Source organism: Nycticebus coucang, chromosome 8, assembly GCF_027406575.1.
Source record: "Nycticebus coucang isolate mNycCou1 chromosome 8, mNycCou1.pri, whole genome shotgun sequence".
In the NCBI taxonomy this organism is placed as follows: Eukaryota; Metazoa; Chordata; class Mammalia; order Primates; family Lorisidae; genus Nycticebus; species Nycticebus coucang.
Window position 1 is genome coordinate 28,560,099 of NC_069787.1, and position 561,592 is coordinate 29,121,690.

At 40.8% G+C, this 561,592-nt stretch overlaps 3 protein-coding genes, 1 non-coding gene and 1 pseudogene across 10 annotated transcripts; 3 read left to right on the forward strand and 2 right to left on the reverse strand.

Annotated features, from left to right (window-relative positions):
* Positions 1-3,520: 3,520 nt before the first annotated feature.
* On the forward strand, positions 3,521-458,529 carry FRMD4B (FERM domain containing 4B). Of its 6 annotated transcripts, XM_053599743.1 has the most exons (24): positions 3,521-3,927; positions 172,676-172,803; positions 309,775-309,840; positions 312,311-312,405; positions 319,978-320,070; positions 340,306-340,390; positions 372,944-373,000; positions 374,090-374,112; positions 394,671-394,754; positions 398,681-398,746; positions 401,851-401,908; positions 404,918-405,004; positions 421,168-421,244; positions 423,137-423,275; positions 424,252-424,393; positions 426,536-426,669; positions 426,754-426,873; positions 427,974-428,202; positions 433,374-433,427; positions 434,993-435,140; positions 437,952-438,071; positions 439,489-440,300; positions 450,613-450,745; positions 456,855-458,529. In XM_053599743.1, exons 3-24 carry the CDS (start codon positions 309,775-309,777, stop codon positions 456,973-456,975), a joined length of 2,943 nt encoding a protein of 980 aa, XP_053455718.1. In that variant the 5' UTR covers positions 3,521-3,927; positions 172,676-172,803; the 3' UTR covers positions 456,976-458,529. The 6 variants fall into 6 exon arrangements, with proteins under 6 accessions (XP_053455718.1, XP_053455715.1, XP_053455714.1 ...); XM_053599738.1 differs by lacking the exons at positions 3,521-3,927; positions 172,676-172,803 and adding an exon at positions 243,738-244,065; XM_053599742.1 differs by lacking the exons at positions 3,521-3,927; positions 172,676-172,803 and adding an exon at positions 279,748-279,837.
* Positions 284,901-285,003, forward strand: LOC128592862 (U6 spliceosomal RNA). Its single transcript, XR_008382074.1, has one exon. It is a non-coding gene; the product is annotated as a U6 spliceosomal RNA (small nuclear RNA).
* On the reverse strand, positions 431,784-433,172 carry LOC128591945 (serine/threonine-protein kinase Sgk1-like; annotated as a pseudogene).
* Positions 458,530-521,592: 63,063 nt separating the features above from the next.
* Positions 521,593-532,964, forward strand: LMOD3 (leiomodin 3). 2 transcript variants are annotated; one of them, XM_053598595.1, is made up of 4 exons: positions 521,593-521,723; positions 522,248-522,569; positions 525,018-526,400; positions 532,568-532,964. In XM_053598595.1, exons 2-4 carry the CDS (start codon positions 522,276-522,278, stop codon positions 532,592-532,594), a joined length of 1,704 nt encoding a protein of 567 aa, XP_053454570.1. In that variant the 5' UTR covers positions 521,593-521,723; positions 522,248-522,275; the 3' UTR covers positions 532,595-532,964. The 2 variants fall into 2 exon arrangements, with proteins under 2 accessions (XP_053454570.1, XP_053454569.1); XM_053598594.1 differs by lacking the exon at positions 521,593-521,723 and having other exon boundaries at positions 522,069-522,569.
* A 3,233-nt stretch (positions 532,965-536,197) lies between these two features.
* ARL6IP5 (ADP ribosylation factor like GTPase 6 interacting protein 5) lies at positions 536,198-556,513 on the reverse strand. Its single transcript, XM_053598600.1, has 3 exons — positions 556,315-556,513; positions 537,990-538,207; positions 536,198-537,154 (listed from the first exon to the last, which is right to left on the reverse strand). The coding sequence occupies exons 1-3, from the start codon at positions 556,488-556,490 to the stop codon at positions 536,982-536,984; spliced, it is 567 nt and encodes a 188-aa protein (XP_053454575.1). The 5' UTR covers positions 556,491-556,513; the 3' UTR covers positions 536,198-536,981.
* Positions 556,514-561,592: the final 5,079 nt, after the last annotated feature.

Sequence of the window (561,592 nt, forward strand, 5' to 3'; positions counted from 1 at the left end):
CAGAAATGCATGCTACAATACCTTTACAAAGGGGCAAAATACCTTGGAATACATCAATAGATGGCTGTTATTCTCTGTGCAATAAATAAATAATCTGTTCTAAGTTAGAAAAGAAACTACTTATGGTACATGCTCTTATTAATTAATAGTTGAATCTCATGGCACATATACCAAAACACATGCCTTTGTTCTGTGTAAGATATAGGGCTTGAAATGGGGACTTGGGAATTTCTAACATCTTCCATCAAAAACATTTTATAATGTACAGAACAGTTGGTGAGACCCTGATTTATCACCTGGAAATTCTACATTTTAGAATAGAGTTGTTTACTCTTGATACTCATTGCTGTCATTTTATCCAATATACATTTGTTTCATTAATGAAATGAATTTCTGAAGAGCATGACCCACTTTTTAAAATTTCATTTGTTGCAGTTTTTTTTGCAAAGGGTCTGGCCAGAGTTAGGTATTTATTAGTCACACAAAAAGTGCAGGATATGTTAATTTTTTCTCTCTTGGTGTAGTTCCTATAATATAAAATGGAAATGGATAGTTTGTGGGTGTATTTCTGGTAATGGACATTTCAGTGGTTCTTATCCCTGACTATATATTAATTTCACCCAAGAAGCTTTAAAAAAATTCGGATGCCTATACCCCATCCCTGGAGAATCGTATAGATTTGTTTCTAGTATTAAAAAATATCTTCTGGGGCGGCGCCTGTGGCTCAGTGAGTAGGGCGCCGGCCCCACATGCCGAGGGTGGCGGGTTCAAACCCAGCCCTGGCCAAACTGCAACAACAACAAAAAAAATAGCTGGGCCTTGTGGCGGGTGCCTGTGATCCCAGCTGCATAGGAGGCTGAGGCAAGAGAATCGCGTAAGCCTGAGAGTTGAAGGTTGCTGTGAGCCGTGTGACGCCACGGCATTCTACCCAGGGCGGTACAGTGAGACTCTGTCTCTACAAAAATAAAATAAAATAAAATAAAAAAATAAAAAATATCTTCTGAAAACACTAGTATGTAGCCAGAGTTGATAATTCTGTTATCAAGGTAAGAATAAAGGACAAAAGCTTTGTTGGTTCAATTGTGTTGTGGCTTATTTACTTTTCAAAAGATAAAAGTTGGAAATAAAGCTGTCTTCTCCCATAATAACTTTTATTAATAATTTACCATGCATGAGACACTATTCCAAATGCTTTCCATGTGTTAATTCAATTAATCCTTACAACACTTCGTAAGGGATACATTATTATTATCCCTATTTAACAGAAGAAGCAAATGGAAGTGAGAGAGGTTGAGTAGTTAAGAAAATATGGACTTCAGACCAAATCTGCAGCAGCCCTGGATTCCCTATTTTTAAGTTAGACTCCTTTGTTCCAAACTCATCCAGTAAGCATGCCATGTCTTAGAGAAAATCCTCCTGGCCTACTCTGATCCAGATCAGACTTACTGACATCTTTAATGTTGCCTTTGTCATGTTATAGTCTGCATCTAGTTTCCCCCACATGTATACGTACCAAACACTTTTCAATGCCTCACTGCATTGCTCCATTTCCCCTGTACTCTCTGTACTGTTCCCTTGTGACTGTGCCACATATACTTATTTCCTCTCCAAAGAAATTGTGTGCATTCGTCAGGGCTAAGCAAGCCATTACTCTTGCACTGCCCCCTTACCTGAGGTCCTTCCGTGGTCATACGTAGTGAATAGAGAGTATACGCAATGGTTAGAGAGTCATAAAACCTAAGCTTTCAGGCAGTCACTACCACTTTCTAGTGCTGTGATCTTGGGCAGGTCAATTAAGCACTCTGAGGCTCAAGTCCCTCCTCAGTAAAACAGGGGTCCATTCACTCAGCTGGCATTGGGTAACCATTGCCATGTATAAGGTGTGAACAAGGCAAACACAGACCCTGGCCTTGTAGGACCTCTACTGTTCCCTTTCTCCCAAGAGAACTAAATGAGATGGTGCCCACTGAAGTGCTTGTTTAGCTCAGGTCTGGGGTGTATGTAATTACCACTCAAAAAATGTGAACTATATTTATTAATCAATATATTGTATTTAATTAAAAGCAAACAGTCCATTCCTCACCAGAAGAAAATTTAATTAAATCTAATACTACACACATATAATATTCAGCATCATGCCACCTCAAGCCTTCACCACCCTCCATCTTGCTTTCTGCTTGCTTCCTCAAGTCAGGGGCAGTTACATCAGGGCCTGGGAAATCCAGGTGCCTCTCCTCCCATTCTTTCTGTATGCAGGTAATCTGTCAAAAAAAAAAAAAAAAAAAAAAAAAAAGGAAGAAGAAGAAAAGGAGTAAAAAGAGGAGGAAAGGCAAAAACCAAGGTTACAGGAACTGTGGACTCTAAAAACAAACATTGTGTAAATTAATTAAACTTTCAGCAAAATACAAAGCTATATGATTGTATGGTCATGATGTAATAACTTTACTGTAAAAATGGATTTACTTTTTAAAATGAATTAATTCAGACATAGAGAAGCCATGTCTGGTAGCAGAACACACATTTGAAGCCGTGCAGGGGTCCTCAAACTTTTTAAACAGGGGGCCAGTTCACTGTCCCTCAAACCGTTGGAGGGCTGGACTATAGTTTAAAAAAAACCAAAAACTATGAACAAATTCCTATGCATACTGAACATATCTTATTTTGAAGTAAAAAAAAAAAAACGGGAACAAATACAATCACACCGCTGTATGTGGCCCGCAGGCATAGTTTGAGGACCCCTGCGAGAGTATCAGTGCACTTCTGGTGCTCGCCTTGTCAACTCACTTGTAAATATTAAAAATCTCAATTGAGGGGCCTTCATGAATGATTGTTCCTTCAACCCCCTCTTCTCACGCTTGCTACATTACACTCAGCATCGCATCAAGTTGGAATCTCTGCCCTGTCACTTACAAGCTATTTTGAGCTCACCTCTCTGAGCCTCCTGAGTTGCTTCGTCTGCAAAGAACATTCCTGAATCACAGAATTATTCTGAGTATAAATGCCTGATATGGGATAGAATTTTCTTCCTTTTTTTTTATCTTTCAAGAGTAGAGACATCAGATTTTCGGGAATCCCAGGACAAGTCATTTCATCAGCCCCACTGGGGTACCCGGATAGATCCAGCTCCTCCCGCAGCCTCCGGTGCCTTACTCCCCTTATTCTGGGGGCGCTCAGGTCCTGGGATGCTTGAAACCTGGGAGGTGGAATCAAGTCGCTCCCAGCGCTTCCCGAAGCCGCAGGGCGACAGGGAAAGGCTCGGACATGAGACCCTTTTTCCTTCACTCCTGGCAGCCGCAGCCGCTCCGCGCCTCCTGGCACCGGCGCCCTTTCTCAGTCGGGGAAGGCCAGCCCAGCCCGCAGCCGCGCGCTGCGGGGCCGAGGGCGCCCCCTCCCTTCCTCCCGCTCCCCCTCCTCTTTCTCCCCTCCCATACAATGACTGGGCCGGAACAGCGAATCAGCAGAGTCTCATTGGTAGCGGTCTCCCCAGCCCCGGGAGAGGTGGCGGGCGGAGGCAGCTGCGGAGAGAGGAGCTGCGACCCGAGGCTGACAGTGAGCGGAGGCAGGCAGGACGGAAAGACGGAAGGACGCGAAGAAGGCGACCCGGGGCACCGCTGTTTAAGTGTGCATCGAAGCGAGGACGCTCGGCGAGCGGCGGCGGGGGCGACCTGCAGCCTCGGGCCGGGGGATGCGGCGGGCGCCGGCTACCCAGCGAGCCGGGGAGTCGGGCTGCGTGGCTCACGTGCTGAGCGGGAGCTCGGGCCGAGAGGAGGAGGAAGAGGCAGGCTGCCGCCGGGGAAGGCACGGCCCGGAGCGGAGTTGCAGAGCTGGCGCAGAGCCGGGTCTCCGGGTCCCGTGCGGTGCACAGCTGAGATAATAAAGTAGCGGTCGACGGCCCCAGCCCGCCGGAAGGAGGAGGCTGCAGCACAGGTAGGTGGGCGACTGTCCCGCCCCAGGGCGCGCTGCCGGGGCGCGGCCGCGAGACTAGTTCCCAGGCGCACACCGCGCGCAGGTTTGGAGACCCCCAGCGGAGGTACGGGTCCCCGGCGGTCCGGCTGGCAGGAAGCCCCGCCCTGAGGTTCGGGGGCTGGAGTCCCGAGGGCACTCGCCTTTGGTGCGTTTGGTGGTGTGGAGACAGGAAGTTTGGAGGTTTTGAGGCGTTGGCGCTGGTGGGGTTTGCAAACGCGCCGCCAGGGACCACGTGTTTGGTTGCTGCGCTTTCGTGGGAGGTAGGGAGAGGAGCTGATGAATCCCAGATCCGGCTGCTGGGAGACACTTTCCAAAACCAGTGAAAGAAGTGCGGGAAATCTCCTGCGTTAGGAGAGGATACTAAGGATTTGGTTTGGCCGCTCTTTTAAGATAGGTGTGTCAGATTCTATCCGCTCCTGAGGCCGTGTGCGTGTGGATCGCTCCCTGTCTATTTTCTGCAGCATTTCACTTTTCACTTTAATCTCGGGAGGGGAAAATAAAGATAATCTCTAGCTCCTACTTTGAGAAGTGCCATTTCGTTTGGACTAGAGGACAAACTCTTTCCTTGCACTGGGTGTCCCGTACTTTTTTGAAAGGTACCCCTGATCTGTGCCTGCGCTCGTTCACAGAAGGGGTGAGAGCTGGGATTAAATCTTCCCGGCCTGAGAAAGCCGCAGGCCGAGGTATCTCTTTCACTCTCCTTTGTGTGGCCGCTGCCTTCCAGATGTGAGAGGGTTGGGCTGGGCGCTCCTGGGTGGGGTAATAATTATCCTGAACATTCCTGCGATCTGCTAGGACTTGTACACATGCCAGAGCCAACTCCTCTGAACTTTGCGGACTGACTTTTGTCTGTTTTCTGGTACCCCAACGGCTGCGTCTGGAAGGTGGCCCCTTTAGGTCTAAAGACTCCGAATGATGACAGTAGCAGTCTTTCCAGAAAGCTGCTTGATCCTTCAAAAAAAAAAAAATACATTTGTAAGCGATGAAATAATAGACTACTTCCTGGTATTGCTGCCGGTGAAGGAGAGTAGGGTGCTATTTGGCAGATAGAAAGACACTAAAACTTTGGTTTAGGAATTGCTGTAATGGTGACCATTGTTTTTGCTTTAATTTCTATTACATTTCAGAGGTCTTGAGGGACATGACTTATATTACGGCTCTCTGTGTTATCACCTGTTCAGTTAAACTATAAGCTCTTTGAAAATAAGGAATGGTGTTCATTTTTGCATGCTCTGGAGCCTAGTATAGAATCTGCTTTAAAGTAGGTTCTAAATAAATTCTTATTAAATGGATGAGAAACAACAACAACAACAAAAAACAAAACAAAACAAAAAAAACCCCAAATGCCTAGAGATAAAGAAAAGCAGCTTCCTCTTAATGTCATGCTGCACTTTCATCCGTCATACACATTCCCCAAAGAATAGAGTATAGAGAGCTTACTATGTGCCAGGCATCGTGGGGGGTACTTTCTGGGGCATCATAGTCTCTGTTCAAGAGTGACTGGCACACGTAAGCACTCTGTATCCAGTGTATTTAGCTCTAAATTAAATGTCATAAAATAGGTGGTGGGTATACTGATTATTCTGCAGTTCTTTTTGTGTATCTGAAAATTTGGGCGGCGCCTGTGGCTCAAGGAGTAGGGCGCCTGTCCCATATGCCAGAGGTGGTGGGTTCAAACCCAGCCCTGGCCAAAAAAAAAAAACAAAAAAGAAAGTAACATTAACACACATTCACACCTTTTGAACAGTGGTTACTTTTTCTAAAAGAGGGCTGGAAGAATTTGGACAATTCTAAGAACTTCTTGAACTGGAGAGGCTTAATCGCTTTGTGACATCTGAAAGTAATGCTAATCAAACATTTTATTTGCTTAAATTCAGTAATGTAAGTGGAATGCATTTGAACAATATGATGGAATGTGAAGAGGTATACCTAAAATAGCATGATTGTGAAGTTTGATTTTCATTATCACTGGGAATGTTGATAGAAGACATTTCTCCTGCAAGTGCTGGTCTTGAACTTAACTTTGTTTTGAAATTAATACATGTTCATGTTAGGGGCAGAAAAGTTAATGCCACTCTGAAACGAAATGGCACTTGTCAAAGTAGGAGCTAGAGATTATCTTTATTTTCTTCTCCCAAGATGAAAGTGAAAAGGGCACTGGATCCTAACAATCTAGAAAAGTGTGGGAGGAGGTAACTTCTCAGTCACCCCAAACTGTCAATGTCTAAGTTTACTCAATAATGTTTACTGTCCCTGGCCTCTATTCTAGCAAGCCTGAGAATCTTAGTTCTCCACTGGATTCTACAGATTTAGTCAAGAATCTGCAGGGCTTTGAGCAGACAAAAAAGAAAGTTTTGGCTAACTGACAATACAAATAGGGTTCATGGAAAACAGTTAAAAATGCCCTGACTCTCTTTTCCAGACTACAATAATTTTCTAGAATTGCAGGAAATCTTTCTAGTTATCTTATACACATAAGTGAAAGCTTGAGGCTTGTACTGCAAGTGATACCCTCTCCTCCCTCTTCTCTCCCTTCCCACCCTCCCCCAAATCTGGCCCAGAGAGCTGATCCTATCATGAAGGTACTATTTTTACATGCTCAGGGACTGCTGAGGTGTTGAGGTTCACTGAAATGACTATCTTCAGCCTGTATATAAATAAATAATGTAACAGCTCATCAGCAAAATTTAGACACATTTTCCCTTGCTAATGTGTATCTCTCTCTTTTTAGACATGATTTTTATTTTGTTTAAGAAAGCAGAGCTTTCCTTTTTTTTTTTTTAATTCAGTATTTCTAAGTCATTGAGGGTTTTTTCCCCACTCCTCTTCTGATCAGCCAGTGTCCTGAGTTGTCAGAGAGAAGTGATAAGATGGCAATTTGCCATTGCTAGATGCTTGATGAGCCATCTAAGCAATTTAGGGGCCGAACCTCTTATTTTTTCAATAGCCCGATTTACTGAAATTATCTTGTCATTTCTTATCTCATTCTCCCTGGTGAAATCAATTTTTAACCTAATCTCATAAAGCAGTGTTTTTCAAAATGAAGGTCATAAAATCCATTTAGTAGGTCAAAACCAATATTAAAAAACAGTATACAAGTTCAAGTTGCTTTATTTCTTTCCTCAGCAAAGAACATTCGGAAGTACCTAGGGAGATCAGAGTTCTGAGCTTTGCTCTACTCCTGATTTTCTCTGAGCCTTGAAAACTCAGTGTATATCTCTGTACTTCAGTTTTCTCATCTGTGAAATGGAAGTAAAGTATTGTCTGTTTTCTAAGTTGGGATATCGCGAATATAAAAAAATAAATTGACAGAAGATGCTTTAAAAAAAAGTATAACATGACAGAAAATGTCAACATCATCATATGTTAGTAAGGGTCTGGTAGTTTTGTGAACCTTGGAATCGGTTCTGTATGTAGGGTTATGTATCCATTCTGTTGTGGTCTACAATGTAATTATTACTGTGACTTGCTGTCAAAAAGTTTGAAAGGGGGTGGCACCTGTGGCTCAGTGAGTAGGGCACCAGCCCCATATACCAAGGGTGGCAGGTTCAAACCCAGTCCTGGCCGAACTGCAACAAAAAAATAGCCGGGCGCTGTGGCGGGCGCCTATAGTCCCAGCTGCTTGGGAGGCTGAGGCAGGAGAATCGCGGAAGCCCAAGAGCTGGAGGTTGCTATGAGTCCTGTGATGTCATGGCACTCTACCGAGGGTGGTAAAGTGAAACTCTGTCTCTACCAAAAAAAAAAAAAAAAAAGTTTGAAAGGCACTGACACAGGGTATATATATATATATATATATGTATATAATATGTGTTAGTACTATTTTATAGTAAGTAATAAACACCAGTTTTAAGTGCAATTAGGATGTGTAAAAAATACATATACATTATATATATATATATATATACACACATACAATATGTATTTTTTCTTATATATAGGTTCAGGTTACTAAAAGGTGCATGGACAGGACTGACTTCAAGAGCATCTTGCTTAGGACTGAACAATGACTTCAGGTTCTGATTTCTTTCTTTTTATTCTTCAGCTTTGCCATTTATTCCTTCCTCTGTGTATTGGGCTCCTTCTTGGGTCGCAAGATGACTATATGGCAGTTGCTAGTTTACACAGTTCCAGGTTCAAGTCTTGAACAAAAAGTCTCAAAACCAGTTCCCATTCTCCATTTGGCTAGGCTGGAGGAAACCCTGGTGCTAAATGGCTTCTGTAGAGGTTGAGGGCTTTACCCCAGTGATGGAGCCCCACCCACACTCTGTAGACGGGGGAAGCCAAAGGGCTGAACTGCCACACATACACTTGCTAGGAAAAGAGGTAAATGGGTGTTAAGAAAGTCAGGAATAAATGTTCACTGCAGTGTACAAGTTCCCAATGCCTATAAGCTGGTTCTTCTCTTTGATGCCTAAGATAATGGAAAATGAGCTCAGCTATATTCAGGCAAATCGCTTATCAATATGATTTTTCATGTTTGTAAAGAAAACCTTAGCTGTCACTTGTAACATGGTCGCTATCAGGACTTATGAGATTGAAATGCAGAACAACTCAAATTGATAGTAGTTACTCAACTTTCCAAGGACACTGAGGGCAAATAAATTGATTAAAGACCCACAACAGACCCCAAACCTCTTACAAGGTGTGATCATAATCCTTTTTACATTTATGTACAAATCTTGGAAGGTATTTATTTCAATCAATTTTTTGTGCTAATGTAATTAAAGTAGTCATTTAAATAGTGTCTTAGGGCAAATTATTTGGGGGAAAAAAATACCTCCTTACAGCCCAAGGCACAAGAGCTCTCTATTGAGCAACTCTTCAGCCTTGAGCTATTTATTTGGGTCTGTGTTACTTTGCCTTTGGGGATGTACTGTTTTAATTGTCCTCTGTCACTTCATGTGTAATTATCCTGTGGGAAAGGGAGCCCAAATTGTGGACAGCTGTGAGGATAATGTTCACTCACAGCGGGGGTTCCCTAGAAGTAGGGCGATCATGCCCTGTTGACAAGGTCAATTGGTTAATGTCTGCGTCTCCAGTTTGGGTGGTAAACTATGTGGTCATGCCACCTATAAAGGCTATTTTAAGGGTCTGTGATTAGAGGACCTAATTGACAGATTAAGTCATCTGATAAAGAATGTCTTTCACCAGGCAAAACTAAAGCATAGTATTTAAGGATGCATGTATGTGTGGTAAAGTATAACAGAAAGCAAGAAATGACTACAAAACAGGTCAGGATAATGCAGTGGTTCTCAACCAGGGGTTGAGATTTTGCCCGTTGAGGGACATTGGTCAACATCTAGAGAAATTATTGGTTGTTGCCACTTGGGGGAAAATGCTTCTAGCTTGGTAGGCACTGGGGTGCTGCTGAACATCCTACAGTGTATAATACAACCCACAGAAAATGATTATCTAGCTCAAAATGTCTGTTGTGCTCAGGTTGAGAAACCCTGAGATACTGGTTACACTGTTTTTTGGAGACAGAGTCTTGCTCTGTACCCAGGCAGAATTGCAGTGGTGTAATCATAGTTCACAGCAACTTCCAACTCCTGAACTCACGTGATCCTCTTGACTCATCCTCCTGAGTAGCTGGAACTATAGGTGTGCACCACTATGCCTGGCTAGCTTTTAAAACTTTTTGTAAGTATGAAGTCTCACTGTGTTGTCTAGACTAGTCTAGAACTGGCTTCAAGAGAGCCTCCTGCCTCAGCCTCCCAAAGTGCTGGAATTACAGACATGAGCCATTGCTCCCAGCCAGGTTACATTTTTGAACAAAAAAGTCTTCAGGAGCTTCTGAGGCAACAGAGTGAAATGGATAAATGGGTCTTCACTTTGAAATAGTTTTGAGCTGTATATTATATTTTGTTTACCATTTTAATGTATGTTATACTTAAAAGTAAAAAAAAACAAAAAACATATTTAACAAATGAAGAAATCCTTACCATAACTAAAGGGTGAAATTCCTGATCACTAGCAGTGTCTTGCACAGATGTGGAGGCTTAGTGAATAATGGCAGAAGTTATGGTAACAATAGCAGCTCAAGGTCACCAAGTGCTCACCTATGCTGGGACTTGCTGTGTGATGTTGGTGAGATGCCCTCATTCCATACTCACCACATCCCATGAGGCGGGGACTCTTACACCCTTCACTGTACAGCCAAGGAAACCGGTCATAAGATTGCCACTTGGCCAAGATCATGTAGGATTTGTTGAATTGGCATCGAACCTTTCCCTGGTTGTCACTCGCTATCTAGATGGAAGAGTTCGCATACCATGTTCAATCATATCTTCCTTCCCCATCACAAAGAAGCTTCTGGGAGATAGGAGATTGCTTTACACTTCTTTGTATCTTCTACAGCATCCAATACATGCCCCAAAACCTTCTAGGTCCTCTGCTTCCTTGCTTACAAAAAGTGTTGTCCACAGACCAGCATTGTCAGCATCACCTGGCGCTTATAAGAAACCCGGGCTCAGGTTCCATCCTGGATCTGCTCAATCAGAATCTGACCCCAAGTGATTCACATGTACCAACACACCAACTTCAAGAGACACTGCTCTAGTCCAGTCTTTTCCAGACGTTCATCATTTGCATCTTCCCTTTGTAACTGGCCATTTTTCAACACTGTGTACACTGTTTTACTTAATACATATTTTTTTAAAATGACATTGAAAGCATTTTCTTATTAGTCTCAATCTAAGCAATAATATTCAGTCTGTTAAATATTTATTTGGCAAGGCAGAAATGATATAATCTTTTACAGAATTTGAGGGTCTGGGTGAATTCTTTTTTTTTTTTTTTAAATCATAGCTGTGTACATGAATGCAATCATGGGGTACAACGGGCTGGTTCCATATACAATTTGAAATGTTTTCATCAAACTGGTTAACACAGCCTTCATGGCATTATCTTAGTTATTGTGTTAAGACAGTTATATTCTACACCTAGTAAATTTCACATGTACCCTTGTAAGATGCAGATGGAAGAGTTTAAAAGGTCTCTGGCAACTAGATTGCAGGGGTCTGCTGACAACTCAAATATGACTTGCTTCAGTGCTCTGTGAGGTCAGGAGGAATCACCCAGCAAATAGATTAGTCTGGGAAGGTTGATGCCTCCTTCCCCATCTTGTATCTCTGTCACACCCAGTCACTGATAACCCCTCAGGGCTGTGACCCAGTTGCCTCTAATGAGCAGATACTCCAGGGGTTTGCACCTGCCTGAATCACAAGGAAATCTATGTCTCCTCAGCCAGGCTGCTGCTCTCTGCCACTATCCGGCAGGGGGAGGTGAGGCCTGACAGCCTCGGGCGCTTGATGGAGGCTGGGGGTGTTCACTCAGGTCCAGCCCTGCCCCTGATGGATGTTACTGACAGAACAAAACACCTTGGCGGAATTTATTTCTGGCCCAGCTAAATTCTCCTGCAGAAGAGAAGCTGTGTTGAGTTCACAGAACCTGCGCCTCAGGCCCTGTCTTTTGCTGCTACAGGTTTGTATTCAAAGCACAGTTAGCTGCCAGTTCTAGCCTCCTGCCCTCCTTTGTCTAGGCTGATGATTCCCTGAGGGTGGGTGCATCTTAGGCTCAGTAAAACGGTTCTCTGGGTCAGCCCTGCCCTTGGAGTCAGCCGGCACTGCGCATGCCTTTTCTAATCACCGTGCTCCACCCAGGCCGGTACCGCCTCAAGCAAATCCTTTACTCACAGGGCCTGTTTCTGTCCCAGATCTGTTCTGCTGGTGGTTGCTACCTGAGAAGATGCCTAGCCTCCTCTGATTGCCCAGAGAGACAGCGGGTGTGACTCCAGAATATCCAAGGGTGAGCCCTATTGTTGCCAAAAATGGCTGCTGCTCTGCGCTTCGGGGCACCGCAGCTCCTGTGTGGTTCCCTCTCAGCTGACCGTCCTCTCCTCACTCCCGTGCGGCAGAATCAGCACTGACCAGCAGCTGTCCAGGCCCTGTCCATGCCTCTCCATAAATCACCCCAAAACCTGGACTCCTGGGGGACAGGCCTCCAGACCTCAGAGTGAGAGTGGAGGGGAGTGCTGGGAGCTCAGAATTGCAGGTAGAGAATATATACAGTTTTACACAGTTTTATGCCTGGTAGGAGATTACCCATGGCAGCCTAGTAGGGGAAGAAGGTCTGGTTTTTAGAGGGTCTCTCCCATGGAGTATAACGAGAGGACTTTTGAACTCTGCTCGTTTGTTTATGGGGTACTCTGAGCCATTCTCATGGGGGAGGGGACTCCTGTCCGCTTGGTGATGGATTTTGTACCTTTTGTTTGTATCCTTGGGGTCACAGCTAGCCTCAGCAGGGTTGATGTGCATTCTTCAACCTTCTCTCTTGGCGCAGCTCTAATCCGCCAGGTTACTTGCTAAATTTCTGCCCTTTAACTCTCCTTCTGGACAGGAGTCTCTGGGCTGGGGCTGTGGGGATGCTGCGGCAGTGGGTCTGGGTGCCATCTTGGTCTTCGTCAGCCCAGCCCAGGAGGGGCTCAGGGCACCACAATCATGGGCCGGGATAGGAAAGGTGCCACAAGAGGCTCAGTCGCTCCTGGAGCTTTGAGGGGAGTCCACAAGGCTTCTTGCTGGTGAGAGGTATTTCTTGCTGTCCTCAGGTCCCTAGATTTGGAATTTCTGTGTGCCAAAGTTGGTAGGGGGTGGGGGGCCTTAGGTCCCTTGATCTGTGGGCATTCTGAGATGTGTCTTCATGTCTTGAGGTGTGGAGTTGTTATGACCAGGATCTTGGGAGAGGGTTCCCGCAATCCTGCTCTGGTTTGGGGGAGGGCTTGTGTTTAGGTCTTGGGGGGGGCCCAGATTAAAGAGGGGGAGTCTTCAGGGCACCGTAGAGGGGTCGCTGTTTTCCAAATATAGGAAATCTCCACTTCCCCCACGGGGGGAGTTGCTCTGTGTCGAATCTGGAGGACCCCCTCTCTTTCCTGAAGCTCGCTGGATCCTGGATGAGGTGGGGGGTATCCCCACGCTCCCCGGCTGCGGGGGCTGGCTGGGTCCCGGCCACCTGCAGGAGCTGGGAAGAAGCCCCTCAACCACTGGGGGCTCCGTCCCCACCGTTACGAGAAGCCTGGCCCTGCAGTCCCGGACCCCGGCCTGGCCTGGGCTCTGGCTGCGGCTTCAGCTTGAGCTCCAAATTCATTGACTTCTTGAGACAACTTTTGAATTGCTCCTTGAATTTCCAGTTCCAACTTTACCTTCATTGTATTAATCTTATTTGCAATCCAAACTGAATTAGATTTCTGACATCTCAGTCATTTTTCTATGAATGGGATCTTGATTTGTGTTTGCTGTATTGTTCTTTGGGGGAGTTGATCTACTCTGGTTATTCTTGTTAACGGAGTTTTTCTGCTGATTCTGCCCCATGATTATTTTACACTGTTTGGCTAGATGAGCAGATAAGGTGAAGTTGGGTTGGGGGGCTCCTGGGGTAGTGATTAATCAGCCCTTTACCCAAAAGCTGTGACTGGTGTCTGTACCTTTTCTCCTAGAGCTTTGCAAAGTACCCATATAGTGCTATGGCCTGAGACACTCGGGACTTACTTGGTGTGGTGGGGCTAAATGGCCCTGTCTTGTTTTCAACTGGTCTCTGTCCTACCCTAGTGAATTAGTTACTCTGGGTTGAAGTCTCAGCTGTGGAGAAATGACAGCAATTAAGTCACCCTGTCCCGCACAGGCAACAACAGGAAAAGGAAAATCAAACCTTCCCACAACCACACACCCAGGGTACCACTTTGGATAGTCCTCGGGTGATTGGTTCAATCCGAGAGATCCAAATTAATTGTCCCAGTCAGCACCCTGTTTCAAAAGGTCTCTAGCAACTAGATAGCAGGGGTCTGCTGGCAGATTGAGTATGACTCATTCTGGTGCTCCGTGGAGTCAGAAGCCCCCACTTCCCCCACAAATGAATTAGTCTGGGAAGGTTGATGCCTCCTTCCCCACCTTGCACCTCTGTCACACCGAGTCACCAGTAACCCTGCAGGGCTATGACCCAGTTCCCTCCAATGAGGAGATGCTCCAGGGGTTTGAGCCTGCCTGAGTCACAGGGAGATCTTATGTCTCCTCGGCCAGGCCTCCACACTCTGCCACCATCCTGCAGGGGAAGCTGAGGCCTGACAACCTCGGGAGGTTAATGGAACCTTGGGCGGTTCACTCAGTTCCAGCCATGCCCCTGATTGATGTTGCTGACACTTACAGTTGCGCAGAATTTGTGATTCTGTCCTGGCTATATTCCCCTGTGGACCAGGTACTGTTTGAGTTGACAGAAACTGCAACTCAGCCCCAGACAATGCTGCTGCCCAGAGCTGGTGTTTCTGTTTCCCCTGCAGTCTGTGTTGGGGCAGGTGGGGTTAGAGCTGCCACTCAGCTTTCGATTTCCCACCTGCCTTTGTCTCAGCTATGATCCCCTGAGGGCTGGGTGCATCTTAGGCTCATTAAAGCAGTCCTCCGGTGCAACTTCGCCCTGGGAGTATCCCATCTCTGCACATGCATCTTCAATTATCTGTCCCTCCATGCTGCCTCAGGCATACCCTTTGCTCATGGTGTCTGCGTTACTGTCCCAGATCTATTCTGCCAGTATTTGCCACAGGAGAAGATGCCTGGCTTTCTCTGGTTGCCCAAATAGATAGGAAGTGTCCTTCCAAAATATCCCCATGGGTGTGAACCTTATTGTTCCTGCTGCTGCCTCTGCTGTTCTGTGCCGGGGGCACTGCCTCTCCCTTTCCCGGTTCCTTCAGTCCACCGTTTTCTCCTTACCCCTGTGCTGCAGAATCAGCACAGATCTGTAACAGACCGTGCCCTGTCCACACCTTTTGAGAGAATGCCCATGAATCTGGACTCCTTGAGTGACAGGCTTACAGACCTGGGGGTGAGAGTGGAGGGGAGTGCTTGGAGTTCAAAATTGCAGGTAGAGAATATATATAGTTTTATGCCTGTCAGGAGATTACCCATGGCACCCTAGTAGAGGAAGGAGGTCCGGTTTTTAGAGGGTCTCTCCCATGGGATAAAATGGGAGGACTTTTGAACTCTGCATGCTTGTTTGTGGAAAGTATACTGCGAGCCATTCTCATGCAGGAGGGGACTCCCGTCTGCTTGGCGATGGATTTTGTACCTTTTGTTTGTATCCTTTGGGGGTCGCAGCTCGCCTCAGCTGGATTGATGTGTATTCTTCAATCTTTTCTCTTGGCTCAGCTGCAAACCATCAGCTTATTTGCTAAACTTCTGTCCTTTAACTGCCCTTCTGGACGGGAGCTTCTGTGGAAAGCTGGCTCCAGTTGGCCATCTTGCCTCTGCCCCCCTGGGTGAATTTTTTTTCCTGGTACACGTTAAAATACATAGCCATTAAAGTAAAATGTTTCTCCACCTATCATGTAAAATTAACTCATTTACCACCCCAGGGATACACTTACCCCATTATTAGTCACAGCTCTAGACCTTTTGTTAGCCAGATCAGAAGTCATTTCCCAGCCCCTGAGTCAGGGTCTCTGGTCTGTGTCTGTTCCCACCCTGTGCAGTTGGCCTGTGGGATAGATGCTTTCATCCTCAAAATGGAGATGGCCGTGGGAGGCACTGAGAGACAAGAAACTTGGGCCCTAACCCTGGACTACTGCTTAATAACTCGCCAAGTCACAGCCTCTCACTGGGGCTCATTTTTGTCAATTAGCTGACCTAAAGGCCTTCTTCTAACAATATGTCGTAATAAATGACAGCAAAGGCTCTAGAGTCAGAATGGTCTGGCGTTGAAATTAAGAATCCTTTACTTGCAAATTTCATAGAATCTCAGTTTTTCTTATCTATAAAATGGAGGGAATGACAATAAATAGACATTATATTCATCTTACAGGATTTGTAAGAAGAAAGAAAATAACTGAAAATGCTTAGTTTAAGACGTGGCATGTAGTGTTCAATAAATATCACAGTTATTATCTTTTTCCTAGCCTTGATAAATAACACAAATAACAACAGCTAGCATTTGTGGAATAGTTGATATAAGTAGGTACTGTGTGAAACATTTTATATTTGGTCATTTAATCCTCGTGTTAGGAACTCATATTTTCTCCATTTTGTGGGTGAGGAAACTGAGGCACAAAAAGGTCAAGACATTTGCTCAAAACACAGGTTTAGTAAGTGGTGAAGTTGGATTTGAGCACAAGTCATCTGACCCTAGATTTATGGTTCTTAACATGAAGGATTTGTAGCATGAATTGGAGTATTCCAGGACAAATTTGAAGAGTAAGAAAAAAGATGAAGTAACAGGGAGACTCAAAGAAAAACCAAAGTGGATATTTCAGCAAAACAGAGAATCAATATGGATCAATGGATCAGAATAACCTCTTCAAAGAACAAGCCCCATTGCCTGGTGATAATAGCTACCAATTATTGAGCCCCTATGATGTCAAACATTTGCCATGTCATTTCCATACAGTATTTCCTTCTGTCTCCAAAATGACCCACAGTAACCCAAATTTTACAGAGGTAGAAACCTAGGCTAGGAGACGCTGTCTGACTTGTTCTGTATCACACAGCTAGGAAGTGGCAGGCCTAGAATTCAAATTCACTGAAGTTGGTGCTGTCCACCACCACACTGCAAGACACTCCACTCTTTGCCATCCCTGACAGTCACAGCATAAGAGCTTGGCAGACTTTTTCCCCTAAACAGGTCCTGAGCAAGCAACCAAAGTTGTTAAGTAGTTTATCTTTAATCATTATTTATGAAAGATTGATATTCATTTCTGCCTTGCTGTATAAACAGTGCAGCTTTCTGCATTGTGACCTTTCATGAGAATTAAGTACAAAACTGCCCTTCAAATACATAACCAATGTTTTGTTGTAGTGAGAAGGCACTTGGCTTTGGAAATCACTAAGTAGCCTAGACAGACAGTTATTGGAAATAATTATATCTTTGCCACAGCATGGGACCTGGCACAGCCTATTTTGATTCAAAAGGTCTTTCTGGAAATACCAGCATCCGTCTACCAGCTGGCGCTCATAACAGCTGACAGTGTCGGTGGGGGACCTGACAATTGGTGTGGCCTAGGATTGTTTTCGGGCTTCCCTTGTTGCACCTGACTGAGCCCATCCCATCAATTCAGTCATTGCAAAAGAGCAGAAGGGGCTGTATGTGACCAGAAGGCAGGGCTTCCACAGGCGCAAAGCTTCCATAGCCAGCTCTGGCCCTGCTTCCTTAGAATTGAATATTCTGCCAGACAAAGGAGGGGTTAAGGAGAGAACAGGGAGTTGCATTTGGGACTGGAATTGGCCTTGCATGGAGAATCAGGAAGGCTGCATTCTGATCCTACCTAGGCAGAAGTCTGACTGAGGAGTGTTCCTTGGTTCTGTGGATTTGTCATATGGGTGATGACATTGTGATACCTCTAAATCTTTATGCTAGGAACAACCAGAATTGTGCACCCTGCACTTTATCTGAGCCAGCTGCACTATTTTCACTTTAACTAAAAAAAAAAAAAACAACCCAGATAATTGCACTTAAAAGGACTTCCTTAACAGTAATGTGTCAGTGGGAAGTTTCAGTATAATTATTTGCTGTGCAGTAAAAATGGTAGTTGGTGCAACTTGTCGTATCAAATAACCTTTTAGTGTTTAGACAAGTCTCAAAACATTAAGAGAGTGTGGCTTCTTTGATAAATCAGAAAAGATAAGAGTATTTGAGGCTGTCCCAAATGAACTGATTGCATCCTGTTAAATATGCATGCTGAAATACAGGTCCTGATAAAGTAATGAAAACCATGTGCCCTTAGACTGGGAATGCAGAACTCTATCCCAGTGAGGCTGTAAGACTTAAGCTGAGGACATAGCATGGTCATTTGCTCCAACTGTGTTAAATTAATTTAATTTGTATTTTGAAGGGAAAAAAAGAAGTGTGCTGTTTTATATGCCCCCATGCCCCTAGTCTAGCTGTAGTTTTCCTGCTTAGTTTACTAAGGTCAAAAGTTTGATTCAAACAAATTAAGGGTAAGAAATTGTTTTTGTGATGATTCAGCTGCTTTAAACAGTTCAAATCATGAGTGGTTCTCATTGTACCTTCTAGCACTGAGCTTAATTACACTTGGAAAAGCATGCTGGAAAAGTATCATTAGTCCTTTCTAGATCTCAAAAGAAGAGCTGTGAAAATGATGAGGATAAAGAGTATTTAAAAATTAATAGTTTGCAACTGTTTGTGCTATTCTGAGCATGCTTTCACTATATAAGTAGGGCAATGTAATGCTGTCTTCTTTAAGAGCATGCAGTGCGCTTCCCTCTGATGCATAGTTTCAGTTACATAGCCTTGTCAAGGAATAAGTAATTTCTTTCAGTTAAGTGATTTTTCCAGGTGATTAAAGCTTACCTTTTTATACTTGCATTATTTTTTTGCTTAAACTGTCTTTGACAAAAATGTGGCACGTATTTCTTTACTTTTTTTGCTTGGAATGTATAAATGTGGCTTACATCTTTCCTTGACTTGAGCTCATCATGATAAACATCACGTTTTGTGTCTTGCCATAATTCTGTTATTCTTTGGCAGCTGACTTGTGTGGATTGAGAGCTTCTGTATAAATAATCACAGATTTTTATTCTTTGTAGTTACTAATTGTATTCTTAATTATAGAGCTCCTTTGGGTAGTGAGCAAATCCCAGGCAGGATGCTAAGATCTTCATATACAAGATGCTAAGAACTTCATAATCTGCCTGGTCTCCCAAGAAGTGGGCATTATTATTCCTCCTATTTTATAGGTGAGAAATTGAGGTTTAGGGGATTAGTAGTAAGTGGGAGAGCTGGGATTTGAACCCATGTCTCTCTAACTGCAAAATGCCTGTTGCCACCTATTATACAAGCTGCCTCTTCTTTCTCTATTTCACCTCTATGCCCTTCTTTGGGTGTTTCTGTCTGTTCTTATGCTTTAAAAACCTTTGTGCAAGTAAGTGCCCAAGATTACATTTATGCTTTTTTATGGAACACTTTGTGTAGCTTTCTCCTTAAGTGGAGTTCTGAGGGTGTTTTTGCTGAGTCCTGGGTTCCCAGATACCTTCTGCACAGTTGCAGTTTCTGGAATTCTAACCTGTGAATTCATCACTGTGTATGTTGAGGCTTTGGGGAGGATTATAGGATTTTCTGCATTATGATTAAGCCACAAAATTATGAAACCTGCCATCAGAGGAATGCATTGTGACTTGGTAATGCAGGAGTTGGCAAACCTTTTCTGTGAAGGGCCAGATACTAAATGTCTAAGTCTGTTTTGGCCTGCTATAAAGAAATACTCGAGGCTGGGTAATTTATTAGAAAAAAAAGGTTTATTTGGGTACTGTTCTGATGGCCGGAAAAGTTCAAGTTTAGGTACCTGTGTCTAATGAGGGCCTCAGGCTGCTTCCACTCATGGCAGAAAATGAAGGGGAGCTGGTGTGTGCAGAGACCACATGGTGGGAGAGGGAGAGAGAAGAGAGGAGGGGGAGAAGGAGAGGGAGAAGGATGCCAGGTGCAGTTCTGGCAGGAATAGAGTGAGAACTCCAAAAGCCATTAATATATTCATCAGGGATCCGCCCCCTTGACACAGACACCTCCCATTTGGCCCCACCTCCAACACTGTGGATCAGATTTTACCTGGGGATCAGTTGTGGTGGGGGACAGACAGACACTGTCTAAACTATAGCACTATAATATAGTATATTAGGCTTTGTGGGCCCCGTGGTCCACAGGTTGAGTATTGCAACTACAGGCACTCCTCAGGTTATGAACAAGATAGATTCTATAGTTTTGTTCTTAAGTTGAATTTGTATGTAAACTGCAACAGGTACATTCACCTATTATCTGCAATAGCCTCCATTCATAAGTACGAGTCGGATGTTTGTAACTTACGAACTTACTTTGTTGCAGGTGGTATGCAAGTTGCTGTTTGTAACTCGGGGACTGCCTGTTCCCAGGACTGCCTTTGCAGGGTAAGAGCAGCTACAGACAACACACAAAGTAATGAGTGTGGTTGTATTGTGGTATAACTTTACTTACAAAAGCAAGCAGCTCGCAGGAGTTGTCCAAGGACCCGTACTTTGTCAATTTACGTTATAATGGATAAAAGAACCCATGGGGGGGGTGGTGAGTCGCCTGTGGCTCAGTCGGTAATGCCCCGGTCCCATATACTGAGGGTGACAGATTCAAACCCGGCCCTGGCCAAACTGCAACCAAAAAATAGCCGGGCGTTGTGGCGGGCGCCTGTAGTCCCAGCTACTTGGGAGGCTGAGGCAAGAGAATCTCTTAAGCCCAGGAGTTGGAGGTTGCTGTGAGCTGTGTGATGCCATGGCACTCTACCGAGGGCCATAAAGTGAAACTCTGTCTCTACAAAAAAAAAAAAAAAGAAGAAGAGAAAAAGAACCCATGGGGGTATGTAAAATGTCTAAATAAGTAGATAGTTGAGAGACCATGTAGAATGGTGGTGAGACCGACTGCTTGCGTTTGTCACCTAGCTCCACCACTAACTACTCTAACTCAGTCAGGTATCTTAACCTTTCTATACCTCGGTTGCCCATGTTTAAGACTGGGAAAATGATAATCCTTTACCTCATAGGATTGCTTCAAGAATTAAAGGAATTATTTTAAAAATATTTAAAAGGGTGCCCAAGACCAAATAAAAGCACTATATAACTTTGTATGATGTTAAGAATAGTAACAGGGGGGCGGCGCCTGTGGCTCAGTGAGTAGGGCGCCGGCCCCATATGCCGAGGGTGGCGGGTTCAAACCCAGCCCCGGCCAAATTGCAACAACAACAAAAAAAAAAAAAAAAAAAAATAGCCGGGTGCTGTGGCGGGCACCTGTAGTCCCAGCTACTTGGGAGGCTGAGGCAAGAGAATCGCTTAAGCCCAGGAGCTAGAGGTTGCTGTGAGCTGTGTGATGCCACGGCACTCTACTGAGGGCCATAAAGTGAGACTCTGTCTCTACAAAAAAAAAAAAAAAAAAAAAAAGAATAGTAACAGGGCGGCGCCTGTGGCTCAGTGAGTAGGGTGCCAGCCCCATATGCCGAGGGTGGCGGGTTCGGACCCAGCCCCAGCCAAACCGCAACAGAAAAATAGCCGGGCGTTGTGGCAGGCGCCTGTAGTCCCAGCTGCTCGGGAGGCTGAGGCAAGAGAATCGCGTAAGCCCAAGAGTTAGAGGTTGCTGTGAGCCATGTGACGCCACGGCAGTCTACCTGAGGGCAGTACAGTGAGACTCTGTCTCTACAAAAAAAAAAGAATAGTAACAAATACAACTTCTAGTGAGATAGAAAATTTAATGCTTTAGTGGAAAGAAGGAGACCTTCCTTTGCTCTGCGCCCAGCGGAGGGAGGGCGGGGATAAGTCACCTGCCTGTTAAGGCTCTGTGGTGGGGGGGGGAGAGGTTTGTCGGGGCAGGCAGCACAGTGGGTTGGGAAGGGACATGGCTGGGAGTTAGGGGAACTGCTTGCAGATCACAGACAGTGGCTGATTTGCAGTGTGCCTTGAGGAAAGTCACTGTTCTCTAGAACCTTGGTTTCCTTATCTGTATAATAAGGATGTTAAACTAGAGTAGTGGATGCAAGCTGGCTGCCATTGGCGGCATTCTGCTGATAGACGTGCTTAATTAGACTATTGTAAAAATATCTGAATGAGTCATCAGCAATTATGAATCAGGAGATTCCACAAAACAATCTGGATTCTTAGTTTCTTTAAAAAATTCAGAAGCTCTAGCTAACAGCACTGGCTGCATTCCCACATGGCAGCAACTGACTAGTGCTGAGTAGTGGCACCCGTGGGTTCTGTCTGGATTGCTGTAGCAGATGCTGTTGGTGTTGCCAGTGGCCAACTCGTGCTTGTCCTGGCCACATTAGTGCACACTAGCCTGGCTTCCCACCGCTGGCACCTACATGGGTTTGTCTGAGGATTATCTATGCCTGTGCAGGTGGAGGGTAGACAATGGTGAGGAATTAGTTAGCACCCTCATCCCTGATACTGAAAAGACTTTAGCATATAGCTACCCCAGCTCCCTTGCCCATCTGGCCATGTAACTAAGTTATATACTGTACATCATTTCCCAGTTTCACCATGTGGTTGAGCTCCAATTATCCACAGTGATCATTGACTTAATAGGCTGGACTTTTTTTTTTGTGGCCTTTTTTTCCTTGTCTCACTTTCCCAAATTCGTAGGGATATTTCCTGGGATGACCTCTCAGATAAATTCCTTACACTTGAATCCTTGCCTAGAGTCAGCTTCTGGGAAGAATCCAGACTAAGAAAACAAAACCATAGTCCTTACCACTAAGGCCAAATGAGAATTGTCCTTTAAAAAAAAAAAATTAAGTGATGCTTAGATGGTTTTTTCTTAGGTGGAGAAATGTTTGTCCCACATCTATCAAAGGGATGGTAATGGACTGAATGGAGAACACGTTTCCTTATGGAAGTAAAGAACAGACTGAAAGATTTTATGTAAATGTATTTTTCACTTCCTAAAATCTTGCCTCTGTAGGTGATATTGTGATTCTTTTAATAGAAGATCCTTATAGATTCTTCAAATGGGGACCATTTTAACGGGGTTCTTTGTGAGAAGCAATAGAAACCCTAGATTATCATTGGCAAATTGTTTTAACCTGCCAGAGGAGATTTATATTCCAAAAGAGGAGATTTGAGAATCACATTTGTTTTCTAATCGGATGCCCAACTGTCTTGGATTGCCCAGGGTTAAGAAATTTCCTGGGACAAGAGACTTTTAGTACTAAAACCAGGACAAGTTGGACACCTTATTCTAGATGCAGGTCACACAGGACCTTTCAAGGTTCAACCTCTGGGAGATTTTGTTCTTTCAACATCAACTATTTCAAAATAGAATTACATTTTAAAATAAGCCAGACTATAAATGGTGAAAGAAACTAACGTCTTTCTGGATTTCTAATTATGAAAACTTGAGGCAGCTTCCCAGAATGACTTTGGTTCTCCTTTATGTCTGTTGACAATGTGGTCTGCCACTGTAAGAACTTGGCCGGGCCATGAGGTAACACTGTTTGCTGAGGGAGTAAATTTGAAAATACTGTGTCCCCCTTCCCTTCATGGCCTTCCCTGACTCAGCAAGAAGCAGCAGGTGGTTGGCAGCTTCTCCTCCTACCTCAGAAGGGAAGCATCAGAATGCATGTACCTCAGAATTTTCCCCTCTGCCGGGTGAGGGAGCTGGGTTACATGTCACCCTTCCTCCCCTGTGTGTTCATCTATTTTTAGTGACATTGTGTTTTAACCAGAGATGAACTTGTGAAAATCTTTGACCCCAGATTAGAAGTGTGTGTCACATCCGGAGGAGGGAGAGGAGTGCACCTCACCCCAGGGCTGAGGGCACAAATAATAGAAGGCGTGAATGGCATCAGAACGTGGGCATCTCAGAGAATCAGAAACCAGATGTGTTGTCTGCAGAGATCAGTGAGAAAGGAACACCAAGAATTTGAAGTTTAACATAATTTTGTGTATCAAATCAGGCAGTTTAGGCCCTGAGGTAGATAGACAGGCTCAGTGGGAAAGTTATAAAGTAGATTTGGAACCAGAAGGATATTTGTACTTGAATGCAGGATCTGTCGTTTAACCACCTTTGTAACGTTGTACAGGTCAGGAGAACCTTCCTGAGCCTCTGTTTCCTCATCTGTAAAACTGAGGCAGGAAGGGAAGGAAAATAACTTTTGTCGAGCACCTGTTCCATTCTAGGGACGGTGCTAAGGGCATTAGAGGAATCGTTTTCATTTAAAGCTGTCCAATCCCGCAAGGTGGGTATAATTGACCTCATTTTATAGATCAGAATATTAAGGCACCAAAATGTCTATTAACTTTCCCAGCCCCGCTCAGGTGATAAGTGTTGAAGTCAGAATTTAAATCTGGGTCAGTCTGACTCCAGAACCAGTGCACTTTATACTGCGCCAGCCTGCTACCCCTGGGGGGTCGTAATGTACTTCTCAGTGGTGGTTTCTGTGGGTGCATCCAGAAGCACATCCTGAGATGGACTGCCAGAAGTTTATTTGGGAAATGCAGGAAATGTCAGTAGGGAAGTCAGGAAATGGAAGGAGGAAAGGAAGGCATCCCCTCCCCCAAAGCATTTATCAGTCTGACTACTACAGTGGGCCCCTAGAGCATGATCCCACCGGGGAAGTCTGGGTATCAGTAGAGTGCATGTACCTCAGGATTTTCCCATCTGATGGGTGAGGAATTGGGGTATCCATATGCCAACTCCTGAGAGTCCTTAACTGGGGACTGCTTGTGAGAGGTGGAGTATTATTCCTGGGTAAATACCTTGTATGCTGTGCTCGGCAAACTAGAACTGTAACAGCATCAGAAATCCCTTTATAGAGAAATTCAGGGCTGGTAGTTGGAAGCAGGCCAGTGTGTCCTGAAAGGGGAAGGGAGTGTGGGAGGGTCACAGGCAATACCTCTTAGAATGGTTTTAAGAATTGGAGACAACATATGCAGTTGCAGGCTTAAGGCTACAATTTATAGAGGGTCTACTAGGAGTGTGCAAATAATTAATAGCAGCAAGACTTTTGAGGCCTTATCCTGGGCCTTTGTGAATCTTTGTTTGACCCAGAATTGTTCCTGGGAACCACATCAGGTTCTACCTGCAGTCAATCTGTGTATGTTGATCATGAACTTCTGATAATGCCAACCTTGCCCAGCCCTCCACTTTGGTGGTTTGCTGTGGTACTTTTCAGTAGTGGCTCCATCCATTTTATACCCCCGTCACAACACCTGCTATCCTGGGATCTGTGTCTGAGGAGCCAGAGTGTATGTTTTGACGCAAAGACCTAGACACCATCTCCTCCTGGCCCCAAACCCAAAATCTTCTCACATGTGTGCTCAGAGGAAGGAGAGTTTGGTAAAAGTCTGTAAGCTCCATTGTGGCCAAGAGCATGGAAGGATAAAGTAGCCTTGGTGCATGATTAATAGACACTGTTGTTTTGTTTTCCTCCAGCTCTATGGTCGCTTTTTTCTACCAGTCACAGTTTTGGGCTATCCCACTTCCATGCTGTCCCCAGTCTGTTAGAAGAGCTGGCCATTTTGTGTGGTCTTGGCAGAACAATGCTGTTCCCTCCCTCTGAACCAAAGAGTCCAGATTGTTCCTCTCTTCACATGATGCAATCTGTGACCCAGACTGCCTTTTGTCCCCCCAAATCCATTTCCCCTCCTCCTTTTTAGCAATAACCTCCTTCCTTTAGGTTTAACCTTGGCATGTGGCTACTGAGGTAGGGACCACGTTTCCCAGCCTTCCCTGTGTCTCATGTGGTCATATGACCAAGTGCTGTCTAAAGCGGGTGTGACAGGAAGTGATGTGTGCAACCTCAGAGTTACTCCCCAGGAAACACCTTCTACTTGTTCTTCCTTCCTTCCTTTGAGCTGGAGCAAGGAAGTGCTGGTGAGCCATCTTCAACCCTGGGATAAGGGCAGTCATCCCCGGAGGACAAAGAATCAAGATGTCTGGGTTTGCCTGACATTATGTGGGGCAGAGCTGGACTACCCAGCCCCACCCCCACACCCCCACTGCACTGCCCTCTACTTGGTCTTGGACTTGAAAAGGAATTAATCAAACCACTCTTACTTGGTCTCTGTTAAAGCCACAAATCTATATCCTAACTAATATAACTAATATAAAGGCTCAACACATGACTTAGCCTCATGACTTAGTTAATGGGATTTACCAAATGATCATGGGAATCAAAGTCAGCAAGACCTGGGTTAAATTCTCTGCCACTTACTAACTGGGCAACATTGAATAAGAAACTAATCTGAACCTCTTCTGGGACTGTGGGTACATTACACCAGTAAATTCTCTCAAGCAGGCTTCTGGGGTAAAATATCCAGCATAGTGCTTGGCACACAGTTAACAATCAGTGAGAGATGATTCAATGTTTTTTTGTATCATTCATTATTAATTATTCATAATTCTGAGTTGTTGCTGACCAAGTCAGGTGGTATTAGTTACCTTACATCTGTTGGCTCAGAGATCTTGAATTAGTTTTGCTAAATTCTGGAAGGGTTAGGTCAGCTGTGGCAAATTAGCAGGTCAGCAAAAACCATATGTTCCTTCAGATATGCACCCACAATACAGTAACCATTTACTTATCTCAGATAAAGAATGCAATCAAATCAGTTGGAGCAAAGGATGTGTCAGATGACAAAGTGGGCAGTCTCCCTGGGACTCTGCCTTCTGATCCCTCATGATCAGAAGGGTGTCAGGGTGTGAGGGTAGCAAGTGAGGGTGGGGGGCCATCTGCACAGGAGAGAGCTGAGTGTCGTTACCGTCAGCACTCTTCCCTGGCTAACCTGGGAAGCTGCATCCTTAGTGACTGTGGCCAACTGCTAGTTGCCTGCCTGATGTCCATTTCCCCATTCATAGTAACAGAACTGTAATTTTATTTGAGCATGCTCTGCTAAACACTACATCTCCCATCCTCTCACACTAATAAATGCAGCTGCTTGGGACTTCCAGGAAGGGTCCCAGTTGGGCACTGACCTGGGTGGAAAGTGTACTCTTCTGCCTTTCCTTCTTCCTTTTTCTGCTGCCTGGAACACAGATACCATGGCTGGAACTTCAACAACCATTTTGTGACTTTGAAGGCAGAAGTTACAGGTTCAGGATAGCAAAATAAAAGACAGAGAGGGCTGGATTTCCACCAGAAATGGTGCCACACACCAATACCTGAATGTTGCCCTGGGTTCCTTCCCCATCTGACCCCTTTCTCCCATTTTGGCTTTATGTATGTGACTGGGCCCTGCTTTATTTTACATTTAGCTATAGCCTTCAAGGCCCCATTCTGAAGGACTACTTAGCTACTTCTCTCATTCTCTTGGAGGGCTGGATTGATTTCTTCATTCTTCTTGCAAGTTCTTAGAGTCCAACTTCCCAGCAGAATACTCATAGGATGCAGCCATTCTGTTCATTGTGCATAGGACCAAGGACCAGACATTTTAGTGCTTAACTGTTCTCTAAGTTGTTGGGTTTTTTGTTGTTGTTTTGATTTTTTTTTTCATTTGTTATTATATGGCCTTTCCAGGTGTTTTCTTTTTCCCAAATGCAATAACAATTCTCATATTTTGTTTTTATGATTATGTTAAATGGATTTCTGACAACAGTTCCCTTGGAATAGGGATCCTTAGGAAAAAAGAAAAGAAAAGACCCTAGAGAAATAATTTGTGGAGTAACATGGGGTTTGCAGGCTCTGTTGACTTAATAAGTTTGACACTCTGCTGGGTTTTCAGCTATTATTTCTCCGCTCCATCCTGCTGTGCTCTGGACTGGGATCTAGGGTCAAAGTCTGCAAGCTGAATTGCCAGATTCCCTTATTAGTTGGCTTCTAGATTCTGCCATGTAGGATACTGGGAGAAGGGACCATTTCTGCATCCATCTCAAACGTGCAACCTGCTAATGGCCGGCAGCAGAGACGAGTGGTGTTTTAGCATGGAAATGTACTCTGGAGTAGAAAGACCAACCCTAGTCCCAGGTGACAAACAGTGTCATCTGAAAGCTGGTAAAAAGGGGCCCATATTACATGGACCTCTGCTCATCAAACTCTACTTCTTTGCTTTCTGTTGTCACACAACTAGGTGACTTTGCTTAGCCTAGTGGTTCTCAACCTTCCTAATGCCGCGGCCCTTTAATACAGTTCCTGTGGGTCACGACCCACAGGTTGAGAACCACTGGCTTAGCCTCTCTTGTTAGAGTATTGGGTGGCGGGGTGGGGGGAGAGGTAGGTTGAATTCTGGCCAATGGAAGTGAATGGAAGTGTTACATGTTTTTTTATGACTGTCCCATAAAAACTCTTTTCACTACTTTCTCAACTTTCTCTACCTCCTCCGAGTTCTGGGTGGAGAAAATCCAGTGCCTGATTCCAAGGCCCTAGGGCTTGGCAGACTCACTAGAAGGAAGGAGCCTGGGACCCCCACAAACAACTTCAGGAAACAGAGTTACTTTCCTCCCTGCAATAGACCTGCATTGGATTGTGGCATCTTTAATGTGCTATCCACAGAGATTTGGGAGGTGGTTTTTATGGACATTAGCATTACTTACTGACAGGTACATGGACAGTCACCTAAAAGGACAGCCTTTGACCTTAAGGCCTCATCATTAAGTTAGAACATGGCTTAGAATAATAAGTGAAGCAATTAAAGCACCCATAAACACGTGCAGCCTTCTCACCTTGCTAGAGGGTTCATTCATGGATTCATTTATTCAGGAAACATTTATTGAGTGTCTACCATGTAACAGGAACTATGGGAGGGAAGACAAATACCATAAAATAGGTGAATGAGAGAGTGTAACTTGCAGAAGAAGTATTGTTTTGTGTTAGCTATTAAGGAAAGTCTGTCTTTGACATTTTAGCTGAGTCAGAGTCTGAGAAGGAGCCTGCCATGTGCATATCTGGGAGGTGGACTTTCCCAGGCAGAGGGCACAGCTGGTGCACAGCTGGAGGTAGGAACATGCTTGGTGGGGTTTAGGAATGGACCATGGGCCTGTGTGGCTGAAACATAGTGAGCAGAGGAAGGAGCAGTGAAGCAAGATTAAGTCAAGGCTGGCCTCATAGACCAATATTGAATGTTTGTATTTTATTCCAAGTATGATAGGAAGCCAGTGGAGCTTCTTGAGCAGAGAGGTGGCATGATTGATTCACACTTTTAAAAATAAGTCACATGGATATATTTATGAGGTGGGGAAAAGCTGAGTAAAACAGCAGGTTAACTAGGAAGCCGTAACTGTGCTTCAGGCAAGTGATGATGGTGACCTGGACTAGGAAAAACCAAGTGAGAAAGAGAAACAGGGTGAGGAGAGAGGGAAGGACTTCCACTGAAGACCAGTGGTAGGGGCGCCAGGAAGTTCACTGTGTGTGAGGCCCCCGGAAGGTCTCCTCAGAGGCAGAGGTCAAAGTGCCTTTGTCAGCCTCAGAGCTTGGCCAGACCCCGCTGTGAGTGTGCCTGTGCTTGTGTGGGAGGAGAAGCAGCCCTGACAGAGGGGAACCATCTGGGGACCTCCTTACTGCCCTGGGGAGGCCAGTAATAGGTATAGAAGGAAGCAGACCTTCCCACAGAACCAGGGGCATCTTGGTCCAGCTGCTCTCAGAGAAACCTCAACCCCATTGGTGGAAATGTTTTCTGATCAGATAGGATTGGACGTGGTGATCCCCAGGATAAAGTACACACACTCAGTCCAGACAGAAGTAAGGGTATTCTTATGGGAATATCTACAACAAAACAAAACAAGTGCTAGATTTGAGTAAGCCCCATTTAAGGTCCAGGTAGGGCCAGGAGGGGGATAAATGAGCTTTTCTGGTATTTTTGTGACTTTAATTCTTCCCTTTGGTCATTATTGCTGTCATGAGAGCTCATAGATAGATGATTTTGAGTGGGCGTGGTTTATCTTGGGAAGAGATCTCAAGGGGCAGCAGTGGGGAAGTGGCCGCTAGACCTCAGTCCCACTGGGGACACTGCAATGCCTTGTAAAAGGCACCTTAGGATTTTCTGCCCACAGGAAGAAAAGGAGAATATTTTTCCACGGGCTCTTGTACCCTCTTGGTCCAGGGATGCTTCTTGGGCATCAGCTCCCTCATGCTTAGTGACCCTAGCAGGCATCCCATGCCAAGCTCCAGTACAGAAAGTGAGACACCCATGATGAGGCCAGGGCAGGGAGCAGCTCAGGGCACACAGTAAGTAAGGAGGGAATGAAGAAAGTGTCACTGTGCATCACAAATTTTCTTCTTGTATCCGTGAACCCTTTTTATTCTTGACTAAAGCTTTTAAAACTTCAATTTTCCATAACACACAAACACAAGTGCAAATAAAACTGAGAGAATCTGAAAATGATTGGCCAATACATAGTTGAGTAAGTTGAAAGTCAGTATCCTAGTTGTGATATAATACTGAGTTTTCTCCCTTTTCGTAGCTTTCTCTAATAAAGTGTAAAATCAGTACAGTGAAAATTAGAACATGAAAGTACCATCTTAACCATTTTTAAGTGTACAATTTAGTAGTGTTAAGTACATTCACATTATTGTGCAACCAATCTCCAGCACATTGTCATCTTGTAAAACTGAAACTTTATGAAGTATATGAATATCTGAGCACCCTCCCCCCCCCAAAAAAAAAGGAGGAAGGAAAGAAAAAAGAGAGAGAAAATCTATACCCATTAAACAACAACTCCTGGTCTTGTAGCCCCTGGAAACTGCCATTCTACTCCGTTTCTATGAATTTGACTATTCTAGGTACCTCATATAAAGTAGCATCATATAATATCTGCCATTTGTGTCTGGTGTATTTCATTTAGCATAATGTCCTCAATGTTCATCCATGTAGCATGTAACAGAATTTCCCTCCTTTTGAAGGTTGAATAATATTCTGAATGTATATTAGCTATATTGTACGTATATAACATATTTTGTTTATTCATCTGTCTGTGGACAATTGGGTTGTTTCCACCTCTTGTCTCCTGTGAACGGTGCTGTTAGGAACATGGGTTTGCAAATATCTCTTCAGGACCTTACTTAGAACTATTTTGGATATGAACCCAGAAATAGGATTGCTGGATTATATGATAGGTCTATTTTAATTTTTTTGAGGAACTGCCATCCTGTTTTCCATAGTAATTATACTATTTTTCAATACCACAACAGTGCATGTAAGTTCCAGTTTTTCACATTCTGGCCAACATTTATTACTTTATGGGTTTTTTAGTAGTAGCCATTCTAATGGGCATGAGGTGATATTTCCTTGTGGTTTTGATTTGCAAAATTTCTTTAATGATTAGCAATGTTGAACATCTTTTCATATGCTTGTTGGCCATTTGTATATCATCATTGAATTCAAGTCCTTTGCCCATTTTTAATTAAATTATTTTATTTTTTTGTTTTTGAGTTGTAAGAATTTGTTTCTGGATATTAACCCCTTACGCCCCTTATCAGATACTTGACTTGCAAACAGTGTTTCCCACTCTCCAGGCTGTCTTTTCTGTGGAATTTGTCCTTTTATTTTTAATAGGGACTCATTTATTGTCACTGCTCCAAATGTACAAAAAAAAATTAGAAAATAGTAGCCCCCCTTGAATGTGTCTTTTGATGCGCGGAAGTGTTTCAGTTTGATGTAGTCCCATTTATCTACTTTTGCTTTTGTTGCCCATGCGTTTGGTGTCATAGCCAAAGATTATGGTCACGTCAGATGTCATGAAACTTTGATTTTATGTTTTCTTACAGAAGTTATAGTTGAGGGTCTTATGTTTAGATTTTTAATTTATTTTGAGAGTATTTTTAATCCATTTCCATTTTGAAGGGTTTTTTTTTGAAATAAAGTACAAAATAAAGATCCAATTTAATTCTCTTGCATATGGATATCCAGTTTTTCTATTGATATTTGTAAAGAAACTGTCCTTTTAATTTTTTTTTTAAGATCATTTGATCAAATACATGAGGCTTTATTTCTGGAATCTCTATTCTGTTCTCTTGGTCCTTTGTATGTCTTTATGTCAATGCCATGCTACTTTGATGACTGTAGTCCTGTAATCCTGTAGTTTATTTCCTGAAATCAGGATGTGTGAGTCTTCCACCATTGTTCTTCTTTTTCAGAAGTATTTTGACTATTCAGCATCCCTTAAGAGCCTATATGAATTTTAGGATGGATCTTTCTATATCTCAAAAAAAAGTTCATTGAAATTTTGGTGAGAATTATATTGAATCCATAGATGATTTTCAGTAATATTGACATCTTAACAATATTAAGTCTTCCAATTCTTGAACACAGGATGTCTTTCTATTTATTTGTGTCTTCTCTGGGTTTTTTTCAGCAGAGTTTATAGTTTTCAGTGTATAAGTCTTTCACTAATGATTAATTTATTCTTAAATATTTTATTCTGTTCAAGGCTATCACAAATGGAATCATCTTAATTTCCTTTTCAAGTTATTCATTTTAAGTATATAGAATGCAACTGATTTTTCTGTGTTGATTTTGTATCCTGCAACTTTGCTAAATGTGTTTAATTCTGACAGTTTTTTGGTGTGGAATCCTTAGAGTTATCAACATATATGAAGACTGTCTGGAAAGTTCCACCCATGCAATATTAAAAAAAAAAAGAGAGACGTATGTGGCTGGATTCTTTCTGGATAGCCCTCGTAAGATTAGGTCATCTGAGAATAGAGATAATTTTACTTTCTGGATGATTTTTATTTCTTTCTCTTGCCTAATTGCTCTGGCTAGGATTTTCAGTACTGTGTTGACCAAAAGTGGCAAAAGCTGGCATCCTTATTTGGTTGATCTTAGAGCAAACACTTTGTCTTCCATTGGGTATAGGGTTAACTGTGGCTTTTCATAGATACCCTTAATTATGTTGAGGTAGTTTCCCTCTGTTTCTAGTTTGTTGAGTATTTTTATCATAAAAGGGTGTTGGATCTTGTCATATACTTTTCCTGTTCTGAGTTCATCATGTGGTTTTTGTCTTTTATTCTGCTAATGTGGTATATTACATTGGTTGGTCTTTGTTTCTTGAGCCACCATTGTGTTACAGGAATAAATCTGAAAGGTTAATTGTGGTGTCTAATCCTTTTAATGGATTTTTTTTATTAAATCATAGCTGTGTACATTACTGCAATCATGGGGTACAATGTGCTGGTTCCATATACAATTTGAAATGTTTTCATCAAACTGGTTAACACAGCCTTCACAGCATTTTCTTAGTTATTGTGTTAAGACCGTTATATTCTACACCTAGTAAATTTCCCATGTGCCCTTGTAAGATGCACAGTAGGTGTGATCCCACCAATTACTCTCCCTCCACTCATCCTCCCTCCTCCCTTCCCCTCGCTCTCCCCTTTCCCTTCTTCTTGGGCTATAATTAGGTTATAATTTTCATAAGAAAGCTATAAATTGGTTTCATAGTAAGACTGAATACATTGGATACTTTTTCTTCCATTCTTGAGATACTTTGCTGAGAAGAATATGTTCCAGCTCCATCCATGTAAATGTTTAAGAGATAAAGTCTCCATCTTTCTTTAAGGCTGCATAATATTCCACAATTTATTGATCCATTCATGGGTCTATGGGCACTTGGGCTTCTTTCATGACTTAGCAATTATGAATTGGACTGCAATAAACATTCTGGTACATATATCTTTTTGTAATGTGATTTTTGGTCTTCTGGATATATACCTAGTAGAGGAATTGTAGGATTAAATGGCAGGTCTATCTTTAGATCTCTAAGTGTTCTCCAAACATCTTTCCAAAAGGAACGTATTAGTTTGCATTCCCACCAGCAGTGCAGAAGTGTTCCCTTTTCCCCACATCCATGCCAACATCTCTGGTTTTGGGATTTTGTGATGTGGGCTAATCTTACTGGAGTTAGATGTTATCTCAAAGTAGTTTTGATTTGCATTGCTCTGATGATTAAGGATGATGAGCATTTTTTCATGTGTCTATAGGCCGTGTGCCTGTCTTCTTCAGAGAAGTTTCTCTTCAAATCCCTTGCCCACCCTGAGATGGGATCATTTGTTCTTTTCTTGCTAATACCTTTGAGTTCTCTGTGGATTCTGGTTATTAACCCTTTGTCAGAGACATAACCTGCAAATATCTTCTCCCATTGATTAAATGGATTTTAATGTGCTGTTGAATTCTGTTCGCTAGGATTTTGTTGTGATTTTTCCATCATTATTCCTTGTGTATGTTGGTCAGTAGTTTCACTGTAGCATCTTTGTCTGGCTTTGGTATCAGGGTTATGTTGACTTCATAAAATAAGTTTGGAAGTGATTCCTCCTCCTTAACTTTTTGGAAGCATTTGGTGAGGATTGGTGATATCCTTCTTTAAATGTTTGGCAGAATTCTCCAGTCAAGCTATCTTGTCCTAGACTTTTCTTTGTTGGGAGGTTTTTGATTATTGATTCAATCACCTCATTAGTTGTTGATCTGTTAAAAGTTTCTATTTCTTCATAATTCAGCCTTGATAGGTTGTATGTTTCTAGGAATCCTTTGTTTCTTCTAGATTATCCAGTCTGTTGGTATACAATTGTTCATTGTATTCTCTTATTTGTCTCTAATGTTTCCTCTTTCATTTTAGCTATTTGAATCTTATCTGTTTTTTTCTTAGTTAATCTAGCTAAGGGTTTGTAAAATTCATTAATCTTTTAAAAACACCAACTCTGAGTTAAATTGACTTCTTTATGTTGTTTCTCTTTCTTTATTTTATCTCTGTTCTAATCTTTATTATTTCCTTCCTTTTGTTAGCTTTGAATTTAGTTTGGTCTTCTTTTCTTCTCCTAATTCCTTGATACCTAAGGTTAGATTGTTGTTAGCCCACATCACAAAATCCCAAACTACAGATGTTGGCATGGATGTGGAGAGAAGGGAACACTTCTACACTGCTGGTGGGAATGTAAGCTAATATGTTCTTTTTGGAAAGAAGTTTGGAGAGCACTTAGGGAACTAAAAGTAGACCTGCCATTTGATCCTGCAGTTCCTCTACTAGGTATATTTCCAGATGACCAGAGTCATTTTACAACAAAGATATCTGCACCAGAATGTTTATTGCAGCACAAATCCTAATTGCCAAGTCACAGCCCAAGTGCCCATCAACTCATGAATGGATTAACAAATTTCGGTATTCCATGTTATATTATGCAGCCATAAAAAAGATGGAGACTGTACATCTTTTGTGTTTACCTAAATGGAGCTGGAACCTATTCTTCTTACTAAAGTATCTCAAGAATGGAAGAAAAAGTATCCAATGTACTCAATACTATTATGAAACCAATATATAATCACCTACACTTTCATTTGAATGATAAAACACAACCCATAGTCCAAAATGAAGGATGGAAGAGGAGGGAAAGGGGCAGGGAGGGGGGAGGCCAGGATAAGGGAGGGTGTTTGGTGGGGCCTCACCTATTGTGCACAATGCAAGGGTACATGTCAAAACTATTAAGAGTAGATTATAAATGTCTTAAGACAACAAATAAGTGAGATGAAGGTTATGTTAACCAGTTTGATGTAAGCATTCCAAATTGTATATAAAATCAGCACATTTTACCCATAAATGCATTTGTGTACATAGTTATGATTTAATAAAAGATAATAATGTTAAAAAATAAAGTTAGATTGTTGATTTGAGATCTTCTTTCTCAATATATGCATTTGTAGCTATAAACTTCTCTCTTAGCACTGCTTTCACTGCATAAGTTTTGCTATGTAGTGTTTTTATTTTCATTCTTGTCAAGGTATATAAAATTTTTTTTTTAGTGACAGGGTCTTGCTCTATCTCCTAGGCTGGAGTGTGGTTGTATGATCATAACTCACAGTAGCCTCAGACTCCTGGGCTCAAGTGATCCTTCTGCCTCAGCCTCCTTAGTGGCTTGGGACTACAGGTGTGTACCACAACCCAGGTATTTTTTTCTTACATTTTTGTAGGGACAGGGTCTCACCACATTGCACAGGTTGGTCCCAAACTCCTGGCCTCAAGTAATCCTCCCTTCTTGGCCTCCCAAAGTAGTCTCAGTATATTTACTTTCCCTCATGATTTTTTCTTTGATCCATTGGTTGCTTACTTTTTGTCCTTTTACAATAGAACACTCTTCCAAATTTTATCTGGGTATATGGTTGCCCAATCAGAGACTATTTTCACCAGCCTACTTTGCAGCCAGCTGTGTCCATGTGTATAAGTTTGGGCAAGTGGGATGCTCTCTTCCTTTCTCCTTTCTGACTGTCTAGGACATTAGGAAATAGTAATATCTGAAGCAACCACATTGGAAGCCATGTTTGAAGGATGGCAGAGCCAACTCACCCTACAGAGCAAAACTATTTACCTTCCCTGGATTCTGTGCTTCTCTTTAGACCATTATGTGAAAAAGAAATACATGTTTATATTGTATTTTGAGGGTCCCTTTACTATGGTAGCTTAGCCTTTACCATATTAATAGTTTATCTTTACCAAAGGTGCTACATTGCCCCAAGATGCTACATAGTTTTGGCTTTCTTCTTTGTTGACCTTCCTTAGTAAGATAATAAAACTAAATGAGTAAATAAATATTAAGAAAAATTAAAGGGGGGGGGATTCTGGGAAGATGGCTGATTGGTAGCAACCCTTGTCAGAGGCTCCTGAGCAGAGGAAGAAAAACTGGACAGAATCGGACTCTATGAAGCCAAAGATGGGGAGCTGAGCCAAGAAAGAAGTTCGCCAAGCTGTAACTCCAAAGAAGAGCATTCAAGAAAACAAATTACAGGTAAAAAGCCTATTGACTAGAGGATGGGAGACCCCTCCCCCAAGTAGGCAGGCTGCCACAGGCTATCTGTGAACTAGCAGGGAACAAAAGACCTCTCATTCAAAAGACCTTTTTGGAGAGAGCTGTTAAACTCCTGGTCTCTTTCTCTAGGGAGGTCCCACTTACACCCCACCAGGCATAAAATTGAACAGACATTTTTCCCCACAAGTCCAAACTCCCAGTCCACCCTTTCCCCCCTTGAATGGTGGTCTGAAGTTCTGCCCCCTGCAGAGCATAGAGTATTTGGTCCAGTCTTGAGAGATCTTGGCATAGTGTGGACCACCAACCATCAGGACAGAATCTGTGACTAACGAGGAAGAAAGAGGGTGTAGGAAGAAAGGGACACAGCAGCGGAGGAGCAGTCCCCTTGTTATGAACTATGCCTGGCCAGTGATAGTGTTGACATTTGGTTCTGGCTATGTCTGGTGGGATGGGTTGCAGAACCCCTGGCTCACACAGCACCCACAGTGGGAGAGTGGTTGCCCTGTGTGGATTGAGTTCAATAGACAGGGCTGATCCCCAGCCCCTGCCGGGCCTGTGAGCAGAGGCTTGATAGGTGTGGACTGTGACCTGAGAGCAAGAGCATGGTATCCTGATTCCAACAGAACCCTCGAGCAGTGGCTTACTAGGTGTGAATCAAGACCTGAGGGCTAGGGCGTGCTCCACTGCCTCCAGTGGGGCTGGTGAGCAGAGGCTTACTAGGTGAGGACTGAGACCTGCAGGTGGAGTGTGGTTCCCTGACTCTAACAGAGCCTGCAAACAGAGGCTTGCCAGGCAGTGGACTGAGACTGGCAGCTGGGTGCATGGTCCCCTGACTCCAACTGGTCTGGCAAGCAGAGGCTATCTGTGTGTGGACTGAGACTGGAGGGTGGGCCTGGTGTCCTGACTCCAACAGAGCCTGAGAACAGAGGCTTGCCAAGCAGTGGACTGAGACTGACAGGCGGGGGCATGGTCTCCTGACTCCAACTGGTCTGGCAAGCAGAGGCTAGATGTGTGTGAACTCAGACTGGTGGGTGGGGCCGTTGCCCCTGGCTCCAGCTGGGCCTGTGAACAGAGAAGCAGACCCGTGGACTGAGTCTGGCAGGTAGGAGTGTGGATCCCTGGCTCCAATTGTTCTTTGAATCCCTTTGCTTTGAATTGTCCTTGAATCCCTCTCTGTTGGGCAGGATTTGCACTGCCTGAGACAATTTGGTTGGAACCTGTCTCGGGGGCTGTCCACTCAGGGACATTCTGAGGTTGACCTTTGAAGTTCTGTAGTGGATAAGAGCTAAAGGGTGGGGGCTTGGCACTGCAGCTGTTTGTATCTATTCTCAGTTGAGATTTAAATCTAATAGTGTGGTTTCTTAGGATAGGGTATCAAAGGTATCAGGTTGGCTGATATCAAAACAGAGCTAGCCTGTGCTATCTCACTAAGTAGGTCCTCAAAGTCTCCGGCCAAAACTCTGAAAGGGGCCTTTGTAAGGTTGTAGGAGACAAGCCACAATTACAAAGCCTATAGCTTTGGTAAGGGGCTATCTCTACTACCTGGGGACCCCAATTCAATCTCATGCTACCAGTTCTAATAACCAAACCATGGAATGTAAACATGGTGTGGACCCAACAGAAGAACTCTGGCAACATGAATAACCAGAGATCAACACTCCCAAGAAATGACAAAGGAGATGCAACTGAAGATGCCATGCATGGACAAATGGCAGCAATGTCAGAAATTGAATTCAGAATATGTATTGCAAATAAGATAAATAGAATGAAAAAAAAAAAGATGAATAGAATGGAAGAAAAGATAGCAATTGAATTCCAAAGAGTAATTCTAAAGTTGTCTCAAGAAATTGATGAATTCAAAGCCCAAGTCACCAAAGATAATGACATAATGAGAAAAGAGATAGCAGAACTCAAGGAAACAAAAAAGTTACTTGAGAAGCTCCAAAATACAGTAGAATGCCTCAGTAATAGAGTTGACCAGGCAGAAGAAAGGATCTCTGAAACTGAGGACAAAGCTTTTGAACATTCCCAAATACTCAAAGAGGCAGACAAATGGAGAGCAAAAACTGATCATTCCCTGAAAGAGTTGTGGGACCACTCCAAAAGAGCAAACATTCGTCTTATAGGAATTCCTGAAAGAGAAAAGGATGGTCCTAAAGGTACAGCTGCTCTACTCCAAGAGATTTTGGAGGAGAATTTCCCAGACATTGCAAGAGATACAGATCTTCAGATAGCAGACACTTTCAGAAACCCAGCAAGACTCAATCCAAATAAAGCATCTCCTAGACACATTGTGATTAATTTTGCCAAAGTTAAGATGAAGGAGAAAATTCTGCAAGCAGCCAGACATAAGAAAAGCATCACCTACAAAGGGAGAAATATCAGAATAACTGCAGATCTCTCAGCCAAAATGTTTCAAGCCAGAAGATGGTCATCAACCTTTAGTCTCCTAAAACAAAACAACTTCCAGCCCAGGATCCTGTATCCAGCTAAACTGAGTTTCATTTGTGATGGAGAAATCAAATACTTTAATGACATAGACACGTTGAAGAAATTTCCCATAACTAAACCAGTTCTCCAGGATATTCTCAGACCATTCTCCACAACGACCAATGATCTACCTCCAAAGTAAACTCACCCAGAAAGTTTTGAACAAAAGCCAAATTCCACAGTGGTGAAAGGGTTAAAATTGTCCACTGGACATCCGAAAATCATGACACCCAAAATACAACCAGGCTTATCAATTCTCTCAATTAATGTGAATGGTTTAAATTGTCCTCTAAAGAGGCACAGGCTGGCTGACTGGATACATAAACTCGGACCAGATATTCGCTGTATATAAGAATCTCACCTTACCTTAAAAGATAAAAATAGACTCAGGGTGAAGGGATGGAGTTGTATAATACAGGCAACTGGAAACCAGGAAAAAGCAGGGGTTGCAATTTTAGTAGCAGATACAATTGGCTTTAAACCAACAAAGATAAAGAAAGATAAGGAAGGTATCTACATATTTGTCAAGGGAAACACCCAACATGAAGAGATTTCGATAATTAACATATGCACCCTACCAGAATGCTCCTCAATTCATAAAGCAGACCCTAATGGATATGAACAACTTGATATCTTCCTGCACTATTATAGTTGAAGAATTTAACACCATTTGACAGTTTGGGATAGATCCTCCAAGAAGAAACTAAACAAAGAAATATTAGACTTAAACCTGACCCTAGAACAAATGGACTTTACAGACCTCTACAGAACATTTCACCCTAACAAAACTGAATATATGTTCTTCTCATCAGCCCAAGGGTCATCCGCCAAAATAGATCATATCCTAGGACACAAGTCTAACCTCAGCAAATTTAAAAGTATAGAAATTATTCCTTGTACCTTCTTGGACCACCAGGGAATAAAAGTTGAACTCAACAGCAACAGGAATCTTCATATTCAAACAAAGTCATGGAAGCTAAATAATCTTAGGCTGACTGATAGCTGGGTCAAAGATGAGATTAAGAAGGAAAACACCAATTTTTTGAACTAAGGGATAACAAAGACACAAATTATCAAAACCTGCAAATGCAGTCCTAAGAGGGAAATTTATAGCATTGGAAGCCTTCATCAAGAAAATAGAAAGAGAGGAAGCCAACAACTTAATGGATCATCTCAAGCAACTGGAAAAGGAAGAACATTCTAACCCCAAACCCAGCAGAAGAAAAGAAACAACCAAAATTAGGGCAGAATTAAATGAAATTGAAAACAGAAGAATCTTTCAGAAATCAATGAAACAAAACGTTGGTTTTTTCAAAAAATTAACAAAATTGATAAACTTTTGGCCAACCTAACCAGAAATAGAAAAGTAAAATCTCTAATATCATCTATGAGAAATGATAAAGGAGAAATAACAACACTCTTCAGAAAATAAAAAAATCCTCCATGATTACTACAAAAATCTCTATTCCCAGAAAAATGAAAATCTGAAGGAAATGGAGCAATACCTGGAAGCATGCCACCTTCCTAGACTCAACCAGAAAGAATTAGAAATCTTGAATAGACCTATATCAACCACTGAAATAGCATCAACAATAGGAAATCTCCCTAAAAAGAAAAGTCCAGGACCAGATGGCTTCACAGCCCAATTCTATCAAACCTTTCAAGAGGAACTAGTACCTATATTATACAACCTTTTCCAAAGCATAGAAAAAGAAGGAATACTTCCCAACACATTCTATGAAGCAAACCCAAACCAGGAAAGAATCCAAGAAAAAAAGAAAATTATAGACCAATATCATTAATGAATATCAATGCAAAAATATTCAGTAAGATCTTAGAAAACAGAATTCAACAACACATCAAAAAAACTATACACCATGACCAAGTTGGTTTTATTCCAGGGTTATAGGGTTGGTTCAACATATGAAAATCTATAAATATAATACATCACATCAATAAAATAAAAAACAAACACCATATGATTCTCTCAATTGACTCAGAAAAAGCCTTTGATAATATCCAGCATCCTTTCATGATCATAATTCTTAAGAAAATAGGCATAGAAGGGACATTTCTTAAACTCATAGAGGCCATCTACAGCAAACCCACAGCCAATATCATATTGAATGGTGTAAAATTGAAAACATTTCCACTCAGATCAGGAACAAGGCAAGGATGCTCACTGTCTCCACTGCTTTTCAACATAGTAATGGAAGTCTTAGACATCGCAATCAGGCAAGAGAAGGTGATCAAGGGTATCCAAATAGGGTCAGAGGAGATCCAACTTTCACTCTTCACAAAAAATTAAAGGGGGCCCAGGTCTATCTATATAAGGTTTCCCGCTTAACCCTGGCATTATGTGGTGCCTTACTGTGGTGAACAGGAATAGAGACTTTTTTTTTTTTTTTAAATCTTCTTAACTACTTCTGTAGCTTCTTCTCCATTCTGGCCACACTCAGTCCTGATCTTTGCACATGCTAATTTCTGTGTCTGGCATGTTCTTTACCCCCTGTGTTTTGCTGCTTTCTGCCTGTACTGATCTCAGTTCAGTTATCACCTCTCCACGATGTCATCCCTGAACCCTCAGACTATACTGTGTTCCTCTCTTGTGTGCTGTATAGAGCAGGTCCCCTGAGAAGCACACATCAAAAGATTTGTTGTACAAGGGATTTATTAGAAGAAACACCTGTGTAAGATAAAAGGCAGGGCTTAGGGGAACAAGGGTTGGCAGGCAGAGTGTTCAGACACCCATGCAGTTTTGGTCCATGAGAAAGGAGAAGGGATAGGAAGGAGTGAGCAAGAGAAGTCTCAGACACTGTTCAGCTCTAAGAACATTTTAGTGATGCCAGTGGATTTTCTTCAAGCCCAAAATTTGCATTAAACAAGTTCTACCTCCCATGGGAATAGAAGCCTTTGGCTGGGACAGCCTGTGGGATCCAGAGGAGGGGCAGCCAGGGCTGTCAATCAGCTCTGCTCCTTGTGGCTACAGATGCCAGCAGTGTTTCCATGGCCATCACATGTGCTCTCTGTGCCCTAGGTTTATGATGACACAGGTGTTTATGATGACACAGGTGCATATAATGACACAGGCACAGCATTCTTCCTGCTGCTTCCCCTCAGTACTCCAAGTTCCCTGTGGAAAGGGGCTGTGTGTGTTTTGCGTGGTACCTCCCAGGGGCCAGCATGGTGTCTGGCACATTTTAAGCAAAAGGCAAATTGAGCATTAAAAAAAATGATTTGTAATTCTTTCTCAATTTAAAAAATGTTTTTTATTTATTTAAAAAAAATTTCTTCAACCTGATTTTAAAAAAATGTGCCCTGGAGATGGGGGGCAGGGAGTGAAGAGCAAAATAAATAAAATATGCAGTGATGGCTATACAACTCCTAGGAACACGGACTTAAAGGTCTCTGTTAGATAAAGTCAGTGAGATAAATGTCCTTATGGCAGATGATCAGGTCAAATCTTTGAAATATCTAATCCTAAGAAAATTTTAAGCACAGGACTTCATTAATTGTACTTGGAAAGATGGTGTTTGTTCTGAACTATCTTTATGAGCTTAATAAAGTACTCTATTTATAAATGACCCTACATGTAAATAAAATGTCCTCTTGGTCTATAGGAAAAAAAATGGTTGGATTTCTTGGTGAACTATAAAAATGTAGATGATTTCCCATACTCGCTGTTTTGAAGTTAGGCAGAGAGGAAGTGTGAGAACATTCTGTGTATGAGAAAAGGGCAGGGATGAAAACTGGACACTATGACACGATGTTTGTCCTATCCGGCACCTGACCTGTTAGTGTGTGAGTGGGTAGGCTGGAAGGTGCTTTGCTCACAGAGTAGTGTGTGGGAGTTTAGGGCCCCACGTGGCATTGCGAAGTCATTGCCCCCTTGGCTTTCCTGCTGCCGCCTTGAGCTCTATAGCCCTAGATGTGTATATTGCAACCCACGATTACCAGCTGCACTCAGTGGTGCCAGGCTTATTTCTCTGGAAGGTGCATGAAAGTCAAGAGTTTGAAAGTTGAATCCACTTTACCCTTGATTTGTAATTTCAAAACTGCCCAAACTTCCACTAAGTTTTATTCCTCCCCGAATGGAAGCTTCTTTTATTGTTTATCTGATAATAAAAGTAATATAAAGGCAATTCAGTATCTAGGAGAGAAAATAAATCATCTGTAAATCATTGTACTGAGAGATAAATTGCTGAATGTGTGGCCTTGTGAACTGACTTCATTTCTGATCTTCATTTGGCTATTATTTCTGACACTCTCATTTCACGTTACGATATTGTCATCTATTTTTAAAGACTTTGATCTAATTACAAAAATAGCTATTATTATTCTCAGTTCACTATATACGAAGTACTTTATGAGGATTGTTTTTCTTTTTTCTCATAGATCATGAATACATTTATGCATTTGTGGGGTAGAATGTACTGATTATTTTGACTTTGTTTTTTTTTTCATTTATTTTTTTTTATTAAATCATAGCTGTGTACATTAGTATGATCACGGGGCACCATACACTTGGTTCATAGACCGTCTGACACATTTTCATCACACTAGTTAACATAGCTTTCGTGGCATTTTCTTAGTTATTTTGCTAAGACCTTTACATTCCACATTTACTAGGATTCACATATTCCCTTGTAAGATACACCACAGGTGTAATCCCATTAATCCCCCTCCCTCCACCTACCTCCCCCCTCCCTTTCCTCCTTCTCCCTATTCTTAGGTTGTAACTGGGTTATAGCTTTCACGTGAAGGTCCTACATTAGTTTCATAATAAGGATGAGTACATTGGGTACTTTTTGTTCCATTCTTGAGACACTTTACTAAGAAGAATATGTTCCAGCTCCATCCATGTAAACATGAAAGAGGTAAAGTCTCCATCTTTTTTAAGGCTGCATAATATTCCATGGTGTACATATACCACAATTTATTAATCCATTAGTGGATCGATAGGCACTTGGGCTTTTTACATGACTTAGCAATTATGAATAGGGCTGCAATAAATATTCTAATACAAATATCTTTGTTATGATGTGATTTTTGGTCTTCTGGGTATATGCCCAGTAGAGGGATTACAGGATTGAATGGCAGATCTATTTTTAGATCTCTAAGTATTCTCCATATCTCTTTCCAAAAGGAATGTATTAATGTGCATTCCCACCAGCAGTGCAAAAGTGTTCCCTTTTCTCCACATCCACGCCAACATCTCTGGTCTTGGGATTTTGTGATGTAGGCTAGTCTCACTGGAGTTAGATGATATCTCAAAGTAGTTTTGATTTGCATTTCTCTGATGATTAAAGATGATGAGCATTTTTTCATATGTCTAAAGGCCGCACGCCTGTCTTCTTCAGAGAAGTTTCTCTTCAAGTCCTTTGCCCAGCCTGCGATGGGATCCCTTGTACTTTTCTTGCTAATGCGTTTGAGTTCTCTATGGATTCTGATTATTAAACCTTTGTCAGAGACATAACCTGCAAATATCTTTTCCCATTCTGAGGGCTGTTTGCTTGCTTTACTTACTGTGTTCTTGGCTGTGCAGAAGCTTTTTAGTTTGATCAAGTCCCAATAATGTATTTTTGAAGCAGCTTCAATTGCCCGGGGGGTCATTCTCATGAAAAGCTCCCCCAACCCAATTTCTTCAAGGGTTTTCCCTGCACTCTCTTCTAGTATTTTTATAGTTTTATGTCTTAGGTTTAAATCTTTAATCCAGTGAGAGTCTATCTTGGTTAATGGTGAGAGGTGTGGGTCCAGTTTCAGTCTTCTACAGGTTGCCAGCCAGTTCACACAGCACCATTTGTTAAATAGGGAATCTTTTCCCCATCGAATGTTTTTAATTGGCTTGTCAAAGATTAAATAATGGTAATTAGCTGGATTCATCTATTGGTTCTCTATTCTGTTCCAGACGTTTACTTCTGTGTTTTTGTGCCAGTACCATGCTGTTTTGATCACTATCGATTTGTAGTATAGTCTGAGGTCTGGTAGCGTTATTCCTTCTGCTTTGTTTTCATTTTTGAGTAATGTTTTGGCTATTCGAGGTTTATTCTGATTTCATATAAAACGAAGTATTGTTTTTTCAAGATATTTAAAGTATGACAGTGGAGCTTTAATGGGGATTGTGTTGAAATTATATATTGCTTTGGGTAGTATGGACATTTTAACAATGTTGATTCTTCCCAACCGTGAGCATGGTATATTTTTCCATTTGTTAACATTCTCAGCTATTTCTTTTCTTAGAGTTTCATAGTTCTCTTTATATAGATCTTTCACGTCCTTTGTTAGATAAACTCCCAAGTATTTCATCTTCTTTGGCACTACTGTGAATGGGATAGAGTCCTTAATTGTTTCTTCAACTTGACTATTGTTGGTATATATAAATGCTACCGATTTCTGAATGTTGATTTTGTAACCTGAGACGCTGGTGTATTCCTTGATCACTTCTAAGAGTTTTGTAGTAGAGTCCCTAGTATTTTCCAGATATACAATCATATCATCTGTGAAGAGCGAAAGTTTGATCTCTTCTGACCCCATGTGGATACCCTTGATCACCTTTTCTTCCCTAATTGAGGTGGCTAAATCTTGCATTACAATGTTAAAGAGCAATGGAGACAATGGGCAGCCTTGTCTGGTTCCAGATCTGAATGGAAATGATTCCAGTTTAACTCCATTCAATATGATATTGGCTGTGGGTTTGCTGTAGATGGTCTCTATCAGTTTAAGAAATGTCCCTTCTATACCAATTTTCTTAAGTGTTCTGATCATGAAGGGATGTTGGATGTTATCAAAAGCTTTTTCTGCATCAATTGAGAGAATCATATGGTCTTTGTTTTTTAATTTGTGTAATAAATTACATTTATAGATTTACGTATATTGAACCAGCCTTGAGACCCTGGGATAAAACCGACTTGGTCATGATGTATGATTTGTTTGATATGTTGCTGGAGTCTGTTTGTTAGAATCTTGTTGAATATTTTTGCATCTATATTCATTAGTGATATTGGTCTATAATTTTCTTTTCTTGTTGGGTCTTTTCCTGGTTTGGGGATCAAGGTGATGTTTGCTTCATAGAACGTGTTGGGTAGTCTTCCTTTTTTTCTACCTTTTGGAACAGGTTGAGTAATATAGGTACTAATTCCTCTTTGAAGGTTTGGTAGAATTCTGACGTAAAACCATCTGGTCCCAGGCTTTTCTTTTGGGGGAGATTTTGTATGGTTGATGTTATTTTCGAACTTGATATGGGCCTGTTCAACATTTCCACTTGATTCTGGTTAAGTCTTGGAAGGTGACGTGCTTCCAAGTAACAGTCAATTTCCTTTAGATTTTCGTATTTCTGAGGATAAAGTTTCTTGTAATATTCATTAAGGATTTTTTCCATTTCTGCGGAGTCTGTTGTTATTTTGTCTATGTTATCTCTGATTAATGAGATTAGAGATTTTACTCTTTTTTTCCTGATTAGGTTGGCAAAGGTTTATCTATTTTGTTGACCTTTCAAAAAACCAGCTTTTTGATTTATTGATCTGTTGTATTATTCTTTTGTTTTCAATTTCATTTAGTTCTGCTCTGATTTTGGTTATTTCTTTTCTTCTACTGGATTTGGGGTTGGAGTGCTCTTCCATTTCCAGTCTCTTGAAATATCACATTCAGTTGCTTACTTCCTCTCTTTCCGTTCTCCTGAGGAAGGCTTGCAGTGCTATAAATTTCCCTCTTAGAACTGCCTTTGTGGAGTCCGAGAGGTTCTGATAGTTCATGTCTTCATTGTCGTTTTGTTCCAGAAATTTGGCAATTTCCTTCTTTATCTCATCTCTGACCCAGCTATCATTCAGCATAAGGTTATTTAACTTCCATGTTTTTGTATGAGTATGCAGATTCCTGTTGTTACTCATCTCAAGTTTTATTCCATGATGGTCCTAGAAGATGCATGGAATAATTTCTCTTCCTTTAAATTTACTGAGGTTAGACTTGTGACCTAAGATGTGATCGATTCTGGAGTAAGTTCCGTGGGCTGATGAGAAGTATGTGTATTCAGTTTTGTTGGGATGAAATGTTCTGTAGATGTCTGCTAGATCTAAATGCTGGATGTTTAGATTTAAATCTAGAATTTCTTTACTCAGCTTTTTGTTGGAGGATCGATCCATCGCTGCCAAAGGAGTGTTAAAATCTCCGACTATTATAGAGTTGGAGGAAATCAAATTGCTCATGTCTGTTAGAGTTTCTCTTATAAATTGAGGTGCATTCTGGTTGTGTGCATAGATATTAATAATTAAAATCTCATCATATTGAGTCTTACCCTTAACAAATATGAAGTGACCATTTTTGTCCTTCCTTACTTTTGTTGGTTAAAAGCCTATTGTATCCACAAATAAAATTGCAACTCCTGCTTTTTTCTGGTTACCATTTGCCTGAAATATGACCATCCTTTCACCCTGAGTCTGTATTTGTCTTTTAAGTTAAGATGTGACTCTTGTATGGAACATCGTCTGGCCTGAGTTTTTGTATCCAGTCAGCTAACCTATGTCTCTTTAGAGGGCAGTTTAAGCCATTCACATTAATGGAGAGTATTGATAAGTTTGGTGAAATTTTGGCCCTTGAGTTTTTCGAAAGTCCAGTGGGCATTTTTAATCCTTTTGCCATTGTGGAAGTTGGAGTTTGATCAGAATTTTCTGAGTGAGTTTACTTTTGTGGTAGAGGATTGGGTTGGTTATTATGGAGGATAGGTCTGAGAATATCCTGAAGAGCTGGTTTTGTTATGGCAAATTTCTTCAACATATGAATGTCATTAAAGTATTTAATGTCTCCATCATCAATGAAACTCAGTTTAGCTGCATACAAGATCTGGGGTCGAAAGTTATTTTGCTTGAGGAGATTAAACGTTGATGACCACCCTCTTCTGGCTTGAAAAGTGTCAGCAGAGAGATCTGCAATCATTCTAATGTTCTTCCCTTTGAAGGTAGTAGTTTTCATTCACCTGGCCGCTTTGAGAATTTTCTCCTTCATATTAACTTTAGTGAAGTTAATTATGATATGCCAGGGAGATGTCTTATTGGGGTTGAGTTGTGCTGGTGTTCTGAAGCTGTCTGCTATCTGAATTTCAGGTTCGCTAGGCATGTCTGGAAAATTCTCTTTCAGAATTTCGTGCAGAAGTGCCTCTGCGCCCAGTGAGGCCACTTCATCTGTTTCAGGAATTCCTGTGAGTCAGATATTTGCCTTCTTCGAGTTATACCAGAGCTCTCTGAGAGTGTGATCCATTTTTGCTCTCCATTTCTCTTCCTCTTTGAGAGTTTAGGAGCGTTCAAAGGCTTTATCTTCGATAGCGGAGATCCTTTCTTCTGCTTGGTCCATTGTGTTGCTAAGGGATTCTACTGTATTTTTCATATCTTTGAGGGCTGCAAATTCTTGCTTCAGTGTGTCTAAGTCTTTGGTGGTTTTGTCTTTAAATTCGTTAAATTCTTGAGACAGCTTTTGAATTTCTCCACGAATTCCTAGTTCCATTTTGTTAATCTTGTTTGCCATCCAAATTCTGAATTCGATTTCTGACATCTCAGCCAGTTGTTTGTGAATGGGATCTTCAATTACATCTGCCGTATCTTTCCTTGTGGGGGTTGATCTATTCTGGTTATTCATGTTACCAGAGTTTTTCCGCTGATTCCACCGCATGATTGTTTTACTCCCTTTGATTTCTCCCCTGGTGTTTTGTCGGGGACCCGTACAGTGCTGTGGCTTGAAAAACTGGGGCCCTGTTTGGTGTAGAGGGGCTAAGTGGTTCTGTCTTGTTTTCAGCTGGTTTCTATTTGACCCTTGTGAAACAGTTACTCTGGGTTGAAGTCTCAGCTGTGGAGAAATACCAGCAATTAAGTCACCCCACCCACCACAGGCAACAAATGGAAAAGGAAAATCAAACCTTCCTACAACCACACACCCAGGGCACCACCTGGATAGTCCCAGGTGAGTGGCTCAGTTCAAAAGATCCAAATCAATTGTCTCAGTCAGCAGCTGCCTTGGGTGGGAGAGTTCAAGAGGTCCCTGGCAACTGGGTCACAGGGATCTGGTGACTGCTCTAATTTGGCTTGCTCCAGTGCTGCCTGGAGTCAGGAATAGCCACCAGTAAATAGATCAGTCTGGGAAGATTGATGCCTCCTTCCCCACCTTGCAGCTCTGTCACACCCAGTCCCTGCTATTCCCACAGGGCTGTGACCCAGTGAGTTGTCTGCAGTAAGCAGATACTCCAGGGGTTTGCACCTGCCTAAGTCACAGGGTAGTCTGTGTCTGGTCATCTAGGCCGCTACTCTCTGTCTTTATCCAGCGGGGTGGTGTGGCCTGTGAACCTCGGGCACTTGATGGAGGCTGGAGGTGTTCACTCAGTTCCAGCCCCACCCTTAATTTATGTTACTGGGTGAATGGAACAACCCTGTGGGAGTTTGTTTCTGACCCTGCTAGATTCCTCTGCAGAGGAGAGGCTGATTTGAGTTCCCAGAACCTGTGCCTCAGGCCCTGTCTTTAGTCCTGTGGGTTTGTATTTGCAGCACGATCAGTTGTTGTCTGTAGCCTCTTGGCCTCCTTTGTCTATAGGCTGGTGATCCCCTGAGGGCCAGGTGCATCTTAGGCTCAGTCAAGCGGTCCTCTGGATCAGCCCCACTTTGGGAGTTTCCCAGCTCTGCGGGTGTGTTTTCTAGTCCCCGTGTTCCACCCAGGTCGGTGCCGCCTCAGGCAAACCCTTTACTCACGGGGCCTGTGTTTCAGTCCCAGGTCTGTTTCATGGTGGTTGCCATCTGAGAAGATGCTCGGCCTCATCTGGTTACCCAGGAAGATAGGAGGAGAGGCTATGGGATATCTGGGGTGGGCCTTTTTATTGCCAAAGACAGCTGTTACTCTGCACCTCAGAGCACCACCGCTCCAGTGTAATTCCCTCTTAGTCGACTGTCGTCTTCTCGCTCCTTTGCTACAGAGTCAGCACTGGCCAGCTGCAGTCTAGGTCCTGTCTGCACCTCTCGAGAGTTCACCCAAGAATCTGGACTCCTGGGGGGGCATGTCTCCAGATCATGGAGTGATAGTGGAGGGGATTGTTAGGAGCTCAGGGTTGCAGGTCGTAACACCAAGCTCATTGAGACCAAATGAACAAATAAACAGATACAAAGGTTACCAGGCACACGGGCCCATAGATACAGAGAGAGATGGAAACACATAGACATACAGGTAATAGCCATGACAACAGCAATATAAGAACAACTGCAATAAAAATAGTGATAATTGTAAAATAATTGAAAGAAAGGAGAAAAGAGAGAAAAAAAGTGGTGTTAGTAGGAATGTTAAATGAGAAGGAAGAAGAAATTAAAATTAGAAGACATAGAAATAAAAAACATATTTATATAAAAAGTAATAATAAAAAATTATCAAAATCGCCTTTAAGAAAATGGTGAGGAAAAAACAGACAAAAACAAAACAAAGAAAAAAAAACACGAAAACCAAAAACAAAACAAAACAAAGAAAAGGCACCAACTACTTACGTGTAGAAATATACCTATAAATATCTATATGTCTGCTGTAGGGATCAACTTTCGTAGGAATATATTCATACTGCAATATACTTTCTGGACACCAGGTAGCGCTGTGAGTGGTTCTGAGGCTTATACCTGATTTACAGTTTATACTGTTAACATGGTAACCACCTTCCATGGCCGATTGCCATTTTGGAATTTCTGCAAAAGTTTGTCGCCTAAGAATTGTGTAACCTCAGCTGTTCTTTTCCAGATAGCACTTGTGACCGACCTTCCCACTCAGTGCAGGTGTCCACGCTTCTCAAGTCTTTCCACTCTGTTCCCAGGTTCTCCTGCAAACTGGCGACTGCAATCGGCTGTAGGGGGAGTGGTGCAGAGTTCGCACGGTCGTTGGCGGGCTTGCGGTTTTATCTGCTGTAGCTGGCTCCTGGGGCTGAAGCCACATTTGCGGCCTCAGCAGATAAAGCCGGGTCCTCGGCTTCAGTAGCTTCCCGGCTTTAGCAGCCAAAGCCGGGTCCGCGGCTTCAAGCCGGGTCCCATGGTTGGAGCGTTTGGGGGACTTATTCTGGGTTTTATGGTTCAGAGTTTCCCTTTTGGATGGGCGCCCACCAGTTCGCCGTGCAGCCTAAACCGCCAGCCCCCTCCAACTCCTGGTGGAAAGGTGCTCGCCCTTTAGGGTAGTTCAAAATGTCTGTTTCCCGGGCAGGATCCCTTCCCTTCAATTGTCCAACAGTTTGCCCAGCTCCCCATGGTTTTGAGTGGCTCTCCTTTCGGATGCCTCCCTCAGTTCAGGAATAATTAATTGTCAATTGGGTTTTGTCAGCATTTACAAGCTGCTGACCTCCATAGGGGAGGGGCCTGCTGGCGAGCATGGCCGAGCAGGGAAGAATCTCTACAACAGAGTCTTTGATTTTAAATTACCCCTCATATATAGCAATCCCCCAGTTTGCTGGGCATCTCCAGCTGTCTGTCCACTCTAATAATCCACACACAGGGAAGGTCCAGACCGCCTTTCCTCTCACCTGATGGCATGGGAGAGGTGGGCTACACATCCGTCCTGTCCGCCATCATGCTCCACCCCCCACTTTATGAGGATTGTATAATTTAATCCCAGAATCTCCTCTTAAAGTAGGCAAAATTGTTCCAGAGGAAAACTCAGGAGGAAATGGAGACCTTGAGAGGTATAGGCTTACCTTGGATGTATTGTAGGTCTGGTTCCAGCCCACCACAAATAAAGCAAGTATTGCAACAAAGCAAGTCACACAAATTTTTTTAGTGTCCCTGTGCTTATAAAAGTTATGTTTATAGTATATTGTAGTCTATTAAGTGTGAAATGTTAAGTGTGCATTATGTCTTAAAAAATGTATGTACCTTTTTAAAAACATTTTTTGGAGACAGAGTCTCACTTAGTTGCCCTGAGTAGAATGCTGTGATGTCCATCATAGCTCACAAACTCAAACTCCTGGGCTCAAGTAGTCCTCTTGCCTCAGCCTCACCAGTAGCTGGGACTACTGGTGCCCACCACCATGCTCAGCTAATCTTTCTAATTTTAGTAGAAATTGGCGGGGAGGATACAAGATGGCTGACTGAAGCCAGCTTTCCACAGAGGCTCCAGTCCAGAAGGAGAGTTAAAGGACAAAAATTTAGCAAGTAACCTGGTGGATTTGAGCTGCACCAAGAGAGAAGGTTGAAGAATGCATGTCAACCCCGCTGAGGCGAGCTGCGACCATAAGGATATAAACAAAAGGCACAAAATCCATCAAGAAGCAGACGGGAGTCCCCTCCCCCATGAGAACGGCCCCACAAACTATCGGGCAGAGTTCAAAGTTCCTCCCACTACACTCCATGGGAGAGACCCTCTAAAAACTGAACCTACCTCCCCTACTAGGGTGCCACGGTGTTCTCCTGCCAGGCATAAAACTGTATAAAACTGTATATAGTCTCTACCTGGAATTCTGAGCTCCCAGCGCTCCCCTGCACTCACACTGAGGTCTGGAGGCCAGTCCCCCAGGAGTTCAGAGTCTTGGGTGATTTCTCGAGGAGTGTGGATGGTGCCTGGACTGCAGCTGGTCAGCACCAGCTCTGGGGCACGGGAGTGAGGAGAGGACCATCGGCTGAGAGGGGACTGCACCGGAGCGGCAGTTCCCTGAGGCACAGTGCGGCAGCCGTCTTTTGGTGACAATATGGCCAGGCATAAAACTGTGTAAAACTGTGTGTGTTCTCTGCCCGCAACCCTGGGCTCCCTGCGCTCCCCTCTGCTCTTGCTCTGAGATCTGGAGGCCTGTCCCCCAGGAGTCCAGACTCTTGGGCAGTTGTTCAAGTGGTGTGGACAGTGCCGGGGCCCAGGGCTGCAGCCGGTCTGTGCAGACTCTGGAGCACAGGAGCAGAGAGAGGATGGAGCAGAGGTTCACTGAGGCATAAAACAGCAGTACTCTTTTGGCAGCAATACGGCTCACTACCGGATATTCTGAAGCCACACCCCCTGTCTCCCTTGGCAACCAGAGACTGTGAGTAAAGGATTTGCCTGAGGCAACACCAACTTGCAAACTGGGGAAACACCCAGGGGAGAGCTGACCCAGAGGTCCGCTTTACTGAGCCTAAGATGCACCTGGCCCTCAGGGGATCGTCAGCCTATAGACAATACAAGAGAAAAGACAAGCTGATTTGGAACTCAATTCAGCTTCTCTTCTGCAGGGGAACCTCAAAGTTGTTCTGTTCTGTTCTGTCAGTAACCTTAATCAGGGGCGAGACTGGACCTGAGTGAAAACCCCCCAACCTTCATCAAGCGCCCAAGGTTGTCAGGCCTCACCTCCTCCTGCTAGAGAGAGGCAGAGTGCAGCGGCCTGGCAGACTTCCTTGTGATTCAGGAAGGTGCAAACTCCTGGAGTATCAGTTCACTACAGGCAACTGGGTCAGCCAACTGCAAGGCTATCAGTGACTGGGTGTGACAGTGGTGCAAGGTGGGGAAGGAGGCATCAACCTTCCCAGACTGAACTATTGGCTGGGTGGCTCCTCCTGACTCCACGAAGCACTGGAGCAAGCCACATCAGAGTAGTCACCAGACCCCTGTGATCCAGTTCCCAGAACCTGTTAAACTCTCTCACCTGAGACAGGTGCAGACTGAGACAATTGATTTGGACCTTTGAACTGAACCAATCGCCTGAGGACAAATCAGGTGGTGCCCTGGGTGTGCGGTTGTAGGAAGGGTTGATTTTCCTTTTCCAATTGTTGCCTCTGGTGGGCGGGGTGACTTAATTGCTGATATTTCTCCACAGCTGAGACTTCAATCCAGAGTATCTGTTTCACTAGGGTGGAACAGAAACCAGCTGAACACAAGATAGAACCACTTAGCCCCACCACACCAGACAGGGCCCCAGTTTCTCAGGACGCAACACCATACAGGGCCTCGACAAAGCCCCAGGGGAAAAAATCAAAGGGAGTAAAACAACCATGGGGCGAAATCAGCAGAAAAACTCTGGTAACATGAATAACCAGAATAGATCAACCCTCCCCCACCAAGGAAAGATATGGCAGATGTAATTGAAGATCCCATTCATAAACAACTGGCTGAGATGTCAGAAATCAAATTCACAATTTGGATTGCAGACAAGATTAATAAAGTTGAATTAGGAATTCGAGGAGAAATTCAAAAGTTGTCTCAAGAATTTAATGAATTTAAAGACAAAACCCTCAAAGACTTAGACACACTGAAGGAAGAATTTGCAGCCCTCAAAGATATGAAAAATACAGTAGAATCCCTCAGCAACAGAATGGAGCAAGCAGAAGAAAGGATTTCTGACATGGAAGATAAAGCCTTTGAACGCTCCCAACCTCTCAAAGAGGAAGAAAAATGGAGAGCAAAAATGAATCATTCTCTCAGAGAGCTCTGGGATAATTTGAAAAGGGCAATATCTGAAACATTGGAGTTCCTGAAACCGATGAGGTGGGTCGCTGGGCACAGAGGCACTTCTGCATGAAATTATGAAAGAGAATTTTCCAGACATGCCTAGAGATTCTGAAATTCATATAGCAGACAGCTTCAGAACCCCAGCACGACTCAACCCCAATAAGACATCCCCCCGGCATATCATAATTAACTTAACTAAATTTAATATGAAGGAGAACATTCTCAAAGCTGCCAGGAGAAAGAAAACCATTACCTTTAAAGGGAAGAATATTAGAATGACTGCAGATGTCTCTGTTGAAACTTTTCAAGCCAGATGAGGGTGGTCATTGACTTTTAATCTCCTAAAGCAAAATAACTTTCAACCCCAGATCTTATATCCAGCTAAACTGAGTTTCATTTATGATGGAGAAATTAAATACTTTAATGACATTCATATGTTGAAGAAATTTGCCATAACCAAACCAGCTCTTCAGGATATTCTCAGACCTATCCTGCATAATGACCAACCCAAACTTTTACAAAAGTAAACTCACTCAGAAACTTCAAATCAAACTCCATTTTCCATATTGGCAAAAAAATTAAAAATGTCCACTGGACTTTTGAAAAACTTGATACCCAAAATTTCACCAGACTTATCAATATTCTCCATTAATGTGAACGGCTTAAACTGTCTTCTAAAGAGGCATAGGTTAGCTGACCGGATAAAAAAACTCAGGCCAGATATTTGTTGCATACAAGAGTCACATCTTAACTTAAAAGACAAATACAGACTCAGGGTGAAAGGATGGTCATCCATATTTCAGGCAAATGGTAATGAGAAAAAAGCAGGTGTTGCAATTTTATTTGCAGATACAATAGGCTTTAAACCAACAAAAGTAAGGAAGGACAAGAATGGTCACTTCATATTTGTTAAGGGTAAAACTCTAACAAACATGAGCAACTTGATTTCCTCCAGCTCCACAATAGTCGGAGATTTCAACACTCCTTTGGCAGTGTTGAATTGATCCTCCAACAAGAAGGTGAGCACAGAAATTTTAGATTTACACCTAACCATCCAACATTTGGATTTAGCAGACATCTACAGAACATTTCATCCCAACAAAACTGAATATACATATTTCTCATCAGCCCATGGAACTTACTGCAAAATCGATCACATCTTAAGTCACAAGTCTAACCTCAGTAAATTTAAAGGAATAGAAATTATTCCATGCATCTTCTCGGACCACCATGGAATAAAACTTGAGCTGAGTAACAACAGGAATCTGCATTCTCATACAAAAACATGGAATTTAAATAACCTTATGCTGAATGATAGCTGGGTCAGAGATGAGATTAAGAAGGAAATTGCCAAATTTTTGGAACAAAACAACAATGAAGACACAAACTATCAGAACCTCTGTGACACCGCAAAGGCAGTTCTAAGAGGGAAGTTTATAGCACTGCAAGCCTTCCTCAAGAGAACGGAAAGAGAGGAAGTTAACAACTTAATGGGACATCTCAAGCAACTGGAGAAGGAAGAACATTCCAACCCCAAACCCAGTAGAAGAAAAGAAATAACCAAAATTAGAGCAGAATTAAATGAAACTGAAAACAAAAGAATAATACAACAGATCAATAAATCAAAACCTGGTTTTTTGAAAAGGTCAATAAAATAGATAAACCTTTGGCCAACCTAATCAGAAAAAAAAGAGTAAAATCTCTAATTTCGTCAATCAGAAATGACAAAGATGAAATAACAACAGACTTCTCAGAAATCCATAAAATCCTTAATGAATATTAGGAGAAACTTTATTCTCCGAAATATGAAAATCTGAAGGAAATTGTCCGATACATGGAAGCACGTCACCTTCCAAGACTTAGCCAGAATCAAGTGGAAATGTGAACAGGCCCATATCAAGTTCAGAAATAGCATCAAATTACAAAACCTCCCTAAAAAGAAAAGCCCGGGACCAGATGGATTCACATCAGAATTCTACCAAACCTTTAAAGAGGAATTAGTACCTGCATTACTCAACCTCTTCCAAAAGGTAGAAAAAGACGGAAGACTACCCAACACATTCTATGAAGCAAACATCACCCTCATCCCCAAACCAGGAAAAGACCCAACAAGAAAAGAAAATTATAGACCCATATCACTAATGAATATAGATGCAAAAATATTCAACAAGATCCTAACAAACAGACTCCAGCAACATATCAAACAAATTATACATCATGACCAAGTCGGTTATGTCCCAGGGTCTCAAGGCTGGTTCAATATACGTAAATCTGTAAATGTAATTCAGCACATAAACAAATTAAAAAACAAAGACCATATGATTCTCTAAGTTGATGCAGAAAAAGCTTTTGATAATATCCAACATCCCTTCATGATCAGAACACTTAAGAAAATTGGTATAGAAGGGACATTTCTTAAACTGATAGAGACCATCTACAGCAAACCCACAGCCAATATCCTATTGAATGGAGTTAAATTGGAATGTTTTCTACTCAGATCAGGAACCAGACAAGGCTGCCCATTGTCTCCATTGCTTTTTAACATTGTAATGGACATTTTAGCCAACGCAATTAGGGAAGAAATGGCGATCAAGGGTATCCATATAGGGTCAGAAGAGATCATCTCTTCGCAGATGATATGATTGTGTATCTGGAAAACACTAAGGGACTCTACTACAACACTCTTAAAAGTGATCAAGGAATACAGCAGCGTCTCAGGTTACAAAATCAACATTTATAAATCAGTAGCTTTTATATATACCAACAATAGTCAAGTTGTAAAAACAGTTAAGGACTCTATCCCATTCACAGTAGTGCCAAAGAAGATGAAATATTTGGGAATTTATCTAACATAGGACGTGAAAGATCTCTATAAAGAGAAATATGAAACTCTAAGAAAAGAAATAGCTGAAAATGTTAACAAATGGAAAAACATACCATGCTCATGGTTGGGAAGAATCAACATTGTTAAAATGTCCATACTACCCAAAGCAATATATAATTTCAACACAATCCCTATTAAAGCTCCACTGTTATACTTTAAAGATCTTGAAAAAACAATACTTCGTTTTATATGGAATCAGAAAAAACCTCGAATAGCCAAGACATTAGTCAGAAATATAAACAAAGCAGGAGGAATTACGCTACCAGACCTCATACTATACTACAAATCGATAGTGATGAAAACAGCATGGTATTGGCACAAAAACAGAGAAATAGATGTATGGAACAGAATAGAGAACCAAGAGATGAATCCAGCTACTTACGGCTATTTGATCTTTGACAAGCCAATTAAAAACATTCAGTGGGGAAACGATTCCCTATTTAACAAATGGTGCTGGGTGAACTGGCTGGCAACCTGCAGAAGACTGAAACCGGACTCACACCTTTCACCATTAACTGAGATAGACTCTCACTGGATTAAAGATTGAAACTTAAGACATGAAAGTATAAAAATACTAGAGGAGAGTGCAGGGAAACCCTTGAAGAAATTGGTCTGGGCGAGTATTTTATGAGGAGGACCCCTCGGGCAATTGAAGCAGCTTCAAAAATACACTACTGGGACTTGATCAAACTAAAAAGCTTCTGCACAGCCAAGAACACAGTAAGTAAAACAAGCAAACAGCCCTCAGAATGGGAGAAGATATTTGCAGGTTATGTCTCCGACAAAGGTTTAATAACCAGAATCCAAAGAGAACTCAAATGCATTAACAAGAAAAGAACAAGGGATCCCATCGCAGGCTGGGCAAGGGATTTGAAGAGAAACTTCAATGAAGAAGACAGGCGCGCAGCCTTCAGACATATGAAAAAATGCTCATCATCTTTAATCATCAGAGAAATGCAAATCAAAATTACTTTGTGATATCATCTAACTCTAGTGAGACTAGCCTATATCGCAGAATCCGAAGACCAGAGATGTTGGCGTGGATGTGGAGAAAAGGGAACACTTTTTGCACTGCTGGTGGGAATGCAAATTAATACATTCCTTTTGGAAAGAGATATGGAGAAAACTTAGAGATCTAAAAATGGATCTATCATTCAATCCTGTAATCCCTCTACTGCATATATACCCAAAAGACCAAAAATCACATCATAACAAAGATATTTGTACCAGAATTTTTATTGCAGCCCTATTCATAATTGCTAAGTCATGGAAAATGCCCAAGTGCCCATCGGTCTACGAAAGGATTAATCAATTGTGGTATATGTACACCATGGAATATTATGAAGCCTTAAAGAAAGATGGAGACTTTACCTCTTTCATGTTTACATGGATGGAGCTGGAACATATTCTTCTTAGTAAAGTATCTGAAGAATAGAAGAAAAAGTACCCAATGTACTCAGCCCTACTACGAAACTAAGTTAGGGCTTTCACATGAAAGCTATAACCCAGTTACAACCTAAGAATAGGGGGGAGGGGGAAAGGGTGGGGATGGAGGGGGAGGTGGGTAGAGGGAAGGGGATTGGCGGGATTATACCAGTGGTGCATCTTAGAAGAGTATCTGTGAAACTTGGTAATTGTGGAATGTAAGTGTCTTGGCACAGTAACTGAGAGAAGGCCAGGAAGGCTGTGTTAACCAGTGTGATGAAAGTGTGTCAAACGCTCTGTGAAGCTAGTGAATGATGCCCCATAATCATGTCAATGTACACAGCTATGATTTAATAAAAAAAGAAAAAAAAAGAAATAGGCATCTTGCTCTTGCTCAGGCTGGTTTTGAACTCCTGAGCTTAAGCAGTCCACCTGCCTCAGCTTCCCAGTGTGCTAGGATTACAGGTGTGAGCCACCATGCCTGGCCTACATACCTTAACTTATTATTAAAATACTTTATTGTTAAAAATGCTAATGATTATTTGAACCTTTTGTGAGTTATAATCTTGTTGCTGGTGGAGGGTCTCACCTTGATGTTGATGGCTGTTGACTAATCAGGGTGGTGGTTGCTGAGGGTTCGGGTGACTGTGGCAATTTCCTAAAATAAAACAATATTGAAGTTGGCCACATCAATGGACTCTTCCTTTCATGAAAAATTTCTCTATAGTATATGATGCTGTTTGATAGCATTTTATTCACAGTAGAAATTCTTTCAAAATTGGAGTCAGTCCTTTCAAACCCTGCAGTAACTTTGTCAACTCAGTTTCATATTCTAAATCCTTTGTCATCATTTCCAGTGTTTATAGCATCTTCACCAGGAGTAATTTCCATCTCAAGGAACCTCTTTCTTGAGTTTTTTTTATGAATGAGGCAACTCCTCATCTGTTTAAGTTAGATCATGATGATACCAGAATTTCACTCTTCAGTAGGTTCTTGGTCTCAGTGATTCAAAGAATGAATCCGCAGACCACAGATCAGTGGTGAGACAGGATTTATTTACAGAAAAGAATACAGAAGTGCCTGGCAGAGAGAGAAAACTCGAGTCAGGAGAGAAAAGTGCTCTCCCTGTCTGTCTGTCTGTCTGTCTCTGGGTTCTTTGTCTAGGGGTATATATAGTCGCATGGGGCCCTCGGTAGTTACATTTAGGAGGGCTTAGTAGTTACATTTAGCAACATCGTGTCTGGGACATGTCTGGAACAACATGTCTGGATCGCAGATGAATGGCTACAATGCGTTTGATTTCGAGGCCTAGGAAATGGGGCACCCCGCCCACCCTCCAGCCCAGTGGTTCTGCTGCTTGCTGCACCAACATCACCAAGGCGAAGGCAGCAGGTCTGCGCCTCCCAGCTCCATGAGCTGGCTGGGATGCCACTTGTCAGTGAGATTGCAATAAATCAGTTACATCTTTAGGCTCCACTTCTAATTCTGATTCTTTTCTGTTTTCACCACATCTGCAGTTCCTTCTTCTACTAAAGTCTTGAGCCTCTCAAAGATATCCATGAGAGTTGTAATTAATTTCTTTTAAACTTTATGTGGATATTTTATCCTTCTCCTGGGAATCACAAATGTTCTTAATGGCATCTGGAATCCTTTCCAAAGATTTTCAATTTATTTTGCACAGATCCATCAAGGAATCACCCTTTATGGAAGCTATAGCCTTGCAAAATGTTTCTTAAATAATAAGACTTAAGAGTCAAACTTACTCCTTAATCCATGAGCTGCAGAATGGATATTGTATTAACAGACATGAAAACAACATTAATCTCCTTATACATCTTTCTCACAGCTCTTAGGTGACCAGAGTCAACAAGCAGTAATATTTTGAAAGGAGTATTTTTTTCTATGCAGTAGTTCTCAACAGTGGGTTTAAAGTATTTAGTAAACTTTGCTGTAAACAGAGAGATATGCTATCATCCAAGCTTTGTTGTTCCATTTCTAGAATTACAGGCAGAGTAGATTTAGCATAATTCTTAAAGGTCCTAGGATTATTGGAGTAGTTGAAAAACATTAGCTTCAACTTAAAGCCACTAGCTTTAGCTCCTAACAAGAGAGTCAGGCTGTCCTGTGAAGCTCTGAAGCCAGGCATTGACTTCTCTCTATCTAGGCAAGTCCAGGATGGCATCTTCTTTCAATAAAAGTCTGTTTTGCTGGGCGGTGCCTGTGGCTCAGTGGGTAGGGTGCCAACCCCATATACCGAGGGTGGCAGGTGTGAACCCAGCCCTGGCCAAACTGCAACAACAAAAAAAAAATAGCTGGTGTTCTGGTGGGCGCCTGTAGTCCCAGATATTCGGGAGACAGAGGCAAGAGAATTGCCTAAGCTTGGGAGTTGGAGGTTGCTGTGAGCTGTGACGCCATGGCACTCTACCGAGGGCAATAAAGGCTAAAAGAAAAAAAAAGTTTGTTTTGTGGCTCATGCCAATAATCCTAGCACTCTGGGAGGCCAAGGCAGAAGGACCACTTGAGCTCAGGAGTTTGAGACCAACCTGAGCAAGAGTGAGACCTTGTCTCTACTAAAAATGGATGAATTAGCTGGGCATTGTGGTGGGCACCTTTAGTACCAGCTACTAGGGAGGCCAAGGCAGAAGGATCCCTTTAGCCCAGGAGTTTGAGGTTGCTGTGAGCTAGCCTGATGCCACAGTACTCTAGCCAGGGCAACAGAATGAGACTCTGCCCTCCACTCTGGCAAAAAAAAAGTCATTGTCTCTACTGAACATCTTTTTTTTTTTTTAGTCTAGGCACCTTCATCAATGGTCTTAGCCAGGTCTTCTGGCCAATTTGCTGCAGCCTCCCCATCAGTCCTTGCGACTTCACCTTGAACTTTCAAGTTACAGAGATGGCTTCTTTCCTCTGCCAGCTGCAGACTTTACTTCTATAGCTTCCTCACCTTTCTCAGCCTTCACAGAATTGAAGAGAGTTAGGGCCTTGCTCTGGATTTGGCTTTGGCTTACAGGAACGTCGTGGCTGGTTTGATCTTCTTTCCAGACCACTCCAACTTCCTCCATGTCAGCATTAAGGCTGTTTCGCTTTCATATCGTTCATGTCTTCACTGAAGTCGCACTTTTCATTTCCTTAAAGAACTCTTCTTTCGCATTTTCACAACTTGGCTAATTGGTGGAAGAGGCCTAGCCCTGGGCCTGTCTTTCTTTTAACAGGCTTTCCTCACTAAGCTTAATCACTCTAGCTTTTGATTTTTTTTTTTTTTTTTTTTGAGACAGAGTCTCAAGCTGTTGCCTGGGGTAGAGTGTCATGGTGTCACAGCTCACAGCTCAAACTCTTGGGTTTAAGTGATTCTCTTACCTCAGCCTCCCAAGTAGCTGGGACTACAGGTGCCCGCCACAAGACCTGGCTATTTTTTTTTTTTTTTTTTTTGCAGTTGTCATTGTTGTTTTAGCAGGCCCAAGCTGGGTTCAGACCCACCAGCCTCAGTGTATATGGCCACTCTGCCCACTGAGTATGGGTGCCACCCTCTAGCTTTTGATTTAAAATGAGAAATGGGCAACTTTTCCTTTCATTAGAACACTTAGAGACCATTGTGGGGCTATTAATTGGAAAAATTTCAGTACGTTGTGACTCAAGGAACAGAGAGGCCTGAGGCAAGAGGGAGAGAGATGAGCAACTGGGGGAACAGTCAGAACACATTCACATTAATCGATCAAGTTCACCATCTTACATGAACATGATTCGCATTGCCCCTCCAAAATGACAAAGTTCAAAGATCACTAATCATAGTTTACATTAACAGGTATAATAAAAATGAAAAAATTAGAAGTTTCACAAGAATTTCCAAAATGTGGCACACAGACATGAAGTGAGTACGTGCTATTGGAAAAATGGCACTGAAAAACCTCCAATTTGTTAAACACATATCTGCAAAGTGTAATAAAATCAGGTGCCTATATAATGTGTCTTTTTCCAGCAGTGGATGAGTTTATACAGCTGCAGATGACCAGATGCCCTCAGGACTAGACTCAAATTAAACCCACTGTTTGGGGAATCCTTTGGTCAAATTTCTCCATAGGGGCCTGAAGATGCCCTCATATTTAGGATTTGTGTAATGACTCACTTCCAGTCCCTTGACAAAAAGAGGGGAAATTGATAACTTTTCATACTGAGTTCTTTATATTCCTAACCAGATGATTACCATATTACAACTCAGGGAACAGCAAAAATTATTCAAAGTTCCTGAGGGAAAATTCTGGGGACTGTTTCTATTAAAAGTTGGCAAGGGATCTGCTTGTTCAACTGTCCTCAAGTGAGGGCACAGAATCAGGATTAGATATTACTGCCCGTGATCACTTCCATCCTAGGCGAGGTAACAAAAGGATCAGAATCTCTCCTTTCATGAAACCACTATCTGTGTCATGGAGCCTGTTCCATCCTTTGGCTTGGAGAGTGATGCGGGTTCTGGGGCAGGATGTGGGAGAAGAGACGCCCCCTGCTGCCCAGGACTGTAAACGGCAGGGATCATGTTGTTTGATAAAACTAGGTGGGGGCACAGACAAAATTTCTGTTCTCTACAATTGATTACATTTCCTTGGGTTTAAAAGAATTCAAGACCTAGTCTAGAAAATAAAGCCTTCTCTGCTAATTCTAGCTCTGCAATATCCTTGGTCAATGGTCTTGAAAGAGCTACTGTCCCGTGCCTCTTTATTTATAAAATGGAGATAGCAGTATTCAGCCTATAAATTGTTGTGAGGATCAAGTGAAATGCTCTGTGTACAGTGTCTGATCCAGAGACATTTTATGATAGATGGTGGCTATAATGTATTTCTCTGCTCTAACTCAAAGGAGGACCATATAATGCAAAATCTGGTGATGTCCCAATAGTAATTTGACCTCAAGGAAATTTGCCCAGCTTGATCTGAGATTGAACCCTATTGATAAAATTGATTAAAAGAAAAAAAAATATATATATATGGAAGTCATCATAGGTAAAGCAGTTGAACAAACTATGGAAGGACTTCTATCAAGTTCTATTATTGAATTCCAACTAGATATTAACTTCTATTTTAAACAAATATTTTATTTATTGGTACATAAAATTTACCCTCTATTATATTAGTTTTTCCATTCTGTAACAACAAAGAAGAGGGAGAAATATATTTAGGAAAAAGAACAACTTTGAAACTCTTAGAGTCAATTAAATACAATTGGGCAAAAAAATAACTACAGTATAAGGTAGTGAGGAAGCAAAAACCATTGCGTGTGCACTAGGGTGACAGTGTAATTTATTTCAAGGTTTCAGTGAAGAATCAAAGGTTATCCACATAAGAAATCCCTGTTCTTTTCTTTCTTTCTTTCTTTTTTTTTTTTTTTGACACAATTCACTCTGTTGCCCTGGATAGAGTGCCATGGCATCATAGCTCACAGCAACCTCAAACTCTTGGGCTTGAGCAATCCTCTTGCCTCGGCATTCTGAGTAGCTGGATTTATAGGTATGCACCACTACACCTGGCTAATTTTTCTATTTTTAGTAGAGGTGGAGTCTCACTCTTGCTCAGGCCGGTCTCGAACTCCTGAGCTCAAGCGATCCACCCACCTTGGCCTTCCAGAGTGCTAGGGTTACTGGCGTGAGCCACTGTGCCCAGCCAGAAGTCCCTGTTCTTAAAGGTTTCATGCCTTAAGTCTTATATTGCCATGGGTAGGAACGTGAGTACAGCTATTAACCCCAAACTCCTTTATTTCCTAAGAGAAATATGATTTTTTAAAGCCTTAATTTTTCTTATCTCTGAAAAGATAATCTGTACTTCTTCCCTCTTTTTTAAACAGCCTCTGATAATATTTTTTATTTTAGGACTTAGATCTGTAGCTCTCCAGAACTCTAAATTCTTCTCTCTGTGTGTCAGGTCAAACCTTCAGAAGGCTGTAAACATAAGCCCCTCTTGACTTCACAGAATCATATTATATTATTATGCCTTGTTTTATTTAAGGAAAGATTGATACAAGAAATGCCATGGAGACAAAGACACATGTGCATGGGTGCCCACTGCAGTGCTTGTCTGTAGCAGTAAAAAATTAGAAATATTCTAATTGTCCATCAACATGGTACTGGCAAGGATTACAGGCATGAACCATCACCATTAGTAAGAATTTTTATTTTTTTATTTTTATTTTTTTCCAGTTTTTGGCTGGGGCTGGGTTTGAACCCACCACCTCCGGCATATGGGGCCAGCGCCCTACCCCTCTGAGCCACAGGCACCGCCCCAAGAATTTTTAATTTTTTTTTTTTCACATTTTGACTACCAGTGGCACAACAACAACTGTGGCTCAACTTTCTCATCCTTAGAATGGGCATAACAACACCTTAGGTGGTGGTCAGACTGAAATCGGATATCCTATGTAAAAGTGCCTCTTGTAACTGACATATAAGAGAAGTCCAACACTCATTATTCCCTGCCAGACCTTCTGCTAAATGTAAAAGTATATGGTTGTTCCCAAGAGAAAATGGGGTAAAGATCAGGGCAGATCCTTTAGCACCATGGATGCCAACACTGGGAAGCCTGGGGTGGGAAGGGGTCCAGCGAATGGTTTTGGTACAGAGAATGAGTATTTTAATCACCTTTGTTGCTTGTTGACCCACAGAGGTCAGTGGAAGAAGAGTCTCCAGGGGTGAAGGTGAGAGCACAGTGAGCCATCCTATTCACCCATCATTCAAAGAATATTTTTCAGGCTTTGGAAAGATTAAGCCAGCTGTAAATGAGTCAGTTCTCTAATCTACTGTTAGTTGGTTGCTGCAGAGACCATTCTATTTGCAAACATTATCCAGGATTCACACTGACTGAGGCTTAAGCTTGGTGTTTACCCACCAGCTGCCTTCTCCACAGGGTCTTTTCATATAATAAAAGAAAAGTGTGAGTAGATTTCACCCAGGAGGCCGCCCCAAGAGTGTTAACAGCAATGTTGGATTAAAATCCACAGCATGTAGAAAACAAATGTTAATTTACCTTGAAATTCTCTTAACTTCCTATGTGCTACGACGGACACCTTGGGTCAAAATTCCAATGACTTATAAAATTATTTTTCTAGATATTTAACAACTTTCAAAAGGTTGATAGTGGAAACGTGGACTTACAAGGACAAAGTGAGACAATTTAAAGAGACCGTCTGCCCTTAACAAGTCTGTTGATTTTCATTAATGCCACACTGCACGGGGTTTCTGGTTGAAAATGGTAAAGAATGATACAAGTAAATACTATTTATTCCTTTTAGGAGTATCAGCATCCATCAGGGTCTCTAACATCCAAAATAAGTCAGACTCCCTTAGGAATAATGATTTCAAAGATTAGAAATTGAGGATAATCTCCAGGCATCATAAGGAACACACAAGAAGAATTTTGTAGTTCATAAGATGAAGCCCAGTGACCCTCCAGATAAGAGAGATGTACTTAATGTGCTCAAGTGAGAGAGAAAGATTGAGTTAGAAGTGTTTGATATTCACAAGTCTGGAAATTTTGTGCCTCATCTTTGTTCTAGCATTTTGTGCCTCATCTTTGTTCTAGCATTTTCATGTCTAGGAATGCATTCAAAGGAACCAATTAAGGCATGTGCAAAGATTAACCTATAAGATTATTCAACTTGAAAAACAATACAAGTATCGGGCGGTGCCTGTGGCCCAAAGGAGTAGGGTGCCGGCCCCATATGCTGGAGGTGGCAGGTTCAAACCCAGCCCCGGCCAAAAAACTGCAAAAAAAAAAAAAAATACAAATATCTTTTCACTGATAATGGATAAATAAAATGTGGTATATCCCCATACAACAGAATATTCAGCAATAAAAAGGAATGAAGTATTTATTGATAGAGCTGTAACATAGACAAATGTCAAAAACATTATGATAAGTGAAAGAGACCAGACACAAAAGCCTATGTGGCATATGACCTGCTTATACAATGTATCCAGAATAGGAAAATCAGATTGTAGATTGGAGGAGGCCTGGGTCTGGGAAAGCTGTGGATGGGAATGACTTTATTGGATATAGGTTTCTTTTTAGAATGACAAAAATATTCTATACTTAGCTTGTGGTGATGGATGCACAACTCTGAATACACTAAAAACTGTTGAACTGTACACTTTAAATGGGTGAGTTTTATGAGATGTAAATTACATCCCAATAAAGCCGTTTAAAAAAAGATTATTCATCCCAGGATGAATACTTAAAATTGGGAAAAAACTGGGAAAAAAACATAAATGACCGAAAACAGGGTTGGATGGGTAAATTATTCTGAGCCTATAAGATGTTACTTTATGGCCATTAAAAAGAGGTCTGTGACAGAATGTACATTTCAATTATGCAAAATATGTATATGTGTACGTGTAAACTTTAGAAGAAGGCTTCAAAAAGGCATATACCAGTTTTTTTATAGTAATCATATAGGATTCTTTAAAATTATGGACAAATTTTTTTCTATTTACTGATTTTAATACAATGACCATTATTATTTTTTTTAAACAATAATCACATGTAACATTTTACTGAGTACTGATGTGCCAGGGAAGGCCTGGGGTAAGTGTTTTGATGTAGTGGTATTTAATACTCCAATGACCCTATAAAGTAGGAACTATTGTCATTTTATAGATGACCACGAGGAGGCTGGGGGAGTGAATTTACTCAAGGTAGCACAGTGGACAGTCTGCCCATTGCAAATGCTAACTTTTAGCTGGTAGACTCAAAAGTGGGGAGTGTATACTTGATGGGATTATGCACAGTGGGAAAAACATTTTCAACTTCTATTTCTGTATTTTGATCTTAACCTTATAAAACTTTTGTTGGGGGTCGATGTCCATAGCACAGTGGTTAGTGTGCTGGCCACACGCACAAAGACTGGCAGGTTTGAACCCGGCCTGGGCCAGCCAAACAACAATGACAACTGCAACAAAAAAATTGCTGGGCATTGTGGCCGGCGCCTGTAGTCCCAGCTACTTGGGAGGCTGAGGCAAGAGAATCGCTTAAGCCCAAGAGTTTGTGGTTATTGTGAGCTATGATGCCAGGGCACTCTACCAAGGGCAACATAAGGAGACTGTCTCAAAAAAAGAAACCAAAAAACTTTTGTTGGGTGGTATGTTATATACTGTCAAGTACCACATATTTTGTGTGTTTTATTCCTGGCATCTTTTTTAGTCCTCTGCAAATATTCATTTAATTCTCCCAACAATCCTGTGAAGAGGCTGAGATGGAGAATCCATGCTCTTATGCAGTATGCTACTGGGCACAGCGTGTTAGTATGGTAATACATAAATACTATGTACGATTTATTCTAAAAATGCTAATTTGGGGTTGCCATATGTACAGGGGGTGCCAAAAAAAGTATACACATTTGAAGAAAGGAAAACTGTATTAAAATTGTAGTACTTAATAGGTACTGATAACATTTGTTACCTGTATATTGTATAATCTCATCTCTTATACTTGCAGAAGTCAAACATGACTTGAGTGTTACAATTATAATACAGTTTTCTCTTTTCTTAAAATGTGTATACCTCTTTTTGGCACACTCTGTGTACATATATGTGTGTTTTTTACTGATAGGGTGTGCAACAGAAGATATAATTGTGTCATAAACATACACAGCACTGCCTTTAGGATAATATTTAAAAATACAGTTGGTCTTCTTTTTTGGTGGGAGGACCGTGTATGCACACATGTGATACACATATTTAAAGACAATGCCAACCCTATGATTTGGAGAATGACTTTCTCTCTTGCGCTGGTGATTCTTCATCTGGCTCTCCTGTCCCCTTTTTCTCCCTCCTCTCTTCCCTTTGGGAGATGACAGGAGAGAGGAGTGGATATTCCTTCTTTATTCTCTCCCACTCTGGGTCACTTCTCTGATAGTAACTGTTTCCCTCTGTGTGACTCCAGCCCCCACTGGGGGCCACCACCTCTGTGGGTGCAGTTCTCACTTGGCTTAGGGAACCATAGGTCCTCCCCTTGTCCTTCTAGCCCTAGGGTACTAACAGCTTGCCTCTGTTGCTAGCCTTTGGGGGAAGGTGGGTTCCCATTCCTCATTAGTTCCCTTAGCCCAGTCCACACCTCTGCAAGTGGTTTCTTCTTTAATTATCTTCATTTGAACCATCAGAGGTGAATCTTGCTTCCTGCCAGGATCCTCACTGATTGAAACTCTCACCTGTGCCTGAACAAAAGACTTTACAGTTTCAAGGAGTAGGGAGGACCCACTCAGGGTAAAGAGTTCAGATTTCCATCCTCCGTAAGAATATCTCCTACAGACCCTTCATGCAGCTTCAACCCAGAAATTATCATTGCCAGGCACAGCTGAAGTTATAAAATATATTTTCAAAAATCCTGATGTGGGTTCTGCCAGGAACACATGTGTAATTTTGACCACATGCCTGACCTTAGTCTCTTGTCTGAAGCCAACTCCAGAGCAGCCTGGGGACAGTGCGCCCCACCCTGCTCTCTGTCCAACCACAGTGGTGACCCAGCTTCACCATAGCCCTGAGCCCTGCGGCTTGGCTGACTCTGATTGTAGAAGGCAGGGCGCCAGAGGGGCCAGGCTGTCATCTGGGGACTGTCAGATGTCCTTGACCTCCATCCAGACCCTCTTCTGGAATTCAGTCTGTCATCACATGCTGTCAGGGCACATTCACAGAGTCTTCTTGGCCAAGTCATGAAGTGGATCCAGGAAGTGGGCTGTGGACAGAGGTTGGCACTGGGCAACAAGAACGGTAGTCAGGCCGGTGTTGTCAGGCTCTCTGTCTTCCTTAAATCTAAGGAACTGGGTGCAGGTCATCACCTGGGCAATGCCCATAATGGGTTCACAGCAATTAACAAAATAGAAGGTTTGAAGTGGATGAACCTGGATTGAAATGCAGCCTGTAAAAATTTCTCTCTTTCTCTCTGCTTTCACTCTTTCTCCCTCCCTGCTGGCTTCCTGCAGATAGAATAATAAAATAACACTCCAATAGGGAGAATTCCTCACCAGAACAGATAAATTAGATACTTGTCTTTCAAAAAAGATTGCTAAGAGTGTTGAGGAGATCTGGATAGAATCCTCAGCACAGAGCTTCATGATTTCATGACTTTGGTCTAAACCCTAGAGGTTGTCCTTGTTTCTGTTTTATCTTTCTCCATGTCTAGTCCATCAGGAAAAGCTGTCTTCCTTTCCAAAAGATATCCCAAATCCACCCCATTTCTCTGTATCTCTGCTGCTATAACCATGGCCCAAACCACCAGCCTTTCACCTTAGCTGACTTTTTTCTTATACTTTGTGTATTCGTCACACAATAACTGGAATGATATTCTTAAATACCACTCAGATCACATGACTTTCCTGCTTAAAACCCTCCCATTTAGAGTAGGATCCAAATTCACTAAGAATAAGGTCCAAATTCTTTACTGTGGCCCAAAAGAGTCTTTAATCTCCTGGCTCCAATTATACCTTTTTCTCCCAGACTCAGGGCACTCTAACAACACTGGCTTGCTTTCTCTTGTTGTGAATCTGCCAGGGACCTTTGCACTTCCACCACCGGGAATGATTTCACCCTAGAATTCCTTCCCATAAATCAGTAGTTCTCAACCTTCCTAATGCTGTGGCCCTTTAATACAGTTCCTGTGGGTCATGACCCACAGGCTGAGAACCACTGCCATAAATTCTGCCTCAGCTCAATCTTCACCTTACGAAAGACTTGTTTGGCCAAGCATTCTTTCTACTACACCACTATCACCTTTGGCCTGTTTAATTTTTCATGGTATTAAACAAAATTATATTATTTGCTTTTTGCATAGTTATCTTCTCAAGTACAGCGTAAGCTTCCTGACAGCAGGACATTTATTAAATTATATTATTAACTTGGAAATAATCCTGGTATATACTAGATATTTGATAAATATTTGTTGAAGGAACAGGTCCTGGATGTGAATGTAAGCTTTGAATAATAATGAGTACCTGTGAGTCCACCAGCAAGTACTGATAAGGCTCAATTTTCTCCTCTGTAAGAGAGATTAATAAATGCTCACTAGGTGTGAACCCTTAGCACTCTTTTAACAGTTATAGATTCTAGAGTTATAAGCCACGTAACTTACATGAGTACACACTTATAACGAACCCATAATTCTAACATAGTTGGAGAGATAAGAAACACTAAACACAGCTGAATTCATAAAAGTCTCTCTTCATTAAGTTGCAAAGCTGAGTCCTTGAAGAGCTTGCTGTTATGTGACAAACCCCAGGCTTCCCAACGGCTCTAACAATTATGTAGGGGTAGAACGAAGATCAGGAGACCTCGCAAAAGCTTGACCACCACGTTCAACAGGGCCACAACCATTAAAAATATTAGAAGTAACCAGGCACTCCAAATTCATTTTTTTTAACTTGTAGAATATAAATTATAAACAACAATGTAGGAGCTCTAGATTTATGCTCACTTACATATTTCAGCAAGCATTTCAAAGACAGCAAGTATATTAGATAGCTTTATGCTTCACTAACAAAACCCCCCAAATGTCAGTAGTTCGCAACAAAATAAATTTGTTTTTTGTTCATGTTTCAGGCCAGCTGTTAGGTCAGTTGACTCTGTTTCAAATATCTTTTCCATTCTGGAATTCATCTTGGGATGACATGGTCACTTGGCAGAGGAAAAAAAGAAAAATGGCAAGACCTTGAGCTAGTCCTTCACGCTTCTGTTGAGATAAAGCATATGCCATTTCTTCTTTCATACTACGGACCTAAACAAGTCACATGGGCAGACTTGAAAGCAATGAGTGACGAAGATATTCTTCTCCCTTGGGATAGGCAATGGCAGTCACATGGCAGTAGATAGAAAAAGAACCTATAACTAGGAGAGGAGCAGGTGATTGGTAACAAAGACCAGCAAGACCCCGTCTCTAAAAATAGCCGGGCATTGTGGTGGGCTCCTGTAGTCCCCGCTACTCCGGAGGCTGAGACAAGAGGATCACTTGAGTCCAAGAGTTTGATGTTGCTGTGAGCTATTACTGAGGGCAAGGGTGACAAATTTTCTATCTCAAACAAAACAATATAACCTACCCTAACAAATGGAGATGTAAGCCCTTTGGGAGGCATACGCAATCAACACATCTCAAGTTTATTAGTTAAAGTTGTTACAAGTGACAAGCCAAACTGGCTTAAGCAAACAGGTGGATTTTATTGGCTTGAGCTAATGAAATGTCTGTGCAGCTTCAGATATGACGTGGCCTGGACACTTAAATGATGTCATCAGGACCTAATCTCTCTTCTCCTTTCCTCTCCTCTCCTTTTTCCTCTCCTCTTCTCTCTCTCCATATTTTCCTCCCCTTGCCTCCTGCCTCCTTCCCTCTCCATCTTTCACCTGTGCTGTTCTTTCTTCTGCGTTCATTCTTAAATAAGATAGTTGCCCACAATTCCAAAGCCTTGTAACCCAACAAAGAAAGAGCATATATCTGCTAATGATTCTTTCACAAGTCAGTATGACCAGAAGGTTCATTCTTTGAATGGCCAGTATTGGGTTGCTCCTAGAACAGAAAGTTGGTCTCCCTGAATCCAAACAACAAGAGTATTGACTTTTTTTCTCTAAAATTCCTGAAATGACAGAATCCCCAAAGAATTTCAGTATCATTAACCAATTTGAAAGCATTACCAATAATTTGCATGAATAGCCATACAGATTTGAGAGTCTGGCATTTTTACAATATTTACTAAAGCTACCATCTGTAACAGTTTTTCTACTTCCATTTTACAAATCTAACTTGTCTTAATTACAAAAATAGTTCAGATGATGATGCAGAAGATTAACTTAACATTTACTGACCAAAACAGAGGAAATACCATAAATAAAACAAATTTTAATTGGAAACACAAACCTAACCTACTTATTCGGTAGCCCAAAACTGTTCCATCAAGGATGCAAACCAAATACTCATAGTCCATTCCCATGCCTTAGAATCATTGCATACTGATTTGGGTGGGTTTAATTAGAGAAATCTGTGGTATAGATTATTGGTAAATTTTAAGAAAAACAATGGCCCTTAGTTTAAGTATATATTACAACTTAGGCAGACAGCAAGAAAACATCACAGGATATCAGCATATGATGCTAGCAGCATCCCTGGCCTCTACTTAATAGTTACTTGTCCCTCCTCAGACCACCTTGTAACAGCCAACACAAAGGTATTCAGACTTTGCCAAATGTCCCCCTTGGGGGCCAAAATGCCATCTTGTTGGGAACCACTCATCAAATATCAAGTCTGGCTTTAATTTGGTTAAGATTGCCAGGTGATTCCAATATGTCATAGGGATTGAGACCAACGTCCTTACCATTATTTATAATCAGAAAAAAAGGATGGAGAAAATGCAACCTTTCTTAAAAGCCCTGTTTTAAAAATGATCACACATCACTCCCTCTCTGCCCGTGACATGAGTAAACCTTAGCATGTCCTCTGCCCCAGGCAAGGCAAAGAATAGCGCTAGGAAGTGTGGTCCCAGGATGAGAGACATCTCTATATGGAAGGGTAGCACAAATTTTGGTGAATGGAGGCATCTCAGCCTCACTTCTCAATTTTTCTCCTTTTTAATATAGGATCTGACCTCTCTCATGTGTGGTACCAGTGTTGCAGACAGAGCCAATCAGAGTCCTTTCTATATTTGCATAGGATTGGCAAGGTGAATCATTCTCTTTACTCTCTGGTATCAGAACTCTTAGATTGAGCCAGAGCTGCTTGTGGCAATAACAACAGAGTACTTTGCATGTACGAGGCACCGTCCTTTACATTTATTTACTCATTTAATCTTCACAACAATGTAAGGGTTATTAGATACTATTAACTATACCCATCTTATAGATGAAGTCTAAAGTCAAGGGGCAGAGGTGGGATTCAATCCCAGTCTGTGAGACTACTCAGAGTTCATGCTCTTGACCACCAGGCTATACTGATTCTCTCTGTAGGGAAATCCCACCTCTAACAGAAGACAGTGAGGCCAACAACTGAGAGGGCACAGCCTGGAAGTGGAGAGAGAAAATAACCCCAAGGCTAGGTCTATGCCTGCTGTCTTATGGTGTGTTTATATAGCTCCCAGAGTCCTCATTCTTCCTAAAGGGAGTTTAAATGATCTGTTAAGAGTTCTGATTGCTAAATAAAGCAAACAATAGCATTAACTCACACAGGTTTTCTTGTCCAGAAAATTAAACATTCTAGGATCGTAGTCAACCAGGACAAAAGGCAGTCTTGGGACCTCTTGTCCCTATAGCTGAGGGGACAGATCTTAGCCCCTTAGGAACCGGCATCCATAATGCTCTTAATGGGGTGGGAATATATTAGGGAACTCAACACAACCAACTCTACAGGAATTCCCTAGGCTCCAGCCTGGATGGTGAGACCAAGTCTACACCATGCAGTCACTTCTGGAATTTTAGATTCCTAGACCCATTTTGGATGCCTAGATCATTTCTTGGTGCTTATTCTCTGCTGAGACTCTCACCATGGGCCTCCTCACCACACATGTGAGCTCAGCCTTCAGATCCTACAGCTTTAGGGTCTACTATTAGTTGCTTACTTGAGGGAGACTGTGTACCTCTATCTGAGAATACTGGCCCTTCCTGGATTCCTTATTTTTAACCTTCATCAGATGTCCCTGATGTCAACAACTTGCTAAAATTATGAATCATGCCTTATCAGTGTCCCCAAAACTTGCTATTATCTGTCTACCGAACTTGCTTACAGAGTTGGGGCTCATGCCTAGTCACCTCCACAGCATAGTGACCACATCTATTTCTAGAACCTTACCCAACCCAGGGTAAACCTCCTCACTGTGGTTAACCGTCCATGGTGGACCATGTCACCAACATTCAAAAAATACTTACCACGTCACTACTATTGTAGTAAGTGCTGGGGCTACCAAGATGAATAAGATATATCATAGGGGGCGGCGCCTGTGGCTCAAGGAGTAGGGCACGGTCCCATATGCCGGAGGTGGCGGGTTCAAACCTAGCCCCGGCCAAAAAAAACAAAAAAAGATATATCATAGGATGATTAGACCTGTCATATTCCTTTTTTCATCCACTCAGCAATTTTTTTAGAACCTCTTTTGGGCCTGGCCCTAGCTGGTGCTGGCAATTATAACCATAAGTGTCGCAGCCCCTATTGCCCTGGTCTCCATTGCTGCAGGAAGGAACCAGGCATGACACGGATTAGAAGTACAAGCTTTGCAGGAGGCGGGCTAACCTTGATTGCAGGATAGCCCCAAGCAACCTCTGCAGTAACCTTTTATTGAGACGGTACAAGACAGGTGAGGGGAGTGTTAGCCAATGATGGCATGCCTAAGGATAGCCATGGGCTCCGGCTCTTTCTCCGCAAATCACCCAAGGGTCTGTCCCCCAGCTGCAAATCATCTTGCTCAGAGGTCATCTGGCTCTTGGCATCCTCTACACATAAGCAAGATAAATACCTCCTGCTTTCATGAAGCTTATACAAGTGGTAGGGTGGGGAAGGGGAGAGAAAGGAGAAAGATTATAAACAAATAAATTAAAAGGGGGAGCTAATTACAGACACTGTAAGTGCTAGGAAGGGAAATAAAGGGAATGTTGGTATAGAGAATCAAAGATCTACTTAGATACAGTAGTGAAACGTCTGGGACCTTAAAATGTTTCCCTACCTAACCTTCCATTCCATTACTAGGAATTTTCAAATGGCAGTGAATCCTGGTCTAAACACAGCTCTCAGTATGTTTTGTTTAGCCAGCAAAATATTAAAAAATAAAAAAAGAAAAGAAAAGAAAAATTAATGTAGGGGATAGTTCTCCAGTTTGTTTGCCCTAAGCCCCACCACTCTCTATTGCCTCTGCTTGGCCTTGATTATATACTTACATCATCTGCTTTATTGGCTCTTACTGGCACTTTGAGTTCATAACTCTTGACTCAACCTTTCAAACACTTGAGGCAGTAAGATTAGATCTTCATTCCACTCTCTCCCTCATAATTTGATACATTTACAAGTTTATTTGGCCAATAGTTCTCCTTTCCTTGAGTGTGTATAAAAGAATGCACAGTGTTGGTTATTTGCAAAATAGAATTTAAAGTTTGCTGGCTTTCCAAGTAACAGCTCTTACCTGGATAATGACTTTAGCCACTCACTTAATCCTAATGGAGCACCTGAGACTGAAAATATTGCTGAGAAATATCCCTCATCTTTGAAACGTACATAAAACCTAGAATTTATGTCCTATTTAAGAGGAACAGTATTGCAATATAACTGGGAACTTTTACCAGCCATGAAGTGGTAATGGTCTAGTTAGAAAGCTTGTAAGTAACGGAGAAGATATATAAAACATTCCAGTCATGCTAAAGATTATGTTGCCAAACATCAGGGTTTGTCAAAAATCATGACTGCCTAAATGGAGCACTCAGAGTAATTACAGTTCAGCCCTCACTTTATGAAACCCTGAAATTACAAATCAGGTAAATTAGGGATGAGTTGTTCCCTGACAAAATGGTTTCTTCCAGGGTCACAGAAGGGCAGCCCGTGTGTTTATTTGCATAGCACAGGCCCTGGATTCCTTGAAGTGTATATGTTTGTATTGATATATCTCATGCCTTATTCCAGAAGGACTTACAAGCAGCCTATCATGATCCATAAAATACAATCAGGTAATATAAAATATAGTACTGCTTTCCTCTCAAATCAAAGAGACCTGCTCAGGTTAGAATGTCAGTTTTCTGTTTAGCTAATAGTTATACAATATAAGGGGAGCTCCCAGTTACTGAGCAGCTACTGGGTGCCAGGAATGGTTAGATGCTCGTAACCCTTTAGAGAGGGATTGCTGGCCCCAGTTCACCTCTAAGAAACTGGCCCTTGGAGGTTAAGCGAGCTGCCCAGCTCCCGCAGGACAAGTGTCAAAGCCAGGATCCCAACACCGGTCTTGCGAACTCTCACTTCTGCATGTGGTCATACAACACACTCGGCCGCCTCCCTGGTCATGCAAGATGTAGAAACAGAGATGAGAGGGTGTCTTGACTGCCAGGTTCAGCTTCCTGCCAGGGCAGGATGTAATTGCAGGGCTAAGACTAGAGCCTATGATAAGTGATACTAAACTGGTTCTTGGCACATCATCTGGGGACATGTGGGGGTAGAGCAGAGGAGGGGGAAGTGAGGGCTTAGGTGCAAGGATCCTTCTCTAATCTATGATCTCCTTTGTTTGAGCATGAGAACATTTCCTGAATGATGGTCCTAAATATTTAGTGGTTTTGGGATGTGATATTGGGCTTTGAACGTTCCTGCCTGCAGGATATGAGTTGCTTTGCTGTCTGAATTCTCTCAGTCTGGATCTTCTTTCCGCCTGTGAGCCTGGCTGGAGCCTTGCATATCAGCAAGTCATTTGGATGTGATGTCTCTCGTGGCATAGCAGGTAAATTGCAAAGGCCTTTTGACATTTTTCTAACTGTGCTGTTCAGTACAGCACAGGATTGTGCTTGGGTTAAAAAGGAACAGAATGTCATTTGAAAGGCTTTGTATTCATCACTTAGTTCTGTTTTCTCTCTCTCCCTCTCTCTCGCTTTCTTTTGCAGAAGAGAAGTTTAGGGAATGGAATAAGATGTTTGCTTTTATATAAAGTTTCTTTAATTCCAAGTAGGTGTCACTTTCTTTCTTTTGATTCTTTCTTTAGCTCTTTTGTCCAGAAGAATATTAGATGAGGAAATGCTCTTGCTTTTCTGATTTAAAAGAATTTTTTTCCTCCTTTCCTGCCTTCCTTCTGGAAGAGCCCCATGCTTTGCAGCTATAAATTTGAGCACAGAGTCTACAGTAAGCTATACTTCATTCTCTTCTTTGTTTTCCCAGAGTGATCTTCCTGTCGTCAGGGTAATCTCTAACTGGGGAAACACAGTGCAAGGCTGTGTGGCTTCCCCACACCTATTGTTTCTTTTGTCTGAGCTCTCCTGGGAGGAGCTCTGCTTTGATTTTCCTTTCACTGTAAGTGTGAGCTAGCCCTTGTCTTTCGCTAGTCTCTCTTTTCTCTCATTGATCATGCTTGAGGCTCTAGTTTTACTGAAACAATTTTCATCAAACTGGTGCTACACCTCCAGGTGAGGAAAGATATTTTCCTGAAATCAGTCACCTGGAAAGAGGTTTTTGACATCAAAAATTGTTAGGGAAATTCCTGCTCCTTGGTGTGGGTGGGAGGTCGTGAAGGTAGAGTTCATTTTTTTCCACCCTATTTTGAGGCAGAAGCAGGCAGTCTTAACTGGTGCTTCAGTCAACAATGCTTAGCCAGCAACACTTTCCTACAGTCCTAGTGTGGTGGGGACAGTCAGAGCTCCTGTCCAGAGAGTGTTATGTTATTTTCTAGTGAGGAACACGGACAGTAAATCATTAAGCAATAACACACAAATGTGAATGTGGAAATAATCGCAGAGGTTACCGTTAGGTACAGTTGCATGCTGTAACATGAATACAGTGGGTGATAGGTGGTGATGCTGGGCTGCTGAGCTGTGGAAGTCCAGAGCCTATCTTTTGGGCTAGGTACGGTGGCTCACTTCAGGCCTATAATCCTCGCACTCTGGGAGGCTGAGGTGGGAGGATTGCTTGAGCTCAGGCGTTCTCGAGCAGGCTGAGCAAAAGTGAGACCCCATCACTATTAAAAATCAAAAAAGTAGCCAGGTGTGGCGGGCACCTAGAGTGCCAACTACTGGAAAGGCTGAGGCAAGAGAATCTCCTGAACCCAAGAGACTGAGGTTGCTGTGAGCTGTAATGATGCCATGGCACTCTACCCAGGGCAACAGAGTGAGACTCTGTCTCAAAAAAAAAACAAAACAACTCTCTTTATAATTGAACCCAAATCCTAATCAGGCAAGGAGTGTCCCAACGAAGGGAGGAAAACACCTTGAGCTTGCCGAGTGGATTCTTGGCTTCATGCAGGAAAGAATTCAGGAGCTGCCAACTACTGATAGAAAAGTTTCATTGAGACAGAAAAAGACAACAAACTGACCCTACTCCACAGATAGACTAAGGGTCCTCTCCTGAGAAGCAGGAGAACTCTTTATGGGGCAATGGTTACATTTTTAAAAGTTCAAAAACATTGCTGGGAACAGGCCTAAGTGACCAGCATTGTCTTGTGTGAGGCTCTAAAGGTTAATTGTAAACTGCTGTCACAGAAAGCAAAAGCAGGTTGTAAGGCACCTGGCTTAGTAATTCATCCATCTGCAGGTGTTGACTTGCTGACAGCGCCCTTGTTCAGGTGGTTAGTGTCTGGTATTGGTTAAAATGGCTGCACCGAGGTACTCTTGGGAGAACCTTTTCTGCCTTATCCCTACATTAGAAAGGAGGAGGCAGCCCTGCAGAGGCTGGGGAAAAAGCTTTCCCAGTGGAAAGGTTCCTGAAACAGGGACAAGCCTAACATCTTTGGGAGACAGGAACCGTAAGCTTTTCTGAAAGATAAGAGAAGCTAGTTTGTGGTGGACGGAATCGAGGTGTTCCTGACCAAAGGGAAAACTGGTGTGAATGTCCCTAAGACAGGGGGTTAGGAAGTAACGCACCCTGTCTGGCTAGGGCAGAAATCTTCACCTGGGGCATGGTGGTGGCTCAGGTTTTTAAGCTTTTTTTTTTTTTAATTATTTTTTATTTTATTTTATTTTTTTATTAATATTAAATTATAACTGTGTCCATTAATGCGATCATGGGGCACCATACATTGGTTTTATAAACAGTTTGACACATTTTCATTAGACTGGTTAACATAGCCTTCCTGGCATTTTCTTAGTTATTGTGTTAAGACAATTATATTCTACATTTACTAAGTTTCACATGTACCCTTGTAAGATGCACCGCAGGTGTAATCCCACCTATCACCCTCCCTCTGCCCATCCTCCAATATTATGCAGCCTTAAAGAAAGATAGAGACTTTACCTTTTTCATGTTTACATGGATGGAGCTGGAACATATTCTTCTTAGTGAAGTATCTCAAGAATGGAAGAAAAAGTATCCAATGTACTCAGCCCTACTATGAAACTAATTTTTGGCTTTCATATGAAAGCTATAACCCAGGTATAACCTAAGAATATGGGGAATGGGGAGAGGTTTTTAAGCTTTATTGAGAGATAATCTACATACCATCATTCCATTTAGAATGTATCTCCATGTTTAAAATAATATAATTCAATGGCCTTTGACATATTTATATTAGGGTGATGAGCACCCATAATCTTACTTTAGAATATTTTCACCATCCCCAGAAGATGCCTCATTTCCACTGGCAGTTGCTTCACATCCTCCCAACCCCCTCAGCGCTGGGCAACTAGTCATCTACTTTTTTTTTTTTTTTTTTTTCTTTAGAGATGAAGTTGTGGCATCACAGCTCACAGCAACCTCCAACTCCTGGGCGTAGGCAATTCTCTTGCCTAAGCCTCCCGAGTAGCTGGGACTACAGGCACCCGTCAGAACACTGACTATTTTTTTTTTTTTTTTTGCAGCTTGGCTGGGCCAGGTTTGAACCCTCCACCCTCGGTATATGGGGGCAGCACCTTTCCCACTGAGCCACAGGCACTACCCAAGTCATTTACTTTCTGTCTCTCTAGATCTGTCTATTCTGGACATGGGATCATAGGATTTGTGATTTTTTTCAGACTAGCTTATAATATGATTTTTGACGGTCATCGATGTTGTAGCTTGATCAATACTTCATTCCTTTATATTACCAAATAATATTCTGTAGTGCAGATAAATCACATTTTATTTACCCATTCGTCAGTTGAAGGATACTGGGGGCTCTTTTCACTTTTTGGTTTTATTAAAGATGCTTCTGTGAACATCTGTTTACAAGTCTTTGTGTGAACATATATTTTCTTTTCAGCCGATACCTAGGAGTAGAAATTCTGGGTTATGTGGCAACTCTTTGTTTAACATTTTGAGGAGCTGCCAGACTGTTTTCCAAAGTGGCTGCACAATTTTACATTTACACAAGCAATATGTAAGGGTTCTATTTTCTCTCCACATCTTCATCACCACTTGTTACTGTTCTTTTAATTATAGCGATTCTAGTTGGTATAAAGTAGCATCTCATCGTGGTTTTGATTTGAATTTTTCTGATGAATAATGAATGATGTGCTTATTAGTCTTTTTTTGTTTGTGGGGGGAAATATCTATTCGGACCCTTTGCCCATTTCCACATTGGGTTTTGGAGATCTTCAGGGGGTTTATTTTTGAGATGGACTATGGGTAGAGTGCCATGGTGTTATCATAGCTCACAGCAACCTCAAACTCTTAAGCTCAAGAGATCCTCTAGCTTCAGTTTTCCTATTTTTAGTAGAGGTGAGGTCTCCCTCTCGGTCAGGCTGGTTTCAAACTCCTGAACTCAAGCAATCCACCTATCTTGGCCTCCCAGAGTGCTGGGATTACAGGTGTGAGCCACCACACGCAGCCTCAAATTGGGTTATTTATCTTTTATTAAGTTCTAGGAGTTTTTTATATATTCTGGATGTAAGTTCCTTGTTAGTTATATGACTTGCAAATAAGTCTCCTAGTAGAGTGTCTTTTTACATTCTTGATGGTGTGCTTTGAAGCCCCCCAAATTTTAAAAATTTTAATGAAATTTAATTTATCAACCTCTTTCATTGCTTGTGGCTTTCGTGTGAATTGTTGCCCATCCCAAGGTCACAAAAATTCACTACTGTCTCTTCTCAGAACTTCATACTTTAGATTTTTATAGTTAGGACTATGACACACTTTTCATTATTTTTTCTGTATGGTATGAGGTAGGAGTTAAACTTTATTATTTTTCATTAGTTATCTGGTTTTCCCAGCATGAATTGTTAAAAAGGACTATTCTTTCTCTTGAATTGTCTTGGCCCCTTTGCCACTTTGTAGACAATCAGTTAACTGAAAGTTAGAGCAGGGGTGTCCAACCTGCAGCTGGCAGGCCACATGCTGATTCTGTGGGAGCTTTTGTTGCTTATCTGTGGTGTTGGATATCACGAAAAGTATGCATGGATCTTTTTTTTTTTTTTTTTTTGCTAATCAGCTTTTTTTATTGTTTGTGCATTTAATGTGTGGTCCAAGATGACTCTCATTCTTCTAATGTACAGCAGGGGGGAAAAATGGTTGGACACCCCTGAGTTGGAGTTTATGTCTGGACTCTCAGGTCAATACTTATTTAATTGGTGGATGCTTGTTTAATTGATGCCATCTTTCTAGCAGGGTGTGAAGCCTTCCAAGGACCAAGTTCTGGTTGTATAAAGAAGCAGCCTGGTATCTGTGAATTTTTATTTATTTATTTATATTTAACTTATTATTTTTTTTTCATTGCCCTCAGTAGAGTGCCATGGTGTCATAGCTCACAGCAACCTCAGACTCTTGGGCTTAAGTGATTCTCTTGCCTCAGCCTCCCAAGTAGCTGGGAATGCAGGTGTCCGCCACAACCCCTGGCTGTTTTTTGGTTGTAGTTGTCGTTGTTTGGCAGGCCCGGGCTGGGTTAGAACCCGCCAGCTCTGGTGTATGTGGCTGGTGCCCTAGCCGCTGAGCTACAGGCACTGAGCCGATATCTGAATTTTTAAATAAAGGCTCTGGTTTTATCTTCTTTTAAGCCTGGAAAGAGCCTTCAGGTAATTCTTATACATTTTTCTTTTTTTTTTTGAGACGAAGTCTTACTCTGTTGCCCTGGGTAGGGTGCTGTGGTGGTATAGGTCACAGCAACTTTACATTCTTAGGGTTGAGCAATCCTCTTGCCTCAGCCTTGCAAGTAGCTATAGCTACAAGTGCCCACCATAACACCTGGCTAGTTTTCCTATTTTTAGTAGAGATGGAATCTCTCTCTTGCTCAGGCTGGTCTCAAACTCCTGAGCTCAGGCGATCCACCTGCCTCGGCCTCCCAGAGAGCTCAGTTTACAGGTGTGGCCAGATTCTTAGACCTTTAATAGTGCTCCACTTTAGGGGCGGCGCCTGTGGCTCAGTGAGTAGGGTGCCAGCCCCATATGCCAAGGGTGGCGGGTTCAAACCCAGCCCCGGCCAAACTGCAACCAAAAAATAGCCGGGCGTTGTGGCGGGTGCCTGTAGTCCCAGCTGCTCTGGAGGCTGAGGCAAGAGAATTGCGTAAGCCCAAGAGTTAGAGGTTGCTGTGAGCCGTGTGACGCCACGGCACTCTACCCGAGGGCGGTACAGTGAGACTCTGTCTCTACAAAAAAAAAAGAAAATAGTGCTCCACTTTAACCATCCTCTCCAGGGCAATATCTACCCTAAAGCTCTTTTTTCTTTTTTCCTTTCCTTTTCACTATTAAAACATAACCTGAGTTGACAAGATGAGATTTATAGTCCTGATACAATAAGCACATTTAAATTAGATGATACATACAATAATACAAATAGAATGGAATGTATTTTTATTTGAGATCACTTAAGCACAAATTCAAGGTTAATAATTTCTCAATTTATACATACAAGTGGCAACTAAAAGAACATGTCAGTTTAGCGAGGTTTCTGAAGTAGTAACCTGGAGAAATATAGATAATGGGTATTTATCTTCCAAGATGCATGTTTCTTCTCTCTTGAAATCCTTTGCCTTGAGTTGATTTTCTATGGATCATACTTGTGGACAGTGCTACAAACTGCACCAGCACCCCTGGACAGTCACCCCTGGACAGTCTCCTAAGCCCAAGTTCCAAGTGCCCCACTGAATATTTGCACTATGAGCCTATTAATACCAAAAGCCCAAAACAGAAGCGTTATCTCTGACATCCTCCAAGAGGAAGCAGATTGTCAGTCCTGTGGATTTACCTAGGGTCACAGGTCTTATCTCACTAACTGTCCATTCCTCTTGTCTACCTTGGTTCTCCTGAAATAGTGCTGTAATCTCCTGAGTAGTCTCTTCCCCTGTAGGCTCTTTCTCTTCCAGTAGGCCAGATTAATCTTGTTGGGAAATCCTTTGACTATAACAATCTCTAGAATTCCCCCCAGTCTTCCTTGCCTCCAGATTTCCTAGCTTAATATATAATATTCAATATAATATTCTTGTCCATGTGAACCTTCATTTGCTTTGCAGATCTCGTCTCTCACCACCTCAGTGTATGAGTTTTCTCTTCTAACCAAACCAAGCTGTTCGGTGTTTCCTGAATGTGCCTTGAGCCTTCCTGCTTTGGGGCTTCTTATCCTTTCTTCTCTGTTGTAGTATGTTTCCCACTCTTTTTGCCTTCTTCTTATACAGTTTTTTTTTCTTCAAGACTCAATATATTAATAAATTCACTTACTAGCTTGGTGCCTGTGGCTCAAGCGGCTAAGATGCCAGCCACATACACCTGAGCTGGCAGGTTTGAATCCAGCCCAGGCCCGCCAAACAACAATGACGGCTGCAACCAAAAAATAGCCAGGCATTGTGGTGGGTGCCTGTAGTCCCAGCTACTTGGGAGGCGGAGGCAAAAGAATTGCTTAAGCCCAGGAGTTGGAGGTGGCTATGAGCTGTGTTGCCATGACACTCTACCCAGGGTGACAGCTTGAGGCTCTGTCTCAGACAAAAAAAAAAAAAAATTCACTTACTTCTGCTCACTCCAGAAAGGAGTGCTGGATTCAAGTTCCAAGGCTTGATGGCTTGGTAACCTGACAGAGGTATCAGACTGAACACAGGCCAGATATAGCTTGCAGATGTATTCTTTTGTCTATGCAGTGTTTAAGAAAAAAAGTTTTAATTAATTACTAACAGGTAGAAACCTACCATAGCTCAGTGGTTAGGATGCCGGCCACATACACTGGAGCTGGTGGGTTTGAATCCAGCCCAGGCCAGCTAAACAACAATGACAACTGCAACAAAATAGCCAGGCATTGTGGTGGGCTCCTGTAGTCCCAGCTACTTGGAAGGCTGAGGCAAGAGAATCGCTTAAGCACGAGAGTTTGAGGTTGCTGTGAGCTGTGACATCACAGCACTCTACCAAGGGTGACACTACCACCACCACCACCACAATTTCCAGGCAACTTGGAGAAATTCAAAGCAGGGTTCTGTATGCCCACATGGCGGCTGCATGTGACTGCTCTACTGAACTGCCCCGTGTAACCAATGCATGTGTGTTTACACCACTGCTACTGTGTAGTATCTGCTCTGCCACCTTTCCCTAGCCAGCCCAGGGGTGGGGGGGAATCTGGCTGGGCAGTTAATCCTAGAAGGTCTTAGGACTACCTCTTCACTGTGGTCTTGAACTGTTAACTTATTATTCCACTGCTTTTCACCCCTTGTGTGTTTGTCTTTAACCACCATTAAAATTGGAATGCTCTTTCTATGAAACCTCCCATGAGATCTTGTATTCGTAAGACACTAAATCAATGTATGATGATTTTTAACCCCCCTATTCCTTGCTCAAAATACATCATTTCTGAATCAAAAGGTTTTGAGGTAATATTTTTTAAAGACCTGTATCATATGAGAAACTCAAATAAAGAAGCAGGACCAAAGAAATAAGGGCAGTGTTATAAATGTGGTTGCCATGATTTCTTGTATAAAGAGAAAAGAGAGCTAAGATGTATTTTATTTCAGAGAGAACTGAATCTGCAAGCTGACCCTGCTAAAGCCTCACTGAACAGCATTGTGGTTTCATTGTTTATTTGTTGCACGTACCTGGTTTTTATTCTTAAAATGACTCTTTCAAATAAAATAATTCAGAACTTTTAATAAATATGGTCATCATCGTGGAAATTAAGTCTTCTATTTTGTTTCTGTTGCTTTTATTTATTTTTTTTTTTTGAGACAGAGTCTCACTACGCTGCTCTGGCATCACTACGCTGCTCTGGAGTCTCACTACGCTGCTCAAACTCTTGTGCTAAAGTGACTCTCCTGCCTCAGCCTCCCAAGTAGCTGGGACTATAGGCACCCACCACAATGCCCGGCTAACTTTTTTGTTGTTGGTACGGTTGTCATTGTTGTTTAGTGGGGCCCGGGCTGGGTTCAAATCCTTCAGCCTTGGTGTATGTGGCCAGTGCTGTAACCACTGTGCTACAGGCACCAAGCCTATTTCTGTTGCTTTTAAAAATAACCCTACAGGTCCATAGTTGGTTAACATATATTGCTCTTTTATTTTTAGGAATTGGCAAGGAGCTCCATCACTATTTTTCCATGAGCAATTTCCAGATTTTCTGTGTCTTCTTCTCCTTATGAAGTTTCCCAGCATGAAATATAGGGAAATTGCCTTTTGGTGACCATTTCCCAACATGGTCCCATATTTTCCAGGGTTTTATCACTAATATTGCAATCTATTTTAAGCTTTCCATTAGTCAAATTCTGAATCTTGGCATACTTTTCCTTCCATCACAAACTCCAAAATACCTTCTCAGACTAAAGATTATAAGAAGAAATTTCTTTGGGCTTCTAAATCATTATAATTGTTATTGTCACCAATGGAAGCCCTTCATGGGGGAAATACAGTGTTGTACTGAAGGGAAAGAGCAACTCTTAAAACTTATTTTAAAATACATGAAGTTCTGGCAGACTATGCAGGCAGCCTGCCCAGTTAAAAGATTTCACTACTATTCTCACACTGACATTGGTTGGGAACATGAAGTCGTCGTCTTTTTTGTTTGTTTGACACATTCTCACTCTGTTGCTCAGGCTAGAGAGTGCCGTGGCATCAGCCTAACTCACAGCAACCTCAAACACCAGGGTTCAAGTGATCCTCCTGCCTGGGCCTCCCAAGTAGCTGGGACTACAGCGCCTGCCACAACGCCCGGCTTGGAGTCTTCTTTTTAACTCATGCACCTACTGTCATGTGTGCTTAGTGACTAAGACAGTAATTCTGGTGTATCTAGTGCCACCACTGTTGATATTTTTCTTTCAGTTTATTATCTTTCTTGGAAATTTTTTAAAGGCAACTTTATATGCCCACTATCAAAGTAGACCAATATTTCTAACCTAAAATAGAACAATATTGGGATATTCAAAGCAGTGAAAACACACTGATGTCATTCAATTCTGTCTGGATCCTTTTGCCTCCCTGAGGCTCTGCTTTCTGTCTGTTATAACAGGGGATACAGGTGGTACTAGAGAGATGCTAAATATAAAACAGCACCAAACTGAGACTCCATGAGGGCTATACAGAGGGATTAAAAGAGAACCCAAAAAGGTGTAACTTTTTACCCTGATACACTGTTATTTAGGGTCCCCATTAGGGTTCACCAAGGTCATCTCAGGGAGTGGCATCAGCCCCCCACACTTTGGCAATCCCTGCACGAAGGCTACATCTCCTGTCCACCTAATATATTTTAAGAAATGTTGGTGAAACATTTAATCCTTAAGTTAGAGAGAAATTGATATAAATAAGCTTCTAGAAAAATCTCCACTATGTGAAATGTTTGCATGAAACTTGCATTTTTAAGAAAGATGTTACCACAATGTCTAGGTCAAACTACTTTCAGTTTCTTGTCTCTCTTCATTTTTCCTCTTCCTATCCCCTTTCCTGCCCTTGTTCCGTCTCTCTCTTTCTTCTTGTTAGTCATCTTCACAGGACAGTCACCCACCGGAGTGTGTTTTGATCATTAAGTACAGGAGGAGACACACTTCAGCTGTCTCCAGGGCATGGCGCATAATTCCTGTGCTCCCGTGTTCTGTGATATTCTCAGGGCCACAGAGAAGCTCTCAACAGCGATGCCTGTGTGAGGTGTTTTTAAAATGCTGTGTCTTTGCAGCTTTGACCCCACCCCACTCTCCTATCCCCTAAGAAAGCAAACTAAAAGCCAAGAAATTGGAACCTGGGCATTGAACTACTGGTCCATGAGATAACGTTTGAATAAGCAAAATGAATGAATGTGTATTCAATGATTTCTGGAACACAGGTGATAATTTTTGTCCCCAAGAGGAATATCAGCTTTTAAAAGAATTTGTTTCATTTATTCAATTAGTTGTAGCTTTAGCATCATTTTGTATCATATCACACCTTCAAATCCCTTGCCTAAAGGTAATTTGATTTTCACCTAAATTTTTATGTCATATTCAGCTGCAACTGATTTTCATAAATTACATTAGTTGCATTAAACTCATTATTAAAAAAAAAAAACACTGCCCAATACAGATGTATTATAAGCCACCAGTAAAATTTTCAGTAAAATGCCAAAACTGGATGAGTGGAGGAGGGATAGATTAGGGTCAAGCATGGTTCTTGGAAAGCCATATCAGGTATGGGGTGTGAAGGAAGTAATCATAATCTCTTTTCTCCAAGTTCAGAAAGATCCAGATGCGAACTGTATTGTTGATGAAGCCAAACTTTAGAATATAGCTTAGTGTTGAAGTCAAAATGGCCTTTGAGCCCAAATTCAGGAGGAGTTGACTTGGTAGAGTGGAAATTTAGCCACCTGTTGGAGAGAAAATTACATCACAGTCAACCCAAGGGAGGGGAAATTGTTTATGCTTGTTGTAGGTATGCAGGATAAGGAAGAGAGAAGGCAAAAAATAAAGCAGAAGCCATATACTCATAATTGGTCTTCTCCCATGCTTATCAGATTAATTCCTCCTGGAGAGAAGGGCTAAAGGTTTTCCTCCAACCTTCCTTTCAAAGAAGGTCCTTTCTCCTTACTTAGAATTATAAGGAATGGGTATCACCTCCACCCCCAATATGAAAGTTAAACTCCAAATTCCTCTTCCATTTGTAAAATAATCATGTGGAGGGAATTATCCAAAAATACAATTTCCCAGCCAAAAGAAAGACTCACTGGAGGGCTTGAACATGCTTTGACAACCACAAGTACAGGTTCCAGTCCATCGGTGCTGTCTACTCCCAATGTGCCCTATATGGCAACTCTGTGGCTATGATCCCGGGAGGTCCCTGGGAGATACCCCCTTAAAACTGGACTGGTAATTTGAAGTAGAACTTGCAAAAGGGTGTCTTTCTCTGCAAAACCATCCTCCAAGGAATAGATCCATTTGAAATGAAAATACAAACCAAATATTTTAGTATCTCCTTACAAGCTCATCCTGAGCATGCTCTATAAGGAAACGGGCATCTTGGCAAAACAAAAACTCTTAGTGTTAATGCAAATATGATTGTCATAATGGACTGCACAGCAGTGCCTTCCTGATGTAATTGCAAGAAGCCTCCTTGGAGGCTGAGAAATCTTATTTACTACTATAAATAATAAACTTGTTTTCTGCAAAAGTAATCTCTTTGGAGAATACCGATCAGAAATATTCCCATCATATCTGAGTCTCTAATGTGTTTTGCAGCTGGATGTTTTGGGGTATATTTCAACAAACCTCTGAACTAGATTTTCTGATTCTGTCCTACAGAGAACAGTGCTGTACCGCTGTTAATCTGAAACATTTGCTGCAACACAGCAATTTGGCGAAATTATAATTGAAACATGGTACTTGACCGCAAGGGGACCACGGAGGAAAGGATTTGCTTTGGTGGCTTCTCATGCATCATTTAAAACCTGCTACTGCTAAATCAAAGTCTTGCTTGTATTTTAACATATAAACCCTTTATCGATAGCCATTTCAGCTGGGCTGTAGGATACCGTGCTCCTTGCCAGCACATTTTTCTCTATCTATCTGTCCTTATTTTTCCGTAAATTGGATTACTTTGATTAATAATAATCTTGTGAAATAGGAGCTTGCTGTGAGATTCTGGTGAGCATTGAGCAGAATATAATAAAACCACAGTCGTGCAGTTTAACTGAACAAAAGACATTTGAAATTAAGGAAAATTGGTGAGGTTCACTTATTTTACATACACAAGGAAATAAACTGGGCTAATAAGGTATTGCTGATTGTTGAGATCCCTCTGGGATTCGCCTAAAAAGAAGAGATGAAAAAAATGTATAGTGTTATCTATATCTAAGTAAATAAGTTCTGCTAAGTCATTTGGGGAATGCTGAAGAACTTTTTTTTTACATATCGTTTATGTTCTAAAGTTGTTTTAGTTAAAAAGAATCTGTTGAGCCGAATCAAATTTAACCCTACCTGCTTCTTTAGCGGAGACTGCTAGCTGTGTTGCCATATATATTTTCCCCTTTTTCCTTCTTTCTTTTTTTTTTTTTTAGACAGAGCCTCAAGCTGTCGCCCTGGTTAGTGTGCTGTGGCATCACAGCTCACAGCAACCTCTAACTCCTGGGCTCAAGCAAGTCTCCTGCCTCCGCCTCCCAAGTAGCTGAGACTACAGGTGCCCGCCATAACGCCCGGCTATTTTTTTTTTTTTTTTTGAGTCAAGCAAAGTAGCTAAGCATGCTATTTTGTTTTATTGATGATATGTATAGAATACAAGTACTACTGTTTTACTCCTTTTATGAGGTCTAAAGAGGCTGAGCAACTTTACAAAGTCACATAACTCCAGTGCCAAAGCAGAGACACAAAGCTAGATCACTTTCATTCCAAAGCCCATTTTAAACATTTAATTTTTTTATTTATTTGATGAGGTTATACATGTACTGGCAGGAAATCCAGATGTTATAAAAGAATATGAAGTCAAAAGCCTTTCCCCGTTTACGTCCCTCTACCAGCTGCCCATTATTTTTCCCAGAGGCGGCCTCCTGTATCAGCAGCTTCTTGCCTTTCTTTCCAGAGAAGATATTCTATGCGTATGTGAGCAGTTTGAATATGTCTTCTTATTTTTCCAAAAACTAGGCTTTTAACTACAGCTTTCTATTGTGATTTTGCTATATAGAAAAACTCACAAGATTTCGTCTGTGCTCACTGTATTTGCCTCCTTAATTCCTCTTCTTTCTTTAACTTCTTTTTTTTTTTTTTTTATTAAACCATAGCTGTGTACATTAGTATGATCGTGGGGCACCATACACTTCTTCATAGATCGTCTGACACATTTTCATCACATTAGTTAACATAGCTTTTGTAGCATTTTCTTAGTTATTTTGCTAAGACCTTTACATTCCACATTTACTAGGATTCACATATACCCTTGTAAGATGCACCGCAGGTATAATCCCATTAATCCCCCTCCTTCCCCCTCCCTCCCCCCTCCCTCCCCTCCCTTTCCCCTTTCCCCTTATTCTTAGGTTATAACTGGGTTATAGCTTTCATGTGAAGGTCCTACGTTAGTTTCATAATAAGGGTGAGTACATTGGGTACTTTTTCTTCCATTCTTGAGACACTTTACTAAGAAGAATATGTTCCAGCTCCATCCATGTAAACATGAAAGAGGTAAAGTCTCCATCTTTCTTTAAGGCTGCATAATATTCCATGGTGTACATATACCACAATTTATTAATCCATTCGTGGATCGATGGGCACTTGACTTAGCAATTATGAATAGGGCTGCAATAAATTTTCTGATACAAATATCTTTGTTATGGTGTGATTTTTGGTCTTCTGGGTATATGCCCAGTAGGGGGATTACAGGATTGAATGGCAGATCTATTTTTAGATCTCTAAGTGTTCTCCATATATCTTTCCAAAAGGAATGTATTAATTTGCATTCCTACCAGCAGTGCAAAAGTGTTCCCTTTTCTCCACATCCACGCCAACATCTCTGGTCTTGGGATTTTGTGATATAGGCTAGTCTCACTGGAGTTAGATGATATCTCAAAGTAGTTTTGATTTGCATTTCTCTGATGATTAAAGATGATGAGCATTTTTTCATATGTCTGAAGGCCAGGCGCCTGTCTTCTTCAGAGAAGTTTCTCTTCAAGTCCCTTGCCCAGCCTGCAATGGGATCCGTTGTTCTTTTCTTGCTAATACGTTTGAGTTCTCTGTGGATTCTGGTTATTAAACCTTTGTCTGAGACATAACCTGCAAATATCTTCTCCCATTCTGAGGGCTGTTTGCTTGCTTTACTTACTGTGTTCTTGGCTGTGCAGAAGCTTTTTAGTTTGATCAAGTCCCAATAGTGTATTTTTGAAGCAGCTTCAATTGCCCGGGGGGTCCTTCTCATAAAAAACTCGCCCAACCCAATTTCTTCAAGGGTTTTCCCTACACTCTCTTCTAGTATTTTTATAGTTTCATGTCTTAGGTTTAAATCTTTAATCCAGTGAGAGTCTATCTTGGTTAATGGTGAGAGGTGTGAGTCCAGTTTCAGTCTTCTACAGGTTGCCAGCCAGTTCACCCAGCACCATTTGTTAAATAGGGAATCTTTTCCCCACTGAATGTTTTTAATTGGCTTGTCAAAGATTAAATAATGGTAAGTAGCTGGATTCATCTCTTGGTTCTCTATTCTGTTCCAGACATCTACTTCTCTGTTTTTGTGCCAGTACCATGCTGTTTTGATCACTATCGATTTGTCTGAGGTCTGGTAGCGTGATTCCTCCTGCTTTGTTTTTATTTCTGAGTAATGTCTTGGCTATTCGAGTTTTTTTCTGATTTCATATAAAACGAAGTATGGTTTTAAAGTATGACAGTGGAGCTTTCATGGGGATTGCGTTGAAATTATATATTGCTTTGGGTAGTATGGACATTTTAACAATGTTGATTCTTCCCAACCATGAGCATGGTATATTTTTCCATTTGTTAACATTCTCAGCTATCTCTTTTCTTAGAGTTTCATAGTTCTCTTTATATAGATCTTTCACGTCCTTTGTTAGATAAACTCCCAAGTATTTCATCTTCTTTGGCACTATTGTGAATGGGATAGAGTCCTTAATTGTTTTTTCAACTTGACTATTGTTGGTATATATAAAGGCTACCGATTTATGAATGTTGATTTTGTAATCTGAGACACTGCTGTATTCCTTAATCACTTCTAAGAGTTTTGTAGTAGAGTCCATAGTATTTTCCAGATATACAATCATATCATCTGCGAAGACCGAAAGTTTGATCTCTTCTGACCCTATGTGGATACCCTTGATCGCCTTTTCTTCCCTAATTGCGGTGGCTAAAACTTCCATTACAATGTTAAAGAGCAATGGAGACAATGGGCAGCCTTGTCTGGTTCCAGATCTAAGTGGAAATGATTCCAATTTAACTCCATTCAATATGATATTGGCTGTGGGTTTGTTGTAGATGACCTCTATCAGTTTAAGAAATGTCCCTTCTATACCAATTTTCTTAAGTGTTCTAATCATGAATGGATGTTGGATATTATCAAAAGCTTTTTCTGCATCAACTTAGAGAATCATATGGTCTTTGTTTTTTAATTTGTTTATGTGCTGAATTACATTTACAGATTTACGTATATTGAACCAGCCTTGAGACCCTGGGACATAACCGACTTGGTCATGATGTATAATTTGTTTGATATGTTGCTGGATTCTGTTTGTTAGGATCTTGTTGAATATTTTTGCATCTATATTCATTAGTGATATTGGTCTATAATTTTCTTTTCTTGTTGGGTCTTTTCCTGGTTTGGGGATGAGGGTGATGTTTGCTTCATAGAATGTGTTGGGTAGTCTTCCTTCTTTTTCTACCTTTTGGAACAGGTTGAGTAGTATAGGTACTAATTCCTCTTTAAAGTTTTGGTAGAATTCTGACATGAAACCGTCTGGTCCCAGGCTTTTCTTTTTGGGGAGATTTTGTATGGTTGATGATATTTCTGAACTTGATATGGGCCTGTTCAACATTTCCACTTGTTTTTGATTAAGTCTTGGAAGGTGACGTGCTTCCAAGTAACAGTCGATTTCCTTCAGATTTTCGTATTTCTGAGAGTAAAGTTTCTGGTAATATTCATTAATGATTTTTTGGATTTCTGAGGAGTCTGTTGTTATTTCCTCTTTGTTATTTCTGATTGATGAGATTAGAGATTTTACTCTTTTTTTCCTGATTAGGTTGGCCAAAGGTTTATCTATTTTGTTGACCTTTTCAAAAAACCACCTTTTTGATTTATTGATCTGTTGTATTATTCTTTTGTTTTCAATTTCATTTAGTTCTGCTCTGATTTTGGTTATTTCTTTTCTTTTACTGGATTTGGGGTTGGATTATTCTTCCATTTCCAGTCTCTTGAGATGTCCCATTAAGTTGCTTACTTCCTCTTTTTCTGTTCTCCTGAGGAAGGCTTGCAGTGCTATAAATTTCCCTCTTAGAACTGCCTTTGCTGTGTCCCAGAGGTTCTGATAGTTCGTGTCTTCCTTGTTGTTTTGTTCCAGAAATTTGGCAATTTCCTTGTTGATCTCATCTCTGACCCAACTATCATTCAGCATAAGGTTATTTAACTTCCATGTTTTTGTATGTGTATGCAGATTCCTGTTGTTACTCATCTCAAGTTTTATTCCATGATGGTCCGAGAAGATGCATGGAATAATTTCTATTCCTTTAAATTTGCTGAGGTTAGACTTGTGACCTAAGATGTGATCGATTCTGGAGTAAGTTCTGTGGGCGGATGAGAAGTATGTGTATTCAGTTTTGTTGGGATGAAATGTTCTGTAGATGTCTGCTAAATCTAAATGCTGGATGGTTAGATTTAAATCTAGAATTTCTTTACTCATCTTTTTGTTGGAGGATCGATCCATCACTGCCAAAGGAGTGTTAAAATCTCCGACTATTATAGAGTTGGAGGAAATCAAGTTGCTCATGTCTGTTAGAGTTTCTCTTATAAATTGAGGTGCATTCTGGTTGGGTGCATAGATATTAATAATTGAAATCTCATCATGTTGAGTCTTACCCTTAACAAATATGAAGTGACCATTTTTGTCCTTGTCACTTTTGTTGGTTTAAAGCCTATTGTGTGCGCAAATAAAATTGCAACTCCTGCTTTTTTCTGGTTACCATTTGCCTGAAATATGGATGACCATCCTTTCACCCTGAGTCTGTATTTGTCTTTTAAGTTAAGATGTGACTCTTATATGCAACAAATGTCTGGCCTGAGTTTTTGTATCCAGTCAGCTAACCTATGTCTCTTTAGAGGGCAGTTTAAGCCACTCACATTAATGGAGAGTATTGATAAGTTTGGTGAAATTTGGGGTATTGAGTTTTTTGAAAGTCCAGTGGGCATTTTTAATCCTTTTGCCATTGTGGAAGTTAGAGTTTGATCAGAAGTTTCTGCATGAGTTTACTTTTGTAGTAGAGGATTGGGTTGGTTATTATGGAGGATAGGTCTGAGAATATCCTGAAGAGCTGGTTTGGTTATGGCAAATTTCTTTAGCACATGTATGTCATTAAAGTATTTAATTTCTCTGTCGTAAATGAAACTCAGTTTAGCTGGGTACAAGATCTGGTGTTGAAAGTTATTTTGCTTGAGGAGATTAAACGTTGATGACCACCCTCTTCTGGCTTGAAAAGTTTCAGCAGAGAGATCTGCAGTCATTCTAATGTTCTTCCCTTTGAAGGTAATAGATGTCTTTCACCTGGCCGCTTTCAGAATTTTCTCCTTCATATTAACTTTAGTGAAGTTAATTATGATATGCCTGGGGGATGTCTTATTGGCTTTGAGTCGTGCTGGGGTTCTGAAGCTATCTGCTATCTGAATTTCAGGTTCTCTAGTCATGTCTGGAAAATTCTCTTTCATAATTTAATGCAGAAGGGCCTCTGCGCCCAGTGAGGCCACTACGTCTGTTTCAGGAATGAGACGGATATTTGCCTTCTTTGAGTTATCCCAGAGCTCTCTGAGTGAGTGATCCATTTCTGCTCTCCATTTCTCTTCCTCTTTGAGAGTTTGGGAGCGTTCAAAGGCTTTATCTTCGATGTCGGAGATCCTTTCTTCTGCTTGGTCCATTCTGTTGCTAAGGAATTCTACTGTATTTTTCATATCTTTGAGGGCTGCAAATTCTTGTTTCAGTGTGTCTAAGTCTTCCGTGGTTTTTTCTTTAAAGTCATTAAATTCTTTTATTTATTTATTTATTTATTTATTTATTTATTTTTATTGTTGGGGATTCATTGACGGTACAGTAAGCCAGGTTACACTGATTGCAATTGTTAGGTAAAGTCCCTCTTGCAATCATGTCTTACCCCCATAAAGTGTGACACACACCAAGGCCCCACCCCCCTCCCTCCTTCCCTCTTTCTGTTTCCCCCCCCCATAACCATAATTGTCATTAATTGTCCTCATATCAAAATTGAGTACATAGGATTCATGCTTCTCCATTCTTGTGATGCTTTACTAAGAATAATGTCTTCCATGTCCATCCAGGTTAATACGAAGGATGTAAAGTCTAAATTTTTTTTAATGGCTGAATAGTATTCCATGGTATACATATACCACAGCTTGTTAATCCATTCCTGGGTTGGTGGGCATTTAGGCTGTTTCCACATTTTGGCGATTGTACATTGAGTTGCAATAAACAGTCAACTACAAGTGTCCTTATGATAAAAGGATTTTTTTCCTTCTGGGTAGATGCCCAGTAATGGGATTGCAGGATCAAATGGGAGGTCTAGCTTGAGTGCTTTGAGGTTTCTCCATACTTCCTTCCAGAAAGGTTGTACTAGTTTGCAGTCCCACCAGCAGTGTAAAAGTGTTCCCTTCTCTCCACATCCACGCCAGCATCTGCAGTTTTGAGATTTTGTGATGTGGGCCATTCTCACTGGGGTTAGATGATATCTCAGGGTTGTTTTGATTTGCATTTCTCTAATATATAGAGATGATGAACATTTTTTCTTGTGTTTGTTAGCCATTCATCTGTCGTCTTTAGAGAAAGTTCTATTCATGTCTCTTGCCCATTGATATATGGGATTGTTGGCTTTTTTCATGTGGATTAATTTGAATTCTCTATAGATCCTAGTTATCAAGCTTTTGTCTCACTGAAAATATGCAAATGTCCTTTTCCATTGCGTAGGTTGTCTCTTTGGTTATTGTCGCCTTAGCTGTACAGAAGCTTTTCAGTTTAATGAAGTCCCATTTGTTTATTTTTGTTGTTGTTGCAATTGCCATGGCAGTCTTCTTCATGAAGTCTTCCCCCAGGCCAATATCTTCCAGTGTTTTTCCTATGCTTTCTTGGAGGATTTTTATTGTTTCATGTCTTAAGTTTAAGTCCTTTATCCATCTTGAATCAATTTTTGTGAGTGGGGAAAGGTGTGGGTCCAGTTTCAGTCTTTTACATGTAGACATCCAGTTCTCCCAACACTATTTATTGAATAGGGAGTTTTTCCCCCAAGGTATGTTCTTGTTTGGTTTATCAAAGATTAGGTGGTTGTAAAATGTTAGTTTCATTTCTTGGTTTACAATTGGATTCCAAGTGTCTATGTCTCTGTTTTTGTGCCAGTACCATGCTGTCTTGAGCACTATGGCTTTGTAGTACAGACTAAAATCTGGTATGCTGATGCCCCCAGCTTCATTTTTATTACAAAGAACTGCCTTAGCTATACGGGGTTTTTTCCGGTTCCATACAAAACGCAGAATCATTTTTTCCAAATCTTGAAAATACGATGTTGGTATTTTGATAGGAATGGCATTGAATAGGTAGATTGCTTTGGGAAGTATAGACATTTTAACAATGTTGATTCTTCCCATCCATGAGCATGGTATGTTCTTCCATTTGTTAATATCCTCTGTTATTTCCTTTCTGAGGATTTCATAGTTTTCTTTATAGAGGTCCTTCACCTCCTTTGTTAGGTATATTCCTAGGTATTTCATTTTCTTGAAACTATGGTGAAGGGAGTTGTGTCCTTAATTAGCTTCTCATCTTGACTGTTATTGGTGTACACAAAGGCTACTGACTTGTGGACATTATTTTATATCCTGAAACATTACTGTATTTTTTGATGACTTCTAGGAGTCTTGTGGTTGAGTCTTTGGGGTTCTGTAAGTATAAGATCATGTCGTCAGCAAAGAGGGAGAGTTTGACCTCCTCTGCTCCCATTTGGATTCACTTTATTTCCTTGTCTTGCCTAATTGTATTGGCTAGAACTTCCGGCGCTATGTTGAATAGTAAAGGTGACAGAGGACAACCTTGTCTGGTTCCAGTTCTAAGAGGAAAAGCTTTCAGTTTTCTCCATTCAGTAAAATATTGGCTGTGGGTTTGTCTTAGATAGCTTCAATCAGTTTTAGAAATGTGCCACCTATGCCTATACTCTTCAGTGTTCTAATTAGAAAAGGATGCTGGATTTTATCAAATGCTTTTTCTGCATCTATTGAGAGGATCATATGATCTTTATTTTTGCCTCTGTTAATATGGTGGATAACGTTTATGGACTTGTGTATGTTAAACCAGCCTTGCATCCCTGGGATGAAGCCTACTTGATCATGATGAATGACTTTTTTGATGATAAGCTGTAATCTATTGGCTAGGATTTTGCTGAGAATTTTTGCATCTATATTCATGAGTGAGATTGGTCTGAAATTCTCCTTTTTGTTTGGGTCTTTTCCTGGTTTTGGTATCAGGGTGATGTTTGCTTCATAGAATGTGTTGGGGAAGATTCCTTCTTCCTCAATTTTTTGGAACAATTTCTGCAGTACAGGAATAAGCTCTTCCTTGAAGGTTTTATAGAATTCTGGAGTGAAGGCATCTGGACCAGGGCATTATTGGTTGGAAGATTTTTTATTGTTTCTTTGATCTCAGTGCTTGAAATTGGTCTGTTCAGGAGCTCTATGTCTTCCTGGCTGAGTCTAGGGAGAGGGTGTGATTCCAAATATTGGTCCATTTCTGTCACATTGTCAAATTTCTGGACGTAGAGTTTCTGGTAGTATTCAGAGATGATCTCTTGTATCTCTGTGAGATCAGTTGTTATTTCCCCTTTATCATTTCTGATTGAGGTTACTAGAGATTTTACTTTTCTATTCCTCGTTAGTCTGGCCAATGGTTTATCTATTTTATTTATTTTTTCAAAAAACCAACTCCTTGTTTCATTAATTTTCTGAATGATTCTTTTGTTTTCAATTTCATTGATCTCTGATTTGATTTTGGTTATTTCTTTTCTTCTACTGAGTTTAGGCTTAGATTCTTCTTCTTTTTCCAATTCCATAAGATCTCTTGTGAGATTTTTGATGTGCTCTCTTTCTGTTTTTCGAATGTAGGCATCTAAAGCGATGAATTTTCCTCTCAAAACTGCTTTTGCAGTATCCCACAGGTTTTGGTAGCTTGTGTCTTCATTGTTGTTATGTTCAAGGAAGTTAATGATTTCGTGTTTTATTTCTTCCTGCACCCATCTGTTATTCAACAGAAGATTGTTTAATTTCCATGCCTTTGGGTGGGGTCGAGCTTTTTTGTTAGAGTTTTGTTCCACCTTTAGTGCTTTATGTCTGAGATGATACAAGGTAAAATTTCAATTCTTTTGATTCTGTTGATATTTGTTTTGTGTCCCAGGATATGATCAATTTTGGAGAATGTTCCATGGGGTGATGAGAAGAATGTATATTCTTTATCTTTGGGATGGAGTGTTTTATATGCGTCTATCAAGCACAGTTGTTTCTAGGGTCTCATTTAAATCTCTTATATCCTTGTTTAATTTCTGTTGAGAGGATCTGTCCAGCTCTGTAAGAAGAGTGTTAAGGTCCCTTGTTATTATGGTATTATCAGATATCATATTACTCAGACTGAGTAAGGTCTGTTTCAAGAATCTGGGAGCATTTAAATTGGGTGTATAATTATTTAGAATTGAAATGTCTTCTTGTTGTATTTTTCCCTTGACCAATATAAAGTGACCATCTTTGTCTTTTTTGACTTTAGTTGCTTTAAATCCACATGTATCTGAAAATAACATTGCAACTCCTCTTTTCTTCTGGATTCCATTTGCCTGAGAAATTGTCTTCCAACCCTTGACTCGGAGCTTTAATTTGTCTTTTGAAGCCAGGTGTGTTTCTTGCAGACAACAAATGGATGGCTTGTGTTTTTTAATCCAGTCAACCAATCTATGTCTCTTCAGTGGGGAATTCAAGCCATTAACATTTATTGAGATAATTGTTAAGTGTGGTAGTATTCTATTCTTCTTATTTTGTGAGGGTCCATTGCTTAGTTTTATCTTTTGCATCAGTGTGGAGGTTAGGTTCTGTCCTTTAATTTCTGAGTTCTTACTTTGCTGCTAATCCATTCTGGTGGTCAGTGTGCAGAACAGGTTGAATTATTTCCTGTAGAGCTGGTCTTGTTGTGGCGAATTTCCTCAATGTTTGTATATCAGTAAATGATTTGATTTCTCCGTCAATTTTGAAGCTTAGCTTAGCAGGGTACAGAATTCTGGGCTGGAAATTGTTCTGTTTAAGTAGATTAAAGGTAGATGACCATTGTCTTCTTGCTTGGAAAGTTTCATTAGAGAAGTCTGCGGTCACTCTGATGAATTTGCCCCTGTAGGTCAACTGGCGCTTACTCCTGGCAACTTGCAGAATCTTTTGTTTTGTCTTGACTTTGGACAGGTTCATCACAATGTGTCTTGGAGAAGCTCGGTTAGAGTTGAGGCCACCTGGGGTCCGATATCCCTCTGAAAGCAGTGTGTCAGAACCTTTGGTGATATTTGGGAAATTTTCTTTTATAATATTCTCTAGTATGGCTTCCATTCCTCTGGGGCATTCTTCTTCCCCTTCTGCAATTCCTATAACTCGTATGTTGGAACGCTTCATAAACTCCCATAATTCTGACAGTGAACGTTCTGCTTTCTCTCTCTTCTTTTCTGCCTCTTTTACTATCTGAGTTATCTCAAAAACTTTGTCTTCTACCTCTGAAATTGTTTCTTCTGCATGGTCTAACCTGCTGCTGATACTTTCCTTTGCATCTTTAAGTTCTCTAATTGACTGTTTTAGTTCCTTCAGCTCTGCTATATCCTTTTTATATTCTTCATATCGTTCATCTCTTATTTGATTCTGTTTTTGAATTTCCTTTTGGTTATTTTCCACTTTATTAGCAGTTTCCTTCATTGTTTCCATCATTTCTTTCATTGTTTTCAACATGTGTATTCTAAATTCCCTTTCTGTCATTCCTAACATTTCTTTGTAGGTGGAATCCTCTGTAGTAGCTACCTCATGGTCCCTTGGCGGGGTTGTTCTGGACTGCTTCTTCATGTTGCCTGGAGTTTTCTGCTGATTCTTCCTCATGAGTGATTTCTTTTATCTGTTTCCTTGCCCTAATTTTCCTTTCACTTCCTCTTTCTCTTTAAGTTCTCATGCCTGTGGACTAAGGGTTACAGGACCAGAAGGGTGAGAAGGTTGAAGAGCAAAAAAAGGATGAAAGAAAGGAGGACCGAGTGATAAGAAAAAACAAGAAAAATAGAGAAAGGAGAGGGGGTGGGTAAAAGGAATATTGACAAAAAGAGGGAGACAGAGCAATATAGGTGTACAGTAGGGTACTTTGATACAACCTTAAAAAACAAACCACCTTCTGGGGGTGCGCAGTTGGGTGGTTCCCTTGACGTCAGCAGCTCTTTGCTAACCTGATCAGACACAGTACCCCACCTCCACCAAGTAGAGAAGAAAGACAAAAATGCTATAAATCAAACCAAAACAAGCAAACAGAACATTTTATGGGATAAAATTGGGTGGAATACCAAATAATAGCGGTAGAAACACTAACAAAAATGAAGTTCTAATTATTGAAATAGGCAGCAATGGGAAATTATAATTAAACTAGAAAAATTGAGAAAGATAAAGGATCTGTATGGAAAAGGTTGAACTTAAAAAACAAAACAACAATTAACAACATTAAAATAAACAAACAAAAAAAAAAACCAACCAAAGCAAAAAAATAAAAATAAAACACAACAGAAAACAAAGCAGTATGTATATGTTATTGAATATTGTCTGGGCTACATGTGGTCTTCTGGGGTATGAGATGTTAATCACAGTTCTGATATGACTGGAGGCTGCTAGTTTCTCAAACCCCAGCACGTAGACACCCTAAATCTCTCTTCAGCCCACTTAAAAGGTAGTTTGAACTTGTTCACTTGCTGAGCAGAAGCTTTCCCAGGGAAGTGCTTGTCGCTGGAATCACTGCTGAAGTGGCTATCCACTTACCCTGTGTGCCAAAACTGGTCTCCCTCTGCCCCGGAGGGTTAGGGCTGCAAGGCGGCTCAGACCCCACCCTTAGGCTACTTGGTCGCTGGATTACCAGCTACCGCTCAATTCTAGCTCTGCGACCCTGAGTGCGGAGCTTGCTGGGGCAGATCGCTCACAGTGGCTTCCTGTGACCCAGAGCCAAACACTATTAGCTCCATCTGGCTCAGCGGCTCAGACTGGGGCCCTAGACAAAGGCCAAAGTTCTCCGCACTCCCGCTCAGGCTCTCCCCAAGGCAGTTCAGCAGAGTGCCAAGTCCAAAGACACCAAAACAGTTCACAGGTAAGGCCTTTCTGGTTTGCAGTCTCGCTGCTACTGAACTTACAGTTGCAGGCGGGTTTAGACAGATTCAACACACGCGACCACTTGCCGGTTTTCCACTGTTTTAGTCCTCCTCTTGGGGTCCAGAAGTCTCTCGCTGACTCCCTGTATCCTCTCAGGGGTGATGATAGGCAGAACCCACCAGCCAGAGATGCCTGGAGTCCTATCTCCCCAGACTCACGGTGCCCAGATGCAAGGAAGCTGTTACTCAGGTGTATCTTGCTCCGCCTCCTTAAATTCGTTAAATTCTTGAGACATCTTTTGAATTTCTCCACGAATTCCCAGTTTCATTTTGTTAATCTTGTTTGCCATCCAAATTCTGAATTCGATTTATGACATCTCAGCCAGTTGTTTGTGAATGGGATCTTCAATTATATCTGCCGTATCATTCCTTGGGGCGGGGGGTTGATCTATTCTGGTTATTCATGTTACCAGAGTTTTTCCAGTGATTCCGCCCCATGATTGTTTTACTCCCTTTGATTTTCCTCTGGTGTTTTGTCGAGGACCCGTACAGTGCTGTGGCCTGAGAAACTGGGGCCCTGTTTGGTGTAGAGGGGCTAAGTGGTTCTGACTGGTTTTGAGCTGGTTTCTGTGTGACCCTAATGAAACAGTTTCTCTGGGTTGAAGTCTCAGCTGTGGAGAAATACCAGCAATTAAGTCACCCCACCCACCACAGGCAACAAATGGAAAAGGAAAATCAAACCTTCCTACAACCACACACCCAGGGCACCACCTGGATAGTCCCCAGGTGAGTGACTCAGTTCAAAAGGTCCAAGTCAATTGTCTCAGTCAGCAGCTGCCTCGGGTGGGAAAGTTCAAGTGATCCCTGGCAACTGGGTCACAGGGGTCTGGTGACTGCTCTAAAATGGCTTGCTCCAGTGCTGCGTGGAGTCAGGAAGAGCCACCAGTAAATAGATCAGTCTGGGAAGATTGATGCCTCCTTCCCCACCTTGCAGCTCTGTCACACCCAGTCTCTGCTAGCCCCACAGGGCTGTGACCCAGTCAGTTGTCTGCAGTAAGCAGATACTCCAGGGGGTTGCACCTGCCTAAGTCACAGGGTAGTCTGTGTCTGCTCGACTAGGCCGTTATTCTCTGTCTTTATCCAGTAGGGAGTGGTGTAGCCTGTCAACCTCGGGCACTTAATGGAGGCTGGAGGTGTTCACTCAGTTCCAGCCCCACCCTTAGTTTATGTTACTGGTGGAAGGGAACAACCCTGTGGGAGTTTGTTTCTGACCTTGCCAGATTCCTCTGCAGAGGAGAGGCTGATTTGAGTTCCCAGAACCTGTGTCTCAGGCCCTGTCTTTAGTCCTGCAGGTTTTTATTCGCAGCACGATCAGTTGTTGTCTGTAGCCTCTTGGCCTCCTTTGTCTATAGGCTGGTGATCCCCTAAGGGCCAGGTGTGTCTTAGGCTCAGTAGAGCAGTTCTCTGGATCAGCCCCACCCTAGGAGTTTCCCGGCTCTGTGGGTGTGTTTTCTAGTCCCCGTGTTCCACTCAGGTCGGTACCGTCTCAGGAAAACCGTTTACTCACGGGGCCTGTGTTTCAGTCCCAGGTCTGTTCCATGGTGGTTGCCATCTGAGAAGATGCTCAGCCTCATCTGGTTGCCCAGGAAGACAGGAGGAGAGGCTATGGGATATCTGGGGCTGGGCCTTGTTATTGCTGAAGATGGCTGTTGCTCTGCACCTTTGGGCACCACCGCTCCAGTGTAATTCCCTCTCAGCCGACCATTGTCTTCTCGCTCTTTTACTACAAAGTCAGCACTGGCCAGCTGCAGTCCAGGTCCTGTCTACACCTCTTGAGAGTTCACCCAAGAATCTGGACTCCTGAGGGGGCAGGTCTCCAGATCACGGAGTGAGAGTGGAGGGGGGTGTTAGGAGCTCAGGGTTGCAGGTCGTAACACCAAGCTCATTGACACCAAATGAACAAATAAACAGATACAAAGGTTACCAGGCACATGGGCCCATAGATACAGAGACAGACGGAAACACATAAACATACAAGCAATAGCCACGACAACAGCAATATAAGAACAACTGCAATAAAAATAGTGATAATCGTAAAATAATTGAAAGAAAGGAAAAAAGGAGAGAAAAAAGTGGTGTTAGAAGGAATGTTAAGTGAGAAGAAAGAAGAAATTAATATTAGAAGACATAGAAATAAAAAATATATCTATGTAAAATGTAATAATAAGAAATTATCGAAATCTCCTCTAAGAAAATGGTAAGGAAAAATCAGACAAAAAGAAAACAGCAAAAAAAAAAAAAACCCACGAAAACCAAAAAACAAAACAAAACAAAACAAAAAAAAGGCACCAACTGCAAAAATATTCTTGTGGTAGAAATATACCTATAAATGTCTGTATGTCTGCTGTAGGGATCAACTTTCGTAGGAATGTATTCATACTGCAATATACTTTCTGGACACCAGGTGGCACTGTGAGTGGTTTCGAGACTTATACCTGGTTTACAGTTTATACTGTTACCATGGTAACCACCTTCCATGGCTGATCGCCATTTTGGAGTTTCTGTAAAAGTTTGTCGCCTAAGAATTGTGCAACCTCGGCTGTTCTCCTCCGGACAGCACTTGCGACCGACCCTCCCACTCAGTGCAGGTGTCCACGTTTCCTAAATCCCTCCACTCTGCTCCCAGGTTCCCCCGCAAACTGGCGACTGCAATCGGCCATAAGGGGAGTGGTGCTGAGTTCGTGCGGTATCTCCTGTAGCTGGTTCCCGGGGCTTCAGCAGCCAAAGCCAGTCCGCGGCTTCAGTTGCTCCACGGCTCCAGAAGCCAAAGTCGGGTCCTAGGCTTCAAGCCCGTTCCTGTGGTTGGAGCGCTCGGGGGATTTATTCTGAGTTTTATGGTTCAGAGTTTTGGATGGGCGTCCGCCAGTTCACTGCGCATCCTGAACCGCCAGCCCCCTCCAACTACCCAAAGGGCGGAAATGTGCCCGCCCTTTTGGGTAGTTCAAAATGTCTGTTTCCCGGGCAGGATCCCTTCCCTTCAATTGTCCAACAGTTTGCCCAGCTCCCTGTGGTTTTGAGTGGCTCTCCTTTCGGATGCCTCCGTCAGTTCAGTATTAATTACTTGTCAATTGGATTTTGTCAGCATTTACAAGCTGCTGACCTCCGTGGGGGAGGGGCCTGATGGCCTGCACAGCCGAGCAGGGATGAATCTCTACAACAGAGTCTGTGATTTTAAATTACCCCTCATATATAGCAAACCGCCAGTTCGCTGGACGTCTCCAGCTGTCTGTCCACTCCAATAATCCACACACAAGGAAGGTCCAGACCGCCTTTCCTCTCACCTGATGGCTTGGAAGAGGTGGGCTACACGTCTGTCCTGTCGGCCATCATGCTCCGCCCTCCCGGCTATTTTTTGGTTGCAGCTGTTGTTGTTTGGTGGGCCCAGGCTGGATTCAAACCTGCCAGCTCAGATGTATGTGGCTGATGCCTTAGCCACTTGAGCCACAGGTGCAGAGCCTTTCCCCTTTTTCTTATAGCAATAGAACTGGCACATGGCCACCCAGAATAAGGACAACAATTCCCAGTCTCCCTTGCAAAGTTGGCTGTTACCTTGTCATTAAGTGAGATGTGTGCAGGTAATATCTGGGCTTATCTTTAAAGGAGTTGGGTGTTTGCATGTCTCTTTTCTTCTTACCACTGGCCAGAGTGTGTATGTGCTATTAGGAGCCAGAACAGCGGGCTGAGGTGAGAACGTGGAAGCTGAATGTTAAGGCTGGCAGAGAAAATGACCCTGATGATTTCAGAGCTTCTTGTAAACAGTGCAGGACCACTTATGCAAACTCTTTCATGAGAAAGAAGTAACTTCCTTCTGGTTTAAGCCACTGTATTTTAGGATATCTTTATTATAACATCCTAATCTGATTATTTAATCAGCTTTTGAAACCCAAACTATACAGGCTATAGGTCTGTATTGATGGTAAAGTTGGATGTTTTCAGCATCAAGTTACAGATCCCTGGACTCAAAAGGCTTTCACTATGGAGCAGATTTTTTTTTTTTTTTTTTTTGAGACAGAGTCTCACTATGTCACCCTAAGTAGAGTGCCATGGCATCACAGCTCACAGCAACCTCAAACTCTGGGGCTTAAGTGATTCTTTTGCCTCAGCCTCCCAAGTAGCTGGGACTACAGATGCCTGCCACAGTGCCCGACTATTTTTTGTTGCAGTTGTCATTGTTTAGCTGGCCCAGGCCAGGTTTGAACCCACCAGCTTTGGTTCGAAACAACCCTGATGATTTCACAGCTTCCTTAACCAGTGCTGGCACTATGGGTGCCGAGCCTATGGAGCAGATTTTTAACTCTTAGGACAGCAAGTCCAGAGGCAGAGCAGGCCTGCAGGTTGCTTGGCTCACTAGCTCAATAGCATCATGAAGGACTTGGCTTCCTTCCTTCTGTCTTCTGCCATCCTTGGTATTAGCTTTTAGGCTGGTAGCAAATATGGCTGCTCCAGTTCTAAGCATCACATCCAGACAGTGCAACATTTACAAGAAAAAGAGCAACTATTTTTTTTCCTATGGCTACCCTCTTAGAAGAGCAAAAAAGTATCTGCAGAAATATCTCCCTTATCCAGTAGTATCATATGCGTGGGGAAAGGGTTATATCATTGGATAGAATTACTAGGAAATGTGTGATGAGTAGGCCACCAACAATGTCTGCACACAAGAGAATATAAATAAATCTGAGAAAATAAGTATTAGGGATTTGTTTCAAAGCAATACGGAAAAAGGGAAGTGGGTAGGGGCTAGACAAAACAAGACTATCCATGAATTGATAATTGTTGAAGTTCATAGGGGTTCATTATACTTTTCTCTTGGCTTTTTGCAGATATTTGAAATTATCTGTAATTCTTTCTTTAAAAAAGCTTTAAATAAAAATAAACACCCTGAGCAAAGCAATACAAGAAAAAGTAATGGAAGAAATTTAATCTGTTTTCATGTTAGCAATGATATTTGCTAACATTTCTTGAGCTTTTGTGCTTTGTCAGAAACTTGGTTAATCAGTTCAGAATGGTTTAGGCCAGCAGAATGTATTTGCTGGTAAGACTGAAACTTCCATGGGTAGCTCCAGGCCGAGTTGAGTACATCTCCTGGTTCTGCCTTTGTGCAGCAGCCTTACAGACCCTGTCTGACTTCCACTTCTATGTCTAAGAGGAAAAAGCTCTTCCTTTTTTAGTATAGTAAAAAGCCTCTGTAAGTTGACCACCCAAGAAACTGTAACAATCTGGTCAAGATATAGAGGTGGTCAACATAAGGAAGTAGGCCTTCTGTACTGGTAAGTACATGTGCATGTGTGGTCTACTTAAGGAGGTGGTCAACTGTGGAGGTTCTACGTGTATTTGCAGCAGAAAGTCCTGTGCTAAGGTCCCATTTACCTGGTGTAGATTCCATACCCATAAGGAAACCAGTCCTGAGCAGGAGAATGGGGTGCTTTAACGGACCAGTCATATTCCACATCTGGAGCTGGAGGGTATATTCTGGGTGTGGGAGGGGCTCAGGCACTGTGGTTGTGGTCACTTCACTAATTCCTCATATAATAAAAACTCTAGGTATACTAACCCATTTTGCAGGTTTAAAAACTGAGACTTGATGGGGCACGAAGGCTCACGGCTCTAATCCTAGCATCTTGGGAGGCAAAGGTGGGTGGATTACTTGAGCTCAGGAGTTTGAGACCACCCTGAGGAAGGATGAGACCCTGTCTCTACTAAAAATAGAAAAATAGCCAGGTGTGGTGGTGGTGGCCCCCTTGCTGGGGAGGCTGAGGCTGAGCCCAAGAGATTGAGGTTGCTGTGATCTATGATGCCACCACACTCTGTCCAGAGGGACTGACTAAGACTGTCTCAAAAGAAAAAAAACAAAAAAACTCAAAACCTGAGTCCAGGCCTCTGAGGTCTGTGAAGGCTGACTCACAAAGAGTGGGACTCCACTGTAGAAGACTGTGTGGCATGGTGGTTATGAGCATGGATTCTGTAGTCAAATGGATTTGGTCAAATCACACCACTCATTGCTTAGGCAGGCACTGGCTCTCTTAATAGGTCACTAAGTGCTCAAGGTAATGTTCATTAGCTTCATTCCAGCGATGGAAAGATTGAGCGCAGAGAACTAAAGCTCACAGCTCACTGTAGCCTCCAACTCCTGGGGTCAAGTGATCTTCTTGCCTCAGCCTCCTGAGTAGCTGGGACTACAGGTGTGCACCCAGCTGAGATTTTATTTTTTAAGAGTTCTTTGCTTTTCTGTTTATTTAACTTTGTATTATGGAAAAACACAAAGACAAAGGCAAGATGTATGATGGTCACCTTTGTACTTGGCAAGCAGCTTCAGTAATTATCAACTCACGGCCACCTGTACCATATCAATACTCTCATTTCTCCCCTCATTATTATTTTGAAGCAAATCTCAGATGTCATATCATTTCTTCTGTAAATACTGTATTTTAGTGTGTATCTTCAAAAGATAAGGACTGTTCTTCTACAAAGACAGTCTTACATCTTTAACATTTAAAATAATCCAGTCAGTGTTACCCCTTAATGTCTCACAGAGTTTATTTTTTTATTTTTTTGTGAGATTGTTTGAAATAAAGTCCAAATAACTTCAACTTGTTGTGTTTGGTTGGTATGTCTATAAAATCTTTTTTAATTTATTTCTTCCCTTCATCTCTTGTTTTTTTACCTTGCCATTTATAATCAAGGAAGAAACTTGGTTATGTAACCTGTAGAATTTCTTACAGTCAGGGCGGTGCCTGTGGCTCAGTGAGTAGGGCGCCAGCCCCATATGCCGAGGGTGGCGGGTTCAAACCCAGCCCCGGCCAAACTGCAACCAAAAAATAGCCGGGCGTTGTGGCGGGCGCCTGTAGTCCCAGCTGCTCGGGAGAGGCTGAGGCAAGAGAATCGCGTAAGCCCAAGAGTTAAGAGGTTGCTGTGAGCTGTGTGATGCCACGGCACTCTACTGAGGGCGGTACAGTGAGACTCTGTCTCTACAAAAAAAAAAAAAAAGAATTTCTTACAGTCTAGATTTTGCTGTTTCATTTTTGTGTTGTTCACCATGTTATTCTGGTTTTAGTCATTGGTGGTTGGATTTAGGGATTTGATCAAATTCAGGCTCCATGTCATTTTCTCAACAATTTGATTCCCTGTTGTTCCCCTGTAAGTAACCCTAGTGGTCACTCTGTGATGATGCAATCAGTGGTGGACCCATTAATTTGGTAAAGGTTGCAAAACAGTGATTTTCTAATTATGTCATTCTTTCTTCCTGTCCTAGCAGGACCACTTCTATAAGAAAGGTGTCTACCTTTAAAACATTCACAGACCACTGCCCGCTAGGTAGTTGGTGGGTCTTTACTTAGTCTCAAGTTCCAGTTTCATGTTTTATAGAAAAGGTAAAGATCTTTCCAGGTTAACTAAATCATGGTTTACTTCTTGACTTCCAGACAGTCCATGGGAAAGAGCACCGCTAATATTATGTTACGCTACTCCACTCCCTTGCCCAGCTTGCAGGCTTATGACAGGCTGACTGTGTGCTCTCAGGGTGTTATCTTTAGAGAAGCCATATGAAATTACTGTATCTCTGAACAGTACAGGGAAGAGAAGAAGATAACTTCATTTGTCACTTCCCTGAGAGACCAGGAGGAATCCTTGACAGAAGTACTTCAGTTGTTGGCTGTGGCAGAGGCTGTGGCTACCTGGCTGTAGAGTGGGCCATTGCGAGGGCCTCTCAGGCCTGTGAACATGTCCAGGGCACAGATAGTGGGGGACGCACAACTGTCCCAGGCAGTAGTTTTTCCATCCACTGTGCCTCAACACTCTGGTATGCCATGAGAGAATCTTAGCTGTGCAGCAACATTTTTTTTTTTAAGTTCATTAATGAAATTATTTTCAAAAGAAGTTCAAAGCACAGTAAGTTATCCTTTTTTTAATCTTTTTTTTTTATCAACATAATTTAAGTATGCTGTGAATATAACTATAGATTCAAGTGTGCCGTGAGGTAAAGGTCAAAAAACACTGGGCTGAAGTGTGGCACAGGAAGGTAGGATCAACTTTGGAGAGCCAGAATGCGTGGGTCAAGGTCCTGTCCCCACCACGTACCAATTATGCAGCTCTGGGGCTACCCCAGAGGCTGTCTTCAGACACTTACCACACACCCTGACAAGGCCCTTCGTGTCTTTCATCTGGGGATATTCTCTAGCCTTCTCTGACTATGGGAAAGGCCAGACATGCAGTGGGAGAGAGGACATTTCCAGGAGTGACCGCGGTTTGGCTTCTTTTTCTTCCTTGTCTCAATTCCTCATGCCCCTACCTATGCTTCCTGGGAGCACTACCCCGGGAAACCTTGCCCCTCACTCCTCATATCAGCATCTGAAACTCAACCTCAGAACATCATGTCAGCAAAATATATGAGGATTAATTGGAATAATATAGATAAAGCCCTCAGTAGCGCTTGCCTCTCATTAAATATAAAATAAATGGAGTATCATTTTGATTACCATCCCTCAGGGTCACCCATAAGAAGGATATCCATGTTATTTATCATCTAAACAGGATAAGGAAAGGAGGCACTTTGTTAATTACTCAGGGACAACAGGTGAAAATTAGGGCTGTCCTGAAAAATCAGTATGTGATGTCACCCAGTAATCATGATTTCAGTGGAAAAGGAGTTCCTTATGCAAAGGAAATTCCAGCTCAAACACTGAGTGCCCCTTAACATAACTATTTAAATTTCACATTTTTACGTATCATTCTTTCTTAAAGTGGAGGCTCACTTGTTCTGTGACGTTTTAGTACCTAGAAGAGGTAATATTAAACTTCTGATTTTCAATTTAGAATGAAATTGTCGCTTACCCAGAGAGAAGTGCTTTAGATATAAACACAATAAAAAAAGAACCACTCAAATTTCTCCTGGTAGAGAATTGAATTATGAGACACTAAAAAGTTCATATGTAGAAAGCTAATGCTCAAATGTATTGCATTTGCAAGAATATTAAAATAACTGTCACTGGTTGCTCATGCCTGTAATCCTAGCACTCTGGGAGGCTGAAGAGGAAGGAGTGCTTGAACTCAGGAGTTCAAGACAAGCCTGAACAAGAGCAAGACCTCATCTCTACTAAAAATATAATAGAAAAAACTAGCTGGGCCTGGTGGCACATGCCTGGAATCCCAGTTACTTAGGAGGATCATTTGAGCCCAGAAGTTTGAAGTTGTTGTGAGCTATGACAACACCAGGGCACTCTAGTGGGGGTGACACAGTGAGACTGTCTCAAAACAACAACAATAAAGGACAGTCATAGTGTTGGCTGACAGTAGTCATTTGTCACAGTGAATATAAGAAAGGTAGAATCTGAACTCCAGCTAGAGCTGGAAGGAGTGTTATAGACCCTCTAATCTGGTGGTTGACAATCATCTGCTGCTCTAGGTCCTTTTGAGAAGCTTTTGTAAATAGGTAGAGAACTGGGCTTTATGCTAGGAGGCCACAGATGGCCTAAGCAGGGGTCAGCAAACCATGTCCTATGGGCAATTTGGCCACCCCCCAGCCATGCTCAATCTGTTTCCATATTGTCAGTGTCTGCTCTGGCTACACAATGGCAGAGTTGAGTCTGGTGGTGCCACAGAGATCCTGCAGCCTGCAAAGCCTGAGATATTTACTACCTGGCTCTTTACAGAAAAGGTTTGCTGACCTAAAAATGTCTGTATTTTAAAAAGCTTTCTAGCAGATTCTGGTGTGCATCCAGTTTGGGGAATTACTGGTGACAATTTATATCCTCCATTTATAAAAATATTAAGTGGAGAGGCCCTGAGAATGAAGTGACTTGCCCAACATTGCCAAGCCAAGCCATGATGGAGGAACATCTCACTTTTTAACCCTCACCTTCCTGCCATGTCACTGTCTCTCTAATGATGCTACTAGCCTCTGTTCAGAATCAGCCTCTCCACTTGACCATTGTGGGGCTCAGCTGACAGCAGTTAGTTCGCTGGCCAGCAACATTTGATGATGAATAATACAGTGAATTGACTCCTCATTTGGCTTTGTAATTTCCGTGCACACCAGAATGCCTTCCTTTTGTCACAGGCACCATCTGGATATAAAACCATGTGGAATTTCCAACAAATGGCATTTGATAGACGTGTGAAGGAAGTCTCCAAAGCAAAAGGCTTGAGGAGAGCGAGTCAGGTTGTGAATGCCAACAGAGAATCATTTATTCATCAGCTTCTTCATTCAGCATTTACTGAAGTCTCGCTGGAAGCCAAGCACGGTGCTGACATTTAGTCTCTGTCATCATAGATCCTATAATTTAATGAAGGAGGCAAATAAGAAACAAAAACAAATAATAGATAACTAGATAGAGAGATACACACCTGTGATTGCCAGGAGTTAGGTATAGACAGGCATAAATTATTAACAGAAGGGTCTGTTATGCCCTGGGCAGTCAGTCTTTCACTTGTTTTGTATGTGCTAACTCATCTGCTGACTCATTTAATGCCCACAACAGTCCTGTGAAGGTAGATACTACTTTAACTCCTTTTTTTTTTTTTTTTTTTTGAGACAGAGTCTCATTCTGTTGTCCTGGGTAGAGTGCTGTACTGTTATATCTCACAGTAACCTCAAGCTGTTGGACTCAAGCAATTCTTCTGCCTTAGCCTCCCAAGTAGCTGGGACTACAGGTGCCCACCACAATGCCAAGCTAATTGTTTCTATTTTTAGTAGAGATGAAGTCTCACTCTTGCTCAGGTTGGTCTCAACTCCTGAGCTCAAGCAATCCACCTGCCTCAGGCTTCCAGAGTGCTAGGATTACAGGTGTGAGCCACGTACTTTAACTCCCATTTCATATATGGAGAAACTGAGGCACAAGTTGGTTAATTGGTTTGCCCAGCGTCTCATGACTAAAAAATTGTGAAGCCCTGTAGTTTCTCCTTGAAAGGATCATTTCCCCTCAAATGCAAAAATTAAAAAAACCCTTTCTACTAAGCATCTACAAAAATGGTTTGAAAATAAATTCATGATCTGACAGGTAAAAAAATAAAAATAAAAAATCATGAAGCCAAGATTTAAATATACACACGCAGTCTGGCTTAAGAGTCCTTCACCATTGTGTTTTATATTCTGAATAAAGGGATGCCTTCCTATCACGGCACTATTGAAACTGTTCTGGTGTCTTCTGCAAATGCCTGACACAGGCATTTTATAAATATGTAATGAATGTATGAGTGAATTGACTAAGATGTACATTCATCTATCAGTATATACATATATTCTTAAGAATTACATCTTGCATAAAATGAATAGTTGTAGGTCTTGCATTACCCATCCTCATTTCTTTCCCGAGTATTTGAACTATTTCCAGCTATTTCAGCCAAAACATTACTGCACTCTAACATGAAAGGTGAAATGCAATAATTAGACAGAGCTCATTAAATCGGTTAAATGATTCTGAAATGGGAACCAGAGAACCATAATTTATTAAAATGTTTGAAGTATTAGGATGCAGTGAGAATAATAAAAATGTGAAATAAAACTCTTACAAGATTACTGCAAGAAAAAAGGCAATTGATGACAAACATAGAAACACCAAAGGTGTATTTATTGTGTTTCCTTAACCAATAAATCCCTGTGTGTTCAGGAAGAAGTTAAGCTGATTTAAAATCTCAGGAAGCGTGTGTGCCCTAGATGTTCGTAAAGATGAGTCTCTCCTGAGACCCTGATAGGGGGAATCAGCAGGCTAGTGTTCTTCAAACCAATTTTAAGTGACCTCTTCGTGGATCTGAAGCTGTAGATCTTTGGAACAAGTTAAACTGGTTTCTGCCATCTCATAAAAAAGCCTCACTCTCCCCAGTTAACCAGAGTGGAAGCCATCGAGTACACTGCCTCTGATTGCAAGGATGTAACCCAGGCCATCTTGGGTCCTCAAATGGCCAACTTTGGTCCTCTCAATAATAATACCCTGAAGATACCCAAGCACAGCTCATAGGATATGTAACCCATGTCAGGTGAAAGGGGAGAGTGTTGGCTGGCTATATGTTTTGAAATCGTCAAACCTCTAACGTTTATCAGCCTATCAAATATCTATCTTCTTCTGTCTTTATACATGGAGGAAGTATTGTAGCCTTTCCCCACTCTTTGGCTAGCCCATACTTTAGGGACTAGTTTAAATGTTGTCATTTCAAAAAAATCCATGCTAGTCTCTGAAATATTTCCCCATCTTACTGGTGCTTAGTATAATTTGCATAACCACTGTTTAATGTCTTGTGATTCATGAGCATAGACTATGTCTACCCAGTTTGCCATCACATACCCAGCACACCTGTGGCCCAGTGTAGACATGTAATGAATAGTTGGACAATGAAGAAATGTATCCTGGAAACTGATGAGCTCTATTTGACACCATATGTGGGAGGTTTCTGGGGCTCTGTGGTGTAATTCTTGTTAGTTTGCCATTTGCTTGTGAACTCTTCTAGTTTGAGTTCCTCTGAAGCAGAACCTGAAACAATATCTTGGGTGCAGGAAGCTTGTTTGGGAGGTGATGCCCAAGAAGCAGGAGAGAGGGGTGGGAAGAGCGAGCTGGGCAAGGAGAAAAGCCAAAGAAGATGGCATCTCTGGGCAACAGGCTCTTCTCTGCTGGGACCCTGCAGCCTGGAGGCTGGGGCATTTGTCCTCTGCTTCCATTGTTGGGGGGATGCTCCTGGGGTGCTACCTTCCTCTACCCTATACTGAAGCAGAAAAGCAGAAAGACACATGTTGGAAGAAGGAGGTGGGAGCTGTCTACATTACCAGAACTGTCCGCCTGGGGTAGGTCTGAAATCAGGGAAGTGTGATTGAAGGGGGTGCTACAGGAGTTGGCTGCTAAGCATGTTCTAAACACATTTTCTAATCTAGATAGAAATGGTAGGCTGTGCTTGGGAGGAATTCAGTCAATTATTATTATTATTATTTTTTTTAATATATAGACAAAGTATCCAAATCAGGTTGAAGGCCAGAATAAATAGGAAAAAAAGAAAAGTGATGAGAAGTTTTAACCCTCTACCGTACCATTTCGGTGGAATGCAAGAAAGACAAGCAGTGTCTTGCAGACACCAAGTCGATGTTCCCTGGTTTACATGTCAAAGACTGGTAGAAATACTGCTATTTATGTAGACAGATATTTTCTTTTTTATACCTTTCTCTTTAATATCGCTTATTTTCTTTTTTTCTTGTTAAAAAAGTAAAGCAGCATACTTATTCTGGAAAATTTAGAAAATACAACTAACCCAGATGCAACTATGCTAACATTTTATATATTTTCTTTCAGTTTTTCTTAGGCAGACATTACACAAATATAACCATTCTGTCCATAACATACTAAAAATTTTTGCTTATTATGGACATTTTTCTATATTGGTAAATATGGATAAATTATTCTTTTCTTTCTTTCTTCTTTTGTTCCTTCTAAAACAACCTGTGATTATAAAAGTTGTAATTGTATGATCCTTGTGGATATCACACTTTCCTTGGCTAAGCCTTAGCTGTGCCAGACAGGAAAAAAAAGTAATACATGTTCATTGTAAAAAAAAAAAAAAATAAGTGTATGTATTATATATGCACGTGTGAATTAGGCTACTCAGAAGGAACTTCTACTATCTATAGCAGAGGTTAGCAAACGTTTTCTCGCAGGCGTCCTCCGACTTTTTAAACAGGGGGCCAGTTCACTGTCCCTCAGACTGTTGAGGGCTGGACTATAGTTTAAAAAGAAAAACTATGAACAAATTTCTATGCACACGGCACATAACTTATTTTGATTTAAAAAAACCAAACGGGAAATAATACAATCACACTGCCTCATGTAGCTCATGGGCTGCAGTTTGAGGGCCCCTCAAAAACCTCATAGTATCCAAAATTGATCATATCCTGGGACACAAAACAAATATCAACAGAATCAAAAGAATTGAAATTTTACCTTGTATCTTCTCAGACCATAAGGCACTGAAGGTGGAACACAACTATAACAAAAATGCTCGACCCCACACAAAGGCATGGAAATTAAACAATCTTCTGTTGAATAGCAGATGGGTGCAGGAAGAAATAAAACAGGAAATCATTAACTTCCTTCAGCATAACAACAATGAAGACACAAGCTACCAAAACCTCTGGGCTACTGCAAAAGTAGTTTTGAGAGGAAAATTTATCGCTTTAGATGCCTACATTCGAAAAACAGAAAGAGAGCACATCAACAATCTCACAAGCCATCTTATGGAATTGGAAAAAGAAGAACAATCTAAGCCTAAACTCAGTAGAAGAAAAGAAATCTCCAAAATCAAATCAGAGATCAATGAAATTGAAAACAAAAGAATCATTCAGAAAATTAATGAAACAAGGAGTTGGTTTTTTGAAAAAATAAATAAAATAGATAAACCATTGGCCAGACTAACGAGAAATAGAAAAGTAAAATCTCTAGTAACCTGAATCAGAAATGATAAAGGGGAAATAACAACTGATCCCACAGAGATACAAGAGATCATCTCTGAATACTACCAGAAACTCTATGCCAGAAATTTGACAATGTGAAGGAAATGGATCAATATTTGGAATCACACCCTCTCCCTAGACTTAGCCAGGAAGAAATAGAGCTCCTGAACAGACCAATGTCAAGCACGGACATCAAAGAAACAATAAAAAATCTTCCAACCAAAAAATGCCCTGGTCCAGATGGCTTCACTCCAGAATTCTATCAAACCTTCAAGGAAGAGCTTATTCCTGTACTGCAGAAATTATTCCAAAAAATTGAGGAAGAAGGAATCTTCCCCAACACATTCTATGAAGCAAACATCACCCTGATACCAAAACCAGGAAAAGATGCAAACAAAAAGGAGAATTACAGACCAATCTCACTCATGAATATAGATGCAAAAATTCTCAACAAAATCCTAGCCAATAGATTACAGTTTATCATCAAAAAAGTTATACATCATGATCAAGTAGGTTTCATCCGAGGGATGAAAGGCTGGTTTAACATACACAAGTCCATAAACGTTATCCACCATATTAACAGAGGCAAAAATAAAGATCATATGATCCTCTCAATAGATGCAGAAAAAGCATTTGATAAAATCCAGCATCCTTTTCTAATTAGAACACTGAAGAGTATAGGCATAGGTGGCACATTTCTAAAACTGATTGAAGCTATCTATGACAAACCCACAGCGAATATTTTACTGAATGGAGTAAAACTGAAAGCTTTTCCTCTTAGAACTAGAACCAGACAAGGTTGTCCTCTGTCACCTTTACTATTCAACATAGTGCTGGAAGTTCTAGCCAATACAATTAGGCAAGACAAAGAAATAAAGGGAATCCAAATGGGAGCAGAGGAGGTCAAACTCTCCCTCTTTGCTGACGACATGATCTTATACCACTAGACTCCTAGAAGTCATCAAAAAATACAGTAATGTTTCAGGATATAAAATCAATGTCCACAAGTCAGTAGCCTTTGTATACGACAATAACAGTGAAGATGAGAAGCTAATTAAGGACACAACTCCCTTCACCATAGTTTCAAAGAAAATGAAATATCTAGGAATATACCTAACGAAGGAGGTGAAGGACCTCAATAAACAAAATTATGAAATCCTCAGAAAGGAAATAGCAGAGGACATTAACAAATGGAAGAACATACCATGCTCATGGATGGGAAGAATCAACATTGTTAAAAATGTCTAAACTTCCCAAAGTAATATACCTATTCAATGCCATTCCTATCAAAATACCAACATTGTACTTTCAAGATTTGGAAAAAATGATTCTGTGTTTTGTATGGAACCAGAAAAAACCCCGTATAGCTAAAGCAGTTCTTAGTAATAAAAATAAAGCTGGGGGCATCAGCATACCAGATTTTAGTCTGTACTACAAAGCCACAGTGGTCAAGACATCATGGTACTGGCACAAAAATGGAGACATAGACACTTGGAATCGAATTGAAAACCAAGAAATGAAACTAACATCTTACAACCACCTAATCTTCGATAAACCAAACAAGAACATAACTTGGGGGAAAGACTCCCTATTCAATAAATGGTGTTGGGAGAACTGGATGTCTACATGTAAAAGACTGAAACTGGACCCACACCTTTCCCCACTCACAAAAATTGATTCAAGATGGATAAAGGACTTAAATTTAAGGCATGAAACAATAAAAATCCTCCAGGTAAGCATAGGAAAAACACTGGAAGATATTGGCCTGGGGAAAGACTTCATGAAGAAGACTGCCATGGCAATTGCAACAATAAAAATATAAACAAATGGGACTTCATTAAACTGAAAAGCTTCTGTACAGCTAAGGAGACAACAACCAAAGCAAAGAGACAACCTACACAATGGGAAAGGATATTTGCATATTTTCAGTCAGACAAAAGCTTGATAACTAGGATCTATAGAGAACTCAAATTAATCCACATGAAAAAAGCCAACAATCCCATATATCAATGGGCAAGAGACATGAATAGAACGAATATCTGACAAACACATGAAAAAATGTTCATCATCTCTATATATTAGAGAAATGCAAATCAAAACAACCCTGAGATATCATCTAACCCCAGTGAGAATGGCCCACATCACAAAATCTCAAAACTGCAGATGCTGGCGTGGATGTGGAGAGAAGGGAACACTTTTACACTGCTGGTGGGACTGCAAACTAGTACAACCTTTCTGGAAGGAAGTATGGAGAAACCTCAAAGCACTCAAGCTAGACCTCCCATTTGATCCGACAGTCCCATTACTGGGCATCTACCCAGAAGGAAAAAAATCCTTTTATCATAAGGACACTTGTACTAGACTGTTTATTGCATCTCAATTTACAATCTCCAAAATGTGGAAACAGCCTAAATGCCCACCAACCCAGGAATGGATTAACAAGCTGTGGTATATGTACACCATGAAATACTATTCAGCTATTTAAAAAAATGGAGACTTTACATCCTTCGTATTAACCTGGATGGACGTGGAAGACATTATTCTTAGTAAAGCATCACAAGAATGGAGAAGCATGAATCCTATGTACTCAATTTTGATATGAGAGGGTGGCACCTGTGGCTCAATGAGTAGGGCGCCAGCCCCATATACCAAGGGTGGCGGTTTCAAACCCAACCCCAGGCCAAACTGCAACAACAAAAAAAAAATTTTGATATGAGGACAATTAATGATAATTAAGGTTATGGGGGGGAGGAAAAGCAGAAAGAGGGATGGAGGGAGGGGGTGCGGCCTTGGTGTGTGTCACACTTTATGGGGCAGGACATGATTGCAAGAGGGACTTTGCCTAACAATTGCAATCAGTGTAACCTGGCTTATTGTATCCTCAATGAATCCCCAACAATAAAAAAAAAAAAGCCTCATAGTAAATACAGTCATCCCTCTGTATATGAGGGAGATTGATTTCAGAAACCTGCCCCTGCCCCCAGAATATGCCTAAATCAGTGCATACTCAAATCCTGCAGTTTGCATCCTGTGAACACTGTATTTCTGACTGGTGTATGGTAGGAAAAAAATCTCATGTAAGTGGCCATATCACAACTGTGCAGCTCTTCCATTCAGCTTTAGACATCTGTAAAAGAGTGTGGCTGTATGTTTATAAAACCATATTTAGCCAGCCCTGGCACTAGAGTTTGTTGACTCCTGATCCACGGTCAACTAATAACATACTTTCAGAAATATTATACATGCATTTATAAAAAATGGAATCACACTACATAAGCTGTCTCGTATGTATGTAAATATTTATTGGCATCTATTATGTGCCAGCTCGTATAATGGTGCATAGATAGAATGGTGAACGAGACAGGGAAGGACCCCACTCGGGAGGAGTTTACTGCAGGGGACACAGCTAACATGATGAGTCTCTGAAGTCATGTGGGGAAGCAGTGAGAGAGAAGAATCAGCATTCTAGTGTAGCATAACTTTTGCAGACAATCTCCCATATTTGTGCATTTAATTTTCTTAATTGTTTCTGTTATAGACTACACCATTACAAACATTCTTAGGACTAAATATTTATGGAAAACCATTTTTTCCCCTTAATCTAAATTCCTTGAAATAAAATAACTGAGTCAAAAAGATATACAAGTGCCTTTCATCTTTTGCTAAGCACTGTCCAACTGCTTTCTAGAAAACTTATACCAACTTCCACTTCCATCTGGGCCGAACTCCACCACCCCCCAACTTCTTTTGTGTGACCACTTTGGGTTCCATGAATCAACAAAGTGAAATGCAAGTGTCATAAATCTAAGCCAAGATGCAGACGTGAGGAGGTAGGGAATCATTTGTGGGAAAGGAGCCTTGTTCAGATGTTTCGTCTCTGAGGACATCTGTGATTCGATCCCTATGTGACAGTGAGAAATAAATTTCAGAAGTTCTTCAGAACTAGCCGATGACACTGGTTATTAACTGCCTTTACTGTGTGCTAGAAACTGCTAAACCCTTCGTGGGCACAGTCTGAATTAAGCCTCAAAACAAAATGGGACTGAGAAGTTACAAATGGTTAGCTGATGATGGGGCAGGACCCTGACCACATCTTCTTGAATCGAGAGTAAATGTCTCAAGCTGCCAGCCCCATGGTCTATTTTCTTTGGCCCCCACAGTGTGAAACCACACAGTGTTTACAGATGTACTGACATAGTTAAAAACATTTAAAAATTGGAAAATACCACCAAAACCCCATATTTAAAACTTTGGAAATACTAAAAGACCTACCCACACCGGGATCACATTCCCACTCCTTGGGATCAGGCAGTGGATCGGGAGGTGATGCCATCTACTCACTGGACACACATTCCTGTGAAGATGCTATCAAGCTAAGATCAGAGACCACTCAGAAAGTCACCTTCCTCCATCGTTACTGTTGGTGCTGTTACTGGGGATGCTGCAGGGAGTTGTGTTTATTTGCTTGCCTTGCTGTTAACCACTATGCTCAGAGATGAGGCAGGACTGAGGAGGAGACAGAAGGGGTTCTAGCCCTTCACTGTCATCCAGCCGGGGCCCTCATGCAGGGGACACTTCAAACACTTGCTTAGGTGAGGGTATGTGAGCTGTTGTCAGCCCTCTTGGTTCCCAGGCCTCTGCCCCTCTCCTTTATATCCATCTTTCTCATTCATCCCTTATTCATTGTCATCTGACGTTCTTTTTAGTACATCGTCACTTCACAGTGCTTGGCCACATGGGTCTCCTTACTTCATTTCACCCTAGAAAGTGGACACACCTGCTCTCAAAGTATCAAATCGCCTCCTCCTTTTCCTAGATCCTTTCTGCCAAATGCCGCAGGCAGGCCATGTACCCATCTGTCCCCCACTGGGAGTCCATACTGAGATTGATCTTCCACTGGGAATGTTCCTGGGATTTGTTTAACTGATAACTGTCCGTGTCTCTCTAGGCTACAGGGCATACTAATGCTCTGATGTGTCTTGTGGCTTTGGCAGCCAGGGCTTGGCTACCTAAAGTTTTTCCTTTGTATTTTATTTATTTAGAGCTGTGTTATGCAGATAAAATACCTGCTCTTACATAAATGTGCTACCCAAGTGTGCGGTGCTGTGCAGTGTGCCAAGCCAGAGGGTACCAGGAAGCACAGGGCAATCTGAGAGTCTGAATGTGCCACTAGGGAGTAAGAACCAAATCTGAGTGTGGCTCCTGCACCAGTACAAGCAGGTCCTTGACAACAAAACCAGCCAGGTGAAGGAGGCTTCTGTAAAGTGCTGCAACCCAAGATGCTGTGCTTGGAGACAGCTGTGAAAGACACCATGTCAGGCCTTTCCATGCCCATTCTGCCCAACCCCATCCCCTCCCTAAGTTTACCTGGCTGCCTTGTCTTCAATAAACTCTCCTGTCTCCAAACTTCTGGCTTTGTGCTGTTCAGTGTGGAAGCCATTTACCACATGTTGCTACTGAGATCTAAAATACGGCTAGGTCAAATTGAGATTTAGTGTAAATATAAACTATACATTGACTTTAAAGGCTTAGTACAAAATATAGAATGCCAAATATTATATCAATAAACTTACATTGGTTACATGTAAGATAATATTTTTGCTATATTAGGTTAAATATATCAAGAAGTTTATTTTCCATGTTTCCTTTTACTTTAATGTGGCTACTAAAAGCTTAGAAATTACACGTGTACCTCTCATCTGTGACTCTCATTGTGTTTCTGTTAGGCAGTTCTGTTTTAGAGCCTTCCTGACCCAACAACACAGAATGTGCTTCTTTATGACTCTGCTACCTATTTGCTGTATATTCTCAGTCTCTAACTAGGTAACAGACAAGACTAATGACTCATTACACTGTTTCATCACTCTCTTCCCAAATGCCCCTTCGTCTATTAGAGACCCAATGTGCATTTTGATGATTCTTTCATGCATTTCACATATATGTATTGTACCCATACCCTGTATCAGGCTTCCCTGGGAACTTGATAAACTTTAACTCAGTCCTTGGCATAATCTTGACAGGGTAGGATTATTACCTTTGTTTCACAGATAAAGAAATTGGAGTAGAAAGTTTAAGTGGCATGCTCATGTTACTGGACAAAGAGAGCCTGGCCGCCAGTCACTGTTAGCCAATGTGCAGAGACAGGTATAGGTCCACCAGACTTTATTTGTCAGAAGGCCGGGATTCTGGAGACCAGTGAGAGTAGACTCTCCAAGACTGTTCTATTTTTTCATTTCTAAAATTGCACTTTTATACATGAAAGTTCAAAGGAAGAACCATCTTAATCCTGGTCTTAAACAAGAATAATTGGCATAACCCATGACCCATAATAAATAATCAGCATAACCCATGACCCAAAACAACATTCCACTTCAGAAGTTAATTTCCTAAATCAATGCCCTAAAGTACTCAAGATACACACTTTTAGGTTAAAGCTTAATTTATAAAACAGCAAGAATGGGAGACACGAGGTGAAGGTCCACATAGAACCTAAACTGACTGGCCCAGCTGTGTCATCTTAGCCCTAGCCTGTCTGACTCCATCTCACTACATGGGCTTTCACTCAAGGTCACCCACAGGTAAGTGGCAGGAAACACAATTCTAGCTTTTTTCTGGATCCAAATCACATGCCTTTTCTACATAAGCCTGCCAATTTTGTTGAGAATGATTTAACCCCTGCCTAATTGCTCCATAAATACTATCTTCTTATTTGTTTATCTGCATGTATTATAGTGTTTGTTGACAGTTGCCCTTTCCCAGTAGACTTCATAAGAGGACAAAAACTATTAACTTTCTCATCACTGCTGTATGCCTGGTGCCTTGCACATTCCTGGCACACTTAGTATGCACTTAGTATGTATCTGGTGACCGTATGAAGAAGAAATGAGGGTACCATCTTCTTCCCACCATTATAAAAGTTCATGTTGAATTCCATCTTCTTGGAGAGGGTACAAATTAGAACAAAATTTTGTAGCCATTTCTCAACCACTCAGTATCTCAACAAATATTGTAAACCTTTGTTTGAATTTCATTTATTTAGAGCTCTGTTATGCAAAGAAGAAATCCATTTATGCTTGAGTCTAGGGAAAAAGTCTCTCCTCCCTGCTTGTCCCTTTTTCTTGCACATTATGTTATCTCAGGCCAACAAAGCAAACCCAGCCACCTGTCTTTTGTCAAAATAGAATATGCATCCTCATAACAGCTGTGTGCTGGCTGTTGGCAGGGCCTTAGTACAAAGCTGGGACTGGTGTTTTTGAAAATTACCTTGGCATAACATATTCATTATGGAAGTGATCTGACTGGGTTGTTTCATGCCAGAACCACCTAATGGTTATAAGACAGGAAACCAGCCTGCCCACCAGCCAAGAAAGGCAGCTAGGCATGGAGAGAGGAATGCTAAGCTACAAAACATAAGGAGTAGATACTAGACTCAGCTTTGCTGTGTGCTGTCTCTGGATGAGCCATTATTTATCACTGTCATAAACCTGAGTTTTAGTCTCTGTAAAGTGAGAACATTAAAACAGAAGAAAATAGACCACAGAGTACAATATCATGGCATGTGTACCACCCTGCTGTTGCCATGTTCCACTGCAGGCATTACTAATCAATCACAAAATGCTTTCCCATTGATCCAGGGTACAGCTTCATAAACATTAACACAGCATTTCCAATAGATATTGTCCATCAGTCACTGACTATTGGCAGGCAAACAATTCTTTCTAGAGTCTCCAGATATAGATAGTAGATTTTTTTTGGTCTGTTTTGGTGCACGGTGGAAAGAGAAGAGATCATAGTAGGACAATTTTTCTTCTCAAAAACCATCCCTGCTTTACCTGGAAATCACCACTCTGGCCCTGATAACATCGCAGATCATCCTCTGAGATGACCCTGGTATAGGAGGGTCACTGGGCTTTCCTGGTTCCTGCCAACATGGAGGTGGCAGAAACTCTGAATGGTGGTTGTGCAGCCATGTTCTTTCTGAAGCTCTGTCAGTAAGTCACCATTAGCATGTGGCTGGGGAAGGGCTACAGCCTTGATTCCTGAGATATAACCCAAAACTCTGAGAGATGCACTGGGTTGTGGGAATTTCTTAGTAGTTAGAACTCCAGAATGTGGCCCTCCAGATTGCTGTTTAAATTTGAACCTCACTATGCCAGTTTGGCTTAGTGAAAAGGCCACTGGAGAATGACTTTTCTTGGCAGATGTACCATCAAGTGAAACAAGGCCACTGAACTGGTTTTCTTTTCCTAAAAAATAAAAACATGTACACATGGGGCGGCGCCTGTGGCTCAGTGAGTAGGGCGCCAGCCCCATATGCCGAGGGTGGCGGATTCAAACCCAGCCCCGGCCAAACTGCAACCAAAAAAATAGCTGGGCATTGTGGCGGGCGCCTGTAGTCCCAGCTGCTGGGGAGGCTGAGGCAAGAGAATCGCGTAAGCCCAAGAGTTAGAGGTTGCTGTGAGCCGTGTGACGCCACGGCACTCTACCCGAGGGTGGTACAGTAAGACTCTGTCTCTACAAAAAAAAAAAAAAAAAAAAAAAACATGTACACATGAATGAATATCTGGAAGAATATAATCACGGGGGCTGCCGTTTATTGAATGTTCACTGTATTTTAAGCACTATGTGAAATGCTTTGGGAAGTTCATCCTGCATTGTTCTTCCAACAACCTTAAAAGACAGACGAGCTTGTTCTCCTTACTTTACTGACAGGGGAATTGAGGTTGAGGGAGGTTAAGTGATTCCTGTGGTCACAGCTTGTCAAGTTTAAGGAGCCAGGATAGGAAGCCAAATGCCTGACTCTAGAAGAACCCTCTTGCTTTTACGTCATACAGGCCCTGCCCCACTAAAAGTTTGACAGCGATTATCTCAAAGTATTGAGATAACAATTTAACAATGTTGAAAATGTTTAAAATATAGCTGGGCATTGTGGCGGGCACCTGTAGTCCCAGCTACTTGGGAGACTGAGGCAAGAGAATCACTTAAGCCCAAGAGTTAGAGGTTGCTGTGAGCTGTGACACCACGGCACTCTACTCAGGGCAACATAGTGAGACTCTGTCTCAAAAAAAAAAAAAAAAAATTTTTTTCTTTATGCTTTTCTGGGTTCTCCAAAATTTCTACATTAAATCTGTATAACAATTGAGAACAGGAGGAGGAGGGAGTCTTAAAAAGAAAGAAGAATCACAAGACTAAGAATTCAGAGTCTGAGTTTGGAGACCTGGATTTAACACCCAGCTCCTTTTAACTAGTTGTCTAACCCCAGTCTGGTGATTTCACGTGTCTGGACTTTGGTTTCTTTGTCTGTAAAATGCAATCACTGGACTCCTTCTAGGTTGTAAATTATTTTATTTGAGCGGAGGCTAGAGGACAGTTTCTAGATGCATTCATCATCTTTTTGCCTCCCAGAAAGTGATGATTATTTAAGAGTCAGAAACACTTATGTGGTTCTATGGTATAAAAAATTTGTAACAGTTCTTATGTAAGTTCTCTGGAAGCAAAATAAACTTCTTGTTATTAGAACCGTAAGTTACTCAAAACAAATGTGTTACAATACAGTCTTGGTGTTATCATGCCAGCCTTCACGTAGAGCCTAAAGAGGTGACCAACACTTAGAGACTATTTTAAAATTTTAGAATGAATATTTTGTAAATAAAGGTACATTTACCAAGATTTCCCATTTTCCCTATGTATGGTGACTTCAGGGGCATCTTTTGAGACACCCTTACAATCCATTTCTGTCGTCAATGTCTGTTTGGTTAACTGGTCTAAATTTAGTGGTTTCGTAGTATGAAGGTTATGGAGGTAATGTTATGGTTAAAATGCATGATATCTTATTAAGCTGTTTGCATTTTATAGATCTTGAGAGGCCTTGGGATGATGAAAATCTGAGTTATGCATTGCATTAAACAGAGTTATATAAAGCCTGTTGAATATTAATTTTGTAATGATTCACCTTACAGTTTTGCGAGGCTAGATGTAAAAAGATGCTGTGAATAATTGAGCCCATGGTCTATAAAATGAAGTGTAGGGAAGAAAAAGTAGTTGCAAGTTAAGAAAAAAAAAAAAGCTGAACAAATGGAAAAACATACCATGCTCATGGCTGGGAAGAATCAACATTGTTAAAATGTCTATACTACCCAAAGCAATATATAATTTTAATGCAATTCCTATTAAAGCTCCATTGTCATATTTTAAAGATCTCAAAAAAATACTTTGTTTTATATGGAATCAGAAAAAACCTTGAATGGCCAAGACATTACTCAGAAAAAAAAAACAAGGGGATGATGGGAAGATGGCGGACTGAAGCCAGCTTTCCACAGAGGCTCCCGTCCTGAAGGAGAGTTAGGGGATGAAAATCTAGCAAGTAGCCTGATGGATTCGAGCAACACCAAGCAAGAAAGCTGAAGAATGCACATCAACCCTGCTGAGAAGAGCTGCCACCACAAGGAAGCAAACAAAAGGTACAAAACCCATCACCAAGCGGACAGGAGTCCTCCCTCCCCCACCTGATCGGCTTAAGGGCCCCACAAACAAAAGGGCAGAAATCAAAGGCCCTCCCACTACACTTCACGGGAGAGACCTACTGCAAACTGGACCTACCTCCCTTACTAGGATGCCTAGGCGTTCTCCTGCCAGGCATAAAACTGTATAAATCTGTAAATATCCTTTGCTGGCAACCCTGAGCTCCCAGCACTTCCCTCCACTCTCTCTGAGGTCTGAAAGCCTGTCCCCCAGGATTTTGGATTCTTGGGTGACTCCTAAAGGGGAGAGGACAGTCCCCGAGCTGCGGCTGGTCAGCGCTGATTCTGGGGCACGGGACAGAGGTAAGGACAGTCAGCAGAGGGAGACCCTCACCAGGGCGGCGCTTCTGGAGACCTGAGTGCCTGCCGTGTGACCGGGCAGGGAGCTGGGTGGAGCTGAGTCTGTTTTTCACTGCCCAGCGGTTCTGGGGTCCAGCCGCTCCCCCCACCCCGCCCCCACTCTGAAGCCTGAAGGTTTGTGCTACGACGGTACAACCGGGCGAGAGACTGGGAGGAACTGAATTTGCTTGCTGTCAACCGGGCTCCCTATGGCTTGGAGCTCCTGCTGACTCTGGGCTCCAGGCGCTCCCGCCGCCCTCACTCTGTGCTCTGGAGACCTGAGCACCTTCCGTGTGGCCGGGCAGGGAACTGGGGGGAGCCGAGTCTGTTCGCTGCCTGGTGGTTCTGGGCTCCAGCCTCTCTCCCCACCCCGCCCCCACTCTGAAGCCTGAAGGCTTGAGCTGTGGCAGTACAACCGGGCGAGAGACTGGGAGAAACTGAATTTGTTCGTTGCCAACTGGGCTTCCTACAGCTGTGAGCCCTTGCTGGCTCTGGGCTCCCGGCACTCCCCCTGCCCTCGCTCTGTGGTCTGGAGACCTGAGCACCTACCGTGTGGCCAGGCAGGGAACTGGGTGGAGCTGAGTCTGTTCACTGCCCGGTGGCTCTGGGCTCCAGCCGCTCCCCACACCCCGCTCCCACTCTGAAGCCTGAAGGCTTGAGCTGCGCGGTACAACCGGGTGAGAGACTGGGAGGAACTGAATTTGCTCGCTGTCGACCGGGCTCCCTGCGGCTCGGAGCCCCTGCTGGCTCTGAGCTCCCAGCACTCCCTCCCGCCCTCGCTCTGTGATCTGGAGACCTGAGCGCATGGCTGGGCAAGGAACTGGGTGGAGCTGAGTCTGTTCGCTGCCTGGCAGTTCTGGGCTCCAGCCGCTTGCCCCACCGTCACTCTGGGATCTGGAGGCCTGTCCCCCAGGAGTCCAGATTCTTGAGGGATTTGTCAGGGCGTGGACAGTGCCCGAACTGCGGCTGGTTGGTCCTGACTCTGGGACACAGGAGTGAGGCTGGGGGCGACCCACATCAGAGCAGCAGTTCCCTGAGGTGGCTGAAACCATACCCCCTGCCTCCCTGGGCAACCAGAGGAGGCCACCCCTGAGTACACGATTTGCCTGAGGTGACTCACAGACCCCGGAAACATCCAGGGTAGGGCCGACTCAGAGAACTGAGACTTCAACCCAGAGTAAGTGCTTCACTGGGGTCAAACAGAAGCCAGCTGACAATAACTCAGACCCACTCAGCCCCACCACACCAGACAGGGCCCCAGTCTCTCAGGCTACAATGCTGAATGGGTCCTCAACAAAACCCTAGGGGAAAAATCAAAGGGATAAAACAACCATGGGGCGGAATCAGCAGAAAATCTCCAGTAACATGAATAAAGAGAATAGATCAAACCCCCTCCCCCAAGGAAAGAAATGGCGGATGTAATTGAAGATCCCATTCATAAACAACTAGCAGACATGTCAGAAATCGAATTCAGAATTTTGATTGCATACAAGATTGATAAAATGGAATTAAGAATCCGAGGAGAAATTCAAAAGTTGTCTCAAGAATTTAACGAATTTAAAGACAAAACCACCAAAGATGTAGACACACTGAAGCAAGAATTTGCAGCCCTTAAAGATATGAAAAATACAGTAGAATCCCTCAGCAACAGAATGGACCAAGCAGAAGAAAGGATTTCTGACATCGAAGATAAAGCCTTTGAATGCTCCCAAACTCTCAAAGAGGAAGAGAAATGGAGAGCAAAAATGGAATATTCTCTAAGAGAGCTCTGGAATAATTCGAAGAAGGCAAATATACAAATAATAGGAGTTCCAGAAAACGATGAAGTGGCATAGATGGGCACAGAGGCCCTTCTGCATGAAATTATGAAAGAGAATTTTCCAGTCATGCCTAGAGATTCTGAAATTTAGATAGCAGACAGTTTCAGAACTCCAGCACGATTCAACCCCAATAAGTCATCCCCAGACATATCACAATTAGCTTAACTAAAGTCACCATGAAGGAGAAAATTCTCAAAGTTATCAGGCAAAAGAAAGCCATTACCTACAAAGGTAAGAACATTAGAATGACTGCAGATCTCTCTGCTGAAACTTTTCAAGCCAGAAAAGAGTGGTCATCGACTTTTAATCTCCTAAAGCAAAATAACTTTCAACCCCGGATCTTGTACCCAGCTAAACTGAGTTTCATCCATGATGGAGAGATTAAATACTTTAATGACATTCATATGTTGAAGAAATTTGCCACAACCAAACCAAGCTCTTCAGGATATTCTCAGACCTATCATCCATAATGACCAACCCAATCCTCTACTACAAACGTAAACTCACTCAGGAACTTCTGATCAAACTCCAACTTCTACAATGGTGAAAAGATTAAAATTGTCCACTGGACTTTTGAGAAACTCTATACCCAAAATTTCACCAAACTTATCAATAATATCCATTAATGTGAATGGCTTAAACTGTCCTCTAAAGAGACATAGGTTAGCTGACTGGATACAAATGCTCAAACCAGATATCTGTTGCTTACAAGAGTCACACTTAAAAGACAAATACAGACTCAGGGTGAAAGGATGGTCATCCATATTTCAGGCAAATGGTAACCAGAAAAAAGCAGGTGTTGCAATTTTATTTGCAGACACAATAGGCTTTAAGCCAACAAAAGTAAGGAAGGACAAGAATGGTCACTTCATATTTGTTAAGGGTAATACCCAATATGATGAGATTTCAATTATTAATAACTATGCACCCAATCAGAATGCACCTGAATTCATAAGAGAAACTCTAACAGACATGAGCAACTTGATTTCCTCCAGCTGCATAATAGTCAGAGATTTTAACACTCCTTTGGCAGTGAGGGATCGATCCTCCAACAAAAAGCTGAGTAAAGAAATTTTAGATTTAAATCTAACCATCCAGCATTTAGATCTAGCAGACATCTACAGAACATTTCATCCTAACAAAACTGAATACACATACTTCTCATCAGCCCACGGAACTTACTCCAAAATCGATCACATCTTAGGTCACAAATCTAACCTCAGTAAATTTAAAGGAATAGAAGTTATTCCGTGCATCTTCTCGGACCATCATGGAATAAAACTTCAGCTGAGTAACAACAGGAATCTACATACTCATACAAAAACATGGAAGTTAAATAACCTCATGCTGAATGATAGCTGGGTCAGAGATGAGATCAAGAAGGAAATTGCCAAATTTTTGGAACAAAACGACAATGAAGACATGAACTATCAGAACCTCTGGGACACTGTAAAGGCAGTTCTAAGAGGGAAATTTATAGCGCTGCAAGCCTTCCTCAGGAGAACGGAAAGAGAGGAGGTTAGCAACTTAATGGGACATCTCAAGCAACTGGAAAAGAAAGAACACTCCAACCCCAAACCCAGTAGAAGAAAAGAAATAACCAAAATCAGAGCAGAACTAAATGAAATTGAAAACAAAAGAACAATTCAACAGATCAACAAATCAAAAAGCTGGTTTTTTGAAAAGGTCAACAAAATAGATAAACCTCAGGCCAACCTAATCAGGAAAAAAAGAGTAAAATCTCTAATCTCATCAATCAGAAACAACAAAGACGAAATAACAATAGACTCCTCAGAAATCTAAAATCCTTAATGAATATTACAAGAAACTTTACTCTCAGAAATATGAAAATCTGAAGGAAACGGACCGATACTTGGAAGCTTGTCACCTTCCAAGACTTAACCAGAATCAAGTGGAAATGTGAACAGGCCCATTTCAAGTTTGGAAATAACATCAACCATACAAAACCTCCCCAAAAAGAAAAGTCCAGGACCAGATGGTTTCACATCAGAATTCTACCAAACCTTTAAAGAGGAATTGGTACCTATATTACTCAACGTGTTCCAAAATGTAGAAAAAGAAGTAAGACTCCCCAACACGTTCTATGAAGCAAACATCACCCTGATCCCCAAACCAGGAAAAGACCCAACAAGAAAAGAAAATTATAGACCAATATCACTAATGAATAGAGACGAAAAATATTCAACAAGATCCTAACAAACAGAATCCAGCAACATATCAAACAAATCATACATCATGATCAAGTTGGCTTTATCCCAGGGTCTCAAGGCTGGTTCAATATACGTAAATCTATAAATGTAATCCAGCACATAAACAAATTAAAAAACAAAGATCATATGATTCTCTCAATTGATGCAGAAAAAGCTTTTGATAACATCCAACATCCCTTCATGATCAGAACACTTAAGAAAATCGGTATAGAAGGGACATTTCTTAAACTGATAGAGGCCATCTACAGCAAACCGACAGCCAATATCATATTGAACGGAGTTAAATTGGAATCATTTCCACTCCAATCAGGAACCACATAAGGCTGCCCATTGTCTCCATTGCTTTTTAACATTGCAATGGAAGTTTTAGCCACTGCAATTAGGGAAGAAAAGGCGATCAAGGGCATCCACATAGGGTCAGAAGAGATCAAACTTTTGCTTTTCACAGATGATATGATTGTATATCTGGAAAACACTAGGGACTCTACTACAAAACTCTTAGAAGTGATCAAGGAATACAGCAGCGTCTCAGGTTAAAAAATCAACATTCATAAATCGGTAACCTTTATATATACCAACAATAGTCAAGCTGAAAAAACAATTAAGGACTCTATCCCATTCACAGTAATGCCAAAGAACATGAAATATTTGGGAGTTTATCTAACAAAGGATGTGAAAGATCTGTATAAAGAGAACTATGAAACTCTAAGAAAAGAGATAGCTGAGAATGTTAATAAATGGAAAAACATACCATGCTCATGGCTGGGAAGAACCAACATTGTTAAATTGTCCATACTACCCAAAGCAATATATAACTTCAACACAATCCCTATTAAAGTTCCACTGTCATACTTTAAAGATCTTGAAAAAACAATACTTCGTTTTATATGAAATCAGAAAACTCCTCGAATAGCCAAGACATTACTCAAAAATAAAAACAAAGCAGGAGGAATTACACTACCAGACCTCAGACTATACTACAAATCGATAGTGATCAAAACAGCATGGTATTGGCACAAAAACAGAGAAGTAGATGTCTGGAACAGAATAGAGAACCAAGAGATGAACCCAGCTACTTACCATTATTTAATCTTTGACAAGACAATTAAAAACATCCAGTGGGGAAAAGATTCCCTATTTAACAAATGGTGCTGGGTGAATTGGCTGGCAACCTGTAGAAGACTGAAACTGGATCCACACCTTTCACCACTAACCAAGATAGACTCTTACTGGATTAAAGACCTAAACTTAAGACATGAAACTATAAATATACTAGAAGAGAGTGCAGGGAAAACCTTTGAAGAAATTGGGTTGGGTGAGTTTTTTATGAGAAGGACCCCCTGGGCGATTGAAGCAGCTTCAAAAATACACTTTTGGGACTTGATCAAACTAAAAAGCTTCTGCACAGCCAAGAACACAGCAAGTAAAGCAAGCAAACAGCCCACAGAATGGGAGAAGATATTTGCTGGTTATGTCTCTGACAAAGGTTTAATAACCAGAATCCACAGAGAACTCAAACTCATTAGCAAGAAAAGAACAAGGGATCCCATCGCAGGCTGGGCAAGAGACTTGAAGAGAAAATTCCCCGAAGAAGACAGGCGAGTGGCCTTCAGACATATGAAAAAATGCTCATCATCCTTAATCATCAGAGAAATGCAAATCAAAACTACTTTGAGATATCGTCTAACTCCAGTGAGACTAGCCTATATCACAAAATCCCAGGACCAGAGATGTTGGCGTGGATGTGGAGAAAAGGGAACACTTTTGCACTGCTGGTGGGAATGCAAACTAATACATACCTTTTGGAAAGATATATAGAGAACACTTAGAGATCTAAAAATAGATCTGCCATTCAATCCTGTAATTCCTCTGCTGGGCATATACCCAGAAGACCAAAAACCACATCATAACAAAGATATTTGTACCAGAATCTTTATTGCAGCCCTGTTCATAATGGCTAAGTCATGGAAAAAACCCAAGTTCCCATCTATCCACGAATGGATTAACAAATGGTGGTATATGTACACCATGGAATACTGTGCAGCCTTAAAGAAAGATGGAGACTTTACCTCTTTCATGTTTACATGGATGGAGCTGGAACATATTCTTCTCAGTAAAGTGTCTCAAGAATGGAAGAAAAAATATCCAATGTATTCACCCCTACTATGAAACTAACTTAGGACCTTCACCTGAAAGCTATAACCAAGTTACAACCTAAGAACAGGGGGAAGGGGGAAAGCGTGGGGAGGGAAGGGGGAGGTGGGTTTAGGGAGGGGGATTGAAAGGCTCACACCTGTTGTGCATCTTACAAGGGTACATGTGAGGCTTGGCAAATGTGGAATGTAAATGTCTTGGCAAAGTAACTAAGAAAATGCCAGGAGGGCTGTGTCAACTAATGAGATGAAAATGTGTCAAATAGTCTATGAACCAAGTGTATGGTGCCCCATCATCATATTGATGTACACAGCTATGATTTAATTTAAAAAAAAAATACAAATTCTACAATAATCTCTGAAAAAAAAAAAAAAAAAAAGAAAAAAAAACAAAGCAGGAGGAATCATGCTACCGGACCTCAGACTATACTATAAATTGATAGTGATCAAAACAGCATGGTACTGGCACAAAAACAGAGAAGTGGATGTCTGGAACAGAATAGAGAACCAAGAGATGAGTCCAGCTACTTACCGTCATTTGGTCTTTGACAAGCCAGTTAAAAACATTCAGTGGGGAAAAGACTACCTATTTAACAAATGGTGGTGGGTGAACTGGCTGGCAAACTGTAGAAGACTGAAACTGGACCCACACCTTTCACCATTAACTAAGATAGACCCTCACTGGATAAAAGATTCAAACTTAAAATATGAAACAATAAATATACTAGAAGAAAGTGCAGAGAAACTCTTGAAGGAATCGGCCTGGGTGAATATTTTATGAGGACTCCCCAGGCAATTGAAGCAGTATCAAAAATACACTACTGGGACCTGATCAAACTAAAAACTTCTGCCCAGCCAAGAACACAATAAGTATAGCAAGCAGACAGTCCTCAGAATGGGAGAAAATATTTGCAGGCTATACCTCCGAAAAAGGTTTAATAACGAGAATCCACCGAGAACTCAAATGTATTAGCAAGAAAAGAACAAGTGATCCCATCTCAGGATGGACAAAGGACTTGAAGAGAAACTTCTCTGAAGAAGATAGGCACATGGCCTTCAGACACATGAAAAAATGCTCATCATCCTTAATCATCAGAGAAATGCAAATCAAAACTACTTTGAGATATCACCTGACTCTAGTAAGATTAGCCCACATCACAAAATCCCAAAACCAGAGATGTTGGCGTGGATGTGGAGAAAAGGGCACACTTCTACACTGCTGGTGGGAATGCACACTAACTCGTTCCTTTTGGAAGGATGTTTGGAGAATACTCAGAGATCTAAAAATAGACCTGCCATTCGATCCTATAATTCCTTTACCCAGAAGACCAAAAATCACAATATAACAAAGACATCTGTACCAGAATGTTTATTGCAGCCCAATTCATAATTGGTAAGTCATGGAAGAAGCCCAGGTGCCCATCAACCCACGAATGGATTAATAAATTGTGGTACAACCGTGAAATATTATGCAGCCTTAAAGAAAGATGGAGACTTTACCTCTTTCATGTTTACATGGATGGAGCTGGAACATATTCTTCTTAGCAAAGTATCTCAAGAATGGAAGAAAAAGTATCCAGTGTACTCAGCCCTACTATGAAGCTAATTTATAGCTTTCATATGAAAGCTATAACCCAACTATAGCACAAGAATATGGGGAAAGGGTCAGGAGAGGGGAGAGGAGGGAGGAGGTTCGGGTGGAGGGAGGGTAATTGGTGGGGCCACACCTACGGTGCATCTTAGAATGGGTACAGGTGAAACTTACTAAATGCAGAATACAAATGTCTTCATACAATAAGAAAATGCCATGAAGCCTACGTTGAATAGTTTGATGAGAATATTTCAGATTGTATATGAAACCAGCACATTGTACCCCTTGACTGCACTAATGTACACAGCTCTGATTTAATAATAATTAAAAAAAAGAAAGCCTTTTCCTTCTTTGTGGAGATCAACCTAATTCATCCCTAGCCCTTTCCTGCCAATTCAGCCCCCTCTAAGTTTTTAAGAGTATTACGTGAATGTATACTAAAGAGTAAAAAGAATGTATACTAAAGAAAAAATAAAATCTGGATATTTTTTACCATGTTACTGTGTTTATGATTCTTTGAATAATTTATAAATCCTTTTCCATGTTACATTTTTCAAAATTGTTTTTAAAATAAAGCAAGTTCTTGGTTTACGTGAAATTATTTTTATCTCTTAGCTCTCAAATTGCCCTTTGCAGAAGTTATACAAAATGGGCAATAAGCACAAAACATGATGTAGTTTAAGTCACCAAAGAAATACAAACTCAAATGACAATGAGATAACCACCTCATACCTACTAAAATAGCTAAAATTTAAAGACCGACAACACCAAGTGTTGATGAGGATGTGGAGCAACTGGAACTTTGTTGCACTGGTAGAAATACAAAATGGTAAAACCATTTTAGAACATAGTTTTCAGTTTTTGATAAAATTAAAAATACTTTTATTGTAGTATCTAGCAATTCCACTCCACAGTATTTATTGAACAGCAATAGAAATATATGTCCAGAAAAAATTTCTATAGGAATGTTCATGACTGCTGCATTCATGATAACCCCAAACTGGAAACAATGTAAATGTCAGTCAGCAGATGAATGGATAAACAAATTGTGATAATAGACTTAGAATAGAATACTAAAAGAAGATCATGTGGGCCAAAAGGAGCCAGTCACCAAAAAAAAAAAAAAAAATTCAGACTGTATGATTCCATTCATATGAAATTCTAGAAAAAGCACACTAATACAAAGTGACAGAAAACAAATCCGTAGCTTCCAGGACAGGAATAGGAGGTGAAGGGGGAGGATTGAGTACAAAGGTACATGAAAAATATTTTTAGGGGATATAAATATTCTATATCTTCTAAATCCCAACTTAATCACTGTACATTATATACATGTAACAAAATCTCTCACATATGCCATAAATTTGTACCAAAAGGGGGGGGGAAATGTTCTATATCTTGATTGTAGTGGTGGGTACAGAAGTATATGTATTTATCAAAATATGTTGAACTGTACACTTAAAATGGGAACATTATATTATATATATGACATATATATGTTATGCCTCAATAAGGTTAATTTTTAAAATGCCTTTTGCAATATTTCTCTTATTGGTTAATTAGTATTTCTAGAAGCTGATCTGCTAAGCTCTTGATTCCAAATCAAGGCTCTGGTATTTACCCATTATGGGATAAATGTCATATCCCATATGAGAGTGTCATATCCACACATATAAAATAGGTATACTAACTACATTTGGTAACCTCACAGAATTTCCCTAAGGAAAACAAAAAGGTGATGAATATGTAAAAGAGATTTATAAATTATGATACTGTACAAAATATAGGCTGTCTGTACCCCTCCAGAGTTCATTGCATAAGATAGAGTGAAATTAGAAACCCAATTAAAACTTCAGCTGTTCTTCTTATTTGGACCCACATGAACAACCCACATATTCCACACCTGGCTGCATCACAGGGTATTGTAGCAAATTTTCCTTAGTACTTTTAAAAATACCCACCTGCATCAGTCCATGTGACATACGGATCAACCCACTCAGACTCTAAGCCCGTCATTCCCAGCAGTGACAACCTACATAATCATTCCTTCAAGTCAAGAAGCGCTGTAGGTGTCGTTTTAGCTTGTCAATGAGGTTTAAATTTCATTTGGCTGATGTCTCTGAAGGATCTTATGTTTTCAGAGCAATGAGCTCCATGTCAAAGATTCTAACCTAGTTGTGAGGTGACAGTGAGGATATTCATAGAGAGAAATGTCTCTTCTGCAAATGAACAACTTGTCTCCCAGGCAAGAAATTGAGTTTTAACTGTGAATGGAGGGGGAACACTGAAAAATTGGGTTCTGATTTAATCTAAAACCCCACATGCATTCATTTGACAAATAGTCACTAAGTATCTAACATGTGTATTGTCCCAGGCTATGGGGATTTAGCAGTGAACAGGACAAAGCATTATCTCTCTTCTCAAAGAGCTGACATTCTAGTGGAGAAAGGAAACCAGTAACCAAGTTAATAGTGTAATGTCAGGAACATTCAGAAAATAAACAGGCATAGAGAATAACATGAGTGTGTGCTGATACTATTTAGAATCATAAATTCTAAATAACAGGGAAGGGAAGATTATTCAAGTTGAGTTGGAATGATGAAATGGAGCCAGCTATGTGAAGATCTAGAGAAATAGTGATCCCAACATGGGGACAGCAAGTTCAAAAGCCCTGAGATGACTGTGGGCTTGTTGAAGTTAGGTGGGAGAAGGCAGCCAATATGAAGTATGTCAAGAATGAAGGGAAGACTGGCATGAAATGAGGTTTGAGAGTAAATAGGAACCACACAGGAACTGGAGTTTAGGTTTTGGTCTATAGAAAATCAGAAGACTCAAAGCACTCAAGCTAGACCTCCCATTTGATCCTGCAATCCCATTACTGGGCATCTACCCAGAAGGAAAAAAATCCTTTTATCATAAGGACACTTGTACTAGACTGTTTACTGCAGCTCAATTTACAATCGCCAAAATGTGGAAAGAGCCTAAATGCCCACCAACCTAGGAATGGATTAACAAGCTGTGGTATATGTATACCATGGAATACTATTCAGCTATTAAAAAAAATGGAGACTTTACATCCTTCGTATTAACCTGGATGGAAGTGGAAGACATTATTCTTAGTAAAGCATCACAAGAATGGAGAAGTATGAATCCTATGTACTCAATTTTGATATGATGATAATTAAGGTTATGGGGGGGAGGAAAAGCAGAAAGAGGGACTGAGGGAGGGGGTGGGGCCTTGGTGTGTGTCACACTTTATGGGGGCAAGACATGATTGCAAGAGGGACTTTGCCTAACAGTTGCAATCTGTGTAACCTGGCTTATTGTACCCTCAATGAATCCCCAACAATAAAAAAAAAGAAAAAGAAAAAAAATCAGAAGAGACCGAGTTTTAAACAGAGAGAAAAGTGATCTGATAAATCAGTACAGCTACCATGAGAAGAAGGGATTTTCTCAGGGGTCACATTTGTAAGGAGACTATTGAAATAGTTTCAGAGAAAGAAGTGGCTTGCACTAAGGTGATGGCAATGGAGATAAGGAGATACGGACAAATAGATGGACATGTTTTGGAAGGAGAACTCCTAGGGTTTGAGGAATGGGAAGTAAGATGATGAGAAGAAAAACATAGGTTCATGGCTTGTGCAACCAAGAGGTGTCAGGAGTCTTTCTCAAGAAACCACTTGGAGTGATTGGCCAGGGTGTAGGCATCCTTGGACCCCTATTAGAACAATGACCAAACTACTCTGAACACTGGAATAACAAGTACCGTAGAACCTCCATAGCTGACCACCTCCCTGCATTTACCACTTCCTTAAATTGATCTTTTTCATAGACCAGACAAGCACCACATGTACTCATCAGCACAGTGGGCCTATTTCCTTATGTTGACCACTTTTGTATATTGACCAGTTTTCCACAGACACCTGCTGGTCAATTTACAGAGGTTCTACTGATTTTGTAAATATCCTTTGATAGACACGCTGTTTGTACAGACTGCATTGTGCCCCTTTCTGTAGTTCTCCAGACATGCTAATAAGTGGGTGCTGAAAATGTCATGATCTTCTAATCACAACCTTCTTTTCATAGAGTCTTTTCAGCAGGCACCAGTTCAGGACAAGCTTCTAACCCTTTCTGACTTCTGCAGTTCACTGTGGGGGGAGTGCCCTGAGGACTCTCTTTTTGCTTTGGGAGACTTTTTGGAAGGTTGCCTATTTTTGTTAATTGTGGCTTAAGAATTACTTTCAGAAATTTTGAAGACCAGGAGTCTAAAAAATTACAGGATGTTATTAAATATTTAAGAATTGTTTCATTTCTCCCTGTGGCATGAGATTCTGGCTGAAATTGGAACCTTGGGCTGTTTATCATTTATTTAGTGTCACAGATCCAGTTTTGCTGATTAAAACACATTTTAAAATTGCTTAAAACAATCTGTTGGATAAGTACATACAGAGATTTTGTTTCTTTATGTTCATAAATATGAGAATAGTGAACTTAGCACTAGAACAGAAGTCATCTCAGCTTGAGAGAATTCTGTTTGAGTAATAATGCGAAATGTTACCTCTTAAAATTTTTTGGTTATTTTCTTCTCCATTACAAAAATAATTTAAGTGCATGCTGGAAAATTTGGAAGGTATGGGATAAAAATCAGCTGTAAGCCAATCACAAATCCATGAGATGCAGAAGTATTTCATAAAATGTTACAGCTGGAAAGGACTTTTACAATTATCTGATAGAAAGAAAAACTATATTTCAATGCCTAACAACACGTCGGACACCAAATGTGTGGGTTTTCCACACCAAGCAATCAATCCTCAAACTCTCCAGACACTAACTGGATGTCTTCAAATTCAATCCAACTCAGTTCAATTCTGACACATCTACCTAGAGTCAGCATCAGAGCCCAAGGTTATGGGCTCAGTCCCACAAGAATGCCCCCTTTTCAGATACCAATCGCAAGTCCTGGGCCTCCTGCCCTTTTGATAACCATGAATTGAGGGTTCCCACAACCCCCTCTTTAGGTTTGGCAATTTGCTAAAATGGCTTATAGAATTCAGGGAAACATGTCACGTACCAATTTACTAAAAAAGATATTACAAGGAATATGGCTGAACAGCCGGATGAAGAGGTACACAGGATAGGGTACAGATGGATCCCGAGACCAGGAGCCTCCATTACAGTTGAGTTTGGGGTGTGCTGCTTTTTCCAGGAGGTGGGTGCGATCCCCAACCCAGGAAGTTCCATTAAGTAGGCATGATTGGCCACAGGTGATTGAACTCAGGCTCCAGCCCCTGGGCTGAAAGCTCCTGCCCTTTAATCACGTGGTGGTTTCATCTGCCAACCAACCCCCATCCCAAAGCTATCTAGGGACTTCCAGCCGCCAGACATCCCATTAACATAAACTCAGATATGTTTGAAATGGGCTTACTATAAATAATAAAAGATGCTCCTTTCAGCCTAATCCTTTAGGAAATTATAAGAATTTTGGAAGCTTTGTTCTGGGAACTAGGGAGGAAGAACTAATATAGGTTTCTTATCATGCCACATCACACTGACTCAAATTCTCATTTTGCATATGAAGAAACTGAGGCTTAGAGCTGCACAGAGTTGAGAATCCAAGTTTCCTCCCTACCAGAGGGTTTTGTTTTTTTTTTTTGAGACAGAGTTTCACTTCGTTGCCCTGGGTAGAGTGCCGTGGCATCACAGCCTACAGGGGCCCACCACAATGCCTGGCTATTTTTTCATTGCAGTTGTCATCGTTACTTAGCAGGCCCGGGCCAGGCTCAAACCCACCAGCCTCGGTGTATATGGCAGTTACCCTAGTCACTGAGCTACAGGTGCCAAGCCCAGAGGTTTTATTTTTTAATTGTTTTTTAAATATGGAATCTTGCTGTGTTGCCCAAGCTGGAGCTGACCTGACCTCACTGCCAGTTTCTGAGCTGTTTATGTGGCTTTATAAGCATGTCAGAGAGCCTCAGGACCTCAGTGGAGGCACTGGACATGCTACACTTTCTTCTTGAGCAAGGGGGATGTGACATAACACATGTGGGTCCATCTGCCCTCTGGTGTTCGGGAGGCTGCATGGTCTTAAATAAAGATGATATTAAAGTGCCTTGACCAGGTGACTATTTCTCAAAAAGTGATTTTGGGACCACCCGTGTCAGAATGAAAATGAAGGCTCCACCCCAGGTTTGTGGAATCAGAACTTCTAGAGGTGGGACTGAGGGTCTGCCTTCTTAACAAACGCAGATCCATTTAAAAGTAACGGTTTTTCAATAAGAGTAAAACATTTATTAGATCACTCAAATCATCTGATCTATGATAGATTAGGATAGATAAATGGATGGATATATGGATAGATAGACAGAGAGAGATAGAGTTTTGTAATGGATAAGAAGTTTCTAGCTCCATGCAAAGAAACTGTTAATCCTTCTCTCTTAGGAATAGAAATGGAGTAAATGGAGAATGTTCTAAGCCACTTAGAAAACTCGATATGCAGGATACTTACAAATGTTATTTGAATCACTTTTATAAGTATTTCTGCAGTTAAGCGATTTCTCTGAGAGATTAGAAATGTTTACATAACGTTATTTATTTGCTAATGTATGTGTGGCCTATAGGAGGAAGGAAATACCACTATGTTGATGTTAGAAAACCCAGGAGGTGCAACCAGGGCGGGTCACAACTATCCACTCGCTCCCTTATCTGTTCAGCACGTGTTCATTGAACACCTGCTGTGTGCCGGAAACCACCGTAGGTGCTGGGGACACAGAAAAGAACAAGACAGCACAGTCCTTGATCTTTGGAGCTTATGCTTTCCTGTGGGGACTGATACACCCACGCAGAGTTAAAGAAGATAATTTCAAATGGTGGTGAGGGCTGAAAGAAAGGAAGGAGCTCTGCCATTTGAATGACTGGAGGGGCTGTTCTCTGGTGGGCAGGAATGGTTTCCCTGAAAGGGGACATCTTAGCGGAGGCCCAAACAGCTAGAAGAATCTGACCACATGGATATCCTGGGAACAAGTTTCCAGAAAAAGGAAGCTGCAAGAACAAGGGTCCCAAAGTGGATTATCTTGATATGTTTGGGGTACATAAAGAAAGCCACCATGGCTAAAATTTGATGACTAGCAGAAGATACAAGATGAAGTCCAAAGGAAAAATAGGAAGCCACATCCTGTGATCGTGCTACCGTAAGGAGTTTGAATTTCATTCTAAGTGTAAGAGAAGGCCTTTAGGAGAGCTAAAGGAAGGGATGAGTTGGTATCTTCAGATTTGGGGGGTTAAAAAAAAAAACTTTGCAGAAAAGTAGAGTAAGTTTTAAGAACATATGTGGCTACTTCAGGAAAAAGGTTATTGAAAATCATTAAAGAAGAATTAAAGAAATGACAGCATGTGCTAAATACGTGGAAAAGGGAGATCGATATTATGAAATGTTGAGTATTTATAAGTATTTGAAAATTCATTGCAACTCTCAGCAAAATCCAAAAAACATTCTGAAACTTGAATGGAAATAATATTCAAGAAGTTAATAAGGCAGTTTTGCAAAAGAAAGAACGAAGATTTCCCCTAATTATCCAAATTTATTACAAAGCCATAGTAATTAAGAAAGTGTTATTGGTAAAAAGTAATTTGAAAATAGATCAGTGATGGAAGAAACAAATATGGTCCTTTTTATATAATACAGGATGCACTGGAAGTCAGAGTGGAAAATACGGAGTGTTAGAAGTAAATGGGGGCCGGGCACAATGGCTCATGCCTGTAATCCTAGCACTCTGGGAAGCAGGAGGATTGCTTAAGGTCAGGAGATCAAGACCAGCCTGAGCAAGAGCGAGACCCCATGTGTAACCAAAATAGAAAAAATTAAGTGGCTCAAAGGGGTAGGGCGCTGACCCCATATGCCAGAGGTGGCAGGTTCAAACCCAGCCCCAGCCAAAAACTGCAAAAAAAATTAGCCAGATGCAGTGGCACAGGCGCCTGTAGTCTCAGCTACTCCAGAGGCTGAGGCAGGAACTTTGAGTCCAGGAGCTTGAGAATGCAGTTAAGCTATGATGACGTTGCTGCCCTCTAGCCAGGGTGACAGAGCATGACACTTCCTTAAAAAAAAAAAAAAAGTACATGGCATTGTGACAACTGAACTGATCTCCCATAAGAGAAAAGATCAGATTCCTAATTTACACTTTGCACAAGAATAAATTGTGAGATGGGTTAAAAGCCTAAATATAAAAATGAAAATTTAAAACCTTTAGTGGGGGAAAAAAGGGATATGTTTATGATTTTGGACTCAAATAGAATTTATAAACTAGAGACAAAAATCACACTCAAGATTGCATGGATTTCATATAACCAAAATTAGAACAGAATTAAATGAAATTGAAAATAAAAAGATGATACAACAGATCAATAAATCAAAAAGTTGCTTTTTTGAAAAGGTCAATAAAATAGATAAACCTTTGGCTAACCTAACCAGGAAAAAAAGAGTAAAATCACTAATTTCATCAATCAGAAATGACAAAGATGAAATAACAACAGACTCCTCAGAAATTCAAAAAATCCTTAATGAATATTACGAGAAACTTTATTCTCAGAAATATGAAAATCTGAAGGAAATTGACCAATACTTGTAAGCACGTCACCTTCCAAGACTTAGCCAGAATCAAGTGGAAATGTTGAACAGGCCCATATCAAGTTTGGAAATAGCATCAACCATACAAAACCTCCCTAAAAAGAAAAGCCCGGGACCAGATGGTTTCACGTCAGAATTCTACCAAACTTTTAAAGAGGAATTAGTACCTATATTACTTAACCTGTTCCAAAAGGTAGAAAAAGAAGGAAGACTACCCAACACGTTCTATGAAGCAAACATCACTCTGATCCCCAAACCAGGAAAAGACCCAACAAGAAAAAAAATTATAGACCAATATCACTAATGAATATAGATGCAAAAATATTCAACAAGATCCTAACAAACAGAATCCAGCAACACATCAAACAAATTATACATCATAACCAAGTCGGTTTTATCCCAGGTTCTCAAGGCTGGTTCAATATATGTAAATCCATAAATATAACTCAGCACATAAACAAATTAAAAAACAAAGACCATATGATTCTCTCAATTGATGCAGAAAAAGCTTTTGATAATATCCAGCATCCCTTCATGATCAGAATACTTAGGAAAATTGGTATAGAAGGGACATTTCTTTTTTTTTTTTAAGACTTAATACTGTCATTATTCATGGTATATTTTACACATAGAAAATACTGTGGAATCTGTAAAAAAAAAACTACTAAAATTAACGTGTGAATATGGCAAGATCTTAGGTCAATTTACAAAATTCATTTGTAATTTATATGCTAATAATGAATAATTGGTAAAGGAAATTTACTATAGCACTTATAACAGCATCAAAGCTTTGAAATACTAGCAAATATATAATATACATTCAGACTTGTACATTAGAAACTGAAAAATATTTCTAAGAAACATTAAGGAAGACCTCAGTAAAGGGAGACATATACCATGTTTGAGGATCAAAAACTCGATGTTGTTGTCAATCTCCTCATACTAATATAAGGAATCAATGCCATCTCAATCAACCTCCCAGCTGGCTTTTTATTTTATTTATTTATTTATTTATTTGTTTATTTAGAGACAGAATCTCAAGCTGTTGCCCTGGGTAGAGTGCAAATTTCATGTTCTTCTCGAGGTCATAGCCCATAGCAACCTCCATCTCTTGGGCTCAAATTATACATCATGACCAAGTCATGATGTGTTGCTTCATTCTGTTTGTTAGGATCTTGCTGAATATTTTTGCATCTATATTCATTAGTGATATTGGTCTATAATTTTTTTTTCTTGTTGGGTCTTTTCCTGGTTTGGGGAACAGGTGTTTGCTTCTCTTGCCTCACTTTCTTTTTAATTTATTTTTTATTTTTATTTTTTTAATTAATTTATTTCTTTTTATTGTTACATTATACCTGTGTACATTAGTGCAATCAAGGGGTACAATGTGCTGGTTTCATATATAATCTGAAATATTCTCATCAAACTGTTCAACGTAGCCTTCATGGCATTTTCTTAGTTACTGTATGTAGGCATTTGTATTCTGCATTTAGTAAGTTTCGCCTGTACCCATTCTAAGATGCACTGTAGGTGTGGCCCCACCCATTACCCTCCTTCCACCATAACCTCCTCTGTCCCTTCCCCTTCCTTGGCCCTTTCCCCATAGTCTTGTGCTATAGTTGGGTTATAGTCTTCATGTGAAAGCTATAATTTAGCTTCATAGTAGAGCTGAGTACATTGGATACTTTTTCTTCCATTCCAGAGATATTTTGCTAAGAAGAATATGATCCAGCTCCATCCATGTAATCATGAAAGAGGTAAAGTCTCCATCTTTCTTTAAAGCTGCATAATATTCCATGGTATACATGTATCACAATTTGCTAGTCCATTCGTGGGTCGATGGGCACTTGGGCTTCATCCATGACTTAGCAATTATGAATTGGGCTGCAATAAACATTCTGGTACAGATGTCTTTGTTAAATTGTGATTTTTGGTCTTCTGGGTATAAACCTAGTAAAGGAATTATAGGAGCGGGCGGCGCCTGTGACTCAAGGAGTAGGGCGCTAGTCCCATATGCCGGAGGTGGCGGGTTCAAACCCAGCCCCAGCCAAAAATAGAAAAACCACAAAAAAAAAAAAAAAAAAGGAATTATAGGATCGAATGGCAGGTCTATTTTTAAGTCTTTAAGTATTCTCCAAACATCCTTCCAAAAGGAACATATTAGTGTACATACCCACCAGCAGTGTAGAAGTGTGCCCTTTTCTCCACATCCACGCCAACATCTCTGGTTTTGGGATTTTGTTATGTGAGCTACTCTTACTGGGGTTAGGTAATATCTCAAAGTAGTTTTGATTTGCATTTCCCTGATGAATAAGGATGATGAGCTCTTTTTCATGTGTTTGTAGATCATGCGTCTGTCTTCTTTAAAGAAGTTTCTCTTCAAATCCCTTGCCCACCCTGAGATTGGGTCACATGTTCTTTTCTTGCTAATACGTTTGAGTTCTCTGTGGATTCTGGTTATTAGACCTTTATCGGAGGTATAACCTACAAATATTTTCTCCCATTCTGAGGGCTGTCTGCTTGCTTTACTTACTAAGTTCTTGGCTGTGCAGAAGCTTTTTAGTTTGATCCGGGTCCCAGTAGTGTATTTTTGATACTGCTTCAATTGCCTGGGGAGTCCTCCTCATAAAATATTCATCCAGGCCAATTCCTTCAAGAGTTTTCCCTGCACTTTCTTCAAGTATTTTTATAGTTTCATGTCTTAAGTTTAAATCTTTTATTCAGTGAGAGTCTATCTTAGTTAACGGTGAAAGGTGTGGGTCCAGTTTCAATCTTCTACAGGTTGCCAGCCAGTTTACCAGCACCATTTGTTAAATAGGGAATCTTTTCCCCACTGAATGTTTTTAATTGGCTTGTCAAAGATCAAATAACAGTAAGTAGCTGGATTCACCTTATGGTTCTCTATTCCAGACATCTACTTCTCTGTTTTTGTGCCAGTACCATGCTGTTTTGATCACTATCGATTTATAGTACAGTCTCAGGTCTGGTAGCGTGATTCCTCCTGCTGTGTTTTTATTGCTGAGTAATGTTTTGGCTATTCGAGGTTTTTTCTGATTCCGTAGAAAACAAAGTATTATTTTTTCAAGATCTTTAAACTATGACAATGGAGCTTTAATAGGAATTGCATTAAAATTATATATTGCTTTGGGTACTATAGACATTTTAACAATGTTGATTCTTCCCAGCCATGAGTATGGTATGTTTTTCCATTTGTTAACATCTTCAGCTATTTCTTTTCTTAAAGTTTCATAGTTCTCTTTGTGGAGATCTTTCACGTCCTTTGTTAGGTATACTCCCAAATATTTCATCTTCTTTGGCACTACTGTGAAAGGAATAAAGTCCTTGACTGGTTTTTCAGCTTGGTTATTATTGGTATATATAAAGGTTACAGATTTATGGGTGTTGATATTGTAGTCTGAGACATTGCTGTATTCCTTGATCACTTCTAAAATTTTTGTAGTAGAATCCCTAGTGTTTTCCAGAAAATACGATCGTATCATCTGCAAAGAGTTTGATCTCTTCGGATCCTATGTGGATATCCCTGATCACCTTTTCTTCCCTAATTGCAATGGCTAAAACTTCCATTACAATGTTAAAGAGCAGTGGAGACAATGGGCAACATTGCCTGGTTCCTGATCTAAGTGGAAATGATTTCAATTTAACTCCATTCAATACGATATTGGCTGTGGGTTTGCTGTAGATGGCCTCTATTAGTTTAAGAAATGTCCCTTCTATACCAATTTTCTTAAGTGTTCTGATCATGAAGGGATGCTGGATATTATCAAAAGTGTTTTCTGCAGCAATTGAAAGGATAATATGGTCTTTATTTTTTAGTTTGTTTATGTGCTGAATTACATTTATAGATTTACGTATATTGAACCAGCCTTGAGACCCTGGGATAAATCCCACTTGGTCATGGTGTATAATTTTTTTGATGTGTTGTTGGATTCTGTTTGTTGGGATCTTATTGAGTATTTTAGCATCAATATTCATTAGTGATATTGGTCTATAATTTTCTTTTCTTGTTGGGCCTTTCCCTGGTTTGGGGATCAAGGTGATGTTCGCTTCATAGAATGTGTTGGGTAATATTCCTTCATTTTTGATATTTTGGAAGAGGTTTAGTAGTATAGGTACTAGTTCCTCTTTAAAGGTTTGGTAGAATTCTGACATAAAGCCATCTGGTCCTGTGCTTTTCTTTTTAGGGAGATTTTATATAGTTGATGCTATTTCAGAACTTGATAAAGGCCTGTTCAACATTTCCACTTCATTCTGGCTAAGTCTTAGTAGGTGCCGTAGTTCCAGGTATTGGTCGATTTCTTTCAGATTTTCATATTTCTGAGAATAGAGTTTCTTGTAGTATTCATTTTTTGAATTTCTGAGGGGTCTGTTGTTATTTCTTCATTACCATTTCTGATTGATGAAATTAGAGATTTTACTCTTTTTTTCCTGGTTAGGTTGGCCAAAGGTTTATCTATTTTGGTTGGTTTATCAAACCAACTTTTGAATTTATTGATCTGTTGTATAATTGTTTTGTTTTCAATTTCATTTAGTTTTGCTCTGGTTTTGGTTATTTCTTCTCTTCTGCTGGGTTTGGGGTTGGGGTGTTCTTCCTTCTCCAGTTGCTTGAGATGTCCCATTAAGTTATTAACTTCCTCTCTTTCTGTTTTCTTGAGGAAGGCTTGCAGTGCTATAAATTTTCCTCTTAGGACTGCCTTTGCAGTATCCCAGAGGTTCTGGTAATTCGTGTCTTGATTGTTGTTTTGTTCTAAAAATTTGGAGATTTCCTTCTTAATCTCGTCTATAACCCATCTATCCTTCAGCATAAGGTTGTTTAGCTTCCATGTTTTTGTATGGGTATGCAGGTTCCTGTTGTTATTGAGTTCAACTTTTATTAGATGATGGTCTGAGAAGATGCAAAGAATAATTTCTATTTTTTTTAAATTTTCTGAGGTTAGATTGTGGCCTAGGATGTGGTTGACTTTGGAGTATGCTCTGTCGTCTCATGAGAAGAATGTGTATTCAGTTTTGTTGGGTTGGAATGTTCTGTAGATATCTGTTAAGTCCAGATGTTGAATGGTTGAGTTTAAATCTAAAATTTCTTTGCTTAGCTTCTTTTTGGAGGATCTATCCAGCACTGCTAAAGGGGTGTTAAAATCTCCAACTACTATGGAACTGGAGGAAATTGAATTGCTCATGTCTGTTAGAGTTTCTCTTATAAATTGAGGTGTGCGTTGTGGTTGGGTGCATAAATATTAATAATTGAGATCTCGGGCAGTGCCTGTGGCTCAAGGAGTAGGGCGCCGGCCCCATATACTGGAGGTGGTGGGTTCAAACCTGGCCCTGGCCAAAAACTGAAAAAAAATAATTGAGCTCTCATCATATTGAGTATTACCTTTAACAAATATGAAGTGTCCATCCTTATCCTTCCTTATTTTGGTTGGTTTAAAGCCTATTGCATCTGTGAACAGGATTGCAACGCCTGCTTTTTTCAGCTTTCCATTTGCCTAGAATATAGATGACTATCCCTTCACCTTGAGTCTATATTTGTCTTTTAATGTAAAATGTGATTCTTGTATGCAGCAGATATCTGGCTTGAGTTTCTGTATCCAGTCAGCCAACCTGTGCCTCTTCAGAGGACAGTTTAAACCATTCACATTAATTGAGAATATTGATAAGCCTTTCGAGACTCTGGTGGACATTTTTAATCCTTTTGCGACTGTGGAAGTTGGAATTTGATCAAAATTTTCTGGGTGGGTTTACATTTTTTTTTTTTTTTTTTTGCCAATACCACAGACATTTTAATAGATTCAGCTTAAGCAATTCTGACTGAAATAAAAATTGAGCAGACTTTCCACTCAATGAGTGCCAAAGCCATTGCACCCAGATCAACTGCAGAAAGAGCAGAGCTTTCAATGGAAATTTTAAACAAGTGTGATCAAACCTCTGAAGCATTTGTTCAAAGAATTGTAACAGGCAATGAAACAGGGTTTGATCAATATGACAAAGCATAATCAAAGCAATAGCTACCAAGAAGTAGAAGCAGCCCAACAAAAGCATTTTGCTTTTTGACTTTCTGGAGGGAAAAACTACTGTAATATTTGTTTCATATTTTTGGGAGAATATTTTGAAAAATGTCCAGGAAAGCTTCACCAGAGTACATCTCCACCATGACATTGCTCCTGTTTATTCCTTTCATCAAACAGAGGCAATTTTATGAGAGTTTCAATGGGAAATCATTAGGCACCTTACAGTCCTGATTTGGCTCCTTCTGACTTCTTTTTGCATTCTAATCTTCGAAAATCTTTATATGGGCACGCTTTTTTTTCAATTAATAATGTAAATAAAACTGCATTGATATGGTTAAATTCCTATGATGCTCAGTTCTTTAGGGATGGGACTAAATAGCTGGTATTTTCACTTACAAAAGTGTCTTGATGGAGGTTGTGTTGAGAATGAAAGTTTATATTTTTATCTTTTTTTTTTTTTTAATTGTTGGGGATTCATTGAGGGTACAATAAGCCAGTTACACTGATTGCAATTGTTAGGTAAAGTCCCTCTTGCAATCATGTCTTGCCCCCATAAAGTGTGACACACACCAAGGCCCCACCCACCTCCCTCCTTCCCTCTTTCTGTTTCCCCCCCACATAACAATAATTGTCATTAATTGTCCTCATATCAAAATTGAGTACATAGGATTCATGCTTCTCCATTCTTGTGATGCTTTACTAACAATAATGTCTTCCACGTCCATCCAGGTTAATACAAAGGATGTAAAGTCTCCATTTTTTTTAATGGCTGAATAGTATTCCATGGTATACATATACCACAGCTTGTTAATCCATTCCTGGGTTGGTGGGCATTTAGGCTGTTTCCACATTTTGGCGATTGTAAATTGAGCTGCAATAAACAGTCTAGTACAAGTGTCCTTATGATAAAAGGATTTCTTTCCTTCTGGGTAGATGCCCAGAAATGGGATTGCAGGATCAAATGGGAGGTCTAGCTTGGGTGCTTTGAGGTTTCTCCATACTTCCTTCCAGAAAGATTGTACTAGTCTGCAGTCCCACCAGCAATGTAAAAGTGTTCCGTTCTCTCCACATCCACGCCAGCATCTGCAGTTTTGAGATTTTGTGATGTGGGCCATTCTCACTGGGGTTAGATGATATCTCAGGGTTGTTTTGATTTGCATTTCTCTAATATATAGAGATGATGAACATTTTTTCATGTGTTTGTTAGCCATTCGTCTATCATCTTTAGAGAAAGTTCTATTCATGTCTCTTACCCATTGGTATATGGGATTGTTGGCTTTTTTCATGTGGATTAATTTGAGTTCTCTATAGATCCTAGTTATCAAGCTTTTCTCTGACTGAAAATATGCAAATATCCTTTCCCATTGTGTAGGTTGTCTCTTTGCTTTGGTTATTGTCTCCTTAGCTGTACAGAAGCTTTTCAGTTCAATGAAGTCCTATTTCTTTATTTTTGTTGTTGTTGCAATTGCTATGGCAGTCTTCTTCATGAAGTCTTTCCCCAGGCCAATATCTTCCAGTGTTTTTCCTATGCTTTCTTGGAGGATTTTTATTGTTTCATGCCTTAAATTTAAGTCCTTTATTCATCTTGAATGAATTTTTGTGAGTGGGGAAAGATGTGGGTCCAGTTTCAGTCTTTTACATGTAGACATCCAGTTCTCCCAACACCATTTATTACATAGGGAGTCTTTCCCCCAAGGTATGTTCTTGTTTGGTTTATCGAAGATTAGGTGGTTGTAAGATGTTAGTTTCATTTCTTGGTTTTCCATTCGATTCCAAGTGTCTATGTCTCTGTTTTTGTGCCAGTACCATGCTGTCTTGAGCACTATGGCTTTTTAGTACAGACTACAATCTGGTATGCTGATGCTCCCAGCTTTATTTTTGTTACAAAGAACTGCCGTAGCTATACGGGGTTTTTTCTGGTTCCATACAAAACGCAGAATCATTTTTTCCAAATCTTGAAAGTACAATGTTGGTATTTTGATAGGAATGGCACTGAATAGGTAGATTGCTTTGAGAAGTATAGACATTTTAACAATGTCGATTCTTTCCATCCATGAGCATGGTATGTTCTTCCATTTGTTAATATCCTCCGCTATTTCCTTTCTGAGGATTTCATAGTTTTCCTTATAGAGGTCCTTCACCTCCTTCGTTAGGTACATTCCTAGGTATTTCATTTTTTTTGAAACTATGGTGAAGGGAGTTGTGTCCTTAATTAGCTTCTCATCTTGACTGTTATTGGTGTATACAAAGGCTACTGACTTGTGGACATTGATTTTATATCCTGAAACATTACTGTATTCTTTAATGACTTCTAGGAGTCTTGTGGTTGAGTCTTTGGGGTTCTCTAAGTATAAGATCATTTCGTCAGCAAAGAGGGAAAGTTTGACCTCCTCTGCTCCCATTTGGATTCCCTTTATTTCCTTGTCTTGCCTAATTGTATTGGCTAGAACTTCCAGCACTATGTTGAATAGTAAAGGTGACAGAGGACAACCTTGTCTGGTTCCAGTTCTAAGAGGAAAAGCTTTTAGTTTTACTCCATTCAGTAAAATATTGGCTGTGGGTTTGTCATAGATAGCCTCAATCAGTTTCAGAAATGTGCCACCTATGCCTCTACTCTTCAGTGTTCTAATTAGAAAAGGATGCTGGATTTTATCAAATGCTCTTTCTGCATCTATTGAAAGGATCATGTGATCTTTATTTTTGCCTCTGTTAATATGGTGGATAACATTTATGGACTTGCATATGTTAAACCAGCCTTGCATCCCTGGGATGAAGCCTACTTGATCATGATGAATGACTTTTTTAATGATAAGCTATAATCTATTGGCTAGGATTTTGCTGAGAATTTTTGCATCTATATTCATGAGTGAGATTGGTCTGAAATTCTCCTTTTTGTTTGGGTCTTTTCCTGGTTTTGGTATCAGGTTGATGTTTGCTTCATAGAATGTGTTGGGGAAGATTCCTTCTTCCTCAATATTTTCGAATAATTTCTGCAGTACAGGAATAAGCTCTTCCTTGAAGGTTTGATAGAATTCTGGTGTGAAGCCATCTGGACCAGGGCAATTTTGGTTGGAAGATTTTTTATTTTTTTATTTTTTATTTTTCTTTGATCTCAGTGCTTGAAATTGGTCTGTTCAGGAGCTCTATTTCTTCCTGGCTCAGTCTAGGGAGAGGGTGTGATTCCAAATATTGATCCATTTCCTTCACATTGTCAAATTTCTGGGCATAGAGTTTCTGGTATTATTCAGAGATGATCTCTTGTATCTCTGTGGGATCAGTTATTTCCCCTTTAGCATTTCTGATTGAGGTTACTAGAGACTTTACTTTTCTATTGCTCGTTAGTCTGGCCAATGGTTTATCTATTTTATTTATTTTTTCAAAAAACCAACTCCTTGTTTCATTAATTTTCTGAATGATTCTTTTGTTTTCAATTTCATTGATCTCTGATTTGATTTTGGATATTTCTTTTCTTCTACTGAGTTTAGGCTTAGATTGTTCTTCTTTTTCCAATTCCATAAGATCTCTTGTAAGATTGTTGATGCGCTCTCTTTCTGTTTTTCGAATGTAGGCATCTAAAGCGATGAATTTTCCTCTCAAAACTGCTTTTGCAGTATCCCACAGGTTTTGATAGCTTGTGTATTCATTGTTGTTATGCTCATGGAAGTTAACGATTTCCTGTTTTATTTCTTCCTGCACCCATCTGTTATTCAACAGAAGATTGTTTAATTTCCATTTCTTTGGGTGGGGTCGAGCATTTTTGTTAGAGTTGAGTTCCACCTTTAGTGCCTTATGGTCTGAGAAGATACAAGGTAAAATTTCAATTCTTTTGATTCTGTTGATATTTGTTTTGTGTCCCAGGATATGATCAATTTTGGAGAATGTTCCATGGGGTGATGAGAAGAATGTATATTCTTTATCTTTGGGATGGAGTGTTCTATATGCGTCTATCAAGCACAGCTGTTCCAGGGTCTCATTGAAATCTCTTATATGTTTTTTTAATTTCTGTTTAGAGGATCTGTCCAGCTCTGTAAGAGGAGTGTTAAAGTCCCCTGTCATTATGGTATTATCAGATATCATATTGCTCAGACTGTGTAAGGTCTGCTTCAAGAATCTGGGAGCATTTCAATTGGGTGCATAGATATTTAGAATTGAAATGTCTTCTTGTTGTATTTTTCCCTTGACCAATATAAAGTGACCATCTTTGTCTTTTTTGACTTTAGTTGCTTTAAATCCACATGTATCTGAAAATAAGATTGCAACTCCTCTTTTCTTCTGAATTCCATTTGCCTGAAAAATTGTCTTCCAACCCTTGACTCGGAGCTTTAATTTGTCTTTTGAAGCCAGGTGTGTTTCTTGCAGATAGCAAATGGATGGCTTGTGTTTTTTAATCCAGTCAACCAATCTATGTCTCTTCAGTGGGGAATTCAAGCCATTAACACATATTGAGCTAATTGATAAGTGTGGTAGTATTCTATTCGTCTTATTTTGTGAGAGTCCATTGCTTAGTTTTATCTTTTGCATCAGTGTGGAGGTTAGGTTCTGTCCTTTAATTTCTGAGTTCTTACTTTGCTGCTGATCCATTGTGGTGGTCAGTGTGCAGAACAGGCTGAAGTATTTCCTGGAGAGCTGGACTTGTTGTGGCGAATTTCCTCAATGTTTGTATATCAGTAAATGATTTGATTTCTCCGTCAATTTTGAAGCTTAGCTTAGCAGGGTACAGAATTCTGGGCTGGAAATTGTTCTGTTTAAGTAGATTAAAGGTAGATGACCATTGTCTTCTTGCTTGGAAAGTTTCATTAGAGAAGTCTGCGGTCACTCTGATGGATTTGCCCCTGTAGGTCAACTGGCGCTTACTCTTGGCAACTTGCAGAATCTTTTGTTTTGTCTTGACTTTGGACAGGTTCATCACAATGTGTCTTGGAGAAGCTCGGTTAGAGTTGAGGCGACCTGGGGTCCGATAGCCCTCTGAAAGCAGTGTGTCAGAATCTTTGGTGATATTTGGGAAATTTTCTTTTATTATATTCTCTAGTATTGTTTCCATTCCTCTGGGGCATTCTTTTTCCCCTTCTGGAATTCCTACAACTCGTATGTTGGAACGCTTCATAAAGTCCCATAATTCTGACAGTGAATGTTCTGCTTTCTCTCTCTTCTTTTCTGCCTCTTTTACTATCTGAGTTATCTCAAGAACTTTGTCTTCTACCTCTGAAATTCTTTCTTCTGCATGGTCTCACCTGTTGCTGATACTTTCCATTGCATCTTTAAGTTCCCTGATTGACTGTTTCATTTCCTTCAGCTCTGCTATATCCTTTTTATATTCTTCATATCGTTCATCTCTTATTTGATTCTGTATTTGGGTTTCCTTTTGGTTATTTTCCACTTTATTAGCAGTTTCCTTCATTGTTTCCATCATTTCTTTCATTGTTTTCAATATGTGTATTCTAAATTCCCTTTCTGTCATTCCTAACATTTCTTTATAGGTGGAATCCTCTGCAGTAGCTGCCTCGTGGTCCCTTGGCGGGGTTGTTCTGGACTGGTTCTTCATGTTGCCTGGAGTTTTCAGCTGATTCTTCCTCATGAGTGATTTCTTTTATCTGTTTCTTTGCCCTAATTTTCCTTTCACTTCCTCTTGCTCTTTAAGTTCTCGTGACTGTGGAAGTTGCGGGCGAGTTTAGACAGATTGAACACACGCAACCGCTTGCCGGTTTTCCACTGTTTTAGTACTCCTCTTGGGGTCCAGAAATCTCTCGCTGACTCCCTGTGTCCTCGCAGGGGTGATGATAGGCAGATCCCACCAGTTAGGGATGCCTGGAGTCCTATCTCCCCAGACTCACGGTGCCCAGATGCAAGGAAGCTGTTCGGCCCTATATTTTTTCTTTTGGGTGGGTTTACTTTTGTGGTGGAAGATTACACTGATCTTCATGGAGGATAGGTCTGAGAATATCCTGGAGAGCTGGTTTGGTTATGGCAAATTTCTTAAACATGTGAATGTCATTGAAGTATTTAATTTCTCCATCATAAATGAAACTCAGCTTAGCTGGGTATAGGCTCCTGGGTTGAAAGTTATTTTGTTTTAGGAGATTAAAAGTTGATGACCATTCTCTTCTAGTTTGAAAGGTTTCAGCAGAGAGATCTGCAGGTATTCTAATATTCTTCCCCTTGTAGGTAATGGTATTCTTTTGTCTGGCAGCTTTCAGAATTTTCTCCTTCATATTAACTTTAGTGAAATTGATTTGATGTGTCTGGGGGATGTCTTATTTGGGTTGAGTCATGCTGGAGTTCTAAAACTGTCTGGTATCTGAATTTCAGAATCTCTTGGCATGTCTGGAAAGTTCTCCTTCATAATCTCATGGAGAAGAGTCTCTGTGCCTTGTGAAGCCACTTCATCACTTTCGGGCATCCCTATAAGACGAATATTGGTTTTCTTTGAATTATTCCAGAGCTCTCTGATAGAGTGATCTGTTTTTGCCATCCATTTCTCTTCCTCTTTGAGAGTTTGGGAGCATTCAAAAGCTTTGTCTTCAAGGTCAGAAATCCTTTCTTCTGCTTGCTCCATTCTGTTAGTGAGGGATTGTACTGTGTTTCCCAGATCTTTGAGGGCTGCAAGTTCTCGTCTCAATGTGTCAAAATCTTTGTTCATTTTGTATTGAATTCGATGAATTCTTGAGATATCTTTTGGGTTACTGCTTGGAATTCTAGTTTGATCTTATTTGCTATCCAAATTCTGAATTCGATTTCTGACATCTCAGCTATTTGTTTGTGCATGGGATCTTGTGCTGTGTCTGCCCCATTGATCCTTGGGGGAGTTGATCTAATCTGATTGTTCATATTGCCAGAGTTTTTCTGTTGATTTCGCCTCATGATTGTTTTTCACCTTTGCCTCTGGCCGTCCTCAGAGTTGGGGAGGTGCCTCTCCAAGATTAGACCCCAGCAGGATCACTCTATTGTTCCTGGATCTTTGAAGGGAGTGACCCTGTGTAGTTCCTCTTGGGCTGACCCAGCTAGGGATTTCTGGTTGTGGAAGCAGCTCTGGAGTGTGACACACCCGGATCCAGCAATAGGGCGGGAGGTGGTGCGCACGGTTCTGTGAGTGCCTGGCGCTCAGTAACTTTGGCACAGAGCACCCAAGCCTCCAGCAGTCTCTGGCCAGGAGAATGGGTCTGCACAGAGGCAGGGAGGGCTCCAGAGGGCACGCTGCTACCAGTATCCCTGGCCAGACGAGCGGGCCAGTGTGGAGCCAGGGACTATACAGGAGGGAGGACGCGGGGTTGCGCGGCTCCCGCGGTTCCTGGTCAGGGCATGCGGAGGCCTGGCGGGTGCAGGTCGCAGGTCGGGGGTCACGGCGCAGCTCTTATGGAGGTCTGGGTGGTGCCAAGCCCAAGAGTTTAGGTTGCTGTGAGTTGTGACGCCATGGCACTCTACCCAGGGTGACAGCCTGAGGCTCCAGTGTGCCAAAACTAGTCTCACTCTGCTTCTCTGGGTTAAGGCTGTAAGGTAGCTCAGTCCCTGCCTTTAGGCTGCTCAGTCACTAGGTTACTAGCTCCCACCCGATACTTGCTCTGAGACCCTGAGGGTGGAGCTTGCCGGGGCAGTTCTCTCACAATGGCTCCCTGCGGCCCAGCTCAGCAGCTCAGTCTGGGGCCCTAGACAATGCCCAATGTTCTCTGCACTCCTGCTCAATCTCTCCCCAAGGCAGTTCAACTGAGTGCCAAGTCCAAAAACACCGAAACAGTTCACAGGTAAGGCCTTTCTGGTTTGCAGTCTCACTGCTGCTTGTACTTACGGTTGCCAGTGGGAATAGGTCGATCGAACACACACAACCACTTGCCAGTTTTCCACTGTTTTTGTCCTCCTCTTGGGGTCCAGAAGTCCCTTGCTAACTCCCTGCATCCTGAAAGGGGTGCTTATAGGCAGACCCCACCAGCCAGAGATGCCTGGAATCGTATCTCCCCAGACTCACTGTACAGTTGCAGGGAAGCTGTTACTCGGCCGCCATCTTGCTCCACCCCCTCTAAAAGGGACATTTCTTAAACTGATAGAGGCTGTCTACAGCAAAACCACAGCCAGTATCGTATTGAATGGAGTTAAATTGAAATCATTTCCACTCAGATCAGAAACCAAGCAAGGTTGCCCATTGTCTCCACTGCTCTTTAACATTGTAATGGAAGTTTTTGCCAATGCAATTAGGGAAGAAAAGGTGATCAAGGGTATCTATATAGTGTCAGAAGAGATCAAACTTTCACTCTTCACAGATGATATGATTGTATATCTGGAAAGACACTAGGGATTCTACTACAAAACTCTTAGAAGTGATCAAGGAATACAGCAGGGTCTCAGGTTACAAAATCAACATCCATAAATCAGTAGCCTTTATAGATACCAACAATGGTCAAGCTGAAAAAATAGTTAAGGAGTATGTTCCATTCACAGTAGTGCCAAAGAAGATGAAATATTTGGGAGTTTATCTAACAAAGGACGTGAAAGATCTCTATAAAGAGAACTATGAAACTCTAAGAAAAGAAACAGCTGAAAATGTTAACAAATGAAAAACATACCATGCTCATGGCTGGGAAGAATCAACATTGTTAAAATGTCCATATTACCCAAAGCAATATACAATCTTAATGCAATCCCTATTAAAGCTCCCCTGTCATACTTTAAAGATCTTGAAAAAACAATACTTCGTTTTATATGGAGTCAGAAAAAACCTCGAATAGCCAAGACATTAGTCACAAATAAAAATGAAGCAGGAGGAATCATGCTACCAGACCTCAGACTATACTATAAATCAATAGTGATCAAAACAGTATGGTATTGGCACAAAAACAGAAAGGTAGATGTACGGAACCGAATAGAGAACCAAAAGATGAATCCAGCTACTTACCGTATTTGATCTTTGACAATCCAATTAAAAACATTCAGTGGGGAAAAGATTCCCTATTTAACAAATGGTGCTGGGTGAACTGGCTGGCAACCTGTAGAAGACTGAAACTGGACCCATACCTTTCACCATTAACTAAGATAGACTCTCACTAGATAAAAGATTTAAACTTAAGGCATGAAACTATAAAAATACTAGAAGAGAGTTCAGGGAAAACTCTTGAAGTAATTGGTCTGGGCGAGTATTTTATGAGGAGGATCCCCCGGCCAATTGAAGCAACTTCAAAAATATACCACTGGGACCTGATCAAACTAAAAAGCTTCTGCACAGCCAAGAACACAGTAAGTAAAGCAAGCAGACAGCCCTCAGAATGGGAGAAGATATTTTCAGGTTATGTCTCCGACAAAGGTTTAATAACCAGAATCCACAGAGAACTCAAACATATAAGCAAGAAAAGAACAAGTGATCCCATCGCAGGCTGGGCAAGGGACTTGAAGAGAAACTTCTCTGAAGAAGACAGGCACACGGCCTACAGACATGTGAAAAAATGCTCATAATCTTTAATCATCAGAGAAATGCAAATGAAAACTACCTTGAGATACCATCTAACTCCAGTAAGATTAACCCATATCACAAAATCCCAAGACCAGAGATGTTGGCATGGATGTGGAGAAAAGGGAACACTTCTACACTGCTGGTGGGAATGCAAATTAATACATACCTTTTGGAGAGATGTTTCGAGAACACTTAGAGATCTAAAAATAGATCTGCCATTCGATCCTATAATTCCTCTGCTAGGTATATACCCAGAAGACCAAAAATCACATCATAACAAAGATATTTGTACCAGAATGCTTATTGCAGCCCAATTCATAATTGCTAAGTCATGGAAGAAGCCCAGGTGCCCATTGATCCACAAATGGATTAATAAATTGTGGTATAGGTACACCATGGAATACTATGCAGCCTTAAAGAAAGTTGGAGACTTTACCTCTTTCATGTTTACATGGGTGGAGCTGGAACATATTCTTCTTAGTAAAGTTTCTCATGAATGGAAGAAAAAGTATCCAATGTACTTAGCCCTACTATGAAACTAATTCATGGCTTTCATATGAAAGCTATAACCCAGTTTAACCTAAGAATATGGGGAAGAGGGAGTGGAGGGAGACAGGAGGACTGGCAGAGGTAGGTTGATTGGTGAGATTATACCTATAGTACATCTTTCAAGGGTACATGTGAAACTTAGTTAATGTAGAATACAAATGTCTTAACACAATAACTAGGAATAAGCCAGGAAGGCTATGTTAACCAGTGTGATGAAAATATGTCAAATGGTCTATGAAACCAGTGTATGGTGCCCCATGATTGCATTAATGTACACAGCTATGATTTAATAATTAAAAAAAAAAAGATCGCATGGATTTCACTATAACTTCGCCATAAGATTAAAAGGCAAACAACAAACTAGTAGAAGACATTTGCAACCCCAAGTAGCTAACAAAAGCAAGTTTTCAGAATATCTAGTGAGCTCCTACAGATCAAAACCGAAAATGTTTAACTATCCAAAAGACAGGTTATTAGCATGCTTTTTCCCAAGGAGAAGACAGGAATGGGCAATAAAAATATGAAAAGGTTTTCCACATCACTAAGAAAAGCAGAAAATGCAAGTTTAATATCACAATGAAATTGCATTTTATACCCATAAATGTAGCAAAAATTCAAAAGGCTGACAGTGAGACTTGGCAAGTAATTGGGGTAAGTAGGTATTCTCAGCTGTGGCAAGTGGCACTTTGGAGAGCAAGTTGTCACTCCCTCGTTAGACTTACAAACACACATATTCTACAAGAGGAAGATTCTATTAATAAGACAAAAGTTAGTACCCAGTCTTTCTTAAGGAGGGATTCTTGATTTCTTGTGTGGAACAAGATGTTGTTACTTAGAACTCCTATGCACAGTAGAAAATTTAGCATTCTTGCCCCACCCCTTTCCCATCACAACAAAAGATTCTCCTACATTTCCAAATACCTAGGAGAGTGGGACCAGCCAGGCGAGGTTTACCAGGAGAACATGCAGTCTGCCACATACTTATGGGCATCTTATACTGTGCCCCAGTGGTCACTGCAGCTGAATAGAGATGTCTGTGTTGTGCTCTGTCAAATCCTTTGTTGTGACCAAAATTGTACACCCCCCAAACAGCCATCAGTTCAGAAATGGAGAATTAAACTTTAATATGGTCACAAAATAGAGCATTATAAAATAGTTCATAACCTAGCTCACAAAAAATGATGAAAATACTTCAAAAACAATATTCAGTAAATTATAATACACAGCATGATCCACCTTATAAAACGTTTAGAAACCACAGAACCATAGGATATGTTGTTGTGGACACACACATACATGCATTAGGTATCTACCAGATTCATAATAGTGGTTGTGAAATTGCCCTTTATAAAATTAATAAAGGGCCACAAGGTGGGAGCTAGGAGAGGGAAGACATATCTGTAACCAGCCATTGTTCCCTAGCTTGCTTTCCCATAATTGCTCACTACTCAGGCATCATACAGCTGAGGTTGTAAAGATTCTTAGCTTTCTTCATGGCTCCCATAAATAACATTGCCCCTAGGTTTTGAGGTATCTTCCGAACGGCTGACCCACCCAGACCCATGGGCCATACTGATTGCTCTGATGACTCCTACCCAAAAGCAGGCTCAGCAAAGAAGACAATTTCTACACCTCTATGTTTCTGCCCAGCCAAGTAGCAGACACAACTCCCTAGCTTTTTGTCTGCCAAACTGCCTTTAAAAATCCTTTCTTGCGAATTCTTGGGGAGACAGATTTGAGAACTTTCTCTCTTTTCCTCCAAATAGTACCGGCCATTGTTAAACTCTTTCTCTGTTGTAGGTCTCTTTCACTGCTGTCTCAGTGTATTAGCTTCCTGTTGAGTAGCTGGCAATGAATCTGGTAAGGCTGTTAACAGTTGCCTCTGAGGATAAAGGAAGAACTGGACTAGAGAAAGGAGATTTCAATTCTGTGTAGTTCAATCACTTAAAAGGGTATAGGTAGGATATGAAATAAATATGAGAAACAACATTTGTTTTTTTTGAGTGACAGGCACATGGATAGGAGTTTGGTGCATTTTCTTTTGTGTATGTCCATATTTTTATGTGCACTTGGCTGCCAAGAGGACAGTGAGTGAGCAGAAGGGTGAGGATAGAAGTGAGGTGTTACTGGGCAGTGCCGGAACCAGAGAGGGACCAAGCTTGGACGCCAGCCCCCCTACCTTGAACTCCAAGAGCATGCCACTTCTCTGCTTCATTTCTCTATAGCCCAAAAAGTTCTTTCTACGAGAACATTTCCCCCTGTGGTTTCCTCTTCCTTCCAAGTTTCAAAATTGTCACCTAAGGAATTTGTCAGCTACTAGATATTTTAGCAGAATGACACAATCAACTGATGTCTAAATAATTTAATTCCTTCCTATCCCAAACCTGTGACTTTACTTCAATGCTTTTTTTCTGTGCATTTTTTTAATTGTGGTAAAATATACAGTCTATAAAATGTACTATTTTAGACCGTCCAATTCAGTGGTGCTAAGTACATTCACAAAATTGTGCAGACATCACTGCCATCCATCTCCAGAATGTTTTCATCACCCCAGACTAAAACTCTATACCCTTTCCAGTGGTTCTCAACCTTCCTAATGCCTCCTAATGCGATGACCCTTTAAAACAGTGCCTCATGTTGTGGTGACCCCCAACCATAAAATTATTTTCGTTGCTACTTCATAACTGTAATTTTGCTACTGTTATGAATTGTAATGTAAATATCTGATATGCAAGGCATATTGTCATTGTTATGAAGGGGTCGTGACCCACAGTTTGAGAACTACTGCTTTAAATAGAAACTCCTCATTCCTAAGTTTCCTCAGCCCCCAGTAGCTTCTATTCCACTTTCCGGCTCTGTGAATTTAGCTACTCTAGGTACCTCGCGTAAGTGGAATCATACAATATTTTTTCTTTCTCATCTGGCCTATTTCACTTAATATATTTTCTTTTTCTTTTATTTATTTATTTATTTATTTATTTATTTATTGTTGGGGATTCATTGAGGGTACAATAAGCCAGGTTACACTGATTGCAATTGTTAGGTAAAGTCCCTCTTGCAATCATGTCTTGCCCCCATAAAGTGTGACACACACCAAGGCCCCACCCACCTCCCTCCTTCCCTCTTTCTGTTTCCCCCCCATAACCATAATTGTCATTAATTGTCCTCATAACAAAATTGAGTACATAGGATTCATGCTTCTCCATTCTTGTGATGCTTTACTAAGAATAATGTCTTTCACGTCCATCCAGGTTAATACGAAGGATGTAAAGTCTCCATTTTTTTTAATGGCTGAATAGTATTCCATGGTGTACATATACCACAGCTTGTTAATCCATTCCTGGGTTGGTGGGCATTTAGGCTGTTTCCACATTTTGGCGATTGTAAATTGAGCTGCAATAAACAGTCTAGTACAAGTGTCCTTATGATAAAAGGATTTCTTTCCTTCTGGGTAGATGCCCAGTAATGGGATTGCAGGATCAAATGGGAGGTCTAGCTTGAGTGCTTTGAGGTTTCTCCATACTTCCTTCCAGAAAGGCTGTACTAGTTTGCAGTCCCACCAGCAGTGTAAAAGTGTTCCCTTCTCTCCACATCCACGCCAGCATCTGTAGTTTTGAGATTTTGTGATGTGGGCCATTCTCACTGGGGTTAGATGATATCTCAGGGTTGTTTTGATTTGCATTTCTCTAATATATAGAAATGATGAACATTTTTTCATGTGTTTGTTAGCCATTCGTCTGTCGTCTTTAGAGAAAGTTCTATTCATGTCTCTTGCCCATTGATATATGGGATTGTTGGCTTTTTTCATGTGGATTAATTTGAATTCTCTATAGATCCTAGTTATCAAGCTATTGTCTGATTGAAAATATGCAAATATCCTTTCCCATTGTGTAGGTTGTCTCTTTGCTTTGGTTATTGTCTCCTTAGCTGTACAGAAGCTTTTCAGTTTAATGAAGTCCCATTTGTTTATTTTTGTTGTTGTTGCAATTGCCATGGCAGTCTTCTTCATGAAGTCTTTCCCCAGGCCAATATCTTCCAGTGTTTTTCCTATGCTTACCTGGAGGATTTTTATTGTTTCATGCCTTAAGTTTAAGTCCTTTATCCATCTTGAATGAATTTTTGTGAGTGGGGAAAGATGTGGGTCCAGTTTCAGTCTTTTACATGTAGACATCCAGTTCTCCCAGCACCATTTATTGCATAGGGAGTCTTTCCCCCAAGGTATGTTCTTGTTTGGTTTATCAAAGATTAGGTGGTTGTAAGATGTTAGTTTCATTTCTTGGTTTTCAATTCGATTCCAAGTGTCTATGTCTCTGTTTTTGTGCCAGTACCATGCTGTCTTGAGCTCTATGGCTTTGTAGTACAGACTAAAATCTGGTATGCTGATGCCCCCAGATTTATTTTTGTTACAGAGAACTGCCTTAGCTATACGGGGTTTTTTCCGGTTCCATACAAAACGCAGAATCATTTTTTCCAAATCTTGAAAGTACGATGTTGGTATTTTGATAGGGATGGCATTGAATAGGTAGATTGCTTTGGGAAGTATAGACATTTTAACAATGTTGATTCTTCCTATCCATGAGCATGGTATGTTCTTCCATTTGTTAATATCTTCTGCTATTTCCTTTCTGAGGATTTCATAGTTTTCTTTATAGAGGTCCTTCACCTCCTTCGTTACGTATATTCCTAGGTATTTCATTTTCTTTGAGACTATGGTGAAGGGAGTTGTGTCCTTAATTAGCTTCTCATCTTGACTGTTATTGGTGTACACAAAGGCTACTGACTTGTGGACATTGATTTTATATCCTGAAACATTACTGTATTTTTTGATGACTTCTAGGAGTCTTGTGGTTGAGTCTTTGGGGTTCTCTAAGTATAAGATCATGTCGTCAGCAAAGAGGGAGAGTTTGACCTCCTCTGCTCCCATTTGGATTCCCTTTATTTCCTTGTCTTGCCTAATTGTATTGGCTAGAACTTCCAGCACTACGTTGAATAGTAAAGGTGACAGAGGACAACCTTGTCTGGTTCCAGTTCTAAGAGGAAAAGCTTTCAGTTTTACTCCATTCAGTAAAATATTCGCTGTGGGTTTGTCATAGATAGCTTCAATCAGTTTTAGAAATGTGCCACCTATGCCTATACTCTTCAGAGTCCTAATTAGAAAAGGATGCTGGATTTTATCAAATGCTTTTTCTGCATCTATATTGAGAGGATCATGTGATCTCTATTTTTGCCTCTGTTTATATGGTGGATAACGTTTATAGACTTGCGTATGTTAAACCAGCCTTGCATCCCTGGGATGAAGCCTACTTGATCATGATGAATGACTTTTTTGATGATAAGCTGTAATCTATTGGCTAGGATTTTGTTGAGAATTTTTGCGTCTATGTTCATGAGTGAGATTGGTCTGAAATTCTCATTTTTGTTTGGGTCTTTTCCTGGTTTTGGTATCAGGGTGATGTTTGCTTCATAGAATGTGTTGGGGAAGATTCCTTCTTCCTCAATTTTTTGGAATAATTTCTGCAATATAGGAATAAGCTCTTCCTTGAAGGTTTGATAGAATTCTGGAATGAAGCCATCTGGACCAGGGCATTTTTTGGTTGGAAGATTTTTTATTGTTTCTTTGATCTCAGTGCTTGAAATTGGTCTGTTCAGGAGCTCTATTTCTTCCTGGCTAAGTCTAGGGAGAGGGTGTGATTCCAAATATTGATCCATTTCTTTCACATTGTCAAATTTCTGGGCATAGAGTTTCTGGTAATATTCAGAGATGATCTCTTGTATCTCTGTGGGATCAATTGTTATTTCCCCTTTGTCATTTCTGATTGAGGTTACTAGAGATTTTACTTTTCTATTCCTTGTCAGTCTGGCCAATGGTTTATCTATTTTATTTATTTTTTCAAAAAACCAACTCCTTGTTTCATTAATTTTCTGAATGATTGTTTTGTTTTCAATTTCATTGATCTCTGATTTGATTTTGGATATTTCTTTTCTTCTACTGAGTTTAGGCTTAGATTGTTCTTCTTTTTCCAATTCCATAAGATCTCTTGTGAGATTGTTGATGTGCTCTCTTTCTGTTTTTCGAATGTAGACATCTAAAGCGATGAATTTTCCTCTCAAAACTGCTTTTGCAGTATCCCACAGGTTTTGGTAGCTTGTTTCTTCATTGTTGTTATGCTCAAGGAAGTTAATGATTTCCTGTTTTATTTCTTCCTGCACCCATCTGTTATTCAACAGAAGATTGTTTAATTTCCATGCCTTTGGGTGGGGTCCAGCATTTTTGTTAGCGTTGAGTTCCACCTTTAGTGCCTTATGGTCTGAGAAGATACAAGGTAAAATTTCAATTCTTTTGATTCTGTTGATATTTGTTTTGTGTCCCAGGATATGATCAATTTTGGAGAATGTTCCATGGGGTGATGAGAAGAATGTATATTCTTTATCTTTGGGATGGAGTGTTCTATATGCGTCTATCAAGCACAGTTGTTCTAGGGTCTCATTTAAGTCTCTTATATCCTTGTTTAATTTCTGTTTAGAGGATCTGTCCAGCTCTGTAAGAGGAGTGTTAAGGTCCCCTGTTATTATGGTATTATCAGATATCATATTACTCAGACTGAGTAAGGTCTGTTTCAAGAATCTGGGAGCATTTCAATTGGGTGCATAGATATTTAGAATTGAAATGTCTTCTTGTTGTATTTTTCCCTTGACCAATATAAAGTGACCATCTTTGTCTTTTTTGACTTTAGTTGCTTTAAATCCACATGTATCTGAAAATAAGATTGCAACTCCTCTTTTCTTCTGAATTCCATTTGCCTGAAAATTGTCTTCCAACCCTTGACTCGGAGCTTTAATTTGTCTTTTGAAGCCAGGTGTGTTTCTTGCAGACAGCAAATGGATGGCTTGTGTTTTTTAATGCAGTCAACCAATCTATGTCTCTTCAGTGGGGAATTCAAGCCATTAACATTTATTGAGATAATTGATAAGTGTGGTAGTATTCTATTCATCTTATTTTGTGACAGTCCATTGCTTAGTTTTATCTTTTGCATCAGTGTGGAGGTTTGGTTCTGTCCTTTAATTTCTGAGTTCTTACTTTGCTGCTGATCCATTGCGGTGGTCAGTGTGCAGAACAGGTTGAAGTATTTCCTGTAGAGCTGGTCTTGTTGTGGCGAATTTCCTCAATGTTTGTATATCCGTAAATGATTTGATTTCTCCGTCAATTTTGAAGCTTAGCTTAGCAGGGTACAGAATTCTGGGCTGGAAATTGTTCTGTTTAAGTAGATTAAAGGTAGATGACCATTGTCTTCTTGCTTGGAAAGTTTCATTAGAGAAGTCTGCGGTCACTCTGATGGATTTGCCCCTGTAGGTTAACTGGCGCTTACTCCTGGCAGCTTGCAGAATCTTTTCTTTTGTCTTGACTTTGGACAGGTTCATCACAATGTGTCTTGGGGGAAGCTCGGTTAGAGTTGAGGCGACCTGGGGTCCCATAGCCCTCTGAAAGCAGTGTTTCAGAATCGTTGGTGATATTTGGGAAATTTTCTTTTATAATATTCTCTAGTATGGCTTCCATTCCTCTGGGGCATTCTTCTTCCCCTTCTGGAATTCCTATAACTCGTATGTTGGAATGCTTCATAAAGTCCCATAATTCTGACAGTGAACGTTCTGCTTTCTCTCTCTTCTTTTCTGCCTCTTTTACTATCTGAGTTATCTCAAAAACTTTGTCTTCTACCTCTGAAATTCTTTCTTCTGCATAGTCTAACCTGTTGCTGATACTTTCCATTGCATCTTTAAGTTCCCTTATTGACTGTTTCATTTCCTTCAGCTCTGCTATATCCTTTTTATATTCTTCATATCGTTCATCTCTTATTTGATTCTGTTTTTGAATTTCCTTTTGGTTATTTTCCCCTTTATTAGCAGTTTCCTTCATTGTTTCCATCATTTCTTTCATTGTTTTCAACATGTGTATTCTAAATTCCCTTTCTGTCATTCCTAACATTTCTGTATAGGTGGAATCCTCTGCAGTGGCTACCTCATGGTCCCTTGGCCCGGTTGTTCTGCACTGGTTCTTCATGTTGCCTGGAGGTTTCTGCTGATTCTTCCTCATGAGTGGTTTCTTTTATCTGTTTCCTTGCCCTAATTTTCCTTTCACTTCCTCTTGCTCTTTAAGTTCTCGTGCCTGTGGAAGTTGCGGGCGGGTTTAGACGGATTGAACACACGCGACCACTTGCCGGTTTTCCACTGTTTTAGTCTTCCTCTTGGGGTCCAGAGGTCTCTCGCTGACTCCCTGTATCCTCTCAGGGGTGATGCTAGGCAGATCCCTCCAGCCAGAGATGCCTGGAGTCCTATATGCCCAGACTCACGGTGCCCAGATGCAAGGAAGCTGTTACTCGGCTGCCACCCAACACCTGGCTATTTTTAAAGACCAGTATATTTTCAATATTGATTTATGTTGTACAATATATCAGAATGTCATTCCTTTTTTTTTTTTTTTTTTTTTTTGCAGTTTTTGGCTGGGGCTGGGTTTGAACCCATCACCTCTGGCATATGGGGCCGGGACCCTACTCCTTCGAGCCACAGGCACCACCCAGAATGTCATTCCTTTTTAAGACCAAATAATATTTCATTGCACAGAGATTATCCATTCATCTGTCAATGGACATTTGAATTGTTTCTGCCTTTGGTCATTTTGAATAATGCTCCTATGAACATTGGTGTACAAATATCTGTACAGGTCCTTGCCTTAAATTCTTTTAGATATATGCCCAGAAGTGAAATTGATGGATCAAAGCTAATTCTGTGTTTAATCTTTCTAGAGGCTGCTATACAGCAGCTGCACCATTTGACATGCCCATCATCAATGCACAATAATTCCATTGTTTCCATGATCTCACCAACTCTTGTTATTTATTTTTTTAAATATGTATTGGGCTGCACCTGTGGCTAAAAGGAGTAGGGTGCTGGCCCCATATGCCTATGCCGGAGGGGGCAGGTTCAAACCCAGCCCTGGCCAAAAACCGCAAAAATAAATATATATATGTGTGTGTGTGTGTGTGTGTGTGTATCATGGGTGTGAAGTTTTGAGTCATTATGGTTTATTCTTCACTTCTTTTATAATCAGTGTTAAGGAAACATTGTATAGGCTGGGCACTGTGGTTCACCTCTGTAATCCTAGCACTGTGGGAGGTTGAGACAGGAGGATAATTGGAGTTCAGGAGTTTAAGAAGAGCCTGAGAAAGAGTGAGATACTGTCTCTACTAAAAAAAAAATAGAAAAAATTCGTGGAGGGTCTGGCAGGCACCTGTAGTCCCAGCTACTTGGGAGGCTAAAACAGGAGGATTGCCTGAACCCAGGTGTCTGAGGTTGCTGTGAGCTAGGTTGATGCCACAGCAGTCTAGCCTGGGCAACAGAAGGAAAAGTGAGACTGTGTCAAGGAAAGAAGAAAGGAAGGAAAGGAGGAAGGGAGAAAAAGGAAAGGGAAAGAAGAAAGAAAGCATTGTATATGTCTTCTGTCTGACTGATTGATCTATCACAGTCATGTTTTTTAGTTTTTCAGCATTTCCCAAAATGTGCTCCTTGGAAAATAGGTCCTATGAGAGGCTTCTATTGGGTAAGTAAGGTGGGGGAAGGGACTCTCTGGTTAGGTAATATGTTAAAGGAAGCAAAATCTAGTAGAGTCATATCAAGCCCATATTTAACTTCTGCAAATTCCACAAGTGGGTGTAAAATGACTGTCCGAGTCTCCTTGGTTGGTCTCAGTTCCTTCAAGTATCTTATGCTGAGACTGATTCTGTTCCTAAAAGATGTACATCTTTTTATACAAATGATCCATAAATAAAGTCCATTCTTGAATGTTATGCTCAAAAACATTTTACCTGTTACAACATTGGGGGAAAACCAGCTCTACTGATGATGATGTGGTATGATTGTGGCACTTTTTCTCAAGTATTTTTCAGCATCAATTTTGACTATACACACTCTTCATTTTGAACTGGCTTTAGAAACTATCTCCCATGGAAGGTGCGATTTTAATATAAATATATATTATATATATTAACATATATAAATATGTTATATTTAATATATATGTTTATATATATAACATTACATACATGTTATATATATGTTAATATATATTAAAATATTAAAGAGTGAGAAAGAGTGAGATACTGTCTCTACTAAAAAAAAAATAGAAAAAATTCATGGAGGGTCTTGGCAGGCACCTGTAGTCCCAGCTACTTGAGAGGCTAAAGCAGGAGAATTGCCTGAACCCAGGTGTCTGAGGTTGCTGTGAGCTATCTTCTTATATAAAGAAGATACATATATCTTCTTTTTCCCTTGAGGATTGAAAATGTTTATTTTCAAGACCTTGAGAAGTCCTATAGTAAAGAAATCTTATCAACATAATTTAAAGGAGAAGTTGGTAAACTTTGTAAAGGGCCAGATAGTGGATATTTTCAGCCCTGTGGACCACACAGTCTCCGTTATAACTTTTCATCTGTGCAGTTACAGCTTCTTAATAACCATAGACAACCAGTACATGGTTGTCTGTGTTATGGGCAGGCAACCATGCTTTATTGGCACACATGTGCCACAGTAAAGCTTTATTTACAAAAACAGGCTGGATTTGATAGACAATCCGCAGTTTTCTGATCCTTGCTATCATGACTCAAGTTTATTGAATCAGGGCACCACTTCTTTTTTTTTTTTTTTTAACTTAAAACCTGTGGTAGACCCTTAGATCCCGGATTTGAATTCAAATATTAGAGGGATTCTGCTCTTCACAAATGACATTGAAGTCTAATGACTTGTAGAAGGTTGTTACTTTTCTGATGCTTGGATTTTCATTGCTGTGGCAAAACTAGTCAACTGGTGAGTATTATGGACTGAATTGTGCCCACCCCTCAATATTGATGTAGTGACGGCCTAACTCATAGTACCTGAGAATATGACTGTATTTGGAGCTAGCCTTTTTAAAGATGTGATTAAGTTAAGATGAGGCCTTTAGGATGGGCCTTAATATAGTCTGACTAGTGTCCTGATAAGAAGAAATATGGGCACAAAAAGAGACAGCAGGGATAGTTTACACAGAGGAAAAACCATGTAAGGAGGCAGTGAGAGCATGACCCTCTGCAAGCCAGAGAAGCCCCAGAGGAAACCAACTCTGTTGAAATCATGATCTTGAACCTTCAGCCTCCAGAATTGTGAGTAAACAGATTGTTATTGTTTAAGCCACCCAGTCAGCTATATTTTGTTATGGCAGCCCCAGCAAACGAATACAGTGGGGTGATCAAAACTCATCTACCCTAACCCACTGAGATTTTGAATTTTTGTGCTCATTCTCAGATACCTAACATCATGGGTATCTTTTACTGAATTGGATGGGTGAAAATATTTAGTCTAATTCTATATTCATATTTGGTATGTTCAAAGATCTTAATACATATTTCTCACACATGGTAGGAGTTACTGTAGAATGGATTACCCTAATGCTCTTAGCTCACTCTTCCCTTCTTTCTCTCTTCAGTTTCTTTCCAAATACCATCCACTTTCTTTCTATTCCTGGGCTTTGAGGGTTTCAAATAGATGCATATATCTTTGGCTTCTAATGCTGCTTGTTGCATTGCACACGGGGCCATGTGGAGTCTGAGAATTTACTAGCTGTATGTGACTCAGACACGGTATCGACTTCTCTGACTCACTTTCCTCCTCTGTATGGTATAATAACATCTATATTATTTTCAGAGTTTCTAGGAGCATCAGCAGCAATGTAAATGTCACGGCTGACACACGGTGTGGCTTTAGTAGAAACTCAATAAATAGTAGTTGTTGGATGCAATGAGGAAGAATCGGTTTTTCTTTTGTCTACCCTTACAATCTGAGTTGACATCAGCTGCGTTGTCTTTGTTAACGCTAGTTAAATGTTACACAAGACACCAGATACTTCTTGGTACATTATTTTATAGTGTTACCCTCAGAGAGCTTTGTCATCCAGCAGACACAGGAAAGACATGGAGAGACAGTGTAACAGAGCAGAGGATGTACTGAGTTCCGGCTCTACCATAGGTGACATTTACAAGTTGTTTTCTCTTTCTCTGGGCCTCATTTACCCTATCTATAAAGTGGCGATACCTCTAGTATATTCTTTTTACACTCTGGAAGTAAGAATTCTATTTCTAAAATTTTTATTTCATTATTATTTTTTTATAAATGTATTAGAGATTGAGTCTGGCTTTGTTGCCCAAGCTGGAGTGCAGTGGCAGTATCACGTAGCTCAGTGTACCTGGCCAAACATTCTTCATCCTGATTTTAGTACTGCCCAAACCATTAACCATCTGCACGACTCCTCTGTGCACATTAGCTCTCACTAGTTAACTTTTTTAGCATTTGGATGTTTAATTTTAAAACCTAATATAAAATTAACCTCTTACTGGCTTTGGGAGTTCAAAGATAAATGAACTATTTTGTTTGCCGAAGCAGTGTTTCTATTCCTCCTAAAAGCACACTGAAAATTAATTGTCTACAGGAAACTCCCAACCTGCTTGCCCTGTTGCATTGTCATTGTAGCTGAATCCTGCTAGAAAAGCCCGGGAGAAAGGGCAGGGGGCAGAGGTGCTGGTGAAGGATCCTGTTGAGTCTGTCAGCCTCCTGCGCCATCACCATCGCGCGTCACCTGCGTCGGTGTCTGGAGGGGGCAGAGGGTCAGATGGGGTGGAGAGGTGTGGAAAGCATAGTTCCTCAGGAGAGTTGCATGTGCCACAAGGCAGAACATAAAATGCCACACCTGCCACTTCTACTGTCCTCCTGGTCCACTTTCTACACACTGGAGTGTGTGTGCGTGTGAGAGAGAGAGAGAGAGAAAAAGAGAGAGAGGAGCAGTTTGGCCTCACAGTTGGCGAGGGAGAAGCGTGTTTATTGACTGAAGCAGAGCTTCTGCAGGAAAAGCTGTTTTCTGTGGAAGGGAGAATGGCAAACACATATCAATAAGGATATGGAAGGGTGTGATAGACATGTTCAGTTTCATCAGTATTCACAATGTGTTTCGTCCTCACCACAACGGACATCTGTTAAAAACTCGATTCAGGAATGCCACCCTGGCTTCAGGAATTCTGAAACCCAGATTCTGAGGCGATGTTTTACCGAGTCCTCTCTCCCACTCTGACGGTCCGATTTTACAACTGACCCTGGATAACTTTGAGCACTTCAGAATCTTCTCCTAGGGTGATGGTAAAAGTCTTAACACGCTAACATCATGGTGTATTCAGTGACATGCATGCTCGTAAGAACCCCATTTGGTATCATCCTTAGTTGTTAAGGAGGCTAGCCTTCATCTCATCTGTATTTTGAGAGAACTCTATTTTAAATCTCATGTAATTAGATGAATTTCTGAAACTGTGATTAAACTGTAGCCAGCCAGGGGAAAATTAGAAATAAATTAGAAATGTCAGTGACTTGAGATTTATAGTTCCTTCCCATGTGCCTACAGAAATTGAGGAGCTTCTTTCATCTGCATTGCAGGCTTTGATGAGAAATCTGGAAGAAAGAATGTGTGAAAGACAAAGATGACATCTGTGCACAGCAAACAAAAACTAAAGGTTATTACAGTGAAAACAAAAGGAAGGCAAGAGAATACTTTCTAGGTAAAGGTAAGTGGACCGTTCTGTAAATGCTGGACTCTGTGGTAATCTAGAACAAGAAAGTGGGTGTATGCATGTTTGTGCGTGAGTACACATTGATTGGTCAGGTGGGAGCTTGCACAGGGTGTGATATGGTAGATGATATGCCATGCCATCAAAACATTTGTCATATAGAAAATGATGAAGGCAGCTTGGCGCCCATAGCTTAGTGAATAGGCACCGGCCACATACACTGAAGCTGGCGGGTTCAAGCCAGGCCTGGGCCTGCTAAACAACAATGACAACTACAACCAAAAAATGGCCAGGCATTGTGGTGGGCACCTGTAGTAACCAGCTACTTGGGAGGCTGAGGCAAGAGAATTGCTTGAGCCCAAGAGTTTGAGGTTGCTGTGAGCTGTGGTGCCACAGTACTCTACCAAGGGGGACATAGTGAGACTCTGTCTCTAAACAAACAAAAAAGAAAGAAAGAAAAGAAAAAGAAAATGATGAAGGAAATTAGTGAATACAGTTACTCCCCTACTTTCTAATAAAAGCTAAATACCCAAAAATTGAAGGCTACATTTACATTTTACAGAGGTTCTCTTCCCAGAGACCAAAATAAAAAAAACAGGAGCCAAATAAACAATGTACTAACTGTACTGGCCTTAGACACATTTCCTAGGGTATTAGACACATTTCCTAGGGTATATTGCCAATATTTTTTATACACACATTTGTACAATTATTTACTTTTCATTTATAGTTGAACGTTCCACAACCTAAGTCCAGTGGGCAACTAAGCAAACCATTAATAGTTGAATATTTTTATGCATGCAGTGATTTTCAGCCTTAGCTTAATTGTAGTAAAGTTGTGCTTTGTATCCTTAGTATCAGTAGTTGAGTCCTTCTTTTCCATTGTTCACTGCTTTTTATAATACAATAAAGGGAGAAATGAAATATTGGAATGGTTATGCAAGGCGCAAGCATTTCCATAATGATGGCAGTGCTGTAGAAAGCTGACTGCGTGGCAGGCAGTACTATCACAGGATGTCTCAGAATATTTCTTCTTTTTTTTTTTTTTGGCCGGGGCTGGGTTTGAACCCGCCACCTCCAGCATATGGGACCGGCGCCCTACTCCTTGAGCCACAGGTGCCGCCCTCAGAATATTTCTTTATGAGCTGATTGCAGATGTTTATATTTGACAGGCAAAAGCTGTATGAAGGGTTTTGATGTATTGTATTTTACTTTTTTTGGCCCAAATTTTTGAGGGAAAAATAAGGATGTGCATTGTACATGAGTAGTATGGCTCAGGAATAGTATGGCTCCTGGGGCCACAGCACCCACTCTCCTGTCCTGCTGGTCCAACAGGGTTCCAGTCCAGGTGGATCCTGGATCTGGTGTGAGCCTGCCAGAACAGCCTTCCCCAAGCTCTGCAGTCAGAGAAGGGTGCTGGTGGGCCTGGCGAGGCAAGCGGCAGCCATGTGGGGCGAGGGTGTAGGCCCAAGGCCCAGCTGCTCAGACGAGACTAGAAGCCCCACACAGACTCCAGGGACCCACCTGGCTGCCTTTGGGCCATGCAGTCTCAGAAGTTCCCACCCAGTGGTCATACATGTGGCCATCTCCACGGTGGTGCCCAATATGGAGAGGAGGAAAAGATTCTGGGGAGAAAGGGAAAGGGCACACTTCATACAGCAGGTGGCTGCAGGAGTGTTAGACCTCCCCAGATATGTCTCTTCCAGCCAAAAGCTGGCCACTTTCTTGAGGGGTGTTTACCTGGAAGTTTGGGCCAAAAATGTGGTATGCATTATACATGGCAAAATATGATAAAATATGAAAAGTATGAACTGTAAGTAAAATGTGCAACAGTTAGGGGCAGTATTTACAGTCTTCTCAAAAGGCTTCCTCAAGTGAAATCAGCTGTAAGACTGTAATTCTGCCACTAGCACCTGCTGAAAAGAAGGATCACAGAGGATGCGGACTTTGCTCTACAACTTACCACTGTGTGACTGTGATAAAAGGATTCATCTCCCTTTCCTCAGTTAGAACGTGGGCAATGTTAGTCTGTACTCTCTAAGGTTGCTGAGTGGATGACATGGCAAAGCACTTGGAAGAATCCTGAGCACATAGAAAGTGTTCAGTCATATTTAGCTCATTTTGTCATTGAGAAAAGTGTACTTCAGGGACAGAAATTTCAGTTGTTTTAAAGGGGCTAAAGACGTGGAAGAGCATAAAGAATGTTGGGGAAGTAGAGAGTAACATCTAACATCTCTTTAATTCTGGGCATATATGCACTGTCCAAGCAGCAGTCACAGCACCTGCTGGGCATCAGGCAGAGTTTGTAACAGACAGCTACAGGAGGTTGGTGTATTTCTCAAACTCTTACTGATGATCTCCTGGAGAGTGCAGAGTTACATGATGCTGGATTTTCTTAAGTTACACATAAAACCATCTCAAACTCTTTGCTGTAATCCATTAAGTCTTGGGGTAACCTGGCCCAGCAAGGTCACCAGCCACACTACCGGAGCTCCCTGTGCTCTCTCCTGCCTCCTTCCAGGTCCTTCTAAAACACAGCCAGCTTTTTCCCTCCAGCAGCCTTTGCACACTCTACCTGCCTGGCTTTTCCACCTGCCTTGCCCCACCTCTTTTGTCTTTTCTTTTAAAGTCTCAGATTGGAACAGCTCTGTCTTCTCTACTAAAGGGGGCCCTCTGTAAGAAGTTAGCTCAAAAAATAGTGCCCCTCCTGGCATTCTCATCAACAGCGACTATGAGAGCCTGCTTGTTCATATCCTTGCAGCAAGGAATATCCCAAAATTGTTGCATCCTTGCCAGTCTGATAGGTGATGAACTTGATTATTTAAAGTTAGGTGATGAACTAACTTTAGTTAGTTAGGTGATTAATCACCTAAAGTTGGGTGATTATTTAAAGTTAGGTGATGAACTTGATTATTTAAAGTAAGAAAGGACACAGAGATAGGCAGTGAGGGCAGAAGTTGATCATTCAGTAACCCACCTTCAGAGCCTTGCCTGTTTCCTTTTCAGCACTCGTTCCTGCTGAGGGTTATTTTCTCTGTCTCTGCGGTTACTTTTCACCTGCCTTCCTCCTGGTGTGTAAGTTCAGTGTGACCTGAGAGAACACCATTTGCCATCTTCACAGTAGTATTAGTCTAGCAAGTGCTGTATACAAGGTGGTCAGTAGACATTTTGAGAGTGAAAGAATGAATGAGAAAAATAGGAGCTTGTAACTGAGATAGGAAAACGACAGCTAGAGGCTCAGAAACAGAAGGGGGCAGCAATCAATGAGTCTCACAAAAAGTTTGACTCATGTAGGCAGAGCAATATTCAGACTGTTAACAACTAACTAGTTGGCACAAATAAAGACCAACCTAAACAGTCATTGACATAGCACTGGGAAGGATGCAGGAGGGCCCCTTAAATTTCTGGATTATTGGGGATGGATGGGATTCCAGAGTAGGGCTTAGGGTACTAGTCAGTCGCCAACCACTGGGGAGGAATTGTCAATATATATTTTTATTGTTGGGGATTCATTGAGGGTACAAGATATCAGGTTACACTGATTGCATTTGTTAGGTAAAGTCCCTCTTATAATTGCCCTCAAAAGGTGTGTCACACACCAAGACCCCACCCCCCTCCCTCCTTCCCTCTCTCTGCTCTTCCTTTCCACCACACCCTCCCTCCTTCCCTCTCTGTCTCTGCTCTCCCCTTCCCCCACCCCCACCATGCACTGGGTCATTAATTGTCCTCAAATCAAAATTGAGTACATAGGATTCTTGCTTCTCCATTCTTGTGATGCTTTAACTAAGAAGAATGTGTTCCACTTCCATACAGGTTAAAACAAAGGATGTAAAGTCCGCATCCATCTTTTTAAATGGCTGAATAGTATTCCATGGTATACATATACCACAGCTTGTTAATCCATTCCTGGGTTGGTGGAAATTGCCAATATTTTAATGTCAAGCACAGCCACATGTGTGCTTTCCTTCTGACTGTCGGTCTTGATTTTAATCCAAGGAGAACCCCTTTTGCCCTGTTTGTACTGGAATCCTGTTTCTGCCTTGTATCGGTAAGAAGAGGCGTCCACATAGATTTGAGGACTCTGACACCCCCAAATTTCACCCCTGAGCACCCTTCTGCTCTCAGTGCATATGTGCAAGTCCTCCCTCATACCTACTTTCTTAGTTTGTAAATATCATAGTTGTACATATTTTGGGAGTAAATGCGATATTTTGATACATGTATTCAATGCGTAATGAACAAATCAGGGCAATTGGGATACCCATCACCTGAAACATTGTTCTTTGTGTTGGGACGTCTATTTTAAATAACCATGCTTATCACCTATGAGACTAGCAAGGATAAAAAATATTTTAAGTACTCTTCATTGGAAGGATATGGACAAAAAGGCTCTCATACTCACTGTTGATGAGAATGCCAATAGGTGCTAACTTGGCAATAGTTACCAAAATCCTAAATATACATTCTTTATTTTTTTTAAATAGTTCTTTTTTTTTAAATAGTACTTTTTTTTCTTATTTTTTTTTATTGTTGGGGATTCATTGAGGGTACAATAAGCCAGGTTATACTGATTGCATTTGTTAGGTAAAGTCCCTCTTGCAATCATGTCTTGTCCCCCACCAGGTAGTAGAACTTTTAGAAATTTGTCTTCCAGATAAACTGGTACAAATACAAAATAATGTGTGTATAATGCAAGTGTGTTCACTCTAGCTTTGTTTTTTTCAAGGGGGGTTACTCCCCTTTTTAGAGACAGGATCTTGCTCTGTCACCCAGCCTGAAGTATAATGGTGCTATCACAGCTGACTGCAGCCTTGAACTTCTTGGCTTAGGAAGTTCACCTTCCTCTGCCTCCAGAGTAGCTGGTGCTGCACACATATGCCACCATACCTGGCTAATTTTTTAGTTTTTGTGGAGAGAGCATATTGCTATGCTTCCCAGGCCCTTTCCTCAAACTCCTGGCTTCAAGAGGAGTACTAAGATCACATCTCAAAGTACTGAGATCACAGGATTATGGCAGCACTAGCTATATGGCTGTTGATAGGAGAGTATTAAATAAATGATGGTGGTTCCTGTAGAATACCTGGTGGGTTAGTATCAGGGTGGATCTCTCAAATGTTTAAAGTGAAACAGGAAAAAAAGCTGTCAAAATTGTGTGTATTATGAAATCCTGACACATCTGTAACATGTACAATGCTTGAGGACATTATGCCAAGTGAAATAAGCCAGTCACAAAAGGACAAATACTGTGTCGTCCAACTGATGTGAGGAACCTAGTAGAATGGTGGTTACCAGGGAAACCATCTGGGGGGAAGTGGGAGGGGAATTCCTGTTTAATGGGTACAGAATTTCAGTATGGGATGATAAAACTATTCTGGAGATGGGTGGAGGTGATGGTTACACAAAAATGTGAATGTACTTATTACCACCAAACCGTACCCTTACAGGTGGTTAAAATAATAAATTGTATGTTGTATGTACAGAGTGGCCATAAAGTTCATGTGCAATTTAGAAAAAGTATGCAATTTAAAATTACACATGGACTTCATGGCCACCCTGTGTATTGCCACAATTTTAAACATTGCTCAGAAGAGGAAAACTTAGCAACTTTTTCCAAATAAAAATGTTAGTAGTTTAAAATGTCACCACAATACATTGTAGTGATAGTTGGCAAAGATTTTTTTTTTTTCAGACAGTCTCTCACTCTGTTGCCCAGGCTAGCGTGCCGTGGTGTGATTATAGTTCACAGCAACTTCAAACTCCTGGGTTAAAATGATCCTCCTGCCTCAGCCTCCTGAATAGCTGAGACTAGAGACACCCACCATAAGGCCCAGCTAATTTTTCTGTTCTTAGTAGTGATAGAGTGTCACTTTGCTTAGTCTGGTCTTCAACTCCTGACCTCAAGTGATCCTCCCTCCTCAGCGTTCCAGAGTGCTAGGATTATGGGTTTGAGCCACTGCATCCAGCCAAAGGTACAATCTTTTCAAAAGGAAAAAAAAAAATCTATTATTTCCCTTTTAAATGATGTGTCAACTCCTAACTTTAGTAGCACAAATTAAGAGGCAACAAACTAGACAACTGCCCAGAACTCTTAAACACTTTACATGTATCATGAATTCATTCAGTCTTCAACAGAACAGAGAGGTTATGTAACATGCCCCAGACGACACAGCTACTGACAAGCAGAGCTGGTTGAAATATAGCTTCAGAACATAAAGCACTCTGAGCCACTGTTTTACCATTTCCTGACCCTAAAGAGCTTTAGTATCAGAAGGGCTGTCTGTGAACTGGGTGGGCATTTCTCAAATTTCTCCTACATAGTTATAATTGAAAAGCTTGAACACATTGGTAAGCAATTAGCTTTTTTTCCAGTAGAAGCTTGTGACCTAAAGTATGTAAATGATTTGTCTCTAATTGGGAAATTAACATTTACCCACTTTTACTAAAATACAGTCATCAAGGAGAACAAGGGAATGCTTCATTTAAAAAAGCAAGTTATCTAAGGTTTTAGCAGGAAGTGTTCTGCAAAGGAAATCTCCACACTGAGAGGAGAAAACATCATATCATATTATTTCTTTCCCACTAAGATTTCTGTCTCTTAAAATGTTAACATTAATCTTAAAGTGAAGATTTCATGTTTATGTTCAAATAAATTTAGGAAATACTGAACTAAAAGGCATTAAACAGTTTCTTTTTTGCAGGAATTCCTAGGGACTTAAACACTGTGAATTGCCAGGAAAAAGATATAATATGTAGTACGTATGATATAGAATACATATTCTTATGTATTATATAATATGTAATTGTTTCCTAGAGTTGTTTTACCACAAAGCACTTCTCCCATGGAAAATATTGAGGGGTTAATTAGTACTTCCTGGAACACCTTTTGGGAGTCTTCAAACTAGGGATTTTCCATATCTACCAGCAGAGGTCAGTTTTCCCTTCCTTTTATGTTGGTGCTAAACATTGACCAAAATTTTATTTTCTTGCAACACTCCTGAGATAGGCTGACATTTTCAGTAAACTTTGCTGAAAACTTTCAAGGGATGAGTGAAAGAAATAAGGAAAATGAGAAGCCCTATAAATAGTCATGTTTCTAAAATCTAGGCAGCTGAGCCAGAGAAATAAATCTACCAAGCTCTCTTGCACCAGCATGGAATGTAAGTTCTCTGCCATACTGCTTGGCTTTCCCCCTTCTGTTTCTCAACCACTTGGTCTTTCTGTCATCTCAGCCCCAAGAGCATCTGTGGGCTTATCTTATTACATCTGAGTATAAATCCCACAGAGCCTGTTTTCACAGCTCAAATTCTTTTCTTATCTAAATTCCCCAGGTCTGGACTATGATCATAGCTTAGAGGTACCTCCGCAGTAATGAGCTAATATCAGACTCCTATGAATGTTCCAGTCTTGACTGCAGCAAATTTGCAGTAAATGTGTCATCTTCACTTCCCTTGCCAAAACAGACATTATTAATCAACAAAGCACCCCCCCCCTTTTTTTTTTAACAAAACCCAGAATCTTTCCCGGCACATGGCTCCAGGCAGGCATTACCAGTAAATTGGCTTTAATGTAAGTGCGAAAATGTTCTCTTCCAAGCCTGGGATGTAAATTGCTCCCACTTCTGGAGCCTTCTATGGTGACTCTCATGGATGAATGTAATCTCCCAAATCCTCTGCCCAAACATACATATGTACACACGTTTTTAAAAGTCTGTTTCAAATGCACAATGATGATAATCTCTCCATTATAGCCCTCACATATCCTTATCCATAGCTATCTTTATAGCACACTGTACAGGTGCTACACCCAATTCAAAGGGAAGAGTTGTTACAGCCCAGAATGTGCCAGAAGCTCCAAATGAGGTTCGTTCTGTTGTCAAACTTCTGATTCCTATTGATGCCATTGTTGTATGCCCTATTTTAATTAGCACGTGCTTGGAGTTGCCTTTGTTTGAGGTGCTCAGGAAATAGTTTGTATTCTTTGCAAAAGCTGTGTAGCTGTGGCGGGTATTAAAAGGCCTAAGTTGTTATGGTAGATTCTGAAGCCAATTGTTATCTGACAGGTTTGTTTCTTTGTAATGCTGAACGTTTATTTTACCATTAGAAAATAAGAGGGAAAAATATAAAGTAGGTGTTAAGCACACCCTCTGGTGTTGAAGGGGGTTCAACTCTTGACTCCCTCACTTACTTGCTCTTGGGTCTTTAGTGAGTTACTAATGAATCCCTCCCAAAAGTAAAGATAATAATATAACCATTTCATTGTGGCTTATTCACTAGTTAACCTTTTCTGAATCTGTCTTCTAAACTCCCTCTATACCTATCTCGTTGAGCTTTGTTTATAAAATAAATGCTTTGTGCTTGTGCTTTGTACCAAGTGCAAAACATCATCTTAACGATTGGTGTTCAATTCATCCAATTATTACAATGATGTTAAATGTTACTATTATTATTACTCTTTTGAAGTACTCTTACAGCTGAAGCCATCCTGAAAGTTGGGAGCATATGAAACCATGTCTGTTCTTGAATTCCAAATTGATTAGAGATGAGCTTTAGGTGGTAGGCCAGCAAGCTCGATATTTAATTTTTAAATTGTGCTTTGGAAGTGAACTTTCCCCGATGGCCCGTTGGGTGTGCTGTGTGACCAGAATAACTACTTCAAATGCTGGTTTCAGGTGACAATGTCATTCTTCCCCTCAGCTGAATATGATGGAAAATGATGAGCACAAGTTCAACTTTGATGTTAATTCTCTAGCTTTTGTTTCCCATGAAATTTAACTCCATCCATGTTCTTGTGGCAGCAGAATTGATTAACATTTATTAAATATCCATTCCAGCCAATACTCTTTTGAAATGAAAAAAGAGTGCTTGTGAAATTTACAATGTAAGGAAGAAATAACGCTGATACGTTGGACACTTTCAAGAAAGCATATGGAAATACTATAAATGAGATGTTAACTACTGAAAAGAGATATTAACACTACGAAAAACCATGAAAGAGATAAAAGTTTTTAAAGTAATATGTAGCACCTCTCCCACCTTCCTATTTGCCTAAGTCACAGTCTGGCTGTACAGCAATGGGGAGGAGTTAGAGACCAAAGGTACCTAAAAGCAGAGGAGTTGGGGTAGGTAGAAATAAAAGGCTGTTACAGTCCAAGTCCTGATCACCAAAAGGTAAAGTTATTATCAACAGCATCTATGATTTTTTTATGTTACATCTAAATAACTTGTGATTTAGAATCTTGCATTCATTCTTTTAGCCTGGCCTCTTGGAATCAGCACCAGAAATTAACCCAAGCCCCCTAAGCAAATTTTAAATTCATCTTCAAATTTTTTTTTTGGTGTGTGGTTTTTGGCCAGGTCTGGGTTTGAACCTGCCACCTCCAGCATATGGGACCGGCGCCCTACTTCTTGAGCCACAGGCGCCGCCCCCATCTTCAAATTTTTAAAGAAGTTGCCTTTATGGAATTTCAACTATGAATTTCCATATTGGGATTTAAGGAAGTCAATATATGTCTTACCTCAGTCCATTTGCTTATAAAGGTAATTCTGCTTCAAATGATCTAAGAGAAAAATTTTTATCTCATTTGTTTAGTATTTATTTTTGATTATCAGTGCAATCAAGGGCTTTATCTTATATTTATTAGTCATTTGTTTATCCTGTGAAAATTTCTTATTCCCACCCCTCTTTCTCTACTGATTTGTTTATTATAGTAGTAAACTGAGAAAGAAAAAATTAATTCAGAGGGGACAGACTGAGGGACAATTTGCCTTAATAATACAATCCTGATCATAAAATAGTTCCAAATAACTTGGGAACACATGTGTTCAGCTTCTGCCTAACCGTTAGAGTGGCTAGTAACATCTTCTATTTGGAGTCAGTCTTGGGCTCACTGATGGCTGGTTCCTTTTTCTGAGGTCCCTGTCGGCCCTGTAGCAGGTGCAGAGGGCTGGAAGAATGTCTTTGTAGTCCATGCCATTTCCATAGAAGAGACAGATGGTGCTGTTGAATAGTCCTCCCTGGCAGATGACAGTGGCATCAATTCCCTAGGAAGGGGCACACTCCATCAGTCTGGGCAGTGATTGTCTTATTTATGTCTTTATTTTTCAGTTGGTGGAAATGTTGGCTCGATGAATGGCAAATGTGTTTCTTTACTTATTTGTGTGTTTTGTTTGTTTGTCACCCGGGAGGGTAGAATAAGTTAAGAGTGACTAGTTTTGCCAAAGTCTCTTTTCCCTTAGGGCCATGCTCTTAGAAGAAAGGGAACCTCTTTATCAAGTTGGCAAAGCTTATGGGTCTTTTCTTGGGAAAAAATGTTTTAAAATTAAATTTAAATTTAATCGTAAAGGAAGGCAGCTATTAAAACTTTAAATGTATTTGTGATATAAAAACAATGGTGCTTATGCAATAAATAAATTCTAGTCATGAATATAATAACTTATAATATCAAAATTGTCAGGAGTATAAAGAATATTTTGCAGTAAAGGCAACCATTGTAATGTGATATAAGAATATCTGTGTTTACTATCGGTGACTGAGTCATAAGTACTGCTAATATTTCTGTAGTTTACCTACATTCATAATTGAAGTAATGCTAAATTCCACTTAGAGATGATTGCTAATTTACAAAAAACGTAATTTTCTCTCATAATCCAAGTTCTATTTTTGAATTCTGTGCCAGGATCCTTTAGTGGTCATAGATGGCCTGGCCTCTGGACTGGGGTGGTGACAGAGGTTAACTACCAAGAGCATAGAGGAATCTTTGAGGTGCTAGAACTATTCAATCTTCAATATGGTGATGGTTACACAAGAGTATGTTTGTCAAAATCTTGTAGACTATATACCAAAAAGGGTGAATTTTGCCGTATGTAAATTCGGCCTTAAAAAAAGAAGTAAGGAAAGAAAGAAAGACTAGGAAGAGAGGGAGATTGGGAGGGAAAATGAAAGAAAGAAAGAATGATGAATTGAATATTGCCGCTAATAATGAAAGCAGCCCCTGTAGAAATTCTTTTTTTTTACTGGAGCTGGGTCTCTTGCATAATTATTCAGTGCTTTATGGAGGGTCAATGTATCAATAGGGAACAGGTGAAAAGTTCCCTAAATTTAAATTGTGGCTCTGCTACCTGTTTGCTGTGTGACCTAGGGCAAGTTACACGACATCTCAGTGTCTCACTGTCTTCATCTATGAAATGAAGATGATAATCACTGTACCTACCTAATAAGATTACTTGAGAATTAAATGCATTCATATATTTAAAGTGCTTGGAATAGTGCCTGTCACATAGTAAGCAGTATAATGTCATCTAACATTTAGAAATTTGGGGAAGAGGCCAGGGTGTACTAAGCTTAACACCAGTGAGTGTGTCAGTAATTGTGTAAAGATAGTATTTGGTCAATAAAAATTAGTCATTAACAAAAAAGGTTGAGTATCTGTGTCCCAAAGACACATAAACTTACTTCCTAATATTCTTCTAAATGCGTTCGAAACTTGCACCTCTGCTTCACCTCCTCTCTCAAATGGATCTGCTCCCAACATCCTTTTCCGTTTCTAAATAACTTCCCTTGCTGGACTATCCCACATGATGCATTTCCAAAAGACAAAGCCAGTGCATTTTATGTGGTATTTGCAAATAAAAATCACATCCAAGGACATAATAAAGGTGTCCAATGTCCTATAAAATCCTGGATGACATATGCAATGAATACTTATGTTTTCATGGGCATTTAGGACTACCCAGAAATCCAAAAATTGTGTTAAATATGTACAATGTGCAAAATGCTCATCAATGAAGTTTCCAGTGCAGTCCTGCCCTTAAGACCTCACCACGTTCCAAAGGCTCTTATATGGTGATTAGGTTTCAAAATAGGGATTTTGGGGAGATACACACATTAGAACCATAGCTAATTCAGTCATTCAGCACTAGGCTTGGTGGCCATTTTAAACAGCAGAATCACCAGCAAAAAGCACAAATGGATGAAAAACATGACACTACACAGACCATGAAAGGGACACTTGTACATAGCACAGGAGCTGAAACAAGAGGACAGAGTGGAGTGTTGCACCTCATCTGGGAACGTGAGCACTGGGTGATTCAGATTCTTCACTGTTCCCCAGGAGTTGGAGAATGACCACAAAAGTACCTCCAGTGTTGATTTTGGAGTTACAGATGAATTTCAGTGAGTAGGTGAGTTGGTAAATACATAATCAGTGAATAACGAGGATTGACTATCAATGAGGTCATTGCCCAAGAAAGAACCTGTGTGGTCCTTCCTTCCATTCCAGAACAACATTGGCTAAGTATAGAACTTACACTGAAGGAACGTCCAGCGACTCATACCTGATTCAGGGCTCAGCCCTCCTCGCCTTACAGTTCACCAGTTTCTGCATCAGAGAACAAGCAGGGCACAGCAGGGTCAGCAAACCACCACCTGAAAGCCGCACCCAGCAGCACACTGCCTGTTTTGATATTGTCCCAAGCTAAGAATGATTTTTTTTTTCCTTTTCTTTTTCTTTTTTTTTTTTTTTTTGGAGACAGAGTCTCATTATGTCACCCTCAGTAGAGTGCCATGGGGTCACAGCTCACAGCAACCTCCAACTCCTAGGCTTAAGCAATTCTCTTGCCTCAGCCTCCCAAGCAGCTGGGACTACAGATGCCAGCCACAACGCCCAGCTATTTTTTGGTTGTAGTTGTCATTGTTGTTTGGCAGGCCTGGGCTAGATTCGAACCTGCCAGCTCCGGTGTATGTGGCTGGCACCCTAGCCACTTGATCTACAGGCACTAGGCTGATTTTTTTCATTTTTAGATGGTTGGGGGAACAGCTTTTCATTTGACACATAAAAATTATATGAAATTCAAATGTTGGTGTCCATAGGTAAAGTTTTATTGGAACATAGCCATGCAGATTTGTTTGCATGCTACAAGTGTTGTCAATGGCTGCTTTCATGCAATAAGGCAGAGATGAATGGTTGCCATAGAGACCATGTAGTCCACCAAGCTAAAAATATTTACTATGTGGTCCTTAATAGAAGAGCTTGGGGACCCCTTACCTAAAACACTGCAGTTTGTCACACTTGGACATCTTGCAGAGGCAGTTAAAAACTCTGTGTAGAAGTGATATCTCTCCAAGATTTAGATTTCAAATCCTTGTGAATTAAAGAATTCTGGGAGATACTTTGTATGGTAAAGCAGATTAGGAAGTACAAGGCTGCTTCTAGTAACAAATCTATAGAAATCAGTTTAAAGGCAACTGGAGGGAGCTTATCAGTATGGAGATACTTTGTATAAGGTCACGCCACAAAATTCTACTAGCTTTGTTTCCTATCAATTAAAAAAGTAAATCATTTTACCAGAAGGACATTTGTACCAGAATGTTTATTGCAGCTCAATTCACAATTGCCAAGACATGGAAATTTTCTTTTGTCTTTATTTTGAGTTTGAATAGGTGAAAGTTATCTTACAGATCATTGGAACTGTAGCTATGCAAGAGAATTTTCTGCAAATCTGGACTTGTTCCATATCTGTATTATCTAGTAGGGTAGGCATTGATCACTTGAAAGGTAACTGGTATGACTGAGAAACTGAATTTTTAAGTAAAAATTTAAAAATGGGTGGCACTTGTGGCTCAAGGAGTAGGGTGCCGGCTCCATATACCAGAGGTGGCGGATTCAAACCTGACCCTGGCCAAAAACTGCAAAAAAAAAAAGGGAGAGACAAGATGGCAGACTGAAGCCAGCTTTCAACATAGGCTCCAGTCCAGAAGGAAAGTTAAGGGACAGGAATTTAGTAAGTATCCTGGTGAATTTGAGCCACACCAAGAGAGAAGGTTGAAGAACGCACATCAACACCGCTAAGGCAAGCTGTGATCACAAGGACGCAAACAAAAGCAAAACGGCTCACTTCTGGATATTCTGAAGCCATACCCCCTGTCTCCCTGGGCAACCAGAGGAGGCCACCAGTGAGCAAAGGATTTGCCTGACACTGCTCACAAACCCGGGAAGCTTCCAGGGCAGGGCCGACTCAGAGAGGTAATCGGACACAAACCTCCAGCAGCAAAGACGTTTGAACTCAGAACAGCCCATCTTCTGTAGGTGATTTTAGCAGAAACAGAGACAGAATCCCACAAAGTTGTCTGTTCTGTTCTGTTCTGTTAGCAACATCAATCAGGGACAGGGCTAAGCCTGATTGAACACCTCCCTCCAACCACCTGCATCAAGCACTCAAAGATGCCAGGCCCCATCTCCTCCTGCTAGATAGCGGCAGACTGCAGGGGCCTGGCAGACTTCCTTGCAATTCAGGCAGGTGCAAACCCCTGGAGTATCTGTTCACTACAGGCAACTGGGTTAGCCATCTGCAGAGATACCAGTGACTGGGTCCGACGGAGGGGCAAAGTGGGGAAGGAGACATCAACCTTCCCAGACTGATCTATTTGCTAGGTGGCTCCTCCTGACTCCATGCAGCACTGGAGTAAGCCATATCAGAGGAGTCACCAGACTCCTGTCATCCAGTTCCCAGAGACTTCTTGAACTCTCCCACCCGAGACAGGTGCCGATTGAGACAATCGATTTGGATCTTTTGAACTAAACTAATAGAGGACTTTTAAGGCAGTGCCCTGGGTATGCGGTTGTAGGAAGGTTTGACTTTCCTTTTCCAACTGGTGCAAGAGGTGGGTGGGCAGGGTGACTTAATTGCTGGTTTTTCCACACAGCTGAGACTTCAAGCCAGAGTAAATGTTACAATAGGATTGAACAGAAACCAGCTGAAAACAAAACAGAACCACTTATCCCCACCACACAAGACAGGGCCCCAGTTTCTCAGGCCACAACACTGTAGGGGCCCTCGATAAAGCCCCAGGGGAAAAATCAAAGGGAGTAAAATAACCATAGGGCGGAATCAGCGGAAAAACTCTGGTAACATGAATAACCAGAATAGATCAACCCCCCCCCCAAGAAAAGATACGGCAGATGTGATTGAAGACCCCATTCATAAACAACTGGCTGAGATGTTAGAAATCGAATTCACAATTTGGATTGCAGACAAGATCAATAAAATGGAATTAGGAATTCGAGGAGAAATTCAAAAGTTGTCTCAAGAATTTAACGAATTTAAAGACAAAACCACCAAAGACTTAGACACACTGATGCAAGAATTTCCAGCCCTCAAAGATATAAAAAATACAGAAGAAGCCCTCAGCAACAGAATGGAGCAAGCAGAAGAAAGGATTTCTGACATTGAAGATAAAGTCTTCGAATGCTCCCAATCTCTCAAAAAGGAAGAGAAATGGAGACCAAAAACAGACCACTCACTCAGAGAACTCTCGGATAATTCGAAGAAAAGCAATATACGAATAATTGGGATTTTGGAGAATGATGAAGTGGCCTCGAACGGCACAGAGGCCCTTCTACATGAAATTATGAAAGAAAATTTTCCAGACATGCCTCGAGAATCTGAAATTCAGATAGCAGACATCTTCAGAACCCCAGCACGATTCAACCCCAATAAGTCATCCCCCAGGCATATCATAATTAGCTTCACTAAAGTTAACATGAAAGAGAAGATTGTCAAAGCAGCCCAGCAAAAGAAAACCATTACGTACAAAGGAAAGAATATTAGAATAACTGCAGATCTCACTGCTGAAACTTTTCAAGCCAGAAGAGGGTGGTCATTGACTTTTAATCTCCTAAAGCAAAATAACTTTCAACCCAGGATCTTGTATCCAGCTAAACTGAGTTTCATTTATGATGGAGAAATTAAATACTTCAATGACATTCATATGTTGAAAAAATTTGCTATAAGTAAACCAACTCTTGAGGATATTCTCAGACCTATCCTCCACAATGACCAACCCAATCCTATACCACAAAAGTAAACTCATTCAGAAACTTCAGATCAAACTCCAACTTCCACACTGGTGAAAAGATTAAAAATGTCCACTGGACCTTTGAAAAACTCGATACCCAAAATTCCACCGGACTTATCAATACTCTCCATTAATGTGAATGGCATAAACTGTCCTCTAAAGAGGCATAGGTTAGCTGACTGGATACAAAACCTCAGGCCAGATATTTGTTGCATACAAGAGTCACATCTTAACTTAAAAGACAAATACAGACTCAGGGTGAAAGGATGGTCATCCATATTTCAGTTCAGGCAAATGATAACCAGAAAAAAGCAGGTGTTGCAATTTTATTTGCAGACACAATAGGCTATAAACCAACAAAAGTAAGGAAGGACAAGAATGGTCACTTCATATTTGTTAAGGGTAATACTCAATATGATGAGATCTCAATTATTAATATCTATGCACCCAACCAGAATGCACCTCAATTTATAAAGAAACTCTAACAGACATTAGTAACTTGATTTCCTCCAGCTCCATAATCATCGGAGATTTCAACACTCCTTTGGCAGTGTTGGATCGATCCTCCAGCAAAAAGCTGAGCAAAGAAATCTTAGATTTAAACCTAACCATCCAATATTTAGATTTAGCAGACATCTACAGAACATTTCATCCCAACAAAACTGAATACACATACTTCTCATCAGCCCATGGAACTTACTCCAAAATTGACCACATTTTAGGTCACAAGTCTAACCTCAGCAAATTTAAAGGAATAGAAATTATTCCTTGCATCTTCTCGGACCATCATGGAATAAAACTTGAGATGAGTAACAACAGGAATCTGCATACTCATACAAAAACATGGAAGTTAAATAACCTTATGCTGAATGATAGCTGGGTCAGAGATAAGATTAAGAAAGAAATCGCCAATTTTTTGGAACAAAACAACAATGAAGACACGAACTATCAGAACCTCTGGGACACCGCAAAGGCAGTTCTAAGAGGGAAATTTATAGCACTGCAAGACTTCCTCAAGAGAACGGAAAGAGAGGAAGTTAACAACTTAATGGGACATCTCAAGCAACTGGAAAAGGAAGAACATTCCAACCCCAAACCCAGTAGAAGAAAAGAAATAACCAAAATTAGAGCAGAATTAAATGAAATTGAAAACAAAAGAATCATACAACAGATCAATAAATCAAAAAGCTGGTTTTTTGAAAAGGTCAATAAAACAGGTAAACCTCAGGCCAACCTAATCAGAAAAAAAAGAGTAAAATCTCTAATATCATCAATCAGAAACAACAAAGACAAAATAACAACAGACTCGTCAAAAATCCAAAAAATCATTAATGAATATTACCAGAAACTTTATTCTCAGAAATATGAAAATCTGAAGGAAATTGACTGATACTTGGAAGCACACCACCTTCCAAGACTTAGCCAGAATCAAGTGGAAATGCTGAACAGACCTATATCAAGTGCAGAAATAGCATCAACTATACAAAACCTCCCTAAAAAGAAAAGCCCAGGACCAGATGGTCTCACGTCAGAATTCTACCAAACCTTTAAAGAGGAATTAGTACCTATATTACTCAACCTGTTCCAAAATGTAGAAAAAGAAGGAAGACTCCCCAACACGTTCTATGAAGCAAACATCACCCTGATCCCCAAACCAGGAAAAGACCCAACAAGAAAGAAAATTATAGACCAATATCACTAATGAATATAGATGCAAAAATATTCAACAAGATCCTAACAAACAGAATCCAGCAACACATCAAACAAATTATACATCATGACCAAGTTGGATTTATCCCAGGGTCTCAAGGCTGGTTCAATATACGTAAATCCATAAATGTAATTCAGCACATAAACAAATTAAAAAACAAAGACCATATGATTCTCTCAATTGATGCAGAAAAAGCTTTTGATAATATCCAGCATCCCTTCATGATCAGAACACTCAAGAAAATTGGTCGAGAAGGGACTTTTCTTAAACTGATAGAGGCCATCTACAGCAAACCCACAGCCAATATCATATTGAATGGAGTTAAATTGGAATCATTTCCACTCAGATCAGGAACCAGCTCATTGTCTCCATTCCTTTTCAACATTGTAATGGAAGTTTTAGCCACCGCAATTAGGAAAGAAAAGGCGAACAAGGGTATCCATATAGGGTCAGAAGAGATCAAACTTTCGCTCTTTGCAGATGATATGATTGTGTATCTAGAAAACACTAGGGACTCTACTACAAAACTCCTAGAAGTGATCAAGGAATACAGCAGCATCTCAGGTTACAAAATCAACATCCATAAATCGGTAGCCTTTATATACACCAACAACAGTCAAGTTGAAAAAGCGGTTAAAGACTCTATCCCATTCACAGTAGTGCCAAAGAACATGAAATATTTGGGAATTTACCTAACAAAAGACATGAAAGATCTCTATAAAGACAACTATGAAACTCTAAGAAAAGAAATAGCTGAAAATGTTAACAAATGGAAAAACATGCCATGCTCATGGCTGGGAAGAATCAACATTATTAAAATGTCCATACTACCCAAAGCAATATATAATTTCAATGTGCTCCCTATTAAAGCTCCACTGTCATATTTTAAAGATCTTGAAAACACAATACTTCGTTGTATATGGAATCAGAAAAAACCTCAAATAGCCAAGACATTACTCGGAAATAAAAACAAAACAGGAGGAATCACGCTACCAGACCTCAGACTGTACTACAAATCGATAGTGATCAAAACAGCATGGTATTGGCACAAAAACAGAGAAGTAGATATCTGGAACAGAATAGAGAACCAAAAGATGAATCCAGCTACTTACCACTATTTGATCTTTGACAAGCCAATTAAAAACATTCAGTGGGGAAAAGATTCCCTATTTAACAAATGGTGCTGGGTGAACTGGCTGGCAACATGCAGAAGACTGAAATTGGACCCACACCTTTCACCATTAACTAAGATAGACTCTCATTGGATTAAAGATTTAAACTTAAGACATGAAACTATAAAAATATTAGAGGAGAGTGCAGGGAAAACCCTTGAAGAAATTGGTCTGGGTGAGTCTTTTATGAGGAGAACCCCCCAGGCAATTGAAGCAGCTTCAAAAATACACTACTGGGACTAGATCAAACTAAAAAGCTTCTGCACAGCCAAGAACACACTAAGTAAAGCAAGCAAACAGCCCTCAGAATGGGAGAAGATATTTGCAGGGTGTATCTCTGACAAAGCTTTAATAACCAGAATCCACAGAGAACTCAAACGTATCAGCAAGAAAAAAACAAGGGATTCCCATCGCAGGCTGGGCAAGGGATTTGAAGAGAAACTTCTCTGAAGAAGACAGGTGCACGGCCTTCAGACATATGAAAAAATGCTCATCATCTTTAATCATCAGAGAAATGCAAATCAAACTACTTTGAGATATCATCTAACTCCACTGAGACTAGCCTATATCACAAAATCTCAAGACCAGAGATGTTGGTGTGGATGTGGAGAAAAGGGAACACTTGTACACTGCTGGTGGGAATGCAAATTAATACATTCCTTTTGGAAAGATATATGGAGAACACTCAGAGATCTAAAAATAGATCTGCCATTCAATCCTGTAATTCCTCTGCTGGGCATATACCCAGAGGACCAAAAATCACAACATAACAAAGACATTTGTACGAGAATGTTATTGCAGCCCAATTCATAATGGCTAAGTCAGGAAAAAGCCCAAGTGCCCATCGATCCACAAATGGATTAAGAAATCGTGGTGGTCTCGGCAGAGCAAGATGGCAGCCAAGTAACAGCTTCCTTGCATCTGGGCACCATGAGTGTGGGGATATAGGACTCCAGTCATCCCTGGATTGTGGGATCTGCCTATCATCACCCCCGAGAGGATACAGGGAGTCAGCGAGAGACTTCTGGACCCCAAGAGGAGGACTAAAACAGTGGAAAACCGGCAAGTGGTCGCGTGTGTTCAATCCGTCTAAACCCGCCTGCAACTGTAAGTTCAGTAGCAGCAAGACTGCAAACCAGAAAGGCCTTACCTGTGAACTGTTTTGGTGTCTTTGGACTTGGCACTCAGCTGAACTGCCTTGGGGAGAGCCTGAGCGGCAGTGCGGAGAACTTTGGCCTTTGTCGAGAGCCCCAATCTGAGCCGCTGAGCCAGATGGAGCTAATAGTGTTTGGCTCTGGGTCACAGGCAGACATTGTGAGCAATCTGCCCCGGCAAGCTCCGCCCTCAGGGTCGCAGAGCTGGAATGGGGTGGGAGCTGGTAACCCAGCGACCAAGTAGCCTAAGGGCGGGGTCTGAGCCGCCTTGCAGCCCTAACCCTCGGGGGCAGAGGGAGACCAGTTTTGACACACAGGGTAAGTGGATAGCCACTTCAGCAGTGATTCCAGCGACAAGCACTTCCCTGAGAAAGCTTCTGCTCAGTAAGTGAACAAGTTCAAAGTGCCTTTCAAGTGGGCTGAAGAGAGATTTAGGGTGTCTACCTGCCGGGGTTTGAGAAACTAGTAGCCTCCAGTTGTATCAGAACTGTGAATAACATCTCATACCCAAGAAGACCACATGTTGCCCAGACAATATTCAATAACATATACATACTGCTTTGTTTTTGGTTGTGTTTTTTTTTTTTTGTTCCGTTGTTTTTTTTGTTTATTTTGATGTTGTGGATTGTTGTTTTGTTTTTTAAGTTCAACCTTTTCCATACAGATCCTTTTTCTTTCTCAATTTTTCTAGTTTAATTATAATTTCCCATTGCTGCCTATGTCAATAATTAGAACTTCATTTTTGTTAGTGGTTCTACCGCTATTATTTGGTATTCCACCCAATTTTATCCCATAAAATTTTCTGTTTGCTTGTTTTGGTTTGATTTATAGCATTTTTGTCTTTCCTCTCTACTTGATGGAGGTGGGGTACTGTGTCTGATCAGGTTAGCAAAGAGCTGCTGACCTCAAGGGAACCACCCAACTGGGCACCCCCAGCAGGTGTTTTTTTTCTTTTAAGGTTGTATCAAAGTACCCTACTATACACCTATATTGCTCTGTCTCCCTCTTTCTGTGCCTCTCTTCTTTTTGTCAATATTCCTTTTACCCACCCCCTCTCCTTTCTCTATTTTTCTTTTTTTTTTTTTCTTATCAATCGGTCTTCCTTTCTTTCATCCCTTTTTTGTACTTAAGCCTTCTCACCCTTCTGGTCCTGTAACCCTTAGTCAACAGGCACGAGAACTTAAAGAACAAGAGGAAGTGAAAGCAAAATTAGGGCAAGGAAACAGATAAAAGAAATCACCCATGAGGAAGAATCAGCAGAAGACTCCAGGCAACATGAAGAACCAGTCCAGAACAACCCCACCAAGGGACAATGAGGTAGCTACTGCAGAGGATTCCACCTATACAGAAATGTTAGGAATGACAGAAAGGGAATTTAGAATACACATGTTGAAAACAATGAAACAAATGATGGAAACAATGAAGGAAACTGCTAATAAAGTGGAAAATAACCAAAAGGAAATCCAAAAACAGAATCATATCAGAGATGAATGATATGAGGAATATAAAAAGGATATAGCAGAGCTGAAGGAAATGAAACAGTCAATAAGGGAACTTAAAGATGCAATGGAAAGTATCAGCAACAGGTTAGACCATGCAGAAGAAAGAATTTCAGAGGTAGAAGACAAAGTTTTTGAGATAACTCAGATAGTAAAGAGGCAGAAAAGAAGAGAGAGAAAGCAGAGCGTTCACAGTCAGAATTATGGGACTTTATGAAGCATTCCAACATACGAGTTATAGGAATTCCAGAAGGGGAAGAAGAATGCCCCAGAGGAATGGAAGCCATACTAGAGAATATTATAAAAGAAAATTTCCCAAATATCACCAAAGATTCTGACACACTGCTTTCAGAGGGATATCGGAACCCAGGTTGCCTCAACTCTAACCGAGCTTCTCCAAGACACATTGTGATGAACCTGTCCAAAGTCAAGACAAAAGAAAAGATTCTGCAAGCTGCCAGGAGTAAGCGCCAGTTGATCTACAGGGGCAAATCTATCAGATTGACTGCCGACTTCTCTAATGAAACTTTCCAAGCAAGAAGACAATGGTCATCTACCTTTAATCTACTTAAACAGAACAATTTCCAGCCCAGAATTCTGTACCCTGCTAAGCTAAGCTTCAAAATTGATGGAGAAATCAAATCTTTACGGATATACAAACATTGAGGAAATTCGCCACAACAAGACCAGCTCTACAGGAAATACTTCAACCTGTTCTGCACACTGACCACCGCAATGGATCAGCAGCAAAGTAAGAACTCAGAAATTAAAGGAAAGAACCAAACCTCCACACTGATGAAAAAGATAAAACTAAGCAATGGACTCTCACCAAATAAGACAAATAGAATACTACCACACTTATCAATTATCTCAATAAATGTTAATGGCTTGAATTCCCCACTGAAGAGACATAGATTGGTTGACTGGATTAGAAACACAAGCCATCCATTTGCTGTCTGCAAGAAACACACCTGGCTTCAAAAGACAAATTAAAGCTCCGAGTCAAGGGTTCGAAGACAATTTTTCAGGCAAATGGAATTCAGAAGAAAAGAGGAGTTGCAATCTTATTTTCAGATACATGTGGATTTAAAGCAACTAAAATCAAAAAGACAAAGATGGTCACTTTATATTGGTCAAGGGAAAAATACAACAAGAAGACATTTCAATTCTAAATATCTATGCACCCAATTTAAATGCTCCCAGATTCTTGAAACAGACCTTACTCAGTCTGAGTAATATGATATCTGATAATACCATAATAACAGGGGACCTTAACACTCCTCTTACAGAGCTGGACAGATCCTCTAAACAGAAATTAAACAAGGATATAAGAGACTTAAATGAGACCCTAGAACAACTGTGCTTGATAGACGCATATAGAACACTCCATCCCAAAGATAAAGAATATACATTCTTCTCATCACCCCATGGAACATTCTCCAAAATTGATCATATCTTGGGACACAAAAGAAATATCAACAGAATCAAAAGAATTGAAATTTTACCTTGTATCTTCTCAGACCACAAGGCACTAAAGGTGGAACTCAACTCTAACAAAAATGCTCGACCCCACCCAAAGGCATGGAAACTAAACAATCTTCTGTTGAATAACAGATGGGTGAAGGAAGAAATAAAACAGGAAATCATTAACTTCCTTGAGCATAACAACAATGAAGAAACAAGCTACCAAAACCTGTGGGATACTGCAAAAGCAGTTTTGAGAGGAAAATTCATCGCTTTAGATGCCTACATTCAAAAAATAGAAAGAGAGCACATCAACAATCTCACAAGACATCTTATGGAATTGGAAAAAGAAGAACAATCGAAGCCTAAACTCAGTAGAAGTAAAGAAATCTCCAAAATCAAATCAGAGATCAATGAAATTAAAAACAAAAGAATCATTCAGAAAATTAATGAAATAAGGAGTTGGTTTTTTGAAAAAATAAATAAAATAGATAAACCATTGGCTAGACTAACGAGGAATAGAAAAGTAAAATGTCTAGTAACCTCAATCAGAAATGATAAAAGGGAAATAACAACTGATCCCACAGAGATACAAGAGATCATCTCTGAATACTACCAGAATCTCTATGCCCAGAAATTTGACAATGTGAAAGAAATGGATCAATATTTGGAATCACACCCTCTCCCTAGACTCAGCCAAGAAGAAATAGAGCTCCTGAACAGACCAATTTCAAGCACTGAGATCAAAGAAACAATAAAAAATCTTCGAACCAAAAAATGCCCTGGTCCAGATGGCTTCACTCCAGAATTCTATCAAACCTTCAAGGAAGAGTTTATTCCTGTACTGCAGAAATTATTCCAAAAAATTGAGGAAGAAGGAATCTTCCCCAACACATTCTATGAAGCAAACATCACCCTGATACCAAAACCAGGAAAAGACCCAAACAAAAAGGAGAATTTCAGACCAATCTCACTCATGAACATAGACGCAAAAATTCTCAACAAAATCCTAGCCAATAGATTACAGCTTATCATCAAAAAAGTCATTCATCATGATCAAGTAGGCTTCATCCCAGGGATGCAAGGCTGGTTTAACATACGCACGTCTATAAACGTTATCCACCATATTAACAGAGGCAAAAATAAAGATCACATGATCCTCTCAATAGATGCAGAAAAAGCATTTGATAAAGTCCAGCATCCTTTTCTAATTAGGACTCTGAAGAGTATAGGCATAGGTGGCACATTTCTAAAACTGATTAAAGCTATCTATGACAAACCCACAGCGAATATTGTACTGAATGGAGTAAAACTGAAAGCTTTTCCTCTTAGAACTGGAACCAGACAAGGTTGTCCTCTGTCACCTTTACTATTCAACGTAGTGCTGGAAGTTCTAGCCAATACAATTAGGCAAGACAAGGAAATAAAGGGAATCCAAATGGGAGCAGAGGAGGTCAAACTCTCCCTCTTTGCTGACGACATGATCTTATACTTAGAGAACCCCAAAGACTCAACCACAAGACTCCTAGAAGTCATGAAAAAATACAGTAATGTTTCAGGATATAAAATCAATGTCCACAAGTCAGTAGCCTTTGTATACACCAATAACAGTCAAGATGAGAAGCTAATTAAGAACACAACTCCCTTCACCATAGTTTCAAAGAAAATGAAATACCTAGGAATATACCTAACGAAGGAGGTGAAGGACCTCTATAAAGAAAAGTATGAAATCCTCAGAAAGGAAATAGCAGAGGATATTAACAAATGGAAGAACATACCATGCTCATGGATGGGAAGAATCAACATTGTTAAAATGTCTATACTTCCCAAAGCTATCTACCTATTCAATGCCATTCCTATCAAAGTACCAACATCGTACTTTCAAGATTTGGAAAAAATGATTGTGCATTTTGTATGGAACCGGAAAAAAACCCGTATAGCTAAGGCAGTTCTTAGTAACAAAAATAAAGCTGGGGGCGTCAGCATACCAGATTTTAGTCTGTACTACAAAGCCATAGTGGTCAAGACAGCATGGTACTGGCACAAAAACAGAGACATAGACACTTGGAATCGAATTGAACACCAAGAAATGAAACTAACATCTTACAACCACCTAATCTTTGATAAACCAAACAAGAACTTACCTTGGGGGAAAGACACCCTATTCAATAAATGGTGTTGGGAGAACTGGATGTCTACATGTAAAAGACTGAAACTGGACCCACACCTTTCCCCACTCACAAAAATTGATTCAAGATGGATAAAGGACTTAAATTTAAGGCATGAAACAATAAAAATCCTCAAAGAAAGCATAGGAAAAACACTGGAAGATATTGGCCTGGGGGAAGACTTCATGAAGAAGACTGCCATGGCAATTGCAACAACATCAAAAATAAACAAATGGGACTTCATTAAACTGAAAAGCTTGTGTACAGCTAAGGACACAATAACCAAAGGAAAGAGACAACCTACATAATGGGAAAGGATATTTGCATATTTTCAATCAGACAAAAGCTTGATAACCAGGATCTATAGAGAACTCAAATTAATCCACATGAAAAAAGCCAACAATCCCTTATATCAATGGGCAAGAGACATGAATAGAACTTTCTCTAAAGATGACAGACAAATGGCTAACAAACATATGAAAAAATGTTCATCATCTCCATATATTAGAGAAATGCAAATCAAAACAACCCTGAGATATCATCTAACCCCCGGGAGAATGGCCCACATCACAAAATCTCAAAACTGCAGATGCTGGCGTGGATGTGGAGAGAAGGGAACACTTTTACACTGCTGGTGGGACTGCAAACTAGTACAACCTTTCTGGATGGAAGTATGGAGAAACCTCAAAGCACTCAACCTAGACCTCCCATTCGATCCTGCAATCCCATTACTGGGCATCTACCCAGAAGGAAAAAAATCCTTTTATCATAAGGACACTTGTACTAGACTGTTTATTGGAGCTCAATTTACCATTGCCAAAATGTGGAAACAGCCTAAATGCCCACCAACCCAGGAATGGATTAACAAGCTGTGGTATATGTATACCATGGAATACTATTCAGCTATTAAAAAAAATGGAGACTTTACATCCTTCGTATTAACCTGGATGGAAGTGGAAGACATTATTCTTAGTAAAGCATCACAAAAATGGAGAAGCATGAATCCTATGTACTCAATCTTGATATGAGGACAATTAATGACAATTAAGTTTATTGGGGGGGGAGCAGAAAGAGGGATGGAGGGAGGAGGGTGGGTCCTTAGTGTGTGTCATACTTTATGGGGGCAAGACATGATTGCAAGAGGACTTTACCTAACAATTGCAATCAGTGTAACTGGCTTATTGTACCCTCAATGAATCCCCAACAATAAAAAGAAAAAAAAAAAAGTCATTCATCATGATCAAGTAGGCTTCATCCCAGGGATGCAAGGCTGGTTTAACATACGCAAGTCTATAAACGTTATCCATTATATCAACAGAGGCAAAAATAAAGATCACATGATCCTCTCAATAGATGCAGAAAAAGCATTTGATAAAATCCAGCATCCTTTTCTAATTAGAACACTGAAGAGTATAGACATAGATGGCACATTTCTAAAACTGATTGAAGCTATCTATGACAAACCCACAGCGAATATTGTACTGAATGGAGTAAAACTGAAAGCTTTTCCTCTTAGAACTGGAACCAGACAAGGTTGTCCTCTGTCACCTTTACTATTCAACATAGTGCTGGAAGTTCTAGCCAATACAATTAGGCAAGACAAGGAAATTAAGGGAATCCAAATGGGAGCAGAAGAGGTCAAACTCTCCCTCTTTGCTGATGACATGATCTTATACTTAGAGAACCCCAAAGACTCAACCACAAGACTCCTAGAAGTCATCAAAAAATACAGTCATGTTTCAGGATATAAAATCAATGTCCACAAGTCAGTAGCCTTTGTGTACACCAATAACAGTCAAGATGAGAAGCTAATTAAGGACACAACTCCCTTCACCATAGTCTCAAAGAAAATGAAATACCTAGGAATATACCTAACGAAGGAGGTGAAGGACCTCTATAAAGAAAACTATGAAATCCTCAGAAAGGAAATAGCAGAGGATATTAACAAATGGAAGAACATACCATGCTCATGGATGGGAAGAATCAACATTGTTAAAATGTCTATACTTCCCAAAGCAATCTACCTATTCAATGCCATTCCTATCAAAATAGCAACATCGTACTTTCAAGATTTGGAAAAAATGATTCTGCGTTTTGTATGGAACAGGAAAGTACCCCGTATAGCTAAGGCAGTTCTCTGTAACAAAAATAAAGCTGGGGGCATCAGCATACCAGATTTTAGTCTGTACTACAAAACCATAGTGCTCAAGACAGCATGATACTGGCACAAAAACAGAGACATAGACACTTGGAATCGAATTGGAAACCAAGAAATGAAACTAACATTTTACAACCAGCTAATCTTTGATAAACCAAACAAGAACATACCTTGGGGGAAAGACTCCCTATTCAATAAATGGTGTTGGGAGAACTGGATGTCTACATGTAAAAGACTGAAACTGGACCCACACCTTTCCCCACTCAGAGAAATTGATTCAAGATGGATAAAGAACTTAAACTTAAGGCATGAAAGTATAAAAATCCTCCAGGTAAGCATGGGAGAAACACTGGAAGATATTGGCCTGGGGAAAGACTTCATGAAGAAGACTGCCATGGCAATTGCAACAACAACAGAAATAAACAAATGGGACTTCATTAAACTGAAAAGCTTCTGTACAGCTAAGGAGACAATAACCAAAGCAAAGAGACAACCTACACAATGGGAAAGGATATTTGCATATTTTCAATCAGACAAAAGCTTGATAACTAGGATCTATAGAGAACTCAAATTAATCCACATGAAAAAAGCCAACAATCACATATATCAATGGGCAAGAGACATGAATAGAATTTTCTCTAAAGAGGACAGACGAATGGCTAGCACATGAAAAAATGTTCATCATCTCTATATATTAGAGAAATGCAAATCAAAACAACCCTGAGATATCATCTAACCCCAGTGAGAATGGCCCACATCACAAAATCTCAAAACTGCAGATGCTGGCGTGGATGTGGAGAGAAGGGAACTCTTTTACACTGCTGGTGGGACTGCAAACTAGTACAGCCTTTCTGGAAGGAAGTATGGAGAAACCTCAAAGCACTCAAGCTAGACCTCCCATTTGATCTTGTAATCCCATTACTGGGCATCTACCCAGAAGGAAAGAAATCCTTTTATCATAAGGTCACTTGTACTAGACTGTTTATTGCAGCTCAATGTACAATGGCCAAAATGTGGAATCAGCCTAAATGCCCACCAACCCAGGAATGGATTAACAAGCTGTGGTATATGTGTACCATGGAATACTATTCAGCCATTAAAAAAAATGGAAACTTTACATCCTTTGTATTCACCTGGATGGACGTGGAAGACATTATTCTTAGTAAAGCATCACAAGAATTGAGAAGCATGAATCCTATGTACTCAATTTTGATATGAGGACAATTAATGACAATTATGGTTATGGGGGGGGAACAGAAAGAGGGAAGGAGGGAGGTGGGTGGGGCCTTGGTGTGTGTCACACTTTATGGGGGCAAGACATGATTGCAAGAGGGACTTTACCTAACAATTGCAATCAGTGTAACCTGGCTTATTGTACCCTCAATGAATCCCCAACAATAAAAAAAAAAGAAAGAAATTGTGGTATATGTACACCATGGAATATTATGCAGCCTTGAAGAAAGATGGAGACTTTACTTCTTTCATGTTTACATGGATGGAGCTGGAACATATTCTTCTTAGTAAAGTATCTCAAGAATGGAAGAAAAAGTAGCCAATGTACTCAGCCCTACTATGAAACTAATTTGTGGCTCTCACATGAAAGCTATACCCCAGTTACAACCTAACAATAGGGGGAAGTAGGAAAGGGAGGGAGGGTGGTGGGTAGAGTGAGGTGGATTGGTGGGGTCATACCTGTGGTGCATCTTACAGGGGTATTTGCGACACTTGGTAAATGTAGAATGTAAATGTTTTGGCACAGTAACTGAGATAATGCCAGGAAGGCTATGTTAACCATTGTGATGAAAATGTGTCAAATGGTCTATGAAGCGAGTGTATGATGCCCCATGATCATATCAATGTATACAGTTATGATTTAATAAAAAAAACTGCAAAAAAAAATATTTAACTTCATGTTTTATTTTAATTAATTTTACATAGCCACATGTGGCTAATAGCTGCCTTATGGGACAGGGCACATATTTTATTTTATTTTATTATTTCTCATTAATAATCAGAGTAGAAATGTTTAGGTTACATTGTTTTCATTTCTAAGGTAAAGTACAGGTTGTAATTGAGCCCTTCACCCGTGGGGCATGCTGAACGCCCTCACAGGGTGCATATTAGGTAAGCTCCTGCTAGTTGCCCTCTTTCCTCTCTCCTCCACTCTCTTACCTCTCCTCTTCTCTCCCTCTTGCCTGACTATTTCTGTGTTTTATGTTTCATGTGGGTGTATAGTTGTTTATATATTAGTTTCGTATTAGTACTGAGTACATTGGATACTTTTACTTCCATTCTTGATATTCTTTACTAAGAAGAATGTATTTCATTTCCATCCAGGTAAACACAAAAAATGTAAAGTCTCCATCTTTTCTTGTAGCTGAATAGTGCTCCATGGTATATGTTTACCGCAGTTTGTTAATTCATTCATGGGTCGATGGGTACTTGGGTTGCTTCCATGTCTTGGCAATTGTGAATTGAGCTGCAATAAAAATTCTGGTACAAATGTCCTTCTAGTTAAATGATTTGGTATTTTGTTTTGTTTTGTTTTGTTTTGTTTTGTTTTGTTTTGTTTTTGAGACAGAATCTCACTGTGTTACTCTTGATAGAGTGCCATGGCATTATAGCTCATAGCAACCTCAAACTCTTGGGCTCAAATGATTCTCTTGCCTCAGCCTCTCAAGTAACTGGGACCACAGGTACCTGCCACAATGCCTGGCCATTTTTTGGTTGCAGTTGTCATTGTTGATTAGCAGGCCCAGGCCTGGCTCAAACCTTCCACCTTCAGTATATGTGGCTGGGGCCCTACTCACTGAGCTATGGCACCGAGCCTAATAAAATGATTTTTGTTCTTCAGGGTGGATACCTAGTAATGGGATTGCAAGATCAAATGGAAGGTCTACTTTTAGATCTTTGAGGATTCTCCATACTTCTCTCCAAGAAGGTTGTATTAGTTTGCAATCCCACCAGCAGTGCAAAAGTATTCCCTTCTCTCCATATCCATGCCAGCATCTACAGATTCAGAACTTTGTGTTGTGGGCTGATCTCACTGGAGTTAGGTGGGATCTCAGAGTGGATTTGATTTGCATTTCTCTGATGATTAGGATAATGAGCATTTTTTTTCACGTGTTTGTTGGTCATTCAGGGACAGGACACATCTTGACTCAAGCTTGCAAACTGGCCTGCAGGCTTGATTTCTTGCCAGCATTAAAAGATTGGGAGGTGTTATATAAAGGTCTGAATTCTGGCTTTGCATGGAAACTGGAACATCTGGAGACACCAGGAATGTCCTCACTGGACAAGACATGTGCTCTTTAGTGCCTACTGCTCCCTGTTGTCCTAAACTTAGGCCAGCTGCATCACTTTTGTTACCTGCCTGGTCTCTGTTGCCATTTGCATGTGCAATCCCTAATGTAATTCAACCCTAGACTTCTCATAGGGTAACTAAGGCCTGGAGACATGAAGTGCCATACCCCAAATCATTCATGATTAATACTTGGGCTGGCACCAGAATTCAGCCCCTGACTGGTATTCTCTTCCCCCAGGGCCTTGACTCTTCAGAAGTCTGGGAGTTGGTGGTGGAGGAAGGGAACAAGCTGTACATGGGTGTGTCTGAGCTGTGCTCACGAGTCTCATCCTCCCCCACTTCCAGGCCATGGGTAGGCTGGATATGGGATGAGTGAGGTCTCTTCTCATCTGGGATGACTCAGTGAGAACCACAATGGGAAGTAAGGGCGGACAGAGAGATGCCTGAACTTTCTCTGGCCACCTCCCTCTCTGACTTCCTCTCTCACCATTTACCTCTGACAGGTCCAGTGTTCTCAGGGCAGGCAGCTGAACAAGCACATCTGATAACCCATTGTTGGCCCCTGATCCTCCCTGGTAGCCCTGCTTCACATAGTTCTTCTGCTCACTTGGATCCACCTTTCTTTTTCCCAAAGGGCTTTTGACTTTTTCTGAAGTGTGGGTCAATTAAATCATGGGCCAAAATGAAAGTAGGCTACTTAATTAAATCCACAGAGGTAGCTTTGAAATAGGCTTTCACAGTAGGACAGTTAAACTTTTTTTTTCACTTTTTTTTTTTTATTAATTCGTAGCTGTGTACATTAATGCAATCATGGGGTACAATGTACTTGTTTTATATACAATTTGAAATATTTTCATCAAACTGGCTAAAATAGCCTTCATTGCATTTTCTTAGTTATTGTGTTAAGACATTTATATTCTGCATTTAGTGAGTTTCACGTGTACCCTTCTATGATGCACCCTAGGTGTGGTCCCGCCAATTACCTTCCCTCCACCCATCTTCCACCCTCCCCTCCCCTCCCTTGCCCCTTTCCCCATATTCTTGTGCTGTAATAGGATTATAGCTTTCATATGAAAGCTATAATTAGTTTCATAGTAGGGCTGAGTACATTGGATACTTTTCTTCCATTCTTGAGATACTTTGCTAAGAATATGTTCCAGCTCCATCCATGTAAACATGAAAGAGGTAAAGTCTCCATCTTTCTTTAAGGCTGCATAATATTCCATGGTGTACATATACCACAATTTATTGATCCAGTCATGGGTCGATGGGCACTTGGGCTTCTTCCATGACTTAGCAATTATGAAGTGGGCTGCAATAAACATTCTGGTACAAATATCTTTGTTATAATGTGATTTTTAGTCTTTTGGATATATACCTAGTAGAGGAATTATAGGATCAAATGGCAGGTCTATTTTTAGATCTCTAAGTGTTCTCCAAACATCTTTCCAAAAGGAACGTATTAGTGTGCATTCCCACCAGCAGTGTAGAAGTGTGCCTTTTCTCCACATCCACACCAACATCTCTGGTTTGTGGATTTTGTGATGTGGGCTACTCTTACTGGAGTTAGATGATAATCTCAGAGTAGTTTTGATTTGCATTTCTCTGATGATTAGGGCATTTTTTCATTCTCCTGTCCTGTTCAAATGAAGGCTAATTCAGAAAGAGGAAGTTTAGCTCTGTGACTCTGGAGACCTCTTCACTGGGATTTGAGCACTTGTTCTACCAGCTGCTAGGTCAGTGACCTCAGGAAAATCACTTAACTTTCTGAGCCTGAATTTTTCTTTTTTTTTTTTTTGAGACAGAGTCTCACTATGTTGCCCTCAGTAGAATGTTATGGCGTCACAGCTCACAGTAACCTCAATCTCTTGGGCTTAAGCAATTCTCTTGCCTCAGCCTCCCAAGTAGCTGGGACTACAGGCGCCTGCCACAACACCCAGCTATTTTTTTGTTGCAGTTGTCATTATTGATGTTAGCTGGCCCAGGCTGGGTTCAAACCTACCAGCTTTGGTGTATGTGGCTGGCACCCTACCCACTGAGCTTTATGGGTGCTACCCTGAGCCTGAATTTTTTCAAGTGTCAAAGTACTCACTTCATAGGGCTATTGGTGAGGAATAAATATGATTATGAATATAAGGTAGAAAGTGTGGTACCTGGCACATAATGATCACAGTGTAGATGAAAAGGATGTAGCTTCTTTTTTATTAAAGCATGTTCCTGTTCATAATTGTTACAGGCTTTTGCTAGAAAGGAATTCTGCCAGTTTAACACCCCTTCTGAAATCTTTCCCTGGGATTATCTTGTTTATTAGCTCCAGGAGATCAATCCCCATGACCCATTTTAATCCATTTTAACATCTCTTCCTGTATCTCAGCGTGAAGTTCTGTGCTGTGTCCATTTCCTGCTTGATTCTTAGGTTTTTGACTCAAAAGTCCTCTTCCAGCCTTTTCTTAGGTGTGGAATTCTATGTACTTTTACCATGTGGCATGCTCAATCATGGGCACCTGTGATTTTGCCTGCCCAATTCCCTTTCTTCTGGTAACAGAATCCCAGTTTTCCTTTAGACTTACGTGACATACCTCCCACCACTTTTTGGCGTCAAGGTTGGACATTGCCAGTGAGGGATAACTGAGACCCTTGCTAGAATCACTGGGAAAGATAATCTCACTTTCCACAGGGTGGTTCAAAGAACAGGACATGAGCCTGGACCTGTGAGCCAACCCCTCTGGCTCCATTGGAAAGGTCTGTCCAAGAGCAAGCCAGATCAACACTGGGGAAGGGGAACTGAGAAAGATTCCAGAGCATCAATGCCTGAAGCTAGATACTTCTGGACTTTTCAGTTATATGAGCCAATAAACTTTCTGTATTCACCTTTATTGAATTTATTTATTCTTGTTTGCTTCGGCCAGTTTGAGTTGGATTTCTATCCCTGTGAATGAAAAGAACTGGAAAGTAATAAGTTTCTCCTAAATCTCTCTCTCATATGTTTCCCAATTAATGTAAATCCATCTTCTCACTCTGAACCATTTTACATCTGCAAAATGCCTTTGCTTCCTGGTCTATTTTGCTGGCGGGGAATTTGATGCAGTTGACTCTCTTCATTGACCTGCCTGTGCTTATTCATTCCCTACCTGAGATCTGGAGGAAACACTTTGCAAACCAAGTGTATTAGTTTTTTGTTGCTGCATAACAAATTAACACAAATTTAGCAGCTTAAACAATGTATGTGTGGTGTGTGTATCACAATCATTAGGGTCAGGTATCTGGGCACAATTTAACTGGGTCTTCTGCCCAGGGTCTCATTGCTGAAACTAAGGTGTTGGCTGGAGCTGTGCTCTTACTGAGACTCAGGGACCAGGCAGGTCAAGTTCCAAGTTTCTGGCTGTTGGCAGAATTCAGCTCATTATTGTTATAGGACTGAAGCCCTTGGCTCCTGGAGGCCACCTGCAGCTCCCTCACATGCAGCCTTCTCCATGACATAGCAGTTGGCTCTTCAAAAACAGGAGAACATCTTTCTCACCAGTCTGCTAAGGTGGAGCAGTTGTGAGGATAATAATCCGTCAACTTGGGCAGAGATGTAACCTAATGAGGGGAATGACACCCCAGCATCTTTGCCATTTTATCTTGTCTAGAACTTACAGGTCTCAGCTATACCCAAGAGGAGGAGATTACACAGGATGTGACGATCATGGGTCCCAGATTCATGGGCCCCAGCATTAGAATTCTGCCTGACACATCAACCTCCAGCCAAATGTTCTAAGCACAACTCAGAGTGGTGACACTTACTGATTAGTAAAGTTGTTCTGTATATATGGAAAATTTTTTTTACTAAATATGTGTTACTAAACACATATTTAGTAAAATATGTGTTACTAAACACATATTTAGTTGTGCATGTATACATTTTAGGGTTGAAAAGGTGTAATAGGCTGAATAATGGCCCCAAAGACATCAGGTCCTATTCCCAAAGATTTTGCAGATGTGATAAAGTTAAGATTCCTAGATTATCTGGGTGGTTCCTACATGCTGTCACAGGTGCTTTTATAAAAATGAGACAAAGATTGATTAAGAGACACACAGAGAGAAGGCGATATGAAGAGAGAGGCCTAGATTGGAGTGATGTAGCCACACATCAAGGAACGCTGGCAGCCACCAGGAGCTGAAGACACACGGAATAGATGCTCCCCCCTGGCCTCTAGAGGGAGTTTGGTCCTGCTGACACCTTGATTTCAGCCCCATGAAACTGATGTTGGACTTCTGACTTCCAGAACTGTGATGCACTAAATTTCGGCCGTTTGAAGCCACTCATTTTGTGGTAGTTTGTTATAGCAGCCACAGGAAACTAATACAGTTACCACAGTAATCATAGTCTGATTTAGAATCAGGTTTGCATTTCAGGTTTTAGAGCCTGAAGACAATTTGGCCACATTTCAGTGAGTTTCAATCTAATAAAATAGTATTTCTCCAAGCAAGGTCTTGGACTCCTTTTCTTTCTTTCCATTCTTCTTTTCCTTTCCTTTCATTCCCCTTTCTCTTCCCCTTTCCTTCTTTTCTTTCTTTCACATAAGCCTTTAGCAGCTAAGAACACCTGCTTGGTATCCTTTGGGATGCTTGCTTAGAAGTGCATTATAACTACATGTATTATAAAAGTATCAAAATATTCATGGAGATGATAGGATAGTGATTAATGTCTGAGGAGGAAGGGAGGAAATGAAATGGGGAGGAATACGTAAGGAATTTTAAGTATTTTTATTGCTTTCTTTAAGGAATTTTAACTATTTTTATTGCTTTGTTTGTTTAAGAAGACATGAAGCAAAAAATGGCAAAATATAGCAGGTCCATGTATATTTATTATACTATACTCCAACTTTTTCTATATGTTTGAGATATTTTGAAATAAAATATCAGATTAAAAAAAAGAAGAAGTGCATTATTCTGAACAACCTATAAGTCTATGCCAGTTATCAAGGGCAGACCAAAAATTTGACTTTGAACTATTTGGTATACCTAGTGGTCAAAGCAAGAAGTGATTCCCCTATATGTGTATAAACCTTTTAATATTTAATTTTTCTAACTGAGTACTTTGTTCAGCCGGGAGTCTAGTTTTTCTTTTGTGTAAGTGATTAATTCCACAGGGAAAAAAGATGCATGCTAGCCTGTGCTGCTATCTCTCATCTGGTCCTTAATATGTCAGCCTGGTACTTTGAGTATTTCTTAATTTAAAAAATATTCCTTGAGCTCCCACAATGTCCCACACAGGATGGAGACAGAGTAGAGGTGAAAAACAGACAATGTTGCTTGCTTTCAAAAATCCTGCAGCTTCATAGACAAGATCAAAATTAAGAGTCCTGTGAATAAATGCAAAGTGCAGACTAAGGAAAATTTGAGGAAAAGAATCACAGTTCTATTGGCTCAGTGCCCATAGCACAGTGGTTACGGTGCAGGCCTCATATACCGAGGCTGGAGGGTTCGAACCCAGCCTGGGCCAGCTAAACAACAATGACAACTGCAACAAAAAAATAGCTGGGTGTTGTGGCAGACACCTGTAGTACTGGCTACTTGGGAGGCTGAGGCAAGAGAATCACTTAAGCCCAAGAGTCAGAGGTTGCTGTGAGTTACGACACCACAGCACTCTACCGAGGGCAATATAATGAGACTCTGTCTCAAAAAAAAAAAATGGGCAGCGCATGTGGCTAAGTGGGCAGGGTGCCGGGCCCATATACCGAGGGTGGCAGGTTCAAACCCAGCCCCGGCCAAACTGCAACAAAAAAATAGCTGGGTGTTGTGGCAGGCAATAGCTGGGTGTAGTCCCAGCTACTCAGGAGGCTGAGACAAGAGAATCACCTAAGCCCAGGAGTTGGAGGTTGCTGTGAGCTGTGATGCCACGGCACTCTACCGAGGGCGATAAAGTGAGACTATGTCTCTAAAAAAAAAAAACCACACACACACAGTTCTAAGAGGTTATTTAGTAGAAGAACCTGTCTAAGCTGAAGGAGGCATAGACAGCTTTCTCCTGGCCACGACAGTTCAGCAGAGAGCTGCACACCAAGTGGGGCTCAGCCTTGAGAAGGGTTCCACATGGAGGCAGCAGCACATACAGTGGCCATACGGGCAGGTAATGTGGTATGTTAGAGACAGAGAGGGAAGACGGGTGCAGGGCCTAACCATGGATACAGAAGGTCAGCTCCATAGGTTGAAGTGATAGAAAAATTGGGGGCATGGATCTGCTCCCAAATCCCCCATAATCATGTGAACCTGCTTCCCTTAAAGGCGTTTGTTGAACCCAAGAGGTCATGATGGGGCTTTCTCTATATCCATTCAAGTGAGTCACTCATATCATTGCCTGTTCATAAAACACAGATGTCGAGGATTCCTTCCTTCCCACTGAGCAGTGTTCAGCGCCTTCTTAGAAGATGTGTGAGCTGTGGTTCTCAACATAGCAGAGCCAAGGAGAGAAAGAGAGCTCCTCACGGGAGTCCCTGAAAGAGACACAACTCGGTTCGCTTCCTGGGCACACCCTCAACCTCAGGCAACCCCCGGGATGGTGTTAAAATACAGCCCCTCAAAATATGCTGTATGCCAAACCCAAGTAATGGCACAGCTCATCTGCAGCAATAAACAGCATCTATTGCCTGACCCTCTAGGACAGTGGTTCTCAACCTGTGGGTTGCAACCCCTTTTTAACAATGAAAATACATTGTGGCATTAGGAAGGTTGAGAACCACTGCTCAGGAGATCTGTGGTTACCATTGACTTTTTTCTGCCCATGGACTACTACACGTTCACTGAAGGAACATCTCCTAATTAAAAGGAAGCATTACTGTCCCTTACTGAAAGGAAGGATCATCTGTTTTCGAAGATGAATGGTTCCTAGTCACATAATATAAGTTTGTTAATGGCGAAGGGGAGCATAGTTGCAGTGCACTGAAACTGCTTTTGTGCTATTTTCTTTCCCACATCTGGTTTGTGCTACTCATCTACTTAATGGACAGCCTTGTCCTAGAGTGTCTCTCTCCATTGTTATAACGTTGCTTTTCTTTCCTCCTGATTGAGGTCTTTTGAAGAGGAATTTGTTTGTTTTATACAAGCTCCTATGGTTCTGTTCAGATTGACAGTAGACCCTGCAACCACCTTTCTCCTCTGGAAACTCTCTCTGTAAATGAAATATAATATAGCTATATGGCCAGGCACAGTGACTCACACCTGTAATCCTAGCATTCTGGGAGGCTGAGGCGGGAGGATTGCTAGAGCCATCACATCAGCCTGAGCAAGAGTGAGACTTTATCTCTACTAAAAATAGAAAAATCACCTAGGCCTTGTGGCGGCTGCCTGTAGTCCCAGCCACTCAGGAGGCTGAGGCAGGAGGATTGCTGGAACCCATGGGTTTGAGGTTGCTGTGAGCTAGGTTGATGCCATGGCACTCCAGCCTAAGCAACAGGGTGAGACTGTCCCAAAAAAAAGAAAGAAAGAAAAAGGAAATACTGTATAGCTGTGTGATGTTTTCTAGCTCTCTCTCTGGAGATGGAAACATACTTGTCTTGAGAAAAATTGTTGAAACAATCCATATGCATACCTCTTCCCCAGCCCAACATCATCCTTGATGAAAGAAACCAAATTCACAATAATAAAAATCACAATAAAAGAGCCCTGAATGGGGAAATTCCAGAAGGTTCTAAACCCCAAGGATGTGGCATGGCTTTAGTATAATAGAAGAATTTGAGCAAATAGAATTTTTTTCTCCACTTCTGTTCCTCTATATCTTCAATAGATAACTGGGAGCAATTTATACTGTTTTCTCCATCTTGTCTATGTCTCTGCAGCTCATGAAGAGACACAGGTTTCATTGTCCTCATTCTGCTGCTTGTTGAAATGCTGCACGTCTTTGGACGTGTGGCGAATTCATCACGTTCCCTTGAGATTAACGAGGCAATCAAGTCAAACTCTAAAGTTAGGACAAGAAGAAGATGGGAAACCTTGCTATTTCAAGCATCTTGTCTATTTATTTCTGACTTAAAGCCACTGCTAGGACTGGATGACTTTTTTGAGGAGGCTTGGTTAAGAAATGGGGTTACAGTAATTTGTAACTATAGGCAGGTGCAGCTGCGAGAGGGGCAGAATGGTGGGAAAGTATTTGAGAAGAATTTGGGATACACATGAGATACCTAATTGCCTTCAGCAGGGCAGCAAAATAAGGGCAGAGACAAGATGAGGTTAAGAGATGAATCTAAGGTCAGATTGCCTGGGGTCAAGTCCAGGCTAAGTGACCTTGAGTAAGTTACTTCACTCACTTTTTGCCTTGGTTTCTGTAAAATGGAGATAATCAGAATAATGTCTATATTATGGAGTCACTGGAAAATTAAATGAAATTATAATACATATAAGCACTTAGCTCATTAGTGCTCAATAAACATCAACAATTAGTTTTATTGATATTATTGACTAATTTTATGTGTTGGTCTACTTCGGATCTTTAATCTATTAATTCAACAAATGTGAGTCTTGTGCCCAGAATAAACCAGGCACTGTGCTGGAAGTCTGGAGTATAATAATGAATCATTATTATAGACCCTGGGGATTATGTCGTAAGCTGTCATTGTGAGACTACAGTGCAGGACCCAGGAGAGACCCTGAGAAGCCCAAGATCCACCTGCGATGCATATGACCACAAAGAACATTGCATTACATCACTGCCATTTGTGGGTGTTTTTTGTTTTGTTTTGTTTTGTTTTGTTTTGCTGAGACAGAGTCTCACTCTGTCAACCTGGGTAGAATGCAGTGGCATCGTAGCCCACAGCAACCTTAGACTCCTGGGCTCAAGTGATCTTTTTGCCTCACCCTCCAGAGTATCTGAAACTACAGGTACCTGCCACAACGCCTGGCTAGTTTTTCTATTTTACTAGAGACGGGGGATGCGGGGGTCTCACTCTTGCTCAGGCTGGTCTTAAACTCTTGATCTCAAGCAGTCCACCCACCTTGGTCTCCCAAAGTGCTAGGATTATAGGTGGGAGTCACTATGCTGGTCCTCCATTGTGTGTTAAAGAGAAACTTGGCCAAGTGAATTTCTCTTTGGCTTCTACAGAGAAAAACTTTGGACTAGGGACTATCTTTTTTCCCTTGCACATTTGGTGCAGTCCACATCCCACTCTTATCTCTTCCCCTTCCTGCTTCTCCCTTTTTCTTCCTTGAGTTCTCCCTAATCTTAGAGTTGTCAAAAGAAGAGCAGTCAGTAGAATAAAGTCAGCCTTCTGAAAGAAAGATGGCTGGTTGACCACTTACTTCTAAGTCCAGTAGCTACTTCTTCTGACTTCCAGGTGCCCTTTTGCTGTGACATCAAGTGTCCTCAGTTTATCTTTCTTCTGTTCTAATTCAAAAGGTCTTTTAAATCTGCATTTCAATCCACTGTGGCAGTTATCTTGGATGGTAGGGCTGGTATGCCTGGGTTTGAAACTTGGCTCCACCCTACCAACTGGAAAACCTTGTGTAATTTTCTTAATCCTTCTCTGCCTCATCTGAAAAATGGGGGTAATAATAGGACCCATCTTCTAGGGTTGTTGAGCATATTAGTAAGTTAATAGTTGACAAGTGCTGAAAGTAGTGCTTGGCACATAGTAAATGTCAGCCATTATTATTGTCATGTAGAGAAAAGTGCCATTTCTAGCTAGTTCAGCAAGCAAGTAATATTTTTGCTATATCCCTGAACACTCTCACCCTGATTTTTGCAACTCGGCTTCTGAACAATCACATTTAAAAATCACTCAGTCAGGGGTTTGTCCTAATCTGATATAAACAGTTGTTCAAAAGCATAGCCTTTAGAAATCTTCCACTTTAACAGGTGCAGGGTGTCCAAGGTTCACCCATGGGGGAGGAGGAGGAAAGGTGTATGGTGAAACTAGTTGGGAGGCTAGTATGTCAATAACTAGAATTCCAATGTCAATTAATGGTATAACCATGTCCCAAGATCATTATCCAAGATACTGTGAATAACATACTATTTTATTCAATGGACTTCTTAAAAGTTTCCCTAGACAGGAGTGCATGATCAGCCCTGGAATTGAAGATTTTGTTCAGTAGTCAAGTATTTTTATGAAGTCACGAGATAGAACATTTCTAATTCCTCATGCTTTTGCCAAAGAAATTTACCCTGCTGAGGGATTGAGTCTAGGATGATTCATATCCTGTGAAATGACAAACATTTCAGAAACCCAGCACTTTCCACTCCTCCCTCTCTACGCCGGGTTTAAGTGGTGTCTGATTAGATGCATTTATAATCATCTAAGTATAACTTGCTTCAGACTGAGGTGTGGATGGTCAAGTGTACTTTTCCTAAGTTGAATCATAATTGTGAATATGCTGAGGGTAACAAATTTAAAGGACTCCTACGTTAAACCTTCTTAAATCTGACAAAGCAATGGAGAATTTATAGCATGGGTTGCAAACTGGTGACTTACAGTTTAAATACCATGTGGATTGGTAACTGCCATACAGAAAATCAGGATAGTCCATGTATAAATCTGGATAACTTGCTCTCATGTGCTTTGTTTTAAAATCAGAGTTCTAGCACCATTGGGTTGTCATTACCACCTGGCAACACTCAGAACTAAGTGGTTTAATGGCACTTCCCCCCTCCCCTTCAGGGATGCCATCACTAGTTTACCACAGAACACAGCCCAGAGGGCTCATGGATTTTATCTGCCTCACCCATTAGGGTTTGTCGTCCCTTCCTTTTCTGTGGGTCAAGTACACACAAAGGCTGTCTGAAAATCATCCAGCCATTGTCAATACTATTTTCCATATTACATGGCTGTATACTTTCTGGATGGCCCTCATATTTTCAAACATAAATTTTTCCATTATAATAGAAATATTGTTCACAGGAGGCTGAGGCAGGAGGATCACTTGAACTCAAGAGTTAGAGACTTGCTTGGGCAATATAGCAAGACCCTCTCTCAAAAAATATGTCTATTGTTACTTTTTTTCCTTGCCCTATAACCAATCAGGCATTACTCTTAGTAAAAGAAGAAGCGGTGCCTGGATAAAATGACATTCTTCCTTCTCAGTGGCCACGTCTTGGTCATCCTATATATCCTGTCATCAAAGGGTGTCCGTTTGACAGTCCACCCCTAGATGGAACACTTTGTCAAGAACAGACTGTACACACCTTTGGGTACACACATTTGTGCTCCCACACTCACATACTTGCATACATATTCACACTTGCTCTTGCACAGACATGCTTGATCTCAGATGCACTTCAGACTTGTCCTCACATGCACATTCCGACACTCAATGCTTACACTCACATATGTATTCACACCCTCTCTCTTGCACTGTTTGGCACAGAGATGCCAGTACAAGGTGGAGACTGCTTGGAATTTCAGAGCGAATATCAGACCAGACTCGAAGTTGGTCGGATTTGGTGATGGCAAATCATTCCCAAAGGAGGGTCAGGGTAGAGAGGAGTGGGTGAGAGCAAGAGGGGGCTCAGACAGCAAGGGGCCAGAGTTAAGCTTTCTTCCTCCGTGTTTCTGCTGCACAGCCTGAGGGAGCAAGCCAGGCCCTGCTCTGTGTACTGGGGAAATGGCATCTGTGGTCAGGAAGTGTGAGCCATGTGAGGAAAGGGTGGAGTTCTTGCTGGCATTGCTGGGAGTCTCAGCGCTCCTAAAGGTGGAAGGTCCCACAGGACCAGCAAAAACCCCAATTCAAAAAACCAACAGAAGAACTTAAAGAGAAACTTCTCTAAAGAAGACAGACACACGATCTACAAACACATGAAAAAAAGCTCATCATCCTTAATCATCAGAGAAATGCAAATCAAAACTACTTTGAGATATCACCTAACCCTAGTAAGAGTAGCCCACATAACAAAATCCCAAAACCAGAGATGTTGGCGTGGATGTGGAGGAAAGGGCACACTTCTACACTCCTGGTGGGAATGCACACTAATACGCTTCTTTTGGAAGGATGTTTGGAGAATACTCAGAGATCTAAAAATAGACCTGCTATTTGATCGTATAATTCCTTTCCTAGTTATATACCCAGAAGACCAAAAATCACAACGACATCTGTACCAGAATGCTTATTGCAGCCCAATTCATAGTTGCTAAGTCATGGAAGAAGCCCAGGTGCCCATCGACCCACGAATAGATTAATAAATTGTGGTACATGTATACCATGGAATATTATGCAGCTTTAAAGAAAGATGGAGACTTTACCTCTTTCATGTTTACATGGATGGAGCTGGAACATCTTCTTCTTAGCAAAGTATCTCAAGAATGGAAGAAGAAGTATTCAATGTACTCAGCCCTATTATGAAGCTAATTTATAGCTTTCATATGAAGGCTATAACCCAACTATAGCACAAGAATATGGGGAAAGGGCCAAGGGAGGGGAAGGGAGGGGGGAAGATGGGGTGGAAGAAGGGTGATGGGTGGGGCCACACCTACGGTGCATCTTAGAATGGGTACAGGCGAAACTTACTAAATGCAGAATTCAAATGTCTTCATACAATAACTAAGAAAATGCCATGAAGGCTACGTTGAACAGTTTGATGAGAATATTTCAGATTGTATGTGAAACCAGCACATTGTACCCCTTGACTGCACTAATGCACACAGATATGATTTAATAATAAAAATAAATAAGGGCGGTGCCTGTGGCTCAAGGAGTAGGGCGCCAGTCCCATATGCCAGAGGTGGTGGGTGGTGGCCCAGCCCCGGCCAAAAACCAAAAAAAAATAAAAAAATAAAAATAAATAAATAAAACAAAAAACCAACAGAAACCTCAATTCAAAGCAAGTTAGACAATAGGGGTGTTTTTGCCTTATTTAACTGAAGAATCTGGAGGGTTCTAACTTCAGGTGAGGTTAAGGAGGCTGCCACTGTTCTCTGATTTCTCCCTACTCTGCCCTCACACGTCAGGGCATTGCCTTCCAGTTTTCATCTTGAGAGCAGCCAGAATGCTGATAGCAGTTTATTCCTCACATACGCGCTTTATAGTGACTTCCAAGCAACATCCTGTGATTCTCTCTGAGGACTGACTCCTGTCCCAAGTCCATTCATATGCTAATTGGCTTGTGGGGGTCGGGGTGGGGGGGTGGGGGTGGGGGTTAGGTTCACCCTGAAGTAGGCAGTGGGGTTAGCACTGGCTTGTGTGAGGGAGGGGTGGATAATGTATGAAAATCTAGATTTTTTTCTTTTTTGTCTTTTGAAGACAACAGGGTCTCACTCTGTCACCCTGGAGAGAGTGCTATGGCATCATAGCTCATAGAAGCTTCAAACTCTTGGGCTCAAGTGATCCTTTTTTCTCAGTCACCTGAGTAGCTAGGACTGCATGCACCCACCATAACACTTGGCTAGATTTTCTATTTTTAGAGATGGGGGTCCGCTTTTGCTCAGGCTGGTCCTGAACTCCTGAGCTCAAGCAATCCACCCCCTTTGGCCTCCCACAGTGCTAGGATTACAGGCATGAACCACCATGCCTGGCTGAAAATCTAGATTTTTCTTAGCAAGAAGGATGGGGATGCATCCCAGTGACTGCTAATCCTCTTAGAGACCCCTTGGGTATCTAAAAGGGACCAGGAAGTCACTCATGTGTCCCTCATACCTTATTAGGACAGAGTGGGGGTGTTAGAGTGCCATCCCACACACAGAGGAATGATGCTGAGCCTAAAAATCTCCTTGATTATACTGGTTACCTGTTTTATGAATCTTGCTTGGAATTTCTCCATAGCCTGGTGGATTTGCCTCTCCATGTTAAGGCAGAAAGTTCAAGCATCTAGCTCCAAGGTAAAGATTAAGCCAGAGTTTGCTAATAACCTACACCTTCCCTTTTCTGCATTCACACATTCAGCACAAAGAGGTGCTGAACCAAGTGAATGCCAGTTTTCCACTGAGATAGGCTGAGCAGTGGAATAGTGGCTATGGGCACCTTTTCCTGCAAACCCACCCTGCACAGGGAACTGGCCCTAGACACTGTTCATGTATTCCTCATGAATAACCTTAGGAAAAGGTGTTTTTCTCTCCTTTACAGATGCCTTAAAGAGGTCAGATAATTCCTCCCAAGATCATAGGTGGGTAAGGACGGAGCTGGAATTTTACCCAAAATTGGTAGAATCCGACTTTGAACCTGAGCTATTCACTGGCCTTTCTCTGCATAAACACACTCTAATTAGTGGTCCTCAGATGGCATTTGAAGGGTCAGGCTTCCAGTCTTCCACCCTTCCCTGCTTGAAATTCCCCTGCTGACAGCATCCATGCTCTAAGAATGTCTCTGACCCCTGCCAGAATCCATTCAGCTACCTCAAAATGCTGCTGGCCCTCAGCTCAGGAGAGCTGTCCTTGTTCACTGCTCCACCCAGAACTGTCTGTACAGCAGTTTATGATTTTGTTTTCCTGTTTTATAGCATTTTCCACTCAAAACTTACAGGTCCAATATTTCACTGCGTCGTAGCTCCACTCTCTAATATGTTCCTAAGGGCTGGTGGGTTGTTGGATTAAGTGTTCCATGGAGACAAGTTTATTTTTAACAAGGGCCTTCTGAAGGCTGAGCGTGGTGTTCATGTCAATAATCCCAGCAATTTGGGAGACTTATGCAGAAGCATTAATTGAAGCCAGGAGCTTGAGACCAGCCTGGACAACATAGCAACACCCTATCACTACAAAAAAAATTTTAAACATTAGCTGAGTGTGATAGCACATACCTGCAGTCCCAGCTACTCGTGTGGCTAAGGCAGTAGGATCTCTAGAGGCTGGGAGTTTGAGGCCTGAACTGTGATCAGGCCACTATACTCCTGCCTGGGAGATAGAGCGAGACCTTTCTCAAAGCACAGACAACAACAACAACAACAACAACAAAAAAAAACAAGGACATTCTGGAGAGAGCATTAATAGGTAGAACTTTTAGACTAGCAAGATGAGGCCATTGGGGACATTTGGTTTTGGAACCACACTTGGTAGGCAGCGGTCTCTTGCTTGCATGGTAGAGTTCCTGATGGTGACTATTGAAAGGAATATTTCAGGTCCCACAACTACAGAACTCTCTATCACTTCGAAAGGAACTTTTCAGGTATGCCCCTAAATCCCTTTCCAGACAGAGATTTTCTGATTTCATCTTCTCATGTCATCTATGCATTATCTCCTACCCATATCTCTCAGAGTCTGGATTAGGGGTTGGCTATGTCCTGTTTTTGTAAATAAAGTTTTATTGACACACAGTTATGCCCATTTGTGTGTACACTGTCTCTGACTGCTTTCCCCCAATGCTAGCAGAATTGAGTAGTTACAACAGAGGCCACATGTCCTGCAACGTCTAAAATATTTATAGGCAGATGTGATGGCACATGACTATATTCCCAACTACCCAAGAGGCTGAGGTGGGAGGGTCACTTGAGCCAGGAGTTCAAGGCTGCAGTGAGCTGACTGTGCCACTGCACTGCAGCCTGGGCAACACAGCGAGACCCTGTCTCTAAAAATAAAATATTTATTGTCTGGCCCTTTATAGAAAAAATGTGCCAACCATGAGGAACTAGATCATTAAGCCCCATAGGTACTCCTTTATGAATCCTTAACTTCTTTTTCCCTACGTGATCAGGAATAAAAACTTCAGACAATCTGGGCTCTAACAAGAAAAATAAAATAAATGCCTGATTTGAGAGGAAAAACACGATCCAACCCTGAGTTCCCTCTCAAAGAAGACAAGTAGGTGACCCTTCTTTAGCTACTTCTGGGCCTGTGGAAGACACTGCTGACAGTCACAGCACTCTTTCCCACAGAGCCTTAGAATGTTCTGCAAAGCAGTGCCCATGCAGCCACGACCTACCAGTCAACTGGCTTGGCATTCAAGTGGAAAACTGCTTTCCGCCCCTAGCCCAGTGGGCACCATCTAGATCAGAAAATCACATAAGACAAAAATCTTATTTAATAAGTAATTTTGGAACATCCTTTGGGTTGCCATGTCAGAGACAGATACAGCATCTCGTCGAAACTTACATCACTGTTTCTCTTTCTTTGAAAAGGGCCATGTTGTATGAAAAATGCCTCCCTTAAAAAAACGGATTTATTACATTGTACAATGCTGACATTATGAGAGATACCTAGGAACTAAGCCCCACTGAGAATATTCTAGAGTCTCATCTAATGCTCACCCTTAGTAACTCACTGACACTGTTCATGTTTTTTCTTTTTATGTCACAGCTAACCCTACTCTCTCTTATAGCCAAGCACCTGGTGTTGAATTCATATCTGGTAAAAACACATCTATAGTGTTGCTAGTGGCTGGGGTGGGGACATCTGCTTTACTGCCTTCTTTCTTATACTAAGCCACACTCACCCTTAGTTCAGGTTTATGTAATTTTCAGAAATACCCCCAAAGACACTTTTCAAATACTGGTACAAAAACTTGCTCAAAAATCTGACACTAATGAACATAGGTAATAATTTGCTACAAATAGGCATCATTATAGCTGTAGAGACCTGCCTCTAAGCTACCTTTATTGCCACAAAATTGACAGAAGCAGCTTCCCCTTAGGAGGTGGTGGGGAGGCTGCAAAGGAGCAGTATCACTTAGCAGTTTCTCACTTCTTTTTTCCTTCAGAAGTCAGAGAAGAGAACAGGAAGGAAAGTGAATATTTTACTAAGGAAATGTGGTGAGGCTATTTCAAAGGACGGTTGATGGGAGACACATGTCCCTTCCCCGTGGCCAGGGCATACCTGGGCCTGCAGGAATGAGGGTGGAGGGTAGGGAGGCTCTGATTTGAGCCTTGCACAGTTGGCATCTTGACAGCAGTTGTCAACTCTGAGAGTCGGCTGCAGTCCAGCACGGGGTTTTCCAAGGGCCACTTTTCATCGACCCTGGAGCTCTAGAACTTGAGCCTGTGAGTGTGAGCCTGCCTTTGGCCATTTAAAAGTTTTAAGCCAACTTTGGCAAAAGGCTATAGATGTTGGCGTCTTCCGTCTTTTTGTGTTGGATTTATGGAAAAGAGAGTAAGAAGTGTAAGGGAGAGAGCCTTTGTAAATGTTTTAATTTTTTTAATTCATGGGATCCTGATCAAAGTACTACTGTGGTATTTTATTATTCTCTGGGGGGAGGGGGACAAAAGCAAGGCATCCCTTTGCTTTGGAACAGATGGAAGAACTTAATAAGTATTATACCCAAGGTAGCACATAACCAAGCCATTGAAAATGCAAAAGAATATCACTTGAAATCACAGTAATATAAAGGACATCCCGATTAATAGGGTGTCCATCTTGCAGTATCATTTCACTAGGAGGGACTGTGTTAAGTTTCAGTTGGATGGACTGCCAGCCAACTTGAGGGCCTTTCTACAGATGAGAAAGCAAGTCACAATGGATTACTTAATTTCTGGTACAAATGAAAGCAGGACTTGGAAACATGATATCAGAGTGAGCCAGGTGTTATAGTGTGTCCCAGAATGAGGATGTCATGCTTTAGCAATGGTTCCTACCTTAGCTTGGGTATCAGTTTGCCCAGCATCCTCTTACCCCTTTCCTCTGGTAACAGATGCACCCTTTAATGGAGGAAAATGTTTTCTTTTATACTTCTGACCAAATTGTCCTTCAAGAGGCTGCCAATTATTGTATCCTCCCTCCTTCCCCCCTCCCCTGCCCCTTTAGACCCAGAGATGGCTTCTGCTTCTGGCTGAGCTGGTCACTACATAGACCTGTCTCTCCACTTGGCAATGATGCTTATGAGCATCAGTCAACATCCTTTCCTATGATTTAACCTACTGGAGTTGGCAAACAGCTTTCTTTCCTCCCTAAGTCTATGAGTACATGCCCTTAAAGAGGCCTTTTCTTGTGGTTTTATACCTTGCTGTGATAGCACACTCAATGGAATGAAGGACACGTGCAAAGGAACACAGTAGAGAGAGTGAATGAACCATGAGAAAGAAGCAGTGGCAAGATCAAGGGGAAGGAAAACATTTTTAATATCCATAAGACCTTCTGGACCTGCCTTCTCCCCAGTTTGGTCTTGTGAGCGAATAAATTCATTTTGCTTGAATTAGTTAGAATTACGTTTGCATCGCTTGCCAGCAAAAAGCTCTGACAAAGACTAATTTATAGCTTCTGTGTAACTAACTCTCCACATTTCTCTCTTGGCATGATTGACCGAATTTCTAACACCTTTTCTTGCCTGCTTTGGCAAGCTTTTGTGGACTGGCTGTGATGAGCAGGAACTGTAATAAGCTCTGAGAATACATTGATGGTGACTCAGGATCCCTGCCCTCTTAGTACCCATGCCTGAGTATAACCAGACCTCTTGCATCCTCTTTCTCTTCCCATGGAGTTTGAGTTTGCAGTACCTGACTCACCTCTCCCATGCATTCTCCATCAGTGGCATTCTGAGCTGCTAACATGAACTTGGCTTCTTGTTTTTCTTGACCTACTTGTGTCCAACTCCACCCAGTTACCAAGTGCTAAACTCACTTCTCTACCTGGATTATTGACATCTGTGTACTCCAATGTCTTGCTGTCTGCGGTGTATGGATCTAAACCACTGCTTGCATAACCTCTTTAAAACTCAGTTTTATCATCTGCAAAATAGAGGGAATAATAGTATTTGTTTCATAGTTCATGGTGAAGGTTAAATGCTTAATGGCTGCTTCATAAAAGCAAATCAGGGAGGCGGAGCAAGATGGCAGCCGAGTAACAGCTTCCTTGCATCTGGGCACCGTGAATCTGGGGAGATAGGACTCCAGGCATCTCTGGCTGGTGGGATCTGCCTATCATCACCCCTGAGAGGATACAGGGAGTCAGCGAGAGACTTCTGGACCCCAAGAGGAGGACTAAAACAGTGGAAAACCGGCAAGTGATCGCGTGTGTTCAATCCGTCTAAACCCGCCCACAACTGTAAGTTCAGTAGCAGCGAGACTGCAAACCAGAAAGGCCTTACCTGTGAACTGTTTTGGTGTCTTTGGACTTGGCACTCAACTGAACTGCCTTGGGGAGAGCCTGAGCAGGAGTGCGGAGAACTTTGGCCTTTGTCTAGGGCCCCAGTCTGAGCCGCTGAGCCAGACTGAGCTAATAGTGTTTGGCTCTGGGTCACAGGCAGCCATTGTAAGCGATCTGCCCCAGCAAGCTCCGCCCTCAGGGTCGCAGAGCTAAAATTGGGTGGGAGCTGGTAACCCAGTGACCAAGTAGCCTAAGGGCGGGGTCTAAGCCGCTTTGCAGCCCTAACCCTCGGGGGCAGAGGGAGACCAGTTTTGGCACACAGGGTAAGTGGATAGCCACTTCAGCAGTGATTCCAGCGACAAGCACTTCCCTGGGAAAGCTTCTGCTCAGCAAGTGAACAAGCTCAAAGTGCGTTTTAAGTGGGCTGAAGAGAGATTTAGGGTGTCTACCAGCTGGTGCTTGAGAAACTAGCAGCCTCCAGTCGTATCAGAACTGTGATTAACATCTCATACCCCAGAAGACCACGTGTTGCCCAGACAATATTCAATAACATATACATACTGCTTTGTTTTTGGTTGTGTTTTTTTTTTTTTTTTTTTTTTGGTTTGGTTGTTTGTTTTGTTTATTTTGATATTGTTTTGTTTTTTAAGTTCAACCTTTTCCATACAGATCCTTTTTCTTTCTCAATTTTTCTAGTTTAATTAGAATTTCCCATTGCTGCCTATTTCAATAATTAGAACTTCATTTTTGTTAGTGTTTCTACTGCTATTATTTGGTTTTCCAGCCAATTTTATCCCGTAAAGTTTTCTGTTTCCTTGTTTTGGTTTGATTTATAGCATTTTTGTCTTTCCTCTCTACTTTGGTAGAGGTGGGGTACTGTGTCCGATCAGGTTAGCAAAGAGCTGCTGACCTCAAGGGAACCACCCAACTGGGCACCCCCAGAAGGTGTTTTTTTTTTTAAAGTTGTATCAAAGTACCCTACTGTACACCTATATTGCTCTGTCTCCCTCTTTCTGTGCCTCTCTTCTTTTTCTCAATATTCCTTTTACCCACCCCCTCTCCTTTCTCTATTTTTCTTTTTTTTTTCTTAACACTCGGTCCTCCTTTCTTTCATCCCTTTTTTGCTCTTCAACCTTCTCACCCTTCTGGACCTGTAACCCTTAGTCCACAGGCACGAGAACTTAAAGGGCAAGAAGAAGTGATAGGAAAATTAGGGCAAGGAAACAGATAAAAGAAATCACTCATGAGGAAGAATCAGCAGAAAACTCCAGGCAACATGAAGAACCAGTCCAGAACAACGCCACCAAGGGACCATGAGGTAGCTACTGCAGAGGATTCCACCTATAAAGAAATGTTAGGAATGACAGAAAGGGAATTTAGAATACACATGTTGAAAACAATGAAAGAAATGATGGAAACAATGAAGGAAACTGCTAATAAAGTGGAAAATAACCAAAAGGAAATTCAAAAACAGAATCAAATAAGAGATGAACAATATGAAGAATATAAAAAGGATATAGCAGAGCTGAAGGAACTGAAACAGTCAATTAGGGAACTTAAAGATGCAATGGAAAGTATCAGCAATAGGTTAGACCATGCACAAGAAAGAATTTCAGAGGTAGAAGACAAAGTTCTTGAGATAACTCAGATAGTAAAAGAGGCAGAAAAGAAGAGAGAGAAAGCAGAACGTTCACTGTCAGAATTATGGGACTTTATGAAGTGTTCCAAAAGACGAGTTATAGGAATTCCAGAAGGGGAAGAAGAATGCCCCAGAGGAATGGAAGCCATACTAGAGAATATTATAAAAGAAAATTTCCCAAATATCACCAAAGATTCTGACACACTGCTTTCAGAGGGCTATTGGACCCCAGGTCGTCTCAACTCTAACCGAGCTTCTCCAAGACACATTGTGATGAACTTGTCCAAAGTCAAGACAAAAGAAAAGATTCTGCAAGCTGCCAGGAGTAAGCACCACTTCACCTAGAGGGGCAAATCCATCACAGTGACCACAGACTTCTCTAATGAAACTTCCCAAGCAAGAGGACAATGGTCATCTACCTTTAATCTACTTAAACAGAACAATTTCCAGCCCAGAATTCTGTACCCTGCTAAGCTAAGCTTCAAAATTGATGGAGAAATCAAATCATTTACGGATATACAAACATTGAGGAAATTCGCCACAACAAGACCAGCTCTACAGGAAATACTTCAACCTGTTCTGCACACTGACCACCACAATGGATCAGCAGCAAAGCAAGAACTCAGAAATTAAAGGACAGAACCTAACCTCCACACTGATGCAAAAGATAAAACTAAGCAATGGACTCTCACAAAATAAGACGAATAGAATACTACCACACTTAACAATTATCTCAATAAATGTTAATGGCTTGAATTCCCCACTGAAGAGACATAGATTGGTTGACTGGATTAAAAAACACAAGCCATCCATTTGCTGTCTGCAAGAAACACACCTGGCTTCAAAAGACAAGTTAAAGCTCCGAGTCAAGGGTTGGAAGGACAATTTTTCAGGCAAATGGAATTCAGAAGAAAAGAGGAGTTGCAACTTATTTTCAGATACATGTGGATTTAAAGCAACTAAAGTCAAAAAAGACAAAGATGGTCACTTTATATTGGTCAAGGGAAAAATACAACAAGAAGACATTTCAATTCTAAATATCTATGCACCCAATTTAAATGCTCCCAGATTCTTGAAACAGACCTTACTCAGTCTGAGCAATATGATATCTGATAATACCGTAATAACAGGGGACCTTAACACTCCTCTTACAGAGCTGGACAGATCCTCTAAACAGAAATTAAACAAGGATATAAGAGAAATGAGACCCTAGAACAACTGTGCTTGATAGACGCATATAGAACACTCCATCCGAAAGATAAAGAATATACATTCTTCTCATCACCTCATGGAATATTATCCAAAATTGATCATATCCTGGGACACAAAACAAATATCAACAGAATCATGAGAATTGAAATTTTACCTTGTATCTTCTCAGACCATAAGGCACTAAAGGTGGAACTCAACTCTAACAAAAATGCTCAACCCCACCCAAAGGCATGGAAATTAAACAATCTTCTCTTGAATAACAGATGGGTGCAGGAAGAAATAAAACAGGAAATCATTAACTTCCTTGAGCATAACAACAAGGAAGACACAAGCTACCAAAACCTGTGGGATACTGCAAAAGCAGTTTTGAGAGGAAAATTCATCGCTTTAGATGCCTACATTCGAAAAACAGAAAGAGAGCACATCAACAATCTCACAAGAGATCTTATGGAATTGGAAAAAGAAGAACAATCTAAGCCTAAACTCAGTAGAAGAAAAGAAATATCCAAAATCAAATCAGAGATCAATGAAATTGAAAACAAAAGAATTATTCAGAAAATTAATGAAACAAGGAGTTGGTTTTCTGAAAAAATAAATAAAATAGATAAACCATTGGCCAGACTAACGAGGAATAGAAAAGTAAAATCTCTAGTAACCTCAATCAGAAATAATAAAGAGGAAATAACAACTGATCCCACAGAGATACAAGAGATCATCTCTGAATACTACCAGAACCTCTATGCCCAGAAATTTGACAATGTGAAAGAAATGGATCAATATTTGGAATCACACCCTCTCCCTAGACAAAGCCAGGAAGAAATAGAGCTCCTGAACAGACCAATTTCAAGCACTGAGATCAAAGAAAGAATAAAAAATCTTCCAACCAAAAAATGCCCTGGTCCAGATGGCTTCACTCCAGAATTCTATCAAACCTTCAAGGAAGAGCTTATTCCTGTACTGCAGAAATTATTCCAAAAAATTGAGGAAGAAGGAATCTTCCCCAACACATTCTATGAAGCAAACATCACCCTGATACCAAAACCAGGAAAAGACCCAAACAAAAATGAGAATTTCAGACCAATCTCACTCATGAATATAGATGGAAAAATTCTCAACAAAATCCTAGCCAATAGATTACAGCTTATCATCAAAAAAGTCATTCATCATGATCAAGTAGGCTTCATCCCAGGGATGCAAGGCTGGTTTAACATACGCAAGTCTATAAACGTTATCCACCATATTAACAGAGGTAAAAATAAAAATCACATGATCCTCTCAACAGATGCAGAAAAAGCATTTGATAAAATCCAGCATCCTTTTCTAATTAGAACACTGAAGAGTATAGGCATAGGTGGCACATTTCTAAAACTGATTGAAGCTATCTATGACAAACCCACAGCGAATATTTTACTGAATGGAGTAAAACTGAAAGCTTTTCCTCTTAGAACTGGAACCAGACAAGGTTGTCCTCTGTCACCTTTACTATTCAACATAGTGCTGGAAGTTCTAGCCAATACAAGTAGGCAAAACAAGGAAATAAAGGGAATCCAAATGGGAGCAGAGGAGGCCAAACACTTCCTCTTTGCTGACGACATGATCTTATACTTAGAGAACCCCAAAGACTCAACCACAAGACTCCTAGAAGTCATCAAAAAATACAGTAATGTTTCAGGATATAAAATCAATGTCCACAAGTCAGTAGCCTTTGTGTACACCAATAACAGTCAAGATGAGAAGCTAATTAAGGACACAACTCCCTTCACCATAGTTTCAAGGAAAATGAATTACCTAGGAATATACCTAACGAAGGAGGTGAAGGACCTCTATAAAGAAAACTATGAAATCGGGGCGGCGCCTGTGGCTCAGTCGGTAGGGCGCTGGCCCCATATACCGAGGGTGGCGGGTTCAAGCCCAGCCCCGGCCAAACTGCAACCAAAAAATGGCCGGGTGTTGTGGCGGGCGCCTGTAGTCCCAGCTGCTCGGGAGGCTGAGGCAGGAGAATCGCTTAGGCCCATGAGTTGGAGATTGCTGTGAGCTGTGTGAGGCCACGGCACTCTACCGAGGGCCATAAAGTGAGACTCTGTCTCTTAAAAAAAAAAAAAAAAAAAAAAAGAAAACTATGAAATCCTCAGAAAGGAAATAGCAGAGGATATTAACAAATGGAAGAACATACCATGCTCATGGATGGGAAGAATCAACATTGTTAAAATGTCTATACTTCCCAAAGCAATCTACCTATTCAGTGCCATCCCTATCAAAATACCAACATCGTACTTTCAAGATTTGGAAAAAATGATTCTGCGTTTTGTATGGAACCGGAAAAAAACCCCGTATAGCTAAGGCAATTCTCTGTAACAAAAATAAAGCTGGGGGTATCAGCATACCAGATTTTAGTCTGTACTACAAAGCCATAGTGCTCAAGACAGCATGGTACTGGCACAAAAACAGAGACATAGACACTTGGAATCATATTGAAAACCAAGAAATGAAACTAACATCTTACAACCACCTAATCTTTGATAAACCAAACAAGAACATACCTTGGGGGAAAGGCTCCCTATTCAATAAATGGTGTTGGGAGAACTGGATGTCTACATGTAAAAGACTGAAACTGGACCCACACCTTTCCCCACTCACAAAAATTGATTCATGATGGATAAAAGACTTAAATTTAAGTCATGAAACAATAAAAATCCTCCAAGAAAGCATAGGAAAAACACTGGAAGCTATTGGCCTGGGGAAAGACTTCATGAAGAAGACTGCCATGGCAATTGCAACAACAACAAAAATAAACAAATGGGACTTCATTAAACTGAAAAGCTTCTGTACAGCTAAGGAGACAATAACCAAAGCAAAGAGACAACCTACACAATGGGAAAGGATATTTGCATATTTTCAATCAGACAAAAGCTTGATAACTAGGATCTATAGAGAACTCAAATTAATCCACATGAAAAAAGCCAACAATCCCATATATCAATGGGCAAGAGACATGAATAGAACTTTCTCTAAAGATGACAGACGAATGGCTAACAAACACATGAAAAAATGTTCATCATCTCTATATATTAGAGAAATGCAAATCAAAAACAACCCTGAGATATCATCTAACCCCAGTGAGAATGGCCCACATCACAAAATCTCAAAACTGCAGATGCTGGCGTGGATGTGGAGAGAAGGGAACACTTTTACACTGCTGGTGGGACTGCAAACTAGTACAACCTTTCTGGAAGGAAGTATGGAGAAACCTCAAAGCACTCAAGCTAGACCTCCCATTTGATCCTGCAATCCCATTACTGGGCATCTACCCAGAAGGAAAAAAATCCTTTTATCATAAGGACACTTGTACTAGACTGTTTACTGCAGCTCAATTTACAATCGCCAAAATGTGGAAACAGCCTAAATGCCCACCAACCCAGGAATGGATTAACAAGCTGTGGTATATGTATACCATGGAATACTATTCAGCCATTAAAAAAAATGGAGACTTTACATCCTTCGTATTAACCTGGATGGACGTGGAAGACATTATTCTTAGTAAAGCATCACAAGAATGGAGAAGCATGAATCCTATGTACTCAATTTTGATATGTGGACAATTAATGACAATTATGGTTATGGGGGCGAAGCAGAAAGAGGGAAGGAGGGAGGGGGTGGGGCTTGGTGTGTGTCACACTTCATGGGGGCAAGACATGATTGCAAGAGGGACTTTACCTAACAATTGCAATCAGTGTAACCTGGCTTATTGTACCCTCAATGAATCCCCAACAATAAATAAAAAGCAAATCAGCATACCGTAGCTAAAGTTATCTTCTGATGCTTCTAACTCTAACAATCAGGTCTCAAATAGTAGAGTTACATTTTTTAATGTTTAATATAAAAGAAAAGAATGCTATGAAAAGAATCCTGTAGATCAGAAAGCCTGTACTTTTTTGATTTTAATTTTTCCGAGTCCTATTATTGTGTACACGCACTCATGCACACGTGTGGGATAGAGAAAGAGAATGCTATACTATACTTCACAAATGATGTACATTTGAACTTGTAAGTTTCAAAAGTCCTCATACCTATCTTGTTTTCAAGCTGATGGCATTGAATGAACATTTAAAGTTTCTCCACTTTCAAACCTGTCCATCCTGTTTGGCCTGTCTGTGGGGGATCCTGCGACTGTGCAGCAGGAGTTGGATAGCAGTGGTGGGAAAGGGGCCTGCTTTTCTGGTCATATAATAGAATGGGCTGGTGGGTGTGACACCCCCTAGGTCAATGCCTGACACTACTGTAGCTTCTTTTCTAAAGAGTATCAGGAAGAAATCCATCTTCCTTTCTGAGGAATCTCCTCAGAAAACACCTAAATCTATGCTAAGTTTCAAAGCACCTCAGCAGTCCAAGCAAAATGAAGTGGTGGGGGTCTTAACTAGCTTTGTGTTTTACTTGTCTAGACACACACACACACAGTCATCAGAATCATCTGCATATCCAGCTATTACTGGTGCGTCCTCCTAGATATTCCACAGACACACAAGCATTGGTCCTCCTCTCCTTCCCTGCATTTTGTATTTGAATGATTAGTGCCATAATCAGGAGTTCCAGGGCTATACTTCCTCTGAACAAAATCATCACTTTGGGTGGGTCTTTTTCAATCACTCTTTTGGGGATGTACAACCTTGTTTCTTCTCTGCTGCACGTGGGAAGAAAAAGAGTTGGGCCACACATTAAATACACAAACACTAACAAAAGCTGATGAGCAAACCAAAAGTCCATGCATACTTTTTGCAATATCTGATTCCACAGGTGAGCAAAACAGTCTTCACATAATCTCCATGCAGCCTGCAGGCCACAGGTTGGACACCCTTTTAGCCACTGATTTCCATGTTTATATTTCATTGGTTCGTTACATTTTCTGATTACTGTTTGTAATCTGCAGTGTTCATATGTTGAAGTCAGCTGTCCCCTGGTGCCAACAATTCACAGCTGCCTTCATGTCATAGCGTCTACAACCTGGGTTGCTTACTTGGACCTTGAGTCTCCAGGTGGCCTATCGTTGATAGGGAAATTCACTTTGTACATCTTAAGTCTGATATTTGGTTCCATTCCTTCCTAGATGAGTACTTAGGGTATGTGAGATACTGTGCGCAGCTCTAGGATGCAACGATAAATAAGATACCCTAGCTTTACACTGTGTTTTATCTAATGTTAAATGTATCATTAAAGACCTCCTGAAGTAACACAGCATCCACACATTAATTTGCTCAATTAATAAGGAAGGATGTTATCTCATATTTCATAAGGAAATATCTCAAGATATCCTGAAGTAAGGCAGCTGGCACACAGTTCTTGAAGGCTCCAGTTTCCTTCTTTGTGAATGTCTTGTTAAAATCAAGTCTGTCTACTGGCTTCATCTTCAAGCAAACAACCAAATGGCTCTACCAGATTTAAATGAGGTTTGAGTGAAGCCCCCTCAGTACATTTCCCCTTAGATTTTTTTGTGTTTTTCTCTCTTTTTTTTGAGACAGAGTCTCACTCTTTCATCCCGGGTAGAGTGCCATGTTGTCATTGCTCACAGCAACCCCAAACTTCTGGGCTCAAGTGATCCTCTAGCCTCAGCTTCCCGAGTAGCTAGGACTACAGGTGCCTGCCACAATGCTCAGAGACTTTTTCTATTTTTAGTAGAGATGGAATCTCTCTATTGCTCAGGCTGGTCTGGAACTTCTGAGTTTGGGCGATCCACCCACCTCGGCCTACGAGAATGCTGGGATGACAGGGGTGAGCCACTGCAACTGGCCTTCCCTTAGCTCTTAATGGCCTATGCTAGATCACATGCTTTTCCTAAACCACCGACTTGGCAGGGAGGGTGGGATTATTATACAGCAGATATTGGGTTATTACCTATGACCACAGCAGTTGAGCAGATAACAGAAATGAGAAATTCACTATCCTGTGGTATCTGCTATGATTGGAGGTTCTGTGAGATTCCAGAAAAATTGCCTGTGCATAGGCTATCAGATTTAGTCCTTTATTGTGGAAAATCCTGTTTTTTTACTAAACTAAAAGCTTTTCTGAAGTCTGTATAGAATAGAACATTGTGATTTTATTCCTATTGTATACCACTGCGCTTCTTAACGCTGAGATACATACACTCCCCTCATCATTGTACAGATGTCCCAAAGATTATGGGACGCCAAAAATAAGCATAACATATCTTCCTGGAGCAGCAGTTTTACTTATTGTGTTTTTAAAAAGAAAATCAAAGATACATTATGAAGAAGAATGTAAAAGCCACCGGAATCTTTAAGATAAAAATAGGTAAATTCAATTTCTTTTTTTTTTTTTTTTTGTAGAGACAGAGTCTCACTGTACCGCCCTCGGTAGAGTGCCGTGGCGTCACACGGCTCACAGCAACCTCTAACTCTTGGGCTTACGCGATTCTCTTGCCTCAGCCTCCCGAGCAGCTGGGACTACAGGCGCCCGCCACAACGCCCGGCTATTTTTTTGTTGCAGTTTGGCCGGGGCTGGGTTTGAACCCACCACCCTCGGCATATGGGGCTGGCGCCCTACTCACTGAGCCACAGGTGCCGCCTGGTAAATTCAATTTCTAAATGCTAAAGTTGCTTTGAAACATCTGCCTGTCCCCCCATAGTATATATTCCCTCCTCTCTGTCCTGTAGTTTACTTGGCTGGAATAGTTGAAGTAGCCACGTCTTCATATATTTTCATTGCTGTAGAAGAAAATTAAATTAACCTGGATGCCTTACTCTCCACACAACCATATTTCAGTGATCATAGTCTTTTAAAAATTCTTCTCCAGCCTAAACATCATCTGGTGTTTATGTAGTTGTTCTTTATCATGCAAACACGTTATTTGCACTTTATATATTTCTATGCTGCCTATAGTAATTATTTGTGTTAATCATTTATCTTCTCTAAAAGCTTATAGTAGTGCATATGGAAAACAGCATCCAAAATGGAAGTAAAGAATACCAGTAACAGTTGACATTCTCTGCACTCCTGTAGTTAATCAGCTAACAGACTTAAGTATTCTCTTTTAAGAAGAGAATGCCACAGCACTCCACAGATAGAAATGGAAACAAAGAACAAATACACAAAGTAAATAAGTTCACATGGCCTCATCCTGCTCCTAGCATAGCTTGAAGTATTAAGAAGCAAAACTGGTTTCTGAAGGTCCCAGCACTCTTGCAAGGGACTTTAGGGAACTAAGCCACTTAGGAGGAACAAATATGTCTCAGACAATCCTTGCTGCTATTGTCAAAACCTATTTGAATCAGGTCAAATACAGATTAAGGTGATTCAAATCCAGACACCTTGGCCTCCATCTTCTTTCTTAGTGCCCTAATCTGTATTAGAAATATATCACACTCAAGCCATCTCTGATCACCCTCCTGGGCCTCAACCCTTTTACCCCAGTGTATTTTTCTTGTATGTTTGCTTGTTTGTTTTTCTTCCAGCAATTAGTCTTATCTGATACCAACCTCAGGTTTCTCCAGGCTTCTTCTTTGGGAATTGCTTCCAGACTAGAAAATAAGTTCCAAGCTTTGTTATTCTCATCTCCTCGGTCAATTTTTTTTTTTTTTTTTTTTGAGACAGAGTGTCACTTTGTTGCCCTCAGTAGAGTGCCATAGCCTCACAGCTCACAGCAACCTCAAAGCTTGGACTCAAGTGATGCTCTTGCCTTAGCCTCTCAGGTAGCTGGGAATACAGGCACCCGCCACAACACTCAGGTATTTTTTAGAGACAGGGTCTTATGCGTGCTCAGGCTGGTCTCAAACTCCTGAGCTTAGGCAGTTCACCCACCTCAGCCTCCCAGAATACTAGGATTACAGGCGTGGCCACTGCACCTGGCCTGGTTTTTTTCCTTTTAGGTGGCACCAATTTTTTTCTTTCTTTTAATGAGGAAATACTCTCCTGTTTTAGGGCCACTCAATCAACAGGTTTATTGAGTACCTACTATGAGCCTGGCACTGTGCTCAGAAATGGCAAGTCAACAGTCACAGGACAAGCATGGCCCCTGCACTTACGGAGCTTATGTTCTGGTGTCAACATCAGGCCTTCAGCAGGTAATTTTAAATATCATGAAGACAGAAGTTCAAGCTGCTACGATGGGGCACATACCTGCTTTGGGAGATCAATATTAAAGCTAAGACTTGAAAGAAAAATGGAAAATCACTGGATGAAATCTTTGGGTGGAGAAGGGAGTTCAGGATTGAGGGAATAGCAAATACAAAGAGCCTGAGGCAAAGGGGTTGGAACCTAAAAGAAGACCAGCATGGCACCTGTAGCCCCTGCTACTTGGGAGGCTGAGGTAGGAGGAACACTAGAGCCCAGGAGTTCAAGGTTGCAGTGAGCTATGATCACACCATTGCATTACAGCCCAAGCAACAGAGTGAGCCCCTGACTCCTGAAAACAAAAATAAACAAACAAACAAAAAAAATTTATGTGAATTTGGAGCCGCATTGCACTTAGGATTTTCCCCTTAAGATTTATTTGTTACAAATATTTTTTCTTCCTCCAGCGGTGCCTGTGTCTCAGTGGGGAGGGCGCTGGCCCCATATATCAGGGGTGGCAGTTTCAAACCCGGCCCCAGCCAAATTGCAACAAAAAAATAGCCAGGCGTTGTGGCAGGCGCCTGTAGTCCCAGCTACCCGGAAGGCTGAGGCAAGAGAATCACCTAAGCCCAGGAGTTGGAGGTTGCTGTGAGCTGTGTGAGGCCACGGCACTCTACTGAGGGTGACATAGTGAGACTCTGTCTCTCTAAAAAAAAAAAAAAATTTTTTTTACCATGATTGATTCGATTCGATTCTCTTAGGTGTATACTATATGTATGGAAAGTTCTTTCAAAAGAGTAAAGAAATAGCAATACATTGACAGCAAAAGGCAATATAATATAATCAGAACTTAAGTATTTTTAAAGAAATCATACATTCCCATTAGCAATGTATGAAAATTGCAGTTTCTCCACATTTTTGCCAACATTTGTTATTGTCCATCTTATTTATTACAGACACTGTGGTAGGTGTGGAGTGCTATCTCATTGTGGTTTTGATATGCATTTCCTTAATGATTAATGACAAATGATGTTGAATATCTTTTCATGTGCTGACAAAATTTCCATTTTGTTCCTTCTCTTCAAAGAGGAATCTCTCTTCCAGAACTCTCTGGAAGGCTTTCCTATAGGCTGAACATGATCATTCATCCCTATAATCCTAGTACTTTGGGAGGCCAAAGCAGGAAGATCACTTGAGCTCAGGAGTTCAAGACCAGCCTGAGCAAGAGTGAGACCTCTGTCTCTACTAAAAATAGGAAAATTAGTTGGCATTATGGTGGGTAACTGTAGACCCAGCTACTCAGTAGGTAGAGGCAAGTGGATCACTTGAACCCAGAAGTTAGAGGTTTCAGTGAGCTATGATGACACCACTGCACTCCAGCCTGGGCAACAGTAAAAAACAAAACAAACTCCCTCCAAAAAGCTTCACTTTATATCTTATTGCCAAAGTGGGATATTGTGTCTTTCCTTTAGATCAATCATATTTCATCCCCAGCATCCTAGACAAAGGCCACCCATAAAATCACATTCTCTGAAAAAAGAAGGAATAGCTAGTGGATAGACAACAAATATTATCTGCCAAAATATATAACATACAAAGAATAAACCACAATTATCTGTAGCCCCACCATACTGAAATCATAATGCAACCTGTTTAGGGTAAAGAAGTCGACCTTAATTTCTTTGGTGCTAGCTCCTTCAGGAGTGAAATCTCTCTTCTTTCTCTGTTACTGACTCAAGACCAACTCATGCAGTTCTTCTCTTCATTCCTCTTGAATACTATCTAGAGCTCCCTGAGCTCTTGGTATGAAGGATACACAACTGTTTTTTCAACTATGTAAAATATCCATGGGCCTTGAGGCTGTAGCATTGTGACCTTCCTGCAGCCTTTTATTCTTACAGATAATCTGTTTTGTGGTTGAGAACAGTGTGTCACCACCGTGAACTCTGAAATTGATTTCAGAATAACAAGATACAAGAAATATTTTTACAGCCCTTTTTTTTGTACACTCGACTTTGCTTTTGCTTTTACTGCTGAGGGCCAAATAATTGAAATTCCTAGCAATAATCCTACCAAATTATTTTGTATTTTTAGTGATGTTGGGAAAATAGTCTATTTCTATTTGCCCATATTTGTTTGATGGCCAGAGAATACCTGGTCTGGAGAGTCTTTAATTTGATATTGGCTGATTTCTTACTCATTTTATCATAGTTATCTACACCTAAGTAGCGTGGTTGGTCTTTGGAAGGTCAAGATTTTGCAAGTATCTTTTTTTTTTTTCTTCTACCATTAATTGCATAGGAGTGAAGAGCTATTGAGTTCCTCCCCCCGACCCCCAAAAAAGAGCTATTGCGTTTCCCTTCTATCTCCCATAAAAAATTTTATTACTTTTCTTTATAGATTTTCTTTTTCTTCTCATCATTGTTTTATTATTATTTAGATTGGGTAAACCTGAAGGGTGGACTTTTTAAACATTAAGTTCCTGGAGTAATAAAATGCATCCTAGAGCCATTTCTTTTTTCTTTTTTTTATTAAATCATAGCTGTGTACATTGATATGATCATGGGGCATCATTCACTAGCTTCACAGACCATTTACCAAGTTTCACATATACCCTTGTAAGATGCACTGCTGGTGTAATCCCACCAATCCCCTTCCCTCTACCCACCTCCCCCCTCCCTCCCCTCCCTTTCCCCCTTCCCCCTATTCTTAGGTTGTAACTGGGTTATAACTTTCATGTGAAAACCCTAAATTAGTCTCATAGTAGGGCTGAGTACATTGGGTACTTTCTCTTCCATTCTTGAGATACTTTACTAAGAAGAATATGTTCCAGCTCCATCCATGTAAACATGAAAGAGGTAAAGTCTCCATCTTTCTTTAAGGCTGCATAATATTCCATGGTGTACATATACCACAATTTATTAATCCATTCGTGGATCGATGGGCACCTGGGCTTCTTCCATGACTTAGCAATTATGAATTGGGCTGCAATAAACATTCTGGTACAAATATCTTTGTTATGATGTGATTTTTGGTCTTCTGGGTATATGCCCAGTAGAGGAATTACAGGATTGAATGGCAAATCTATTTTTAGATCTCTAAGTGTTCTCCGTATCTCTTTCCAAAAGGAATGTATTAATTTGCATTCCCACCAGCAGTGCAAAAGTGTTCCCTTTTTTCCACATCCGCGCCAACATCTCTGGTCTTGGGATTTTGTGATATAGGCTAGTCTCAGTGGAGTTAGATGGTATCTCAAAGTAGTTTTGATTTGCATTTCTCTGATGATTAAAGATGATGAGCATTTTTTCATATGTCTGAAGGCCGTGCACCTGTCTTCTTCAGAGAAGTTTCTCTTCAAATCCCTTGCCCAGCCTGCGATGGGATCCCTTGTTCTATTCTTGCTAATGTGTTTGAGTTCTCTGTGGATTCTGGTTATTAAACCTTTGTCGGAGACATAACCTGCAAATATCTTCTCCCATTCTGAGGGCTGTTTGCTTGCTTTACTTAGTGTGTTCTTGGCTGTGCAGAAGCTTTTTAGTTTGATCAAGTCCCAGTAGTGTATTTTTGAAGCTGCTTCAATTGCCCGGGGGGTTCTCCTCATAAAATACTCGCCCATCCCGATCTCTTCAAGGGTTTTCCCTGCACTCTCCTCTAGTATTTTTATAGTTTCATGTCTTAAGTTTAAATCTTTGATCCAGTGAGAGTCTATCTCAGTTAATGATGAAGGTGTGGGTCCAGTTTCAGTCTTCTACAGGTTGCCAGCCAGTTCACCCAGCACCATTTGTTAAATAGGGAATCTTTTCCCCACAGAATGTTTTTAATTGGTTTGTCAAAGATTAAATAACGGTAAGTAGCTGGATTCATCTCTTGATTCTCTATTCTATTCCAGACATCTACCTCTCTGTTTTTGTGCCAATACCATGCTGTTTTGATCACTATTGATTTGTAGTATAGTCTGAGGTCTGGTAGCGTAATTCCTCCTGCTTTGTTTTTATTTGTGAGTAATGTCTTGGCTATTCGAGGTTTTTTCTGATTGCATATAAAACGAACCTAGAGCCATTTCTATAGACTATGGACTAAATATTTGTGTCCTCCCAAAATTCATATTTGAAACCCTATTCTTCAGTGTGATGTAAGGAGTGACCTTTGGGAAGTAATTGGATTTGGATGAGGTCACAGGGATGGGGTCCCCAACAGTGGGATTGGTACCCTCATAAGGGAATGAAGAAACAAGAGTTCTTTTTCTACCATGTGAAAACACAGTGAGAAGACAGCCATCTGCATACCACAAAGACACTTGTCATCAGAAACTGCATTGGCCAGCACCTTGATCTGGGACTTAAAGTGTCCAGAACTGTGAGAAATAAATTTATGTTGTTTAAGGCACCCAGTCTATGGCAGTTTTACTTACAAATTTTAGTTTATAGTATGAGGCCAAAGCAAATTATAACCTACAAACTCAAAACAAATGTGTTCTTTTGCCTCTCAATTAAAGTAGAAGGACTGAAAAATTAGCATCTATACCATTTGAAAATGCTATTATCAATGCTTCTTTCACTGATCTTTGCCAAACCATCCAGCTTCTCTGAGTTTCAGTTTCTTTATTTATGAAATGGGGCCAAAATAACTTTCTCTACTGAATCTTAGAAAAATATGTATTGTGAGAATGAACTGATGATATAAGTAAAGCTGCCTTTATTTATGGAAAAAGGGTGCTATATGGACCAATTTATTGCTATTTTATTTTTGTCATTGTTGATATGCATCTCAATTAAGTAAAAATAAAAAGTGGCAAATTCTGGAGGTGGGAGGTCAGTCACAAGATCGATCCTATTTCTTCTTCTTTCATAAAGAAGGCCAGCTCTTTCTCTTTGATGTCCTTGGAACCATCCTTCCCTTCATGTGCTTTTACATCTACACAGATGACTTCTAAAATTTGACCTGGCAAGAATATCCAATATCTGCTCGGGAGATCATCTAGTAAAAATGAGCACACTTAAAAGGCTAGCACCATGTTGTTCCCTCTCTTGGTTCATCTTCCTACAGTAAAGAGAGCATCCCTCCTCTTTCCTTTGAGCAAGGGGAATTTGATTTGATAAAATAAAAGATGAGGTTTTTTGAGAAAGATGAGAAAATTTTGCTTCATTTTCTTTTTTTTCCTTCTAGAAATAGAATGCATTTGCCAAAGAAAAGAGGCTGAATAGATGCCTTACTGCTGGATATTATTTTGCTTGTAGTGTTTATAACCCTTTGTGACGCCAAAAAGCCTTTCCTGGTCATGAAAGCAGTTGTAGAACCGAAGGGGCTGCAGTCAGTCTTGGGCTGTGGTGACAGTGGCCACTTCCTTCACTGCAGGCTTCCTCCACATCTACACATTTTCCTCCTTCAGCTTATTTAGTTAGGCATTTCCACAACCTTTCCTGTGCAGCTGCCTCCTCCTTGGGCTTCCCTGGCCCCCTATCCTCAAGCTTCTTCTTCTGCCCTTCTCCATGAAGTCTCACAGATGTGGGATCCTTCTTGCCATAGGGCCGTGTCTCATGGCTCCCCATGCTTTGGACTGCTACAGTGCATGCCCATTACCTGGCTTTCCCCAACTAAGCCTTCAAGACTCAGCGGTAAGGGCAAGTCCTCTGGGAGGCATTCCCTGACCCCCATCCTCCCTCATGTGTCTCTGTCATAGCCCCTGATGTTCAGATGTCTGTCTGTGCTCCTCTCAGACTCTTCTAGACAGAGACGGTCTTGGTTTTGTCTCTGTGGTCTAAGTGTAGTTCCCTGCCTGATGCATAGTCCAAACTCAAGACATGATCTTTTAATGAACAAGGGTATGTATGTTGGGAATGGATGAATCACTTTCTGTATTCATTGTTGAGATAAATAGTCATTTATTGGTCAGTTCAATGTGTATCATCCATTGCATGCTATGTGCCAGCCACTGGGGAAACAAATATAAGTAAGATTCTTTCCCAGCTTCCACCAGTATTTTCTATGTAGCTACCACCCCACATAGGGGCAGTCAGTAACATATGGGAGAGCTTATTGTTGTTGCTGTCACAATAACTGGGGCTTTACTGGCATTTAGTGGGAAGAATTCAAGGTTACTAAGCACCTTTTGCATTGACACTTGGGCTCAAGGGACACCTTTCTATTCAACTTTGCCTCTGCATCATGTCATGAGTTCCTTCCAGAGCCAACTAATAGAGAAAAGTACGCTGAAAGTGGCACTATCTACCATGTGTTTAGGGGGAGACTTTTGTAATAGTGCATCACCCAAGGGAGGCATCAACATTCCTTGTTGGAGTCAGCGTGGGAGGAATTTCTTTTTTCAAACGTGTCTAACGCTCTACTACTACTAAAGAGCCTCTAATTTAAATGAAATGATGAAAACCAAAAAATAAAGTATGAAAATGAAAATAGCTCATGATGAGACATATTCCCCCTTTTCGATAATTATCAAAAAAAGATAAGTTAGGATGGGCATGGTGGCTCACGCCTGTAATCCTAGCACTCTGGGAGGCCGAGGTGGGTGGATTGCTTGAGCTCACGAGTTCAAGACCAGCCTGAGCAAGAGAGAGACAAAAAATAGCCAGGTGTTGTGGCGGGCGCCTGTAGTCCCAGCTACTTGGAAGGCTGAGGCAAGAGGATCTCTTGAGCCCAAGAGTTTGAGGTTGCTGTGAGCTGTGACACCATGGCACCCCTAACTGAGGACAAGAAAATGAGACTCTGTCTCAAAAGAAAAAAAGATAAGTAAAAATAATGGGAGATGACATTCCCATTATTTCTCTAAAGGCTTTGAGTTCATTTTACTCAGAATTGTGAGTAAGTGAAAACCGTTACAGAGTGATTGCTTCATTTCTTCTCCAATCTGCCTTTCGGGAAGAAAATATCAAGAGGGAAGAATGTTTCTTCACAGTGAAAGTCATGTGAGAGGAAGAACAGGACTGCAGAATTTAACTAGACCAGAGTTTCTTGGCCTCTGCGCCAGTGACATTGTGGGCAGGCGAGTCCTTTGCTGTGGGGGCCGTCCAGTGCATTGTAGGATGTTCAGCAGCCCCCCTGACCTCGACCCACTGGGTCCCCGTAGTACCTCCCAACTGTAACTGCCAAAAATGTCTCCAGACATTGCCAAATGTCCCATGGTGGGGGAAGTGTGTGTGCAAAAGTGCCCCGATTGAGAGTTATTACTAGATCTTGTTTTCATTCACCTCAAGCGCCATGTCAGATGCTCCTGGTCTGTCAGAAATTAGCCACACTGGTTTTGCAGGTATGGAGAGAGTACAGTTCAAAAATGTCCAGACATTAAGTTGACTTTGTGTTTTTGCCAGGCAGAGGGGACCACTGGACACACTCTCTTACCAACTTGCTCCCTTTTCCTAGACAGATGATTTGACAGTTTGTCCCATCTTCCTGGCACTGCCAATTGCTCACAGCAGAATCTATAGGAGCCTCAGAGATAATAAGAATTTCTCTTTTGCGTTCATAGCAGAGCTCCCAGGTGTATGAGTAACGCTGTCACCCAAAGCATCTTCTTAAGCCTCCAGAGAGAGCTATAGGAAATTACAGTGTATTTCAGGGAACTCTGATGCTGAGGAGGAAAGAAAATCCTCTTCTTAAATTAAAAAGAAAGAAAGAAAAAGCAAGACAATTTTGAAGCTTAGCTTGATTTAGCTGTCTTTCCATGGAAAATTTTAGGCCAGCTTCAAGGATTTGGGTCTAGGTGGCTTGTGCCATGTGGCTGGTACATTTGAAGGATGCCACCCTTGGGTCACACTTTTCTCCACTGCTCCACATCTGGGTTCCCTTGTCACCCACTGTCAGTCCCTGCAGGGGAGGAAATTGCTTCCCTCCCTCTGCAATCCCAGTCATCCTCATCCTTCTAACTTCTTCTATAGGAGAGAGGAAAGCCATTTGGATAAGAAAATCCATCCATGTTTATGTTGGTGGGAACAAGATATTCTAGCCTGTCTTGCATCCAGCTTTGATCCTAGGATAATTTTCTGAATACACAGGAAAGGTTGCTCTGGAGGAGAACAACCTTCAAAAAGCTCTTTGGGAATTTACAAGAGAGCAACAGAACTGTTCCCTGCAAACAAGTTGTCACCAGTTTTTATCCCAAACAATCAGAAAGGAATAGGAAAGTCTATTAGTTGAAAATTAGTTGAAATTTTAAAACATGTTGACTCATACCTGTTTTGTCTGAGTACCAATTTCTGATTGGGGTGGTGATGGTGAAACAATTCCTGATTTTGGTAATGACTTTGGTTTGTTTTCTTTGGGTGCTCACCCTTTTGCCAGACACCATGTTAACCAAACCATACAGAATATTTTACTTGATTTTCCTCAAATCCTTGGTAGTGGGTTCTGATAGCCTCATTTTATGCATGAGGACATTGATACTATGCTGGTTTAAAGAGTTTGATCAAGGTCCTACAGGTCCTAAGGAGCAGGGATTTGAAATCAGGAGTGTCGGCTTTAGGAGATTTAGCTCTAACCACCATACCTACTATCTTGGTAGTTCTCCAATTTGACTATGAGTTGGAACCCCCCCATAGGCTGGGTGAAAACTCAGATTGCTGACCTCCTACCCATGGTTTTGATGGTGGGGCCACCTGAGAACTAGCATTTCAACAAGTTCCCGGGGACACTGATGCTGCTGGTCCAGAGACCACATTGTAAGACCCCTATTATAATCACATCCTATCTTCTAAAACGATAGTGCAAGTTCTGCCTTTGTAAACTCTGAATGACAGTGATGGAGGTTGAAATTGACCGCTGACATTAGACCTATGCACAGGCAGCTAACAGCAGAGGTGTTTCTAGAGCATCCTCTCTCAGAGGATGGTGTCATGAGACAGGTAATTGACCTGTTACAGGTGTTATTCTGGTATTCCCTTGGCTGCCTGACATTTCCGAGAACGCAGTCAAACTACATTGTTAAAAATAAATAAATAAATGTACCACTACCATTTGTTCATATCAACAGGCCATTTTTAAAGTTCAATAGTTTTCTGTCAGCATGATGACATTTCTTTTTCAAAACTTAGTTCATTTTCTTTTGATTCAGAAAAACGTATTATGTTCAGATACTTCATAAATGCCGCCACCATTATCTTGGAAAAAAACTGCCAGAATACTGACACATAATGAGGCCATAAAGTAGATTTACTGCGAAGAAAGGTTTGCAAATCTTGGATCAGGTCTTGTGTCCTATTAACTAACCGAATTTGTCAATTTTATTAGTTATAAAAGAAATGTCATTTAAAAGCTTTCTGATTATATTCACTTTGAAAACAATAGGCACTTTAAGGGCGGATTTTGTGTTGTCTTTTGACTAATTGAATTTCACCTGAATTAAGATTCTAAAGACACATTTGAAACCTGAAATCAAGCTGATTTATTTGTCGATAATCTGTTCTGGAACTGTCTGAGCTCCTTCAGGAAAAAGGCTTTGGTGCCTCCCCTTTCTGCCACTTAATAGCAAAGATAACAATCCAGGTGTGAAACTGCCAATATAATGCCGACAGCTGTCCTCCAGTTGCATTCGAGAGAAACTCCGTCCTGAAATTTGCTGCAGTGTTTTCGCTATGAGAATGGTTTTGAAATTTTCATGTTGTAAAAAGAAAAAAAAAAAAAAAAAAACAGAAAAAAAGGAGGGGGCTTTCTAGGTTCCCTTTTTCCAAATACCATCAACAATACCAATTACTGAGACAATTATGACTACATGAGTGGTAGGACAGTTTGGTTTGGTTGAAGAATATGAAGAGTAAACTACACTCAGGTTTGTGCTGGCAGCTGAGGTGAGACATGTTCAGCAGCTGAATTTTCCAGAACCAAACCTCAGATGCTCTGATGGGCTTCTGTTTCCTAGCACATAGTAACTGGAAGCTATTTGCTACAGATCAAAAACTGTTTTCCTTGGTAACTGACTGCTGCCTTGCAATTAGCAGCATCTTACTGTGATGGAACCTGCCTTCCGGGGGGGTGGAGGGGTGGTGGTGCAAAAACAGGGTGTTATTTCTCAAGACCCTCAAGTTAGGAGCAAAGGCAGGTTCTGCAGCTGCCTACATACTGTTCCGTTGAGACTTCATCTCCCAGCTTCAGCAGAACCAAGGAAACATTCAGTGCTGTTCCCTCAGGAGTGGGATCCAAAGGGATCTGTGGGAGGATTTTTTTTTTTTGCCTTCTGCATCTGTGGCTGCCCAGAGGTGTATATTAGTGTGGACAGGGCAAGATGCCAAACAAATGCCCTGTAGTGTGAAGTCAGGCGTTCCCCAAAGCAGATTAAGGAGACTCCTCAGGCGTGTGTGTGTGTGTGTGTGTGTGTGTGTGTGTGTGTGTGTGTGTGTGTGTGTGTGTGTGTGTGTGTGTGTGTGTGTGTGTGTGTGTGTGTGTGTGTGTGTGTGTGTGTGACGTGCAAGCCAAGCGCGCTGAAATTCATCTGTCCTCCCCGCCTGCGAAGAGCTGCGCGGCTTCCCTCTCTGCCCGGCGCCCGGGGGATCGCCAGGGGAAGTCCGGGCCGGCCTGGACGTCCCGCGCCCGCAGCGCCGCGGGCTCGCCTGCCTGGCGGAGCATAGCGCGGCTGGCTCGGCGGCGCCGCGAGCGGGCGGGGGTGCACACTGGGCTTCTGTTGTGCCAGTCGCAGCCGTTGGCTGGCGGGCGCCCAATCCCAGGGCATGCCGCGGGAGCCTGGCCAGGACGCACGGCGAAAGCCTAGTTTGGTGGCAGGCTTGACCCCCGGCCGCTAGTCGAAGCCGGCGTCGGGAGCCGCAGCGGGCGGGGTCGCAGGGAAGGAGGCGGCATGGCTTCGGTGTTCATGTGCGGGGTGGAGGACCTGCTGTTCAGCGGCAGCCGCTTCGTGTGGAACTTGACCGTGTCCACGCTGCGGAGATGGTACAGCGAGAGGCTGCGGGCTTGCCACCAGGTGCTGCGGACGTGGTGCGGGCTGCGGGACGTGTACCAGGTGAGCCGGCGCGGCTGGCGCGGGCCCGGCGCTCGGGGAACCCCGCTCCACCTGTGGGATTTTATTCTCTCTCCCGCCTCTCTGTAAACTCGCAGCGCGCTGCTTGGCCCTTGAGGCTCAGCACCTCCGGTACCTGCTGCCTGACAACGCGTGTGCGTTTTCCAAACCGGTCGTGGGGGGCACTTGAGGAGTTCGTCCCCGCGTTTAGTGAGGGTGCAACTGGCTTGGCACTTGGCTAGGAAGGCTGGAGCTTTGCAGCAGAGGGTCTGCAGAAAATGAGTTATACATTCAGATAATTTGTCCTTTTTTATTTCGTTGAGGGTGGAAGTGGCTATTTCAGAGGCAACGGTTTCACACCAGTTTACTGTCAGAAGAGGTCTTAATGGCTCTGCGTTCCTCCCTTTCATTTTACTTCAGTTTTCCAGCAGGCAGCCCCAACTTGAATGACATAGCCAGGAAAAGCTGATTCTGTGTCTGCTGGCTTTTAGAAGGAAGGACAGCAAATTGTGAACACTTGACAGGAGGATGACAGGCTGGGGAAGGGAGGGGTGGCCTGGCGGAGCGTTGGAACGCTTACGTGTGGATTTACTCCCTGTCTCACAACACTGCCCTTTATTTCTCTGCTGCGTCCCTTTCTGCAGACAAAAAATGCAGCAACTTTGTTCAACTAGGAGACTGTTTATCCTCTCTGGGACTGCAGCTTGCCTGTTTTCTTTTTAACCAGTAATTTATGGATTTCAAAGTCCTATGTTTAGTTGTTAATATCTTTGAGGTTAAAACATAATTTACATTTCTAAATTAGACACATTATCCACGTGTTCACCACAGGAACACAGCATCATATTTTCTTTCCTGTGATGTGGAACAGCTTTGTTGCAGTACCTGGGTTCCCTCCACCCCAACCCCATCCCTCATGTAGCTGGAATTTATATCTCATTATATTATGTCCCATAAGTGATCAAGGACCTGGTTTTGACAAGCCATAGTCTTCCATCCATCAGGCAAAATGAAAAGGTCAGTACTTACTGTTAGACTATGGGAGTCTAGAGAGTAAGTGTCACCTTGTCATCCTTGTTAAAATGGGAGGAGCATTTGAATTTGGGTTTTCACAGCCTCTGCTTTGTATAATTACCTGTGATATCTTGCATTTTGAAAGGGAATCTGAAAGTCAGGTTGAGAACCAGGGCAACTGTGAATATATCCCATCTGGCCACATTACACAACTCTTCTGGCTTTTTAGAGCCAGAGATGTGTCTGTCTTTCAAGCCTTTTTCTCTCTTGGGAAATCCTTATTCAGTTTGATCTATAGGATAAGTACACCTTGTTTTGTTCTGATTTTTTTTCTTTTTAATGTTTGTGAAACTTTCAAAAAGAGAATGCAAATATCATAGCCAACCAGACAGGCTCTGGGCCTCACTCCCCAAGGATTTGGGGATTTATGGCTTATCTCTAATACTGTTGTTGACCAATTCAAAAATGAAGAGTCCAGAATGCTGAGACCCTGTCAGTTCTTTATAAGGTTGATTGATAATTCTTTTTAAGCATAGCAGCAATTCAAGAGACTAAGCTACTAAAAAAATATATTTTCTTTTCTGTAAAATGCGTGTTTACTGAGCCAATGCTCTTATTATCTCATAATAATAAGAACATCTAAAATAATGATAGTGGCCAGGCATAGTAGTGCACGTCTATAGTTCCATCTGCTCAGGAGGCTGAGACAGGAGGATCACTTGAGGCCAGGAGTTCAAGGTCAGCATAGGCAACATAATGAGATCATCTCTGAGGGAAAAAAAAAAAACTACTTCTTTTTAATATTATTCGTTTGTATGTTCTAGAATTGATAGAAGAGAATAATTTATACGTCACTGGCCTGAAGAAAGATAAATATTTAAGGTGATGGATATCCCAGTTACCCTGATTTGACTATATCATTGTATCAGATCAGCACATGTACCCTGAAAACTTGTATATTCAATATGTATCAATAAAATAAATGATGGCTTTTACAAGTATTGAATCATAAGTAGAGGAAAATATTCTCTAAGTTTAAAGTTTACTATATCTTTAGAGAAATAAGGTTTTCAAAATTATTTTCAGCCTTTGAAGAACCACAGTATTCTTAATTGTGCAACATACTTCTTTGCAAAGAGAGGTAATTTTCTTTAATGCTTTTCAAATATTGAGCCCAAAAGTGGTGACTTAAATTGTGTAGAACTGAAAGTCAATGAAGTGATTAGTACCTCACACTCCAAGTTAAATGGACAAAGGAGTGAATCTAACTTCTCCCTACATACGACCCTGAGTAAGTTAGTCTTCCTATGCTTCAGTTTTGTAATTTATAAAGTGGAAAAGATAATAGTACTAATCACAGAAATTGATAAGAAAATTAACTGACATGATATTTAACATACTGCCAGTTAGGACTTTTTTATTATAATAAGTAACTCAAACTATTCTACAGAGTAAAACAAAGTGACTTTTGACACAGCTGAAAAGTCTAGCAGTAGAATGAACTTCAGATATGTTTCAATCAAGGTTCTGTGCTTATTCCCTATAATTCTCTTAGCCCTGGTCTTATTCATATGTTGGCTTTATCCTCAGCTGGTTTCTTCCCACACAATAGCAGATAACTGCAGCAGTTCCAGGCCTTAGATCAATGCATCCAAAAAGAAAGAGCATTTCTTATATCAACCAACTATCAAACAAAGCTCCAGTTTGCTTACTGGGAGTCCATTTTAGGGTCTGTGCCCACCCATAATCCTATGCACTGATTGGAACAGGAGATGGGATTCTATTTTTTCATTTCTTTTCTTTGCTTTTTTTTGTTTGAGACAGAGTCTCAGTATGTCGCCCTCGGTAGAGTACCCTGGTGTCACAGCTCACAGCAACCTTAAACTCTTGGGCTTAAGTGATTTTCTTGCCTCAGCCTCCCAAGTAGCTGGGCTACCTTTTGGTTGCAGTTGTCAAAATAAACGATGGCTTTATTTTGGCTGGCACCCTACTCAGTGAGCTACAGACGCCGAGCCAGGAGATGGGATTCTAATTCATACATTCTCAATGAGAGTGATATGGCTGAAAAAGGTAAAAAAATATTTTGGGTGAAGTGGCAAAAATACCTCCTTCTAGGTATAAAGCACATGTATCCATACAACACGTAACAGATGCACAGTGTATCTGTGGCATTAGAATTCAGGAGGGATGACTAGCATACAAAAAAATACATTAAAAGGCTCCTTACAGGGGTAACAGTGAACAAAAAGGTCGAGAAAACACTGGAAGGCATTGATTAATGTAAGGCAGTGGGAAAACAGACCCACTTCTGAAACAGAGTGGGGTTGGCCCCAGGCAGACCACATAGCTGCCCAACAATGAGGGAGGCTCAAAGGCTTGGTTGAAACTCCACCAGCAATGTCCACTGCATTATTAGAATCTCAAATCCGTGCTTTTCCCCCATAAAAGTAGTTATTTTTAGGGAAAATTAAGCAAAGATTAACACATAAATACTTTTGTAAGTATTTTGCCACAGTCATTTGAGTTAGGAGTATGGGGACTTATCATTAGAATGAGTGTATTGCTATCGCATAATTATGCATTCTAAAACAGAGGACCTTTCCACCATACTGCCCAGGTGTCAGCATATGAACTGGAAATGAACCAGGGAATTACATATTTTACTGAACCCAATTTTTTATTATCTCACTGATAAAAAGGTATCATTTTTCTTGCATCTAGTCTGAATAGTCTTGTTTGTAAGAAAATCCAAAGCTCAGTCACTCTAGAGAGAATTAAAGGTGGGGCGGGAGGTATCCATTACATGAAATACCTGGCAGTCCCCTGGGGGTGTTTTGTTTATTCATGTACTATAAGTGAAATTAGATCTCTCACCTATTCATAAATTTGGCAACAATGTTATTGCCTGGCCAGCAAAGCTGGGGAGGGGTAATTTCTTTGGAATTAAACACTTCCTCCATTTCGGGATATTGGAGAGGCAAGTGACTTAATTTGCCAACAAACCATGAATAATTAAAACACTCGCTATAAGGCATTTCTGTAGTAATGCAACTAAATGAAAAGCAGGCAGAGGCTGCATCTGAGGCTGCTTTTGAACAAAGCTTTACTTTATGAGTAAAGTCTTGAAACAGGCTAAAAGTAGCTGATGAAAGCGTTCACCTTCAATTCAAGCTAAATTCCAAAAATTGATATTTCATCCATATGTAACTATCCTGCTTATATCTTGCCTGTAGGCATTATGTTACAGCAATTAATTAGGTTTAACAAATAAGTCAGGTGGAGAGTGGTAGAATATTGTTGAAAAAAGATCAAAACTCTTTGGTTTTTATTAGGTGCAGCCTGTTTTAACAGAGCCCTACTTGGGATTAGGTTATCCTCTTCTTCCCAAAGTCCCAAAGGTAGAATTTCTTGCAAACCCTGAATGGAGTCTTTGCCTCCAACAGAGGCAACTGGAACAGAGTCTGGGATATTTAAGTGATTATAAGAGGCTAGGTCACCTCCCATGAGACAGGCAGAACAGGGCAGGGTTTGTAGGCTCCACTTGAGCTAAGTTGATCTTGAGTAAATTGCTTTGCCTGTCTGAGCCTCATTTCCTCCTGGGTAAGAGGGAAAAACAGTAATAGCTGCATTATAGGAAAACGTGAAAAATCCATATGGTAATGTATTTAACACTTAGCACCATGCCTGGCACAAGAAAATGCTCAATAAATGTTGGCTCTTGGTTATATAAAGGACTTAATGCCAACACTCAGAGAAGGCATTTGATAAAGGGTAGCTAAGGGTGTTACTGTGTTTTTATATGTTTTATAAACATATAAATGTTTATAAAAGACAGAATGTAAATGAATCAGCATGGCTGTGTGCCAATAAAACTTTATTTAGAAAGACGGAAGGTAGCCCAGACTTTGTTTGTGGGCTATACTTTTCTGGCCCTCCTTCTAGTCCATGTTACTAGTTGTGTGGAAACTAAATACCCATCTTTACCTATAAGGATGCTCAGTGAGAGACTGTGAGATTTCCCCCAGCAGCATGTGTAGGGTGGACCTTCGGTATTTGAATTGTGTTCTACTTGTGTCCTCTTTTAAGTAAGCCTATATGTAAAATCTCGGAGGCCACAGGCATCTCACACTCAGGTCTGTGAGGACATAACCTCCCTGTTTCCAAGAATCTAATGATCCATAAACTAGTCCCACCCCAATGTTGGATCTCACCTGAACTTTGGATCTTCCCACATTTGTTGGCAAAGGTCAGTTCCCCACTGAGTGTTAGTGACCTAAGTGCATTTCAAGCCATGTACTGCTTGCTTGTCTCTACCTTTCACACTCCACAGAATAACATAGACTAGAAGGAGGGCCAGAAAAGTATGGCCCACAAACAAAGTCTGGGCTACCCTCCATCTTTCTAAATAAAGTTTTATTGGCACACAGCCATGCTGATTCATTTACATTCTGTCTGCAAGGCTGCTTTCACACTGCAATGGCAGGATCAATTGAGTCACAGAGACTGCGAGTTGAGTTGAGTTGTTGATACAAAGACCGTATTGCCCACAAAGCTGAATATACATTTATTTACTATCTGGACCTTTCAGAAAAAGTTGCCAAACTTTGGACTGAAAAGAGGCAGTATACTGGGTAGAGAATGTTAGAGGAAGAAAAGTCTGTGATTTTATCATAGAAAAACATAACTTAAAGGAATAAGAAAGAATTTTTTTTATCAAAAACCTTGGTCACTAGGAAATTAATAAATAAATATTCAGGATGAGTGCTCAGTTTACCTTTACTGGGTCTTTCTTCTCTTTTTCTTTTCTTTCTTTCTTCTTTTTTTTTTTTTTAAACAGAGTCTTACTTTGTTGCCCTCGGTAAAGTGCCATGGCATCATAGCTCATAGCAACCCCAAACTCTTGGGCTCAAGTGATCCTCTTGCCTCAGCCAGGCACCAGCCACAATGCCGGGTTATTTTTAGAGACAGGGTCTCACCCTGGCTCAGGCTGGTCTAGAACTTGTGAGGTCAGGCAATCTATCCGCCTCGGCCTCCCAGAGTTCTAGGATTATAGGCATGAGCAATCACGTGGGTCTTTCATTGTAAAACATCATGATCGAAGTTACAGATTGATTCATTCATTTGTTCATTCATTCATAGCTAAAATATTATCAACTGCTCAAGTCCCAGTTATTGTGCCAAAGTGTTAGCAACACAAAGACTTTAAGAAATACATTGTAAAAAACAAACTAAAAAACCCATTTTCAAGTGGGGGAGACCTGAGACAGTTAAGGAAATGAAGCTCTATGAAAGGGCTTTGTCCTTTCAGATGAACATTAGAGGGACAAAGCCCTTTCATAGGCAGGAATAAAGCAAAGGGGAGAAAAGCCAAGGAAGCTTCCTGGAGGAGGTGACTCTTAAGCAGATCTTTGAAGGACAAATAAGAGTTAGGTAAATGAAGGAAAGCAGAAGGTATTTCAGGGCATAGAATAACATGACTTTTGTGGGAGAATTCTTAAAAGGGCTTTTTTTTTTTTAAGCTTTTTCAGGCTCAGTCTTTCGATTGAGACTAGCACCTGAACTTGAATGATCTTGTACTTTCGAAGTCTGACATTTAGGAGACCTTAAGGGGGAAAGATGAGGTTGATTTAGAACTTTCACTGGCAGCAGTGAGGCTGATAGACTTAGGGGAGGGTGGCATAACAGAGGCAGGAAGGAAAGGGGATTTATTACTGGCAGTAATAACGATGTGCCAGTTGGGATTGGACAGGTTTAGCTGTTGCAACAAACAGCTCCAGGATCTTAGTGGCTTAAAGCAATAAAATTATGGATTTTGCTCATACTACCTATCCAATCACTGGTTGGCTCAGTTCAATACTGTCATTCAGGCCCAGAGAATGTTCTTGAACATTCCCAGGTGCCATGGTAGAGAACAAAGAGCTCTTTAGGGTCTGGATTTGGCAGTTAATGCTTGGCCTCTAAGTAGCTCATGTCGCTTCTTAGTCATGGGCAGAACTGTCACATAACTCAGGGGGCCAGGAAAAGCAATCCTACCTTACATGGAACAGCACAAATGCTGATGAAGATTTGGTTTTAGGAGGCAGACTCTGAAATAGAGATTAATAAGCAGGAAGTTTACTATAAAGCCCTGTGATGTTCAACACCTAGAAGGGAATAAAGAAGTAGGACTAAGCTGAGGGAGAAGTTGAGCTACAATTCAGGCTCAATGAAGAAAGCTGCTGACTTCAGAGGTAGCTCAGAAGCAGGTTGGAACAAGAGGGTTCATCAACCCATCATTGGAGGTGGGCTGCCCTTGAAAAGGGGTAACAGAGACCTGGGATGAGGCAGCTCTCTTTAGGGGGGCAATTTCTGGAGAGGGCTGAGAGCTGTCAGCTCACAGCACTCCCAGCAGCTGGGGGAGGAAGTCTGGGTAGCACCTCACAGCATCCTTTACAGCTGCCTACCAAACAGGTGCAAGGACCTCAGCCTGAAGTGAAGCAGGGATGGCAGGAAGGAAGGTGAAAGTGAGCTTGTATTGACATGAGGACATACAATCTAGCTTTAAAAGGTGGTCAGCCATCCGGACAGTCTCCTGACTAGATCGTATGCTTTTTTGAAGGAATCAGGCAGTCGCGGAGTCAGCTACTTACTAGCAGTGTGTAACATATACAGAAAGGAGAAAAGGCTTAGGTAATAAATGAAATGAGTCCACTTATCCCTAAGAACATTCATCTTCCACTTTTTTTAACAACCAAAGGGGATTTTAGGGTGGGGAACTAAGATGCTATGGTACCCCAAAACTGAAATGGAAAACCACCTTAATTTTTCAGCCCATCACTTAACACAAATACACGTCTGTAAGAATTGTGTCATTTAAACTCAGCAAGATGAGTCTCAGGATCTTGGGAAGCATGAACTTTTGTTGCACCACTTGACAAAGATCACACTGAGGATGGACTCTCCTGCCTTTTCAAATGGGTGTCTGTTTTTCTCATTCCATCTTTTCTTGGTGGAGCTGCAGCATAAAATAACTTCCTCATTCATCCCCTACTTAGGTTTATTCTGAACCTTATATTTTTGATGTCTCGGTTGTTGTGGAAAAGTTTGAATGACTCCAATGAGGAATCAAATGTGCAGTTCTAAATTTTATAAATATGACTTACAAATTTGAAATTAAGCTCAATTTAAAAAAAATTAAAATTAACATTCATATGTAATTGTATATATCGTGTATATGTGTACATACACATACCCATTCTGGCATCCTGGAAACAAAGTTTTGGTATGAAAGAGGCTACAAAATATGGCAAATGAAATAGTCGTTCTATTTTCACCAAATGTCCATCTGAGTCATTTTTAGTCTCTTAAATTTTATGCTTGTGCTTGGGTACAGCTTTTTGCTTAAATAGCTGTTTTATCTTTAACTAGTACTTTTGTATAACCTAACTGCCTTAACTTGACCAATAGCTACGAATTAACTTTTAGCAGCTGTTATGAGTTAGACCTTACACTTGGTACTTTGCACATACTGTGTTTAAGAAAAAAGAACTTTTAGGGTTTATTTCAGTGTACAGAAATGTTAAAGATAACATAGGTAAAAACTCTATGCTTTTACCACCTGGTTTAAAGGTATCTTATTACTATTTTGCCATGTTTGTTTCAGTTACATTTTTGTAACATAATAAAAGTGTACAGATTCAGTTGAAACCTCTTTTGTTCTGCCTCCTTCTCCCTAGAAATAATCCTACCCTGAAGTTTTTCATTCCCAGGCATGTTTTTATAATTATGCTACATCTGTTTGTATCCAGAAACAATATGTATTACTTTGTGTGCTTATAGAATTTATATGTCATTCTTGTACCTGCTTTTCTTTCAACAACTTTTTGGGATTTATCTCTAAATTCATCTTAACCCTTGTATTTCGTTGCATGACCGTATCAGTGTCTTATTGGTGGACATTTAGGTTGTTTTCAAATTTTTAGTGTCCCAAAATACTTCAGTGAAAATTTTTATATTTGTCTTTTTGTACATTAAAAATTATATATTTTAGCTACTATTCTACCAGATGTCATCATTCCTTATTTAATGAGCACTTTTATCGAGCAACATTTATGAGCCAGAGTTTTGCTCTAGAATATACTTGTAGGAAGAATTGCCAGATTTTCCACTTTATTAGCTATGGTGCCTTGTGTTTTTCCTCTTCGAGATGATATCATGAACTCCATTTTACTGATTTTATGTACTTACTAGCTAATAAGTCACGATGTTGGAATTTGAACAGCACTCTAGCTGACTCCAGCACTCAGCCTCTGGCCACCAACTTGCTTCTGTATTTAAAGGTAAATGATGCCAATAGAATTTTATCATTTATTCACTTGTTCATTTATTCAATAAATATTGGGTGGAAACAGCTTAGTGCTGAAGTCTATGAACTCAGATCGCCTGCATTCAGATCCGGGCTTACATTTTGGTAGCCATATGAATTCTCTGAATTTTGTTGTGGTGTAAAATGTGGACAATTATAGTTCCTACTTCAAAGAGCTGTTTTACTGGGATTGTCATAAAAATTAAATGAATCAGTATTTGACAGCAGTGAAGGCAGTGTTAGATGTGTGATGACTAGATAGGTAAAGAGATGGACTGTGCCTGCCAAATCACTATCCTCATATATGTATTGCTCAGTTTCTTTTGGAGCGTCCAAAATCTGCAGAAGTCTTCCTTCTTCTCTCCATCCCAAATGGAAAGTCATATCCTGGACGGCCTCCAGGAAAGGGGCCCACCCACTGCCACATGGAAGTACTGTGTCCACGTGGTTTTACATGGCATCTTAATGCTTCTTGGTTTATTCTAGGAAAGTAAAGATGCTCACAACTATTTACTTGGTTTTTTTTTTTTTCTGTCTCTCCAACAGGAAGCTATTAAACTTTCTCCCAACCAGGATCCCCACTCTCTAGGATTAAGAACCCTATATCGTCATGCATAAAAGCTCTGGGACGCCATAGCCACTATCTTTCTTATTTGTGGAAGCTGTTCTCCAATATGACCTTTAGATTTTCAACTGCTTAGTTTGTCTTATCAAAATGTCATTAGATGCTTGTTATCTAAGAGAAAAAAGTTCTTTTCTAAAATAGGGAAATAGACATGGGTAGAGTCAACTGGGCCTATGTTAAAATCAAATCACATCACTTACTAGCTGTGTGACCTTGAGCTAAGCTGTTTAACCCCACTAAGTCTGTTTCTTCACCTATACAAAAGATATTATAAAATACGGTTAAAAGTAACATTGATTGAGAAATAGTAGCTTTTCAAATGTAAAAATTTGGACCCTGTGCACAAACTTGATCATAAGCCAAAAGAGTATTATGCTACAGTGCAAACTGTGAGAAAGATTTAAGCCCAAACAGCCCTATTTAATAATTATGTGACATGGGCAAGTGACCATTGACCTCTTGGCACCTGATTTCCTCATGTATGAAATGGGGATACAGTGCCTACTTCCCAGGATTGTTGAGGGCACAAAACAAGATTATGATGTAATTGAAAATCTGACTAGGGTTCCTGGCTACCTTAATCACTTAAAATGTGTACGTTATGGTTATATCTATTTTTTGTGTGTGTGTGTGTGTGGTTTTTGGCCGGGGCTAGGTTTGAACCTGCCACCTCCGGCATATGGGACCGGCGCCCTACTCCTTGAGCCACAGGCGCCGCCCGGTTATATCTATTTAATGAACAATTTTCTATATGTTGAACACCATGCTAGGCACTTTATCATTTTATTTAATTCTTCGAACAATGACAAGAAACAGGTATAATTAAACCCATTTGGCAAATGCAGAAATTGTTTACAGCTGTTAATTAGGTGTTCAAGAGCAAAGATTGGAGCTCATTTGTATCTAAATCTCATTCACTTGGGTCATTGAACAAAATGAACTTAGTTTGCTATTTACCTAAATTCATCCTCTTCTTTTTTCACATTTGCCTTCTTGGAGTCCTTTCTCTAATCCCCCCAGTCTCTGATTTTTCCCTCTACCAAACTCTGCAGTTGATAAACTCATTTAGACTAAAGTGAGAAAGGTTGATAGATTGCCTCCTTTATTTCTGTAAGGAGTCTTTCTTTGCACTTTAAAAGTAGACAAAGTCTGGGGCGGCACCTGTGGATCAAAGGAGTAGGGCTCCAGCCCCATATACCAGATGTGGCGGGTTCAAACCTGCCCCGGCCAAAACTGCAATACATAAATAAATAAATAAATAAATAAATAAATAAATAAAAGTAGACAAAGTCTCTGGCAAAGACATTAACGTCCAATTGTAAACATGCAAGCATATACAAACACATGACTAAGAGTTCTCTCTCTTCCTCCCACCCTAGTTATTTCGTTTCTTTTCTTTTTCTTATTTTCTTTTTTTTTTTTTTTTAAGATAGAATCTCACTCTGTCGCCCTGGGCAGATTGCTGCGGCATCATTATAGTTCACAGCAACCTCAATCTCTTGAGCTTGAACAATCCTCTTGCCTCAAGCTCCCAAGTAGCTGGGACTATAGGCAGCTGCAACGAAGCCTGACTTGTTTTTCTATTTTTTTGTAGAAGAAAGGTCTTGCGCTTACTCAGGCTGGTCTTGAACTCCTGAGTTCAAGCAATCTACCCTCCTTGGCCTCTTGGAGCACTAGGATTACAGGTGTAAGCCAACAAAACCAGCCTGACCCCAGTTATTCCTAATGACAAATCCTGGAGGGGTTTACATCAATACAGGTGATCCCGATGCATCTTAGGGGTTAAATGCATGGACACGGAAGCTACACTGCCTGGGTTCAAGTCCCAACTTCACTACTACTGGTGTCACCTTGGCCAAGTTACTCCACCTCTTCGTGCTTTGTTTTCTATTTTTAAATTGAAAATATATATTTTTTTATTATTAAATCATAGCTGTGTACATTAGTGCAATCATGGGGCACCATACACTGGTTTTATATAACATTTGACATATTTTCATCACACTGGTTAACATAGCGAACTATCAGAACCTTTGGGATACTACAAAGGCAGTCTTACGAGGGAAGTTTATAGCACTGCAAACCTTCCTCAAGAAAATGGAAAGAGAGGAAGTTAACAACTTAATGGGACATCTCAAGCAACTGGAGAAGGAAGAATATTCCAACCCCAAACCCAGCAGAAGAAAAGAAATAACCAAAATCAGAGCAAAATTAAATGAAATTGAAAACAAAAGAATTATATAACAGATCAATAAATCCAAAAGTTAGTTTTTTGAAAATATCAATAAAACAGAAGAAACTTTGGCCAACCTAACCAGGAAAAAAAAGAGTAAAATCTCTGATTTCATCAATCAGAAATGGTAAAGATGAAATAACAACAGACCCCCTCAGAAATTCTAAAAACCCTTAATGAATATTACAAGAAACTTTACTCTCAGAAATATGAAAATCTTAAAGAAATCGACAATACTTGGAAGTACGCCACCTACCAAGACTTAGCCAGAACGAAGTGGAAATGTTGAACAGGCCTATATCAAGTTCTGAAATAGCATCAACTATACAAAATCTCCCTAAAAAGAAAAACCCAGGACCAGAAGGCTTTACATCAGAATTCTACCAAACCTTTAAGGAAGAACTAGTACCTATATTACTAAACCTCTTCCAAAATATAGAAAAAGAAGGAATACTACCCAACACATGCTATGAAGCAAACATCACCTTGATCCCTAAACCAGGGAAAGACCCAACAAGAAAAGAAAATTATAGACCAATATCACTAATGAACATTGATGCTAAAATACTCAATAAGATCCCAACGAACAGAATCCAACAACACATCAAAAAAATTATACACCATGACCAAGTGGGATTTATCCCATGGTCTCAAGGCTGATTCAATATACGTAAATCTATAAATGTAATTCAACACATAAACAAACTTAAAAATAGAGACCATATGATTCTCTCAATTGATGCAGAAAACGCTTTTAAAAATATCCAGCATCACTTCATGCTCAGAACACTTAAGAAAATTGGTATAGAAGGGACATTTCTTAAACTAATAGAGGCCATCTACAGCAAACCCACAGCCAATATCATATTGAATGGAGTTAAATTGAAATCATTTCCACTTAGATCAGGAACCAGGCAAGGTTGCCCATTGTCTCCACTGCTCTTTAACATTGTAATGGAAGTTTTAGCTATTGCAATTAGGGAAGAAAAAGCGATCAAGGGTATCCTCATAGGGTCAGAAGAGATCAAACACTCACTGTTCGCAATGATATGATCGTATATCTGGAAAACACTAGGGATTCTACTACAAAACTTTTAGAAGTGATCAAGGAATACAGCAACATCTCGGGCTACAAAATCAACACCCATAAATCTGTAGCCTTTATATATACCAACAATAGCCAAGCCGAAAAACAGTCAAAGACTCTATTCCTTTCACAGGGGTGCCAAAGAAGATGAAATATTTGGGAGTTTATCTAACAAAGGACGTGAAAGATCTCTATAAAGAGAAGTACGAAACTCGAAGAAAAGAAATAGCCGAAGATGTTAACAAATGGAAAAACATACCATGCTCGTGGCTGGGAAGAATCAACATTATTAAAGTGTCTATACTACCCAAAGCAATATATAATTTTAATGCAATTCCTATTAAAGCTCCATTGTCATATTTTAAAGATCTTGAAAAAATAATACTTCGTTTTATATGGAATCAGAAAAAAACCTCAAATAGCCAAACCATTGCTCAGAAATAAAAACAAAGCAGGAGGAGTCACACTACCAGACCTGAGACTGTACTATAAATTGATAGTGATCAAAACAGCATGGTACTGGCACAAAAACAGAGAAGTGGATGTCTGGAACAGAATAGAGAACCAAGAGATGAATCCAGCTACTTACCATTATTTGATCTTTGACAAGCCAATTAAAAACATTTGGTGGGGAAAAGATTCCCTATTTAACAAATGGTGCTGGGTGAACTGGCTAGCGATCTGTAAAAGAGTGAAACTGGACCCACACCTTTCACCATTAACTAAGATAGACTCTCACTGGATAAAAGATTTAAACTTAAGACATGAAACTATAAAAATACTTGAAGAAAGTGCAGGGAAAACTCTTGAAGGAATCAGACTGGGTGAATATTTTATGAGGAGGACTCCCCAGGCAATTGAAGCAGTGTCAAAAATACACTACTGGGAACTGATTAAACTAAAAAGCTTCTGCACAGCCAAGAACATAGTAAATAAAGCAAGCAGACAGCCCTCAGAATGGGAGAAAATATTTGCACGTTATACCTCCAAGAAAGGTTTAATAACCAGAATCCACAAAGAACTCAAATATATTAGCAAGAAAAGAACAAGTCCCATCTCAGAGTGGGCAAAGGACTTGAAGATGCATGGTCTACAGACACATGAAAAAAAGCTCATCATCCTTAATCATCAGAGAAATGCAAATCAAAACTACTTTGAGATATCACTTAATCCCAGTAAGAGTAGCCCACATCACAAAATCCCAAAACCAGAGATGTTGGCGTGGATGTGGAGAAAAGGGCACACTTCTTCACTGCTGGTAGGAATGCACACTAATATGTAGCTTTTGGAAGGATGTTTGGAGAATACTCAGAGATCTAAAAATAGACCTGCCATTCGATCCTATAATTCCTTTACTAGGTATATACCCAGAAGACCAAAAATCACAATATAACAAAGACATCTGTACCAGAATGTTTATTGCCACCCAATTCATAATTGCTAAGTCATGGAAGAAGCCCAAGTGCCCATCAACTCATGAATGGACTAGCAAATTGTGGTACATGTATACCATGGAATATTATGCAGCCTTAAAGAAAGATGGAGACATTACCTCTTTCCTGATTACATGGATGGAGCTGGAACATATTCTTCTTAGCAAAGTATCTCAAGAATGGAAGAAAAAGTATCCAATGTACTCAGCCCTACTATGAAGCCAATTTATAGCTTTCATAGGAAGGCTATAACCCAACTATAGCACAAGACTATGGGGAAAGGGCCAAGGGAGGGGGAGGTTAGGGTGGATGGAGGGTAATGAGTGGGGTCACACCTGTGGTACATCTTAGAATGGGTACAGGCAAAACCTACTAAATGCAGAATACAAATGTCTACATATAGTAACTAAGAAAATGCCATGAAGGCTACGTTGAATAATTTGATGAGAATATTTCAGATTGTATATGAAACCAGCACATTGTACCCCTTGATTGCACTAATGTACACAGCTATAATTTAACAATAAAAAGAAATGAAATAAAATAAAATTTATCCTAAAAAAAAAAAAAAAGAATGGAATATCCAGTGTACTCATCCCTACTATGAAGCTAATTTATAGCTTTCATAGGAAGGCTATAACCCAACTATAGCACAAGAATATGGGGAAAGGGCCAAGGGAGGGGGAGGTTAGGGTGGATGGAGGGTAAGGGGTGGGGCCACACCTATGGTGCATCTTAGAATGGGTACAGGCAAAACCTACAAAATGCAGAATACAAATGTCTACCTACAATAACTAAGAAAATGCCATGAAGGCTACAATAACTAAGAAAATGCCATGAATAGTTTGATGAGAATACTTGAGATTGTATATGAAACCAGCACATTGTACCCCTTGATTGCACTAATGAACACGGCTATGATCTAACAATAAAAAATGAATTAGTTAATTTTTAAAAAAAGGAAAAACAGATTTATAAATAAACACATGGTAAAAAAATGTTGAAATATATTGGCATTTCTGAAAATTTTTATTTATTTTGTAACAGTTTGTTGAAATATAAATGGCATACAGTCAGCTGCACATATTTAAACTGTGGAAGGCTTGCAGTGCTATAAATTTCCCTCTTAGGACTGCTTTTGTGGTATCCCAGAGGTTCTGATAATTTGTGTCTTCATTGTCGTTTTGTTCCAAAAATTTGGCAATTTCCTTCTTAATCTCATCTATGGCCCAGCTTTCATTAAGCATAAGTTTATTTAACTGCCATGTTTTTGTATGAGTGTGCAGATTCCTGTTGTTACTGAGTTCAAAGTTTATTCCATGGTGGTCCAAGTAGATGCAAGGAATAATTTCTATTCCTTTAGATTTACTGAGCTTAGACTTGTGACCTAAGATGTGATAGATTTTGAAGTATGTTCCATGAACTGATGAGAAGAATGTGTATTCAGTTTTGTTCTGTAGGATGAAATGTTCTGTAGATGTCTGTTAAATCCAAATGTTGGATGGTTAGGTTTAAATCTAAAATTTCTTCATTCAGCTTCTTATTGGAGGATCTATCCACCACTGTCAAAGGAGTGTTAAAATCTCTGACTATTATGGAGCTGGAGGAAATCAAGTTGCTCATGTCTGTTAGAGTTTCTCTTATAAATTGAGGTGCATTCTGGTTGGGTGCAAAAATATTAATAATTGAAATCTCATCATATTGAGTATTACCTTAACAAATATGAAGTATCCATTGTTATCCTTCCTTACTTTTGTTGGTTTAAAGCCCAGTGTATCTGCAAGTAGAATTGTAACACCTGCTTTTTTCTGATTTCCATTTGCCTGAAATATGGATGACCATCCTTTCACCCTGAGTCTATATTTATCCTTTAAGGTATGATGAGATTCTTGTATGCAGCAGATATCTGGCCTGAGTTTTTGTATCCAGTCAGCCAACCTGTGCCTCTTTAGAGGATGGTTAAGCCATTCACATTAATGGAGACTATTGAGAAGTCTGGTAAAATTTTGAGTATCGAGTTTTTCGAAAGTCCAGTGGACATTTTTAATCCTGTCGCCACTGTGGAAGTTGGAGTTTGTTCAAAAGTTTCTGAAGGAGTTTACTTTTGTGGTAGAGGATTGTGCTGGTCATTATGGAGGATAGGTCTGAGAATATCCTGACGAGCTGGTATAGTTATGGCAATTTCTTCAACATGTGAATGTCATTAAAGTATTCAATTTCTCCATCATAAATCAGTTTAGCTGGATACAGGATCCTGGGTTGAAAGTTATTTTGTTTTCGTAGATTAAAAGTCAATGACCACCCTCTTCTGGCTTGAATGATTTCAGCAGAGAGATCTGCCGTCATTCTAATATTCTTTCCTTTGTGGGTTATGGTTTTCTTACGTCTGGCTGCTATCAGAATTTTCTCCTTCATACTAACTTTAGTGAAGTTAATTATGATGTGCCTGGGGGATGTCTTATTTGGGTTGAGTCGTGCTGGGGTTCTGAAACTGCCTGCTATCTGAATTTCAGGATCCCTTGGCATGTCTGGAAAATTCTCTTTCATAATTTCATGGAGAACGGCTTCTGTGCCTTGCGAAGCCACTTCATCACTTTCAGTGATTCCAATGAGGCAGATATTAACCTTCTTCGAATCATCCCAGAGCTGTCTGAGAGAATGATCCATTTTTGCTCTCCATTTTTCTTCCTCTTTGGGAGTTTGGGAGCATTCAAAAGCTTTGTTTTTAATGTCATAAATCCTTTCTTCTGCTTGCTCCACTCTGTTACTGAGGGATTCTACTGTATTTTTCAGATCTTTGAGGGCTGCAATTTCTTGCTTCAATGTGTCAGAGTCTTTGGTGATTTTGTCTTTAAATTCATTGAATTCTTGAGAATCGTTTGAATTGCTCCTCGAATTTCTAATTCCAACTTTTCCTCCATTCTATTAATCTTGTTTGCAATCCAAATTCTGAATTCAATTTTCTGACATCTCAGCTGTTTATGAATGGAATCTTCAGTTACATCTGCTATAGCCTTCCTTGGGGAGGTTCATCTACTCTGGTTATTCATGTTAGCAGAGTATTTCTGCTGATTCCACCCCATGATTATTTTACACCGTTTGACTAGTTGAGTGGATAAAGAAAATTTGGGCTCGGGGCTCCAGGGGTAGTGATTAACCAGCCGTTTGCCCAAACGCTGGGACTGGTGTCTGTACCTTTTCCCTTGGAGCTTTGCCAAGGACCTGTACAGTAGTACGGCCTGAGAAACTGGGGACCTGCTTGGTGTGGTGGGGCAAAGGGGCTCTGTCTTGTTTTCAGCTGTTCTCTGTCTGACCCTTGTGAATCAATTACTCTGGGTTGAAGTCTCAGCTGTGGAGAAATACCAGCAATTAAGTCACCCCACCCCCCACAGGCAACAATGGGAAAAGGAAAATCAAACCTTCCTCAACCACACACCCAGGGTACCACTTGGATAGTCCTCGGGTGATTGGCCCAGTTCAAGAGGTCCAAATCAATTGTCTCAGTCAGCACCTGTCTCAGGTGGGAGAGTTCAAAAGGTCTCTGGCAACTAGATCACAGGGGTCTGCTGACAACTCAAATATGACTTGCTCTGGTGCTCTGTGAGGTCAGGAGGACCCACCCAGAAAATAGATTAGTCTGGAAAGGTTGATGCCTCCTTCCCCACCTTGCACCTCTGTCACACCTAGTCACTGATAACCCCACAGGGCTGTGACCCAGTTGCTTCCAATGAGCAGATACTGCAGGAGTTTGCACCTGCCTGAATCACAGGGAGATCTATGTGTCCTCAGCCAGGCCGCTGCTCTCTGCCACTATCCAACAGGGGGAGGTGAGGCCTGACAACCTCACATGCTTAATGGAGGCTGGGGCTGTTCACTCAGTTCCAGCCCCACCCCTGATTGATGTTACTGACAGAACAGAAAAACTTTGCGGAATTTGTTTCTGTCCCAACTAAATTCCCCTGCAGAAGAGAAGTTGTTTTGAGTTCACTGAACCTGTGCCTCAGGCCCTGTTTGTGCCACTGCTCAGTCTCAGCTGCAGTTTGTATTCCAGCCTCTGCCTGCCCTCCTTTGTCTGGGCTAATGATCCCCTGAGGACCAGGTGCATCCCAGGCTCCGTAAAGCACTCGTCTGGGTCAGCCCTGCCCTGGGAATCTGCTGGCTCTGCACGTGCATTTTTCTAGTCCCCATTCTCCACCCAGGCCAGTACCGCCTCAGGCAAACCCTTTACTCACAGGGTCTGCTTTTCGGTCCCAGATCTGTTCTGCCAGTTGCTGCCACCAGCGAAGATGCTCAGCCTCCTCTGGTTGTCCAGAGAGATGGGCCTGTGACTCCAGAATATCCAGGAGTGAGCCCTATTATTTCCCAAAATGGCTGCTGCTCTGTGCGTCAGGGCACCGCCACTCCTATGTGGTTCCCTCTCAGCCAACGGTCCTCTCCTCACTCTCGTGCCACAGAATCAGCACTGACCAGCAGCAGTTCATGCCCTGTCCACACCTCTCGAGAAAATACCCAAGAATCTGGACTCCTGGGGGACAGGCCCTCAGACCTTAGCGTGAGAGCGGATGGGAGTGCTGGGAGCTCAGAATTGCAGGTAGAGAATGTATACAGTTTTATGCCTGGCAGGAGAGCACCATGACACCCTAGTAGGGGAAGTAGGTCCAGTTTTTAGAGGGTCTTTCCTGTGAGATACAATGGTAGGACTTCTGAACTCTGCTCTTTTGTTTGTATGGAGTACTCCAAACTGTTCTAATGGGGGAGGGGACTCCCGTCCACTTGGCGATGGATTTTGTACCTTTTGTTTGTATCCTTGGGGTCACAGCTCACCTCAGCAGGGTTGATGTGCATTCTTCACTCTTCTCTCTTGGCTCAGCTCTAATCCACCAGGTTACTTGCTGAATTTCTGTCCTTTAACTCTCCTTCTGGACAGGAGCCTCTGTGGAAAGCTGGCTTCAGTCAGCCATCTTGCTTCCGCCCTCTAAATTGAAAATATTTATACCATACTTCTTAGAGTAATTGTGATAAATAAATAAATGACTACATATATAGGCATGTACACACACACACAAACATGCTGTGCATTAAATATCCTGCATTTTAACTACTATTGTACCAGACATCATCATTCATCATTTATTGAGTACTCTTTGCTGAGCAGTATTTATTTCCTTCCAGGCACTTTTCTGGGCACTGGGGATACAAAAACATCAGTGATGACAGGGGACATGTGGCAGAAATCTTTTTTCCAGAGGTTTTATTAAAGCCAAGATTACCAGAAGGAACTTGACATGTACTGACCAAAGAGAGCAGCATCCCAGTGGAGGTGTTTTTTTCCCTCTGAGCTAAGTAGGTCATGTTTAAATGTATAAATAAATAAGTTATGTATGTTTGCTATATATGGAAAATATATAAATGTTGGAGACTTTACATCCTTCGTATTAACCTGGATGGAAGTGGAAGACATTATTCTTAGTAAAGCATCACAAGAATGGAGAAGCATGAATCCTATGTACTCAATTTTGATATGAGGACAATTAAGGTTATGGGGGGGAGGAAAAGCAGAAAGAGGGACGGAGGGAGGGGTTGGGGCCTTGGTGTGTGTCACACTTTATGGGGGCAAGACATGATTGCAAGAGGGACTTTACCTAACAATTGCAATCAGTGTAACCTGGCTTATTGTACCCTCAATGAATCCCCAACAATAAAAAAGAAAAAGGGAAAAAAAAAAAGAAAATATATAAATGTTTGGGTGTAGGTGTGTATGTATAGGACTGTGTATCTGAAGTTTTCCCAAATGCAGTGGGATTGAGACAGGAAAGAACTGAGCATGTTGGAGGGATGGAGAAAAGAGCAGAGTGGCCGAAGTATAGGAAGAAATGTGGAGGGCATCCAAGTTGAGTTTGGCAAGATATCAGGGATTAAATCACACAATGCCCTGATGTTCTGGAGTTTGCCCTAAGTGTGGTGAGAAGCCTCCAAAGGTTTTGCAAGTGTAGAAATAACTTATTCATTCATTCAACAAATACATACTGAGGCCCTATTACATTCTCAGCCTCGTGAAGGCAATTGAAACATAACAATAAACAAAAATCCCTGCCCTCTTGAGGCTTCTTTTCTAATTGGTGACTTTTCCTTACAGTCTGACCCTTTCTAATAAAATTTAGATTTACATCCTAGCTGCATCTCAAATTCACTATGTCAAACTTTGAACTCCAGATCTTCCCATCAAAACTAGCCCTTTCTTTAGTAAATGACAAATCCTTTCTTCCAGATGCCCAGGGAAAAGCCTGGGGTGGTCCTCCACTCTCTCTTTCCACCTGTAATGCATCAGCAAACCCTTTGGCTCTACTTTCAAACTGTGTATCTCCTTCTCAACATCTTTCCCACCATGAGCCTGGGCCAAGCCAGCCCCATTCCTTACTCAGCCAGATGATTGCAGTAGCCTCCTAACTGGTCTCTCTGCACATGCTCTCTTTGCCTACTGTCTGTTCTTCACCTAGCCTCTACAGTGACCTTCTCTAAAGTAAGTCTGATCGTGTCATTTTTCTGTTCAGAACCCTCCAGTGACTTCCCAGCTCTGAGAAAAAGTCAACCTTACCATCCCTGTGGGCCCCTGTGTGCTTGTGTGATCAGTACTCCCTCTCCTGGGCTCCTCCCAAACCCAGCAAACACACTCAGCCTTGCTCTTAAGTCCCAACACTTTTCCCCTCTCTGGCTCTTCTCCAGCGGCACTGACCTCTTTGCCCTCCCTCCAACCTGCCAAGCAAAATTCCCATCTCAGTGCTGCTGCCCTCAGACAGTTCTCTGCCTGGATGCTCGTCACCCAGAAAAGTCCATGTGGCATTTCCCCACTCACTTCCCAGAGGTCTTCCTTCAGATGTCACCCAACCAGAGAGGCAACCCCTAACCATATTCTTAGTGGGTTTTGTATTTTTCAATGTAACCCTTATCTTCTCCTGATTTTAAGAATATATTTGTTGATATGCTTTTTTTGTGTCTCCCTAGCTGGAATGTTAGATAGAATGTGTGAGACTTCACTGTAGTGTCCTCAATACTTGGAACAGTCCCTGGAATCTACTATGTGCTTCTCTACTTGCTGACTAAATGAGCAAAGGAATTTGCTTTACACTTTGAGATACTCACAGTAGCCGCTTAGGGAGAATGGATTGGAAGGGGTAAGAGCTGTGTGAGAGAGTGGGGACCTCTGTGGGGATGGTGGTGGCAGCACATGGTCTGGGAGGACTCTGTGCATTTGGAGAGAAAGGAGGAGGAAGCAGTTTTGGTGGGACTCCGACCAAAGGGAATGCTAATTGATCACAGCAGGTTTGCACTTAGTAAAGTTTTAGAAACCTCATACAGAGAAAAAGTTAAGTGTGTTGAAATATGTTTATCTGTGTGTGTTTATTCTTTTTCCTTATTGAAAACAGCCCCAAGCCAGTGTTTAAGTTGATTGAGAATATGTTCGTCTGGCTTCTTGAATGATCATTTTTGTGAGAAAAGCTTGCTTTAGATACCAGAGTAGGTTTTTTCCCTCCAGACTCTTTGAAAAAGAGCTTACCCAAGGACCCCAGCTGTTGTGTACTGCCAGCTGCAAGTACCCACTGTGCCCAGCCCAGAGCAGGGAATTTGGCAGTCTCTGCAGTTCTTGTCAGCTCTGGGTGTCAAATGATCGCTATTTCCTGCACCCGGCCAGGCTCTGGAAGGTGCCCTGTTTTTCCTGACAGACATTGCAGACCATTTGCTTTCTCTTTTGGCATTTCTGTGGACATCGTTTATCATCCTCTTCCTGTCTCAAGTCATTCTCATACTCTGGAGTTAAAGGATGGAAGAACCCTCTGATTAGATTTGCTAGATTCTTAGGAGCAAGACGCAGAAACAAAAAACACACACACATTTTTCTGGTCTTTATTAGTGTTTAATTAAAAGCTTGTTTTGCACAACCTGGATGGAATGAGACCATTCTTCTAAGTAAAGTATCACAAGAATGGAGAAACCAACACCACATGTACTCAATACTGAATTGGAACTAATTGATCAACACTTATGTGCACATATGGAAGTAAAACTCAATGGAAATCAAGCAGGGGGAGAGAGCAGGAAGGGATGAGTAAATTTACACCTAATAGGTACAGTGCACACTCTCTGGGTGAAGAGCTCACTCAGAACTTTGATTCAAGCTATACAAAATCAAATTTTGTAACCAAAATATGTGTACCCCCTAATATTCAAAAAAAATGTATTATTATTTTTTTTATTGTTTGGAATTCATTGAGGGTACAAAGAATTAGGTTACACTGATTACATTTGTTAAAGTCCCTCTTATAATTGTGTCCCACCCCCAAGAGGTGGGACACAAAACAAGATTATCCCATGACCCCCCACTTGCTCATTCCCCTACCTCCCCCCACCTTGTATTAGGTCATCTACTGACTTCATATAAGGATAGAGTACATAGGATTCTTGCTTCTCCATTCTTGTGATGCTTTACTAAGAATATTGTGTTCCACTTCCATCCAGCTTAATACCAAGGATGTAAAGTCTCCATCTTTTTTAATGGCTGAATAGTATTCCATTGTATACATATACCACAGCTTGTTAATCCATTGCTGAGTTGGTGGGCATTTAGGATGTTTCCACATTTTGACGACTGTAAATTGAGTTACAATAAACAGTCTAGTGCAAATGTCCTTATGATAAAAGGATTTTTTTTTCTTCTGGTTAGATGCCCAGGATCCACCCAGGGATTGCAGGATCAAATGGGAGGTCTAATTTGAGGATTCTCCATACTTCCTTCAAAAAAGGTTGTATTAGTCTGCAGTTAAGAAAAAAAAGAAAGCTTGCTGAAAAAAAAAAAAAACTTCCTTTCTCTAATTCTTTGGCTAGATTCAGAGTTTTTAAAATTCTATAAGCACAGATAATGTAAAGAGAATTTGACTCCAAGTTACAAAAGCTAGTTATTGTCTCTAAGACAGTGCAGCAATAAACATTCTTTTGCATAAAACATTTCTGGAAGAATTTCTTTAAGATAAATACCTTGAAGTGATACTGCTAGAATTTGGAAGGAATTTGGTTTTCCAAAAAGGTTGTACATATTTTTATACTGCTACCGGGTGAACAAGAATTCTTCTTGTCCACACCCTAGCCAACAACTTCACTGGCCAAAGAATTTATATTTTATGTCTGTTTTTGTTTTGCTTCATTTATTAGAAAAGCTGTCCAACCACCATGACTTTATTGAGGGCCATGATGCTTGGAACACAAGAACTGTTCTTGCTCAATAACATGGGGGGAAGCACAGTCTACATTTTGTCACAGTATGAATTGGTTTTTATGTGTCCACACATAGGCTTGAGAGCAAGTTACAGTCTCTTAGAAAATATTTCTCGGGGTGGCGCCTGTGGCTCAAGGAGTAGGGCGCCGGTCCCATATGCCAGAGGTGGTGGGTTCAAACCCAGCCCCCGCCAAAAAACCACAAAAAAAAAAAAGAAAATATTTCTCATCTCAAAGTGATATAGAATTTCCTTGTATAGTTAAAATAGGTTTATGTAGACTAGAGCATTGCTGGTTAAAGCCCAAGTGTCATAAAGATAGATGTTCACAATCTTTCTTTTATGCATTAAAATCTTAAGGTTAACAAATAGCTGAGAATCCCAGGGTCCACCTTTAAAAAAAAAATAGCCTTTATTACAAAAAAAAAGAAAAAAGAAAGAAGAGCAAGAGAGAAAAAGGAGAGGAAAGGAGAGGGGAGGGGAGAGGAGAGGGGAGGAAAGGAAGGTCGGAAGGAAGGAAGAAAGAAAGAAAAGGGAAGGGAGGGGAGGGGAAGGGAAGGGACAGCTGAGAATAGTTATTGCTTTTTACAGTGACTATATTGTTTAGTTTCCTTCTATGGTTCCTCATTTACTATTTAGTGAATTTCAGTGATTCTGTTTTATCTCTTCTGTAAGTGCTTTAAACTTCATTTAGATAAACTGAAAAGGAATCACCAAGGCCTTTAGTTATTTATTTATTTATTTATTTATTTATTTATTTATTTATTTATTTATTTATTTTAAACCAGGAAGAGAGCTTGGGGCAAGAGAACAGAACTATGTGCCCCTTATTTTCTTTCTCATCTTAGATGCCCGGGGCCTTTGAGCTTATTTGGCCCTCTAAATCCATATTTATTAACTTGAATATAATTTAACCAGAGTTGAATTGTCTCGATGAAATTTCATAGCCACAGGCAACCATGAAGCTGTCATTTGTTTCATTTGGGGGAGGCACCAGAACTGATTACTCCAGAGATGATTGAAACTGCTGGTCCCATTAATGCCCTGGTTATTCTGCAGATAGTGCCCTGAGGATGAAGATGGGTCAGCCTGCAGATTTGTTTGTGTATGGACTTTAATCTGAGCTAGTCTTACTCATATGCAAATTGGAATTGCTAAAAGAAGTTTCCCAAAGAGGGCTTCTGTCAATTGTTAGCTGCCCAGCCCTCACCATTGGCATCCTGTTAGGGCCTAATCTCTGTTGTGGAGGAGTCCACCAGGCAAATGGCAAAACAGCAGGTCACACTGCTTGCTTGCTTTCTACCAGGGCCACCAAGGGGCTCATCCTTGGTCTGCCTTCTGGTTCAGCCTGGCCAGTGTGATGCTCCCATACTCTCATACTCTGAGTTTGAAGATGGAATGTTTGGAAGTCTGAATCGTGAAGGCAGCAACTCAAGTGGGTAGGACACATACAAGACAGTTGGATGATGTAAATTGGCTGTGTTTTTTCTCCCTATGCGCTATCCTGTTTTGTGTTCATTTTCCAAGCCCACTTTCAACAACCATTTTTTCCTTCTTTTATCCTAAGAGCACTGATTTGGTTCAAGGATCAATATCACCCTCTGACATGTGACATGGGGAAATAATGACTGGTCTCCAAACCAATGCTTCCCAGCTCTTTTGTGTCATAGGAAACACAGAAAATGAGTGTTTGTATGGCAGCCAGGCAAATGGATATGACTGCTCAGGGCTGGAGGTAACCATTGCACAGTGTCTGGTTGCCAAGGGCTAAGAGGACCAATAGCTCAGGATTCCTATGGTGCCCCAGCACAGTGGCTCATGCCTATAATCAATCCTAGCACTTTGGGAGGCTGAGGTGGGAGGATTGCTTGAGGTCAAGAATTTGAGACCAGACTGGGCAACATAGTGAGACCCCCATCTCTAAACAAAATTTAAAAATTAACCAGGTATGGTGTCATGTACCTATAGTTCTAGCTACTTGGGAGGCTGAGCTAGGGGACCTGGATGTTGCAGTGAGCTGTGATCATGCCACTCGGTGACAGAGTGGAACTCTGTCTCAAAAAGAAAAAAGGATACCTGTTACTCATTACATCCATACAGTGGTGGTTGTGGTTGAAACTAAATTAAACATGATGACCTTATTCCTCTGCCAGTTATTGGTTTAAGGCAGCAGTTCTCAACCTGTGGGTCACAAGCCCTTTGGGGGTCTCCTGCATATCAGATATTTACATTACGATTCATAACAGTAGCAAAATTACAAATATGAAGTAGCAACTGGTTGGAGGTCACCACTACATGAGGAACTGTATTAAAGGGTCGTGGCATTAGGAAGGTTGGGAACCACTGGTTTAAGGGTAAACATATGACCCGGCTCTAGGAAATGGACAGCCTTTTCTTGAAAAACTCTCTACTTTTAAAAAGAGGCACAGAAAAAAGAAATAGTCGCTCTCTTTTTTTTTTTTTTTTTTTTTTGAGTAGAGTTGTGCCGATTGCAAGTGGAGGCTCCCCTGCAACTGTGGGAGGATGCTAGCTTAATGAGAATGTGCTGAGTGGAAAAACGGAAGAAACCTGGGACTTTGAGGTTGTTAATCTGTGGACCTCACCAACCTTGAAACTTCCCTACCTCGAAATACTACATGATAGATCCATATTATTAAACTTTCTGTTACTGCAAAAACATTCTGATATGATATCTGCTCAGGACTTAAGAGTTATCCAACAATAACAATAAGAAGAAAGGTGCTCAGAATAATAAACTGTTGAGGAAAGAATAAAACTAGAGATGTGCTGATAAAAGGAAAATATTTAAGTTAGTTCAAACTAAGATGGGCAAAAGTAAAGGAAGCTATTTAAAAATCAGTGTGTGGCTCGGCACCCATAGCACAGTGGTTACAGCGCTGGCCACATGCACTGAGGCTGGCAGGCTCCAGCCCTGCCCAGGCTAGCTAACCAACAATGACAAATGCAACCAAAAAATAGCTGCGTGTTGTGGCAGTCACCTGTAGTCCCAACTACTTGGGAAGCTGAGGCAAGAGAATCGCTTAAGCCCAAGAGTCTGAGGTTGCTGTGAACTGTGATGCCATGGCACTCTACCAAGGGCAACATAGTGAGACTCTGTCTCTAAATAAATAAATAAAATCAAGTGCTTTACATTAAAGAAAATAAGATTTGTGTGTGTGTGTGTGTGTGTGTAGACAGTCTGGCTGTGTCACCCAGGCAATAGCCTCAGCCTAGCTCACAGCAGCCTCTAGCGCCTGGACTCAAGCAATCCTCCTGCCTCAGCCTCCCAGAGTGCTAGGATTACAGGAGTGAGCCTGTAGCTGAACTATAGGTGCCAGCCACTACATCCAGCTAATTTTTCTATTTTTAGTAGGGACAGGGTCTTACTCTTGCTTTGGCTGGTGTCGAACTCCTGAGCTCAAGCAATCCTCTGCCTCAGCCTCCCAGAGTGCTAGGATTACAGGAGGGAGCCACTGCTCGTGGCCTTAAAGAAAATAAGATTTTTTTAACATGATAGTTAAATATTTGCTAGTATCTCAGTGAAGTGTTAGAGAAAAGGAAAGGATTCTAGTTAACAATTGTGAGGAGCATAAGAGCATCCACGTCACGGCTGAACCTTTGAGCCAAGCTTTGCCAAGTTTTGATCTGGTGCAAGATCAAAACTTTGTGAGGCCAAGACAGGAGAATCACTCAAGGCCAGGGGGTCAAGACCAGCCAGACAATATAGCCAGACCCCAGTTTTACAAAAAGTAAGATTAGCCAGACATGGTAGCATATGCCTATAGTTCCTCGCTACTCAGAGGCAGAAGGATCTCTAGAGCCTCAGAGCTCGAGGTTGCAGTGAGCTATGATTACACCACTGCACTCCCATTTAGGCAATAGAGTAAAACTCTCTCTGGAAAAAAACAAAAAGAAAAAGAGAAAGGTTCGGCAATGATATGGGACAACCAGACCTCTCATACATTACTGGTGGGAGTATAAAATGGTGCAACCTTTTGGGACACTTGCAGGTTCATCTACACTGTAATCTATTAGCTCCACTCATGCATGTTTATTCAAAAGACATTAAAATATATTAATTTACATGAATACACACACAGACTCACAACCTTATATATTTGTTTATAATAACCCCAAACTGGAAATAACCCTGGTTTCTATTAACAAGAGAGTAGATAAATAAATTGTGGTATACTCATGCAATGGATACCACTCAGCAGTAAAAAATGAATGAACTGCTAATACATGCCACACCATGAATGAATACCAGAAACATTTTGCTCAGTGAAAGAAGCTAGATATAAAAAACTGCATGCTCCATAATTCAATTTATATGAAGTTCTAGAATAGGAAAAATTGATCTTTTGTGATAGAAATCTGAACAGTGGTTGCTTATGATAGGTGGAGGAAAATGGCAGAGGTAACTTTTTAGAAATGTTTTCTATTTGGAAGGGGTATGGATAATGTGGGTAAAATTCCTAAAGTAGTATGTATTATTTATCATATATAAATTATAACACAAATTTTTTAAACAAAACAAAAAACAGTAACAGATGCTGCCCAGGTTTGGGGTAGTAAATGTACAAGATGAGCATCTTGTCATCCCAGATGGTGAGGAAGCCCTCAAAGACTGCAAGGTTTTATCAAAGGTAGTCAGGAACTGGCTTGAAGAGGCTCCCACTGGCCAATGGAGCAATCTGAATATCAGTGAAGATAACTAATAGATTGAAACACGTAAGTTTGGAGTTTTTATTCATTTTTATTTTATTTTATTTTTTCGGAGACAGGATCTTAAACTCTGTCACCCAAGCTAGAGTGTAGTGGCATCATCGTAGCTCACTGCTACCTCAAACTCTAGCTAGGCTTAAGCAGTTCTCCTGCCTCAGCCTCCCAAGTAGCTGGGACTACAGGTACAGGACACCACACCCAGCTAATTTTTCTATTTTTTGTAGACACAGGGTCTTTCTCTTGCTCAAGCTGGTCTCGAACTGCTGGCCTCAAGGGATCATACCACCTTGGCCTCCCAAAGTGCTAGGGTTATAGGTATCAGGCTCTTGCCCCACTGAAACACTGAAATTATATTTAAATGCATGTGTTCATGATAGCTTGAAGAACATTTTGGCCACCATTGAAAAGTGCCAATTCATTATTTTGGAAACTGGGAAATAAAGGTAAAGAATTCAGCATTTTCTCTGCCTTTACTGTATGAATTATACTACTGGGTGTAGATGAGGGGAAATCTCTTATTATAGAAATATTCTAGCTGGGGCAGCACCTGTGGCACAGTGAGTAGGGCTCTGGCCCCATATACCGAGGGCTGCGAGTTGGAACCGGCCCCAGACAAACTGCAATAAAAAAAAAAATCCAGGTGTTGTGGCAGGCACCTATAGTCCCAGCTACTTGGGAGGCTGAGGCAAGAGAACTGCCTAAGCCCAAGAGCTGGAGGTTGCTGTGATCTGTGAGGCCATGGCACTCTACCAAGGGCGACAAAGTGAAACTCTGTCTCTTAAACAAAAAAAAAGAAAGAGTGTGTCACACTTTATGGGGGCAAGACATGATTGCAAGAGGGACTTTACCTAACAATTGCAATCAGTGTAACCTGGCTTATTGTACCCTCAATGAATCCCCAACAATAAAAAATAAAAAAAAGAAAGAAAGAAAGAAATATTCTAGCTGGTGTAAGGAAGGGATGATGGAAGTAGAACATCAACATACTGCAACCCCTAAAGAATTAATGATCTTTCTGTTGGGCATCAACAGCTGCCTATGTCACAAAAAGAAATAGCCCTTGTTATGAAAGAACACAGGTCACCAATGTGACAGTCTTGCCAAAAATACCAGCTGGGATCTGATCAGGCCCAAAAAATCTATAGGAACCATAGTAGACAGAAGAACATCATAAGTGACAGCACAGGAGTGCAGTCAGCAAAACCAAGATGGTAGGGGATTTACAGGAGAAATAGCCTGGTTCCTTTAGCAAACAAATTGTAATGAGAAAGAAATGCATGGAAGGGGAACCTATAGACGAACAGAGACCTTGGGGAAGTAATAACCTACTGTAAAAAGTGGACCTGTTTTAGATTTTGATTCAAACAAACTTGAAAAAGAAAGAAGCCATTAAGTAAAACAGTCGGAAATTAGAACACTAACTAGATATCTGATGATACTAAGGAATTATGGTGACTTTTTAAAAGGCATTTGGGGTTATGTTTTTAAAAGACCTTATCTTTTTATTGAAATATTTACAGATAAAATTAATTAAAGGCTTAAGTTTGCTTCAAAATAATACATTCAGGAGGAGAGAGAGGAAGGAAGAATATACCTGAAACAAGATTAGCCATGTGTTGATAACTATTAAAACTGGGTGGAAACACGAGGTTTTATTACACTGGTCTGTCACTTTTTGTGGGTAGTTGAAATTTTCCATCATAGGAACTTTTGTTTTGTTTTTAAAGGAATGCAAAGGGAGAGAGAAAGGGAAAAACAAAACAAAACACCAAATTCTGCAGAAAGACAGGAAGGAAATCCAATAGAATGCCTGAGTGTTAACCCCTGGCTGCATTTCACATCATCTGCAATGCCTAAATGTATAAGGACATGGGTCCCAGGTTCAAATCCTGTTCTTCTTAAGCCCAGCTCTACCAGAATTTTCTGAGCCTCAGTTTCTCATTGATGAAATGGACTTCAAGAATGAACTTTGAAGCCTTTTGCTCTTCATTTTTCCAAACTCAGGGATGTGATTAGGTTTCAGAAAGTGATGTCCTGAAAACAATTACATGTGCCTTAAGGTAAAATCAAACCAAAAGGAAGCCCCTACTGTGCCTGCTCTGCTCCCTATATCCTTTCACCTCTGTTTTTCCATCTATGGTTAAGAAAGCAAGAAAATTGTGTGCCTAGCACAAAAATTAAAAAAAAACAAAACTTCCCTCTTTTTCTGCCTGGAAGGGAACATGAGTAATGAACTTTTCCATTGGGGTTGTTTGTCCTGGACATGGCACACCCCTCCCACAGCTGAAACATGTGATCCTGAAGGAGACCTTAAATAAACTTCAAGTGTTCCTTATCGGTCAGTTCCAGTTTCTACTAAATTATGAATTAATTTTCTGTATTTGGTGCTTTTCCTTTTTAAACAGAGGTTCTATTCATTCCAAATATTAGTTCAGAGATTTCCAGGTACCATGTGTTATAGCCCAGAACAAGGCAGAAATGGTCCTGAACTCAGCCCCAGCTATTCGTTCCTGCTTAACCTCAAATCTCAATCCAGGAGTCAACTTTCAATAGGTAGTGCCTCCAAGCTTTGTTAGCCTGTCCTCTGGCTTTGTTTTCTTCCTAAACCCTACTCTCATTTGAAGGTTGCCCAGTTATGAATGAAATTATTTTTTATTTCATGCCCCACTATGGGTATTTTTGTTGTTGTAGTTCACCTCTATGTTCCCGCCACCTAGCACTCTGTGCAGTAGAAGTAAACACAAAATTTTCAGGGCTCATGTGTCCTAGTCCATTTTCTGCTACTATAACAGAATACCACAGACTGGGTGGGTTATGAAAAAAAGAGACTCCTTTGGCTCATGGTTCTGAAGGCTGGGAAGCCCAAGAGCATGGCACTGGCATCTGGTAGGAGTCCTCCTATGGCAGAAGGTGGACGATATATCCAAAAAAATAATCACTGGAGTGAATGCCAGTTCAAGACTAAGCATCAAGTTATCCAAGGAGCTCTGAAGTACAGACTGGTAAAAGATTAAGAACAGAAACCAGCATGTGTGTGAAAGGGTTGCACAATTTTTTGGCTGTAGGGTTCTCTCTATAGGGGACAAAGTGATCAGGTCAAGTCTATAAATTCATTGAGAGTTGGAACCATAATGTTTTTACTTTTGACTTTCCTGTAGGGCTTATGCATGTATGTGGTGCTCAAGGAATATTTGAAATTGGTTCTAGAGGCTGAATTAGAGAAGAATGACAAATTATGAAGGAAATATTTCTTTTTTAATGCGAACTCTCTAAGTTTAGGAGAAGAGCCAGTGTTAAAGTTTGTCATCTCAGTTTATGACAAATAGTTTCAGTGTTACATTCAGCCATCAGAGTTTAGGAAAATCACAATAAATTGCCTGTGTTTGGTATTGGTATTTTATGGTGTGTCTGGCATTCATTCAGTATATGAAGTGTTCTGTGATGAAAGTGATAGTTTTGTGATAAATGAAAAGTTTCATTTAAAGATTCCTTTAAAAGGACCCCGAAACAGGACCCTGTATCTTTCCCTAAATTGGTGAACATATTTTCCTTATCATGCTTCCAGAAGCAATAAAAGCCCCCACAAAGTCACCAAATACACCAGTACAAGCTCACAAGTTGGGTGATCATCCGGCTGTGTAATATTTGCATTTAATAGGGACCATTTCCCACATATGCTCATGTTTCATTTGGACCTATTTTAGGGTTTAGTTTCATTTTCAGTGGGATTCCTAAATAGGGCTTCCTAAATCCACATTCCTGCATCCCATGTTAAGCCCTGACCCATGGCTGACTGTGTGGCAGGAGCTATTTGGAAAAGCCGTGGTTTCGGGCTGGATGTAGAGTGAGCTTTGCCACTATCCTATTATGGCCTTTGGATGCCAGTTCGCTAGTCCCATTCTAACTGATTTACTGACACAAAACTCCTACTACAGTAATAATCCATTTCTCCAAAATTGAGTCCCTGGTTCCTGGGCCCTCCTTCTGTCTTTTCCCCCAGAGCCTAGCGGACTCCCACATCATGTTTATAAGCACCCACATTCTTGAATAGTGATGGTGTCCGATCCAAACTATCCTTTCTCCCACAAACTTGAATAGGAAGTAGAATGTTTTTGTTTGCAAATGAATTTTGGTTTAAAAATCCAAACTAGCTTAAGCAGAAGTGGAATTTAAAGACTCCATAATTGAACAGTTCTAGGAATAACCTCAGGTTCCGTGGCTTCCAGTAATTCAGGCAGTGACATTGGAGTCTCTCTCTCTCTCTCCAACTCTTCTGTTTGGCATGAGGTGTCCTGATAGTCCCAGACTCTCATCCTAGCAGCTTTATAATCCCAGAACAAACAAAACCCAATATATTTCTTCCCTGATCCCTTTAGCAAGTGAGTATTGGGGGTAGAATAATTCTATTGTTTAGTTAGTCTTGAATCACATGTTCATCTCCCTGATAAGGGGATATGGGTGAGCCCCACCCCAATTATTTGGATGGTATACCCATAGGAAAGCAGGAAGCTATGATCAGAGAAAGTTGAAACAGACCCTGAATGGACAAAACCAACAGACATTTACTCCGACTAGTCTCCTAGTTTTAATCCTCCTCCCATCCTTGTGTGTGCCTACACCATAACCTGGCTTCATCCTCTGAACTTGGTCTGGCAACCTTCACTTGGCCCTTCAAGCTTTCTGGTCTCCTAGTTTTAGGCCTCCCTAACTGGCCCACTTTAATGCCCCAATTCTGAAACTGGTTATCAAAATTCTGGTTGTCCTTCAAAGGTGAAAAATTCTCCTCAGACAATCAGAAATGTTCCTCCATTTCTTTCAATAAACTATCCAACCCACAAAAGTTACCATTTATTGAGTTTTTACTGTTATATTAACAGAGAGAACACTCTCCCAAATAAGGCAACTCTCCACCCTCCTAATGAGAAGATAAAGAACAAATGTTTCAGGGCAACCTGAACACGTAAAATTTTAGGAATGCATATGAAATACTATGCATTTACTTCTAATATTTAAGAACACCCATATGGATTAATACTTTGAGCGATTTCTGTCTTGCATGATTCCTCTTTAGGATGCAGGGATTTTTTTCAGCTTCTTTACATGCATCTGTGGTTGGCGCTGAGGCAAAAGTCCTCTTTGACTCTCAGCCTTGTATATTTCCTAAGGACAGCATCTTTACTTCCAGCTGAGTCCTTTGAGCTACAGCAATTTTTGCAACTCCATCTATCTACAAGTATGATGCTTCCTTGGGAATATTACGGCACAGCATTTTTTTCTTTTTTACATCTATCCCATAAGTGTATATCCAGTCTTTTAAAATGATGTTTAAGCTGGGTGCAGTGGCTCACGCCTAAAATCCCAGTACTCTGGGAGGCCAAGGTGGGTGGATTGCTTGAGCTCAGGAGTTCAAGATCAGCCTGAGCAAGAGGGAGATCCTACCTCTAAAAATAGCCAGGTGTTGTGGCAGGTGCCTGTAGTCCCAGCTACTCAGGCGGCTGAGGCAAGAGGATCATTTGAGCCCGAGAGTTTGAGGTTCCTGTGAGCTATGATGCTACAGCACTCTACTGAGGGTAACAAAGTGAGACTCTGTTGCAAAAAAAAAAAAAAAAAAGATGATGATAAATAAAATGTTTAAGTAATTTGTTTATTCTAACATCCAACCCCTCCTTTTGTGAGGTCACATGATCACAAATAATTACTACACCTGCATTAAATACTTTTTACCACCTTTTCTATTAATAACATCAAGTGAAACTTGATTAGCTTCTATAAAATATGCTTCCAATCTTCAGGCTGTTTCGTCCTGCCTGAGCAGTATATTGTGTTTAAGAATAATTAAAGTCGTTGAAAGGACTTGAAGATAAAGCCACTCCCCATTTCTGAGGAATATATATTTTAGGGGGAAGGGGAAGTACCTATATTTAGATAGCTGTGGTATAAACCAGGCGAATTCTTTGTGCTTTGAGCACTCTGTCTCCATAATTCCCCCAACACTTCCTAGGAAATTGGGATTTTTATCTCCCTTTTACAAAGGAGGAAACTAGTTCTCAGAAACATCACGTAAGTTTCCCAAGGACATACACAACTGCAAAACACCAGGTTTCTCTTTCTTTAAAACTCATGTTCTTAGCCATACCACCCTTGTATAATATTCCAAAAAGTTCCTTTTTTTTTTTTTTTCAGATGAGAGAAGCATGGTACCACGTCACAAGTTCATACTTAACCATTCTCAAAACAAAAGTAAATTTATTATTTTTTTTTGGATTCTGTGTGTTTTTCTCTCTGCTTCTCCTTGAAATATAATTTTTTTTATTATTTCCTTTCCAATGAGTAATTGCAATAGTAATGATTTTGTTCAGTGCGAGTGGTGAAATGATTCCTCTCTCTGAGGCCACCTTTATTCTGCCCAGATTTTCTGCTGTGGCTGGTATCTCTGATACTGACTGATAGGACTGAGGTTGTCCCATGGAATTCTGAATTTCTTTCTGAGTGAAAAAGCTGTTGACATCAAATAGCAAAACTGAGTTAAATATTATTTTAATTTAGATTCATTAAATTCCCAGCTTCATCTAGAATATATGCAGAACAAAGAGCTGAAATGGAACTTTACACAGGTATATGCATAGCCTATCTCTGAAGAATGACCCACCCAGCAGATACATTATCACTGAAGTTTAGAAAATAGTAAACAACATTTCATCCTCCTTTTTAAATGTACTATATAATGAGGAGCAACTCTGGGTGGCCAAGAGAAATAGCAGAAATTTTTAAGTTGTTGTCTTTTTTTTTTTTTTTCTTCCCATTGCTCCCCTGACTCATGTTGAAAGGCTTTTGTTTCTAATCAAAGCAACAAACGGTATGGTCATTTCCTTGAGATTATATGGCAGCGGAAGGCGTCAGGGGGTTTTAGGTTCCTACTTCCACCAGCTTGTAGTTGGAGAAAACGAACACACACACACACCCCCAACAAGGGCTTGCTGCATGCGCCCTGCGTCTTGCCTGTCCTCTCTAGTTCCTGTCAGTGAGCCGAGGTCATGGTTTGGAGGTAAGAATCATTTCTCTTACAATCTTCTACCTACAGACAGTGTAATGGGGTTTCTTGAGCTTTCACGGGTGTTTCTCAGGCATATTTTAATATTGTACTGGAGGTGCACTTATCTGAGTACTAATCTTCCAGAACCCAATTTTCAGAAAAGGAAATTACCAAAAGAAGGTTAATTTTTGCTCTTTTCAAAGAATTACACTTTCCAAAACAGAGTTGGAGATGTTGCATTTGATACCAGAGTAACCATAGTCCTTATCACCCATCTTCGGCAAGGGGGTGGGGGGTTCCTGTCATTTTAAATCCTGTCTTTGCTCCTTTAAAAGTCCTGAAAGGCTGATTTTTGTTTTGCTTCAGAACTTTGGTAATTCCTGTTGAGGTCTATAATCCCACCTCATAATCACCAACCCCTTGCTCACCCACCCTCTTTCTTTTTTCTTTCTTCTTCTTTTCTTTTTTTTTTTCTAAATTTAATTTTAAAGACTAAAGTTTCTCTACGGATATAGAAAGGACAGAGAGAGGGAGGGAACTGTGTCAGTAAGCAGCATGAAAATGCTTTTGGACATATAATTGTTAATCATTTCATCAGCAAGATGTGTTTGGGGCCGTCTCTATTTTTGTGAGCACTTGGCAGCAAAAATCCTGTGGTGTCCTAGAACTCATTAATAGTCTCTCTGAAAGGACCTTTTGATGTACGTCCCTGTTTTGCCTTGAGAAAGAAGCAGGAAAGTTGAATTCTGTCCCGTCTAGTATATGGGGTGAGGACTCTGTAATCAGAATTCAGCAGCTCAAGGCAGAGACTTCAGAAATGCCATTTTGGGGGATGGCTATCAATTTATTAATAAAATTTTTATGATTTGCCAGAGGAAGTCCTACATCCTTATTAAAGGGCAGCTTTTTTTTCTTTCCTTCCTTGTAATATGGTTATGATAAACTCATTAAGTTCAACTCGCTGTGTCCATTTTTCTTCCGTGATAGGTAGATGTTGGTAATGGAGGAGGGGAGGAAAATCTGGGTAGAAAGCAAAGGAAATTATCTCATCCAGTACACTGCAAAACTCTTGGGGATAGAAGGAAGTCAGTAGAGGAAGTGGGTAGGATTGGGTAGAGAACAGAAACATCAAAGAAATAAATATATCACAATAGGGACTGGGATAGTAGCCCTTTGCCATAGTTCGCATAAGAGTGTGACCTTAGGAATGAATCATTTGTCTCTACATCAGTCCTATCAAAAGGTGTCTAATATCTGAAGGGGTGGAAAGGAACATGATCTTGTCCACAATGCAGTCCTGTGCCCTGGATTCTCCCAGTGGCAGTATAGCGACCTAGGGCCCCATGTGAAATGATCCTGTTCTTAAGATTCAGGCCATAGAACCTCCTTAGACGTAATACCATCTTGTTTTGCAGCCTTTTCAAGGACTGGAAACTCCAGCTCTTAGAAAAGGGTTGCAAATACTCCTGGACATACCAAATTCCACTCCAGAGCGTATTCTGTGAGTTCTAGTGCGCTGTGTTTTCAGTTCTCCGTTTGGAGTACAGGGGAAGTAGTTACTGCTAGGATGGAGGTTTCTGCACACAGGTGCCATGTCCCTCTCTTGGAGAGACTGTCAGTAGCTATACAGAGGCAAGAAGAAGGGCAGTGGGCAAATACTGTAATGGTGAGTAAAATTCCTAAGTTTATTTATGCCGCAAAACACTTAAGCCAAAAGAAACTTTATAAATCCATTTTTCCAGTTTCCTCATTCTATTACTGAAAAGATTAAAAACTGAGAAAAGTGGAAGAAATTTCCCAAGACTCATATCCTGTTAGGGCAGGGGCACAGCCTGGATTCCAGGTCTCCTGAGTCTCGACTCTACCCTGTCCAGTCTTTGCTCTTTCTAGGCCAGCTGCTAGTTTTTCCTAATCTTCAGTATCTCTGCATTTCACTCAGTGTGAGCTCCTTCTCCGGGGTGTGAACAGAACGGTGGGTGCTGCGTTCCTAATGACACTCTGCTTTCTTTTTTTTTTTTTTTTTTTTTTTGTAGAGACAGAGTCTCACTTTATGGCCCTTGGTAGAGTGCTGTGGCCTCACACAGCTCACAGCAACCTCCAACTCCTGGGCTTAAGCAATTCTCCTACCTCAGCCTCCCGAGTAGCTGGGACTACAGGCACCTGCCACAACGCCCGGCTATTTTTTGGTTGCAGTTTGGCCGGGGCCGGGTTTTAACCCGCCACCCTTGGTATATGGGGCCGGTGCCCTACCGACTGAGCCACAGGCGCCGCCCATCTGCTTTCTATTACACATAACTTCCAGCTGCTGGGGAAAGCCTGTGAGCGAGTGCTCAGAAGACCACAAGAAAATGAACCAACAGTCTTGTCTCTTGTCACAACAAGCTATAGTACTAGGTAAAGAAATACAAAAACACTTTCTCTGTGCTTGGAAAGCATCGTAGCAACCATTAAACTATTAGTGAGCTCTCAGCAGAGGCCTGTTTCAGGATCATAATTCCAGAACGAGACCCTTGTTTTTCCCTAAGGTGGTTTCTGGAAAGCCCCAATGAAGACATTTTTCTCACTTAATGTTGGAAAACAAATTTTTTTAGATGCAATATTTTTCTAAAATAGAAAGATAAAGCTGAGTACAGGTGAACTACCTTAATGTTTATGTGATTGAGCAAGGTTCGTATCATTCCAATAAGAGCAATCTAAGAAAAAAGGGCATTGGGCATATTCCTTGTTTATTCCTTTCTTCTTTAAAGGAAGGATGGGGCTTTAAAGGTATGTACACTCCTATTTTCTTGTATTGGTTCATTTTCTCTTGTGGGTTTTTTTTCTTTTATCCTTTTAAGTTACAATGAATAATTCTTTATAGTTTTCACTTGTTCTTTTTAGACTGTACTTCTAGTCAGTGAAGAGGGACTTGCATTAAAAAAAAAAACTATTTTTTTATATCATCATTTCTATTAGATGTTTATAGATTCAGGTTTTCCAGTCAGGAATAGGAGTATCCCAGAAGGTGGCCTTACAATAATGGAGAATCTTTATCCTCTACAGCAGTGTGGCGTGGCTGAAGAGCCCAAGAGGAGAAAGGGAGAGAGAGAAGGCGCTTGCCTGTGAGCTGGACTCCATGTCTCTTACCAACAAACTATGTGGGCTTAGGGAGCTACATTTTTCTATCCAGGCCTCAGAATCCGTGTTGATGAGTGAAGATATGAGACTAAGGCTGATTCTCCTTTTCACCTTGCAAATACTCTATATATAACCCTAAATTATCTGTAGTTACTTCCCTATTACCCAGACACATTGCAGCTATAACTGTCTCTCTGCTTCCCTCCATCTGTCTTCCTCTCTCCCTTTTGTCTTTCCTTTCCTCTCTTCTCCTTCTCTCCCTTCTTTCTTCCTTTTCACTGATATTTTCCTTTTCACCTAAAAAGGAATTCAGGGCACAGACTGTAATGACCCAGATGCCTGCAGAGCCAATGGCAGTGTATGGGTAGGGGGCAGGGACACATTTAGTGAGGCAAAGCCAGAAATGGAGAAATTGCCAAAGCCACTAACTGGAATCAGACATTGAGATGCTCTCTTGGAAGAAATCAGGATCCTTGGGTAATGGATACAATTGTCCTAATGAAATGTGACACTGCTCCTTGAATTCCAAATTCTTTAAATGCCTACACAGATCTCCTGGGTATTACTGTATCAGCAATGAGTCAGGCTTGGGCATGCAAAGGTGACTGAGACACAGCATTGGCACTTATGAGGGCGTAACCAGTCAGGGAGTACAAATAAGGAACTCTCCAGGGACTGTCTGTAACTCTTACAAGCTAGACTTGTCGTTCATTTGCTGCACACTCTTGGGGAGCGTAAAAACTGTTGAGTGAAATGGCTGTGAGTAGTGGCATTTAATTGATATTATTTTGAGGTCACAAGATGAAACTGGCAGGGGTGTGTTTAGGTAGAAATTGAAAAATGTCAACTAAGACAAACAGTAACTCCAAAAGTGATCAGGGGTTCTGCTTGTGATAGGCCCTCTCTATGTGGAACAGAGAGAAAGAAGAAGCATGAAGAGTGAAGTATTAGCATGCGTCTTTCACGTTAATCCTGCTCCGCCATTTACAAATGGAGTTCCCCTCTGTGCTCACTGATGGGCATAACTAACACTAACTTTTAACAAACCCCTCTCTTGCCCTTCTCATACTCTAGTATTTGTTAAAGGCTTCAAAATTACAGCTAGAAAGAAGGAATAAGTTTCAGTGTTTTATATCTCTACAAAATGACTATAGTTAACAACAATATATAGTTTCAAATAGCAGAAGGAGGGTATTAAATGTTCTCAAAACAAATTATAAATATTGGAAATGATGGTATGCTAACTACCCTGATCTAATCAGTATTCATCATGTGTGTTGAAACATCACTGTGTACCCCATAAATATGTGTAACTATTATATGTGAATTAAAAATAAAATAAAAATAAAACTGCCTTTTAACATTGTCAGGGGGGTTAGAGTTAGCATCTTGCATGGAAGATGTGCCTAATAAGTGGCAGTTAATATTATCTAATATTATATAACATCCTTTCCAAAGACAATAGGATCAAGAAAATATTTATGTACCACCAGAAAATGGAGTGTATAAAGTGATGAATAGATAACTTTTTCTCATCACCCCTAATGTTCAGGAGAGCATAATAGGAACCAGTTATTCATTAGCCCACATTTGGATGTCTTTGAATCTCAACATTATCTGGACATTCATCAGCCTTACATCATTTAGACACTTGAGATCACTTGACCCACAGACTTTTGTCTGGATTTCAAGGGACAGAGTTCACAAATAAGTGATCGCAGTAGGTCTGTTGTAGACTTTGGTCTTGGCTTATGGTCGAGTGTTCATCTTTTTAAGGATCTGTTTCTCAGCCATTTTAAGGATATGGACCCCATACAATCTGATAAAAGTTATAGCAAGTCTTTGTAGAAAGATTCTCACTAACACGCCTATCCTTGGAGTGGGGACAAAGGTGCAAACTCCTCCAGCCTCATTACTAGGCCTCGGAGAGGTCCCCCTTAAGAACTACTGGGTGGTGCTTGCTTTGGTAGCAGATATACTAAAATTGGAAGGATACAGAGAAGATTAGCATGGCCCCTGCACGAGGATGACATGCAAATTCGTGAGGCGTTCCATATTTAAAAAAAAAAAACAAACAAGAACTATTGGATGTGTCTTTCAGAGAAATGGTGAGAAACTACTTGGCCTCTGAGTGGGATCCTTGTCTTAGCCCATTTTGTGCTGCTACCACAAAATAACTGAGACTGGATAATTAAAAAAGAATCAGAAATGTGTTTTTTCACTTTCTGTAGGCCAGTGAATCTGAGATCAAGGTGCCATCATCTGGTGAGGGCCTTCTTGCTGACCTCATGTGAAGGCAGACGGGCACGTTAGCCAAATGCTGTGTGAAGCCTCTCTCAAAAGGCTTCCATCCCATACACGACAGAGCAGCCCTCATGGCCTGCTCACCTCTTAAAGGCCCTGCTTCTTAATACTATCACATTGGCATAGCCTGGAATTTGGAGGGGAACATGGGAACCACAGCAATGGTCAAGATACAAGATGTTGTGTGTGGTATCCCAGAATTGACATGGACTCTATAAAGGGTATTTGGCACCTCCCCTTCTGCAGCTATTTATACTGTTCCCGTGGGAGCAGGATTCATACCTTTAGCAACAACCAGGTGCAGAGGAGGTACAGATTCCCTTTTAGTACTCGGCCTTGTGTTGAGTTGAGAGTGAGGTCACTCTCATGGGACCTGAAAGTAATTGCATTCACCATTAGAACATACATCTGTCTTTAGGGGATTCACCTATAAATCTGCAGAGATATCACAGAAACCAAGCATTCGAGTCAGAAGAATAGGAGGTTGTTTGTGGTAACTATACCCATCTCCAAGTGCCCACCTCAAGGTGCAAACTCCTTTTTATTAGAACAAGGACTGAGCTCCAGTAAGCCTCCTTCTTCTTTTTTTTTTTTTTTTTTTTTGTAGAGACAGAGTCTCACTTTATGGCCCTTGGTAGAGTGCCGTGGCCTCACACAGCTCACAGCAACCTCCAACTCCTGGGCTTAAGCGATTCTCTTGCCTCAGCCTCCCGAGTAGCTGGGACTACAGGCGCCCGCCACAACGCCCGGCTATTTTTTGGTTGCAGTTTGGCCGGGGCTGGGTTTGAACCTGTCACCCTCAGTATATGGGGCCAGCGCCCTACTGACTGAGCCACAGGCGCCGCCCAAGCCTCCTTCTTTTTAAAATAAACTACTGATCAACCAGTGGCACTTTTAAATTTTATATGAAGCTTGGCACCCGTAGCTCAGTGGTTAGGGTGCTGGCCACATATACTGAGGCTGGTGGGTTTGAACCCAGCCCCAGACATGTTAAAAGAATAATGACGACTGCATCAAAAAAATAGCTGGGCGTTGTGGCTGGTGCCTGTAGTCCCAGCTATTTGGGAGGCTAAGGCAAGAGAATCGCTTAAGCCCAAGAGTTAGAGGTTGCTGTGAGCTTGGCACCACAGCACTCTACCAAGGGTGACATAGTGAGACTCTGTCTCAAAATAAATAAATTTTATATGAAAAAAAGAATAATATGTTGTTTTTGTAATTTTTCATTCCACAGATGTTTACTGAGTAGTGGCTTTTGCATAGTGCATACTATAAGCTGGGAGTGCAGTGGTTAAGTAGACGGGTATAGCACCTGGAGACAGATACTTAACAACAAAGTACATAATTATTTAATTACATTTGTGAAAAGTGCTACAAAGGAGAAGCATAGGGAGCTAAGAGAACAAGTAGTACTCATACGAAGAGCTATGGAACCCAAACCTATTCCAGGCACTCTGTGTGCATGAGCTCATTTAAACCAGTGTCATTTCCATTAGAGATGAGGTCACTTGTGTGTGGTGGTGACGCTAGCAAGGCATCTAGGGCAAGCAAGATTTGAACCCTGGGTGGTCTGATTCCAGAGTCTTCACCCACAACGACTCCACATGGCTTCTATGGGGAAATGATTGTTAATCTATGGTTTTAAGGATAACTTGGATTAGCAAGGCACTTTTCCCCACTGCCTCATGCCTTTAGGTGGAAAAGGGATCAAGCAGAGGAAAAGCCAGTGTGGCTGGAGCCCAGGGAGTGATGGGAAATGAGCACAAAACCAGAAGAAAGATGAACAGGGACCAGGTAGGGCAGGATTTGGTAGCCTCCTTTTTTTCCTGATTGGATTAGGTCAGCTCTGAAGCTCAGTCCTCCCTTCCCAACCCGCCCCCCGCCCCAATCAAGACTTCCCTCTCAGGACACCCTGTGCCTGTAATATGAATACACTAGGATGTGTTCTCCTGAGCTGGCTGGGTTTAGTATCGTGGTCGTGAGGTGCAGCTTACATGGGGATGTTTCATCTGTACCATCAACCCATCCCACTGATTTTTCTCCCAAACCAAAATATTTTCAGAACTATATATATACTTTGAGAAAGAATCTTGCTCTGTTGCCCCAGGTAAAGTGAAGTGTCATCGTAGCCCATTGCACCTTCTGACTCCTTGGCTCAGGTGATCTTCCTGCCTCAGCCTCCCAAGTAGCTGGGACTATAGGCACATGCCACTGTGCCCAGCTCATTTTTCTATTTTTAGTAGAGACATGATCTCACTCTTGCTCATGCTGGTCTCCAATTCCTGAGCTCAAGTGATCCCCTCACCATGGCCTCCTAGAGTGACAACTATATTTTTCTTAATGGTTCACATAGCCACATCTTCCCTGTAGCAGGTTCAGTAATTAATAATCATCATGCTTACACTGAGTGCATGGCACTATTCTGGGTGCTGTTGTAGCCTGTGCTCTGTTACGTAGGTACTGTGATTATCCATACTTTTCAGACAAAGAAACAGATATAAGGGGAATAAATGACTTGCCCAAGGCCCGACCATCTGGTGTTAAAGTTCAGTCTTCCATACAGGTTTCCCTGATATGGGAAAGTCCACACCTCCCCCTCCACTATGTCGCCTCCCTGCAGGCAGCACCTCTTATTTTATGACACAAAAACTTTCCAAAGTTAAAGATAGAACTGATTATAAAACTCAGGTTTGACATTAAGTTTCGTTTTCTAGGCCAACAGTGAAACCTCTTAAGGGAGGGGGAGAAAAGTAAAATGAAAGGAAACTGAATAGAACACCACGAACCTTCACCATGACCTGAACCAGCCTTGCAGACGTGTTGCAGTTTGACCAGCTGAATTGGCCACATCGGTATAAATAGAGGAGAGGGGTCTAAAGGGAAGGGATCTGTGTTTGGACAATAACCAGCAGGAGTTTTGGGAGAGCAAATTAAGGGGCAAAACAGAAGAGTTTTAATATTGACTGGGTGCTTCATGTGTGTGAAGCACTGTGCAAGCTCTTTATACGTATTGACTCTTTCAATCCTTACAACAATCTTATGAAGTTGGTCATATGTATATCCCCATTTGACAGATGAAGACCAGTGCAAAAGCCTAGTGGATTCTCCTTCTTCCACTATGGCCCTCCCTCTCCAGACTTTTCTCCTCACTGTGGGCAGTTGTCCTTTACACATGGCCTCAGATCATCTCCTCCATGCTAAAAGCCTGCGGTGGGTACCCCTCTGTCCTCTAACAAGCTCTAGTTGACACTGTGGTGCTACCTCTGGGCCTGGGGCCTCACTTTGAGAACCACCAATAAGCCGTCATTAATTGTCTCCTGACCTTATCTCCTGTTCTATCCCTCTTGGTGACAAATCTCCACTTGCTGCTATTTTCTTTCCTTAAAGTATGCATTTTCAAAGGGGTAACTTCACCTGCAAGGGGAGTGAAAATTGAATCTTCAGGGGTAAAGAAAATCTTAGTCATTAAAATAGTTTATGGCCCTTTGAAGCTTAGCTCTACCTTAAATATTTCATGGAAAAGGTGGGTAATAGGGGGATAAAGTCTAGAAAGTCTCCTTAAGAGTGCATTCTTTTTTTCTTTTTTTTTGAGACAGAGTCTCACTATGTTGCCCTGGGTAGAGTACCCTGGCATCATAGCTCACAGCAACCTCAAACTCTTGGGCTTAAGCGATTCTCTTGTCTCAGCCTCCCAAGTAGCTGGGACTACAGGTACCCACCACAATACCTGGCTATTTTTTGTTGTTGTTGGAGTTGTCACTGTTGTTTAGCTGGCCCAGGCCAGGTTCCAATGCACCAGCCTTGACGTATGTGGCCAGCCCTACTCTTTGAAAAAAAGTTTTTTCTGGGACTTTGGTCTGACAAATGCAATTAGTGTAACCTGGATCTTTGTACCCTCAATGAATCCCCAACAATAAAAAAAAAAATGTATAAAAAGAAAAAAAATAGTGTTCTTACTAAGTATTAGAAAAGAACAAAAATTAAGAGTATAATGATGGGGGAAAGGTTATGCAACTGTATCTTAAACCAGGCATGTTCTACCTCAGGGCCTTTGCACTTATTGGCCCTCTTTCTGGAATTCACTTTTCTGGATTCTTCCTAAGGCTGACCCCTCACCATTGCCATCTCAGATTAGATGTTACCTCCTAGATAGCCCCTTCCTGATGGCTCTGTCTAAAGTTAACTCTCCTCCATCACATTATTGTATTTTCTTGTTTTCATGGTACTTAGCACAACCTAAGATCTTATGTTTGGGTTTGTTTGCTTGCTGGCTGGCTGTCTCCTTCATTACCCTGTTTCCCCGAAAATAAGACAGTGTCTTATTTTAAGGTGTGCTCCCAAAGATGTGCTAGGTCTTATTTTCAGGGGATGTCTTATCTTTCCTGTAAGTAGCTCTTATTTTTGGAGGATGTCTTATTTTCGGGGAAACAGGGTAGCAAGTCTGTGAGAGAGGAGCATTTTGACTATCTGGTTTATGTTGCTGTTAAATCTGCAGAATCTATTACAAAATCTGGAACATAGTAAGATCTCAATAAATATTTGGGAACATGTGAATGAGTGTCAGTCACACAGTTGATAAAGTGGTGGATTTGTATTCAGGCCTTCATACTTCAGACCCACTGTTTAACAAGTGCTAAAACTTGGGCATGGGTTGAGCAGAGGTACCCCCACAAGCAGAGTGCCTTTTCTAGTTTAGTTTACTGGTGCTTTTTACAGATTACTATGATCACCTTCTGAGTCTAAAAGGCAAGGCATTTCAAAAAACTTGATACCCAAAATTATACCAGGCCTATCAATATTCTCAATTAATGGGAATGGATTAAATTGTCCTCTAAAGAGGCACAGGCTGGCTGACTGGATACAAAAACTCAGACCAGATATCTGCTGCATACAGGAATCTCATCTTACCTTAAAAGATAAATATAGACTAAGGGTGAAGGGATGGTCATCTATATTCCAGGCAAATGGAAAACAGAAAAAAGCAGGTGTTGCAATTTTATTTGCAGATACAATAGGCTTTAAACCAACAAAAGTTAGGAAAGATAAGGAGGGTCACTACATATTTGTTAAGGTCAAGACTCAATATGATGAGATTTCAATTATTAATATTTATGCACCCAACCAAAATGCACCTCAAATTATAAAAGAAACTCTAACGGACATGAGCAACTTGATTTCCTCCAGGTCCATAGTAGTCGGAGATTTTAACACCCCTTTAGTGGTGTTGGATAGATCCTCCAAGAAGAAGCTAAGCAAAGAAATTTTACATTTAAACCTAACCATCCAACAATTGGATTTAACAGATATTTACAGAACATTTTATCCTAACAAAACTGAATACACATTCTTCTCATCAGTTCATGGAACATTCTCCAAAATTGATCACATCTTAGGTCACAAATCTAACCTCAGCAATTTTAAAAGAATAGAAATTATTCCTTGCATCTTCTCAGACCATCGTGGAATAAAAGTGGAACTCAGTAACAACAAAAACCTGCGTACTCATACAAAAAACATGGAAACTGAATAACCTCATGCTGAACGATAGCTGGGTCATAGATGAGATTAAGAAGGAAATAAACAAATTTTTGGAACAAAACGACAATGAAGACACGAATTGTCAGAACCTCTGGGAGACCGCAAAGGCAGTCCTAAGAGGGAAATTTATAGTACTGCAAGCCTTCTTCAAGAGAACAGAAAGGGAAGAAGTTAACAACTTAATGGGACATCTTAAGCAATTGGAAAAGGAAGAACATTCCAACCCCAACCCCAGCAGAAGAAAAGAAATAACCAAAATTAGAGCAAAATTAAATGAAATTGAAAACAAAAGGATTATACACCAGATCAATAAACCAAAAAGTTGGTTTTTTTAAAAGGTCAATAAAATACATAAACCTTTAGCTAACCTAACCAGGAAAAAAAAGAGTAAAATCTCTAATTTCATCAATCAGAAATGGTAAAGATGAAATAACGACAGACTCCTCGGAAATTCAAAAAATCCTTAACAAATATTATAAGAAACTTTATTCTCAGAAATACGAAAACCTAAAGGAAATCAATGAATACTTGGAAGCATGCCACCACCCAAGACTTAGCCAGAATGAGGTGGAAATGTTGAACTGGCCTATATCAAGTTCTGAAATAGCATCAACTATACAAAATCTCCCTAAAAAGAAAAGCCCAGGTCCAGATGGCTTCACATCAGAATTCTACCAAACTTTTAAAGAGGAACTAGTACCTATATTACTCAAACTTTTCCAAAATATCAAAAAAGAAGGAATACTACCCAACACATGCTATGAAGCAAACATCACCTTGATCCCCAAACCAGGAAAAGACCCAACAAGAAAAGAAAATTATAGACCAATGTCACTAATGAATATTGATGCAAAAATATTCAACAAGATCCTAGCAAACAGAATCCAGCAACACATCAAACAAATGATACACCACAACCAAGTGGGTTTTATCCCAGGGTCTCAAGGCTGATTCAATATATGTAAATCTATAAATATAATTCATCACATAAATAAATTAAAAAACAAAGAACGTATGATTCTCTCAATTAATGCAGAAAAAGCTTTTGATAATATCCAGCATCCCTTCATGATCAGAACACTTAAGAAAATGGGTATAGAAAGGATATTTCTTAAACTAATAGAGACCATCTACAACAAACCCACAGCCAATATCATATTGAATGGAGTTAAATCGAAACCATTTCTACTCAGATCAGGAAACAGGCAAGGTTGCCCATTGTCTCGATTGCTCATTAACATTGTAATGGAAGTTTTAGCTATTGCAATTAGGGAAGAAAAGGCGATCAAGGGTATCTATATAGGGTCAGAGGAAATCAAACTTTCACTCTTCACAGATGATACGATTGTATATTTGGAAAACACCAGGGATTCTACTACAAAACTCTTAGAAGTGATCAAAGAATACAGCAATGTCTCAGGATACAAAATCAACACCCATAAATCTGTAGCTTTTATATATACCAACAATAGCCAAGCTGAAAAAACAATCAAGGACTCTATTCCATTTACAGTAATGCCAAAGAAGATTTGGGAGTTTATCTGACAAAGAACGTGAAAGATATCTGTAAAGAGAACTATGAAACTCTAAGAAAAGAAATAGCTAAAGATATTAATAAATGGAAAAACATACCATGCTCATGGCTGGGAAAAATCAACCTTGTCAAAATGTCTATACTACCCAAAGCAATATACAATTTTAATGCAATCCCTATTAAAGCTCCATTGTCATACTTTAAAGATCTTGAAAAAATAATACATCATTTTATATGGAATCAGAAAAAAACTCAAATAGCCAATACATTACTCAGAAATAAAAACAAAGCAGGAGGAATCATGCTACCGGACATCAGACTATACTATAAATCAATAGTGATCAAAACGGCATGGTACTGGCACAAAAACAGAGAGGTAGATATATGGAACAGAATAGAGAACCAAGAGAGGAAACCAGCTACTTACCATTATTTGATCTTTGACAAGCCAATTAAAAACATTCAATGGGGAAAAGATTCCCTATTTAACAAATGGTGCTGGGTGAACTGGCTGGTGACCTATAGAAGAATGAAACTGGACCCACACCTTTCACCTTTAACTAAGATAGACTCTTACTGGATTAAAGATTTAAACTTAAGACATGAAACTATAAAAATACTAGAAGAAAGCACAGGGAAAACTCTTGAAGGAATAGGCCTGGGCAAATATTTTTTAAGGAGGACCCCCCCAGGCAATTGAAGCTGCATCAAAAATACACTACTGGGACCTGATCAAACTGAAAAGTTTCTGCACAGCCAAGAACATAGTAAGTAGAGCAAGCAGACAGCCCTCAGAATGGGAAAAGATATTTGCAGGATATGTCTCCGACAAAGGTTTAATAACCAGAATCCACAGTGAACTCAAATGTATTAGCAAGAAAAGAACAAGTGATCCCATCTCAGGCTGGGCAAGGGACTTGAAGAGAAACTTCTCTGAAGAAGACAGGTGCACGGCCTACAGACACATGAAAAAATGGTCATCATCCTTAACCATCAGAGAAATGCAAATCAAAATTACTTTGAGTTATCATCTAATTCCAATAAGATTAGCCCACATCACAAAATCTCAAAACCAGAGATGTTCGCGCAGATGTGGAGAAAAGGGAACACTTCTGCACTACTGGTGGGAATGCAAACTAATACGGTCCTTTTGGAAAGATGTTTGGAGAATACTTAGAGATCTAAAAATAGATCTGCCATTCGATACTATAATTTCTCTACTAGGTATATATCCAGAAGACCAAAAATCACACTATAGCAAAGATATTTGTACCAGAATGTTTATTGCAGCCCAATTCGTAATTGCTAAGTCATGGAAAAAACCCAAATGCCCATTGACTCATGAATGGATTAATAAATTGTGGTATTTGTACAGCATGGAATATTATGCAGCCATAAAGAAAGATGGAGACTATACCTCCTTCGTGTTTACATGGATGGAGCTGGAAAATATTCTTCTTAGCAAGGTATCCAAAGAATGGAAGAAAAAGTACCCAATGTACTCAGCCCTAATATGAAACTAATTTATAGCTTTCATACAAAGGCTATAACCCAATCTCAGTACAAGAATATGGGGAAGGGGAAAGGAAGGTGAAGGAAGGGGGAGGAAGGGTGGAGGGAGAGTGATTGGTGGGTCCACACCTAGGGTACATCTTGGAAGGGCACAGGTGAAGTTACTAAGTGTAGAGTATAAGGGTTTGAACACAATAATTAAGAAAATGCCATGAAGGCTATGTTAACCAGTTCGGAGAAAATATTTCAGACTGTATATGGAACCAGCACATTGTACCTCATGATTGCATTATTGTACACAGCTATGATTTAATTAAAAAATAAATAAATAAATAATAGACTTTAAAAAAAAGTAAAAAAAAATAAAAGGCAAGGCAAAGGAGCAAAATTTTCCCCCCAAAGTTTTCCAGACTGTTTAAACCCAGTCCCACAGTTATCTTTTCCCACAGTTGTCATAGCAGAAATAAGATAGGAAGGGGGGACCTCAGTGCTTTGAGGTTAGGAGTTCTATGCTGAGGATTATGGATAATATCATCCTCCCATTTTACAAATGAGGAGACTCAGGCTCAGAAAGCTAAACTAAATGTCCAGTGCTATATAGGCAGCAATTGAAAAGAGTGTGAAGCTAGCCTGGTTGGGTTTTTTTGTTTTGTTTTTTGTTTTTTGTCTGGAATCTCTCCTGGTTCTGATTCTAGCTCCATTATCTTTAGAGTGTCAGCCATATCCAACATCCAACACTCTCTAGAACATTGCTGTTATCACAATTGCTGTTATCAGCAGAGAGATCTGTTGGACATCACTGCAAAAGATTTTCCCTTTTTCAGCCTTGCCTCTTCTATTTTGGGAAAGTGGGAACTTTACTTCCAGTGACATATCTCATGATCTTTAAATAAAAGAAAAAGAATTTCTGGCTACTTCAACTATGGCTTAAGACACCCACCCTCCAAATGCACAGTACTATCTCCAAGAGCCTGGCACAGACTAGATGCTCAAAAAAAATAGTTACTCACTGGAAAACAAAACAATGAATGAAGCTAGCAAAATGGACATTGTTCACAATTTGTTGGAAATTGGGTATTTGATATTCAGGAGAAAGAAGTGAGAAAATAGAATAAGATCCAATTATGGAGGACAGACCCAGGCCCAGTTTTCCCCCGTACAGTTTTAGTTGGTAACTTACTATTGTGTTTGCAGAGGAAGAGACACATGTGAATGTCTATAGTAACTACCCAGAACTCAAATTGACTGTAACACAAAAAAAGACATTGTAATGAAACAGAACTGAAAGTTCTACAAATATTTCTAATTCTTGGCCAAAATATTCATGGGAATGAACAAGCTCCTTTGACTGTTCCAGGCTTATCTCTTTCTTCTCCAGACCTCCAAGTCCTCGTCTGCACCACTGGATCCACTTTTTTTATTTAAACAAATCATTTCTCTTTGATAAAAATCTTTCCTGCTCTAATGCATTAAACCTCTAAGATTCTGAAAAGTAACAGTAGTTAGAATAATATTCCCCAAGCCAGAAAAACTAGGGCTTTTAGCTTCACTACTGTTGGAGAATTCTCCAATTTTTTTTCTTCTCATCCACCTCAGTCTAATAAAAAGTATCAAGGACTGGCCAGCTAAACCATTGAGGCAGCCATGACCGTCCTAATGCAGCATTGCAGATTCCGAAAGCACCCCCAGACTGGAAGAGCTGTATTCACTTTATAATTCTACTTCAATGCAATGGAAGTCTTCCCACTGTAAAAGGCCCAAGATGAAGCCTTGCATACAAGAGGTGGCTTCTACTTTACTTAGTTTGGGGATTTTTAACTCCATTTTTTGGTGGATATTTTCAGAAGGGCCAGGAGGTTGTTTAGGGTAATAGGAAAAAAGGAGGGAATCTTGTGTCATCTGGCTGTGTGACCAGAAGTGGCATCCTGTCTTTGGGGCTCCATGGCTTCATCTTTAAAACGAGGGTACAATATTCCTGGCATGTCAAGACTTGTTGTAAAGTTTAAAAGAACAAATCAGGTGAAAATGTCAGGCGCTCCAGACAGGCAAGGTGGTAACTGAGTGATCAGGTCAAGTTTATACATGGCCAGAGCTACCTGCCTCCTTCTCTTCTGCACTCTGCAGGTTTTGGGAACAGAGTGAAACCTGTTCACCACCTGCCCAGTGCCAGAACATGGCCTTTGAGAACATCCACCCTGAGACAGTGTGTAGCAAGTGCTTGTTTGTTATTAGTGAAAGTATAATAGCATTATTAATCATTATTGCTATTTATAGAATATGTACACTGCTCAGGATTTCATATGTATTATGTCATGTGAGCCTTGGGAGATGGCAGCTATTGGTATGTCCACTTTCAGATGAGGACAGCAACAGTCCAGAGAAGTAAGGAACCTATACAAGGTCATACAGGTAGTACAGAGCAGAGCGGGTAAACCCAAGTCTGTGCTGTTAACCTTCACACTTCTTCAACTATACACTGAATTTTGAAAAATAATAATATAGAACACTTATAATGCCCTAGGCAAAATTATCCTACTTCTATAACAGCTAGTCAGAGAGGGTACATGGCTCACCTGAAGTCACCAGCTACTGAAAGGCAGAGCCAAGGTCCAACATTATACCCATCTGACTCCTGAGGGGCTGCTGCCACCCACTGGTTCGCATTGAGGGGCTAAGTGGCCAGTCCCTCCCACTATTATACCCCTGCTCAAACAGAGTCTGATTAAATTACAAATTCTGTTCTTTAATGACTTCCAAGTGAATTTGCATAATCTACCTGTCCAGGCCACTCTTACCAGAAGCACCAGCACTTTTGTAAATGACCCAGCTCTTTTTTCCCTTCAGAAATGCTGGTCCACAAGAGCAAGTCTAGGAAACAATGCTGAGGCAGAGCCCCAGGGAAAAATATTTGGTTCCCTAGATACAGCCCCAAATGTTCCTCTCACAAGACTGGTCCCTTCTAATGGAGGCAAAACGGAACTGAGATTAGAACAGAGCAGGAAAAGAAGTGGGGAGAAACTTGCCGACAGAGCATAAGGACATGTGCTCAATTCTGCTTGTGAATGAAAAAGCTGGAAACGTCCTCCACCCATGCTTTCGGGTCACGGCGCCTTCTTTAGCAGGGAAAAGATTCCAGAAGGCTACCCTGTTTCCCCGAAAATAAGACAGTGTCTTATTTTAAGGTGTGCTCCCAAAGATGCGCTAGGTCTTATTTTCAGGGGACGTCTTATCTTTCCTGTAAGTAGGTTTTATTTTCGGAGGATGTCTTATTTTCGGGAAAATAGGGTAGCAGCAACATAGCCAGGAGGAATCTGGCAGTTGCAGAGCCGAAGGAATCAAAACATAATGATGTACACTAATTTTTTTTTTAAGAGACAAAACAATCACTTAGTTGCCAGGGGACCTTAACAGTAAAATGGGTAGAAAACTCAAAAGTAGAGCAGGAGATAGAAATGAAAGAAAACTGAGTCATTCGTTCATTTCGCTGAATATTTATGGAGATCCACAATGCAATAGGCCTTGTCTAGGAAAGCACCAGTAAATGAAACAAATCCCTGCCCTTATAGAACTTACATTCTACTGCAGAGAACTAAAAAGGAAAATGACACTGCAGATTTGATATGACAGTGGCAGTCCTAAGTCTGGAGAACCTCAGCCATGAGCTTGCCCACAAGGTCACCGTTTATGGCAGGCTCTGATAGTCAAGCTCTGTGTCAGCATGTAAGAGCATCACAATCCTGTCAGCAGGTGTTGTTAAACCCATTTTAGAGATTAGTAAGTATTAGAAATAGTAAGTCCGACAAAAGTTCAGTACACTGGACTTTGAACACACATCTATTAAAATCTGAGGCCTCTGTTCTTTCCTTTTTATCATGTGGTCCCTCTGTAGCCTCAACATCTCAAGTGTTCTGAACATCACTGTTGCCCAAGACCTCTTTCTCCCATTGGTCTTTTCCACTGGTATGCTGGTGTTTGACGACCAGCTGTCTGATGAATGGGTGCCGATTTGTCACAATTACTAATTTCTGTAGTAACAGTTCTCTCACCTTGACCAATTTACTGAGTTGGGAATTGCTGCTCCCGGACAGATTCAACAACCTCAAGAGCAAAGGTAATACCCTGTTTCCCCGAAAATAAGACAGTGTCTTATTTTAAGGTGTGCTCCCAAAGATGCGGTAGGTCTTATTTTCAAGGGACGTCTTATCTTTCCTGTAAGTAGGTCTTATTTTCGGAGGATGTCTTATTTTCGGGGAAACCTGGTAGTATAAATGTAGTAAAATAATTGGAAAGTGAAGAGTTTCAAGCTTTATTACCTTTATTTGTAAGGCAAAACCCCTAACTGTATATGTCCTAGCCAATTAGAAATAGGCTAGGACTCCGTGCCTTACCCAGTTCATTTGTATAAATTATAAACTCCCCAAGGAGGAGTTATTTCAGCCTCTATGCAGGGACCAAAGATAACAAAAGAGACTTTGAAAAGTATAAATCAGAGATATTCTAACAAGGTTGATGAAAAATTGAAATACGAAAACCCTGACAATAAGCCTGTACTCCAAAATGAATGGAAAGTTAATTCAGGTTTTCTAATTAATTTTAGTTAATTTGTAAGTTCACAGGGCAAGGTATGTGATTGTTTTGCTCCGTAGTTGTCTTATATTAAGCCCAGGGTTTCCAGATGTATCATACAGTGAATAAACAGTACCTAGAATACCTTTAAATTACCAGTCCTGCAGTTTATTTTTAAAAATCCCTTTACCCAAGCTGCTCTTGTCTTTACTTTAAGTTTTTGAAAGACACTACTTTTGCTCCCTCCTACAGGCTGTTTTTTTTTTTCCACGGGAAAAGAGAAAACTGACAGTTGGCAAAGCAAAAAGTTTCCAAACCACAGGATGTCGGGTACTTGCATAATCACTAAAGCCAAAATTTCCATTTTCTACAAAGCGACTGGAGAACTTTTCATTTCTGGTTAACCTGAACTGCAGACGAAAATGAAAATCCTCCCTATACCCACAGGCTGTGCTCTCCAGCTTTCTTGGTTATATTTTGTGACTTTTCCTGTTTACAGTGTCTTGCCCTCCCATATTTTTTTTTTTGACTCATTGATACTGTACCATGATGTCTAAAAATACAGCCTAACAACTGGTTTTAAGTAAAGAGGATGTTTCTTTCTGCAGAGGAACAGCAGAAATATCCTGCATGTTTTTCTGAAAATAAACATTTCACAGTCTCTTCTCAATACCTAAAACATGAGGGTTTTTGTTTTTTTTTTAAAGACAGAGTCTCGAGCTGTCGCCCTTTGCCATGGTGTCAAAGCTCACAGAAATCTCCAACTTTTGGGCTCAAGTGATCCTTTTGCCTCAGTTTTTCTATTTTTAGTAGAGATGGGATCTTGATTTTTTTTTTCTCAGATGCTTAATAAATAGTGTGTTACTGGTGATATATCATCTGTGATCTAGAGGTTGATTTTAGGTTCAACATGCTTTAATACAAGAGACAAAGAAAAATGCAATTGATTTTATCTTTCCCGTTTCACAGAGGCAGAAACTGAGATTTAGGGAGATACTATGATACTCAGGTAAATATCGGGGCCAGGACACAGATCCAAGCCTCCTAACTCTAAATCCTGTGCACATCTCATTGACACCAGGCTAAGGTATCCTGCTGGTGTTCAGCTCCAGACTTACTAATGTTTCTTTCTCTCTTCCTTCCTTCCTTTGAAACCTGGCTATTCTTTTCACCAGACTTATGACGTCAGGCTATAATCTGATAAGGGATTGTCTTTTATGAGAATGTCCTTCCCCAGGGAATGTCTGCCCAAAGCTGACTGGAATTGCTGGCCAGGTTGGTGCTGGTGCTGGAGCTGCAGAAATGACTGTCTACTTCCTGGCCAGCCTTTCTTGTTTCCTTCCCCTGACCTCTGCCAAGCAGAAAGGAGCTCAGAGTTAATTGTCCAGAAAACAGGTCGTCCCTTCAGTCTGTACTTGGGAGCCACTTCTCAAGAGCAGTGGTCCAACATAAGTTCTCTTCATCAAGTTCCTCTTTTCCCATGCTTCCTGGGTAAGGAGAAGTGAGTTTGGAAGTAAGTTTTACACATGCTCAAAACTCAAAGCCATTGCCAGTTTATCTACTTCAGCTCCCTTATTGTTATCTGAAAAATCTTATTTGTTTAATTATTAATAGTTTCTTTTCTTCTCGTTACCTCTAGAACAATCACTCTTTAAAGGGATGACTTTGTGCCTCAGGGGACATTTAGTAATGTTTAAAGACATTTTGGGGGCCAGGAGCATGGCTCACGCTTGTAATCCTAGCACTCTGGGAGGCTGAGGAAGGAGGACGGCTTGAGCTCAGGAGTTCAAGACCAGCCTGACCCATCTGTGCTAAAAATAGAAAAATTACCCAAGGGTAGTGGCATGCATCTGTAGCCCAGCTGCTTAGGAGGCTGAGGCAGGAGGATTGCTTGAGCCTAGGAGTTGGAGGTTGTGGTGAGCTAGGTTAATGCCATGGCACTACCTGGGGTGACAGAGAGAGACTCTGTCACAAAAAGAAAAAAGAAAAAAAATTGAGGGTCACCACGGAGGACTAGGATCTATTGACATCTAGTGGGTGGCGGTCAGGGATGCTGCTTAGCACTTTACAGTGCCCAGGACTGTGCTCCACTGGCTGTAAAGGGTAAACAGTGTTGGGGTTGAGAACTCCAGTCTTATCTGCTGGTATATATTAGTATTGAGAACACTTCTTGCCCTTAGGAAGTAGTTAGTAAATATTGATTAAGTGAATGAATGAATACATGATCCAGAGCTTTTCCACACCAAATTAATTACCTGTGTGCTAGGTTATATCTCAAGCCTGAAGCAATGTGGAGTCACACTCAGGAGGTCGCATCACTGATAAATGTCATCCTGAACCCTGAGTGGTCAAATGGGCATGACAGAGCCATAGAAGCAGCCCAACAGGTGGGGAAGAATTCCATCCTGACTGCTGAAGGGAAATCGATAGCAAACACAGACTACATTTTTAGCAGCTGCCTGTATTACTTCATAGTGAGGCCAGGAGATAGCCAAGGGATGGTGATTGCACAAACTTTGCTCCTCTTCTGGGCTTGCTTCCAGGTGGTGGCCTCAGTCTACCCTAGTTTGATAAGTCTAGATCAAGCTTTTCCCAAGATGATGGGTTAAATGCCTTAGCCACGTGTGGTTTAATATGTAAGATATATTAGATGAGAAATGCTTTGCAAGCTAATGGAGCAGTTAAGAGTACAAATTCTGGAGTCAGAACACCTGGGTTTGTATCCTACTCTGCCTCTTCCTGGCTCTATGAACTTGTAGGCTGGGGCTAGTCACATACCTTTTCTCAGATTCAATTTTCTTTTCCATAGAATAAAGCTAGTGATGGAGTCCATCTCACAGGGTTGTTGTGTAAATTCACTGAAATAGCCCATGAAGTGGCAGTGTCAGGCACACAGTCAATAGCCATTACTTTTTATTAACATTTTTCTTCTTCTTCTTTTTTTTCTGAGACCTAGTCTCACTATGTCACCCTAAGTAGAGTGCCATGGCATCACAGCTCACAGCAACCTCAAACTCTTGAGCTTAAGCCATTCTCTTATCTCAGCCTCCCAAGTAGCTGGGACTACAGGCACCCACCACAACGCCCAGCTATTTTTTGGTTGCAGTTGTCATTGTTGTTTAGCTGGCCTGGGCTGGGTTCGAGCCCACTAGCCTCAGCGCATGTGGCCAGCACTGTAATCACTGTGCTACAGGTGCCAAGCCAACTTTTTTAACATATTTCTTAAGACAGATTATTCGATTTCAGCTTTGGCAAACCGAACTCCCCTTCTTTACCATTCCTCCCCTCACCCTTCTTCCTTTGCTTCTATAACACTGTCAGCTTTTCATCCTTTCTCGCCATCTCTTTTTTTCCTTCTCCCCTTCCAGGGACCCTATGAGGAATGCACAAGTCCTACTTTGGTACAAGCTCTGGAGCCTGCCCCTTTGCCTGACTTCGTAGCAGTATGAGCAGAAACCATTTAACCTCTGTGCTTCAGTTTTGTCATGGATAAAATCTAAATAGTAACACCCCCCTACCTCGTAGTCTTGTTAGCAGACTGAAAAAAAAGAGACTGCATATATGAAGTGCTCTGCACTCATGTGACATGTAGTGCTTACTAGAAGCTGAGAATCATTTATTGACACCTAAAGAAGTCCCCAGTGATTGAGCATGGGAGGATAGGCACCATCTTGAAAGAACTTGAGGGAAAATCACAGCTGACTGCGCCTGGAGATGTCTGTGTCAGTCTAGGCCATTCTCTGAACAGGAGCATCAATAGCTCATATTCAGTCAACACCCAGAGTTGATATAAAGGGGCCCTGTTCAGCTTGGGTTGACATCACTGGGGTGAAATATAAAACTCCATCCCCTCAATAGATCCCAAAGTGAGAACGTCCTAGATATATTCTTATCCTGCTCTCCAATTCCTCTAGATGTCTCATCTGATGAGGAGTTTAATAGTGCACCTTGTTCTCAGGTGGAAAGCTTGTTTTTTATATGTAAGATTTTCTGGGCCAAGCCTTGGGAGTTGATTGGGACATCCTCGCTTCAAATTATTTTCTGTCAATTTAAATCATTTGTGAATGTATTTTAGTGTTAACTGTGTCTGAGTTCTGAACAGTCGAAGCATTCCTTTACTCAGCAGATATTTATCATACATATCATATTCTTTTTTAATTTGATCGATTGATTGATTGGAGATAGAGTCTCACTCTGTTGTCCAGGCTTGAGTGCAGTGGCGCCGTCATAGCTCACAGCAACCTCAAACTCCTGGGCTCAAATAATCCTCCAGCCTTGGCCTCCCAGAGTGTTGGGATTACAAGCAGAAGCCACCGTGCCTGGCAAATATACCGTATTCTTTAAAATATGCCACTGTTCTAGGCCATGGGGAAACAAAGCAATCAGCTATTGGATAGTTATCAACAGAGAAGTGAAGGGATCTGATGTGTGTTTTGAAATTAACACTCCGTGGCCAGGTGGAGTCCATCGGACTCAGTTGGAAATATGAATAGCTGACTTTTCACTTCCAGATGGCAGATTACACTCTGGAAGGATCATTCCACAGAAAACCCTGAGGAATCATCTTTATGAGGCAAGCCTTCTCATGCTAAGCTTTCAAAAAAGGTTAAAAGGGAGCGAGGCAGCGGTGGGGACGGGGAAGCCACTGCTTCCTTATCAAGCTTTCGTGTTTCTGTGTTCAGAAGAACAACTAAAGCTAAAGTAGGCTGGAGTTTTGGCTTTTTTTTTTTTTTTTTTTTTTGTAGTTGTTGTTTCCTGTTACTTTTCAGGTTGATCCTGGTGGTTGTGGGTGGTCCCACACTGCCCTGTCTTGAATTGCCTTTTGGTTTCTCCCATGCTTCTCTCCTCTCCTAAGTCAGTGTGATAGGGGAAAGGATGAGGATATAGGCTCTCTTGTAGACTAGAGTCCCACCATATCTGGGAGCCCCAGGAAACCAGAGATGTGGCCTGTAGCCGAATCTCACTTCTCTTCTGACCTTCCTCATCTGACCACTGACCAGATGGACAAAGTGTTTCCACCAGCAGTCAGCACTTACACTCTGAGGACTGACCCTTACCCACTGGAGAGCAAACACAGGGCAGCCACAGACTGAGGTGGGAGTCTTAATCCAACATGCACAATTTTTACCTCTGAATTACTGGGGTTCAATGGGGGAGGGGGTAGAGAGAAAGGTATCGAGTCTGGGTGGATGTTAAGAAAGTGATTTTTTTTTTTTTTTTTTTTGGTGAGCCATTGTTACTATTAACTGCCACTAGGTAGGGATTAGTTCTGAAACTGTTCCGATGGTCTTTGTGGGGTTCAAAATGATCCTGTATCTGTATTCCTTATGCTTCATGTACAACTTTCTTTAACTGTGACTCCTGTTTTGACATTAGAAAATAAAGCACGGATAACTGTTATGTTTTAAAATAAATAAGGGCCAGGCATAGTGGCTCATACCTATAGTCCTAGCACTCTGGGAGGCCAAGGCGGGAGCGTCCCTTGGGGTCAGGAGTTCAAGACCAGCAAGAACAAGACCCCATCTGTACTAAAATTAGAAAAATTAACCAGGCGTTGTGGTAGGTGGCTGTAGTCTTAGCTCCTCAGAAGGCTGAGACAGGAGGATCGCTTGAACCGAAGAGTTGGAGGTTGCTATGAGCTAGGCTGATGCCACAGCAGTCTAGCCTGGATAACAGTATGAGAATCTATCTCAAAAAATTAATTAATCAATTAATTAATTAAAAAATAAGAAATACCCAGTTTGGATTTTTTTCTTTTAGTTATAGTATTTTAAAAATTAAAACAAAATTAACCCGTTGGAAAAAAAGTTCATTTGAAGATGATGGCATTTATTATTTGAATAACCTTGTGCCCATCATTTACCCTCCAGCCTGGGAGCCCTGAGTTTTAATTTCAGGTCTGGCATTAATTAACTGCCTATGTCATGTAGCTTTGAGCCCATCTGTTTCTTAGTATCCCCATATCTAAAATAAGTGGGGGTGAATACTTGCCTTCCGAGAGTCTTTCTATTTACAAATTCCAGAATTCTAACTATTCCTACTCAAACTGTTTTCCTGGGTGGCACCTATGGCTCAAAGGAGTAGGGCGCCGTCCCATATGCCAGAGGTGGTGGGTTCAAACCCAGCCCTGGCCAAAAAAAAAAAAAAAGGCTCAAACTGTTTTCCTCTGGAAATGAAATGAGTTTTTATGCCCACTTGATGATACTTGTTTTTACTTTTCTATCCATTTATCTGATCCATTGAGAATGGGCTGTGTGGAAGCTTCCTTAAAGTTTGTCACTTGGTCATGTGTGTCACACCATGAGTATGGTAAACATTTTGGTGAAGTGCTTGGACTTTGCATTTGGGTCTAGTTGTGCCATTTGTGAATCTTGTTATTAAGTGACGAGAGCAAACCTTCTGTTGCTAGCGACCATCAAATCAGTGCCCTGACCTCCCAGTGGAACCATCCTCTCACCAGAGGAAAGAAAGGGCTCAGTGAATAGTGATCGTCACGTGTGCTGTGTGAGCATGAAACTGCCGTGTCCTTTCTCTCTAGTTCTACACTGCCCTTCTCCAGCCTGCCCTGTGTGGTCTCTTATCACAACATAATAGAGGGCTTTGTTCCCTTTCCTCCCCAGATGTCAACCTTGCTTGATAGTTGTGTTGTATTTTCACTGATATGAGGGAGCATGAGTGATTATGTGTGGGGACTCTACCATATTAATGACATCAGTTAGGGGAATTCTGTCCTTAATAGCAAATCAGCGGTATCTTATGAAGATGCTTTTAGTTGCAAGAAGCAGAAGCCCATTCAAGTTAACTTTAGAGAGAAGAAAAAGTGGATTTGTTGAAGGAATGCAGGGTAGGGTGTTTTGTGAAACTCAAGGACAAAAGTTCACCCAGACCAATGGAAGGGTCTAGAAGTGACAGGAAAGACATTAGGAACCCTCACAGCGGCTCTCAAGCCTTTCCTCTCCGGTCACATGCTTCCTTCTTGCCTCCTTCTTACTACTTGTCTCCTTCATTCTCTTTTCTGTCTCTCCTTCATTCTCTCTGCTTTCCTTTCTTCACATACATTACCAGGGGTCCTCAGACTACGGCCCACGGGCCACATGAGGCGGTGTGATTGTATTTGTTCTCGTTTTGTTTCACTTCAAAATAAGATATGTGCAGCGTGCATAGGAATTTGTTCATAGTTTTTTTGGTTTTTTTTTGGTTTTTGGCCGGGGCTGGGTTTGAACCCGCCACCTCTGGCATATGGGACTGGCACCCTACCCCTTGAGCCACAGGCGCCGCCCTGTTCATAGTTTTTTTTTAAACTATAGTCCAGCCCTCCAAAGGCCTGAGGGATAGTGAACTGGCCCCCTGTTTAAAAAGTTTCAGAACCCCTGCATTAGACAGTGGCCACCCCGCAGCAACCACGTTTTCATCCTCTCAGACCCAATTCCAGATTCTCTGGGCTGAGGTTCTGATTGGCCCAGCTCAGGTCACGTGTCTAACCCTAATCTAATGTCTAATCAATTGAGGCAGAAGGAGCAGGGTGAAGTTGTTCAGACATGGCCACTACTGCCCATGTTTGTCATAAGATGATTAGACACACCAAAAGACATTTACTGTTTAATCTTCTAGCTCAAGAGAAGATCACCAAAGCAAAATAGAAAGGCAAAAAAAAAGATGATTTTTAAAAATCATCTAATAAATTTATTTAGATTATAGAACAGAGTAGCTTGAAATATTTTCTGAGTTATGACATGTTCCTTAATGGATTCATACTGTGTGATGTTTTGAGCATGATTTTGTTATATCTTTCTGCACTTCAGATTGCCTTTGGTGGGTGGTTTTACCAAAGAAGTAAAATGACTTAAACTGATACATTTAATTTTTCTCTTATTTATTTCCTCCTCTAGTATTGAAAGTAGGAGGGGAAAAAAAGATCTTTTTTTCTTTTTTCAGTTAGACTTTAATTCAGATCTTCTTGCCCAGGTAACTTTGAATAAATTACCATGAGCCGTGTACCCTGATTTTCTCATCTGTAAAATGGGGATTTTTCCATGTTATTGATCTTTTTAGCACTTTAACGAGGTAAGATACATAAAGTGCCCAGCTCAGTGACTAGAACTAGCAAAGGTTTGTTCTCTTTCTCCTTCCCACTGAAGATGTGTACTTGATCTTGGTTTTGCAGAGGTAAGAAAAGAATCTGTGGCCATAGGACCACATAGTTTGCTCTGCTCTCACTTACCTCTTTGCCTACTTGGTTCCTGTGGGCTGAATCACCATAATGCCATGATCTAACCAGCTGTGTGACTTTTAACACTATTAGAGCAATGCGTAAATGTAAAAATCAGTGTATTTTATATTGAAAACAGGTTACATATACTACTCCAAGCCTCGATTTCCTCATCTGTTAAATGACAGTAATAATACCAATTCCAGATTGTAACTGTGAAGCTCAGAAATTATTTAAAACACCCAGTGCGGCTCGGCACCTGTGGCTCAAGCAGCTAAGGTGCCAGCCACATACACCTGAGCTGGCTGGTTCAAATCCAGCCCTGGCCTGCCAAACAACAATAATGGCTGCAACCAAAAAATAGCCGGGCGTTGTGGCCGGCGCCTGTAGTCCCAGCTATTTGGGAGGTGGAGGCAGGAGAATCACTTGAGCCCAGGAGTTGGAGGTTGCTGTGAGCTGTGATGTCACAGCACTCTACCCAGGGCAACAGCTTGAGGGTCTGTCTCAAAAAAAAAAAAAAAAACACCGTGCAATGCTGAGTACACAGGTGGCCCTCAGTAATAGAAGCTGTTTCTATGTACCTGGTTTCTACGTATTTCCAAGTCTTACAGTTTTGCAGAACAGCTGAGAGACAAAATGCTGCCCTTGCTTTTCAAAAGTGACCCAGGAATTCCACCACCACGCACAAAGCCCAGTGTGCAAAGTTCACGGTGGCATTGCTTGTATAGCACAAGAGTGGGGACAACCTAAGTGTTTCTCAGCAGGATACTCATTGAATTATCATATATCCACAGGATAATTGAACCTTTCAAAAGAATGAGCCCCATCTATATGTGCTGACCTTCAAGAGCTCTCCAAGAAATGCTGAATTTAAAAAGCAAGAGTAAAAACAGTGAGTTTATGCCAGGCGCGGTGGCTCCCACCTGTAACCCTAGCACTCTGGGAGGCAGAGACAGACAGATCGCCTGAGCTCTGGAGTGAGACACCAGCCTGAGCAAGAGTAAGATGCCGTCTCTACTAAAAACAGAAAAGCTAGCCGAGCATAGCCATGCTCAGTGGGACTAGCCTGTAGTCCCCTACTTGGGAGGCTAAGGCAAGAACATTACTTGAGTCTAAGAGTTTGTGATTGCTGTGAGCTATGACGCCACAGCACTTTACTTAAGACGGCAGAGTGAGACTCTGTCTCAAAAAAAAACAAAACAAAAAAAGTGAGTATAACATAGTCCTACTAATACTTGGATTGAAAAAGAAAGAAATATACACACCTACACACGCGGAGCTATACATACAGAGGTATGTATTCATACTACCTTTCTGGATGGTTACAAAAACAATTAAGAGTACTTCATTTGTAGAACAATATATTCAATATAATAATATGTATTAAAGTAAAATATGTAAAATGAAAACATTTTTAATATGTACACATATATTTGAAAATACAGAAAAGCAATCTATGAAGATTCTCATCAAACTGACAAGATGGGCTCGGCCCCTGTAGCTCAGTGAGTAGGGCACTGGCGACATACACGAAAGGTGGCGGGTTCGAGACTGGCCTGGGCCTGCTAAACAACAATGACAACTGCAACCAAAAAATAGCTAGGCCTTGTACAGGTGCCTGTAGCCCCAGCTACTCGGGAGGCTGAGGCAAGAGAATCATTTAAGCCCAAGAACTGGAGTTTGCTGTGAGCTGTGGTGCCAGGCATTCTGCCAAGGGCGACATAGTGAGACTCTGTGTCAAAAAAAACAAAAACAAAACAAAACTGACAGGATGGGGTTTTCTGCAGATAAAATGGTTTGAAGAATGAATTAATCAAAGGAAATTTTGGCATTCTGTGAATTGATCAAATATTTTACAATGAATATTTCCCAGTATTGCGATTTTAAGTGATAAAAAATTAAATATAAGTGAAAACTTATACATCAAACTATTCTTTTTTTTTTTTTTTCTTAAGACAGAGTCTCACTATGTCACCCTCAGTAGAGTGCTATGGCATCACAGCTCACAACAACCTCAAACTCTTGGGCTTAAGCAGTTCTCTAGCCTCAGCCTCCCAAGTAGCTGGGACTATAGGTGCCTGCCACAACACCCAGCTATATTTTTGTTGTTGTTGACATAGTTTAGCAGGCTGTGGCCAGGTTTGAACCCGCCAGCCCCAGTGTATGTGACTGGCACCCTAACCACTGAGCTATGGGCACCGAGCTCATTGAGCTATTCTTAATTATGTATCTTCACCGTTTTTAACTACAGTGGTGATATATACTAAGAAGGAAGGCAAAGGACAAAAGTTTCCAAAATAGAGACTTTTTCCTTTTTCTTTTCTTCTTTTTTTTTTGGAGACAGAGTCTTACTCTGTCGCCCCTAGGTAGAATGCCATGGCATCCTAGTGCACAGCAAGAGTGAGACCACAACTGACGCTGGCCACCATGCCCAGCTAGTTTTTCTGTTTTCAGTAGAGATGGGGTCTCACTCTTGCTCAGGCTGGTCTGGAACTCCTGAGCGCAAGCAATCTGCCTGCCTCCCAGAGTGCTAGGATTATAGGTCTGAGCCATTGCACTTGGACTTTTTTTTTTTTTTAAGAGACACAGTTTTGTTATTTTGGCCAGGTTGGTGTGTAGTGACTATTTACAGATTGATTATAGTTCACTGTGACTTTGAACTTCTAGGCTCAAAAGACCGTCCTGCCTCAGCCTCCCAAGTAGCTGATTCTATAGGCATGTGCCACCACACCCAGTGATACTTTCTACTTTAATTTTAGTCTGTGTTTTTCTTCTTATAATAATGAGTGCATGGTATTTATTAAAACACACCTATGAGTAAGGCATTTTTCATTTGAAAAACAGTGATTTGAGAAAAAATGCAGTAGTTTCCTCTGGGAAGACCTTCTTTTCATAATACATGTATAATTTTGTGTACATTGTTTGAACCTGGCATGATGTATAGGTGCTACTTTTTCAATATATAGACTAGCCTTTGTTTTCTGTTCTTTTCTTCTTTTAAATCCAAGTTAGTGCCATATAATAAATCTGTTTCTGGCCAAGTTTGTTGATTAACTCAACTGAGGCCATTTTTAGACTGAGCATGTACTATATAAAATAAATAATACGCATTCGAGCAGGTTTGCTTGCCAGCCCTGTCCCTGACACCACTCTTACTGTCTTGTTTCCACAGATGACAGAAGGCAGGCACTGCCAGGTGCACCTCCTGGATGACAGGAGACTGGAGCTGCTGGTTCAGGTAGGTGCTGCCCGGGCAGGTATTATCCAGGGAGGTGTCGTGCAGGTAGGTTTTAGCACAGGTAGGTGTTGGCTACACAGGGATACCCCAGCCTGTTTCCCTCTCTGAGCCTCTTGGTCTGTGTTCAGGCTGCTATCTGTGCCTCAAAGCCAATGTCTCAGGATTGATTAAGGAGGAGCAGCTTCAAAGTAAAAAAAGCTTGGTCTATTTATAAGAGTAGTTTTTTATTTACTTCTTTCATTCATTCATTCATTTTTGAGACAAAGTCTCATTCTGCCACCCCGGGCAGAATACCATGGCATCATAACTCACAGCAACCTCAAACTTTTGGGCTCAAGCAATCCTCTTGCCTCATCCTCCCTAGCAGCTGAGACTAGGTCTCCTGCCACAATGCCCAGCTGTATTATTTCTATTTTTAATAGAGACAGGGTCTCGCTCTTGTTCAGGCTATTCTCAAACTCTTGAGCTCGAGCAATCTACCCACCTCAACCTTCTAAATTATTAGGATTACTGGTGTGAGCCACCATATCTGGACCATAAGAGTAGTTTTAACTTGGCGACATGGATTCGGAGACATGTAGGTTTCAATCTCAGCTTGATACTAAGTAGCTGTGTGACCCTGGGCAAATGACTACTTCTCTGAACCTCTCTATAGTAGATTGGGAATCATAATACTTTCCCGAAGGAGTTATTGTGATATGAGAATCTGCATTCTGCCACTTTCCAGCTGCATGGCATTGTGCAAGTTAAGAGCCACGATTAAGACAGCCTAGTCTTCATCACAGAATTAGAGTTAAAACCAAGCTAGATTATACATGGAAGTAAAATATCTTTGTAATACATATAGCACTATATGAATGATGCTATTTTAATTGTTGATGCTTCTCCTATTCAACCAATACTCTGGACCAAGAGTCTTGAGAAATTGTGGAAGTCCCTGCAGACAGACCATACCTACAGCTAAGCTAGAATTCCCTCCTCTGACCAAACCTAAATTCTTTTCCCTTCCGAGGCTTGTCCCTAGCCCACTATGCTTAGGCCTAGAGTAAAAATAGTATAGTCAACAGTAGTTTCACCAAAGTAGACGGGCAACAGTAGTTTTACCAAAGTTTCTCAGTAGGCAAATCTTTTAGTCTAGATTTCTACCTGTTTCTTTTTTTTATTTTTTTTCTCTAAATCATGTCCATTTTTTCTTCCCCAACAACAAACACCCAACCTTCAAACCATCATAGTGTACTCTTTGGCTCAAAGTTCAAGAAGAATCCATCTGGAGTACTTAGCAGCAATCACCCTTTCATTCCCCAGTACCCGTAAATCCAGTATCCATTATCAGTCTAGATAGATATTCTGTCGGTTCCAATCCATGCTTTTCCGCTGGGGCCCAATGTTTCCCAAAAGCTCACAGATTAGATACCTCTTCTCCCTAGGCATTCAGTAAATGCTGCTGTTGCTAACGTGTTGGATGAGCACACTTACTTGATCCTTAGAAAGGAAAAGCTTAGGCTTTGGAATGAGACAGAACTGGAAGTTCAAATCCTTGCCCTTGCTAACAATGTAACATCAAGCAAGGTGCTTAACCTCTCTTGGCCTTGTCTGACTCATCTATAAAATGGAAATAAAAAGCCCTATCTCACACGCTTATTATAAGGATTAGATGAGATAATGAATATGAGTTCAGCATAATAAATGGTTATTGTTATTATTATCATTTGTTAGTTCCCTCTGTGGCTTCAACCTAGGGTCTTGAGCTTCTTCATCTGGCCACCATCAAGTGATTATTTACACAATTTTTTTTTTTTTTTTTTTTTTTGTAGAGACAGAGTCTCACTGTACCGCCCTCAGGTAGAGTGCCATGGCGTCACACAGCTCACAGCAACCTCTAACTCTTGGGCTTACGCGATTCTCTTGCCTCAGCCTCCCGAGCAGCTGGGACTACAGGCGCCCGGCTATTTTTTTGTTGCAGTTTGGCTGGGGCTGGGTTTGAACCCGCCACCCTCGGCATATGGGGCCGGCGTTGCCCAGGCTGGTCTTGAACTCCTCCCCTCAAGTGATCCTCCCCTCTTCACCTCCCAAAGTGCTGGGATTATAGACGTGACCTACAATCTTTTATAGTATCTCAGGTAACTAGTCAGTGAAGTGTTTAATACTCTTGGTCTTGGGCACTCACACCATGCTACATATAAAAGAGTGTTTTTTCCAAAACACCAACATATCAGAAAGCATACTGTTACCGTAGAGGGGAAAAGTAAGGTATTCAAATGAGCTGCAAATACATGAAAATGATGATCTTATTAACATTCCTATTCCCATCTTCTCTCCTTCCCTCAACTCTTACAGAGTGATCTATAGCAAATGAACCTAATCAGAAAATCGGCAGGTATTTAAAAACAAACAGAAGTTTCTTTAAACTATTGAGCAGTGGGAGAGAGAGGCAAACAAATTGCTTCTAACCGGATTTTTGTTTTGACAGCCCAAACTGTTATCAAGGGAATTGCTGGACCTTGTGGCTTCACATTTCAACCTGAAAGAAAAGGAGTACTTTGGAATAACGTTTGTAGATGACTCGTAAGTGTTTTAATAGTTTTCATTTCATTCTTTACTGTTTGCCTGGACTACCTACTTCCTGTCATTTACGATTAGTGAAAAGGGGAAAAAATGCTCCAAGAATTAGAATATGTTCTGCTTAAAGGTTTTTTAATACAAGATTTTTCTCCTCTGACTGTTGCAAAGGAAGAGGAAAAGAAATATTGACCATTTTAAGAACTCAAAATGTTGTTTCAGAAATTTGTAGCAATGATTTTGTTATTCATTGTTATTATTGATTGTCTTCACATGTCTTTGATTGAGGTTGTGCTTCTAATTTAGCTTTCATATCAGTGATAGAATTACCACATTGTTAGCCACTCACATCTTGAAACTGAATCAATGTTTTGGTGTTGGTAGGAAGACAGTTTAAAAGCAAATTTGTGACTCACTTGAAAATATGCATGTAGTTTAATATGAAATGATCTTTTCCACCACCACTTAGGTCCATTTTATGTTGCATTTTTACTATCTTTTTTCTTTTCCTTTCACGTTTTATGCTAAGTGACTGGATATTGTGTATATTTATCAGTCATACAAATCCTCTCTGAAATGAGGCAGTATATAAAAATAAATACATGGGAATTTAAAACTCTATGTAAGTGAATGTATTTGGATTTACTAGCTCCTGGCTCTTTGTGTGTGTGTGTGTGTGTGAGTGTCTGTGTCTCTTTTATTTCAGTCAAACTTACCTGCATTATATGCAACCTGATACATTATCAGAGGAATCCTTGCCCCTTTTGGAGTTAGTTTCCAAAGAGCTTCTTAAATATTAAAATTCAAGAAAATGTGTTCCAGACACAAAATATGTTGGCCAACTACCCAGCATTCTTTCCATGAAGCTCCCAATTGAAGTGCTTTTTTTCAGTTGTTCAGTTTAACCAGGTGGAAAGTAATCTCAAGAAGGAGTTTATTATTTTCAACACCTTGTGGCTTCTGATTACTTCCAACCTGGGTGACACTTGAACCCAGAGCCTGCAGGAAATGCCAACAGGCCCGGGACTTGAGCTGGATAAGAAACAGGCATCTAGATTGTCAGAAGACAGAAAAACCTGAAATTTGTGATTCTGGACTATGGATATTTCCTGAAGAGGGTTCAACAAAGCGGAAAAAGAGTTCATTGGCCATGCCCCCCCCCCTTCACTCTAAATCACAGAAGGATCTGTTCATGCATTAGCTACTGTGGAGAGATTCATGATGATCTGTCCTCTGTTGGATGAAGTGGAAAACACAGATGCCTATTGACTATAACCTTGAGCTGGAAAGTCAAAAACACTTCATATGAATTAGTGATTGAACACAAACACACATGGAGGTTGATCCTGAATGTGAATGAAATGCTAGCAAACAGGATAACACATAAAACCATAAATACATAATGGCTTAGTTGTATGGTATAAATTGTAACTGCTACAAGCACAGTAATTTAGGGAGAGTAGGGATTAAGAGCATAAGTATCAAGAGTAATTTATTCACTTAACAAATGTTTCTCAAATGCCTGCTCAATGCCAAGTGTTCTAGTCCCCAGGATTCAGCTATGAGCAACACAGACAAGGTCCCTTCCCTCGTGGAACTAATATTGCAGTGGTATAGACTAGCACAAAGAGTAAACAAATAGATAAATGAGAAAATACTGGAAATTATACATGCATTGAAGAACATAAAATAGGAGGCCATGATCAAGAAAAGCTGAGGGTTGGTTTAGACAGGGTGAGGTAGGGTGGCTTCTAGGAAGTGACATATAATGGAAAGCAAGACCCAGTGCTGCAACAGACTGGGGACGCAATCCAAATAAAAGCCAGTGCAAAAGTCTCAGTGGGGCTGAGCTTGACTTCTATAGTATGTTTTGGTTTGTTTCTGAGAAAGAAAAAACACAGTCAGTGTGCCTAGAGAGTAAGAGGCAGAGTGGTACAAGATGAGGGTTAAGAGGGAGGCAAGAGCAGGTATCATGGAATCTTGGTATCTGTGTGACCTTAGGCCAGTCACTTAACATCTCTGTCACTAAAGTTTTCTCATCTATACACTGGACTAATAGTACCTCTATAGTAATACTAACAGTAGTACCTATATAGTAAGTGCCACATTAGGCATCTGTTGTAATAGGGTTCTAATATTAAGTAGTGGTTAAATCAGGTAAGACATGCAAGGCTCATAGCACAGGCCCACAATATCAAACAGCCACCACATTATTGTCCATAGCCATGGCAGTAAGAGAGTGTTCAAAGTAGCTGAAAGAGGACTAGAGTGGGCTTCACACAGAAATGTAACTAAAATTGGCTCTGCAAGAGGGGAGAGGAGATGGCATTCCAGATAAGAGGTATTTTGTGAGCAAATGTACCACATGATAATGAACAAGATACGTTTGCCCAATGGTGAAGACATTGGCCTGATCATGTGAACAACATCACAGGTGAGCACTGTGAGTCACATAAATGGGAGGACACCCCCAGGCCACAGAAAATCCTGACTCATGACTGCAGTATCGAAGTGTCCTTAAACTGCAAGGTTTATGGCAGGCTGGGAAAGAGCTTCCTGGCTTTATGGAAGGCTTCTGGAAAAGCTCCAAGCTTGGTTGAGCTTAAACTAACAGTGTATAAATCAGAACTTCTCTCCAGAAAGAAAAGGAATAAAATGAATGACTTCCTTCAATGACCTGGACCACTGTCCTCCTTATCTGCCCAGGGATTTCTTTCTCAAAACTATATTGGGAAATGACCAGGTGCAGTGGCTCCTGCCTGTAATCCTAGCACTCTGGGAGGCCAAGGTGGGTGGATTGTTTGAGCTCAAGAGTTCAAGACCAGCCTAAACATGAGTGAAACCCCCATCTCTAAAAAATAGCTGGGTGTTTGGGTAGGAGCCTATAGTCCCAGCTACTCAGTAGGCTGACCCAAGAGGATTGCTTGAGCCTAAGAGTTTGAGGTTGCTGTGAGTTATGATGCCACAGCAATCTACTGAGGATGACAAAGTGAGACTCTGTCTCAAAAAAAAAAAAGAAAAGACAAGACTATATTGAGAGGAAAAGGACTTATGCAAGCCTCTTTGTCAGTTATCTCCTTTGGCTACACTAGTCAATGGTTATAGTCTTTCCAAAAACCCTGGCTCCAGAAGGTCCTCTGTGCACTCCCCTGCAAGTGACATCAGAGTCTCCTTTTAAATTAGGACCAATTTGAGAAGATGTCTTTCTGGCTCTAGCCATGAGCTGGGGTTTGGGGGAGGGGCCATAGAAATTGATCGTTTTCACTTTCCTGCAGAATAGGTCTGGAAAATTGCTTATGTCTAAAGGTGTCTCCGTGGAATATCTTGGTCACAGGCCTAGTCCTTTTACTTTGGTAAATACTTTTGGAAAGTATTTTCTTTCAGTACTTCCCACCCCCACACCCATAAAACCACCAAGTTAGATTCTTCCCAGGATGCTGTCAGAATAGCATTTTCCAGCTTCGACACCATCACCTTTTACTTTTGGTAGACGTCTTTAAATAGAGTGAGGCAAAGCTGAGAGGGATATTTTGTTAGTGAAACTAGCTACTTTCTATATACTCATTCACAGACCAAGAAGAGAAATGGAAAAATAGACTGCGGTTGTATAATTAAAGTAGTGATGACCGACCAAAACAAATTCCCTGGGGGTTAGAGGGAGAGAGAAATCCTGGGTTGACACTGGCCGGTGAGTGCCTTCTGCAGTGGTGTGTGCAGGGTGAGTCTTTCACCCCTAGAGGGCAGTCATGGCCCTCCTGAGGCCTCAGCCCTTCTAGGCACCATAATGGTTTCCATCTCATTTTTTTTTCCTTCCCATGTTTTGAAAAGCTTTGCTGAATAAGTTTTGGATTTATTTTTGCGAAGAAATAACAACACAACTGTGACTTTATCACGGTCCCTTTTGCTGGTCCTGAGATGAAGGGCCTTACATGGATATAATTCTAGCCAGAAAGAAAACTTGCTTTGGTTGATCTTGCTTTGGTTGATGAGGATGGATACGACTGTCTTTTTAAGGTATTAGTTCTGTTGTACTTTCTGATGAAGAAAAGCAGGTTAGAAGCAATAAGTAACCTTGACTATATCTCAATGGTAGTGTTAAGGGTAATTTTCATTTTTTATTAAATTATTTCAGACTTTTTCCTGTTGGTAAGATGGTGGTTGGATTTTTTAAATAATTTATCCTTATTAAAAATTGTTTTATATTATACATATATGAATATCTTCTTTTAAAAACATTTAATATCTGAGTTCATTCCCTTTTGATTACCTCATGCTCCCATTATAGTTTCTTCTGTAGAGTAACTAATATTAGTAATTTCCAGAACTATATCTAAAAATTTTCATCCACATTTAGTAGTGTTTGTTGATTGTGCCTCACCAGTTCACATAATTGGTTTATACTGTATACGTTATTGTACAACTTGCTTCACTCATTCTTAGACACCATTCCATGTGAGTTCATATAAGTATACACAATGCTTTTTAAACGATGCCACGTTTTTTCTACATAAAAGCCTAAAGGACAATTCAAAATTAGACTCATTTTCCCTAAGAAAACTTTTAGAACTTGATATTATATAATATTTTATGTATTTTAAGACACATTGAACACACATCTCTGAAATTGGAATATGTCTTTTTAAGACACATATCTCTGAAATTGGAATATGTCTTTAAATCAGTGGCATCCTAAACTTGATGAAATAGGCATAAGAATCTCTAAATTTCAGTCCCCTGCCTTTATTTATTTTATATACAAAATTAGTAGTTCTAAGAATCTTCCTTATGTTATTTTTATCAGCTTATTTATCTTTATAATACTCCTCCAAGGAAAGATAGAGGACCACTTATCAGAAGGCTTATCTTGTAACTATGGAAACAAAGATACACTTTTCCCAGTGTTAAAACTGCTCAGTTATCACAGAGTAAGCCAAAAGTTATAAAAGCTGATTGACTCTCCATCTCATTTTCTCCAGTAGTGAAAGTCCTGGATTCAAATTTCTATTTTGCCACTTTCCTTGCAGACTTATTATAATATAGCTTTAATGTATAAGAAATTCTAGCTGGGGGCGGTGCCTGTGGCTCAGTGAGCAGGGCACCGGCCCCATATACCGAGGGTGGCGGGTTCAAACCCAGCCCTGGCCAAACTGCAACAAAAAAATAGCTGGGCGTTGTGGCGGGCGCCTGTAGTCCCAGCTACTGGGGAGGCTGAGGCAAGAGAATCACCTAAACCCAGGAGTTGGAGGTTGCTGTGAGCTGTGTGACGCCACGGCACTCTACCGAGGGCAATAAAGTGAAACTCTGTCTCTACAAAAAAAAAAAAAAAGAAATTCTTAGCTGGGCTGGCAGAGAGTAGTTGCTCAGTAATGAATGGCTGTTATGCTGGGTGTGGTGGCTCATGGGAGACCAAGGTGGGTGAATTTCTTGAACTCAGGAGTTTGAAACCAGCCTGAGCAAGAATGAGACCCCATCTCTACTAAAAATAACCAGGCATTGTGGTGGGCGCCTATAGTCCCAGCTACTGGGGAGGCTAAAGCAAGAGGATTGCTTGAGCCCAGAAGTTTGAGGTTGCTGTGAGCTATGACAACAGGGCAGTCTACCTGGGGTGACAACAGGGCAGTCTACCTGGGTGAGACTCTGTCTCAAAAAAAGAAAGTTTCTTCTTATTATTATTACTTGTGCCCACTTTTACTATCTGCTTATAATGAATACAGCTTAGAACAGCAGTTCTCAACCTGTGGGTTGCTACCCCTTTGGGGGTCAAACAACCCTTTCCCCTTTCACAGGGATTGCCTAAGACCATCGGAAAACACATATTTCAGATGGTCTTAGGTACCAAGACACCACTCCTCATGTATGGGGGACACCACAACATGAGGAACTGTATTAAAGGGTCACGGCATTAGGAAGGTTGAGAACCACTGGCTTAGAATTTTCTGATTTGGGTTTTTGATTGGAAAATGTCTTCTGGCCCATTATAGATTTTGTTACAATCTGACACCCCACCCCACTAAAGTGAGCATGTTCTTAAGTTGAATTTTATGTAAGCAAGTAAAATGAGGTCTATGCCCTGTAGGAATTTACAGTCTAACAAAAGGACTAGTTGGACAACCTTGGAAAGCCATGTAAACAGTCCTGAGCCACAGTGTCAATCAATCCTTCTGATCCCTTAGAGGTCAAAGTCTAGAGAGAACGTGGTGAGGCTCTCAAGTAAATAAATAAGTACATACTTAAATATTTGTAAGTCCATAATATAGATACAGAGCTAGCACCCAGAGAGGACTAAGACCTGTACTTTTTAAAAATCTGTGGTGTTATCTGTGTCTGCTTGATTTTTGTCAAACCAGAAGTTTCCTCCTTCTTAATTATCTATAGTATTTCAGGTTTCAAAGCCAACCACGGTAGCTCAGGCCTGTAAGCCCAGCACTCTGGGAGGCCAAGGCCAGCGAATGATGCCACAGCACTCTACTGAGGGCAACAAAATGAGACCCTGTCTCAAAAAAAGAGAAAATACATGTTTCATAAAAATGTAAAGCTTAACATAATGTTACCCAGTTTTTTAACTCCAAAGGCAAGCCATGTTATCAGTTCCTTATTTTTCCTCTCAGGAATTTTTTTTTTTTTTTTTTTTTTGTAGAGACAGAGTCTCACTTTATGGCCCTGGGTAGAGTGCCCTGGCCTCACACAGCTCACAGCAACCTCCAACTCCTAGGCCCAAGCGATTCTCTTGCCTCAGCCTCCCAAGCAGCTGGGACTACAGGCGCCCGCCACAACGCCCGGCTATTTTTTGGTTGCAGTTTGGCCGGGGCTGGGTTTGAACCCGCCACCCTCGGTATATGGGGCCGGCGCCTTACTGACTGAGCCACAGGCACCACCCTGTCAGAAATTTTTAAAATATGTACATGCACACATGTATGTCTATTCTTTCTTTAATTTAAAAAATGGCAATATACTGTACTTACTGTTACACATCTTGCTTTTCATTTAATATTGTATCTTAGAAATTGTTCACAACATGTTTGTAAATAGCCTCTTCAGCCTTTTCTCTTTTTTTAGAGATAGAGTCTTGCTATGTTGCCCGGGCTAGCATGTAGTAACTATTCACAGGTGTGAAGATGGTACATTACAGCCTTAAACTCCTGGGCCCAAGCAATCCTCCTGCCTCAGTCTCCCAAGAGGCTGGGACTACAGGCATGAGCCACGGTACCTGGCTTCTCCAGCCTGTCTTATAGCTGTGTTGTATTTTACTGTACAGTTTTAGATCATTTTTTAGCAATACTCTATTGGACATTGAGGTTACTTCCACCCTTTGTGCTACTTCAAACAATGCTACAGTGAGTGATTTTACATACAGATCATTTGTCACATGTGCAAAATGTGATATACTCTTGGAAAGGGGAATGCTGGTCAACTTGATAGAACTTGCTGAAGAGGTCTCATCACCAATTGTAACAGTTCTAGTAATACTTGGACCATCACTGTATGACATTAACTGTTTCCCTGCAGCTTTGCCAACACTGCGTGGTATTGAGCTTTTCTGACCTTCTGTTTAATACTGTTCCTTTGCTTTGCTCACAGAGGTCAGCAGAACTGGCTACAGCTAGATCACCGAGTTCTTGACCATGATTTACCCAAGAAACCAGGCCCAGCCATTTTGCACTTTGCTGTGAGGTATGTATCCATAAGACCCATCCAACATCCCTCTCCATTTTTTTTATGTCTTTTATTGTTTGTTTGTTTGTTTTAACATTTGGGGTGATCAGAGAGAATAAAAAGAAAAGAGACCAAACAAAACAATATTATGTGAAAGAGATTCGCTGAGACCAAGTTACCATAGATACTATATAGAGTATTTTCTTTGAAAATGAAGGGTAAAGATACCTTCCTTTATTCTGCAAAGCCTCTGAGATCCATTTACAGCTGAAAAACATGAGTAATATATTTTAATACATAAGCCTGTTCCACACTCAACATATTTTTAGTATTCTTTTTTGAAATACAGCAGACATTTTTCTATTATATTTTATGTAGGAATAATGTTTTCTAGAGACTTGGAAATAATTGAATTTTTTACAATTTAATGCCTTAATTCAAATAGAAGATAGAATGTAAATAAATGCTCACAGAAAGAATTATCTTAACAGTACAGAGGTCTGAGTTTTGTTTGCATGCAGAGAAACTGCTGGAAATAAGGCAAGGACTGGGCCCTGTACTTTTTGTTTTTTTTGTTTTTGCAGTTTCTGGCCGGGGCTGGGTTTGAACCCGCCACCTCCAGCATATGGGGCTGGCACCCCACTCCTTTGAGCCACAGGCACCACCCTGGGCCCTGTACTTTTTTTTTTTTTGTAGAGACAGAGTCTCACTTTATGGCCCTCGGTAGAGTGCCATGGCATCACACAGCTCACAGCAACCTCCAACTCCTGGGCTTAAGCGATACTCTTGCCTCAGCCTCCCCAGTAGCTGGGACTACAGGTGCCCGCCACAATGCCCAGCTATTTTTTGGTTGCAGTTCAGCTGGGGCCAGGTTTGAACCCGCCACCCTCGGTATATGGGGCTGGCGCCTTCCCGACTGAGCCACAGGCGCCACCCAGGGCCCTGTACTTTTTAAAAGCTGTGGTGTTGTTATCTGTGTCTGCTTGATTTTTGTCAAACCAGAAGTTTCCTTGACTCCTTCTCTGAGCTCTGCTTGGGCAAGTCATTAAACCATATGCTGAAATGGATGCATTCACCTAAACCAGTGATTCCCAAAGCCAGCTCCTCATGGAACTATTTTTTTAGCATTAATGATTCACAATCTAAGATAAATAAAATATTATGGGAATAGTAATATCATGTTCCTGTACCTAGCTTAAGATACAAACCATTACAAATTGAGCTAAAATTTCCTCTTTATGTGCTGACCCTCTCTCCCTATTATCCTAAATTTGATGAAAAATGTTATGACAAATTTTTTTTTCCTGGTCTAAAGCCAAAGATGATAAAATAAGCTAAGGTAGTAGATTTCTCATAAATCTAGTTCATTTTCATAAAGCTAGATCAACCTGAAGAATGATCCTTTATTCTCAGATTATGTTAATTTTTAGATGACAAAAATGTACTCTGTTTTATGCACTGAAAGTGGAAGCTTCATGCTTTTCTTTTTTGGGGGAAGGGGCTTTTTTCCCCTCTATTATTGCCTCACAAAATTACATCAGATTTTACAAGCACTCTTCTTTCTTGAAGTTGAGTCAGAATTGAGTCTGTTCCGTAAAATCCAAAAGTGTGGTAATAAGATGTTCTACCTTTTTTTTGAAAACATCTTTTTTAATATGAATTGATGGTGAACATGGAGTGCTGCTCCTTACTCAGCAAATAAAGTGTTGACACATCCCCAATTTTTCTTTTTTTTTGCTTTTTTCTCTGCAATCTGGTTTAGAATTTCTTTCTTATCAGATGAAATTGTATGTTTAGGCTCATCTCCCGTAGCTCATTGAGAAGGGCACCGGCCACATATACTGAGGCTAGTGGGTTTGAGCTGGTCTGGGCCTACTAAACAACAATGACAACTGCAACCAAAAAAAAAAAAAAAATAGCTGAGCATTGTGGTGGGCAATGGTAGTCCCAGCTACTCAGGAGGCTGAGGCAAGAGAATCGCTTAAGCCCAAAAGTTTGAGTTTGTTGTGAGCTGTGATGCCATGGCACTCTACCGGGGGTGACGTAGTAAGACTCTATCTCAAAAAAAAACCCATATGTTTAAAACCCAGGAAAGGACCAGGTGAACTGGTTCACACCCGTAATCCTAGCACTTTGGGAAGCCAAGGCGGGTGGATTGCCTGAGCTCAGGAGTTAGAGACCAGCCTGAGCAAAAGTGAGACCCTGCCTCACAATAGCCGGGCATTGTGGTGGATGCCTGTATTCCCAACTACTTGGGAGGCCTAGGCAAGAGAATCACTTGAGCCCCAGAGTCTGGGGTTGCTGTGAGCTTTAATGCCATGGCACTCTATCAAGTGTGACAAAGTAGGACTCTGTCTCAAAAACAACAAAAAAATCAAAAAAGAAAACATGGTAGTGGAGGGACCAATGACTGAAAGAGAACATACTAAGGGCTTCTCAGGTGCCATAATGCTCTGTTAAGAGTCTGTCTCAAAAATAAAAAATAAAACAAATGAAACCCAGGCAGGCAGTAGCATAGTGGTGATTTGTCCAGGAGCATATCTGGTATGGAAAAGTACACAGAAATCCTTCAGAAAAATATTGGATTTTCCGAGGAAGAATGTGATGTAAATAAATGCTTTTGTCCATGGAAATGGAGAAAGAGAAAAACACAACCACCAAGCAAAGGGATAAACTGCATGTAAGTAACTAAGCAGGTGTCAGAGAATAGCAAAATTTCAATCTTGCATTATGTAGGGAAAATGGTTCAACATTAATTTTTATAGAGAATTACATTATCACTATAAACATTTCAAACCACAAGAACATATAGATTGAAAAGTAAAAATTGCTCTCTACCATCTTCAACCTTCACCTCTACCCGCCAGTTTTCTCCCCTTCTTAGAGAAAAACAACATAAGGTATCTGGTAACTTACTTTTTCTTTTAACTTGGAGAGCTTTCCTTGGGTATATAAAAATCTATTTCATTGTGCTTCTATAATTCAGCTATCCAGTCTCCAATTAAGCATTTAGGCCATTTCTAGTTGTCAATGTTTATATTAAAATTGATGTTGCAGTTGACATTCTTGCACTTTCATCTTTGTGCACACGGTACCATAACTACTCAGCATTATATTCTCAGGGCATCTAACAAGCTCCATTTATTTAGTAACCAGATTTGTATACTAGTTCTTTGACAGCTATATCTGGTCTATTTTTGGTCTCAAAATATCAGAGAAGGGAAAACCTTGTCTTCCCTTCTGCAGAGTCATTCATAAGGCCGCTCTATCTTTTCCAAGCAGCTTCCTGAATTCCAGAGCTGCTGCTACCTGTTTCTGAGTTTCGGCACTTACTTAGAGTATTATCTTAAGAGTGTCTCTTAATCACTTGGCGTTTCTTTCCTTTAACTACTTGCACAGTTAAAACCCTTATCAAGTTTTTAATTATTCACTTAATTCTTCCTCCCAACAGTCTAGTGAGATCATAATAGTCTTTGTTATTAGTCCGATTAAGTAGTTGTTGTTGCTACAACTTAATTAAAGAGATGATAAAGCCAGAGCACACCCCAAAGATTAAGCACACTGACAGAGGTCACTGAGTGGAAGGCAGTTCTGTCTGGGTCTTACGAGTAGGGTTGTCTTATGCCCCTTGTGAAATCAGTTGCCTCTCACAAGGGCTTGGTACATCTGGCATGGTAGACATCAGCACCAGCCCTCTAGGTTGCCTGTATTGACTGTAAAATAGAACCAAAGAGATTATTTGGTTCTGTCTTGGTGTTTGCACATTATAGAAGCCTCTGGAAGAATGGGAGCCTCCTTGGAGATCAAGGTCTTTGCCTCTTGGCCCAACATAGCACTGCTGCATGCACTGGAGCATGGAATACAGGAGCCCCCAGTCCTGGACACCAGGGTATGCCGTCACAGGTAGTAAACACATTGAGAAAGGAGGCCCATCAGTGGCAGGAGTCTCCCCACCCCCCTGGACACCAGGGTGTGAGATCACAGGCAGTTAACACACTGAGAAGGGAGGCCCGTCAGTGGCAAGAGTCCCCCTACCCGCCCCCCCAGTCTTGGACACTTTTTTTACTTTTTTGTGTATCACAAGCAGTTAACACAGTGAGAAGGGAGGCCCGTCAGTGGCAGTACCTCACAGGATATGCCTCAGGGTTATTCCTGATGGAAACAATTAGAAACATCCAAATGCCCACAGTGAAGATAGGTTCAGTGAGGTACGGCATTTTTATAGGGAACTATGAATCATTTTAAACAAAAGAGATTAGATGAAAAAGCACATGGCGTTTCAGAGCTTCTCTAGGAGAGGCAAAGCACATCTGAATCACCTTGGAAAATTTTTCAGACTACAACAGTTACTTCCCTCCAGCTTCAGATCCCCTGCCTCACCGCATTCCTAGCCCAGATTCAGATGCAGGGCCAAGACCCTCTCTCCAACCCTCCTCTTATGAATCACTACTTTAATAAATTCCTGTTACCTGGGATATTGTCACGCATCTTATCTCTTATGCAACTTGGGAGAGAAGCTATATCATATGTGAAAAAAAGAAAATCAGTATACACTTGTTTTTTTTCTTTTTTTTTTTTACTTTTTTGAGATAGGGTCTCATTCTGCTGCCTGGGCAATAGTATTAGCATAGCTCACAGCAACCTCAGATTCCTGGGCTCAAGCAATCCTCCTGCCTTAGCCCCCCAAATAGCTGGGACTACAGGTGCCTACCACCATGCTCAGCTTATTTACTTTTATTTTTTGTAAAACAGGGTCTGACTATGTTGCCCAGGCAGATCTTAAACTCCTGGCCTTAAGCAGTCTTCCCACCTTGGCCTCTCAAAGTGCTGAGATTACATGCATGAGCCACCATGCTTGGCCTAAATGTACATCTGTAGCGTAGATTACTACTTATGCCATGGAGAGAAGTTCAAGTTATATCAAGTTTTTTTTTAAGTTGATATGTTTTATAAACCTGTATAAATCGGTAAGTGCTGAGAAAATATCTGGAAGGAGGTACACCAAGGCATGAGGGATCATTTCTTCCTTTCTTTTTTCCTTCATTATTGGGCACCCACACTGTGCTTTGCCCTGTTCTAGCTCTGAGGACACACCCGTGAACAAAGCGAAAGTCTCTGCCCCATAGTCAGCAAACACGTAAATGAACAGATGCACTATGCAGTGCCAGTTTACTTAATCATGCGCTCAGTAGTGCCTTAGCACCTACTGTGTGCCTGGCCCTGGGCTAGGTGCTAGGGGTGCACCTGTGGTAGAAAATGGCAGAATCCTGCTCTGGTGACTGCCTAGTGGAAGAGACTGACATTAAATTCTATATGCACAGAATCTTTTTTTTTTTTTTTTGTAGAGACAGAGTCTCACTGTACCGCCCTCGGGTAGAGTGCCGTGGCGTCACACAGCTCACAGCAACCTCTAACTCTTGGGCTTAGAGAGATTCTCTTGCCTCAGCCTCCCAAGCAGCTGGGACTACAGGCGCCCGCCACAACGCCCTGCTATTTTTTTTTTTGTTGCAGTTTGGCCGGGGCTGGGTTTGAACCCGCCACCCTCGGCATATGGGGCCGGCGCCCTACTCACTGAGCCACAGGCGCCGCCCATGCACAGAATCTTATATGGGAGAAAAACTACAGTAGGGAATGGTGGCGCCCATAGCTCAGTGGGGAGGGTGCTAGACATAACACCCAGGCTAGCGGTTCGAACCTGGCCCCAGCCAGCTAAATAGCCATGGCAACTGCAACAAAAAACTAGCCGGGGCGGCGCCTGTGGCTCAGTCGGTAAGGCTCCGGCCCCATATACCGAGGGTGGAGGGTTCAAACCTGGCCCCGGCTGAACTGCAACCAAAAAATAGCTGGGCATTGTGGCGGGCGCCTATAGTCCCAGCTACTCGGGAGGCTGAGGCAAGAGAATCGCTTAAGCCCAGGATTTGGAGGTTGCTGTGAGCTGTGTGATGCCATGGCACTCTACTGAGGGCCATAAAGTGAGACTCTATCTCTACAAAAAAAAAAAAAAACTAGCCAGGCGTTGTGGCAGGCACCTGTAGTCCCAGCTACTTGGGAGTCTGAGGCAAAAGAATTGGAGTTGGAGGATGCTGTGAGCTCTGACGCCACAGCACTGTACCCAGGGTGACATCCTGAGACTGTCTCAAAAAAAAAAAAAAAAACCTACAGTAGGGCGGTGCCTATGGCTCAGTCGGTAAGGCGCCGGCCCCATATGCCGAGGGTGGCAGGTTCAAACCCAGCCCCGGCTGAACTGCAACCAAAACATAGCCGGGCGTTGTGGCGGGCGCCTGTAGTCCCAGCTACTCGGGAGGCTGAGGCAAGAGAATCGCTTAAGCCCAGGAGCTGGAGGTTGCTGTGAGCTGTGTGATGCCACGGCACTCTACCGAGGGCCATAAAGTGAGACTCTGTCTCTACAAAAAAAAAAAAAACCTACAGTAGGGAGGAGAGATAGGGAGGGTGAGTGGAGCTGGGGCTGCAATTATAAATAGGGTAGTCAGGGAGGGCCTCCCGAAGAGGGTGGCATTGATCAAAGACATGCAGGAGATAAGGTGGGAACCAGGCTGACCTCTGGGGAAGTTTCTCCCAGCCTGAGGGAACCGCAGGTGCACAGGCTTCTGGAAGGGAGAACGCCTGAGTGTGTCCGCCCCCAAGGAGGAAGCCCCACAGAGGGAAGGTGACAATGTAGGATTAGGCTGCAGAGCATTGGGACCTGTGGGTTTTGATCTTGAGAGCATAATAATCTGATTTCTGAGGTGGGGATGGAGCAGGGCAGTTAAGGAGCTGTTGCAATGGTGCGGTTCAAACATGAGGGTGTGCACAACTCCGAGTCTCACTCCACATTTGCTGGAGAGTGTGCTCTCGGACAAGCTGGTTGTGAGAACTCCAAGAGAGAGCAGGGGACACAAAATGATCTTGTGAAATGTTATACAAATGTTAGAAAAGATCATTTTGTAATTGTAGGTTTTGTGGAAAAGAAAAATATGGTTTTGCTCTTAAGAAGTTTTCTCTGTATTGAAATGTAGCATAAACCCCATAGCAGGCGTGGGGCTAAATATTTGACATGTATGTGTCATTTACTCATGAGCTAAGCGCTGAGGTCCTGCAGATGGGGGTGGTTAATAAATCCCTGGTTTAATGTCCCCTGGAATACATGGAGCAGCTTGGAAACTTATGCTGCTTCTGCACAGGGCAAAGAAAATACAGTAAGGCTCGTAGCCGTCCCTTTAGGACTTCAGGATGAACCTTTGTCTTTTCTCTCCAGTTCTAAAATCTTAAAGATACATGCTAAATATGTGTATGAGCTAAGTGTTCATAGACATCATAATTTACTTACGTACCATAATTGATTTAACCAGCTCTCTATTTCTGTGTGAGTCCAAACTTCCCTAGGTTCCTGGGGGGCTTCTCCAAGCTGGGGGTTGTTAACTCACTGCCATAAATTATCTTCCGCAAACACATGGGCCTCTTTAGTAATGCAGCCCAGATGTGAGCATTTGAAATGCTAGATTGGGAGCAAGCATTTAAACAGGAATGTAGGGACTTGGGTGACCTCACTGGAAAAGCTCCCATTCCCTCAGGGGAGAGCAACCTCAGGTGGCTCAGGCTGGTACCACCCCGTTCCAGTCAAAACTCTTCGGAATGCCTCTTGCTTTTTTTTTTTTTTTCCCCTATTCTTTTTATTGTCTTCCCTCTTCCTTTCCCTTCTTTTCCTCCTCCTTTTCCCAAGTCACCTTTGCCATGTCCTAAGACTATCTGTGACCACCCTGAGCATTGTCTGTGACACTCCTGGTTAATTACAACTCACTACATTAGTGGGAAATTCTAGGAGAAACTGTGAAGGCAGACTGCTGCCTCTTTGTCAAAGTTGCTGCAAGGTCAGAGCCTTTTTAATTCAACCAAGCCTGGATTTGAATGTACATCTTTGGACTGTTTGACGCAAGGAAGCACTATGAAGGCTGGACACAGCAGCACATGTCTGTAATCCTAGCACTTTGGGAGGCCAAGGTGGGAGGATCCCTTGAGCTCAGAAGTTTGAGACCAGCCTGAGTAAGAGCAAGAACCATCTGTACTAAAAACAGAAAAATTAGCTGAGTGTTTTATGGCAGGTGCCTTTAGTCCCAGCTACTCAGGAGCCTGAGGCAGGAGGATCGCTTGAGCCCAGGAGTCGGAGGTTTCTGTGAGCTATGATGCTACAGCACTCTAGCCAGGGTGATGGAGTGAGACTCTGTCTGAAAAAAAAAAGAGAGAGAGAGAGAAGAATGAATGAACAGTATCCCAGAATATGGGTTCTGCACCTGCTGATTGCATTAATGTCACCCATGACCCCTAAGTGGCCCAAACTATTCTGAACTTCCATCTTTGAGGATCCAACAGGGGTGTCCAATCTTTTTTCCCCTGCCATACATTGGAAGAAGAGTTGTCTTGGGCCACACGTTAAATATACAAACACTAACAAAAGCTGGTGAGCCAAAAAGAGGTTTGTGTATAGTTTTCCCTATATCCGACACCATAGATAAGCAAAATAGGCTTCAAATAAAATCTGCATGCAGCCCGCTGAATACCCCTGTCACATGGGAGAGTTCAAGAAAAACACAGAATTCTTTGAAACACATGCTTAAGCCTTCCAGTTTCTTCTTCTCTCTCTCTTTTTTTTTTTTTTTTTTTTGCAGTTTTTGGCCAGGGCTGGGTTTGAACCCGCCACCTCCAGCATATGGGGCCGGTGCCCTACTCTGTTGAGCCACAGGTGCCACCTCTGATTCCAGTTTCTTATAGGCTGTTTCTTAGCATGCTCCCTGAGCAAATATCACAGAGCGTTTCTGGAAATCTGCGCATTTTCCTCTCTAATCTTTTGGTTTTATCTTTTGGTGGGTGTGCCTAGTGTTTTTGAAGTTTTAAGAAACAGATAGGCTGGGTGTCCTGGCTCGTGCCTATAATCCCAGCACTCTGGGAGGCCAGGAGACCTGCCTGGGCAACAGAACAGAGACCCCATCTCTACAAAAAAAACAAAAAAAGAAAGAAAGAAAAGAAAAGACAGGGAAAAGGAAAAGAAATTAGCCAGCAGTGAAATTGTTGGGTGAAAGGGCCGTGCGTACCTCCAGCTTTATTGGCTACTACTAAGCATTTTTCTAAAGCATTGTTTTTTTTTAATTTCAGATTAATATTAGGATACGCATAATTAGGTTACATAGATTGCTTTTGTAAGGTTCAGTCCCTGTTGTAGTTGTGTCCTTCACCCGGAAGTGTACCATGTGTCTGTGCATTGTACCAGCTGGCGAGAACTTACCCATCCCCTTCTCCCCTTGCCCCTATTTGAATTTAATTTAGTTTTTCTGTCATGTGAGCATGTATTTGTTAATTTTCTTTTTTTATTTCTTTGCTTATTTTTTATTTTTATTTCTTTGCTTTTTGTTGTTGTTGTTGAGATAGAGTCCTACCCTATGCCCTGAGCAGAGTACAATGGCATCATAGCCCCCTGCAACCTCAGACTCCAGCTGTGAGCATCCTGCTGCCTCAGCCTCCAGAAGCTGCTGGGATTAGTCGGCTGAGTTTTTACATTTTTTTAGGATTCAGGGTTTCACTCTCATTAGTTTCAAATTGGAACTGAGTACATGTGATGCTTATTTTTTCCATTCTTGTGATACTTGTTTAGGGGAATATTCTATAAAGCTGCCCAGGTTGTTATAAAAGATACAAAAATCTCTGTCTTTTTATATAACTGAATAGTATTCCATGTGTTCCATTCCATAGACTACAGTTTATTAATACATTTGTGTGTTGAAGGGCGCTTAGATTGTGTCCACATCTTTGCAGTTGTGAATTGGGCTGCTTTCAAATGCAAATGTTCTTATGGTAAACTGTCCTTTTCTCTTTTGGACAGATATGCAGAAATGGGATTGCAGGGTTAAATGGAAGGTCTTCCTTTAGTTCTTTGAGGAGTCACCATACTTCTTCCCATAGAGACTGAACTAGATTGCAGTCCCACCAACAACACTGCATGAGTGTTCCCTTCTCTCCACCCCCACACCAGGATTGGTCACTTCAGGAGATCGTGATGTGGGCCATTCTCATTGGAGTTAGGTCGTATCTCAAAGTTGTTTTGATTTGCATTTCTCTGATGATTGGGGATGATGAGCATTTTTTCATGTGTTTGTTGGCCATTCATCTATCCTCATAAGCAAGGTTTCTGTTCGTGTCTCTTGCCAAAATTTTAATGGGCAAGAGACGTGATTGTTGATTTTCTTAAGTGCTTTCTGGATTCTGGTTGATAGCCTTTTGTCATAGCATACAACTATCTTCTCCCATTCTGATGGTGGTCTCTTTCTTTTGTTGATTATGTCCTTAGCTGAGTAGAAACTTGATCAAGTCCTATCTATCTGTCTATCTCTCTATATATTTATTTATTTGAGACAAAGTGCCACGCTGTTATCCTGGGTAGAATGCTTTGGCATCGTAGCTGACAGCAACCTCAAACTAACTCTTGGGCTTGAGCAATCCTCTTGCCTCAGCTTCCGAGTAGCTAGCACTGCAGGTGTGTGCCACTACAACTGACTAGTTTTTATTTTTAGTAGAGACAGGGTCTGGCTCTTGCTCAGTCTGATCTGGAACTCCTGAGCTCAAGTGATAACCCACCTCAACCTCTTAGAGTGCTAGGATTATAACCCTGAGGCATTGCATCTGGCCTTATTTGTTTATTTTTTGATACAAAGTTTCACTCTTTTTTTTTTTTTTTTTTTGTAGAGACAGAGTCTCACTGTACCGCCCTCCGGTAGAGTGCCGTGGCGTCACAGGGCTCACAGCAACCTCCAACTCCTGGGCTTAAGCGATTCTCTTGCCTCAGCCTCCCGAGTAGCTGGGACTACAGGCGCCCGCCACAACGCCCGGCTATTTTTTGGTTGCAATTTGGCCGGGGCCGGGTTTGAACCCGCCACCCTCGGTATATGGGGCCAGCGCCTTACCGACTGAGCCACAGGCGCCGCCCACAAAGTTTCACTCTTTTGCAGCAGACTTTTGCAGCTGATGCAGTGGTATCAGCCTAGCTCAGCAACCTCAGACTCCTGAGCTCAAGCAATCCTCCTACCTCAGCCTTTGGAGTAGCTGAGACTACAAGTACCCACCACAATGCCCAGCTAATTTTTCTATTTTTACTAGAGACAAGGTCTCACTGTTGGTCAGGCTGGTCTCGAACTTACAAACTCAAGCAATCTTCTTGCCTCAACCTCCCAGAGTACTAGGCTCACAGGTGTGAGCCACCTCACCTGGCCCCCATTTATTTATTTTAGTTATTGCTGCTAGATATAGAACCAACATATGTTTACATATCTCACAAAAAAAGCCTGTATAAAAATACGCACCATATCACTACTCATAATAGCTCGAAACTGAAAAGAAGTCAAATGTTCACCAGCAGGGTAATAAGTAAATTGTACCATGTTCCTAACATGGAGTACAATACAACAATGGGAATAAAACATTGCACCTCCCAGCAATAATCTCACAAATTTAATGCTGAGCAAAAAAGCCCTATTCAAAAATAGAGGGAAAAATCCTACTGTATAACCATTTATATAAAGTTTAAAACCAGCAAAAATAATCTATGCTACTAAAGGCACAACATTGGTAACTTTGGGGGCAGGGCACTGTCTTGGAAGGAGTAAAAGGGGACTTCTTGAACTGTTTCGTGTTAACATTTACAAGTGAAATGTACACTTGTAATTTGTGTACATTTTTTACTGTTATACTTTAATAAAAAGTTTATTTTCAAATGAAAAAAAGCAATTAGTCAGAAGTGGTGGCTTACACCTGTAGTCCCAGCTCTGTGGGAGAATGAGGTGGGAGGATTGCTTGAGGCCAGGTGTTCAAGACCAGACTAAACAAGAGCAAGATCCCATCTCTATAAAAAGTAGGAAAAACATCAATTGTTCATGGGAGTGGGGGGAGGGGGGGTTACCTCTAGTCCCAGCTATATGGGAGGCCAAGGCAGGAGGATTGCTTAAACCCAGGAGTTAGAGGCTGCAGTAATCTATGATGGTGCCACTGCACCCTAGCCTGGGCAACAGAGTGAGACCCTGCCTCAAAAAACAAAAAAACCCAGGACTATGTGTGTGTGTTTCAGGCCAACGTAGAGGGAAGCTTCAAGGTAACATCAGAAGGAAAGAATTAGTGCTGTGAGGACAAAAGAAGCTATAAACCAAAGAGGTTAAAAACTTGGCCTTCAGTTCAGGGCTTTGTCACTGTGGCACTGTTGACGTGGGAACTAGATCATTCTTTGGTTAGGGAGCTGAGCTGAGCTGGAGACACCAAGCAGCGTCCCTGGGCTCCACCGTGATGCCATTATCTCTCCCCCAGTCATGACAGTGAAAATGCTTTCGGCACTGCCAGACACTCATATTGCCAAGTATGTTGAGAGCAGTGCTTTACCATCATTCTCAGGTTCAAATCCCAGCTGCGTGTGACTTCTGACACCCTTTCAGATCAGTTTCTTTATCTGTAAAGTGGAGCTGGTGGTAGTACCTGTCTGCCAGGGGTGGGACGGGGGTGGGGGGGAGGAATACAAGTGTTAACATGTAATGCAGACCCTCTATAAATGTTAATTGTTTGGAAGCTATAACTTTCAGAGGCTGCCTTAAACCATGTTCAGTGGGGGAAACATTCTATCACATGTTATATAGCCTTTGCATGTGGAAGGCTTCAGCTTGTCTAGCTTGGGTCTGACCTATTCCCCTCTGCCCTGGGTGGAAAATCTAATTGTGTATCTTCCATTCACCATACCCAGCTGTTACCTCCCTACGCAACTGTCCTTCCCACTCCCTCCCCAAGCAGCTGCCCCTGCTTGGGCAGCAGACTGTTTTCCAGGGAAAAGGTGAACACTTGGAATTTACATGACCTGCCATTGCATGCAGCCTAGGGGAGACGGCTCCCTCCCCTTCCTGGCAGGTCACAGCAAGGCCCTTTCTCTCCTGAGCTTTCAGCCCTTCTAGCACATTCAGGAAGAGTCACACTGCAGGAAAGGAGCCAGAGGGCAGGTTCCTACAGGCTTACCTGGTACCTTCTCTTGTTCTAGCCTTGTCTGGAAATTCAGAAATGAGGAAGAGCGTTCCTGGCAGCAGAGCACATAGTCGAAGCAAATAGTGCTTCCCCTGGGGATTCTCCAAGGCTGCTCCCTCCCAGAGATGAAAGGGAACATATTGGACTCCCCTCCCCTAACCACTGCATAATAGCTTGGGGAAAGTGAAATATGCTGAAATTACACTCCAGCCTTCAGCATGGTTATAAAGCAAGACTGTGACTACATTGCAGGATCATTATGAGCAATAAACAGAGATCTCCCTGCTCAGAACATGGCTGAGGATCTGATAGAAATCTCCTTAAGTGTGCAGCTGCAGTGGGTGCCTGAAATTACCCACAGTAATTAAACAAAACCTAGAATGAGGCACTTTGACTTAGCCCTCACTGGCCGCCAGTCATAAACCCAGCATTGTTCAGAATGCAGAAACATTGAGCAATTCTTGCCCAATTCACCTTCTTTGAAGATAATCAGTCAGACACAGCAGAAGCCCTGGAAAACAAAGAAAATGTACTTAATTGGGGAGAAACAATCATAAGTGGTAAGGAAGAGCATTGGTTTCACACTGTTTTCTTGTTTTGTGTTAAATCAAGACCACAAAATGTAGCATTTATTTATTTTTTTAAGAGACAAGGTCTTATTCTGTCTCCCAAGCTGAAGTACAATGGCAATATCATGGCTCACCATAACCTAAAACTTAGAGTTCAAGTGATCCTCCCACGTTAGCTGCCCAAGTAGCTGGCACTGTAGACATGTACCACAAGCTGGGCTAACTTTTCTATTTTTTGTAGACATGGAATCTCAGTATGTTGCCCAAACGGGTCTTGAACTCCTCAACTCAAGCAATCCTACCCCGTTGGTCTTCCAGAGCATTGGGATTACAGGTGTGAGCCACCGCACCCAGAACCATTTACTGCCTTGAGAAAAAGACCGCAGGGAAGATCTTTGAAACGTCTATTCTGATTTTTACAGTTAAAATTTTAAAAATATTTTCAACTGAGTCAATGCCTTTATTGTTCTCCCATGGGTGGAGCAATAACAATATAGTATTAATAATCACTGCCACTCATTGGTAGCTGAACTGCATGCCACCCACTATGTTGAGCGTGTTTAAAACATCTCCATTTCTCCAGTGTGTGGGGCAAGAGGAGGCAGCTGGCCCAAGGGCCCAGGACCTGTCAGCATTAGCACTAGGATTTACACTCCTGCTTAACCAACAATCAACACTTGTGCCACTGATGAATAAGTACCACGAGATGAAAGCAGCAGCCACCTAAATATAAGTGACTATTCAAAGGACAGCCCATCTTGAGGAGTTTGAGTTTTGTGCCTTTTGACAGCCATGTGTTGTCATCTGGCTGACAGGCCTGCATCCCCTCAAGACGAGCCATCTTTGTCATGCCTTGTGGTGTGATGTTCTGTCATCACTGATGAGTGATTGGGTGAAGGAAGGAAGGGGAAAAAAATGCTAATGGGAAGAACCCAACTGGTGGAGACAAAAACCTTCCCCAGCAAATTATTTTCTCAAGAAATCATACTTGTTAAATACTTGTGTGAGGTTTGTCTCTAAAACATGTGCCTGTTCAAAAAACCTGGGTTTATTCTGAAATTGAAAATTGACACATGGTCTTCAACTTAAAGTCTTAGTGAAATCGCTCACGTAAACATGCAGAAAGGAAACAGTACCCTTTTGCAAAAAGGGCTGAAACAAAAGGTCTTTATTTTGTGAGTCTGGGATAGGCTGTTTCGTTTCACTAAGAATCCCTAGATTTTGTTTGCAATTCATGGTGTGTGTTGATAGGTGTGCCCAAAGAGCCATTTTCCCCAAGGATCATATGTACTTTCCATACACACCATAAATAGGAAGAAATTACAATGACCTCCTTGACTTGAGGGAGAGGTGGCAACTGGATACCCAGGCTGCACGAGGCTCCAGGGTGGGTGGCCAGAAAATAGTGGGAAATAAGGTAGGGACCTGTTTGCTGGAACTAGGATATAGCTTGCTGGGCTTGGACTTCAGAAACAAGGTGAACCCAGTTTCTGGCACAAAGGTATCTGTTCAGATTTGGATGGGCCACAGACTGATTTGGAACAGAGCCACCTAGCAGCCTGCAAGTGGTTTCTGCAATGCGCAAAGACTGGCAGGAAGCTGGTCTGGCTGATAAGCCCTCTGCCTGGAATGCACTTCCTACCTTGGTTACCTGGTGAACTCATGCATTCTTTAAGACTCAGCTCAATTGTTCCCTCTCTTGTGGCACTTAGTCCTCTGGATTTCAGTTTGGCAGCATCCTCCCTCTTAATTCATATAAGATGGTGCACATCTTATATTTCCATATGATTGTTATCATGAGAAAGCAGTCTATTATATTGGTTTGGAATATGAACCAGACCAGGCCTCAGTTTGAGTCACGGCTCTACCACTTCCTAGCTTGTATGCCCTGGAGATGATGACTTTCCATCCCTGTAGCCTTGAGACTTTTGCATATAAATGTGACTCCTGCTGAAGACCAAGACAGCTTTAATCATTGTATAACAAAATCTCAGAATTTAAAAACAAAGTTTTTTGGAGACAACAGGAACATTCAAATGAAGATTGTATTTTAAATAATACTAAGAAATTATTACAAGCCTTGTTAGTGTGAACATTTATTGCTGTATGTTTTCAATACAATCTTTCTCTGTTAGCGATATATTGAAGTAATTAAAGTGAAGGAAAAAAGTAATGACAGACACAGTAGAAAACAGACCTTGAGTTCTGCTAATCTGACCTGGGCTCTGAGAGGAGCAGAGAGATCACTTCTTTGGAGAGGCCTTGCCCTTCTGAGACTATTCCAACTTTAAGAAGGATTTTTAGGCCGGCCCAGTGGCTCATGCCTGTAATCCTAGCAATCTGAAAGGCCGAGGCAGGTGGATCCTTTGAGCTCAGGAGTTTGAAACTAGCCTGAACATGAGTGAGACAACACCACCCCCACCCCCTGTCTCTACTAAAAATAGAAAAAGTAGATGGTCATTGTGGCGGGCACCTGTAGTCCCAGCTACTTGGGAGGCTGAGGCAAGAGGATTGCTTGAGCCCAGGAGTTTGAGGTTGCTGTGAGCTGTGACGCCATGGCACTCTACCCAGGGCAACTGACTGAGACTCTGTCTCAAAACTAAATAAATAAAAAGGATTTTTAGGCCAGGGGAGGTAGTTCGCACCTATAATCTTAGCACTCTTGGGAAGATGAGGTGGGAGGATTGCTTGAACTCGGAAGTTCAGACCAGACTGACGAAGAGTGAGACCCTATCTCTACTAAAAATAGAAAAATTAATCGGAATGCCTGTAGTCCCAGCTACCGAAGAGACTGAGACAAGAGGATGGCTTAAGCCCAGGAGTTTGAGGTTGCTGAGCTAGGGTGGGGTCACAGTCCTGTGGCCTCAGGCAACAGGGTGAGACTGTCTCTTAAAAATAATAATAATAATTTTTGTACGTTAATTCAAAAGCTATCACTTTATATCTTTTGCCCACAGGCTTTGGTTTGCTTTTTGAAGCAATAGAGAACAGATGTAATTCTGTACATACTAACATTTTACTGAGTATCACACTAGTTTCTCTGCCTGCTTTTTCTACATGACTGAGATGCCCATAATTATTGAGAGCTTAGCATCCTGCTAAGTACTGGTTGAATGAACCAGAAGAGACAGCTCAGGGGATTTTCGCAAGATCATCATCAACTACTGATTAGGCATGGTGGCTATGCTGTAATTTTAGCACTCTGGGAGACTGAGATGGGTGGATTGCTTGAGCTTAGGAATTCGAGACCAGCCTGAGCAAGAGGGGACCCTATCTCTACTAAAAATAGAAAAAGTAGCTGGCCTGTAGTCCCAGCTACTCGGGAGGCTGAGGCAAGAGGATCTCTGGAGCCCAAGAGTTTGAGGTTGCTGTGAGCTATGACACCAGGACACTTTACCCAGGGTGACAGAGTGAGACTCTGTCTCAAAAAAAAAAAAAAAAAAGCATTGTCAGCAGAGTCAAAGAGCCCCAAATTAAAACCAAGGCCCTCTGCCCGGTGGCCAGATCCCTGAAACTCGGTGTCTGCAAAATGTATGTCTATGAAAAGGTATCTCCTGCCAAGGTTGTTGTGATGATTAAATGAGGTAACACATGGAAAGCACTTAGCACACTGCCCAGCACATAAGTAAAAGCTCAGTAAATGTCAACTGGGAGCCTGCTGCTTCTCAGGCTGCCAATAGGAAACCGGGTAATGTTATCTCCCTTTATAGGCATAAAAATGCCCAGGAAAGCCACAAAAGCTGGAAACCACCACAACCACCTAGCAGAACTGGTATGTTCTTAGAGATGCAAGGAAACTTGCATAACGTAAGTCGTCTTAGCCTTGCAGCTAAGCTCATCTCCTCCACTGAGGCCTTCTGGGGTTCCATGCATGATCGACTTGCCCATCCACGATCCAACGTGCAGAGCCTCTGCTGAGCACAGCTCTCTCTCCCCTCCAGGCCCCTGCACCAGCTGATCAACTGGCCGCCTCTGAGGGGCCCATGTTGTTCCTCACTGCACGGGTCAGGGTAGAAGGAACTAAACTCATGGGAGCATCCTGTCCACTAAAAGGAAGAAACTGAGGCAAAGTTAACAGAGACAATTTATTTGGGCCACAGTTGAGGACTGAGGACTGCAGCCAAGGACACACTTTCAAGCTGCTTTGGGAAGTACTTGGAAAACAAAGAGGAGCCTCAAGTTTGTTTGGTTTTTTTTTTTTTTTTAGTTGCTGTTTGGCCAGGGCTGGGTTCAAACCCGCCATCCTCGGTATATGGGGCTGGCACCCTACCCACTAAGCCACCGGCACCACCCAAGAGTTTTGAAAGAAAAAAGGGCAATTACAAAAGTTATTTGTCAGGAATTTTCTTTGGTTTACAGAAATAACATTGATTAGTGATTGGCTATGCATAAATTATGGGGTGAGTTATGGTGTCCAGCATCTTGCATTTTATGGCTACTTGAAGGCAGTTAGTCTAGAGCCCACAGAGTAAGCGGCTTCAAGAGCTAATTATTTAGCTCAAGGGGGAGTGAGATATGACTGCAGTTGCATTTTAAATACCTCTTTGGACCTGATCATTTAAAGAGCCTCACATTCCTGAGATAAAAAAGAATTTTTTTTCAGCCAGGCATGGTGGCTCATACCTGTAATCTTAGCACTGTGGGAGGCTGACGTGGGTGGATTGCCTAAGCTCAGTAGTTCAGGACCAGCCTAAGCAAGAGCAAGACCCCATCTCTATTAAAAATAGAAAAACTAGCTAGATGTTATGGCGGGCGCCCATAGTCTAAGGCTACTCAGGTGGCTGAAACAACAGGATCTCTTGAGCCCAGGAGTTTGAGGTTGCTATGTGCTATGATGCCACAGCCCTCTACTACCTATGGTAACAGAGTAAGACTCTATCTCAAAAAAAAAAAAAATTATCTATACTTAGATTATAACTGCAAATTCTGTCTTGGTGAAAGCCAAACTATGAATGTTTATATTTCCCAAATTTACCTACAGTATGTTCCCCACCTGGATTTCTTTTTATGCTGTGGAATTCCATGTTTTCTTACCTTTCAGATATAGTTCAAATCCCATCAGGTGCTTTAAGTTCTTTAAACATAATGCAAGGTTTGCCAAGCCTCAGTAGTTAGAATTTTTCTGTCTTTCTTTCTTTCTTTTCTTTTCTTTTTTTTTATTTTTCTGAGACAAAGTCTCACTTTGATGCCCTTGGTAGAGTGCTGTGGCATCGTAGCTTACAGCAACCTCCAACTTTTGGGCTCAAGCGATTCTCTTGCCTTAGCCTCTCAAGTAACTGGGACTCTAGGCTCTAGATGCCCACCACAACACCTGGCACTTTTGAAGTCTCACTATAGCTCAGGCTGATCTCTATCCTATAGCCTTTCTCCCCCCCAACTCTTCATTTCCTTCACTGCTTTTGTACTTAACTTTTTCTTCCCATCAATCTAACTAACACTCCTCAAACTTCATTAATCGCCTTTATGAGTTAAGCCTTTATAAGTATAAATATAAAAATATAACAATTTATTCTCTTTCTGGAACTTCCCTTGATGATTCAACATTAAGGTTTAGAATTTAGCAAATGATTTTACTGTGGCAGTGATAAAGTCATTCACAGCCTTTTCACCTACATTTATCAAATGTTTCATGATTTTTGAAAGAGAGGAACCCAGCTTATGATTCTGTGGAGCTACCCCTGGCTGACCATGACTCTTACAGATCTGAGAGCAAGTTCTCTTTTGGCACTCAAAGCTGTGAGCTGTCCTAGGCCATTGTGTCTCTTTGTGTATTATTCATCAAAAGAGGCTCCAGAACTTGAGGAAAACTGCTGGGCCCCATGTTGCCCACTGGCACACCCCAGGGTGCCAGCATTTAGAGGCCAGCCACATCATTTCAGGATGGTGACAACAAAGTTGTTAAAGACTCAGCCTCCTTCCTTCCCTGTGGTGGGGCTGTCAGAGTGCTCCTAAAATAGGGGCCTGCACCTCTGCTCTCAGTAGTGAACAAGCAACATCTCAGAAAATGGGGTAGAGGGAGTGAGGCCCAGAATTCTCTGATTTGCATGAGAAAAAAAACAAGATTGATGGCTACTGAGAGCTTGGCTTTTAGCCAAGGGAAAACCCAGTGCCTGGAAGGATGAGAGGGAATGAGGGAGGGTGTGATTAAAACTCCCCCAGACATGGGGGTGAGGTAGGCATGGGGCCCTCAGACCCAGGAGTCTGAAAACCACTGAGCCTCAAGCAGATCTCCGGGTTCAGTTACCTAGTGCTTGCTCAGCGGACTTAGGCTTTCAACTCTTAAGAGTTCACCTGAGCTTTGTTTTGAAGCTGTTTGAGGTATTGTGAACTCCCAGAAGGAGTTTCAAAGAATGAGCAATACCGGATAAATTTGTGTTTACAGTTGGATGCCATTTGGGGTTTCTCTTTAACTCATCTTGTGTACGCAATTTTATCTGCAGGTGTATACATACATACACTCACACCCTCCATAGTGTGCAAGCCTGGACTGCAGGTTTCTTTTTTAAAAGGGGGAAAAATAAAGCACAATCCTCCCCTAGTTCTTCAAAATTCTATCTCTGCTTTTGGGAAACACTAAATGAAGAAATGAACTCATGCTGAGAGAAGGAAATAAATCTAATGAATAAACTCCTGTGTTGTTTTTCAGGTTTTACATTGAGAGCATATCATTTTTAAAGGATAAAACCACCGTGGAGCTGTTTTTCCTGAATGCAAAATCCTGTGTACACAAGGTAAGATGCCTTGCTTGTCCTGTTCATCGAGTGTCCCCAGAGTGACAGGATTAGAGGGAGAAAGGGTCTTCCTCTGTGCTCACGCTCAAACTAAGAAAAAAAGCCACAGTGGTTTCTGTTGATAGTTCCAACCTCAGCCCCCCCCCACACACACACACTCACACATACACAAATGGCAGCTCTTCCCAAATTCTGGGTGGGGTGCGGCACCCATAACTCAGTGGGTAGGGTGCCAGCCACATACACAGAGGCTGGCGGGTTCGAACCTGGCCTGGCCAACTTAACAACAACTGCAACAACAACAACAACAAAATAGCCGGGAGTTGTGCACCTGTAGTCCCAGCGTCTAGGGAGGCTGAAGCAAGAGAATCACTGTAGTCCAAGAATTTGATGTTGCTGTGAGCTGTGACGCGACAGTACTCTACCCAGGGTGACAACTTGCGACTCTGTCTCAAAATAAAAACATATTCTGGGTGGGGAAGACAGCCGTCTCCACACACTCAAATGGCAGCTTTTCCCAAATTCTGGGTGAGGAAGACAACCATGTCACGTGTGCGCACACACACACACATACATACACGCACGGCAGCTCTTCCCAAATTCTTAGTGGAATCATGCTTACACACAATCACTTCTTTAAATGCAGTGAATACTCGACACAGAATGACCCCAAAAGACACGAAGATGGATCAATCAGATTATGATTAAAACCTCTAGGTCAGAAGTGTTTTTTAACAAGGTATGCCCTTCACTTACCATAATTCAAAACCCACATTCTGCACACATGTGCCACCTTAGATCTGGGGAAGCAGAGTTGTTTTCAGGTAGTATCTTAGATGCCAGTGGTGAAGAAGCAGGGTTTTTTGTTTGTTTCATTGTTTTTTATTTCTATCCAATCCATGAAGGGCAGATTCTTTCTGTAAAATTCAATGAACACACATTGCTAGAAAAGTAATCCCGGGCTTGGATGTTGCAGTCATGCCAAATTGCTACAAAAATTTGGAAACACTCAATTTTTATCTCATCGCCTTGCAGACTACCATAGTTTTAGACCGAGCTTCCACTCTAGCCTCCTGAAGCCACCTCCTTGGCAAGGGGAAGGAGGCCAGAGGCCAAGGCATGGCCATCTGCAGCCTATCTCCTCTCTTTTCAGTTATGTTCTGAATCTTAGGGCCCCAGAGTTCCCTGTCTAGACTCGATAGCTTCTTCCAGGCCTTCTTTTGAATTTATTGAGCATTTTATGTTATCAGTTCACCTCTTTTATGAGTTATAACTCTTTTATTTCCATGGTTGCCTTAGGGTTTATAGTATATATGTTTATCTTCCCGCGTAATACAAGAACCTTACAGTACATGCGCTGTATATTTCTGTTTCTCATCCTTCCTACTTTTAATACCATACATTTATTTTAGATACCCTACAGATGCACATGGTGTTGTTATTTTTATGTAAACATTCATTTATCTTTAAAGAGATTTAAACAATACCCAAAAAAGCTTACGGATATACCCATGTAGTTACCATTTCAGTTGCTGTCCATCCCTTTGTGTAGATGAATATTTCTGTTGTTATAATTGTCCTTCTGCCAAAGGACTACTTTAGCATTTCTTACAGTGTGAGCTTGCTAGTGATGAGTTCTTTCAGCTTGTGTCTGAAAACATCTTTATTTGCCTTTGGTTTTGAAAGATAGTTCACAGACTATAGAATTGTATGTTGGAGATTTTTCTCTTTCTTTTTAAAATGTATTTATCTATTTATTTTCCGAATCTCTAGCTACAAAAGGGACAGTTTTTCTCTTTAAATAATTTAAAAATATTGCTTCACTCTTCTTGCTTGCATTGTTTCTGATGAGAAGTCAGCTATCATTCTTATCTTTGTGCATCTATATATAATATCTTTTTCTCTGGCCGCTTTTAAGATTTTCTCTTTATCACTGCTTTGAACAATTTGATGATGAGGTGCCTTAGTGTAAATTTCCTCAATTGGCATTTATTGAGTGTCTTGGACCTGTAGGTTATTGCTGTCATCAAACTTGGAAAAATTACCACCATTATTTCTTCAGATTTTTTTGTTTTTTGCCTGCACTTAATGCCTTATTTGCAACGCCCAATTATGCATGTATTAGGACACATGAAGTCCCACAGTTTAGTGATACTTTATCTCTGTCTTCCGTTTTTTGGGAGGTGGGGAGTTTTAGTGTATATAGTTTCTATTGCTACATCTTCAAATTTATTCTTCTTTTCTTTTGCAATCTAATCTGCTATTATCTCATCCAGCGTATTGGAGGTTTTATCTCTGTAAGTTTGATTTGAATCTTTTTTACATCTTGCATATGACTATTTAACTTTTTGAATATATGAAATAGTTATAATAATTATTTTAATGTCCTTCCTTGTTGACTTATTCTAATATCTGTGTCAGTCAAGGTTGGTTTTGATTTATTTTTCTCTTTATTATAGGTCATGTTTACGTATCTGGTAATATATGATTGGATGCTAGACATTGTTAATTTTATCTTTTGAATGCTGTATGTTTTTTGTATTCCTATAAAAATTCTCAACATTTATTTGGGGATGCAGTATAATTGCTGGAATACAGGTTGACTTTTTTCATGTCTTTCATGTTTGTTAGGCTGGCCCAGAGCACTGCTCATTCCGCAGCTAATCTTCCTCTCTAATGTCCTTTCTAAGTACTATATTCATTGCCCCAGGAATTAGGAGTTTTTCAGTCTGGCCAGTGGGAGCGGGCACTATTTCCAGCCCTGTATGAGGACTAGGCACTCTGCCCTATCATCCTTAATCATCTTTTCAGATGGTCTCCATCTTTGGGTTGTTTCCGTTCATACATGGAATGGTCAGTTCTCTACTGAATACTCGGCGGGGACCCTCTACAGATCCTCAGGGTTCTCTCTCTGTGCAGCTGTCTTTTCCATGACACTCTGTTCTGTGAATTCTACTCATTTTGCTCTCCTCAGTCTCTCCCTTCTATTGCCTTAACTCAGCAAGTTCATTGTGTTGCCCTGTGTTTCTCCCTCCACAGCCTTGAACCCTCTCTACAGTAAGTGGGGGCAGTCAGAGGCCTCAAATTTTCAAGGTTTAGCCTTTATTACTGAAAGTTCAGTATTTTGAAATCTGTTGTTTAATTTATTTTGTCTTTTTTTTTTTTTTTTTTTTTTTTTTTAGTTTTTTTCAGGTGAGAGGGAAAATTCAGTCCCTGTGACTCTATCTTGGCCAGAAATGAAAATATTCAGCGTTTTTAGCTAATTCCATAGGGAAAATAAAATGTTTCCAGAACCAAAAGCTTTACTGGAGCTTCTTTCTGAGACTTGGGTTTCCTTTAAAACTCTAAGGGTTGACTGATGAGTAGACACCTAGATTGCAAACACAGCCTTACTAACTCAGGAACACATTCCATAAACCACAGTTGGCCGCCCTCTCCTGTGTGGAGAAATACAATTGCCCCTTTTGATATGTTTCACTGCCCAGCTGGCTGTGGTCCAGTGAAACCATCTTCTCCAAGGCTTGTTTGTTCTGTTGCTAATGCAGAAATGGTTACTATGCACATTTTTAACTCATGAGATTTCTCTTTGTATGCTAAATTTTATTTGTCTTGAGAAAGTCATGAGAAACAGAAATCTTTTAAATTCCACTCCGTCTTACAAATGTTAGTTGCTGGGAGCTCCTTTCTAAGTGAGAGTGTTTCATGACTTGTTGAAGAATTTGGAACTTTTACGAAACATAATATTGTAAGGGACTATGACTGTTTTTGAGATAATTTTTAAAAATTTAACTGCAGGTTCCTTACGATGGGAGACCATAAAAATAAGGTCAAATAAAATTTAGTTGTAGGAATTTAGGGGCAGACATTTTCTATCTAATTATTATGCAGATGGCTGGTAACAATTCCAAGAGATGTTATGGGATTAGGTAGACTTTGGTCAAGGAGCTTTCAAGTAATTTCTTAAGACATATGGTTATTTGAGAACATTCCACATAAGGAATATCATCTTGACTGTGGCCATCGGAGTAAATAAGTCTAAGGAGAAGGTAGTCTCGGCTGTAGAATGCATGTAGGTGGATTTATTGATTAGTAAAATTAGTCACTGAAGGTGGGTAGCTGCTATTAATTCAGGGCTGACTTGTGAATCTGAGAGTGAATGAGTCTCCCTCTATACTGCACAGAGGACATTCTTCCCACCAGTGATGTGTTCAGTCCCTCTAATCATCCCCTACCCACACTTCTTTCCTACCAGACAGACACCTTTCCCCTACAGCCAGTTCCTTCTTTCCACTGGGAACAGAAAAATACAGCCAGGAAAAGAAAGAGCTCTTATTTGCAAATACTGACAAAAACCACAGTAACTTTTTCTATACTTGCTTAGTAAGAAATATGACTGTGGTAGGATTTAATACAGTTGATAAGCTCTGCAGAGCTATGTAAATATGGATTTATAGTCACAAAATCCAGTCTCATGAGTATATTATTTGAAACACTAGGTGGGTCCTAATGGTTTTGTAAATACCATTGCCCATACTGCGTAAAGAGTAAGCTATTGGTGACACTTAAATGCGTTGGAAGAAATATTATGCCTCATTTCTGAGTTTGCATATCTGAAAAAGGGATAAAGATTTTACATTTTTGTTTACTGCAGACCTCCTGTATATGCATTGTGGCCCAGATTGGGCATTCACTGAATCGTTGACTAAATAAATGAATAAATGTTATTAATAATCAATATTTGTTTCCCAAGAAGACAAGTGATAAACAAAAATGTATCATTTGACTAGGAGGAATCATACAAAAATATTCATATTTACTAAGGAATTTAACATTTATGTTAAAAAAAATTTTTCCAGGGATCACTGAATAACATTTAACAATGCTGTGGTCAACACTAATTCAACACTAATTATAATCTTTATCAAAGAGTGAGTAAGAGTGAGAAATTTTCATGTCTAGTCTGAAATATATATATATATATATCTTGAAAATATATATTGTTTTGTTTTTTTTTTTTTAGACAGTCTCACTCTGTCACCTTAGGTAGAATGCCATGGCATTACAGCCTCCCAAGTAGCTGGGACTACAGGCACCTGCCACGATGCCCAGCTATTTTTAGAGATGAAGGTCTCACTCTTGCTCAGGCTGGTCTTGACCTCCTGAACTTAAGCAATCCACCAACCTCAGCCTCCCAGAGTTCTAAGATTACAGGAGTGAGCCACCATACCCGCCCTAGTCTGACACGTTTTTAAAAATCAAGCCACCTATAATCCTGGTACTCTGGGAGGCTGAGGCAGGAGCATCACTTGACCCCAGGAGTCGAAGGTTGCTGTGAGTTAGGCTGATGCCATGACAGAGTGAGACTCTATCTCTCAATAAATAAATAAATAGAGACATAGACAGATAAATAAAATATTTGTTCTCTGCCAATAAAAACTACCTTAGTAATAGTTTTGATAAAACCTAGCTTAACATATGCCTGTCCTTATAAAGTAACCCAAATAATTGGGGTTTTTCTGGTTTTTGTTCATCATGACCACCTATAATTTGCAATATGAGAAAATACATTAGAAATAATAATGTGTTTGATCTTGATAAGGAAATGTAATTGTAAAGAAAGGTCTCCAGGCTAGGGTTACTCTTGACTCTAACAGCTGCGCGATCTTGGGAAAAGTACTTAACCTTGCTGAGCCCCTGTTTATCCCATTTCAGAGTGACATGGTGAGGTGAGGGCAGGGGACCAATGACTTCTTCCATCAGATTTACAACAAATGCACATCTTTAGGAGCATTTTGAGGCTCCTGACTCTCTCCAGACCTAAGACACAGAATTAGAGATGGAGCTGAAAATCAGCCTTTTTAAGGTTTTCAGTTGAATATTCTGCAAACTTACGTTGAAGAACCACAGAGGTTTTCTGTATGTTAAACCTGCAGAACATGTAATACATGTCAAAACTCACTTTGAAAAATATGAATCAAGGTCCAGAGACAAGACTCTACAAAGAAACCTTATCAATTCTCCTCCTCTTCTTTACCTGCAGTTAAAAAATAAATAAATAAAAGACATTTTAACCTAAGAAGATACATAATCCATTTATAGCTCTGAGACTAATGGGAAGGAAAGAAGTGTCCAGAGAACCTTCTCTGAACATTTATCTCGAGCCGGCAGTACGCTGAGAGGTATCCGTTTAATTGTATTTTATCTTCACTGCAGCCTATGAAGAAGGAAATTTATGCCTCCCTCTTGCAGATAAAAGGACTGAGGGCCAGAGTGTTTAGGTAGTTTGCTTAATGTCAAAGAACTATTAGGTGGGAAAAGTGTCCTCCTTGGCTAGTTATACCAGCAGGGGACCCTGGCCCTTAAAAGCATCTCTCAGCTTCCTTTTAGTCATCATTGTTCTTGGGATATAAAAGTGTCTTCCGTTACTTAAAACTCAGGGGCTACTGTTCCCACTGCTTACAGAGTAGGGCAGACCATAGCAACTATTAGGTTTTGAATGCATATGATTTGCAAGCTACTTACTGTGTGGATTAATTTAATTAGTTCTTACCCTGACCCTGTGAGGTAAGTTCTCTCATTATCTCCTATTTTACACATGGGAATACTGAGGTTCAGAGGTAATGGAATGTGCACAAGGTCACAAGGCTAAGATTCATCCCAGGCAGTATGGGGCCAGAGTGCTTGAGGTTAACCACACCACACAGTGCCTCTTGATGGGTGAGGGTTGTCTACCTCATGGGGGAAGCATATCCATGGCATCCTGAGTTTAAGCTCCTTGTTCTCCTTAACTCCAGACACTGTTGGACATGTTGATGCTCTTAGCCCATGGTACATTAGGGGCTAAGTGATTTCTACAGGCCGAACTTGAGGACAAAACAGTACTTCTGAAAGGATATTTTAGGAGTCCCATTTGCAGTTATATTGGAACAGAACCTATAAGAAAGCTAGCAGCTGCCCTGTGGATCAAGTGTTCCCAAGCAAAGTGTATGCTGCTATCTGAAGCATTGTTCAATCCAGGGCCCCTGAACCTGTTTGGCTTCCTTGGTGAAAATACAGAGGAGCACACCTTGCTGTTGGAGAACAGCCACCATGCCAGGTGGTGATGATGGGGAATTCCTGAAACTGATACTAGGGAGCCCTGGAAGGACTCAGCATACACCCGCTGCCGACTAGGAAAACCTTAAGTGCATGAAGTGGGACTACGAGATTACACCAGGAGGTTGTTCTTGGAGGCCTCTTGGACCAAACATATCTGTAATTTGAGTAATCAGCCAACATTGACCACCAGCACCCTTTTTTAAAAATCAGTGACCTGAAGATATTTTGGCAAACGAAAATAGTATTGGCCTCTTTGTCTCTTTTGGTACTTGTAAAATTATGATAATTATGAAAAGACCGAAAATGTGAGAAAGTGGGACTCATGTGGTGCTCTGTGGTAGAGACCAGGCACACCTCAGCTCCCTTTTCTGCAGAGCTGGGAAGGAGGAGGGAAGCTCAACTCTACTGAGAGCTTACCAGGTAGCATGAGCTTTTTTCATGTGTTAGTTCATTTACCACTCACAATAACTGATACTGTTACTTACTACTTACTACTTCAACAAATGAGGAAATGCAGGAATAAATAGGTTAAATAATTTGGCCAAGGTTAAATAGCTTGTTTGTAGTAGAGTGATCAAACCCAGGCAGCCTAGCTCCACAAACCATTGTATTTGACTGTCTTCATCCATTCATTTATTCAACAACAGAAATTATTGCATTGCTATGAAGGGCCAGGATCTCTGACGAGTTGATTATCAGTATAATATTTAGTACTGAAACCTCCCTGAGGTCTAAAAACCCTAAGTCTTAAAAAAATGAAAATAAAAACCCTAAGTCTTAAGGATATTTTTAATTTGTGTGTGTATAGTGTGTGTTGTGGTTATTTTAAAGGCAATGTGTCTGATAATACTTTCCAAGACATAATATTTCTTTTCTTTCTTTTTTTTTTAGAGGCAGAGTCTCCCTATGTTGCCCTCAGTAGAGTGCTGTGGTGTCACAGTTCACAGCAACCACAAACTCTTGGGCTTAAGCAATTCTCTTGCCTCAGCCTCCGGAGTAGCTGGGACTACAAGTGCCCACCCCATGCTGGGCTGTTTCTCTGTTGCAGTTGTTGTTGTTTAGCCCAGGCCAAGTTTGAACCCACCAGCCTGGGTGTATGTGGCTGGCACCCTACCCACTGAGCTACCGGAACCACCCAAGACATAATATTTTTAAAAGATGTGAGGGACCATGGAGAAACTGAGCATGCCTAGAGTCCTTTGATATTACCTGTTGTTCTTTCCTAAAGTAATATAAAAAAACAGCACTCTGGGAAGTCATGTGGGTGTATTGCTTGAGCTCAGGAGTGCAAGATCAGCTTGAGCAAGAGTGAGACCCTCATCTCTAAAAATTAGCCAGGCATTGCGGCAGGCAACTGTAGTCTCAGCTACTCAGGAGGCTGAGGCAAAAGGATGGCTTGAGCCCAAGTTTGAGGTTGCTGTGAGCTATGATGCCACAGCACTCTACCAGGGTGACAGCTTGAGACTCTGTCTCAAAAAAAAACAACAAAAAAACAAAGTGACTCAGTACCCATAGCTCAGTGGTTAGCGTGCCAGCCACATGCACTGGAGCTGGTGGGTTCAAACCTGGCCTGAGCTGACTAAAAAATATATATATATAGCCAGGCATTGTGGCAGGTACCTGTAGTCCCAGCTACTCAGGAGGCTGAGGCAAGAGAATCGCTTGAGCCCAAGAGTTTAAGGTTACTGTGAGCTGTGATGCCAAAGCACTCTACCGAGGGCAACATCGTGAGATTCTGTGTCAAAAAATAAAAATAAAAAGAATGTAGTTCATGGGCGGCGCCTGTGGCTCAGCGGGTAGGGCACCGGTCCCATATGCTGGAGGTGGCGGGTTCAAACCCAGCCCCAGCCAAAAAAAAAAAAAAAAAAGAGAATGTAGTTCATGATTACAAGGTACTTTCATACCAAAAAGAGTTTGAGAAACTGATTATTATACTACTTTCTTGGAAATTTACCATGTACCTTGACATAGTAAGGGCTTCAAGAAGTCTTGCAATACACAAGATTTTTGATTTTTTTGATTTTTTTTACCCTAATATTTTCCAAACTTATCTTTATGTGGAATTCTTTTTTTTTTTCTTTTTTTTTTTTGAGACAGAGTCTCAGGCTGTCACCCTGGATAGAGTGCTGTGGCATCAAAGCTCACAGCAACCTCCAACTCCTGGGCTCAAGTGATTCTCCTGCCTCTATCTCCCAAGTAGCTAGGACTACAGGCACCTGCCACAACGCCTAGCTATTTTTTGGTTGCAGCCATCATTGTTATTTGGCGGGCCCGGGTTGGATTCGAACCCGCCAGCTCCAGTGTATATGGCTGGTGGCTTAGCCACTTGAGCCACAGGCACTGTGGCTATATGCAATTCTTTTAAGCAATACTTATTTATGGACCACTGACCACACTTTTGGAAATGCTGTTCTAGATGTATACTATCTTATGAAATATTAAAACTAAAAAAGACAACTTTAAGCCTCTTGGTGTTAGCCATGTGTTAAATATGGCCTCAGCATAAAACTGGGTCTATTTTGATTCTTTAAATGAAACTTCTTTGGAGTCAGTCAAGAGGTGTTGACTTGGATACCAAACCAGTTGGGAACCCCTCTGCTCCAGGCTTAACAGAAGATAACATATTCAAGACAGTAGAAAGGGTCTCAGTAGGTCTTTAATAGATTTCACTGAGTTTTCTTTTCTTCTGTAATTTCTCATCTCTTTGTGCTTTGAACAAATATGGAAATACAAGTGAGCCAAACATTAGTAATCCTATTTAAAAATAGAGTTATTACAAGACAATGCAATCACGTTTATTGCTATCCTCACCCGTACCCTATTCTTGACCGAGACCTTATTAGGCATGCCCTTTCATTGGTGCACTTGATGAGAGACTTGGCCTATCATCCCAAAATGTGCTCTTACCACACTCAGAGAGATGGAGCACATTGCATAATGACTTTAGGCTAATGCCGTTTGCTTTGGAGTATGTGAATCTGGAGACATCAAAGCTCTGTTAAAAGCCCATGTAGCTTTGGAGGGCAATTTGACCATTAAAATTAAGACTTCATCTTGTCAACCAGCACTTTAAAAACTATAGAAATTGATTCCATGGAAGATTTTATTGAAATACAAAAAGATACCTATAAGAAGATCTTTTGCCTTATTCTAATAGTAGGAGACTGAAAACTGTCTGAATATACTTGAACAACAATTAATTATATAAATTATAAATTTCTGCTAGGACATTGTACAACCATTAAAAAAATGGAATAGCCCTCCTCCACTAACATGGAAATAAGTCCAAATCAAGTTGTTAAATTTAAAAAGAATCAAGGTACAGAACAGTGAACCCAGCATGATTGTTTTAAATTTTATTATTTACTGATACATATAATGTACTCATAGAAAGGAATAGAAAAGTATATAGCGTAGTATAAGTTTCTATTATCTCTTGCAGTGAGATTATGGAATATTTTTCCAATTTTTTAAACAGGAAGCTTGAATTAATTGTAAATCAGAAAAAGACAAAAGTATATTCATTAAACCTAACCTCATCAAAGCTATATTAAGAGAATAAAAACTTTTTGGTAATTGTTTTCCTTTCATTAGAAAAACAGTCATCATCATCACTGGACAAAGCTCAATGGACACTGAAAACTTTTAATTGCTTTCATCTAGAAAAGCCAAAGACATACTATTCACTACAACCAGTGTAATTTTTTTTCTGCTGTAAAAATAAAATTGGTTGATTGCAGAAAAGTATAACAAATCAAAAAGGGGCCCATAATCTCAATCCTAGAGAATAAATGGTACTATTTTGATGCCTTTCTTTTCTGTGTGCCTGTATTTTTGTTTGGTTGAGATCAATTACTTGATTGGGATCAGTTTTGTTAGACTTTTAACTTCCTATACATGTCAACTACTTTGATCTTGTCTTCTTCTCTTCATCTTGTACTCTATCCATTCTCAGGTGTAGCATGAGAAAGGAGCATGGGGAGGCCTTGAAAAGTCACGTTTTTATTTCATTAAATATACACTAGCACTTTGGAGGTTGGGACCAGTTTTCTTTATTTAGGAATCTCAAGCACCTGGATGTTAGATAAAAGGCTGTTGAATGGGTAGAATGGGCAAATAAATGAACTAGTGAATGATTAAAGAATGAACAAATGGATGGGAGAATTGAGCCATTTTAGAATGTAAAATCAGGCAGGGTGAGGTGCTCATGCCTATAATCCCAACACTTTGGTAGGCTGAGGCAGGCGGGCTTCTTGAGGCCAGGAGTATGAGACCATTCTGGATAACATAGCCTGACTTCATCTCTATAAAAAATTTTAAAAATTTTCAGAACTTTAAAGTTTTTCTTCAATTTTAATTATCTGGGTGTGGTAATACGTGCCTGTGGTCCCAGCTACTTAGGTGGCTGAGTTTGAGGTTACAGCGAGCTTTGATGATGCCACTGCACTTTTAGCCTGGCAGAGTGAGACCCTCTCTTACAAAAGAAAAAAAAGTCAACAAGGCTTAATAAATCTCACCTGCCCTCCCCATCTTAACATCTTAGCCGGCTTCCTGCTACCTACAGAAGGGCTGTATGATAGGAGTTCGGACTCTGAAACCGGGAAGCCTGGATTTAGAAACATGGCCTGGGCTCTATCCTGGGCATGCCAGTTGCATTTTTAAGCCTCTGTTTCATTGTGCATAAAATGAAGATAATAATAGTTTCTACCTCAATGGATGAGTTAATATATGTGTAAAGTGTATACAACAGTGTCTGACACAGATCTTGTTTAGCTGTTCCTATTTTTTCTTTCAGATTCAGTCCTCAGAGCTATTCATGTTTTTGTTAATTACTATCACTACTATTGCGTATCAAGTGCCTTTATATGACATGCAAACCTGGGCACATCTCTCTGGCCCTTCCAACGCTCAACCTTGTCGTCATACTGAAATAGCTGCTTCTTCTCTGATGATACCTGCTGGTCTTTCTCAAGCCTGCATGACATTTCTTTTTTATATACTTGCCTCTCTGCTGATGCCTTTCTCTCCCTCTTCCTTCCAACTGTGGCAAATGTTCACTTATCCTCCTGAACTCAGCTCCAGATTCCCTGCCCCTTAAGCAATTTCTTCCTTCCCTTGTGTACCATTCCACCATTTCCTAAAGGAGTTAAATTCTTCCAAACTCCATCTTTTAAATACTTATAACTTTTCATGTTGTGTTGAATTGTTCCTTTATGTCTCTGTTACCAGCAGCCCCCATCCCCTGCAACCAAAGTAACTCTTGAGACCGAGGATATATCTTCCAACCACTGGCACAGGGCCTGGCATGCACTATAGGCCCTCAGTAAATATTTGTCAGGCAAGCAAAATAAATATATTTTATATTAGCAACTAAATTGATCAAAGTTTGCAAAATGGGTTTGTGAAAGGATCGAATCAAATTAAAAATCAGTCCTGAGCAACAGCCATAAAGTTAGACATTTTCAGCTTTCAATCTTATTTTTTTTCACTACCTTAGATAGAGCTACCCTTCCTAAATTCAATTTTCCAGAGTTGATGTTGTACTCATAACCTTGAAATCTAATGTACTGAACCTATCGGAATACAGTTTCAGCCTTGCATGATCAGATTTTTAAAGTACAGAAACCTCAGTGTATCTGTTGTAACCGTAGTTAAGTATCTTTGGAGACATTTAGGAGAATCATAAAATCAACTACAAGGACACACTTCTTTGCTCTTAGATTCAAACATTTATTTTTCTTAGCATTGCAAGGAAATAAGTCATCAACTTTTTATTGCCTCCAGGACAGAGTGGCATTGCACACATACATGAATGGCCTTCCACACCCAGGCAGAGGGAATCCAGTTAATCCTGAAACCTCATGTTAGCCAAGTCTTCTGAATATTCTCCCACCCCGACCATTCAGCCCAACTGTCCTGACTTAATTGATTTTCTTTTTTTCTTTTTACTAGAGGGTAAAGTTACCATATAGGTGGCAAAAAAGCAGGGATGGAAGACAAACTGGAGATATGAATCATTCCAAAAGTCAAAAATGAGCAGATGAATAATAAAAAATGTGACTGGTTTTGAGAGAGAACTATTTCCCAAAAACCTAAAAATATATTTTAATAATTTTGTACACTTCTCACTGCCTGCTCATGGCAAAGAGACATTTTTAAGTACATATTCACAGAAAGACCCATTATGATCCATACTGAGAGTGCCTTAAGAAAGAGGATTAGGCTTAGCTTGGTATAACCAAACAGAACATGAGGCATATTCTTCTATAACCGATCCATTCTTTTCAGCATCACTTTCATGGTTCTTGTCCTGGGATTATTTCATGTAGTTAACCAAGAACGAAATTTGAGTAGTTAATTTGAGTAGTTAACCAAGAACGAAAATACATTCAGTAGATCTGCTAACCTGGCTGAGTTTTCACATTCAAGATTTCAGAGTGTTTGCATGTGTGAATGTGTCTGTGTGTGTACACATGTGAGTTTGTGGGTTTTAATCCTCAGCTCATTTCAAGATTCAGCAATAATGTAAAGGTTCTGCGACAGAAATTGAATTTTGCAGGCTCTAAGTTCTGTCCACAGATTGGTGAATGTGCCTTCTTATAATAACCAGTCACCAGAAGACCAATATTTACCAAGTAAAGTCACTAAACTAAACATCAGAAGTGGTTTGAAGACCAGCCAGTCCACAAGGAATAAAGAAATCTAATACTATATTTTAAAGGGCTATTGAAAATTTTATATAAATATTTCACCTTTACCCTGTTTCATGTGGTTTTCCTTTGTTTTCCTGACATTGAAATTATGTTTATCTTAAACTGAGAGCATTTAGGTATGCGTATCTGCTGCCTTCTGCATGTGTGAGAATCAAAGTCTTCATAATAATAGCTTATTACACATGCCAATTTTATCCCCTGTCTTGAGGACCTTCTCATCCATGCTGTGTTGTGGTCTTTATTACCTCCCTGAAAAGGTGAAGGGCAATATCATTATTCCTCTTTTTCGTAGATTAAAAAAACTGAGGCCCAAAGATATACAAGTCATAAAGCAGAAGACAAGGAAAACACCCTCAAGTTGGCACCAGCCAGGGTAAATTTTCAAAGATTGAATTATTTGTTCACTGGTGTATTGCCAGCACCAAGTAGGCACTCAAATATTTACTTTGAAAAGAGTTATTAAGAATACACCTCGGCTGGCTGGTTTGAACCCAGCCCTGGCCATCTAAACAACAATGACAACTGCAACAAAAAATAGCCGGGCATTGTGGTGCACACCTGTAGTCCCAGCTGCTTGGGAGGCTGAGGCAAGAGAATCGCTTGAGCACAAGAGTTTGCGGTTGCTGTGAGCTCCGTCTCAAAAAAAAAAAAAAGAAGAAGAAGAATCCAGTTGGAAGACTTCTATTTCATAATGGTGTGATTTAGTGAATTATCCTAAAGCATTTAAACCCAGTACTGATATTTTTTGTACATGATCATCTCATAAATGGGCTCTAAGAATTGCATTACAGCTAAATTGTGACTGAAAAAAGGTCATATAAAAATACTACAGTAAATACTTGAAAGGCAAGAAAAGGAGGCCGATGGTCCATTTAGCTGAAAGTGTAAAATCTTAAAATCTAGGAATTTGGATACCAAGGCATGAAAAAGCTCTGTAATGTATTTTCTTTCTCATTATTTTAGAAATAAAATTTCTTTGTAAATTTCCCACTTTTTGAAATGCTAGGTTACATCCTTAAAGACACGAATTTTGTACGTGCAAAGAAATAGGGCAAAGAGGGTGGCTCTCGTAGCTCAGTGGGTAGGGCGCCAACCACATACACCGAGGCTGGTGGGTTCAAACCCAGCCCAGGGCCAGCTAAAACAACAATGACAACTGCAATAAAAAAATATCACTGAGTGTTGTGGCAGGCACCTATAGTCCCAGCTACTTGGGAGGCTGAGGCAAGAGACTCACTTAAGCCCAAGAGTTTGAGGTTGCTGTGAGCTGTGATGCCACAGCACTCTACTGAGGGTGACATAGTGAAACTCTGTCTCAAAAAAAAAAAAAAAGGAAAGAAAAAAAAGGAATGTGGCAAAGAAACTTTGAAAAGCAAGCTACCCATACAACTATGTCTGTCCATCTGCATATCTACTCACCTGTCCAACTAGCATGTATCTATCCATCATCCGGTTTTTAACCCACCTTAGAACCTTAGAAGCAAATGTCATTTGCCTGTCTGTTTTGTGTCACGTGCTTAAGAGACCTAAGGAGAAGGTTTGAAGGACTTTTTGAATTATATATTTTAGTTTTATATTTTAGAAAGAAGGAATTGAATAGAAGACTTCCATTTCATAATTATATAGGCCTAAGGTGAATGCTATTTTGGAGAACCTTTGCAATGTGGATTTTTTAAGAAATAGACTAAGTTTAATTTCAATTAAACTTGTTGAATCAGCTACAAATGGTTATACTTTTAAGATTATGAAGAATACATGTGGGACTGGCACGGTGGCTCATACATGAGCAAGGAGGATCACTTGAGCTCAGAAGTTCAAGACCACCCTGAGCAAGAACAAGACCTCTGTCTCTAACAAAACAGAAAACAATTACAAGGGCATGGTAGCAGGCACCTGTAGCCCCTGCTGCTCAGGAGGCTGAGGCAGGAGGATCACTTGAGCCCAGAAGTTTGAGGGTACAGTGAATTATGATGACAACACCGCACTCTAGCTGGGGCAATAGAGTGCTACTCTTTCTCCAGAGCGGGGGAAAACGTGTAATGTATGCCTATGAGAGTACAGTTTACTGTTGGCTGACGTGAAGTCAGTAGTTCGTGGGTGCTGGACACCAACCAAGGTTGTTTTATTCACTCCTTGGACAGACAGCCCATAGTTTGGCTGGATGCATGACATGGGTGGTAGAGGGGATAGCAAAGGAGAATCCTGACTGTTGAGCTTTAAATCTTGGCTCCACCACTTACAGGCTGCATGGCTAAGTTATTATTGTATCTTCTTAAACTTTATGATCTTCACTTATGAAATGGAGGTGATAACATCACTTCCTCACAGATTTGTGCCAAGGACTCAGTGAATTAATACATATGCAATCCTCTTGGAACAGATAATTAAACACTTAATAAATGTTTCTTGTTTTTGTTGTTATTGACAATATTATTCCAAAATTCCCAAGAGAACTGTCATAAAATGTTCCCACCAATAAGAAATAGTTGACCATACATAACCACAATTATAAAAGGAGAATGTAAAGATATTTTAAACATGGTATGTGCTATCGGAAAAAAATAACAAATGGAAAGCCCAATTAGATGGGTGCACAATAGACCTGAAAATGAAAGTATCCCTAGGCCAGGCATGGTAGCTCACACTGGTAATCCTAGCACTCTGGGAAACTGAAGCGGGAGGATGGCTTGAGGTCAGGAGTTCAAGACCAGCCTGAGCAACAGTGAGAGCCTATATCTAGAAAAAATTAGCTGGGCATGGTATTGCACACCTGTAGTCCCACCTACTAAGGAAGCTGAGACAAGAGGATTGCTTGAGTCAAGAGTTTGATCTTTCAGTGAGCTATAATGACACCACTGCGCTCTAGCCTAGGGAACACAGCGAGAACCTGACTCAAAAAAAAAAGTTATCACTGCATATTTACTCATACAAAACATCCAGATAGATACTAACTTTAAAAGGACTTTCTTACTCAGAGGCTTAATGTTAACCTCATGACCATAATTTTCTTCCTCCTGTTGATCCTTTCTCCCTCAGATCATCCTTGATTAGCTGGTAAGTGCCTTGCACTTTTTCTTTTTTAATAGAAAAAAAAAGTTTTCCTTTCGAGCACTCTGCTGCTATAAATTCTAATTATCATGGTAAATTGGTGCCAGGGTGCATTTAAGCAATTAGAATGCTGTAATTAAAGTCTGCTGCATATGTAATCTTATAATGTATAAGGGTAAGCACAGAAGTTGAGAGCTGGGTTCTAAGTGTTTATTTAATAATGGTTATTCATCTGTCCTCCAGTTGCCTTTCCGGATACGCATCAGATGTGGGTAGACCTTGACCTATTTAGGCTCTTACTTTTCTTGCATGGCTTTACAATTTGACTGTAGATCACCACACCTCTAATTTCCAGGGCAGTCTGATAAACATTCACTCCCTTGCTTTGAAAATGTTTTGGCGCAAGAGTTCATAAAGAAGATTAAGATATTGGTGGAATGGTGGAGCTAGTCTTTGATATTTGACTGTGTGACAATCTCGTTCTTCCTGGGCTTAAAGGGAATAAAGTAGACCCTCAAGATCACAGAATAGAGGAGAAATAAAAATAAAAATTGGGAGAAGGAAGACTCACAGTCCTGAAGATAGGTTCTATAAAATTTTCTGTCATCAAGGTTCAGGGTTTTTTTAAGTATAGATTAATTTATTTAAAATTATTTATTGAGGTCCCAGTGTGGTAGCTCACACCTGTAATCCTAGCACTGTGGGGGGCCGATGCAGGCAGATTGCTTGAGCTCAATACAGTCTAAGCTAGAGCAAGACCTGATCTCTAAAAATAGCTGGGTGTTGTGGTAGGCGCCTGTAGTCCCAGCTACTCGGGAGGCTTTCAGTTTGCTGTGAGTTATGACACCATAGCACTCAACTGGGGGCAACAAAATGAGGCTCTGTCTCAAAAAAATAAAGAAAAGAGGCTCAGCGCCTGTAGCTCAGCGGCTAGGGTGCCAGCCACATACACCAGAATTGGCAGGTTCAAATCCAACCCAGGCCTGCCAAACAACAATGACAACTACAAACAAACAGAAAAATAGCCGGGCATTGTGGTGGGTGCCTGTAGTCCCAGCTACTTGGGAGGATGAGACAGGAGAATCACTTAAGCCTAAGAGTTTAAGGTTGCTGTGAGCTGTGATACCACAGCACTCTACCAAGGGTGATGTAGAAAGACTGTGTCTCCAAAAAAAAAAAACAGAGAGAGAAAGAAAGGAAAGAAAAAAAGAAAATTATTTATTGAATGTCTCCTATGTGCTAGGCACTATTTAGGTCATGGATGTGTAGTGGTGAGTTAAACATATCTCTGCCCATGTAGAGTTTAGAGTTTTATGAGATTAATTCCATAGTCTCTAATCGTGTATGTCTAACAGATAATTGCTCTGTTATCTGATGTTCTTTATAGCTTTCCCCCCCCTTATCCAATCCAGAATCCAGTCCAGGATCATACATTGCACTTAGTTGTCATGACTCTGAGGTCCCTTCCACATGTGGGGGCACCTTTGGCCTCTGGTACTTTTGAAGTAGACCGTCTTGCAGAAATCTCTTAAGGTCGTGGAATGTGTATTTGTCTAATTCACTGATTCTAAACACATATCATATGTTACATGTCTCAGAATCATCTACGAACTTTATGAAAACACAGAGACCTGTCCTATCTCAACTGATCATCTTTCAGTAATCCTGGGCCTTTCTATTCTTTATTAGCTCATCAAGTATTTCTGCCACCCAGCAAGTTTGAGAACCACTAGTCTAATAATTTCCTCATGTCAGGAATAGTCCATAGATGATGCTGAATCCATCTCAGTGTGTGTCACAAGGAGGCAAGCAATGTCAGTGTGTCTTCCTGGAGTTAAGGTGGTAACTTCTAGATTTCTCTGTTGTGAAGTCGCCTTTTCACTTTGTAATTAACAAGTTGTCTGGAGTTGACGTTTTGAGGCTGTTTTGGTCATCCTCCTTCTCAGCAGTCTCTGACCCAAGGATCTTGGACTCTAGGGGTGGTCTTGCCTAAGTTAGTTAGTACTATAGTAACTATAAAAGGTGATTTTCTAATTTGATCATTTTCAACATTTCTTAACTTTCATCTGTAAAGAATAATTTCCCCTTCTTTTCCATCTTCACTCTCTAAAAATATTTTCAGTATCAAAATGTCTTTGTGGATAACTTTTTATTTACTGTATTGTAATTCATTCTTGTTATTCATTTTGATGCTCAAAGCGCTCCCAGTTTGGACAGTGGAATCCCTTTAAGTCATATCCTGTGTGTTTTTGGCTTTTCCCCATAACATTTGAGCACTTCTCAATTTTATGGCACAATAAGGCAATCCAGGCTCTCTTTGTGCTTTTGCTGCTACCACCTTGGGATTAGCCTTTTTTTTTTTTTTTTTTCCTTTTAGTGGAGAAAAGTGTCTAGAAATCAAGATCTGATTACTGTTTAAACTAGTTGCAACTTTATTCCAAAAATATGTCACCTATTCACCTAAAAGTCACAGTGGATTGTACAGACCATACCTGGGCTGCACCTGGGAAAGTCTGATCTGGTTCATTTTCCCTTATTTCTCATTTCCATATCCATATATTCATTTGTGTTATCCTCCCACAGCCAGGCACTAACTCAAATGCTACAAACTTTCTCTCTCTCTCCCTGTCTTTCTTTGCTCCTATCTTCATTTTGATCAAATTTCTGAGAAAGGGTCTGCCCAGATACACACTTTGGTGGTAATGCTTATATCTTTGAGACTATGACACACGCCCACAAAAATACCTGTACTTGTTTGGGTTTCTGGGGGATTGTTTTGTAGCAATTATACTTTTTCAGAGCATCTTTATGTCTTGTTTTTATGTTTGTCTTCAGAATTCCATGAAGTATGTGGGAAAGATATTATTTTCCTTTTACATATATAGAAAGTGAAACTAGATGAGCAAATGACTTTTGGACATCTAACACCTCTTCTGTGTACTGTTGTAAGTTTGCATATCTAGAAATACTATCTAGGTACTAGTTTTACAATTCAGTTCTCACAGATGTTGATGTCTGGGCTATGTCCCTATCATTCAAAAGCTGAGATTCCCACACTTTATGGGGGCAAGACATGATTGCAAGAGGGACTTTACCTAACAATCGCAATCAGTGTAACCTGGCTTATTGTACCCTCAATGAATCCCCAACAATAAAAAAAAAAAGCTGAGATTCAACTGTATAGTGAATTAAGAGACACAAAAAGAATTCCCTAAAGTAATGAATACCCAGTTTCTTTCTTCACTCCTTTTTCAGTCCATGTTCTACCTATATTGAGCACCTGCCATGTGCCAGCCAGTCCTCGAGATGCAAAATAGATACAAATTCTTGGTGGTGCCTGTGGCTCAAAGGAGTAGGGCGACTGGCCCATATGCCGAAGGTGGTGGGTTCAAACCCAACCCTGCCAAAAACTGCAAAAGAAAAAAAAAGATACAAATTCAAGCCCTTAAGGATCTTACCTACTAGGTAGGATGACAGCAGGTGGGACATCAGACAATAAAGAAATAAATAAAATGTATAATGTATGAGAAGATGTAAACAGAGTCACCAAATACATTTGTTCAGGTTGCTCATTGCCAAAGTCTATGCCTAGTAATGCCTTCAAGGTCTTGGATCCAAGTAATAAAGGATGGAATTGCCATTAAGTAAGATATAAGGGGATACAGATGAGATCAGGAGTTGTTTGTTTCTTAATGTTCAAAGTTAAGTATAATATACATATAGAAATATGCATATAATCTAAGGATGCAGCTCAGTGAACTTTCACATATCAAACACATCAGAGTAACTAATATCAACATCAAGGAAACAGAGCACTGTGGCACCAGAGAAGCCCCTAGCACGTTCTCTTTCAGCCATTAATCCCTCCACTACTGTGTTTTGTTGTTGTTATTTTTGAGACAGAGTCTCACTCTGTTTCCCTGGATGGAGTGCCATGGCATCATAGCTCACAGAAACCTCAAACTCTTGGGCTTAAGAGATCCTTTTGCCTCAACCCCCTCTGAGTAGCTGGGAGTACAAGTGCCCACCACAACACCCTGCTATTTTTTAGAGGTGGGATCTCACTCTTGCTCAGACTGGTCTTGAACTCATGAGCTCAGGCAATCCACCCCCCTCAGCCTCCCAGAGTGCTAGGATTACAGGCATGAGCCACTGAGCCCGGCCCTTCCACTACCATGGTCTTTAATAGCATTTTATTAGTTTTAGCTGGAATCATACACCATGTGTTCTCTTTTTTTGGTCTGGCTTCTTTGGCTCAAATTTTGTTTTTGAGATTCATCTATATTGTTGAATGTAGTTGTTCATTCAGCTGGCCAGCTTGTTCATTTTCACTGCTGAATATTAATATATGGTATGAATGAATATACCAAGGTTCACTCACTTTGACGGGCATCTGGGTAGCTTGCGATATTTGGTTATTACAAATAGCATTTCCATGAAGATCCTAGTGCCGTCTTAAAGTGGACATAGAAGGCTGGACAGATAAATTCACGAACTCATCCTGGAAAATGTAGTACATACCTCACTGCTGAATATCGCTATGGTCACCTTCAAGGTACTCCCCTACGGAAGATATGCACTAATGCTAGTGCCAAGTCCACCCCTCAAAGCAGTTTTGGAACTCTTTTTCTGAAATGGCCATCAGAGATACCATCACCAAATGGCCAAGGGGAGTACTTCAGAGGTGACCATAGTGATATTCAGCAATGAGGCATGTAGCACTCATGTTTCATGAACTTAATTGTCAGACTTCATAGGATGACAGCTCTGATGGTCATTCCAGAAAAACAGCTCCAAAATTGCTTTGAAGGGTGGACTAGGCACTGGCATCAGTGCACAGCTTCTCAAGGGGAGTATTTCAAAGGTGACCATAGTGATATTCAGCAATCAGGTACATAGCACTTTTTCTAGGATGAGTTCATGAACTTAATTGTCTACCCTCAGATGCAAACATGTCTGTTAGGTGTATAACTAAGAGTAAAATTGCTGGACCATAGCATATATGTATGTGAAGCTTTAGTAGACCCTGCCAAAAATTTAGTTCAAAACCAACTTAATGGTCCACCAGCGGCGTACAGGAGGAGTGCAGCCGAGATATGTTCAGGCAACTGTCTCACGTGTATCATGTACATTCCACAGAACTGCTCCAAAGTGTTATCTGGAGACAACTTTACTCTGAGCCTAGAAAATGGAAATAAGCTAAAACTTATTGACACTGTTAATTTGGTGAAGAAACTGATTATGTAAGTTAAATGTACTAAAAATATCAATAATCCTATCTAATGATAACAATCAAATAATAGTATGAAAAAAGAGACCCATTTATTTAGCAAAATATAAATTATTGAGTATTCTAATATAGGATTTTGTATGTGATCTTTATATCACAAAACTTTATGATCACTATAAAACAATTTTAATAGAGACATGCTATGGTTCCAAAGATAAAGACAAATTATAATATCTTTTTAAAAATTTGACAAGAAAATTTTAAAGTTTCTTTGAAAATCAGTAAAAGAGAATGTCAAAGATTAATGTGGAAAATTAAAGCATCTATCCTATCAGATACTGAGACATACTATAATGAATGGTGATTAATTAGTTTCAGAACTATGTGAAATTTGAACAACCCAGAACAAAGTAGAAAAGCTAAAAATAGATACAATTACATGATTTTAAGAATTTAAGAAGCAACATGGTAAAAGTTAATACAGAGAATAACATTAAGAGACTCTTTGGGTGCTAGCCTTTATGATAAATACTTTGTACTTAATTTAAGAGCTCTAAACCTGTAGTCTCCAACACCCTTTCCCCCCACTCCCCGTCCCCACACACACACACACTACTAGTCTATGGCCCTGCCCTTTAGGACCAGGCTGCACAGCAGGAGCTGAGCGATGGGTGGGCAAGCCCATGAGCCAGCCAAGCTTCATCTGCATTTACAGCCACTCCCTGTTGCTTGCATCACTGCCTGAGCCCCACCTCCTGTCAAATCAGTGGCAGCATTAGTTTCCCATGGGAGTGTAAACCCTATAAACTGTAAACTGTGCATGCCAAGGATCTAGGTTGCATGCTCCTTATGAAAATCTAATGCCTGATGATCTGAGGTGGAGCTGATGTGGTGAGGCTAGAACTGGGGAGCGGTTGCAAATACAGATTAGCATTAGCAGAGAGGGTTGACTGCACAGAGACCAGAATAAATCAATTGCTTGTAGACTCACATCAAAACCACCCTCCTACCCAGGTCCATGGAAAAATCGTCTTACATGAAACCTGTCCCTGGTGCCAAAAAAGGTTGGGGATTGCTGCTCTAAACAAAGCAGTAATATTAGTATGATCATCTTACAGAGGAGGAACATTTTGCTGAGTTTCAGAAACAATTACGTACCTAAGGCCCCACAGCTTCTTCCAGTAGAAGAAACAGGTTGCAGTCCAGTGTGACTTTACAGGCCCAGAGAAGGACATGTCAAAGAGGAACAGACTGAAGGACACAAATTATACTCAGGAAATAAGACAAAGGATTAATAAAGGATTAAAGGATTTACCCACAACTCAAATCAAACATAGGTTCTCTATTAGGTAAGTGAAGGAAGGGTTGGTTCACACCTGGATAATGGCAAATAATAGTAGTTGTAAGGGAGATACTCAAATTGGTTAGTAATCAAAGAATTAAAAATTGAAACAAGAAATAATTTTGTAGTATTATTTTTATTTTTTAAGATAATAAAGGTCTCATTCTGTTTTCCAGGCTGGAGTCCTGCTCTGTCTCCCAGGCATGACCATAGTTCATTGTAGCCTCATATTACTGGGCTCAAATGATTCTCCCACCTTAGCCTCCTGAGTAGCAAGACTATAGGTTTGAGCCGCCATGCCTCTGGCTAATTTTTTTTTTTTTTTGTAGAGACAGGGTCTGACCATATTGCCCAAGCTTGTCTCTTATTCCTAGCTTCAAGCAGTCCTCACACCTTGACCTTCCAAAGTACTGGGATTACAGATGTGAGCCGCTACACCCAGCCTTGCAGTATTATTTTATACTTTTCTTTTAATAATTAGCAGAATAATTTCATTGATATGATCTATAAAAATATATACATTTCTCTAAAATAGAAAAAATTAGCATAAACATTTGATATGTTGATCTGGGTGATAATTATATGAGTAACATATACGTGTCAAAATTCATTGAGCTTCACACCACTGCACTCCAGCCTAGGTGACAGAGTGAGACAAAAAAAAAAAAAATCAGGTTGGGCAAGGTTGGTCACACCTATAATCCCAGCACTCCGAGGCTAGCATCAGCTAGAGTGAGACCCCATCTCTAAAAATAGCCCAGGCGTTGTGGCAGGTGCCTATAGTCCCAGCTACTTGGGAGGCTGAGGCAAGAGAATCGCTTGAGCCCAAGAGTCTGAGGTTGCTGTGAGCTATGACACCACAGAACTCTACAGAGGGTGACAAAGTAAGACTGTCTCAAAAATTAATGATAATTGAGCCGTACACAGATTTGTGTGTTAGACTGCACATACCTTAATAAATTTTTTTTTTAAATACTGAATATACTCGGCTTAGTGCTCATAACTCAGTGGTTAGGCTACATACACCAAGGCAGGCAGGTTCAAACCCAGCCCAGGCCTGCTAAACAACAGTGACAATGACAACAAAAAATGGCTGGGTGTTTTGGCAGGTGCCAGCAGTCCCAGCTACTTGGGAGGCTGAGAGGTAAGAGAATCACTTAAGCCCAAGAGTTTGAGGTTGCTGTGAGCTGTGACGCCACCTCACTCTACTAAGGACAACATAGTGAGACTATCTCAAACAAACAAAAAAAATACTGAATATATTAAAATGTAGTCAATGATGATATGGTTATTTTTAACTAAGAAAATACATGTAAAAATAATTGGATGCTGCCAAGATTAAAGTGAGTATAAAGCATTTAGCCCACAAATTTGAAATTCAACTTCCCTTAAGAGCCAAAGCAAAGATGGAGTTATGATCACTTCCATAACTCACAGTGCCCATTAAGATAAAAACAAAGAGCCTGCAATGCACAGGACAGCCCCCCACAATAAGGAATTATCTAACTCAGAATGTCAGTCATGCTGAGGTTGCACAACCTTGATTTAGAAGAATGAATGGGCAGAATGTATCATTCAGACCATCCCCTGTAAATATTACCTCTAACCACTAGCTTGGACTATAAAAGGAAGAAAAGATTGCCTAATGTCCCAAAGGATGTGGGGAGGAAGTGGGGTGCATATGTAGTAGCTGTGACCTGGCCTTCTAGCGGGGTTAGTAACCCCTAGAAGATAGGACCAAGCACAGAGAAATAAATTTCTGTGGCCTAAGGAAGAATTGCCTCGTCAGGTGGTGGGTAGGTGTTAAGTGTTGGCGTGACCCCTGCACCAGCTTAACTGTATTAAAGCCAGGAAGGGCTCCTCTGACCTGGCAGAGCCCACCCTCTGTGTAGAGCTGTCAGGAGGAATTAGGGAAGTTCTAGGCACTGCATCCACTTGCTCATTTGTATCCTCATTATATCTTGTTTTGGCACTGCTGGCTGGATTAGTGATAAGCCAAAGCCAGAGCATCCTAAGTAGCATCCAAGCACTCATTCTTGACAGTTCTGTTTTTTTAATTTTGACCAGTCTTTGAAGTCTGCCCAAGAAGACCCTTTCTCTCCATCTGTAGTCACTGATTCCCTCTGGGTCACATCTTTCAAACATTGTCCCCAGAGAGGGGAGAGGAGAAAGAGAGGGAGAGAAAGAGGGAGAGGAAAAGAGAGGGAAGGGGAGATAGAAAAGGAGTAGAGAGAGAGAGAAGAGGGAAATTTTTTTTTCTTTCTTCAGTTTTTGGCCGGAGCTGGGTTTGAACCTGCCACTTCTGGCATATGAGGCCAGCGCCCTAACCCTTTGAGCCACAGACACCCCCTGAGAAGAGGAAACTTTCTTCTCTTCATTCTAATTCAGAAAATCCCTAGACCTCATCACTTGCCTAAAAAATGCTAATGGTTTCCACTAGAGCTAGCAGGGAAAGAAGTAATTCTCCAAAAGAATGAGATATTCTGCCCAGAAAAAGGGACAGGTACTTGGCAGTCAATACAGATATCCACTACTCTGGGAAAATACATGTATGTCCTTTTAAAAATAAAAGAAATTTATTTTTATTTTATTTTGATACAATTTTTGTTTCTTTATTTCTTCTTTTTTTTAATTTTTTTTAATTTTTAATTCTGAAATTAAAGAACAAGCAAGCTGACTTGCTTGTTCATTCTTCGTTTGAAGTACTTTTTTGTTTGTTTGTTTATTTTCTTTCTTCTTTTTTTTAGATGTTCTTTCTCTGGCAATGCTCTGTCCCCTTGCCTCCCCGGTAGCGGGGATTACAGACGCCCACCACAACGTCTGGCTATTTTTAATGTTAGTAGAGACGGGGTCTTACTCTGGCTCACTGCTGCTCATACAGGTCTCGAAACTCTGAGCTCAGGTAATCCACCCGCCTCAGCCTCCCACAGCGCTGGGACTACAGGCGTGAGCCACCACGCCTGGCCTCTTTATTTCTTCTTTTGCAAACTATGTATTTTTTTCCTTTCTTAAAAATTATTTTTTCTGAACAGTTTGAGAGTAAAGACTTATACCAGTTTACCTCCGCATATTTTACTGTATACAAGTATTTCACAAGATCAAGAATATTCCTCATATGACCTTATTACAATCATCACATATAGACAACTTAACATTCATTGAACCTGTGATACTGCCTAATACACAGTCCAACTGTCCTGATAATGCCTCTTTAACATTTCCTCCTGATCCAGGATAACACACTGTGTTTAGTGTGATTCTTTAGTCTCCTTTGCTTTGGAACAGTTCTTCAGCCTCTTTTTTGGCATTCATCACATTCACATTTTGAAAGAGTTTGAGCCAGATGTTTTATAGGATATCCCTCAGTTTGGGTTTGTCACATGGTTCCTCATAAATAGATTTAGTGGTACATTTCTGACAAGAATACTATACCATGGTATACTGGAGCCAGCTGTACCAGCTCACGGGTGCCCATTCTCACCTCTCTTTCTGCCTCCATGTTCTGACGTTATATTGCAAACTAGAAAATCAGCTATGGTGGGAATATTTACACTGCAGAAATCAACCAATGCTGTAAGTCAGACCTTCTCCAGGCCCCGATTTCTGGATGTGAAGCATTTCCATTTACCAGCACAGGTAAGGTCATGTCCCTCTCAGTGCCAGCCATCAGGAAGTACGTGATGCTGTTCTACCCAATTATTGGCAATATCTCAGACCTTGGTTAGGATAGTGTCCGTCAGGTTCTCCTTTGAAGAGTTATCATTTTCCCTTTTGTAATTAAAAGGTAATCTATGGAGAGATACTTCGTGATTTTATAAATATCCTGTCCTATCTATGCCAGGCACGGTGGCCAGGCATGGTGGCTCATGCTTGTAATCCCAGCATTCTGGGAGGCCAACGCAGGTGGATTTCCTGAGCTCAGGAGTTCGAAACCAGCCTAAGCAAAAGCAAGATCCCATCTCTAAAAATAGCGTTGTGGAGGGCACATGTAATTTCAGCTACTTAGTAGGCTGAGGCAAGAGGATCACTTGAGCCCAAGAGTTTGAAGTTGTGTGAGCTATGATGCCACAGCACTCTACTGAGGATGGCCAAGTGAGACTGGGTCTTTAAAAAAAAAAAAATCGGCAGAGAGAGGGAAGGAGGGAAAGGGGTGGGGCCTTGGTGTGTGCCACACTTTCTGGGGGCAAGACATGATTGCAAGAGGGTCTTTACCTAACAAATGCAGTCAGTGTAACCTGGCTTACCATACCCTCAATGAATCCCCAACAATTTAAAAAAGAAAGATAAATAGATAGATAGATAGAGATATATATTCTAAAAAAAAAAAAAAAAAATCCTGTCCTGTTTCTCATCAGACTTTCACCTGATAGATTTTTACTTATTAAAAATTACTGTCCGGGCTCCACGCCTATAGTAAAGTGCTTACAGCGCCAGCCATATACACCAAGGCTGACAGGTTCAAACCTGGCCCTGGCCAGCTAAACAACAATGACAACTGCATCAAAAAATAGCCGGGTGTTGTGGCGGGCACCTATAGTCCCAGCTACTTAGGAGGCTCAGGCAAGAAAATCACTTAAGCCCAAGAGTTTGAGGTTGCTGTAAGCTGTGACACCACTGCACTCTACCAAAGGCAACATAAGGAGACTCTGTCTCAAAAAAAAAAAAAATATATTGTGTGAATCAATTAAGCACTATGATAGTACTAGACATTAGAAAATCAGCCATTTCTCTTTCATTCCTTCTACATTTATTTTTTGGTGTTCTATAAGTTAATTTTTATAAACCTAATCTTTTTTTTCAGAGACAGAGTCTCACTTTGTCACCCTCCGTAGAGTTCTGTGGCGTCACAGCTCACAGCAAACCTCCAGCTTTTGGGCTTAAGTGATTCTCTTGCCTCAGCCTCCCAAGCAGCTGGGACTACAGGTGTATAGACCTAATCTTTTCTTTTAATCACTAGACATTCTTTAAGACTCAACCTTAAAATAGTAATGGACTTGGAAACAAACTGAGGTATCCCAGTGGCTTGTCTAGTAGTTCTAAACACTGAGCATTTGTGACCACCTCATTAATATCCATTGCTGTGGTTCAGAATAAGGGTCCGTGGGAGTACTGCATTGATGTAGGAAAAGCAAAGTGAGTCTTCAGAAATAGCTTCCCATTCTACTCTGAATATATGTTTGTTGATAACATACAATCCTATCAACTGTGGAAGTGGCAGTTAGCGTCATTTTTCCACAGTTTTGTCTGATTCCAGTTTTTACCAAAAGCACACCTTTGGAAGATTCCAGATGAGGGATTTGCACGAGTCATAGAAAGTTAACTAGAGCATGGCAGAGGGGAAAGAGTCACCAGGTGCCAGGCGCGGGTGGCTCACACCTGTAATCCTAGCACTCTGGGAGGCCGAGGCGGGTGGATTGCCTGAGCAAGTGGGAGACCCTTATCTCTAAAAAAATAGCTGGGCACTGTGGTGGGCACCTGTAGTCCCAGCTACTCGGGAGGCTGGTGCAAGAGGATCTCTTGAGCCCAAGAGTTTGAGGTTGCTGTGAGCTATGATGCCACTGCACTCTACCAAGGGCAACAAAGTGAGACACTGTCTCAATAAAAAACAAAACAAAAAAACAAAAAGAATCACAGGTACTGGGGGATCAGACATCACACTTCAACTCCCTGATGTTCATTGCCACCTATCCTCTGTAAAACAATAGGAATTGTAGGCTCTTTAAGTTCCCTCTTAAGTCCCCAAATTGTCTTTTATTCTGTTCTACATGGAAACCAACACCTGGAATTCATCTTGTTAGCATAGTGTCTTGGTCAACTGAATCAACAAGCCAAGGACAAAAATGAGATGTCCAGTATAAAACCTGAACCCAGTGACCTACTGATTGAATTCATAATCTAGCTAAATTAGCCATGAGCGTGTGGCACTAGGACTTGATCCTGTTTCATATTACCTTTGTGCATTCAGCTGCATCATCTGACTCACTTCTCGGGTTCTCTCTGTTTACCCATGACAGTCATGGAAACGCACTGAAGGATCCTGTTACCTTTCTCTTTGAGGAGACTCCTCTCTCCAGTGTTAGCTTGCCCGGCACCTATAAGGTTACCTCTGTTGCCATGGTTGGAAGTAAAATAAATGTTCTGTCTTGGGCAGGCTGCAATTTCAATAGAACTTTTATAATTTAGGTACAAAAATCTGGAGTTCTTTATGAATCTTGATTAAATTCCACCTACAGAAATTGCTGAGAACCACGCAAATAGTGTTATTCTTGATTGATGCGTTGTTTGGTGACCTCCATGAACAAATCAAGTGACACTGGCAATCAGCATTAGAACTCAGATTTTAAATGGCAGGTGAGGAGGGGACTGAGGATTATAAAAGAATGTGGGTTTGTGCCAAACCACTCATTCTCTTCTCTCCCTGGAACAAGATTTTGATAGTCCCACTGTTTCCCCTCACCCTTCTCCCACAGAACTAGGTTGAGCCCCTTGGGTAGTTGAAAAAATCCACAGGTGGGCGGCACCTGTGGCTCAGTCGGTAGGGCTCCGGCCCCATATACCGAGGGTAGCGGGTTCAAACCCGCCCCGGCCAAACTACAACCAAAAAAATAGCCGGGCGTTGTGGCGGGTGCCTGTAGTCCCAGCTACTCGGGAGGCTGAGGCAAGAGAATCGCTTAAGCCCAGGAGTTGGAGGTTGCTGTGAGCTGTGTGAGGCCACGGCACTCTACCGAGGGCCATAAAGTGAGACTCTGTCTCTACAAAAAAAAAAGGAAAAGTCCACAGGTGAATTAGGTATTTGCTCCCCACTCTTCTGGGGCTGCCAGAGCCTGATACTTCCCATGCTTCAGTTCCTTACTTCAGCATTTTTAATATTTAATAACCCTTCTAGGGTAGAGAATTATTTGGCAGCTTTCTTAAGCGTATCTGCTTTAGGTCTTTTCATCTGTCTGCTGATTGTCCATTTAATAAATTGAGAATTGGTGTCTGAACTGTTTTTCTGGTGACTCATCTAAGGTTCTGATGAGGCAAGGGGGGAGCCATGGGGTGTCAGAGGATTTGGCAGTAATTTCCATTTATTTTATTCATCTTTAGTGTTTTTGAGATCCTAAATAATCTACTTTTTTTCTCTTGTCTAAGATTTTAAGGCAAATGTGAGTTGACAAAACTGAGTTTTGGCTTGATTTCAGACTCAAAGATGTTTTTGAGTTCTCCTCTCAGCCCTCCTCCCTCTCCGTGGGTTTCTTTTTCTTTGAATTTAAGGAATTCAACCTTTCCAAAATTTAATCTTGATCAACACCCACCTCACCTGTTGGATTAACCACTTCATCATCTTTCACCAGATTAGAAAACCACTGTCTTTTGCCAAAAAGACAGAGGGCGATTGATTCCTGCAATCAACCTAGCTGCTCTTTGATTTCATAATCTGTTTCTAGAGATTATAAGCGAGCTTTGAATTCCAAGGCTCTGGGCCTGTCAGCTTTTGAAGCCAAAAACTTTGAAGCATATCCTCTGCCTCAGGTTTCAAAAGGGAGGCCTTTATGCTGCAGGATGAAATTCAGGGCAACGTGAATAACTATCACTGGTAGCATTGTAACATCCTCGGTTTTGTTAATCATTTATTTTATTTTGTGGCTTTTAAAAGAATTATTATTAGTTTGGGTTTGGGGCAGGGGTTGAGAACCCTAATCAAATCACTTGGAAACCAAGAGAAAAGCATGATCCTTTCAGAAATCCTCACCGACAGTCACTGTCTCTATAAACCTACCTACTGTACATTTACTTTAAAACTATTTCATACACTGCTTGGCGCTTGTAGCACAGTGGTTACGGTGCCAGCCACATACACTGGAGCTGGCGGGTCCAAACTCAGCCTAGGCCAGCTAAACAACAATGACAACTGCAACAAAAAAAAATAGCTGGGCATTGTGGTGGGTGCCTTTAGTCCCACCTACTTGGGAGGCTGAGGCAAGAGACCCGCTTGAGTCTGAGCGTTTGACGTTGCTGTGAGCTGTGATGCCATGGCACTCCACCGAGGGTGACATAATGAGACTCTGTCTCAAAAAAAAAAAAAAAAACTACTTCATACTCTTCACTCTGTATACTAGGAAACACTCCAGCTCAGATTCAAGAGGTACAAGGGCGGAAGAGAAAGAGTGCAGGGCAGTTTTCAGGCCTGTGAGTTCCATGTTCTTAAACACTATGCCCTTTCAAGTCCTAATTATGAGGGACTTAGGCAAGGAGGTGGTAACGCGAATTGTTTTCTGCATGTGTTAATAACGCGTACTAGCTAACATGCCACCAAAACACTTTCTGTCTATACCACTCATTGTTCTGATATTACATGATGCTATAATGGGATTTACATAAATCATCACACTAAAGAAATCAATGAAGGCACATGTGAATATTATTAATAGAGGCAATACCCCTGCCACACGTACTTATGCATCCATACAGTCTATTCAAAAAGCATTCTTGTTAACTAAGGCTCAGGAGTCCAGTTTTTCTTTTGAATCTTAAGAATAAGAGAAAAAAATAATGATGGAAAAATGATAGGTTAGAGTTTATCAAACTTCAATATTAAAACAAAAGAATTTTAGTCTTCAAAGCATTTGCAATACCTGATTTTTAAGACTTCACATTTTATCTATAATAGTACCAATATTATCTCAATAGTATGCATTGACACAGAAGTGAATTTCTATTTTTAATAATATCACGTTGTGGGTATACTGAAATAACCATGCTGTGACACAGAAAAAATAATTAGGAAAGCATTCAACAGATCTAGGAAAACCTGCCTGTCTTAAAAATGAACTTGTAGAGATAAAAAAGTTGCCAGACTTTTTAGCCTCAAAGTCATTCCTGTGTCTTCCTGAATATTGACCACTCTTTAAACAAAATCCCCCACAGCTGATTAAAACACACACACACACACACACAATGTGTTTCCCCTTAACCCTCAGTGCGTCTCTCCACATGCCCCCCTCCCCCTGCAATGGTACGGTCTGCATTTGATCGTAAACTGGAAGTGCCAAGCTCTGACAGCTTCCCCAACTCCACAGCCATTTGCTACATCCTAGGGCAGCCCTGTGTTCAATGATGCTTTCCTTTTCCTCCAACAGGGGCACATCGAAGTAGACAGTGAAACCATCTTCAAGTTAGCAGCGCTTATTTTACAGGTAAGAATTGACAAACTACCTCTTCCCAGCTCCCTTTTGTTTATTAGTTTTTATTAACTGTCTGAAACTTTTTCATGGGCCAGTGTCTGCTGGATTTTTAAACTAGATGGTTTTTTGCCAGTGAAAAATGTAAGCCACTGTCTTCTTTGTAAAATAGTTTGTATGAACTATGGCTTGATATTGTATGTTTCAGAGAAAATGAAGTTTACACTGCTCTGAGGGAGAAAAGTTAAAACCATGTTCCTAGAAAAGAGCTCTGGGTTACTTAAATTGGGGAGGCAACAGTTGTTACAGCAGCTGTAATTTTCATTTAAATTTAGTAACTTCTGTATACATTTTCATGAGGTTGAGTAAAAGAGCCCTTTAGTTCTTAAAGGCGTTAGTAGCTGAAAAATACTGGGAGTAATACTTCCATGCTGGTTTAAAAAGTAAAGAGAAAACAAATAGTATGTGTTGATTTACCTGTATTGTGGTTTAAAAGATCTTTGTCCAGTCTAAAGAGTGTCCTACTTGAACAGAAAAGCATTTATCATGTGATCTTAGAAACACAAAGGAAGAAAAAAAATTATCTGCGCTTTTTCATATATAAATATCTTTATTTGTCTCTTCTGTTAAGAATAAGAAATATGGGGCGGCGCCTGTGGCTCAGTGAGTAGGGTGCCGGCCCCATATGCCGAGGGTGGCGGGTTCAAACCCAGCCCCGGCCAAACTGCAACAAAAAAATAGCCGGGCGTTGTGGCAGGCGCCTGTAGTCCCAGCTTCTCGGGAGGCTGAGGCAAGAGAATCGCGTAAGCCGGAGAGTTAGAGGTTGCTGTGAGCCGTGTGACGCCACGGCACTCTACCCGAGGGCGGTACAGTGAGACTCTGTCTCTACAAAAAAAAAAAGAATAAGAAATATGCCTTCCAGGATTCTAGCATTTTCTTATCAATGCCAAATTCTTCTCCATGGCCATAGGGAAGGTGTTGCTGATAAACACTCTTCAAAACAGAACTCAGGGATTGAACAGGGGGCAATCATCAAGATAAAATTCATTTAGCTTAACATAAATACATACTGATCATCTATCTTGTTTTTTTTTTTTTTTCCAGGAAGCCAAGGGAGATTATACCAGGTAATGATTCCTTTTCTGATATTACTATGCAAAATAATCCCTAGCTGAATCATTTTATGCTGTTATTTTAAATAACAATGAATGCAGAATCAAAGGAAAGTAGATCTCTAGGCTGGAGACTGAGATCTCTTTCCTTTTCAAATAGAGACCTATTCTTTTTGTGAATGAATCTGGGCTTGACGCTTTCTTACAGTTTTGCAAGCCAGACTGACAGTGAATTATAATCAGAAGCCTTCCAAAGTTCTGTTTTCTATCATCTGTTAATTAGTGAGATGAAGAAATCTATAAAAAGCTTTGGTAGTTTGTGCTGATTTAAAAAAAAAAAAAAACTTACAATAATCCTGTGTTTGAATAGTTATAATGTATGCACAAAAACATTAAATCCATCAGCTGCTTAGTTAAGGGATTAATAGGGGCTTTCTTTTGCAGCTGCCCTAAGGGGGCCTCACCCTTCATACATTTGACCTAACAGTTGTATTGTTGCTGCCAAGACACTTACTGCTTCGCTGGCCACGTCCTCAGACAGAGTTTCTATTTGAATTCACCCCTTACCTGATCCATTCTGTCCTTTTAACGCAATAATTAGAGCTGGAAAAGTAGAAACGGTTAAAGGTGGAAGCAAAGCCTCTCTTCTCAGCCAATGACTCCTTTGAAAGCCTGGCTCTGCCATGTTAATGATCCACTCCTGGTAAACTTTACTTGTGGATTATTTACAGATCATCTAGTACTCATTCCCAGCCAAGTCTCTGAATAATGTCCTCTGTAACAGACTGATAACAAAATAATGCCTCTCAAGCAGGAAAACGTCCAGTCTCAGAGTACAACTTCACTTCAGACACTCCCAGCACTCTCCCTGTCTGCCCATTTGGGTTGATGGGATGCTCGGGAAGGCCGCAGAACACCCTGCAATTTGCTCAGCACACTCGCCCATCACTTCTATTTGATGCTATGTTTTTTAGGTTAAGAAATATGCTCTGAAGAGGTCATTATAATCAGCAAACACCAATTTTTTTAATTGAAAGAAAATGGCAAGGAATAAAACAAAGAAGAAATAATTTCTAGATTATTAACATCAAATGCTGCTGTATCTTTCCTGTTGTCTCACTGCCTGGGAATATCAGATAGGCGAGGAATGCCATCATTTATGGGTGTGATTCTGGAGTCAGTTTGTAAATGAGGGTTTCAGGGCCCTTTAATACTAAGGTGGGTCTGAAGAAGTTGTAATAACCCAGTGGGGGAGAAAACAGAAAGAGAAAGATTAATCTAACAAACTTTCCTTAGGGAAGATCTCTTGCCCTGTGGTAGAAGGCTTAATTAAAAGGGACAGTCCTGGCTGGGAATGGTGACCATGCCTGTAATCCTAGCACTGGGGAGGCAGAGCAGGGAGGATCCCTTGAGCTTAGGAGTTCAAGACCAGCCTGAGCAAGAGTGAGACCCCGTCTCTACTAAAAATAGGAAAATTAGGCCAGGCATGGTGGCTCATGGCCTGTAACCCCAGCACTTGGGTGACCAGGCGGTGGATTGCTTGAGCTCATAGGTTCAAGAACAGCCTGAGCCAAAGTGAGACTGTGTTACTATAAAATAGCCGAGTTCTTTGTCTACCTTCACCTTGTTCTTGGCAGTTTCCTTAGTGATCACTGGGCTGAAGAAGGGGCATACGCTGTTTTGGAATTGTCCAAACTATGCTGAGCAGTAGAGAGAGCATGGGACCGGAGTCGTGCTCAGGGGCCGCACATCTTTTCTTTACTTTAACCTCATCTATAATGGGGTTAAAGTAACAACTTTACATGGTGGTTTTGAGGAAACCAGTGATGTGGGAGGACCATGTAAATTATAAACTGTTTCACGAGTGTTGGTTTGTGCTAACAATGGTGAAAGAAATAACAACAAATGTGAACTTTGGTCATAACGGCATGTAATGGTGCAGAAATTTTGGTCCACTGCTACCATTCTCTCCGGATCTGATCGCCTTCTCTCCTTAATAGACAGCAACATATTTTTCCTCTGAAGTTTTGTTTTAAAAAATAAAATACCAAAAATAAACAAATAAATAAATATAAAATACCATGAGGCGATGTGATGGCAGTTAAAGCAGACCTTAGAATCTGACAGCCTGTTTCAAATGCCAAGTCTACCCTGTGTTAACATCTCTGTGTAATCTTGAACAAATTACTTAAACTCTTTATGCCTCTGTTTCCTCATCTGTAAAATGGGATTTATAACATTAGTAGACACTCCATAGGATTGCTGTGATGATTAAATGAATTGATACTGTATTTATAAAGTGCTTAGAACTTCCTACAATTGCCACTTACATAGTTCACCAAATTGATGGAAATGACTCACCACTTCCTTGTTGTTACAAACTATGAGTTGTTTCCCATTTCTTGCTAATATAAATACTGCTGTGACAAATGCCTTTGTGTATTTTGAACTGTCATTATTTGTGATTATTTTCTGAAAATTTTCAGGTAGGAAAAAGCAAAGGGAAATTCCTTAAAGGAGGCAAAGTGCTGGAAAGTGCATGTGTTCTTGATACCACTCAGTTTCAATTATAGGAAATTCATAGCTTCATCCAACAAGCATCACTAAATGCCTAAAATATGTCAGCACTAGTCTAGGCATTGAGGATGTGAAGATATATACAGCAGGGGCCTTTCTCCAAGGGAACTGGACCTTCTGTCAAGGGCTGTCTTCGTGGTGATCCCAGATTATACTTCTCTGTTGGGTGGGCATGTTGCTGACTGCAGTCCTGGCTTACAGAACTTCACCGAATTTTTTCACTGAGATTTAAACATGGGTCAAGAAATGTCCCCAAACGCCTTCTAGATAGGGTGAGAAGGGCTTTTTCAATTAAAGCAGTGATTGAACACCTAATTCTGAAGCTGCTCTGGCCCACTCCTTGGGAATATCCCCTTCTTTCTGGAACTTAGCATTTCCAAAGCTGACCTCACCAACATCCCAGCCTCCAAACCAACTCCCCTTCTGTGGTCTCCCATTAAATTACATCTCCATTCTCTCTTGAGTCATCTCTAAGGATTTCACCTTTCTCTTCCCACCTTTCTCCCATCTCCCAAACAGCTCCCTCCATTCCTTCTGTTGACCAGCACCAGAACTTCCCTCATCACGTTGAGTGAAGAAGCCCTCATGCTCCTTCACTCAACTTGATTGTAAAAGTACATGTGTATGTGTATGTTGTGTATTGTAGGTAACGATTGTGTGCTTAATATGACATTATTTAAAATGTCCACCATTCAATCCCATCACAGTAGTTCTCATCTCTACTTAACATAGCAATATATGTAAAATTTAGACCCAATGAAATTGTCACATTGCCAATGAGTTCCCAGATCTGTTCTCATTCCACCACACACTACCGTCTGTGCATAACCTCCAGTTATCTTCCTAAGACAGATTCAATCATTCATCTTTACTTCTAGAAGTCCTTTGCAAGGCCAGGCACACTGGCTCACACCTATAATCCTAGCACTCTGGGAGGCTGAGGTTGGTAAATCCCTTGAGTTCAGGAACCTGAGTGAGAGGGAGACCCTATCTCTACTAAAAATTTTTTTAAAAAATTTAAAAACTAGCCTGGCCTTGTGACAGGTACCTATAGCACGACCTACTTGGGAGGCTGAGGCAGGAGGATTGCTTGAACCCAGGAGTTGGGGGTTGCTGTGAGCTGGACTGATATCATAGCACTCTAGAAAAGAGTGAGACTGTCTCATAAAAAGAAAAAATACAGGGCGGTGCCTGTGGCTCAAAAGAGTAGGACACTAGCCCCGAATGCCAGAGGTGGCAGGTTCAAATCCAGCCCCGGCCAAAAATGGCAAAAAAAAAAAAAGAAGAAGAAGAAGAAAAAGAAAAAATAAATATCCCTTGAAGTTTCTCATTGCACAGAGATGCCTGCCTGCACACACCAACCTGGCATTCAAAGCCCTGCTCCATCTGCATTACACATTTTATCTCCCCTAATCTATTTCCATCCGCTTATGCCTCTCTTCTCGTTTTACCCCACGTACCCTGTGGTATTTTACCTTCACTGCTTTGCTGGAATTCTCCTTTCTGGAGTACCTTTAAAAACAACAGTCCTCCCCATTTTATTTTGCTTCTGCCATGTTTCCTTCAGAATATTTTAAGTTAACATTATCATAACCAGTAGGAAACCCTGTTCTCTGAAAGTTAATTAAAATAGTGAAGTGGGGACTTCCATTTTCTTTAAATAGCTGACAGTCTGAATTTCCAAGTCAGCCCTTACACTGCAAAGATCACAGGCTACTTGGGTAACACAACACAGACAAACAGAGAATTCCTAAAAGCTGACAGGGCAAGAAGGCAAGGCTTTATCATGCAGCCACCAGCCAGCCAGCTGCAGAAGAGTTTGTAAAAGAAAGTTTGTTGTTGTTGTTTGTTTTGTTTTGTTTTGTTTTTGAGATCCTGAAAGGTGGAAGTTACCAAATAACTATGTCTTTCAGGTACTTCTGTGAATGGCTACAATTTTCAGTTCAGTGCCAGGACAGAATGAGAGCATATTTACATACACCTTCAAATGGGAAGGAAATATTCTCCATTTACAGCTGTGCTTCAAAAATGCAGCTGTTTCCCATGGGAAAGGAACTTCTTTGAATGCTTTGAGAGTAATTAATGGAGGGGAGGAAAATCAAAGGCTTTCAAGAAATTGGCACCTTAGTTCTAATAACCTCTGGAGCACTTAAAGCTCTAAAACATAATTCCATTTCCAGGACCCTTTAAGATTAGTTACAATAATAAAAATATCAGTTCCCATAGGCTATGTGCTATGCTGAGTACTTATATCAACAGAGAGGAGCTTGGAGCTTTGAAATTTAACTACTTGGGTTCAAATCCAGGCCCAACCATTTGCTGAATAACTGTGGGTAACTAGCCTAACCTCTGTGAAACTCCATTTGTCTTAATAAGCACCACTTGGCATTGCTACTGTAATTATTAGTATGTTCAACCCTCAGAGCAGCTCTGTGATTGGCCTTATTATTTCCCCCATTCTACAGATAGGAAAACTGAGCACTGGAGACATTAAGTAGTTCACTGTTTGGGTCACACAGCTAGATAGGAACAGATGGGGCCTCCACACTGCATGCTCTTATACCACTATCAGGAGTTTCCTTTTGTCCATCCCAACAAACTTATAAGATTCTTTGCCAGCAGAAGAAAGAAGCCTGGCTGACTCACCAAGTTTTCTTCACAGGGTTTTCAATCTGCTCATGTGCTGTGCGAATCTCCGAGAAGGGAGCACATAGGCAGAGTTTCCACACTTGTTTGTCCCTGATGTCTGCACACCTTGTTGGACCAACGTTCCAAGGACTTGACTTTGTTAATCACAGAATCAGGGTAGGAGTAGGCCTTTGCATTTCACAGCTTAAAATGCTTGATGCAACCAAACAAAAACAGAACCCTCAAGTCCCACCTTGATATATCTTTAAAAAACTATTAATACCACAGAAGATGGTTCTATGCGGGAAGTAACTGTCTTGATGCATTTGGGTTGTCAGTTTCCCTCTCCCCTGGAGTGGACCAGGCATGCCACAGCTACTTGGTACTGAAGTGGAACTCAGCCTCCTTGGCCTTTCCAGATAGGCCTGGAGTTTGGCTTGTATAGAATTCAGTGTGAATAAAAAAAGCATAGTGTGAACTCCTTCCTCTCCTCGAAGTACAAACCATCCAGAATCTACCAGGACTAAGGGATGACATTGTGGGGGAGGAATTCTACATTCTATCACTGATAAGCATTGCAGGGCCCTTTGGTTTGGTTCTAGAATCACTGAGTGATAACAACACACGTAACAATACAATCTTGTTATCTGTGTTCAGATGACTAATGCAGTTAATCCATTTTTTTGTGTGTGTGATCAGGAAGGACACAATGAACCATACACACAGGAAGAAGGGATAAAGCTTCGGGGCTTCAAGTTGACCATAAATAATTTTCACTTGTCTAGTAAGTTTCCCAGGAGAAAAAGATTTATTTGACTTCCATCCTTTTGCAAGAAAATACTACCTGTGTTCATTTTTTTATGTGCCTTTTTTTAAACTCTAGATTTGTATGAGAGGTAAATTTTTTAAATTGTGAGTAAATATACATAACATACAAATTACCATCTCATCCATTTTCAAATGTACAGTTGTATGGTTTGGTAATGTTCACATTATTCTGAAACTGATCTCCAGAACTTTTCATCTTTCAAAACTCAAATTTTGGTCCTGTTACATCCCCCAACTCCTGGTTCCTGGCAATCACCATTCTGTTTTCCATCCCTATGAATCTGATGAGAGGTAAAAATATTTTTATTTTAAATTCTTACAGATTTTCATGTTAACCTGTTTAACCAACCTGAGTCATTCTTAGGGACTGTATTTCTTCTACCAGGTATTAAAAGAGTTGAAGGTTCACAACAGACATGATCACAGTCTTCAGAGAGCTGGCTAACAATTAAAAAAATCTTTCATCACATTTTAATTCTCATTAAAAGTTTTTTAGACTTGAAAAAAACAGAGTTTGGCAGTTGGTCACCATCAAGCATATAGATGGGCAGAGTAATTTGTTCTCTGTTACAAGTTTAGCTGAATTCTAGCAGAGAGGACCCTGAGTTCCCCAGAACGCAAGCAGATCTCCTGCCTCAGGAGGCATCTTTGGGAGAGAAGGGGCTGACACAAATTCCACTGGACTGGTCACGATGTGAGAAGAGCAAGTTTTAAGGCTGAACTTCTGCCAGTTACTGTAAATTCCGTCAAACCAATCCCAAAACTGCTTACAACCTGGGACTAGGCAAGTTACCTCCAAAGCTCTTTTCCCATGTTGTTTGTTTAAACCTTAGGGTCGCCAGATTTAGGGGGAAAAAAAGGATTTTTTTTTTAATTCAAAGGATTAAATTTAAATTTCAGATGAACGATGAATAATTTTTAGTATAAGTATATCCAAAATATTTAATCTGGCAACTCTAATGTGGACCTCCCCCTGGGAACTCTTCTCAGTGGTAATAATCCACACCACCAGCCTGGTCTGACTGTGGTAGAAAAAAAATGTTTGGTAAAACCTTTGGTTTTGTGCACTACCCTCGGGAAAGAAGGAACACATTTATTGACCATAGGCAGGTTGCCTACCAGAAGTCTGGTGTGGTACTCTTAAGAACCTATATGGCAGGTATTGTTATAATGAGGAAACCCGGGCTTAGGGTTTCCCAGGAATAGGGAGTCTTGGGACTGAATCCAGTTCTAAATTCTGAATTTTATGTCTATGGCTGTTTGCTTGGTTGGTCTTTTGAATTTTTCCTAAGTGTATGCTGGCTGCCCGTCTACTTTGGTGGGAGGTGGGCAAATAGGTGACCGTTCTAAACTTCACCTTCCTTATCCACAATTAGAGTGCCTAGGTCTTGGGTTGCTGGGAGGGGTAAATGAGTTCTTATAAGTAAAATGCTAAGCCCTTGTCACACACAGCAATGGTCTCCTTTAAAGCCAAAAGGATTTGTTGTCCTATAAAAGAGGAGCTAAGAAGTCTGAGGGAGCTGGTAAACCAGGGGCAGCCTAGAAACGCATGCTGACACTTGAACCCCCACCGACCCCTGGACATCCCCCTCCAGGAGCTTCTTTAGCCAAGATGCAGGGTGAGCCAGCAGCTCCCCACCTTTCACAGAAGCAGTCAGGGGCATCCTTAGCTTTAGCCGAAGGCCAGGAGAAAAGCTCCTTCTGAAATTCTTTCAGTTCTCACTTTTCACTCTGTAAATAGTTACAACCTGATTTGGTTTCAGGTGTGATCAAGAAATGTTTAAATGGAGTGGAAAGGAAATTCCAAGAAAGGAAAGACCTTGTGGCTTAGGGTGGGGGCAGGGAAAGGGGAAAAAGCTAGGCCTGGCCCAGCCAGGTGGGCAGTTCATTCCACAGCCCCTCCCCTTCCTCCTCTCCCAGCTTTCCAATCCTCCCCTCCTCTGCCTCTTCTTCCTGCTCTGGGGTTCCCGCCTGGAGTTTTGAGAGGACCAACCTCTGATCCTTTAGAGTTGTTGCCACCCACTGCAGGGCCTTTGGTAAGTCTTCAGACAACAGTGGGCTTTGTATTGTCCATCTGTGAATTCACCTTGCTTACCTGGCTGGTTGGTGTTACTCCTCTTCTAAGCTTAGTTTGGAGAAGTAGAAAGTGACGGCACTTCATTTTAGTTATTGTGAAATTAGTTCAGTCTATAAGCAATTTTTCTAAACTAATTTGCAATAATCTGAAGTGGCATTAGATAGACATGGAACGTACTTGAGCTATAGCTTTCTACCGCCCATGATTGACTACGAATGAAAGTGTGAACTTGTTTCCCACTTTCTTCATCTCATCCCAGACCTTAGTATCATAACTCCTCAGGAGTACAGATCTTACTGTGAGTTCGTGTCTGTATAGAGAGACTAGCATTGGAATACCTTGTGTGGTTTAAGGAGTCTTTACTGAGATGTGGGCTTCTCACCTGAAGCAATTTGAACTGTTTTAAGAGTCTTTGAAAATGATTAGGATCTGATTTTGTAGCTCAATTTAAAATATTTTTGAAAACAAACATTGGTGTCTTTGCTACTAAGGGGACAACTATAAACCATAGTTTCTGTTTGGTTTGTTCGTGTTTGGTTTAAGAAACACTGAATGATAATAATACATTATGTCTTGTTATCTATGTTTAAATTCCTTTATGTGATTAATCCAGTTTTTGGATAATCCACTTTGATCTACTTTTGTAGTGCAGACTATTATGTACCAACAAACACATTTTAATGGCACTAATTTGTGGCTACCATCATTATAAATTCTGGAGCCTCAAGTTAAGCTAACAGTGTCTTCCCCTCCTTCCCTCTACCTCTTCCCCATTTTTTATCCCCTCCCTTGGAATCTTGGAGGAATCTGGCAAAGTGGTTAAAATGCAGGTTTAGAGTCACATCTGCTACTTTCTTGCAGTAGGAGATAAATTACTTAATTTCTCTTAAATTTCAGTTTTCATGTCAATGAACAGAGACGCTGATGATAACATGAGATGCCTATAAGGAAAGGGCTTAGCCTATTTTTTGCCACCTGGTAATATCCAGTGAATGTGAATTGTCCTGTAGGAGCATTTCTCTGGGGGATTAAATGGCAGCACTCATGTTTCATCACTGCCAAATCACCTGCTCTAGTATCCTGAAACAAACCTCCTGAGCTGTCCACTCAAAAGGCTTTGCTCAGCCTCCCTGACCATGGCTTTCTTTTTAAATGCAGATTGTTTACTGTCTCTTTCTTGAAATAGTATAAAATAATTTATATTATTTTGGATAATAATTTGTTAAATGCAGATTGCTGGCCCCACTCTCAGCCTTTCTGATTCAGGTCTAGGCTGGAGCCCGAGAATTTGCATTTCTAACAAGATCTCAGCCAGTACTGCTGCTGCTGGTCAGGCTACTATGTTATTCTGATGACCACTGTTGTCTTATGTTTGACACCTTTAATATCCCTTTACCTAGAACTTAGCAGAGAGAAATTTACTGTTAGAAATTCCTAGTTATTAAGTCAAGCAGATAATAAGTTAGATTCGTTATTGAAGGCCAAGGTCCACAGATAACTGAGAAACATGATTTTCTCTTTAAAGGAAGGGCAATTTGAAGGCTCTCTGGCCAGCAAAGATCTTCTCTTAGAAAACTGATACAGTACTTTAAACTATTCATCACCCAGGTGTTAATTAATAGATTAATAGAGGAAATGGGTATTTTTAAATAGTAGCCAAGATTCCTTTAAAAATAAATGTTTAACCAAGCTGTCATCCTTTTTTTTTTTTTTTTTTTTTTAAAAACCCCCTTCTCTTTTTATTTATTTATTTATTTTTGCAGTTTTTTTTTGGCCGGGGCTGGGTTTGAACCCGCCACCTCCGGCATATGGGGCCGGCACCCTACTCCCCTGAGCCACAGGCGCCGCCCCCAAGCTGTCATCCTTAAATACTAGATCCAACTCAAATGGCTTAGGAGTAGGTTAGCACCTGTTACATCTATTTAACAACAAGAAATACACTTTCCTAACTGGAAGGATCATTAGCCTAGTTCAAAACTTTGACAAGTCACTGAAGGTTCCTAGCAAACATAAATAAAGAAATGCCTCATCATTAAGGCCATGCAAAGTAAGACCAGAAAACTGGCAAAGATTTCTGATTAGCCCCGTTCCCAGTAACAGTGAATCTTTGGTTTACAAAGACTCCGGCACTAAATAGAATTCTCAGCTGTGACGATTTGCCCAAATCCTCAGAGCCCCCTTCACAACCCTGCAGTTAATTTCTGATGGTACATGAGCTATGTGGTCCATTTACACTCAGAAGCAGGCATAAGACTTTGTCTCGAGTATTCAAACAGATATTTAACTGTAAGTTTTTTTATATCCACGTATACATTTTTCTGAAATAAGGATTTGAGTTCTGCTTATGTGTAAATTAAAAAAAAAAAAAAAGAACTCCAATCTCAGATTCACTTTTTAAAGAGCTTAGTTTATTCCTTTGTGAAGTTGTAAGAGACAGTTCCACTTGGTCAGTATATTTAACACGCACTCACTTTGGGTTTCAGCTGAGGATCTGGAGCTTCGCCTTTGTTTGTTTTTAACTGTCCTAGAAACTTAGAGATGCCCCCCACCAAGCTCAGACAGCAAGGGTCTTCCTTGTCTCTCAGAAGTGCCAGGCAGCGTGGTTTGCTAACTGCCTGCCTTGCCTCCACTCCAGCCTCCATGGCAGGTGGCTAATTGGTACTGTGAGCAAGCTCACAGTTAGTCACAAGCAGGTGCACACATTTGCTGGGGGTGGCTTTCTCCACACAAATGCTCCAGCACAAACAAAGTGTGGCCTTGGTTTTGCCAAGCATGTGGCTTTCTCAAAAATGAATGGGGTTGGCACATTCCGGTAGGGCTTTTGAGGTCAGTAAAGAAAAACAACAGCCCGTGAAAGGGGACTTGAGAATGCCCAAAGGAAGCATTGCCTGAAAACTAGTTGCAGTGACTATATGTGGAGGGCCATGGGCAGCTTCCTTCTGGACATCTATCAAAATAGGAATCTGGACTACCTAAGGGCGGGGTTCAGCCTAGATAATCAGATAAAGTACAAGCATGTTCTGCATTGTGACATCTGAATTCCTGCCAAAATGATGGAGGAAAGCAATTTCTGGTTTGGTCACTGACAAGCAGCAAGTAATGTAAACTTACAGGCAGTCTCTCTGGCTAAGACCTGGAGAAACCAGTCACTCATGGCAATTCTGGTCAAGTGCATCTTTAAAATAACATGCATTGCCATTAGGGTCAGGAATGTCCAGACGGGGTGAGTGCATTTATTGCTGGTGAAAGGCAGAGACGTCCCGACTAAAGCCTACTCACCTCCCTGACTACTTTCGGCCCCTTGCTCTGGACTCGGAGTTTGATCATGACTCATATAAATGGTGCAGCCTGCCTGGCTAGCCAGGGAGGGGCCTTCTGTGTGGCAGCCAAACCTGACTGCCCCTGAAAGCCCCATGCATCCCAGGCTAATTCCCCAGGAGGGTGAAGAAATGAGCACTCTGCTGCCATCGATTTGCTCAAATGTGGTCTTCAGTTTGGTCTTAAACTCTGAAAATGGTCAAGATGAACCTTCTAGAATAATATGCCATGGTGTCTAAGCCCCTCATGGATTCAGGTTTTGGCCAGTAAGGTCTAGCCTCTTGGGTTTGCATGGCAGCACCTTCCTTTTACCTGGAAGTCAGCTTGAACTTCGGCTCCCCACACCTGCTCCATGACCATATTTGATTTTGGTTTTGTTGTGAATTATACCATATGGAAGAATGCATAAAACATACACATATATACACATATGCTATAAAAAGATCATAAAATGCACAGCCATACAACCACACACAGTGAGGAATGTTGCCCAGATCCCCAGAAGCCTCCCCTACCTTTGTGTATAATTTGCCCCCTTATTTTAATCAAATTCCCTTTTTCCTATGGTCACTCCGACTCTGTAGTACATATTTTCTTGTCTGTCTTTCTAGTTTCATCATCTGTCCATAGTTCTAGTTTATCATTTTGCTGGTTTTGGACCTTTATAGACATGAAAATTTGATGTGTTTCATAAAACATCATGCATCTTGCATCTTTGCTCAGTATTTATGATAATTTATCCATGTCATATGTTCCCTACAATTTTTTTTCCTTTTTCTTTTTTTTTAGAGACAGGCTCCTGCTCTTGCTCAGACCAGTCTCATACTCCTGAGCTCAAAGGATTCTCCTGCCTCAGCCTCCCAAAGTGCTAGGATTATAGGCATGAGTCACTGCACCCCACCAACTCTTTTTCTTTTTTGAGACAGGGTCTCACAGGGTCTCACTCTGTTGCCGAGACTAGAGTGCCATGGTGTCATCTAGCTCACAGCAACCTCAAACTCCTGGTCTTAAGCCATCCTCTTGTCTGAGCCTCCCAAGTAGCTGCAACTACAGGCAAGTGCCACCATGCCTGGCTAATTTTTTTTTTCTTTTTAATTTTTAGTAGAGACGGGGTCTTGTTCTTGATCAGACTGGTCTCAAACTTCTGAGCTCAAGTAGTACTCCTGCTTGGCCTCCCAGAGAGTTAGGATTACAGATGTGAGCCACTACGCCTGGCCACCCTACAATTTTATCATTGCTATTCTTAGGGAAGAAAATTTTGGATATTTTCTTTTTTGTCTTCGCAAACAGTGCTGCTCTTAATCTTATTCTTGTCTGTAAGGAACTGGTGATCCTAGCAAAGGATGGCTTAGAGGTAAAATATGCGAATGTTCAAAATGATCATACCAATGGAAAACTTTCACTAGTAATGGATCAGAGTTTCTATTGCCCTACAGAGCTTCTTATAAACTAGATGTTGTCAGGGTTTTATTTATTTTTAATTTCAGATTGATGTGAGGCTACAATTATATTACAATGTTTGCATTTGTTAGGTACAGTCCCTATTGTAATTGTGTCCTGCACCCAAATCTTGTCAGGGTTTTCAAAGTTGGATAGTCTGTATATCAGTAATTTATTGGAGATTTAATTTACATGTTCCTGATAGCCTCTGAAGTTGAATACTTTTTTTCTGTTGGCTATTTGGATTTCTTCTACTGAGTGTTTGTTGAAGAGTTTAACCCATTTTTCTGCCAGGCTGTCTGTCTCAATCATCTTTTAATTCTTCTGTAGGTTGTCTCTTTTAGTGTATTACAGCCAGGTCCAGAGCTCAGTCACCTCAACATCCATGATGACATGCTGGAAACTTCCTATATTAAATAGGTTCTTATAGGAAAGTGGTGTTCTATAGTCACAAAGGATGTTTTGCAATAGTACGGATGACCAGATTCAAGGGAGTAATAGTTTCTAAGGTGAAGGAATAAGGCTACGTTCTTTCCTGGGAATGTAATCTTTTAGGATGGTTATTCCACATTTGGCTAACTTACTTATGTGTCTCCATTATTCACCCACTACTGACAGTTTACCTTGTTAATAAATTATCTGAAACTAGGTACCAAGTTAAACTGAGAAGGCACCTCCTGCTCCATTGTTTACTAATAGTTTATGTCAGAAACTGCAAATCAATGGTAATGGACTGATGGCCCGGGTTCTTTTTTTTATATGGCCTCTGCAGCAGTTGGGCTTTTATTTTTTGTTTTATTTTATTTGTGGGCTTTTTATGGGGGGGTGAGGCAATATTTTAAAATTTAGCTATTTTGCATAAAACTCTGGGATTTTGGCTTATTTTTGAAAAACTGCATTTGATAAGCAGTGTTGGATCTACATTCCCATTTGGCAAAAATTACCTGGCTCAGAGTGGTAGCTCCCAAATAGTAATAGAGTCTGATTGTTTCCCCCAGTATGCAAGCTCCCTTTCCTCCAGTTTAATAGCATTTTTGGCTAGGCATATTGCTGTCCCAAATAAAGACTATCTATCCCAGTGTCCCTTGCAGTTAGAGCTGGCCATGTGATTAAGTTCTGGCCAATGGGATTAGGGAAAGTAGGCAGCATTCAGTTTTGCCCCTGTAGGAGCAAGTGTGTCCTCCCTCTTTTATTTATTTTTTTTTTTTTCCTCTTTTGAGACAGGGTCTAGCTCTCTCACCGGCCAGAATGCAGTGGCATCATCAGAACTCACAGCAACTTCAGTCTCCTGGAGTCAAGAGATTGTGCTGCCTTAGCCACCTGAGTAGCTGGGACTATAGGCACCCACCATCACACCTAGCTAATTTTTCTATTTTTAATAGAGATAGAGTCTTGCTTTTGCTCAAGCCTGTCTCGAACTCCTGACCTCAAGCAATCCTCCTGCCTCAGCCTCCCAGAAGGCGGGGATTACAGGTGTGAGCCACTACACCCTAACATTTATTTATTTATTTTTTGAGACAGAGTCTCACTATGTTGCCCTGGGTAGAGTGCCATGGCATCACACAGCTCACAGCAACCTCAAACTCTTGGGCTTACGCAATTCTCTTGCCTCAACCTCCCAAGTAGCTGAGACTACAGGCACCCACTACAACACCCTGCTATTTTTTTGTTGTAGTTGTCATTGTTTGGCAGGCCCAGGCTGGGTTCGAATCCGCCAGCCTTGGTGTATGTGGCCAGCACCATAACCATTGTGCTACGGGTGCCAAGCTCCTAACATTTTTAAAGTGTATCTTTTAGACTTGAAGCGGTTTTCTTTGATGTCACTGAGAATGTAAATATGAGAGATCTCAGATGCAGATGTCTAATGGGAGCAAGTGAGAGAAGTGTTAGAAAATCAACTGCGTAAGCCAGCTGAAAACTGGCAAGTCAAAGTCAGCTTCAGACATGGGGCCGTGATGGGGAATGGTGAGGGGAACTGTGAGGAAGAGGTCATTGCCCTCTTGAACTTTTATTAGGATATAGATTTGACTGTGTGTGATGGAGGTCACAATTTGAGGTGATTCCTCTTTACATAAAAGTCAGAGGTTTCTTCTTGTCCTGCTCCACCGTTCCTGGGGTATCGTTACCCCTCACATAGTCCAGGATAACTTCTCACGTCTCTACGTTTCTGCCATTAGGAAAGGGCAAAAGAATGAGGGAGGGAGGGGCATAGTGGTTCATGCCTATGATCCTAGCACTCTGGAAGGCCAAGGTGGGAGGATCACTTGAGCTCAGGAGTTTAAGACCAACATGTGCAAGAACAAGACCCTTCTCTACTAAAAACAGAAAAGTTAGCTGTGTCATCCTATTGTGATCCTGTAGTCCCCGCTGCTTGGGAGGCTGAGGCAAGAGGATCATTTAAACTCAGGAGTTGGAGGTTGCAAAGACTTATGATGATGCCACTGCACCTAGATGAGGTGACAGGGTTAGATTGTGTCTCCCCTCGCTCCTCCCCAAAAAAAAGGATTAGAGTAGAATTCTGAGTTTTTATAATCTAATGCAGGATTACTCAGTCTCAACACTGTTGCTGTTTTGAGCAGGATAATACTTGTTGGGAGCTGCCTTGTAGGATGTATAGCAACGTCCTGGTGAAGACCTGTAATACCGCCTTTCCTAATTGTGACCATCAGAAATGTCTTTAGATATTGTTGAACCTCCCCTGAGGGACAGAATTACCCTAGTTGAGAATCACTAATCTGAAGCTTTCTTTTTTCTGATTTGACAGACTTTATTTATTTATTTATTTATTTTTGAGACAGAGCTTCAAGCTGTCATCCTGGGTAGAGTGCTATGGCATCATAGCTCACAGCAACCTCCAACTCCTGGGCTTAAGCGATTCTCTTGCCTCACCTTCCCAAATAGCTGGGACTACAGGTGCCTGCCACAACGTCCGGCTATTTTTTGGTTGCAACCGTCGTTTGGCGGGCCCCAGGCTGTATTCGAACCCGCCAGCTCAGGTGTATGTGGCTGTTGCCTTAGCCACTTGAGCCACACGCGCTGAGCCGATAGACTTTATTTTTTAAAGCAGGTATAAATTTGCAGAAAGTACAAAGAGTTCCTATATTTCCCCCCCCACACAAACACTATGTTCTTAATATTTTGCTTTAGTGTAATAGATTTGTTACAAGAGTCTACCGTGAAATTAAGGTTTCCTCTTTGCGTTTGTGCAGTTCTGTAAGTTTTTGTTTGTTTGTTTGTTTTGAGATAGAGTCTCACTATGTCGCCCTCAGTAAAGTGCCCTGGCATCACAGCTCAAAGCAACCTCCAACTCTTGGGCTTAAGCGATTCTCTTGCCTCAGACTCCCAAGTAGCTGAGACTAAGGCACCCGCCACAAATCCTGGCTATTTTTTTTTTGTCGTTGTCATTGTTGGTTAGCTGGCCTGGGCCAGGTTAGAATCCACCAGCCTGGGTGTTTTTGGCCGGCGCCCTACCCACCGAACTATGGGTGTAATGCATAATGTCCTATATCTAAAACATTACCATACAGCATAACTTCACTGCCCTAAAAAACCCCTTCATGCTTCATCTATTTAAGTGTAGTTCTTTTAAAGTTTTCTAAATCCTCCTTAAAATGATCTGTAAGCCCCTTCTCCATTATTGAATATTTTAGTTGTAATTCATTAGTATCCCCAAGGTCTTTCTTTTTTTATTTTTATTTTGAGACAGAGTCTCACTCTGTTTCCCTGGCTAGAGTGCTGTGGTGATAGCCTAGCTCACAGTAGCCTCAAACTCCTGGACTCAAGCGATCCTCCTGACTCAACCTTCTTAGTAACTGGGACTACAGGTATCCACCACAATGCCCTGGCTGATTTTTTTCTATTTTTTTTTTTTTTTTTTTTTTTTGAGACAGTCTCTCTTTGTTGCCCTCAGTGGAGTGCCGTGACGTCACAGCTCACAGCAACCTCCAACTCATGGGCTTAGGTGATTCTCTTGCCTCAGCCTCCCGAGTTGCTGGGACTACAGGCGCCCACCATAATGCTTGTCGCAGTTCAAACCCGCCACCCTCAGTATATGGGGCTGGCGCCCTACCCACTGAGCCATAGGCACTGCCCTATTTTTTCTATGTTTTGTAGAAACAGGGTCTTGCTCTTGCTCAGGGTGGTCCAAAAGGCCTTTATTAATGAATATTCATTGTTGTTTAAGATGCTGCCTCATGATTAACCTTTGGTAATTTATTGATTTATTCAGCCAGCATTTGTAAACAGATAACATATTATCTCTTTTAACTAGAGTAGGTTCTAATTGTGTATAGTTAAAATTACTCTTGAAAATTCTTGAGAAGATGACATGTTGAAGTCTAGAATCAATCTTTCAGTAAACCTACCACAGTCTTTTTCTCCAATTGAAACACACAGCTATATCTTAGGCACTAAATGTAGAAGTTGCTGGTATTTAGTGGACATATATTAAATGCTTAAATACTAGAATAATACCCATGTTGTGAGATGCTTGTGCTTTGAGGAGAAGAAGACTAAAAACTATTGTAAAGGGCAATGGCTTCAAGTCTCCCATTTTGTACTTATTCTCAATCATGAGTTTCTTGAAGAGAATGATGGATAAAATTTCTCTCTCACTTCTTTGCCCTCTCTCCTCTCTTTTTTGGCTGACTGCATTTGTATAGATTAAAAGCAATTCCATCATTTGATACTCACTTCTACATGTCAGGCCCGTAGTATATACTTATATATATTTGTTAAATCAATAAATATGATAAACAGCAACTTCTAATCTAGTGAGATCTTGATTGCCATGAAATTAACTGTAATCCGAATAGGTGAATGCTGGGCTGGGACAGCCCAGTCTCTTGGGACAGAGACTATAAGTTTCACCTGAATCCCAAAGACAGCAACATATATGTGGTTGGTGGGGACGATTCATAACAAAAAGTGATGCCTGCCTCAACACCTGTCTCAGCGGCTAGGGCACCAGCCACATACACCAGGGCTGGCAGGTTCAAACCCAGCCCAGGCCTGCCAAACAACAATGACAACTACAACAAAAAGAAGTAGCTGGGCATTGCGGCAGGTGTCTGTAGCTACTTGGGAGGCTGAGGCAAGAGAATCACTTAAGCCCAAGAGTTTGAGGTTGCTGTGAGCTGTGTGATGCCATGGTACTCTACCCAGGGCGACATAGTGAGACTCTGTCTCAAAAGGTGATGCCTTTAGTTTGTATTTTTTTAAAATATATTTATTTTTCCTTCATTAAAAAAGAATCCCAAGCGAACTTCCTTTAAAAGTAAATATGCTATGAAGGACAAAGCATAAGAGATTGTTAAGAAAAATAAATATTAATACTGGGAGTTGACAGTTGACCTTTAATATGAATAAATTGGATTGTGGTATATTTTGATTTTCAGGAAGCCCAAACCAGTTTCCCAAGACTGTCAGTGTGGTTAAGCCCTACTGCTCCGATTTCAAATGAATAGAGAGATTTATTCTTATATAAGAACAGGAGCCAGCTGACTTTTTATTTCCTGTAGTCATTTAGAAAACTAAATCTTTCACCATTAGGAAGGGCCACAATCCTGATTTTGAAATGTAATGTTGACAAGTACAAATTATAGTGTGTCCAAGCTAGGTGACACTCTATCTCTCATTATCTGTTCTTCCTGAAGCGTTTGTTCAGTGGGCTCACTTCATTGCCCTGTGGCATGGTCAGGAATGGAGCTAGAACCAAAAAACAAACTCTGTAGGCATGGAAGGAGAACCACTTAAACCAAACCTGGAGCGAGCAGTTTCTAATATGGCATGGCCATTCCCCAGTTTGATCTGTAGCGCTTGATCTATGAGTGCTGGGTAAAGGCTTTAGAGGGAAATACATCTTGGGTTCAGTGTTGGGTCCTCCAGCTGGGGGCACATCTACTTCACTATCATGATTCACTTTGGAGCAAACCCTAGAAAAGCTAATGTAAAAATGTGTTAGTGATGGATTTTAATCCTAATTTGTCAGTGTTTTCAGTTGTAACTGGGGTAGCTGTGCATTTCCAGAGTTGAGAATATTCATGTCACTGCTTTAGGACCTGGCACTGGGGAGTCTGTCTGAGAAGCAGTTGGTATAACACAGTGGTTGGGAACTTAACCTTTGAACCAAATGGACTGGGTTGCCTCTGGCTCTTCTGCATACACATAGTAGCTGTGAGATATTGACCAAATGACTTAACCTCTCCAAACCTTACACTCTTACCTATAAAGCTTGGATGGTAACAGCAGCTATCACATGTGAATGCTCGTTATGGAAGGTAAATAATGCCCCCAAAAGCGTGTTGCATGCTGCCTTGCTCTTGGTAACCTTTCAACAAAGAGTTGGTAAAGATAAGAAGAGGTAGAAAGGAGGAGGAGAAGACTTTGCACAGCTGGATCAGGATTTGGAGTAGCTTTTTCACGTATTTATTCCAGTCTCTAATAGAGTCATGTTTGTTTCTTCATAGACTATAAATACTTCGGGTAAGGCCAGGCGCAGTGGCTCACTGCTGTAATCCTAGCACTTGGGAGGCTGAGGCAGGTGGACTGCCTGAGCTTAGGAGTTTGAGACCAACCTGAGCAAGAACAAGACTCCATCTCTACTAAAAATAGAAAAACTAGCTGGGTGTCGTATTGGGCGCCTATAGTCCTAGCTACTTGGGAGGCTGAGGCAAGAGGATTGCTTGATCCCAAGAGTTTGAGGTTGCTGTGAGCTATGATGCCACAGCACTCTACCCTGGGTGACTGAGTGAGACTCTATCTCAAATGAATGAATGAATAATAGAAAAAACTAGCCGAGTATTGTGGCGGGTACCTGTAGTCCCAGGTATACCTGAAGCTAAGGCAAGGGGATCACCTAAGCGCAAGAGTTTGAGGTTGTGGTTAGCTAGGGCACCACGGCACTCTGCCCCGGGCAGCAGAGTGAGACTCTGTCTCAAAGAAAAAAAAAATACTCAGGGCAGATGGAGTATTTTCTTTCTTACAGTACAGGACCAACTCTGAGTAGGTTGTATTACCTGTTCATTTTTTTTTTTTTTAAGTTTAACCACATCTTTCTCTTGGATTTTGCCATTTTGCAATTAATGATGGTACGTGAGGTACATTGTAGTTCATTGTAGTTCAGTCGGTGCATTAGAAATGCATTTTTCAGTTATCCTCTATTTAAAAGGTTTCCACAGAGGCTGACTTAGTCTGTTATATTTCAGAGGATGGTAAAGAAATTATAAAAGAGTAATAGAAAGGTCTAAGTACATTTTTTATTACAGTGATATCTATGATACTTACGAAAAATAGAATAGTGACATATATGAATGGTTTCATGATAACATATATTCTAATGTGATAAATATTATGTAATAAATAAAGAAAATTAGAAGGATGCTATAGGAATGTGGCAAAAGTAGATAATGAAATGTGAAGTATGTATAAAAATACAATCTGTAAATGTCCAATTACAATCATAGTTATGTACCAAAATAGACGCATAGAGTATTATAGACCTCAAAATATCATTATATATGATGTTGTTGCCAAATATGGGGACTGTTTCTAGTTAGCCCATAACCTTATGTATGTTGATGACAACATTTTGACAGAGCCCCGCTTGCTGTAAATTGTTATTTTACATATTTCATTCATTGGTGACCAGCTTGGATAACTTTTTAAGTAATATTGCCTGACATTACTGTATTATATTTCCTTTTAGTGATGAAAATGCCAGGAAAGACTTAAAGACACTGCCAGCCTTTCCAACCAAAACTCTTCAGGAGCATCCGTCCCTTGCTTACTGGTAAGCTAAACCAAGATAACAGATGACCTGCTATCCTAGCCTCCCTTGAGCACCCTTCTCAGGAAATTAAATAAATTCAAGTGAGAACAATTATCAAGTTGTCCGTCAAATGTATCCAAATAACTATAGGTAGACCTTGACCCTTCAGTGAAAGAATCTTGCAGTGATTTTCATCTGGTGTGTCGTGAGAGGATCTTAGGTGTGCCACAAGATTTTTTAAAGATCAATTAAATTATTTTTGAAAGAAGTTCAAAATACATTAAGTATTTTTTTAACTCTTTTTTTTTTAATCAACATAATTTAAGTGTGCCACAGAAGTCTCACTATAAGTTCAAGTGTGTTGTGAGATAAAAAAAGGTTGGAAAACACTGATTTAGTCAAAGCTTGCTGGTCTATACCTAGATCATTATACCTAGACATGACTTGCAGTCATTTACAAAGGGAGGTAATGTGCTCTTTCTTTCAAGAGCTTAAAATGTGTATCATATGCTTTTAGGTGAACATATATTCAGTATATGTGCAGTCACTGTAATGTAGCCTTTTTCTAGCAGAATGCAATATGTGTGTCGTATAATATAGATTTCTTTGTTCAGAAGTTTCCCTAATAACCAGAGTTTTCCACTATAGCCAGATATCATTGTATATACGTATTTTAAGTGTTTCATTGCATTTACTTAATTTATAAGCACATGTTTAATCATGTCATTTGATACCATGTAGACAATGTACAGACACAAGACATATATATGTACACATAAAAACACAGACACAAAGATTTTACAGTTTTTTGGTTTGTTTGTTTGTTTTTTATTTTTGAGGCAGAGTAGTGCCAGGGCCTCAGTCTAACTAAAGCAACCTCAAACACCTGGGCTCAAGCAATCCTTTTACCTTGGATCATTGTATATTTTGAGTTAGTTTAGTTGTTTGTATCTTAATGACTCTATAGTATTCATTTTCCATCCTATGTTTTTTCTAGACACAGTAGTTTATTTTTTTCCCTGAAAAGACTTCTATTCTCACTAAATATACTCTTCTCCTTGGTTTCAGTCCTTTGATCATGAAGACAGCTTTCTTTTCCACTAAATGTTTACAAAATAAAGATTCAATATTGATAGCTTTTCTTAAACCCCCTTTCAAGAAAAATCAGCACTGATAATGTGAAAGTTGGAATATATTTCCCAAATAGATAGTGAAAATGAGTACTGAGGCTTCATTGATCCTGACCCTGAAGTTTCTGAATAATTCATAGTAAAGTGGTAGTTTCTTTATTGTTTTTTCTTTTTCTTTCCTTTTTTTTTGTTTTTTTCTGTGTTTCTTCTGTTTTTTCTTTTTTCGTTGTTTATTTTTTATTTGTGCATGTGTGATAGTTTCTTTAAAAAAAAAAAAAGAAAAAATGGCTGATTACTAATGATGACTGTTACATGGAAATAAAAATATTTACTCTTCTGGGTCACACATGACACATACTCGAGATATGACTAGAAGAGCTGTCTATTTAAAAGTAGGGTGAGATAGTCGAATGATGTCAAAGGTTGCCTGGCCTCAGCCTAGTACTTTTCTTTCCAGCCAACAGTTTTATTACCTTAGGACAATAAGGAAGGCTTGTCCCCTAAAGCAGTGTGCATGCAAGTTGTGATGGAGTATTTTAGATTGCACACAGACTTAGAAGCAGTTTTAATTCTTTTTAAATTTTTTTGAATAATTCAAGGAGAAAAGGTCTACCACTTGCTGATCTTCCAGTTTTTTTGTTTGTTTGTTTATTTTTTGTTTGTTTGTTTTGAGACAAAATGTCACTATGTCGCCTTTGGTAAGGTCTACCACTTGCTGATCTTCCAGTTTTTTTTGTTTGTTTGCTTTTTGTTTGTTTGTTTTGAGACAAAGTGTCACTATGTCTTTGGTAGAATGCCATGGTGTCACAGCTCACAGCAACCTCAAACTCTTGGGCTTAAGCGATTCTCTTGACTCAACCTCCCAAATAGCTGGGACTACAGGCGCTCGCCACACAGTTTTGTTGCAGTTGTTTAGCTGGCCCAGGCCGGGTTTGAACCCACCAGCCTCGGTGTATGTGGCTGGCACCGTACTCACTGTGCTACGGACACCAAGCCTGATCCTCTGGTTTTAATCAAAGAAAAAATAAGCCTTAGGCTCAAAACTTCCTGAACAATGTATTACAACTAAAATTTAAAGAGTTTATTTTATATCTATTGTATTCTATCCAATTATGGCAAAAAATAATTTTCCATCGGAGAAGTTGATATTCTGTTTCCTTTTCTAGTAAATTATGGGGTTTTTTTTAGGCTGGGCAGAGTGACTCAGTGACTTAGTGCCTATAATCCTAGCCCTCTGGGAGGAGGGAGGCTGGTGGGTTGCCTGAGCTCACAGGTTCGAAACCAGCCTGAGCCACAAAGAGACCTTATCTCTAAAAATAGCCAGGCATTGTGGTAGGTGCCTGCAGTCCCAGCTACTTGGGAGGCTGAGGCAAGAGAATCGCTTAAGCCCAAGAGTTGGAGGTTGCTGTGAGCTGTGACACTATGGCACTCTCCCGAGGGCAACATAGTGAGACTCTGTCCCCCTCAAAAAAAAAAAAAAATGTTTTTTTGTTTGTTTGAGACAGAGTCATATTCTGTCACCCTAAGTAGAGTGTGCATCATCATAGCTCACAGCAACCTCAAACTCTTGGACTCAAGTGATCCTCTTGCCTCAGCCTCCTGAGTAACTGGGACTACAGGCATGCACCACCACACCAGCTAGATATTCTATTTTTAGTAGAATAGAATTGCTCTTGCTCTTGTTCAGGCTCATCAAGAACTTCTGAGCTCAAGCAGTCCACCTGCCTTGGCCTTCCAGAGTTCTCGGATTACAGGCATGAGCCACCTTGCTCAGTCTAAATCTTTTTTTTTTTTTTTTAAAGACAGAGTCTCGCTTTGTCACCCTGGGTAAAGTGCTGTAGCGTCACAGCTCACAGCAACCTCCAGCTCTTGGGTTTAGGCGATTCTCTTGCTTCAGCCTCCCAAGTAGCTAGGACTACAGGCACCCGCCACAACGCCCGGCTATTTTTTGTTGCAGTTTGGCCAGCGCAGGGTTCAAACCCGCCACCCTTGGTATATGGGGCCAGTGCCCTACTCACTGAGCCACAGGGGCTGCCCTAAATTATGTTTATTTTGTTTGTTAGTTTGTTTGGTTTTTTGCAGTTTTTGGATGGAGCTGGGTTTGAACCTACCACCTGCAGTATATGGGGCTGGCGCCCTACTCCTTTGAGCCACAGGTGCCACCCATAAATTATGTTTTTAAAATATTAAATAGGGCGGTGCCTGTGGCTCAGTCGGTAGGGCGCCCGCCCCATATACTGAGGGTGGCGGGTTCAAACCCGGCCCTGGCCAAACTGCAACCAAAAAATAGCTGGGCGTTGTGGCGGGCGCCTGTAGTCCCAGCTACTCCGGAGGCTGAGGCAAGAGAATCGCTTAAGCCCAGGAATTGGAGGTTGCTGTGAGCTGTGTGAGGCCACGGCACTCTACCAAGGGCCATAAAGTGAGACTCTGTCTCTACAAAAAAAAATAAAAATAAAATAAAATAAAATATTAAATAGGCAACCCATTGGGGACCCTTTCCATTGTATTGGAAGATTTACTGTCCTCTAATAAGCTATTACTCCATTGCTTCTTCTTGCCAAAAATAAAAAACCAAAAAGAGATAACAATAAAATGAAATCTTAATATATTAGGAAAACATATAAAGTATAAATTAAAGATCATAATGGAAATAGTCAAATGTCTAAAGTTCAGGAATCTGTGTCTTACAAAAACAAGTGTCAAGTAGACTCTATCTTCCAAACAAGTTGGTGAAGGCCTTCCTTGTCACGTTTCCGAGTCCCCTGATAATGTGGAAATTGAATTTGTACCTCATATTTTTCATTTCCTTTTTTACAGTGAGGACAGGGTAATTGAGAACTATTTGAAAATCAAAGGCCTGACTCGGGGTCAAGCCGTGGTTCAGTAAGTGTCTTTCTTTCCTCTTGCTAAAGTCTCCCATTTGAAGATGACATTTGAAATGATTTCTGTTGTGTGGATTTCATGTGCATAGTACTTATCTGGTTAGAAATGTATTACACGAATTAGAAAAGGTCTTGGGTCGTTCCATACATTGATGTCATCATCTCAGATACCTACCAGTGTCAGGAAGGTAATAAAAATGAGAAATACAGACCAGATGTAGGGCAATAGAAAATGCCAGGGACTGTGGCATATGGGAAAGCTTTCATTCTGGGTAGAGGCAAGGTTACTTAGCTTCAGAATTCAGGCATAATACTGTTGGATCCTCTATTTTGCAAGAGAAGCTGGAAATTTGTTTGTTTGTTTGTTTGTTTTTTTGTAGAGACAGAGTTTCGCTTTATGGCCCTAGGTAGAGTGCCATGGCATCACATAGCTCACAGCAACCTCCAACTCTTGGGCTTGAGCGATTCTCTTGCCTTAGCCTCCCAAGTAGCTGGGACTACAGGTGCCCCGCCACAACACCCGGCTATTTTTTTTTTGTTTGTTTTTGCAGTTCGGCCGGGGCCGGGTTTGAACCCGCCACCCGTGGTATATGGGGCCGGCACCCTACCGACTGAACCACAGGTGCTGCCCTGTTTTTTTTTTGTTTGTTTGTTTGTTTTTATGAGATAGAGTCTCACTCTGTTTCCCAGGCTAAAATGCCGTGGCATCATCATAACTCCTAGCAACCTAAATCTCTTGGACTCAAGTGACCTCTTGTCTCAGCCTCCCAAGTAGCTTAGGCACTCACCACAATGCCCAGAGTTTTTCTATTTTTACTAGAGTTAGGGTCTCCCTCTTGTTCAGTCTGGTCTTGAATTCCTGAGCTCAAACAGTACACCCTCTCCTGCCTCCCAGAGCATTAAGATTATAGGTATGACCCACTGAGCCTGGCTGAACTTCAGATTTTTAAATACCCTTTTTAAACATTGGGAAGTAATTTTAAGAAAATTTATATAATATGAGCCAAACAAAACCTATCTGGAGGCTGTACTTGCTTGCCTTATTTGTGACAACACACATAATGTGTTGGTGTTGGATAATCTGTTTCATCATGCTACCAAGAGCAAACCTAGGTGACTTACTTCTGCATTTTATGATTTCAAAAATAATTTTATGTTTGGAGGTCACCACAACATGAGGAGCTGTATAAAGAGTCGTGGCATTAGGAAGGTTGAGAACCACTGACTTAGAGTTACCACCCATTTATTGAGAACATTTCACTTGCTACGTTAAACTTTTTAAATGATAGAAACAAACTCAGTATTTCATTTGTTTGTTTTTTTGAGACAGAGTCTCATTCTATGCCTTGAATAGAGCACTGTGGCATTCTAGCTCACAGCAACCTCAAACTCTTGGGCTCAAGTGATCCTCTAGCTTCAGCCTTTCGAGTAGCTGGGACTACAGGCATCCTCCAGAATGCCTGACTAATTTTTCTATTTTTAGTAGAGACATATAGGATCTCACTATTTCTTAGGCTGGTCTTAAACCCTGAGCTCAACTGATCCTCCTGCCTCAGCTTTCTGAGTAGCTGGGACTACAGGTACCTGCCACAATGCCCTGTTAGTTTTTCTCTTTTTAGTAGAAATAAGGTCTCACTCTAGCTCAGGCTGGTCTCAAACCCCTGAGCTCAAGGAATCCTCCTGCCTCAGCCTCCCAGAGTGCTGAGATTACAGGTGTAAGCCACCATGCCCAGCCACAAATCTTTTAAGTATACTATTGCCATAGTAATGGTAGAGTGACTTTTATTACCATAGAAGTTTAAACATCTGTGAAGGGTAGCATAGAGCGTGTGAGAACAAAGTACTTGGAGATTGCTAACCTCCCGGTCAGCAGGAGGTTAGCAGTGTGTGATTTTCCTCACACTCATAGTTCTTTCCTCTAATCTCACTTTTATACCACCTTCTGTGATCTCAAGGCAGAAATCAGAAGTTAGCAGTGCTAAAGTTGAATCTTTAATACTTTAATGGAGTGGAGGAAGAAGGAAGAATAATTTCTCTGAAGGATTTTATTTTGGGCAGGGGGACTTTTTTTTTTTTTTTTTTGGCCAGGGCTAGGTTTGAACCCGCCACCTCCAGCATATGGGACCGGCACCCTACTCCTTAAGCCATAGGCGCCGCCCGAGCAGGGGGACATTTTTGTTTTTTGTTTTTTTTTTCTTTTGTTTTTTTTTTTTTGTAGAGACAGGGTCTCACTTTATGGCCCTTGGTAGAGTGCCGTGGCCTCACACAGCTCACAGCAACCTCCAACTCCTGGGCTTAAGTGATTCTCTTGCCTCAGCCTCCCGAGTAGCTGGGACTACAGGCACCCGCCACAACGCCCGGCTATTAAGGGGGACATTTTTAAAGATAGGTTTACCTACTACAAAATTCATCCCTTTTTTTTGTTTGTTTGTTTGAGACAGAGCTTTACTTTCTTGCCCCCAGTAGAGTGCTGTGACATCGTAGCTCACAGCAACCTCAACCTCAAACTCTTGGGCTCAAGTGATCCTCTCACCTCAGCCTTCCAAGTAGCTGTGACTACAGTCACCCACCACACCTGGCTAGTTTTTAGAGACAGGGTCTTGCTCTTGCTCAGGATGGTCTCGAACTCCTGAGCTCAAGCAATCCACCCACCTCAGCCTGTAATGCTAAGATTACAGGTATAAGCCATCTCCCCTGGCTTTCTAAGAGTTTTGACAGTGTTTAGAGTGCCTTTATTGTTTTTACTTGTGAGCATGACCCAAAAGTAGATTGTTATTGTTTATATTATTAGGTGCTTACTTTTAAAAAATAGGTGCAATTTGGGTCTATAATACAGTGTATTTCTAAGCCAAAAAAATCGTAATGTACAGAAGAAAACATTTTCTCTAGCTTTTTGAAATTGTGGGTCGATTAGCAACTTCCTACCATTTGGGTAAGTTACAATATATTATTCCCCAGAATGGTTTATTTTATTTCTACGTGAGTCAAAAATATTAATCATGGCTATAATGAGGAAAGTAGAAACAAATTGGTTTTTTTTTTTAATCACTTTTCCCAAAAGGGTTCTGTTCTAATGGGATTATGATATATATTCATTTCCCATAGGTATATGAAAATAGTAGAAGCACTGCCAACATATGGAGTCCATTATTATGCAGTAAAGGTAAATACTTTTACATGACTAACCCTTCATAATGCCCATATATTTTAACTCTTCTTTTTTTTTTAGTTTTTTTTAATTGTTAAATCATAGCTGTGTACAATCAAGGGGTACAATGTCCTAGTTGCATATACAATCTGAAATATTCTCATCAAACTGTTCAACGTAGCCTTCATGGCATTTTCTTAGTTATTGTATTTGTATTCTGCCTTTAGTAGGTTTCGCCTGTACCCATTCTAAGATGCACTGTAGGTGTGGCCCCACCCATTACCCTCTCTCCCTCTTAACCTCCCCTCTTCCTTCCCCCTCCTTGGCCCTTTCCTCATAGTCTTGTGCTATAGTTGGGTTATAGCCTTCATGTGAAAGCTATAATTTAGCTTCATAGTAGGGCTGAGTACATTGGATACTTTTTCTTCCATTTCTGAGATACTTTGCTAAGAAGAATATGTTCCAGCTCCATCCATATAAACATGAAAGAGGTAAAGTCTCCATCTTTCTTTAAGGCTGCATAATATTCCATACTATACATGTGCCACAATTTGCTAGTCCATTCATGGGTCAATATGTCCATATATTTTACAAGAGTAAAACACCAGGTTTCTAAAATCACATAAATCAATATGCATATATGTAAAATTGTCTCTAGAAAATTGTAGCATTTAGAATAGGATTGATTTCCTTAATATACAAAAGCCCAATTATGTCTTGTCATTTTTAGCAAATTATAAAGCACATTATTTTTGCAAAATACTTGTTACATTCAAGTGTATTCCCAAGACCTTGCTTAGTCCTAAGATTGCAGATTGATCACTTTTTGATACAGCCCCACCCTTGCCAATTTTTTCTTTTCTTTTCTTTTCTTTTTTTTTTTGAGACAGAGTCTCATTATGTCACCCTAGGTAGAGTGCCATGGCGTCACAGCTCATAGCAACCTCAAACTCTTGGGCTTAAGCGATTCTCTTGCTTCAGCCTCCCAAGTAGCTGGGACAACAGGTGCTCGCCACAATGCCTGGCTATTTTTTTGTTGCAGTTGTCATTGTTGTTTGGCAGGCCCTGACTGGGTTCCAACCTGCCAGCCCTGGTGTGTGTGGCAGGCACCAAGCCAATTTTTTTTTTTTATTAAATCATAGCTGTGTACATTAATGCGATCATGGGGCACCATACACTGGTTTTATATACCATTTGACGTATTTTGATCACACTGGTTAACATAGCCTTCCTGGCATTTTCTTAGTTAATTGTGTTAAGACGTTTATAGTCTACATTTACTAAGTTTCGCATGTACCCTTGTAAGATACACCGCAGGTGTAATCCTACCAATCACCCTCCCTCCACCCATCTTCCCCCCTCCCTCTCCTCCCTCTCCCCCTTTCCCATATTCTTAGGTTATAACTGGGTTATAGCTTTCATATGAAAGCCATAAATTAGTTTCATAGTAGGGCTGAGTACATTGGATACTTTTTCTTCCATTCTTGAGATACTTTACTAAGAAGAATATGTTCCAGCTCCATCCATGTAAACATGACAGAGGTAAAGTCTCCATCTTTCTTTAAGCTGCATAATATTCCATGGTGTACATGTACCACAATTTATTAATCCATTCGTGGGTCGAGGGGCATTTGGGCTTTTTCTATGACTTAGCAATTATGAATTGGGCTGCAATAAACCTTCTGGTACAAATATCTTTGTTATAGTGTGATTTTTGGTCTTCTGGGTATAGGAATTGTAGGATCGAATGGTAGGTCTATTTTTAGATCTCTAAGTGTTCTCCAAACATCTTTCCAAAAGGAACGTATTAGTTTGCATTCCCACCAGCACTGCAGAAGTGTTCCCTTTTCTCCACATCCAGGCCAACATCTCTGGTCTTAGAATTTTGTGATAGGGGCTAATCTTACTGGACTTAGATGATATCTCAAAGTAGTTTTGATTTGCATTTCTCTGATGATTAAGGATGATGAGCATTTGTTCATATGTGTGTAGGCCGTTGCCAAGCCAATTTTTCTCTTTTCCACCTTTCTAACACGACCAAGTGGTCAGCTGCCAGTGTTTTTTTATGAGAAACATGCAGTCCAGTGTTATTTTAACAGCTTCATGAAATGCTAAAATTTCCAAAGGATGTACAATACCAATTTTGAATCAGTGTGGTTTGTATTTACATCATATTTTCATAATATTTATAAGCAAAGAGAGATTGACAAATATTTTGAGATGATGCTGAGGGATAAAGCATAGTGTTAAGAAGGGAGATTTGTTTGAAAGAGGAATAATTTTATAACTGATCTGTTCTTGAGTAACTTTTCACATTATGACAGTGTTTACATCTCTGTACAGTTCAAAGTGGTAGAGAATTAGTTAATAAATACTTGCGAGTACCAATTTAACTTTAATTTCTACCGATTCTGGTTTGCATATGTGTATATGCAAATCATCCTTTGTTGTGGCAAGACCTAAAAGATAAATCTATGAAAAAATACATTGTTCCCCTCACCTCAAACTAATTATTCAAATATCCGTCATTGAATTGCAGATTTCCAAAAGGGTTTTTTGATATTCCCATGTTCATTGTTAATTGTATTATACACATTAGGATTTGGACCACTTTTATCATCTTGGTAATTCTTTGGAAATTTCCCCAACCTTTTATAACTGGTTACTAATTGAGAGAACAAAGAGCCTCTTTTCCCCCTAATGGATAATTGGCTTTTACTGGATTAATTCTTATTGAATTACTTACATTTTATTTCTTCTCTCCAACTGTTCAATCAAAACAGAAATGTTTCAGTCTTTTTGATGGTATTAATAGCATTGTTATGTTTTGACTTATAAATCTTATTTGAAGACTCTAACAAGGCTTTTTAATAACAAGTTAGGTTTTTAAGTAGTGTTTTATTTACCGAGACAGCTTTATTTTGACTTGTTCATACTTGTTAAGGGATCAAATGGGTAGATATTAATTCACTTCTGGAAGACTTAAAAATTAGGTCTTGGTTTTCAAGCTTTTCTGTCTTTCAGGATAAACAAGGACTTCCTTGGTGGCTTGGAATCAGCTATAAAGGAATCGGCCAGTATGATTTACAAGATAAGGTGAAACCTCGGAAAGTAAGTGTAAAACATTTTTTACATGTAAAATGTAAAATATTTTTTATAACTAATTTATGCATCATTTACACAATTTCACATCTGGTCATTTCTTCTATGGTAATAACCATGGTGCAGTATCTAGCCCAATGCTCAAGTCCAAGAGACTGAGGTTGCTGTGAGCTATGACACCATAGCACTCTACCCCAGGGTAACAGAAGTGAGACTCTGTCTCAAAAAAAAAAAGGATATTGATCACATCAAGAATGTGCCATCAGATTTCTGTTTTAAGTTAGTATGAAAAGGATAATGCCATTTATTTTATGCATTTTATATACATATTCAGACTATACATATTTAAATTAAGTAGTCATTTAGATGAATTATAAAGATATAAGTCAAAACTTGGGGTGCTAATTATCTCTCAATGGTACAGTTATAAGTAACCTTTCTACTACTGCTGCTATCATTTACTTTGTTTCTCTTTTTTTGTTGTTGAGACAGAGTCTCACTCTGTTGCCCATGCTAGAGTTCAGTAGTGTCAACCTAGCTCACAGCAGCCTCCAATTTCTGGGCTTAAGCAATCCTCTTGCCTCAGCCTTCCACACAGCTGGGACTATAGGTACCCACCACAATGCCCACCTAATTTTTCTATTTTTAGTATTGATAGGGTCTTGCTCTTGCTCAGGCTGGTCTTAAACTCCTGAGCTCAAGGCATCCTCCCACTTCGGCCTCCCCGAGTGCTAGGATTACAGGCATGAGCCACTGTGCCTGGCCTGTGTCATAATTTTATACAATAAATGTGTTTGTTTTTTGTTAAAAAAAGAAAGAAAAGAAAAAAATCAATTACATGCTATTTATTAAAGGATGGTGATCTACGAGATTTGGATTTATAGAGGTAAATAAAGTACATTAATTCCTACTTAAAATTTGGCTATGAAGCTGCTCCTTGACCCATGAACAAATGTATAATATTTTTGCCCATATAAAAATTGATGAATCCACATAGATTGTCATCCAGCTGCTCTTGGCCGCCTTAGTATTGCAGTGACATAAAGACTGACTCATGCTACCCTCGTTGGTTTTGCCACTCTCCCTGTGCTGTGCTGGGAGTCACAGGAGTGAAACAATAGCTTCTAATAACAGACCAGACAGTCCTCTAATGATTAGGCTACCTGTGGGGTATCACAACCTGACATCATAACCTTTAATAAATAACTCTTATCATTTACATCTGTCTCTTGCTTTAATGTGTATTATTAGAAAAGCAGCCATTTTCTTCATAAAGTATTCTTGGGATCATACCGCAGCACTCTTCATCTTCTAAGTGGTCTTGCAGCCTCAATCAATGCTCAGTCTTCCTTGAGTTATGAAAATAAATAACATTCTCCTTTCCCATTTTATATTTGTGAAATATAAAACTGACACAGACATAAAAGGGCAAATCACAAGTCCCTCCCACCCACAATACCAATCCAGCTCTCCTGGATTAGTCACTGGGCATTGAGGCTTCTTTATCACAAATTAGCTATGAAAACAATAAAGTATCATTCAGCAGCTGATAGCAGGCCAGCAAGACAGCAGGTCTTACAGTGCAGTCACACAGTTAGCAGTTTGCTTTTGTAACCCCTGTGACCAAGATCAATTTAAGGAATACTAACTTAATTTCCAGGACGAATGTGAATAATATTGTTCCTGCTTATTATCTGAAATTTTACTTCTAAAACCAAATTTTTAATTAAACCAAAAATGAAGGGCATCCAATTTGTTTCAGATATGTTTAAAAATCATTTTTATTTATAGCTGCATTCTTTTTTTAATCAAAAGTCAGACACTATAAAAATGTATTGGTTAGGGAAGGAAGTCTGTCTTCAATACCCATTCTTCCCCCATGATAACTAAACACTATTAAGAGAATGATACTGGGCGGCGCCTGTGGCTCAGTGAGTAGGGCGCCGGCCCCATATGCCGAGGGTGGCGGCTTCAAACCCAGCCCCGGCCAAACTGCAACAACAACAAAAAAAAAATAGCCGGGCGTTGTGGCGGGCGCCTGTAGTCCCAGCTGCTTGGGAGGCTGAGGCAAGAGAATCGCGTAAGCCTAAGAGTTAGAGTTTGCTGTGAGCCGTGTGACGCCACGGCACTCTACCCAAGGGCGGTACAATGAGACTCTGTCTCTACAAAAAAAAAAAAGAGAATGATACTGGTTCATTTTGATTTTTATCTATATATCCCAAGCTTTTTCAAAGAGATAAAACCACACACATTATTCTATACCTTGTTGTATTTCTTCAGCTCATTTATAAACCAATTTCTTGGCACTCTTTCTATTTTTTTTTTAATACACAATCTCACTATGTCACCCTTGGTAGAGTGCTATGGCATCACAGCTCACAACTCACAGCAACCTCAAACTCTTGAGATTAAGTGATTCTCTTGTCTCAGCCTCCCAGGTAGCTAGGACTACAGGCCTGCCACAATGCCCAGCTATTTTTATTTTTTATTTTTTATTTTTTTGTAGTTGTTTAGCAGGCCCAGGCTGGCTTCTAACCTGCCAGCCCTGGTGTATATGGCCATACCCCAACCACTGAGTGACGGGCACCAAACCTTCTTTTTTTTTTTTTTTTTTTTTGAGACAGTCTCACTTTGTCACCCTCGGTAGAGTGCCGTTATTGGTAAACATACTTTAACCAGTTCTCTTTTGATGGATGTTATGGTTGTTTCCATTGAGGATGGGGGAAGGGTGGAGCAAGTTTGTGGAACAGAATAAAGAACCCCAACAAGGCAAATCATTAACTCATAGTTTGTGTCTATTTTGTAAGACCAAAGTATTGCTCCTAGTGTTTTCTTAGGGCTGACTTCACCTATGTATTTTTTTTTTCGCTAATGTATTTCTCTCCTGAATTTTAAGAAATAACATTCAGGGCTGACACAGCAATTCCCACCTGTAATTCTAGCAAGCTATGAGGCTAAGGCAAGAGGATCACTTGAGCTCCGGGGTTCCAGACGAGTCTGAGCAAGAGCTAGGCTAATGCTACAGCCCTCGAGCCTGGGGCAGGAGTGAGACTGTGTCTCTAAAAAAACGGGAAAAAAAAAAGAAAGAAAGAATTAACGTTCAAAACTCTTCTAATTTTTCCAAATCTTGCATGTAAAATATAACTTTAATCAACTCATAAGTGATTTCTTAGCTAATGTGGCTTGATAAGATTGAGATTCCCACAGAATGTAAATGCATCCGCTAAAGGCAACCAGGCATTCTCCCAAAATACTGGTAGTCAGAATCTGCACGGTAAACATTGCAGTTAATTTCCTCTCCTGTGCTCATGACTCAGGCCCTCTTTACATTTACAGTTTCATGGAAATTGGCAAATATTGCTTGACACCCAATCATAATCAGTTTTGCTTGTTCTTTCCAGAGTCTAGATAAAGATTCAGAAATGACTTCCTTTTTTTGATTTGCAGAGTTTTTCTCTTTCATTTTTAATGCCACTCGATTCAAAGAGGACCATAAATAGGCCCTCTTGTGTTATCATCTTCTTGCCTTCTTTTTCTCCATTATTTTGGAGGGGGTGCCCACTCTGTCCTATTGTTTGCTTCCTCCTTTCTTCTGTGAAAAATCTGACAGTGGGTTTTCTCCATATGCTGCATTTATTTTTCGTGTCCAAACAGCATAAGGGTTTAATTGGAGTAAGAATGTTCCACAAGTCTCCGTCCTGGCCCAGCCCACAAATGAAAGAATGCATAATTTAAAAGTACTGCCTCACAAAGGGAGGATGGTGCTGCAGCTGTTTGTGTGGACCTGTGTGTGCAACAGCTTAACCAATGGCCAGGGAGGAATGAAGGTCAGATTGGCAAATTTAAAACAAGAGTTTCTTTTTTTTTTTTTTTTTGTAGAGACAGAGTCTCACTTTATGGCCCTCGGTAGAGTGCCGTGGCCTCACACAGCTCACAGCAACCTCCAACTCCAGGGCTTAAGCGATTCTCTTGCCTCAGCCTCCCGAGCAGCTGGGACTACAGGCGCCCGCCACAACGCCCGGCTATTTTTTGGTTGCAGTTTGGCCGGGGCCGCGTTTGAACCCGTCACCCTCGGTATATGGGGCTGGCGCCTTACCGACTGAGCCACAGGCGCCGCCCAAAACAAGAGTTTCATTAGGAACTCTTGTTATGGGAAGCCTTAAGATGTTCAGCCTTATTATAATAGCATGGTTTAAAGGCCAATGGGGGGAAATTTACCAAGAGAGACTGTGCTGAAGGACTTTGTTTTGTTTTGTTTTGTTTTTTTGTTTGTTTTTAAGATAGGGTCTCACTTTGTCACCCTCAATAGGATATGGTGGCGTCATAGCTCACAGCAACCTCAAACTCTTGGGCTCAAGTGATCCTCTCACCTTAGCCTCTCAAGTAGCTGACACTACAGGCTCCTGCCACAATGCTCAGCTAGTTTTAGAGGTGGGGTCTCTCTCTCTTGCTCAGGCTGGTCTTGAACTCCTTATCTCAATCTATCCTCTGTGGCCTCCCAAGTGCTGGGATTATAGGCAAGAGCCACCACACCCAGCCTGGAGGGCTATTTTGAAAAGGGAGTGGTCCAAGATCTGTCAGCAGAGACCTTTTAACCTTTCAACATAGTCTTCACTTACCATGAACATCAGAAATTGCATTTGATTTATCTTTCAGAGCAGCTAGCAAGTGCTCTTAATGCCTTTTAGCTACAACCTTTTTTGCCAATCTAGGGTGCCAGTAAATTGTTGCAATCAGGGTAATACAATGATATGTGCACATAGGGCCAGACTTCAGGAGACATCCCAAGCTCTGTCTCTCCAGTCTATTTACTATGTGAGCTTGGGCATGTAAAAGTAGTTCCCTCCTCTGTACCATGGTAGTGCCACCAACTGCTTAGAGTGGTTGTAAAACCTAAATGACGTTGCATTTGACACCATGGCTGATACAGTCCTCTGTAATAGTAGTGAGGGAGAAAGACAATAAAAGAAATATTCTTGGATCACTGTGTGGTTGGAGATGCTGCTGCTGCTACAAACCCGTAGCCCTACTGTGTGGTCTAAGAATCCACAACTCAAGTTTTTAATTTTCAGAGACTTAGAAGCACTCCCTTGCCCTCTCAATTCATTAACCATAACACCTGAAGATGTGATCCAAATTAAGAGAAAATTCTTAAATCTGGGGCTACAAACCACAAAAATTGGGGGTATTAAAAATTCAGATCATAAGCGTGTGGTTTTACTTTTTAATCCTCCCTTTGTGCATGAATGTCACTGCAAACTCTTATGGAACGTGTGACAACATACCAGAACTCAATTCAAAATCATAGGACAGTTAGACTTAAAAACTAACTGATGAAGTTTCCCTTAAAAAGAAAATGCAACCTTGTATGCCTTCTAGGTATTATTCACTGAGTATTTCAAGGTCTGTTCCTCACAGAGAAGTAGATGGTGGGTCAGTGAGTAAGCCATACGTTAGTATATGTCATGACAGATTTATACCCCTCCAGTAAATATTTCACCTGGGAAAACCAGAGCACGGTAGATGCCAGACGTGAGAAATGAAATGACATGCCGTCAAGGTGTCTAGGTAGTCTCTGGTAGAACAAAATGCCTTTCAAGGTTAGTATCTTTTAGTGTAATGACATGCTAAGAAAGACCCAAGATGAACTTCCTCACCTGGGGTATTTGTGGCCAGGGGTGTTAGCTGGGGTATTTGGGGCCTTCCCTGTGGCTCAGTGAGTAGGGCGCCAGCCCCATATGCCGAGGGTGGCGGGTTCAAACCCAGCCCCGGCCAAACTGCAACAAAAAAATAGCCGGGCGTTGTGGCGGGCGCCTGTAGTCCCAGCTGCTCGGGAGGCTGAGGCAAGAGAATCGCGTAAGCCCAAGAGTTAGAGGTTGCTGTGAGCTGTGTGAGGCCACGGCACTCTACCCGAGGGCGGTACAGTGAGACTCTGTCTCTACAAAAAAAAAAAAAAAAGAAAGAAAGAAAAGGGGGTGGCGCCTGTGGCTCAGTGGGTAGGGCGCTGGCCCTATATACTGAGGATGGAGGGTTCAAACCCAGCCCTGGCCAAACTGCAAAAAATACCCAGGCATTGTGGTGGGCACCTGTAGTCCCAGCTACTCAGGAGGCTGAGGCAAGAGAATCTCCTAAGTCCAGGAGTTGGAGGTTGCTGTGAGCTGTGACGGCAACAAAAGTGTAACTCTGTCTCAAAAAAAAAAAAAAAGAAAATGATTGGAATTCCCAAATGCTGAGAGCCAAATGAATTAAGTAATACACACAAAAGTCTTCCTGTTTCCTTATCATAAAACTACAGGTGCCTTTTCTTTAAAGGCAGTGCCTTGCTTAGTTTCCTAAGCACAGACATCTTGGCCATTTCTAATATTGTGTTTCTGCCACCACCATACCACCATGGACCTGATTAAAGCTACCTCTAACACTGCTTAAATTCCAGATGAGGTTAACTGTAGGAGAGAATAAGCGCTCACAAGTCGTATTTTTTATATTATTATAACTAAAAAAATAGGTGTGGAAGAAAAAGACTGGATTACAAAATGTCGACCAGAGACAAGTCCATCCTGCTGGTGAAGTGTCTGTCTGAGCTTTAGCCACACTGATAATCAGTCTGATTGTTAAAAGCGTCTTTAGTAGAACTCCAGCCCCACAGCGTGGGTTTGAAATGATAACCCGTTCTGCATGCCCGCTTACCAGCTGGCTGAACATTTTAGGGAGGGTCTTCATTGTTTCAACTATTAAATCCAAATAATCCCGTCTACTCTGTCTACTTCACAGATCACTGTGAGGACCTGATGAGTTAGTGAGTTCTTTCACTGAGTAGATGTTTTCCCCTGCACATCATACTTTTAGTATACAGGGTGTATACTGGGCAGCCTGGTATTTCTCTTCCCCTCCTATAGTTTATCATAATTAGAATTTTAAACAGCTCATCGAAGACAAAGAACTTTCAGAAGATTGGTTGAGGATTGGTAAAGAAAGTGGGAAAAAGAGTCAAAGGCAATGGGGCAGTATCTGTGGCTCAAAGGAGTAGGGCACCGGCCCCATATGCCGGAGCTGGCAGGTTCAAACCCAGCCCCAGCCAAAAACTGCCAAAAAAAAAGAGTCCAAGGCAAGACTTTTTACCGTTCATAAATTTACCAAGTCTAATTGCAAGGGTGGCTGGAAAGTATTGTCTCTTGGTGCATGCCATGGGCAAGGCCACAGCTCAGGGTGTTCTACTACCAAAGGAAGTAGGGAAAATAGATCATGAAGGATTCTGTCATACTGTATTTTGTTTCCTTTGAAGTCTTATAGGGGGATGATTGGGGAGAAACAAGCAGAGAAATAAAGACAAAGTTTTTTAATTATTATATGGAAACAAACAATAATAGGAAGGGGAGGGCATTTGGTGTGTTCAGGGAAGGCTTCTCTGGGAAAGGTGACATTTAAGCTGAGACCTGAAGGGTAAGAAGCTCATGAAGAACAGGGTATGCTGGTGGGAAGATGGTAGGCATGTTATAAAAACTAGGAAGACACCATTAAAATTAGAGCCTGCAAAGTAAGAGAGCTCCCTGGAGAAATGGAAAATGCTTCTAGTAGAGGAAGTGGCTGGTGGGCAGGCAGAACCATCAGATGTCCAGCGTTCAATCTGTTCCTTTATGCATGGTATGTCTAGGCATTCACCACATGGTGGAATTGTTGGCACATGAAGAAAAAGGAAAGGTAGCTCTAATAGGGTTGACTAGTCTGAATGTTTGGAGAAAAGAAACTGGTACATGAAGCGCTGTGAAAAATATTTCTGTGGCTGGGCGCAGTGGCTTACACCTGTAATCCTAACACTCTGGAAGGCCAAGGTGGGTGGATTGCCTGAACTCACAGGTTCGAGACCAGCCTGAGCAAGAGTGTAAGACCCCGTCTCTAAAAATAGCTGGGCATTGTGGCAGGCGCCTATAGTCCCAGCTATGTGGGAGGCTAAGGCAAGAGGATCACTTGAGCCCAAGAGTTTGAGGTTGCTGTGAGCTATGATGTCACAGCACTCTCTGGAGGGCGGCAAAGTGAGACTCTGTCTCAAAAAAAAAAAAAAGAATGAAAAATATTTCTGTGAAGAGGTATAAACACTAAAGATGTTTTTATTATACAGGGTGTCCCAAAGGTTGCCATACATACAATGGGAAATTATAGCTAAACGTACCATTATTTACAAAATATTCATTACAAAATTCTATAAAATATGAGTTTGTTAATTTTCCTATGTATGCTGATGTTTGGGTACACCCTGCATACGTGTGACCAATGATTGACTGGATTGGGATTTTTTTTGGTAGCAGGATTTTAGTGATAAACTAAATTTATCAAATTCATCCATTGTTACACATTTCTTTTTTTTTTTTTTCTTTTTGAGACAGAGTCTCACTATGTCACCTTGGTAGAGTGCCATGGCATCGCAGCTCACAGCAACCCCAAGGGGCTGGCCCCATATGCCGGAGGTGGCGGTTTCAAACCCAGCCCCAGCCAAAAAAAAAATGCAAAAAAACAAAAAAATCAAACTCTTAGGCTTAAGCAATTCTCTTGCCTCAGCCTCCCAAGTAGCTGGGACTACAGGTGCCCAGCACAATGCTAGTTTTTGTTGTAGTTGTCATTGTTGTTTAGCAGGCCCAGGCCAGGTTCAAACCCACCTGCCTCACTGTATGTGTCTGGCATCCTAAGCACTGAGCTACAGGCACTGAGCCCATCATTAAAAATTTCTAACAATAGAATATAATGTACGTGATTCTGTATTTTTCCAAAAAAAAAAAAATACGTTGATCCCATTGCATTTGCAGGGATCCTAAACTAGTACATACAAATTTGGACAATTAAGTTCACAAACTTGTCTTAGAAAAAGTGCTATGTACCTCATTGCTGAATATCACTGCAGTCACCAGCTGGCAGAGGGAAATCCTTCAAAGGTGCTCTGATACGAGTATTGACAGGAAGTCATTAGAGCAGCCCTGGGGAGTTAGAGATTCAGCCACAGAGGAAACTTGGGTGAGATGATATCATTTCAGAGGGTCAGGTTTTTATAATACACATGTCTTGATACCCACAATTTCTTCATGTAAACTTTTCTGAAAATAGTATTTCTTGCTTCTTGCATTTCAGGTGTGATAGTTTAGTGTGTAAAGTTTTGAGATCACATTTGAGAAAACAATTTGTTTTTACTGCCTGGTCATGTACCGATTGGATATGTTAGGGAGGTTTTTAGTTCACAGCTGACATTGTTAGCCAGGCCTCTTCTAATCTGGTTAATTGCGGTTAAGTCCCTCTGGTAAGTAACATTTGCATTTAGAAAGCAATGTGAACAACCGTTTGTTTCTAAAGGCATTATGTAGTTGAAAGAACTGGAACTCCAAAATTCATAATGTTAGAGCAAAAATTACCTTCTTCATCAACAATATTTCACCTACGAAAGCCTAGGTATATTACCACATATTATCATCAAAGTCAGGATTTCTCATTCTCAGCACCAGAGACATTTTGGGCCATATAATTCTCATTGTCCTGTGCACTATAGGATGTTCAGCAGCATTCGTGGCCTCTACGCCACTAGAGGCCAGTAGCATCCCCCAACCCCACAGTATCTTAACCAAAAATGTTTCCAGAGATCACCAAACACTCTGGGAGTTGGCAATTCGGAGGGGTGGGGAGTGGTGCAAAATCATCGTAGAATGAGAATCACCAATCTAAGTAAAATTAGAGGGACTCAAAGTCCTGTTCCACAAGTGGCAGTTTTAATTGCACCTTTCTTTTTTATTGGAGATAGAACTGATAATTACTTTTTCTTTGTTTGTTAAAAACATAGTAAATGCCCATATCGTACTCTTCCTGAGTTAGATAGGCAGCCTGGTGTGGTGTGAGATAGGCAGCATGGTGTATTTTAGTAATATGCAGGGGGCTGGGAACCTGGCTAGCTGTTCCCTGTATGTGAATCCCATGTCTGTCCCTGGTTAGCTGTGTGACCTTGGTCATTTTACTTAAAGCTTTCTGAGTCTCAGCTGTCTCTTGCAAAATGAGGCTAAAAGTAGTACTGCCCCATCTGGTATTGAGAAGACTCCATGAGAGAATGCATGTAGCATCTTAGTGGTGCACACAGCTGGCTCCTGGGCACTTGGTGTATGTCAGCTGTTGGTTTTAACTGTGCGTGTTCATTGTATGGCTGTCACTTCTACTAGCCTGTCCCCTCAAGAGCAGAGACTTTGTCCTAGTCACACAAACATTTGATGACTAGAAGAATGGCTGGCTAGAGAGAAGGTAGATCAGTCATTCTTTATAATGGCCCATAATCCTACAAAATTCTATTTTTGTAGCACTCTAGAAAGTACTAACAGTGTATTCATGCTGTGTAAACTTTTAAAATGAAAAAAAGGAATAAATTGATAATACAATTATTTTTGTTTTGCTTTGATAGTAGCAGGGGATAGCCCTATGTGAGTCATTGATGTATAGTCAGTCATACACTGCAGCTGTGACCATCCCAAATTTAGTCATTTCCAGATGAATGTGCAGTTAAATGATTAACCTATACTATGAGTGCTGTTAAAAAGCGAAGCCTCTGCTGACGTCTGTCATATCCTGGTCTAGTCTTAAACCTTTAGATCACTTCAACTTTCTATTCATCAAGATAAAAAAAAAAAAGTTTGATTCTTTCTGTGTGAGGCTTTCCCGAGGTCTTTCATGATCCCAGTGAGGTTTCCCTAGCCTGTGGCAGGCACACACACACTCCTCAGCACTTTTGAACAGGCTGGGACACATTCCTTCTCTCCAGGTACCTCAGGCAGAAGGGAGCTTGCTGCTATGTGCTACTTGTGGGGTGTGCCTGTGACCAGCCCCTCCTCCCTCACTAACACCTCTTTGACACAGGAATAGTGAACAGATTTCCTACCTAGAGGGTATATCACTAACTCCTGATAAAAACAACAAAATGTAGCAGATGGTTTTTACAGATCCTGAAACTCACAGAATTGGAAGCCTGGGTGACACAGACAAAGTCAACAGAATAACCTGGCTGTTCCTCATTCATGAAAAGACAGATGTGGGAACAGACAGCTGTTTCTAGTTCTGTTTCTGCTATTAAGTGGCTTAGAGATTCCTTCATAGCAAATCCAACTGGCTTTGTCACTTATTGAATGTTTATTCTAAGCCAAGCACTGAGCAGAGTGCTTCACAAACATCATCTCCCTGAACCCTTCTGACAACCCTCTGGGGAAAGTGTCGTTGGGTCCATTCTATAGATGAAGAAACTGAGACTCAGGCAAGTTAAGCAACTTGCCAATTATAACACAAGTACAAATGGCAGTATCAGAACATAGGCCAGTGCATTCCGACTTGGTTCAATTGTTTCACGTCAGCCCCGTCAATTGTTTCGTGTCAACCTATCCCTTATTTTAAGACTGACAAAAGCAAGACCTTGAACATAGGAGGTACTCAAGAAATACCTGTTGATTGAAAAGGAATGAATAGGATGGCTCAAAGGAGTAGGGCATCCGCCCCATATGCCGGAGGTGGCTGGTTCAAATCCAGTCCCGGCCAAAAACTGCAAAAAAAAAGAAAGAAAAGAAGAAAAGGAATGAATAATTTACTCCCAGAGCTACTGAAGTACATGTCCCCTGTCTTCTAAAAGTCCCTCTGCTTTTCCTCATAGTCTTTTCTTGCCAGAGTTTAACTATAGCCTCAGGTATTTAAGAACAATTATAAAAATGGGATGGGAATGAGATTCCCTTCTAATTCTCTAAGTCTATAATAAAAATGTGTAAGATCTAACCAAATATAGATTTCAAAGAAATTGCTTAAATATTTAACACATTCATTACATTAAAGTATACTAATTTGTAGCAATTTATTCTAAAACTTCCTTTACATCTAAAGGTGAAGGGAATTCCTTCAGATTATAATCATTTATGTAAGTTCACTTTCAAATTAGGATTTGATTCCCCTGTGGTTTTTGATACCAGTTTTAAATTTTTGATACTTTGCTGTTTGAAGACAGGCTTACTTGTGACCTTAAGATATATTTTCTTTCTATTGTAATTTCTTGATTATTTCTTTGTTAATATTATCGGTGTTGCTCATCTTTTTATATTTTATCTATCTGTTTAACTTTTTGGTGTTAAAGTAATCCCAGGTATTATTCATCTGTCACTATTTACTTCCTCCTTCTGATAACAAAGGGCACAGCTGATCACCTATTAAGTGTAGGATAGAAAAAATCTGGAAGACCTAATTTATAGTTTTACTTTCGCCTTAAAACTATTTCCCTTTCATCACTAGCAGCATGAACTCTAAAATCAACAGAACTTCAAACTCATAGCTTTTAGTAAGCACCACATAAACAATAATAAATACTAATTATTAATTATTATACTTGTAAAGTGATCACTTTAGAGAACATTCCATTTATATGTATATATATATATATTCTTTTTTTTTTTTTGCCTGGGTTTGAACCCACCACCTCCAGCATATGTGGCCAGCGCCCTACTCCTTTGAGCCACAGGTGCTGCCCTCTATATTCTTAACTCTTATGTTACACGGTAAATAAAGCTCTTCTTTTTTCCAAGAGTGAGAATTTTGGTTTGTGCAAAATATTCTTTTCAGTTATTTTGTTTCAATATGAAAATTACAAGTGCATTTGTGTACACACATACAAACATGTATTATGTAATAGTTCTCCCTTACAAGACACTGCTTCCTGTAGGAGTTGTATCCTGTATGGATACCGGGATTCCCCAATAGTAGAAATGTGAAGACTACTTGCTTCCTTCTACCTTCCTTTGAACTGTGATCTCTTTTCCTCAAATGCAGAATGTTTTGTTTGTTTCCCTTCATCTTTCAGGTGATTCCGAGTATTCCTTATCCTGTGGCTCACAGGCTGTCTCTTTCTTTCCTTTTTTTTTTTAGACAGAGTCTCACTATGTCACCCTCAGTAGAGTGCTGTGGCGTCAAAGCTCACAGCAACCTCTAACTCTTGAGCTTAAGAGATTCTCTCCCCTCAGCCTCCCAAGTAGCTGGGACTACAGGCGCCCACCACAGCACCTGGCTATTTTTCTGCTGTTACTGTTGTCATTGTTGTTTAGCTGGCCTAGGCTGGGTTCAAACCTGTCTGCCTGGATGTATGGGGCTCGGGCCATAACCACTGTGCTACAGGAGCAAAGCCCATAGGCTGTTTCTTTCTTTCTTTCTTTTTTTTTTTTTTTTTTGCAGTTTTTGGGTGGGGCTGGGTTTGAACCGCCACCTCCAGCATATGGGGCAGGTGCCCCATTCCTTTGAGCCCCAGGCGCTGCCCCAGGCTGTTTCTTTAATGTAGAGCCCCCAACAAATCAGGTTGCCCTGGTAGATATTTATTTAATCAATTTCCGAAATCTCTGCATGATTTTGAGCAGAGGGCCTCTTATTCATCCTTAAAGAAAAACAGTGGAAACAGGGACGAGAATGAATCCCGGTGAGCTGCCTGCTGTGTGCCAGGCGTCGTCCTAGGCACAAGACAAGAGCCATCTTTCAGTAAATGAATTCACCTCCGTTCCACTGCCATTTTTGGAGTTTCATTCTGGCCCTCTAAGGTCAAAAACATATAAATAAAAAGCACAATTGAAGAACGATTTCAGAAATTTGAAAAAAAAACTCGCTTATATCCAGCTGCCAGTTAGGTCAAGTACCACTCGAATTAGAAGCATTTTCCTAGCAACGTCAAACTGTGTAAGAATCACAATGATAATAATATGAAAGGTCTAAAATTGGGATCTCCCAACTGGTTAGAAGTCAAAAATCTCACCATTGTTTAAAATAGGCCAACTTATATTCATTTTATATCACCTTTTATTATTTTAATTTTGAAAAATACAGAAGAGAGCACAGAACATGAGAGTGCTTGCAAAACTACTTAAATTAATGGGATTAACATTTTGCCATATTTACTTCATCTCATTACTATGATGTGGAAGCTTTGGTATCCCTTACCCCTCACAACATCTGACCCCAGAGGCAACCACTGTTATGAATTAAGTTTGTGACGTTGACATTTACTATTACAGGCACAAATATGAAATCACATTTAGCACAAACATTTAAGATTTCAAGTGGGAAAATGAATGGTGCTGCTTTTCAGACTTAACGAACCCAGTCTCGTTCCTTTAACTTCTTTTGCAAACCTAGCTACCATGTAATTCAAATTCTCTAAGCTGAAGCCCTTTACCTTTTGGGGGGGGCGGGGAGTTTGCTTTGCAGGGAGCGTGTTTGTTCTCAATGCCAGGAGGTGCTGAATAAAGTCCAGCGCTAGGGTTTCACATTTGTAAGTGATAAGAGGGGGAGGGGTGGCTTTCAGAGATCATGTTTCAAGTCCAGCCATGGTTTTATGTGTGTGGGAATGGACACAAAGGAAAACACAGCTGAGCTTCATTGTAACTCTTCTTGTAGAACCTGTTCAAGTCTAGGGTGAGTAAACCTGAGTAGAAATGTCTTCCTAAAACAGCCTCCAGTGAAATTCTTCCCTAGGTTCAAAGCAGCTTATTCCCCGGGAAAGTATCCAGCCAAATCCAAACTACCCCTCGTTTTAGAAAGGTCTCTTTTCTGGGAAAATCTGCCACGGAGAACTTTGCCCTTCCTCTCCCTAATGGGAAGAAAGAAAGAGTGGAATTGGGGAGGTGCGGCTCAGTGGAGTTGCTGATGTCAGAAATGTGTCAGCCGTGGGAGGCTCGGTTTGTGAAACTGAGTTACACCTAAGTGTCTTATGAAACTCAGACCAGAACACACCAGTGCTGCTGCCTGGGAGAGGGGAGGGAGGAAGAACCTGAGGTTTTCCCTTATACTTCTGTCCCATTTTTGGAACCTCTGGATTTAAAGAAATGAAAGCCTCAAGTTGATGGACATTTTCAGAAATTGGTATGTAGCTTTCTACTTTGAACAATTCCTCTTTGAACCTAAGTGAGTGTTATAGTTACAGACAACTGTGTGTGCTGCGTTCTTAGTGTGTGCTGGTTTATTTCACTCTGTTTTGGATTGGGGGTCCAGCGTGAACACAGGTGACCCGCAGCTGCATATGCTTGGGGACCTCAGCTGATTCTGTCTCTTTACGTATTTGTGAGAAGGCTTGGCTCCTGTATTTCAGGAAATGGTTCTGCTGATAGTGCATTGCAGAGACATGCTTATTATTCTAGACAATTACAAATACTCTCAAGATTTCTTTGAAAATAGTTAAAATATCCAGCCAAAGTCGAATAATGATGAAATTGCTATGCTGTTATTTTCCTAATCAAGACGGGGTGGGGGGAGAGAAGGAGGGGGGATAGAGGAGAGGAATTAGAAGACGAAGTCCAAGTTGACAGCCCAAGCTAAGGCTCAGGCTAGTAGTGCAGGGTCTACTATACCGGGTTGGGAAAGCCCAGAAAACATAGCAAAGCATATTCAGGTCTGTGAATGAGCTGCTTTTTATCAAATTATTTGGCTTTGAAATGCACATTGCTGGTAAAGTCCATTTCTCTCGACCAACTAGCAGGTAACCCCGAATGCAGGGCTGGAGGATCAGCAGTGGGCATGTAGAGATTAGGATCTATGTTCAAAAAATGGAGCTTTCTAGTTCAGAAAACCAGAGGAAGCTCCAGCAGTCTCCTTTCACCCTCCACTTCGCCCCCCAGGTCCTGATGCTGGCTTTTTGTGGCATTTAGGGGAACTCTGTCATGAGTAGGAAACTAGTATCTTGAGAATCACCCCTGCCTGGGGTTCCATTTTAGTTTCACTTTGCACTGTTCTGAAATTCATTCTCTGGTCTTATTGAAACATTCCTTTGAATATCTTTCCATTTAATTATGAAAACATCTTTGAGCAAAAGGCTGTACATACTGGAATCTATGCAGATTTCCTTATTATATAGTTGAGTCAGAGGAAAAACGGTATACGTGTTCCTCCACAGATGCTGGGTTTTATTGTTCAAGGAAGATTTATTGATAAGGTGAAGTTTAATAGGTAAAGATTACTGTCAGAAGCAGGAGTGAAATGATTTCAGGTTGTAGCTGATTTGTAAAAAAACTGACTTACCTACCTATTCATGCTTAATTTTATCAGCGTACCTTCTTGGGAACTTACAGTCGTTTGATTATTAAGCTAGTTTATAGACTTAGTAAAAATAATTAAAGATGTGTGGGGTTTTTGTCTTCTTGATTTTTTAGTTATTCCAATGGAAACAGCTGGAGAACTTATATTTCCGTGAGAAAAAATTTGCCGTTGAAGTTCATGACCCACGAAGGTGAGGACCACAGGCTTTTTTCTGTGTGACCCTGGTCCCTGTATGACAATGCCGCTACAAACATTTCTATGCAAATTTCTGTGTGAATATGTGTTCTCATTTCTTGTGGGTATACCTAGGAGTTGAATGGCTGAGTCACGTGGTAGCTCTATCATCAACCCTTTGAGGAACTGCCAGGCTGTTTTCCAAAGTGCTGCACCAGGACCGCGCCTGTGGCTCAGTGAGCAGGGCGCCAGCCCCATATGCCAAGGGTGGCGGGTTCAAACCCAGTCCCGGCCAAACCGCAACGGAAAAATAGCCGGGCGTTGTGGCGGGCGCCTGTAGTCCCAGCTGCTCGGGAGGCTGAGGCAAGAGAATCGCGTAAGCCCAAGAGTTAGAGGTTGCTGTGAGCCGTGTGACTCCACGGCACTCTACCCGAGGGCGGTACAGTGAGACTCTGTCTCTACAAAAAAAACAAAGTGCTGCACCATTTTACATCCCACTACAGCAATGTGTGGTTCTAATTTCTCCACATTCTTACTAGCACTTGTTATTTTTAGTTTTTTTTGTGTGTGTTAACAGCTATCTCAGTGGGTGCAAGTGGTGTCTTCTTGTGGTTTTGATTTACATTTCCCTCCTGATGAATGACACAGAGCATCTTTTCATGGTTTTATTGGCCATTTGTGTATCTTTATTAGAGAAAAATCTGTTCAGATCCTTTGTTCCTTTTTAACTGTGGTGTTCCTGGTTATTTAAAAAAAAAAAGTTGTGAAATGTGAATTTAAATCAGGATGTAGGTTCTCTAAGCTTTTAGGAGATATTCTTAATCATTCCTTAATCGTTCTTAATCATCCTAAGTGAATGCTTTGTAGTCCCAAGATTAAGGTTTATAGATGTTTTGAGGCCAGAGGGATGGGAGGAAACAGCTGTGACAAAAAGATGACCCTAAGTGATAAGCCAGATTCCTACAAAGAACATCAGTCTCTCTCTCTCTCACATACACACACACGCACACGCACACACACACAGATCTGTCCATGCCCCCCTCCCCTTCCTCTTTGCCTCTTGTGCACAAACAGCGCTCTGAACCAGTTTGAACCCACATTATTTCAGCCAGTATTATTGTGGGCATCTTCAGATAACTTCAGAGCTGGCACAATCTGTCTAGATCTGAGATGTTCTTTTTACTTCGAGATAGGCGCTAATCCCACAGGTCTTGGTTGCTATGTTTCCAGAATATTATGACATTTATTCTTTACCACTTGTGATGGTCACATATCCTTATAGTTTCCTTTTTTTTTTTTTTTTTTGAGACAGAGTCTCACTCTGTCACCCCTAAGTAGAGTGCCATGATTTCATAGCTCACAGCAACCTCAAACTCTTGGGCTGAAGCAATCCTCTTGCCTCACCTTCCCAAGTAGCTGGGACTACCAGTGCCCACCATGATGCTTGGCTAGTTTTTCTATTTTTGATAGATTTTCCATTTTTATTAGATATGGGGTCTTGCTTTTGTTCAGGCTGCTCTTGAACTTGTGAGCTCAAGGAATCCACCTGCCTCAGCCTCCCAGAGAGCCAGCATGACAGGCGTGAGCCATTGCACCCGGCTAATAGTTTCTAACTGAATGGTTTTTTGTACAGCCACTAATTTGATTCCTTATCAGTTTCTGAGAGTGTGCTTACCTGTATTTAAATATGCTGGCTTATACCAAAATAGTATGATTAGTTTTGTGTTTGATTAGTTTTGTTGTAAAAGGAATATATCAGAAATATATGGCCCCTATTAGAAGAAGAGTTTGTGAGGCTGAAAGACAAGTAAGAGAAGGGTACTTTGTTACAACACTGTTCATAGGTACATGTTGTATATAGTGCTTGGCCAGAGGTGAATAATTTGAGTGCTTTCCTTAATCTTTCAGGATTTCGGTGTCAAGAAGAACCTTCGGCCAAAGTGGCCTCTTCGTACAAACATGGTATGCAAACTCTTCTCTCATCAAGTCCATCTGGGTAATGGCAATTAGTCAGCATCAATTTTACTTGGATCGGAAGCAAAGCAAAGTAAGTAACCAGCAGCATTTTTATAGAGAGAAATTCCAGTCCTCAAAATTTTGCTTTCTCTTCAGAAGATAAGCTTTTTTAGAAAAACGCAAGAAAAAAAAAAAAAACTAGAAAAGATGCAGCTTATGCGTTTTTATTCTTTAAGTTTTTTGTTGTTGTTGTTTGCATGTTGTTTTTTTAACTTCTGACTGTTTTAGTCTTTTATACATTTAAAAGATGAGTGTCGAGGCACTGTGGCTGACACCTGTAATCCTAGCACTCTGGGAATCCGAGGTGGGAGGATCCCTTGAGTTCAGGAGTTCTAGACCACCCTGAGCAAGAGTGAGACCCCCTTCTCTACTAACAGTAGAAAACTAGCCAGGCCTTCTGGTGGGCACCTATAGTCCCAGGTACTTGGGAGGCTGAGGCAGAAGGATCTCTTGAACCCAGGAGTTTGAGGTTGCTGTGAGCTATGATGAGGCCATGGCAGCCATCTAGCTTGGGCAACAGAGTGAGACTCTGTCTCCAAAAAACAAGATGGGCAATATATAAGCGGATTTAAAATGTACAGGATTTGGTCGATTTTTGGCATGCTTCCATGTATACATTGGTGGTGTTGTGACTTTTTTTTTTTTGCAGTTTTGGGCTGGGGCTGGGTTTGAACCCGCCACTTCTGGCATATGGGGCCAGCGCCCTACCACTTTGAGCCACAGGCACCGCCCATTGTTGTAACATTTTAAACTTAGTGACTAAACTGTGCAGCAAGAGAGAATCACGTATAGTTATTGAAACATCTTAGGTATAAAGTTTAAGACTTGTATTACCCTGAAGAGTGCCACTTTAACATATAAAAATTCCAAAACATAAAGAAAAAATGTATACGAAAATTCTAAATTATCCTCTGTGGTGATATTTTTATTGTGTGGTGACTTGTTTTATTTAACTTGAAGTATGTTTAATTGAGTTCTTTTCTATTTCAATGTTGTGTACCTCTCAGGCAAAAATCCCTTCAGCCAGGAGTTTAGACGATATTGCAATGGATTTGACAGAGACAGGAGCACCAAGGGTCTCCAAACTGGTGACACTGGAGGCAAAAAGTCACTTCATCATGGCAAGCAATGGCAGTTTAATCTCCTCAGGTAACATCTGGGGATTAGCGAAAATACAAGCCATCTTTATTTTGTTCATTGTTTGAGCAGGGTTGTCTGTGTGTGTCATAAATCACTTTTATTTTTATTTTTTTTTATTAGTATTAGATCATAGCTGTGTACATTAATGCAATCATGGGGCACCATACACTGGTTTTATAAACAGTTCAACACATTTTCATCACACTGGTTAACATAGCATTCCTGGCATTTTCTTAGTTATTGTGTTAAGACAATCATATTCCGCATTCACTAAGTTTCACATGTACCCTTGTAAGATGCACCACAGGTGTAATCCCACCAATCACCCTCCCTCCGCCCGTCCTCCCCCTCCCTCTCCCCCTTCCCCATATTCTTAGGTTATAACTGGGTTATAGCTTTCATGTGAAAGCCATAAATTAGTTTCATAGTAGGGCTGAGTACATTGGATACTTTTTCTTTTATTCTTGAGATACTTTACTAAGAAGAATGTGTTCCAGCTCCATCCATGTAAACATGAAAGAGGTAAAGTCTCCATCTTTCTTTAAAGCTGCGTAATATTCCATGGTATACATATACCACAATTTATTAATCCATTCGTGGATCGATGGGCACTTGGGCTTTTTCCATGACTTAGCAATTGTGAATTGGGCTGCAATAAACATTCTGGTACAAATATCTTTGTTATAATGTGATTTTTGGTCTTCTGGGTATATACCTAGTAGAGGAATTATATGATTGAATGGCAGATCTATTTTTAGATCTCTAAGTGTTCTCCAAACATTTTTCCAAAAGGAATGTATTAATTTGCATTCCCACCAGCAGTGTAGAAGTGTTCCCTTTTCTCCACATCCATGCCAACATCTCTGGTCTTGGGATTTTGTGATATGGTCTCATCTTACTGGAATTAGATGGTATCTCAAGGTAGTTTTGATTTGCATTTCTCTGATGATTAAAGATGATGAGCATTTTTTCATATGTCTGTAGGCCGTGCGCCTGTCTTCTTCAGAGAAGTTTCTCTTCAAGTCCCTTGCCCAGCCTGCGATGGGATCACTTGTTCTTTTCTTGCTTATACGTTTGAGTTCTCTGTGGATTCTGGTTATTAAACCTTTGTCAGAGACATAACCTGCAAATATCTTCTCCCATTCTGAGGGCTGTTTGCTTGCTTTACTTACTGTGTTCTTGGCTATGCAGAAGCTTTTTAGTTTGATCGGGTTCCAGTAGTGTATTTTTGTTTTGTTTTGTTTTGTTTTTGTAGAGACAGAGTCTTTCTTTATGGCCCTCAATAGAGTGCTGTGGCATCATAGCTCACAGCAACCTCCAACTCTTAGACTTAGGCGATTCTCTTGCCTCAGCCTCCCAAGTAGCTGGGACTACAGGCGCCCACCACAACACCTAGCTATTTTTTGTCGTTGTTGTTGTTGCAGTTCGCCGGGGTCAGGTTTGAACCCGCCACCCTTGGCATATGGGGCCAGCTCCCTACTCACTGAGCCACAGGCACCGCCGCCAGTAGTATATTTTTAAAGCTGCTTCAATTGCCCGGGGGGTCCTCCTCATAAAATGCTCACCCAGACCCATAAATCACTTTTAAATGCATCTTTTAACACATTACTTTGGGAATGAATAAATATGCCAAAACCTACATATGTAACAGTTGAGAAACAATTTCAGAAAGAGTATAAAGAAAGTTAAATTACAAATACATTTTGTCAGTAACACTAGATGCGAAAATAGTAAGTACTTGGTGGTACTAGGTGTTAAAAGGACATTTCCTCCCATAAATTCTATCAGCTTCTCCCAATATTTGCAGTTTGATACAGACAATTATCTAATTCTGCATGTAATATAAAATGCTATATGAACATGATTGCAAAATGAAATTTTCCTTGGGTGTGTCTGGAACATTAAGTATTTTATCATTACCCTCAAGATGAGGAGCCAAAATGCAAAAGGCACATTTTATTACCAGGCTCTATTTGATGCCCAAAAGCATGAGATAGAGTTCTTCAGTTTCCTTTTATTATGTTTAGAAACAAGGAGAAAAGAAATAAGCTAACGTTTCATAGCAACTTTGGTTTAAAAGTCCTTTGTCCTTTAGAAAGGAAGGAAACAAGCCTTGTGTCAACCTTTCCTGCCATTCTCCCACACCCCCAGGTTCTCAAGACTCCGAAGTTAGTGAGGAGCAAAAGAGGGAGAAAATCCTTGAACTAAAAAAGAAGGAAAAACTGTTGCAAGAAAAACTCCTGAAAAAAGTCGAGGAGCTTAAGAAGATCTGTTTGCGGGAGGCTGTGAGTTCTGCTTTGGGGGGGTGGGAGGGGCTCACTGCGTTTAACAAGTCAGTTATCTACTCTGGAATCTGTCCTGCTTTACAGGAGCTCACGGGCAAAATGCCAAAGGAGTATCCACTGAGCATCGGCGAGAAGCCTCCTCAGGTCAGAAGACGTGTGGGCACCGCATTCAGGTTGGATGACGACTTGCTGCCAAGTGAAGAGGTACGGGCGCCGCCCCAAGCCTTTCTATTAGCAGTGGAAAGAGAAACTATCTGTCCAGTGTGGTAGATTTTGTCCTTTGGTTTGTGAGTTTGTGACAGATGTTTTGATCTCACTCATTGAATAATATAGACCAAACTGAACTTTTTCTTTCATGTATACTCCTATCAAAATTGAGTTATTTTTCATTGCCTTACTTCCCAAATCACAGCATTAAATGAACTCTAAATATTTATAAGTATAGAGAGCCAGTATTATAAGAATGAAGAATTCTAGCATTAGACTCTTTCACTTAGAACTAAATAGCCTTTCCAAATATATCGATCTCCTTAAAGTCTCATTTCTCAGGCCTCAGTTTCCTCATCTGTAATGACTGAACTTCCCTTCAAGAAATGCGATGAGTATTCCATGCAAAACATTCAGCTATATCAAGTTAAAAAGAATAGTTAGCCAGTATAGATTATTCTTTTTCATTTGCGTGTCATTAGCCAATATGACCATACCCATGTTCCCTATAGAAGTGTAACCACCTGTAGAAGTGTAAAATGATATTTTTGGAAAGCTTTGCTATTTATTACATGTTCTCCGTGCACCCAGCTCTGAGCTAAACAATGCATGTACATCATCTCATTTAATCTTCAGCAGACGTATATGTAAAGCAGGTATTATCTCCATTTTACAAATGAAAAACACAAAACCAAAACATTAAAAAATTGATCTGTGTCATGTAACCAAAAAACTCCAGAAAAAGGATTCAAATGCAAATTTAGCTGTCTCTAAAGCTATGCCTATGAATAAAACATGCTGTAATCTGTGAGTCTTGGGTTAAGAACTTCTTAAAAACTGTAATCTTTACCCACCAACTAAATGAATGAAAGGCCATCCCCTTCCTTGAAAAGGGAAGAGGTTTGGAATAATGAGAAGTTCAAGTTAAGATGGGTGAGGGAAAAGTATTGGGGGGTGTCTTTGCAGTAAAACTTGGAAATATTTTATTCTCAAAGAGCATCTGGTTCAAGAATGCACAAAAAAATTTATTATCCAATGCCTATGATAATGATTAAGTATGTCCATAAAAGTAAAATAGTATCATCATGTAAATGCAGGATCCTGCTTTACAAGAACTGGAGAGTAATTTTCTAATACAGCAAAAGCTGGTTGAAGCTGCAAAGAAACTTGCCAATGAGCCAGACCTTTGTAAAACTGTGAAGAAAAAGAGAAAGCAAGATTATACAGATGCAGTGAAAAAGCTTCAGGAGATTGAAAATTCAATAAATGAATACCGAATTAGATGTGGAAAGAAGCCCAGCCAGAAAGCAGCAGTCATTTTACCAGGTTGGTAATAAGTAAGGTTTGGTTTTTGGGGGGTGGGAGGGTTTGAGTCCCATAGTATGTAGCATTTCCAAACCAGTTAATTTGATGAGAGAGAGAAGAAAGAATAGGATCAAAAAAGCTGCTCAGGATAAAAATTGTTTGGAGCAATTTTGTCCATTCCAGAGACATTTCCCTATTGTAATGTTATACTTACTGACTTGTTTTCATATTCAGAATGAAAAATCTTTCAAAGCAATATTGGTTCATTATAAGACACATTCACCTTTAACTGCTGACGTCATTATAAGAAATGCTTTGACAACACTTTGAGAGCGCTGGGCCTGACCCAGTAGTTTCTGACAGGTTTTTGATGAGGCAAACCATGCATTGTCTGTCAGAAACTTAAGGACCTACATACATGGAGAAGAGCTCTTACAATTCCTGTTACTTAAGGAGGCTGTGTAAAGATGGGGTCATAAAGTACAGAAAGGCAGGATATGAAATTGTAACCACAGCGTGATCCTAACTTTGTATAAATAAGTACAAAGTCTGGTTGAGAAACATTTTAAAATGCAAACTAATACATTTTACTAATTACATTTCAAGTAATTGTCATCTTAATACTCTTCTATAATTTCTAAATTCTCAACATAATGTATCTGTGACTTTCACATTCAGAAAAAAGTAAAACCAAGAAATCTCAGGTAGCTTTCAAATCCAATAGGCCTTACAGATTTTTTTTTTTTGAGACAGAGTCTCACTTTGTCACTCTTGGTAGTGTGCCACCAGGTCACAGCTCACAGCAACCTCAAACTCCTGGGCTTAAGCAATTCTCTTGCCTCAGCCTCGGGTAGCTGGGACTACAGGTGCCCCCCATAATGCCCGGCTATTTTTAGAGACGAGGTCTCACTCTTGGCTCAGGCTGGTCTCGAACCCATGAGCTCAGGCAATCCACCTTGGCCTCCCAAGGGATTACACTGCACCCAGCATGGCCTTACCTGTTTATTAGCAGTTTTCAGCCTTGATAATTGATTGAGATGGGATTGTATTTCTTTGATTTCAAGACATTTTTTTCTTCATATTTTAGCATCTGTGAAATCAGGATAGTTCTTTATGCTAGATGGTGTGTTAGAATCATAATTGGCAATATTTTTCTTTTTTACTGATCCATGAAATAATTATACATCTTAGATTTGATGAAATACACGGTATGGTAACTAGGTTTAGAATATATTTGGGTGTAGGGCACATGATTTATAAAGCAGAGATAGGGCTTTTGGAAAGTGGATAAACAGACATCAACACAAGTGTTAGTTAATTCAGCTGAAGAATGTAGTGCGGCTTTGACTCTGAATGCACAATTCAGATGGCCTTGGCAATAGTTACATTGTGGACCTACAGAGATAGGTGATTAGCTTTGTACTTAACTTCATGGCCATTTGTTATGGCCCATTCATCCCCAAACTGTGTGAAATTCAAACGTTCTCCTTTACAGTAACTGACATGTGGGCAGCAGATGGTGCCAGTGGTTGAGCATACATTGGATAGATTTTTTAAAGTGTGTCTGACAGCTGAGTATACTGGCACCTTGCCGTCAAGCTTCACTATGTGTCTAATTAAGAGATATTCCGCTTGACTCTGATAGAGATTAACACTTGAGGTTGGATGGAGAGATTCTCTTCATAGTGGCTTTGAAGCTTACTTTGGGGTGTTGTATTTGCCTAGAACCTTGTGCCAGAACACTTCAACACTAAGTATGGAATGATTTGCCAAAGCAGGTCAGCATATTTGAGGTGTTTCTTTATATTGAATCCATCATTTGACAGTTGATGGGCACCAGCGATACTCAGAGCCGTATGGTCGTTTCCAACCAGAATGCCGTGCAGAGATAACAGAAGCACTAAGTATAGCTAGCATTTACTGAGCATGTCCTGTGCTGGGAGCTAGGTTAAAGGCTTTGTAGCCATTATTCTAAGGCCTCGCCTCAGGACTATGCCACGGGTACTCTTATTATCCCCCTTTCAGAGTTGAACCAAATGTTCTTTCTAAAAGGGATTGAGTAGTTTGCCCTATGTCTCACACAGAAAAATGGCAAAAACAAGATTTAAACCTAAGTCTGTCTACTTCAGTTGTTCTCAACTAGGGGCAGTCTTGCCTCCCTGAAAAGCCTTTGGCAATGTCTGAAGACGTTTTTTTTTTTTTGGCTGTCAAAACTGAGGGTAGGAGTGCTGCTGACATCCAGTGGCTGGGTTTGGAAATCCTCTAATGCACAGAACACCCCCCAGAACAAAGGATTGTCCTCCAATCTAAAATGTGATATGAGTGCATGTCACTATTGAGAAACCCTGATTGAAAATCTGAAATATCACAGCGTGTCTAGGCTCTGTTAAGAAAAGACCCTTTGCCGGTGTGGTGGCTCATGCCTGTAATCCTAGCATTCTGGGAGGCCCAGGTGGGTGGATTGCCTAAGCTTACAGGTTCGAGACCAGCCTGAGCAAGAGCAAGACCTTGCCTCTAAAAATAGCCGGCGTTAAACGATCTATGAACCAAGTGTATGGTGCCCCACGATCATACTAATGTACACAGCTATAGTTTAATAAAAATAAAAATAAAATAAATAAAAATAGCCGGCGTTGTGGCAGGCACCTGTAGTCCAGCTACTTGGGAGGCTGAAGCAAGAGAATCACTTGAACCCAAGAGTTTGAGGTTGCTGTGAGCTGTGATGCCACAGCACTCTACCTAGGGTGACATAGTGAGACTCTGTCTCAAAAAAAAAGGGGGGGCCCTTTTCTTCAGGGACAGGTCAAAAAATTTAGTTGTACTAACAATAGATTCTCAGATGAGGTTCACATGTATTTACATAACATTCAGCATTATAATAAGAACGGCATGAGTTTTCTTTTCAGTTTGTTGGTTATAAGCACTCAATGTATAAGTTCAAGTTTTCTTCCAGCATTGAGGAAACATTGAAAACTAGCTTAAAACGAGAACTCCCTGGAAGTCTATTCCGTTTTAAGAAACAATCCCATGTAATATTGGTAAAATACATAAGAGTGAGATGTTTTGATATTCAGTGGTAAAGGAGTCATCTCATAGTTATTCTTTTTTTTTAATATTTTTGAAGATTTTATTGCAAACCAAAATTGGTTTATCACACACAAAAAAAGTTGTGTGGTGGGAGAAGGATTGTACATATTATAACTATGCTAATTACAGTACATTAAAATGGTGTTTTACATTACAAATAAGCCTATAAGTTTAAATATACTAGTGTTATAACCCAATTGTACAGATTTTCTTTATACAATACATACAATGATCAGGAATGCAAAAAAAAAACATAAATGATGCCCATTTTACAGGTGACATTTTTAAACAATGAAAACACCAATGGCTCTGACAACTGGGGCATTGGTCCATAAAAACCCTTTCTAAAAATAGAAATATTTATAGCAGCAATGCTTTCTTTAAGCATCTGAATACAAGTCATTGCAAGACCATTTCAATAAATTTTAGTTTTAACTGTATCTTACCAAAAAAAAAAAACAACAGTCTACACATAAATTTATCTTCCAAATATGGAAGAAACAAACAACGTCCCACGTTGTAGTGTCCTGTAAGTGTCACATTGACGCTTATAACAAAATCCATCATCTGTGATCAAGCATACCACACTCATTCCACTGTTCACAGAGTAAGTCCACAAGGAAAAAGTAAAGAACTGAAACACTGTGCAATAGGAAAAGCTTTGGAGCTAACACGATCTCTTTAGAAAAGGCACATTTCATAATATTCATTATCACAGCCTAGATAAACCTGCAGGAGAACCTTCTTAGAACACTGCCTTCCTTCTGACAAGACTCCTGCATCTAAGGTGGCACTCTAATGCTCATTTCAGAGATAGCACCACGTTGGAAGTAAGAATAAAAATGAAAATGTCATGAGCTCACTGAAGATATGCTCTTCCAAAAGCTTCCAGCAAACAGTGTGCAAGATTGCTAAGCTTCCAGAGATGTGCAAATTCTCTTTTAAAGATGTCCTGTGAGCCGGCAGCTCCACCAAAAGGCTAACTAAAACATTTAAAGCACACAAAATCCTTCAAAAGCAACCCCAAGATTGTTCAGAGGAAGGAGTCCATGGGAGGTGCGTAGGAGAAGCCTAGGAAAGCTTTCGCAGCTTCCTTGACGCTGGCTGTGATGAGGATGCTGCCAGGGGACCTGCCGATGGAGTTGGGGACCAGCTCTTCAGTAAACTCAGGATCAAAGTGCCGCAGATCGCTGGGTCCATTCACATTTGAGTTAAAAGGAGGAGTAATCTTATTAATGAGATCATCCCAGTTAATTAGGGAGAAGAAGACATGACTTTTAATCTCCATAAAATCATCTTTGGCACCAAGCCGCTTTGTCCTGTCCTTCTGCAGCAGGCCTTTCAGGAGGTACCTTGCAGAATTTGTGATATTTGATTTCAACTGGAGGGGCTTGTTCAGAATGTTGTCGTACATTTCAGCTGTGTTTTGGCTATAAAAAGGAGGCAGGCCATATAGCATCTCATACAAGACGGCCCCCAGGCACCACCAGTCCACGGTCCGGTCATAAGGCTGGAGCACCTCAGGTGCCAGACACTCAGACACCACAGAAGGTAGACGTCGTGCCATGGTGCTCAATGTTTTCCTTGCACAGTCCAAAGTCAGTAAAGACAATGTGTCCCTGGGAGTCTAGCAGAATATTCTCAGGTTTTAAGTCTCTATAGACGATGTTCAGAGAGTGCAGGTAACCCAAGGCACTGGCTATTTCAGCAGCATAGAAACGAGCCCGTGGTTCCACGAAGCAGCGCTCCCTCTGGAGATGGTAGAACAACTCTCCATCATTACTGTAGTCTAGGACAAAGTACAATTTGTCTGCAGTCTGGAAAAAGAAGTGAAGGCCCACCAAGAAAGGGTGTTTCACATTCTTCAAAAAAACATTGCACTCTGACATAATAGGTTTCTCCTTCTTTTTCAGGATTGCTTTCTTCTGTAAAACTTTGACTACATAGAACACTTCTTCTGCCGTGTAATTAGTTACATTTATCTAAATGTAACTAATTTATTATCTAAATGAAAATAAGTGCAATCTATTGAAAATTGCTTCTTTAAACTCAATCTAATTGTAAAAATGCACAATTATACTAAAGGCAGCTATTTTTATCCACAGAAGACATAATCCCATCGGAGAGTAGCTCTATGTCTGACACCACCTATGATGATCGTAAGTGGCTCTTCCTTTTCTGGTTTAAAAATATTAGATATTCTGGGCTCGGCACCTGTAGCACAGTGGTTACAGCACCAGCCACATACACGGAGGATGGTGGGTTCGAACCCGGCCCACACCAGCTAAAACAACAACAACTGCAACAAAAAACAGCCGGGCATTATGGCGGGCACCTATAGTCCGAGCTACTTGGGAGGCTGAGGCAAGAGAATCACTTAAGCCCAAGAGTTGGAGGTTGCTGTGAGCTGTGATGCCACAGCACTCTACCAAGAGTAATAAATAAAGTAATAAATAAAGACACTGTCTCCAAAAAAAAAATTAGATATTCTGAAATAATCATTGATTTAATTAGTTAAATAAAGCATACTTGTTTTTCTTTTGGGATAAGCAGAATAAAGTAAGTTATACTTATGTAAAATGGTTGGGGAAAGAGGTATATGATTAACATCTACTCAGGTTAATTTCAGCCTTCAAAACAGAACTATACAACTCATATGACTTCAGGGAATCAGAACATCCTAACATGAGTAAATAAGTCCCTTAGTAAGGATTTTTAAGGCTTTCTAATTTTTTTAACTTTCTATTTTTAAGTAATTACAGACTCATGAATAATTATATAAATAATAGAGGCCGTCACCAAGCTTTTCCCAACAGTGACATTTTATTTATCTAGAGTTTAATATCAAAAGCAGGATAAATTATACTGTACACTTTGATTATCACTATGTTCTGGATAAATGACAGTTTTTTTTATTTTACTTAGGAATAAAGACACATTTTAGGACTTGGGTTACGTGTCATCTTTTTCATTTTATGGAGGGAGGCTGTATCTAGTGTAATGTCCTGTACCAGTTCAATATGTGTCATGATGGAATAAGTTTCATATCAAGGGATAGAGTATGTCCTTGTAATCCCTCTTACTTAATCAGATGAGTTGGATGTTATGTGGTATGACTTCAAGAATTCCAGGAAGTCAACCCCCCACTGCTTTATCTTCCCCAAGTTTTATGGTGCATGAAATTCTACCATTTCAGAATTCTTCCTTTGAGCTCAGGTTTGGTCACGCTTGCCATTACTTTTTGAAAATGCAGATCTCAGTGGGAAACATAGTATGTCTATAATGACACAACAATAAATCAGTTTCTTCACTTTCAGAGATAGGATGAACCTTTGGCCAAAGAGATCTAAGAACTTTAAAAGAAAGGATGAACAAAAATGATCCAGGCCGACTTTCTCTTGTCCTTGGACTTTTTCCTTAATACCCTTAATACAGCTTTTTAAAAGCTGTGGTATCATCCATTCTACTTAAATGATTTACTTGATCAGAGTAGCACCTATTGAATTATCAAAAATGGGTTCAGGCCCCGAGAAGAATGTTCAGTAATTTGTTTGGTGTATAAAATACAAATACTAACTTCTTTAAAAGGTGTGTACTTCTAAAAACATCATCTTGGGAAAAACATTTTTGTACACTAGATCTTCCAATTTCTTTTTTGAGTTGTTAGCAAGGTTTTTATTTATTTACCTATTTGTTTTTCCATTTGTTCATTTACTTATTATAGCCAATGATACCTTCACTCTTACTGGACAGCGATCAAGCTCAGCGCCTCATTCTCCAAGAATTCTTCCCCCCAAGTCTCTAGGGATCGAGAGAATCCATTTCAGGAAGTCGTCCGTCAATGAACAGTTTATGGATACGAGGAAGTCCAGGTAAGAGGTCATATTATTAGCCAGAGTAATGCCTCAAAGCTAGGAAATCTTTCTTTTAAAATGATTGATTAATTTTTGCATGTTCTTATTTATCCTTTGGGGAGGTGTTATCTTGTAAAACTGAGGCATGGCAAGTAACCCAAATACTTGTTGTCCACAGCAAATAAGTGTTTTTAATAGGTCTTTTAAGCCAGGCATGATGGCTCACACCTGTAATCCCAGCACTCTAGGAGGCCGAGGCAAAAGGATTATTTGAGCTCAGGAGTTCAAGACCAGTCTGAGCAAGAGTGAGACGGCATCTCTAAAAAACAAAGAGGTCTTTTAAAACACCTTTGGCTGTTTCCTGGACTTTAAAGTCTATTTGAGGGCCAGTGCCTGTGGCCAGTGAATAGGGCACCGGCCCCATATACCAAGGGTGGCAGGTTCAAACCTGGTCGTGGCCACACTGCAACAAAAAATAGCCAGGCATTATGGCGGGTGCCTGTAGTCCCAGCTACTCAGAGACTGAAGCAAGAGAATCACCTAAGCCTACGAGTTGGAGGTTGCGGTGAGCTGTGACGCCACGCCACTCTACCGAAGGCAACAAAGTCAGACTTTGTCTCTAAAAAAATAATAATAATAAATTAAATAAATAATAAAAATGTAATATATATTTAAAAAAATAAAGTCTATTTGTTTTATATTAAGTTACAGTTATGTTAATTATCATCTGGATTTGGTATAGTGTCTAAAGTTTAGTTTCATAGTCATGGTCCAAGGAGACTCAATAAATACCACCTTGCCAAACCAAGGTGACAGGACTAACTTGTAATCCTATAAATAGACATGGGACTTAAACTTTTATAATCTGTTCAGTGGCTCACACCTATAATCCTAGCACTCTGGGAGGCTGAGGCTGGTGGATTGCTTGAGCTCATAAGTTCAAGACCAGCCTCAGCAAGAGCGAGACCCCATCTCTACTAAAAATAGAAAAACTGAGGCAAGAAAACTGCTTGAGCCCAAGAGTTGGAGGTTGCTGGGAGCTATGACACCAGGACACTACCCAGGGCGACAGCTTGAGACTCTGTCTCAAAATAAAAAAAAGCTTTTATAGTCTGTAAAATAGATAATCCATTTTTTTTTTTTCTCAGTGTCTCAGGTAAATTTTATCAAGGGAATGAGACCAGGTTTCAGAAAGATAACAGACCAGACCAGGCACAATGGCTCTTACCTATAATCCTAGCACTCTGGGAGGCAGAGGCTTGAGGTCAGAAGTTCATGACCAACCTGAGCAAGAGTGAGACCCCATCTATACTAAAAATAGAAAAGACTAGCTGGGCATGGTGGCAGTGGCATATAGTCCCAGCTAATTGGAAGGCTGAGGCAGGAGGACTTCTTGAGACCAGTTGGAGGTTGCAGTGTGCTATCATAACAACATGGCACTTTAGGTGGGACAACAGAATGAGACTCTTGTCTCATTAAAAAAAGAGAGAGAGAATGTAAGATCTCATTTTTTATTGTTAAAAAGTATATACTAACCAGGGCTGTCTGGAAAGTGTCCAGCCATAATTAATACTATTTTCATATTATATGGCTGAATACTTTCTAGATAGCCCTTGTATACTTGCAAGTGTACATGCTCAGGAAAAAATATGTGAAAACAGACTGGCTATATTGTGAGATACCAGATCATGGACATCTACATTTTTATTTTTATCTGTATTTTTTTATATTGTCTATATTTTTCAAGTTTTCTGTATGGAACTTAACTGGCTCTCATCGGTAAAAATTTAATCAAGATTATTATTATTTTTTTTTTTTTTTAGATAGGATCTTGCTCTGTCCCCCAGGCTGATATGCAGTAACATCATCATAGCTCACTGCACATCAAACTCCTGGGCTCAAGCGATCCTTCTGTCTCAGGCTATAGGCACTACTGCTAGGATTACAGGCATGAGCCACTGCACGTGGCCAAGATTATTTTTAATTAAAAAAAAATTAACTGGGGCAGCGCCTGTGGCTCAAAGGAGTAGGGCGCTGGCCCCATATGCTGGAGGTGGTGGGTTAAACTCAGCCCTGGCCAGAAACTGAAAAAAAAAAATTAACCTCCAATTGTGTTCTCCTTCTGCTGAGAAGTGGACAAAGTGACTTAAGGATGTTGCTCCCTCGTCCAGAGGCCAATAAACAATAGCCTGTGGGCCAAATCCATCCTGCCACCTGTCTTTCTACGACTTGTGAGCCAAGAGTGGTTTTTATATTTTTAAATATTTAGGGGTTAAGAGAAAAAAGGAATAATAATTTATGACATGTGAAATTTTAATTTCAGCGTCCAGAAGTCGAGTTTTATTAGAGTTCAGCCATGCTTATTCACTCATATGTTATCCATGGCTGCTTTTTCACTTCAAGGGCTGAACTGAATAGTCACTGCCCAGACCATCTGGTCTGTACACCAAAAATATTTACTGTTAGACCGTTTACAGAAAAGGGGCTTGGTGCCCTCAGCTCACCTGTGTTCAGTCTGCTGCATTCAGTGCATTTTTTTTTCATGCAGCAGTAGGTTGAGTGAGAAGTGTCCTCTTTCTAAGAAGCCTATTCTTTTATGTTCTTTGTTTCCTTGATGTTTCTGACTCAGAAGAAAGTCAGGCCACATGTGCTTCCCCTAAAACTTATCTGGATGTACCAGGACATTAAACCGCAAAGATACCCTTCCCATCTTTCTCCCTGTACTCCTTTTCTTCCCACTTCCAGTGAGTTTCCTATCAGCTTATGACAAGTTTGCCAGAGATGTTGGGAAACTCATCATTTCCTGAATTCTTCTTTGTATCATCACAGAGAAATGCTGTCAACACACAGCAGCCCTTACAAAACTCTGGAGCGGCGGCCTCAGGGAGGACGGAGCATGCCCACCACCCCAGTCCTTACCCGAAACGCCTACAGCAGCAGCCACTTGGAGTAAGAGAGCTTCCTTCCCGTGGCTTTGGCTCTGTTGATATTTATTTTAAGATTTTTGTCTTGCTTTGTTGTGTTTTGTAAATCAGTAGAAGCGGCCAGGTGCAGTGGCTCACGTGTAATCCTAGCACACTTGGAGGTTGAGGTGCGTGCACTGCTTGAGCTCAGGAATTTGACACCAGCCTGTGCAAGACCGAGACCCTATTTCTACTAAAAATAGAAAAAAACTACTGGATGTGGTGGCAGGAGCCTGTCATCCCAGCTAGCTGGAAGGCTGAAGCAGGAGGATTACTTGAGCCCAGGAGTTTGAGGTTGCTGTGAGCTGTGACACCAAGGCACCCTAACCTGGGGAGCGGAGTGAGACTCTGTCTCAAAAAAAAAAAAAAAGATCATTTCAATTAACTTTCTGCAACAGGACCTTGTTTTATGGTTCTGCATTTTCTGCTAAATAAAAGTTTCAAAATATGTTGGCATAGAAAATGTACTTGATTTCTTCAGGGATACAAATGACCATTAGTACCTCAGTTTCCCCAACCACATATTACCATTCATTATTCAATGGTAGCATAAAGCTACTAGCAACATTTTGAAGTGTTTGCTCAGTGTTGTGCTAAATGTTTTATATGGACTATATTATTTAGGCCTCACAATGAGCCTGTTGTGAGGTGGATATTAGATATTGTTTCTGTCCTCCTTTTACAAAGGAAGAAGTGAGATTCAGAGAGGTTCAATATCTCGTTAAGCTCATACAGCTGAGAAATGGTAGTCCCGTGACTCACCACAGATAACCTCTGAACTCCACTCTAGTCTAACATATCCTAATATCCTGTAGGAAGAGGATTTTCCAAAGACACGTTGGGGTTTTTTTTTCAGGCTTTGAATGCAGGTTGTACATCCTTCCTTTATATCTTCCCTACCCACAACTGATAGAATATGTTTGTTTTTCTCCTTTTGACTGTGGTAATGAATTTACATGTGAACTGATGGATTATGTGAACAACTCATTTCTATTGTGTGGTCAGCTTTGGAAACCTTCAAAGAGCTATTGTAATTCAAGAGCTATTCCGTCACTCAGCATGGTGTCCTTTGTTCCTGTCTGGGTCCTTCCTTCTTTGGCCTTTTTTTTTTCTTTCTGACAGAGTCTGTCGCCCAGGTAGGCCTCAGCCTAGTTCACAGCAACCTCAAACTCTTGGGCTCAAGCAATCCTCCTGCATAGCTGCTGCTACAGGTACTCACCACAATGCCTGGCTAATTTTTCTATTTTTAAAAGATGGGATCTCGCTCCTGCTCAGGCTGGTCTGGAACTTCTGCTCAAGAGATCCACACATTTCAGCCTCCCAGAGTGCTAGGATTACAGGCGTTAGCCACCATGCCCGGCCCTTTCCTTGGCTTTTACAAATTTGCCTTTCTCCTCTTTCAGACCCGAATCTTCATCTCAGCACTGCCGCCAGCGGAGTGGAAGCCTTGAGTCCCAGTCGCACCTCCTTTCTGAGATGGACAGTGAAAAGCCATTTTTCTCCCTCTCCAAATCCCAAAGAAGCAGCAGCACTGAAATCCTCGACGACGGGTCTTCCTACACCAGCCAATCAAGCACAGAATATTACTGTGTGACACCGGTTGCCGGCCCCTATTACACCACTCAGACTCTGGACACTCGTGCCAGAGGTCGGAGAAGGTCAAAGAAGCAGGATGTTTCTGCTTCAAATTCAGGAAGTATGCCCAACCTAGCACAAAAGGATAGTTTGCGGAATGGTGTCTACACAAAGAGTCAGGAGCCACCTTCTTCCACTTACTATATTGCTGGGTATACACCATATGCAGAATGTGACCTTTATTACAGTGGTGGCTATGTCTATGAGAATGATACTGAGGGACAATACAGTGTCAGTGCTTCCTACCGGTCCTCAGCCCACTATGGATATGACCGCCCCAGGGACTACAGCAGATCCTTTCATGAAGATGAGGTCAACCGGGTGCCCCATAACCCATATGCAACTCTTCGGCTGCCGAGGAAGGCTGCTTCGAAATCTGAGCACATCACCAAAAACATCCACAAGGCCTTAGTTGCTGAGCATCTGCGTGGCTGGTACCAGCGGGCCTCTGGGCAAAAAGATCAGGGACACAGCCCACAGACAAGCTTTGACTCAGACAGAGGATCACAGAGAAGCCTGGGGTTTGCTGGGCTGCAAGTCCCCTGTTCCCCGAGCAGTCGTGCGTCGTCTTACTCTTCAGGTAAGAACGCTGTGGAGGCACTCGACACCTGGGTTTCCTTTACATCATGTTCTCTGCCCACCCCAAACCACTCCTAGAAAGAATCGTGAGGCCAGCACCCAAGGTCATGAGAGTGATGGTCATTCAGTGGAACCCCACAATAAGAATTGCCAACTAGGCTCGGCACCTGTAGCTCAAGCAGCTAGGGCACCAGTCACATACACCAGAGCTGGTGGGTTCAAATCCAGCCCGGGCCTGCCAAACCACAATGATGACAACTACAATCAAAAAAAAAAAAAAAAAAATAGCCGGGGCGTTATGGTGGGCGCCTGTAGTCCCAGCTACTTGGGAGGCTGAGGCAAGAGAATTGCTTAAGCCCAAGAGTTGGAGGTTGCTGTGAGCTGTGATGCCATGGCACTCTACCAAGGGCAACAGCTTGAGACTCTGTCTCAAAAAAAAAAAAAAAATTGCCACTAGAAACAGTTCTCATTTGCTCCCCAGAGAACACAGCACACACAAGTCTAATTAATGAAGTGAATTGGAGATTCAAACCCAATAGACGTTCATTGAGCACACACTCTGTGTGCTACCCACGTTAGGGGTTTTCTCATGCTTTGTCTTTTCTAGGTGTTGCTTTGACCCTTACATTTCTTAACTGTGTTCCAGTCATTGAGGTTTGGTATTTTAAAAGTCTAGAGTAAACCCTTCAGGTAAGCAGAAAACATTAAAATTATATGGTCTATCCCTGTATACCACCAAGATTTGATCATAAAGACTGTCTAATGCTTAGTCACCTGCCTAAGGCTCTAATTCTGGTAGGATCTGGCATTTATTGAGCACTGTTCATATCTTAATTCATATTAACTTTAAATATCTTTTTTAGACAGAGTCTCACTATGTTGCCGTTGGTCTCTCCAGTACCTGGGGTATAGGCACCTGTTACAATGCTCGACTAGTTTTTCTATTTTTAGTAGAGATAGGGTCTCACTCTTGTTCAGGCTGGTCTCCAACTCCTGAACTCAAGCAATCTGCCCCTCTCAGTCTCCCAGAGTGCTTTGTGTTGACTGTGGCCCCTAAGCACGCATTTGTGGAGGGCTTCCTGCACACACCCAGCTATGCTAAGTACTTTAAGTAGAGAAATGGGAGTTAGATGAGGGTCTGCTTTGGTCTCATTTATTCAGCAAATGAGTGAGCATGTCCAAGATGCTGAGGACCCAGTATTGAACTACATCCTGGCCAGATGATCTCAGTCTAGTCACTAGACAGAGAAATATATGAAAATTAATCAGTTTTAGAACTCTAAGAAATGAATGAATGGTTGAACTGCCAGCAGACCTGAGGACATGAGTCTTGCCTCCTGCCTTATAACCATGACACCTTAGTGAGACATAGTGTGGGGATTACTAAATCTTTGTGTAATAATCAGTGAAAACTGTACCATTTAAAGTTTCATTAGCTTATTGACAAGGGGCATTTCCATGAAGACTTCTATTTGGGTTCAAGTTCTTTCCTATTTGTGCAGGACTTTGGACTTCTGCTAAGGCTGTCCCATCTCTTACCAAATCTAACATATGAAAAGGCTCCTGTAATTATTTCTTGTTACTGATGGTTCTTGTTACTGACCCAGAGGACCCCTGTGAAGTTCAGGGTGTTGCATGAGAAACTTTTACAGAACAAACTTGGTCAGAGTACTACCAGGATAAAAACAAACTAGGAGGGCTGAGGTGCATGTGGACAGTCATCAGAGCCCAGAGCTGGACTGATCCTGAGGGAGAGGCAGGTGTGACTCAGGAATCTCAACATTCCTGGCTGTTGGCTGAATGTCAGGGGCAAAGGTGAGAATCCAGTAATTACTTCCTGTTTCAGACCTGGGTGTGAGCCTTGCTGACACCAGCAGGGTTTGTCCCCAACAGACCAAAAGGCATCAGTTTTTTAAGGAATTGGACGGATATAATCAGTTCTCCCAGAATTCTCTTCTGGAATTGTCTTCATTCCTATTTCCATTTTATAGCTACAGAAATGTATTATGACAAGCATGCATTATTCTCATGGAGAGATAAATTTCCAGTTATTTGCCAAAGTAGTCAAGAGCTTTTGCAGATCCTTTAGCTACCTGAAGTCCCTCTTGGTGACTCAGTTATGGTATCAGTGACTACCACCATTTGTTGGCAGCTTGCAGCATGCCACAGGTATTCTCATTTCATGTATATAGTAGTTCTATATGGTGATGCTTTTCTTGTTTCTTGTTATCCTAATTTTGCAGCTCAGGCAATTCTGGCTTAGAGGGTTAAATGATCCTGCCCAAGCCCCTAAGCTAGCAAGTGGTGGGATAGGGATTTTATCCCAGCTCTGACATCTTAACCACCAAGCCTCAGAGCTTCTGGCTTACAGTTGGAAACCTTTCTTGAAAGCTCAAAGTGAAAGTGTTGCAGCTGTTAGTCAAAACCTCTTGGCATCCAGGGCCACATACGGGTCTGAAGTATGTTTGTCCTATAGCGATCACAGATGTGTTGTGCGTATGAGAAGAGGATCTAGTCGGGAGCCAGGAATAGGAAGTGGAGAGCAGGAAGGCACCGAGCAGTGCTGGTTTTTTAACTTGGTTGATAACATGGCATTGTGGTTTCCTCCTGCATCCTAGGCATGGAGCAGGACTGGTTTGATAGAACGACAAACGCCCAATGATGACGTGTTCACTGGCCTTTGCTCCCAAGTTATGTTCTGGTCTTGTTCCAGCTCAGTTCCTCTGAAGAGCTCTTCCTGGGTTCTTTCCTTTACTAGTTAATACCTGCCCTTCCCCACACCTCTTTTCTTAAGGCAAAAAGATAGATAGCCTTGATCTTGCTAGTGGTCATTGTTGCCTTTGGCTGAGGAATATTCAAGTCTGAACAAGACACCTGATGGAATACTTTTCCTCCAAAGGCCACTGATAAACCCAGGTTCATCATCTTCCCTTCACAAATGAAACATTGAGATTTTATTTTCATGCATGTCTTTTGGGTTGTTTTTAAAATTAGTTTTTTGTATTTTTGGGGTTTTTTTGTAGAGACAGTGTTTCACTTTATTGCCCTCAGTAGAGTGCCGTGGTGTCACACAGCTCACAGCAACCTCCAACTCCTGGGCCCAGGAGATTGTCCTGCCTCAGCCTCCTGAGCAGCTGGAACCACAGGTGCCCGCCACAATGCCCGGCTATTTTGTTGTTGTTGTTGTTGCAGTTTGGCCGGGGCCGGGTCTGAACCTGCCACCCTCGGTATATGGGGCCGGCGTCCTGCTCACTGAGCGACAGGCGCCGCCCTAAAATTAGTTGTTTTTTTTTTTTTTTTTATTGTTGGGGATTCATTGAGGGTACAATAAGCTAGGTTACACTCATTGCAATTGTTAGGTAAAGTCCCTCTTGCAATCATGTCTTGCCCCCATAAAGTGTGACACACACCAAGGCCCCACTCCCCTCCCTCCTTCCCTCTTTCTGCTTCCCCCCCATAACCATAATTGTCATTAATTGTCCTCATATCAAAATTGAGTACATAGGATTCATGCTTCTCCATTCTTGTGATGCTTTACTAAGAATAATGTCTTCCACGTCCATCCAGGTTAATACGAAGGATGTAAAGTCTCCATTTTTTTTAATGGCTGAATAGTATTCCATGGTATACATATACCACAGCTTGTTAATCCATTCCTGGATTGGTGGGCATTTAGGCTGTTTCCACATTTTGGCGATTGTAAATTGAGCTGCAATAAACAGTCTAGTACAAGTGTCCTTATGATAAAAGGATTTCTTTCCTTCTGGGTAGATGCCCAGTAATGGGATTGCAGGATCAAATGGGAGGTCTAGCTTGAGTGCTTTGAGGTTTCTCCAGACTTCCTTCCAGAAAGGTTGTACTAGTTTGCAGTCCCACCAGCAGTGTAAAAGTGTTCCCTTCTCTCCACATCCATGCCAGCATCCGCAGTTTTGAGATTTTGTGATGTGGGCCATTCTCACTGGGGTTAGATGATATCTCAGGATTGTTTTGATTTGCATTTCTCTAATATATAGAGATGATGAACATATTTTCATGTGTTTGTTAGCCATTCGTCTGTCATCTTTAGAGAAAGTTCTATTCATGTCTCTTGCCCATTGATATATGGGATTGTTGGCTTTTTTCATGTGGATTAATTTGAGTTCTCTATAGATCCTAGTTATCAAGCTTTTGTCTGATTGAAAATATGCAAATATCCTTTCCCATTGTGTAGGTTGTCTCTTTGCCTTGGTTATTGTCTCCTTAGCTGTACAGAAGCTTTTCAGTTTAATGAAGTTGTTGCAATTGCCATGGCAGTCTTCTTCATGAGTCTTTCCCCAGGCCAATATCTTCCAGTGTTTTTCCTATGCTTTCTTGGAGGATTTTCATTGTTTCATGCCTTAAATTTAAGTCTTTTATTCATCTTGAATCCATTTTTGTGAGTGGGGAAAGGTGTGGGTCCAGTTTCAGTCTTTTACATGTAGACATCCAGTTCTCCCAACACCATTTATTGAATAGGGACTCTTTCCCCCAAGGTATGTTCTTGTTTGGTTTATCAAAGATTAGGTGGTTGTAAAATGTTAGTTTCATTTCTTGGTTTTCAATTTGATTCCAAGTGTCTATGTCTCTGTTTTTGTGCCACTACCATGCTGTCTTGAGCACTATGGCTTTGTAGTACAGACTAAAATCTGGTATACTGATGCCCCCAGCTTTATTTTTGTTTACAGAGAACTGCCTTAGCTATACAGGGTTTTTTCCGGTTCCATACAAAACGCAGAATCATTTTTTCCAAATCTTGAAAGTACGATGTTGGTATTTTGATTAGGAATGGCATTGAATAGGTAGATTGCTTTGGGAAGTATAGACATTTTAACAATGTTGATTCTTCCCATCCATGAGCATGGTATGTTCTTCCATTTGTTAATATCCTCTGCTATTTCCTTTCTGAGGATTTCATAGTTTTCTTTATACAGGTCCTTCACCTCCTTCGTTAGGTATATTCCTAGGTATTTCATTTTCTTTGAAACTATGGTGAAGGGAGTTGTGTCCTTAATTAGCTTCTCATCTTGACTGTTATTGGTGTACACAAAGGCTGCTGACTTGTGGACATTGATTTTATATCCTGAAACATTACTGTATTTTTTGATGACTTCTAGGAGTCTTGTGGTTGAGTCTTTGGGGTTCTGTAAGTATAAGATCATGTCGTCAGCAAACAGGGAGAGTTTGACCTCCTCTGCTCCCATTTGGATTCCCTTTATTTCCTTGTCTTGCCTACTTGTATTGGCTAGAACTTCCACCACTACGTTGAATAGTAAAGGTGACAGAGGACAACCTTGTCTGGTTCCAGTTCTAAGAGGAAAAGCTTTCAGTTTTACTCCATTCAGTAAAATATTGGCTGTGGGTTTGTCATAGATAGCTTCAATCAGTTTTAGAAATGTGCCACCTATGCCTATACTGTTCCGTGTTCTAATTAGAAAAGGATGCTGGATTTTATCAAATGCTTTTTCTGCATCTATTGAGAGGATCATGTGATCTTTATTTTTGCCTCTGTTAATATGGTGGATAACGTTTATGGACTTGCGTATGTTAAACCAGCCTTGCATCCCTGGGATGAAGCCTACTTGATCATGATGAATGACTTTTTTGATGATAAGCTGTAATCTGTTGGCTAGGATTTTGTTGAGAATTTTTGCGTCTATGTTAATGAGTGAGATTGGTCTGAAATTCTCCTTTTTGTTTGGGTCTTTTCCTGGTTTTGGTATCAGGGTGATGTTTGCTTCATAGAATGTGTTGGGGAAGATTCCTTCTTCCTCAATTTTTTGGAATAATTTCTGCAGTACAGGAATAAGCTCTTCCTTGAAGGTTTGATAGAATTCTGGAGTGAAGTCATCTGGACCAGGGCATTTTTTGGTTCGAAGATTTTTTATTGTTTCTTTGATCTCAGTGCTTGAAATTGGTCTGTTCAGGAGCTCTATTTCTTCCTGGCTGAGTCTAGGGAGAGGGTGTGATTCCAAATATTGATCCATTTCTTTCACATTGTCAAATTTCTGGGCATAGAGTTTCTGGTAGTATTCAGAGATGATCTCTTGTATCTCTGTGAGATCAGTTGTTATTTCCCCTTTATCATTTCTGATTGAGGTTACTAGAGATTTTACTTTTCTATTCCTCGTTAGTCTGGCCAATGGTTTATTTATTTTATTTATTTTTTCAAAAAACCAACTCCTTGTTTCATTGATTTTCTGAATGATTCTTTTGTTTTCAATTTCATTGATCTCTGATTTGATTTTGGATATTTCTTTTCTTCTACTGAGTTTAGGCTTAGATTGTTCTTCTTTTTCCAATTCCATAAGATCTCTTGTGAGATTGTTGATGTGCTCTCTTTCTGTTTTTCGAATGTAGGCATCTAAAGCGTTGAATTTTCCTCTCAAAACTGCTTTTGCAGTATCCCACAGGTTTTGGTAGCTTGTGTCTTCCTTGTTGTTATGCTCAAGGAAGTTAATGATTTCCTGTTTTATTTCTTCCTGCACCCATCTGTTATTCAACAGAAGATTGTTTAATTTCCATGCCTTTGGGTGGGGTCGAGCATTTTTGTTAGAGTTGAGTTCCACCTTTAGTGCCTTATGGTCTGAGAAGATACAAGGTAAAATTTCAATTCTTTTGATTCTGTTGATATTTGTTTTGTGTCCCAGGATATGATCAATTTTAGAGAATGTTCCATGGGGTGATGAGAAGAATGTATATTCTTTATCTTTGGGATGGAGTGTTCTATATGCGTCTATCAAGCACAGTTGTTCTAGGGTCTCATTTAAATCTCTTATATCCTTGTTTAATTTCTGTTTAGAGGATCTTTCCAGCTCTGTAAGAGGAGTGTTAAGGTCCCCTGTTATTATGGTATTATCAGGTATCATATTGCTCAGACTGAGTAAGGTCTGTTTCAAGAATCTGGGAGCATTTAAATTGGGTGCATAGATATTTAGAATTGAAATGTCTTCTTGTTGTATTTTTCCCTTGACCAATATAAAGTGACCATCTTTGTCTTTTTTGTCTTTAGTTGCTTTAAATCCACATGTATCTGAAAATAAGATTGCAACTCCTCTTTTCTTCTGAATTCCATTTGCCTGAAAAATTGTCTTCCAACCCTTGACTCGGAGCTTTAACTTGTCTTTTGAAGCCAGGTGTGTTTCTTGCAGACAGCAAATGGATGGCTTGTGTTTTTTAATCCAGTCAACCAATCTATGTCTCTTCAGTGGGGAATTCAAGCCATTAACATTTATTGAGATAATTGATAAGTGTGGTAGTATTCTATTCGTCTTATTTTGTGAGAGTCCATTGTTTAGTTTTATCTTTTGCATCAGTGTGGAGGTTAGGTTCTGTCCTTTAATTTCTGAGTTCTTGCTTTGCTGCTGATCCATTGTGGTGGTCAGTGTGCAGAACAGGTTGAAGTATTTCCTGTAGAGCTGGTCTTGTTGTGGCAAATTTCCTCAATGTTTGTATATCCGTAAATGATTTGATTTCTCCGTCAATTTTGAAGCTTAGCTTAGCAGGGTACAGAATTCTGGGCTGGAAATTGTTCTGTTTAAGTAGATTAAAGGTAGATGACCATTGTCTTCTTGCTTGGAAAGTTTCATTAGAGAAGTCTGCTGTCACTCTGATGGATTTGCCCCTGTAGATCAACTGGCACTTACTCCTGGCAGCTTGCAGAATCTTTTCTTTTGTCTTGACTTTGGACAGATTCATCACAATGTGTCTTGGAGAAGCTCGGTTAGAGTTGAGGCGACCTGGGGTCCGATACCCCTCTGAAAGCAGTGTCAGAATCTTTGGTGATATTTGGGAAATTTTCTTTTATAATATTCTCTAGTATGGTTTCCATTCTTCTGGGGCATTCTTCTTCCCCTTCTGGAATTCCTATAACTCGTATGTTGGAACGCTTCATAAAGTCCCATAATTCTGACAGTGAACGTTCTGCTTTCTCTCTCTTCTTTTCTGCCTCTTTTACTATCTGAGTTATCTCAAAAACTTTGTCTTCTACCTCTGAAATTCTTTCTTCTGCATGGTCTAACCTGTTGCTGATACTTTCCATTGCATCTTTAAGTTCCCTAATTGACTGTTTCAGTTCCTTCAGCTCTGCTACATCCTTTTTATATTCTTCATATCGTTCATCTCTTATTTGATTGTTTTTGAATTTCCTTTTGGTTATTTTCCACTTTATTAGCAGTTTCTTTCATTGTTTCCATCATTTCTTTCATTGTTTTCAACATGTGTATTCTAAATTCCCTTTCTGTCATTCCTAACATTTCTGTATAGGTGGAATTCTCTGCAGTAGCTACCTCACGGTCCCTTGGCAGGGTTGTTCTGGACTGGTTCTTCATGTTGCCTGGAGTTTTCTGCTGATTCTTCCTCATGAGTGATTTCTTTTATCTGTTTCCTTGCCCTAATTTTCCTTTCACTTCCTCTTGCTCTTTAAGTTCTCGTGCCTGTGGACTAAGGGTTACAGGACCAGAAGGGTGAGAAGGTTGAAGAGCAAAAAAGGGATGAAAGAAAGGAGGACCAAGTGATAAGAAAAAAAAAGAAAAATAGAGAAAGGAGAGGGGGTGGGTAAAAGGAATATTGACAAAAAGAAGAGAGGCACAGAAAGAGGGAGACAGAGCAATATAGGTGTACAGTAGGGTACTTTGATACAACCTTAAAGAAAAAAACCACCTTCTGGGGGTGCCCAGTTGGGTGGTTCCCTTGAGGTCAGCAGCGCTTTGCTAACCTGATCAGACACAGTACCCCACCTCCACCAAGTAGAGAGGAAAGGCAAAAATGCTATAAATCAAACCAAAACAAGCAAACAGAATACTTTACGGGATAAAATTGGGTGGAAAACCAAATAATAGCGATAGAAACACTAATAAAAATGAAGTTCTAATTATCGAAATAGGCAGCAATGGGAAATTATAATTAAACTAGAAAAATTGAGAAAGAAAAAGGATCTGTATGGAAAAGGTTGAACTTAAAAAACAAAACAACATCAAAATAAACAAAAAAAAGAACCAAACCAAAAAAAAAAAAAAAAAAAACACAACCAAAAACAAAGCAGTATGTATATGTTATTGAATATTGTCTGGGCAACACGTGGTCTTCTGGGGTATGAGATGTTAATCACAGTTCTGATATGACTGGAGGCTGCTAGTTTCTCAAACCCCAGCAGGTAGACACCCTAAATCTCTCTTCAGCCCACTTAAAAGGCACTTTCAACTTGTTCACTTGCTGAGCAGAAGCTTTCCCAGGGAAGTGCTTGTCGCTAGAATCACTGCTGAAGTGGCTATCCACTTACCCTGTGTGCCAAAACTGGTCTCCCTCTGCCCCCGAGGGTTAGGGCTGCAAGGCGGCTCAGACCCCACCCTTAGGCTACTTGGTCGCTGGGTTACCAGCTCCCACCCAATTCCAGCTCTGCGACCCCGAGGGCAGAGCTTGCCGGGGCAATCGCTCACAATGTCTGCCTGTGACCCAGAGCCAAACACTATTAGCTCCATCTGGCTCAGCGGCTCAGACTGGGGCCCTAGACAAAGGCCAAAGTTCTCCGCACTCCCGCTCAGGCTCTCCCCAAGGCAGTTCAGCTGAGTGCCAAGTCCAAAGACACCAAAACAGTTCACAGGTAAGGCCTTTCTGGTTTGCAGTCTCGCTGCTACTGAACTTACAGTTGCGGGCGGGTTTAGACGGATTGAACACACGCGACCACTTGCCGTTTTTCCACTGTTTTAGTCCTCCTCTTGGGGTCCAGAAGTCTCTCGCTGATTCCCTGTGTCATCTCAGGGGTGATGATAGGCAGATCCCACCAGCCAGAGATGCCTGGAGTCCTATCTCCCCAGACTCACGGTGCCCAGATGCAAGGAAGCTGTTATTCGGCTGCCATCTTGCTCAATCCTAAAATTAGTTTTTTAATTGACAAATTTTGGTCTTTCAACTAACCTTATTCTCATTAATAACAATAATAATTCCCTGCCCCCTTTTTTAATTTGGTAAGGAGGAGGAAATAATATTTATTGAGTGTATAGTGCTAAAGATTTTCATAATTGACTTATTTAATCTGGTATTACACTTATACAGAATGTATTTGTATTATTATCCCCACTCTACAGATGAAGAAACTGAGGCTTATAAAGAATAAGCCCAAGGTCATGCAGCCCGTAAATCACCAAATTAGAATAGGAACTCTGTTGATTCACTCTCTGTTCTGCACAAGAGCTGATTATAATGTACTTCCAAACCACCTAAATAGTTTTCACTTTGAATAGTTCCACTAATTTTAACCTCTCTCTCTCTTTTTTTTTTTTTTTTTTTTAAATTTTCAGTGTCTTCTACAAATGCTTCTGGGAACTGGAGGACCCAGTTAACCATAGGGCTATCTGAATACGAAACCCCAGCACATTCTTCTTACACCAGCTGCTATGGAAATGTCTATAATCCTTTGCCCTCTCCAAGCAGGTGAGGAAGCAAGGCTCAAAAACTCTAAGAGCCTGGTCCTGTTCAAAAAAATTTAGGGTTATAGCCGGGCGTTGTGGCGGGCGCCTGTAGTCCTAGCTGCTCGGGAGGCTGAGGCAAGAGAATCGCGTAAGCCCAAGAGTTAGAGGTTGCTGTGAGCCGTGTGACGCCACGGCACTCTACCCGAGGGCGGTACAGTGAGACTCTGTCTCTACAAAAAAAAAAAAAATTTAGGGCTCCTGTTTTATGAATGTTGAATAATGTAACTCAGGAGTTGGTAAGCTATAGCCGGCAGGCAAATCCAACTGCCACCTGCTTTGACAGATTTTATTGGAAAATAGCCACACTCCCTGATGTACATGTTATTTATCTACAGCTGTTTTTGCACTGAGGACAGAGCTGAGTAGTTGCAACAGAGACATTGCTGAGTAGTTGCAACAGAGACATTGCAACAAGCTAACAAAGCTAAAAATATCTGGCCCTTTGAGACAAAGTTTGCTGACTCCTAATAACACATTCATATTTAACCTTATTCTTAGAGTCTGTGTATTAAACTCTGAGTCTGAAGGGTGTTTTTTTTTTTATATGTGTGTGGTGGTACTTGAAAGTACAGGGAGCCCCAAAAGTCACCCTTAAAGTCACCATACATAGGGAAAATGGGAAATTGTAGCTAAATGTACCTTTATTTATAAAATGTTTCCTACAGCTGGGCACAGTAGCTCATGCCTGTAATCCCAGCACTCTAGGAGGACCAGGCGGGTAGATCACCTGAGCTCACCAGTTCGAGTCCAGCCTGAGCTGGAATGAGACCCCGTCTATAAAAATAGCTGGGCATTGTGGTGGGCACCTATAGTCTCAGCTACTTGGGAGGCTGAAACAAGAGAATTGCTTGAGCCCAAGAGTTTGAGGTTGCTGTGAGCTATGATGCCATCGCACTCTACCAGGGGAGACAAAGTGAGACTCTGTCTCAAAAAAAAAAAGTTTATAAAAAATTTACAAAATTTTATAAAATATTTACAAAATATTCTTTACGAGTTGGCCACCTCTTTGCAAAATTATGTAATGACTATTTTGTAAATAAAGGTACGTTTACCTACAACTTCCCATTTTCCCTATGTATGGTGACTTTAGGGGCGACTTTTGGGATATCCTGTATATTACTGATTTGTCTGTTTAAGTCTTTTCTGGAACCTTCCAGGAAAAATGTCTCTACTTTCAAAAAGATGGTTGTTCAGGTGGCACCTGTAGCTCAGTGAGTAGGGTGCCGGCCCCATATACCGAGGGTGGCAGGTTCAAACCTGGCCCTGGCCAAACTGTAACAAAAACTAGCCGGGCGTTGTGGCGGGCGCCTGTGGTCCCAGCTACTTGGGAGGCTGAGACAAGAGACTCGCTTATGCCCGAGAGAGTTTGAGATTGCTGTGAGCTGTGACACCATAGCACTCTACCAAGGGCAACAAATGAGACTCTGTCTCTAAAAAAAAAAAAAAGACTGTTGTTCATACCAAGGTTCCTCATAGACAGTTGGTGGACTTGATTTCAAACATTTGCTGCCTTTTCATATCTGGCCGTATGTCCATTAAGACGCAACAGACATAGCCAGCTGTCCCATTAGCCTATAAAGTAGTCTTTGTCAACATTAGAGGAAATACACAAGAAAAGGTTGTTAAAATGGATGTTTTTAAATTTTGCAAATTCTGCATTACATGTTTAATTCTTTTTACATACTTGAGAAGTTATGTCTGAAGAGGTCATTTCTATCAGTTTCTCATGATATAAAAATCTACAGCTATCATGCCAGGAAGCATTGAGTATTTTCTGAGCTTTTTGGGAAAATTTAATTTTGACTCCTTTAAGTCAGATTGCTTTAGGGATAAAAGGTTTATATGATTTATACTGACTATAACATAGAAAAGTTTCTGTACTGGTGAATTTCAGAGGTTAGAAGTTTCTCATTAAGGCATATGGTATCACAGGCAAATTGGAGGTGTTTGTCCCCAAAAGCCTTATTTTTCTTCTCCACATTCAGCAAGAGTTCTTCTTGGCTTGAAATATTAAGTCAATTGTCTCAACTCAACAAAGGGTGTGCTCAAAATAGAATGGTATTGAAAATGTACTTCAGATAGCTTGGATTTCTGTAAATAGTGCTTACACATGAGTTAGGAACAAGAACCAAAATTATTGGCCCAAAATCTGAGCTGAACTTTCTTAATTTAGTTTTAGTCATTTTTTAATAATATACTTGCAAATACTTTTTTATGTTTGTGTAATTTTATTTCATTTTTGTTGATTCAGAAATGAAGTCACACATTTCATGAATAAGTTCTAATATCCTTAATGCCATGTTCATTGAATTCAGGAAGTGTTAAACATTTTTAAAGAAAGCCTATTTTGGCCATGTCTCCCCATATACTTCAGGCAGCTTGAGATGGCCTGATAGTACAGTTTGATGTTAGAAGGGGCATAATGCACAAGAAATTAGAAGCTACATAAGTGTATGCATATAGGAGCTCAAGGTAGAAAACTTGGAAAATAATAAAGGTGTAAATAAGCAGGAAAGAATTTAGCCATAATTCCACCATCTAGACACAGTAGCTATTGACATTTTAGCATATTTCCCCCATTTTTCTGCGTTCATTTTGAATATGGTCATAATATTGCATATACAATCTTACATTTTATGGTGTATGTGAAATTATCCCTTTTTTTTTTTTTTTGTAGAGACAGAGTCTCACTGTACCGCCCTTGGGTAGAGCGCCGTGGCGTCACACGGCTCACAGCAAACTCTAACTCTTAGGCTTACGCGATTCTCTTGCCTCAGCCTCCCGAGCAGCTGGGACTACAGGCGCCCGCCACAACGCCCGGCTATTTTTTGGTTGCAGTTTGGCTGGGGCTGGGTTTGAACCCGCCACCCTCGGCATATGGGGCTGGCGCCCTACTCACTGAACCACAGGCGCCGCCAATTATCCCTTTTTTTAAACTTAGCAGTTTAAAATAACCATGTTCCCATATTTTTAAAAAACTCCTTAAATCTTATTTTATATGATCGATGTAATAGTCCTCTCAAATATAGTATACTTAATAGCTCCTTATCTTTTGAATTACTGAGTAGTTTTTAAGTTTTCTTTTATTATAAGTAGTGCTGCTATTAACATCTTTGTAAAATATTTATCTGAATTACAGATTATTTCCTTAGGATACATTCTAATAAGTAGAATGAATGGATTAAATGTTTTGTTTTGTTTTTGAGACTGAGTCTCACCCTTAGACTACCTCACAGCCTACCTCACAGCAACCTCAAACTCTTGGGTTCACCCATCCTTCTGCCTCAGCTTCCTAAATAGCTGGGACTATAGGCACTGGCTACACCACCTGGCTAATTTTTCTATTTTTAGTAGAGAAGGTGGTCTCCCTCTTGCTCAGGCTGGTTGTGAACTCCTGAGCTCCCACCTCAACCTCCCAGAGTGCTAGGATTACAGATGTGAGCCACTGAACCCAGCCTAATGATAAATTTAAAACTTTTTTTTTTTTTAAGCACTGGCTTTCCAAAAAGATTTGCCAATTTTACCGTCCCAAATGCAGAGATAATGGAAGCACTTATTTCTGCCCATTTGGTTAGTGTTTTTTTCTTTTTTTTTATTATGATACAGTCTGATCACTTTAACTTAACCTATTGACAAGGCAAATATAATAATAATCATTCATAAAGGCTTATAAATTTGTTCCAAAATTGTACAAATTATTTTCATGGAAACATGATCTTTATTTTTGTATTTTTATTTCTTTTGCATATAAAACATTTTTTGAAACATGATTTTTATAATAAGAGAGAAATTAGGTTTCAAGATAAAAGTGAAAGCTCAGTTTTCCCTTACAGTAAAGATTTGAAATGCTTAACTATGTATTAGAATTTTTTTAATTATTAATATTATTTTTTAAAAAAACAGTCTCACTCTGTTGCCCTGGGTAGAGTACCATGGTGTCATCGTTCACAGCAGCCTCAAAGTCTAGGGCTCAAGCTATCCTCTTGCCTCAGCCAAGTAGCTGGGACTTTAGGCACCCACCATAATGCCTAGCTGGTTCCTTTTTTTTTTAGCAGAGACAGGGTCTTGCTCTTGCTCAGGCTGGTCTTTGAACTACTGCGTCAGGTGGATGGCCTCAGCCTCCCTGAGTGTTAGGTGTGAGTCACCATGCCCAACCATATTTAGGGTTTTTTTTGAAAAATGAATGAATTATACATTATTATTATTATTTTTTTTTTTTTTATTGTTGGGGATTCATTGAGGGTACAATAAGCCAGGTTACACTGATTGCAATTGTTAGGTAAAGTCCCTCTTGCAATCATGTCTTGCCCCCATAAAGTGTGACACACACCAAGGCCCCACCCCCCTCCCTCCTTCCCTCTTTCTGCTTCCCCCCCCATAACCATAATTGTCATTAATTGTCCTCATATCAAAATTGAGTACATAGGATTCATGCTTCTGGAGACTTTACATCCTTCGTATTAACCTGGATGGACGTGGAAGACATTATTCTTAGTAAAGCATCACAAGAATGGAGAAGCATGAATTATACATTATTATCATCATTATTTAAAGATACTTTTTTCCAGTGTTTCAAGTTTTACATTTTTCATAAAGAGATACAAATTTTTACAAACATAATTTTTTTTCCAGTATGATTTGGTAGAATTGATGTTGTCATAAACTTTTCAAAGTAGAAATGTCGAAGCTACCTCATATGGAATAGAGTCGAATTCTTGACTCTATTACAAACTGTATTTTCAAATAACTTTTTTATTTCACTTCCTGTTTTCCATTCCCTTTCCTCTTCCCTATCAAACTCTACTACTAGGCAAAACCAAGGGCTTCTGTCCCCGAGAATGGTTGTGTCTCCAGAAATGAGATCAGTTTTAAATTCTCTTTTGCTAAGTGTAGCCAGCTGTAGTAAGTATAGTCTCTCTAATCTGTATGCTGCGCTTCCATAGCAGAAGTTTTGCTTGCTCTGACTGATGTGTGTGTGAAGTTATGAAATGTGACTTTATTTTAATGTTATATGAAAATACTAAAAACCTTATTTCTAAAGCTCTTCTTCCAAAGATTTTTCACTGTTACTAAAAGCCTTTGAAATTTGAAATAAAAAAAAAATCTACTAACAATCTAACCTATTTTAATCTACTATTATAATAATGTGATTGTGCTTATTGGAATGGTTTATATAGTAAGATGCTTTCATTTGGATATACCATCCAAATAATGCTTGTAAGTTTTAAATGGGATGCTGTTTTCTGGATCACTCCCAACTTAGACCCAAAAACCCAAAGTGCGTAAAGTATATCCCAAGGTATCCCTGTCACCTTCTAAAAACATTCCTTGGTCCCTGAGGAAGGCATTTAAAGAATACTTAAAATGTGACTGTCAAAATCTACTTTTTAAAAATTCAAAAATATGGCTCTTATACATTAAATAGGCATGTGATAAAGATTTATTTAACTTATTAATAGTAGAACCAGCAGAATGATAAAGCTGATTCAAAGAGAATTCAAAACATTGAAAGAAAGTAATAGCTGAGTGTTGTGGCAGGTGCCTGTAGTCCCAGCTGCTCGGGAGGCTGAGGCAGGAGAATCACAGAAGCCCAAGAGCTGGAGGTTGCTGTGAATCCTGTGACATCATGGCACTCTACCGAAGGCAGTAGAGTGAGACTCTGTCTCTACAAAAAAAAAAAAGAAAGTACATTGAAATAAGATTACTGAATTAGATATAGAATAAGTTAATTGTCTTGCAGGGCAATAAAACCATAACTGTAATCTTTTCTACTAGACAAAAGTTATTTGTATTTCTTCCAGACAAAAACCTACAAGTTAACATGTAACAATACAATCTGAGACCTAATCAGTGGTAGATCTCCCTGGAGAAATTAAATAATCCTTTTTATGGTCCTGTTAGACAGGGTTCCAGTATGACATTGAAAAGAACATACAGTCATCCTTTGCCTTATCTCTAAGTTTTGGCAAGTTGTTCCTAATAGTGCTTTCTACTAACTTCTTTAAATGTTGTAGTCTTCAAATCATAGTGCTATGACCACGGGTAGTAACTTTTCTGGTTTTCGTCAACAGACAGTACACAGACATCAGTCAAATGGACAGTACAGATGGGAACCAACTGGAAGACAATCTGGAGAGTAGCGAGCAGAGGCTCTTTTGGCATGAAGATTCAAAGCCTGGAACATTGGTCTGAACTACAGTCAGACCGCTTGACCAAGCCCTGCATCCCACACTAGTGTGCCTTGTAACATGTGCTCATCTTCCCAGAAGGCCATTGGCTTTATAAACCTAAAGGCATCAAAGGTTGAAGAGAAGATGTAGGTTGCACTGGATGTGAATCTGAATCACACACTGAACCCTAGGAAGCCTCCAAATGAGGGCTCAGCCTTTCAAACTCCAGGTGCTTATCTAACAGAACGAGGACTCAGTCTGAAGCCTTTATCAATAGCAAGCACTTTTTAAGGGAATACAAGTTGTGGAAGGCAAACCTCAAAACTGTGAAAGTGCGTTCAGGGCATTCCACAGGCAAGGAGGACAGGGGAGATTTCAGAGCACAATTCGGAAAGACAGAGAGAAGGGAAACCGGAAGCTCCTGAGTCATCGCTCACCTTCAGCAAGTTTGAATCTGTGAGCTGACAAAGAATAACATGCTGTTTCTACACAAACATGGACAGTTTAACTCGACAGTATTGGAAAATTACTTGAAGAGAAGTTGGGTTGTCATGGAGTTCTGAATGAGTCTAAATGTGTTTAGGATATTATAAAGAGTGATGTTTTCCATAAGCACCATACGATGGGTTCAGGAAAGACTTATTACTGTAGCATCCTGTAATATTACTTTATGGTAGCAGATTGGGGAAAAATGAAGCAGCCCACTGAATAATTGACAAACTTTGCTTGGAGAATTTTCTAAGGTACAATATCCTTGAGCTCCTTTTTTTCTTTTGCTAATGACATGGTGAGCTATTGGTTGACAACTCTCCAACTTGGCTGTCATTGAAGTGGCAGACTTAACACAGAAAGTTTTTATGATCATGAGTTTGAAAACATATTTTAAGGTGTTACAGTAAGGCAACAACAACAACAGCAAAAAAAAAAAGCCACATCATTTTAGATGAATCATGTGCCTTAAAATGGTGAACATTAGAAAAATTAAATATTGTCTGGATTCCACAGGTAGTTCTATGTCACTAAGTGACAAAAACAAGATTAGCATTAAAAAAAATACTCCAAGCTGCAGTAGATTAATTATGAGGCTAAAACTACCTCATACTTTTCTTGGAAGAACTAATTAGTTATGGTTTATTGTAAGGTTTTGTTGTTTGTTTGTTTTTTTTTAGAACAAATGATTTCCATATTCCAGAGTGATCATTTCTGCCATCTTTATTCTGCTTCAATATTCCATAAAAGGTGCTCCTTTCCCCCTCTTTTATACAGTTTTGTTCATACGTGTATTGTGAATAGAGAAGTTTCTGAACACTTTTTGGGAACATTTTCTATCTGTATTCCAAGGCATGTAATATATACATAAAAATGGTTTGTTAAACTGGTCCTTGGTCATTTGTATCATTAGAAATGAAGTTTGGGGGGAAATTTTCAAAAAAGACAAGCAAGAAAATAATTCATTTTTGCATATTTGTATAGCCTTTTAGAAACAGAAATACACTTTGGCATATTCTTTTACTGTTCTGACTTTTTAAGACCTATTATTTTTTTGCATAGGTCAATAAAAGGTGTGCTACTGAAAGAGTTTATGTATGTATTTTTCTATTTGTGTTCAGAGTGTCCCAGTGAAGCTGTTTGCTCAAATAATCATGTTACACAAGTTTTCAGATTTTTAGTTATAGTAGTACCATATCTTATTGATTCCAAGATGTACATTTTTTTCATATTTACCCCTGAAAACAGGGTTCTTCCTTTGATTCATGATATGTCTTAGTTGAATTGGCAGTGTTTTTTTTTTCTTAATTTACAATACCTAAAAATAATACTGTTTTCTCCAATAAACTTACCTTAGAATTGATAAAATATGGTAGGTTACTGCCTTACTGAGGATAACTGATGAGAATTTTTATGTTTTCTAATCTTGGGAGTGTTGTTTATTGGTAACTAATAATTTATCCTAGTTTCACAGACTGGCAAACAGGTCTTTTAAATTCAAGAAAATATTTCACGTGACATCTTTTTACCCTGCACGATAGGGAGAGGGGAGTAGGAATTTCTTACATTTGAGAAACTCTTTAGTCTAAGCCTTTGTTCCCAGTAACAGGACAAGCTAATAGTTTAAAACAATTCTGGAATCTTCATTGCTTATGACATTTAAGTTTTTAAATATTTCCATACATGTATCTTACATAAAAATAACCTTTTCCCATTTAAGAAATGGTATCCTGAGAATTGCAAGTACATCTTGAAAGGACAAATGGAATTTTGCTCTCAAATAGGAAAAGAAGCTGTAGAAATCAAAGCACAGCAAGCCAACTAACTGATTTTCCTCCATCTCTTCTGTAAAATATCTTTCGATTCCATTAGTATGTTTATCAAAACCAAAACAATGACAGAGGCAGATTACTCAACATTTAAACTTCTTTTTTATTACAAAATATCTTATGGTAAAATCTCATTGCAAACAAAAAATACATAACATAAAAACATAATTGTGGCCCACAAGCCTATAACAAACTCTCAGATGTAACAATGTTAATTTATTGCATATGTAATGATGTATTGGTTTGGATTGTTTCTATACATACAGAAATTTTTTTAGAAATCCAATATCATGGCCAGCCGTGATGGCTCACACCTGTAATCCTAGCACTCTGGGAGGCCAAGGCAGGTAGATTGCTTGAGCTCAGGAATTCAAGACCAGCCTGAACAAGAGTGAGACCCTGTCTCTACTAAAAATAGAAAAACGAATGGATCATTGTGGCAGGTGCCTGTAGTCCCAGCTACGCGGGAGGCCGAGGCAAGAGGATCACTTGAACTCAAGAGACTGAGGTTGCTGCGAGCTATAATGATGCCACAGTCCTCTATCGAGGTTGACAAAATAAAACTGTCTCTAAAAAAATCAAAAAAGTCCAGCATCATATTACAAGTGCAAATTTACAACTTAATTTTTTTACCTAGCATATTTCAGGTCTCTTTCTGTATCTGTACATACTGATCTACCTCATAACAGTGTTTTACAAGGTAGATTTTAAAAATTGCCTCACCTTCTTGATGTTTATAATTTTTTTCTTCTATATTTGAGAAAATTCTTCAGAATTCTTCCTTGTACTCAGAAAAACTTAAATGTCATAAGCAATGAAGATTCCAGAATTGTTTTAAACTATTAGCTTGTCCTGTTACTGGGAACAAAGGCTTAGACTAAAGAGTTTCTCAAATGTAAGTCCTTAAATACCTCCCAGGATCGAAATAATGATTTTCTTCAGTGTAGGCCCAACCCTCCTTAGGTTCTGAAATCAGACAAGATCAAGTGTGTTCAGGGTAGTGTGGCTATAGAGCACAGTACTTCTCAAAGTGTCTGTAGTGAAAGGGCTATTTTTAAAATTTCCAATCCAGGGCAGCACCTGTGGCTCAAAGGAGTAGAGCACCAGCCCATATGCCAGAGGTGGCAGGTTCAAACCCAGCCTTGGCCAAAAACTGCAAAAAATAAAATAAAATTTCCAATCCATTGTGGACTTATATGTAGTTTAATAAAGTAAAATAAAAATGAATTACAAAGGGGAAAACTAATTCAGAAAAATAAGTTACTAGGTATTTGAAATAATAGGAAATTATGCATTCCAAACTATTACTGTATTTAGCAGACAAAACTACTTGTCAAACTGCAATCAGTTTCTAAACACTATCAATTTCTTTTTTTTTTTTTAGAGGCAGAGTCTCACTTTGTCACCTTCCGTAGAGTGCAGTGGTGTCATAGCTCACAGCAGCCTCCAGCTCTTGGGCTTAGGTGATTCTCTTACCTCAACCTCCCAAATAGCTGGGACTACAGGCGCCCACCACACACCTGGCTATTTTTTTTTTTTTTTTTTCAGTTTGGCCAGGGGTGGGTTCAAACCCGCCACCCTTGGTATATGGAGCTGGCGCCCTACACATTGAGCCACAGGCACTGCCCCAAAACACTATCAATTTCTGTACTTAACTTGCCCTGAGTTCCAGTAACAGAGTTAATAAGGTAAGCCATTAGTTGTCCCCTGTCATCTCACAGGGCATGGAGATGGAGTCATTTCCAAAGAGAAAAATCTTTTGACACATATGTAGAACCCAGAAAATAACGCAAAACGTAATTTGTCTTTCAGTGCCTGCCAGACTGGTGTGCGAAATTGCTTTATATGTATTTGCTCATTTAATCCCGACAGCAGCCCAATGAGGTATACAGACCTGTAAAATCTCTGTTTTACATATAAAGAATCTGACAATTAAAAAGGGTCAAGTAACTTACCCAAAGTCGTGCCTCTATGAGGAGAAAAGCAGGACATAAATCTTGAGTTGTCAAACTCCAGATCCTAAATGACGAATTACTCTTTCAGTGAATGTTTTCCAAGAACAACCAATTCAGATCGTTTTTTAAATGCATTGATGAAAATTGAGTAAACGTCTAGTCCCATCTCTCCTTGCTCATTATCACCTCTTAAAGATAAGGGACCTAATTTTCTTTCACCACCAGTGGCTGAAAAGCAAAGTCAGGCCTTCAGTCAAAATCCAGGTCAAGATAACCCTTACCTAAGATACCTCTTGGTCCCAGTAGCTGCCTGATAGACTGAATTATTTATTACTATGAGGTCATCAGTGGACCAAGTCCATTTCTTAAATTGTTTTCTAGTCTATAAAATGTCTTACAACAGTGAATATACTTGTTACCATCACAGATAACTATAATGAACTAAATATTGATCAGTAGCACTGAAAATATCTATTGATCCCCATTTTGGATTGTTCAGAGACAGTATGGTAATAGGAAATATGAAATGCTTTTCTACAGAGCCCTTGAGAAACCCTCTCAGAATTCAGCTCTGTCAGATGTATGTACTTGTGGACTTAACTCTTGATTCTCTTTGGAGAGAATTTAAAATTAATCTCAGAATCTGAGCCTGCCGCTCGAGTGTCCTTATGGCTTTTGAGACAGAGTCTTAAGCTGTTGTCCTGGGTAGAGTGCTATGGTGTCACAGCTCACAGCAACCTCAAATTCTTGGGCTTAAGCAATCCTCTTGCCTCAGCCTTCCAGGTAGCTGGGACTACAGGCGCCCCCCACAACGCCTGGCTATCTTTTGGTTACAGTTGTCATTGTTGTTTGGCGGGCCCAAGCTGGATTCGAACCCACCAGCTCCCATGTATGTGGCTAGCACCCTAGCCACTTGAGCTACAAGCGCTGAGCCAGCCTTATGGCATTTTCATCATCTGCCTTTTATGATGCAGTGAGAGTGTACAAAAGAAAATAGGAAATACAAGCAATTTGTTTTGTCAATACTTACCTGCTTGCTGTTCTTTTATTTATTTTTTTTAATTTTTTTTGAGATACAATCTCATTCTGTTGCCCAAGCTAGAGTGCCATGGTGTCAGCCTAGTACACAGCAACCTCAAAGTCCTGGGCTCAAGGGATCTTCTTGTCTCAGCCCCAGGAGTAGCTGGGATTAAAGGCACATACCACAATGCCCTGCTAATTTTTTCCATTTTTAGTAGAGACAAGGTCTTGCTTTGCTCAAGCTGGTCAAACTCCTGAATTCAAGTGATCCTCCCACCTCAGCCTCCCAGAGTGCTAGGATTACAGGCATGCACCAGCCCGCTTGCTGTTCTTAACATTGAAACACAGTAACACACTCTCTTTATATCCTTTTGCTTTCAAGTATCAGCAGTCTTGGCAAAAACAATATACCCAGAACAGGATGGGAGTTTCAGATGATATTCTCTTCTCAAATGCTTATAATACTATTCATGACATACCCAAAGTTTACAACATCTGTGATTTTTCAACTGGGACTGTACCACCTCCCATGGGACATTTGAAAATGTGTTGTACTTTGGACTCCCCTTTGATTTGGAGGTACTACTGGCATTTAGGGGCAGGAACATTAAACATGAGGCACTATATAGGATGATCTGATGCACAATAAAAAGTTGTCTTGCCCAAAGTGGAAAGCCTGGGGGACTTCTCTAGGAAAAGGTATTATATTTTACCTCTAGAGGTGCTGCCTTCGGAGTTTAAAGCAGAGATTCTCAAGTTGAGAGAGAGCAAAAGTTAAGAAACAATTGTTGGTGAGTGTCTTAGTCCATTTTCTGTTGCTTGTAACAGTCCATTTTCTGTTGCTGAAACCAGGTAATGTATAAAGAAAGGAATTTATTTCTTGCAGTTATGGAGGCTGAGAAGTCCAAGATCAAGGGGGCTGCATCTGGTGAAGGCCTTCTTGCTGGTGGGGACTCTACAGAGTCCTGAGTAGCACAGAGTATCACATAGTGAGGGGGCTGAACGTGCCAACTCAGGTCTCTCCTCCTCTTATAAAACCACCAGTCCTACTCCCATGATTACCCACTAATTCGTTAACCCATGAATCCATCCATTCATGAGGCCAGACCTCTGATAACCCCAATCACCTCTTTAAGGCCCACCTCTCAATACTGCCACTTTGGGGATTAAGTTTCAACACGAGTTTCAGAGGGAACAAACATGCAAAGCATACCTGTGAGCATCAGGGGAAACTATATGTCATTTGTAAAAACCATATTTCCAACAAATATCAGGACACCAAGCCCATGTCATTCACTGTCCTAAGCAATGAGGGTACAATGCACCCTCCTGAAGTTTATAGGCCAATGAGGGTGAAACAGAAGTAAACTATTTGAATGACTTAATATGATCATTAATCCTGTGGAAGCCAAAGGTGGTAAGAGAATAAATGTGGGTGTAGCTAATATCTGAGATCAAGGGGACATAAATGGGGCCCTTTGCAGAGGAGACGCATATACCTACAGTTGGAGTTTGGTGAGAGTAGATTCAGTTAAAAAGAACAGAAGCTCTCGAGGGTCAAGAAAATGGTATACGGCATTTGCTGAGGCTTTAAATCCAGAAAAATTTTGGCCAGTTTCAGACACTAAAAATATATGAGGACAGATTATGCCAGTATTAAAGAAATCCATCTAGGTAATAAGAAAGCAGCTACTATTTTGAGCTTTTACTGTAGTCCCAACAATAGGTAATTGGCTATCATACATTTCTCAGCTAATCCTGACCACACTGATGCAAGAAAGATGGTCTTACCCTCATAAGGAAGGAACCTCATAAAAATTACCATGCCCTCAGGTAAGCAAACAGCAAGTAAGTGATAAAGCTAAACTTCAAACCTACATCTGCTGGACTCCACATCTCATTCTCTCTACTAATCATGACATTGTAAAGGAATTGCTCACCAAACACCTCTCTTAGATGAAAACTAGTGAAAATGAAAAGAGAAGGGAAGGGGCAAACAAAAGAGTGGGACTGGGAGGAAGAAAAAAGCAAAGTCAGGTCAACAGGGTGACAATAAACAGAGGCAAAAAAGACAGTCCAGGACAGCCTGCAGCTGGGGTGTTTTCAAGATGTACAATGTGGACACTTCTGATTGTGGTGTGGCATAAAGCTATTTCTGATGAAGGGCCATTAGCAGCCAACTGGGCTGGAATTACCTGTACAGACAGGCTGGAGGAAAGGAGCAGTGGCATTTGAGGAATGTATTGGGAAGACATGTTCAGTAGCCAAAGACTTGAGCATCACAGTGGCCCACCCCTTCTCCTTCCCAACATACACACATAACCTCAGAAAAACTATCTTCCCTGGGGACCTCTCCCCATTTTCCAAAGAAAATAGCTTCATAAGAAGATAAAAAATTGGGAAGCCATAGTGAGAAAGATCTCATCAGGGATACTGACAGCCCAAGTCAAGGAAGGGTATTTCCAGCAGCCTTCAATTACCATGGAAGAAACCTTTTAGGAGCAGATAGTGGGGGTTAGCAGCCATCACCATCTACAAAGTGTGGTTAAATGCATAGGCTTTGAAGTCAGTAAACATAGAGGCAGACTGCCAGGCTCAGAATCGATCCTGGCCTTGCCATTTGCTGGTTAGATGAACTAGGGTACGTTTCTTGACCTCTCAGGCCTCAGTTTCTTCTCTTGTACACATCTCACAAGGGGGTTTGTGGGCTGGACAAGATAATGCATGTAACCAGCTCAGCACCACATCCAGTCTCTAGACCCCTGATTTTCACCCCGTGTGCAGTGAGAGGGTCTTAGGTGTGCCGCAAAATTTTTTTAATCAAATTATTTTTTTAAAAGTTCAAAACACAGGGCGGCACCTGTGGCTCAGTGAGTAGGGCGCCGGCCCTATATGCCAAGGGTGGCGGGTTCAAACCCAGCCCCGGCCAAACTGCAACAAAAAAATAGCTGGGCATTGTGGCGGGCGCCTGTAGTCCCAGTTGCTCGGGAGGCTGAGGCAAGAGAATCGTGTAAGCCCAAGAGTTAGAGGTTGCTGTGAGCCGTGTGATGCCACGGCACTCTACCCGAGGGCAGTACAGTGAGACTCTGTCTCTACAAAAAAAAAAAAAAAAAGTTCAAAACACAGTAAGTATATTCGTTTTTTTTTTTTTTTTACTTTATTTTGATCAACATAATTTAAGTGTGCCATGGAAACTATAGGTTCCAGTGTGTCGTGAGATGAAAAAGGTTGAAAAGCACAGCTCTAGAAGGTATTTCATAATAGAAATGATTTCCTGGGGAGGGGGCAGTAAGTGATGTTGAATATTAAATAAGATCTAGGAGGAGGTGAAGACTCTAAGAACTTGTACTGTCTCAGTCACTGATAAGATGAAGTAACTCATCAGTGTCTAGGGCTGATTCATGTCCTAGGCCCTGTCATAGACACTGAGGATATTTTTTTAAATTTAATTCTCACAGCAAATATGCAATTTTTCTTATAAAATTTGAGACAGTATCTGTTGCTGTGGAGTCAGCCTAGCTCACAGCAGTCTTAAACTCCTGGGCTCAGCCTCCTGACTAGCTGGGATTACAGGCGCCCACTACCACACCCAGCTAATTTTTCTATTTTAGTAGAGATGGGGTATTGCTCTTATTCAGGCTTGCCTCTAACGCCTGAGTTCAAAAGATCTTCCTGCCTCAGCCTCCCAGAGTGCAAGGACTATAGGCATGAACCACCAGGGCTGACCAAATTAATAATTCCAAATATTGGCTCAGGAAGGTTAACTAGTTTGCGCAGTTTACCTAGCTAGAAGGTGCCCTTAGAGATTGCAAACTGAGCAGATGGGTGTCATACCCTCTCCATCCATGGAGTGGTTGGCCCTGCTTAACCCCAGTGACTTTCTCTGTAAACATAGCAGAATGTGTGGAAGGTTCCTGGGAAAATACGAAACCTTTCCAAAGAAAACCTTTCCTAAAACATCATTTTCTCTGGTTTCCAACTGCTAAGCACAAGCAACCTCAAGAATTCCAGAGCTTGATCAATGAGGACACCTAGAGGCCTCTATGCGTTATTGCAGCCAGCGGTTTCCGATGGGCGGCCCTAGTGTGAATTCATACTTAATTCAATGCCAAGTTTCCCAACACCTGCCGAACCAGACAGACCAACGATTCGAATGCCCAACAACTCCATTTACTAGCTATGCCTTCTTGGGGAAGTAGTTATATTTTTTATATTGTCACTTTTGTATTGTGAGTCAAATAAAAGTTTAGAAATAAATAAAATATCATTTTTTTCAAAATTGAAATAATAATTGTAACAATCTCAAAAAAAAAACAAAAACCTACCTATAAGGATTCCATACAATTATGCACTTCAGGAATTTACCACAGTGCCTGGGACAAAGTTAGTTCTTATAAACGTTTCTCATTATGGTTTTTAATGTGATACTATGAGGAAGTGGAATATAAGAGAGTTAATAGTCTTCAACATTATCAAATGTAAATATTAGTAAAATTAGGCTCAATGCCTGTAGCACAGTGGTTACGGCTCCAGCCACATACACTGGAGCTGGCGGGTTCAAACCTGGCCCAGACCTGCTAAACAACAATGACAACTGCAACAAAAAAAATAGCTGGGCATTGTGATGGGCGTCTGTAGTCCCAGCTACTCAGGAGGCTGAGGCAAGAGAATTGCTTGAGCCCAAGAGTTTGAGGTTGCCAAACTGAGTTTGTGAGCTGTGATGCCATAGCACTCTACTGAGGGCAACATAGTGAGACTCTGTCTCCAAAAAAAAAAAAAAAAATGAAATGTAAGCATTAAATATAAATAATAATTGACGGTCAGTGAGTGCCAAGGCAGGTATGAGGGTGAGGTGCAAAATCTAAGGGTGTACCAAAAACCCAGTTGAGAAGATAAACAATATTTTATTGCAGTCTACTAAAAAAATCAAATTGTATACAATTTTTTTCCATAATGAACAAAATATCAAAATTTTAAATAAAGACAAAATCAGTATTACTGATTTTCCCTTTCCTCAGACTCTAATATGGGTTGGCACTGCACTGTGGGAGCTGTCACTTCCTCTTAACAAAAGGAGAGAAGCATTATGTATAATATAGCCCATTTTACAGATGAGAGAAAGGAAGTTGGAGGAGGAATTGCTCAAACACACTGCCCAAGATTACATGGTCACATAATCAAGTATAGAGCTAGAATCAACCCCAGATGAGAATTCTAAAGCTCATGCTTTTTCCCTTCTCTCTTACTCTTTTTTTAACAGATGGAGTCTGGCTCATTCTGTTGCCCAGGCTGGAGTGAAGTGGCTATTTACAGTCTCAATTATAACTCACTGCAGCCTTGAACTCCTGTGCTTAAGCAATCCTCCCATCTCAGCTTCCCAAGTAGCTGGAACTACAGACATGTGCTGCCACACCCAGCTAATTATTATTATTATCATTATTATTATTATTATTATTTTGAGACAGAGTCTTACTTCATTGCTCTTGGTAGAGTACCATGGCATCATGGCTGAAAGCAACCTCAGACTCCTGGGCTCAAGTGATCCTCTTGCCTCAAACTCCCAAGTGGCTGGGACTACAGGCGCCTGCCACAATGCCTGGCTACTTTTTCTATTTTTAGTAGAAATGGTTTCAAACTCCTAAGCTCAGGCAATCCACCTGTCACAGCCTCCCAAAGTGCTAGGTCTAAAGATATGAGCCACTGCACCCAGATTCAGCTAATTTTTAAAATTTTTTGCACAGAAAGGGGTCTTGCTATGTTGCCGAGCCTCAAACTTGTCTCAAACTCCTGATGGCAAGTGATCCTCCCAACTCAGCCTTCCAAAGTGCTGGGATTATGGGCATGAACCACATCACCCAGCCTCATTCTTCTCTCTTCTTCATATTTTGTCTTCATCAAATGATTCAAGCTAAAGCTTTCTATCTAGAGTATAATTTTATTAGTACTGTGTTTAGAGTTGCCAGTTTTAGCAAAAAAAAAATTTACATGCCCAGTTAAATTTGAGTTTAAAATAAACAACAAATGCTTTTTAGTATGCTTGTATCCTAGGCACGTCTTTTATATTGTTTGGCAATTCGTCCCCCAACCCCACCCCACTCCATCACCCAGGCAACCAGACAGTTTAATAAATAGAGCTTTCCATTTCAAAATATTATGGATCTTCTGGATTAGGCCTTCTGCTTCTGTACTGGGCACAGAGCAAGAATAGTAAATGGCTTTAATTAGAGTTACGAGAGCCAAAAGACTATTGAAAATTGGCTTGGTAACTTAGGCTGAAAGGCAAAGAGAAAACATGAGTTTCGTCTTGCTTTACCAAAACCTCTTTTGAGCCTTTGCTGAGATGATTTGGTATAAGAAATTACATGCTTGAGTTGGAATAAAAGAAAGAAAATTTTTTAGGTGTTCTAAGTCCTCTGTGATTTGTTATTTTAAGATCTCCAGCTCTGGGCAACATACATAGTGGAACAATGTTCTGAAGCCCAGTGATTTGCTTCCCTTCACAGAGCAATGAAAATAATTGAGAACATATGAAATTTGTTCTTTAAAAATACTAGTAATCACGCTGCCTACCTGGAACTAAAACATTAGAACATTTCGACTCCTTGGAACTCAGTAAATCAAATACCTTTTCAGCAATTATTTCTTAGAATGTTGCTGCATGCAGATGGAGAAGGGGAAAATGTTTCAGGGCTAACCTGAACTTTAGCTGTGATTTGAGAAAAATTTGAAGAATGAATTTTTTAATTATATGAGTTAAACAGTAAAACATGTTCAATGGATTTTTAGGAATTTGCATGATTTGAACAATGATTTCAATTTCTGATTCATATCCAGTCTACCCAGTGAAATTTTCCTAGATCCCTTCTACTTAAATAGGTCCTTCCAGAACATTACCACCTACCAGTTTCATTACCCAGCCTACCAATTTCAGGATCACTGGGGTGTATATGTGTGAATTCTTCCCCCATTAAGATTCTTCCTTGGCTACAAGCTCTTAGACATTAGGGACCATGCTTTATTTGAATATGTGTTCAATTTAGAATTTAAAGCCAGTTCCTTTTCCAGCAAGTACATACATCCTGTATTACTTTGCTAGGGCCCACTGTAAACAAAGAGCCATGAACTGAGTGACTTATGCAACAGAAATGTATTGTCTGAGAGGGGATTGATTCTTTGAACTTCCAACAGCTTCTATGCTCATTTCATGAAAATAAGATGTCTCCGGCACCTCATAGGAACCCATCAAGTGATATAGGTTTTTGATGTGAAATTTATCACTGCACAAAAATATATGCTTAATTTGAATATCAAAAAAAAGCAAAAAAAAAAAAAAAAAGAAGTTTATTATCTCCACTTCTGGGGTCCAAGATCAAAGTGTTGGTAGGGTTAGTCCTTCTGAAGTCTATGAAAAAGAATCTGTTCCATGCCCCTCTCTCCTGGCTTCTGGTGTTTTGCCAGCAATCTTTGCTGTTCCTTGGCTTGTAGAATCATCACCCCAACCTCTGCCATTGTCTTCACATGACTTTCTGTCTGTACAGGTCTCTGTGCTCTCCTTTTTATAAAAACACAGTATTATTGGCAGGGCACCAACCAGGCCGACCTTAGGTCAAGGGGTTTTTATGCCCGCAACCAACCCGGCCATATGGGATTCTGCCTCAGTTTCTCACAAGTATGCCTGCACAAAGTCTTTTCACTGCTCCCTCTCAAACAGTGTTTTTGCCCAGAGGCACATAGGCCTTTCGCCTATAATACCCTGCGCTCAGAAATTCAAAACCAGCCTGAGCAAGAGGGAGACCTTGTATCTACTGAAAATAGAAAAATTGTAACTGGATGTTGTGGCAGATGCCTGTCGTCCTTGCTACTTGGGAGACTGAGGCAGGAGGATTGCTTGAGCCCAGGAGTTTGAGGTTGCTAGGAGCTAGGCTGATGCCACAACACTCTAACCCAGTTAACAGAGACAGACTCTATCTCAAACTCTACTAACATAACACAGGGGCACCATAAGACCTTGCCTGTAATCCTAGCACTCTGGGAGGCTGAGGAGGGTGGATCACCTGAGCTCACAAATTCGAGATCAGACTGAGCAAGAGGGAGACGTGTCTCTACTAAAAGTAAAAAAAATAGCTGGGCGTTGTGGCAGCCACCTGTAGTCCCAGCTACTCGGGAGGCTGAGGCAAGAGGATTGCTTGTACCTAAGAGTTTGAGGTTACTTTGAGCTATGATGCCATAGCACTCTAGAGAAGATAAGTATGACTCTGTCTCAAAAACAAACAAACAATAACAACAAAAAGACACCTCCACAGTTTTATTGGCTTAGGACTCAACCTAAGCAAGTTTAATGTGATTACATTTGTAAAGACTTAACTTCTAAATAAGGTCATGTTCTGAGATACTGGAGGTTAGGATCCCAATGGATCTTTCAGGAGGGGGGCACAATTGTACCTACACACATACCAAATGAAGTAAAAAAGTTGCCCACATATGACGATCTTTATGCAATAAGACTAACAGACACAGACACAAGAGGAAGATGGTCACGTGATGATGAATATAACAATGAGTGATGCTTCTACAGGCCAAGGTGCCAAGGATTGTCAGAAGCCATGAAAAACTTGGAAAGAAGCATGGAATATGTTTTCCCTTTGAGCATCCAGAAGGAATCAACCCTGCCCACATCTTGATTTTGGACTTCTGGCCTCCAGAATGCTGAGCGAATGAATTTCTGTTTTTTTTTTTTTTTTTTATATGTACTGTATAGACTAGCAGGCCTAGGTTTTTAAAAATCTCTACTCAGCAGAGATTCAGGTTGTTTTTTTTTTTATTATTGTTTCAGGTTTATTTGAGGGTACAAAGAATTAGGTTACAATGTTAGCATTTGTTAGATAGAGTCCCTCTTATAATTATGTCCCACCCCCAAGAAGTGTTCCATACACCCTAACATTGTACAGCAGAGATTCTTGAGAGCAGTACTTGGGGAGGTAAATTCTCATTCACAATTACCCAGAATAATAACATGGAAGTAAATATAGCTCAACCAGATCAGGATGTTGACTGCTGAGAACAGAAGATTAACCAGATTTTTCTCTGTCTCCTTTGTGTGTGTGTGTGTGTGTGTGTGTGTGGTTCTCCCCCACCCCCTTTCAGGTTTTATCAAACTTCTCCAGCCCACTACCAAAAACACTACACCAGTGTTTGTCCAAATGAGGCCTTCCAGCCACTGCAATCACCTGCATCAGAAATGGCTATTAAGAATGAAGATTCCTGGCCCTTTTCACAAATCCACTGAGTCAGAAATTTTGGTTTAGGAAACCTGGGCCTCTGCAGGTGCACAGGGTGGTTCTCATGCATGCTGGGAACCCCTGCTTTAGATCCTTGCTGCATGGAGTGTGGTACCAGCTGAAGGGCCTTACCTGGGAGCTGCTTAGTAAACCAGCATCCAGACGCCATCACACACCTCCTGAATTACCACCTGCATTTGCATGGGCTCTTCAGCTGATAATTAGACACATTAATCTGAGAAGCAGCTCGGAGCCCATAGCACAGTGGTTATGGCGCCAGCCATGTACACCGAGGCTGGCAGGTTTGAACCCAGTCCAGGCCAGCTAAACAACAATGACAACTGCAACAAAAAAATTTCCAGGTGTGTGGTGGGTGCCTGTAGTCCCAGCTACTTGGGAGGCTGAGGCAAGAGAATCACTTAAACCCAAGAGTTTGAGGTTGCTGTGAGCTGTGATGCTACAGCACTCCACCAAGGGTGACATAGTGAGACTCTGTCTCAAAAAAAAAAAAAAATTCTGAGAAGCCCTGCTCTGATCATTTGCCCTCAGGACACATGGAAGTAGAAAGGTAATTGTTAGGAAGGCTCACTCACTCCCCCCTCTTTATGCTTCCACAGAGGGACTATTGCTAGAGCAGGGTCTATAATATCTATCTAGGAAGCTTTTCTTAAAAGGGCATGGCCCATCCCTACAATGAGCCAATTAACTAGGAATAGTTGAAGGTGAACCCAATTGTTAATTTTTTAGTTCCCAGGTGATACTAATATACAGAGTGCAGTATGAGGAGCACTGAGCTCATCCCAGCCTCTCCACCTCTTCCTCTTACCAGAGAATCCTCTTCCTCCTCTTTCAATCCACCTGACCTGCAGAGAGGACACATTCTGGTCAGTTCCCCAGCACTGGGGTAAACTTAGCACAGTAGTCCTTGCAAGCAAGGATGCTGAGAGAGAGTCCTGCTGCTGTTCAGAGCTGCTTCTGCCATCAGATTAGTGCTGGTTAGCCCAGACCCTGTGCTTCCCGTGGGGACCTGTGATGCAGCTGGTGACTCAGCAAGTCTGCAGCGGGGACCCTGAGTTTCTAACAAGGTGCCAGGGCACATGGTGAGGAGCTGGCTTTAAGCCATACCAAGGACCCAACTTTTATCTCCTTTCCACCCTATATATACTTTGGTTCTTTGTGTGACACCAGTGTCTTTCTTAACTTGGGTGGAAGGAGGGTACCATTTGGGGGGGGTGTTACTGGTATTTTTCTCTCTGCGATGAGGCCTTGTTCTGGAGATTTAAGAATGAGACCCCAGACCATGTGAGTAAGTAACGGGACAAATTTATTTGATAGAGAGGGCAATAGTGAGGAGGGTAACAAAGCCTCTGGCAGCAGAGGGGGAGAATTCCCAAATGGGAAGACCTTCCTGGGTCTTTTGTCTAGGGGTTCATATACTGCTTACAAGCAGGGGGGTCTTGGGAAGGTGTGTCAGGAAGAGCTGGTAGGCAAAAAACATTCCCTCCACGTTGATTATCAAATAAATGTATTAATAAATGAATGAGGTTCTCACAGTTCCTGTGCCAGACAAAGAAGCTGGATGTATGTTTTCCACTCCAGGAGGGGCTTCCAGGTGAAATCTTGCTTGCAGCCAGAATGTGTAGTTTGGAAATAAAGTCTATTTGCCCAGGACTAGAAAATGGGGGCCCCTTTCCAGTCCTGAACAAGGGAAGCCTACATAGGGGCACCATAAGACTCAAATAACCTAACTCATCTCCACTTGATGTTGCTCCACAAATATTAATACAAGGCTGATAGAGTAAATAAAGAGGGCCAGTTGCCCGGTGACAGTGATTCCTCTTCCTCTTGGAACAGGCTTCTCATAAACCCAATGTATTCTACCCCTCGCAGCCAAATCTTGAAGCTGGCAGAGCACAGGGGTTCCGCAGTCAGGCACTGTACTTGCCCCTCCACTCAGCTAAGTCTTGGTTTTCTTCCCTTACTTCAAAGCATTGATAGCACCGCGGGTGTGATCCCACCAAGCACCCTCCCTCCGCCCTTCCTCCCCCCTCCCTCCCCTGCCTCTCCCCCTTCCCCATATTCTTTGGTTATACCTGGGTTGTAGCTTTCATGTGAAAGTCATAAATTAGTCTCATAGTAGGGCTGAGTACATTGGATACTTTTTCTTCCATTCTTGAGATACTTTACTAAGAAGAATATGTTCCAGCTCCATCCACGTAAACATGAAAGAGGTAACTGCGGTGCATCTTACAAGGGTACATGTGAAACTTAGTAAATGTGGAATGTAAATGTCTTAACACAATAACTAAGAAAATGCCAGGAAGGCTATGTTAACCAGTGTGATGAAAATGTGTCAAACGGTCTATAAAACCAGTGTATGGTGCCCCATGATCGCATTAATGTACACAGCTATGATTTAAGAATAATAATAATAATAAAAGAAATGACATATGGCTAGGTAGGTTTTGAAAAATTAAAAATAGAAAGGGTTTCCACTGTTTCTAGCTTGTGATGGTATAAAAATGAGAACCAATTTGCAAAGATGTGGGCAGTAGCAGAATGAACAGTGGAGGCCATTGCGTACATTTCCCTGGGGCAACTCATTAAAAAACACTGACTATAGTTCTGAAACCCCTATAATTTCTACTGCCTCCCATCACCACTTTCTCCGCTTTAGAGGGAAGGTCAGTTTATTCTTCAAAAAAGCCCACTCTGAAATGTATTTGTTCCCAAAGCCCCCCTCTTTTTCTTGTAGAAACACTGGAATCATTCAGTTGCTTTTTGGATGGGAGTGCACGGCAGTATCTCTCCTTAGCTTTAAGGCAGGAGATTAAAGATTGACATTGCACCTCTATTTCTATCTTTTTCTGCCTTTCTCTTCCTTCTAGTCAACAACATACCATTACAGATGAGGTAAGACACCATGTGTTCATTCTCTGTGTGCATTTAAAACGTGGATCAGCAAGTTCACGTCTTTTCTTTGTTCTGACAATGGAGAAGGAAGGCCTCTTTGATCTTTGAAGATTATGGTTATACATAACACCTATTCAAATATTGGTTCAAGATTAAAACAGTGATTGCTTTTGAGTTGTTTTTAAATTCTTTCATTCCAAAGCCCTCTTTCCTCCTTTGGGTGTGTTAGATGCTGATCAAGTTCAAATTTCTACATTATATCTATGTATCCAAAATACATTTGACAAACAAATGTTGGAATATGTGTCAGGTAAATATGTTTTAGGATTTTGTCTTATCATAAAAGTAATGCATGGTTATAATAAAGTAGTACTGATGCCAAAAATATGTAAAGGAAAAAATTAAATTTGTAAATTCACTTAGAAAAAAAAAAGCATTGATATGCAGATTAAAGGAACTAAGACATCTGAATGGGATAGCACAGAGACAGGCCCACAGTAAAAACTCACTACACATCAGTGGTGGTGATGTTGCTGCTGACCTCCCTGGGTGTAGTGTATGGATCCAAGGGGGATGCTTGACCCAAACTAGGGCAATTTCATGCCCTCTTAGAAATCTGAAATTGGAAAGTAAACTGGTAATGTCAGAACAGCAGCATTTGAATCTTGCTACTCAAATTGCTATCAGGATCAGCAGCATACACTGTCACATGGGAGCTTGTTACATGAAGCTCAATCTTGTGCCCCACCCCAGACCTGTCGAATAAGAGTGTATTTTTAACAAGGTCTCCAGGTGATTCCTTTGCACATAACAGTTTGAGGCCACATAGAGGAAAGACTAAGTGGGAGGCACCCATCACTTCCTTTCCATCTTCATACACATGTGTACAGACATACATTTTTATAAAATACCCTCCACTAGATTTATTTTTATTTAAGCTTGACCTAGCTATCGTTGGTTTCTGCTGTTTGTAACCCCCAGATCTCAATAGCACTCTATCCAAGAAATCTTGCAGGATGTTACAGTTTTTCCATTATCTTCTATACTGAAGATGAATGTATTAAAGTATCAGAGGAAGGGTTATGTTCTAAAGTCAGCATATAAGGTGAAAATTGTGCATGGTCAAAATTATATTGGAAAATGTATTAGAAATGTGCCACATTGAAAAGTAATACACCATCTTTCTGGCTGGCTTTGGAATGCCTTGATACTTCTTCATTTGAACCTCAGATGAAGTAGTAGCTTTTCTTTAATGACCACAGTATATGAAAAGTACTTCGTTTTAAACCCTAGACTAATGCTTTTGCTCAAGATAACACAATGGGACCATATACAATGGCTAACACCTGTAATCCTAGCACTGTGTGAGGCCAAGGCAGGAGGATCACCTGTTGCATGAAGTCCCTTATGCATGATCGGTGACACAGAGTATGGACCTGCAGTTGAAATTGTATAGAGCAAAGAGTGGCTACAAGCTCTATGATGGCGAGCAACAAGGTTCTTTATTTCTTCCCAGCTTATATAGGCACATAACTTAATCAATAAACACATGACTTAAACCTTGGCCCCAGGCCTCTTACTGCCTGTAACTTACGGGCCTACATATAAACCAGATTAACTCATAACCATTTCACTAACATTATCTAAAGCTATCCTTATGGGCTAAGGTTTAACCGGATTAACTGATAACTACTTTATCTAACTTAATCCTCCTAAAAATACATGATTTAATGGAAAACATGTTGTTAGCCATTACTTCTTTGCTCTTATCTGATAAAGCCTGAAGATCTGGGGGAAAAAGATAAATTGAATACCTGCCTTACTGGCCTCACCGTCTGGAGGCAGTTACTTTAATCTTTAAGCAAGGCATAGTCAGGAAATTCTTAAGACATATAGAAACTCGTTTGCAAGTCTCCACTCCCATGTGGGCCTTAAGTCAGGGGGGGTTTATGCCTGCAACCAACCAGGCCGACCTTAGGTCAAGGGGTTTTTTATGCCCACAACCAACCTGGCCATATGGGATTCTGCCTCAGTTTCTCACAAGTATGCCTGCACAAAGTCTTTTCACTGCTCCCTCTCAAACAGCGTTTTTGGCCAGAGGCATATAGGCCTTTCGCCTATAATACCCTGTGCTCAGAAATTCAAGACCAGCCTGAGCAAGAGGGAGACCTTTCATCTACTAAAAATAGAAAAATTATAACTGGATGTTGTGGCAGATGCCTGTCGTCCTTGCTACTTGGGAGACTGAGGCAGGAGGATTGCTTGAGCCCAGGAGTTTGAGGTTGCTATGAGCTAGGCTGATGCCACAATACTCTAACCCAGTTAACAGAGACAGACTCTATCTCAAAAAAAAAAAAAAGAAAGAAAGAAAGAAAGAAAGAAGGGGCGTGGGACCTTGGTGTGTGTCACACTTTATGGGGGCAAGACATGATTGCAAGAGGGACTTTACCTAACAATTGCAATCAGTGTAACCTGGCTTATTGTACCCTCAATGAATCCCCAACAATAAAAAAAAAAAAAAAAAAGAAAAGTTCACACAACAGGAACAAAAAATAGGTGCATATTTTCCCAAAGTATGATAACTCTGGGATATAAACTCATTGAGTGAAACAGCAATGAGAATCACTTGCATAATTTAAAGCTACTTTTATTCTTTTTTCTGTCTCTGGCAGGTAGAGTTGATTTTTCACAAATTAAATCTGGGAGCGTTATGACTATAGGTAGAGTTTTTGTATATGTAGCACACTCTGCAATTCTAACTTTTCTGGCAGCTACAAGAAAGTACTATAGGCTCTGTGATGGTGAATAAGCCAGCAATAATTACCACGTGACCACCACTGCAGAGTAATGATGCTCACCTCTAAAGTCATCCACAGTTATCACTTTTTACTTATTTTTAACTTGTTGATTTTGCTTGTTGATTTTTAACTTGTTGATTACTGCTTCTCTCCTTTTTCTCAGCAATTGTATACCATGTTTGGCCAGGTCTTTATGACAAGTATTATCGTCTAACAGGTTTCACTACAAACCATGTGTGTCCTAAGTCATAGGAAATGTACCTTTTTTTTTTTTGCTGTTTGTTTGGGGTTTTTATTCATTTTAAGAAAGGTTTTGCTCTGTCACCCAGGCTAGGGTGCAGTGATGTCATCATAGCTCATGGCAACCTCATGAACTCCTTGACTCAAGCGATCCTCCTGCCTCAGTCTCCCAAATAGCTGGGACTACAGGTGTGTGCCACCATACCTGGCTGATTTTTCCTATTTTTTTTAGAGGTGGGGGTCTTCCTCTTGCTTAGGCAAGTCTTGAACTCCTGGTACTTGGTCTTTAGAGTTCTAGGATTACAGGCCTGAACGAGCATGCCCAGCTGTAAACTTAAATTCTGTATACTGATCAAAATACAGTGACATGCTTGTGATATGTTGAGGTTTCCAGCCCCTAGAAAGTATTAAATGCTCTACTGGAGAGTATACAAGTCAGCGAGGTGCTGAAGCAATTGGATTGAAGTGCTTTACATCAACATGCACCTGCTAACTCTGTCTTTCTGACATACCCCTGTCTCTAAATCACACCTTTGCTAAAAAGTGGCTCTCATTGGTCGGGGTGAGGTGGTTCTCACCTGTAATCCTAGCACTCTGGAAGGCCGAGGCAGGTGGATTGCTGGATCTCAGGAGTTGGAGACCAGCCTGAGGAAGCGCGAGACCCTATCTCTAAAAATATCCAGGCTGGCACCTGTAGTCTTAGCTACTTGGGAGGCTGAGGCAAGAGGATCACTTGAAACTGAGAGTTTGAGATTTCTGTGAGGTGTGATTCCACAGAACTCTACCAAAGGTGACAGTGTGTGACTTTGTCTCAAAAAAAAAAAAGGCTATCATGCTACAACATAGATGAACCTTAAAAACATTATGCAAAGTAAAATAAGATAGCTACAAAAGGACAAATATTGTAGAATTCCACTTCTATGAAACATCTTGATTAGACAAATTTATAGAAACAGAAACTGATATTACCAGGATCTGAGGGAGAGGGAGAATAGCCAGGTAATGTTAAATGGTTACAGAATTTCTGTGATGAAATGATTTTGGAAATAGAAACATAACTATAGTCCAGAAAGTAGAAGGAAGAAGAGAGAGAGGGGAGGGGGTCATGGGAGGAGGGAGTGTGTTTAGGAGGACTTTTCCTAATGTGCATGATGCAATGGTACATTTCAAAACTATTAAGAAATGAGTATAATTGTGATGGATGTGTTACTTAGTTCAATGTAAGCATTTCACATTGTATATCAAAGCAGTACTCTGAACCCCATAAATGCATCAATGTACAAAGTTATGATTTAATAAAAAATTATTTAAAAAATAAAGAACCAAAAAAATAAATAGATAGTAGGGATGATTGTACTACAGTATGATTATAATTAATGCCACTGAATTATATACTTTAAAAATGGTTAAAATGGCAAATTTTATGTAATACATATTTTACTGTAATATATCAAGTCTGAAAAGAAATGGTTCTCTACTGTCTCAGTCACCAGGTCTGAATACTTAAAGCTCAATCCATTGCTTAATGTCCAAGAACTGCAGTTTACCCCATTCAGAACTCTCCTTATTCTCTCCAGGACAGCCATGAAGATGTGTCCAAACACTCCATATGTTCATTCTGATCTCCTTGGTTTGTCACATGCTCTTCCTTTATTGTTTATCAATTACCTACCATGTGCTAGGTTGTTCCATAATCTAGGGGTCTAGATAGGGACTCAGTCACACTGACAGGTAATTGTAATACAGCACAAATTGATATGATCAGGAACACACGAGGGAAGTGGATGTGGGCAAGCAACCTGGCTAGGGGCCAGGTAGTGTGAAAGAAGTCGCCTGAAGGAAGTGACCTCTGACTCGGTGTGTGTGTACTTACTCAAGATGGCTGTTAATTTTTTTCTTTTTTTGAGACAGAATCTCATTCTGTCATCCTGGGTAGAGTGCTGTGGCAGTCACAGCTCACAACAACCTCAAACTCTTGACCTCAAGTTATCCTCTTGCCTCAGACTCAGAATAGCTGGGACTACTGGTGCCTAGCCTGATGCTCACCTGGTTTTTCTACTTTTAGTAGAGACAAGGGTCTCACTTTTGCTCAGTCTGGTCTCGAATTTGTGAGCTCAGGCAATATGACTTCCTCAGCCTCCCAGAGTGCTAGGATTACAGGTGTCAGCCACTGTGCCTGGCTACCTTGTTAAATTTTTTAAAAGATGATGTACAGTCATGAGTCATTTAACAAGGGGTTATGCTCTGAGAAATGCATCATTAGGCGATTTCATTATTGTGAAGATGTCATAGAGCAGTGCTTCTCAACTTTCCTAAAGGCGCCATGTATTTTCATTGTTACAAAGGGGTCACGACCCACAGGTTGGGAACTGCTGTCATAGCGTGTACTCACACAAGCCTAAATGGTGCAGCCTACTACATACCTAGGCTATGTGGCATAGTCTATTCCTTCTAGGCTACAAACCTGTACAGCTTTTTACTGTATTGAACATCATAGGCGATTGTAACACAATTGAGTGTTACAAATGAGTATTTGAGTATCAAAGGTGAGGGCAAAGATGGCAAAGATACAGTAAAAATACAGTATAGATTTTAAAGAGATAAAATATAGGAACTGTAAACCTATATAAATCACTTATCACAAACGGATTTTGCAGAACTGGAAAATCCTCTGGGTGAGTCAGGGAGTGAGCAGTGGGTGAATGTGAAGGTCTAGGACATGATTGTGTACTGCTGAAGACCTTAGAAACACTGTACACTAGGCCGAGCGTGGCGGCTCATGCCTGTAATCCTAGCACTTTGGAAGGCTGAGGTGGGTGGACTGCTTGAGCTCAGGAGGTTGATACCAGCCTGAACAAGAGTGAGACCCTATGTCTACTAAAAATAGAAAAACTGGTTCAGCACCCATAGCATAGTGGGTAGGGTACCAGCCACATACCCTGAGGCAGGTGGGTTTAAACATCGCCCAGGTCTGCTACACAACAATGGCAAATGCAACAAAAAATAGCTGGGCATTGTGGTGGGCACCTATAGTCCCAGCTACTTGGGAGGCTGATGCAAAAGAATCACTTAAGCCCAAAAGTTTGAGGTTGCTGTGAGCTGTGATGCCACAGCCCTCTACCGAGGGTGGCATAGTGAGACTCTGTCTTAAAAAAATAAAAATAAATAAATAAAAATAGAAAATCTAGCTGGGCATTGTGACAGGTGCCTGTAGTCCCAGCTACTTGGGAGGCTGAGGCAGGAGGATGGTTTGAGCCCCAGAGTTTGAGGTTGCTATGAGCTATGACACCATGGAACTCTACCCAGGGCATAGAGTGAGACTCTGTCTCAAAACAAACGAAAGTGAGCTGAGTAATAAACCACTAACATGGTGATTCATTATCATTATCAAGTATAACGTACTGCACATAATTGTGTGTGCCAGACTTTACATGACTGGCAGCACAGTAGGTTTGTTTACACCAGCATTGCCACGGACAAGTGAGTGATATGACAATAGGTACAACTTCACTGGGCGATAGGAATATGTTGGCTCCATTATAATCTTACTGGACCACTGTCATACGTGTAGCTGCTCATCCCTGACCGAAACAGCATTATGAAGTGCATGACTATAATGCTTTTGCAATCATCATTATCATCAAGCATCAGGCAATATTGGGTTGCAGCTGTCCAAGAGCAGAGTCAGCACTGAGCAGTGTGTGGAATTAACATGGCAAGTCACCAGCCAATTATAGGTTGTTTTCCCAGGAATTGTTGCTACAGGACCATCCTATAATAGATTTCTCTCTTGCTGTAATCCATGCACACCAGGCTACAAGAATCATGATTTTCTTAAAATCTGAAGGGATGGATATTTCAGATTACTCAGCAGCATGTACAAGTTGCTTAGTCTATGAGGTTTTTTTCTTCTTAGAGGGGGGCTGAAATTAATACGTTTAAATTGGCAGGAAAAAAAGGTCAAGTGTATGGTCCACCTGATCCATGCCTAAAATTGCATGTAAATAGGCCGGGTGCAGTGCCTCATGCCTGTAATTCTAGCACTCTGGGAGGCCAAGGCGGTGGATTGCTTCAGCTCATGACTGCTAGACCAGCCTGAGCAAGAGTGAGACCCCGTCTCTACTAAAAATAGAAAAACTAGTTGGACTTGGTGACAGGTGCCTGTAGTCCCAGCTACTCTGGTGGCTGAGACAGGAGGATCACTTGAATCCAAGAGTCTGAGGTGCTGTGAGCTATGACGCCATAGCACTCTACCCAGGGCAACAGAGTGAGAATCTGTCTTGAAAAAAAAAATTTGCTTGAAAATAATTTTAAAATTTGTTACTCTTGTTATTTGGAGGTCATATGGTATAGTGGAATGAACACAGGCTCTGGAGTCACTTTCTCACACTGCGGCCTTATTAGTAGAAATAAGACCCACCAGTATTTAAGCCTTCTCATGTAAGTAGGTTCTGCACGTGTATTCCCATTCAATCCACACAACACACTAAAAAATTAGGTACTATCATTAGTCCCATTTTGTGGGTTAATAAACTGATGCTTTATTAGGTTTGTACTCAAGGGCACTCTCTTCATCCTTCAAATGGTAATGAGGATGTTGTTGTGAGAAGTAGACAGGAAATATATGTGCATAGTACCTAATGGAGTAGATAGATGATCTATACTCGCTGGTTCCTCTGGCTGGGATTAATGCCATTAGACCACTTTAGAAACAAACCCTGGTTCTAATGATCCCCTTTGTTTACTTACGTAACCAATATCTTTTGGCTAAAATCCCATTTGGAAAAGTCTCGTGGAATTTGTGTCATTAATATACTTAAATTTCTGGTTTCAGCTAACACAAGCACCTTGATAATCAAATGGTAATTTATAGATTGATACATAAATAATGATAGACTAGCAATGAAGGTCCAATCCACTTCTCAAAAGCTATTACTATAGGTCTGGCACAGTCTCAACTGAGGAAGGTTTAGGCTGGAGATCAACCAAGAATCTCAAGGGATGTAGACATCTTCAGCCCAGTGTCCCCGTTGGGGCAGTATCACAAGTTACCATGGTGCAGACTAACAAGATAATCAGATAAAGACTGGAGGAGAAAGAAAATAGTTCCAAACTCAGAGCCTCTAGATTCTGATCGATATATATATATATATATATATATATATATTTTTTTTTTTTTTTGTAGAGACAGAGTCTCACTTTATGGCCCTCGGTAGAGTGCCATGGCATCACACAGCTCACAGCAACCTCCAACTCCTGGGCTTAAGCGATTCTCTTGCCTCAGACTCCCGAGTAGCTGGGACTACAGGCGCCCACCACAACGCCCAGCTATTTTTTGGTTGCAGTTCAGCCAAGGCCAGGTTTGAACCCGCCAGCCTCGGTATATGGGGCCGGCACCTTACCGACTGAGCCGAGCAATGGCTCAAATTTAGATTTCTAACCTCTGGTTTATTAGCCAAATTAATAAAGCAACTGCTATCTCTTCTTTGAACATAAAACTGTGAAAAGGAACTCATATATCAATTTTAAAGGACCAATCTATGAGTTTTTATCGATAATCATTCTCTGACATAGACTGACTTTTTGTTTTTGTTTAAGAGAAGAGATCTCCCTATGTTGCTCACAGGCAATCCTCCTGCCTCAGCCTTCTAAGCAGCTGGGACTACAAGCATGACCTACATATCTTTTCCTTTTCTTTTTTGTCATAGACTGTTCTTGAATTAAAAATATAACCAATGTGGGAAGATCAAATTTGCGCATGCTGTGATCGTCTAAATTCATACCCAGTATAATGAGGGGACAGTGGTAGTGCGCTGATACAAAAGAGTCTAAATATGATTTTAAGGGTCATATTTACTTCTACTTATAATGGACTTTATTAAAGAAGTAGTTATGTGGTGGATAAAAACATTCCAGTTAACAATGGGCCCCACATGAAAGGTGGTTCTTTAAGAGGATAATACCATATTGTTACTATACCTTTTTTATGTTTCGATCCACTGAATACTTAATATTGTGTTACACCTGTCTGCAGTCTTCAGGACAGTAACAAGCTGTACAGATTTGTAACCTAGGAGCAATAGGCTGTGTCATAGAGCCTGGCTGTGTAAGAGGCTGTACCCTCTAGGTTTGTGATGTCCACACTATGACGAAATTGCCTCGTGCATTTCTGAAAATGTATCCCTGTCATTATGGAATATGAGATTCCAAATAACGTTAAATTCCTTGGGTATATACTATTATTTGTTTTAACAAATAGTTTCATAATGTCAGTAATAACTGTTTTCATAATTATAAATTCTGAAGTCCCTTGCAAGGGCTCTGGTCTTTCTGGCTATAGAAGACCAAGGGCTCTGGTCTTTCCTGGTATAGACTTCATTTTTATTCCTGTGCTGTAGGAAAAATTAAGTGTCCAAATCTAAGCAAGAGAATAGCATGTGATCAGTTCTACTCTAAGACATAGGTTAGGAGAAATTTTTTCACATATGAGTCTTTGTTTTAGCTCCCTCTTTATATTTTGGGAGTATATACTGGAGTAAACTATACTTCTTTACTCATTTCTTCTAGAATCCAAGTACTACTGACATTTTGGATCAGATGCCTCTTTGTTGTGGGGGACTGTGCATTATAGAATATTTACCACCATCCCTGGTTTTACCTTCTAGATGCCAAAAAGCACCCTTTCTTCAGTTGTGTTAACTAAAATGTCCCTAGGCATTACCAAATGTCCCTGGAGGGGGGGAAATTCCACCCCCAAGCTTCGTGGAGAACACTGCTCTGAGGAGGCATTGCTAATCTGATTGGCAATAATCTGACCTTCATGGTGACAGTCTGACCTCCTTTGGGCCACATTTCACTTGTGGAGTGGTCACTGTGCTAAAGAGCGCTTAACCTGACCACTTTTGCTTTTCTGCTTTTTTTGTAGTTGTTGTTGTCACAGAGGTTTCTTTGCTACAAAACCTGGTTAAATTCCTTCCTTTCTCTTAGCCTTAGCTCCTGCATCTGTAAAATGGGAATAATAATAGTCTATAGCAGCTGGACCTTGGCCCCTACTCAATGTTTTTACCACCCTTCTTCTATACTAAAATCTTCAATTTTGTTTGGGTGGCAAGGTACCCAGATTAGGGTTGCCAGACTCAGCAAATAAAAATATAGGATTCTCAGTTAAATTTTATTTAAAATACATTTTTTTGTAAATGTATGTCCTATTTACTAAAAATGTATTATTTATGTGAAATTCAAATTTAATAGGGTGTTATGTATTTTATCTGGTAACCCTAGCTCAGTTAAATATATACCCTTCCCGAGGTTCCCTTTGCAGCCAGAGAAGGACCCTTGACCCAGGTCTTGACAATGAGATACAAGAAAAATATCCTATCCTGGGAGCACTAATTGTTTTCCTGATAGACCCAGGTGGAACTTGGCTTTTGCTCTTTGCCCTTCCTCCTTCTGCCCTCTGTGAGTGGGAATGTGATACCCAGTGTGGACATGATGTGGCACCTTTCCAACATGTGTGGAGAGTTACCAGGAGGCTGGGTTGCTAACGACTTCCCTGATGAGCAGTGGTCATGTCTCTTTCTAACAGAAACCTGTATGGTTAAGTCCGTGTTGTTTGGGTCTTCTGCCACCTGCATGTGCTGAATGTTCTGCTTGCCTGTCTGCCCCCAAATCTAGCTCTGACTGAGCCCCTGTGATGCTCCCAGGAGGGGGCTGACTTTTATGAACCATATCAAAGGGCCAGTGCCCTGAGGCCCTAGCAAGAAATGGAAGAGAAAGAAAGAGAGAGGTCAGAGAATAGATTCCCCTAGTTCCCTCCCTCACCTTCCAGGGCAGTGGAGGCTGTCCTCTACCAAAAGCTATACCTCTGCTATAGCAGTGGCTTATTCCCCAGGTTCCTCCTGCCCTAGATCTAGAAGGGTAAGAACCTCTCCATGTCTCCTTTCCTATGTCTGACAGTTCCCCTTAATCCTGATCCCACCCCTGTCTCAAGGGTACCACCCATTTCCCAGGGAGATTCTGATTTGTAGGCCACACACACAATTTTTAACTGATGGACTTCTTCAAAGGGGGTTGGGATTATCAAATGACATGAAAACATCAAGCTTAGCATGGTACTTGCAGTGTACTAAGCACTAAAGAAGGCATTCTTATTTCGAAGGAGTTGTGGTACAATTAGTAAGCTAATTCAGGGCCCCTCTTAGGACCTGCCCTGCCCTATTCATTCCTTCCTGCTCCTTTTTGACTATCCTCTTCCCCTCTCCCACCATGCCTCTCTATTTCCTCTACCTCCAGACTCCAGATTGGTCCCAAGTACACATATCTCAAGATGCAGGTTCTTCAAAGGGACTTCACTTTGTCCTGAAGCCTGAGCCGGGTCAAACTCTGCTGTACAGTGTTGTGTACTTAGCAATAAACAAACTTATCCTTTGCCTCTTTTTTGCTATTGCACCCTGTATATATACTCCATGGATTGGAACCTTAAAAGGGAAAAGGAGTAATTGGTACCCTAGAGCCCAAACAATAGTTGCAAGGAACAAAACCTTATTTCTTAATAAAGGGTTTTGAGTTTGAATACAGGTTTCATCTCAGACACTGACTGGATTGACAGTGACTGCCTGGTGTGAGGCTCTGTGAAGGATTCTGAGGTTGCTCCTAAGCTTAGAGAGTATTATGATTGATTAGTAATGTCTGCCATGGACATGACGGGAGAGTGATGACATGAGTCTGACGTATTTATCATTCCGGATCTGTAATATGAGCCTCAGCCAGTAGTAGTATTTGTTATTTTCTGCTGGGTCATGCCTGACATGGCCTTGGCAGGCTACTCAGATGTCTCCATAGCTAGCAATTAGGTAGTCCTGCTGTTCAGTTTGCCTAATGCACAAGAACTAATTTTGAACTAATTAAAATTGTATTTTAATGTAAATAACTGATTAATGAACAGATTATATACACTTATTTGGGCTTTTAAGAGAAGTTTAAGCTTTTTACATATATTCCAATGCCAAGTGCAATTCAGAATCTATTAGGATAAATGCAAGAGATTTACTTTCAATCAAAATATGCTAATAATTATCTTATTTTTACTTTTTTATGAGACTTTGGAATGCTATTCTTCATTCTTGAAACACACGTTTTAAAAAAGATCATAATCATAGACTCCATACATGCTATTATATAAAGAACCTCAAAAATCATTTTAGTAAAAACTGCAGAAGAATAATTTCTCCTCCCAAATTAGAGACTTCACTAACATTCAAATGCTATAGCCCTATAGTCTTGCCTCAGTCCCGGAGCCTCTGACTTTTATTCCTCTAGTTGCTGGGTGGTTGTTATTACAAAGGTAACATCTGACCCTCTGTAATCCCCAGATTGCATTTCAGTGGATCGCAATTGGACAGAGACAGATAAATATATTTTTTCAATTTTAGAATGCTCCATCATACCTACAAGTATTTTTTAAAGTGATGGTAGTTTGGATTACATGGAAACATTTGCTGAGCAAAGTTGTCTGGGAAGGTTTGGCAAACAAAGACAATAAGCAGTGGTTAAATTGGTCACCTAGTGATGTTTCCTGGGAGGGGTGGACCAGAAGCCAATGACATGAAATTTGTTTTGAATCACTTAGCATATGACACTTTCACTAATTTAAAAATAGGATCCAGAAAGTATGTGAAGTACTTAAGGAATGATGTTGGTTATAGGATTAAGGGAGACAGTGACCAAAAAAAGAAAAGTGGTAGTAGGGTGGCTACAAATAAATCTCTAATTCTAATTCTCTTAAGAGTTCTGTGGTTGTTTCTCCTTGCTCAGTGAGTTAAATGTCTGAAGTATTTCTGGAAGAAAAGTTGTTTTTAAAATATGAAATTCTGAAGATACTAGGAATTTATTACTAAAAACTGTTCATGGTACAAAGAAATGGCTTACTGAGAAATGAACTATGACCCAGTGTAACTGAAAAGCTCTGAAATAATTCATTCTGCATATCGGCTACACCTTAAAAACTGAAACAAATGGGACTCTGACTCATTTCTGGCCATGGGTGGCGTTTTCTCACCTCTAATTCTATGATTTTATCTAGAATAGCGACAGCTCACACAGTGAATTACATGGGACTTTTGCAGCTTGAAGACCAGCTTTGGTATGGCTGGCTGTTTTGAACTACGATTGGTTATTTTTGGTTCAAGTTGTTTGAAAGATGTCACACAACCCTAAGAGCTTTGCTATGTAAGTTGACACTGCGTTTGCTCTCTAAGCTACATACAATTGCAAGGTGATAAGATCTATGTCCTGATGGAGTGGGAGGTGAAATCCCCTTGTAGGGGACACATGAGTTGTGGCTTTTTTGTGTGTTCCTATTGACCTCATAAATGTATCAAATTATTTTTACCATTCATATCTTTTTTTTTTTTTTTTGTAGAGACAGAGTCTCACTTTATGGCCCTCGGTAGAGTGCCGTGGCCTCACACAGCTCACAGCAACCTCCAACTCCTGGGCTTAAGCGATTCTCTTGCCTCAGCCTCCCGAGTAGCTGGGACTACAGGCGCCCGCCACAACGCCCAGCTATTTTTTGGTTGCAGTTTGGCCAGGGCCGGGTTTGAACCTGTCACCCTCGGTATATGGGGCCGGCGCCTTACTGACTGAGCCACAGGCGCCGCCCTTACCATTCATATCTTTCATTTTCCCCCAACCACCTAAGTGGCTCATTCAGTTATCCAACCAAAATATTTGATTACCTTTTCTGTGCACCAAACCATGGCAAATATATAAAGAATAGGTAGGGCTCTTGTCTTTTTGTTTTTGAGACAGTCTCACTCTGTAACCCCAGGTAGAGTGCCATGACATGGCATCCTCATAGCTCACAGCAACCTCAAACTCCTGGACTCAAGTGATCCTCCTGCCTCAGGTTTTCTATTTTTAGTAGAGACAGGGTCTTGCTCTTAGGCTGGTCTCAAACTCCTGAGCTAAGATGATTCACCTGCCTTGGCCTCCCAGCTGGCTAGGTTATAGGTATGAGCCACACCACCTGGCCTGTTTCACAATTTTCTAAGTGCTTTCACAGACATTCTCAGTTCCAACAACAACCTGTTGTGTAAGCACATTTGATAAATTTCACAGATGGGGAAACTTCACTTTGAGTGAAGTGATTTGCTTATGGGATTATAGCTTTTAAGAGACAGGCTTTAGGTGGTTTTCCTATCACTTTAAAGCTGTCTCCATTTTGTATTCAGCCCCATAATATAAAGTGTCATGTGTTATATACCTGAGTAGAGAACAGAAAGACAACAATATGAATAAGGCAACATCTTAATTTTGTTGTTGTTATTTTACTTGGGTATTGCTTTGATGCTTTCTGAGCTATATTAATGTGCTCAATAATATAAGGCATGACATTTTTTCCTACAAAGAATCAATGATGTGACTATAAATTTAGCACACATATAGGAAATATATGTTGTATTTTTTCCAATCCAACAATTCCTCCTCCTGAGAACAGTACCCCAATAATTCTTAGGGCACCATCCTCTTCCTCTTTAGATAGAAGTATGTGTGGAACAGCCAGTCAAGATGCCCCATCCTCTCCATGGCAGCCTGGCTAAGCCAGTTGTGTATCCATTTGCTGGAATTTAATTTTTTTTTTTGAGACAGAGCCTCACTGTGTCACCCCTGGCCAAAACTTTTCTGGATTTAAAGCCTCAGCAAATGCCATATGGGTGCTATGGTGTCACAGCTCACAGCAACATCCAACTCTTGGGCTCAAGTGATTCTCATGCCTCAGCCTTCCAAGTAGATGGGACTACAGGCACCCGCCACAACACTGGGCTACTGTTTTTTTGGTTGCAGTTGTCATTGTTGTTTAGCTGGCCCAGGCTAGATTTGAACCCGCCAGCCCCGGTGTATGTGGCTGGTGCTCTAACCACTGAACTACAAGTGCCGAGCCTGGAATTTAATTTTCATAAGCTGAAATTCAAAGACTGAAATAATAGGAATTTATTTATCTCTGTAAAGCATGTGGAAGTTCCTACACCCATTTGTTCCTTCCTGCTAACTAGAATGGATCCCTGTCTGTTCTATCACCAAAGTAAATCCAGAAGCAATCCATTCTTCGCCTTTGCCATTATGACATCTTTAGTCCATGCTACCATTTTCTTTCTTCTGGGTTTCTGCAGTAGCTCCCTAAATGTCTTCCATTTTTGTCCTCCTGAAATACAGTCCTCTCTTCACACAGTCATAGGGATCCTTTCAAAAACATAAATCATTTAATTTCCTTAGAATTTTCTTGCAGCAGTTTCCAGTTGCCTTTAGAATAAAATATGGATGCTTTATCGTGTTCTACAGGAACATTTATATTCTCTGGACACTGCCTACCTTCCCAAACCTGCCTCATGTCACTCTCCAGTTTACAAATCCCAATCCCAGTGGTAAGGGGTGGGTGTGGGAGGGGGGGAGAGAGATAGTCATCCTAAGAGACTACAGATTATTTCAAGAATCAATTGACTCTCAAGAAATGAAAATTTATTCCCATTCATTCATTCGACACATCAGTTTTGAGTTCCTCTTTACTGCTTCTGAGCACTGGGGATAACAAAGTAAATGAGGCAGGCACAGCTTCTGATCTTCCATAGCTTGCATTCTAATGAAGAACAATCTAATTGAGAATATTTAACAGAATTCACCGTAGACTAAAGGAGCTCCCAGAGAGGCATCACATAGACGCTGGGTGAACCATTTGGATAAGTGCTTATCCAGTGACTTACAGGGAATAGGCTCATTTGGATTGTAAACTCTGGTGCATCCATTTTCAAAAATCATGTTCTGCAGCAATTTGTAGTCATATTTCATATACAGGTAAAAGTAACAGTATTTTTAAATTTGTAGGAAAAAATTATTCATGGAGAAATACTATTCCTTTGAAATTACAGAACACATTCCAAGTCACAAATGGTAAAATATGAAAGACAAATTTAATATGTCGATGACAATTGACCCATCTTTACAAAAAGAGAAACTAAGAAAAGCATTTTAAGGCACACCATGGGGGCCAGGTAAATCATGCCTGTAATCCCAGCACTCTGGGAGGCCAAGGTGGGAAGATTGCTCAAGGCCAGGAGTTGGAGACCAATCTGAGCAAGAGTGAGAGCCCCATCTCTACGTTAAAGATAAAAAAATCACCTGGACATGTGCCTGTAGTTCTAGCTACTATAGAGACTGAGGATGGAGGATTACTTGAGCACAGGAGTTTGAAGTTGCAGTGACTATGATATACGCTAACTCAGGTGACAGTCATACCCTGTCTCAAAAAAAGATACACCACAGGAAAAATATAATTAATTACATGGTCTAATTATTGGATCCTCCTCAAGAAAGACAGGCACAGGTTTCCACAAAGTAAGATTTGCAACATGATGGAGAAGAATGGAAACAATCTTAAGAGAAAAATGGCTCGGCACCTGTGGCTCAAGCAGCTAAGGTGCCAGCCACATACAGCCAAGCTGGTGTGTTCCAATCCAGCCCGGACCCACCAAACAATAATGATGGCTGCAACCAAAACATAGCCAGGCGTTGTGGCGGGCGCCTGTAGTCCCAGCTACCTAGGAGGCGGAGGCAGGAGACTCACTTCAGCCCAGGAGTTGGAGGTTGCTGTGAGCTGTGATGCTATAGCACTCTACCCAGGACAATAGCTTAAGGCTCTGTCTCAAAAAAAAAAAAAAAAAAGAAAGAAAAGAAAAGAAAAATAATTGGGGCTCAGCGCCTGTAGCTCAATGGCTAGGACACCAATCACATACACCAGAGCTGGCGGATTTGAATCCAGCCCAGGCCTGCCAAACAACAGTGAGAACTAGAACCAAAACAATAGCCGGGCATTGTGGTGGGCGCCTGTAGTCCCAACTACTTGGGAGGCTGAGGCAAAAGAATCACTTAAGCCCAAGGGTTTGAGGTTGCTGTGAGCTGTGACACCATGGCACTCTACCCAGGAAAACATAGTGAGACCGTCTTCAAAAAAAAAAAAAAAAATTACAGCATTAGGTAAAAAGAACATGGAGGAAAATAGACCACATTTGAAAAGTGGTTATCTGGAGGCGGAGCAAGATGGCAACCGAGTAACAGCTTCCTTGCATCTGGGCACAGTGAGTCTGGGGATATAGGACTCCAGGCATCTCTGGCTGGTGGGATCTGCCTATCATCACCCCTGAGAGGATACAGGGAGTCAGCGAGAGACTTCTGGACCCCAAGAGGAGGACTAAAACAGTGGAAAAACGGCAAGTGGTCGCGTGTGTTCAGTCCGTCTAAACCCGCCCGCAACTGTAAGTTCAGTAGCAGCGAGACTGCAAACCAGAAAGGCCTTACCTGTGAACTGTTTTGGTGTCTTTGGACTTGGCACTCAGCTGAACTGCCTTGGGGAGAGCCTGAGCGGGAGTGCGGAGAACTTTGGCCTTTGTCTAGGGCCCCAGTCTGAGCCGCTGAGCCAGACGGAGCTAATGGTGTTTGGCTCTGGGTCACAGGCAGACATTGTGAGCGATTGCCCCAGCAAGCTCCGCCCTCAGGGTCGCAGAGCTGGAATTGGGTGGGAGCTGGTAACCCAGCGACCAAGTAGCCTAAGGGTGGGGTCTGAGCCACCTTGCAGCCCTAACCCTCCGGGGCAGAGGGAGACCAGTTTTGGCACACAGGTAAGTGGATAGCCACTTCAGCAGTGATTCCAGCGACAAGCACTTCCCTGGGAAAGCTTCTGCTCAGCAAGTGAACAAGTTGAAAGTGCCTTTTAAGTGGGCTGAAGAGAGATTTAGGGTGTCTACCTGCTGGGGTTTGAGAAACTAGCAGCCTCCAGTCATATCAGAACTGTGATTAACATCTCATACCCCAGAAGACCACGTGTTGCCCAGACAATATTCAATAACATAAACATACTGCTTTGTTTTTGGTTGTGTTTTTTTTTTTTGGTTTGGTTCTTTTTTTTGTTTATTTTGATGTTGTTTTGTTTTTTAAGTTCAACCTTTTCCATACAGATCCTTTTTCTTTCTCAAATTTTTTAGTTTAATTATAACTTCCCATTGCTGCCTATTTCAATAATTAGAACTTCATTTCTGTTAGTGTTTCTACCGCTATTATTTGGTTTTTCCAGCCAATTTTATCCCGTAAAGTTTTCTGTTTGCTTACTTTGGTTTGATTTATAGCATTTTTGTCTTTCCTCTCTACTTGGTGGAGGTGGGGTACTGTGTCTGATCAGGTTAGCAAAGAGCTGCTGACCTCAAGGGAACCACCCAACTGGGCACCCCCAGAAGGTGGTTTTTTTCTTTTAAGGTTGTATCAAAGTACCCTACTGTACACCTATATTGCTCTGTCTCCCTCTTTCTGTGCCTCTCTTCTTTTTGTCAATATTCCTTTTACCCACCCCCTCTCCTTTCTCTATTTTTATTTTTTTTTTCCTTATCACTCGGTCCTCCTTTCTTTCATCCCTTTTTTGCTCTTAAACCTACTCACCCTTCTGGTCCTGTAACCCTTAGTTCACAGGCATGAGAACTTAAAGAGCAAGAGGAAGTGAAAGGAAAATTAGGGCAAGGAAACAGATAAAAGAAATCACCCATGAGGAGGAATCAGCAGAAAACTCCAGGCAACATGAAGAACCAGTCCAGAACAACCCCGCCAAGGGACCATGAGGTAGCTACTGCAGAGGATTCCACCTATACAGAAATGTTAGGAATGACAGAAAGGGAATTTAGAATACACATGTTGAAAACAATGAAAGAAATGATGGAAACAATGAAGGAAACTGCTAATAAAGTGGAAAATAACCAAAAGGAAATCCAAAAACAGAATCAAATCAGAGATGAATGATATGAAGAATATAAAAAGGATATAGCAGAGCTGAAGGAAATGAAACAGTCAATCAGGGAACTTAAAGATGCAATGGAAAGTATCAGCAACAGGTTAGACCATGCAGAAGAAAGAATTTCAGAGGTAGCAGACAAAGTTCTTGAGATAACTCAGATAGTAAAAGAGGCAGAAAAGAAGAGAGAGAAAGCAGAATGTTCACTGTCAGAATTACGGGACTTTATGAAGCGTTCCAACATACAAGTTATAGGAATTCCAGAAGGGGAAGAAGAATGCCCCAGAGGAATGGAAACCATACTAGAGAATATTATAAAAGAAAATTTCCCAAATATCACCAAAGATTCTGACACACTGCTTTCAGAGGGGTATCGGAACCCAGGTCGCCTCAACTCTAACCGAGCTTCTCCAAGACACATTGTGATGAACCTGTCCAAAGTCAAGACAAAAGAAAAGATTCTGCAAGCTGCCAGGAGTAAGCGCCAGTGGACCTACAGGGACAAATCCATCAGATTGACTGTAGACTTCTCTAATGAAACTTTTCAAGCAAGAAGACAATGGTCATCTACCTTTAATCTACTTAAACAGAATAATTTCCAGCCCAGAATTCTGTACCCTGCTAAGCTAAGCTTCAAAATTGATGGAGAAATCAAATCATTTACGAATATACAAACATTGAGGAAATTCGCCACAACAAGACAAGCTCTACAGGAAATACTTCAACCTGTTCTGCACACTGACTACCACAATGGATCAGCAGCAAAGTAAGAACTCAGAAATTAAAGGACAGAACCTAACCTCCACACTGATGCAAAAGATAAACCTAAGCAATGGACTCTCACCAAATAAGACGAATAGAATACTACAACACTTATCAATTATCTCAATAAATGTTAATGGCTTGAATTCCCCACTGAAGAGACATAGATTGGTTGACTGAATTAAAAAACACAAGCCATCCATTTGCTGTCTGCAAGAAACACACCTGGCTTCAAAAGACAAATTAAAGCTCTGAGTCAAGGGTTGGAAGACAATTTTTCAGGCAAATGGAATTCAGAAGAAAAGAGGAGTTGCAATCTTATTTTCAGATATATGTGGATTTAAAGCAACTAAAGTCAAAAAAGACAAAGATGGTCACTTTATATTGGTCAAGGGAAAACTACAACAAGAAGACATTTCAATTCTAAATATTTATGCACCCAATTTAAATGCACCCAGATTCTTGAAACAGAGAATCTGTTTACTCAGTCTGAGCAATATGATATCTGATAATACCATAATAACAGGGGACCTTAACACTCCTCTTACAGAGCTGGAAAGATCCTCTAAACAGAAATTAAACAAGGATATAAGAGATTTAAATGAGACCCTAGAACAACTGTGCTTGATAGACGCATATAGAACACTCCATCCCAAAGATAAAGAATATACATTCTTCTCATCACCCCGTGGAACATTCTCCAAAATTGATCATATCCTGGGACACAAAACAAATATCAACAGAATCAAAAGAATTGAAATTTTACCTTGTATCTTCTCAGACCATAAGGCACTAAAGGTGGACCTCAACTCTAACAAAAATGCTCGACCCCACCCAAAGGCATGGAAATTAAACAATCTTCTGTTGAATAACAGATGGGTACAGGAAGAAATAAAACAGGAAATCATTAACTTCCTTGAGCATAACAACAATGAAGACACAAGCTACCAAAACCTGTGGGATACTGCAAAAGCAGTTTTGAGAGGAAAATTCATCGCTTTAGATGCCTACATTCGAAAAATAGAAAGAGAGCACATCAACAATCTCACAAGAGATCTTATGGAATTGGAAAAAGAAGAACAATCTAAGCCTAAACTCAGTAGAAGAAAAGAAATATCCAAAATCAAATCAGAGATCAATGAAATTGAAAACAAAAGAATCATTCAGAAAATCAATGAAACAAGGAGTTGGTTTTTTGAAAAAATAAATAAAATAGATAAACCATTGGCCAGACTAACGAGGAATAGAAAAGTAAAATCTCTAGTAACCTCAATCAGAAATGATAAAGGGGAAATAAGAACTGATCCCACAGAGATACAAGAGATCATCTCTGAATACTACCAGAAACTCTATGCCCAGAAATTTGACAATGTGAAAGAAATGGATCAATATTTGGAATCACACCCTCTCCCTAGACTCAGCCAGGAAGAAATAGAGCTCCTGAACAGACCAATTTCAAGCACTGAGATCAAAGAAACAATAAAAAAGCTTCCAACCAAAAAATGCCCTGGTCCTGATGACTTCACTCCAGAATTCTATCAAACCTTCAAGGAAGAGCTTATTCCTGTACTGCAGAAATTATTCCAAAAAATTGAGGAAGAAGGAATCTTCCCCAACACATTCTATGAAGCAAACATCACCCTGATACCAAAACCAGGAAAAGACCCAAACAAAAAGGAGAATTTTAGACCGATCTCACTCATGAACATAGACGCAAAAATTCTCAACAAAATCCTAGCCAATAGATTACAGCTTATCATCAAAAAAGTCATTCATCATGATCAAGTAGGCTTCATCCCAGGGATGCAAGGCTGGTTTAACATATGCATGTCTATAAACGTTATCCACCATATTAACAGAGGCAAAAATAAAGATCACATGATCCTCTCAATAGATGCAGAAAAAGCATTTGATAAAATCCAGCATCCTTTTCTAATTAGAACACGGAAGAGTATAGGCATAGGTGGCACATTTCTAAAACTGATTGAAGCTATCTATGACAAACCCACAGCCAATATTTTACTGAATGGAGTGAAACTGAAAGCTTTTCCTCTTAGAACTAGAACCAGACAAGGTTGTCCTCTGTCATCTTTACTATTCAACGTAGTGCTGGAAGTTCTAGCCAATACAATTAGGCAAGACAAGGAAATAAAGGGAATCCAAATGGGAGCAGAGGAGATCAAACTCTCCCTCTTTGCTGAAGACATGATCTTATACTTAGAGAACCCCAAAGACTCAACCACTAGACTCCTAGAAGTCATCAAAAAATACAGTAATGTTGCAGGATATAAAATCAATGTCCACAAGTCAGTAGCCTTTGTGTACACCAATAACAGTCAAGATGAGAAGCTAATTAAGGACACAACTCCCTTCACATTAGTCTCAAAGAAAATGAAATACCTAGGAATATACCTAACGAAGGAGGTGAAGGACCTCTATAAAGAAAACTATGAAATCCTCAGAAAGGAAATAGCAGAGGATATTAACAAATGGAAGAACATACCATGCTCATGGATGGGAAGAATCAACATTGTTAAAATGTCTATACTTCCCAAAGCAATCTACCTATTCAATGCCATTCCTATCAAAATACCAATATCGTACTTTCAAGATTTGGAAAAAATGAGTCTGCATTTTGTATGGAACTGGAAAAAACCCCGTATAGCTAAGGCAGTTCTCTGTAACAAAAATAAAGCTGGGGGCATCAGCATACCAGATTTTAGTCTGTACTACAAAGCCATAGTGCTCAAGACAGCATGGTACTGGCACAAAAACAGAGACATAGACACTTGGAATCGAATTGAAAACCAAGAAATGAAACTAACATTTTACAACCACCTAATCTTTGATAAACCAAACAAGAACATACCTTGGGGGAAAGACTCCCTATTCAATAAATGGTGTTGGGAGAACTGGATGTCTACATGTAAAAGACTGAAACTGGACCCACACCTTTCCCCACTCACAAAAATTGATTCAAGATGGATAAAGGACTTAAACTTAAGGCATGAAACAATAAAAATCCTCAAAGAAAGCATAGGCAAAACACTGGAAGATATTGGCCTGGGGAAAGACTTCATGAAGAAGACTGCCATGGCAATTGCAACAACAACAAAAATAAACAAATGGGACTTCATTAAACTGAAAAGCTTCTGTACAGCTAAGGAGACAATAACCAAAGCAAAGAGACAACCTACACAATGGGAAAGGATATTTGCATATTTTCAATCAGACAAAAGCTTGATAACTAGGATCTATAGAGAACTCAAATTAATCCACATGAAAAAAGCCAACAATCCCTTATATCAATGGGCAAGAGACATGAATAGAACTTTCTCTAAAGATGACAGACGAATGGGCGGCGCCTGTGGCTCAGTTGGTAAGGCGCCGGCCCCATATACCGAGGGTGGCGGGTTCAAACCCGGCCCCGGCTGAACTGCAACCAAAAAATAGCCGGGCGTTGTGGTGGGCGCCTGTAGTCCCAGCTACTCGGGAGGCTGAGGCAAGAGAATCACTTAAGCCTGGGAGTTGGAGGTTGCTGTGAGCTGTGTGATGCCACGGCACTCTACCGAGGGCCATAAAGTGAGACTCTGTCTCTACAAAAAAAAAAAAAAAAAAAAAAAGATGACAGACGAATGGCTAACAAACACTTGAAAAAATGTTCATCATCTCTATATATTAGAGAAATGCAAATCAAAACAACCCTGAGATATCATCTAACCCCAGTGAGAATGGCCCACATCACAAAATCTCAAAACTGCAGATGCTGGTGTGGATGTGGAGAGAAGGGAACACTTTTACACTGCTGGTGGGACTGCAAACTAGTACAACCTTTCTGGAAGGAAGTATGGAGAAACCTCAAAGCACTCAAGCTAGACCTCCCATTTGATACTGCAATCCCATTACTGGGCATCTACCCAGAAGGAAAAAAATCCTTTTATCATAAGGACACTTGTACTAGACTGTTTATTGCAGCTCAATTTACAATCGCCAAAATGTGGAAACAGCCTAAATGCCCACCAACCCAGGAATGGATTAACAAGCTGTGGTATATGTATACCATGGAATACTATTCAGCCATTAAAAAAAATGGAGACTTTACATCCTTCGTATTAACCTGGATGGACGTGGAAGACATTATTCTTAGTAAAGCATCACAAGAATGGAGAAGCATGAATCCTATGTACTCAATTTTGATATGAGGACAATTAATGACAATTATGGTTATGGGGGGGGAAACAGAAAGAGGGAAGGAGGGAGGTGGGTGGGGCCTCGGTGTGTGTCACACTTTATGGGGGCAAGACATGATTGCAAGAGGGACTTTACCTAATAATTGCAATCAGTGTAACCTGGCTTATTGTACCCTCAATGAGTCCCCAACAATAAAAAAAAAAAGAAAAGAAAAGTGGTTATCTATTAACTTGTGATTTTAATTTATTCTCTTTCTACTTACCTCTATTTTCTATGTTTTTGTAATGAACATGTATAACATATACTTAAAATCAAGTTAAGAGAAAGTTAACTTGTTTTCAAAGACCATATTCTTCAGCTATTTCTTTGGAAAGGGACCAAAAGGGAGGTTTGTTTGTACCTTAGCAGGATTTGATAAAATTCTTGAGATACTACATATGGTTTTAAGTTCCTCTTCTAAAGTTTCTGGAAGCTCTCTGGTCTTTTCTCCAATGCCTTGAATGCTTCTCCAGTAACAGAATGGTGCTATCTAAACTCCTTCTTGCATTTCAATTAACTGAAGTGCCCTTTACCTTCTGTCCTCAGATGTTTGGTGCTACCAGCATTGCAGTTCTTTTTTTCACTTGTAAATAGCTTACTTTTTTTTTTTTTTTAACTTCACCCTATGTTATCTTGTACCTTGAGGCAAAGTTTGCCTTGATACCCACATTTTTTTTTTTTTTTGCAGTTTTTGGCCTGTTCTGGTTTTGAACCCGCCACCTCCGGCATATGGGGCTGGTGCTTACTCCTTTGAGCTACAGGTGCCGCCCAATACCCACATCTTAAGTGTAAAAATAGATCAATTTTGACAAATTCATTTATGGTAACCAACACCTACATCAAGATACAGCTATCACCCCAGAATGTTCCCTAGCATCAACTTTCCAGTAAATCCCCACCTTCCATAACCCACTACTCTTTTGATTTCTATCTCCGTGGTCTCACATTGCCTTTTCTTGATCTTCATATAAATGGAATCTTACCCATGTTCACTTTTCTGCTGGCTTCTTTCAGTCAACCTATGTTCTCAAATTCAGTTATGCTGCTGTGTGTATCAATAGGTTATTTGTATTGTTGAGGAACCATCCTTTGTTTGCCTATAACACAATTTCTTTTTCCTTTTGTGTGTGTGTGAGAGAGAGACAGAGTTTCACTTAGTCACCCTGGTTTAGAGTGCTGTAGTGTCATAGCTCACAGTAACCTCAATGTCTTGGGCTCAAGTGATCCTCTTGTCTCAGCCTCCTGAGCAGCTGGGACTACAGGTACCTGCCACAATGCCTGGCTAGTTTCTCTATTTTGAGTAGAGATGGGGTCTTGTTCTTGCTCAGGCTGGTCTCCAACTCCTGAGCTCAAGCAATCCATCCACCTGAGCCTCCCAGTGTACTAGGATTGCAGGCATGAGCCACCTCATCTGGCAACACAATTTATCCATTCTTCTGTTGATGGGCTTATTACCATTAATTTTTTTAATGAAATTTTTGTGAAATAATTCAGAAAAAAATGAGAACAAAAAAAGAAAAAATGAATAGAATTTTATGTAATAAATACTAGTGGACACCCCATGCAGCTTTGTCAATCAAATTATTTGCTTAAAATATTTTTTTCTTTTTTTGTAGAGACAGAGTCTCACTTTATGTCCCTCAGTAGAGTGCTGTGGGATCACACAGCTCACAGCAACCTCCAACTCCTGGGCTTAAGCTATTCTCTTGCCTCAGCCTCACGAGTAGCTGGGACTACAGGCGCCCACCACAACGCCCGGCTATTTTTTGGTTGCAATTTGGCCGGGGCCGGGTTTGAACCCACCACCCTCGGTATATGGGGCTGGCGCCTTACCGACTGAGCCACAGGCGCCACCGCTTGCTTAAAATATTTTTTATTCAACTTTTTTCAATTTTTAAAAATTGTGATAAAAATACATAAAATTCACCTTCTCAATCATATTTAAGCTTACAGTTCAGTGGTGTGACGTATATTCACATTGTTGTGAACTCCAGCACTTTCTTATCTTGCAAAACTGTACCTCTGAATCCATTAAACAACACCTCCTGATACACTTCCCCCTCCAGCTGTGGAGCTACTTTCTGTCTCCATAAATGTGACTACTGAAGGTGCCTCATGTAAATGAAATCATATAGTATGTGTCTTTTCGTGACTGATTTATTTCACTTAATGTCCTCAAACTTTATCCATGTGACAGCATGCGACAGGATTTCCTTTAAGTCTGAATAATATTCCATTTTATGTATATAGCATATTTTGTTCACCCATTTTTCTACTGGTAGACATTTAGATTGCTTCCGGCTTGGCCATTGTGAATGACATCATTGAACATACATGTGCATGTTTGAGACTTTGCTTTCAATTCTTTTGGAAATAGGCCTAGAAGTAGGATTGTTAGATCATGTGGCAATTTTCTATTTAATTTTTTTTTTAGATAAAATCTTACTCTGTGCCCTAGGTAGAGTGCCATGGGATCATAGCTCACAGCAACCTCAAACTTTCGGGTTCAAGCAATCCTCTTGCCTCAGCTTCCCAAGTAGCTGGGACTACGGACTCCCACCACAACATCCAGCTAGTTCTTCTATTTTTAGTAGAGACAGGGTCTCACTCTTGCACAGACTGGTCTTGAACTCCTGAGCTCAGGCAATTCATTCATCTCACCCTCCCAGAGTACTAGGATTAAAGACGTGAGCAACCACACCAGGCCTTTCTATTTAATTTTTTGAGGAACTGTCGTACTGTTTCCATAGCAGCTGTACCATTTTACGTTCTCACCAATAGTGTTCAGATACTTTTTAAAGGGATCCAATATTGCAGTTCAGAGTTGAGGTCCTAGGTTACCTCTTCCTTTGACTGTACTCTTTCTCTTTCCAGATACAGTCCCCATCCTCAGTTTGGTGCTTGCCCTTGCATCGTTTTCTTGCCCTGACTTCTTGTATCTTTTTTCGTGGATAAGATGTCTGCTGTCACTCTGATTTTTGTCATTCTGTAGATAATGTCTTTTCTCTCTACAAGAGTGCTTTTCAACATTTTCTTTTTGTGGGGTAGAGTGTTATGGCATCATCATAGCTCATGGCAACCTCAAATTTAGGCTTAGGCTTAAGCAATCCTCATGCCTCAGTTTCTCTAGTAGCTGGGACTATAGGCATATGCCACCACACCTGGCTAGTTTTTCTATTTTTAATAGAGACAGGGTCTCACTCTTACTCAGGTGGTCTCAAACTCCTGAGCTCAAGTAATCCACCCATCTCAGCCTCCCAGAGCTAGGATTACAGGCGTGAGCCACCACACCCTGTGTTTTTCAACCTTTTTTATCTCATGGCACACTTGAACCTATAGCTAAACTTCTGCAGCACACTTAAATTATGTTGATAAAAAAAAAAAACTAGTGAAAAAACAAATATACCACTGTGCTTTGAACTTCTTTTGAAAATAAATTAATGATGTTTAACACTTTTCAAGACACACCTAAGATCCTGGCATGGCACACGAGTTGAAAATCACTGCTCTAGAAGCTCTGTGATTTTATTCCAAGTTGTTGAAGTATGGCCTGGTGCAGATGTTTTTTAATTACAGATGGTTTAAGATGCTTTAACTTTTATTTTGCTCAGTATTCAGAAAATACTTTCAATCTAAGGACTTCAGTCTTGATTTGATTCTGGAAAATTAGCCGTAATTTCTCTTTACTTGTTGCTTCTTCACCATTTCCTCCACTTTGTTATTGTGGAATTCCTATTAAACAAATGCGTGAGCCCTGGAATCTTTCTCCATTCTTCAGTCAATCTTTCATCCTTTCGGCTCCCACCACATTCTGAACATATCAGTTCTATATTTCAATTCAAAAATACCCTTTGTGTCAATTCTTTGCATGGTTTATTTCCATGACTATTTTCAAGATTTTTAATTTATTTTTTTCACATTTACCTATTATTATTTTTAAATTGAAATTATACTTCATTTCTCTGAACTTCTTAAAGCCGATTATTTAAAAACCCATCTAAGTCTATAAATTGGTTTATTCTAAAGTGAACAAATTTTCAAATACTGATTTTGTTTGGTTATGCTCCCCCCCCACACACACACACATAATTTGGCTTGCTAATCCACTTATTTTCTTCTTGAAAAATTGGTTTTCCCTCCATTTTTAAGTTTTCATTTAAAGATCGTAAAACACAGGACCATGCTAGCCCCTTCAAAATAATGCCAGTACAAAATGGCCTACATTTTAACAATGTAAGATGATCACTACAATATAATGTTATTAATATATTAACATACCTAAATATGGTTTAAGGTTTTTGTAATCATCAAATCATATCTACATTAGCAAAATATTCAGATGACTTGGATATTTTTAAAAATAAAGCAAAGGTCACTGTTTCAAATTGATATAGATTCCGTCAGACTTTTTTCAGTGATTAACTGTAACATAAATATATGTATACAGATTATTTTATGTCAAATTTTGTAACAATATACCATTGATACAGGCATATAATATACATAACAGGCATTTTCACTTGATAAATTATAGATAACAATCCATAATAATAAATATAGCTATATAGCAATTTTTTTTTTTTTTTTTGCTTAGTCTCTGTCACCCTGGGAAGAGTGCAGTGGCATCATCAGAACTCACAGCAACCTCAAACTCCTAGGCTCAAGTGATCCTCTTGTCTTGGCAACCCAGAGTGCTAGGATTATAGGCATGAGCCACTGATCCTGAATTTTTTTTAAATAGATTTTGTGGTATTAGGTTGTGGAAGATACAGTTTATTTGATCATTCCCTTATTGTTAGGCATTTGGGTTGTATCCAGGTCATTGCTATGAATAATGCTGGGAACATACTTTTAAATGTCTAAAGTTGTGAGGATCATCCAAAATAAAGTATGTTACTTAAATATATTTCATCACTCTTGCTTTTTAAAAAATATGGTTAATGGGCGGCGCCTGTGGCTCAGTGAGGAGGGAGCCGGCTCCATATACCGAGGGTGGCAGGTTCAAACCCGGCCCCGGCCAAACTGCAACCAAAAAATAGCCGGGCGTTGTGGCGGGCGCCTGTAGTCCCAGCTGCTTGGGAGGCTGAGGCAAGAGAATCACGTAAGCCCAAGAGTTAGAGGTTGCTGTGAGCCGTGTGACGCCACGGCACTCTACCCAAGGGCGGTACAGTGAGACTCCGTCTCTACAAAAAAAAAAAAAAAAAAAAAAATATGGTTAAATAGACATAACACAAAGTTCGGCAGACTGATTTGATCCAAGAATTGTATTTACAGCCAATGTTTCGATCTTTCTTTAGTCCTTCCTTCCTTCCTTTTTCTTTTCTTTTTTTTTTTTTTTGAGACAGACTCTTACTCTGTTGCTAGAGTGCCATGGCATTAGGCTAGCTCACAGCAATCTCACACTCCTGAATTCAAGCCATCCTCCTACGTAGCTGGGACTACAGGCACCTGCCACAATGCAGCTAATTTTTTTTCTATTTTTAATAGAGACAGGTGTCTCACTCTTGCTCAGGCTGGTCTCGAACTCCTGAGTTCAAAGATCCACCTGCCTTACCCTCCCAAATTGCTAGGGTTACAGGCCTGAGTTGCACTGGGCCCAATGTTTGAATATTCTTGGTAGGTGTCTGATTACGGTAGGATTGTGACAGCTGATTACTTGAATTCTGCCTATCTTCATAATTTTTTATTTGCACCAATAAGCAGAGCCATTCCTTTCTCTGCTTTGTGATTCCAGCCTTTTAGGCAGTGAGAACCATTTCTGTTGGACTGATAGGAAGGACTAGAGGACAGTGATTAAGAATTTTGACTTTTCTGCTGCACTTCAGTGTGGACGGCAATAATGAAACAAATGGCAACTTACAAAGGTCTAGTCTATAAAATACTAGGAAGTTGAAATTGAGTGTTACATGGGAGGCTACAAGGGTACAACATCATGAAGTAATGTTTTTAATGTACCTTTCTGTTTTGAGGTAATTGTAGATTTACTTGCAGTTGTAAGAAATAATACAGTGCAATCCCGCGCATCTTTTCCTCAGTTCTTCCCAGTGGTAACATCTTGCATATCTATAGTACACTATTACAACCGGGGTACTGACATTGTTACAGGGAAGACACAGAGCATTTCCAGGACGAGGACTGTTCATATTCTTAGCCACATCTTCTTCCTTCTTGTCCCCTCAACCCTGACAACCATTAACCGGTTCTCTATTTCAAAAACTTTAACATTTCAAGAACGCTGTATAAACCATGCTGCATATGACTTTGGTTATTGATTTTTTAAATCAGCATAGTTCTTTAAATTTTCATCCAGGTTTGTATGTATCAATAATTTATTCTTTTTTTGGCAGATGAATGGTTTTCCATGATGTGAACATACCATAGTTTGTATAGCCATGTATTGAAGAACATGCAGGCTGCTTCTATTTGGAGGTTATAAATGAAGCTGCTATAAACACTGTATGCTGGTTTACACGGGAACATGTTTTTATTTCTCTGGAAAAAATCGACAAGAGTATAATTGCTTGGTTGTATAGAGACTACGTGTGTATTTTAAGACCGTCAGATTACCTTTCAGAGTGGCCGTAGCATTTTGCATTCTCTGCAGCATTGCATAGGTGATCCAGTTTCTCCTCACCTTCCCCAGTAATTGATGTTGTCACTACCTTATTTTATTTTGGCCATTACAACAGGTGTGTGGAGATAACTCATTGTGACTGTGTATCTTTTCTCTTGCTTATTTGCTGTCTTTTCATGTCTTTTGTCCATTTTCTATTAGATAATTTATTTTAACATTGTGTCTCGACACTTCCTTATATGTTCAATATACATGCTATTTTCACATTTTTCTCCCAGTTCATAAACTGCCTTTCCATTCTCTTAAAAGTATATTTCACAAACAGAAAGTTTTCAATTTTTGATTAGATCTAATTTATCAATTTTTTTCTCTTATGGATCATGCTTTTAGTGTCAAGTCTATGAACTCTTAATACAGCACTTAAATACTGAAGATTTTTCTCCAATTTTTAGAAAAGTTTCATAGTTTTACATTTTTCATTTTAGTCCATATCAACGTTCAGTAATTTTTTGTATGTCGTGAGAGGCTCATTTTTTTCCTCACACAGATAATCTAATTATACCAATATTATTTGCTGAACAGCCTTTCTTTTCTCCATTGATTAAACTTATACTTTTGTCAAAAGAACAGTTAGAAATACTTAGTTGTGTTGATTTCTATGTTTAAAATTTTATTCAACTTATTTTTGTGTTGATAACTACGGCTACATAGAAGTTTTGAAATGATGTAGACTGATTTCTCTATAATCCACTTTAAAATATTTTAGCTCTTCTATTACATTTGCTGTTTCATTTAAGTTTTCAAATAATCTGTTTGCATCTATGAAATATCTTGCTGGGATTTTAACAGAATTACTTTAAACATGTATATAAATTTGGGAATAATTGACATTTTAATATGTTAACATTCCAAGCAATGAATAAGATATTTTTGTCTTTTTTCATTAATTATCATTTTGTATTACTTTTTTCATGATCATTTTATATTTCTGTACCTGTACCCTACAAATTATATGTCACATTTTTAATATGTTGAACATTCCAAGCAATGAATAAGATATTTTTGTCTTTTTTCATTAATTATCATTTTATATTTCTGTACCTGTGCCCTACAAATTGTGATATGTCACATTTTTATTTTCACTTAATTAATGGTATTTTAAAATTTTCTCTGGACATTTTTTCTTTGAACCATGGGGTTTTTAGATGGGTTTTCTTTAGTTTCCCAGTGTTAGGAGATTTTGCTGCCATCTTTTTTGTTATTGATTTCTATTTTGATTTCATTTCGTCAGATAATACGCTCCACATAATTTAAAATACTTTAAATTTGGTGACATTTGTTTTATAGCACAAAACATTGTCTATCTGGGTATATACTTCTGAAGGTTTTGAAAATAATGTCTATTCTATTGATGAAATGCGTACTCTGCAAGTGTACATCCTGTTGGCTGCTGATGTTGCTGAATTTCTTCTACATTCTTGTTAATTTTCTGTCTAATTGTCCTATCACTATCTATAACGTTGTGCCAAAGTTTCCAATTATTTTTTGTACATGTACTCCAAATACAAACAATAAATGTGTTTTATTTAAAAAAAAAAAGAATTTTGACTTTTAGAGACAATTTTCAGTTCAAATGCTTATGCCTCAGTTTTAGTATTTAGAAAAGGTTAACGAATGCATTCATTTGTTAAGGTGGTTGTGTGAAGAAACTGACACCTTTTTTATCTCAAGGTGCACTTGAACATATAGTTAAACTTCCACAGAACATTTAAATTATGTTGATCCAAAAAAAAAAAAGAGTAAAAAGAGAATATGCTTACTGTGTTTTGAGCATATTTAGAAAATTGAATTAATGATTTAAAATTTTTTTCACAGCACATTTAAGATCCTCTCATGGCACACTGGTTGAAAATCACTGCTATAGGGCTTGGTGCCCGTAGCTCAGTGGTTAGGGCACCGGCCACAGACACTGGGGCTGGTGGGTTCAAACCCAGCCCAGGCCTGCTAAAAAACAATGACAACTACAACAAAATAATATGCAGGCATTGTGGTGGGTGCCTGTAGTCCCAGCTACTTGGGAGGCTGAGACAAGAGAAGCGCTTAAGCCCAAGAGTTTGAGGTTGTTGTGAGCTGTGATGCCACGGCACTCTACTGAGGGCAACATAGTGAGACTCTGTCTCAAAAAAAAAAAAAAATCACTGCTATAGCACTTATCACAAACTTAGTAATGTTAAGCATTCAATAAATGTTAGCAGTGCAGCTTCAAAATTAATAGCAGTAGCAACAGCAAAAGCAAGACTGTCCTAGCGATAGTAATAATTATAGCAACAGTAGCAGTAATAATTATAGCAACAGTAGCAGTAGCTAAACCATCGGTACTAGCATCCACTAGCTGCTGTGGTGGCAGCAATTGTGATCATAGGAGTAGAGGGGGTGGTGACAGCAGTAATGGCAGTAGTATATGACATAGTAGCTGTATCAGCATTATAACAACATGCTCCCACCCTTCAGAAGTATATAGAATTTCCCTTTGACATTAAACAAAAATAAAATTAATTTAAGAATTTTGAGATGGCTTCCAAAACAGTGAAGGTAAGATAATAAATATTATCTTATAATTCAAGCCACTCTAGTGTCTGATGAAAGCAAGGCAGGCTGGGTATCTTGACCCTAGAGAAGTACTTGTCTCATAAATTTCTGAGCCTATCCTGAAGCAATGCAGCCATAGGTCGGGGAAATTTGAGGAGGAGCTCAGCATGTATGTCACACTCACAAAATCATCAGGCACTTTGCAGCTACTGGCTATGCCTTGGTCATCCAAATGGAATTGCACAAGAGAAGAAAATGCAAAAACAGGACAGAATTTGTTTATTTAGTAACATTTGGAAACCATTTATAGTTATGTTAACTTATATATAGCCAGTGGTTGGAGCTGAAGAAAGAGATGGTAAGCCTTATCCACAGTTATCACATCCTGAGTGAATGTAGGATGGAAAATAGATGGATCCAAGAAAAAAATTCTTCTTACCATCAGAACTTCTCATAAATGTATCAAGCTTTAAGCATTTTTGTACATGTGTTATATGTGCTGTTATAGAAATAGTAAAATGCAACCACCGTTCATTTTTGTGTGGTCTTTGTTAGGTATAAGGTATTCTCTAGGCAGAAAAAGTGTCACAATTTATTTATTTGTAAAAGCATGATAATAGTGAATGTTTTTACTAAGAGTTTATCATAAGGGTGGTTGCAGTGGCTCATGCTTGTAATCCTAGAACTCTGGAAAGCTGAGGCAGGTGGATTGCTTGAGCTCTGGAGTTTGAGACCAAGGAGTTGGAGACCAGCCTGAGCAAGAGTGAGATCCTGTCTCTACTAAAAATACAAAAAATTAGTTGGACATTTTGACAGGTGCCAGAAGTCCCAGCTATTCTGGAGCTTGAGGCAGGAGGATCATTTAAGCCCAGGAGTTTGAGGTTGCTGTGAGCTATGACACCATAGCACTCTGACCTGGGACAACAGAATGAGACTCTGTCTCAAAAGAAAAAAAAAAAGTTTAGCATGGATTGTATCTTAGCTTTTTAAAAAAATCCTATAAAATAGGTATGTTTATAGGCAGTCCCTTGGTTAAGAATATGTTCTGTAGGTATGTTTTTAAGTTGAATTGATGTGTAAGTTGGAACAGTTACATTTACCTATTACCTGTAATAGCCTTCATTCCTAAGTGTGAATTGTACGTAAGTTGGATGTTTGTAACTCACAGACTTACTGTAATAACCTCCAGTCATACATGTGAGTTGTACATAAGTCAGATGATTATAACTCATACTGCCTGTAGTATCTCATATTTACAGATGAAGTAACTGAGGAGAGACTGACTTGCCCAAATGACACAGTTAGGACAGGGCATAGTTAGTGGTTGAAGCCAGAAATCCTGAATCCTGAGGCCTCATGTTTTACCAATGAATTAAACTGCTTCTCTGTTATTTTCCTGTAGCTAATAAGGAACACAGGGGAAAGTCACTTCCTAGTTTTTCTAGTCAATGGCATAACTAGGATTTGGATCCAGACTATCTGACTTTCAAGTCTTGTCTTTCAAGTGCCTTGCTTTACCGGCTCCAGGTTGTATTTTATTTTATTTTATTAATTTTATTTATTTATTTATAGACAGAGTCTCACTTTGTCACCCTGGGTAGAGTGCCATGGCATCTCACAGCAACCTCAACGTCCTGGGCTCAAATGATCCTCTTCCCTCAGCTTCCTGAGTAGCTGGGACTACAGGTGCTTGCCACAATGCCTGGCTAGTTTTTTTTTTTTTTTTTTTTTTTGGCCAGGGTTGGATTTGAACCCGCCACCTCTGGTATATGAGGCCTGTGCCTTACTCCTTTGAGCCACAGGTGCTGCTCCCCAGCTAGTTTTTTCTATTTTTAGTAGAGACCGGGTCTCACTCTTGCTCAGGCTGGTCTGGAACTCCTGAGCTAAACTAATCCACCTGCCTCAGCCTCCCAGAGTGCTAGGATTATAGGTGTGAGCCACTGAGCCCCAGCCTCCAGGTTGTATTTTAGAGATGAGGACCAAAATGAATCACAATTCAGATGTTATGAAATGCCTACTGTTTTGCACAACAATTTGGATATTTCTGTGGTTAAAAAATTCAGAAACTAGCTGAAAAAAATTCTGTCACTAAGTACTGTGCTGGATGTACTTTATAAACAAGACTGCTCTTCTCACAGAGTTACAGTCCACGGACTCGTGAAGTGGCAAGGACAATACCACAAGGCAAGTGCTCATTTCTAAGTTAGGACATCAAAGGAACATCAAACTCAGCTCTCAAGGTCAGGGAGGGCTTCCTGGAGGAGGTGACTTGTGAGACATGTGGGCAAGAAAGTCCAGCCAGAGGAAAATAGGCGCACAAAAACTTGGGCAACGACAGCTTCACCCATGAGGTCTTCAAGTTGGTTGTTGTGAGAACAGAAAGCATTAGAGAAGGACTGGTGAGAAACACGGCTGGGAAAGAAAGCCAAGACTGGATCTTGAGAGCAGATCAGGAAGTTTGGATTTATCCTAAGACTGTAGAAAATCATTGAAGTAGCAGAATGTATTAGGACTCCTTCCAGCAGCACGTCTCTCTCTCTCTCACACACACATACATTAATTCAAATTAAGCATAAAACAAGGAAATCTGTAGGTAGGCTTGCATAACAGAAAAGACATAGCACCAAAAAGAAAAAAAAAAAAAAAAGACACAGTTGCAGCTTTTTCAAAATACAAAAGGATCCCAGAAGACCAAAAATCACATTATAACAAAGATATTTGTACCAGCATGTTTATTGCAGCCCAATTCATAATTGCTAAGTCATGGAAAAAGCCCAAGTGCCCATCGATCCACGAATGGATTAATAAATTGTGGTATATGTACACCATGGAAGAAAGATGGAGACTTTACCTCTTTCATGTTTACATAGATGGAGCTGGAACATATTCTTCCTAGTAAAGTATCTCAAGAATGGAAGAAAAAGTATCCAATGTACTCAGCCCTACTATGAAACTAATTTATGGCTTTCATATGAAAGCTATAACCCAGTTATAACCTAAGAATATGGGGAAGGGGGAGAGGGAGGGAAGGAGAGGGGAGGTGGGTGGAGGGAGGGTGATTGGTGGGATTACACCTGCGGTGCATCTTACAAGGGTACATGTGAAACTTACTAAATGTAGAATATAAATGTCTTAACACAATAACTAAGAAAATGCCAGGAAGGCTATGTTAACCAGTGTGATGAAAATGTGTCAAACGGTCTATAAAACCAGTGTATGGTGCCCCATGATCGCATTAATGTACACAGCTATGATTTAATAATAAAACAAAAAGAAACAAAGAAACAAAATACAAAAGGATATTCAGTGGAAACTCTCCCTCTTAAACTCACCCTTTAGCCCATTTCCCCCAACTCCAGGTAACCAACATTACCCATTGCTTGTCTCTCCTTCCAGGATTATTTTATGCATTTTAAGAAAATATGTATACATGTCATTTTCTACACAAATGTATTTTATTAATATTAACTAATATTTATTTTTCACTAGAGATAAGTCATCATGTATATAACATTTCTTCTGTTTACTTAAAAATATTTTATTAGAATTTCCCAGTTGTAAAGTTGTAGAGATCAGCCAGAAATTATTAAGTTTTGGTGTGGACTTTATTATACTCTTGGTGGGGGGTGTGGGAGGCCGGGAAGATATGAAAAAATGCTGCAATTACTAAAAATCATACCTCTAGACAGAAACATTGGTGACCCCTCAACATATTTAAAAGGCTTATTTGTGGCTGATGGAACAAAATACCCAGGACCTCTGAGATCATCAATAACCTTGATTGCTAGGAGCAGTCAGTAGACAAGGAGCTTCACTTACCTCCTCATTTTATTCTGGCCTATCCCTTAACCCTTCTAATCCATGTCTCAACCAGCAGCCACAGTGATCTTTAGAAATATAAATCATCTGTTACTCCTCTGTGTAAAAACCACCCAATGGTTTCCAATGAGATGCTTAGGATGAAATCCAACCTGGTCTAGCCTCTGCCCACCTCCCTCTCTTCATCTCCTCCTTATCCAGCATGGTCCAGTCATGTGAGCCTTGGTCACTTCTAAAACATCCCAATACCTTACTTCCTAAAGGACTTTGTACTTGCTGTTTCCTCCCTTCGCATGCTTGATTTCATCCAGGTGTTACCTTCTCAGAGCGTCTTCCCTTGAGTCCCCATCCATGGTGGGTCTCTTGTTATTCTCTAACATGCAGGGTTTATAGCTTTTAATGAACTAGCAATTTAATTACTTGTCTCCATCACTGGAGTATGACTTTGTCTCAAATACTCCTGTATTCCTAGTACCTGGCACAAAGCAGGTACTCAGCAAATACTACTGAATAAATGATTGAAGGCAATGCTTCCTAAGCTCTCTGAGCCTCATTTATAAAATGAGTGGTTTGAAGTAGCCCTGTGAATCTCACACCTGTTTACACATCAGAATCGCCTGGAGAGTGTTCAAAAAACTACAGATTCCTGTGCTCAAACCTGAGAATTCAGATTCAGTTGTTTCTGGGTGGAAGTTCAGGGAGTCAATACACTTAATAAACTTTCCCAGAGATTCTGCTACAAAGCCAGAGTATCTGTGTTCCCCATCTGGCTCTGACATTTTATCAACGACCCTGTAGCTAGCTACTTTATTTTCGTATTGTAGCTGGATTCCAATGTGAGAGGCTGACGAGGAGGCAGCAGTAGAGCATCGTTAAGAGAAAGCACAACTAAGTCTTCTGTGTCAAATGAGGCTAATTACACTCGCAAAACCCTCCCTGTCAGCATATGGATAAAATGCACAGTACAAGCAGCTGGGAGAGATTTACCCACTTCCTACGCTCATTTAGCAAGATGCAAGTCAGATGAAGGAGGACCCCTTTTAGAAATTCCTAAATCAGCTTGATCATCAAAAGCATCTGATCACACTAAAACAAATGGAATTTGTCAGAATAGAATTTGAATCTGAAAGCTTGCAAGCAGCAGTTCAGATCATTTTCCCAGGTGAGTTTCATATTTGCATGCAAATGGTGTTTACTATTTTCTTTATACACAATTCCATGTATATGTCTCCCAGTTGCTTTCTGTAAAAGCAAAACAATTTTTAAAAGCTTTTTGATAGGCTGGGTGTGGTGGCTAATGTTGCTGGACCAAGAAGTCCACCCACCTGTCACCCAAACCACTCGATGGAGAAGTAAATAAGAGAGTAACAGTTCCACTTTTATTTACAGAAAAGCCAGCAATTCTGGAGAACAGAGAGGCTATCTCCTCAAAGAGCTGGTCTGTTCTTTTTGTTTTTTTTTGTTACTTTTATACCCACACAGCAAAAACATACCTGAACAATGTTATTCATCAGCATATTATACATTAAACAGATTCCCTCTTTATAGGTTAAAAAGTCAAAATATCTCTTGCTTTCAAGGTCCCTATATCTTCAAAGTATTTTTAGTTAGACTAAATTTATAGCCAGTTGACACTTTACTGAGTGCAGAGTGCCCTTGGTCCTTGACCTATACTGTAGAATCCAGTTTCCCAACTTATCTATAACAGTAGCCTTGGAAGTGAATAAACAATCTCCAGATGCTGGCATATAGGCTCATTCGGCTTCACTGGGGCTATCTAACAGTGCCCTATATGTGATGGTTATTTAGGATAACAGTGGATGCCATCACTAGCACTGTGGGAACCTGAGGAGAGAGAATCTCTCTCTCTTTTTGTTTTTTTAGAGATGGGGTCTCACTATATTTCCCAGGTTGGAGGGCATTGGCTATTCACAGGTGCGATCCCACTACTGATCAGCACAGGAACTTTGACCTGCTCCATTTCCGACCTGGGCCAGTTCACCCCTCCTTAGGCCCCCTGCTCCCAGGAGGTCACCATATTGATGCTGAAATTAGTGCGGACACCTGATCGGCATAGTGCACTACAGCCCAGAACCCCTGGACTCAAGCGATCCTCCTGTCTCAGCCTCCTGAGTAGCTGGAACCATAGGCATGTGCAACCGCACCCAGTGAGAATCTCTTAAGGCTAGGAGTTTAAGACCAGCCTTGGCAACATAGTGAAATACTATCTCTAAAAAAGATTAATTAATGGGTGGCGCCTACGGCTCAGAGAGTAGGGCGCCGGCCCCATATACCGAGGGTGGCGAGTTTGAACTTGGCCCAGGCCAAATGCAACAAAAAATATCCAGGCATTGTGTCAGGCGCCTATAGTCCCAGCTACTCGGGAGGCTGAGGCAAGAGAATCACCTAAGCCCAAGAACTGGAAGTTGCTGTGAGCTGTGATGCCACAGCACTCTACCAAGGGCGACAAAGTGAGACTCTGTCTCTAAAAAAAAAGATTAATTAATTAAAAATTTAGCTAGGCAGGGTGGTATCTACATGTAGTCCCCAACTACATGGGAGGCTGAGGCAGAAAGATTGCTTGAGGTTAGGAATTCCAGGCTGCAGCAAGCTACGATTGTGCCGTTGCACTCCAGCCTGAGTGAGAGCTTGTCTCAAAATAAATAAAAGACTTTCTGTTTACTGACATTAATATAGTGGTTTCTACTATGGAAATTACTTTTAAAATGTATGTTTTGAAAATGTACAATGTAGTATGTGTAAATGCACTACATCTTTTAAATGCACTATATTTTATAATTGCCTTTATTTTTCTGTGGAAAAAATAAATGAATATTTCTGTGGTTATCCATGAAATATGAGAATAATATTTAACATTTATTGAGGGTTTACTCTGGCTCATATATGTACACATAGTGCATGGCTTATTCCCTCTCTGTATATATTATAGTTGCATATATGTAAAACTTTATTTAATTTTCTCAGTAATTGTATTTAGTAGATACATTTATTGGATAAGAGATAAGTTGTCCAATATCACGTAGTTTTTAAGGAGCAGAGCTGAGATTTACATCCAGAGAGATTGATTTTTTGTTTATTTGTTTGTTTATTTATTTTTGAGATAAAGTTTCACTCTGTCACCCTGGCCACAGAGCAATGGCATCATCATAGCTCAATGCAACCTCAGACTCCTAAGCTCAAGCAGTCCTCCTGCTTTAGACACCTACGTAGCTGATACTATAAATGTGTACAACCACATGTCCAAATAATTTTTCGATTTTTTTGTAGAGACCTCACTCTCTAACTCCTGAGCTCAAGGGATCCTCTCTCCTCAGCTTCCCAAAGTGCTAGGATTACAGGTGTGAGCCACTGCACCAAGCTAAGACTGACTTTAGATCCTCCTCTTTCACATTTAGCTCTGTTTTCCAAAATATGAAGTGTGAAAAGTGTGAAAAGTGTGAAAAGTATTCTAATTCACAGAATATTAGTAGGTGATTTTTGAAAGAAAGAAGCATAAATTATCTAAATAAAGTTGGGGACTATTGCATTAAAAACTGGATTTCTTTAATATAGGATTTCTCAAAGTCTCTAGAAGCTAATGTGTGAGGCTGGGCGTGGTGACTTACAGCTGTAATTTTAGCAATCCGGGAGGTTGAGATGGGTAGATTACTTGAGCTCCAGAGTTTGAGACCAGCCTGAGCCAGAGTGATTCTCTGTCTCTAAAAAAAAACAAAAAAAAAAAACCAGGTGTGGTGGCAGGTGCCTATAGTCCCAGCTACTTGGGAGGCTGAGGCAGGAGGATTGCTTGAGCCCAAGAGTTTTGAGGTCGCTGTGAGCTATGATGGCACAGCACTCAACCAAAGGTGACAAAGTGAGACTATCTCAAAAAAAAAAGAAAAGAAAACATTAGTACTTCCATTTCAAACTTTTTACATTTTTCATCCCCCCTTTTTTTTTACAACTTTCAAGATTTTATATGTACAGTATAAATATTTGAATAGTAGCAGATGCATATAATTTGGAAATAATTTAATATGCATATGTTGGGGATGGGTCTCAATAATATTAAGAGGATCACGTAGCCATACATATGAAAAACATATAATTTTTTCATATTCTTTGACCCAGCAATTTTACTTCTTGGAACTTATTCAATTTACCCTAAAGAAGTGGCATATAGGGCGGAGGCAAGACAGCCGACTGGAGCCAGCTTTCTACAGGGGCTCCCATACAGAAGGACAGTTAAAGGACAGACGTTTAGCAAGTAAGCTGATGGTTTGGAGCTGAGCCAAGACAGAAGGTTGAAGAACGCACATCAACCCTGAGGCAAGCTGTGACCCCAAGAATACAAACAAAAGGTACAAAATCCATTGCCAAGCAGAAGGGAGTCCCTTCCCCCCACGAAGACAGCTCACATTATACCTTCTACAAATAAGCAAGCAGAGTTCAAATGTCCTCCCATTTTATCCCATGAGAGAGACCCTCTAAAAACCGGACCACCTTCCCCTAATAGGGTGCCATGGCACTCTCCTGCCAGGCATAAAACTGCATAAAACTGTATATATTTTCTACCTGCAATTCTGAACTCCCAGCACTCCCCTCCACTCTCACACCCAGGTCTGGAAGCCTGTCCCCCATGGAGTCCAGATTCTTGGGCATTTTATGGAGAGGTATAGACAGGGCATGGGCTGTTGCAGGTCTGTGCTGATTCTGCAGCACAGAGGTAAGGAGAATACGGTGGACTGACGGAACCAGGAAAGGGGGAGGTGGTGCCCCCTGGCACAGAGCAGCAGTGGCAATAGTGGGAACAATAAGGCTCACACCCCTGGGGATATTTTGGAAGGACATTCCCTATCTCTCTGGGCAACCAAAGAAAGCTGGGCATCTTCTCCTGTGGCAGACACTGGCGGAATAGATCTGGGATGGTAACGCAGACCCTGTGAGTAAAGGGTATGCCTGAGGTGGTACCGGCCTGGGCAGAGCACGGGTGGGGGTGGGGGGAGGCTGGGATGGAGAATTGAAGACACATGCACAGAGATGGGATACTCCCAGGGTGAAGCTGCACCAAAGGACTGCTTTAATGAGCCTAAGACGCACCTAGCCCTCAGGGGATCATAGCTGAGACAAAGGCAGGTGGGAAACCAAAAGCTGAGTATCAGCTCTAACGCCACCCACCCCAACACAGACTGCAGGGGAAACAGAAACACCAGCTCTGGGCAACAGCACAGACCAGGGCTGAGTCGCAGTTTCTGTGAACTCAAACAGTGCCTGGTCCACAGGGGAATATAGCCAGGACAAAATCACAAATTCTGTGCAACTGTAAGTGTCAGCAACATCAATCAGGGCCATGGCTGGAACTGAGTGAACCGCCCCAGCTTCCATTAACCACCCAAGGTTGTCAGGCCTCAGCTTCCCCTGCAGGATGGTGGCAGAGTATGGAGGCCTGGGCAAGGAGACATAAGATCTCTCTGTAACTCAGGCAGGCTCAAACCCCTGGAGCATCTGTTCATTGGAGGGAAATGGGTCATAGCCCTGTGGGATAACCAGTGACTGGGTGTGACAGAGGTGCAAGGTGAGGAAGGAGGCATCAACCTTCCCAGACTAATTCATTTGCTGGGGGGCTCCTTCTGATTCCACGGAGCACCAGAATGAGTCATACTTGAGCTGCCAGCAGACCCCTGCTATCTAGTTGCTAGAGACCTTTTGAACTCCCTCACTTGAAACCAGATGCTGACTGGGACAATTGATTTAGATCTCTTGGACTGGACCTCACCTGAGGACTATCCAAAGTGGTACCCTGGGTGTGTGGTTGTGGGAGGGTTTGATTTTCCTTTTCCAATTGTTGCCCATGGGGGGTAGGGTTACTTTAATTGCTAGTATTTCTCCACAGCTGAGACTTCAACCCAGAGTAACTAATTCACTAGGGTAGGACAGAAACCAGATGAAAACAAGACAGAGTCACTTAGCCCCACCACACCAAGTAAGTCTCCAGTGTCTCAGGCAGTAGCACTGTACAGGTCCTTTGCAAAGCTCTATGGAGAAAAGGTACAGACACCAGTCACAGCTCTTAGGTAAAAGGCTGATTAATCACTGCTCCAGGATCCCCCAATCCCAAATTCAGCTTATCTGCTCATCTAGCCAAACAGTGTAAAATAATCATGGGGTGGAATCAGCGGAAAAACTCTGGTAACATGAATAACGAGAGTAGATCAACTCCCCCAAAGAACAATACAGCGGACACAACTGAAGATCCTATTCATACACAAATGTCTGAGATGTCAGAAATCAAATTCAAAGTTGGGATTGCAAATAAGATTAATAGAATGGAGGTAAAGTTGAAATTTGAAATTCAAGGAGCAATTCAAAAGTTGTCTCAAGAATTCAATGAATTTGCGTGGTGCCTGTGGCTCAGTGGGTAAGGGCACCAGCCCCATATACCAAGGGTGGTGGTTTCGAACCCGGCCCCGGCCAAAGTGCAACAACAACAAAAATAGCCGAGCATTGTGGCAGGCACCTGCAGAATCCAGCAACACATCAAACAAATAATACACCATGACCAAGTAGGTTTTATCCCAGGGTCTCAAGGCTAGTTCAATATATGTAAATCTATAAATATAATTCAGCACATAAACAAATTAAAAAACAAAAAGTATATGATTCTCTAAATTGATGCAGAAAAAGCTTTTGATAATATCCTGCATCCCTTCATGATCAGAACACTTAAGAAAATTAGTATAGAAGGGACATTTCTTAAACTGATAGAGACCATCTACAGCAAACCCACAACCGATATTGTATTGAATGGAGTTAAATTGAAATCGTTTCCACTCAGATCAGGAACCAGGCAAGGTTACCTATTGTCTCCATTGCTCTTTAACATTGTAATGGTAGTTTTAGCCATCACAATTAGGGAAGGAAAGGTGATCAAGGGTATCCATATAGGGTCAGAAGAGATCAAACTTTCGCTCTTCGCAGATGATATGATTGTATATCTGGAAAACACCAGGGATTCTACTATAAAACTCTTAGAAGTGATCAAGGAATATAGCAGCATCTCAGGTTACAAAATCAACACTCATAAATTGGTAGCCTTTATATATACCAACAATAGTCAAGCTGAAAAAAAAGTCAAGGTCTCTAGTCCATTCACAGTAGTGCCAAAGAAGATGAAATATTTGGGGAAATATTTGGGAGTTTACCTAACAAAGAATGTGAAAGAGCTCTATAAATAAAAGTATAAAACTCTAAGAAAAGAAATAGCTGAAGATGTTAACTAATAAAAAAACATACCATGCTCATGGCTGGGAAGAATCAACATTGTTAAAATGTCCATATTACCCAAAGCAATATACAATTTTAATGCAATCCCTATTAAAGCTCCATTGTCATACTTCAAAGATCTCAAAAAAAATAATACTTCATTTTATATGGAATCAGGAAAAAAACCTCGAATAGCCAAGACATTACTCAGAAATAAAAACAAAGCAGGAGGAATCATGCTACCAGACCTCAGACTATACTATAAATCAATAGTGATCAAAACAGCATGGTATTGGCACAAAAACAGAGAGGTAGATGTATGGAACAGAATAGAGAACCAAGAGATGAACCCAGCTACTTACAGTTATTTGATCTTTGACAAGCCAATTAAAAACATTCAGTGGGGAAAAGATTCCCTATTTAACAAATGGTGCTGTGTGAACTGGCTGGTGACCTGTAGAAGACTGAAACTGGACCCACACCTCTCACCATTAACTAAGATAGACTCTTACTGGATTAAAGATTTAAACTTAAGACATGAAACTATAAGAAATCGGCCTGGGTGAATATTTTATGAAGAGGACCCCCCGGGCAATTGAAGCAACATCAAAAATATACTACTGGGACCTGATCAAACTAAAAAACTTCTGCACAGCCAAGAACACAGTAAGTAAAGCAATCAGACAGCCCTCAGAATGGGAGAAGATAATTTGCAGGTTCTGTCTCCAACAAAGGTTTAATAACAAGAATCCACAGAGAACTCAAACATATTAGCAAGAAAAGAACAAGTGATCCCATCTCAGGGTGGGCAAAGGACTAGAAGAGAAACTTCTCTGAAGAAGACAGGCGCACGGCCTACAGACACATGAAAAAATGCTCATCGTCCTTAATCTGCAAAGAAATGCAAATCAAAACTATTTTGAGATATCATCTAACTCCAATAAGATTAGCCCACATCACAAAATCCCAAGACCAGAGATGTTGGCATGGATGTGGAGGAAAGGGAACACTTCTACATTGCTGGTGGGAATGCAAACTAATACATTCCTTTTGGAAAGATGTTTGGAGAACATTAGAGATCTAAAAATAGACCTGCCATTCGATCCTACAATTCTTCTACTAGGTATATATCCAGAAGACCAAAAATCATATCATAACAAAGATATATGTACCAGAATGTTTATTGCGGCCCAATTCATAATTGCTAAGTCATGGAAAAAGCCCAAGTGTCCATTCACCCATGAATGGATCAATAAATGGAATATTATGCAGCCTTAAAAAAGATGGAGACTTTACCTCTTTCATGTTAACATGGATGGAGCTGGAACATATTCTTCTTAGCAAAGTATCTCAAGAATAGAAGAAAAAGTATCCAATGTGCTCAGTCTTACTATGAAACCAATTTGTATCTTTCTTTTATTTTGGCCGGGGCTGGGTTTGAACCCACCACCTCCAGCATATGGGACCGGCACCCTACTCCTTGAGCCATAGGCGCCGCCCTATATCTTTCTTATATAAGAAAGTTATAGCCCAAGAAGAAGGGGTAAGGGAAGGGAGGGGAGGGGAGGGAGGAGGATGGGTGGAGGGAGAATAATTGGTGGGACCATACCTACGGTGCATCTTAGAAGGGTACATGTGAAATTTATTAGGTGTAGACTATAAATGTCTTAACATAATAACAGAAAATGCCAGGAAGGCTATGTTAACCAGTTTGATGAAAACATTTCTAATTGTATATAAAACCAGCACATTGTACCCCATGATTGCATTAATGTACACAACTATGATTTAATTTTTTTTTTTTTTTTTGTAGAGACAGAGTCTCACTTTATCACCCTCCATAGAGTGCCATGGCATCACACAGCTCACAGCAACCTCCAACTCCTGGGCTTAAGCTATTCTCTTGCCTCAGCCTCCCGAGTAGCTGTGACTACAGGCGCCCGCCACAACGCCCAGCTATTTTTTGGTTTGCAGTTCAGCCAGGGCCGGGTTTGAACCCGCCACCCTCGGTATATGGGGCCGGTGCCCTACCGACTGAGCCACAGGCGCCGCCCAACTATGATTTAATTTAAAAAAAAAAGAAGTGGCATATATGCAACTATCTATCTGCAGGGATTTTTGTTGAATACCCTTGTGCTTGTGAGAATTGAAGACAATCTAAATAACAATTTAGGATTGGTTATATAAATTATGGTACATCCATAGTAAGAATCCCATCAGAGAGCAATTAAAAATATGTTGTAGTAGGATATACAATTGCTTAGAAAACAAATCCCGATTTTGTCAGTGAAAGAAACAGATGACAAAAGATGATAGAGTACATATGCCTAAAAGAAAAGGATTAGAATCATAAACCATCATGTTAATGGTGGTGGTTCTGTGATGAGTCAGGGAAAATTCTTGTTTTCTTAATGCCTCCCTATTCTACCTTTTGTACAACAAATGCATATTCTGAATAAGTATATTCACAAAGTTCAAAGTTTGAAAATTACAAAAGGGTATACAGTAATGAAATCTTTTTCTCAGCCCTGTCTCCCAGGCAACCTATTCCATTCTCCAAAAGTATCCAAGGTTTTTTGTTCTTTGACTATCTTTCCAAGGATATGTTTTGTTGTTAAAATTTGTATATTTACATATATTCTTTTTACCCTTTGTCACATAACAATAACATGCAATAAACACCATTTTGTACTTTGCTATATTGAATAACCTTATACACGTTTCATTTTACCCATGCAGAAGCGTATCTGGAGGACTCATTCTAAAAGTGGAATTGCTGGGTCCAAAAAAATGTACATTTGTATTCAGACAAATGTGATCATATTGTCCCCTGAGTTATGAAAAAATCATCTCATGGTTTCTTCTAGTACTTTAATAGTATGTTTTTTTTTTAATTTTTATTTTCTAGTAGATCCATTTTAATTGATCTTGGCTTAATGGAAACTTAATAAGAAAAACAATTTACAATATTGAACTCCTCACTCATAGTGGAAATTCAAGTGCTGGTTGTCCCCATCTGTTAGATCACAGGATCTAGATGCAAACAGGAGATCTTACAAAGGTTCAGCTTACACAGTGGATGAATAACACAGCAAGACCTTGGCTCTGCTGGATGCTGTATGCCACTCGCTTCCGGAGTCACACTGTAGTGAAGAGGCAGAGCCTAAGAGCTTGATTTCTACCTTCAAGTGAGTTTTTCACTCCAAAAAAACTCAAGTTGCTGGGTGGATTTCCCTTCTGAAATATTGTAAGTCGCTTTAATACTTAAATGAAAAGAAGCAGAATCTCCTGGAACATTGGGGTATGTAGGTATGAGTTGCCTGAGTTTGAGTGTGGCAGTTGAAGGGCATGCATATAAGAAGAGAATGAATTTTATTCCTGCAGAGACTCTGTAGCCCTGCTGCTAGCTGGTGAACCTAGGCAGCTGTACTGAAATGTCAGATGGATTTGCACAGCTGACTCAAGTTGTCAAAAAGAGAGCAGCATAGTAGTTCCACAAATTGACCCCTATCCAGCCAAGCCCTGCTTAATATAGATCCAACATAAGCTTAACTGTGATCACTCCTAGCTGTTCATCAAACACCACTGAAGTTCTTGGGGAAAAACTATCTCCAGGGTTGACTTGGGACACTTAGTAGTTGGGGGAATCTTCTTAAAGCTTTTATTTCTTCTTCTTTAAAAAAATCATCTTTGATTATTTCTTCTTTTCTAGTAAAATAGAAATCTAGAGGAAAAACATAATGTCAGAGCACAGCAGGAATTCAGATCAAGATGAACTCTTTGGTGAGGAGATTAATGAAGATAAAATCTTGTCCAACTTGTCCCCTGAAGAACTGAAAGAACTGCAGTCGGAAATGGAAGTCATGGCACCTGACCCCAGCCTTCCCGTGGGGATGATTCAAAAAGATCAAACTGACAAGCCACCAACAGGGAACTTTGATCATAAATCTCTCATTGACTATATGTATTGGGAAAAGGCGTCCAGGCGCATGCTGGAAGATGAACGCATTCCCATCACCTTTGTGAAATCTGAGGTAACCGGGGACTCGTGTATAACGAGAAATGTCTATCAGATGTCTTGTGTTGTGATTGTGATTTCTCAAGACTCCAATATTTGGTTCTGTTTTATTTTTGTTGCATCTAGATTAAATCATAATATTTAATCCTACTCCAGACTGGAATTTTCTAAAACACTTACATCATATAGTTAAGAAGGAAAAGCTGGCAATTTTTTGTAAATGCTATTTTTAATATTGCTATTGGGTTTCTTGCATAGGAAAGTCTGTGTCCCATACTGTGATACTTACTGACTTAACTCATAATCTTAACTAATTTTCTTTTCTTCTTCTTTTTTGTTTGGATCACAGACCTCTTTGAGAAAAGCTCAGCACTCTCTCTCTTTGGCACATCCATGCACATGCGATATTTCACAGTGTCAAAAGTTCTACAGTCCTCCTGAAATCTAACCACACACCTTAGCTGAACACTTCAGCTGAACAACTGAAAATGCCTAATATTTCTATATGTTGGCTATCAGTGATGGCATTTAGAAATTGATAGTTACTAAGCTGTTGATATTAAAGATAGTTCTTTCTTGAATACTTTTTGATCTAAAAACTAGAATTGTCTTTGATTCTATAAACATGTCAAATATCAGCATTTTTTTTTTAATGTTTAAAATGACTTAGCAAAAAGAGGACAGAGATCCCCTCGGGTGGAGTCTCCTTCAGTTTTGTACCTGCTGGTATAGATGTGTTTTGTCACATTACTCCCATACTGACTATAATTAAGGAAAGTTGTCAATTGGCTTCATGGTCAGAAGAATTTAAACGACTTAGCTCAAGAAAATAAATAGTCGGCTTGATCATATTAGAGTTTAAGGTATACTTTGCAGACATTTTACAATGGAAGTCAATGGATTAAAAGCCAATTTTATATGAACACTGATTTCATGGGGAGAAAAGGATAATACTTTTAACATTTTTTTCTTCCTCTGGTGTAATTTAAACAGCTTAATGGTTGGCTCCCCCTGTGGGAAAGATAAGAATGGCAGGCATGGAGACTTCAAGTGGTTAAGGTGACTGTTGTCACTGACCATTCCAACCTATTATATGTCATGAGCATTAAGATTAAGTTCTTGTTTACCTAAACCATTGTCTCAAATTGCTGGACAAGCTTTCATAATGGCTCCTATGAGGTAAATGTATTATATAGAAAGGCACGATAAATGATGTACAGAAATGTAATAAACATTACTGATATAAGACTGTCATTTGCTCTCCTAGGCTATGCAATTATTTCTAACTCTCTGCATAACCTGTTCCATTTTATAGCTGGCCCTGACACCTAGGCATGTACTTGCAAAAGAAACTGGAGTTTTCCACTTGTCCTTGGAGTAACCAGGGTAGTTTTTTTTTTTTTTGAGACAGCTTCTCATTTTGTCACCCTGGATAAAGCTCTGTGGCCTCATAGCTCACAGCAGCCTCAAACTCGTGGGCTCAAGGAATCCTCTTGCCTCAGCCTCCCGAGCAGCTGGGACTACAGGCACTTGCCACAATGCCCAGCTAGTTTTTCTATTTTTAGTAGAGATGGAGTCTCACTCTTGCTCAGGCTGGTCTGAAACTCCTGAGCTCAAGCAATCCACCTACGTTGGCCTCACAGAATGCTAGGATTATAGGCTTGAGCCATTGTGCCTGGCCCCAGGACAATTTTCAAAAAAACAAGGAGATAAAAGAAAAATCAAGGTTTTTTTTTTTTTTTTTTTTTGTGGTTTTTGGCTGGGGCTGGGTTTGAACCCGCCACCTCCGGCATATGGGACCGGCACCCTACTCCTTGAGCCACAGGCGCCACCTGAAAAATCAAGGTTTTAAAAAATGTATTCTAAAATATCAAACTGTTTTCATTTTCCCCACCTTATGTTATATTCTCAGAAAAATTTAATGTACATGCTATACAGATTAGCAGACATTTTAGGAATGTAAATTTTAGTCAGGGAAATAAGGAAATTAATGTGCAACTCAAGACTGTTGAGTATAAAGATGCCTACGTTGAATGAGATAAGAAGCTAAAAATATGATTGTGTTTCTATAAAACAGATCTTTTCTTTTGGTTGTATTTGTTTATACAACTTAATATATATACTTTGTTATTTAAAAAAAAAAAAATCCCCAATCACTCTAGAATTACATAATGTAGAAAGTGAAAGTTCTCCCAAATGCCTCCTCCAAAGAGTTTTCTTAGTGATTCTGTTCCTTCCTCAAAAAAAATCATTAATTTGGTAAATATTCCAACAGATTGTTTTCCTATAAATATAAACCTTTACCTATTATATGTGTGTATATATGGAACACAAATGGAACAATATTCATATAGTTTAGTGGCTTGCATTTTTGACTTAATAATAAATATTTTTACCTCCAGTAGATAGTATTCCATATTCCTTCACTGCTATGTATTCTCACCCTCATAAACCTCTCTTCTAGGAAAACACTCAAGAACAGCATGAAGAAATAGACAAAGGTAATAAAAATATATATCAATTTTTAAAAGAAAAGCTCAATAATGAAATAGCTACAAACAAGAGAGAATCAAAAGGCAGCAACAATGTCCAAGAAACAGATGATGATGATGATAAAGATAATGATGGTGATGATGAAGAAGATGATGATGAAGATGAGGGTGATGAAGATGAGGATGGTGGAGAGAGTGATGAAAAAACAAAGAGGGAAGAGGAAGGTGAAGCAAAGAAGCAAATTAGAAATCATGAGAGCAACTGCCAGCAAGCAATTAATAAAGTATTCAAACAACAGAGAGAAAGACCAGAGGCCCAAGAAAAAAGTGAGAAAAAAATATCGAAGTTAGATCCTAAGAAGTTAGCCCTAGATACCAGTTTTTTGAAGGTAAGTGCAAGGCCTTCAGGAAACCAAACAGACCTGGATGGGAGCTTGAGACGAGTTAGACAAAATGATCCTGACATGAAGGAACTCAACCTGAATAACATTGAAAATATCCCTAAAGAAATGTTACTGGACTTTGTCAATGCAATGAAGAAAAACAAACACATCAAAACTTTCAGCTTAGCGAATGTGGGTGCAGATGAGAGTGTGGCATTTGCCTTGGCTAACATGCTACGAGAAAACAGGAGTATCACCACTCTCAACATTGAGTCCAATTTCATTACAGGTAAAGGCATTGTGGCCATCATGAGATGTCTCCAGTTTAATGAGTCACTCACTGAACTTCGTTTTCACAATCAAAGGCACATGTTGGGCCACCATGCTGAAATGGAAATAGCTAGGCTTCTGAAGGCAAACACCACTCTCCTGAAGATGGGCTACCATTTTGAGCTTCCTGGTCCCAGAATGGTGGTAACTAACTTGCTCACCAGGAATCAGGATAAACAAAGGCAGAAAAGACAAGAAGAACAAAAACAGCAGCAACTCAAAGAACAGAGAAAGCTAATAGCCATGTTGGAGAATGGGCTGGGACTTCCCCCTGGAATGTGGGAATTGCTGGGAGGACCCCTGCCAGACCCCAGAATGCATGAGTTCCTTCAGCCACTGCCCCAGCCTTCCAACCCCCAAATAGCACCCTTGAGTCGAAAAAATGAAATGATGAAAAAGCCATCTCAGCCTCCACAATGCAGGACGGACCCTGACTCCTTTCGTGTGGTGAAGTTGAAAAGAATCCAGCACAAATCTCGGATGCCAGAAGCCAGAGAATCGCCTGAGAAAACCAATCTCAAAGATGTGATCAAAACGCTGAAACCAGTGCCGAGAAATAGGCCACCCCCATTGGTGGAAATCACTCCCAGAGATCAGCTCTTGAACGACATCCGTCACAGCAACGTTGCCTATCTTAAACCTGTAAGTAGAAGGAGGGAGAAGTGGTGAATGAACACCACAATCAATGCCTCTCAACTCTATTCCCTATTAGCTTTAACACAAGGAGATACTAACTGTGACCCACTGGGGAAATCCAGTGAGCATTACCAATAGATATAAATTACTGGTTATCCCTAAGGATGTACATTTGCAACACACCTGATATATATAGACACAACCTTATGTAGGCCTGCATATACTACACTTACATACAGTGGAACCTCTGTGATTTGACCACACAAGGGACTGTAACAAACCAGTCAACATATGGAGGTCGTCAACATGGGGAACTACTGTATGGATATGTATATGTGGTGCAAGTCTGGTCTATAAAAATTATGTCAACTGAAGGAGGTGGTCTGTGTAGGGAGTGGCCAACTATAGAGGCTCTGCTGCATAGGTACACCTATATGTTGTCTTTAACAACCATATTAGCAGCTAAAATTTGTCAGGCTAGAGTGATTACATGAATTAACTCAAATCATCTTAAATATATAAGGTAGGTACTATTATTCTCCCCATCTTATAAAAAGAAGAGTGAAGCTAAGAGAAGTTAATAACATAACATGTCTGGGAGATACAGCTAGAAAGCAGTAAAGCTGACGTCAAAACCCAGTTCTGAGTCCAGGCTTTACCCACCGTGTGCTGTTCAGAACCCTCCAAGTGCATATTCCAAATAACACCATTGCAAGCCACACAGACCTGATGCTCAGCACTTGCTGTGAGGAATAAATAAGAATGAGGCCTAATTAGGCCAGTTGTTTATAGATAAATGAATGCTTCCAAAATGCTTAAAAATAGTCAGTTCTTTTTTAGTAGATGAAGAGAGACTACCTGCAATTGCATTTCCATTGCTCACAGGCAGGCAAATGGTAAACTTCAGGTTAAGTAGACATGAGTTAATGGAGCTTTAAAATATTTTACTATTTTAATATTTACCATGATTCACTATTACAAAGTGGAAAAGTTTTATTTGGTAGCTTATGTTGCAGAAATGAAAAATTGGGGGTCATTTTTATGATGGCTTTCATGGAGGCTGAAAGACGTATGTTCAGTGGCCACAGCTGATTGGTAATTAACTGTATTATTTTAAAATTTTGTGTGTAATTTAGCCAAGATGTTACATTGACAGAATAGTCAAAATATTATTTCAGCATACGATTCACAATTCCTTCAAGGAGTGTTAAACAAATTTCCATGCAAGCTTGTTCTTTTCCTACTTTAAAAAGCTTTATTTTTTTAAAGTAATTGTGACTTATTCACATATATACATGTGTCTGTTCCTTATTCTAAATTCCTAGTAATGCAGAATACAATATTTCATTATTCTAAATCAAAGATGACTTTCATCCATAATGTAGAGAGAGTCTGATTCTTCCTGGAGCGAAGGTGAGAATAGTGGAGGTCACATGAGGCCAGCCGCGGGTTCTTTGCCTGCCCTTGGGTACAACGCTAAGGCTTTCTATACCTGCTCTTCACTGGGCAGCCGGAGCTCCACAGGGTGGGGGTGGGTTAGATAGCCATCACATTTTACTACATAAGCTGTATCATTCTTTAAGAGCTATTTTAAGTAACAATACATCTGCAGGTGTGTAGTACCAACGAGGCACATAACTCAACAGAAGTGGTAATTGCATGAATAACTACGATGTGTTCACACTTGGGTCTGCAGCCAGCTATTGTAGAACACCATTCATTGTAAGAGGTGTTCTAATTTCATAGTTGTTTAATTATCATAAAGTGTGCATCTTAGACTCAGTGAAATACTATAAATGCCAAGAGTGGTGATATCACAGAATCCCAGCCGAACAGTATATTTTTGGCAAATCACATGAGACAAGAAAACACTTACTTTATAGAAGGGAAATGAAGGGAGTTTTTGGATTTCAGGCAGAGACGCTCTTCAAATCCCTGCATTTTCAAGAATAAGGTTAAAGTTAAAACACTATATTTAATCTTCTGATATTTGCTACTGATGTTCCTAATAAGAACACGGACTATTTCAAAATGTAGAAATTATTCTTAGGAAAGTTAAAAAGAATACTTATTTTCCTCTCACGGATTTAGAAATAATTTCTGTATTTTCTATAACACATCCTAATCGGTTTGTTTTAAATTATTTTTACAAATGTTTAAGCTACAAAAGACAAAAACAAAAAAAAAATTTAATGCTTTAATTTTCTACTTATCCCATACCTTTGTCCTGAGGTGCCGGAAATGAAGTTAACAGAAAAAATAAAGGAAAATCTGTATAGTTGCTTGGATTGAATGCTACCTCCTCCAAGAAACTACTCATTCAAATCAGTTTAAGAGAAATTTACTTTGTGGGACAGGTATTGAAAACTGGTGGGCTACAGGCCAGATGTGCAGGCCTGCTTTATTTGGCTTAGATACTATTGGGTTAAGTTTTTTAATGTCACATATGAAAATCCAGATATTTGGTCCCGCTTGAAACATTGGGTGGGGCCACACGGCATTTGCATGATACTGACCCTAACCCTGACCCTGTTTCTGTGCTTGACATCTTTCCTGAGATGGGTAATGAACTCTCCAGTTCTCCTTCTTGGCCCTGCAGACTGACATGCTTCATGTATATTACAAATTTGCCTCCTGCAGAATTTTTTTAGTTTGCTCTTGTGGTTAGCAGTGTTTTAAAAATCTTTGTCTTATCTAACACCCTGAATTTGTTAGATAATGACTAATTCATTTCCCTCTGAGTTACTACCTCTGAATCAATATAATACTAGCAGAAAGCAAGGACAGTAGGCTTGTACAGGCTTTCCCTCCTTGACAAATGTATGTTTTTCTTTTATCTTCAAAAATTTTGTGGTCTGCTCACCACTGACCATCTCAGATGAGTATTTATAGACTCTTCACTGAGATAAAATCCCATTTGCAGCAACTGTTTAATTCACTGAGGCCCACTGCATTCATAGCATATTTAAGCTTCTGTGCCAGTCAAACAAGGTAACTATGTTAGCATTTGCTCAGCTTCTCTCTGGGCTCGATTATGTACATCTGAACGGCTCCCATCCAGTTGGCTAAAGCCTTTGCTGAATTTACCTCTAGAAAGACTTCAGTATAATAATACCATGAGCAGCTGGAGTTCACCGAAAGACCCTGTGGCATAGTAGTAGTTGCTTTGATTACAGAATTTAAGTTTATAGACTCTTGAGCATTCATTGTTATTTCTGGCTGTTTCTTTTTTGCCTCATTTATAAGACTTTTCTTTCTCTTTTACCAAGACTCTATCCTTTTGCATTTTTTCTCCTCTTTTCATCATGTTTTCCCTTCATCACTAGAACAATCCCCAAATCAAATGTCCCTTTTCCTTTAGATCACTCAGGGATTTCTTTTTTTTTTTTTTCTTTTTGAGAGTCTCACTCTGTCACCCTAGCAAGAGTGCCATGGTGTCGTCGTAGCTCACAGCAACCCTAAACTCTGGGGGCTCAAGTGATCCGCTTGCCTCAGCCTACCGAGAGGCTGGGATTACAGGTGCCTGCCGTAATGCCCCGCTAGTTTTTCTGTTTTTTTCTTGCTCTTGCTCTTGCTCTTGCTCTTGCTCAGGTTGGTGGACTTGAACTTCTCAGCTCAAGCGAGGCAGCCTCCCAGAGAGCTAGGATTACAGTTGTGAGCAGCAATGTTGGCCAGTCAGGGATATCTTCTCTTCTTTATTGAATCTATCCCCAAACTAAGCTTTTCCTTTTTAGGTCTGGTGATGGTTTCTAGTTTCCAGTTTTCCGTGGTATCTCCATTCTATCATACATTCAGATCTAAAACTCCAAAGTTATCTTCACTCCTTTTCTATGGCTTCTTTTCTTTCCTCCCTTCCTCTCCTCTCCTCTCCTCTCCTCTCTCCCTCCTTTTCCCTCCCTTTTTCCTCTCTTCCCCTCCCTCCCTTTATTTTCCCTTTCTGTACCCCATTTCCCTCTCCTCCTCTCCTTTCTTCTTTCTCCCATTCCCCTTCCCTCTCCAGTAAAGAAACCAAGAGTATCAATGAGAACCACAGCCAAGCATAGACCATAGCTTTGGAAATGTTATGATTCTTCTAAATGGAGTCTCCAAAGGAAAACAAAGCAATGTGACATTTCACACTCATCTCAAAAGAGCATAGATAGCCCAGGAATTATATAGACCAGAAATTGCCTGCCCTTAATATCTAGTGGAAAAGACAGTTTTTGATATGCTTTTCTAAAGTCTATATAGTGATCCTCAAACATTTAAAGTACATGACAGTCACCTGGAGGGCTAGATACAGACTCCTGAGCCCACCCCCTAGATACAGGTTTCTGAGTCAACAGGTCTTGGACCTATAATTTATATTTACTTCTAAATTTTAAAAGTAAATAGGAATCAAGAAGTCTCTTTAATATTACTTTTCCAACTCGTTGACCAATGATCATTTTACTGACTCATTCCTTTTTTCCCCAGTGACCTGAACCATCAGCTTGGCCATATTTTAAACATGTTAATACGTCTCTGGGTTTACTATGCTAGGACAGTGCCACATTTTGCTGCTTTAAATATTATATTGGAACCCTTCCATGCATATATAAGCATATATGGGAACTAACATATAAAATGCTTCCCGCTCGATTCCAAAATACAAAAACACACTGTTTTAGCTATGTATTGAAGATTTATAGTTATTTTAACTATCTGGCTTGTAGTTGTTCTTAACTACTGATATTGTCCATGCATGCCAAGGTGACTCACACCCCTCCTTTCTCAAAGTCTGGGATGAAGGAAGGAGTACTTGGAGGACCCCTTGACCTTAGGGTTGGGCAGGGAACAGCAAATCAAAGATCCTTTCTCAGCCAGGATGCTGGAAAACATTCCTGGGCAAGGTGTGGGCAGAGAACAGGCTGTAAGAGGAGCCATTGCAGATGATCAAATGGTTTATCACATTTGACATGGGCAATAGCGGGAGAAATATTCTTAGTCATTATTACACAAACTCTGAGTGTCCTTTGGACTATGTCATTGTCCTCCAGAAGGTACATACATGGTAGATGACTCACTCTCCTAAGATACAACACCACTTGAAGCCCTTTAACAATTTGCCTTATCTATGCCTTTAACAATTTGCTGTTCCTATGAAAGAGAAGTACAAAGTGGGTTTGTAGTCTTATGTTGCTCTTTTCTATTTTTATTTTCTGTTTTAGGGAGGTCTCCAGATAATGTTTTTAAATTTTACTAAGCTTTAAATTAGGAGTATGCTTCAAAAAAGAAAGAAAGACCCATTTTATTTTACCTTTTTTTTTTTTTTTGAGACTGAGTCTCACTCTGTCACCTGGGTAGAGTACTGTGATGTCATGGTAGCTCACATCAACCTCAAACTCCTTGGGTTCAAGCAACCCTCTTGTCTCAGTCTCCTGAGCAGCTGGGACTACAGGCATGTGCCTCCACGCCTGGCTAGTTTTTTCTATTTTTAGTAGAGATGAGGGTCTCATTCTTGCTCAGGTTGGTTTTGAACTCCTGAGCTCAAGGGATCCTCCTGTCTCAACCTCCCAGAGTGCTAGGATTACAGGAGTGAGTCACTGAGCCCAGCCAAAAGATCCATTTTAAAAAGAACACCTTATATTCTTGTGGTGATATTTTCACAGGCAGTATATCATAATGGGTACCAAAATCAGACAGATTCAGTTCAAATCCTACTTCCTAGCTGTGTAACTTTAGGCAAGTCACTGTCTTCTCTGAGCCACTTCTGTCCTTACAAGGCTAATATAGGATTCAATGAGATAATGTTTTAAAAATAAATTATAACATTGATTACTCCCTTCTATCATGTAACTTAGTCCTTACAATAGTCTTGACAATTAGATGCTGTTATTGTCATTTACAGCTGAGAAAACTGATGCCCCAAACCATAAACTGGTAAAGAGGCAGGCTTTGAAACCAGGCTAACTCTGGCACCTGCCTCCTTGTTTCCAGGAAGTGCTCTGCCATGTGCTCAAAGCCCTTGGAACAGACCTACAAATGGTGCTTTAGTGGCTATTGTTTTATCATGGCTTTAGGATTTCTCTCTCACCAGAATTTCTAATCCATTCTGCATCCTTGGAGGCATGTGAATTCAGAAACTTTTGCTGCCACGCTCTTGATTCGCCAGGATTAATTTTCTCCCTTTTCTTCAAATGCTTAAATCACAGGTACAACTTCCAAAAGAACTGGAATAAGAGTAACTGAATCATCTAGAAGAGTAGGAAATTGAAACCACAACCTTTGGATTACAGCTTGAAGATGGCTTCAGCAGGAGTACTTCTTGGATACAGGTGGCAGACCTGGGAACAATGCTAGCATCTAATGGGGGTATTTGTAAGAGGCTGAATGCTTGGGCCATGATGAAATCAGGGCTGCAGAGAAAAGGGAAGGAGATAAAATACTAATATTCAGAGGCAACGCTTTCTACTTCCAATTAATACAAGTGACTTAGGTGAAATTTAGTCATGTTTCCAGAAGCAGAAGTTTGAAACATTTTTTGGTAAACCTTCACTTTACTATTGCTTTCTTCTGGTAAATAACAATAAACAGAAAGTGTAAACAGAAGTGTTAACTCTTTCATTCTAATATCCCCTCCTTCCATCCCATCTGATGTGATTTATTACATAGTATCTTAAAGGGAACAAATTACGTTTCACCTTATGGAAATGTGACGAGTAATTGAGCTCCTGGCTCTTCTAATACTTGAAATGGAAGGACTGTAATCAGTGGAGATTTCCAGTTTCCAACCCTGCCTAGCTGTCTCCCTTAGCCACTCCCTTCGTGTTTTAGAGTATTCTTCCAATCAGGGTATCTGTGAAAAGCAGAACATACAAGCCAAAAAGGATGTGAAAAAACCAAAAGCAGGGTGGTGCCTGTGGCTCAAGGAGTAAGGCGCCGGCCCCATATACCAGAGGTGGCAGGTTCAAATCCGGCCCCCAGTCAAAAACTGCCACAAAAAAAAAAAAAAAAAAAAATTTAGAAACTGAAGTATGGCCAGAAAAAGTAATGTAAGCCTTGCATATATATAAACTTCCCTCAGTGAGTGCCCATATATGACAATGGGAGACAGCATGCTGCTTTTGCATAATTTTTTTTTGATAAATAGTGTAGTTATTTACAAGTTTTTGATTTTTGTATACACACACACATTTAAGTTGGTCTGTGAATTGAATTTCATCTTGCTCTCCTCAAAAAACTTCTAAAGGGAACTTCATAGGATTAAACTTAAACTCCTGGTCGGCGCCTGTGGCTCAAGGACTAGGACACCAACCCCATGTACTGGAGGTGGCGGGTTCAAACTTGGCTCTGGCCAAAAACTGCAAAAAAAAAAAAAAAGGAAAAAACTACCAAAGGAAACTCTATAGGATTAAACTTAAACTCCTCATCCTATTCTTCAAAGTGCTCCATTGCCTGGTCCCAATTTATTAATGCAGTCTTATCTCCCACAAATCCTTTACATTCCTCTTGCTAAATCATCCTCATGCCCACTCTTAAGCTTTGGCTATCTTTAACCCTTGCTAGAAGACTCCCCAAGACACCGCCCTCTCGCTCTCTATTAACAAAAGTCCTACCCAATCTTCAAAGCCCAGGTCAGCTCCGGTCTCCTCCACAAAACCCTTCCCAACAGCTTCAACCCAGGTGTTTTCCTCCTTCCAAGTTCCTAGAGCCTGTAATTACCCATTCTAGTCACTAGGTACCTAGAATTTGAGATTTGGTAATAGCATAAGTAGCAGGACCCCTAGAATTAGAAAATCGAGCTTTGGTGCCTTTTCATTCTTCTTTACCTGGGTGAATAATTGGCACCTTGCCTTTCTCCTTTGATGTCATCACAGGTGGTACACAAGCCAAACAGCCTGGGGAGAATGGATCTAATGGTGACAAATGTAAAATAATACGTTTTTTGAAGGACAAACTATAGGAAAGAAATACGGTGTCTTAATTCTTTAAAGATAATTCAGTGTACACAAAAGCACCTAAATTTAAATAGTTGTCAATCAAAAAGCTAATTTGATTGGTTGACCACTTTATTTTCTCCTCCTTTAATACTTCCATAAAACATCCTTGCAAACAAGGCAGTATAGTTAAGAAAGGGCTACAATTGGTTGGGCATGGTGGCCCATGCCTAGCACTCTGGGAGGCAGAGGCAGATAGATTGCTTGAGCTCACAAGTTAAGAGACCCAGCAAAAGTGAGACCCCGTCTCTACTAAAAATAGAAAAACTGAGGCAAGAGGATCTCTTGAGCCCAAAAGTTGAAGGTCGCTATGAGCTATGACGTCACGACACTACCCAGGGTGACAGCATGAGACTCTGTCTCAAATAAAATAAATAAAAATAAGAAGGGTTACAATAAATAAAACTTGAAGAGTCTGGCACATTCTGCATCTAAGAGGCTCACCTCTAATAGGACAAAGTGTTCTAAGTATAATCAGAAGCTTAATGTAAATAAGCAGTTGAAGTTCTGGAATGCCTTTATGCATCTGTTTGTATAGCCACAATAGTAATTGAAAGAGGATTTTAATCCTAGGTGTACAATAAAAAGATGATCCAATTTCCTGCTCTGATGCACAGGTTTTGTCAAGAGAAGCAGTTCATATTGTGCTTTTTCTGTCCATGCATTCCCCACCCTAAAGATCTCGGTGGAAGATTTTAACTTGTTTTAAAAATGCAATAGTAATTTACAACATTTATGTGTTTATCCTTCCAGAATTGACCACTAGCCATTAGTAATTCTAATGGATATCTTTTTATTCAAGTTGGCACTTTCCCCAAATTTATTGCATTTAGTTAGTAGGACTCACCTTGTAGAAGATGGAAAGGCCTAAAAAGTACATGAAATCCATGCCAGGTTTTAAAAAAAAAATAGGATCCCACTGGAATTCAGTTTTATTGTGGCTGCAAATTAATACAGCATTTAAGTTTTTTTTTTTTGCAGTTTTGGCCAGGGCTGGGTTTGAACCCACCACCTCCAGCATATGGGGCCGGCACCCTACTCCTTTGAGCCACAGGCGCCGCCCAGCATTTAAGTTTTATTAAACAGTATTTAAACACAGCTAAGTGTTTGTTGTGTAGTAAGTACATCGTCACAGTTTCTGAGGCTGTCACCAAGTTCCTCAGGTATTTAACACACATCTGCATTAAACAATCTCACCAAAAAAAAAAAAAGTTTGATAAATTTTATTCTTCATGTTTGGATAAGGGTACAGATTCAAGACCATGTCTTAAAGTCCTGGTGATATCACTGTGCTAAAGATAAAAGCTGTGTTCTGGCCAAGAAATTAAGCAAGAAAAATCAGAAAGAGCAAATGCTGTTGCTTCTTATACCAGGACATACAGAGTTCCCTCAGTGAACGTCATTCCAATTGTCTTCACAGTTCAATGCTGGGGAAACCTCAATGTTTTCTACTTCATCTATGAAATCACTCAATTGGCAGGCAAAACATTTTTTATGACCTAGTCCTAAAAACATGAGAAATACAGGAACAAAAGTAACAATAAACTCGTGCTCTTATTCTAACATCTGTCTATAAATGCATGTGGTAGTAACAATTGCTATCTAAAATTTTTATGAACGGCAAAAGCCAGTAATCACTCCCATTTTCAACAGTCTTTTTGCTTGCTCATCTAAAGATGCTTTTCAGTTTTCAAAAGATCAGTTATTATTATCCTCTTTGTGTCCCTAAGGAATTAATAAAACATACATTATTTCTAAATGGTCCAGTTAAAAAATTAAACAATAAAAACATGGGATACATTATCATCGACAGGTTTTTTTCATCATAACAAAAAATGCAATATAAACAGAACTCAAGTTTTGTTTTATTTTTTGTCTTTTTTTTTTTTTTTTTAACAAGTCTGTCAAGAGTAATACCGGTTACACAGCTGTAACCTTCTTAAGGAAAAGGACCATTAAGTTAGCAACAAATACTTGCTGGTGAAAACACATTACTAGCATTTCAAAAATTTACAAATTTAACAAAATATTCTAAACAGCAATCTTCACATGTGTAAACAAAGTATCAATAACTGGCTTATCCAGTTTCCACTGCACATCAAACAGGCTGAAAAGTGAGAGAAATCACCTTTGATTTTAAAAGAGTAATAATAAAAACTAAACTAATTTATACCCACATATTATGATCCTAAGAGATATTTTGGGAGGAGGATGCTGGAGGGAATTAGAGACAGGCTAAACTTAACATCATCTACTGTAACAATCTGTTCATTTACTCATATTGCCTTGATACTTTACAATGATTTTTTTTCCTATAGGATAATACTATTGTTGCTGTAGAACCTATAATTCTTTTATTCCCCTAAAGAAATGATCTATTTCCCATTAGATTTCATAAACACACTTGAAACTTCAGACACAATAGGAGAATGGTTTCCTTTTGATTTTCTGAGGCCTTCTCTCTGTAACATCAGAGATATTAACAGTTAGGCCTATACACACATGCTGCCATAGAGAGTTGGGTGGTATGTGCACCTCCTATTTCAAAAATACAAGCAGAAAGTAGGTCTGGAGAGGGGCAAACTGCAACTCAATTTCTGCTGCAAACCTATCACCAGGAAAGCTAGGTTTATTCCTTCACTTTGCTGATATAGTCAGTGAATTTGCTGATGCTTTCTTCCTGCTGTTCTAGGGCATCCAGAACAATGCCCATTGGTGTCTTCTTCAATCCTATTCCTTCCATTTTATTCTCCAGCTTGTTCTTGAGGTTCCGGAGTCTCAGTGATGCATGGATAAACATCACTACAGAGAAGAAATACATGGTTACCACCACAGCAACAATTCCCTTTTGCCACATTAATATGATACTCCTTTCTCTTAGTAAACTGTCTCAGTTATCTACAGTCCAATCTGCTTCTCTCATTGAGCCACATCTTCAAATGGATCCTTGGATTTTTATATAAATGTCTTTGTCAAGTTATACATAGTTTTTTTTCATTTGTGAAACAAAATGTTGTATTCAGCAGGAAGGACCACAATCTGGCAGCCACGCTGCTTCCTTCACTTTAATGCCATAGGTGAATCAATGTGATTCTAACCTACCTAGAAATCACCTAAGGTTTTCCAGAAGGAACTCTTGCTCAATTCAGAGATTATCTGTAATTTGTTCCCTGTAGGAAACAAAGAAAGACACATGCAAGAGGCAGGTGGGTGGAATCCACCTTTAAAGTGCCTCCAAGACGCAGTTTTCCAAAATGTTGCAAATAGATTTCTAGATTAAAAAAAAAAATAAGTATTTTTATAGAATTTATGTGGCCCACTGTTCCCCAAATTTGCTTGACCATTAGGAATTACTGGAGTTTGTTAATTAAGAAAGAGATTCCCTATCCTTTCTCCTGGAGCTCCTAAGCCATAGCCTTAAAGGAACAGGCCCAGGAATCTGTATTTAAACAGTGATGCCATGTGCTCTACACCAGTGATTTTCTAACTTTCATGCAAATCAAATAGAAAGCCTATTAAATGCCCAAATTCCTGATCTCCACTACCACAAATTCAGACTGTAAAGACTAATCCCGTTAGGTAACTGCTCCAACATGCTTTTTATGATATATGAAAAAGAAAACTCAGGTTCACTTACACAGCAAAGGAAAAGTGATACCAAACATAAAGACCATGACTCCCCCGAACATGGATATGAGGAAGTAGCTAGCCAGCATGACCGCCATGATGAACGTCGTGGGGTAGCGCTTCTTCATCTGGCGAAGGGCATCTTTATTGTGGGCTGCCCACACAAACACGGTAAACACCAGCACTACCACAATTCCTCCAAGGATCATGTTGAATGGGCTCAGAAATCTAAAAAAAAAAAAGAACAGGGTGAGACCAGCTGAGCAATAAAAACAGCAAAAGGAGGAAGAAAAGGGAAAAAGAAGTGAAAATGACTATTGACAACTATGAGAATTTAGCAAGCATTTCATCTCAGTTGTTTCATTTAATCCTCATAACCTTAGGAAGGATACACTATTAATTCATTTCTCAAATGGAGAAACTTAGGCACAGAGGTTAGAAAATGGTAGAACTAAAATTACACCCAGAGGGCCCAGTGGGGTGGCTCACACCTGTAATCCGAGCACTTTGGGAGGTCAAGGTGGAAGGATTGCTTGAGCTCAGAAGTTCAAGACCAGTCTGGGCAAGAACGAGACCCCTGTCTCTACTAAAAATAGAAAAACTAGTTGTGTATTGTGGTGGGTGCCTGTAGTCCCAGCTACTAAGGGTGTTGAGGCAAGAGGATTTTGTGAACACAAGAGTTTGAGGTTGCTGTGAGCTGCTGTGATGCTACTGCACTCTACCCAGAGTAACAGAGTGAGATACCATCTCAAAACAAAACAAAACAAAACAAAATCACACCCAGGCAGTCTGACTCTCACCAAATTAGTCAATCTATCTCATTAGGAGCCCACTTCTTTTGAAGATTAAAGATTAAAGCTTTTGAAGATTAAAACTTCTTTTGGAGGGGTTGTGCTTCACTTCTATATCCTGGCCTCTAGTACACAGTAGGTTGTATTTTCTTAGCTCAAGGACTTAGTTAAATCATCATAAAAGTCACCATTAGTAGGAGTAGAGGCCAGGCAATGGCCTTCATACGCCAGATCCAGTCTACAGTTACATTTTGGTTTGGCCAAAACAGTGTTTTTAAAAACTTTTACTCATGTGCTAAAAAACAAAAACAAAACAAAAAAACAACAACATAAAATTTGGAATTTTTTACTTCTCCTGGAACAAGAAAATCTAACAATGCTAGGCCTACTTCCGCATCTGTCCACAAATGCTAGATTGCCCTTTCTCTCAGACAGAACAAATGCTTTCCATTTTGCCTCAGACCCCACTTCTCTCTACTGCGTGCCTCACCCAGAGGCCCAAAGTGAGCTGTTATTAATCACTGCTTTTCTAAGAGCTGGCATGAATTACTTTCTACATAACCCACCATGGAGGAATTTGAGTTTATGACTTCTGGTATAGAGAGCACATTAAAAATCTTTTAAAAGGCCCAAAGTATCATTATGAGATGGGTTATCAGCTGAGATTTCCAAGTACATAGCTCCAGATTCATTCTTATATAAGCCAAAGCTCTTTGTTATGTGATGGCAATTATATAACTATTGCTAATGGGGGAACCCTTCACATCATGAAGAAGAAATTTAGAACAAGTATTTCATAAATGAGAATGACTAGGCCATTACAGTCTCCTACCCCAACCCACTGTGAATACAAAACCCTTAACAAGTCATTTGTGGGGGTGTGAGTACAATGAGTTATTAACTTTTGACTCTAGAGACTAATGAGGATCATAGTTGTACAGGACAAAGAGTGTGTTTTCATCATGCTCTGAATATCACCACGATTGACTTGAAATGAGTGTTGGGGAAAACAGGATAAGGGAACGTGATGCCAAGAGTTTACTTTCTCTGAAATGGAATAAATAGATGAAGAATTTTTTTTTTTTTTTTTTTTTTTGTAGAGACAGAGTCTCACTTTATGGCCCTCGGTAGAGTGCCATGGCCTCACACAGCTCACAGCAACCTCCAACTCCTGGGCCTAAGCGATTCTCTTGCCTGAGCCTCCCAAGTAGCTGGGACTACAGGCGCCCGCCACAACGCCCGGCTATTTTTTGGTTGCAGTTTGGCCGGGGCCGGGTTTGAACCTGCCACCCTCGGTATATGGGGCCGGCGCCTTACTGACTGAGCCACAGGCGCCGCCCAGATGAAGAATTTTTACTCATATTTAAATTCATATTCACAATAACCATGATTCTTTTTTAAAAATCCCTTTAAATTTTAGCACTAATTTTGCCTCCTAAAACACAAAAGCTATTTTGAACAGTTTTAAGTTTTTCACACTTTACTGTGTGCAATCAAGGGATATAACTGATGTCAAACTGCTTCAAAAAAGTTAAAAATTTTTATTAAAATGCATAAAAGTAAACAGTGGTAAAAGTAAAACTAAACTCTACAGTAGGGCGGCGCCTGTGGCTCAGTGGGTAGGGTGTCAGCCCCATGTACCAAGGGTGACAGGTTCGAACCCGACCCCGGCCAAACTGCAACAAAAAAATAGCCAGGCATTGTGGGGGTGCCTGTAATCCCAGCTACTCAGGAGGCTGAGGCAAGAGAATCACCTAAGCCCAGAACTTGGAGGTAGCTGTGAGCTGTGATGCCAAGGCACTCTACTGAAGGCAACAAAGAAAAACTCTGTCTCAAAAACAAAAACTCTACAGTAATAAATTGATTATTTCGTTCAAAACCCTTGCAAATACACCTTTCAAGTCAATAAATCCCCTCCTCAGAATATGGTCTAAGGCAGTGATTTTTCAACCATTGTGCCGTGAGAACTTTTTAAATTATTAATTATTTTTGAAAGTAGTTCAAAGCATAGTAAATATTTTCTTTCTTTTACTCTTTTTTTTTTTTTTTTGACCAACATAATTTAAATGTTCCGGGAAGTTTAACTGCAGGTTCAAGTGTGCCATGAGATAAGAAAGCCTGAAAAACACTGGTCTAAGAAAATGAAGATGCAAAGACTGAGTGGTAAAAGTATTCTAATTAGTATTATTTATGATTACAAACTTTTAGAAACAACTATATGGCCAAGTTACTAGTCTTTGGCATATATAGCCATTCTGAGAAAAAGCTGAGGTATATTTAAGGAGTGGGTAAAAGTAACTAATACGTTAACACATTCTGTGTTATATATGTCACATGATTTATCATAAATGTCAGCTCAAAAGTAGAAATTTCTATAATTAGTATATTATTTTGTAATCATAAATAAAATGAATATATGAAAAAAGAAATTATTAAAATATAACAACATTCTGCTCTCCAACCCACAAGCCAGGCTTGGCACAGACCAGCTGTAACGAGCCATCTCCACTTATTCCATCTCTCCAATAACATTAATGAAACTTTGATTCAGCATAGCTATTCCTTCTCCAACCCAAACCTTGGTTCCCTGCTCATCTCCCAGCTCCTCCTGTGGTCAATCTGTACCACCCCCAGCTTTCCCTAGTACCCAGCATCTGCACTGTCCACTCACCCTCCCCCTTGCTTCAGGACTATCTGGGTCTTCTTGGCCTCTCTGCACTTTTCCTTCTTTTATTTTATCTGTGTTATGTTCTGTCTCCTGAGATAACCCTAAACTTGGCCTGGGAAAGAAAAACAATTTCCATATAGGCCTAAGAAAAGCAAGAATCAGACAGGGCAAAAACCAAATCCTCTCCAGCAGATGATAGGGAGACTGAATGAAGAAGCCCAGAAACTCTCACAGATGAATAAATCTTATTCTTATCACCAAAAAGGAGTCTGACCAAAAGACTACAGTCAGTTCGGTGTCTGTAGCACACTAATTATGGCTCTGGCCACATACACGGAGGCTGGTGGGTTTGAACCCAGCCCCGGCCAGCTAAACAACAATGATAACTGCAATAAAAAAAACAGCCGGGAGCGTTGTGGTGGGCCCCTGTAGTCCCAGTTACTTGGGAGGTTGAGGAAAAGAATCGCTTAAGCCCAGGAGTTTGAGGTTGCTGTGAGCTGTGATGCCAGAAAAGCTCTACCCAAGGGCAACATAATGAGACTCTGTCTCAAAAAAAACCCCTACAGTCATTACACCAGGTAGTAGGGGAAAGACACTGATATTTAAAAATGAACAAATGAAACAAACTCTTTACAAAGCCTTAACTTTGACTTATAACCTACCCAAATGTTTATGCTGTAAAAGAAAAGCAAAGATCAAAATTATAATAATAAAAAAAAGATCAAAATTAACACAAAGAACTAGAATGAAGGGTTAAAGTTTAAGGAAACTTCTTTGCATAAACTGCAAATAGGAGATTGTGGGTTGGTAGCAAAGTGTCAAAGGGTTCCTACTCAGTTCTTTCTAGAAGGCTTATTAAAATAATTATTCATGAAGTGAACCACATAATAAAACTCACGTCAATCTTTTATATTTCCTCTGGACAAGTAAAATAGACATTTAGGTTGAGTGTCTAAATAAAGGTCAGGACAAAGAACAATGAAAAATCCAGGGTTGGGGCAGTGCCTGTGGCTCAAAGGGGCAGGGTGCCGGCCCCATATGCCAGAGGTGGCAGGTTCAAAACCAGCCCTGGCCAAAAACTACAAAAAAAAAAAAAAAAAAAGAAAGAAAGATCCAGGGTGAACTCAAGCAATTCCAAATTTGCTTTTCACCTGTCTCTGCTGTTCGTGTTCAAGGGAAAAGATGAGAGCAAGAAGTCCTATAGAACTGGTTTTAGCTTACAACCAGCCTAGCTGGTTGTAATTAGAAAGTAACTAACTTTCTAAGCTGGAAAAAACTAACAAAGTTACTTGGCGCAGAAATTATTTTCTTTCACATTCTGATTACATGAAATTCCATTCTGAGAAATGGTAAAATATGTACCACTCCAGTGCCTTGGCACTCACCTGAGCTTGGAATAAAATAATACACATACACAAACACATGAGATTAATTTCATTTTTTCAGCAAGTGTAGGAATTTGAGAACCAGTTCTTGTCTGAGATGCTTTCCGTCAACAGATGGGCTGTTAGTCACACCAGTCACGTCAAACCCCAAGAACCTTTAGGACAAAACTTTCTATAAATACGCCACCCATATTTTATGTGGACAACTGCCACTGGACTCTGCTGGACGGAGTTTCATTTACTGACAACCCTTCAGTAAGAAAGAGGGAGGGACAGAGAGGAAGAGGGAAGAAAATAGACAGGAGGAGGGGAGAGAGACAGAATATACCATCTTCTCTCATATATGTATAGGAGATATAGGATCTACTTTGGCACCTCAAAAACATTGAATATGTTTTTCTATTGTAAAATAAAAACACATACATATATCACTCTAGTCCAATAAATAATAATTTCCAACAATAGTTAAAATTCTGGTGCAGTCATTATGGTTGTAAAAAGATTTAGAATCCCATTCCAGAAATTTTGCAACCATCTTCAAAGATGAATCAGTCTGGTCTCGTACAGATGAAGAAACTGCAGCCCAAAGAAGTGAAGAAATATATTCAAAGGAGAAATGAGAAAATGAGGGTGGCATTTGTAACAGTAACACACAATATAACAGTTCCGTATGGTCAACTGGCTTCAGAAATTTCCCCCCACCATTATTATTTTTTTTTTTTTTTGTAGAGACAGGTCTAACTTTCTGGCCCTCGGTAGAGTGCCGTGGCCTCACACAGCTCACAGCAACCTCCAACTCCTGGGCTTAAGCAATTCTCTTGCCTCAGCCTCCTGAGTAGCTGGGACTACAGGCACCCGCCACAGTGCCCGGCTATTTTTTTGTTGCAGTTTGGCCGGGGCCGGGTTTGAACCCGCCACCCTCAGTATATGGGGCCGGCGCCTTACCGACTGAGCCACAGGCGCCGCCCACCATTCTGACAACCCCGTTCTTCCAGTCAGGGTAAACAACTAAGGATCACCCTGGGAAATCCCTCCACACTCATTTCTCTCTGAAGGAAGGTGGCTATTAGTGGGTGTGGACACATGTTCTAAACTTGCCAACATGATTCAGCTACCTATAGTTACGGTTTTACCACAAGTTGCTGAAGGGGGAAAAACTCATAGCCAATCAAGAATTTTAGAGCTAGGAGGGATCTTGGCAGCTCATCTCACTTTACATATAAGCAAGCTAAGGAATAGATATGTTTAAGGTCCCCAAATGCAGGGTTTACCACAAAATAAGTCTTCAGATCAACTCAAGGGCACGTCTGGTAGCTTCTGCCCTGGTGCAATGCCAACAAGACTCAAACAGGCAGCAAAATATTTCCTCAGCTGTAGAGGCAGCTTTGCCCTGAGCTCTAATTTTCTAACTGAAAAAGCTATTTTTTGAAGTGTGGTTCCTGAAGAAGGCTGACTCACCAAGAAAAGGGGAATCATTTACTCACAGTGGACTTATCTAAATTAATGATGTTCTTCTGTGGTCCTTACCGGCCAGAGGGATCACTGCAAATACGAATCCACCCATCCCCTTTCCTGCTTCTCATTGCTCTTAGAACAAAACCAGAATTCTTTACACATTTTACAAGTCTTCACAGGGCCTGGCCCCTGCCTGCTGCTGTAGTCAGGCCCTCTGTATCCAGTTGGTTTGTACTAGAGACAAGGGGTCCTGAAATCCAGTCCACACTCCATTCTCCAAGCTTAAAATGTGGCTGAGGCCACAGCCAATAGGAGAATAAGAGGTACACTAAATGTTACTAGGATGTGTCCCCTTCCTTGTTCCTTTAGAGAACTATGATGAAAGACACACATGAAAAAGCAAATGTGAGCGAAATCATCTAAACTCCTACACAAACATAAGGGATAATTATTATGAATGACTGACTGAAGCAAAAGGGTGCTTTTTTTTTGTAGAGACAGAGTCTCACTTTATCACCCTCGGTAGAGTGCCATGGCATCACACAGCTCACAGCAACCTCCAACTCCTGGGCTTAAGTGATTCTCCCGCCTCAGCCTCCCGAGTAGCTGGGACTACAGGCACCCGCCACAACGCCCAAGCTATTTTTTGGTTTGCAGTTCAGCCGGGGCCGGGTTTGAACCCGCCACCCTCGGTATATGGGGCCAGTGCCCTACCGACTGAGCCACAGGCGCCGCCCGCAAAAGGGTGCTTTAACCTGCCAGGAAGAGGAGCCTTTGCCGCTAGTGTACCATCAAGCTAAACACTCCCTGATCCACTGTCTTTGTAGAAGTTGGCATGTTAAAAGTATTCTGAGTAAAACATACCTTGTGGACCTCCGTGTTTTATTTTGCATTTATCAATCTAATTGTGTCAAACGGTCTATAAAAAACCAGTGTATGGTGCCCCATGATTGCATTAATGTACACAGTTATGATTTAATAAAAAAATCTAATCGCTTATTTTATTTTTAATAAGCAACAGGTTGAACCTGGGTTAGAAACCAAATATCTAATTCTTCTCATAGTGCTGAAGCTTCAAATAATAGTCCATGTACAAAGCCCTGATTAGACTGCAATAAATCCCCTTTTAACTTTTTATTATGGAAAATTTCTAATACATACAAAGAACAGTGTAACAAATCCTCATGTGTACTCCGCACTGCCTTCTCCAATTAGTAACCCATGGTTATTCTTATAATCAATAATTATTTTTTAAAAACTTAAGTGGATGGCTCGGTGCCTGTAGCACAGTAGTTATAGCGCCAGCTACATACACTGAGGGTGACGGGTTCGAACTCCGTCCAGGCCAGCTAAACAACTGCAACTGCAACAAAAAAATAGCTGGGCGTTGTGGCAGGCGCCTATAGTTCCAGCTACTTGGGAGGCTAAAGCAAGAGAATCACTTAAGCACAAGAGTTTGAGGTTTGAGGGTGGCGCCTGTGGCTCAGTGAGCAGGGCACCGGCCACATATACTGAGGGTGGTGGGTTCAAATCCAGCCCCAGCCAAAATTGCAACAATAAAATAGCCAGGCGTTGTGGCAGGCGCCTGTAGTCCCAGCTACTCGGGAGGCTGAGGCAAGAGAATTGCCGAAGCCCAGGAGCTGGAGGTTGTTGCTGTGAGCTGTGTGATGCCATAGCACTCTACCATGGGCGATAAAGTGAAACTCTGTCTCTATAAAAAAAAAAAAAAAAAAAAGAGTTTGAGGTTTGAGTTGTGACACCACAGCTCACAGCAAAAAATAAATAAATAAATAAATAAATATAAACTAAAGTGGAAAGATATCTGTTTACAAACTGTTCTTCCTCAATGCTTTTAGTAGAGTAAATTTTTAACTAATTTACTAAGGATGGTCACATGGCAAGTTCCTACAGAGCTGTGGAGAGAAGTAGACAAGGTTGGACAAATGTTAATGAGCTTGGTAACACACAGACACCCTACCCACAAGTTGCTTGTCTATTTACCTCTCACTGACATCCAATTTCCAAATCCTTTTTTCTTCCTCTGAAACAAGAAGCTACACTGATGGGCTATGAAGATGAGTAGTAGGAACAGAGCTTTCTGCTTTCCAGGTGTCTCCATGAGCAAATGCTTAATGGGAGAGAAGGCCAGGAAATTCTATTTATGGTAAATGTTTGCAGAATGGGAGTTGGTGGCTGGTAGGTTTTGTCTAAGATCACAGGCCTTGAAACCATTCTCTCAAATAGGAAGCCAAACTCATTGCAACATGCAGAGGAGGGTGTTATGGGTAAGTTTGATGAAGCTAAGAGATAAAGGACAGAATTCATTTGCCTAAAAGGAAAGATTTTTAAAAAATGGCTGACATTGCTACTTAATTAGACATTAAGTAGGTAGGTCAAGAACTGGATCATGGGTGGTGCCTGTAGCGAGTGGGGCGCTGGTCACATACACAGAGGCAGGTGGGTTCAAACCCAGCTGGGCCAGCTAAAACAACAACAACCACAACCAAAAAATAGCCGGGCGTTGTGGTAGGCACCTGTAGTCCTAGCTACTCAGGAGGCTGAGGCAAAAGAATCGCTTAAGCCCAAGAGTTTGAGGTTGCTGTGAGCTGTGACACCACAGCACTCTACCCAGGGTGACAGCTTGAGACTGTCTCCAAAAAAAAAAAAAAAAAAAGAACTGGGTTTCCTGTACAGAGCTCTCTGTCCCTACACTGATTGAGAGCATCTCCCTTCTAAGGGAAGGGATTAGGAATCCAAAATACACTCATTTATTTGCACACTCACCTAGAATCACTGCAAATCTTCACCTAGGGAAAGGAAACAAAAACCACAAATCAAAAGCTACAGTATTGGCTCAGCGCCTATAGCTCAGCCACTAGGGTGCCAGCCATATATACTGGAGCTGGCAGGTTCGAACCCAGCCTAGGCCTGCCAAACAACAATGACAACTGCAACCAAAAATAGCCAGGCGTTGTGGCGGGCACCTGTAGTCCCAGCTACTTGGGACTTAAGCCCAAGAGATGGAGGTTGCTGTGAGCTGTGACACTACAGCACTCTACTGAGGATGATATAGTGAGACTCTGTCTCAAAAAACCCAAAAAAACCCCACAGTATCAGGGGACATTTTTTAAAAAGTACGTATAGCGAGAAGTCAAGAACAAGATTACATAAAAAGTGTCAGAGGTGATTTAATGAAAGGCAATTCCTACTAGATGAAGAATCTTTAGGTTAAAATTTTACTGTGTGGGCAGCGTCTGTGGCTCAGAGGAGTAGGGTGCCAGCCCCATATACCCCATATGCCAGCCGGTTCAAACCCGGCCCCAAACAAAAACTGCAAAAAAAAAAACTTTACCGTGTGTTGACAGACCTCTTAAAGTTCTGCACTGAGAAGAAACACAGGTAGGAGAAAGGAGTACGAGGTTAATTCTGGAAGGACTTGGGAAGGCTGGATGGAGTTGTACTCCTGATTGTATCCTGAGGGTCGCACAGAGTCCAACACATGGTAAGTGCTCAGTTAGTATATGTTCAACTCAATAGAAGGCTTCTAAGGTGCACATGAGGATAAATAAAATTTAATAACCCTTTCTCCTATCCATTCTCAATGTCTCCCTTATTCCCAACACCTGAGAGTTGTAGAATTTGAAATCATAATGTACAGAGGAGATCAGATAAGTCACGTTGAAAAGGATGTGTGTTTATGCAGCAGTGCATTCCGTAAGCCTGCTATCCTTGTATAAAAATGACGCATTCTGTGCCATCTTGCTGCTCCTCTACACTTTAACTCTGACGATGGCAGGAATCACAGCTGTCTTGTTCTCCACTATATCTCACAGCTCTTTGTCTAAGATGTTAGTAAGTGCTTTATACTCTTTGTTGAGTGAATGAGTGAAGCAACACAAATAAGAGTAATATTTGTAGAACTTGTATTGAAGCTGACTAATCTCAAAAACATTTCCACTAGGCTGGGTGCCAGCCACATACACCAAGAGTTGGCAGGTTCAAATCTGGCCCGGGCCTGCCAAACAACGACAACTATAACCAAAAAATAGCTGGGCGTTGTGGCACCCGTGGTCCCAGCTACGTGGGAGGCTGAGGCAAAAGAATCGCTTGGGCCCAGGAGTTGGAGGTTGCTGTGAGCAGTGATGGCACTGCACTCTACCCAGGGCAACAGCTTGAGGCTCTGTCTCAAAAAAAAAAAAAACATTTCCACTAGCTTTAGCATAAACAGACTGTAATTGTTTTAATACATTCCCATTCAGAGCATCCCAGGGCTATTGTATTCTTTTTTCTCTACCAACTGGAAACTTGGTTTTTCATTCTTGCAACATTTAAAGGTACAAACAACATAAACATTTCCCAATACCAGATGCTAGTAGCCTTAAGCCTAGAACATACTATGAAACTAAATTCATTTCGAAAAGATTACAATAATGTTCTTTTCAAACTAAGAATTACCTTAGCCTTCCAAAAACTCATTACCAATTTTAGCAACTGAAAGCATAAAGTGGTAGCTATAGATTACACCTTTCTGTAACACCCCATAGGCAAAATTATCAGGCCATGTGATGAAGAGTTACTTTAGTCAAGAAAACATGGGTTCATTCATTCAGCAGCTATGTTGTTCTGTTCAAAAGGGGAGGCATAAATACATACACGTGAGCATAAAAGCACCCCGGTGGTTGGTGAAGCAGCCAAAGCAAATTCTGTATATGGCTGGTGATTCTAAAGCACACAGAAATAGCCTCTGGTGGCAGGAAGGAATTTTTGAGAATAAGACAGGCATAATAATACAAATATTGTAAGGGTCAGGTATTCTGTTACATTTGGTTAATCAAGGACTTTAGAAAATTTGCAATCCTATTTAATGGAAAAATTATTTTACTTCCTATCAATAAATCAAGCTACTATTAGCAGTTTCAGTTCTAATTAGCCACATGACCTCAAACCTTTATATTTCCAAAAGTTAAGGAATTCAGTAGATAAGTGGTTCTCCACTTTGGCCCGAGGGTATGTATCTCTAACATTTGGGGAGTTAAAGAAAAAAACAAGCAATATTTGGATCCAGACAACAACTGTACATTTAGATACCTGGGCATATAGATACGTATATCTGTTTAAATTTTCTCAATGTTTCTTTTGAGCCAGGCCAGCTGGTTGCCGCTCAGGTTTTAATGTGCCTGTGAACCATCTGACACTCTTGATAAAAGGTAGATTTTAACACAGGTCTGAAAAGGCCTGAGATTTTTCCTTTCTGAGAAGCTTCCAAGTGAAAGATGGTGCTGTTCTATGGCTCACATCTTGTACAGATTTCTCCAACTCAAACCTTTTAGCATTCCATTAAGAACACAGAAATCTTCATCTACACCTAGAATGTATCACATACTTAGTACTTAACTTGCAAGTGCAATTAGGTGTTGCCTTTGTGTTTCACTTTTAAAACCAAGGCAGAGACTTCTATTACCATGTATGATGTGAAAAGACTATCTTAATGCCCAGATGACTCATATCAAGGATGAAGAAGGTAAGTCATGGCCACTCCAATCTTAGACATTTTTTCCTCCTTGATTTAAAGAACCCAAAGCCATTTTCAGTAAAACATCACATTTCTTAGCCTGTTATTCATGCTATTCCTTTTAAGTCATTCAATCTCTTTTGAAGTTATAGCTAAATCTCAAGAAATTCAAGCCTTCAGGAGGAGCAAAAGTCTATAAGAATTACCAGTTGCAATTATGATAATACCACTAAAGTGTATCTATCACCTTATACTTTTAGGAGAATGTACAAGTTGTAAAATTTTAAATGTGACTGTTACCTAGGATTAATGTAATAATAACAGCAGCTAATGTGTGAGTGTTATCAATTGTTAGGCCTTGATGTACTTCGTATCAATCAAGTCCTTTAACTCCTATTTTATGGCAGTCAAACTCGAGAGCAAGGTGAACTTTGCAGTAGAAAGCTACTAAATGCAAATGCTAGAATTCTATCAGAAACTAAAAAGACTGAGTCTGTGGAACCAGTAGAGTCTTCTAGGCAGTCTAATAAAAAGATGATAGCATAACAAATTTAATACAATGAGATTAATGATCAAAGCTGTGTAAAGTTTCCAATTCCATTCCATTCTTATGTTTGAAAGGTCAGGAGAGGTGGCTTCTCAGCCTTTTGGCTAAGATCAAGTGTGAAAGGTCAGGAGAAAAGAGCTAAAGTCAACTTGCTTTGCTACATAATTATCAAGAACTCAGTTTTTGTCACTTGCTAGGAAGGGCTCATATTTAGTGAATGGTGATACTGAGGAATCATTTTCTTGGTGGGAGAGCAGCAGTGGTTCCCTGCTACTGCAAAATTTGGGGAAATTTTTTGATGATCATGGGATGATCAAGCTACTGGTATCTTGTGGATAGAGAATGAGGATGGTAGCTAAATGCCTTACAATGCACAGGCCAGCCCCCACTGCAAAGAATTATATAGTCTGAGATGTCAATAGCACTCAGTTGAAAACCTTGCAGCAGAGTACTTGAGTAAGATTTTACAAGGACAACAAACATTCGTGAAGGGTCTGAATTATAACCTTTTTAAGTTAAATTTTTACACAGCTTTACTAATCCTGAATAATATGTAACATAGTGCCTTCAGCAATGACCCAGCTAGAATCATTTTAGAAGAATGCATTTGTAGCTATGTGCTGGCATGCTGCTATGAGCTTCAAAATAATTTGTTCTGTTCACTAGGTCAAAAGTTGCTCCTGTCATTGTGCTGAGACCTCATGTTCACTTACTAACTCTCTGCACTCACCAACTACATATATCCTCCAGGATATCAAGAATAACATCAGAAGCAAGCCACGAATGGTGGCTCATGCCTATAATCCTAGCACAATGAGAGGCTGAGTGGGGGGAGGCTGGATGGATTGCTTGAGGTCAGGAGTTCGAGACCAGCCCGAGCAAGAGCAATACTCCATCTCTACTAAAAATAGAAAAACTACATGGGTATTGTGGCAGGCACCTGCAGTCCCCCTGAGACAAGAAGATCACTTGAACCCAAGAGTGTGAGGTTGCTGTGAGCTATGACACCACAGCATTCTACCCAAGATGACATAGTGAGACTCTGCCTTAAAACAAGCAAACAAAGAAGTAAACAAACAAACAGCAACAAGAAAAGGAAAAAAAAATTGCAAACAAAACCTACAGTCTCTGGCCTAAAGGAGTCTTCAGAGTAGAGACAAGTCAACCACTTAAAAACCTATGTGGTAAGTAAGAAAGATCCAGGCACCAGGTGTGGGGCCCAACTGACACAAGGGAGTGAGAAACAAAAGGAGGCTTCCTCAAAGACGTGGTATCAAAGCTAAGTCTTGAGAAGCAGGAGTAGGTGAAAAAGCTGGGGACTGGGGTTTGGGTGGATGGTATTGCTCATATAAAGATGCTATCTGAAGGCGGCGCCTATGGCTCAAAGGGATAGGGCGCCGGTTCCATATGCTGGAGGTGGTGGGTTCAAATCCAGCCTCGGCCAAAAACCACAGGGGGAAAAAAAAAAAAAGATGCTATCTGTGTTTCTCAGTAATCTTTCTGATAACACCCAACAATGATAAAAAATAATAAGATCTTATGAAGCAAAAACTAGGATGCTGGCACTATTCTAACAGCTTTGCCTATGAAGCCTTTGACATACGTACTATAATTAGTCTTATACGACAGAAGAGGCAGCTGAGGCACAGGGTGATCCAGGTGACTTGCTCAAGGTTACACAGCTAGTGACTGGCATTTGGGATTCAAACTCACTTAATCTGGCACTAATGGCTGGATTCTTAATCAACATTATATATAAGTTGATTCTTAATCAACTTGAAAAACTAAAAGTTATAAAAACTATCTTTAAGAAGAGATATTAGCTAAGAGATTTAACCAGAATTAATCTAAGAGGAATTGTAGATGTACTGAATAGAAGTCATGAGCCTGGTGAACATGCTTTTAGGATAAAGACGAAACTTTTGTGGATTATCAAACTCTGCCTATTTAGGACTTCAAACACAGATTTATCTCTATCCTAGTTCTTCTTTATCTCCAACTTGGCATAGGAGGTTCTTGCTAGTATTTCTGGATCTATTAATAGATTATATCTGCATGGTCCTCCCTCTCCCTTCCTACATTCTTCTTTTTTTTTTTTTGTGGTTTTTTGGCCAGGGCTGGGTTTGAACCCGCCACCTCCGGCATATGGGACCGGCGCCCTACTCCTTGAGCCACAGGCGCCACCCCCTTCCTACATTCTTGAAGAGCAGGCCCTCTTTATCCTCACCCAAGACAGCTTTCAACAAGGACAGCTGAGGCTAGCACCCCTCCAGCAATGCCCTTTAGGTGTCTCTTCACCAGCATAGAATAGAACCATTGAAAAACTCTTTTGAGTACAGTCCCTTCCCCAGGTAATTTCAGGCCACATTTTCACACAGTCTTCCACCGTATCTATCAGAAGCCTTTAGATCCAGCACTGCTTGAAGCCACCCATCTACTAGCAGCACTGATGGATGATAGTTCTGTTTAGAATGAGAAATGTTCAACTAAGCTCCTTGACCCTGCAGACATTTGGTTTCCTCCTTATGACTCACAGGAAGATAGAATAGTAGTTAATAGCATGAGACTGTTAGTGACTTTGAGCAAATCATTTAATCTCTCTGACCCTCAGGATAATAATAATAATAACAGTTTATTTATTGTGTTGCATGACATAATACAGGTAAAATACTTTGTAAGATAACTGTCATTCAAAGACTCAATAAATGCTGATTAAATTATAAAGAAAAAAAGCAATTTGTGGTAAAAACCTATAGACTGTATTTGTAGATGCAACAAACACAGTTGAAAGTTATACACCAACCTTTCAACTGGAATATGAAAGAAATTTCACATTTTGCACACATGCAATTTTATTTTTTCTTTCTTTTTTTAAGCACTGTACATTTTATTATTATTTTTTTAGAGACAGAGTCTCATTTTGTCACCCTTGATAGAATGCCGTGGTGTCACAGCTCACAGCAACCTCTAGCTCTTGGGCTTACTCGATTCTCTTCCCTCAGCCTCCCGAGTAGTTGGGACTACAGGCACCTGCCACAATGCCTGGCTATTTTTTTTGTTGCAGTTTGGGGCTGGGGCCAGGTTCAAACCCGCCACCCTTGGTATATGAGGCCAGTGCCCTACTCACTGAGCCACAGGTGCCACCCCACACATGCAATTTTCAAGACTACTTTCACTACTGGACTATATCTTATATAAGTTTTTTTTTTTTTTTGTAGAGACAGAGTCTCACTGTACCGCCCTCCGGTAGAGTGCCGTGGCATCACACGGCTCACAGCAACCTCTAATTCTTGGGCTTACGCGATTCTCTTGCCTCAGCCTCCCGAGTAGCTGGGACTACAGGCGCCCACCACAATGCCCGGCTATTTTATTTTTGTTGCAGTTTGGCCGGGGCTGGGTTTGAACCCGCCATCCTCTGCATATGGGGCTGGCGCCCTACTCACTGAGCCACAGGCGCCGCCCCTTATATAAGTTTTTAAAAATATGAATAATTTTTTAAAAACTTCTTGGCTACTTTTTGCATTTTCCTTCAAAAAACTCAGCAGGAGTGGTGGCTCACACCTGTAATACTAGCATTTTGTGGGTGGATCACCTCAGCTCAGGAATTTAAGACCAGTCTGAGCAAAGCAAGACCCCGCTTCTACTAAAAATAGAAAAACAAAACAAAACAAACTAGCCAGGTGTTGTAGAGGGTGCCTGTTGCTATAGCTCATAGCAAACTCAAACTCCTGGGTTTGACTGATCCTTTTACCTCAGCCTCCAGAGCTACTTAAACCCAGGAGTTCGAGTTTGCTATGAGCTCTAACACCATGGCACTCTACCCAGGGCAACAGAGTGATACTGTGTCTCAAAACAAAAAAAAAAATTCACGATCAACATATATTTGAGGCTTGGCACAGTAGTACAATGGTTACAGCGCCACCCAGGCCAGCTAAACAACAATGACAAAAAAAAATAGGGTGGTGCCTGTGGCTCAAGGAGTAGGGCCCCGACCCCATATACCGTAGGTGGCGGGTTCAAACTTGGCCCCAGCCAAAAAAAAAACTGAAAAAAAAAAAATAGCTGGGCATTGTGGCAGACGCCTATAGTTCCAGCTACTTGGGAGGCTGAGGCAAGAGAATCGCTTTAGCCCAAGAGTTTGAGGTTGCTGTGAGCTGTGATGCCACAGCACTCTACTGAAGGTGACATAGTGAGACTCTGTCTCAAAACAAACAAACAAATAAACATATATTTGAAACAGAGTGAGAAGGGCTAACTCCCCTAAACTACCTGACTTAATGGCTTAAGACACCATACTGAGGGAACTTTCTTTAGTCCAGAGGCTAGCCCTGGGTCCTCCCAACATCAAATGGATTTCATAAAAGCAGCAAGGCTAGTATCTGGTCTGGGCAGTGTACTTCTTTGGAAAAAAAAATAACTTTTGCTTCTTTGCAAAGAGAAAGAAAAAAGGGCAGAACAATAAATGCAAACCTATTTACTAATTATTCTGTTCTTTAAAACAAGTTTTTTTACATATTGCAGGAAAGAAGCCTCAAGCACAGAGCTAGGAGCGGGTTTATAAGGCAGTAGTTACATCAGGCCTCAGTCCAGCCCTACCCAAATTGTACACTGACTGCTACTCTAATGAGGAGTCTGTTCAGAGCCAGTGCCCTTTACACACCAAACCATTCCCAGAGCTTCCTTAAGCAAAGCAGAATGAGAATCTGTGTAATTGTCTACACAGTCCTACATGTGGGCTTCCACTTTTGCATGAGGTGACTGCTGTGAGCCACACCCAGAAATTGTGAGCTCTTCCTTTCTCTGCTGTGCTGTGTATTTGCTCCTTTAGCTTCTCACCAACTGCCACGAGCCCCCGGGGCCAGAATTCAAGTCTGATTCATCTTGGTGTGTGCTGAGTTTGGCATGGGGCCTGGCACAGAGAGGTTGCTCAATAAACACACCAACTAACAGCAAGCCAGCTTAGAAAACCGTTCTATTCACCCTCTCCCACACCCCCCAAGTTTGAATTTCTCCTTTTTCTTTCAAGCCAGCTTGCTTTTTCGGTGTTTGCTCTGAAATAGGAATGTCAGGAACTTCTTTAACGGCAAGTGAGACCTTTATAAAGTCTAAGGTGGCTTTTTCTTTAAAAATGTGTAGGAGATCAACAAGATGGAGATTGTTACCACACATACTGCAAAAGTGACACAAGCATTTCTTAAAGAGTGAGCACAAGGAAAGGTGGCCTTTAGACAGGTGTGTGAGTTTGTGTGCGCGCAGTCTTAATTAACACAGGATACTTTTAAGTATCAGGTATTGAAAAGGCCCTCAGCTACACAGAGACCCTAGTAAAGACAGAGAAGGTGGCTGCGCCTGGCAACTCCTGAAAGAAAAAGCCAGAGGGCCCTGTTCCTAGAGGCACGGTACCTCACACTGCAAGATACGCCCCCAGGGGACACCCACCCTCTTGCTTCCAAGCTCAGTTTTCCTGTAGTGTGGCAGGCACTAGGCAGACAGAGCAACCAAGCGCCTCGCCACTTAGCTGCCCTTATACACCACCACCCCGCATCCACACCTTGTTGTTTCGGCCAGTTCCAGGATGAGCCTACACCTTTGTGTTTTCTTTTCTTATCCTTCTTTCTCTCTTTTCTTTTCTTTCTTTCTTTAAAGTCAAGGGCTCTATATCTCCGCAGGGAGGGCCTGATCCAGGCACAAAAGGGGAAAAAGTAATTTTCCTTCCACAAGTTTGGCAAAATTTCCTCCATCCTCCTTCCCTTAGGGGCCCCCTCACGTCTCAGCCCTTGACGCAAAAAGAGAAAGGGGATCGACTCCAGATTCTGCGGCCTCGCCCTGCGCACAAGTTTCCACTGACTTGGCCGCTTGCAGAATTGGCAGAGCAGACGCCGAGCGTGGACAGAGATCGTCTGTATTTCCCGGGATGTCGCGCCTCGAGACCCATCCGTGCGGACCCGGAATCGGTGACCCGGGGGACCCCACTTACCCAACCACGGAAATCATCATGGCAGCCACCACCAGGTAGTTGGTCTGGTAATAGAGCAGGTTGCTCACCACGCGGTTGTTCCATTTGGAAATGTCCCGGAAGTCTGGCCGGGCGAAGCGGTCAGAGCCTGGGAAGAAATCGTCCCAGGCGCGGAGCGGGGCGATAGTCACGTCCATGTTCTTCGCTGAGCTTTCTTCGCCTCCGGAATCCAGGGGCGGCGGCGGCGGCAACCGATCAGCTGAGCGGGGTTAGAGAGATGACAGCGGCAGCGTCTCGATCGGCTTTGCGGTTGGTAGGCAGTAGAGCAACGGAAATTGGGAGCAGGCGGGCGTGTTTGCTCTTCTTTACTTCTCCATTGGCTCTAAGTGATTACGGGAAAACCGAGACCTCTCGCGTCAGAGCTAGGGACTGACTATAGAATAGACACGGTAGAAAGCAACGGAAGGAAATCCCCTCCCTGAAGCGAGGTGGCAATACCTTCCTTAGCAGTCCAAATACAAACTAACCCCTGTGTAATACCTTTTTCTTTTTTTGAGTGTTAATCTTGTTTTCTCTATGATTTAGAAAAAAATTTTGGCAGCTGTTCAGATGCCAATCTAAGTGAAATGGAATGGAAGACGACTATAGCGTAACTGGAAGATGAGCTGGTTTTGAAAACTAGGTATTACTAACCTCTGCACATCTCAATGCAGTTCTCATATGTTCTCTGTTTTAGCCTGAGTCACTCTGTGTGAAATCAGATTGGCAAAAATGGCAAAGAAGGCCTTGCAGAACAGGAGGGCGTCTTGTTTTTTGACTTTTCCTGTTCTCCCTTTCTATTCTCTCCAGGCAAAATTGTGGAACTGCTGTGCCATTCTGATAAAGTGATAGGCCCTCTGGTCATTTCAACCCTGAGCTCCACCTGTTCTTTACATTTTAAAGCAAACAATTGTCTGCAGTGAACTAATTGTTCTGCACCTAGTATTTTTGGGTGGAAATATGGATTTTACTCTAAAAGAGTGTTCTTAATTTTATTCCAATGCTTAGTGACAACTTTCACTAAGGGAGCACAGTATTTTAATAAATAAGGTGATGTTTTGTATCTCAAGCCCAAAAAATACAAGGGATGCCTTAGTTGTAAATTCTCTTCTAAGGTCATGTTTTTTCAGTTAAGGGGTTAGCTGGTACAATAAAACTACTTCTATCTCAAATGCATAAGGAAAAAATATTTTGGTTAATTACTTAGTGCTGTAGGCAGAATTCTAAGATAACTTAGTCTTTAAACCTGCATAGATATTGTTTTAAACAAGCTGAATTTACTCACATCACTAATTTTTAGAAACTTGGAAAGCATAAAATATACCCAATGCAAAGTCTGAAGGATATAATTTAATTTTCCTTGTTGATTCAGAAAAATTAAGGAACTTACAATAACTCTAAGAAATTGTTACTACTATCGGTGTTTGGGAAATTTTAATGATTTAATGGAATCAGCACTAAGATATATCATAGGTGCTGCTTTTTGAATAAAGTTTTAAAATGGGAAAATATTCATAAGCTCTCCCATTTTCTTGATTCTGGAAAAATGGAAGGGTTTAAAGTCAGAGAAAGTAAAACTGAGAGTCTCAGCTCCTTTCTCTGTGGCTGGTGATGTTAGAAAAATTACCTAATTGACCAGAGCCTCAGTTTCTTCATTTGTAAAGTGAGGATCGTACATCTGCCACATACAGGAAGATAAATGAAGTAATGTATAGGAAGTGCTTACCATATAATAAATACTCACAGTTCGGTATTGCTATTACTGTTATTAATAATAGTACAGCCCACGATTCATCTGTATAGTAGTAAGAGTGCTTTAGGCTGGGTGCGGTGGCTCACGAGTGTAATCCTAGCACTCTGGGAGGCCAAGGCAGGTGGATTGCATGAGCTCAGGAGTTTGAGACCAGCCTAAGCAAAAGCAAGACCCAGTCCCTAAAAAATAGCTGGGCATTGTGACAGGTACCTGTAGTCTCAGCTACTCAGGAGGTGGAGGCAAAAGGATTGCTTGAGCCCAGGAGTTTCAGGTTGCTGTGAGCTATGATACCACAGCACTCTACTGAGGGCAACAAAGTAAGACTCTGTGTAAAAAAAAAAAAAGAGGGCGCCACCTGTGGCTCAAAGAAGTAGGGCGCTGGCCCCATATGCCAGAGATGGCAGGTTCAAACCCAGCCCTGGCCAAAAACTGCAAAAAAAAAAAAAAGCTCTTTAATGTGTTTTGTTTCTCTGCTTTTCTAATAAACATCCACCAAATTTATCTTGCCTTAGTTTTATTCTTTTGGTTGTATCTGGGTAGGTATGATAGGGGAAGAAAAGGTTGAGAAAATTCGATCCAGGGTGGCGCCTGTGGTTCAGTGAGTAGGGCGCCAGCCCCATATGCCGAGGGTGGCGGGTTCAAACCCAGCCCCGGCCAAACTGCAACCAAAAAATAGCCGGGCGTTGTGGCGGGCGCCTGTAGTCCCAGCTGCTCGGGAGGCTGAGGCAAGAGAATCGCTTAAGCCCAGGAGTTGGAGGTTGCTGTGAGCTGTGTGAGGCCACGGCACTCTACCTGAGGGCGGTACAGTGAGACTCGGTCTCTACAAAAAAAAAAAAAAAAAAAGAAAATTCGATCCAATGCTAACAGATATTTTGAGTTCTTTCAAGGCTCTGTGAAAGCACAGTAAAAGATTAAAAGAAGAGCAACCAACAAAAAAAATGAGGGAGATAGGGGAAGAGAAGGGTGCAGCCAGGCCCTGCCTTCTCGCTGCTACTTAAATATGAGACATTGAAAGCTGTGCTAAATGGAGATACACTGGGCCTGTGCTCAGTTACGGGAAGTCAGAAGGTGTGGAGGAATTCCTGGGGCTTAAGAATTTCACCAAGCAGTACTGTGGGCAAGCTGAGTGAATGATCTTGGGTCAAAATGAGAGTGGGAGCTCCACACCTGTTAGAGAGATCTGTGAGCATTAGAAGCTGTCAACTAAGAACTTTCACCTTCCAACTGCTTGGAACTGCATGACCAGAAGCTGTCAAATGTGTATTAGTAACAATATGATTATTCATTAATCACAGACAATTCATATTCAGTAAATATTTCTCCAAAGTATTTTTATTTGTTTAAACCTGCAAATAGGTTTAAAAATAAATGATTTTTAAAAATCAGGTAAAGCTGGCTCGGTGCCTGTAGCTCAGTGGCTAGGGTACCAGCTAAATACACCAGAGCTGGTGGGTTTGAATCCAGCCTGGGCCTGCCAAATAATAGTGACAACTACAACAGAAAAATAGCCCAGCATCATGGTGGGCATCTGTAGTCCCAGCTACTTGGGAGGCTGAGACAAGAGAATTGCTTAAGGCCAATTGTGAGCTGTGATGCCACAGCACTCTACCAAGGGTGACATAGTGAGACTCTGTCTCAAAAAAAAGAAAGAAAAAATCATCTAGGGTGGTGCCTGTGGCTCAGTGAGTAGGGCACTGGCCCCATATACTGAGGATGGTGGGTTCAATCCCGGCCCCGGCCAAACTGCAACCAAAAAAAAATAGCCGCTTGTGGCGGGCACCTGTAGTCCCAGCTACTCGGGAGGCTGAGGCAAGAGAATCGCCTAAGCCTAAGAGCTGGAAGTTGCTGTGAGCTGTAATGCCATGGCACTCTACCGATGACGATAAAGTGAGACTCTGTCTCAAAAAAAAAAAAAGGAAAGAAAATCAGCTAAAGCTGCCAATAGCATAATCCTCTTCTCCCTCTCTTCCAAAATGTTAACCATGCTTCTTTTTCTTTAGATTCTTTTTGAACACATACTGAGTTGCTACTTTATTCCAGTAATTTTGAATGCGATTAATAGAGCTATTTGTCACTATTTGTTAGGGAGGAGGGTGTTGTCAGATTCATTGTAGAGGTCTTGTGGCTGTATTTTATACTGGGACTTGTGTTTCTGCACAGCATCATTCTGAGTATTTCTCTGTTTAAAAATTATAGCAACCGAGGGCGGTGCCTGTGGCTCAGTCGGTAAGGCGCCGGCCCCATATACCGAGGGTGGTGGGTTCAAACCCGGCCCCGGCCAAACTGCAACCAAAAAATAGCCAGGCATTGTGGCGGGCGCCTGTAGTCCCATCTACTCGGGAGGCTGAGGCAAGAGAATCGCTTAAGCCCAGGAGTTGGAGGTTGCTGTGAGCTGTGTGAGGCCACGGCACTCTACCGAGGGCCATAAAGTGAGACTCTGTCTCTACAAAAAAAAAAAAAAAAAAAAAAATTACAGCAACTGAAAAAAAAATTATAGCAACTGATCTGTTCCATTTGAAAAAAAAGAAAACCCGTTGAAGGTTTTGCTTGCATGTCTCTGTTGCTTTCATTACTGGCAAAGGCAGGAGGCTATTTCCCATCAGTTGGTGAATGCCTGGTGTCATATATTAAAATACCAAAGCACACAGACAAAGGGCCAGATGCCTGTGCAGGCTTCTTTGTGCGCTAGTTGTATCCTATCCCCAGGTCTGTTTCCTCCACTGTGAAATGGGAGAGACTGGACCAGGTGCTCCCTAAGGTGCCTGCTGGGTTTCACCATCTAAGGTGGCTGCCACTAATTAAAGGGTGTCCTTACAGCAGCATTATTGAGGGCCCACGCCACTGAAGGCCATTTTGATAAGCAAGGATTTAGCTTCAGTGGTTTCTATCTGTGGAGCTGTCTGGGCAAGAAAAAGAGGTTTCTGAGTTGATGTTGAGACTTGTGACCTATATAGATGCTAGTGTCTCCTGCTATGGACTGTAAACTCTATTCCCCCGTTCACTGCCTGGCACTGACTTGCAGCTCAATGAATGATACTGAATTGATCCTAATTGCAGGGATCATAGAAGCCACGCCTTTCTTAACACTCAGTGGACAACAGAACAAAAAAGAGATTAAATATTACAGTTTAGGAACAGTAGCTGCATTTATTGCATACCCACCAGGCTTTATATATTCCATTTCAGCTGTTCTCAAACTTTACCTGCAGAGAATCACTCCAGGCTTTGCAGAAGCTCCAGGGTGAGCCTGAAAATGTACATTTTTAATAAATTCCAAAGTGATGTTGATCAGGGAGTATATTTTGAGTACCACTGTGGATTTTATTAATTCTCAGTCTTACAAGAGCATCATCATCACTACTTTACAAAAGGAACAGCAGTGCCTTAGGTCTCATAGTATCTGGGGAATAAGGATTTAAATGCAGTTCCTTCTGAATCTTTCAAACCTCTTTTCTGGTGCCACTCCGTGAAAGGTAGTGTGCGTGTGTGTATATATATATATATATA

Bases quoted from the DNA above. Each gene is read 5' to 3' on its own strand.
- ARL6IP5 (XM_053598600.1), bottom strand. From the start codon at position 556,490: ATGGACGTGACTATCGCCCCGCTCCGCGCCTGGGACGATTTCTTCCCA. The intron at 538,208-556,314 runs GTAAGTGGGGTC...TTTTTTTTTTAG, and splicing joins ATGATGATTTCCGTGGTTGG to ATTTCTGAGCCCATTCAACA. The intron at 537,155-537,989 runs GTAAGTGAACCT...TCTTCTCTGTAG, and splicing joins TATCACTTTTCCTTTGCTGT to TGATGTTTATCCATGCATCA.
- LMOD3 (XM_053598595.1), top strand. From the start codon at position 522,276: ATGTCAGAGCACAGCAGGAATTCAGATCAAGATGAACTCTTTGGTGAG. The intron at 522,570-525,017 runs GTAACCGGGGAC...CCTCTCTTCTAG, and splicing joins TCACCTTTGTGAAATCTGAG to GAAAACACTCAAGAACAGCA. The intron at 526,401-532,567 runs GTAAGTAGAAGG...CTTAAATCACAG, and splicing joins ACGTTGCCTATCTTAAACCT to GTACAACTTCCAAAAGAACT.
- FRMD4B (XM_053599738.1), top strand. From the start codon at position 243,904: ATGGCTTCGGTGTTCATGTGCGGGGTGGAGGACCTGCTGTTCAGCGGC. The intron at 424,394-426,535 runs GTAACATCTGGG...CCACACCCCCAG, and splicing joins TGGCAGTTTAATCTCCTCAG to GTTCTCAAGACTCCGAAGTT. The intron at 433,428-434,992 runs GTAAGTGGCTCT...TACTTATTATAG, and splicing joins TGACACCACCTATGATGATC to CCAATGATACCTTCACTCTT.